This window comes from Ranitomeya imitator, chromosome 4 (assembly GCF_032444005.1).
Source record: "Ranitomeya imitator isolate aRanImi1 chromosome 4, aRanImi1.pri, whole genome shotgun sequence".
Classification (NCBI taxonomy): domain Eukaryota; kingdom Metazoa; phylum Chordata; class Amphibia; order Anura; family Dendrobatidae; genus Ranitomeya; species Ranitomeya imitator.
Window position 1 is genome coordinate 723774138 of NC_091285.1, and position 576716 is coordinate 724350853.

The window sequence follows — 576716 nt, forward strand, 5'->3', positions numbered from 1 at the left end:
CATGACCTTTCCCGGCGCCTGCGCACTGCAGTACTTTATCCTCCCTGTTGAGGGCAGAGCAGAGTACTGCAGTGCGCACGTGCTGGGCCTCCCTGACCTTTCCTGGTGCCTGCTCACTGCAGTACTTTATCCTCCCTGTTGAGGGCAGAGCAGAGTACTGCAGTGTGCACGTGCTGGGCCTCCCTGACCTTTCCTGGTGCCTGCTCACTGCAGTACTTTATCCTCCCTGTTGAGGGCAGAGCAGAGTACTGCATTGTGCAGGTGCTGGGCCTCCCTGACCTTTCCCGGTGCCTGCGCACTGCAGTACTTTATCCTCCCTGTTGAAGGCAGAGCAGAGTACTGCAGTGTGCAGGTGCTGGGCCTCACTGACCTTTCCCGGCACCTGCGCACTGCAGTACTTTATCCTCCCTGTTGAGGGCAGAGCAGAATACTGCATTGTGCAGCTGCTGGGCCTCTCCGACCTTTCCCGGCACCTGCGCACTGCAGTACTTTATCCTCCCTGTTGAGGGCAGAGCAAAGTACTGCACGGCGCAGGTGCTGTGCCTCTCCGACCTTTCCCGGCTCTGGCGCACTGCAGTACTTTATCCTCCCTGTTGAGGGCAGAGCAAAGTACTGCAGTGCGCAGGTGCTCAGCCACCCTGACCTTTCCCAGCTCTGGCGCACTGCAGTACTTTATCCTCCCTGTTGAGGGCAGAGCAGAGTACTGCAGTGTGCAGGTGCTGGGCCTCCCTGACCTTTCCCGGCACCTGCGCACTGCAGTACTTTATCCTCCCTGTTGAAGGCAGAGCAGAGTACTGCAGTGTGCAGGTGCTGGGCCTCCCTGACCTTTCCCGGCACCTGCGCACTGCAGTACTTTATCCTCCCTGTTGAGGGCAGAGCAGAGTACTGCAGTGTGCAGGTGCTGGGCCTCCCTGACCTTTCCCGGTGCCTGCGCACTGCAGTACTTTATCCTCCCTGTTGAGGGCAGAGCAGAGTACTGCAGTGTGCAGGTGCTGGGCCTCCCTGACCTTTCCCGGCACCTGCATACTGCAGTACTTTATCCTCCCTGTTGAGGGCAGAGCAGAGTACTGCAGTGCGCAGGTGCTGGGCCTCCCTGACCTTTCCTGGTGCCTGCTCACTGCAGTACTTTATCCTCCCTGTTGAGGGCAGAGCAGAGTACTGCAGTGTGCAGGTGCTGGGCCTCCCTGACCTTTCCCGGCACCTGCATACTGCAGTACTTTATCCTCCCTGTTGAGGGCAGAGCAGAGTACTGCAGTGTGCAGGTGCTGGGCCTCCCTGACCTTTCCTGGCGCCTGCGCACTGCAGTACTTTATCCTCCCAGTTGAGGGCAGAGCAGAGTACTGCAGTGCGCACGTGCTGGGCCTCCCTGACCTGTCCCGGCGCCTGCGCACTGCAGTACTTTATCCTCCCTGTTGAGGGCAGAGCAGAGTACTGCAGTGTGCACGTGCTGGGCCTCCATGACCTTTCCCGGCGCCTGCGCACTGCAGTACTTTATCCTCCCTGTTGAGGGCAGAGCAGAGTACTGCAGTGTGCAGGTGCTGGGCCTCCCTGACCTTTCCTGGTGCCTGCTCACTGCAGTACTTTATCCTCCCTGTTGAGGGCAGAGCAGAGTACTGCAGTGCGCACGTGCTGGGCCTCCCTGACCTTTCCTGGTGCCTGCTCACTGCAGTACTTTATCCTCCCTGTTGAGGGCAGAGCAGAGTACTGCAGTGCGCACGTGCTGGGCCTCCCTGACCTTTCCTGGTGCCTGCTCACTGCAGTTCTTTATCCTCCCTGTTGAGGGCAGAGCAGAGTACCGCAGTGCACAGGTTCTGGGCCTCCCTGACCTTTCCCGGCGCCTGCGCACTGCAGGACTTTGCTGTACAATGTGCCGGTCACTGATGGTGATGAGAGGACACTTCTGACAAGCAGATTCCTGAAGTTAGGAGATAAGTGGCAGTTCTGGGAATATGTCTTTGTATTTGTGGTCTCTGCACGGATGGGGGTTGTATGTGGGGCGCCCTGGTGTTGTCCTCTCTTAGTTTGTAATCCAGGAGGCCGCTTCTTGGGATCCTTGTAGCCATTGTATGACTGACTTAATAGTCCTAATACTAAAAAGTCATTTTATGGATGACGGAGAAAGAAACATTTGGGAATTCAAACTAATGAAGATGTTGAATTCTTTGACCCTGGACTCAGTGTAACCCCCGGATTTATGAGTCACTACATGGACATTATTCACACCTCTACCAGATGGGCTTATAACTAAGGACATCATTCCCACCGCCTCTCCATCTGTAAGAGAATGCCTCACTTGATTTCCTTGGCTTATCTTTAGGAGGCCTCACAGCTCCCACCTCATGAACAAATGCCCTTCTGTAGTATCCCTTTAATGTTGTGCTTTTTTCTTATTAATCTATTTGTAATCTTGTGCTCTGAAAGCTGCAGACATATTATTTTCTGGTTAGCCAATAAAGGTATCACTCCGAGAATGCTTCTGTTATCATTGGGCAGAAAAGTATCCACATCGCTTTATCTAACACGGTACCACAATACAATTTGTTATTGTACATCATAATTGTGATCAGGCTCGGACTGGCCCACAGGGGAACAGGGGAATCCTCTGGCGCGCCCCTGTGCAGATTTGGGCCCCCAACCCCAATTTGTGGGCAGCACTTGGCACAATTCACTTTTTTCACTCTGTACAGAAAAAGCAGCATCTCATCATTCATTAATCAAACTACCCAGTTTATTATTATAAAGATATATAAAAACATTTATGAACGAGGGTAGTGTAATATTTGTATGCAATTGTAAAGTGCCCCCCAAAGTCAGTATTATTGGTGGGCCCTATGCACCCCAGTCCGACACTGATTGTCATTATAACAGCTGGACTTGTATGTGATCTTTTCATTTTGACAATAGCACCACCTAGTGGTCAGTTTAAAAATAGCAATTGCTATCTACCATTATTATTATATTATATACTATTATGTTATCTCCACATTTTGGAGCACTTAAAAAAATTGGTAATAATTTCTATATCAGAAGCACCTTTTTAGTATATGCACTTTAGAATAAGGTATATAGCTAATTAGGTACAAATCAAATTGTGATAGCAGCTATATGTCATGTCAGACGCTATTCACACTAGGGCGTCCGTCAGACAGCGGTAATTCCGCATTCGTCCACTATGCGCTCAGTGGCGCTGGTTGTCCAGGGTTAATCTAGCTGGTAATCTGGTTGGAGGCTGGGTCACGCCTGTGGCCTTTAAATAGTCATTCTGGACTTTGGGTGTCGCCGATTATAGCTTGTGTCTTGTGCCTGGTGATCTCGGTCTGGAGTGGTGGTCTAGGAGAAGGAATATCGTATCTGGTGGTGTATTATCCTTTGTCATATTTCTCCTTCCTTTATTTGTATTTGTTTTGCCCTGTGCACATTCTCGTGTATTCCTGTGTGACAGCGGCGTGGTGCGTTTTTCAGTTTTCCCTGTCTGGGCTTACTGTGGGGATTGGTGTGTGGTCTTATCACTGGGTGGAGTATGGTGGTCTCAGCTTAGGGCTGAAACAGGAGTCAGGGTCAGGCCTGGCGGCCCAGACATGCACACCTTTAGTGTAACTTCTGGGAGAGGGTCAGACAGGGTTTTCCTAGCCTGAGGGATATCACAGGGGCCCGAGTAACCAGCCTTAGTCTATCCAGTACTCCCGTGACACTCACTATATTGTCTTAGTGCCATAGAGAGTCAATTGTGTGGCCTTTATCTCCCTCCCTTTTTCCATTTTTGATTCTGTATTTTTAAAGTTTTTTTGGATGAATTAATAAATTTCAGTATTTCAAAGTATTTTGCTTGTCACTTCAATTAATTTTTTTCTCTCAAAAGGTTTAATGAGATGTAAAAAAATAATAGTATATATTGTTTCAAAGAAGCGCTGCCCATGATTAATGGGCAATCATTATATGTAAGAACTATTATAGTTCTAACAACTCTGTTATATAGATCAGTACGACATGTCAGGAGATTGCACTGTAATAACGCGATAAGGTTAGTATAATGTGTCACATGATTTCACGGTATTCTCGGGGGGTAATGTCAGTATGACGTGTGTGGGGATTACACTGTAATATTGGTAATGTCAGTATGACGTGTCGGGACTACACGGTAATGTGGGGGGTAATGTCAGTATGATGTCTCAGGGCACTACATGGTAATGTTGGGGGTAATGTCAGTATGATGTGTCTGGGGACTACACGGTAATGTCGGGGTAATGTCAGTATGACGTGTCAGGGGATTACACGGTAATGTTGGGGTAATATCAGTATGATGTGTCAGGGGATTACATGGTAATGTTGGGGTAACATCAGTATGATGTGTCAGGGGATTACATGGTAATGTTGGGGTAATATCAGTATGACGTGACAGGAGATTACACAGTAATGTTGGGGTAATGTCAGTATGACGTGTCAGGAGATTACACGGTAATGTCGGGGGTATTGTCAGTATGATGTGTCTGGGGACTACACGGTAATGTTGGGGTAATATCAGTATGACGTGTCAGGGCATTACACGGTAATGTGGGGGTAATGTCAGTATGACATGCCTGGAGACTACACGGTAATGTTGGAGTGATATCTGTATGTCGGGGGTAATGTTAGTATGACGTGTCAGGGGATTACATGGTAATGTGGGGGGTAATGTCAGTATGATGTGTTGGGGGGATTACACGGTAATGTCGGGGGTATTGTCAGTATGATGTGTCTGGTGATTACACTGTAATATCAGGGTAATGTCAGTGTGACGTGTCAGGAGATTACACGGTAATGTGGGGGGTAAAGTCAGTATGACTGTCACGATTCACACCGTGACCATCACCCCTACGTCACGGATCGGGGTGACTTTAGGCCAACAGATGGCTATCACATGTGCAGGGGGGCTTATCTTAGTTATCCCTCCATTGCTACAATGTGATGAAAAAAATCACACAAGTCTATGGACTTCTTAGTTTACAGCAGGGGCTTATTCTGCTCTTCAATATACCACGAACTGCAGGGATTTATGTATATCCCGCTTTACAGTCCTGCTTGAACTTACAGCTCTCTGGCGCCCCCCTTTCTCTCAGGTCAGATTAGGTACTGCACCTAGGGTAATTAGTCGCCAGAAAGGCTGCCTGCTATGTACTGGCTATTGGGCACGCTGCAGCGAGGCAATATAACTACTCCCACGCAGGCAGGAACAATAATTATCAACGCCGCAGTTACTACAACGACTCCCAAAGGCACAACACACGGTATGCTGCCTGTTGTGAATTCTGTTGTCGGGCTCCCTCCTGTGGTCATGAATGGTACTTCGGCTGGTTCTGTCCATGGACTTCCTCTGGTGGGTGTTTCTGAGTTTCACAGGTGACGAGGTTAATTCGTTAGCTGCTGCTCTATTTAACTCCACTTAGATCTTTGCTCCATGCCACCTGTCAATGTTCCAGTATTGGTCTGTTCACTCCTGGATCGTTCTTGTGACCTGTCTTCCCATCAGAAGCTAAGTTCCAGCTTTTGTTTCTTTGGTTTGCTGTTTTTCTGTCCAGCTTGCTATTTAATTTGTTGTCTTGCTTGCTGGAAGCTCTGGGACGCAGAGGGAGCGCCTCCGCACCGTGAGTCGGTGCGGAGGGTCTTTTTGCGCCCTCTGCGTGGTCTTTTAGTAGGTTTTTGTGCTGACCGCAAAGTAAACTTTCCTATCCTCGGTCTGTTCAGTAAGTCGGGCCTCACTTTGCTAAATCTATTTCATCTCTGTGTTTGTATTTTCATCTTTACTCACAGTCATTATATGTGGGGGGCTGCCTTTTCCTTTGGGGAATTTCTCTGAGGCAAGGTAGGCTTTATTTTTCTATCTTCAGGGCTAGCTAGTTCCTTACGCTGTGCCGAGTTGCATAGGGAGCGTTAGGCGCAATCCACGGCTATTTCTAGTGTGTTTGATAGGTTTAGGGATTGCGGTCAGCAGAGTTCCCATGTCCCAGAGCTCGTCCTTATTATCAGTAACTATCAGGTCATTCCGTGTGCTCTTAACCACCAGGTCCATTATTGTCCTGACCACCAGGTCATAACAGTACAGGTGGCCCAAAGTACTAATGCTTCTCAATAGAGGGATAAGAGAAGTTCTGAGACCATTTTTTTTTCTTTGCAGTGTGTTTTGTCTCTATTTTCCCCTTTACCTCTGGGTGGTTCAGGACACTGGTGTAAACATGGACATTCAAGGTCTGTCCTCTTGGATGGATAATCTCACTACAAGGATACAAAACATTCAAGATTTTGTGGTTCAGAATCCGATGTCAGAGCCTAGGATTCCAATTCCTGATTTGTTTTTTGGTGATAGATCTAAGTTCTTGAATTTCAAAAATAATTGTAAATTGTTTCTTGCCTTGAAACCTCGCTCCTCAGGTGACCCTGTTCAACAAGTAAAGATCATTATTTCTTTGTTACGTGGTGACCCTCAAGACTGGGCATTTTCCCTTGCGCCAGGAGATCCGGCATTGCGTAATGTTGATGCGTTTTTCCTGGCGCTTGGATTGCTTTATGACGAACCTAATTCAGTGGATCAGGCAGAGAAAATCTTGCTGGCTCTGTGTCAGGGTCAGGATGAAGCGGAGATATATTGTCAGAAGTTTAGAAAGTGGTCTGTGCTCACTCAGTGGAATGAATGTGCCCTGGCAGCAATCTTCAGAAAGGGTCTCTCTGAAGCCCTTAAGGATGTCATGGTGGGATTTCCCATGCCTGCTGGTCTGAATGAGTCTATGTCTTTGGCCATTCAGATCGATCGACGCTTGCGTGAGCGTAAAGCTGTGCACCATTTGGCGGTACTATCTGAGCATGGGCCTGAGCCTATGCAATGTGATAGGACTTTGACCAGAGCTGAACGGCAAGAACACAGACGTCGGAATGGGCTATGTTTTTACTGTGGTGATTCCACTCATGTTATCTCCGATTGTCCTAAGCGCACTAAGCGGTTCGCTAGGTCTGCCACCATTGGTACGGTACAGTCTAAATTTCTATTGTCCGTTACTCTGATTTGCTCTTTGTCATCCTATTCTGTTATGGCATTTGTGGATTCAGGCGCTGCCCTGAATTTGATGGACTTGGAGTATGCTAGGCGCTGTGGTTTTTTCTTGGAGCCCTTGCAGTATCCTATTCCATTGAGAGGAATTGATGCTACGCCTTTGGCCAAGAATAAGCCTCAGTATTGGACCCAACTGACCATGTGCATGGCTCCTGCACATCAGGAGGATATCCGCTTTCTGGTGTTGCATAATCTGCATGATGTGGTCGTTTTGGGGTTGCCATGGCTACAGGTTCATAATCCAGTATTGGACTGGAAATCTATGTCTGTCTCCAGCTGGGGTTGCCAGGGGGTACATGGTGATGTTCCATTTTTGTCTATTTCGTCTTCCACTCCTTCTGAAGTTCCAGAGTTTGTCGCATTATCGGGATGTATTTGATGAGCCCAAAGCCAGTGCCCTACCTCCTCATAGGGATTGCGCTTGTGCAATTAATTTGATTCCTGGTAGTAAGTTTCCTAAGGGCCGATTGTTCAATTTATCTGTGCCAGAACACGCCGCTATGCGGAGTTATATAAAGGAATCCTTGGAGAAAGGCCATATTCGCCCATCGTCATCACCGTTAGGAGCAGGGTTCTTTTTTGTGGCCACGAAGGATGGTTCTTTGAGACCTTGTATTAATTACCGCCTTCTTAATAAAATTACAGTCAAATTTCAGTATCCTTTGCCGTTGCTGTCTGATTTGTTTGCTCGTATTAAAGGGGCTAGTTGGTTCACCAAGATAGATCTTCGAGGGGCGTATAATCTTGTGCGTATTAAACAAGGCGATGAATGGAAAACAGCATTTAATACGCCCGAGGGCCATTTTGAGTACCTGGTTATGCCATTCGGGCTTTCCAATGCTCCATCAGTATTTCAGTCATTTATGCATGACATCTTCCGAGAGTACCTGGATAAATTCCTGATTGTGTATTTGGATGATATTTTGGTCTTTTCGGATGATTGGGAGTCTCATGTGAAGCAGGTCAGAATGGTGTTCCAGTTCCTTCGTGCGAATTCCTTGTTTGTGAAGGGGTCAAAGTGTCTCTTTGGAGTTCAGAAGGTTTCATTTTTGGGGTTCATTTTTTCCCCTTCTACTATAGAGATGGACCCTGTTAAAGTCCAGGCCATTTACGATTGGACTCAGCCGACATCTGTGAAGAGCCTGCAAAAGTTCCTGGGCTTTGCTAATTTTTATCGGCGCTTCATCGCTAATTTTTCTACTGTTGCTAAACCGTTGACTGATTTGACCAAGAAGGGTGCTGATGTGGTCAATTGGTCTTCTGCAGCTGTAGAGGCTTTTCAGGAGTTGAAGCGTCGTTTTTCTTCTGCCCCTGTGTTGTGTCAACCAGATGTTTCGCTTCCGTTTCAGGTGGAGGTTGATGCTTCTGAGATTGGAGCAGGGGCTGTTTTGTCGCAAAGAAGTTCTGAGGGCTCGGTGATGAAGCCATGTGCTTTCTTTTCGAGAAAGTTTTCGCCTGCTGAGCGCAATTATGATGTTGGTAATCGTGAGTTGTTGGCCATGAAGTGGGCATTCGAGGAGTGGCGACATTGGCTGGAAGGAGCCAAGCATCGCATGGTGGTCTTGACAGATCACAAGAATTTGACTTATCTTGAGTCTGCCAAACTGTTGAATCCGAGACAGGCTCGATGGTCGTTATTTTTCTCCCATTTTGATTTTGTGGTTTCGTACCTTCCGGGCTCTAAGAATGTGAAGGCTGATGCCCTGTCAAGGAGTTTTGTGCCTGACTCTCCGGGTGTTCCTGAGCCGGCGGGTATTCTCAAAGAGGGGGTAATTTTGTCTGCCATCTCCCCTGATTTGCGGCGGGTGCTGCAAAAATTTCAGGCTGATAGACCTGACTGTTGCCCAGCGGAGAAACTGTTTGTCCCTGATAGATGGACTAGTAGAGTTATCTCTGTGTTTGTATTTTCATCTTTACTCACAGTCATTATATGTGGGGGGCTGCCTTTTCCTTTGGGGAATTTCTCTGAGGCAAGGTAGGCTTTATTTTTCTATCTTCAGGGCTAGCTAGTTTCTTAGGCTGTGCCGAGTTGCATAGGGAGCGTTAGGCGCAATCCACGGCTATTTCTAGTGTGTTTGATAGGTTTAGGGATTGCGGTCAGCAGAGTTCCCACATCCCAGAGCTCGTCCTTATTATCAGTAACTATCAGGCCATTCCGTGTGCTCTTAACCACCAGGTCCATTATTGTCTTGACCACCAGGTCATAACAGCTGCCACCAGCTTCGTTTAAATGGGTCCGAAGCTAACCCAAAACAGTAGCGTAATTCCATTCAGAAGACTTAGGGTACGTTTTAGAGCAGGAAGAACGGAACTAGTAATTTATATATTTTACTCCGAAAGTTTAAGGCAGTGTTTATAAAAAGGCATATAAAGATGTTACAAAAGAGACAATTGAAATATGTACAAAGTAATTATAAAATAAAGGGATTAAATGAAAAAAGGTAAAACTCACATGTTCTCAGGTCATTTCAGGCAAAACCATGCTGATAGGCAGTGCTCCCAAATATCCCAATGCATAGTAACATAGTAACATAGTTAGTAAGGCCGAAAAAAGACATTTGTCCATCCAGTTCAGCCTATATTCCATCATAATAAATCCCCAGATCTACGTCCTTCTACGGAACCTAATAATTGTATGATACAATATTGTTCTTCTCCAGGAAGACATCCAGGCCTCTCTTGAACCCCTCGACTGAGTTCGCCATTACCACCTCCTCAGGCAAGCAATTCCAGATTCTCACTGCCTTAACAGTAAAGAATCCTCTTCTATGTTGGTGGAAAAACCTTCTCTCCTCCAGACGCAAAGAATGCCCCCTTGTGCCCGTCACCTTCCTTGGTATAAACAGATCCTCAGCGAGATATTTGTATTGTCCCCTTATATACTTATGCATGGTTATTTGATCGCCCCTCAATCGTCTTTTTTCTAGACTAAATAATCCTAATTTCGCTAATCTATCTGGGTATTGTAGTTCTCTCATCCCCTTGTTTAATTTTGCTGCCCTCCTTTGTACTCTCTCTAGTTCCATTATATCCTTCCTGAGCACCGGTGCCCAAAACTGGACACAGTACTCCATGTGCGGTCTAACTAGGGATTTGTACAGAGGCAGTATAATGCTCTCATCATGTGTATCCAGACCTCTTTTAATGCACCCCATGATCCTGTTTGCCTTGGCAGCTGCTGCCTGGCACTGGCTGCTCCAGGTAAGTTTATCATTAACTAGGATCCCCAAGTCCTTCTCCCTGTCAGATTTACCCAGTGGTTTCCCGTTCAGTGTGTAATGGTGATATTGATTCCCTCTTCCCATGTGTATAACCTTACATTTATCATTGTTAAACCTCATCTGCCACCTTTCAGCCCAAGTTTCCAACTTATCCAGATCCATCTGTAGCAGAATGCTATCTTCTCTTGTATTAACTGCTTTATATAGTTTTGTATCATCTGCAAATATCGATATTTTACTGTGTAAACCTTCTACCAGATCATTAATGAATATGTTGAAGAGAACAGGTCCCAATACCGACCCCTGCGGTCCCCACTGGTCACAGCGACCCAGTTAGAGACTATACCATTTATAACCACCCTCTGCTTTCTATCACTAAGCCAGTTACTAACCCATTTACACACATTTTCCCCCAGACCAAGCATTCTCATTTTGTGTACCAACCTCTTGTGCGGCACGGTATCAAACGCTTTGGAAAAATCAAGATATACCACGTCCAATGACTCACCGTGGTCCAGCCTATAGCTTACCTCTTCATAAAAACTGATTAGATTGGTTTGACAGGAGCGATTTCTCATAAACCCATGCTGATATGGAGTTAAACAGTTATTCTCATTGAGATAATCCAGAATAACATCCCTCAGAAACCCTTCAAATATTCTACCAACAATAGAGGTTAGACTTACTGGCCTATAATTTCCAGGTTCACTTTTAGAGCACTTTTTGAATATTGGCACCACATTTGCTATGCGCCAATCCTGCGGAACAGACCCCGTCGCTATAGAGTCCCTAAAAATAAGAAATAGTGGTTTATCTATTACATTACTTAGTTCTCTTAGTACTCGTGGGTGTATGCCATCCGGACCCGGAGATTTATCTATTTTAATCTTATTTAGCCGGTTTCGCACCTCTTCTTGGGTTAGATTGGTGACCCTTAATATAGGGTTTTCATTGTTTCTTGGGATTTCAGAAACAGTCGATGGATAGCTCCCCCTGCTACACGGAATGCCACTGTCCGGTCCGTCTTCTCTTGGTCCCGGACGAGATGAGGCTTCCCAAGGGTCAAAGTTGCTCCAGAATCTCTTAGTCCCTGCATGCGTTTCCCATTAACCCACACGATCTGTTGATGCTGTTGTCGATTATCTGCCCGGGCTGCCTGCACGGGGTCTACTTCATGCAGCACTTCCTCCATGTTTTACACCCCTTGGTTAGTTGTAGCCCCCAATGCCGGGTCAGCTTCGCCTTGGTAGCAGTGTGCAGCGGCCTGGCAGAAGGTCGCTGTTCCCGCCTTTGGCCACTGGGTATGCTGAGTCCGGTTGGGACATTGTCTTTGCAGGTGGCCCAGCTGACGGCAGGTGTGGCATCGCGCCCCAGGGGGACTGTGGTAGGCTGGGTTTCTAGCTGGTCCCCCTACAATCTTCGGTGGTTTGGGGCCCTCCAGGTCTATGGGCGGACCCCTAGTGACCATCTTTGATCCGGACAACTGAGGCCTCCTGGTATCATGATCAGACGAGCGGCTTCCTCAAGAGTCATTGGCCGCCTGTCCCGAAGCCATTCCTGTGTCTCGGGGTTTAGTCCATTAAAGAATCGTTCTAACAAGAAGAGCTGGAGGACGTCCTCCTTAGTGGTTGCTTGGCTCCCTTGTACCCACTGTAGCAGTGACCGCCGTAATTTACAGGCCCATTCAGCGTGGGTATCGGTTACGCGTTTTTATAAGTCCGCGGAACTTTTGGCGGTATGCCTCTGGTGTCAGCGCATACCGGGCCAAGATCACTTCTTTGATCCGCTCATAGTCCATACAGTCCTCATCAGGTACCGTGAGATAGGCGTCCGCTGCCCGGCCTGTCAGCTTGCTGGCCAGAATCTGAACCCGCTCCTCCGGCTTCACTTGATGAAGGGCACACTGCCGCTCAAAGTCCTGCAGAAAGCCATCAATGTCTTCCTCTGCCTCCCCCAACTGTCGAAGGCATTATTCTGGATCTTTTTGTGGCTTACTGTTGAAGGTACCTGGGCGGAGGCCAGAGCTCCCCTCGCTTGCTGACTCTCCTCTCTCCGCTCTGCCATCTCCATCTTGGCCAGCTCCACTTTGGTCCGCTCTGCGATCTCCATCTTGGCTAGCTCTATCCTGGTCCGTTCGGCCATCTTTTCCTTCAGATCAGTACGCACATCAGCCATCACCTCTCATATGATCTCTACTGCAGGGTTTGGGCCATAGAACGCCAGTCTGTTCTTTACCTCCCTCTGGAATTCAGTCTCCTCCACATTCACATTGGGGGGCGCTGCACTGTCGTGTTCCATGATGGATGCTATCAAATCTGCTTTTTTTTGTTACCGGCGAATATCCCTCGGGCTTCCACCAGATCTTTTAATGTAGTTCTGGTAGTTGTCTTCCATTCATTCCTTTCCTCCTGTAGAAGGGGTATCATATCCCGCTATCTGCCACCAGTGTAACGGGGTCTACCAAGCTGGGGTACCTCTTTCAGTACCACCCCGTGTTTCAGGAGGTCCACTCTGCTTTGGCTGGAGTCTGAATGAAGGACGCTGGCTGGAATTGCTTGGTTACATGGGCGCATATAAAAGATCACTGCTTCTCCACGTATTTCCAGTCTGACAACACTTTACTCACAGGACACAGAATATATCACACAGATACAGAGGGCAGGCCAATAGAAAAAGCAGGCCAGACATACATTACAATAGCCGCAGGGGGCCGGAGCCTGCCGATATTTATTGTGGGAATTACAAAGGTGGGGGAGGACAAAAGGGGAATATCGTGTCCCCTCTGCCCAGGGGCGCAGCCTGTGGGCTGATGCATTAGGGACATGCATCTCACATGGAACCTATTATACATACAAATAACTGCACAACATATTCTGGGTGCTGAGTAGTTCTGTAACACGTAACAGTCGGAGTAATGTCAGTATGACGTGTCAGGGGATTACACTGTAATGTCGGGGTAATGTCAGTATGACGTGTCAGGTGATTACATGGTATTGTTGGGGGTAATGTCAGTATGACGTGTCAGGTGATTACACGGTAATGTGGGGGGGTAATGTCAGTATGATGTGTCAGGAGACTACTGTAATGTTGGGGCAATGTCAGTGTGACGTGTCAGGAGACTACTGTAATGTTGGGGTAATGTCAGTGTGACGTGTCAGGAGATTACACTGTAATGTCGGGGGTAATGTCAGTATGATGTGTCAGGAGACTACTGTAATGTTGGGGTAATATCAGTATGACGTGTCAGGAGATTACACTGTAATATGGGGGTAATATCAGTATGACGTGTCAGGGGACTACACGGTAATGTGGGGGTGTAATGTCAGTATGACGTGTCAGGAGATTACATGGCAATGTGGGGGTAATGTCTGTGTGACGTGTCAGGAGATTACACGGTAATGTCGGGGTAATGTCAGTATGACGTGTCAGGAGATTACACTGTAATGTGGGCGGTAATGTCAGTATGACGTGTCAGGAGATTACACGGTAATATCGGGGTAGTGTCAGTATGACGTGTCAGGAGATTACACGGAAATGTCGGGGTAATGTCAGTATGACGTGTCAGGAGATTACACCGTAATATCGGGGTAGTGTCAGTATGACGTGTCAGGAGATTACACGGTAATGTCGGGGTAATGTCAGTATGACGTGTCAGGAGATTACACTGTAATGTGGGCGGTAATGTCAGTATGACGTGTCAGGAGATTACACGGTAATATCGGGGTAGTGTCAGTATGACGTGTCAGGAGATTACACGGAAATGTCGGGGTAATGTCAGTATGACGTGTCAGGAGATTACACCGTAATATCGGGGTAGTGTCAGTATGACGTGTCAGGAGATTACACGGTAATGTCGGGGTAATGTCAGTATGACGTGTCAGGAGATTACACTGTAATGTGGGCGGTAATGTCAGTATGACGTGTCAGGAGATTACACGGTAATATCGGGGTAGTGTCAGTATGACGTGTCAGGAGATTACACGGTAATGTCGGGGTAATGTCAGTATGACGTGTCAGGAGATTACACTGTAATGTGGGCGGTAATGTCAGTATGACGTGTCAGGAGATTACACGGTAATATCGGGGTAGTGTCAGTATGACGTGTCAGGAGATTACACGGAAATGTCGGGGTAATGTCAGTATGACGTGTCAGGAGATTACACGGAAATGTCGGGGTAATGTCAGTATGACGTGTCAGGAGATTACACGGTAATATCGGGGTAGTGTCAGTATGACGTGTCAGGAGATTACACGGTAATGTCGGGGTAATGTCAGTATGACGTGTCAGGAGATTACACGATAATGTCGGGGTAATGTCAGTGTGACGTGTCAGGAGATTACACGATAATGTTGGGGTAATGTCAGTGTGACGTGTCAGGAGATTACACGGTAATGTCGGGGTAATGTCAGTATGACCTGTCAGGAGATTACACGGTAATGTCGGGGTAATGTCAGTGTAACGTGTCAGGAGATTACACGATAATGTTGGGGTAATGTCAGTGTGACGTGTCAGGAGATTACACGGTAATGTCGGGGTAATGTCAGTATGACCTGTCAGGAGATTACACTGTAATGTCGGGGGTAATGTCACTATGACGTGTCAGGTGATTACATGGTAATGTTGGGGGTAATGTCAGTATGATGTGTCAGGAGACTACTGTAATGTTGGGGTAATATCAGTATGACGTGTCAGGAGATTACACTGTAATATGGGGGTAATATCAGTATGACGTGTCAGGGGACTACACGGTAATGTGGGGGTGTAATGTCAGTATGACGTGTCAGGAGATTACATGGCAATGTGGGGGTAATGTCTGTGTGACGTGTCAGGAGATTACACGGTAATGTCGGGGTAATGTCAGTATGACGTGTCAGGAGATTACACTGTAATGTGGGCGGTAATGTCAGTATGACGTGTCAGGAGATTACACGGTAATATCGGGGTAGTGTCAGTATGACGTGTCAGGAGATTACACGGAAATGTCGGGGTAATGTCAGTATGACGTGTCAGGAGATTACACCGTAATATCGGGGTAGTGTCAGTATGACGTGTCAGGAGATTACACGGTAATGTCGGGGTAATGTCAGTATGACGTGTCAGGAGATTACACTGTAATGTGGGCGGTAATGTCAGTATGACGTGTCAGGAGATTACACGGTAATATCGGGGTAGTGTCAGTATGACGTGTCAGGAGATTACACGGAAATGTCGGGGTAATGTCAGTATGACGTGTCAGGAGATTACACCGTAATATCGGGGTAGTGTCAGTATGACGTGTCAGGAGATTACACGGTAATGTCGGGGTAATGTCAGTATGACGTGTCAGGAGATTACACTGTAATGTGGGCGGTAATGTCAGTATGACGTGTCAGGAGATTACACGGTAATATCGGGGTAGTGTCAGTATGACGTGTCAGGAGATTACACGGTAATGTCGGGGTAATGTCAGTATGACGTGTCAGGAGATTACACTGTAATGTGGGCGGTAATGTCAGTATGACGTGTCAGGAGATTACACGGTAATATCGGGGTAGTGTCAGTATGACGTGTCAGGAGATTACACGGAAATGTCGGGGTAATGTCAGTATGACGTGTCAGGAGATTACACGGAAATGTCGGGGTAATGTCAGTATGACGTGTCAGGAGATTACACGGTAATATCGGGGTAGTGTCAGTATGACGTGTCAGGAGATTACACGGTAATGTCGGGGTAATGTCAGTATGACGTGTCAGGAGATTACACGATAATGTCGGGGTAATGTCAGTGTGACGTGTCAGGAGATTACACGATAATGTTGGGGTAATGTCAGTGTGACGTGTCAGGAGATTACACGGTAATGTCGGGGTAATGTCAGTATGACCTGTCAGGAGATTACACGGTAATGTCGGGGTAATGTCAGTGTAACGTGTCAGGAGATTACACGGTAATGTCAGGGTAATATCAGTATGACGTGTCAGGAGATTACACGGTAATGTCGGGGTAATGTCAGTATGACGTGTCAGGAGATTACACGGTAATGTCAGGGTAATATCAGTATGACGTGTCAGGAGATTACATGGTAATGTCGGGGTAATGTCAGTATGACGTGTCAGGAGATTACACGGTAATGTCGGGGTAATGTCAGTATGACGTGACAGGAGATTACACGGTAATGTCGGGGTAATGTCAGTATGACGTGTCAGGAGATTACACGGTAATGTGGGGGGTAATGTCAGTATGACGTGTCAGGAGATTATACGGTAATTTCGGGGTAATGTCAGTATGACGTGTCAGGAGATTACACGGTAATGTGGGGGGTAATGTCAGTATGACGTGACAGGAGATTACACTGTAATGTGGGGGTAATGTCAGTATGACGTGTCAGGAGATTACACGGTAATGTCGGGGTAATGTTAGTATGACGTGTCAGGAGATTACACGGTAATGTGGGGTAATGTCAGTATGACGTGTCAGGAGATTACACGGTAATGTCAGGGTAATGTCAGTATGACGTGTGAGGAGATTACACTGTAATGTGGGGGTAATGTCTGTATGACGTGTCAGGAGATTACACGGTAATGTCGGGGTAATGTCAGTATGACGTGTCAGGTGATTACACGGTAATGTGGGGGGGTAATGTCAGTATGATGTGTCAGGAGACTACTGTAATGTTGGGACAATGTCAGTGTGACGTGTCAGGAGACTACTGTAATGTTGGGGTAATGTCAGTATGACGTGTCAGGTGATTACATGGTAATGTCGGGGTAATGTCAGTATGACGTGTCAGGTGATTACACGGTAATGTGGGGGGGTAATGTCAGTATGATGTGTCAGGAGACTACTGTAATGTTGGGACAATGTCAGTGTGACGTGTCAGGAGACTACTGTAATGCCGGGGTAATGTCAGTATGATGTGTCAGGAGATTACACGGTAATGTCGGGGTAATGTCAGTATGACGTGTCAGGAGATTACACGGTAATGTCGGGGTAATGTCAGTATGACGTGTCAGGAAATTACACGGTAATGTCGGGGTAATGTCAGTGTAACGTGTCAGGAGATTACACTGTAATGTGGGGTAATGTCAGTGTGACGTGTCAGGTGATTACACGGTAATGTGGGGGGGTAATGTCAGTATGACGTGTCAGGTGATTACACGGTAATGTGGGGGGGTAATGTCAGTATGATGTGTCAGGAGACTACTGTAATGTTGGGGCAATGTCAGTGTGACGTGTCAGGAGACTACTGTAATGTTGGGGTAATGTCAGTATGACGTGTCAGGTGATTGGAGCGCCCCCAGACACAGGGCCACGAGTTCTCGGTACCGGTCCTCTCTGGTTCAGTTCTGGGGTTGTCACGGTGGCTGGACCCGGTCGTGACCCTGCTAAGGGGTGTCCAATGAAGGTGGTGATAGTCTGTCAGGGGTTCATAACGCCACCTGTGGTGTTCTGTCAGGGTGACCGACGCTGCTGTGGGGTCCGCTGGGGTGATGGAATGGCAGCTGGATGGTATACCTTCCCACAGGTGAAGTGTGTCCCCAGGGCTTCCCAGTATGGTGGATGGTAATGGTGTGAGGTGCGGGCAATAACGAGGACACAAGGTTGCAGTCTCTTTACCTTTTACTGAAGGCTTCAATATCCTCAGTCCAGAGCACGTTCAACCGGGCTATCAGAGACCGGCCGGTCCGATGGGCACATCCAGAGTTTCCCTCGCAGGTGGAAATCGTTGCCTACCAATAGCACCTGTGTGTTGTAGTCCTACCCTGCTGAGCGTTCGGAATAGTCCTCACAACTGCTGCTCTCGTTCGTTCGTTCTCTACAGCTTTCTTTCTCTCTCTCGTTCTTTGGTTCCAGATGTTACTAGTTTCTCGTCCCCCAGGAATGTTATGGCTAGGACGCCACCCGTATGACGGGAAGGCTTGAAGGTCTTCCGGGACCCTAGAGACGCCTCTCTCCCAATGTTGCCCCCTATGTCTTCCTAGGTGTAGAAGGTAGACAGCCAACGTATAATCAACTGTCCAGCGGAATTTGAAGTAAGGCCTGAAGTCAGTTACTCCTACGGTGATCCGGCCACCGACTACGCGCCTCAGTAGGATGTTGCCTCGGTCTCACGGCACGACTCTTACTGGCTCTCCTTTGTGCTGGATCTCGTTTACACTGTTCCACAATATTCTTCCCTTCGTGTCTCTCTCCTGGATACCGCCGCAAGGTGTGCAGGCGCGGTTCCGTTACGTTCTGTTCGCTAGGCACCTGCCAGGTTCCCACGCCTGACAGGGACCCCCCTGTGCCTTCTCCCTGCAACACCCCCTGCCACGGGATGTTGCCTGGTTCCAACCCAGTCAGCTTCTGACTAACTTCTAGTGATGGGTAGTTCGTGAGTGAGTAATTCAAAATGAACTAATCTTCAGAGTGAACTAGTTCATCTAGTTCACCATCCTGACAGAGATTAGTTCATTATGAACTAAACAGCAAGTGGGAGGAGACACAGAGTGATCCCTCATACAGCTCCTCACACTGAAGATCCCTGGTCACACTTGCTCTTTATAGCTCCTGATGCTGGAAAAGAAGGTAGTAAAACACTATACCACACATCAAATAGGAAATACAAATATAATAGTAATAATAAAAACTGAAATTGTACAGTAGACAGACACAGCTCATGTGTGTGTGAGAGAGAGTGTTTCTGTGGTGGTCATGCCCCTCACCAGTCTTTGTGATAAGATCGGCCTCCTGGAGAGGATCAGCCTCAACACAGAACATCTAGTTCAGCAGTTCATATAGTTCACAGGTCACATGACATGATGCATTTCCTCTCAGCTCCTCACAGGATAGGGTGGAGAATTATCAGGCTGTCTAATAGAAAGATTTTCTTTGCCTCATAGCAACCAATCACAGGTCAGCTTTCTGATACTGCAGCAGTGCAGTGCTCTGCCAAGTGAAATCTGAGCTGTGATTGGTTGCTGTGGGCAGCTGGTAAATCTGTAGTTCTGCGTCGTTTCACCACATCTCTTCCTTTTGCCGCCTACTGCAGTGGTGTGAAATGAATATAGTGCTCAATACCAGAGACTGCAAGTGACCAGAATGTGTGCAGATAATACACTGAAGAGACAGGAGCCAGGAATGGAATCATGTCACACTTAGGCTACGTTCACATTTGCGTTGTGCGCCGCTGCGTCGCCCGACGCAAACACGCAAAACACTAATGTGAACGTAGCCTTAGTGGAGAAGAAAGCAAAATGTTCCTACTGCTCAAAGGTGATAAGTGTAGCTTGCGGTTCTGTGGGCAATCTGTCACGCCATTAAAATAATATTAATAATAATTTCACAAAGAAAAAAAGAAATTGCTAACTTGAATAAATAACTTTTGAATTTTTTTTCTCCAGCCTGAGTACCCCTTTAATAAGAGTTTGTTATGTAATGATCAGATGTATTAACTATTTCTGATCATTTTAACAAAACTATAACTCATCCTAGGAGCCACAGCGTCTGTGTAACGAACTAGAACTGATTCATCTCTTCTCAGCAGAGTCCAGAGAATGACTGAACTAAATGAACTAATCTTTTGAACTAATCTTTTCAGTGAACTAGTTCATGGTGAACTAATCACCAAAATGAACTAAATTTCCCATCACTACTAACTTCCTCCCCAACCCCTAGTTATATCAGTGTGAGGAGTGGCCCAATAAATAAAGCCTTTTTCTCCCCCTAGTGGCCGGAGTGTGAAGTGTAATGTGTGCTGGTGATACCTGGTCAGGAGAACTCCTTCAGTGCCATCAGACGTACCATCACTCCCCTTAGTGGCAGAGCGTCATACTGCAACGACCAGATCTCTGGGGTGCTGCACTCCCCCCCGGTTAAATCCAGTACTCCTGGACTGGGAAGAAAACAACAATATAATACAGCAAAAGACAAATACATTTTTGGAATGCTTAGAACCAGTAAATAGAAAAGGTGCTTCCCTTTATGGGAGGTAAGGACTCTTGAACGTTACGAACAAAAACAAGATTAAATATTTTTAAATAACATTTTTGACTATAAATAACTCTCAGTACCCAGCCGGGTATTCTACCAAGTGCAAACTCTGAACAATAAGTTAACTTTTCCTTTAAGGGCGTATAAGCTGAACCCACTAAAGGCCTACTATAAAATACTATTACAACATTTCAACTTTCTTTCCGTTCCAACTTCACCAATGCAGGACCGCCTAGCTCCTTGGCTGGGCCTACTGTCATTGTGCCGGCCATCTTTCTACATCTCTCAGGAGGACTCTCTCTCTAACCCCCACGGGTTCACTTCAAGCTTTCCTGTCCTCAGTCTCTGTCAACATTATCAAACTATCTAAATTCTTCAACATTATTAACGTTTCAACCTTTATCAAAGTAATCATCAAACATTCCCTTTAAGAGGGACCCAAGTCTCTAGTGCAGATTCTCTTTCAGCAAGCAAGTTCACAGCAAGCAAGTCCTTCTGCATCATGTCTTCGCAAAGTCTTCTTTGGCTTATAAAACCAGTAGGGAGCACCTTTAAGAAGGTGCAAACTATATACAAAGTAGTTCTGAATCATTCACCGTCCATGATCCGGCAGTCTTTAAAACAATGATGAACTTTGTGCAACAGTGGAAAAGAAATAGAAAACAATAGGGATCCCGGGTAAACAAAGGGATCCCTAGGAGTTAACCCTGGACGGGTTTAAAGTAGCAGCAACAGCAGGAAACAGTTAACTATATACATCTTCGGATCTCCGAGGTTTAGTGCTGTAATAGGTGACACGACATCAGCCGGTGGTGACCACGTCCCGGCCGGGGAAGGTCTGGCTCTGTGTCACCGTCCAGCACCGTCTCAATCAGACCAGCAGCGGTCTGGGTACGAGTGGTGATGCCGGTGGCAGACTCCGCAAGCAGGACACCACCCGCCGGGGTGGTAGCGCTAGGTCCAGCGGGGTCAGGAGTCAGCGGGGTCCCGCCACCAGTCTCGGTCGTGACCGTAGATGGCGCGACCATGAGCGCGCAGCGTTTGACTCTCTTGGCATACCACCCTCGCTCACTCCAGTGGCGGGTGTAGGTCACATGGTCCCCTCTGTACAAGTTTCGGAGTGGAGGTACACTGCGGGACTGAGGTTCCACGTTGCAGCTAGTCACATAGACCTCGGTCAACAGCCCTGGCTCTAATATGAAGCCGCAACCCCTCCCCCGGTGGAAGGCCAGCACAATCCCGTTTTATCAAACTCTCAGGGCAGCAATTGACGAGGGGCACTCGTTCCTCCGGTCGAACAGTCTGTTCCATTCGTTCCCGGTCTTCCCATTGTGAAATCAAACTTCGTCTGTACTGATCCCAGGTGAGCCTGATGACGTAGGAGCCCTCCTGTCAGGACGCGTCTGGTCGGAACCGGGGAGCATTTCACTCAAAGACCACTCCCCTGGGGCTGATGTCTATCGGTGTACCCAGAGGTGTTGGCAGCGGGGGCAGGATCCCCTTCATGGCGTACAGGGCCGCCACCACAATCTCAGTAGAGGGAGACCAGTCATCAATAGGCTGGAGAGGGGTCACCGGAGCCGGATCGGTCGGTGGGGCAAGGTCGCTGTTGGTACCTGCGTCTGATGTGGTTCCACCGATGTCGGTCAGCTCCGCTGACGAGGACGCTGGAGTCCGCTGTGGCCCTGACCACGGCTCCCCCTGGGCGGCCTTCCAGCACAGCTCCGACTTCCATTTCCTCACCGTCGCTGAACCCCCGTCTGGAGTCGGGTGGTCCGATGCCTCCTCTGGCAACACCAGGGGATCCAGGTTCCCCTGTGACGGCAAGCCCTGGTTGGGCTCCGCCGGGCTGCGGTGCTCCCGGGTCACTTCGTCGTCGTTCAGGTACCCGCTGGTCATCAGCTCCGCCCCTGGGTCTGCAGCAGCACACACGAGGCTCCGCCATTTTCTGGGGTTTGAGCTCCTCCATTCCTGAGCTCGTCATCCTGCAGCCGTAGTCAGAGGGGGCGGATCTTGCGGTTCGCGCCGTTTTCTCGATCTCCTCCCATGACACGCCCTCCTTCTCCTGCGCTCCTCGTGGCGCGGCAATGGCGGCGGTTTTGGCGGGAATCATGCGGCAGATAGCAATACACAGTCTTTGCAATAAATCACAGTCCAACACGTCTCAATCACAGTTCCTAGGCACACATGACCTGATTCTCAGGCTGAAGTAGGATCCTGTTTGTGACGCCAAGTTGGAGCGCCCCCAGACACAGGGCCACAGGTTACTCGGTACCGGTCCTTTCTGCTCGGTTATGCGGTTGTCACGGTGGCTAGACCCGGTCCGCGACCCTGCTAAGGGGTGTCCAATAAAGGTGATAATACAGTCTGTCAGGGGTTCGTGATGCCACCTGTGGTGTTCGGTCAGGGTGACCGACGCTGCTGTGGGGTCCGCTGGGGTGATGGAATGGCAGCTGGATGGTATACCTTCCCACAGGTGAAGTATGTCCCCAGGGCTTCCCAGTAAGGTGGATGGTGATGGTGTGAGGTGCAGGCAATAACCAGGACACAAGGTTGCAGTCTTGTAACAACTCTGCTGGCATCACAGCATGGCCTCACATCTCTCACACAATCTTACCCACTGCTCCAGGCCATGATGTGGTTTCTGTTTCATGCCAGCTCCATGTTCTGTGTCTCTGCTCTCTGCATGCCTCATGGCTATGTGTATAGGGGGCCGGCACCTGAACTCTCTGGTTCTTATAGGAATCAGGTGCATCTGTCTAATCAGTTCCTGACCAATTACCAAGAGGCCTCCTGTATATAGTGCAGCTCCACCCTGTGGTCTGGGCCTGTGCAACTTACTCCCTCAGTCAGTTCTTAGCTGCTGAGGTGCCAGGTCCTGTCTCGGTTACTCTCTCTTGTCTGCCACCCAGGGGGGCGTTGTACCCTGGTCTGTGTCCTGTGTAGCCACCCAGGGGGGCTTCGTACCCTGGTCTCTGTCTTGTGCTGCTGCCACCCAGGGGGGCGTTGTACCCTGGCTTGTGTCCATGTCTGTGTCTTGTCTCGTTCCTGACTCTGTCTTAGTCTAGTCCTATTCCGCTGTCTGTTTATATCGGTCTTGTTTTGCCTTTTCTGCTGTGCATTCTCTGTGTCTTGCTTTTCTCCGCTTTCGGCTGCGCTCTCTGCAACCTTGCTTTGCTCTTTGCTCTGCACTCTGTGTCTTGCTCTGCACTCTGTGGCTTTGCTCTGCGGCTCCACTCTTTGCGGTTCTACCTGGCTCCGCCTCCAGCGTCTCCGCTCTTGGCTCCGCCTCCAGCATCTCCGCTCTTGGCTCCGCCTCCAGCATCTCCGCTCTTGGCTCCGCCTCCAGCGTCTCCGCTCTTGGCTCCGCCTCCAGCATCTCCGCTCTTGGCTCCGCCTCCAGCATCTCCGCTCTTGGCTCCGCCTCCAGGGTCTCCACCCTTGGCTCCGCCTCCAGCAGCTCCGTCCTTGGCTCTGCCTTCTCCTTCTCTTAGTTCCACCTTCTACTCGTACTCAGCCTCCTGCGTTTCTGTTCTTGGTTCTAGCTCTTGTGCTTTCGCTCTGCATCCGCTCTTGCGGTCTTTCTCTACTTGTTACTTAGTCTTCCTGTCTGAACAGGTTCCAACCTGTTTCACATACCTGCCTGCAGACCGGTCCCTACCGGTTCTTCCTATGTTCCAGCCGTACCCGCCTGCCTACCAGAGAGCCAGCCGTGTCCGCCTGCCCGCCAGTGTCTCTGTTGTACCCGTCTGCCTGCCTGTGTCCCAGCCGTGCCCGCCTGTCAGCCAGAGTGCCAGCCGTGCCCGCTCCGTTCCTTAGTGGGATCAGCAGCCACAGCCAGACATCACCCTGGAGTGGCACCTGGTAGCTTCCTATTGTACAAGTCTGACCTCACCATCAGAGGCTCCAGCGAACACCTAGGAAGCTACTTAGTTACGCCCCTTCCAGGGAAGTTTGGTCTGTGGTCCAGTGGGGCCACACCCCCGTATGCCCACGCCAACCAGTCTGGGCGCGTGCGTGACAAGTCTCTTTACCTCTTTACTGAAGGCTTCAATATACTCAGTCCAGAGCACGTTCAACCGGGCTATCAGAGACCGGCCGGTCCGATGGGCACATCCAGAGTTTCCCTCGCAGATGGAAATCGTTGCCTACCACTAGCGCCTGTGTGTTGTAGTGCTTCCCTGCTGAGCATTCGGGATAGTCCTCACAACTTCTATTCTCGTTCGTTCATTCTAATTCGTTCCAGTTCTTTCTAGTTCTCTGTCCCCAGGTATGTTATGGCTAGGATGCACCTATTTGACGGGTAGGCTCGGAGTTCTTCCGGGACCCTAGAGAAGCCCCTCTCCCAATGTTGCCTCCTATGTATTCGTAGGTGTAGAAGGTAGACAGCCAACCTACGATTAACTGCCCTGCGGAGTTTGAAGTAAGGCTTGAAGTCAGTTACTCCTGCGGTGTTCCGGCCACCGACTACGCGCCTCAGTAAGATGTTGCCTTCCTCTCTCGGCACGACTCCTACTGGCTCTCCTTTGCGCTGATCTCGTTTACACTGTCCACAATATCCTTCCCTTCGTGTCTCCTTCTTAGGATACCGCCGCGGAGTGTGCAGGCGCGGTTCCGTTACGTTCTGTTCTGTTCGCTAGGCACCTGCCAGGTTCCCACGCCTGACAGGGACCCCCCTGTGCCTTCTCCCTGCAACACCCCCTGCCACTGGATGTTGCCTGAATCCAACCCAGTCAGCTTCTGACTAACTTCCTCCCCAGCCCCTAGTTTTACCAGTGTGAGGAGTGGCCCAATAAATAAAGCCATTTGCTCCCCCTACTGGCCGGAGTGTAATGTGTTCTGGTGATACCTGGTCAGGAGAATTCCTTAGTGCCATCGGACGTACCTCTACTCGCCTTGGGGCCATACTGCAACGACCAGGTCTCTGGGGCGCTGCATGATTACATGGTAATGTTGGGGGTAATATCAGTATGATGTGTCAGGAGATTACATGGTAATGTGGGGGGTAATGTCAGTGTGACGTGTCAGGAGATTACATGGTAATGTCGGGGTAATATCAGTATGACGTGTCAGGAGACTACATGGTATTGTGGGGGGTAATGTCAGTGTGACGTGTCAGGAGATTACATGGTAATGTGGGGGGTAATGTCAGTGTGACGTGTCAGGAGATTACATGGTAATGTGGGGGTACTGTCAGTGTGACGTGTCAGGAGATTACACGGTAATGTTGGGGTAATGTCAGTATGACGTGTCAGGAGATTACACGGTAATGTTGGGGTAATGTCAGTATGACGTGTCAGGAGATTACATGGTAATGTCGGGGTAATGTCAGTATGACGTGTCAGGAGACTACATGGTATTGTGGGGGGTAATGTCAGTATGACGTGTCAGGAGATTACATGGTAATGTCGGGGTAATGTCAGTATGACGTGTCAGGGGATTACATGGTAATGTCACGGTATTGTCAGTGTGACGTGATTACACGGTAAGGTCACGGTAATGTGGGGGGTAATATCAGTATGACGTGTCAGGAGATTACATGGTAATGTGGGGGTACTGTCAGTGTGACGTGTCAGGAGATTACACGGTAATGTTGGGGTAATGTCAGTGTGACGTGTCAGGAGATTACATGGTAATGTTGGGGTAATATCAGTATGACGCGTCAGGAGATTACACGGTAATGTTGGGGTAATGTCAGTGTGACGTGTCAGGAGATTACACGGTAATGTCGGGGTAATGTCAGTATGACGTGTCAGGAGATTACATGGTAATGTGGGGGGTAATGTCAGTGTGACGTGTCAGGAGATTACATGGTAATGTTGGGGTACTGTCAGTGTGACGTGTCAGGAGATTACATGGTAATGTCGGGGTAATGTCAGTGTGACGTGTCAGGAGATTACATGGTATTGTGGGGGGTAATGTCAGTATGACGTGTCAGGAGATTACATGGTATTGTGGGGGGTAATGTCAGTATGACGTGTCAGGGGATTACATGGTAATGTCACGGTATTGTCAGTGTGACGTGATTACACGGTAAGGTCACGGTAATGTGGGGGGTAATATCAGTATGACGTGTCAGGAGATTACACGGTAATGTCACGGTCAGGTCGGGGTCACGTGTGTCGTCTCTCACATCTATTAATACCTGGCGGTGTCAGTGACGGGTATTTGTGTCCTCCATACAGCGGCTCCGCTGGGCTCCGGCCCCTCTCGCCCTCTTCGGGTGTCTCATTACGGTGGTATTTTAGTCACAAGCAGAGGACGGGATGTTGTGGTGACAGCTGCTGCCCCCCGGACTGTGGTCCTGACTGTCCCCATATACACAGGTGCCCCCCAGAGTCGCCCCTCATTACCTGGCAGGGATTGCCGCTTATCTCCAGCAGTGACATCAGCTGCTTCCATCCATCAGTCCTGTTCCTATGTGCCAAGTCATTACCGCCGCTTATCTTCTCTCTTCCTGCCGCTTATCTCCGCTCTATTCAATCTAACCGCCGCTTATCTCCGCTCTATACAATCTAACCGCCGCTTATCTCCGCTCTATACAATCTAACCACCGCTTATCTCCGCTCTATACACTGTAACTGCCGCTTATCTCCTCTCTATACAATCAACCGCCGCTTATCTCCTCTCTATACAATCTAACCACCGCTTATCTCCTCTCTATACACTGTAACCGCCGCTTATCTCCGCTCTATACAATCTAACCGCCGCTTATCTCCGCTCTATACACTGTAACCGCCGCTTATCTCCGCTCTATACAATCTAACCGCCGCTTATCTCCTCTCTATACACTGTAACCGCCGCTTATCTCCGCTCTATACAATCTAACCGCCGCTTATCTCCACTCTATACACTGTAACCACCGCTTATCTCCGCTCTATACACTGTAACCTCCGCTTATCTCCTCTATACAATCTAACCGCCGCTTATCTCCTCTCTATACAATCTAACCTCCGCTTATCTCCGCTCTATACACTGTAACTGCCGCTTATCTCCTCTCTATACAATCTAACCGCTGCTTATCTCCGCTCTATACACTGTAACTGCCGCTTATCTCCGCTCTATACACTGTAACCTCCGCTTATCTCCGCTCTATACACTGTAACCGCCGCTTATCTCCTCTCTATACACTGTAACCACCGCTTATCTCCACTCTATAGAATCTAACCGCCGCTCATCTCCTCTATACAATCTAACCGCCGCTTATCTCCCCTCTATACAATCTAACCACCGCTTATCTCCGCTCTATACAATCTAACCGCCGCTTATCTCCGCTCTATACAATCTAACCGCCGCTTATCTCCTCTCTATACAATCTAACCACCGCTTATCTCCGCTCTATACAATCTAACCGCCGCTTATCTCCTCTCTATACAATCTAACCGCCGCTTATCTCCCCTCTATACAATCTAACCACCGCTTATCTCCGCTCTATACAATCTAACCGCCGCTTATCTCCACTCTATACAATCTAACCACCGCTTATCTCCGCTCTATACACTGTAACCACCGCTTATCTCCCCTCTATACAATCTAACCACCGCTTATCTCCCCTCTATACAATCTAACCGCCGCTCATCTCCCCTCTATACAATCTAACCACCGCTTATCTCCCCTCTATACAATCTAACCGCCGCTTATCTCCACTCTATACAATCTAACCACCGCTTATCTCCGCTCTATACACTGTAACCACCGCTTATCTCCCCTCTATACAATCTAACCACCGCTTATCTCCGCTCTATACACTGTAACCACCGCTTATCTCCCCTCTATACAATCTAACCACCGCTCATCTCCACTCTATACAATCTAACCGCCGCTTATCTCCACTCTATACAATCTAACCGCCGCTTATCTCCACTCTATGCAATCTAACCGCCGCTTATCTCCTCTCTATACAATCTAACCACCGCTTATCTCCTCTCTATACAATCTAACCACCGCTTATCTCCGCTCTATACAATCTAACCACCGCTTATCTCCTCTCTTCCTGCCGCTTATCTCCGCTCTATACAATCTAACCACCGCTTATCTCCGCTCTATACAATCTAACCACCGCTTATCTCTGCTCTATACAATCTAACCACCGCTTATCTCCTCTATACAATCTAACCGCCGCTTATCTCCTCTCTATACAATCTAACCGCCGCTTATCTCCACTCTATACAATCTAACCGCCGCTTATCTCCACTCTATACAATCTAACCACCGCTTATCTCCTCTCTTCCTGCCGCTTATCTCTGCTCTATACAATCTAACCACCGCTTATCTCCGCTCTATACACTGTAACCGCCGCTGATCTCCTCTGTCCACTCTAACCGCCACTTATCTCCGCTCGGCCCCCTCTTATCCCCGCTCGGCCCCCTCTTTTCTACGCTCGGCCCCCTCTTATCCCCGCTCGGCCCCCTCTTATCTCCGCTCGGCCCCCTCTTATCCCCGCTCGGCCCCCTCTTATCCCCGCTCGGCCCCCTCTTATCCCCGCTCGGCCCCCTCTTATCCCCGCTCGGCCCCCTCTTATCCCCGCTCGGCCCCCTCTTATCCCCGCTCGGCCCCCTCTTATCTCCGCTCGGCCCCCTCTTATCTCCGCTCGGCCCCCTCTTATCTCCGCTCGGCCCCCTCTTATCTCCGCTCGGCCCCCTCTTATCTCCGCTCGGCCCCCTCTTTTCTATGCTCGGCCCCCTCTTATCTCCGCTCGGCCCCCTCTTATCTCCGCTCGGCCCCCTCTTATCCCCGCTCGGCCCCCTCTTATCTCCGCTCGGCCCCCTCTTATCCCCGCTCGGCCCCCTCTTATCTCCGCTCGGCCCCCTCTTATCCCCGCTCGGCCCCCTCTTATCCCCGCTCGGCCCCCTCTTATCTCCGCTCGGCCCCCTCTTATCTCCGCTCGGCCCCCTCTTATCCCCGCTCGGCCCCCTCTTATCCCCGCTCGGCCCCCTCTTTTCTATGCTCGGCCCCCTCTCTTCTCCAGTCTGACCAGTCCTGGGGGTCTCCAGGCTGAGGTCAGGGTCCCTCCCACTGTGTTACTCTGGGGTGGGCCGCCCCTCGCTGCCACCCGTCACTCGCCCTCTCCTCAGCAGACTGTGCAGTTGGTCCTTCGCCCGATGCCGCTCTGCCCCATCCCCCACAGCCATTACTTCTCTCCTTTACACAAGGTCACAGCTTCCTCCGAACACTCCACGGCGCAGAAGCCACGATGCCCTCCGGAGGATTTCAGCCCATTGACGGGGGGCAGGTAAATACACGGGTGAGAAGAACGAGGGTCCGCAAGGCAAACACCTGACAACTTCTGTCTACAGCAGGTCGTGCGCTCCGGAGTCACCAAAACGCTGGTTCTGTCCGTGTTCACCGCGATCCTGGGCTCATTCCAGTTCGGATACAACATCGGAGTCATCAACGCCCCTCAAAAGGTGGGTGACCACGAAAAAAGGGGTCACACGGGGCATAGGGCGAGGTCAGGTGTACAGGACGTGGTGTGGAGCAGTGGTATGATGGGTACATGGTGTCATATATACACGGTGAGGTCAGGTGTACAGGACGTGGTGTGGAGCAGTGGTATGATGGGTACATGGTGTCATACATACACGGTGAGGTCAGGTGTACAGGACGTGGTATGGAGCAGTGGTATGATGGTACATGGTGTCATATATACACGGTGAGGTCAGGTGTACAGGACGTGGTGTGGAGCAGTGGTATGATGGGTACATAGTGTCATATATACACGGTGAGGTCAGGAGTACAGGACGTGGTGTGGAGCAGTGGTATGATGGTACATGGTGTCATACATACACGGTGAGGTCAGGTGTACAGGACGTGGTATGGAGCAGTGGTATGATGGGTACATGGTGTCATATATACACGGTGAGGTCAGGTGTACAGGACGTGGTGTGGAGCAGTGGTATGATGGTACATGGTGTCATACATACACGGTGAGGTCAGGAGTACAGGACGTGGTGTGGAGCAGTGGTATGATGGTACATGGTGTCATACATACACGGTGAGGTCAGGTGTACAGGACGTGGTGTGGAGCAGTGGTATGATGGTACATGGTGTCATATATACACGGTGAGGTCAGGTGTACAGGACGTGGTGTGGAGCAGTGGTATGATGGGTACATGGTGTCATATATACACGGTGAGGTCAGGTGTACAGGACGTGGTGTGGAGCAGTGGTATGATGGGTACATGGTGTCATACATACACGGTGAGGTCAGGTGTACAGGACGTGGTGTGGAGCAGTGGTATGATGGGTACATGGTGTCATACATACACGGTGAGGTCAGGTGTACAGGACGTGGTGTGGAGCAGTGGTATGATGGTACATGGTGTCATATATACACGGTGAGGTCAGGTGTACAGGACGTGGTGTGGAGCAGTGGTATGATGGTACATGATGTCATACATACACGGTGAGGTCAGGTGTACAGGACGTGGTGTGGAGCAGTGGTATGATGGGTACATGGTGTCATACATACACGGTGAGGTCAGGTGTACAGGACGTGGTGTGGAGCAGTGGTATGATGGTACATGGTGTCATATATACACGGTGAGGTCAGGTGTACAGAACGTGGTGTGGAGCAGTGGTATGATGGTACATGGTGTCATACATACACGGTGAGGTCAGGAGTACAGAACGTGGTGTGGAGCAGTGGTATGATGGTACATGGTGTCATACATACACGGTGAGGTCAGGTGTACAGAACGTGGTGTGGAGCAGTGGTATGATGGTACATGGTGTCATACATACACGGTGAGGTCAGGTGTACAGGACGTGGTGTGGAGCAGTGGTATGATGGTACATGGTGTCATACATACACGGTGAGGTCAGGAGTACAGGACGTGGTATGGAGCAGTGGTATGATGGTACATGGTATCATATATACACGGTGAGGTCAGGAGTACAGGACGTGGTGTGGAGCAGTGGTATGATGGTACATGGTGTCATACATACACGGTGAGGTCAGGTGTACAGGACGTGGTGTGGAGCAGTGGTATGATGGTACATGGTGTCATATATACACGGTGAGGTCAGGTGTACAGGACGTGGTGTGGAGCAGTGGTATGATGGGTACATAGTGTCATATATACACGGTGAGGTCAGGTGTACAGGACGTGGTGTGGAGCAGTGGTATGATGGGTACATAGTGTCATATATACACGGTGAGGTCAGGTGTACAGGACGTGGTGTGGAGCAGTGGTATGATGGTACATGGTGTCATACATACACGGTGAGGTCAGGTGTACAGGACGTGGTATGGAGCAGTGGTATGATGGGTACATGGTGTCATATATACACGGTGAGGTCAGGTGTACAGGACGTGGTGTGGAGCAGTGGTATGATGGTACATGGTGTCATACATACACGGTGAGGTCAGGTGTACAGGACGTGGTATGGAGCAGTGGTATGATGGTACATGGTGTCATACATACACGGTGAGGTCAGGTGTACAGGACGTGGTGTGGAGCAGTGGTATGATGGTACATGGTGTCATACATACACGGTGAGGTCAGGTGTACAGGACGTGGTGTGGAGCAGTGGTATGATGGTACATGGTGTCATACATACACGGTGAGGTCAGGTGTACAGGACGTGGTGTGGAGCAGTGGTATGATGGGTACATGGTGTCATACATACACGGTGAGGTCAGGTGTACAGGACGTGGTATGGAGCAGTGGTATGATGGGTACATGGTGTCATATATACACGGTGAGGTCAGGTGTACAGGACGTGGTGTGGAGCAGTGGTATGATGGTACATGGTGTCATACATACACGGTGAGGTCAGGTGTACAGGACGTGGTGTGGAGCAGTGGTATGATGGTACATGGTGTCATACATACACGGTGAGGTCAGGTGTACAGGACGTGGTATGGAGCAGTGGTATGATGGTACATGGTGTCATACATACACGGTGAGGTCAGGTGTACAGGACGTGGTATGGAGCAGTGGTATGATGGGTACATGATGTCATACATACACGGTGAGGTCAGGAGTACAGGACGTGGTGTGGAGCAGTGGTATGATGGTACATGGTGTCATACATACACGGTGAGGTCAGGTGTACAGGACGTGGTGTGGAGCAGTGGTATGATGGTACATGGTGTCATACATACACGGTGAGGTCAGGTGTACAGGACGTGGTGTGGAGCAGTGGTATGATGGTACATGGTGTCATATATACACGGTGAGGTCAGGTGTACAGGACGTGGTATGGAGCAGTGGTATGATGGGTACATGGTGTCATACATACACAGTGAGGTCAGGAGTACAGGACGTGGTATGGAGCAGTGGTATGATGGTACATGGTGTCATACATACACGGTGAGGTCAGGTGTACAGGACGTGGTGTGGAGCAGTGGTATGATGGTACATGGTGTCATATATACACGGTGAGGTCAGGAGTACAGGACGTGGTATGGAGCAGCGGTATGATGGTACATGGTGTCATACATACACAGTGAGGTCAGGTGTACAGGACGTGGTATGGAGCAGTGGTATGATGGGTACATGATGTCATACATACACAGTGAGGTCAGGAGTACAGGACGTGGTGTGGAGCAGTGGTATGATGGTACATGGTGTCATATATACACGGTGAGGTCAGGAGTACAGGACGTGGTGTGGAGCAGTGGTATGATGGTACATGGTGTCATATATACACGGTGAGGTCAGGTGTACAGGACGTGGTGTGGAGCAGTGGTATGATGGTACATGGTGTCATACATACACGGTGAGGTCAGGTGTACAGGACGTGGTGTGGAGCAGTGGTATGATGGTACATGATGTCATACATACACGGTGAGGTCAGGAGTACAGGACGTGGTGTGGAGCAGTGGTATGATGGGTACATGGTGTCATATATACACGGTGAGGTCAGGTGTACAGGACGTGGTATGGAGCAGTGGTATGATGGTACATGATGTCATACATACACGGTGAGGTCAGGAGTACAGGACGTGGTGTGGAGCAGTGGTATGATGGTACATGGTGTCATATATACACGGTGAGGTCAGGTGTACAGGACGTGGTATGGAGCAGTGGTATGATGGTACATGGTGTCATACATACACGGTGAGGTCAGGTGTACAGGACGTGGTGTGGAGCAGTGGTATGATGGGTACATGGTGTCATACATACACGGTGAGGTCAGGAGTACAGGACGTGGTATGGAGCAGTGGTATGATGGTACATGGTGTCATACATACACGGTGAGGTCAGGAGTACAGGACGTGGTGTGGAGCAGTGGTATGATGGGTACATGGTGTCATATATACACGGTGAGGTCAGGTGTACAGGACGTGGTATGGAGCAGTGGTATGATGGGTACATGATGTCATACATACACGGTGAGGTCAGGTGTACAGGACGTGGTGTGGAGCAGTGGTATGATGGTACATGATGTCATACATACACGGTGAGGTCAGGAGTACAGGACGTGGTGTGGAGCAGTGGTATGATGGTACATGGTGTCATATATACACGGTGAGGTCAGGTGTACAGGACGTGGTGTGGAGCAGTGGTATGATGGGTACATGGTGTCATACATACACGGTGAGGTCAGGTGTACAGGACGTGGTATGGAGCAGTGGTATGATGGGTACATGGTGTCACATACACGGTGAGGTCAGGTGTACAGGACGTGGTGTGGAGCAGTGGTATGATGGTACATGGTGTCATACATACACGGTGAGGTCAGGTGTACAGGACGTGGTGTGGAGCAGTGGTATGATGGGTACATGGTGTCATACATACACGGTGAGGTCAGGTGTACAGGACGTGGTGTGGAGCAGTGGTATGATGGGTACATGGTGTCATACATACACGGTGAGGTCAGGTGTACAGGACGTGGTATGGAGCAGTGGTATGATGGGTACATGGTGTCACATACACGGTGAGGTCAGGTGTACAGGACGTGGTGTGGAGCAGTGGTATGATGGTACATGGTGTCATACATACACGGTGAGGTCAGGTGTACAGGACGTGGTGTGGAGCAGTGGTATGTAGGGTACATGGTGTCATACATACACGGTGAGGTCAGGTGTACAGGACGTGGTGTGGAGCAGTGGTATGATGGTACATGGTGTCATACATACACGGTGAGGTCAGGTGTACAGGACGTGGTATGGAGCAGTGGTATGATGGTACATGGTGTCATACATACACGGTGAGGTCAGGAGTACAGGACGTGGTGTGGAGCAGTGGTATGATGGGTACATGGTGTCATACATACACGGTGAGGTCAGGTGTACAGGACGTGGTATGGAGCAGTGGTATGATGGTACATGGTGTCATACATACACGGTGAGGTCAGGTGTACAGGACGTGGTGTGGAGCAGTGGTATGTAGGGTACATGGTGTCATACATACACGGTGAGGTCACGTGTACAGGACGTGGTGTGGAGCAGTGGTATGATGGGTACAAGGTGTCATACATACACGGTGAGGTCACGTGTACAGGACGTGGTATGGAGCAGTGGTATGATGGTACATGGTGTCATACATACACGGTGAGGTCAGGTGTACAGGACGTGGTGTGGAGCAGTGGTATGATGGGTACATGGTGTCATATATACACGGTGAGGTCACGTGTACAGGACGTGGTATGGAGCAGTGGTATGATGGTACATGGTGTCATACATACACGGTGAGGTCAGGTGTACAGGACGTGGTGTGGAGCAGTGGTATGATGGTACATGGTGTCATACATACACGGTGAGGTCAGTAGTACAGGACGTGGTATGGAGCAGTGGTATGATGGGTACATGGTGTCATACATACACGGTGAGGTCAGGTGTACAGGACGTGGTATGGAGCAGTGGTATGATGGGTACATGGTGTCATACATACACGGTGAGGTCAGGTGTACAGGACGTGGTATGGAGCAGTGGTATGATGGGTACATGGTGTCATACATACACGGTGAGGTCAGGTGTACAGGACGTGGTGTGGAGCAGTGGTATGATGGTACATGGTGTCATACATACACGGTGAGGTCAGGTGTACAGGACGTGGTATGGAGCAGTGGTATGATGGTACATGGTGTCATACATACACGGTGAGGTCAGGTGTACAGGACGTGGTATGGAGCAGTGGTATGATGGGTACATGATGTCATACATACACGGTGAGGTCAGGAGTACAGGACGTGGTGTGGAGCAGTGGTATGTAGGGTACATGGTGTCATACATACACGGTGAGGTCACGTGTACAGGACGTGGTATGGAGCAGTGGTATGATGGTACATGGTGTCATACATACACGGTGAGGTCAGGAGTACAGGACGTGGTATGGAGCAGTGGTATGATGGGTACATGGTGTCATACATACACGGTGAGGTCAGGTGTACAGGACGTGGTATGGAGCAGTGGTATGATGGTACATGGTGTCATACATACACGGTGAGGTCAGGTGTACAGGACGTGGTGTGGAGCAGTGGTATGATGGTACATGATGTCATACATACACGGTGAGGTCAGGTGTACAGGACGTGGTATGGAGCAGTGGTATGATGGTACATGGTGTCATATATACACGGTGAGGTCAGGTGTACAGGACGTGGTATGGAGCAGTGGTATGATGGGTACATGATGTCATACATACACGGTGAGGTCAGGTGTACAGGACGTGGTGTGGAGCAGTGGTATGATGGGTACATGGTGTCATACATACACAGTGAGGTCAGGTGTACAGGACGTGGTGTGGAGCAGTGGTATGATGGTACATGGTGTCATACATACACGGTGAGGTCAGGTGTACAGGACGTGGTATGGAGCAGTGGTATGATGGTACATGGTGTCATACATACACGGTGAGGTCAGGTGTACAGGACGTGGTATGGAGCAGTGGTATGATGGGTACATGATGTCATACATACACGGTGAGGTCAGGAGTACAGGACGTGGTGTGGAGCAGTGGTATGTAGGGTACATGGTGTCATACATACACGGTGAGGTCACGTGTACAGGACGTGGTATGGAGCAGTGGTATGATGGTACATGGTGTCATATATACACGGTGAGGTCAGGAGTACAGGACGTGGTGTGGAGCAGTGGTATGATGGTACATGATGTCATACATACACGGTGAGGTCAGGTGTACAGGACGTGGTGTGGAGCAGTGGTATGATGGGTACATGGTGTCATACATACACAGTGAGGTCAGGTGTACAGGACGTGGTGTGGAGCAGTGGTATGATGGGTACATGGTGTCATACATACACGGTGAGGTCAGGTGTACAGGACGTGGTGTGGAGCAGTGGTATGATGGTACATGGTGTCATATATACACGGTGAGGTCAGGTGTACAGGACGTGGTGTGGAGCAGTGGTATGATGGGTACATGGTGTCATACATACACGGTGAGGTCAGGTGTACAGGACGTGGTGTGGAGCAGTGGTATGATGGTACATGGTGTCATATATACACGGTGAGGTCAGGTGTACAGGACGTGGTGTGGAGCAGTGGTATGATGGGTACATGGTGTCATACATACACAGTGAGGTCAGGTGTACAGGACGTGGTGTGGAGCAGTGGTATGATGGTACATGGTGTCATATATACACGGTGAGGTCAGGTGTACAGGACGTGGTGTGGAGCAGTGGTATGATGGTACATGGTGTCACATACACGGTGAGGTCAGGTGTACAGGACGTGGTGTGGAGCAGTGGTATGATGGTACATGGTGTCATACATACACGGTGAGGTCAGGTGTACAGGACGTGGTGTGGAGCAGTGGTATGATGGTACATGGTGTCATACATACACGGTGAGGTCAGGTGTACAGGACGTGGTGTGGAGCAGTGGTATGATGGTACATGGTGTCATATATACACGGTGAGGTCAGGTGTACAGGACGTGGTGTGGAGCAGTGGTATGATGGTACATGGTGTCACATACACGGTGAGGTCAGGTGTACAGGACGTGGTATGGAGCAGTGGTATGATGGTACATGGTGTCATACATACACGGTGAGGTCAGGAGTACAGGACGTGGTATGGAGCAGTGGTATGATGGGTACATGGTGTCATACATACACGGTGAGGTCAGGTGTACAGGACGTGGTGTGGAGCAGTGATATGATGGTACATGGTGTCATATATACACGGTGAGGTCAGGTGTACAGGACCTGGTGTGGAGCAGTGGTATGATGGTACATGGTGTCATACATACACGGTGAGGTCAGGAGTACAGGACGTGGTGTGGAGCAGTGGTATGATGGGTACATGGTGTCATACATACACGGTGAGGTCAGGTGTACAGGACGTGGTGTGGAGCAGTGGTATGATGGGTACATGGTGTCATACATACACGGTGAGGTCAGGTGTACAGGACGTGGTGTGGAGCAGTGGTATGATGGTACATGGTGTCATACATACACGGTGAGGTCAGGTGTACAGGACGTGGTATGGAGCAGTGGTATGATGGGTACATGGTGTCATACATACACGGTGAGGTCAGGTGTACAGGACGTGGTATGGAGCAGTGGTATGATGGTACATGGTGTCATATATACACGGTGAGGTCAGGTGTACAGGACGTGGTATGGAGCAGTGGTATGATGGTACATGATGTCATACATACACGGTGAGGTCAGGTGTACAGGACGTGGTGTGGAGCAGTGGTATGATGGTACATGGTGTCATACATACACGGTGAGGTCAGGTGTACAGGACGTGGTATGGAGCAGTGGTATAATGGTACATGGTGTCATATATACACGGTGAGGTCAGGTGTACAGGACGTGGTGTGGAGCAGTGGTATGATGGGTACATGGTGTCATACATACACGGTGAGGTCAGGTGTACAGGACGTGGTGTGGAGCAGTGGTATGATGGGTACATGGTGTCATACATACACGGTGAGGTCAGGTGTACAGGACGTGGTGTGGAGCAGTGGTATGATGGGTACATGGTGTCATACATACACGGTGAGGTCAGGTGTACAGGACGTGGTGTGGAGCAGTGGTATGATGGTACATGGTGTCATACATACACGGTGAGGTCAGGTGTACAGGACGTGGTATGGAGCAGTGGTATGATGGGTACATGGTGTCATACATACACGGTGAGGTCAGGTGTACAGGACGTGGTATGGAGCAGTGGTATGATGGTACATGGTGTCATATATACACGGTGAGGTCAGGTGTACAGGACGTGGTATGGAGCAGTGGTATGATGGTACATGATGTCATACATACACGGTGAGGTCAGGTGTACAGGACGTGGTGTGGAGCAGTGGTATGATGGTACATGGTGTCATACATACACGGTGAGGTCAGGTGTACAGGACGTGGTGTGGAGCAGTGGTATGATGGGTACATGGTGTCATACATACACGGTGAGGTCAGGTGTACAGGACGTGGTGTGGAGCAGTGGTATGATGGGTACATGGTGTCATACATACACGGTGAGGTCAGGTGTACAGGACGTGGTGTGGAGCAGTGGTATGATGGTACATGGTGTCATACATACACGGTGAGGTCAGGAGTACAGGACGTGGTGTGGAGCAGTGGTATGATGGGTACATGGTGTCATACATACACGGTGAGGTCAGGTGTACAGGACGTGGTGTGGAGCAGTGGTATGATGGGTACATGGTGTCATACATACACGGTGAGGTCAGGTGTACAGGACGTGGTGTGGAGCAGTGGTATGATGGTACATGGTGTCATACATACACGGTGAGGTCAGGTGTACAGGACGTGGTATGGAGCAGTGGTATGATGGGTACATGGTGTCATACATACACGGTGAGGTCAGGTGTACAGGACGTGGTATGGAGCAGTGGTATGATGGTACATGGTGTCATATATACACGGTGAGGTCAGGTGTACAGGACGTGGTATGGAGCAGTGGTATGATGGTACATGATGTCATACATACACGGTGAGGTCAGGTGTACAGGACGTGGTGTGGAGCAGTGGTATGATGGTACATGGTGTCATACATACACGGTGAGGTCAGGTGTACAGGACGTGGTATGGAGCAGTGGTATAATGGTACATGGTGTCATATATACACGGTGAGGTCAGGTGTACAGGACGTGGTGTGGAGCAGTGGTATGATGGGTACATGGTGTCATACATACACGGTGAGGTCAGGTGTACAGGACGTGGTGTGGAGCAGTGGTATGATGGTACATGGTGTCATACATACACGGTGAGGTCAGGTGTACAGGACGTGGTGTGGAGCAGTGGTATGATGGGTACATGGTGTCATACATACACGGTGAGGTCAGGTGTACAGGACGTGGTGTGGAGCAGTGGTATGATGGTACATGGTGTCATACATACACGGTGAGGTCAGGTGTACAGGACGTGGTATGGAGCAGTGGTATGATGGTACATGGTGTCATACATACACGGTGAGGTCAGGTGTACAGGACGTGGTATGGAGCAGTGGTGTGATGGTACATGGTGTCATATATACACGGTGAGGTCAGGTGTACAGGACGTGGTGTGGAGCAGTGGTATGATGGTACATGGTGTCATACATACACGGTGAGGTCAGGAGTACAGGACGTGGTATGGAGCAGTGGTATGATGGTACATGGTGTCATATATACACGGTGAGGTCAGGTGTACAGGACGTGGTATGGAGCAGTGGTATGATGGTACATGGTGTCATACATACACGGTGAGGTCAGGAGTACAGGACGTGGTGTGGAGCAGTGGTATGATGGTACATGGTGTCATATATACACGGTGAGGTCAGGTGTACAGGACGTGGTATGGAGCAGTGGTATGATGGTACATGGTGTCATACATACACGGTGAGGTCAGGAGTACAGGACGTGGTGTGGAGCAGTGATATGATGGTACATGGTGTCATATATACACGGTGAGGTCAGGTGTACAGGACGTGGTGTGGAGCAGTGGTATGATGGGTACATGGTGTCATACATACACGGTGAGGTCACGTGTACAGGACGTGGTGTGGAGCAGTGGTATGATGGTACATGGTGTCATACATACACGGTGAGGTCAGGAGTACAGGACGTGGTGTGGAGCAGTGGTATGATGGTACATGGTGTCATACATACACGGTGAGGTCACGTGTACAGGACGTGGTGTGGAGCAGTGGTATGATGGTACATGGTGTCATACATACACGGTGAGGTCAGGAGTACAGGACGTGGTATGGAGCAGTGGTATGATGGGTACATGGTGTCACATACACGGTGAGGTCAGGTGTACAGGACGTGGTATGGAGCAGTGATATGATGGTACATGGTGTCATATATACACGGTGAGGTCAGGAGTACAGGACGTGGTGTGGAGCAGTGGTATGATGGTACATGGTGTCATATATACACGGTGAGGTCAGGTGTACAGGACGTGGTATGGAGCAGTGGTATGATGGTACATGGTGTCATATATACACGGTGAGGTCAGGAGTACAGGACGTGGTATGGAGCAGTGGTATGATGGTACATGGTGTCATACATACACGGTGAGGTCAGGTGTACAGGACGTGGTGTGGAGCAGTGGTATGATGGTACATGGTGTCACATACACGGTGAGGTCAGGTGTACAGGACGTGGTGTGGAGCAGTGGTATGATGGTACATGGTGTCATACATACACGGTGAGTTCAGGAGTACAGGACATGGTGTGGAGCAGTGGTATGATGGGTACATGGTGTCATACATACACGGTGAGGTCAGGTGTACAGGACGTGGTGTGGAGCAGTGGTATGATGGTACATGGTGTCATACATACACGGTGAGGTCAGGTGTACAGGACGTGGTGTGGAGCAGTGGTATGATGGTACATGGTGTCATATATACACGGTGAGGTCAGGTGTACAGGACGTGGTGTGGAGCAGTGGTATGATGGTACATGGTGTCACATACACGGTGAGGTCAGGTGTACAGGACGTGGTATGGAGCAGTGGTATGATGGTACATGGTGTCATACATACACGGTGAGGTCAGGTGTACAGGACGTGGTGTGGAGCAGTGGTATGATGGGTACATGGTGTCATACATACACGGTGAGGTCAGGAGTACAGGACGTGGTATGGAGCAGTGGTATGATGGGTACATGGTGTCATACATACACGGTGAGGTCAGGTGTACAGGACGTGGTGTGGAGCAGTGGTATGATGGTACATGGTGTCACATACACGGTGAGGTCAGGTGTACAGGACGTGGTATGGAGCAGTGGTATGATGGTACATGGTGTCATACATACACGGTGAGGTCAGGTGTACAGGACGTGGTGTGGAGCAGTGGTATGATGGGTACATGGTGTCATATATACACGGTGAGGTCAGGAGTACAGGACGTGGTATGGAGCAGTGGTATGATGGGTACATGGTGTCATACATACACGGTGAGGTCAGGTGTACAGGACGTGGTGTGGAGCAGTGGTATGATGGTACATGATGTCATACATACACGGTGAGGTCAGGAGTACAGGACGTGGTGTGGAGCAGTGGTATGATGGTACATGATGTCATACATACAAGGTGAGGTCAGGTGTACAGGACGTGGTGTGGAGCAGTGGTATGATGGGTACATGGTGTCATACATACACGGTGAGGTCAGGTGTACAGGACGTGGTATGGAGCAGTGGTATTATGGTACATGGTGTCATATATACACGGTGAGGTCAGGTGTACAGGACGTGGTGTGGAGCAGTGGTATGATGGGTACATGGTGTCATACATACACGGTGAGGTCACGTGTACAGGACGTGGTGTGGAGCAGTGGTATGATGGTACATGGTGTCATACATACACGGTGAGGTCAGGAGTACAGGACGTGGTGTGGAGCAGTGGTATGATGGTACATGGTGTCATATATACACGGTGAGGTCAGGTGTACAGGACGTGGTGTGGAGCAGTGGTATGATGGGTACATGGTGTCATATATACACGGTGAGGTCAGGTGTACAGGACGTGGTATGGAGCAGTGGTATGATGGGTACATGGTGTCATACATACACGGTGAGGTCAGGTGTACAGGACGTGGTGTGGAGCAGTGGTATGATGGGTACATGGTGTCATACATACACGGTGAGGTCAGGTGTACAAGACGTGGTGTGGAGCAGTGGTATGATGGGTACATGGTGTCATATATACACGGTGAGGTCAGGTGTACAGGACGTGGTATGGAGCAGTGGTATGATGGGTACATGGTGTCATACATACACGGTGAGGTCAGGTGTACAGGACGTGGTGTGGAGCAGTGGTATGATGGGTACATGGTGTCATACATACACGGTGAGGTCAGGTGTACAGGACGTGGTGTGGAGCAGTGGTATGATGGTACATGGTGTCATATATACACGGTGAGGTCAGGAGTACAGGACGTGGTGTGGAGCAGTGGTATGATGGTACATGGTGTCATACATACACGGTGAGGTCAGGTGTACAGGACGTGGTGTGGAGCAGTGGTATGATTGGTACATGGTGTCATATATACACGGTGAGGTCAGGTGTACAGGACGTGGTATGGAGCAGTGGTATGATGGTACATGGTGTCATACATACACGGTGAGGTCAGGAGTACAGGACGTGGTATGGAGCAGTGGTATGATGGTACATGGTGTCATACATACACGGTGAGGTCAGGTGTACAGGACGTGGTGTGGAGCAGTGGTATGATGGGTACATGGTGTCATATATACACGGTGAGGTCAGGTGTACAGGACGTGGTATGGAGCAGTGGTATGATGGGTACATGGTGTCATACATACACGGTGAGGTCAGGTGTACAGGACGTGGTGTGGAGCAGTGGTATGATGGGTACATGGTGTCATACATACACGGTGAGGTCAGGTGTACAGGACGTGGTGTGGAGCAGTGGTATGATGGTACATGATGTCATACATACACGGTGAGGTCAGGTGTACAGGACGTGGTGTGGAGCAGTGGTATGATGGTACATGATGTCATACATACACGGTGAGGTCAGGTGTACAGGACGTGGTATGGAGCAGTGGTATGATGGGTACATGGTGTCATACATACACGGTGAGGTCAGGTGTACAGGACGTGGTATGGAGCAGTGGTATGATGGTACATGATGTCATACATACACGGTGAGGTCAGGTGTACAGGACGTGGTATGGAGCAGTGGTATGATGGTACATGATGTCATACATACACGGTGAGGTCAGGTGTACAGGACGTGGTGTGGAGCAGTGGTATGATGGGTACATGGTGTCATACATACACGGTGAGGTCAGGTGTACAGGACGTGGTGTGGAGCAGTGGTATGATGGGTACATGGTGTCATACATACACGGTGAGGTCAGGTGTACAGGACGTGGTATGGAGCAGTGGTATGATGGTACATGATGTCATACATACACGGTGAGGTCAGGTGTACAGGACGTGGTATGGAGCAGTGGTATGATGGGTACATGGTGTCATACATACACGGTGAGGTCAGGTGTACAGGACGTGGTGTGGAGCAGTGGTATGATGGGTACATGGTGTCATATATACACGGTGAGGTCAGGTGTACAGGACGTGGTGTGGAGCAGTGGTATGATGGTACATGGTACATACACGGTGAGGTCAGGAGTACAGGACGTGGTGTGGAGCAGTGGTATGATGGGTACATGGTGTCATATATACACGGTGAGGTCAGGTGTACAGGACGTGGTGTGGAGCAGTGGTATGATGGGTACATGGTGTCATATATACACGGTGAGGTCAGGTGTACAGGACGTGGTATGGAGCAGTGGTATGATGGGTACATGATGTCATACATACACGGTGAGGTCAGGAGTACAGGACGTGGTGTGGAGCAGTGGTATGATGGGTACATGGTGTCATACATACACGGTGAGGTCAGGTGTACAGGACGTGGTGTGGAGCAGTGGTATGATGGGTACATGGTGTCATATATACACGGTGAGGTCAGGTGTACAGGACGTGGTGTGGAGCAGTGGTATGATGGTACATGGTACATACACGGTGAGGTCAGGAGTACAGGACGTGGTGTGGAGCAGTGGTATGATGGGTACATGGTGTCATATATACACGGTGAGGTCAGGTGTACAGGACGTGGTGTGGAGCAGTGGTATGATGGTACATGGTGTCATACATACACGGTGAGGTCAGGTGTACAGGACGTGGTGTGGAGCAGTGGTATGATGGTACATGGTGTCATACATACACGGTGAGGTCAGGTGTACAGGACGTGGTATGGAGCAGTGGTATGATGGTACATGGTGTCATACATACACGGTGAGGTCAGGTGTACAGGACGTGGTGTGGAGCAGTGGTATGATGGGTACATGGTGTCATACATACACGGTGAGGTCAGGTGTACAGGACGTGGTGTGGAGCAGTGGTATGATGGTACATGGTGTCATACATACACGGTGAGGTCAGGAGTACAGGACGTGGTATGGAGCAGTGGTATGATGGGTACATGGTGTCATATATACACGGTGAGGTCAGGTGTACAGTACGTGGTATGGAGCAGTGGTATGATGGGTACATGATGTCATACATACACGGTGAGGTCAGGAGTACAGGACGTGGTGTGGAGCAGTGGTATGATGGGTACATGGTGTCATATATACACGGTGAGGTCAGGTGTACAGGACGTGGTGTGGAGCAGTGGTATGATGGTACATGGTGTCATACATACACGGTGAGGTCAGGTGTACAGGACGTGGTGTGGAGCAGTGGTATGATGGTACATGGTGTCATATATACACGGTGAGGTCAGGTGTACAGGACGTGGTATGGAGCAGTGGTATGATGGTACATGGTGTCATACATACACTGAGGTCAGGTGTACAGGACGTGGTATGGAGCAGTGGTATGATGGTACATGGTGTCATACATACACGGTGAGGTCAGGTGTACAGGACGTGGTGTGGAGCAGTGGTATGATGGGTACATGGTGTCATACATACACGGTGAGGTCAGGTGTACAGGACGTGGTGTGGAGCAGTGGTATGATGGGTACATGGTGTCATATATACACGGTGAGGTCAGGTGTACAGGACGTGGTGTGGAGCAGTGGTATGATGGTACATGGTACATACACGGTGAGGTCAGGAGTACAGGACGTGGTGTGGAGCAGTGGTATGATGGGTACATGGTGTCATATATACACGGTGAGGTCAGGTGTACAGGACGTGGTGTGGAGCAGTGGTATGATGGTACATGGTGTCATACATACACGGTGAGGTCAGGTGTACAGGACGTGGTGTGGAGCAGTGGTATGATGGTACATGGTGTCATACATACACGGTGAGGTCAGGTGTACAGGACGTGGTGTGGAGCAGTGGTATGATGGGTACATGGTGTCATACATACACGGTGAGGTCAGGTGTACAGGACGTGGTGTGGAGCAGTGGTATGATGGTACATGGTGTCATACATACACGGTGAGGTCAGGAGTACAGGACGTGGTATGGAGCAGTGGTATGATGGGTACATGGTGTCATATATACACGGTGAGGTCAGGTGTACAGTACGTGGTATGGAGCAGTGGTATGATGGGTACATGATGTCATACATACACGGTGAGGTCAGGAGTACAGGACGTGGTGTGGAGCAGTGGTATGATGGGTACATGGTGTCATATATACACGGTGAGGTCAGGTGTACAGGACGTGGTGTGGAGCAGTGGTATGATGGTACATGGTGTCATACATACACGGTGAGGTCAGGTGTACAGGACGTGGTGTGGAGCAGTGGTATGATGGTACATGGTGTCATATATACACGGTGAGGTCAGGTGTACAGGACGTGGTATGGAGCAGTGGTATGATGGTACATGGTGTCATACATACACGGTGAGGTCAGGTGTACAGGACGTGGTGTGGAGCAGTGGTATGATGGGTACATGGTGTCATACATACACGGTGAGGTCAGGTGTACAGGACGTGGTGTGGAGCAGTGGTATGATGGTACATGGTGTCATACATACACGGTGAGGTCAGGAGTACAGGACGTGGTGTGGAGCAGTGGTATGATGGGTACATGGTGTCATACATACACGGTGAGGTCAGGTGTACAGGACGTGGTATGGAGCAGTGGTATGATGGTACATGGTGTCATACATACACGGTGAGGTCAGGAGTACAGGACGTGGTGTGGAGCAGTGGTATGATGGGTACATGGTGTCATACATACACGGTGAGGTCAGGTGTACAGGACGTGGTATGGAGCAGTGGTATGATGGTACATGGTGTCATACATACACGGTGAGGTCAGGAGTACAGGACGTGGTGTGGAGCAGTGGTATGATGGGTACATGGTGTCATATATACACGGTGAGGTCAGGTGTACAGGACGTGGTATGGAGCAGTGGTATGATGGTACATGGTGTCATACATACACGGTGAGGTCAGGTGTACAGGACGTGGTGTGGAGCAGTGGTATGATGGTACATGGTGTCATATATACACGGTGAGGTCAGGTGTACAGGACGTGGTATGGAGCAGTGGTATGATGGTACATGGTGTCATACATACACGGTGAGGTCAGGTGTACAGGACGTGGTGTGGAGCAGTGGTATGATGGGTACATGGTGTCATACATACACGGTGAGGTCAGGTGTACAGGACGTGGTGTGGAGCAGTGGTATGATGGTACATGGTGTCATATATACACGGTGAGGTCAGGTGTACAGGACGTGGTATGGAGCAGTGGTATGATGGTACATGGTGTCATACATACACGGTGAGGTCAGGTGTACAGGACGTGGTGTGGAGCAGTGGTATGATGGGTACATGGTGTCATACATACACGGTGAGGTCAGGAGTACAGGACGTGGTATGGAGCAGTGGTATGATGGGTACATGGTGTCATACATACACGGTGAGGTCAGGTGTACAGGACGTGGTGTGGAGCAGTGGTATGATGGGTACATGGTGTCATACATACACGGTGAGGTCAGGTGTACAGGACGTGGTATGGAGCAGTGGTATGATGGTACATGGTGTCATATATACACGGTGAGGTCAGGAGTACAGGACGTGGTGTGGAGCAGTGGTATGATGGTACATGGTGTCATATATACACGGTGAGGTCAGGAGTACAGGACGTGGTGTGGAGCAGTGGTATGATGGTACATGGTGTCATACATACACGGTGAGGTCAGGTGTACAGGACGTGGTGTGGAGCAGTGGTATGATGGTACCTGGTGTCATACATACACGGTGAGGTCAGGAGTACAGGACGTGGTGTGGAGCAGTGGTATGATGGTACATGGTGTCATACATACACGGTGAGGTCAGGAGTACAGGACGTGGTGTGGAGCAGTGGTATGATGGGTACATGGTGTCATACATACACGGTGAGGTCAGGTGTACAGGACGTGGTATGGAGCAGTGGTATGATGGTACATGGTGTCATACATACACGGTGAGGTCAGGAGTACAGGACGTGGTGTGGAGCAGTGGTATGATGGGTACATGGTGTCATACATACACGGTGAGGTCAGGTGTACAGGACGTGGTATGGAGCAGTGGTATGATGGTACATGGTGTCATATATACACGGTGAGGTCAGGTGTACAGGACGTGGTGTGGAGCAGTGGTATGATGGTACATGGTGTCATACATACACGGTGAGGTCAGGTGTACAGGACGTGGTATGGAGCAGTGGTATGATGGGTACATGGTGTCATACATACACGGTGAGGTCAGGTGTACAGGACGTGGTATGGAGCAGTGGTATGATGGTACATGGTGTCATATATACACGGTGAGGTCAGGTGTACAGGACGTGGTGTGGAGCAGTGGTATGATGGGTACATGGTGTCATACATACACGGTGAGGTCAGGTGTACAGGACGTGGTATGGAGCAGTGGTATGATGGTACATGGTGTCATATATACACGGTGAGGTCAGGTGTACAGGACGTGGTGTGGAGCAGTGGTATGATGGGTACATGGTGTCATACATACACGGTGAGGTCAGGTGTACAGGACGTGGTGTGGAGCAGTGGTATGATGGTACATGGTGTCATATATACACGGTGAGGTCAGGTGTACAGGACGTGGTGTGGAGCAGTGGTATGATGGGTACATGGTGTCATATATACACGGTGAGGTCAGGAGTACAGGACGTGGTGTGGAGCAGTGGTATGATGGTACATGATGTCATACATACACGGTGAGGTCAGGTGTACAGGACGTGGTATGGAGCAGTGGTATTATGGTACATGGTGTCATATATACACGGTGAGGTCAGGTGTACAGGACGTGGTGTGGAGCAGTGGTATGATGGGTACATGGTGTCATACATACACGGTGAGGTCAGGTGTACAGGACGTGGTATGGAGCAGTGGTATGATGGTACATGGTGTCATATATACACGGTGAGGTCAGGTGTACAGGACGTGGTGTGGAGCAGTGGTATGATGGGTACATGGTGTCATATATACACGGTGAGGTCAGGTGTACAGGACGTGGTATGGAGCAGTGGTATGATGGGTACATGGTGTCATATATACACGGTGAGGTCAGGTGTACAGGACGTGGTGTGGAGCAGTGGTATGATGGGTACATGGTGTCATACATACACGGTGAGGTCAGGTGTACAGGACGTGGTGTGGAGCAGTGGTATGATGGGTACATGGTGTCATATATACACGGTGAGGTCAGGAGTACAGGACGTGGTATGGAGCAGTGGTATGATGGGTACATGGTGTCATATATACACGGTGAGGTCAGGTGTACAGGACGTGGTGTGGAGCAGTGGTATGATGGTACATGGTGTCATACATACACGGTGAGGTCAGGTGTACAGGACGTGGTATGGAGCAGTGGTATGATGGTACATGGTGTCATACATACACGGTGAGGTCAGGTGTACAGGACGTGGTGTGGAGCAGTGGTATGATGGTACATGGTGTCATACATACACGGTGAGGTCAGGTGTACAGGACGTGGTATGGAGCAGTGGTATGATGGTACATGGTGTCATATATACACGGTGAGGTCAGGTGTACAGGACGTGGTGTGGAGCAGTGGTATGATGGTACATGGTGTCATATATACACGGTGAGGTCAGGTGTACAGGACGTGGTGTGGAGCAGTGGTATGATGGTACATGGTGTCATACATACACGGTGAGGTCAGGAGTACAGGACGTGGTATGGAGCAGTGGTATGATGGTACATGGTGTCATACATACACGGTGAGGTCAGGTGTACAGGACGTGATGTGGAGCAGTGGTAAGATGGGTACATGGTGTCATACATACACGGTGAGGTCAGGAGTACAGGACGTGGTGTGGAGCAGTGGTATGATGGGTACATGGTGTCATACATACACGGTGAGGTCAGGTGTACAGGACGTGGTGTGGAGCAGTGGTATGATGGTACATGGTGTCATACATACACGGTGAGGTCAGGTGTACAGGACGTGGTGTGGAGCAGTGGTATGATGGTACATGGTGTCATACATACACGGTGAGGTCAGGTGTACAGGACGTGGTGTGGAGCAGTGGTATGATGGTACATGGTGTCATACATACACGGTGAGGTCAGGTGTACAGGACGTGGTGTGGAGCAGTGGTATGATGGTACATGGTGTCATATATACACGGTGAGGTCAGGAGTACAGGACGTGGTGTGGAGCAGTGGTATGATGGTACATGGTGTCATACATACACGGTGAGGTCAGGTGTACAGGACGTGGTGTGGAGCAGTGGTATGATGGGTACATGGTGTCATACATACACGGTGAGGTCAGGTGTACAGGACGTGGTGTGGAGCAGTGGTATGATGGTACATGGTGTCATACATACACGGTGAGGTCAGGTGTACAGGACGTGGTGTGGAGCAGTGGTATGATGGGTACATGATGTCATACATACACGGTGAGGTCAGGTGTACAGGACGTGGTATGGAGCAGTGGTATGATGGTACATGGTGTCATATATACACGGTGAGGTCAGGTGTACAGGACGTGGTATGGAGCAGTGGTATGATGGTACATGGTGTCATACATACACGGTGAGGTCAGGTGTACAGGACGTGGTGTGGAGCAGTGGTATGATGGTACATGGTGTCATACATACACGGTGAGGTCAGGTGTACAGGACGTGGTGTGGAGCAGTGGTATGATGGGTACATGGTGTCATACATACACGGTGAGGTCAGGTGTACAGGACGTGGTATGGAGCAGTGGTATGATGGGTACATGGTGTCATATATACACGGTGAGGTCAGGTGTACAGGACGTGGTGTGGAGCAGTGGTATGATGGTACATGGTGTCATACATACACGGTGAGGTCAGGAGTACAGGACGTGGTGTGGAGCAGTGGTATGATGGTACATGGTGTCATATATACACGGTGAGGTCAGGTGTACAGGACGTGGTGTGGAGCAGAGGTATGATGGTACATGGTGTCATACATACACGGTGAGGTCAGGTGTACAGGACGTGGTGTGGAGCAGTGGTATGATGGTACATGGTGTCATGTACACACGGTGAGGTCAGGTGTACAGGACGTGGTGTGGAGCAGTGGTATGATGGTACATGGTGTCATGTATACACGGTGAGGTCAGGTGTACAGGACGTGGTGTGGAGCAGTGGTATGATGGTACATGGTGTCATACATACACGGTGAGGTCAGGTGTACAGGACGTGGTGTGGAGCAGTGGTATGATGGTACATGGTGTCATACATACACGGTGAGGTCAGGAGTACAGGACGTGGTGTGGAGCAGTGGTATGATGGTACATGGTGTCATATATACACGGTGAGGTCAGGTGTACAGGACGTGGTATGGAGCAGTGGTATGATGGTACATGGTGTCATATATACACGGTGAGGTCAGGTGTACAGGACGTGGTATGGAGCAGTGGTATGATGGTACATGGTGTCATACATACACGGTGAGGTCAGGAGTACAGGACGTGGTGTGGAGCAGTGGTATGATGGTACATGGTGTCATGTATACACGGTGAGGTCAGGTGTACAGGAAGTGGTGTGGAGCAGTGGTATGATGGTACATGGTGTCATACATACACGGTGAGGTCAGGTGTACAGGACGTGGTGTGGAGCAGTGGTATGATGGTACATGATGTCATACATACAAGGTGAGGTCAGGTGTACAGGACGTGGTGTGGAGCAGTGGTATGATGGTACATGGTGTCATATATACACGGTGAGGTCAGGTGTACAGGACGTGGTGTGGAGCAGAGGTATGATGGTACATGGTGTCATACATACACGGTGAGGTCAGGTGTACAGGACGTGGTGTGGAGCAGTGGTATGATGGTACATGGTGTCATACATACACGGTGAGGTCAGGTGTACAGGACGTGGTGTGGAGCAGTGGTATGATGGGTACATGGTGTCATACATACACGGTGAGGTCAGGTGTACAGGACGTGGTATGGAGCAGTGGTATGATGGGTACATGGTGTCATACATACACGGTGAGGTCAGGTGTACAGGACGTGGTGTGGAGCAGTGGTATGATGGTACATGGTGTCATATATACACGGTGAGGTCAGGTGTACAGGACGTGGTGTGGAGCAGTGGTATGATGGGTACATGGTGTCATACATACACGGTGAGGTCAGGTGTACAGGACGTGGTGTGGAGCAGTGGTATGATGGTACATGGTGTCATACATACACGGTGAGGTCAGGTGTACAGGACGTGGTGTGGAGCAGTGGTATGATGGTACATGGTGTCATACATATACGGTGAGGTCAGGTGTACAGGACGTGGTGTGGAGCAGTGGTATGATGGGTACATGGTGTCATACATACACGGTGAGGTCAGGTGTACAGGACGTGGTATGGAGCAGTGGTATGATGGGTACATGGTGTCATACATACACGGTGAGGTCAGGTGTACAGGACGTGGTGTGGAGCAGTGGTATGATGGTACATGGTGTCATACATACACGGTGAGGTCAGGTGTACAGGACGTGGTGTGGAGCAGTGGTATGATGGTACATGGTGTCATACATACACGGTGAGGTCAGGAGTACAGGACGTGGTATGGAGCAGTGGTATGATGGGTACATGGTGTCATACATACACGGTGAGGTCAGGTGTACAGGACGTGGTGTGGAGCAGTGGTATGATGGTACATGGTGTCATACATACACGGTGAGGTCAGGTGTACAGGACGTGGTGTGGAGCAGTGGTATGATGGTACATGGTGTCATACATACACGGTGAGGTCAGGTGTACAGGACTGTCACGATTCCCCTGACCGCTGTCACCACTGGGTCAGGATTCACACCGTGACCGTCACCCCTACGTCACGGATCAGGGTGACTTTAGGCCAACAGACGGCTATCACATGTGCAGGGGGGCTTATCTTAGTTATCCCTCCACTGCTAACAATGTGATGAAAAACCACACACAAGGCTATTGACCTCTTAGTTTACAGCAGGGGCTTATTCTAGGTATCCCACTGCTTTTCTATATACCACGAACTGCAGGGATTTATGTATATCCCGCTTACAGTTCCACTTAACACTTGCAGCTCTCTGGCGCCCCCTTACTCTCAGGTCAGATTAGGTACTGCACCCTGGGTAATTAGTCGCCAGAAAGGCTGCCTGCTATGTACTGGCTCTTGGGCACGCTGCAGCGACGCGATAACTACTCCCACACAGGCAGGAACAATAATTATCAAACCCGCAGTTGCTTCAGCATAATCCAACCGTCAGCACACTTTCGCTGCCACCAGCTTCGATTAAACGGGTCCGAAGCTAACCCAACACAACAGTAACAGTAGCGTATTTTCCCTTCAAGAGACTTAGGGTACGGTTTAGAGCAGGAGAACGAACTAATATATAATAGTATATCCCATTCAAAATAACTAGGCAGTGCGTTATTAAAAATAGTTTATAAAGATGTTATACATGAGACAATTGCAAATATGTACAAGGGTAATTATAACATAAAGGGAATAAATGAGAAAAGATAACACTCACATATTAAAAGCATTGCAGGCATCCAGGCTAGTGCAGTTTCCATACATCCCAGTCCATGGGATGTACCAGCTCTTCCAGGACAATAGGACAAAGCAGTCCAGAAGGAGAAATCAGCAGAAAAGTGACTCCTCAGAGCCTGCCAGACACTTAAAACATTAAGGCTGTGACATCACAGAAAGGCTGGCTTATCCAGACCCTCCTCTCTCTACATTCTGCCTAAACTTTAAACTATTCTCTCTGATTTCTATAACTTCACTACAAAACATGTCAGCGTCCTAAAAAGCTCATCATTCATCTCAGATTAACGTGAGCATTCTAATGAGATCAAATATGTCCTATCTGGGATACATATTTACAGAGAAAACCCTACTTCTTTACCAGATGGAGTTAGAAACCCGAGTGTCATGAGATGTGTAGCTACACCGAGTGGGACTACGAATATATATTTTCGTATTTCCAGCTTAAATCGTTTGCCTAATATCTAACAAAAACTAAACAAAGAATCTTTCATGGATTTTTGGAGCCATTTTTCCTGTTCTAGCTGGACAAGAGCTTACACAGGAAATGCCAGTCGTAAATTCCGTTCGGCCATAAAACTTCTAACCCCCACACTCTCTGAGAAGGAAAGCCAGGAATTTGCAGCTACAACTGTTACTCCAAGAAGGGGGGGCTTAGCCCACACAGGCTAGCAAAAGAACTACTTATGATATTTCATACCATATCGTGACACCTCCCCCTTTTGGTGTGCGCTAGGGAGGCAGTACCCCACGGTATGCCTCCATGGGCACCTCAGTAGGTTCACCCTGGCGGGAGAGTCCATCTGCATTCCCATGCTCTTTGCCCGTTTTATGTTCAATGGTGAAGTCAAACTGCTGAAGGGCAAGGCTCCAGCGTAGCAACCTGCCGTTGGTTCCACACATGGCGTTTAGCCAGCGCAGAGGGTTGTGGTCGGTCACCACAGTGAAGGTGTGACCGTACAAGTAGGGCTGCAAGCGCTGCAGGGCCCAGACTATGACCAGGCACTCCTTCTCGATGGTGGAGTAGGCCACTTCCCTCGGCAAAAGTTTCCGACTCAGGTATAACACGGGGTGCTCTTGGTCCTCCGAGTCAACCTGGCTGAGTACAGCACCAAGGCCAAACTCGCTGGCGTCGGTCTGCACCAAGAACGGTCGACTGCTGTCGACTGCTTTCAACACAGGGGCGTTGCACAGTGCGGTTTTCAACGCCTTGAAAGCCCCCTCACAGCCATCTGTCCAGTTGACGATGTGGGGTAGCTTCTTCCTGGTGAGGTCTGTCAAAGGTTTTGCCAGGCTACTATAGTGCTATACGAAGCGCCTATAGTACCCTGCAGTGCCCAAGAAGGACATCACCTGTTTTTTGGTCACGGGAGTGGGCCAGTTCACGATCGCGCCCACTTTCTCCGGCCCTGGCTTCAGGGTGCCTCCGCCTACCCGGTGTCCTAGGTAGTGAACCTCCCTCTTGCCCATCTGACACTTCCCCGGCTTGATAGTCAGTCCTGCTTGGTGAATCCGCCTGAGCACCTCCTCGAGATGCTGCAGGTGTTCCTTCCAGGAGGGACTGAAGATGGCAATGTCATCCAAGTACGCCACGGCGTACGTCTCCAGTCCCTGAAGCAGGCGGTTGACCATCCGCTGGAAAGTGGCAGGGGCATTCTTCATGCCGAAGGGCATGACCGTGGACTCGTACAGTCCAAAGGGTGTGATAAAGGCGGACTTCTCCTGCGCCTCGGGGCTCAGGGGAATCTGCCAGTATCCTCTACTCAAATCCATTATTGTCAGGTATTTTGCGCCAGCTAACTTCTCAAGCAGCTCCTCGATGCGCGGCATTGGGTGCGCATCCGAGGCTGTGATGGCGTTGAGCCCCCTGTAGTCCACGCAGAACCGTGTGGTCCGGTCCTTCTTTGGCACGAGAACTACAGGCGATGCCCACGCGCTCTTTGACCGTCGAATCACCCCCAGCTGTAACATCTCATCGATCTCTTGGCGCATAGTCTGCTGCACCTGGTCAGAGATTCGATAGGGTGTTCGCCGTAGTGGGGCGTGATTCCCGGTGTCCACCTCGTGGACGGCTAACTCAGTCCTCCCAGGTCGGTTGGAGAATACGACCCGGAAGGGTTCCAGTGTGGTTTGCAACTGCACCCGCTGGGGTTCAGTTAACGAGGCGCTTACCTCCACATCCTCGATGGACCCATTGGCCTTGGCTTGGGCCAGCAAGTCCAGGAGGGTGTCTTCCTCACCGTCTTCGGGCAAGCTGCAGACCGGTAGGACGAAAGGTTCACGTTCGTGATGAGCCTTCATCATGTTGACGTGAAAGGCCTTTCGCCTACCCCGAGCGTGGTCAAGCGTGACCACGTAAGTGACCGGGTTGAGCTGTTGGTGGACGACGTACGGGCCCTCCCAGGCTGCCTGAAGCTTATCCGTTGGTACGGGGACCAGCACCCACACCTTTTGACCCACGTGGTAGGTCCGCTCCCGGGCGTTCTGGTCGTACCAGTGCTTCTGATCAGCCTGAGCCTGCGTCATGTTGTCATGCACCAACTGCGTCAAGGTCTGCATCTTGTTACGGAAGCGCATGACATACTCCACTATGGACACTTCAGAAGGGTTCGGCTCCTCTTCCCAGGATTCTCTTACCAACCCAAGGGGTCCCCGAACTCGCCTGCCGTACAGGAGCTCGAAGGGGGAGAACCCCGTCGAGGCCTGCGGAACCTCTCGGTAAGCGAACAGCAGGTGTGGGAGGTACCGCTCCCAGTCGCGCCCTTGAGTCTCAACCAGCATGCGTAGCATCTGTTTGAGGGTACCATTGAAGCGTTCACACAAGCCATTGGTCTGTGGGTGATACGCACTCGATACCAGGTGCTTCACCTGCATTTTCTTACAGAGAGCCTCCATTAGGCGAGACATAAATTGGGTCCCTTGATCAGTAAGCATTTCCCTGGGAAATCCTACACGTGAAAAGATGGCCAACAGGGCATCCGCCACCTTATCTGCCCTAGTTGAGGACAGAGCTACTGCCTCTGGGTACCGGGTAGCGTAGTCTACCACAGTAAGGATGTATTGCTTTCCAGAGCTGCTGGGGACGGCCAGCGGGCCCACAATGTCCACCGCGATCCTCTGGAAAGGCTCTTCTATCACTGGCAAAGGGATCAGGGGAGCCTTAAGAGCAGGCCCCGCCTTCCCCACTCTTTGACAAGTGATACAGGAGCGGCAGTAGTTTGACACATCTGTCCCCATCTTAGGCCAATAGAAGTGTTGAGACAGCCGGGCCTTAGTTTTGCTGATCCCCAAGTGTCCAGCTAGCGGGATCTCATGGGCAATCCGCAACAACTCACCCCGGAATTGCTGCGGGACGACCAGCTGTCTTTCCCTCAACCACTCCTTTTGTGATTCTCCGGGTACTGTCTCCCGGTACAACCTTCCTTGTTCCCAGAACACCTTCTCCTTATCAGTCTCGGAGAAGGGCGTCCCGGCAAGTTGTCTCAAACTCTCTAGGCTCGCATCTGTGTGCAGAGCGGCCTGAAACTCCTGGCTAGGGGAAGCCAAAAGCGACGTCAGGGTCCCTTCCCCACGGGAACCCTCTTGGACCTGCTCTGGGTCCACCTCTGGTTCAGTCACCGTGATGACTGAGGAGGGTCCGGAAGGCTGACAGTTATCTGCGTTCCGGGCACTCTGACTGCGGGTGACAGCAGCTACGTAGGCTGTCTCCCCGGGGGTTTCTACAGGCCCATCAGCCGGCGCTGCTATGGGCTCTACCTCCCCATCCACCCCCAACACTCCAGGGGCTGGGCTACTTATGGGCCAGTTACCTTCCTCGGTGGCACTGGTCACTTTCATGGCGTCACCTTCCTCACGGTTCCCATGCATCTCCCCATTTCCTGTAGCACCGACACTTGCCCCTGTTAGGGGTTCCTCAGCCGTCTCACTCCGCAGAGCGACGTGGCTGGGCACACCTGTACCTATGGACACATTAACCTTCACAGAAAAATCATTATCAGGTTCAGCTGGCACAGGTACAACATTTTCACCATCAATCCTAGGGAAAAAATCATTAGTAGATGCATCAACACAAGATAAAGCATGGTCAGGTAACACATGCGATTTCCCATCATCATCATCATCAGGGTTAACTTTACCCTCATTAGTAGATTGGGGAGGGGTGTCAGGAACGTAGTATGCATACATCCTCCCCAAATCAGTCCCCAACAAAACATCAGTGGGCAAATTATCAGACAGCCCCACTTCCTTCACCCCGCTCCCAGCACCCCAATCAATAAAAACCCGGGCCATTGGTAAGGGACAGCTGATGCCCCCAATCCCAGTGACAGTTAGGGTTTTCCCCGGAATGATTTCTTCAGGGGCCGCCAGTTCGGGTCGGATGAGGGTTCGTTCAGCCCCGGTGTCCTTGAGGCCTGTAGCAACATGGCCTCCCACAGTGACGGGCTGTACGTTGTCACACACCCTCCCAACCACACCACCCACCAAAAGAACTGCTGCATTAGGCCCTGGGGCCTTGGCTGGGGGGTTCTTCGGCCTGTCTGGACAGAAGGTACTGATATGCCCAGGCCGCTTGCAGGTGTAACACGCGCGAGGTTCGGTGGTAGGTCTGGTGCTGTTGGCCACAGGGACAGGACCTCTGGTGTGTTGGCTGGCAGGGGTACTGGCGTTGGTTGCAGGCTTACCCCCTCTCCAGCTGGTGGTGACTGGCTTCCGCGCTTCCGATCTACGGTTGGCCTCATAGGCATCGGCAATCTGCGCTGCTTTCGTCACGTCTTTGGGTTCTCTGTCCATCACGAACTGTCGCACCTCAGCTGGGCAAAGATGAAAAAACTGGTCTTTGATCATCAGGTCTCGCAGCTGTGCAAAGGTGGTCACTGACAGTCCTTGGGTCCACTGGTCAAAGTGGGTCCCCAGTCCATGCACCACATCACTGTAACTGTCGTGTGGGCCACGTTGGAGGGTCCGGAACTTTCTACGGTACACCTCGGGTGTAAGCTGGTACTTGGCTATCAGAGCCTGCTTGATGGCCTCATAGTCTCCATCTTGTTCTTGAGGGAGGGCAGCAAACGCCTCCAGAGCTTTACCTTTCAGCCCTGGTGTCAGGTATCGGGCCCATTCATCTGTAGGCAGCCGGTACTGTCTGCAGGCTTTCTCAAAGGCCCGCAGAAAAGTGTCCAAGTCTCCGTCCTTCTCCATAACAGGGAAGTGATCGGGCCGGGGCTTAGGTATCTGAGCGCTGCTGGGCTCACGGTTGGTCTGAGACAACCCCTGCATTTGCAGTCGGGCTAACTGCAGCTGGTACTCCCGCTCAGCTTGCCGCTCGGCTCGCTGGGCCTGTGCCTCTCTCTCAGCTCGGGCCTCTCTCTCAGCTCGGGCCTCTCTCTCAGCTCGCTGGGCCTCCTGACGGTATTGCTGAATCAGCTGCCGACGTCCCTCATGGTCGTCAATGGGGAATTCTTTCAAGGCCGCCTGCAGGTGGGGGTCCAATTCGCCCGGATTGCTAACAGGGCCAGCATTCAGTGGTTGGACCTCTGCTGCAGCACCATGTTCGCTTGTGCTGGCTTCTGCGGCCTCTGAGCTCTGAGATTGGTCTCGAGCGGCTTCCCATTGCACCAGATCTGCGACCAGTTGGGCTTTGTTTTTGCTTGCAGAGTCAATGTGCTGTGACTTGCATAAGGCGACAAGGGTGTCTCTGGTCTGCTGCTCATAGAAGGTTTCTCCCAGCACAACCATGGTTGCCAAATAAAAGATAGGATAGAAAAACGAAGAGAAAGGGAGGGGATAATTACCAGTACGCAATTGTCTCACAACTAAAAAGCACTGAGTTCGTTCTCCAAACTTATTTGCGCAGAGTCCTCGCAAGAACTTTCTGCAAGTTTTTAGTGAGAGGAATGATTACTCAAACCAAATCACTAATGCTCTAAGATATCCCACCGCCTTGCCACCAATTGTCACGATTCCCCTGACCGCTGTCACCACTGGGTCAGGATTCACACCGTGACCGTCACCCCTACGTCACGGATCAGGGTGACTTTAGGCCAACAGACGGCTATCACATGTGCAGGGGGGCTTATCTTAGTTATCCCTCCACTGCTAACAATGTGATGAAAAACCACACACAAGGCTATTGACCTCTTAGTTTACAGCAGGGGCTTATTCTAGGTATCCCACTGCTTTTCTATATACCACGAACTGCAGGGATTTATGTATATCCCGCTTACAGTTCCACTTAACACTTGCAGCTCTCTGGCGCCCCCTTACTCTCAGGTCAGATTAGGTACTGCACCCTGGGTAATTAGTCGCCAGAAAGGCTGCCTGCTATGTACTGGCTCTTGGGCACGCTGCAGCGACGCGATAACTACTCCCACACAGGCAGGAACAATAATTATCAAACCCGCAGTTGCTTCAGCATAATCCAACCGTCAGCACACTTTCGCTGCCACCAGCTTCGATTAAACGGGTCCGAAGCTAACCCAACACAACAGTAACAGTAGCGTATTTCCCTTCAAGAGACTTAGGGTACGGTTTAGAGCAGGAGAACGAACTAATATATAATAGTATATCCCATTCAAAATAACTAGGCAGTGCGTTATTAAAAATAGTTTATAAAGATGTTATACATGAGACAATTGCAAATATGTACAAGGGTAATTATAACATAAAGGGAATAAATGAGAAAAGATAACACTCACATATTAAAAGCATTGCAGGCATCCAGGCTAGTGCAGTTTCCATACATCCCAGTCCATGGGATGTACTCAGCTCTTCCAGGACAATAGGACAAAGCAGTCCAGAAGGAGAAATCAGCAAAAAGTGACTCCTCAGAGCCTGCCAGACACTTAAAACATTAAGGCTGTGACATCACAGAAAGGCTGGCTTATCCAGACCCTCCTCTCTCTACATTCTGCCTAAACTTTAAACTATTCTCTCTGATTTCTATAACTTCACTACAAAACATGTCAGCGTCCTAAAAAGCTCATCATTCATCTCAGATTAACGTGAGCATTCTAATGAGATCAAATATGTCCTATCTGGGATACATATTTACAGAGAAAACCCTACTTCTTTACCAGATGGAGTTAGAAACCCGAGTGTCATGAGATGTGTAGCTACACCGAGTGGGACTACGAATATATATTTTCGTATTTCTAGCTTAAATCGTTTGCCTAATATCTAACAAAAACTAAACAAAGAATCTTTCATGGATTTTTGGAGCCATTTTTCCTGTTCTAGCTGGACAAGAGCTTACACAGGAAATGCCAGTCGTAAATTCCGTTCGGCCATAAAACTTCTAACCCCCACACTCTCTGAGAAGGAAAGCCAGGAATTTGCAGCTACAACTGTTACTCCAAGAAGGGGGGGCTTAGCCCACTCAGGCTAGCAAAAGAACTACTTATGATATTTCATACCATATCGTGACAAGGACGTGGTGTGGAGCAGTGGTATGATGGATACATGGTGTCATACATACACGGTGAGGTCAGGTGTACAGGACGTGGTGTGGAGCAGTGGTATGATGGTACATGGTGTCATACATACACGGTGAGGTCAGGTGTACAGGACGTGGTATGGAGCAGTGGTATGATGGGTACATGGTGTCATACATACACGGTGAGGTCAGGTGTACAGGACGTGGTATGGAGCAGTGGTATGATGGTACATGGTGTCATACATACACGGTGAGGTCAGGTGTACAGGACGTGGTGTGGAGCAGTGGTATGATGGTACATGGTGTCATACATACACGGTGAGGTCAGGTGTACAGGACGTGGTGTGGAGCAGTGGTATGATGGTACATAGTGTCATACATACACGGTGAGGTCAGGTGTACAGGACGTGGTGTGGAGCAGTGGTATGATGGTACATGGTGTCATACATACACGGTGAGGTCAGGTGTACAGGACGTGGTGTGGAGCAGTGGTATGATGGTACATGGTGTCATATATACACGGTGAGGTCAGGTGTACAGGACGTGGTGTGGAGCAGTGGTATGATGGGTACATGGTGTCATACATACACGGTGAGGTCAGGAGTACAGGACGTGGTGTGGAGCAGTGGTATGATGGTACATGGTGTCATATATACACTGTGAGGTCAGGTGTACAGGACGTGGTATGGAGCAGTGGTATGATGGTACATGGTGTCATACATACACGGTGAGGTCAGGTGTACAGGACGTGGTGTGGAGCAGTGGTATGATGGGTACATGGTGTCATACATACACGGTGAGGTCAGGTGTACAGGACGTGGTGTGGAGCAGTGGTATGATGGGTACATGGTGTCACATACACGGTGAGGTCAGGTGTACAGGACGTGGTGTGGAGCAGTGGTATGATGGGTACATGGTGTCACATACACGGTGAGGTCAGGTGTACAGGACGTGGTGTGGAGCAGTGGTATGATGGGTACATGGTGTCATACATACACGGTGAGGTCAGGTGTACAGGACGTGGTGTGGAGCAGTGGTATGATGGTACATGGTGTCATATATACACGGTGAGGTCAGGTGTACAGGACGTGGTGTGGAGCAGTGGTATGATGGGTACATGGTGTCATACATACACGGTGAGGTCAGGTGTACAGGACGTGGTGTGGAGCAGTGGTATGATGGGTACATGGTGTCATACATACACGGTGAGGTCAGGAGTACAGGACGTGGTGTGGAGCAGTGGTATGATGGTACATGGTGTCATACATACACGGTGAGGTCAGGTGTACAGGACGTGGTGTGGAGCAGTGGTATGATGGTACATGGTGTCATACATACACGGTGAGGTCAGGTGTACAGGACGTGGTGTGGAGCAGTGGTATGATGGGTACATGGTGTCATACATACACGGTGAGGTCAGGTGTACAGGACGTGGTGTGGAGAAGTGGTATGATGGTACATGGTGTCATATATACACGGTGAGGTCAGGTGTACAGGACGTGGTGTGGAGCAGTGGTATGATGGGTACATGGTGTCATACATACACGGTGAGGTCAGGTGTACAGGACGTGGTGTGGAGCAGTGGTATGATGGGTACATGGTGTCACATACACGGTGAGGTCAGGTGTACAGGACGTGGTATGGAGCAGTGGTATGATGGTACATGATGTCATACATACACGGTGAGGTCAGGTGTACAGGACGTGGTGTGGAGCAGTGGTATGATGGTACATGGTGTCATACATACACGGTGAGGTCAGGTGTACAGGACGTGGTGTGGAGCAGTGGTATGATGGGTACATGGTGTCATACATACACAGTGAGGTCAGGTGTACAGGACGTGGTGTGGAGCAGAGGTATGATGGTACATGGTGTCATACATACACGGTGAGGTCAGGTGTACAGGACGTGGTGTGGAGCAGTGGTATGATGGGTACATGGTGTCATATATACACGGTGAGGTCAGGTGTACAGGACGTGGTGTGGAGCAGTGGTATGATGGGTACATGGTGTCATATATACACGGTGAGGTCAGGTGTACAGGACGTGGTGTGGAGCAGTGGTATGATGGGTACATGGTGTCATACATACACGGTGAGGTCAGGTGTACAGGACGTGGTGTGGAGCAGTGGTATGATGGGTACATGGTGTCACATACACGGTGAGGTCAGGTGTACAGGACGTGGTATGGAGCAGTGGTATGATGGTACATGATGTCATACATACACGGTGAGGTCAGGTGTACAGGACGTGGTGTGGAGCAGTGGTATGATGGGTACATGGTGTCATACATACACGGTGAGGTCAGGAGTACAGGACGTGGTGTGGAGCAGTGGTATGATGGTACATGATGTCATACATACACGGTGAGGTCAGGTGTACAGGACGTGGTGTGGAGCAGTGGTATGATGGTACATGGTGTCATACATACACGGTGAGGTCAGGAGTACAGGACGTGGTGTGGAGCAGTGGTATGATGGTACATGGTGTCATACATACACGGTGAGGTCAGGAGTACAGGACGTGGTGTGGAGCAGTGGTATGATGGTACATGGTGTCATACATACACGGTGAGGTCAGGTGTACAGGACGTGGTGTGGAGCAGTGGTATGATGGGTACATGGTGTCATACATACACGGTGAGGTCAGGTGTACAGGACGTGGTGTGGAGCAGTGGTATGATGGTACATGGTGTCATATATACACGGTGAGGTCAGGTGTACAGGACGTGGTGTGGAGCAGTGGTATGATGGGTACATGGTGTCATACATACACGGTGAGGTCAGGTGTACAGGACGTGGTGTGGAGCAGTGGTATGATGGTACATGGTGTCATACATACACGGTGAGGTCAGGAGTACAGGACGTGGTGTGGAGCAGTGGTATGATGGTACATGATGTCATACATACACGGTGAGGACAGGAGTACAGGACGTGGTATGGAGCAGTGGTATGATGGTACATGGTGTCATACATACACGGTGAGGTCAGGTGTACAGGACGTGGTGTGGAGCAGTGGTATGATGGGTACATGGTGTCATACATACACGGTGAGGTCAGGTGTACAGGACGTGGTGTGGAGCAGTGGTATGATGGTACATGGTGTCACATACACGGTGAGGTCAGGTGTACAGGACGTGGTGTGGAGCAGTGGTATGATGGTACATGGTGTCATACATACACGGTGAGGTCAGGTGTACAGGACGTGGTATGGAGCAGTGGTATGATGGGTACATGGTGTCATATATACACGGTGAGGTCAGGTGTACAGGACGTGGTGTGGAGCAGTGGTATGATGGGTACATGGTGTCATATATACACGGTGAGGTCAGGTGTACAGGACGTGGTGTGGAGCAGTGGTATGATGGTACATGGTGTCATACATACACGGTGAGGTCAGGTGTACAGGACATGGTGTGGAGCAGTGGTATGATGGTACATGGTGTCATACATACACGGTGAGGTCAGGAGTACAGGACGTGGTGTGGAGCAGTGGTATGATGGTACATGGTGTCATACATACACGGTGAGGTCAGGAGTACAGGACGTGGTGTGGAGCAGTGGTATGATGGTACATGGTGTCATACATACACGGTGAGGTCAGGAGTACAGGACGTGGTGTGGAGCAGTGGTATGATGGTACATGGTGTCATACATACACGGTGAGGTCAGGTGTACAGGACGTGGTGTGGAGCAGTGGTATGATGGTACATGGTGTCATACATACACGGTGAGGTCAGGTGTACAGGACGTGGTATGGAGCAGTGGTATGATGGGTACATGGTGTCATATATACACGGTGAGGTCAGGTGTACAGGACGTGGTGTGGAGCAGTGGTATGATGGTACATGGTGTCATACATACACGGTGAGGTCAGGTGTACAGGACGTGGTGTGGAGCAGTGGTATGATGGGTACATGGTGTCATACATACACGGTGAGGTCAGGTGTACAGGACGTGGTGTGGAGCAGTGGTATGATGGGTACATGGTGTCACATACACGGTGAGGTCAGGTGTACAGGACGTGGTATGGAGCAGTGGTATGATGGATACATGGTGTCATATATACACGGTGAGGTCAGGTGTACAGGACGTGGTGTGGAGCAGTGGTATGATGGTACATGGTGTCATACATACACGGTGAGGTCAGGTGTACAGGACGTGGTGTGGAGCAGTGGTATGATGGTACATGGTGTCATATATACACGGTGAGGTCAGGTGTACAGGACGTGGTGTGGAGCAGTGGTATGATGGGTACATGGTGTCATACATACACGGTGAGGTCAGGTGTACAGGACGTGGTGTGGAGCAGTGGTATGATGGGTACATGGTGTCACATACACGGTGAGGTCAGGTGTACAGGACGTGGTATGGAGCAGTGGTATGATGGTACATGATGTCATACATACACGGTGAGGTCAGGTGTACAGGACGTGGTGTGGAGCAGTGGTATGATGGTACATGGTGTCATACATACACGGTGAGGTCAGGTGTACAGGACGTGGTGTGGAGCAGTGGTATGATGGTACATGGTGTCATACATACACGGTGAGGTCAGGTGTACAGGACGTGGTGTGGAGCAGTGGTATGATGGTACATGGTGTCATATATACACGGTGAGGTCAGGAGTACAGGACGTGGTGTGGAGCAGTGGTATGATGGTACATGGTGTCATACATACACGGTGAGGTCAGGAGTACAGGACGTGGTGTGGAGCAGTGGTATGATGGTACATGGTGTCATACATACACGGTGAGGTCAGGAGTACAGGACGTGGTGTGGAGCAGTGGTATGATGGTACATGGTGTCATACATACACGGTGAGGTCAGGTGTACAGGACGTGGTGTGGAGCAGTGGTATGATGGTACATGGTGTCATACATACACGGTGAGGTCAGGTGTACAGGACGTGGTGTGGAGCAGTGGTATGATGGTACATGGTGTCATATATACACGGTGAGGTCAGGAGTACAGGACGTGGTGTGGAGCAGTGGTATGATGGTACATGGTGTCATACATACACGGTGAGGTCAGGAGTACAGGACGTGGTGTGGAGCAGTGGTATGATGGTACATGGTGTCATACATACACGGTGAGGTCAGGAGTACAGGACGTGGTGTGGAGCAGTGGTATGATGGTACATGGTGTCATACATACACGGTGAGGTCAGGTGTACAGGACGTGGTGTGGAGCAGTGGTATGATGGGTACATGGTGTCACATACACGGTGAGGTCAGGTGTACAGGACGTGGTATGGAGCAGTGGTATGATGGTACATGATGTCATACATACACGGTGAGGTCAGGTGTACAGGACGTGGTGTGGAGCAGTGGTATGATGGTACATGGTGTCATACATACACGGTGAGGTCAGGTGTACAGGACGTGGTGTGGAGCAGTGGTATGATGGTACATGGTGTCATACATACACGGTGAGGTCAGGTGTACAGGACGTGGTGTGGAGCAGTGGTATGATGGTACATGGTGTCATATATACACGGTGAGGTCAGGAGTACAGGACGTGGTGTGGAGCAGTGGTATGATGGTACATGGTGTCATACATACACGGTGAGGTCAGGAGTACAGGACGTGGTGTGGAGCAGTGGTATGATGGTACATGGTGTCATACATACACGGTGAGGTCAGGAGTACAGGACGTGGTGTGGAGCAGTGGTATGATGGTACATGGTGTCATACATACACGGTGAGGTCAGGTGTACAGGACGTGGTGTGGAGCAGTGGTATGATGGTACATGGTGTCATACATACACGGTGAGGTCAGGTGTACAGGACGTGGTGTGGAGCAGTGGTATGATGGTACATGGTGTCATATATACACGGTGAGGTCAGGAGTACAGGACGTGGTGTGGAGCAGTGGTATGATGGTACATGGTGTCATACATACACGGTGAGGTCAGGAGTACAGGACGTGGTGTGGAGCAGTGGTATGATGGTACATGGTGTCATACATACACGGTGAGGTCAGGAGTACAGGACGTGGTGTGGAGCAGTGGTATGATGGTACATGGTGTCATACATACACGGTGAGGTCAGGTGTACAGGACGTGGTGTGGAGCAGTGGTATGATGGGTACATGGTGTCATACATACACGGTGAGGTCAGGTGTACAGGACGTGGTGTGGAGCAGTGGTATGATGGTACATGGTGTCATACATACACGGTGAGGTCAGGAGTACAGGACGTGGTATGGAGCAGTGGTATGATGGTACATGGTGTCATATATACACGGTGAGGTCAGGTGTACAGGACGTGGTGTGGAGCAGTGGTATGATGGTACATGGTGTCATACATACACGGTGAGGTCAGGTGTACAGGACGTGGTGTGGAGCAGTGGTATGATGGGTACATGGTGTCATACATACACGGTGAGGTCAGGTGTACAGGACGTGGTGTGGAGCAGTGGTATGATGGTACATGGTGTCACATACACGGTGAGGTCAGGTGTACAGGACGTGGTGTGGAGCAGTGGTATGATGGTACATGGTGTCATACATACACGGTGAGGTCAGGTGTACAGGACGTGGTATGGAGCAGTGGTATGATGGGTACATGGTGTCATATATACACGGTGAGGTCAGGTGTACAGGACGTGGTGTGGAGCAGTGGTATGATGGTACATGGTGTCATATATACACGGTGAGGTCAGGTGTACAGGACGTGGTGTGGAGCAGTGGTATGATGGTACATGGTGTCACATACACGGTGAGGTCAGGTGTACAGGACGTGGTGTGGAGCAGTGGTATGATGGTACATGGTGTCATACATACACGGTGAGGTCAGGTGTACAGGACGTGGTGTGGAGCAGTGGTATGATGGGTACATGGTGTCATACATACACGGTGAGGTCAGGTGTACAGGACGTGGTGTGGAGCAGTGGTATGATGGTCCATGGTGTCATACATACACGGTGAGGTCAGGAGTACAGGACGTGGTATGGAGCAGTGGTATGATGGGTACATGGTGTCATATATACACGGTGAGGTCAGGTGTACAGGACGTGGTGTGGAGCAGTGGTATGATGGGTACATGGTGTCATACATACACGGTGAGGTCAGGAGTACAGGACGTGGTGTGGAGCAGTGGTATGATGGTACATGGTGTCATACATACACGGTGAGGTCAGGTGTACAGGACGTGGTATGGAGCAGTGGTATGATGGTACATGGTGTCATATATACACGGTGAGGTCAGGTGTACAGGACGTGGTGTGGAGCAGTGGTATGATGGTACATGGTGTCATACATACACGGTGAGGTCAGGAGTACAGGACGTGGTGTGGAGCAGTGGTGTGATCGTACATGGTGTCATATATACACGGTGAGGTCAGGAGTACAGGACGTGGTGTGGAGCAGTGGTATGATGGTACATGGTGTCATACATACACGGTGAGGTCAGGTGTACAGGACATGGTGTGGAGCAGCGGTATGATGGGTACATGATGTCACATACACGGTGAGGTCAGGTGTACAGGACGTGGTGTGGAGCAGTGGTATGATGGTTACATGGTGTCATACATACACGGTGAGGTCAGGTGTACAGGACGTGGTGTGGAGCAGTGGTATGATGGTACATGGTGTCATACATACACAGTGAGGTCAGGTGTACAGGACGTGGTGTGGAGCAGTGGTATGATGGTACATGGTGTCATACATACACGGTGAGGTCAGGTGTACAGGACGTGGTGTGGAGCAGTGGTATGATGGTACATGGTGTCATATATACACGGTGAGGTCAGGTGTACAGGACGTGGTGTGGAGCAGTGGTATGATGGTACATGGTGTCATACATACACGGTGAGGTCAGGTGTACAGGACATGGTGTGGAGCAGCGGTATGATGGGTACATGATGTCACATACACGGTGAGGTCAGGAGTACAGGACGTGGTATGGAGCAGTGGTATGATGGGTACATGGTGTCATATATACACGGTGAGGTCAGGTGTACAGGACGTGGTGTGGAGCAGTGGTATGATGGTACATGGTGTCATACATACACGGTGAGGTCAGGTGTACAGGACGTGGTGTGGAGCAGTGGTATGATGGTACATGGTGTCATACATACACGGTGAGGTCAGGTGTACAGGACGTGGTGTGGAGCAGTGGTATGATGGGTACATGGTGTCATACATACACGGTGAGGTCAGGTGTACAGGACATGGTGTGGAGCAGCGGTATGATGGGTACATGATGTCACATACACGGTGAGGTCAGGTGTACAGGACGTGGTGTGGAGCAGTGGTATGATGGGTACATGGTGTCATATATACACGGTGAGGTCAGGTGTACAGGACGTGGTGTGGAGCAGTGGTATGATGGGTACATGGTGTCATATATACACGGTGAGGTCAGGTGTACAGGACGTGGTATGGAGCAGTGGTATGATGGGTACATGGTGTCATACATACACGGTGAGGTCAGGTGTACAGGACGTGGTGTGGAGCAGTGGTATGATGGTACATGGTGTCATATATACACGGTGAGGTCAGGAGTACAGGACGTGGTGTGGAGCAGTGGTATGATGGTACATGATGTCATACATACACGGTGAGGTCAGGTGTACAGGACGTGGTGTGGAGCAGTGGTATGATGGGTACATGGTGTCATATATACACGGTGAGGTCAGGTGTACAGGACGTGGTGTGGAGCAGTGGTATGATGGGTACATGGTGTCATACATACACGGTGAGGTCAGGTGTACAGGACGTGGTGTGGAGCAGTGGTATGATGGTACATGGTGTCATACATACACGGTGAGGTCAGGTGTACAGGACGTGGTGTGGAGCAGTGGTATGATGGTACATGGTGTCATACATACACGGTGAGGTCAGGAGTACAGGACGTGGTGTGGAGCAGTGGTATGATGGTACATGGTGTCATACATACACGGTGAGGTCAGGTGTACAGGACATGGTGTGGAGCAGCGGTATGATGGGTACATGATGTCACATACACGGTGAGGTCAGGTGTACAGGACGTGGTGTGGAGCAGTGGTATGATGGTACATGGTGTCATACATACACGGTGAGGTCAGGAGTACAGGACGTGGTATGGAGCAGTGGTATGATGGTACATGGTGTCATACATACACGGTGAGGTCAGGAGTACAGGACGTGGTATGGAGCAGTGGTATGATGGATACATGGTGTCATACATACACGGTGAGGTCAGGAGTACAGGACGTGGTGTGGAGCAGTGGTATGATGGGTACATGGTGTCATACATACACGGTGAGGTCAGGTGTACAGGACGTGGTGTGGAGCAGTGGTATGATGGTACATGGTGTCATACATACACGGTGAGGTCAGGTGTACAGGACGTGGTGTGGAGCAGTGGTATGATGGGTACATGGTGTCATACATACACGGTGAGGTCAGGAGTACAGGACGTGGTATGGAGCAGTGGTATGATGGTACATGGTGTCATATATACACGGTGAGGTCAGGAGTACAGGACGTGGTGTGGAGCAGTGGTATGATGGTACATGGTGTCATACATACACGGTGAGGTCAGGTGTACAGGACGTGGTGTGGAGCAGTGGTATGATGGGTACATGGTGTCATACATACACGGTGAGGTCAGGAGTACAGGACGTGGTGTGGAGCAGTGGTATGATGGGTACATGATGTCATACATACACGGTGAGGTCAGGTGTACAGGACGTGGTGTGGAGCAGCGGTATGATGGTTACATGGTGTCATACATACACGGTGAGGTCAGGTGTACAGGACGTGGTGTGGAGCAGTGGTATGATGGGTACATGGTGTCATACATACACGGTGAGGTCAGGTGTACAGGACGTGGTGTGGAGCAGTGGTATGATGGTACATGGTGTCATACATACACGGTGAGGTCAGGTGTACAGGACGTGGTGTGGAGCAGTGGTATGATGGTACATGGTGTCATACATACACGGTGAGGTCAGGTGTACAGGACGTGGTGTGGAGCAGTGGTATGATGGGTACATGGTGTCATACATACACGGTGAGGTCAGGAGTACAGGACGTGGTGTGGAGCAGTGGTATGATGGTACATGGTGTCATACATACACGGTGAGGTCAGGTGTACAGGACGTGGTATGGAGCAGTGGTATGATGGATACATGGTGTCATACATACACGGTGAGGTCAGGTGTACAGGACGTGGTGTGGAGCAGTGGTATGATGGTACATGGTGTCATACATACACGGTGAGGTCAGGTGTACAGGACGTGGTGTGGAGCAGTGGTATGATGGTACATGGTGTCATACATACACGGTGAGGTCAGGTGTACAGGACGTGGTGTGGAGCAGTGGTATGATGGTACATGGTGTCATACATACACGGTGAGGTCAGGTGTACAGGACGTGGTGTGGAGCAGTGGTATGATGGTACATGGTGTCATACATACACGGTGAGGTCAGGTGTACAGGACGTGGTGTGGAGCAGTGGTATGATGGGTACATGGTGTCATACATACACGGTGAGGTCAGGAGTACAGGACGTGGTGTGGAGCAGTGGTATGATGGTACATGGTGTCATACATACACGGTGAGGTCAGGTGTACAGGACGTGGTATGGAGCAGTGGTATGATGGATACATGGTGTCATACATACACGGTGAGGTCAGGTGTACAGGACGTGGTGTGGAGCAGTGGTATGATGGTACATGGTGTCATACATACACGGTGAGGTCAGGTGTACAGGACGTGGTGTGGAGCAGTGGTATGATGGGTACATGGTGTCATACATACAGGGTGAGGTCAGGAGTACAGGACGTGGTGTGGAGCAGTGGTATGATGGTACATGGTGTCATACATACACGGTGAGGTCAGGTGTACAGGACGTGGTGTGGAGCAGTGGTATGATGGGTACATGGTGTCATATATACACGGTGAGGTCAGGAGTACAGGACGTGGTATGGAGCAGTGGTATGATGGTACATGGTGTCATACATACACGGTGAGGTCAGGAGTACAGGACGTGGTGTGGAGCAGTGGTATGATGGGTACATGGTGTCATATATACACAGTGAGGTCAGGAGTACAGGACGTGGTGTGGAGCAGTGGTATGATGGTACATGGTGTCATACATACACGGTGAGGTCAGGAGTACAGGACGTGGTGTGGAGCAGTGGTATGATGGTACATGGTGTCATACATACTGTTGTGAATTCTGTGGCTGAATTCACTCCTGTGGTCACAAGTGGTACTGCAGCTTCTGAGCTTCCTCCCTCAGGTGTTCTGGTGAGCTCGTTAACTGCTTCATTACTTAACTCCGCCTGATGCTGCTATCCTTGCTCCTTGTCAATGTTTCAGTGTTGGATCTGAGCTTCTCCTGATTGTTCCTGTGACCTGCTGCTCTGTATAGCTAAGTGCTTTTTTGCTATTTTGTTGCCTTTTTTCTGTCCAGCTTGTCTTTTGTTTTGCTGGAAGCTCTGAGACGCAAAGGGTGTACCGCCGTGCCGTTAGTCCGGCACGGTGGGTCTTTTTTGCCCCTTTGCGTGGGTTTTGCTTTAGGGTTTTTTGTAGACTGCAAAGTTCGCTTTACTGTCCTCGCTCTGTCCTAGAATATCGGGCCCCACTTTGCTGAATCTATTTCATCCCTACGTTTTGTCTTTTCATCTTACTCACAGTCATTATATGTGGGGGACTGCCTTTTCCTTTGGGGTATTTCTCTGGGGGCTAGTCAGGCCTATTTTTCTATCTTCAGGCTAGCTAGTTTCTTAGGCTGTGCCGAGTTGCATAGGTAGTGGTTAGGCGCAATCCACAGCCACTTTTAGTTGTGTTTAGGATAGGATCAGGTGTGCAGTCTACAGAGTTTCCACGTCTCAGAGCTCGTTCTTTTGTTTTTGGGTATTTGTCAGATCACTGTGTGCGCTCTGATCGCTAGGCACACTGTGTCTCTGGATTGCCTTCATTACACCTTTCATTAGCAGACATAACAACATACACGGTGAGGTCAGGTGTACAGGACGTGGTATGGAGCAGTGGTATGATGGTTACATGGTGTCATACATACACGGTGAGTTCAGGTGTACAGGACGTGGTATGGAGCAGTGGTATGATGGTACATGGTGTCATACATACATGGTGAGGTCAGGTGTACAGGACGTGGTATGGAGCAGTGGTATGATGGTACATGGTGTCATACATACACGGTGAGGTCAGGTGTACAGGACGTGGTGTGGAGCAGTGGTATGATGGTACATGGTGTCATACATACACGGTGAGGTCAGGTGTACAGGACGTGGTGTGGAGCAGTGGTATGATGGTACATGGTGTCATACATACTGTTGTGAATTCTGTGGCTGAATTCACTCCTGTGGTCACAAGTGGTACTGCAGCTTCTGAGCTTCCTCCCTCAGGTGTTCTGGTGAGCTCGTTAACTGCTTCATTACTTAACTCCGCCTGATGCTGCTATCCTTGCTCCTTGTCAATGTTCCAGTGTTGGATCTGAGCTTCTCCTGATTGTTCCTGTGACCTGCTGCTCTGTATAGCTAAGTGCTTTTTTGCTATTTTGTTGCCTTTTTTCTGTCCAGCTTGTCTTTTGTTTTGCTGGAAGCTCTGAGACGCAAAGGGTGTACCGCCGTGCCGTTAGTCCGGCACGGTGGGTCTTTTTTGCCCCTTTGCGTGGGTTTTGCTTTAGGGTTTTTTGTAGACTGCAAAGTTCGCTTTACTGTCCTCGCTCTGTCCTAGAATATCGGGCCCCACTTTGCTGAATCTATTTCATCCCTACGTTTTGTCTTTTCATCTTACTCACAGTCATTATATGTGGGGGGCTGCCTTTTCCTTTGGGGTATTTCTCTGGGGGCTAGTCAGGCCTATTTTTCTATCTTCAGGCTAGCTAGTTTCTTAGGCTGTGCCGAGTTGCATAGGTAGTGGTTAGGCGCAATCCACAGCCACTTTTAGTTGTGTTTAGGATAGGATCAGGTGTGCAGTCTACAGAGTTTCCACGTCTCAGAGCTCGTTCTTTTGTTTTTGGGTATTTGTCAGATCACTGTGTGCGCTCTGATCGCTAGGCACACTGTGTCTCTGGATTGCCTTCATTACACCTTTCATTAGCAGACATAACAACATACACGGTGAGGTCAGGTGTACAGGACGTGGTATGGAGCAGTGGTATGATGGGTACATGGTGTCATACATACACGGTGAGGTCAGGTGTACAGGACGTGGTGTGGAGCAGTGGTATGATGGGTACATGGTGTCATACATACACGGTGAGGTCAGGTGTATAGGACGTGGTGTGGAGCAGTGGTATGATGGTACATGGTGTCATACATACACGGTGAGGTCAGGTGTACAGGACGTGGTATGGAGCAGTGGTATGATGGGTACATGGTGTCATACATACACGGTGAGGTCAGGTGTATAGGACGTGGTGTGGAGCAGTGGTATGATGGTACATGGTGTCATACATACACGGTGAGGTCAGGTGTACAGGACGTGGTATGGAGCAGTGGTATGATGGTTACATGGTGTCATACATACACGGTGAGTTCAGGTGTACAGGACGTGGTAAGGAGCAGTGGTATGATGGGTACATGGTGTCATATATACACGGTGAGGTCAGGAGTACAGGACGTGGTGTGGAGCAGTGGTATGATGGTACATGGTGTCATACATACACGGTGAGGTCAGGAGTACAGGACGTGGTGTGGAGCAGTGGTATGATGGGTACATGATGTCATACATACACGGTGAGGTCAGGTGTACAGGACGTGGTATGGAGCAGTGGTATGATGGGTACATGGTGTCATACATGCACGATGAGGTCCGGTGTACAGGAGGTGAGGTCAGGAGTACAATCCTACCTTCCTCCAGGAGTACAGGTAGGATTTCCCAGGGAGATGCTTACTGATCAAGGGACCCAATTTATGTCTCGCCTAATGGAGGCTCTCTGTAAGAGAATGCAGGTGAAGCACCTGGTATCGAGTGCGTATCACCCACAGACCAATGGCCTGTGTGAACGCTTCAATGGTACCCTCAAACAGATGCTACGCATGCTGGTTGAGACTCAAGGGTGCGACTGGGAGCGGTACCTCCCACACCTGCTGTTCGCTTACCGAGAGGTTCCGCAGGCCTCGACAGAGTTCTCCCCCTTCGAGCTCCTGTTCGGCAGGCGAGTCCGGGGACCCCTTGGGTTGGTAAGGGAATCCTGGGAAGAGGAGCCGAACCCTTCTGAAGTGTCCATAGTGGAGTCTTCCGTGACCAAATGCAGACATTGACGCTGTTGGTGCATGACAACATGACGCAGGCTCAGGCTGATCAGAAGCACTGGTACGACCAGAACGCCGGAAGCTGACCTACCTGGTGGGTCAAAAGGTGTGGGTGCTGGTCCCCGTACCAAAGGATAAGCTTCAGGCAGCCTGGGAAGGCCGTACGTCGTCCACCAATAGCTCAACCCAGTCACCAACGTGGTCACGCTTGACCACACTCGGGGTAGGCGAAAGGCCTTTCACGTCAATATGATGAAGGCTCATCACGAACGTGAAGCCTACGTCCTACTGGTCTGCAGCCTGCCCAAAGACAGGGAGGAAAACCCCCTTCTTGACATGCTGGCCCAAGCCAGGGCTTGGTGGGTTCATCGAGGACGTGTGGTTAAGCGCCTTGTTAACAGCGGTCGCAGTTTTGGACCACGTTGGAACCCTTCCGGACCATGTTCTCCAATCGACCTGGAAGGACTGAGTTAGCGGTCCATGAGGTGGATACCGGGAATCATGCCCCACTACTGCGAACACCCTATCGGATCTCCGACGAGGTGCAGCAGGTTGTGCGCCAGGAGATCGATGAGATGTTACAGCTGGGGGTGATTCAATGGTCAAAGAGCGCATGGGCCTCACTTGTTGTTCTCTTGCCAAAGAATGATCGGACTGTTACGGAACTGCAACACAGAACTAGGATAGAAGGGGGAAAACTGACCCTGCACTGAGACTAGGCTGATACCCTAAGATGGAGTGGGCATTCCTTGCGAATAGACCCACCATCGATCCTAGATTAATCTCAAGCAAAGACCTATAGATAGGGGGAAGGAGGTCCCTAAAAGAACTATGGAGTGGGTACAAAAACAGGTCACCTCCTAATAGAAAATACAGAGAAGGCTGCAGAAACCAACAGAAAACAGAAACTAAGGATAGCAGAACCGGGGGTCCCAGAACTGCACAATAACAAACACAGAAAGCTATTAAAGCACCTAGCCAGAACTCTAGCGGATTAACACTGATGTCCAGCAAGGATGGGAAGCAGGTGCTGGGTAATAAAGGGTGATACAATCACCTGACTTAAGACAACCCAGCACCAGGGGAAAAAGACCAGCAGCCAGAAAACCACAACAAGATGGCGGATGGTCAAAAATAAAATGGATTCTAACACGGACCACCCAGTTCTGTGTGGACTACAGGGGGCTCAATGCCATCATAGTCTCTGACGCGCACTCCATGCCACACATCGAGGAGCTGCTTGAGCAGTTAGCTGGCGCAAAACATCTGTCCATAATGGATCTGAGATGAGGATACCTGCAGATTCCCCTGAGCCCTGAGGGGCGCAGGAGAAGTCCGCCCTTATCACACCCTTCTGCATGAGTCCACGGTCATACCCTTCGGCATGAAGAATGCCCCTGCCACTTTCCAGCGAATGGTCAACCACCTGCTTCAGGGACCGGAGAAGTACCCGGTGGCGTATTTGGATGGCATTGCCATCTTCAGTTCCTCCTGGGATGAACACCTGCAGCATCTACAGGAGGTGCTCAGGCAAATTCAACAAGCAGGACTATCAAGCCAGCAAAGTGCCAGATGGGCATGAGAGAGGTGCACTACCTGGGGCACCGGGTAGGCAGGAGCTCCATGAGGCCAGAGCCTGGGAAAGTGGACGCGATCGCGTCCTGGCCCACCCTAGAACAAAGAAGCAGGTGATGTCCTTCCTGGGCACTTCAGGATACTATAGGCGCTTCGTACAGAACTATAGTAGCCTTGCAAAACCCTTGACGGATCTCACCAGGAAGAAGCTACCCCAAATATTAAACTGGACCGACGGCTGTGAGGGGGCCTTCCAGGCTTTGAAACCAGCTCTGTGCAACTCTCCTGTGTTAAACGCAATCAACAGCAATTGACCGTTCCTGGTGCAGACCGACGGCATAGAGTTTGTCCTCAGTGCTGTGCTCAGCCAGATCGACTCGGGAACAGGGAGCACCCCATGTTGTACCTGAGCTGGAAGCTTCTGCGGAGGGAGGTGGCCTATTCCACCATCAAGAAGGAGTGCCTGGACATGGTTTGGGCCCTGCAATGTTTGCTACCCTACCTGTACGGTCACACCTTCACTGTGGTGACGGACCACAACCCTCTGCGCTGGCTACAAGCCATGTGTGGAACCAACGGAAGGTTGCTACGCTGGAGCCTTGCCCTCCAACAGTACGACTTTACCGTGAAAATAAAAGGGCAGCGAGCATGGCAATGCAGATGGGTTGTCCCGCTGGGGTGAACCTGCTGAGCTGCACATGGAGGAGTACCGAGATGTACTGCCTCCGTAGCACAGTCCAAAAGGGGAGGTGTCAGGAAATAGGAAGAATTTATCACTTCAATTACACATACAGAGCTCTCAGCTGCAGTTTCCTCTGCCTGCATGTGCCTGTGTGCAATTTCAACTTTCCCCCTCCTTTCCCCCTGCTATATAGCTGTAATATGAGACCAGCGTGCCAGCAACGTTCACTGAGAAGTTTTTATGTCTTTTAAGCTAGGAAAGCCAGTCCTTTGTCTGAAACCATGTGCTGCTTTGTATATCAGAGAGAAGCAGAAAGTGAGAAACGCAGTACTATGTAACTGGGTCTCCAAGCTACCCCATGTCTATACTTAAATTAATCCCTAGGTCACGCTGAGCATAAAGACATGGGTGTCGTCTTTCTACGAGGTTCATACAGTGAGATATGTGTGATGATGGTGTTTCATATACTCAAGAGAAAGGAATGCATTCCATAGCTTTGCCCACCCCATGAGGTCATCCAGGGGGAGAGACCCTTAGTTTTGGGCAAAGGTTTAAAACTCAGAGGCCCAGACAAGGGGGTGTCTTTTGCCGGGGGATTCAGCTATGACAGGTGTTATGACCTGGTGGTCAGGACAATAATGGACCTGATGGATAAGAGCACACGGAATGACCTAATTGTTACTGATAATTAAGGACGAGCTCTGGGATGTGGGAACTCTGCTGACCGCAATCCCTAAACCTATCAACCACACTAGAAATAGCCGTGGATTGCGCCTAACGCTCCCTATGCAACTCGGCACAGCCTAAGAAACTAGCTAGCCCTGAAGACAGAAAAATAAAGCCTACCTTGCCTCAGAGAAATTCCCCAAAGGAAAAGGCAGCCCCCCACATATAATGACTGAGTAAAGATGAAATAGATTTAGCAAAGTGAGGCCCGACTTACTGAACAGACCGAGGATAGGAAAGGTTTCTTTGCAGTCAGCACAAAAACCTACAAAAAGACCACGCATAGGGCGCAAAAAGACCCTCCGCACCGACTCACGGTGCGGAGGCGCTCTCTCTGCGTCCCAGAGCTTCCAGCAAGCAAGAACAATCGAAATAGCAAGCTGGACAGAAAAATAGCAAACCAGAGAAAAACAAGCAGGAACTTAGCTTCTGCTGGGAAGACAGGTCACAAGAACGATCCAGGAGTGAACTAGACCAATACTGGAACATTGACAGGTGGCCTGGAGCAAAGATCTAAGTGGAGTTAAATAGAGCAGCCAGCTAACGAATTAACCTCGTCACCTGAGGAAGGAAACTCAGAAACACCCACAGCCACCAGAGAAAGTCCATGGACAGAACCAGCCGAAGTACCATTCTGTTATGATAAGGTAATTCAGTACCACAATGGACATAGAGGTCAGAGCACATACAGTGACCTGACAATAACCCAAAAACATAGAACGAGCTCTGAGACGTGGGAACTCTGCTGACCGCAATCCCTAATCCTCTCCAACCACACTAAAGGCAGCCGTGGATTGCGCCTAACGCTCCCTATGCAACTCGGCACAGCCTGAGAAACTAGCTAGCCTGAAGATAGAAAATAAGCCTACCTTGCCTCAGAGAAATTCCCCAAAGGAAAAGGCAGCCCCCACATATAATGACTGTGAGTTAAGATGAAAAGACAAACGTAGAGATGAAATAGATTTAGCAAAGTGAGGCCCGACTTTCTGAACAGAGCGAGGATAGGAAAGGTAACTTTGCGGTCAACACAAAACCCTACAAAAACCACGCAAAGGGGGCAAAAAGACCCTCCGTACCGAACTAACGGCACGGAGGTACACCCTCTGCGTCCCAGAGCTTCCAGCAAGCAGGAAAAAACAAATAGACAAGCTGGACAGAAAAAACAGCAAACAAAATAGCAAAGCAGAACTTAGCTATGCAGAGCAGCAGGCCACAGGAACGATCCAGGAGGAAACAGGTCCAATACTAGAACATTGACTGGAGGCCAGGATCAAAGCACTAGGTGGAGTTAAATAGCAGCACCTAATGACTTCACCACATCACCTGAGGAAGGAAACTCAGAAGCCGCAGTACCACTTTCCTCCACCAACGGAAGCTCACAGAGAGAATCAGCCGAAGTACCACTTGTGACCACAGGAGGGAGCTCTGCCACAGAATTCACAACAGTACCCCCCCCTTGAGGAGGGGTCACCGAACCCTCACCAGAGCCCCCAGGACGACCAGGATGAGCCATATGAAAGGCACGAACAAGATCGGGAGCATGGACATCAGAGGCAAAGACCCAGGAATTATCTTCCTGAGCATAACCCTTCCACTTAACCAGATACTGGAGTTTCCGTCTTGAAACACGAGAATCCAAAATCTTCTCCACAATATACTCCAACTCCCCCTCCACCAAAACCGGGGCAGGAGGATCAACAGATGGAACCATAGGTGCCACGTATCTCCGCAACAATGACCTATGGAATACGTTATGTATGGAAAAAGAATCTGGAAGGGTCAGACGAAAAGACACAGGATTAAGAACCTCAGAAATCCTATACGGACCAATGAAACGAGGTTTAAACTTAGGAGAGGAAACCTTCATAGGAATATGATGAGAAGATAACCAAACCAAATCCCCAACACGAAGTCGGGGACCCACACAGCGTCTGCGATTAGCGAAACGTTGAGCCTTCTCCTGGGACAAGGTCAAATTGTCCACTACATGAGTCCAAATCTGCTGCAACCTGTCCACCACAGTATCCACACCAGGACAGTCCGAAGACTCAACCTGCCCTGAAGAGAAACGAGGATGGAACCCAGAGTTGCAGAAAAACGGCGAAACCAAGGTAGCCGAGCTGGCCCGATTATTAAGGGCAAACTCACCCAAAGGCAAAAAGGACACCCAGTCATCCTGATCATCAGAAACAAAGCACCTCAGATAGGTTTCCAAGGTCTGATTGGTTCGTTCGGTCTGGCCATTAGTCTGAGGATGGAAAGCCGAGGAAAAAGACAAGTCAATGCCCATCCTACCACAAAAGGCTCGCCAAAACCTCGAAACAAACTGGGAATCTCTGTCAGAAACGATATTCTCTGGAATGCCATGTAAACGAACCACATGCTGGAAGAACAATGGCACCAAATCAGAGGAGGAAGGTAATTTAGACAAGGGTACCAAATGGACCATCTTAGAGAAGCGATCACAGACCACCCAAATGACTGACATCTTTTGAGAGACGGGGAGATCCGAAATAAAATCCATAGAGATATGTGTCCAAGGCCTCTTCGGGACCGGCAAGGGCAAAAGCAACCCACTGGCACGAGAACAGCAGGGCTTAGCCCGAGCACAAATCCCACAGGACTGCACAAAAGAACGCACATCCCGCGACAGAGATTGCCACCAAAAGGATCTAGCCACTAACTCTCTGGTACCAAAGATTCCAGGATGACTGTTGTGAATTCTGTGGCAGAGCTCGCTCCTGTGGTCACAAGTGGTACTTCGGCTGATTCTCTCTGTGAGCTTCTGTTGGTGGAGGGAAGTGGTACTGCGGCTTCTGAGTTTCCTCCCTCAGGTGATCTGGTGAGGTCGTTAGGTGCTTCTCTACTTAACTCCACCTAATGCTTTGATCCTGGCTTCCTGTCAATGTTCCAGTGTTGGACTTGCTTTTCCCTGGATCATTCCTGTGGCCTGCTGCTCTGCATAGCTAAGTTCTTCTTTGCTATTTGTTTGCTATTTTTTCTGTCCAGCTTGGTCTAATTTGTTGCTGGAAGCTCTGGGACGCAAAGGGTGTACCTCCGTGCCGTTAGTTCGGTACGGAGGGTCTTTTTGCCCCCTTTGCGTGGTTTTCTTTAGGGTTTTGTGTAGACCGCAAAGTTACCTTTTCTATCCTCGATCTGTTAAGAAAGTCGGGCCTCACTTTGCTGAATCTATTTCATCCCTACGTTTGTCTTTTCATCTTAACTCACAGTCATTATATGTGGGGGGCTGCCTTTTCCTTTGGGGTATTTCTCTGAGGCAAGGTAGGCTTATTTTCTATCTTCAGGCTAGTTAGTTTCTCAGGCTGTGCCGAGTTGCATAGGCAGAGTTAGGCGCAATCCACGGCTGCCTCTAGTGTTGTTTGGAGAGGATTAGGGATTGCGGTCTGCAGAGTTCCCACGTCTCAGAGCTCGTTCTATGATTTTGGGTTATTGTCAGATCACTGTATGTGCTCTGACCGCTATGTCCATTGTAGTACTGAATTGCCTTTCATAACAGATGACCAGCCAACACCGAACAATGAACCTCAGAGATAACTTTATTCGTCCACCTATCAGGGACAAACAGTTTCTCCGCTGGGCAACGATCAGGTTTATTAGCCTGAAATTTTTGCAGCACCCGCCGCAAATCAGGGGAGATGGCAGACACAATTACTCCCTCTTTGAGGATACCCGCCGGCTCAGATAAACCCGGAGAGTCGGGCACAAAACTCCTAGACAGAGCATCCACCTTCACATTTTTAGAACCCGGAAGGTACGAAATCACAAAGTCAAAACGGGCAAAAAACAGCGACCAATGAGCCTGTCTAGGATTCAACCGCTTGGCGGACTCGAGATAAGTCAACTTCTTATGATCAGTCAATACCACCACGCGATGCTTAGCTCCTTCAAGCCAATGACGCCACTCCTCGAATGCCCACTTCATGGCCAGCAACTCTCGATTGCCCACATCATAATTTCGCTCAGCAGGCGAAAACTTCCTGGAAAAGAAGGCGCATGGTTTCATCACCGAGCAATCAGAACTTCTCTGTGACAAAACAGCCCCTGCTCCAATCTCAGAAGCATCAACCTCGACCTGGAATGGAAGCGAAACATCAGGTTGACACAACACAGGGGCAGAAGAAAAACGACGCTTCAACTCTTGAAAAGCTTCCACAGCAGCAGAAGACCAATTGACCACATCAGCACCCTTCTTGGTCAAATCGGTCAATGGTTTAGCAATACTAGAAAAATTGCAGATGAAGCGACGATAAAAATTAGCAAAGCCCAGGAACTTTTGCAGACTCTTCAGAGATGTCGGCTGAGTCCAATCATGGATGGCTTGGACCTTAACAGGGTCCATCTCGATAGTAGAAGGGGAAAAGATGAACCCCAAAAATGAAATCTTCTGAACACCAAAGAGACACTTTGATCCCTTCACAAACAAAGAATTAGCACGCAGGACCTGAAACACCGTTCTGACCTGCTTCACATGAGACTCCCAATCATCCGAGAAGATCAAAAGGTCATCCAAGTACACAATTAGGAATTTATCCAGGTACTCTCGGAAGATGTCATGCATAAAGGACTGAAACACTGATGGAGCATTGGCAAGTCCGAATGGCATTACTAGATACTCAAAATGGCCCTCGGGCGTATTAAATGCAGTTTTCCATTCATCGCCTCGCTTAATACGCACAAGATTATACGCACCATGAAGGTCTATCTTGGTGAACCAACTAGCCCCCTTAATCCGAGCAAACAAATCAGATAACAATGGCAAGGGGTACTAAAATTTAACCGTGATCTTATTTAGAAGGCGGTAATCTATACAAGGTCTCAGCGAACCATCCTTCTTGGCTACAAAAAAGAACCCTGCTCCTAATGGCGACGATGACGGGCGAATATGCCCCTTCTCCAGGGATTCCTTCACATAACTCCGCATAGCGGCGTGCTCAGGTACAGATAAATTAAACAGTCGACCTTTTGGGAATTTACTACCAGGAATCAAATCGATAGCACAATCACAATCCCTATGCGGAGGTAGGGTATCGGACTTGGACTCATCAAATACATCCCGGTAATCAGACAAGAACTCTGGAACCTCAGAAGGGGTGGATGACGAAATAGTCAGAAATGGGACATCACCATGTACCCCCTGACAACCCCAGCTGGACACAGACATGGATTTCCAATCTAATACTGGATTATGGACTTGTAGCCATGGCAACCCCAACACGACCACATCATGCAGATTATGCAACACCAGAAAGCGAATATCCTCCTGATGTGCAGGAGCCATGCACATGGTCAGCTGGGTCCAGTACTGAGGCTTATTCTTGGCCAAAGGCGTAGCATCAATTCCTCTCAATGGAATAGGACACTGCAAGGGCTCCAAGAAAAACCCACAACGCCTAGCATACTCCAAGTCCATCAAATTCAGGGCAGCGCCTGAATCCACAAACGCCATGACAGAATAAGATGACAAAGAGCAGATCAAGGTAACGGACAGAAGAAATTTTGACTGTACTGTACCAATGGTGGCAGACCTAGCGAACCGCTTAGTGCGCTTAGGACAATCAGAGATAGCATGAGTGGAATCACCACAGTAGAAACACAGCCCATTCAGATGTCTGTGTTCTTGCCGTTCAACTCTGGTCAAAGTCCTATTGCACTGCATAGGCTCAGGTTTAAGCTCAGGTAATACCGCCAAATGGTGCACAGATTTACGCTCACACAAGCGTCGACCGATCTGAATGGCCAAAGACATAGACTCATTCAAACCAGCAGGCATAGGAAATCCCACCATGACATCCTTAAGGGCTTCAGAGAGACCCTTTCTGAACATAGCTGCCAGCGCAGATTCATTCCATTGAGTGAGCACAGACCACTTTCTAAATTTCTGACAATATACCTCTATCTCATCCTGACCCTGACACAGAGCCAGCAAATTTTTCTCTGCCTGATCCACTGAATTAGGCTCATCGTACAGCAATCCGAGCGCCAGGAAAAACGCATCAATATTACTTAATCAGGATCTCCTGGCGCAAGGGAAAATGCCCAGTCTTGAGGGTCGCCACGCAAAAAAGAAATAATTCTCACTTGTTGAACTGGGTCACCAGAGGAGCGAGGTTTCAAGGCCAGAAACAGTTTGCAATTATTTTTGAAATTCACAAACTTGGCTCTATCACCATAAAACAAATCAGGAATAGGAATTCTCGGTTCTAACATAGAATTCTGAACCACAAAGTCTTGAATATTTTGTACTCTTGCCGTGAGCTGATCCACACATGAAGACAGACCCTGAATGTCCATGTCCACACCTGTGTCCTGAACCACCCAAATGTCTAGGGGAAAAAAATGGCAAAACACAGTGCAAAGAAAAAAAAATGGTCTCAGAACTTCTTTTTTCCCCTCTATTGGGAATCATGAGTACTTTGGGCCTCCAGTACTGTTATGATAAGGTAATTCAGTACCACAATGGACATAGAGGTCAGAGCACATACAGTGACCTGACAATAACCCAAAAACATAGAACGAGCTCTGAGACGTGAGAACTCTGCTGACCGCAATCCCTAATCCTATCAACCACACTAGAGGCAGCCGTGGATTGCGCCTAACGCTCCCTATGCAACTCGGCACAGCCTGAGAAACTAACTAGCCTGAAGATAGAAAATAAGCCTACCTTGCCTCAGAGAAATTCCCCAAAGGAAAAGGCAGCCCCCACATATAATGACTGTGAGTTAAGATGAAAAGACAAACGTAGAGATGAAATAGATTTAGCAAAGTGAGGCCCGACTTTCTGAACAGAGCGAGGATAGGAAAGGTAACTTTGCGGTCAACACAAAACCCTACAAAAACCACGCAAAGGGGGCAAAAAGACCCTCCGTACCGAACTAACGGCACGGAGGTACACCCTCTGCGTCCCAGAGCTTCCAGCAAGCAGGAAAAAACAAATAGACAAGCTGTACAGAAAAAACAGCAAACAAAATAGCAAAGCGGAACTTAGCTATGCAGAGCAGCAGGCCACAGGAACGATCCAGGAGGAAACAAGTCCAATACTAGAACATTGACTGGAGGCCAGGATCAAAGCACTAGGTGGAGTTAAATAGAGCAGCACCTAACGACTTCACCACATCACCTGAGGAAGGAAACTCAGAAGCCGCAGTACCACTTTCCTCCACCAATGGAAGCTCACAGAGAGAATCAGCCGAAGTACCACTTGTGACCACAGGAGGGAGCTCTGCCACAGAATTCACAACACCATTCATGACCACAGGAGGGAGCCCGACAACAGAACTCACAACAGACAGGCTGTGCAATCTGACCTGAAGATAAGTGGGGAAGGTCCCCTCCCCCAGCCACCACACGGCATACCATTGAATGATATGAAAGAACCGTAAGTTAATTTTCACCGTTAATCCCTTTTTAATTGTAATTGTTTGTACATACAATACTTATCTACCTTTATCATATATTTTTATAAACACTGCCTACCTTTTTGTAGTAAAATACATAAAATTACTAGCTTCGTTTCTCCTTGCTCTATAACGTACTGTTACATCCTCTGAAGTGAATTACACTACTAATTTGGGTTGGCTCCGAACTTGTTATTAATTAAGAAATCGGAGCTGGTGGCAGAGGAATTGTCCTGTGCTTTTGGGTGACTTTGTAACGAGTGGGAGTAGTTATATCGTCCTCGCTGCAGCATGCCCATTAGCCAGTACAAAGTAAGGCAGCCTTTCTGGTGCCTAATTATAATATATAATATTATAGCTCAAGTCTGCAATGACTTTAGTCTGCAGTGTGATTCCTATAAGTGTGTCCTAAAAGTGTGGATTACACTTATTCACCACCTGGCTACTTCATTTCCTTTCTGCGGACATCCCCACTATCATCATGGGTGACGTCAACATCCCTATTGACACTTCCCTCTCAGCTGCCACTAAACTTCTATCTCTCACTTCCTCCTTCGGCCTCACTCAATGGTCTTCTGCAGCCACTCACAAAGATGGTCACACATTGGACCTCATCTTCACCCACCTCTGCTCCCTATCTAACCTCTCTAACTCACCTCTTCCACTCTCTGACCACAACCTTCTCTTCTCCACTCCATGTCTACAATCCCCACCCCACAAACTTTCACACCCTCACAGAAATCTTAAACATCTTGACCTACATTCATTCTCTGAATCCCTCCTCCCTCTCACAGATATAAGTTCCTTACACAATGCGGATGATGCTGCCACTCTATATAACACCACAATAGCTGTAGCTTTGGAATCTGCTGCCCCACTTACACATACCAAAGCTCGCAAAATAAACAGACAGCCCTGGCACACCAGCCTAACCAAAGAACTGAGGCGAGCTTCAAGGGCTGCTGAGCGCAGATGGAAAAGATCCCACTCCAACGAGCACTTCATCGCATTCAAACAGTCCCTCACTACTTTCAAGACCACACTCGCCACAGCTAAACAAACCTACTTCTCATCTCTCATATCCTCTCTCTCTCACAACCCTAAACAGTTATTCAACACCTTCAATTCTCTCCTCCGTCCCCCAGCACCTCCTCCCTCCCCACTCATCTCCGCTGAAGACTTTGCCTCATTTTTCAAGCAGAAGATTGATAGCATCAGAAACAGTTTTGGTCAACAACCCCCAGAGCCCTTCCTCCCGACTTCCCAGCCCTCCTACTCCAAAACCAACTTCTCCACCATTACAGAAGATCAACTCTCCACTCTACTCTCAAGATCGCATCTCACCACCTGTGCACTTGACCCGATTCCATCCCACCTCATCCCAAACCTCACCACAGTCTTCATCCCAACCCTAACTCATCTCTTCAACCTATCACCAACAACTAGTGTTTTCCCCTCAAGCTTTAAACATGCCTCCATCACACCTATCCTCAAAAAGCCCTCTCTTGACCCATCCTCTGTATCTAGCTATCGCCCTATATCACTTCTCTCTTATGCCTCCAAACTACTGGAACAACACGTCTACCTTGAACTGTCCTCCCATCTATCTTCTTGCTCCCTCTTTGACCGCTTACAATCTGGCTTCCGGTCACACCATTCCAATGAAACTGCCCTAACTAAGGTCACCAATGACCTCTTAACCGCCAAGAGCAAGCGACACTACTCTGTCCTCCTCCTCCTCGACCTGTCGGCTGCCTTTGACACAGTGGACCATTCCCTATTATTACAGACCCTCTCATCCCTTGGCATCACAGACTTGGCCCTATCCTGGATCTCATCATACCTAACAGATCGGACATTCAGCGTCTCCCACTCTCACACCACCTCCTCACCTCGCCCCCTATCTGTCGGAGTCCCACAAGGTTCAGTCCTTGGGCCCCTGCTCTTCTCCATTTACACTTTTGGCCTGGGACAGCTCATAGAATCTCATGGCTTTCAGTATCATCTCTAAGCTGATGACACACAGATCTACATCTCTGGACCAGATATCACCTCCCTACTAACCAGAATCCCTCAATGTCTGTCCACCATTTCATCCTTCTTCTCAACTAGATTTCTGAAACTTAACATGGACAAAACAGAATTCATCATCTTTCCCCATCTCACGCGACGCCCCCAACGAACCTATCCATTACAGTAAACGGCTGCCCACTCTCCCCAGTCCCACAAGCTCGCTGCCTCGGGGTAATCCTTGACGCTGATCTCTCCTTCAAACCGCATATCCAAGCCCTTTCCACTTCCTGCCGACTTCAACTCAAAAATATTTCACAAATCCGTTCATTCCTCAACCAAGAATCTGCAAAAACCCTAGTCCATGCCCTCATCATCTCTCGCCTTGACTACTGCAACCTCCTGCTCTGTGGCCTCCCCTCCAACACTCTCGCACCCCTCCAATCTATTCTAAACTCAGCTGTCCGACTAATCCACCTGTCCCCCCGCTATTCCCCGGCCTCTCCCCTCTGTCAATCCCTTCACTGGCTCCCCATTGCCCAGAGACTCCAGTACAAAACCCTAACCATGACGTATAAAGCCATCCACAACCTGTCTCCTCCATACATCTGTGACCTCGTCTCCCGGTACTTACCTACACGCAACCTCCGATCCTCACAAGATCTCCTTCTCTACTCGCCTCATCTCCTCTTCCCACAATCGTATACAAGATTTCTCCCGTGCATCCCCCCTACTCTGGAACGCTCTACCACAACACATCAGACTCTCGCCTACCATCGAAACCTTCAAAAAGAGCCTGAAGACCCACCTCTTCCGACACGCCTACAACCTGCAGTAACCACGGATCGACCAAACCACTGCATGACCAGCTCTATCCTCACCTACTGTACCCTCACCCATCCCTTGTAGATTGTGAGCCCTCGCGGGCAGGGTCCTCTCTCCTCCTGTATCCTCACCCATCCCTTGTAGATTGTGAGCCCTCGCGGGCAGGGTCCTCTCTCCTACTGTATCCTCACCATCCCTTGTAGATTGTGAGCCCTCGCGGGCAGGGTCCTCTCTCCTCCTGTATCCTCACCCATCCCTTGTAGACTGTGAGCCCTCGCGGGCAGGATCCTCTCTCCTCCTGTATCCTCACCCATCCCTTGTAGACTGTGAGCCCTCGCGGGCAGGATCCTCTCTCCTCCTGTATTCTCACCCATCCCTTGTAGACTGTGAGCCTTCGTGGGCAGGGTCCTCTCTCCTCCTGTATTCTCACCCATCCCTTGTAGACTGTGAGCCCTCGTGGGCAGGATCCTCTCTCCTCCTGTATCCTCATCCATCCCTTGTAGACTGTGAGCCTTCGTGGGCAGGGTCCTCTCTCCTCCTGTATCCTCACACATCCCTTGTAGACTGTGAGCCTTCGCGGGCAGGGTCCTCTCTCCTCCTGTATCCTCACCCATCCCTTGTAGACTGTGAGCCCTCGCGGGCAGGGTCCTCTCTCCTCCTGTATCCTCACCCATCCCTTGTAGACTGTGAGCCTTCGTGGGCAGGGTCCTCTCTCCTCCTGTATTCTCACCCATCCCTTGTAGACTGTGAGCCCTCGTGGGCAGGATCCTCTCTCCTCCTGTATCCTCATCCATCCCTTGTAGACTGTGAGCCTTCGTGGGCAGGGTCCTCTCTCCTCCTGTATTCTCACCCATCCCTTGTAGACTGTGAGCCCTCGCGGGCAGGGTCCTCTCTCCTCCTGTATCCTCACCCATCCCTTGTAGACTGTGAGCCCTCGCGGGCAGGGTCCTCTCTCCTCCTGTATCCTCACCCATCCCTTGTAGATTGTGAGCCCTCGCGGGCAGGGTCCTCTCTCCTCCTGTACCAGTTGTGACTTGTATTGTTTAAGATTATTGTACTTGTTTTTATTATGTATACCCCTCCTTACATGTAAAGCGCCATGGAATAAATGGCGCTATAACAATAAATAATAATAATAATTATCCTAGGTGCAGTACCCTGTCTGGCCTGAGGGAAAGGGAGGCACCAGAGAGCTGCAAGTTCCAAGCCAGAACAGGGAAGTGGGATATAGATAAATCTCCTTCAGAAAGAACTGGGCAAGCAAACAACCCCGGTTCATGACACATGAGTGTGGGGAGGATAAAGTTATCCTCCCTGTGATTCGTTACACCTGCATTATAGACAGCTGTCTTACATAGTCACCTTTATAAAAGACTCCTGTCCACAGACTCAGTTAATCAGTCAGACTCTAACCTCTACAACATGGGCAAGACCAAAGAGCTTTATAAGGATGTCAGAGACCAGATCATAGACCTGCACAAAGCTGGAATTGGCTACAAAACCATAAGTATGAAGGCGCTGGTTTAGAAGGACACAACTGTTGGTGCAATAGTAAGAAAATGGAAGAAATGCAAAATGACTGTCAATCGATATCGATCTGGGGCACGATCCAAAATCTCACCTCGTGGGGTATCCTTGATCATGAAGAAGGTGAGAGATCAGCATAAAACTACACGGGGGGAACTGGTTAATGATCTCAAGGCAGCTGGGACCACAGTCACCAAGAAAACCATTGTTAACACATTACACTGTAAAGGTTTAATATCCTGCAGGTCCGCAAGGTTCCCCTGCTCTAGAAGGCACATGTGCGGCCGTCTGAAGTCTGACAATGAACACCTGGATGATTCTGTGAGTGATTGGGAGAAGGTGCTGTGGTCAGATGAGACACAAATTGAACTCTTTGGCATTAACTCAACTCACCGTGTTTTTTTTTTTTTTAATTATTATTATTATTATTTATATAGCACCATTGATTCCATGGTCTGTACATGAGAAGGGGTTACATACAAGTTACAGATATCACTTACAGTAAACTAACAATTACAGACTGGTACAGAGGGGCGAGGACCCTGCCCTTGTGGGCTCACATTCTACAGGATTATGGGGAAGGAGACAGTAGGTTTAGGGTTGTGGGAGCTCCGATGTTGGTGAGGCGGTAGCTCCCATAGTGGTGAGGCGGTAGCTCCGGTAGTGGTGAGGCGGTAGCTCCGGTGTTGGTGAGGCGGTAGCTCCGGTGTTGGTGAGGCGGTAGCTCCGGTAGTGGTGAGGCGGTAGCTCCGGTAGTGGTGAGGCGGTAGCTCCGGTGTTGGTGAGGCGGTAGCTCCGGTGTTGGTGAGGCGGTAGCTCCGGTAGTGGTGAGGCGGTAGCTCCGGTAGTGGTGAGGCGGTAGCTCCCATAGTGGTGAGGAGGCAGCGGTGTCAGTGCAGGCTGTAGGCTTTCCTGAAGAGTTGGGTTTTCAGGTTCCGTCTGAAGGATCCGAATGTGGTTGATAGTCGGACGTGTTGGGGCACTGAATTCCAGAGGATGGGGGATATTCTGGAGAAGTCTTAGAGGCGGTTGGATGAGGAGCGAATAAGTGTGAAGGAGAGAAGGAGGTCTTGGGAGGACCAGAGATTACGTGATGGAAGATATCGGGAGATTAGTTCAGAGATATATGGAGGAGACAGGTTATGGATGGCTTTGTAGGTCAGTATTAGTAATGTGAACTGGATACGCTGAGGGAATGGGAGCCAGTGAAGAGACTTGCAGAGGGGGGAAGCGGAGGAGTAGCGAGGAGAGAGATGAATTAATCGGGCAGCAGAGTTGAGGATGGACTGGAGAGGTGCAAGGGTGTTGGAAGGGAGGCCACAGAAAAGAATGTTGCAGTAGTCAAGGCGGGAGATGATGAGGGCATGCACAAGCATTTTAGTAGATTGACAGTTGAGGAAAGGACGGATTCTGGAGATATTTTTGAGTTGGAGGCGAAAGGAGGTGGAAAGAGCTTGGATGTGCGGCTGGAAGGACAGGGCAGAGTCAAGGGTTACTCCGAGGCAGTGGACTTCCGGTACGGGGGAAAGCGTGAGGTTGTTAATAGTGATAGATAGGTCAGGTAAGGAAGATCTATGACAGAGGAAAGATGAGGAGTTCAGATTTGTCCACATTGAGTTTGAGGAAGCGAGAGGAGAAGAAGGAGGATATGGCTGATAGACACTCCGGGATTCTGGACAGCAGAGAGGTGACGTCTGGGCCAGATATCAGCATAAAGGTGGTACTGGAATCCATGAGACTTTGAGTTGTCCCAGGCCAAGTGTATAGATTGAGAAGAGTAGGGGCCCTAGAACAGAGCCTTGGGGGACTCCAACAGAGTGCGGGTGGGATGAGGAGGTAGTGTGGGAGTTGGAGACGCTGAATGTGCGGTTGGAAAGGTACGAGGAGATCCAGGATAGGGCGAGGTCCTTAATGCCAAAGGAGGAGAGGATCTGTAGTAGGAGGCAGTGGTCAACTGTGTCGAAAGCAGAGGACAGGTCTAGAAGGAGGAGTACAGAGTATTGTCCATTAGCTTTGGCTGTAAGTACGTCAATAGTAATTTTGGTCAGGGCTGTCTCAGTTGAGTGATGGGGGCGAAAACCAGATTGTAGACAATCTACAATCTGGTTTCCGCCCCATCACTCAACAAAGAGCAAGTTAGATGAGAGGTGGGAGGAAAGTTCAGCGTGGACGCGCTTCTCCAGGAGTTTGGAAGTGAATGGGAGCAGTGATATTGGGCGATAGCTGGACATAGCAGTTGGATCAAGTGTTGTTTTTTTAAGGATAGGCGTGATTGTGGCATGTTTGAAAGCAGAAGGGAAGGTGCCAGAAGTTAGTGATAGGTTGAAGAGGCGGATAAGGATGGGATAAGAGTGGAGGTGAGGATGGGCAGGAAGTGGGATGGGATAGGGTCGAGCGCACAGGTGGTGAGGTGCGATTTAGAGAGGAGACAATTAAGCCCCCCTTCAGTGATGTTGGATAGGGAGGTTATGGGGTTTGGGCATTGGTCTGGAATACAAAGGGGTTGTGGTGGTTGGACAATGAAGACTTGCCTTGTCTGGTCGATCTGATTTTTAAATTGTGTGGCAAAGTCCTCAGCAGAGATGAGGGAGGTTGGAGGGGGCAGTGGGGGGCGGAGGAGGGAGTTAAAGGTTTTGAATAACTGTTTGGAGGAAAAGAAATGCTGCCTATGACCCAAAGAACACTGTCAAGCATGGAGGTGGAAACATTATGTTTTGGGGGTGTTTCTCTGCTAAGGGCACAGGACTTCATCACCACATCAATGGGAGAATGGATGGAGCCATGTACAGTAAGATCCTGAGTGACAACCTCCTTCCCTCCACCAGGACATTAAAAATGGGTCGTGGCTGGGTCTTCCAGCAAGACAATGACCCCAAATATACAGCCAAAGCAACAAAGGAGTGGCTCAAAAAGAAGCACATACAGGTGATGAAGTTGCCTAGCCAGTCTACAGACCTTCCTCCCATAGAAAACCTATGGAGGGAGTTGAAGCTCCGAGTTGCCAAGCGACAGCCCCAAAATCTTAATGATTTAGAGATGATCTGCAAAGAGGAGTGGAGCAAAATTCCTCCTGACGTGTGCGCAAACCTCATCATCAACTGCAAAACTGCTGTGCTTGCCAACAAGGGTTTTACCACCAAGTAATAGGGTATGTGCAAACGTTGCGGATTTCCTGCGGATCCGTAGCATTTTTTGCGGTGCAGAAACGCGGCAGATCCGCAAGTGATTTACAGTACAATGTAAATCAATGGTTAAAAAAAAAACGCTGTGCTAATGGTGCGCAAAATGTTGTGCGGAAACGCTGCGGATTAAAAGAAGTAGCATGTCACTTATTTTTTGCGGATTGGCAGCGTTTTTGTAACCATTCCATTATAGAAATCCGCAGAGGTAAAAACGCAGTAAGGCGCTGTGCACACGTTGCGGATTAGGCTTAGGAATTTCTGGTGCGGATTCTGCCTCTCCTGGCAGAAAACGCACCTGCGTTTTTTTGTGCGGTTCCGCAGCGTTTTTTGTGCATTTTTGCTGCGGTTTTCTTGCGGATTTGCTGCGGTTTTTACCCCTGCGGTTTTCTATAATGGAATGGGTACAAAAACGCTGCAGATTCACAAAAAAGAAGTGGCATGCTACTTCTTTTAAACCGCAGCGTTTCCGCAGCGGATTTTCTGCAAAGTGTGCACAACATTTTTTTTTTTCTCATTGATTTACATTGTACTGAAAATCAATTGCGGATCTGCAGCGTTTCTGCACCTCAAAAAACGCTGCAGATCCGCAGAGAATCCGCAATGTGTGCACATACCTTAAACCCTCAAAAAATCAGCAGAAAATCCGCACAAAAAAACGCGTCAAATCCGCACCTGCGTTTTCTGCCGAGAAATGCAGAATCCGCACAAAAAGTTCCTAAGCCTAATCCACAACGTGTGCACATACCCTTAAACGGACTCTGTCACCTCAAATTGGCGAGATATTTAAATGACTTTTTACCTGTCCGATGGGCGGCGTTTCATCTTCATTTCTCCACCCCGTCCGTCCCTGTTGTCCGCAATATGGTAGTGAATTAGAGTACTTGTGCTCCATAGTTGGCGCGTGCGCAATGCAATCTTCGGTCGCGCAGTATGGTTTGCCCAACTTCGGGCAGAGCCGAAAAGCATTACTGCGCATGCGCCGGCGCACTATGTCCCCGCAGTATTTCGCTGTGTTGCGCTCCTGCTCCACACACTGACCTCCTGTCAATCCTCTCTCCTGGGGAACTGTCTTACGGGGATCACTGTCGTTGTGACCAGGGCACTCCCGACAGTCCAGGCCCACCGAAGGTCAGTGGATCCCCAACACAGCGCCGTCACTGACTCTGCACACAGACCACTTTGTAGTGTCCGGCCTGGACACATGGAAGTCTGTCCATGCTGACCGACTCCCAGACAACTCCCCATGTACCAAACACACCTCTATCATGTAGCTTGTAACCACATCCACATGTGAGGCATGGATCACAGGGCTGGTCACGTGATCCTGACATCACTGCAGGTCCTCAAACACCCGCACTTCCCGCAGGAATAAGCGGTACAGTGAGCAGCCTCACCCAGTGGTGAGGGATGTGGGTAGCCAGACCCTCCCATCTCTCATAGCTCCCCGCAACCCGGGCCCAGGCGCACTAAACGACATCTTAGTGCTCATGTGCACCAAAGACTAAATACTCCAGGATGCATTGTAGGGAGCATCTCCCCATATCAAGGGAGGCTTACAGCACAGAAGACCTCCTCCTCTGTGACACATACCGGCCATTCACCACAAAGCCAGACACTGGCTCACTATCCCCATTACGCCTCTGTGCGTGTCCTGGGGAGCACATACAGCGCCCCCTAGCTATAACAGGTTTCACTGTATCACAAGGGCTACAGATATCACTGTGCTGTGTGGTGACATGGTTGTATCACATACAACATGGACAGGGCTGCCACTAGAAATTTCGGGGCCCCATACTAGCAAACTTTTCGGGGCCCCCTTGAGACTCCGCCCAGGCTCCACCCCAGCCCCGCCTCCAGGCTCCACCCCACGAACTGTCCACAGTCCCACCTCTCTCTCTTGGAAAATCTCCACTTCTCACCTATCACACATTAACAGTTCCCATCACCAGATCACACATATAGCCGGCAGCTTTTGTTTTGGCCAAAAGATTTTTTAAGCCGCCACCATAACACGGTAGACACTTTTGGCCAGGCCCTACTCTACTGTAACCTATTAAATATTTGTTAAAATATGCAATACAATTTAGGTATATTTTTATCTATTTTTCAATTTTTAAAATGACCAATAATATCACATAAAAAGAACAAATACAGCTACACCATGACCAGATGACATATTACCACCACAGTGATCGAATAATATCACATACAAAGAACAAATACCGCTACACCATGACCAGACCACATATTATCACCACATAGTGACTGAATACTACAATTCTGATCAGTAACTAAAAAAAGCACCATACTATCACCATAAGTGCCATTATACACAGGAGATCTGTACTTAGTATGCAGTGTCTGTGTACAGATAATACAGTGATCACTAGTGAAATTATACACAGGAGCTCTGTATACAGTATACAGTGTATAGTGTCAGTGTATAGGTAACACACTGACTCACCAGTGACGTCTCTAGGTGAAGTCCTTCATCTTTCATCCAGCACAGACCGCCATCATTTCATCCAGCCAGGACTCGTTTCTGCAGGAAATAACACAGTTATCTCGAGCTCCGCTTGTAGAATACATTACTTAATTTTTCCCAACTTCTACATTACACCACATGAAGAAAAAGAGGCGACATAGTGTCACTCTACACAGTAACAGGACCGCCCCCCCATTTAAAACCGTGTCCTCAAAAAATAAAATAAATACATCACTGCAGTAATAATATCCCTAAATTAGCCCCTATGGTAATATTATTCCCCATCCTGGCCACCGTGTGTCTCATTCCTGGCGTCAGCCATATGTTCTCCCATCCTGCCCTCATGAGTATCCATTCTGCCCCATATGATCTCCCCATCCTGCCCTATATGATCGCCCCATGTGATCTCTCCATCCTGCCCCATCTGTCTCCATCATATCCATCCTGCCCCATGATCCTGCACGATCTGTCTCCAATTCTGCCCCCAGTGTCTCTAATCATGCCCCATGTCTCCATTCTGCCCATGTCTGCAATCCTGCCACTTGTCTCCAATCATGCCCCCTGTCTCCATTCTGCCCCATCTGTCTCCAATCCTCCCCCATCTGTCTCCAGTCATGCCCCCATGTCTTTCATCCTGCCCCGTGTCTCCAATCATGCCCCGTATCTCCATTCTGCCCCGTGTCTCGCATTCTGCCCCAATGTCCAGCATTCTGCCCCAATGTCCAGCATTCTGCCCCAATGTCCAGCATTCTGCCCCCGGGTCTCAGTCTGCCCCTGTGTCCAGCATTCTGCCCCTGTCACTGTGTCCAGCATTCTGCCCCAGTGTCTCCAGCATTCTGCCCCAGTGTCTCCAGCATTCTGCCCCAGTGTCTCCAGCATTCTGCCCCAGTGTCTCCAGCATTCTGCCCCAGTGTCTCCAGCATTCTGCCCCAGTGTCTCCAGCATTCTGCCCCTGTGTCTCCAGCATTCTGCCCCCAGTGTCTCCAGCATTCTGCCCCCAGTGTCTCCAGCATTCTGCCCCTGTGTCTCCAGCATTCTGCCCCTGTGTCTCCAGCATTCTGCCCCCAGTGTCTCCAGCATTCTGCCCCCAATGTCTCCAGCATTCTGCCCCCAGTGGTCCCCTGCTGCCGCCTGCCTCTTCTCCGCCATCTGGTTCTCCACCGGTCCCCCGCTGCCGCCTGCCTCTTCTCCTCCACCGTCTGGTCCTCCGCCAGGTCCCTCGTCGTCCGGTGGTCCCCCGCTGCTGCCTGCCCTTCTGCTCCCTCCGCCGTCTGCTCCTCCGCCATCCGCAGGAGCAGCCACGTGGTGGCACATCGCACGCTGCTCTGCTCCGGAATGAGGAAGTGGAGCAGGGCAGTGTGTGACGTCACGAACTTGCGGCCCATGATGCACCGCGGGCCCGGCCGCCTTAAAGCTGCAGGGCTCATTTGGGCACAGTGGCAGCCGCGCAGCCGCAGCCTGAATAAAAATGTCAGGGGGGGCCCGAGCAGAGCGCAGACCGGACCGGCTGCCAGCGTGCTCGCTCGGGCCCCCCTTTTTGCTCCTCATCACCGGGCCCCATACTGCAGTGATGCCTGTAATGCCCTGATGGCGGCCCTGAACATGGACCAGGGGAAGCGAAGGAAAGAGTTGTCTCAGGAGATTAGAAAGAACATTATAGACAAACATGTTACAGGTAAAGGTTATAAGACATCTCCAAGCAGCTTGATATTCCTGTGACTACAGCTGCACATATTATCCAGAAATGTAAGATCCATGGACTGTAGCCGACCTCCCTGGACGAGGCCGCAGGAGGAACATTGGTGACAAATCAAAGAGACGGATAATACGAATGATAACAAAAGAGCCAGAAAAACTTCTACACAGATTAAAGGTGAACTTCAAGCTCCAGGAACATCAGTGTCAGATCGCACCATCCATCGTTATAGGAGCCAAAGTGGACTTCATGGGAGACGAACCAGGAAGGAAACCATTGTTCAAGAAAACCCAGATTGGAATTTCCCAGACTACATGTTGACAAGCCGCAAAGCCTCTGGGAGAATATACTATGGACAGATGAGACAAAAATGGAACTTTTTGGCAAGGCACATCAGCTCTATGATCACAGACGGAAAAATGAAGCATATCAAGAAAATAACAGTGTCCCTACTGTGAAACATGGAGGAGGCTCTGTTATGTTCTGGGGCTGCTTTGTCACATCTGGCACAGGGTGTCTAGAATCTGTGCAGGGTTCAATGAAATCTCAAGACCATCAAGGGAATCTAGAGAGAAATGTGCTGCCCAGTGTCAGAAAGCTTGGTCTCAGTCACAGGTCAGGGGTCTTGCAACAGGGTAATGACCCAAAACACCCAAGAATGGCTAAGAGGAAAACAGTGGACTATTCTGAATTGGCCTTCTATGAGCCCTGACCTAAATACTATTGAGCATCTTTGGAAAGAGCTGAAACATGCCGTCTGGAAAAGGCGACCGTCAGACGCGGGACAACTGGAGGAGTTTGCTCTGGAGGAATGGGCCAAAGTACCTGTCGAGAGGAGGAGAAGTCTCACTGACTGTTACAGGAAGGCCGGCGTCACACTGGCGTTTAAAACGGCCGAGTGCAATGCGATAAAAAAAAAAAAAAAAAAAAAAAAAATCGCATTGCACTCGGACCAATATTAAGTTATGGGACCGCTCCCAGCAGCCGACTTTTTGTCGGCCGTTTTCCTCGGTCAGCATGCTGCGATTGTCTCGGCTCACTCGCACCCATATATATAAGCCTATGGGTGCGAGTGAGACAGCGCACATCACTCAGATATCATCCGAGTGATGTGCGCTATAAGCGGACCCCAGCAATGGAGGAGATGGAGAAAGTCATTTCCCTGTGCGAGAGAATCAGAGCACAGACGCCTGACTGCGAGCAGGAGCCGAGGGTCATTAGCATATCGCATCCGATGCTCTTGCATCGGATGCAATACGCTAGTGTGACGCCGGCCGAATAGTTTGATTGCCTCAAAAGGTTGTGCAACAAAATACTAAGTTAAAGGTGCCATTATTTCTGTCCAGGCCGATTTCATGAGTTTTATTTCTTTAATTCTGTGGAAGCATGGCTGAAAAGCAATGTCTGACTTTATGTGGTTACTATATGGCGGTTGTCACGGATCCCAGGGAGGATATCTTTATCATCCCCACCGCTCACACCAATACTGTATGTCATGAACCGGGGTGGTTTGGTCGCCCCTGGCTCTTTTCTGGAGTAGATTTATCTATATCCCACTTCCCTGTTTCGGTTAGGAACTTGCAGCTCTCTGGTGCCCCCTTATCCTCAGGTCAGACAGGGTACTGCACCTAGGATAATAAGGCGCCAGAAAGGCTGCCTTACTTTGTACTGGCTAATGGGCACACTGTAGCGAGGATGGTATAACTACTCCCACTCAGGCGCCGTCCATCGCTACCAGGTGTCCCAAACGCACAGGACAAATCAGCTGCCACCAGCTCCGATTCCTTAATTAATATCAGGTCCGGAACCAACCGAAATTAGTAGCATAATTCACTTCAGAGGACGTGACAGTACGTTATTGTTATGGCTGGCAATCAGGCAACACAGCGTGCAGTAATCAGCGCACATACAGAGATCTGGCAAAAACCCAAAAACAATAGGACGAGCTCTGAGACGTGGAATCTCTGTAGACTGCAGTACCTGATCTATCCTCACACAACTGGAAGCAGCAGTGGATTGCGCCTATCAACTACCTATGCAACTCGGCACTGCCTGAGGAGCTGACTAGCCTGAAGATAGAAATACAAGCCTAACTTACCTCAGAGAAATACCCCAAAGGAATAGGCAGCCCCCCACATATAATGACTGTTAGCAAGATGAAAAGACAAACGTAGGAATGAAATAGATTCAGCAAAGTGAGGCCCGATATTCTAGACAGAGCGAGGATAGCAAAGAGAACTATGCAGTCTACAAAAAACCCTAAAACGAAAACCACGCAAAGGGGCAAAAAGACCCACCGTGCCGAACTAACAGCACGGCGGTGCACCCCTTTGCTTCTCAGAGCTTCCAGCAAAAGATAATAACAAGCTGGACAGAAAAAACAGAAAACAAACTAGAAGCACTTATCTAGCAGAGCAGCAGGCCCAAGGAAAGATGCAGTAGCTCAGATCCAACACTGGAACATTGACAAGGAGCAAGGAAGACAGACTCAGGTGGAGCTAAATAGCAAGGCAGCCAACGAGCTCACCAAAACACCTGAGGGAGGAAGCCCAGAGACTGCAATACCACTTGTGACCACAGAAGTGAACTCAGCCACAGAATTCACAACAGTACCCCCCCCTTGAGGAGGGGTCACCGAACCCTCACCAGAACCCCCAGGCCGACCAGGATGAGCCACATGAAAGGCACGAACAAGATCTGGGGCATGGACATCAGAGGCAAAAACCCAGGAATTATCTTCCTGAGCATAACCCTTCCATTTGACCAGATACTGGAGTTTCCGTCTAGAGACACGAGAATCCAAAATCTTCTCCACAATATACTCCAATTCCCCCTCCACCAAAACAGGGGCAGGAGGCTCCACAGATGGAACCATAGGTGCCACGTATCTCCTCAACAACGACCTATGGAATACATTATGTATGGAAAAGGAGTCTGGGAGGGTCAGACGAAAAGACACCGGATTGAGAATCTCAGAAATCCTATACGGACCAATAAAACGAGGTTTAAATTTAGGAGAGGAAACCTTCATAGGTATATGACGAGAAGATAACCAAACCAGATCCCCAACACGAAGTCGGGGTCCCACACGGCGTCTGCGATTAGCGAAAAGCTGAGCCTTCTCCTGGGACAAGGTCAAATTGTCCACTACCTGAGTCCAGATCTGCTGCAACCTGTCCACCACATAATCCACACCAGGACAGTCCGAAGACTCAACCTGTCCTGAAGAGAAACGAGGATGGAACCCAGAATTGCAGAAAAATGGAGAGACCAAGGTAGCCGAGCTGGCCCGATTATTAAGGGCGAACTCAGCCAACGGCAAAAATGACACCCAATCATCCTGGTCAGCGGAAACAAAACATCTCAGATATGTTTCCAAGGTCTGATTGGTTCGTTCGGTCTGGCCATTAGTCTGAGGATGGAAGGCCGAGGAAAAAGATAGGTCAATGCCCATCCTACCACAAAAGGCTCGCCAGAACCTCGAGACAAACTGGGAACCTCTGTCAGAAACAATATTCTCAGGAATGCCATGTAAACGAACCACATGCTGGAAGAACAAAGGCACCAAATCAGAGGAGGAAGGCAATTTAACCAAGGGCACCAGATGGACCATTTTAGAAAAGCGATCACAGACCACCCAAATGACAGACATCTTTTGAGAAACGGGAAGGTCAGAAATGAAATCCATCGAAATATGTGTCCAAGGCCTCTTCGGGACCGGCAAGGGCAAAAGCAACCCACTGGCACGTGAACAGCAGGGCTTAGCCCTAGCACAAATTCCACAGGACTGCACAAAAGCACGCACATCCCGTGACAGAGATGGCCACCAGAAGGATCTAGCAACCAACTCCCTGGTACCAAAGATTCCTGGATGACCGGCCAGCACCGAACAATGAAGTTCAGAGATAACTTTACTAGTCCACCTATCAGGGACGAACAGTTTCTCGGCCGGACAACGATCAGGTTTATTAGCCTGAAATTTCTGCAACACTCTCCGCAAATCAGGGGAGATGGCAGACACAATGACTCCTTCCTTGAGGATACTCGCCGGCTCAGATAACCCCGGAGAGTCGGGCACAAAACTCCTAGACAGAGTATCCGCCTTCACATTTTTAGAGCCCGGAAGGTATGAAATCACAAAATCAAAACGAGCAAAAAATAACGACCAACGGGCCTGTCTAGGATTCAAGCGCTTGGCAGACTCAAGATAAGTAAGGTTCTTATGATCAGTCAAAACCACCACGCGATGCTTAGCACCCTCAAGCCAATGACGCCACTCCTCGAATGCCCACTTCATGGCCAGCAACTCTCGGTTACCCACATCATAATTACGCTCAGCAGCAGAAAATTTCCTGGAAAAGAAAGCACATGGTTTGAACACTGAGCAACCAGAACCTCTCTGTGACAAAACCGCCCCTGCACCAATCTCAGAAGCATCAACCTCGACCTGGAACGGAAGAGAAACATCAGGTTGACACAACACAGGGGCACAGCAAAAACGACGCTTCAACTCCTGAAAAGCTTCCACGGCAGCAGAAGACCAATTAACCAAATCAGCACCCTTCTTGGTCAAATCGGTCAATGGTCTGGCAATGCTAGAAAAATTACAGATGAAGCGACGATAAAAATTAGCAAAGCCCAGGAATTTCTGCAAACTTTTTAGAGATGTCGGCTGAGTCCAATCCTGGATGGCCTGAACCTTAACCGGATCCATCTCGATAGTAGAAGGGGAAAAGATGAACCCCAAAAATGAAACTTTCTGCACACCGAAGAGACACTTTGATCCCTTCACGAACAAGGAATTAGCACGCAGGACCTGAAAAACCATTCTGACCTGCTTCACATGAGACTCCCAATCATCTGAGAAGATTAAAATGTCATCCAAGTAAACAATCAAGAATTTATCCAGATACTCACGGAAAATGTCATGCATAAAAGACTGAAAAACAGATGCAGCATTGGCAAGTCCGAACGGCATTACCAGATACTCAAAATGACCCTCGGGCGTATTAAATGCCGTTTTCCATTCATCTCCCTGCCTGATTCTCACCAGATTATACGCACCACGAAGATCAATCTTAGTAAACCAACTAGCCCCCTTAATCCGAGCAAACAAGTCAGATAACAATGGCAAGGGATACTGAAATTTAACAGTGATCTTATTAAGAAGGCGGTAATCAATACACGGTCTTAGCGAACCATCCTTCTTGGCTACAAAAAAGAACCCTGCTCCCAATGGTGACGACGATGGGCGAATATGTCCCTTCTCCAGGGATTCCTTCACATAACTGCGCATAGCGGCGTGTTCAGGTACGGACAAATTAAATAAACGACCCTTAGGGAATTTACTACCAGGAATCAAATCGATAGCACAATCACAATTCCTATGCGGAGGAAGGGCATCAGACTTGGACTCTTCAAATACATCCTGAAAGTCAGACAAGAACTCTGGGATGTCAGAAGGAATGGATGACGAAATAGACAAAAATGGAACATCACCATGTACCCCCTGACAACCCCAGCTGGTTACCGACATAGAGTTCCAATCCAATACTGGATTATGGGTTTGTAGCCATGGCAACCCCAACACGACCACATCATGCAAATTATGCAGTACCAAAAAGCGAATAACTTCCTGATGTGCAGGAGCCATGCACATGGTCAGCTGGGCCCAGTACTGAGGCTTATTCTTGGCCAGAGGTGTAGCATCAATTCCTCTCAACGGAATAGGACACCGCAAAGGCTCCAAGAAAAATCCACAACGTTTAGCATAATCCAAATCCATCAGATTCAGGGCAGCGCCTGAATCCACAAACGCCATGACAGAATATGATGACAAAGAGCACATTAAGGTAATGGACAAAAGGAATTTGGACTGTACAGTACCAATAATGGCAGAGCTATCGAACCGCCTAGTGCGTTTAGGACAATTAGAAATAGCATGAGTAGAATCACCACAATAGAAACACAGTCTGTTCAGACGTCTGTGTTCTTGCCGTTCTACTTTAGTCATAGTCCTGTCGCACTGCATAGGCTCAGGCTTACTCTCAGACAATACCGCCAGATGGTGCACAGATTTACGCTCGCGCAAGCGACGACCGATCTGAATGGCCAAGGACATAGACTCATTCAAACCAGCAGGCATAGGAAATCCCACCATTACATCCTTAAGAGCTTCAGAGAGACCCTTTCTGAACAAAGCCGCTAGTGCAGATTCATTCCACAGAGTGAGTACTGACCATTTTCTAAATTTCTGACAATATACTTCTACATCATCCTGACCCTGGCATAAAGCCAGCAGATTTTTCTCAGCCTGATCCACTGAATTAGGCTCATCGTAAAGCAATCCCAGCGCCTGGAAAAATGCATCAACATTACTCAATGCAGAATCTCCTGGTGCAAGAGAAAACGCCCAGTCCTGTGGGTCGCCGCGCAAAAAAGAAATAATAATCAAAACCTGTTGAATAGGATTACCAGAAGAATGAGGTTTCAAGGCCAAAAATAGCTTACAATTATTTCTGAAGCTCAGGAACTTAGTTCTGTCACCAAAAAACAAATCAGGAATCGGAATTCTTGGTTCTAGCATCGATTTCTGATCAATAGTATCTTGAATCTTTTGTACATTTACAACGAGATTATCCATTGAGGAGCACAGAGCCTGAATATCCATGTCCACAGCTGTGTCCTGAAGCACTCTAATGTCTAGGGGGAAAAAAAGACTGAAGACAGAGCTAAGAAAAAAAAATGATGTCAGGATTTCTTTTTTCCCTCTATTGGAAATCATTGGTGCGGCTCCTTGTACTGTTATGGCTGGCAATCAGGCAACACAGCGTGCAGTAATCAGCGCACATACAGAGATCTGGCAATAACCAAAAACAATAGGACGAGCTCTGAGACGTGGAATCTCTGTAGACTGCAGTACCTGATCTATCCTCACACAACTATAAGCAGCAGTGGATTGCGCCTATCAACTACCTATGCAACTCGGCACTGCCTGAGGAGCTGACTAGCCTGAAGATAGAAATACAAGCCTGACTTACCTCAGAGAAATACCCCAAAGGAATAGGCAGCCCCCCACATATAATGACTGTTAGCAAGATGAAAAGACAAACGTAGGAATGAAATAGATTCAGCAAAGTGAGGCCCGATATTCTAGACAGAGCGAGGATAGCAAAGAGCACTATGCAGTCCACAAAAAACCCTAAAACGAAAACCACGCAAAGGGGCAAAAAGACCCACCGTGCCGAACTAACAGCACGGCGGTGCACCCCTTTGCTTCTCAGAGCTTCCAGCAAAAGACAATAGCAAGCTGGACAGAAAAAAACAGAAAACAAACTAGAAGCACTTATCTAGCAGAGCAGCAGGCCCAAGGAAAGATGCAGTAGCTCAGATCCAACACTGGAACATTGACAAGGAGCAAGGAAGACAGACTCAGGTGGAGCTAAATAGCAAGGCAGCCAACGAGCTCACCAAAACACCTGAGGGAGGAAGCCCAGAGACTGCAATACCACTTGTGACCACAGAAGTGAACTCAGCCACAGAATTCACAACAGTTATAGAGTAAGGAGAAGCGAAGCTAGTAATCTATATATATATAATTGTCTAAGGGTTTTTCCGTCTGTCTGTCTTTCTGTCTGTCTGTCCTGGAAATCCCGCGTCTCTGATTGGTCGAGGCCGCCAGGCCTCGAACAATCAGCGACGGGCACAGCGACGATGATGTCATAAAGGACGTAGAAATCCCACGTTTCTGATTCAGCGACGGGCACAGTATCGACGTAGATGTCATAATAATTGCCATGGCGACGATGATGTCATAAAGGTTGCCTCGACCAATCAGCGACGGGCACAGTCTGCCGCGAATTCTGGAATCATCATTGTCCATATACTACGGGGACATGCATATTCTAGGATACCCGATGCGTTAGAATCGGGCCACAATCTAGTTTTATATATTTTACTCCAAAAAGGTAATAAATAATAATCTTTATATAGCGCTAACATATTCCGCAGCGCTTTACAGTTTGCACACATTATCATCGCTGTCCCCGATGGGGCTCACAATCTAGAATCCCTATCAGTATGTCTTTGGAATGTGGGAGGAAACTGGAGAACCTGGAGGAAACCCACGCAAACACGAAGAGAACATACAAACTCTTTGCAGATGTTGTCCTCGGTGGGATTAGAACCCAGGACTCCAGCGCTGCAAGGCTGCTGTGCTAACCACTGCGCCACCGTGCTGCCCGGTAGGCAGTGTTTACAAAAGGGTAAAAGGATATTATAAAAGACGACGAGTATCGTATGCACAAACAATTACAAATAAAAAGGGAATAACGGTGAAAATTGACTTACGATTCGTTCATATCACTCAATGGTACGCCATGTTGTTGCGGGGGGAGGGGACCTTCCCCACTTATCTTCAGGTCAGATTGCACAGCCTGTCGTAGCTGAAAAACCCGGCAAAAGACCCCCCTTATCTGGGCCTCTGAGTTTTATACCTTTGCCCAAAACTAAGGGTCTCCCCCCGGATGACCTCATGGGGTGGGCAGAGCTATGGACTCCCCTGTCTTCAGTGTATGTAATAACCATCATCCCGCATATCTCGCAGTATGAACCTCGTAGAAGGACGACACTCGTACCGTTATGCTCAGCGTGACATGGGGTTCATTTAGGTGTAGACATGGGGGGGCTGGGTGACGCAGTTACGTAGTAATCCATTTCCCAATTGTGCTGGTTCTGGGACCTAGAAAACTCACCGGCTGATAGTTCTACCGAGGCTCATGTCAAATATGTATTTGTCCCACTTCTATCATTAATCGCTGCTATGATATTTACATTTCCAGAGACAAAGGAACCTGGGTTTGTTTTTGGTTTCTTTCCATTTGCTTCTACTTGTTCTTTCAGTTTAAGGCCATAAAGCTCCTCAGTGACGGCTGCTGGGGCGCTGGTCTCACATTACAGCTGTATAGCAGGGGAGGGGGGAGTGAAATCAGCCACATGCAGGCAGAGGAAACTGCAGCTGAGAGCTCTGTATGTGTAATTGAAGTCATAAGAAATTCTTCTTATTTCCTGACAGCGGTATTATGTGGACACAATATGGCAGTATTATATGGTCATTATATGCAGGGCCGGCTCCAGGTTTTCATGGGCCCTGGGTGAAAGATTCCCAGTGGGCCCCTTTAACACATACCACAATTCATAATGCACGGATACGGCAGAGAAATAAAGGTATAGTACAATGCCAAAGATTTCACTTACTTCTTACATTACATGAGTGATATCTATTGTACATTCTACATTAGCTCAGAAACCGGACAGTATAGTCCTCTATACAGAATAATGGGCCCCATATATTGCCCCATACAGTATAATGGCCCCATATAGTGCTCCATACAGTATAATTGGCACCACATAGTCCTCTATACAGAATAATGAGCCCCATATATTGCTCCAAACAGAATAATGGCCCCATATAGTGCTCCATACAGTATAATTGGCACCAAATAGTCCTCTATACAGAATAATGAGCCCCATATATTGCCCCATACAGTATAATGGCCCCATATAGTGCTCCATACAGTATAATTGGCACCACATAGTCCTCTATACAGAATAATGAGCCCCATATATTGCTCCAAACAGAATAATGGCCCCATATAGTGCTCCATACAGTATAATTGGCACCAAATAGTCCTCTATACAGAATAATGAGCCCCATATATTGCCCCATACAGTATAATGGCCCCATATAGTGCTCCATACAGTATAATTGGCACCACAGTCCTCTATACAGAATAATGAGCCCCATATATTGCCCCATACAGTATAATGGCCCTATATAGTGCTCCATATAGTATAATGGGCCCATATAGTCCTCTATACAGAATAATGAGCCCCATATATTGCTCCAAACAGAATAATAAGCCCAATATTATGCTCCATACAGAATAATGGCCCCATATAGTGCTTCATACAGTATAATGGGCACCACAGAGTGCTCCATACAGAATGAGCCGCATATAATTCTCCATACAGTATATGATGGGCCCCATCTATTGCTCCATATACAATGAGCCGCATATAATGCTCAATACAGTATATGATCGGCCCCATACAGTATACTGAGTCCCATATATTGCTCCATATAGAATGGGCCCATATAATATTGCAAAAATAATTGGCCCCATAAGATGCTCCATGTATAATGGGCCCCATATACTGCTCCATATTAAATTGGCCCCATATAATGCTCCCTATATTATTGGCCCCATCAGATGCTCCATATAGAATTATCCCCATATAATGCTCCATATATGGCCCCTTCTGATGGGCCCCATATATTGCTCCAAATATAAAAAAAAAATGAAATACTCACCTCTCGTTGCTTGTCGCTGCTCTGGACTCCTCACCGTCGGCGTCTTCCTGCTCTCTGTGCTGCGGCTGCTCAGGCAGAGGGTGCGCACTGGTGACATCATCGCGCCCTCTGACCTGAACATCACAGTCAGAGGATGGAAGACGCTGCAGCGCTGGAACCGGGAGAGGTAAGTATCGCAAGTGCCAGGGCTCGGAGCAGGCAGGGGGGTCCACTCGCGGGGGCCGGCACTATAGCGCGCCAGTGTCCCTGACGGCGAGTGGGCCCCCTGCCTGCTCAGGGCCCCGCCACTTGCCCGGGTGCTGACGCCGGCCCTGATAATATGGCAGTATTATATGGTCACCATATGTCAGTATAATGTGTGGTTACTATATGGCAGTATTTTGTAGACACAATATGGCAGTATTATATGGTCATTAAATGGCAGTATAATAAGGTCTCTATATGGCAGTATTATTTGGTCATTATATGGAAGTAAAATATGGTCACTATATGTCAGTATAATGTGTGGTCACTATATAGCAGTATTATATGCTCACTATATTGCAGTATTATATGGTCATTTTATGGCAGTATTGTATGATCATTTTATAGCAGTGTTATGTTGGCACTATATGGCAGTATTATCTGGGCACTATATGGCAGTATTATGTGGTAATTATTCGACAGTATTATGTAGTCATTATATGGCAGTATTATATGATCATGATAGGGCAGCATTATGTGGACACTATATGGCAGCATTATGTGGACACTATATGGCAGCATTATGTGGGCACTATATGGCAGTATTATGTGGTAATTATGCGACAGTATTATGTAGTCATTATATGGCAGTATTATATGATCATGATAGGGCAGCATTATGTGATCATTATATGGCAGTATTATGTGTGCACTAAACGCTAGTATTATGTGGACAATATATGGCAGTATTGTATGGTCATGATATGACAGTATTATGTGGACACTATATGGCAGTATTTTATGGTCACTAGATGGCAGTATTATGTGGTCCCTATATGGCAGTTTTATGTAGGCACTATATTTCAATATTATCTGGTCATTATATGGCAGTAAAATATGGTCACTATATGACAGCGTTATGTGATTACTATATGGCGGTATTATGTGGTCACTGTTTGGCAGTATTATGTGGTCACTGTATGTCATAATGTGGGCACTGTATGGCAGTATTATATGGGCACAATATGGCAGCATTATATGGTCATTATATGGCAGTATCATATGATCACTATATGGCAGAATTATGTGGTCATATGGTAGTGCTATTGTGGGCGTTATATGCTGGTATTACGTGGTCACTATATGGCAGTATTATATGGACTCAATATGACAGTATTATATGTTCACTATATGGCAATATTATATGGTCATTTTATAGCAGTGTTATGTTGTCATTATATGGCAGTATTATATGATCATGATATGTCAGTATTATGTGGACACTATATTGAGGTATTATGTGGTCACTAGATGACGCTATTATATGGTCACTAGATGGCAGTATTATGTGGTCACTAGATGGCAGTATTATGTGGTCACTAATGGCAGTATTATGTGGTCACTAGATGGCAGTATTATGTGGTCACTAGATGGCAGTATTATGTGGTCACTAGATGGCAGTATTATATGGTCACTATATGGCAGCATTATGTGGGCACTATATAGCAGTTTTATGTGGGCACTATACATTAGTATTATGTGGACAATATATGGCAGTATCGTATGGTCATTAGATGGCAGTATTATGTGGGCACCTGTTGTGAATTCTGTGGCAGAGCTCCCTCCTGTGGTCACAAGTGGTACTTCGGCTGATTCTCTCTGTGAGCTTCCGTTGGTGGAGGAGAGTGGTACTGCGGCTTCTGAGTTTCCTTCCTCAGGTGATGTGGTGAAGTCGTTAGGTGCTGCTCTATTTAACTCCACCTAGTGCTTTGATCCTGGCCTCCAGTCAGTGTTCTAGTATTGGACCTGTTTCCTCCTGGATCGTTCCTGTGGCCTGCTGCTCTGCATAGTTAGCTACTGCTTTGCTATTTTGTTTGCTGTTTTTTTTTCTGACCAGCTTGTCTATTTGTTTTTTCTTGCTTGCTGGAAGCTCTGGGACGCAGAGGGTGTACCTCCGTGCCGTTAGTTCGGTACGGAGGGTCTTTTTGCCCCTCTGCGTGGTTGTTTGTAGGGTTTTGTGTTGACCGCAAAGTTACCTTTCCTATCCTTGCTCTGTTCAGTAAGTCGGGCCTCACTTTGCTAAATCTATTTCATCTCTACGTTTGTCTTTTCATCTTAACTCACAGTCATTATATGTGGGGGGCTGCCTTTTCCTTTGGGGTATTTCTCTGAGGCAAGGTAGGCTTATTTTTCTATCTTCAGGGCTAGCTAGTTTCTCAGGCTGTGCCGAGTTGCATAGGGAGCGTTAGGCGCAATCCACGGCTGCCTTTAGTGTGGTTGGAGAGGATTAGGGATTGCGGTCAGCAGAGTTCCCACATCTCAGAGCTCGTTCTATGTTTTTGGGTTATTGTCAGGTCACTGTATGTGCTCTGCACTTCAATGTCCATTGTGGTACTGAATTATCTCTTCATAACAGGCACCATATGGTAAAATTATGTGGAATCTATATGGCAGCATTATGTGATCATTATATGGCAGTATTATGTGGACACTATATGGTAATATTATGTGATCATTATATGGCAGTATTATGTGGAATCTATATGGCAGCATTATGTGATCATTATATGGCAGTATTATGTGATCATTATATGACAGCATTATGTGATCATTATATGACAGTATTATGTGGACACTATATGGCAGCATTATGTGATCATTATATGGCAGTATTATGTGATCATTATATGGCAGCATTATGTGATCATTATATGGCAGTATTATGTGGACACTATATGGTAATATTATGTGATCATTATATGACAGTATTATGTGATCATTATATGGCAGCATTATGTGATCATTATATGACAGCATTATGTGATCATTATATGACAGCATTATGTGATCATTATATGACAGTATTATGTGGACACTATATGGCAGCATTATGTGATCATTATATGGCAGTATTATGTGGACACTATATGGTAATATTATGTGATCATTATATGGCAGTATTATGTGGAATCTATATGGCAGCATTATGTGATCATTATATGGCAGTATTATGTGATCATTATATGACAGCATTATGTGATCATTATATGACAGTATTATGTGGACACTATATGGCAGCATTATGTGATCATTATATGGCAGTATTATGTGATCATTATATGGCAGCATTATGTGATCATTATATGGCAGTATTATGTGGACACTATATGGTAATATTATGTGATCATTATATGACAGTATTATGTGATCATTATATGGCAGCATTATGTGATCATTATATGACAGCATTATGTGATCATTATATGACAGCATTATGTGATCATTATATGACAGTATTATGTGGACACTATATGGCAGCATTATGTGATCATTATATGGCAGTATTATGTGGACACTATATGGTAATATTATGTGATCATTATATGGCAGTATTATGTGGACACTATATGGTAATATGTGATCATTATATGGCAGTATTATGTGGACACTATATGGCAGCATTATGTGGTCATTATATGACAGTATTATGTGGACACTATATGGCAGCATTTTGTGATCATTATATGGCAGCATTATGTGATCATTATATGGCAGCATTATGTGATCATTATATGGCAGCATTATGTGATCATTATATGGCAGTATTATGTGGACACTATATGGTAATATTATGTGATCATTATATGGCAGTATTATGTGGAATCTATATGGCAGCATTATGTGATCATTATATGGCAGCATTATGTGATCATTATATGGCAGCATTATGTGGACACTATATGGCAGCATTATGTGATCATTATATGGCAGTATTATGTGGAATCTATATGGCAGCATTATGTGATCATTATATGGCAGTATTATGTGGACACTATATGGCAGCATTTTGTGATCATTATATGGCAGCATTATGTGATCATTATATGGCAGCATTATGTGATCATTATATGGCAGCATTATGTGATCATTATATGGCAGCATTATGTGGACACTATATGGCAGCATTATGTGATCATTATATGGCAGCATTATGTGGACACTATATGGCAGCATTATGTGATCATTATATGGCAGCATTATGTGGACACTATATGGCAGCATTATGTGATCATTATATGGCAGCATTATGTGATCATTATATGGCAGTATTATGTGGAATCTATATGGCAGCATTTTGTGATCATTATATGGCAGCATTATGTGATCATTATATGGCAGCATTATGTGATCATTATATGGCAGCATTATGTGATCATTATATGGCAGCATTATGTGATCATTATATGGCAGCATTATGTGGTCATTATATGGCAGCATTATGTGATCATTATATGGCAGCATTATGTGGACACTATATGGCAGCATTATGTGGACACTATATGGCAGCATTATGTGATCATTATATGGCAGTATTATGTGATCATTATATGGCAGTATTATGTGGACACTATATGGCAGCATTATGTGATCATTATATGGCAGTATTATGTGGACACTGTATAGCAGTATTATGTGGACACTATATGGCAGCATTATGTGATCATTATATGGCAGTATTATGTGGACACTATATGGCAGCATTATGTGATCATTATATGGCAGTATTATGTGATCATTATATGGCAGTATTATGTGATCATTATATGGCAGTATTATGAGGAATCTATATGGCAGCATTTTGTGATCATTATATGGCAGCATTATGTGATCATTATATGGCAGCATTATGTGATCATTATATGGCAGCATTATGTGATCATTATATGGCAGCATTATGTGATCATTATATGGCAGCATTATGTGATCATGATATGGCAGCATTATGTGGACACTATATGGCAGCATTATGTGATCATTATATGGCAGTATTATGTGATCATTATATGGCAGTATTATGTGATCATTATATGGCAGTATTATGTGGACACTATATGGCAGCATTATGTGATCATTATATGGCAGTATTATGTGGACACTATATGGCAGCATTATGTGATCATTATATGGCAGTATTATGTGGACACTATATGGCAGCATAATGTGATCATTATATGGCAGCATTAGGTGATCATTATATGGCAGCATTATGTGGACACTATATGGCAGCATTATGTGATCATTATATGGCAGCATTATGTGGACACTATATGGCAGCATTATGTGGACACTATATGGCAGCATTATGTGGACACTATATGGCAGCATTATGTGGACACTATATGGCAGCATTATGTGGACACTATATGGCAGCATTATGTGGACACTATATGGCAGCATTATGTGGACACTATATGGCAGCTGGTATGAACAGGTAATTCAGAACCACAATGGACATTGAAGTTCAGAGCACACAAAGTGACCTGACAATAACCAAAAACAAAGGACGAGCTCTGAGACGTGGAAACTCTGCTGACCGCAATCCCTAATCCTATCACACCACACTAGAGGTAGCCGTGGATTGCGCCTAACGCTCCCTATGCAACTCGGCACAGCCTGAGAAACTAACTAGCCCTGAAGATAGAAAAATAAGCCTACCTTGCCTCAGAGAAATTCCCCAAAGGAAAAGGCAGCCCCCACATATAATGACTGTGAGTAGAGATGAAAAGACAAACACAGAGATGAAATAGATTTAGCAAAGTGAGGCCCGACTTACTGAATAGACCGAGGATAGGAAAGATAGCTTTGCGGTCAACACAAAAACCTACAAACAACCACGCAGAGGGGCAAAAAGACCCTCCGCACCGACTAACGGTACGGAGGTGCTCCCTCTGCGTCTCAGAGCTTCCAGCAAGCAAGAAAAACCAAAATAGCAAGCTGGACAGAAAAAATAGCAAACAAAAAATAACAAGCAAAACTTAGCTTATGCAGGATAGACAGGCCACAGGAACGATCCAGGAGGAAGCAAGACCAATACTGGAACATTGACTGGAGGCCAGGATCAAAGCACCAGGTGGAGTTAAATAGAGCAGCACCCAACGACTTAACCTCAACACCTGAGGAAGGAAACTCAGAAGCCGCAGTACCACTCTCATCCACCAAAGGAAGCTCACAGACAGAACCAGCCGAAGTACCACTCTCGACCACAGGAGGGAGCTTGACCACAGAATTCACAACAGGCAGCATTATGTGGACACTATATGGCAGCATTATGTGGACACTATATGGCAGCATTATGTGGACACTATATGGCAGCATTATGTGGACACTATATGGCAGCATTATGTGGACACTATATGGCAGCATTATGTGGACACTATATGGCAGCATTATGTGGACACTATATGGCAGCATTATGTGGACACTATATGGCAGCATTATGTGGACACTGTATGGCAGCATTATGTGGACACTATATGGCAGCATTATGTGATCATTATATGGCAGCATTATGTTGACACTATATGGTAATATTATGTGATCATTATGTGGCAGTATTATGTGATCATTATATGGCAGCATTATGTGATCATTATATGGCAGCATTATGTGGACTGTTATGATACGGTGGTTTAGGAGCAACATGGAACGAGCTCTGAAGGAAGTGGTAACTGTACTGACCGCAGTCCCTAAGCTCAACAACACTAGAAGTAGCCGTGGGGTGCTCCTAACTCTCCCTAGGCATCTCGTCACAGCCTAAGAGCTAACTACCCCTAAAGAAAGAAGCAGGAAAGCTATCTTGCCTCAGAGAAAATCCCCAAAGGATAGATTAGCCCCCCACAAATAATGACTGTGAGTGGAGAGGGAAAAGACATACACAGAATGAAACCAGGATGAGCACAGGAGGCCAGTCTAGCTTGATAGATAGGACAGGATGGAATACTGTGCGGTCAGTATAAAACACTACAAAAATCCACGCAGAGTAAACAAAAAATCTCCACACCTGACTAAAGGTGTGGAGGGCAAATCTGCTTCCCAGAGCTTCCAGCTACACTGAATTAATTCACACTGATAATGCTGGACAAACATAGAAAGCACAGAACGGATAAGTCCACAATCTGTGAACAGAAAAGAGCAAGTAAGAACTTAGCTTAGCTGAACTGGTCAGGAAAACAGGGAAATCCAAAGAGATGTGAATCCAAATAGGAACCATTTACAAGGGGCACTGGCTGAAGATAGAGCCAGACCTAAATAGCCGAGCAGAAGAGAAGATAAGTGGAGGCAGCTGATGACAGCTAACTCCAATAAGCAGCCATACCACTAGAAACCACAAGAGGGAGCCCAAGAGCAGAACTCACAAAAGTGCCACTTACAACCACCGGAGGGAGCCCAAGAGCGGAATTCACAACAGTGGACACTATATGGTAATATTATGTGATCATTATATGGCAGCCTTATGTGATCATTATATGGCAGTATTATGTGGACACTATATGGTAATATTATGTGATCACTATATGGCAGCATTATGTAATCATTATATGGCAGCATTATGTGATCATTATACGGCAGTATTATGTGGACACTATATGGTAATATTATGTGATCACTATATGGCAGCATTATGTGATCATTATATGGCAGTATTATGTGGACACTATATGGTAATATTATGTGATCACTATATGGCAGTATTATGTGATCATTATATGGCAGTATTATGTGATCATTATATGGCAGTATTATGTGGGCACTATATGGTAATATGTGATCATTATATGGCAGCATTATGTGATCATTATATGGCAGCATTATGTGATCATTATATGTCAGTATTATGTGGACACTATATGGTAATATTATGTGATCATTATATGGCAGTATTATGTGATCATTATATGGCAGTATTATGTGATCATTATATGGCAGCATTATGTGATCATTATATGGCAGCATTATGTGATCATTATATGGCAGCATTATGTGGACACTATATGGCAGCATTATGTGATCATTATATGGCAGTATTATGTGGACACTATACGGCAGCATTATGTGATCATTATATGGCAGCATTATGTGATCATTATATGACAGTATTATGTGGACACTATATGGCAGCATTATGTGATCATTATATGGCAGTATTATGTGGACACTATATGGTAGCATGATGTGATCATTATATGGCAGCATTATGTAATCATTATATGACAGTATTATGTGGACACTATATGGCAGCATTATGTGATCATTATATGGCAGTATTATGTGGACACTATATGTCAGCATTATGTGATCATTATATGACAGTATTATGTGGACACTATATGGCAGCATTATGTGATCATTATATGGCAGTATTATGTGGACACTATATGGCAGCTTTATGTGATCATTATATGGCAGCATTATATGATCACTATATGGCAGCATTATGTGATCATTATATGGCAGCATTATGTGATCATTATATGTCAGTATTATGTGGACACTACAGGTCCTTCTCAAAAAATTAGCATATAGTGTTAAATTTCATTATTTACCATAATGTAATGATTACAATTAAACTTTCATATATTATAGATTCATTATCCACCAACTGAAATTTGTCAGGTCTTTTATTGTTTTAATACTGATGATTTTGGCATACAACTCCTGATAACCCAAAAAACCTGTCTCAATAAATTAGCATATTTCACCCATCCAATCAAATAAAAGTGTTTTTTAATAACAAACAAAAAAACCATCAAATAATAATGTTCAGTTATGCACTCAATACTTGGTGGGGAATCCTTTGGCAGAAATGACTGCTTCAATGCGGCGTGGCATGGAGGCAATCAGCCTGTGACACTGCTGAGATGTTATGGAGGCCCAGGATGCTTCAATAGCGGCCTTAAGCTCATCCAGAGTGTTGGGTCTTGCGTCTCTCAACTTTCTCTTCACAATATCCCACAGATTCTCTATGGGGTTCAGGTCAGGAGAGTTGGCAGGCCAATTGAGCACAGTAATACCATGGTCAGTAAACCATTTACCAGTGGTTTTGGCACTGTGAGCAGGTGCCAGGTCGTGCTGAAAAATGAAATCTTCATCTCCATAAAGCATTTCAGCCGATGGAAGCATGAAGTGCTCCAAAATCTCCTGATAGCTAGCTGCATTGACCCTGCCCTTGATGAAACACAGTGGACCAACACCAGCAGCTGACATGGCACCCCACACCATCACTGACTGTGGGTACTTGACACTGGACTTCAGGCATTTTGGCATTTCCTTCTCCCCAGTCTTCCTCCAGACTCTGGCACCTTGATTTCCGAATGACATGCAAAATTTGCTTTCATCAGAAAAAAGTACTTGGGACCACTTAGCAACAGTCCAGTGCTGCTTCTCTGTAGCCCAGGTCAGGCGCCTGTAGCCCATTTCCTGCACACGCCTGTGCACGGTGGCTCTGGATGTGTCCACACCAGACTCAGTCCACTGCTTCCTCAGGTTCCCCAAGGTCTGGAATCGGTCCTTCTCCACAATCTTCCTCAGGGTCCGGTCTCCTCTTCTCGTTGTACAGCGTTTTCTGCCACATTGTTTCCTTCCAACAGACTTACCATTGAGGTGCCTTGATACAGCACTCTGGGAACAGCCTATTTGTTGAGAAATTTCTTTCTGGGTCTTACCCTCTTGCTTGAGGGTGTCAATGATGGCCTTCTTGACATCTGTCAGGTCGCTAGTCTTACCCATGATGGCGGTTTTGAGTAATGAACCAGGCAGGGAGTTTATAAAAGCCTCAGGTATCTTTTGCATGTGTTTAGAGTTAATTAGTTGATTCAGAAGATTAGGGTAATAGGTCGTTTAGAGAACCTTTTCTTGATATGCTAATTTATTGAGACAGGTTTTTTGGGTTATCAGGAGTTGTATGCCAAAATCATCAGTATTAAAACAATAAAAGACCTGACAAATTTCAGTTGGTGGATAATGAATCTATACTATATGAAAGTTTAATTGTAATCATTACATTATGGTAAATAATGACATTTAACACTATATGCTAATTTTTTGAGAAGGACCTGTATATGGTAATATTATGTGATCATTATATGGCAGTATTATGTGATCATTATATGGCAGTATTATGTGGACACTATATGGCAGCATTATGTGATCATTATATGGCAGTATTATGTGGACACTATATGGCAGCATTATGTGATCATTATATGGCAGTATTATGTGGACACTATATGGCAGCATAATGTGATCATTATATGGCAGCATTAGGTGATCATTATATGGCAGCATTATGTGGACACTATATGGCAGCATTATGTGATCATTATATGGCAGCATTATGTGGACACTATATGGCAGCATTATGTGGACACTATATGGCAGCATTATGTGGACACTATATGGCAGCATTATGTGGACACTATATGGCAGCATTATGTGGACACTATATGGCAGCATTATGTGGACACTATATGGCAGCATTATGTGGACACTATATGGCAGCTGGTATGAACAGGTAATTCAGAACCACAATGGACATTGAAGTTCAGAGCACACAAAGTGACCTGACAATAACCAAAAACAAAGGACGAGCTCTGAGACGTGGAAACTCTGCTGACCGCAATCCCTAATCCTATCACACCACACTAGAGGTAGCCGTGGATTGCGCCTAACGCTCCCTATGCAACTCGGCACAGCCTGAGAAACTAACTAGCCCTGAAGATAGAAAAATAAGCCTACCTTGCCTCAGAGAAATTCCCCAAAGGAAAAGGCAGCCCCCACATATAATGACTGTGAGTAGAGATGAAAAGACAAACACAGAGATGAAATAGATTTAGCAAAGTGAGGCCCGACTTACTGAATAGACCGAGGATAGGAAAGATAGCTTTGCGGTCAACACAAAAACCTACAAACAACCACGCAGAGGGGCAAAAAGACCCTCCGCACCGACTAACGGTACGGAGGTGCTCCCTCTGCGTCTCAGAGCTTCCAGCAAGCAAGAAAAACCAAAATAGCAAGCTGGACAGAAAAAATAGCAAACAAAAAATAACAAGCAAAACTTAGCTTATGCAGGATAGACAGGCCACAGGAACGATCCAGGAGGAAGCAAGACCAATACTGGAACATTGACTGGAGGCCAGGATCAAAGCACCAGGTGGAGTTAAATAGAGCAGCACCCAACGACTTAACCTCAACACCTGAGGAAGGAAACTCAGAAGCCGCAGTACCACTCTCATCCACCAAAGGAAGCTCACAGACAGAACCAGCCGAAGTACCACTCTCGACCACAGGAGGGAGCTTGACCACAGAATTCACAACAGGCAGCATTATGTGGACACTATATGGCAGCATTATGTGGACACTATATGGCAGCATTATGTGGACACTATATGGCAGCATTATGTGGACACTATATGGCAGCATTATGTGGACACTATATGGCAGCATTATGTGGACACTATATGGCAGCATTATGTGGACACTATATGGCAGCATTATGTGGACACTATATGGCAGCATTATGTGGACACTGTATGGCAGCATTATGTGGACACTATATGGCAGCATTATGTGATCATTATATGGCAGCATTATGTTGACACTATATGGTAATATTATGTGATCATTATGTGGCAGTATTATGTGATCATTATATGGCAGCATTATGTGATCATTATATGGCAGCATTATGTGGACTGTTATGATACGGTGGTTTAGGAGCAACATGGAACGAGCTCTGAAGGAAGTGGTAACTGTACTGACCGCAGTCCCTAAGCTCAACAACACTAGAAGTAGCCGTGGGGTGCTCCTAACTCTCCCTAGGCATCTCGTCACAGCCTAAGAGCTAACTACCCCTAAAGAAAGAAGCAGGAAAGCTATCTTGCCTCAGAGAAAATCCCCAAAGGATAGATTAGCCCCCCACAAATAATGACTGTGAGTGGAGAGGGAAAAGACATACACAGAATGAAACCAGGATGAGCACAGGAGGCCAGTCTAGCTTGATAGATAGGACAGGATGGAATACTGTGCGGTCAGTATAAAACACTACAAAAATCCACGCAGAGTAAACAAAAAATCTCCACACCTGACTAAAGGTGTGGAGGGCAAATCTGCTTCCCAGAGCTTCCAGCTACACTGAATTAATTCACACTGATAATGCTGGACAAACATAGAAAGCACAGAACGGATAAGTCCACAATCTGTGAACAGAAAAGAGCAAGTAAGAACTTAGCTTAGCTGAACTGGTCAGGAAAACAGGGAAATCCAAAGAGATGTGAATCCAAATAGGAACCATTTACAAGGGGCACTGGCTGAAGATAGAGCCAGACCTAAATAGCCGAGCAGAAGAGAAGATAAGTGGAGGCAGCTGATGACAGCTAACTCCAATAAGCAGCCATACCACTAGAAACCACAAGAGGGAGCCCAAGAGCAGAACTCACAAAAGTGCCACTTACAACCACCGGAGGGAGCCCAAGAGCGGAATTCACAACAGTGGACACTATATGGTAATATTATGTGATCATTATATGGCAGCCTTATGTGATCATTATATGGCAGTATTATGTGGACACTATATGGTAATATTATGTGATCACTATATGGCAGCATTATGTAATCATTATATGGCAGCATTATGTGATCATTATACGGCAGTATTATGTGGACACTATATGGTAATATTATGTGATCACTATATGGCAGCATTATGTGATCATTATATGGCAGTATTATGTGGACACTATATGGTAATATTATGTGATCACTATATGGCAGTATTATGTGATCATTATATGGCAGTATTATGTGATCATTATATGGCAGTATTATGTGGGCACTATATGGTAATATGTGATCATTATATGGCAGCATTATGTGATCATTATATGGCAGCATTATGTGATCATTATATGTCAGTATTATGTGGACACTATATGGTAATATTATGTGATCATTATATGGCAGTATTATGTGATCATTATATGGCAGTATTATGTGATCATTATATGGCAGCATTATGTGATCATTATATGGCAGCATTATGTGATCATTATATGGCAGCATTATGTGGACACTATATGGCAGCATTATGTGATCATTATATGGCAGTATTATGTGGACACTATACGGCAGCATTATGTGATCATTATATGGCAGCATTATGTGATCATTATATGACAGTATTATGTGGACACTATATGGCAGCATTATGTGATCATTATATGGCAGTATTATGTGGACACTATATGGTAGCATGATGTGATCATTATATGGCAGCATTATGTAATCATTATATGACAGTATTATGTGGACACTATATGGCAGCATTATGTGATCATTATATGGCAGTATTATGTGGACACTATATGTCAGCATTATGTGATCATTATATGACAGTATTATGTGGACACTATATGGCAGCATTATGTGATCATTATATGGCAGTATTATGTGGACACTATATGGCAGCTTTATGTGATCATTATATGGCAGCATTATATGATCACTATATGGCAGCATTATGTGATCATTATATGGCAGCATTATGTGATCATTATATGTCAGTATTATGTGGACACTACAGGTCCTTCTCAAAAAATTAGCATATAGTGTTAAATTTCATTATTTACCATAATGTAATGATTACAATTAAACTTTCATATATTATAGATTCATTATCCACCAACTGAAATTTGTCAGGTCTTTTATTGTTTTAATACTGATGATTTTGGCATACAACTCCTGATAACCCAAAAAACCTGTCTCAATAAATTAGCATATTTCACCCATCCAATCAAATAAAAGTGTTTTTTAATAACAAACAAAAAAACCATCAAATAATAATGTTCAGTTATGCACTCAATACTTGGTGGGGAATCCTTTGGCAGAAATGACTGCTTCAATGCGGCGTGGCATGGAGGCAATCAGCCTGTGACACTGCTGAGATGTTATGGAGGCCCAGGATGCTTCAATAGCGGCCTTAAGCTCATCCAGAGTGTTGGGTCTTGCGTCTCTCAACTTTCTCTTCACAATATCCCACAGATTCTCTATGGGGTTCAGGTCAGGAGAGTTGGCAGGCCAATTGAGCACAGTAATACCATGGTCAGTAAACCATTTACCAGTGGTTTTGGCACTGTGAGCAGGTGCCAGGTCGTGCTGAAAAATGAAATCTTCATCTCCATAAAGCATTTCAGCCGATGGAAGCATGAAGTGCTCCAAAATCTCCTGATAGCTAGCTGCATTGACCCTGCCCTTGATGAAACACAGTGGACCAACACCAGCAGCTGACATGGCACCCCACACCATCACTGACTGTGGGTACTTGACACTGGACTTCAGGCATTTTGGCATTTCCTTCTCCCCAGTCTTCCTCCAGACTCTGGCACCTTGATTTCCGAATGACATGCAAAATTTGCTTTCATCAGAAAAAAGTACTTGGGACCACTTAGCAACAGTCCAGTGCTGCTTCTCTGTAGCCCAGGTCAGGCGCCTCTGCCGCTGTTTATGGTTCAAAAGTGGCTTTACCTGGGGAATGCGGCACCTGTAGCCCATTTCCTGCACACGCCTGTGCACGGTGGCTCTGGATGTGTCCACACCAGACTCAGTCCACTGCTTCCTCAGGTTCCCCAAGGTCTGGAATCGGTCCTTCTCCACAATCTTCCTCAGGGTCCGGTCTCCTCTTCTCGTTGTACAGCGTTTTCTGCCACATTGTTTCCTTCCAACAGACTTACCATTGAGGTGCCTTGATACAGCACTCTGGGAACAGCCTATTTGTTGAGAAATTTCTTTCTGGGTCTTACCCTCTTGCTTGAGGGTGTCAATGATGGCCTTCTTGACATCTGTCAGGTCGCTAGTCTTACCCATGATGGCGGTTTTGAGTAATGAACCAGGCAGGGAGTTTATAAAAGCCTCAGGTATCTTTTGCATGTGTTTAGAGTTAATTAGTTGATTCAGAAGATTAGGGTAATAGGTCGTTTAGAGAACCTTTTCTTGATATGCTAATTTATTGAGACAGGTTTTTTGGGTTATCAGGAGTTGTATGCCAAAATCATCAGTATTAAAACAATAAAAGACCTGACAAATTTCAGTTGGTGGATAATGAATCTATACTATATGAAAGTTTAATTGTAATCATTACATTATGGTAAATAATGACATTTAACACTATATGCTAATTTTTTGAGAAGGACCTGTATATGGTAATATTATGTGATCATTATATGGCAGTATTATGTGATCATTATATGGCAGTATTATGTGATCATTATATGGCAGTATTATGTGATCATTATATGGCAGCATTATGTGATCATTATATGGAAGTATTATGTGGACACTATATGGCAGCATTATGTGATCATTATATGGCAGTATTATGAGGACACTATATGACGGCATTATGTGATCATTATATGGCAGTATTATGTGGGCACTATATGGCAGCATTATGTAATCATTATATGGAAGTATTATGTGGACACTATATGGCAGCATTATGTGATCATTATATGGCAGTATTATGAGGACACTATATGACGGCATTATGTGATCATTATATGGCAGTATTATGTGGGCACTATATGGTAATATCATGTGGACACTATATAGCAGCATTATGTGATCATTATATGACAGTATTATGTGGACACTATATGGCAGCATTATGTGATCATTATATGGCAGTATTATGTGATCATTATATGGCAGCATTATGTGATCATTATATGGCAGTATTATGTGATCATTATATGGCAGCATTATGTGATCATTATATGGCAGCATTATGTGATCATTATATGACAGTATTATGTGGACACTATATGGCAGCATTATGTGATCATTATATGGCAGTATTATGTGATCATTATATGGCAGCATTATGTGATCATTATATGACAGTATTATGTGGACACTATATGGCAGCATTATGTGATCATTATATGGCAGTATTATGTGATCATTATATGGCAGTATTATGTGATCATTATATGGCAGCATTATGTGATCATTATATGGCAGTATTATGTGATCATTATATGGCAGCATTATGTGATCATTATATGGCAGCATTATGTGATCATTATATGACAGTATTATGTGGACACTATATGGCAGCATTATGTGATCATTATATGGCAGTATTATGTGGACACTATATGGCAGCATTATGTGATCATTATATGGCAGCATTATGTGATCATTATATGACAGTATTATGTGGACACTATATGTCAGCATTATGTGATCATTATATGACAGTATTATGTGGACACCATATGGCAGCATTATGTGATCATTATATGGCAGCATTATATGATCACTATATGGCAGCATTATGTGATCATTATATGGCAGCATTATGTGATCATTATATGACAGTATTATGTGGACACTATATGGCAGCATTATGTGATCATTATATGGCAGTATTATGAGGACACTATATGACGGCATTATGTGATCATTATATGGCAGTATTATGTGGGCACTATATGGTAATATCATGTGGACACTATATAGCAGCATTATGTGATCATTATATGGCAGTATTATGTGGACACTATATGGTAATATTATGTGATCACTATATGGCAGTATTATGTGGACACTATATGGTAATATTATGTGATCATTATATGGCAGCATTATGTGATCATTATATGGCAGTATTATGTGGACACTATATGGTAATATTATGTGATCACTATATGGCAGTATTATGTGGACATTATATGGTAATATTATGTGATCATTATATGGCAGCATTATGTGATCATTATATGGCAGCATTATGTGATCATTATATGGCAGTATTATGTGATCATTATATGGCAGTATTATGTGATCATTATATGGCAGTATTATGTGATCATTATATGGCAGCATTATGTGATCATTATATGGCAGCATTATGTGATCATTATATGTCAGTATTATGTGGACACTATATGGCAGCATTATGTGATCATTATATGGCAGTATTTTGTGATCATTATATGGCAGTATTATGTGGACACTATATGGCAGCATTATGTGATCATTATATGGCAGCATTATGTGATCATTATATGACAGTATTATGTGGACACTATATGGCAGCACTATGTGATCATTATCTGGCAGTATTATGTGGACACTATATGGCAGCATTATGTGACCATTATATGGCAGCATTATGTGATCATTATATGACAGTATTATGTGGACACTATATGGCAGCATTATGTGATCATTATATGGCAGTATTATGTGGACACTATATGTCAGCATTATGTGATCATTATATGACAGTATTATGTGGACACTATATGGCAGCATTATGTGATCATTATATGGCAGTATTATGTGGACACTATATGGCAGCATTATGTGATCATTATATGGCAGCATTATATGATCACTATATGGCAGCATTATGTGATCATTATATGTCAGCATTATGTGATCATTATATGACAGTATTATGTGGACACTATATGGCAGCATTATGTGATCATTATATGGCAGTATTATGTGGACACTATATGGCAGCATTATGTGATCATTATATGGCAGCATTATATGATCACTATATGGCAGCATTATGTGATCATTATATGGCAGCATTATGTGATCATTATATGACAGTATTATGTGGACACTATATGGCAGCATTATGTGATCATTATATGGCAGCATTATGTGATCATTATATGGCAGTATTATGAGGACACTATATGACGGCATTATGTGATCATTATATGGCAGTATTATGTGGGCACTATATGGTAATATCATGTGGACACTATATAGCAGCATTATGTGATCATTATATGGCAGCATTATGTGATCATTATATGGCAGTATTATGTGGACACTATATGTCAGCATTATGTGATCATTATATGGCAGTATTATGTGGACACCATATGGCAGCATTATGTGATCATTATATGGCAGCATTATATGATCACTATATGGCAGCATTATGTGATCATTATATGTCAGCATTATGTGATCATTATATGACAGTATTATGTGGACACTATATGGCAGCATTATGTGATCATTATATGGCAGTATTATGTGGACACTATATGGCAGCATTATGTGATCATTATATGGCAGCATTATATGATCACTATATGGCAGCATTATGTGATCATTATATGGCAGCATTATGTGATCATTATATGACAGTATTATGTGGACACTATATGGCAGCATTATGTGATCATTATATGGCAGCATTATGTGATCATTATATGGCAGTATTATGAGGACACTATATGACGGCATTATGTGATCATTATATGGCAGTATTATGTGATCATTATATGGCAGTATTATGTGGACACTATATGGTAGCATGATGTGATCATTATATGGCAGCATTATGTAATCATTATATGGCAGTATTATGTGGACACTATATGTCAGCATTATGTGATCATTATATGGCAGTATTATGTGGACACTATATGGCAGCATTATGTGATCATTATATGGCAGCATTATGTGATCATTATATGGCAGCATTATATGATCACTATATGGCAGCATTATGTGATCATTATATGGCAGTATTATGTGGACACTATATGGCAGCATAATGTGATCATTATATGGCAGCATTATGTGATCATTATATGGCAGTATTATGTGGGCACTATATGGTAATATTATGTGGACACTATATAGCAGCATTATGTGATCATTATATGGCGGTATTGCTCTCACTTCCAGACTGTGCTCATCTTTCCTCTGATGACCCCTTTCTGTGATTTCTAGATTATCGAGCAGAGTTATAATGAATCCTACATCAGTCGCCGTGCTCCAGAATCCCAGAGCATCGACCCCGGACTCCTGCGTACCCTCTGGTCTCTTTCTGTCGCCATTTTCTCCATTGGTGGAATGGTGTCATCTCTCAGTGTTGGAATCGTGTCCCAGTGGCTTGGACGGTGAGTGTGAGATTGCCGAAGCTTCCCTACATAGTATCATAGAATGGTAGAGTTGGAAGGAACCTCTAGGGTCATAGGGAACTCCGGGGTCATCGTGTCCAACCCCCTGCTAATCTCTGCCTTTGTGTGAAGGCCTCCATTGAAGGAGAACTCCCCACCTCTTGTGACCGCCTGTTCCACTCATTGATCACCTTCACCCTTGTAATATCTAATCTATATTTTCAGTTTCATCCCATTGCTTCTCGTGTTTCCATCTGTAGATGAGAATAATGATGATCCCTCTACACTGTGACGGCCCTTCAGATATTTGTAGACCGCTATTAAAGGGGTGGTCCACTACTAGGAGAACCCCACACGCTTGGCCCCGATAATATAATAAAGCCTATACTCGCCTCCTGTGCCAGCTGTTCCCTCAGGGTCTCGGCACTCGCTCTCCCCGGGCTCCCGTGTGGTTATGACACATGACCCCACCGCCCAATCAGCGCTGGCGTCACTGTCCATGAAGAGAAAGTGAGAGATCGGCGGTTCCCGGACTTCCTCTTCATGTTGGATTTGTCAGGCGGAGACGGTGTCACCAGCTCTGATTGGGCGGTGGGGTCACGTGTCCGCGAGTGCTGACACTGCGAGTATAGGCTCTATTAGTTTATTGGGCGGTGGGGTCACGTGTCCCAATAGTGGAGAACTTCTCTGTCTCCTCTGTCTTCTTCTTTGCACCCTAAACATTCCCAGATCCTCCCACCGTTCCTCGTAGGACACAGTTTCCATGACTTCTGGATATGGATGGACCCCACTCCATCTTACGACCTCCATAACTGCAGGAAGCCCCCACACTGGAGTAAATACACAAAACACATTATGTTGGTTGTCAATATGGCCACAGTCAGGTGAAGTGTTCGTACATTGGGATTCTGGCGTCCTGTGATCTCCCCATCGGTCTGACGTACGGCACCCTGACAGACAGCCATAAAGGGGCGGCACGCTCGGGGGGCATCCAAGCAGAGGCAGGAAACTGTCAGGGCACCAATGACCCCATTATCCTCACTCCTGTGCTCAACCACCGTGTGATTACCTGTATAATGACATAAGGCAGGGGTGGGCAATTAATTTTGCCACGGGGCCGCATGAGAAAGTGGGATGGTTTTAGAGGGCCGGACTAATATAATTACCGTATTTTTCGGAGTATAAGACGCACCGGACCATAAGGCGCACCCCAAATTTGGGGTGAAAATTGCAGAAAAAAAGATTTTTTATAAGATGGGGGTCCGTCTTATTGTCCGAATTTACAGTATCTTACCTGAGGGCTGGCGGTGGCAGCGCAGGGTCACAGGAGGCATGGTGTCGGCAGAGGTGGGGTGATGCGGTGTGGCGTGCAGCTGAGCAGGGTCCCTTCCTGCTTAGGTGGGTGACGCCACGGCCTGGTGTCCATGGGGGTTGCAGCAGTGGTGTGGCGACGGCAGAGGTGCGGTAGGGCGTGCGTAGGGTCCCTTCCGCCGGTGAGGTGACGCAGCGGCCAGGAATGCAATGTGAGCAGCAGAACCGGGTTGAATATCGGTGGCGGCGGCCATCTTCCCGAGGCCGCGCGTGCGCAGATGGAGTGCTCTGCTTCACGGGGCTTCAGGAAAATGGCCGCGCGTGCGCAGATGGAGATTGCGGCGGCCATTTTCCTGCAGCCGAGATCTAAATCTGCAAACTCGGCTTCAGGAAAATGGCCGCCACGATCTCCATCTGCGCACGCGCGGCCTCCCGCGGCCATTTTCCTGAAGCCCCGTGAAGCAGAGCACTCCATCTGCGCACGCGCGGCCTCGGGAAGATGGCCGCCGTCACCGATAAACAGGTAATCAACCTGGCCTTCACTCCAGCCGTCAGCGGTCCTCCTCAGAAGCGGCTGGCGGCTGGCCGAGTGGTGCCGGGGGCGGCTGTCAGAAGTGACAGCTAGCTGGCGGGCCGCTTAAAATCATCAGGCAGGCCGGATGCGGCCCGCGGGCCGCATCTTGCCCAGGTCTGACATAAGGTGTCCTTACACAACTCTTTGGTCTTGGCCGTGGTGCAGAGGTTGGAGTGTGATTGAGGGTGTGGACAGGTATCTTTTATACAGGTAACAAGGTCAAACAGATGCAATTAATCCAGGTAATGAACGCAGAGTAGGAGGCTTCTTACAGAAACACTCACAGGTCCGTGAGAGGCAGAATTCTCCCTGGTTGGTCGGGATCAAATACTTATTTCATGCAATAAAACACAAATTAATTATGGAACAATCCCACAATGCGATTTTCTGGATCTTATCTTTAGATTTTGTCTCTCACAGGTGAAGTTTACCGACGATAACAATTACAGACCCTCCCACTGTACAGTCAGGAGAATAACCTGAATACACAGGATCTGTCCACCGCATGATCAGTATATAGCGGAGATGGAGACTGTACACATATCACTCATACGTAGTGGGGAATCGTCACGGATGACACCACAGAGACCCCCCAGACCCCCTAATTATGGAAGATCGCAGCCTGGGAGGTCGCACCGATCCCCTCGCTGATACCTTTTTGTCATGAACATCCCTCTGCTGCCCCCTATCGTCCGGATAATTAGGTGATTGACAGACGATGCCGCAGGCTGCTTCTAGACTAGTATATGCAGTAAATGCACCTCCGCTTCCAACACATGCGATGCATACAGTTGTGTGAATAAGTGTGCACGCCCTTCCTGACTTCTTATTCTTTTGCATGTCTGTCGCACTTAAATGTTTCCGATGACCAAACAAATGTAAAGGGAAAAATAAATCCAAATGTTAAGGGAAAAATAAATCCAAACCTCTAGGGTCCTGTGTGAGAAAGTGATTGCCCCCTAAACCTAATAACTGGTTGGGTCGCCCTTAGCAGCAACAACTGCAGTCAAGTGTTTGCAATAACTGCAATGAGGCTTTTACATCGCTCCGAAGGATTATTGGCCGCTCATCTGTGCAGGATTGTTGTAACTCAGCCACATTGGAACATGAATCGCCTTTCTAAGGTCGTGCCACAACATCTCAATCGGAATAAGGTCAGGACTTTGACTAGGCCACTCCAAAGTCTTCAGTTGTTTTCTTAAGCCGTTCAGAGTTGGACTTGCTGGTGTGTTTTGGATCATTGTCCTGCTGCATAACCCAAGTGCACTTTAGCTTGAGGTCATGATCAGATAGCCGGACATTTTCCATCATGATTTCTTGATAGACAGCAGAATTCATGGTTCCATCAAGTCTTCTTGGTCCTGAAGCAGCAAAACAGCCCTAGAACATCACATTACCACCACCATGTTTTACTGCTGGTATGATGTTTATTTCTGAAATGTTGTGCTACTTCTACACCAGATGTAATGGGACATTCACCTTCCAAAAAGTTCAACTTTTGTCTCATCTTTCCACAGAGTATTCTCCCAAAAGTCTTGGGAATCATCAAGATGTTTTCTGCAAAAACTTAGACGAGCCTTTATGTTCTTATTGCTCAGCAGTGGTTTCCGACTTGGATCTCTGTCATGCCGGCCATTTTTTGCCCAGACTCTTTCTTATGGTGGAGTCATGAACACGGACCTTAACTGATGCAAATGAGGCCTGCTGTTCTTTTGGATGTTGTTATGGGGTCTTTTGTGACTTCTTGGATTAGTTATCGCTGGGCTCTTGGGGTAATTTTGGTCTGCCGGCCACTCCTGGGAAGGTTCACCACTGTTCCATCTTTTCACATTTGTGGATAATGGCTCTCACTGTGGTTCTCTGGAGTCTTACAGCTTTAGAAATGGTTTCATAACATTTTCCAGACTGATGGCTATCAATTACTTTGTTTCTCATTTGTTCCAGAATTTCTTTGCATCACAGCGTCATGTCTAGTTTTTGAGAATCTTTTGGGCCACTTCACTTTGTCAGGCAGGTCCTATTGAAGTGATTTCTTGATTGAGAACAGGTGTGGCAGTAATCAGGCCTGGGTGTGGCTAGGGAATGTGAATCCAGATTCCCAACGAAGTAATAAACCACAGTTAATTGATGGTTTAAAGCGGGAGGTAGCAATCACTTTCTCACACATGGCCCTGTAGCCTGGGATATCATTTTTCCATTAATAATAAAGACCTTAATTTATAAACTGAATTTTGTGTTCACTTGTTTCATCTTTGTCTCATATTTACATTTGTTTGGTGATTGGAAACATTTAAAGGGAACCATGTTTGGCCGATATGAGCTATGGTCACCACCTTTCAAGGCTGATATACAGTATTCTATGATGCTGTACATCTGCCCCCAGCCCAACCTGTAAATAACTTTTATTATACTCACCTGGGGGTGGTCCGGTCCAAAGGGTGTCGCTCTTCTAGGTCCCATCTTCTTGCGATGCCGTCCTCCTTCTTGGTTTGTGCTGAGGTCCTGCCGAGGAGACTGTGCAGATGACTGTTGTGAATTCTGTGGTCGGGCTCCCTCCTGTGGTCACAAGTGGTACTTCGGCTGATTCTGTCTATGGGCTTCCGTTGGTGGATGTGAGTGGTGCTGCGGCTTCTGAGTTTCCTTCCTCAGGTGATGAGGTTGAGTCGTTAGGTGCTGCTCTATTTAACTCCACCTGGTGCTTTGATCCTGGCCTCCAGTCAATGTTCTTGTATTGGTCTTGCTTCCTCCTGGATCGTTCCTGTGGCCTGTCTGCCCTGCATAAGCTAAGTTCTGCTTGTGTTTCTTTTGGTTGCTTTATTTTCTGTCCAGCTTGCTATATTGGTTTTTCTTGCTTGCTGGAAGCTCTGAGACGCAGAGAGAGCACCTCCGTACCGTTAGTCGGTGCGGAGGGTCTTTTTGCCCCTCTGTGTGGTTGTTTGTAGGTTTTTGTGTTGACCGCAAAGCTATCTTTCCTATCCTCGGTCTATTCAGTAAGTCGGGCCTCACTTTGCTAAATCTATTTCATCTCTGTGTTTGTATTTCATCTTTACTCACAGTCATTATATGAGGGGGGCTGCCTTTTCCTTTGGGGAATTTCTCTGAGGCAAGGTAGGCTTATTTTTCTATCTTCAGGGCTAGCTAGTTTCTCAGGCTGTGCCGAGTTGCATAGGGAGCGTTAGGCGCAATCCACGGCTACCTCTAGTGTGGTGTGTTAGGATTAGGGATTGCGGTCAGCAGAGTACCCACGTCTTAGAGCTTGTCCTATGTTTTTTGGTTATTGTCAGGTCACTTTGTGTGCTCTGAACTTCAAGGTCCATTGTGGTTCTGAATTACCTGTTCATAACAGTACTGGAGGCCCAAAGTACTAATGCTTCTCAATAGAGGGAAAAAAAAAGTTCTGAGACCATTTTTTTTTCTTTGCACTGTGTTTTGCCTTTTTTTTCCCCTAGACATTTGGGTGGTTCAGGACACAGGTGTGGACATGGATATTCAGGGTCTGTCCTCTTTGATGGATAATCTCACTATAGGAGTACAGAACATTAAAGATTTAGTGGTTCAGAATCCTATGTTAGAACCTAAAATTCCTATTCCTGATTTGTTTTCTGGAGATAGAGCTAAATTTCTGAGTTTCAAAAATAATTGCAAACTGTTTCTGGCGTTGAAACCCCGCTCCTCTGGTGACCCAGTTCAACAAGTTAAGATCATTATTTCTTTATTACGTGGCGACCCTCAAGACTGGGCATTTTCCCTTGCGCCAGGAGATCCTGCATTATGTAATATTGATGCGTTTTTTCTGGCGCTCGGATTACTGTACGATGAACCTAATTCAGTGGATCAGGCAGAGAAAAATTTGCTGGCTCTGTGTCAGGGTCAGGATGAGATAGAGATTTATTGTCAGAAGTTTAGAAAGTGGTCTGTGCTCACTCAATGGAATGAATGTGCGCTGGCAGCTATTTTCAGAAAAGGTCTCTCTGAAGTCCTTAAGGATGTCATGGTGGGATTTCCTATGCCTGCTGGTCTGAATGAGTCTATGTCTTTGGCCATTCAGATCGGTCGACGCTTGCGTGAGCGTAAATCTGTGCACCATTTGGCGGTATTATCTGAGCATAAACCTGAGCCTATGCAGTGCGATAGGACTTTGACCAGAGCTGAAAGGCAAGAACACAGACGTCAGAATGGGCTGTGTTTCTACTGTGGTGATTTCACTCATGCTATCTCTGATTGTCCTAAGCGCACTAAGCGGTTCGCTAGGTCTGCCACCATTGGTACGGTACAGTCGAAATTTCTTTTGTCCGTTACTTTGATCTGCTCTTTGTCTTCCTATTCTGTCATGGCATTTGTGGATTCAGGCGCTGCTCTGAATTTGATGGACTTGGAGTATGCCAGGCGTTGTGGGTTTGTCTTGGAGCCCTTGCAGTGTCCTATTCCATTGAGAGGAATTGATGCTACGCCTTTGGCCAAGAATAAGCCTCAGTATTGGACCCAGCTGACCATGTGCATGGCTCCTGCACATCAGGAGGATATTCGCTTTTTGGTGTTGCATAATCTGCATGATGTGGTCGTGTTGGAGTTGCCATGGCTACAAGTCCATAATCCAGTATTAGATTGGAAATCAATGTCTGTGTCCAGCTGGGGTTGTCAGGGGGTGCATGGTGATGTTCCATTGCTGTCTATCTCATCATCCACCCCTTCTGAGGTCCCAGAGTTCTTGTCTGATTACCAGGATGTATTCGATGAGCCCAAGTCCAATGCCCTACCTCCGCATAGGGATTGTGATTGTGCTATCGAGTTGATTCCTGGTAGTAAGTTTCCTAAGGGTCGACTGTTTAATTTATCTGCTATGCGGAGTTACGTAAAAGAATCTTTGGAGAAGGGTCATATTCGCCCGTCGTCGTCGCCATTGGGAGCAGGGTTCTTTTTTGTGGCCAAGAAGGATGGTTCGTTGAGACCTTGTATTGATTACCGCCTTCTAAATAAAATCACGGTCAAATTTCAGTACCCCTTGCCGCTGCTATCTGATTTGTTTGCTCAGATTAAGGGGGCTAGTTGGTTCACCAAGATAGATCTTCGTGGTGCATATAATCTTGTGCGTATTAAACGGGGCGATGAATGGAAAACTGCATTTAATACACCCGAGGGCCATTTTGAGTATCTAGTAATGCCATTCGGACTTGCCAATGCTCCATCAGTGTTTCAGTCCTTTATGCATGACATCTTCCGAGAGTACCTGGATAAATTCCTGATTGTATACTTGGATGACATTTTGATCTTCTCGGATGATTGGGAGTCTCATGTGAAGCAGGTCAGAACGGTGTTCCAGGTCCTGCGTGCAAATTCTTTGTTTGTGAAGGGATCAAAGTGTCTCTTTGGTGTTCAGAAAGTTTCATTTTTGGGGTTCATTTTTTCCCCTTCTACTATCGAGATGGACCCTGTTAAGGTCCAGGCCATTTATGATTGGACTCAGCCGACATCTCTGAAGAGTCTGCAAAAGTTTCTGGGCTTTGCTAATTTTTATCGTCGCTTCATCTGTAATTTCTCTAGTATTGCTAAACCATTGACCGATTTGACCAAGAAGGGTGCTGATGTGGTCAATTGGTCTTCTGCTGCTGTGGAAGCTTTCCAAGAGTTAAAGCGTCGTTTTTCTTCTGCCCCTGTGTTGTGTCAACCAGATGTTTCGCTTCCGTTCCAGGTCGAGGTTGATGCTTCTGAAATTGGAGTAGGGGCTGTTTTGTCGCAAAGAGGTGCTGATTGCTCAGTGATGAAACCATGCGCCTTCTTTTCCAGGAAGTTTTCGCCTGCTGAGCGAAATTATGATGTTGGCAATCGAGAGTTGCTGGCCATGAAGTGGGCATTCGAGGAGTGGCGTCATTGGCTTGAAGGAGCTAAGCATCGCGTGGTGGTATTGACTGATCACAAGAACTTGACTTATCTCGAGTCTGCCAAGCGGTTGAATCCTAGACAGGCTCGTTGGTTGTTATTTTTCTCCCGTTTTGACTTTGTGGTTTCGTACCTTCCGGGCTCTAAAAATGTGAAGGCGGATGCCCTGTCTAGGAGTTTTGTGCCCGACTCTCCGGGTTTGCCTGAGCTGGCGGGTATTCTCAAAGAGGGAGTAATTGTGTCTGCCATCTCCCCTGATTTGCGGCGGGTGCTGCAAAAATTTCAGGCTAATAAACCTGATCGTTGCCCAGCGGAGAAACTGTTTGTCCCTGATAGGTGGACGAATAAAGTTATCTCTGAGGTTCATTGTTCGGTGTTGGCTGGTCATCCTGGAATCTTTGGTACCAGAGATTTAGTGGCTAGATCCTTTTGGTGGCCGTCTCTGTCGCGGGATGTGCGTTCTTTTGTGCAGTCCTGTGGGATTTGTGCTCGGGCTAAGCCCTGCTGTTCTCATGCCAGTGGGTTGCATTTGCCCTTGCCAGTCCCGAAGAGGCCTTGGACACATATCTCTATGGATTTTATTTCGGATCTCCCCGTCTCTCAAAAAATGTCGGTCATTTGGGTAGTTTGTGATCGCTTCTCTAAGATGGTCCATTTGGTACCCTTGTCTAAATTGCCTTCCTCCTCTGATTTGGTGCCGTTGTTCTTCCAGCATGTGGTTCGTTTACATGGCATTCCAGAGAATATCGTTTCTGACAGAGGTTCCCAGTTTGTTTCGAGGTTTTGGCGAGCCTTTTGTGCTAGGATGGGCATTGATTTGTCTTTTTCCTCGGCTTTCCATCCTCAGACAAATGGCCAAACTGAACGAACCAATCAGACCTTTGAAACATATCTGAAATGTTTTGTTTCTGCTGATCAGGATGACTGGGTGTCCTTTTTGCCGTTGGCTGAGTTCGCCCTTAATAATCGGGCCAGCTCGGCTACCTTGGTTTTCACTGTTTTTCTGCAATTCTGGGTTCCATCCTCATTTCTCTTCAGGGCAGGTTGAGTCTTCGGACTGTCCTGGTGTGGATACTGTGGTGGACAGGTTGCAGCGGATTTGGACTCATGTAGTGGACAATTTGACCTTGTCCCAGGAGAAGGCTCAACGTTTCGCTAATCGCAGATGCTGTGTGGATCCCCGACTTCGTGTTGGGGTTTTGGTTTTTTTGTCATCTCGTTATATTCCTATGAAGGTTTCCTCTCCTAAGTTTAAGCCTCGTTTCATTGGTCCGTATAGGATTTCTGAGGTTCTTAATCCTGTGTCTTTTCGTTTGACCCTTCCAGATTCTTTTTCCATCCATAACGTATTCCATAGGTCATTGTTGCGGAGATACGTGGCACCTATGGTTCCATCTGTTGATCCTCCTGCCCCGGTTTTGGTGGAGGGGGAGTTGGAGTATATAGTGGAGAAGATTTTGGATTCTCGTGTTTCGAGACGGAAACTCCAGTATCTGGTTAAGTGGAAGGGTTATGGTCAGGAAGATAATTCCTGGGTCTTTGCCTCTGATGTCCATGCTGCCGATCTTGTTCGTGCCTTTCATATGGCTCATCCTGGTCGGCCTGGGGGCTCTGGTGAGGGTTCGGTGACCCCTCCTCAAGGGGAGGGTACTGTTGTGAATTCTGTGGTCGGGCTCCCTCCTGTGGTCACAAGTGGTACTTCGGTTGATTCTGTCTATGGGCTTCCGTTGGTGGATGTGAGTGGTGCTGCGGCTTCTGAGTTTCCTTCCTCAGGTGATGAGGTTGAGTCGTTGCTTCCTCCTGGATCGTTCCTGTGGCCTGTCTGCTCAGCATAAGCTAAGTTCTGCTTGTGTTTCTTTTGGTTGCTTTATTTTCTGTCCTGCTTGCTATATTGGTTTTTCTTGCTTGCTGGAAGCTCTGAGACGCAGAGGGAGGACCTCCGTACCGTTAGTCGGTGCGGAGGGTCTTTTTGCCCCTCTGCGTGGTTGTTTGTAGGTTTTTGTGTTGACCGCAAAGCTATCTTTCCTATCCTCGGTCTATTCAGTAAGTCGGGCCTCACTTTGCTAAATCTATTTCATCTCTACGTTTGTCTTTTCATCTTTACTCACAGGCATTATATGTGGGGGCTGCCTTTTCCTTTGGGGAATTTCTCTGAGGCAAGGTAGGCTTATTTTTTTATCTTCAGGCCTTGCTAGTTTCTCAGGCTGTGCCGAGTTGCATAGGGAGCGTTAGGCGCAATCCACGGCTACCTCTAGTGTGGTGTGATAGGATTAGGGATTGCGGTCAGCAGAGTTCCCACGTCTCAGAGCTCGTCCTATGTTTTTTGGTTATTGTCAGGTCACTTTGTGTGCTCTGAACTTCAAGGTCCATTGTGGTTCTGAATTACCTATTCATAACAGATGACGCAGGGTCACATCATCCACACGAAGTAAGAAGGAGGACGGCATCGCAACAAGGGAGGCACCGGACCAAGACCAACAACGCCCCTCAGACCAGACCACCCCCCGAGGGAGTATAATAAAAGATATTTTTCTTTTACAGGTCGGGTTGGGGCTTACATATAGCATCATAGAATGCTGTATATCAGTCCTGAAAGGTGGTGGCCATAGCTCATATCGGCCAAACCTGGTGACAGGTTCCCTCTAAGTGTGATAAACGCGCAAAAGAATAGTAAGTCAGCACCACATCTGCTGTCAGGACAAACCGGGAACTGCAGGTTGACGATAAATGCACCCCATGCTTATTCTACTCCAGACTACCAGGGGTTAAACGAGTCTCCTTTTGTTTAGGCATCAAAGGACAGGTCCCAATAAAATGTTCCTTTTTTCCACACTGCCTTTTTTTTTGCAAATCTCCGGGGAAATGTATGATGCAGAGGCATCCCCTAACTCAGGGGTGGGCAATTAATTTTGCCATGGGGCCGCATGAGAAAGTGGGATGGTTTTAGAGGTGACAATTGCAGAAAAAAATATTTTTTATAACATGGGGGTCCGTCTTATTGTCTGAATTTACAGTATCTTACTGTAAGATTCTTACCTGAGGGCTGGCGGTGGCAGAGCACGGTCACAGGAGGCATGGTGTCGGTAGAGGTGGGGTGATGCGTTGTGTGGCGTGCACCTGAGCAGGGTCCCTTCCTGCTTAGGCGGGCGACGCCACAGCTTGGTGTCCATGGGGGGGTTGTGGAGCGCCCCCAGACACAGGGCCACAGGTTACTCGGTACCGGTCCTCTCTGTCTCAGTTCTGGGGTTGTCACGGTGGCTGGACCCGGTCCACGACCCTGCTAAGGGGCGTCCAATAAAGGTGGTACAGTCTGTCAAGGTTTCGTGACGCCACCTGTGGTGTTCGGTCAGGGTGACCGATGCTGCTGTGGGGTCCTCTGGGGTGATGGAATGGCAGCTGGATGGTATACCTTCCCACAGGTGAAGTTTGTCCCCAGGGCTTCCCAGTAAGGTGGATGGTGATGGTGTGAGGTGCAGACAATAACGAGGACACAGGGTTGCAGTCTCTTTACCTTTTTACTGAAGACTTCAGGATCCTCAATCCAGAGCACAGTTAACAGGGCTATCAGAAACCGGCCGGTCCGATGGGCACATCCAGAGTTCCCTTTGCAGGTGGAAATCGTTGCCTACCAGTAGCGCCTGTGTGTTGTAGTCCTACCCTGCTGAGCATTCGGAATAGTCCTCACAACTGCTGTTCTCGTTCGTTCTTTCTAATTCTCTCTCTCTTGTTCCAGATGTTACTAGTTTCTCGTCCCCCAGGTATGTTATGGCTAGGACGCACCCGTATGACCGGAAGGCTCGCAGCTCTTCCGGGACCCTAGAGACGCCCCTCTCCACGCGTTGCCCCCTATGTCTGCGTAGGAAATTTAAGGTAGACAGCCAACCTATAATTAACTGTCCTGCGGAGTTCGAAGTAAGGCCTAGAGTCAGTTACTTCCTCGGTGTTCCGGCCACCGGCTACGCGCCACAGTAGGATGTTGCTGTTCTCGGGGCACGACTCCTAGTGGTTCTCCTTTGTGCTTGATCTCGTTTCTCACTGTTCCACAATATCCTTCGCTTCGTGTCTCTTTCTTAGGATACCGCTGCAAGGTAGTGCAGGCGCGGTTCCGTAACATTCTGTTCTGTTCGCTAGGCTCCTGCCAGGTTCCCACGCCTGACAGGGACCCCCCTGAATCTTCTCCCTGCAACACCCCCTGCCACGGGATGTTGCCTGAATCCAACCCAGTCAGCTTCTGACTAACTTCCTATCCAACCCCTAGTTTTACCAGTGTGAGGAGTGGCCCAATAAATAAAGCCTTTTTCTCCCCCTAGTGGCCGGAGTGTGAAGTGTAATGTGTGCTGGTGATACCTGGTCAGTAGAATTCCTTCAGTGCCATCAGACGTACCATCACTCCCCTTAGTGGCAGAGCGTCATACTGCAACGACCAGATTCCTGGGGCGCTGCACTCCCCCCCCCCCCCCGGTTAAATCCAGTACTCCTGGACTGGGAAGAAGAACAACAATATAATACAGCAAAAGACATACAAAATTTTGGAATGCTTGAAACAAGTAAATATAACAAAGCTTCCCTTTATGGGAGGTAAGGACACTTGAACGTTACAAACAAAAACAATGTTAAATATTTTTAAATAACATTTTGACTATAAATAACTTCTGGTACCCTTCCGGGTATTCTACTAAGTGCAAATTCTGAACAATAATTTAACTTTTCCTTTAAGGGCGTATAAGCTGAACCCACTAAAGGCCTACTATAAAGTACTACAATGCAAACTCAACTTTTCTTCTCTTGCTAACTTCACCAATGCAGGACCGCCTAGCTCCTGGACCGGGCCTACTGTCATTGTCTTTCTATCAGCAACCAACTATCGTTCTACAGTTCTCAGGAGGACTCTCTCTCTTACCCCTACGGGTTCACTTTCAATCTTTCCTGTCCTCAATCTCTAGTAGCATTATCAAACTTTTCTGAATCACAACATTATTAACATTTCAACTTTTCTTAAGGCAACATTATAACTTCAGTGCAACATGTGAACATTCCCTTTAAGAGGGAACCAAGTCTCTTTGAGGTAGTGCAGATTCTCTCTGCCTGCAAGTCTAATGAAAGCAAGACCTTCTGCGTCATGTCCAAAAGCAGTATCTTCGCAAAGTCTTCTTTCGATGTAAAACCAGTAGGGGGCGCCTTTAATAAGGCGCGAACTATATACAACACAGTTTTGGAATCATTGACTGTTCATGATCCGGCAGTCTTTGGAAACAATGATGAACAAACAAAAAGAAGAGGGATCCCGGGTAAACAAAGGGATCCCTAGAGTTAACTATGTACATTTTCAGGTTTTCGAGGTTTATTGCTGCTCTGGTGGCCTCTGCCAGGGCCTAACCGGACAGGCAGGCCTCGGGGGTCTGGGAAGCCTTAAATCACGGTCTATTTCTGGCAGTGCGGGAGTCCAGTGAACGATCCGAGGAACAGCAGCAGCGGCTGCCGCTGCTTCAGCCAGTTCTTCCTCCAAGGACTTGGCAGCAACCAGGACGAAGGTACAGCGCTGGATATCCCAAGCCCACCAGCCGTGGCCCTTCTGGTATCTGCGGTAGCTTACCGCATCCCCCGGCAGCAGGACAGGACCCTTACTGTCGCCCCGCAGGCCAGCCTCCACCACCTCCCGGGTGATATGGACCCTTATTGTCGATCCTATTTCCTGGACAAAGCCACTTCCTCCCTGGGGCTGGTAAACGATCACCACTCCCCATTTCGGCAATGACCCATGCAGCAGCTCACCGCGGGCCTCCCGTTCCACGTCCCTGGCATACTCAGCTATGAGGTAACATAGTAACATAGTAACATAGTTAGTAAGGCCGAAAAAAGACATTTGTCCATCCAGTTCAGCCTATATTCCATCATAATAAATACCCAGATCTACGTCCTTCTACAGAACCTAATAATTGTATGATACAATATTGTTCTGCTCCAGGAAGACATCCAGGCCTCTCTTGAACCCCTCGACTGAGTTCGCCATCACCACCTCCTCAGGCAAGCAATTCCAGATTCTCACTGCCCTAACAGTAAAGAATCCTCTTCTATGTTGGTGGAAAAACCTTCTCTCCTCCAGACGCAAAGAATGCCCCCTTGTGCCCGTCACCTTCCTTGGTGTAACCAGATCCTCAGCGAGATATTTGTATTGTCCCCTTATATACTTATACATGGTTATTAGATCGCCCCTCAGTCGTCTTTTTTCTAGACTAAATAATCCTAATTTCGCTAATCTATCTGGGTATTGTAGTTCTCCCATCCCCTTTATTAATTTTGTTGCCCTCCTTTGTACTCTCTCTAGTTCCATTATATCCTTCCTGAGCACTGGTGCCCAAAACTGGACACAGTACTCCATGTGCGGTCTAACTAGGGATTTGTACAGAGGCAGTATAATGCTCTCATCATGTGTATCCAGACCTCTTTTAATGCACCCCATGATCCTGTTTGCCTTGGCAGCTGCTGCCTGGCACTGGCTGCTCCAGGTAAGTTTATCATTAACTAGGATCCCCAAGTCCTTCTCCCTGTCAGATTTACCCAGTGGTTTCCCATTCAGTGTGTAATGGTGACATTGATTCCTTCTTCCCATGTGTATAACCTTACATTTATCATTGTTAAACCTCATCTGCCACCTTTCAGCCCAAGTTTCCAACTTATCCAGATCCATCTGTAGCAGAATACTATCTTCTCTTGTATTAACTGCTTTACATAGTTTTGTATCATCTGCAAATATCGATATTTTACTGTGTAAACCTTCTACCAGATCATTAATGAATATGTTGAAGAGAACAGGTCCCAATACTGACCCCTGCGGTACCCCACTGGTCACAGCGACCCAGTTAGAGACTATACCATTTATAACCACCCTCTGCTTTCTATCACTAAGCCAGTTACTAACCCATTTACACACATGTTCCCCCAGACCAAGCATTCTCATTTTGTGTACCAACCTCTTGTGCGGCACGGTATCAAACGCTTTGGAAAAATCGAGATATACCACGTCCAATGACTCACCGTGGTCCAGCCTATAGCTTACCTCTTCATAAAAACTGATTAGATTGGTTTGACAGGAGCGATTTCTCATAAACCCATGCTGATATGGAGTTAAACAGTTATTCTCATTGAGATAATCCAGAATAACATCCCTCAGAAACCCTTCAAATATTTTACCAACAATAGAGGTTAGACTTACTGGCCTATAATTTCCAGGTTCACTTTTAGAGCCCTTTTTGAATATTGGCACCACATTTGCTATGCGCCAGTCCTGCGGAACAGACCCTGTCGCTATAGAGTCACTAAAAATAAGAAATAATGGTTTATCTATTACATTACTTAGTTCTCTTAGTACTCGTGGGTGTATGCCATCCGGACCCGGAGATTTATCTATTTTAATCTTATTTAGCCGGTTTCGCACCTCTTCTTGGGTTAGATTGGTGACCCTTAATATAGGGTTTTCATTGTTTCTTGGGATTTCACCTAGCATTTCATTTTCCACCGTGAATACCGTGGAAAAGAAGGTGTTTAATATGTTAGCTTTTTCCTCGTCATCTACAACCATTCTTTCCTCACTATTTTTTAAGGGGCCTACATTTTCAGTTTTTATTCTTTTACTATTGATATAGTTGAAGAACAGTTTGGGATTAGTTTTACTCTCCTTAGCAATGTGCTTCTCTGTTTCCTTTTTGGCAGCTTTAATTAGTTTTTTAGATAAAGTATTTTTCTCCCTATAGTTTTTTAGAGCTTCAATGGTGCCATCCTGCTTTAGTAGTGCAAATGCTTTCTTTTTACTGTTAATTGCCTGTCTTACTTCTTTGTTTAGCCACATTGGGTTTTTCCTATTTCTAGTCCTTTTATTCCCACAAGGTATAAACCGCTTACACTGCCTATTTAGGATGTTCTTAAACATTTCCCATTTATTATCTGTATTCTCATTTCTGAGGATATTGTCCCAGTCTACCAGATTAAAGGCATCTCTAAGCTGTTCAAACTTTGCCTTCCTAAAGTTCAGTGTTTTTGTGACTCCCTGACAAGTCCCCCTAGTGAAAGACAGGTGAAACTGTACAATATTGTGGTCGCTATTTCCTAAATGCCCAACCACCTGCAGATTTGTTATTCTGTCAGGTCTATTAGATAGTATTAGGTCTAAAAGTGCTGCTCCTCTGGTTGGATTCTGCACCAATTGTGAAAGATAATTTTTCTTGGTTATTAGCAGAAACCTGTTGCCTTTATGGGTTTCACAGGTTTCTGTTTCCCAGTTAATATCCGGGTAGTTAAAGTCCCCCATAACCAGGACCTCATTATGGGTTGCAGCTTCATCTATCTGCTTTAGAAGTAGACTTTCCATGCTTTCTGTTATATTTGGGGGTTTGTAACAGATCCCAATGAGAATTTTGTTACCATTTTTCCCTCCATGAATTTCAACCCATATGGACTCGACATCCTCATTCCCTTCGCTAATATCCTCCCTTAAAGTGGACTTTAGACAAGACTTTACATAGAGACAAACCCCTCCTCCTCTCCGATTTTTACGATCCTTTCTAAACAGACTGTAACCCTGTAAGTTAACTGCCCAGTTATAGCTTTCATCTAACCATGTCTCGGTTATTCCCACTATGTCAAAGTTACCTGTAGATATTTCTGCTTCTAGTTCTTCCATCTTGTTTGTCAGGCTTCTGGCGTTTGCGAGCATGCAGTTTAGAGGATTTTGTTTTGTTCCAATCTCCTCACTGTGGATTGTTTTAGAAATGTTCTTACCTCCCTTCTGAGTATGTTTTTCTGGGTCGTCTTTGTTCGAGTCTAATGTTTTTCTTCCCGTCCCCTCTTCTTCTAGTTTAACGCCCTCCTGATGAGTGTAGCGAGTCTTCTGGCGAATGTGTGTTTCCCAGGTTTGTTGAGGTGTAGTCCGTCTCTGGCGAGGAGTCCATCATACCAGTAATTCACAGGTGCTTCCGATAATCCCCCCAGGGGAAGGAGCCGATGTCCCACTCACGCGTTTCCGGGTCGAATGATGCGGACTCCGGAACTCCACCAACCGCATCGGTAGTCGAGTCATAAGTCGGCGGAACACCGATCCCCGATCGGCCAGGGTACCGAGCTCGCTCACAGGTGGGGTCTCTGGCAGCTCCACGCCATTCCACAGGGGCGGCCACCTGGTCTGGTGCAGGCAGCGGGGGCTCCGCGGACAGCTCCCAGGACTCGATCTTCTCCAGCAGTGGCATGCCGGTAAAATCCTCCGGTGAAGGGGATCTAGACTGGGCCATCCTCCTCCGTAAGCCTCCCCGGCTTTCCAGCTCCACTCCGTCTGGGTCATAGTTTCGTTTCTTCGGCCTCCGCCCGCCATAAAGAATCAGGAGGCGGATCTCATTTGCTGTCGGACACGCCCTCAGAACGCAACAATACTTAGACTGGGCGGCCATTATCTTTCGCGCTCTGCAGCTTGTTCACGCCCACAACTCCACGCCCTTCTTCTTCTCCTGCGCTCCTCGTGGCGCTGTAATGGCGGCGGTTTTGGCGGGAATCTTGCGGTAAACAGCAATACACAGTCTTTGCAATAAATCACGGTTCAAGCACAATTCAACCACAGTTCCAAGGCACACATGACCCAATTCTTCAGGCTTAAGTACGACCCTGTTCGTGACGCCAAGTTGGAGCGTCCCCAGACACAGGGCCACAGGTTACTCGGTACCGATCCTCTCTGTCTCAGTTCTGAGGCTGTCACGGTGGCTGGACCCGGTTCGTGACCCTGCTAAGGGGCGTCCAATAAAAGGTGATAGGAGTCTGTCAAGGTTTCGTGACGCCACCTGTGGTGTTCGGTCAGGGTGACCGACGCTGCTGTGGGGTCCACTGGGGTGATGGAATGGCAGCTGGAAGGTATGCCTTTCCACAGGTGAAGTATGTCCCCAGGGCTTCCCAGTAAGGGGGATGGTGATGGTGTGAGGTGCAGACAATAACGAGGATACAAGGTTGCAGTCTCTTTACCTCTTTACTGAAGACTTCAGGATCCTCAATCCAGAGCACAGTTAACAGGGCTGTCTGAGACCGGCCGGTCCGATGGGCACATCCAGAGTTTCCCTCGCAGATGGAAATCGTTGCCTACCACTAGCGCCTGTGTGTTGTAGTCCTTCCCTGCTGAGCATTCGGTATAGTCCTCACAACTTCTGTTCTAGTTCGTTCGTTCGTTCTTTCTAGTTCTTTCTCTTTCTTTCTATTTCGTTCCAGATGTTACTAGTTTCTCGTCCCCCAGGTATGTTATGGCTAGGACGCACCCGTATGACGGGAAGGCTTGGAGCTCTTTCGGGACCCTAGAGACGCCCCTCTCCACGCGTTGCCCCCTATGTCTGCGTAGGAAATTTAAGGTAGACAGCCAACCTATAATTAACTGTCCTGCGGAGTTTGAAGTAAGGCATAGAGTCAGTTACTCCCGCGGTGTTCCGGCCACCGGCTATGCGCCTCAGTAGGATGTTGCCGTTCTCGGGGCACGACTCCTACTGGCTCTCCTTTGTGCTTGATCTCGTTTCTCACTGTCCACAATATCCTTTGCTTCGTGTCTCTTCCTTAGGATACCGCCGCAAGGTAGTGCAGGCGCGGTTCCGTAACATTCTGTTCTGTTCGCTAGGTACCTGCCAGGTTCCCACGCCTGACAGGGACCCCCCTGAATCTTCTCCCTGCAACACCCCCTGCCACGGGATGTTGCCTGAATCCAACGCAGTCAGCTTCTGACTAACTTCCTCCCCAACCCCTAGTTTTACCAGTGTGAGGAGTGGCCCAATAAATAAAGCCTTTTTCTCCCCCTAGTGGCCGGAGTGTGAAGTATAATGTGTGCTGGTGATACCTGGTCAGGAGAACTCCTTCAGTGCCATCAGACGTACCATCACTCCCCTTAAGGTACCGTCACACATAACGATATCGTTAACAATATCGTTGCTTTTTGTGACGTAGCAACGATATCATTAAGGAAATCGTTATGTGTGACAGCGACCAACGATCAGGCCCCTGCTGGGAGATCGTTGGTCGCTGAGGAAAGTCCAGAACTTTATTTCGTTGCTGGACTTCCCGCTGACATTGCTGGATCGGCGTGTGTGACGCCGATCCAGCGATGTCTTCACTGGTAACCAGGGTAAACATCGGGTTACTAAGCTCAGGGCCACGCTTAGTAACCCGATGTTTACCCTGGTTACCAGCGTTAACGTAAAAAAAAAAACCACTACATACTTACCTTCCGTGTCTGTCCCCCCTGTGCTTCTCCTGCACTGGCTGTGAGCGCCGGCCAGCCGGAAAGCACAGCGGTGACGTCACCGCTCTGCTTTCCGGCTGACCGGCGCTGACAGTGCAGAGGAAAGTAGAGCGCCGGAGGACAGACAACGGAAGGTAAGTATGTAGTGTTTGTTTTTTTTACGTTTACGCTGGTAACCAGGGTAAACATCGGGTTACTAAGCGTGGCCCTGAGCTTAGTAACCCGATGTTTACCCTGGTTACCAGGGGACTTCGGGATCGTTGGTCGCTGGAGAGCTGTGTGACAGCTCTCCAGCGACCAAACAGCGACGCTGCAGCGATCGACATCGTTGTCGGTATCGCTGCAGCGTCGCTTAGTGTGACGGTACCCTTAGAGTGTCATACTGCAACGACCAGATCTCTGGGGCGCTGCAGTTGCAGCAGTGGTGTCGTGACGGCAGAGGTGCGGTATGGCGTGCGCAGGGTCCCTTCTACTGGTGAGGTGACGCAGCAGCCTGGAAAGCAATGCGAGCAGCAGAGCCGGGTTGAATATCGGTGGCGATCTTCCCGAGGCCACGCGTGCGCAGATGGAGTACTCTGCTTCATGGGGCTTCAGGAAAATGGCCGCGGGAGGCCGCGCGTGCGCAGATGGAGATCGCGGTGGCCATTTTCCTGAAGCCGAGATCTAAATCTGCAAACTCGGTTTCAGGAAAATGGCCGCCGCGATCTCCATCTGCGCACATGCGGCCTCCCGCAGCCATTTCCGTGAAGCAGAGTGCTCCATCTGCGCACGCGCGGCCTCGGGAAGATGGCCGCCGCCACAGATAAATAGGTAATCAACCTGGCCTTCACTCCGGTCCTCCTCAGAAGCGGCTGTCGGCTGGCCGAACGGTGCCGGGGGCAGCTGTCAGAAGTGACAGCTAGCTGGCGGGACACTTAAAATCATCAGGCGGGCTGGATGCGGTCCGAGGGCCGCATCTTGCCCAGTTCTGCCCTAACTGCATGGGTTTCTCCACCTTCCCCAGAACTGGTTCACTGCCAGACCACTTTCCTGGCAAAGGGGCAATACCCCAAAAAGGAGGCTCCGGAGAAGGTGGTTTTACCCACCGATCCCTAAGGCGTCTATCAACACGTATAGCCAATGACATAACAGCCTCCAAGGACTCAGGAGTTTCATATACCACCAAAGCATCTTTCAAACTTTCAGTGAGACCCTGAAGAAATTGGCTTCAGAGAGCCTGGTCACTCCACTTGGTATCAGTTGCGCATCTGTGGAATTCGGAGCTATATGTCTCCACCGACCGATTCCCTGTTGTAGATGATGTAACCTGGACTCAGCCAAGGAGACTCGGTCAGGGTCATCGAAGATAAGGGCGAGAGCCAAAAAAATCCCTCCACAGACTGGAGACAAACCGAACCCTGCAGCAAAGAGAAAGCTCATGGTTGAGGATCTCCCTGTAGTAGAGAGATCACAATACCGACTCGTTGCTCCTCATTTCCAGAGGAGAGAAGACGAAGTTTAAAATACTGTTTGCAAGCTTCCTTAAACACAATAAACTTGTCTCTACCTCTGGAGAACCTGTCTGGGAGGGCAACCTTGGTTTCTAGCTGGACTGGCCTACCTCCAGAGACCCAAACAGACCACAGAGACCCTTGTTTGATTATGTAATCTATTTGCTTAGATTTTCATTCTCTGTTTTAAAAATCAATGTCACGATAATGCAAAAACCATAGCTGAGGGATTTTTGCACATCTGACCATGGTCCTGAAAGCACATGGCAGTGGTGACCCCCCCCTCTCTCTCTCTCCCCCCCCCCCCCCGAATACAACAAACCAGCCCTATGGCAGACACTGGGTAACTTGAAGCTAGTGTGTGAGCAGGGTGTGGCTTTAAACTGCAGGTGACCAATCCTGCAAAGCCACTTGTGGTCCCTCCCTTCTCAGTCAGGAATTTCTTTTGTCTCCAGAGTCTAGGAACATAAATATCTCTGACCTCAGTGCATATCATTAACCAGCCCTTTAGTGATGTCACGAGGCTGCAGTTTATAAGTTTTCTGCAAGGCACCCAGCAGTTAGTCTTACCTGAGGAGCTCTTACTACCAGCCCTGATGAACTGGGATATTTGGAGCTCCACCCACTAGCCTGGTTTTGCCTGAAATGATCTGAACACATGTAAGTGTTAATTTCTCATTTAATCCCTGTTATTTTATAATTACTTTGGACATACTTTCAATTGTCTCTTATTGTAACATCCTTGTAATATTTTTATAAACACTGCCTTATCTTTCAGAGTAAAATATTTAAATTACTAGTTTTCATTCTCCTGCTCTAAAACGTACCCTAAGTCTTCTGAAGGGAATTACGCTGTTTTGGGTCAGCTTTGGACCCGTTAATCGAAGCTGGTGGCGGCATACCTTGTTCTGGGTATTTGGGAGTCGTTGTAGTGACGGCAGCATTGATAATTATTGTTCCTGAGTGGGAGTAGTTATATCGCCTCGCTGCAGCGTGCCCAATAGCCAGTGCATAGCAGGCAGCCTTTCTGGTGAATAATTACCTACGTGCAGTACCTAGTCTGACCTGAGGGTGAGGGTGCAAGTTCTCAAGCGGAACTGTACAGCGGGATATACATAATCCCTGCAGTTTGTGGTATATTGAAGAGCAGTGGGATACCTAGAATAAGCCCCTGCTGTAAACGGATAGGCAAATAGCCTTGTGTGTGTTTTCATCACAATGTAGCAGTGGAGGGATAACTAAGATAAGCGCCCTGCACATGTGATAGCCGTCTGTTGGCCTAAAGTCACCCCGATCTGTGATGTAGACAAGAGAAAGTCTGTTTTCTTAACATCACATAAATTCAAAAGTCAACATAGAGATAACAATCTATTCTTCTTGGTTTGCTAAAAATAGACTTCTTGTTAATTAAGATACAATGCTTTGTCTCCACAGCCACAGTAATAGACCGCAAATTTTTACAGGACCTCCCAACCTCCCCACCCACAAAAAGAATAGCTGCACTAGGCCCCGGGGCCTCAGCTGTGGGGTTCATCTTCTGCCTCTCTGGGCTGATGTGACTAGTTTGGTTGCATGTATAGCACCTGTGGGAGTCCGAGGAAGGCTGGGTGCTGGAAGACGGGGCAGGATCTCCTGAAGATCATCTGGCAGCGGCATTGATGATTGCTGTTGGCTTGCCCCCTTTCCAGCTGGGGTGGGGAACTACCGCAACGCCGGTGTATGATTACATCTGCAATCTTTGCTGCTTTAGTGGCCTCCTTTGGCTCCCAGTCCAGCACAAACTATCGCACTTCCACAGTGCAAAGCTGAAGAAATAGGTCCTTCACCATCAGGTCCTTCAGTTCCTTCATGGTGATAACCGACAGTCCTTGGACCTAATGCTCAAAGTTTATTCTGAGCTCGGAAACAACTTTACTACTAGGATTTTTCAAACCCCCCCCCTGCAGAAATATGTCCAAGTCCCTTTCCATTACAGGAAAATGCTCAGGACGGGGTTTAAAGTGGTTGGCATTGCTGGACTCCCTGCTTGATGGTGAAGATCTCTCCACCTGGATTTGTTCTGACTCCAGCTGGTACTGATGATCAGTTTGGGCCTGTCGCTCTGCTCGCTCTTGGAATTGCCGAATGAACTTCAGACGTCCCTCACGATCATCTGTGTCGAGTTGCTGCAAGCCCATCTGCAGGTGGGGGTCCATGTGACGGGGTGTACGGCAGAGCAAGAAGGGACAACAGGCCAAGGGATGATTCCACAGATTTATTATCAAGAACACTGGAACAACACATGCAGGTAGATCTACAGAGTCCACAATTAGTCCAATGGAACAGATTCGGGGGCACCTCCCGATAATCCTTGTGCCAGCTAACAAAGCAATAGTCCACACGAGTCCAAGGGATCCCAACACAATCCCACGAACGACGAGATATGTCCTCAGCTCAAGTCTCGCCCCGTTCGTTTCCGCAGTCACAGATGGACATGGGGTCTTGCCTCAGCTAAGAATCCCCACTCCTTCTCCTTTAAGGATCAACTCACATCTGATCTCAAAATAAGAATGGATTGTCTGAGCTCCAGGGATCCGCCCATGAAGGGGGGTAGGGGTCACACCTTCTATTCAATGGTTGGGTCCACCAGAAGATTCTAGACTGGTGGGCTCCGCTTAATCTATAGTATCCAAATGGTGGTACTAGAGAGCAACATCACGCGAGTAAGATGGATGTAAGTACTCACTGCTGCTCACTTGTCGGACTATAAACCGTACCAATCGTAGCTGTATAACACAGAGAGGATGTGGAAACCACAAGAGACGACCAACAAAGGTAGCTTAATCGAAATAAAAAACTCTTTATTAAATACCGTATATACTAGAGTATAAGCCGAGATTTTCAGCCCACTTTTTTGGGCTGAAAGTCCCCCTCTCGGCTTATACTCGAGTCATATACCCGGGTGTCGGCAGGGGAGGGGGAGCGGGGGCTGTGTAATCATACTTACCTGCTCCCAGCGCGGTCCCTGCAGTCCCTGGCTTCTCCGGCGCTGCAGCTTCTTCCTGCACTGAGCGGTCACATGGCACCGCTCATTACAGAAATGAATAGGCAGCTCCACCCCCATAGGGGAGGAGCCGCATATTCATTGCTGTAAATGATCGGTGCCATGTGACCGCTCAATTACAGGAAGAAGCTGCAGCGCCGGAGAAGCCAGGGACTGCAGGGACCGCGCCGCAGCAGGTAAGGGGAGCGCAGCGCTATAATTACCTGCTCCTCGCTCCGGCTCCGTCTGCAGCGTCCTCTAGCAGTGACGCTCAGGTTAGAGGGCGCGGTGACGTAGTCAGTGCTGGAGACGGAGCCGCAGAGGAGCAGGAAATTATTGAAAGCGCCGGCGTCCTGAGAAGAGAGGTGAGTATGTGATTTTTTTTTTTTTTTTATGGCAGCACCAGCAGCATTCTAAGGAGCACCTATGGGGCCATAAAGGTGCAGAGCATAAATGGGGCACAGCATTATAAGGGGCACCTATGGGGCCATAAAGGTGCAGAGCATATAAGGGGCACAGCATTATAAGGAGCATCTATGGGGCCATAAAGGTGCAGAGCATATATGGGGCACAGCATTATAAGGAGCATCTATGGGGCCATAAAGGTGCAGAGCATATAAGGGGCACAGCATTATAAGGAGCACCTATGGGGCCATAAAGGTGCAGAGCATATAAGGGGCACAGCATTCTAAGGAGCATCTATGGGGCCATAAATGTGCAGAGCATATATGGGGCACAGCATTATAAGGAGCATCTATGGGGCCATAAAGGTGCAGAGCATATATGGGGCACAGCATTATAAGGAGCACCTATGGGGCCATAAATGTGCAGAGCATATATGGGGCACAGCATTATAAGGAGCATCTATGGGGCCATAAAGGTGCAGAGCATATATGGGGCACAGCATTATAAGGAGCATCTATGGGGCCATAATCAAAGGTGCAGAGCATATATGGGGCACAGCATTATAAGGAGCACCTATGGGGCCATAAAGGTGCAGAGCATATATGGGGCACAGCATTATAAGGAGCACCTATGGGGCCATAAAGATGCAGAGCATATATGGGGCACAGCATTATAAGGAGCACCTATGGGGCCATAAAGATGCAGAGCATATATGGGGCACAGCATTATAAGGAGCACCTATGGGGCCATAAAGATGCAGAGCATATATGGGGCACAGCATTATAAGGAGCACCTATGGGGCCATAAAGGTGCAGAGCATATATGGGGCACAGCATTATAAGGAGCACCTATGGGGCCATAAAGATGCAGAGCATATATGGGGCACAGCATTATAAGGAGCACCTATGGGGCCATAAAGGTGCAGAGCATATATGGGGCACAGCATTATAAGGAGCACCTATGGGGCCATAAAGGTGCAGAGCATATAAGGGGCACAGCATTATAAGGAGCACCTATGGGGCCATAAAGGTGCAGAGCATAAATGGGGCACAGCATTATAAGGAGCATCTATGGGGCCATAAAGGTGCAGAGCATATAAGGGGCACAGCATTATAAGGAGCATCTATGGGGCCATAAAGGTGCAGAGCATATAAGGGGCACAGCATTATAAGGAGCACCTATGGGGCCATAAAGGTGCAGAGCATATAAGGGGCACAGCATTCTAAGGAGCACCTATGGGGCCATAAGGGTGCAGAGCATATAAGGGGCACAGCATTATAAGGAGCATCTATGGGGCCATAAAGGTGCAGAGCATATAAGGGGCACAGCATTATAAGGAGCACCTATGGGGCCATAATCAAAGGTGCAGAGCATATATGGGGCACAGCATTCTAAGGAGCACCTATGGGGCCATAAAGGTGCAGAGCATATATGGGGCACAGCATTCTAAGGAGCACCTATGGGGCCATAAAGGTGCAGAGCATAAATGGGGCACAGCATTATAAGGGGCACCTATGGGGCCATAAAGGTGCAGAGCATATATGGGGCACAGCATTATAAGGAGCACCTATGGGGCCATAAAGGTGCAGAGCATATATGGGGCACAGCATTATAAGGAGCACCTATGGGGCCATAAAGGTGCAGAGCATATAAGGGGCACAGCATTATAAGGAGCATCTATGGGGCCATAAATGTGCAGAGCATATATGGGGCACAGCATTATAGGGAGCATCTATGGGGCCATAAAGGTGCAGAGCATATATGGGGCACAGCATTATAAGGAGCACCTATGGGGCCATAAATGTGCAGAGCATATATGGGGCACAGCATTATAAGGAGCATCTATGGGGCCATAAAGGTGCAGAGCATATATGGGGCACAGCATTATAAGGAGCATCTATGGGGCCATAATCAAAGGTGCAGAGCATATATGGGGCACAGCATTATAAGGAGCACCTATGGGGCCATAAAGGTGCAGAGCATATATGGGGCACAGCATTATAAGGAGCACCTATGGGGCCATAAAGATGCAGAGCATATATGGGGCACAGCATTATAAGGAGCACCTATGGGGCCATAAAGGTGCAGAGCATATATGGGGCACAGCATTATAAGGAGCACCTATGGGGCCATAAAGGTGCAGAGCATATAAGGGGCACAGCATTATAAGGAGCACCTATGGGGCCATAATCAAAGGTGCAGAGCATATAAGGGGCACAGCATTATAAGGAGCACCTATGGGGCCATAAAGGTGCAGAGCATATATGGGGCACAGCATTATAAGGAGCACCTATGGGGCCATAAAGGTGCAGAGCATATAAGGGGCACAGCATTATAAGGAGCATCTATGGGGCCATAAAGGTGCAGAGCATATATGGGGCACAGCATTATAAGGAGCACCTATGGGGCCATAAAGATGCAGAGCATATATGGGGCACAGCATTATAAGGAGCACCTATGGGGCCATAAAGGTGCAGAGCATATATGGGGCACAGCATTATAAGGAGCACCTATGGGGCCATAAAGGTGCAGAGCATATAAGGGGCACAGCATTATAAGGAGCACCTATGGGGCCATAATCAAAGGTGCAGAGCATATATGGGGCACAGCATTATAAGGAGCACCTATGGGGCCATAATCAAAGGTGCAGAGCATATATGGGGCACAGCATTATAAGGAGCATCTATGGGGCCATAAAGGTGCAGAGCATATATGGCACAGCATTATAAGGAGCATCTATGGGGCCATAAAGGTGCAGAGCATATATGGCACAGCATTATAAGGAGCATCTATGGGGCCATAAAGGTGCAGAGCATATAAGTGGCACGGCATTATAAGGAGCACCTATGGGGCCATAATCAAAGGTGCAGAGCATATAAGGGGCACAGCATTATAAGGAGCACCTATGGGGCCATAAAGGTGCAGAGCATATATGGCACAGCATTATAAGGAGCACCTATGGGGCCATAAAGGTGCAGAGCATATAAGGGGCACAGCATTATAAGGAGCACCTACGGGGCCATAAAGGTGCAGAGCATATATGGCACAGCATTATAAGGAGCACCTATGGGGCCATAAAGGTGCAGAGCATATAAGGGGCACAGCATTATAAGGGGCACCTATGGGGCCATAAAGGTGCAGAGCATATAAGGGGCACAGCATTATAAGGAACATCTATGGGGCCATAAAGGTGCAGAGCATATATGGGGCACAGCATTATAAGGAGCATCTATGGGGCCATAAAGGTGCAGAGCATATATGGGGCACAGCATTATAAGGAGCACCTATGGGGCCATAAAGGTGCAGAGCATATATGGGGCACAGCATTATAAGGAGCACCTATGGGGCCATAAAGGTGCAGAGCATATATGGGGCACAGCATTATGCAGAGTATATATGGGGCAGCATTATAAGGAGCACCTATGGGGCCATAAAGGTGCAGAGCATATATGGGGCACAGCATTATAAGGAGCATCTATGGGGCCATAATGAAAGGTGCAGAGCATATAAGGGGCACAGCATTATAAGGAGCACCTATGGGGCTATAAAGGTGCAGAGCATATATGGGGCACAGCATTATAAGGAGCACCTATGGGGCTATAAAGGTGCAGAGCATATAAGGGGCACAGCATTATAAGGAGCATCTATGGGGCCATAAAGGAGCAGAGCATATATGGCACAGCATTATAAGGAGCACCTATGGGGCCATAAAGGTGCAGAGCATATAAGGGGCACAGCATTATAAGGGGCACCTATGGGGCTATAAAGGTGCAGAGCATATATGGGGCACAGCATTATAAGGAGCACCTATGGGGCTATAAAGGTGCAGAGCATATAAGGGGCACAGCATTATAAGGAGCATCTATGGGGCCATAAAGGAGCAGAGCATATATGGCACAGCATTATAAGGAGCACCTATGGGGCCATAAAGGTGCAGAGCATATAAGGGGCACAGCATTATAAGGGGCACCTATAGGGCCATAAAGGTGCAGAGCATATAAGGGGCACAGCATTATAAGGAGCACCTATGGGGCCATAAAGGTGCAGAGCATATATGGCACAGCATTATAAGGAGCACCTATGGGGCCATAAAGGTGCAGAGCATATAAGGGGCACAGCATTATAAGGAGCATCTATGGGGCCATAAAGGTGCAGAGCATATAAGGGGCACAGCATTATAAGGAGCACCTATGGGGCCATAATCAAAGGTGCAGAGCATATATGGGGCACAGCATTCTAAGGAGCACCTATGGGGCCATAAAGGTGCAGAGCATAAATGGGGCACAGCATTATAAGGGGCACCTATGGGGCCATAAAGGTGCAGAGCATATATGGGGCACAGCATTATAAGGAGCACCTATGGGGCCATAAAGGTGCAGAGCATATATGGGGCACAGCATTATAAGGAGCACCTATGGGGCCATAAAGGTGCAGAACATATATGGGGCACAGCATTATAAGGAGCACCTATGGGGCCATAAAGGTGCAGAGCATATATGGGGCACAGCATTATAAGGAGCACCTATGGGGCCATAAAGGTGCAGAGCATATAAGGGGCACAGCATTATAAGGAGCACCTATGGGGCCATAAAGGTGCAGAGCATATATGGGGCACAGCATTATAAGGAGCATCTATGGGGCCATAATCAAAGGTGCAGAGCATATATGGGGCACAGCATTATAAGGAGCACCTATGGGGCCATAAAGGTGCAGAGCATATATGGGGCACAGCATTATAAGGAGCATCTATGGGGCCATAATCAAAGGTGCAGAGCATATATGGCACAGCATTATAAGGAGCATCTATGGGGCCATAAAGGTGCAGAGCATATATGGGGCACAACATTATAAGGAGCACCTATGGGGCCATAAAGGTGCAGAGCATATAAGGGGCACAGCATTATAAGGAGCATCTATGGGGCCATAAATGTGCAGAGCATATATGGGGCACAGCATTATAAGGAGCATCTATGGGGCCATAAAGGTGCAGAGCATATATGGGGCACAGTATTATAAGGAGCACCTATGGGGCCATAAAGGTGCAGAGCATATATGGGGCACAGCATTATAAGGAGCACCTATGGGGCCATAAAGGTGCAGAGCATATATGGGGCACAGCATTATAAGGAGCACCTATGGGGCCATAAATGTGCAGAGCATATATGGGGCACAGCATTATAAGGAGCACCTATGGGGCCATAAAGGTGCAGAGCATATATGGGGCACAGCATTATAAGGAGCATCTATGGGGCCATAATCAAAGGTGCAGAGCATATATGGGGCACAGCATTATAAGGAGCACCTATGGGGCCATAAAGGTGCAGAGCATATATGGGGCACAGCATTATAAGGAGCATCTATGGGGCCATAATCAAAGGTGCAGAGCATATATGGGGCACAGCATTATAAGGAGCACCTATGGGGCCATAAAGGTGCAGAGCATATATGGGGCACAGCATTATAAGGAGCACCTATGGGGCCATAAAGATGCAGAGCATATATGGGGCACAGCATTATAAGGAGCACCTATGGGGCCATAAAGGTGCAGAGCATATAAGGGGCACAGCATTATAAGGAGCACCTATGGGGCCATAAAGGTGCAGAGCATATATGGGGCACAGCATTATAAGGAGCACCTATGGGGCCATAAAGGTGCAGAGCATATATGGGGCACAGCATTATAAGGAGCACCTATGGGGCCATAAAGGTGCAGAGCATATAAGGGGCACAGCATTATAAGGAGCACCTATGGGGCCATAATCAAAGGTGCAGAGCATATAAGGGGCACAGCATTATAAGGAGCACCTATGGGGCCATAAAGGTGCAGAGCATATATGGGGCACAGCATTATAAGGAGCACCTATGGGGCCATAAAGGTGCAGAGCATATAAGGGGCACAGCATTATAAGGAGCATCTATGGGGCCATAAAGGTGCAGAGCATATATGGCACAGCATTATAAGGAGCACCTATGGGGCCATAATCAAAGGTGCAGAGCATATAAGGGGCACAGCATTATAAGGAGCATCTATGGGGCCATAAAGGTGCAGAGCATATATGGCACAGCATTATAAGGAGCATCTATGGGGCCATAAAGGTGCAGAGCATATATGGCACAGCATTATAAGGAGCATCTATGGGGCCATAAAGGTGCAGAGCATATAAGTGGCACGGCATTATAAGGAGCACCTATGGGGCCATAATCAAAGGTGCAGAGCATATAAGGGGCACAGCATTATAAGGAGCACCTATGGGGCCATAAAGGTGCAGAGCATATATGGGGCACAGCATTATAAGGAGCACCTATGGGGCCATAAAGGTGCAGAGCATATAAGGGGCACAGCATTATAAGGAGCACCTACGGGGCCATAAAGGTGCAGAGCATATATGGCACAGCATTATAAGGAGCACCTATGGGGCCATAAAGGTGCAGAGCATATAAGGGGCACAGCATTATAAGGGGCACCTATGGGGCCATAAAGGTGCAGAGCATATAAGGGGCACAGCATTATAAGGAGCATCTATGGGGCCATAAAGGTGCAGAGCATATATGGGGCACAGCATTATAAGGAGCACCTATGGGGCCATAAAGGTGCAGAGCATATATGGGGCACAGCATTATAAGGAGCATCTATGGGGCCATAAAGGTGCAGAGCATATATGGGGCACAGCATTATAAGGAGCACCTATGGGGCCATAAAGGTGCAGAGCATATATGGGGCACAGCATTATAAGGAGCATCTATGGGGCCATAAAGGTGCAGAGTATATATGGGGCAGCATTATAAGGAGCATCTATGGGGCCATAATGAAAGGTGCAGAGCATATAAGGGGCACAGCATTATAAGGAGCACCTATGGGGCTATAAAGGTGCAGAGCATATATGGGGCACAGCATTATAAGGAGCACCTATGGGGCTATAAAGGTGCAGAGCATATAAGGGGCACAGCATTATAAGGAGCATCTATGGGGCCATAAAGGAGCAGAGCATATATGGCACAGCATTATAAGGAGCACCTATGGGGCCATAAAGGTGCAGAGCATATAAGGGGCACAGCATTATAAGGGGCACCTATAGGGCCATAAAGGTGCAGAGCATATAAGGGGCACAGCATTATAAGGAGCACCTATGGGGCCATAAAGGTGCAGAGCATATAAGGGGCACAGCATTATAAGGAGCACCTATGGGGCCATAAAGGTGCAGAGCATATATGGCACAGCATTATAAGGAGCACCTATGGGGCCATAAAGGTGCAGAGCATATAAGGGGCACAGCATTATAAGGAGCATCTATGGGGCCATAAAGGTGCAGAGCATATAAGGGGCACAGCATTATATGGAGCATCTATGGGGCCATAAAGGTGCAGAGCATATATGGGGCACAGCATTATAAGGAGCACCTATGGGGCCATAAATGTGCAGAGCATATATGGGGCACAGCATTATAAGGAGCACCTATGGGGCCATAAAGGTGCAGAGCATATAAGGCACAGCATTATAAGGAGCACCTATGGGGCCATAATCAACGGTGCAGAGCATATATGGGGCACAGCATTATAAGGAGCACCTATGGGGCCATAAAGGTGCAGAGCATATATGGGGCACAGCATTATAAGGAGCACCTATGGGGCCATAATCAACGGTGCAGAGCATATATGGGGCACAGCATTATAAGGAGCACCTATGGGGCCATAAAGGTGCAGAGCATATAAGGGGCACAGCATTATAAGGAGCATCTATGGGGCCATAAAGGTGCAGAGCATATATGGGGCACAGCATTATAAGGAGCACCTATGGTGCCATAAAGGTGCAGAGCATATATGGGGCACAGCATTATAAGGAGCATCTATGGGGCCATAAAGGTGCAGAGCATATATGGGGCACAGCATTATAAGGAGCACCTATGGGGCCATAAAGGTGCAGAGCATATATGGGGCACAGCATTATAAGGAGCACCTATGGGGCCATAAAGGTGCAGAGCATATAAGGGGCACAGCATTATAAGGAGCACCTATGGGGCCATAAAGGTGCAGAGCATATATGGGGCACAGCATTATAAGGGGCATCTATGGGGCCATAAAGGTGCAGAGCATATAAGGGGCACAGCATTATAAGGGGCATCTATGGGGCCATAAAGGTGCAGAGCATATATGGGGCACAGCATTATAAGGGGCATCTATGGGGCCATAAAGGTGCAGAGCATATATGGGGCACAGCATTATAAGGAGCATCTATGGGGCCATAAAGGTGCAGAGCATATAAGGGGCACAGCATTATAAGGGGCATCTATGGGGCCATAAAGGTGCAGAGCATATATGGAGCACAGCATTATAAGGGGCATCTATGGGGCCATAAAGGTGCAGAGCATATATGGGGCACAGCATTATAAGGAGCACCTATGGGGCCATATAGGTGCAGAGCATATATGGGGCACAGCATTATAAGGAGCACCTATGGGGCCATAATCAAAGGTGCAGAGCATATATGGGGCACAGCATTATAAGGGGCATCTATGGGGCCATAAAGGTGCAGAGCATATAAGGGGCACAGCATTATAAGGAGCACCTATGGGGCCATAAAGGTGCAGAGCATATATGGGGCACAGCATTATAAGGGGCATCTACGGGGCCATAAAGGTGCAGAGCATATAAGGGGCACAGCATTATAAGGAGCACCTATGGGGCCATAAAGGTGCAGAGCATATATGGGGCACAGCATTATAAGGGGCATCTACGGGGCCATAAAGGTGCAGAGCATATATGGGGCACAGCATTATAAGGAGCACCTATGGGGCCATAAAGATGCAGAGCATATATGGGGCACAGCATTATAAGGAGCACCTATGGGGCCATAAAGATGCAGAGCATATAAGGCACAGCATTATAAGGAGCATCTATGGGGCCATAAAGGTGCAGAGCATATATGGGGCACAGCATTATAAGGAGCATCTATGGGGCCATAAAGGTGCAGAGCATATATGGGGCACAGCATTATAAGGAGCACCTATGGGGCCATAAAGGTGCAGAGCATATATGGGGCACAGCATTATAAGGAGCACCTATGGGGCCATAAAGGTGCAGAGCATATATGGCACAGCATTATAAGGAGCATCTATGGGGCCATAAAGGTGCAGAGCATATAAGGCACAGCATTATAAGGAGCACCTATGGGGCCATAATCAAAGGTGCAGAGCATATATATGGCACAGCATTATAAGGAGCACCTATGGGGCCATAAAGGTGCAGAGCATATAAGGGGCACAGCATTATAAGGAGCATCTATGGGGCCATAAAGGTGCAGAGCATATATGGGGCACAGCATTATAAGGAGCATCTATGGGGCCATAAAGGTGCAGAGCATATATGGGGCACAGCATTATAAGGAGCACCTATGGGGCCATAAAGGTGCAGAGCATATATGGGGCACAGCATTATAAGGAGCACCTATGGGGCCATAAAGGTGCAGAGCATATAAGGGGCAGCATTATAAGGAGCACCTATGGGGCCATAAAGGTGCAGAGCATATAAGGGGCACAGCATGATAAGGAGCATCTATGGGGCCATAAAGGTGCAGAGCATATATGGGGCACAGCATTATAAGGAGCACCTATGGGGCCATAAAGGTGCAGAGCATATAAGGGGCACAGCATTATAAGGAGCATCTATGGGGCCATAAAGGTGCAGAGCATATAAGGCACAGCATTATAAGGAGCACCTATGGGGCCATAAAGGTGCAGAGCATATATGGCACAGCATTATAAGGAGCACCTATGGGGCCATAAAGGTGCAGAGCATATATGGGGCACAGCATTATAAGGAGCATCTATGGGGCCATAAAGGTGCAGAGCATATATGGGGCACAGCATTATAAGGAGCATCTATGGGGCCATAAAGGTGCAGAGCATATATGGGGCACAGCATTATAAGGAGCACCTATGGGGCCATAAAGGTGCAGAGCATATAAGGGGCACAGCATTATAAGGAGCACCTATGGGGCCATAAAGGTGCAGAGCATATAAGGGGCAGCATTATAAGGAGCATCTATGGGGCCATAAAGGTGCAGAGCATATATGGGGCAGCATTATAAGGAGCATCTATGGGGCCATAAAGGTGCAGAGCATAAATGGGGCACAGCATTATAAGGGGCACCTATGGGGCCATAAAGGTGCAGAGCATATATGGGGCACAGCATTATAAGGAGCACCTATGGGGCCATAAAGGTGCAGAGCATATATGGGGCACAGCATTATAAGGAGCACCTATGGGGCCATAAAGGTGCAGAGCATATATGGCACAGCATTATAAGGAGCATCTATGGGGCCCTAAAGGTGCAGAGCATATAAGGGGCACAGCATTCTAAGGAGCACCTATGGGGCCATAAAGGTGCAGAGCATATAAGGGGCACAGCATTATAAGGAGCATCTATGGGGCCATAAAGGTGCAGAGCATATATGGGGCACAGCATTATAAGGAGCACCTATGGGGCCATAAAGGTGCAGAGCATAAATGGGGCACAGCATTATAAGGAGCACCTATGGGGCCATAAAGGTGCAGAGCATATAAGGGGCACAGCATTCTAAGGAGCACCTATGGGGCCATAAAGGTGCAGAGCATATAAGGGGCACAGCATTATAAGGAGCACCTATGGGGCCATAATCAAAGGTGCAGAGCATATAAGGGGCAGCATTATAAGGAGCATCTATGGGGCCATAAAGGTGCAGAGCATAAATGGGGCACAGCATTATAAGGGGCACCTATGGGGCCATAAAGGTGCAGAGCATATATGGGGCACAGCATTATAAGGAGCACCTATGGGGCCATAAAGGTGCAGAGCATATATGGGGCACAGCATTATAAGGAGCACCTATGGGGCCATAAAGGTGCAGAGCATATATGGGGCACAGCATTATAAGGAGCACCTATGGGGCCATAAAGGTGCAGAGCATATATGGCACAGCATTATAAGGAGCATCTATGGGGCCATAAAGGTGCAGAGCATATAAGGGGCACAGCATTCTAAGGAGCACCTATGGGGCCATAAAGGTGCAGAGCATATATGGGGCACAGCATTATAAGGGGCACCTATGGGGCCATAAAGGTGCAGAGCATATATGGGGCACAGCATTATAAGGAGCACCTATGGGGCCATAAAGGTGCAGAGCATATATGGGGCACAGCATTATAAGGGGCACCTATGGGGCCATAAAGGTGCAGAGCATATATGGGGCACAGCATTATAAGGAGCACCTATGGGGCCATAAAGGTGCAGAGCATATATGGGGCACAGCATTATAAGGAGCACCTATGGGGCCATAAAGGTGCAGAGCATATATGGCACAGCATTATAAGGAGCATCTATGGGGCCATAAAGGTGCAGAGCATATAAGGCACAGCATTATAAGGAGCACCTATGGGGCCATAAAGGTGCAGAGCATATATGGGGCACAGCATTATAAGGGGCATCTATGGGGCCATAAAGGTGCAGAGCATATATGGGGCACAGCATTATAAGGAGCACCTATGGGGCCATAAAGGTGCAGAGCATATATGGGGCACAGCATTATAAGGAGCATCTATGGGGCCATAAAGGTGCAGAGCATATATGGGGCACAGCATTATAAGGAGCATCTATGGGGCCATAAAGGTGCAGAGCATATATGGGGCACAGCATTATAAGGGGCATCTATGGGGCCATAAAGGTGCAGAGCATATATGGGGCACAGCATTATAAGGGGCATCTATGGGGCCATAAAGGTGCAGAGCATATATGGGGCACAGCATTATAAGGAGCATCTATGGGGCCATAAAGGTGCAGAGCATATATGGGGCACAGCATTATAAGGAGCACCTATGGGGCCATAAAGGTGCAGAGCATATATGGCATAGCATTATAAGGAGCATCTATGGGGCCATAAAGGTGCAGAGCATATATGGGGCACAGCATTATAAGGAGCATCTATGGGGCCATAAAGGTGCAGAGCATATATGGGGCACAGCATTATAAGGAGCATCTATGGGGCCATAAAGGTGCAGAGCATATATGGGGCACAGCATTATAAGGAGCACCTATGGGGCCATAAAGGTGCAGAGCATATAAGGGGCACAGCATTATAAGGGGCACCTATGGGGCCATAAAGGTGCAGAGCATATAAGGGGCACAGCATTATAAGGGGCACCTATGGGGCCATAATGAAAGGTGCAGAGCATATATGGGGCACAGCATTATAAGGAGCATCTATGGGGCCATAAAGGTGCAGAGCATATATGGGGCACAGCATTATAAGGAGCATCTATGGGGCCATAAAGGTGCAGAGCATATATGGGGCACAGCATTATAAGGAGCACCTATGGGGCCATAAAGGTGCAGAGCATATATGGGGCACAGCATTATAAGGAGCACCTATGGGGCCATAAAGGTGCAGAGCATATAAGGGGCACAGCATTATAAGGGGCACCTATGGGGCCATAAAGGTGCAGAGCATATAAGGGGCACAGCATTATAAGGGGCACCTATGGGGCCATAATCAAAGGTGCAGAGCATATAAGGGGCACAGCATTATAAGGAGCACCTATGGGGCCATAAAGGTGCAGAGCATATATGGGGCACAGCATTATAAGGAGCATCTATGGGGCCATAAAGGTGCAGAGCATATAAGGGGCACAGCATTATAAGGAGCACCTATGGGGCCATAAAGGTGCAGAGCATATATGGGGCACAGCATTATAAGGAGCATCTATGGGGCCATAAAGGTGCAGAGCATATAAGGGGCACAGCATTATAAGGAGCATCTATGGGGCCATAAAGGTGCAGAGCATATATGGGGCACAGCATTATAAGGAGCATCTATGGGGCCATAAAGGTGCAGAGCATATATGGGGCACAGCATTATAAGGAGCACCTATGGGGCCATAATCAAAGGTGCAGAGCATATATGGGGCACAGCATTATAAGGAGCATCTATGGGGCCATAAAGGTGCACAGCATATATGGGGCACAGCATTATAAGGAGCACCTATGGGGCCATAAAGGTGCAGAGCATATATGGGGCACAGCATTATAAGGAGCACCTATGGGGCCATAAAGGTGCAGAGCATATATGGGGCACAGCATTATAAGGAGCATCTATGGGGCCATAAAGGTGCAGAGCATATAAGGGGCACAGCATTATAAGGAGCACCTATGGGGCCATAAAGGTGCACAGCATATATGGGGCACAGCATTATAAGGAGCATCTATGGGGCCATAATCAAAGGTGCAGAGCATATAAGGGGCACAGCATTATAAGGAGCACCTATGGGGCCATAAAGGTGCACAGCATATAAGGGGCACAGCATTATAAGGAGCACCTATGGGGCCATAAAGGTGCAGAGCATATAAGGGGCACAGCATTATAAGGAGCATCTATGGGGCCATAATCAAAGGTGCAGAGCATATATGGGGCACAGCATTATAAGGGGCATCTATGGGGCCATAATCAAAGGTGCAGAGCATATATATGGCACAGCATTATAAGGGGCATCTATGGGGCCATAATCAAAGGTGCAGAGCATATATGGCACAGCATTATAAGGGGCATCTATGGGGCCATAATCAAAGGTGCAGAGCATATATATGGCACAGCATTATAAGGGGCATCTGTGGGGCCATAATCAAAGGTGCAGAGCATATATGGGGCACAGCATTATAAGGGGCACCTATGGGGCCATAAAGGTGCAGAGCATATATGGCACAACATTATAAGGAGCATCTATGGGGCCATAATCAAAGGTGCAGAGCATATATATGGCACAGCATTATAAGGGGCATCTATGGGGCCATAATCAAAGGTGCAGAGCATATATATGGCACAGCATTATAAGGGGCATCTGTGGGGCCATAATCAAAGGTGCAGAGCATATATGGGGCACAGCATTATAAGGGGAATCTATGGGGCCATAAAGGTGCAGAGCATATATGGGGCACAGCATTATAAGGAGCATCTATGGGGCCATAAAGGTGCAGAGCATATATGGGGCACAGCATTATAAGGGGAATCTATGGGGCCATAAAGGTGCAGAGCATATATGGGGCACAGCATTATAAGGAGCATCTATGGGGCCATAAAGGTGCAGAGCATATAAGGGGCACAGCATTATAAGGGGCATCTATGGGGCCATAAAGGTGCAGAGCATATATGGGGCACAGCATTATAAGGAGCATCTATGGGGCCATAAAGGTGCAGAGCATATATGGGGCACAGCATTATAAGGAGCATCTATGGGGCCATAAAGGTGCACAGCATATATGGGGCACAGCATTATAAGGAGCACCTATGGGGCCATAAAGGTGCAGAGCATATATGGGGCACAGCATTATAAGGAGCACCTATGGGGCCATAAAGGTGCACAGCATATATGGGGCACAGCATTATAAGGAGCACCTATGGGGCCATAATCAAAGGTGCAGAGCATATATGGGGCACAGCATTATAAGGAGCATCTATGGGGCCATAAAGGTGCACAGCATATATGGGGCACAGCATTATAAGGAGCACCTATGGGGCCATAAAGGTGCAGAGCATATATGGGGCACAGCATTATAAGGAGCACCTATGGGGCCATAAAGGTGCAGAGCATATATGGGGCACAGCATTATAAGGAGCATCTATGGGGCCATAAAGGTGCAGAGCATATAAGGGGCACAGCATTATAAGGAGCACCTATGGGGCCATAAAGGTGCACAGCATATATGGGGCACAGCATTATAAGGAGCATCTATGGGGCCATAATCAAAGGTGCAGAGCATATAAGGGGCACAGCATTATAAGGAGCACCTATGGGGCCATAAAGGTGCACAGCATATAAGGGGCACAGCATTATAAGGAGCACCTATGGGGCCATAAAGGTGCAGAGCATATAAGGGGCACAGCATTATAAGGAGCATCTATGGGGCCATAATCAAAGGTGCAGAGCATATATGGGGCACAGCATTATAAGGGGCATCTATGGGGCCATAATCAAAGGTGCAGAGCATATATATGGCACAGCATTATAAGGGGCATCTATGGGGCCATAATCAAAGGTGCAGAGCATATATGGCACAGCATTATAAGGGGCATCTATGGGGCCATAATCAAAGGTGCAGAGCATATATATGGCACAGCATTATAAGGGGCATCTGTGGGGCCATAATCAAAGGTGCAGAGCATATATGGGGCACAGCATTATAAGGGGCACCTATGGGGCCATAAAGGTGCAGAGCATATATGGCACAACATTATAAGGAGCATCTATGGGGCCATAATCAAAGGTGCAGAGCATATATATGGCACAGCATTATAAGGGGCATCTATGGGGCCATAATCAAAGGTGCAGAGCATATATATGGCACAGCATTATAAGGGGCATCTGTGGGGCCATAATCAAAGGTGCAGAGCATATATGGGGCACAGCATTATAAGGGGAATCTATGGGGCCATAAAGGTGCAGAGCATATATGGGGCACAGCATTATAAGGAGCATCTATGGGGCCATAAAGGTGCAGAGCATATATGGGGCACAGCATTATAAGGGGAATCTATGGGGCCATAAAGGTGCAGAGCATATATGGGGCACAGCATTATAAGGAGCATCTATGGGGCCATAAAGGTGCAGAGCATATAAGGGGCACAGCATTATAAGGGGCATCTATGGGGCCATAAAGGTGCAGAGCATATATGGGGCACAGCATTATAAGGAGCATCTATGGGGCCATAAAGGTGCAGAGCATATATGGGGCACAGCATTATAAGGAGCATCTATGGGGCCATAAAGGTGCAGAGCATATAAGGGGCACAGCATTATAAGGGGCATCTATGGGGCCATAAAGGTGCAGAGCATATATGGGGCACAGCATTATAAGGAGCATCTATGGGGCCATAAAGGTGCAGAGCATATATGGCACAGCATTATAAGGAGCATCTATGGGGCCATAAAGGTGCAGAGCATATATGGGGCACAGCATTATAAGGGGAATCTATGGGGCCATAAAGGTGCAGAGCATATATGGGGCACAGCATTATAAGGAGCATCTATGGGGCCATAAAGGTGCAGAGCATATAAGGGGCACAGCATTATAAGGGGCATCTATGGGGCCATAAAGGTGCAGAGCATATAAGGGGCACAGCATTATAAGGAGCATCTATGGGGCCATAAAGGTGCAGAGCATATATGGGGCACAGCATTATAAGGAGCACCTATGGGGCCATAAAGGTGCAGAGCATATATGGCACAGCATTATAAGGAGCATCTATGGGGCCATAAAGGTGCAGAGCATATATGGGGCACAGCATTATAAGGAGCACCTATGGGGCCATAAAGGTGCAGAGCATATATGGGGCACAGCATTATAAGGAGCACCTATGGGGCCATAAAGGTGCAGAGCATATATGGGGCACAGCATTATAAGGAGCACCTATGGGGCCATAAAGGTGCAGAGCATATATGGGGCACAGCATTATAAGGAGCACCTATGGGGCCATAAAGGTGCAGAGCATATATGGGGCACAGCATTATAAGGAGCACCTATGGGGCCATAAAGGTGCAGAGCATATATGGGGCACAGCATTATAAGGGGCATCTATGGGGCCATAATCAAAGGTGCAGAGCATATATGGGGCACAGCATTATAAGGGGCATCTATGGGGCTATAAAGGTGCAGAGCATATATGGGGCACAGCATTATAAGGAGCATCTATGGGGCCATAAAGGTGCAGAGCATATATGGCACAGCATTATAAGGAGCACCTATGGGGCCATAAAGGTGCAGAGCATATATGGGGCACAGCATTATAAGGAGCACCTATGGGGCCATAAAGGTGCAGAGCATATAAGGGGCACAGCATTATAAGGGGCATCTATGGGGCCATAATCAAAGGTGCAGAGCATATATGGGGCACAGCATTATAAGGAGCACCTATGGGGCCATAAAGGTGCAGAGCATATATGGGGCACAGCATTATAAGGAGCACCTATGGGGCCATAAAGGTGCAGAGCATATATGGGGCACAGCATTATAAGGAGCACCTATGGGGCCATAAAGGTGCAGAGCATATATGGGGCACAGCATTATAAGGGGCATCTATGGGGCCATAATCAAAGGTGCAGAGCATATATGGGGCACAGCATTATAAGGGGCATCTATGGGGCTATAAAGGTGCAGAGCATATATGGGGCACAGCATTATAAGGAGCATCTATGGGGCCATAAAGGTGCAGAGCATATATGGCACAGCATTATAAGGAGCATCTATGGGGCCATAAAGGTGCAGAGCATATATGGGGCACAGCATTATAAGGAGCACCTATGGGGCCATAAAGGTGCAGAGCATATAAGGGGCACAGCATTATAAGGAGCACCTATGGGGCCATAAAGGTGCAGAGCATATATGGCACAGCATTATAAGGAGCATCTATGGGGCCATAAAGGTGCAGAGCATATATGGGGCACAGCATTATAAGGAGCACCTATGGGGCCATAAAGGTGCAGAGCATATATGGGGCACAGCATTATAAGGAGCACCTATGGGGCCATAAAGGTGCAGAGCATATAAGGGGCACAGCATTATAAGGGGCATCTATGGGGCCATAATCAAAGGTGCAGAGCATATATGGGGCACAGCATTATAAGGAGCACCTATGGGGCCATAATCAAAGGTGCAGAGCATATATGGGGCACAGCATTATAAGGAGCACCTATGGGGCCATAAAGGTGCAGAGCATATATGGGGCACAGCATTATAAGGAGCACCTATGGGGCCATAAAGGTGCAGAGCATATATGGGGCACAGCATTATAAGGAGCACCTATGGGGCCATAATCAAAGGTGCAGAGCATATATGGGGCACAGCATTATAAGGAGCACCTATGGGGCCATAAAGGTGCAGAGCATATATGGGGCACAGCATTATAAGGAGCACCTATGGGGCCATAAAGGTGCAGAGCATATATGGGGCACAGCATTATAAGGAGCACCTATGGGGCCATAAAGATGCAGAGCATATATGGCACAGCATTATAAGGAGCACCTATGGGGCCATAAAGGTGCAGAGCATATATGGGGCACAGCATTATAAGGAGCACCTATGGGGCCATAAAGGTGCAGAGCATATATGGGGCACAGCATTATAAGGAGCACCTATGGGGCCATAAAGGTGCAGAGCATATATGGCACAGCATTATAAGGAGCACCTATGGGGCCATAAAGGTGCAGAGCATATATGGCACAGCATTATAAGGAGCACCTATGGGGCCATAAAGGTGCAGAGCATATAAGGGGCACAGCATTATAAGGAGCACCTATGGGGCCATAAAGGTGCAGAGCATATATGGGGCACAGCATTATAAGGAGCACCTATGGGGCCATAAAGGTGCAGAGCATATATGGGGCACAGCATTATAAGGAGCACCTATGGGGCCATAAAGGTGCAGAGCATATAAGGGGCACAGCATTATAAGGAGCACCTATGGGGCCATAATCAAAGGTGCAGAGCATATAAGGGGCACAGCATTATAAGGAGCATCTATGGGGCCATAAAGGTGCAGAGCATATAAGGGGCACAGCATTATAAGGGGCATCTATGGGGCCATAAAGGTGCAGAGCATATATGGGGCACAGCATTATAAGGAGCATCTATGGGACCATAAAGGTGCAGAGCATATAAGGGGCACAGCATTATAAGGGGCATCTATGGGGCCATAAAGGTGCAGAGCATATATGGGGCACAGCATTATAAGGAGCACCTATGGGGCCATAAAGGTGCAGAGCATATATGGGGCACAGCATTATAAGGAGCATCTATGGGACCATAAAGGTGCAGAGCATATAAGGGGCACAGCATTATAAGGAGCACCTATGGGGCCATAAAGGTGCAGAGCATATAAGGGGCACAGCATTATAAGGAGCATCTATGGGGCCATAAAGGTGCAGAGCATAAATGGGGCACAGCATTATAAGGAGCACCTATGGGGCCATAAAGGTGCAGAGCATATAAGGGGCACAGCATTATAAGGGAGCACCTATGGGGCCATAAAGGTGCAGAGCATATAAGGGGCACAGCATTATAAGGAGCACCTATGGGGCCATAAAGGTGCAGAACATATAAGGGGCACAGCATTATAAGGAGCACCTATGGGGCCATAAAGGTGCAGAGCATATAAGGGGCACAGCATGATAAGGAGCATCTATGGGGCCATAAAGGTGCAGAGCATATATGGGGCACAGCATTATAAGGAGCACCTATGGGGCCATAAAGGTGCAGAGCATATAAGGGGCACAGCATTATAAGGAGCATCTATGGGGCCATAAAGGTGCAGAGCATATAAGGCACAGCATTATAAGGAGCATCTATGGGGCCATAAAGGTGCAGAGCATATATGGGGCACAGCATTATAAGGAGCACCTATGGGGCCATAAAGGTGCAGAGCATATAAGGGGCACAGCATTATAAGGAGCATCTATGGGGCCATAAAGGTGCAGAGCATATAAGGGGCACAGCATTATAAGGAGCATCTATGGGGCCATAAAGGTGCAGAGCATATATGGCACAGCATTATAAGGAGCACCTATGGGGCCATAAAGATGCAGAGCATATATGGCACAGCATTATAAGGAGCACCTATGGGGCCATAAAGGTGCAGAGCATATATGGGGCACAGCATTATAAGGAGCACCTATGGGGCCATAAAGGTGCAGAGCATATATGGGGCACAGCATTATAAGGAGCACCTATGGGGCCATAAAGATGCAGAGCATATATGGCACAGCATTATAAGGAGCACCTATGGGGCCATAAAGATGCAGAGCATATATGGCACAGCATTATAAGGAGCACCTATGGGGCCATAAAGGTGCAGAGCATATATGGGGCACAGCATTATAAGGAGCACCTATGGGGCCATAAAGGTGCAGAGCATATAAGGGGCACAGCATTATAAGGGGCATCTATGGGGCCATAAAGGTGCAGAGCATATATGGGGCACAGCATTATAAGGAGCACCTATGGGGCCATAAAGGTGCAGAGCATATATGGGGCACAGCATTATAAGGAGCACCTATGGGGCCATAAAGGTGCAGAGCATATATGGCACAGCATTATAAGGAGCACCTATGGGGCCATAAAGATGCAGAGCATATATGGCACAGCATTATAAGGAGCACCTATGGGGCCATAAAGGTGCAGAGCATATATGGGGCACAGCATTATAAGGAGCACCTATGGGGCCATAAAGGTGCAGAGCATATAAGGGGCACAGCATTATAAGGAGCACCTATGGGGCCATAAAGATGCAGAGCATATATGGCACAGCATTATAAGGAGCACCTATGGGGCCATAAAGGTGCAGAGCATATATGGGGCACAGCATTATAAGGAGCACCTATGGGGCCATAAAGGTGCAGAGCATATATGGGGCACAGCATTATAAGGAGCACCTATGGGGCCATAAAGGTGCAGAGCATATATGGGGCACAGCATTATAAGGAGCACCTATGGGGCCATAATCAAAGGTGCAGAGCATATATGGGGCACAGCATTATAAGGAGCACCTATGGGGCCATAAAGGTGCAGAGCATATAAGGGGCACAGCATTATAAGGGGCATCTATGGGGCCATAAAGGTGCAGAGCATATAAGGGGCACAGCATTATAAGGAGCACCTATGGGGCCATAAAGGTGCAGAGCATATATGGGGCACAGCATTATAAGGAGCACCTATGGGGCCATAAAGGTGCAGAGCATATATGGGGCACAGCATTATAAGGAGCACCTATGGGGCCATAAAGATGCAGAGCATATATGGCACAGCATTATAAGGAGCACCTATGGGGCCATAAAGGTGCAGAGCATATATGGGGCACAGCATTATAAGGAGCACCTATGGGGCCATAAAGGTGCAGAGCATATATGGGGCACAGCATTATAAGGAGCACCTATGGGGCCATAAAGGTGCAGAGCATATATGGGGCAGAGCATTATAAGGAGCACCTATGGGGCCATAAAGGTGCAGAGCATATATGGCACAGCATTATAAGGAGCACCTATGGGGCCATAAAGGTGCAGAGCATATATGGCACAGCATTATAAGGAGCACCTATGGGGCCATAAAGGTGCAGAGCATATAAGGGGCACAGCATTATAAGGAGCACCTATGGGGCCATAAAGGTGCAGAGCATATATGGGGCACAGCATTATAAGGAGCACCTATGGGGCCATAAAGGTGCAGAGCATATATGGGGCACAGCATTATAAGGGGCACCTATGGGGCCATAAAGGTGCAGAGCATATAAGGGGCACAGCATTATAAGGAGCACCTATGGGGCCATAATCAAAGGTGCAGAGCATATAAGGGGCACAGCATTATAAGGAGCATCTATGGGGCCATAAAGGTGCAGAGCATATAAGGGGCACAGCATTATAAGGGGCATCTATGGGGCCATAAAGGTGCAGAGCATATATGGGGCACAGCATTATAAGGAGCATCTATGGGACCATAAAGGTGCAGAGCATATAAGGGGCACAGCATTATAAGGGGCATCTATGGGGCCATAAAGGTGCAGAGCATATATGGGGCACAGCATTATAAGGAGCATCTATGGGACCATAAAGGTGCAGAGCATATATGGGGCACAGCATTATAAGGAGCACCTATGGGGCCATAAAGGTGCAGAGCATATATGGGGCACAGCATTATAAGGAGCACCTATGGGGCCATAAAGGTGCAGAGCATATAAGGGGCACAGCATTATAAGGAGCATCTATGGGGCCATAAAGGTGCAGAGCATAAATGGGGCACAGCATTATAAGGAGCATCTATGGGGCCATAAAGGTGCAGAGCATATAAGGGGCACAGCATTATAAGGAGCACCTATGGGGCCATAAAGGTGCAGAGCATATAAGGGGCACAGCATTATAAGGAGCACCTATGGGGCCATAAAGGTGCAGAGCATATATGGGGCACAGCATTATAAGGAGCACCTATGGGGCCATAAAGGTGCAGAGCATATAAGGGGCACAGCATTATAAGGAGCACCTATGGGGCCATAAAGGTGCAGAGCATATAAGGGGCACAGCATTATAAGGAGCACCTATGGGGCCATAAAGGTGCAGAGCATATATGGGGCACAGCATTATAAGGAGCATCTATGGGGCCATAAAGGTGCAGAGCATATAAGGGGCACAGCATTATAAGGAGCATCTATGGGGCCATAAAGGTGCAGAGCATATATGGGGCACAGCATTATAAGGAGCACCTATGGGGCCATAAAGGTGCAGAGCATATAAGGGGCACAGCATTATAAGGAGCACCTATGGGGCCATAAAGGTGCAGAGCATATAAGGGGCACAGCATTATAAGGAGCACCTATGGGGCCATAAAGGTGCAGAGCATATATGGGGCACAGCATTATAAGGAGCATCTATGGGGCCATAAAGGTGCAGAGCATATAAGGGGCACAGCATTATAAGGAGCATCTATGGGGCCATAAAGGTGCAGAGCATATAAGGGGCACAGCATTATAAGGAGCATCTATGGGGCCATAAAGGTGCAGAGCATATATGGGGCACAGCATTATAAGGAGCATCTATGGGGCCATAAAGGTGCAGAGCATATAAGGGGCACAGCATTATAAGGAGCATCTATGGGGCCATAAAGGTGCAGAGCATATAAGGGGCACAGCATTATAAGGAGCATCTATGGGGCCATAAAGGTGCAGAGCATATAAGGGGCACAGCATTATAAGGAGCACCTATGGGGCCATAAAGGTGCAGAGCATATAAGGGGCACAGCATTATAAGGAGCACCTATGGGGCCATAAAGGTGCAGAGCATATAAGGCACAGCATTATAAGGAGCATCTATGGGGCCATAAAGGTGCAGAGCATATATGGGGCACAGCATTATAAGGAGCACCTATGGGGCCATAAAGGTGCAGAGCATATAAGGGGCACAGCATTATAAGGAGCACCTATGGGGCCATAAAGGTGCAGAGCATATAAGGGGCACAGCATTATAAGGAGCACCTATGGGGCCATAAAGGTGCAGAGCATATAAGGGGCACAGCATTATAAGGAACATCTATGGGGCCATAAAGGTGCAGAGCATATAAGGGGCACAGCATTATAAGGAGCACCTATGGGGCCATAAAGGTGCAGAGCATATAAGGGGCACAGCATTATAAGGAGCACCTATGGGGCCATAAAGGTGCAGAGCATATATGGGGCACAGCATTATAAGGAGCACCTATGGGGCCATAAAGGTGCAGAGCATATAAGGGGCACAGCATTATAAGGAGCATCTATGGGGCCATAAAGGTGCAGAGCATAAATGGGGCACAGCATTATAAGGAGCATCTATGGGGCCATAAAGGTGCAGAGCATATATGGGGCACAGCATTATAAGGAGCATCTATGGGGCCATAAAGGTGCAGAGCATATATGGGGCACAGCATTATAAGGAGCATCTATGGGGCCATAAAGGTGCAGAGCATATAAGGGGCACAACATTATAAGGAGCACCTATGGGGCCATAAAGTTGCAGAGCATATATGGGGCACAGCATTATAAGGAGCACCTATGGGGCCATAAAGGTGCAGAGCATATAAGGGGCACAGCATTATAAGGAGCATCTATGGTGCCATAAAGGTGCAGAGCATATATGGGGCACAGCATTATAAGGAGCATCTATGGGGCCATAAAGGTGCAGAGCATATATGGGGCACAGCATTATAAGGAGCATCTATGGGGCCATAAAGGTGCAGAGCATATAAGGGGCACAACATTATAAGGAGCACCTATGGGGCCATAAAGGTGCAGAGCATATATGGGGCACAGCATTATAAGGAGCATCTATGGGGCCATAAAGGTGCAGAGCATATAAGGGGCACAACATTATAAGGAGCACCTATGGGGCCATAAAGGTGCAGAGCATATAAGGGGCACAGCATTATAAGGAGCACCTATGGGGCCATAAAGGTGCAGAGCATATAAGGGGCACAGCATTATAAGGAGCATCTATGGGGCCATAAAGGTGCAGAGTATATATGGGGCACAGCATTATAAGGAGCACCTATGGGGCCATAAAGGTGCAGAGCATATAAGGGGCACAGCATTATAAGGAGCATCTATGGGGCCATAAAGGTGCAGAGCATATAAGGGGCACAGCATTATAAGGAGCACCTATGGGGCCATAATCAAAGGTGCAGAGCATATATGGGGCACAGCATTATAAGGAGCACCTATGGGGCCATAAAGGTGCAGAGCATATATGGGGCACAGCATTATAAGGAGCACCTATGGGGCCATAAAGGTGCAGAGCATATATGGGGCACAGCATTATAAGGAGCATCTATGGGGCCATAAAGGTGCAGAGCATATAAGGGGGACAGCATTATAAGGAGCACCTATGGGGCCATAATCAAAGGTGCAGAGCATATATGGGGCACAGCATTATAAGGAGCACCTATGGTGCCATAAAGGTGCAGAGCATATATGGGGCACAGCATTATAAGGAGCACCTATGGGGCCATAAAGGTGCAGAGCATATATGGGGCACAGCATTATAAGGAGCATCTATGGGGCCATAAAGGTGCAGAGCATATATGGGGCACAGCATTATAAGGAGCATCTATGGGGCCATAAAGGTGCAGAGCATATATGGGGCACAGCATTATAAGGAGCACCTATGGGGCCATAAAGGTGCAGAGCATATAAGGGGCACAGCATTATAAGGAGCACCTATGGGGCCATAAAGGTGCAGAGCATATAAGGGGGACAGCATTATAAGGAGCACCTATGGGGCCATAATCAAAGGTGCAGAGCATATATGGGGCACAGCATTATAAGGGGCATCTATGGGGCCATAATCAAAGGTGCAGAGCATATATGGGGCACAGCATTATAAGGGGCATCTATGGGGCCATAATCAAAGGTGCAGAGCATATATGGGGCACAGCATTATAAGGGGCATCTATGGGGCCATAATCAAAGGTGCAGAGCATATATGGGGCACAGCATTATAAGGGGCATCTATGGGGCCATAATCAAATGTGCAGAGCATATATGGGGCACAGCATTATAAGGAGCATCTATGGGGCCATAATCAAAGGTGCAGAGCATATATATGGCACAGCATTATAAGGAGCACCTATGGGGCCATAAAGGTGCAGAGCATATATGGCACAGCATTATAAGGGGCATCTGTGGGGCCATAATCAAAGGTGCAGAGCATATATGGGGCACAGCATTATAAGGGGCATCTATGGGGCCATAAAGGTGCAGAGCATATATGGCACAACATTATAAGGAGCATCTATGGGGCCATAATCAAAGGTGCAGAGCATATAAGGGGCACAGCATTATAAGGGGCATCTATGGGGCCATAATCAAAGGTGCAGAGCATATATATGGCACAGCATTATAAGGAGCACCTATGGGGCCATAAAGGTGCAGAGCATATATGGCACAGCATTATAAGGGGCATCTGTGGGGCCATAATCAAAGGTGCAGAGCATATATGGGGCACAGCATTATAAGGGGCATCTATGGGGCCATAAAGGTGCAGAGCATATATGGCACAACATTATAAGGAGCATCTATGGGGCCATAATCAAAGGTGCAGAGCATATAAGGGGCACAGCATTATAAGGAGCATCTATGGGGCCATAAAGGTGCAGAGCATATATGGGGCACAGCATTATAAGGAGCACCTATGGGGCCATAAAGGTGCAGAGCATATATGGCACAGCATTATAAGGAGCATCTATGGGGCCATAAAGGTGCAGAGCATATATGGGGCACAGCATTATAAGGAGCACCTATGGGGCCATAAAGGTGCAGAGCATATATGGCACAGCATTATAAGGAGCACCTATGGGGCCATAAAGGTGCAGAGCATATATGGGGCACAGCATTATAAGGGGCACCTATGGGGCCATAAAGGTGCAGAGCATATATGGGGCACAGCATTATAAGGAGCACCTATGGGGCCATAATCAAAGGTGCAGAGCATATATGGGGCACAGCATTATAAGGAGCATCTATGGGGCCATAAAGGTGCAGAGCATATATGGGGCACAGCATTATAAGGAGCATCTATGGGGTCACAAAGGTGCAGAGCATATATGGGGCACAGCATTATAAGGAGCACCTATGGGGCCATAATCAAAGGTGCAGAGCATATATGGGGCACAGCATTATAAGGAGCACCTATGGGGCCATAAAGGTGCAGAGCATATATGGGGCACAGCATTATAAGGAGCACCTATGGGGTCACAAAGGTGCAGAGCATATAAGGGGCACAGCATTATAAGGAGCACCTATGGGGCCATAATCAAAGGTGCAGAGCATATATGGGGCACAGCATTATAAGGAGCACCTATGGGGCCATAAAGGTGCAGAGCATATATGGGGCACAGCATTATAAGGAGCACCTATGGGGTCACAAAGGTGCAGAGCATATTAGGGGCACAGCATTATAAGGAGCACCTATGGGGCCATAATCAAAGGTGCAGAGCATATAAGGGGCACAGCATTATAAGGAGCATCTATGGGGCCATAAAGGTGCAGAGCATATATGGGGCACAGCATTATAAGGGGCATCTATGGGGCCATAAAGGTGCAGAGCATATATGGGGCACAGCATTATAAGGAGCATCTATGGGGCCATAAAGGTGCAGAGCATATATGGGGCACAGCATTATAAGGAGCATCTATGGGGCCATAAAGGTGCAGAGCATATATGGGGCACAGCATTATAAGGAGCACCTATGGGGCCATAAAGGTGCAGAGCATATATGGGGCACAGCATTATAAGGAGCACCTATGGGGCCATAAAGATGCAGAGCATATATGGCATAGCATTATAAGGAGCATCTATGGGGCCATAAAGGTGCAGAGCATATATGGGGCACAGCATTATAAGGAGCATCTATGGGGCCATAAAGGTGCAGAGCATATATGGGGCACAGCATTATAAGGAGCACCTATGGGGCCATAAAGGTGCAGAGCATATAAGGGGCACAGCATTATAAGGAGCACCTATGGGGCCATAAAGGTGCAGAGCATATATGGGGCACAGCATTATAAGGAGCACCTATGGGGCCATAAAGGTGCAGAGCATATAAGGGGCACAGCATTATAAGGAGCACCTATGGGGCCATAAAGGTGCAGAGCATATAAGGGGCACAGCATTATAAGGAGCACCTATGGGGCCATAAAGGTGCAGAGCATATATGGGGCACAGCATTATAAGGAGCACCTATGGGGCCATAAAGGTGCAGAGCATATAAGGGGCACAGCATTATAAGGAGCACCTATGGGGCCATAAAGGTGCAGAGCATATAAGGGGCACAGCATTATAAGGAGCACCTATGGGGCCATAAAGGTGCAGAGCATATAAGGGGCACAGCATTATAAGGGGCATCTATGGGGCCATAAAGGTGCAGAGCATATATGGGGCACAGCATTATAAGGAGCATCTATGGGGCCATAAAGGTGCAGAGCATATATGGGGCACAGCATTATAAGGAGCATCTATGGGGCCATAAAGGTGCAGAGCATATAAGGGGCACAGCATTATAAGGAGCATCTATGGGGCCATAAAGCTGCAGAGCATATATGGGGCACAGCATTATAAGGAGCACCTATGGGGCCATAAAGGTGCAGAGCATATATGGGGCACAGCATTATAAGGGGCATCTATGGGGCCATAAAGGTGCAGAGCATATATGGGGCACAGCATTATAAGGAGCACCTATGGGGCCATAAAGGTGCAGAGCATATAAGGGGCACAGCATTATAAGGGGCATCTATGGGGCCATAAAGGTGCAGAGCATATATGGGGCACAGCATTATAAGGGGCATCTATGGGGCCATAAAGGTGCAGAGCATATATGGGGCACAGCATTATAAGGAGCATCTATGGGGCCATAAAGGTGCAGAGCATATATGGGGCACAGCATTATAAGGGGCATCTATGGGGCCATAAAGGTGCAGAGCATATATGGGGCACAGCATTATAAGGAGCACCTATGGGGCCATAAAGGTGCAGAGCATATATGGGGCACAGCATTATAAGGAGCACCTATGGGGCCATAAAGGTGCAGAGCATATATGGGGCACAGCATTATAAGGAGCACCTATGGGGCCATAAAGGTGCAGAGCATATATGGGGCACAGCATTCTAAGGAGCACCTATGGGGCCATAAAGGTGCAGAGCATATATGGGGCACAGAATTATAAGGAGCACCTATGGGGCCATAAAGATGCAGAGCATATATATGGCACAGCATTATAAGGAGCACCTATGGGGCCATAAAGATGCAGAGCATATATGGGGCACAGCATTATAAGGAGCACCTATGGGGCCATAAAGGTGCAGAGCATATATGGCACAGCATTATAAGGAGCACCTATGGGGCCATAAAGATGCAGAGCATATATGGGGCACAGCATTATAAGGAGCACCTATGGGGCCATAAAGGTGCAGAGCATATATGGCATAGCATTATAAGGAGCATCTATGGGGCCATAAAGGTGCAGAGCATATAAGGGGCACAGCATTATAAGGAGCACCTATGGGGCCATAAAGGTGCAGAGCATATATGGGGCACAGCATTATAAGGAGCACCTATGGGGCCATAAAGGTGCAGAGCATATATGGGGCACAGCATTATAAGGAGCACCTATGGGGCCATAAAGATGCAGAGCATATATGGCACAGCATTATAAGGAGCACCTATGGGGCCATAAAGATGCAGAGCATATATGGCACAGCATTATAAGGAGCACCTATGGGGCCATAAAGGTGCAGAGCATATATGGGGCACAGCATTATAAGGAGCACCTATGGGGCCATAAAGGTGCAGAGCATATAAGGGGCACAGCATTATAAGGAGCACCTATGGGGCCATAAAGGTGCAGAGCATATAAGGGGCACAGCATTATAAGGAGCACCTATGGGGCCATAAAGGTGCAGAGCATATATGGGGCACAGCATTATAAGGAGCATCTATGGGGCCATAAAGGTGCAGAGCATATAAGGGGCACAGCATTATAAGGGGCACCTATGGGGCCATAAAGGTGCAGAGCATATATGGGGCACAGCATTATAAGGGGCACCTATGGGGCCATAAAGGTGCAGAGCATATATGGGGCACAGCATTATAAGGAGCATCTATGGGGCCATAATGAAAGGTGCAGAGCATATATGGGGCACAGTATTATAAGGAGCACCTATGGGGCCATAAAGGTGCAGAGCATATATGGGGCACAGCATTATAAGGAGCACCTATGGGGCCATAAAGGTGCAGAGCATATATGGGGCACAGCATTATAAGGGGCACCTATGGGGCCATAAAGGTGCAGAGCATATATGGGGCACAGCATTATAAGGAGCACCTATGGGGCCATAATCAAAGGTGCAGAGCATATAAGGGGCACAGCATTATAAGGAGCATCTATGGGGCCATAAAGGTGCAGAGCATATAAGGGGCACAGCATTATAAGGGGCATCTATGGGGCCATAAAGGTGCAGAGCATATATGGCACAGCATTATAAGGAGCACCTATGGGGCCATAAAGGTGCAGAGCATATATGGGGCACAGCATTATAAGGGGCACCTATGGGGCCATAAAGGTGCAGAGCATATAAGGGGCACAGCATTATAAGGAGCACCTATGGGGCCATAATCAAAGGTGCAGAGCATATAAGGGGCACAGCATTATAAGGAGCATCTATGGGGCCATAAAGGTGCAGAGCATATAAGGGGCACAGCATTATAAGGGGCATCTATGGGGCCATAAAGGTGCAGAGCATATATGGGGCACAGCATTATAAGGAGCACCTATGGGGCCATAAAGGTGCAGAGCATATATGGGGCACAGCATTATAAGGAGCATCTATGGGGCCATAAAGGTGCAGAGCATATAAGGGGCACAGCATTATAAGGAGCACCTATGGGGCCATAAAGGTGCAGAGCATATATGGGGCACAGCATTATAAGGAGCACCTATGGGGCCATAAAGGTGCAGAGCATATATGGGGCACAGCATTATAAGGAGCACCTATGGGACCATAAAGGTGCAGAGCATATAAGGGGCACAGCATTATAAGGAGCACCTATGGGGCCATAAAGGTGCAGAGCATATATGGGGCACAGCATTATAAGGAGCACCTATGGGGCCATAAAGGTGCAGAGCATATATGGGGCACAGCATTATAAGGAGCACCTATGGGGCCATAAAGGTGCAGAGCATATATGGGGCACAGCATTATAAGGAGCATCTATGGGGCCATAAAGGTGCAGAGCATATAAGGGGCACAGCATTATAAGGAGCACCTATGGGGCCATAATCAAAGGTGCAGAGCATATAAGGGGCACAGCATTATAAGGAGCATCTATGGGGCCATAAAGGTGCAGAGCATATATGGGGCACAGCATTATAAGGAGCATCTATGGGGCCATAAAGGTGCAGAGCATATATGGGGCACAGCATTATAAGGAGCACCTATGGGGCCATAAAGGTGCAGAGCATATAAGGGGCACAGCATTATAAGGAGCATCTATGGGGCCATAAAGGTGCAGAGCATATATGGGGCACAGCATTATAAGGAGCACCTATGGGGCCATAAAGGTGCAGAGCATATAAGGGGCACAGCATTATAAGGAGCATCTATGGGGCCATAAAGGTGCAGAGCATATATGGCACAACATTATAAGGAGCACCTATGGGGCCATAAAGGTGCAGAGCATATATGGGGCACAGCATTATAAGGAGCATCTATGGGGCCATAAAGGTGCAGAGCATATATGGGGCACAGCATTATAAGGAGCACCTATGGGGCCATAAAGGTGCAGAGCATATAAGGGGCACAGCATTATAAGGAGCATCTATGGGGCCATAAAGGTGCAGAGCATAAATGGGGCACAGCATTATAAGGAGCACCTATGGGGCCATAAAGGTGCAGAGCATATAAGGGGCACAGCATTATAAGGAGCACCTATGGGGCCATAAAGGTGCAGAGCATATATGGGGCACAGCATGATAAGGAGCACCTATGGGGCCATAAAGGTGCAGAGCATATAAGGGGCACAGCATTATAAGGAGCACCTATGGGGCCATAAAGGTGCAGAACATATAAGGGGCACAGCATTATAAGGAGCACCTATGGGGCCATAAAGGTGCAGAGCATATAAGGGGCACAGCATTATAAGGGGCATCTATGGGGCCATAAAGGTGCAGAGCATATAAGGGGCACAGCATTATAAGGAGCATCTATGGGGCCATAAAGGTGCAGAGCATATATGGGGCACAGCATTATAAGGAGCACCTATGGGGCCATAAAGGTGCAGAGCATATAAGGGGCACAGCATTATAAGGAGCATCTATGGGGCCATAAAGGTGCAGAGCATAAATGGGGCACAGCATTATAAGGAGCACCTATGGGGCCATAAAGGTGCAGAGCATATAAGGGGCACAGCATTATAAGGAGCACCTATGGGGCCATAAAGGTGCAGAACATATAAGGGGCACAGCATTATAAGGAGCACCTATGGGGCCATAAAGGTGCAGAGCATATAAGGGGCACAGCATTATAAGGAGCACCTATGGGGCCATAAAGGTGCAGAGCATATATGGGGCACAGCATGATAAGGAGCATCTATGGGGCCATAAAGGTGCAGAGCATATAAGGGGCACAGCATTATAAGGAGCACCTATGGGGCCATAAAGGTGCAGAGCATATATGGGGCACAGCATTATAAGGAGCACCTATGGGGCCATAAAGGTGCAGAGCATATAAGGGGCACAGCATTATAAGGAGCATCTATGGGGCCATAAAGGTGCAGAGCATATATGGGGCACAGCATTATAAGGAGCATCTATGGGGCCATAAAGGTGCAGAGCATATAAGGGGCACAGCATTATAAGGAACATCTATGGGGCCATAAAGGTGCAGAGCATATAAGGCACAGCATTATAAGGAGCATCTATGGGGCCATAAAGGTGCAGAGCATATAAGGGGCACAGCATTATAAGGAGCACCTATGGGGCCATAAAGGTGCAGAGCATATAAGGGGCACAGCATGATAAGGAGCATCTATGGGGCCATAAAGGTGCAGAGCATATAAGGGGCACAGCATTATAAGGAGCACCTATGGGGCCATAAAGGTGCAGAGCATATATGGGGCACAGCATTATAAGGAGCACCTATGGGGCCATAAAGGTGCAGAGCATATAAGGGGCACAGCATTATAAGGGGCATCTATGGGGCCATAATCAAAGGTGCAGAGCATATATGGGGCACAGCATTATAAGGAGCACCTATGGGGCCATAAAGGTGCAGAGCATATAAGGGGCACAGCATTATAAGGGGCATCTATGGGGCCATAATCAAAGGTGCAGAGCATATATGGCACAGCATTATAAGGAGCACCTATGGGGCCATAAAGGTGCAGAGCATATATGGGGCACAGCATTATAAGGAGCATCTATGGGGCCATAAAGGTGCAGAGCATATATGGGGCACAGCATTATAAGGAGCATCTATGGGGCCATAAAGGTGCAGAGCATATAAGGGGCACAGCATTCTAAGGAGCACCTATGGGGCCATAAAGGTGCAGAGCATATAAGGCACAGCATTATAAGGAGCATCTATGGGGCCATAAAGGTGCAGAGCATATAAGGGGCACAGCATTATAAGGAGCACCTATGGGGCCATAAAGGTGCAGAGCATATAAGGGGCACAGCATTATAAGGAACATCTATGGGGCCATAAAGGTGCAGAGCATATAAGGGGCACAGCATTATAAGGAGCACCTATGGGGCCATAAAGGTGCAGAGCATATAAGGGGCACAGCATTATAAGGAGCACCTATGGGGCCATAAAGGTGCAGAGCATATAAGGGGCACAGCATTATAAGGAGCACCTATGGGGCCATAAAGGTGCAGAGCATATAAGGGGCACAGCATTATAAGGAGCACCTATAGGGCCATAATCAAAGGTGCAGAGCATATATGGCACAGCATTATAAGGAGCATCTATGGGGCCATAAAGGTGCAGAGCATATAAGGGGCACAGCATTATAAGGAGCACCTATGGGGCCATAAAGGTGCAGAGCATATATGGGGCACAGCATTATAAGGAGCATCTATGGGGCCATAAAGGTGCAGAGCATATATGGGGCACAGCATTATAAGGAGCACCTATGGGGCCATAAAGGTGCAGAGCATATATGGGGCACAGCATTATAAGGAGCATCTATGGGGCCATAAAGGTGCAGAGCATATAAGGGGCACAGCATTATAAGGAGCACCTATGGGGCCATAAAGGTGCAGAGCATAAATGGGGCACAGCATTATAAGGAGCACCTATGGGGCCATAAAGGTGCAGAGCATATATGGGGCACAGCATTATAAGGAGCATCTATGGGGCCATAAAGGTGCAGAGCATATAAGGGGCACAGCATTATAAGGAGCACCTATGGGGCCATAAAGGTGCAGAGCATATAAGGGGCACAGCATTATAAGGAGCACCTATGGGGCCATAAAGATGCAGAGCATATATGGGGCACAGCATTATAAGGAGCACCTATGGGGCCATAAAGGTGCAGAGCATATAAGGGGCACAGCATTATAAGGAGCACCTATGGGGCCATTAAGGTGCAGAGCATATAAGGGGCACAGCATTATAAGGAGCACCTATGGGGCCATAAAGGAGCAGAGCATATATGGGGCACAGCATTATAAGGAGCATCTATGGGGCCATAAAGGTGCAGAGCATATAAGGGGCACAGCATTATAAGGAGCATCTATGGGGCCATAAAGGTGCAGAGCATATATGGGGCACAGCATTATAAGGAGCATCTATGGGGCCATAAAGGTGCAGAGCATATAAGGGGCACAGCATTATAAGGAGCACCTATGGGGCCATAAAGGTGCAGAGCATAAATGGGGCACAGCATTATAAGGAGCACCTATGGGGCCATAAAGGTGCAGAGCATATAAGGGGCACAGCATTATAAGGAACATCTATGGGGCCATAAAGGTGCAGAGCATATAAGGGGCACAGCATTATAAGGAGCACCTATGGGGCCATAAAGGTGCAGAGCATATAAGGGGCACAGCATTATAAGGAGCACCTATGGGGCCATAAAGGTGCAGAGCATATAAGGGGCACAGCATTATAAGGAGCATCTATGGGGCCATAAAGGTGCAGAGCATATATGGGACACAGCATTATAAGGAGCACCTATGGGGCCATAAAGGTGCAGAGCATATAAGGGGCACAGCATTATAAGGAGCACCTATGGGGCCATAAAGGTGCAGAGCATATAAGGCACAGCATTATAAGGAGCATCTATGGGGCCATAAAGGTGCAGAGCATATATGGGACACAGCATTATAAGGAGCACCTATGGGGCCATAAAGGTGCAGAGCATATAAGGGGCACAGCATTATAAGGAGCACCTATGGGGCCATAAAGGTGCAGAGCATATAAGGCACAGCATTATAAGGAGCATCTATGGGGCCATAAAGGTGCAGAGCATATATGGGGCACAGCATTATAAGGAGCACCTATGGGGCCATAAAGGTGCAGAGCATATATGGGGCACAGCATTATAAGGGGCATCTATGGGGCCATAAAGGTGCAGAGCATATATGGGACACAGCATTATAAGGAGCACCTATGGGGCCATAAAGGTGCAGAGCATATATGGGGCACAGCATTATAAGGGGCATCTATGGGGCCATAAAGGTGCAGAGCATATATGGGGCACAGCATTATAAGGAGCACCTATGGGGCCATAAAGGTGCAGAGCATATATGGGGCACAGCATTATAAGGAGCACCTATGGGGCCATAAAGGTGCAGAGCATATATGGGGCACAGCATTATAAGGAGCACCTATGGGGCCATAAAGGTGCAGAGCATATATGGGGCACAGCATTATAAGGAGCACCTATGGGGCCATAAAGGTGCAGAGCATATATGGGGCACAGCATTATAAGGAGCACCTATGGGGCCATAAAGGTGCAGAGCATATATGGGGCACAGCATTATAAGGAGCACCTATGGGGCCATAAAGGTGCAGAGCATATATGGGGCACAGCATTATAAGGAGCACCTATGGGGCCATAAAGGTGCAGAGCATATATGGGGCACAGCATTATAAGGAGCACCTATGGGGCCATAAAGGTGCAGAGCATATATGGGGCACAGCATTATAAGGAGCACCTATGGGGCCATAAAGGTGCAGAGCATATATGGGGCACAGCATTATAAGGAGCACCTATGGGGCCATTAAGATGCAGAGCATATATGGGGCACAGCATTATAAGGAGCACCTATGAGGCCATAAAGGTGCAGAGCATATATGGGGCACAGCATTATAAGGAGCACCTATGGGGCCATAAAGGTGCAGAGCATATATGGGGCACAGCATTATAAGGAGCATCTATGGGGCCATAAAGGTGCAGAGCATATATGGGGCACAGCATTATAAGGAGCACCTATGGGGCCATAAAGGTGCAGAGCATATATGGGGCACAGCATTATAAGGAGCATCTATGGGGCAATAATGAACGGTGCAGAGCATTCTATATAGCACAGTTGTATATGGAGCATCTATGGGGCAATAATGAACGGTATGGAGCATCTATTTTTATTTTTGAAATTCACCGGTAGCTGCTGCATTTTCTACCCTAGGCTTATACTCGAGTCAATAAGTTTTTTGTGGCAAAATTAGGGGGGGGGTCGGCTTATACTCGGGTCGGCTTATACTCGAGTATATACGGTACACATATATAAAACATAGTAGGACATAAATAGAACACAGATGGGGAAACGGAATAGGTCACAATACAGGTACTTCCCTATAAATAACAGAACGTGCGGGCCAAGCCCTGGCTCCCTCTACGATGAATGTAAAAGATGTAAATATTGGGAGAGGACACCAAAATGGCGGAATGGCTGAAGTTTGTGTGAATCACACTACATATACCCAATCACTGCACCCTGGAACCAGTGGGTGTAAAATGTATGTAAGTCTCTATCATGCCCATATAATCACAGTGAACACCTATATAAAGTAAGGCCCAGAGAACTTTCGATAACAGACGTCCCGGAAGCCCACTGGAACCGGGCACGTGAAGTATGGAGTAAACCAGGTAAGTCACCAACAAAAAGCCATACCCGAACACACTAATCCTGACACCAGGGACACAACCAGGAAGGTGCCAATGCACCCATGTATACGGAAACCAATATGATAAACCAATCACTATTACCTGGTCCTGGGCGGTTAGCGGGTGTACGCCAGATGCGTGGCCGGCACGTCTACCCGACGCGTTTCGGAGCCGATGCTCCTTCGTCAGGGGTGCGTGTCAGAATGCCTCTGTGCCGGGGTTTAAATCTGTGCCCGCCAGTCTCTGCAGCGGCGTCCGCCGGAAGTGTACATTTATATAGGTGTACATTTTAGACCCACTGGTTCCAGGGTGCAGTGATTGGGTATATGTAGTGTGATTCACACAAACTTCAGCCATTCCGCCATTTTGGTGTCCTCTCCCAATATTTACATCTTTTACATTCATCGTAGAGGGAGCCAGGGCTTGGCCCGCACGTTCTGTTATTTATAGGGGAGTACCTGTATTGTGACCTATTCCGTTTCCCCATCTGTGTTCTATTTATGTCCTACTATGTTTTATATATGTGTATTTAATAAAGAGTTTTTTATTTCGATTATAGCTACCTTGGTTGGTGGTCTCTCTTGTGGTTTCCACATCCTCTCTCAGCTTAATCTATGTAGTATGTACATTTGACTAGCCACCTGCTGTGAGGAAGAATGGCTATTCCTCCACTAATGGTGTTGACAAAGCTTAATTACATTAGAGCTGAGGGCTGCAAGTATTGGGGGAAGGAGACATATTGTTAGAGGTGAACTCCCAGCACAAGAAAATACATAAATTACAGCTAATAGAAACCAGAGAACAGTTACATACATCAAATGGCGTATTATTCAAATACAGGACAGGGATAAAAGTACAGATCATGACAGTCCACACTACCTTGGTTACAGTTATGGCTGACATTCACAGGTGGGACCACTGCAGCGGCACCACCTACGCCTTGGCTGACCTTCCCTTTCATCAGGGCTCTGTTGACGGACTGGCTCTGTGGCTCCTTGCAACAGTTCCGCAATCATTTGGTGCCTGGTTTTGCTAGTGGAGTCAATCCGTCTAAGCACACAGAGGGCAATAAGTGCATCCTTGGTCTGCTGGTTATACCAGAGCTCTGCCAAACAAAGGATAAGAAAGAAAAACAAGACAGGGAGAGGGATGTAAAGGCCCCGTCACACATAGCGACGCTTGAGCGATTCCGACAACGATACGACCTGTCAGGGATCGCTCAAGCGTCGCTATGTGGTCGCTGGTGAGATGTCACACAGTGCGATCTCCCCAACGACGCAGCAGCGATGCGGTGAACTGTAGCGACCTGTAGCGACCTGTAGAACGATGCTATTTCATGACGATTCAATGGGACGTCCTGTGAGCGAGGTCGTTGGTAAGGTGTCAAACACAGCGATGTGTGCTACCCAGCGGGACCTCAACGATCAAAAAATGGTCCAGGCCATTCCGACACGACCAGCGATCTCACAGCAGGGGCCTGATCGCTGCTACGTGTCACACATAGCGAGATCGCTACTGAGGTCGCTGTTGCGTCACAAAACTTGTGACTCAGCAGCGATCTCGCTAGCGATCTCGCTGTGTGTGACGGGGGCTTTACTGCTGCACATTCAGTAATGTCCCAGATACCAAAACGTAAAACACTGAATCTGATTCCTTAAAAAATGTTCTGTAAGATCCCACCGCTACCACCAATTGTCAAGGTATGACGCTGGGGAGTCCACACGGATCCCACCACTGCCACCAATTGTCAAAGATTACAGTCATCTGATAGCCAGCTAAAGACCATGTATAAGTATATAAGGGGACAATACAAATATCTCGCTGAGGATCTGTTTATACCAAGGAAGGTGACGGGCACAAGGGGGCATTCTTTGCGTCTGGAGGAGAGAAGGTTTTTCCACCAACATAGAAGAGGATTCTTTACTGTTAGGGCAGTGAGAATCTGGAATTGCTTGCCTGAGGAGGTGGTGATGGCGAACTCAGTCGAGGGGTTCAAGAGAGGCCTGGATGTCTTCCTGGAGCAGAACAATATGGTATCATACAATTATTAGGTTCTGTAGAAGGACGTAGATCTGGGGACTTATTCTGACGGAATATAAGCTGAACTGGGAGGACAAATGGCTTTTTTCGGCCTTACTAACTATGTTACTATGTTACAGCCTGGGAGGTCGCGCAGATCCACCCGCTGTTACCTTTTTGTCAGCTCTCTGCTGATTGATCAACGATTAACGGAGGAGGTCGCTGCTGTTTCCACTAAGGAAGGTTATTGGGAAACTAACAGTGGGCGTATAGTATATATGAAGCGCCCCGTAAGGGCAAGGGGGTACTCGGTACCGGGTCCGGTCGGCTCAAAGGGGGGATGTCACGGTGGCTGACCCAGTCCGTGGCCTTGGGATGTCCGTATAAAAGGGAAAGGTCTTTAAAGGGATAAAGTTTATGTTCATGACGCCACCTGTGGTATTCGGTCACGGTGACCGACACTGCTTTAAGGGGTCCGCTGGGGTGATGTTATGGCAGCTAGATGGTATACCTTCCCACAGGTGAAGTATATCCCCAGGGCTTCCCAGTATGTAGATGGTGAATGTTGAACGAGGACGCAAGGTTGCAGTCCCAGACCACAGGGCAGGCAGAGTCCGGCCAGTTCGGAGGCAAGTCCAGAGTCCCCTTGTCCAGGTGGAAATCAATAGCCTTCCCTTGCGCTGTAGTGGTGTAGTCCCTTACTGCATAAGCTTCAAATAAGGGCCTCACAGATGTGGTGTCTCTCTCTCTGTTCCCGTAGTCGGATAGGACAAAACCCGTATGACTGGTGGCTTGAGACTGTTTTAGGAACTCTAGCATGCCCCGGCCTCTGAGGGGTGCCACCGTGCCTCCTAGGTGTTGGTGCGGAAAGGTAACGTGCAATTAGCTGTCCTGCTGGTCTAGTAAGGCATAGAGGTCCTTACTACCTTGGTGTTCCGGCTACCGGTGTTCTGCACCTCAGAAGGAGGCAGCCTGTTCGGGGCTGGTCCCCTTCTGGTATCCTGTGCTTTGCTTTCCTTCACGCTCACTGCATTACAATTCTGCTTTCAAAATGTCTCTTTCTGGGAGCTGCAGCTCTTAGGGCATGCACAGCTCCGTGGACCCTCTCCTCCGTCCTCTGACAGGAATTCGCTCCTGCCAGGAACAGCTTCCCTGAAGGACTGATTGACTTTCTCTCCAGACTACCAGTTATATATATGGGGAGTCACCTAGTAAATAGGATCAAGAGCTCCCCCTGGTGGCCTGGAGTATGAATGTGTTGCATGTTTGTGATACCTGGATGCAGTTATCCTTCCTTGCCTCTGAACGTAGCATCACTCTCCCCTAGAGGAAAGCAATACCACTGTGATGACCAGGACCCTGGGGCGCCACGCTTACACCTCCGATTCCAACACATGGAATAAATATTCTCCGGTATGGTCACTGCTAACTCCACAATAACCCAAGAACTACTCGCTGCCACCACCAGACATTTTCTGTCCGATTGGACATCGTTTTAGGTAGTGTGACAGAGTCACTGGCACAGTATGTGAAAGGAGATACATGTCACTGTGCATACTGCAGTCAGTGATGTAAATCCAGAGTGTTTTTGCCTCCAGCACGCTAAGTGCTGAGAGGGTTAATAGTAACCTATGTTATGGGCTGGTTTTAGTGGACTTCCTTAGAGCGGGTGGGTGGAGGTCCTCCGTATCTCCACATGCAGAGTCCTGATAGGACCTGTGTGAGGTCAAGGTCATGTGACTATCACATGGTTGTTAAATACCTGACATGAGAATCAGTGTGTGCTGTGTATTGGGAGAGTAGGATAACTGCAGGTGAACCCTGCAGGGATTGGACTCATAAGGACTGTGTTTTGTTTGTTTTACCGTTATCCCAGCAAGGCTCTGCTTATTTTGCTGAACCCTGCCAAGGTTTATGTCATCCCCATTAAACCAGCAGGTGATTCTCTACCAGAACGGTTGCTGTGTCTACCTGAGGAAGCAGCGCAGTGTGTGAACCCTTACAGTAGGTATCGCTTCAGGAGTGCGGTTTACAGAACAAAAAGAACAAAACTGTTACATTTTTTATTTATTCCAGAATGATAGGCAGTGTTTATAAAAAAAATGGACAAAAGATTATCCCAAAGGAACCAGACAATACATCATATACAATTACATAAAAAAAGATTATCAGAGAAATTTACTACGCTGGAGACAGACATGATTCAGTTTAGCGAAGGAGAGCACTTCGATTGGAAACGTCCAGTGAACAGGATTGTACATATACCAATGTCTATCTCTCTGCAGGAACACGGATCATAATTCACCCTGACCTTACATCAGCACCTGAGTTACACCCACCCCTCCTTGAAGATCTCACATGAGCCAGGTTGTGGGATATCCTCAGCCCTTCAGAATTTTTTTAAATTCCCAACTTATGAGATATCTTCACCTCTGCAGATTATAGGCGTTTGAGATCACCGTCAAATGTTTTTTTTTTTAATTGGAATTTTACCTTTCCATAGATAGCTGACACCAGCCATGTCATGTTTCCTATCTGACCGCTATTGATTTGTGGCTTACAGACAGGTAACTACAATCTATTACTCCCTGTTATCAGCCATTACTAACGCAGCTGACATCCGGCACTATGTGCCAGGACCGCTCCTAGCACATTAACCCCCACATTAACATGATTGCAGCATTCCGGCGGTACAGGGAAGCGTCGCGCAGGGAGGGGGCTCCCTGCATGCTTCCCTGAGACCCTCGGTACAAGGCGATGTGCTCACCTTGTACCGAGCATCTCCTCCCTTCAGGCCCCGGATCCAAAATGGCCGCGGGGCTACATCCGGGTCCTGCAGGGAGGTGGCTTACCAAGTGCCTGCTCAGAGCAAGCTGTTATGATCTGGTGGCCTCGGAGCAGCATGAGACCCTCGCGGGCAGGTTCCTCTCTCCTCCTGTATCCTCACCCATCCCTTGTAGATTGTGAGCCCTCGTGGGCAGGGTCCTCTCTCCTCCTGTATCCTCACCCATCCCTTGTAGATTGTGAGCCCTCGTGGGCAGGGTCCTCTCTCCTCCTGTATCCTCACCCATCTGTTATGATCTGGTGGCCTTGGAGCAGCATGAGACGTACTCTGGAGAAGGTGGTCCCTGTACTGACCGCAAACCCTGAACTAGCAGCCCAACTAGAAGTAGCCGTGGGGGGTACCTAACACTCCCTAGACCCCTCGACACAGCCTAAGAACTAACTACCCCTAAAGACAGAAACGGGAAAACTATCTTGCCTCAGAGAAAATCCCCAAAGGATAGACTGCCCCCCACAAATATTGACTGTGAAAGGAGAGGGAAATAACATACGCAGACATGAAATCAGGATTTAGCATAGGAGGCCATACTAGCTAAAAAGGAAGAATAGGACAGAGCAATATGCGGTCAGTATTAAAACACTAGAAAATATCCACCGCAGAAAATACAAAACACCACATCTGACTAAAGACATGGAGGGTATATCTGCATCTCCAGAGACACAGCTTAGCTGCAAAAAATCCTTCACAGACAAAGCTGGACAAGACAAAACAAGAAAATGCACAGAACTATAAGGTCCACAGCAGGTGGACAGCAAAAACAAAGCCAGAACTTATCTTTGATAAAATGAACAGCAGAACAGGAGAGACCAGGTATGGATGTGAATCCTCCAAAAACAATGGACAACTGGCACTGACTAAAGGATAAAGCAGGACTTAAATAGCCCAGCCCAAATGGCAAAAAATGATTACACCTGATAAATGCTGTGATCCAACTACCGCAGCACTACCACTCATAACCACCGGAGGGAGCCCAAGAGCAGAATTCACAACAGCAAGCGTCGGGAAGCCTGAAGCAGGGCACGTCAGATCGCCGATCGCTGACACAGTGCTCTGCAAAGTGTCAAATCAGCTATCTGACCCTATAACATGATGTCCCTCCCCCCCCCCCCCCCCAGGGCAATGTTATAAAGTAAAAAAAAATATTCACATATGTAAAAGAAAAATAAAACCTAAATAAAGAAAAAAATATATATATTGTTCCCATAAATACATTTCTTTATCTAAATAATAAAAAAACAATAAAAGTACACATATTTAGTATCGCCGCGTCCGTAACGACCCCACCTATAAAACTGTCCCACTAGTTAACCCTTCAGTGAACGCGGTAAAAAAAAAAATGAGGCAAAAAACGACGCTTTATTATCATACCGCCGAACAAAAAGTGGAATAACACGCGATCAAAAAGATGGATATAAATATTCATGGTATCGCTGAAGACGTCTTCTTGTCCAGCAAAAAACGAGCCGCCAAACAGCATCATCAGCAAAAAAATTAAAAAGTTATAGTCCTCAGATTAAAGCGATGCAAAAATAATTATTTTTTCTATAAAATAGTTTTTATCGTATAAAAGCGCCAAAACATTAAATATAGATATACATGAGGTATCGCTGTAATCGTACGGACCCGAAGAATAAAACTGCTTTATCAATTTTACCAAACGCGGAACGGTATAAATGCCTCCCCCAAAAGAAATTCATGAATAGCTGGTTTTTGGTCATTCTGCCTCACAAAAATCGGAACAGAAAGCGATCAAAAAATGTCACGTGCCCTAAAATGTTACCAATAAAAACGTCAACTCGTCCCGCAAAAAACAAGACCTCACATGACTCTGTGGACCAAAATATGGAAAAATTATAGCTCTCAAAATGTGGAGACGCAAAAATTATTTTTTGCAATAAAAAGCGTCTTTCAGTGTGTGATGGCTGCCAGTCATAAAAATCCGCTAAAAAACCCGTGATAAAAGTAAATCAAACCCCCCTTCATCACCCCCTTAGTTAGGGAAAAATAATAAAATAAAAAAATGTATTTATTCCCATTTTCCAATTAGGGTTAGGGTTACGGCTAGGGTTAGGGTTAGAGTTGGGGTTAGGTTTGGGGTTAGGGTTAGGGCTAGGGTTAGGGTTAGGGTTGGGGTTAGGGTTGGGGCTAGGGTTAAGGCCACAGTTAGGGTTAGGGCTAGGGTTAAGGCTACAGTTAGGGTTGGGGCTAAAGTTAGGGTTAGGGTTGGTGTTGTGAATTTTGCTTTTGGGCTCCCTCCGGTGGTTGTAGGTGGTAATGCAGTTGTCCCTGGCCTGCAGTCCTGGACAGGTGTATCTGCTGATTGCAATTCGGACTGGGGTATTTAGGTTTGCAGGACTCATTAGTCCTTGCCAGTTGTCAATGTTTCTTGGGAAGTGTTGGATCTCTGTCTGGCTTCTCCTGCTTAGCTGCCAATTCAGCAAAGGTAAGTGTCTGTTTCTTTTTCTATGGCACACATGCTGTGTGCTTGTTTTTTTATTGTATTCCTGCTCTGAATGTAGGAGTCTCTGGAGTTGCAGATATACGTTCCACGTCTTTAGTTAGATGGAGGAATTTTTTGTATAATCTGCTGTGGATATTTTTGGAAGGGTTTTAATACTGACCGCACAGAACTCTGTCCTATCCTTTCCTATTTTAGCTAGAGTGGCCTCTTGTGCTAAATCCTGTTTTCTGCCTGTGTTTGTCTTTCCTCTCCTACTCACAGCCAATATTTGTGGGGGGCTGCCTATCCTTTGGGGTTCTGCTCTGAGGAAAGATAGTATTCCTATTTCCATCTATAGGGGTATCTAGTCCTCCGGCTGTGACGAGGTGTCTAGGGTTTGTTAGGCACACCCCACGGCTACTTCTAGTAGCGGTGTTAAGATCAGGATTTGCTGTCAGTACAGTTACCACCTACTCCAGTGAAAGTTTTCATGCTGCTCCAAGATCACCGAATCATAACAGGTTGGGGCTAAAGTTAGGGTTAGGGTTTGGATTACATTTGCGGTTGGGATTAGGGTTGGGATTAGGGTTAGGGGTGTGTTTGGATTAGGGTTCCAGTTATAATTGGGGGGTTTCCACTGTTTGGGCACATCAGGGGCTCTCCAATCGCGACATGGCATCCGATCTCAATTCCAGCCAATTCTACGTTGAAAAATTCAAACAGTGCTCCTTCCCTTCCGGGCTCTCCCGTGTGCCCAAACAGTGGTTTACCCCAATATATGGAGTATCAGCGTACTCAGGACAAATTGGACAACAACTTTTGGGGTCCAATTTCTCCTGTTACCCTTGGGAAAATACAAAACTGGGGGCTAAAAAATAATTTTCGTGGAAAAAAATAATTTTTATTTTCATGGCTCTGCGTTATAAACTGTAGTGAAACATTTGGGGGTTCAAAGCTCTCACAACACATCTAGATAAGTTCCTTAGGGGGTCTAGTTTTCAAAATGGTGTCACTTGTGGGGGATTTCAATGTTTAGGCACATCAGGGGCTCTGCAAACGCGACATGGCGTCCCATCTCAATTCCAGTCAATTTTGCATTGAAAAGTCAAACAGCGCTCCTTCCCTTCCGAGCCCTCCCATGCGCCCAAGCAGTGGTTTACCCCCACATATGGGGTATCAGTGTACTCAGTACAAATTGTATAACAACTTTTGGGGTCCAATTTCTTCTCTTACCCTTGGGAAAATAAAAAATTTGGGGCGAAAAGATCATATTTGTGAAAAAATATGATTTTTTATTTTTACTGCTCTGCATTATAAACTTCTGTGAAGCACTTGGTGGGTCAAAGTGCTCACCACACCTCTAGATAAGTTCCTTAGGGGGTCTACTTTCCAAATTGATGTGACACTTGTGGGGGTTTCAATGTTTAGGCACATCAGTGGCTCTCCAAACGCAACATGGCGTCCCATCTCAATTCCTGTCAATTTTGCATTGAAAAGTAAAATGGCGCTCCTTCCCTTCCGAGCTCTGTCATGCGCCCAAACAGTGGTTTACCCCCACATATGTGGTATCAACGTACTCAGGAGAAATTGTACAACAACTTTTGGGGTTCATTTTCTCCTGTTACCATTGGGAAAATAAAACAAATTGGAGCATAAGTAAATTTTGTGTGAAAAAAAGTTAAATGTTCATTTTTATTTAAACATTCTAAAAATTCCTGTGAAACACCTGAAGGGTTAATAAACTTCTTGAATGTAGTTTTGAGCACCTTGAGGGGTGCAGTTTTTAGAATGGTGTCACACTTGGTTATTTTCTATCATATAGACCCCTCAAAATGACTTCAAATGTGAATTGTATCATACAATTATTAGGTTCTGTAGAAGGACGTAGATCTGGGGATTTATTATGATGGAATATAGGCTGAACTGGATGGACAAATGTCTTTTTTCGGCCTTACTAACTATGTTACTATGTTACTATGTGGTCCCTAAAACAAAAAGGTGTTGTAAAAATGAGAAATTGCTGGTCAACTTTTAACCCTTATAACTCCCTAACAAAAAAAAAAATTTGGTTCCAAAATTGTGCTGCTGTAAAGTAGAGATGTGGGAAATGTTACTTATTAAGTATTTTGTGTGACATATCTCTGTGATTTAAGGACATAAAAATTCAAAGTTGGAAAATTGCAAAATTTTCAAAATTTTCACCAAATTTCTGTTTTTTTCACAAATAAACACAAGTCATATCGAAGAAATGTTACCACTATCATGAAGTACAATATGTCACGAGAAAACAATGTTAGAATCACTGGGATCCATGGAAGCTCCAGAGTTATAACCTCATAAAGGGACAGTGGTCAGAATTGTAAAAATTGGCTCGGTCATTAACGTGCAAACCACCCTCGGGGGTGAAGGGGTTAAGGACCTTCCGTCTTCCTCTAGCTTTGTCTTTGGTACTGAACTGTATCATGACCGCTGGGTTTTTCTGTCTATCCAGTCCCCAATATGCTGAACTCAAGCACCCGGTAGACAACATACTGTTCGGAATTCATGGTCTCGGCAGCAGATGAACCTGTTTGTCCTCCTAGTTATAGAGTCCACTACCTCCAACATCTGTTTGGCCTTTGCTGCTCTCCTATCTCACTCCTACCTACAGCAGTCAATTTCCTGGTTGCTAGGAGCAATGTCCTGCTGTAGTGATCCCAGTCCTGGTCCCACTGTAGTGATCCCGCTCCTGGGCTTGCTGTAGTGATCCCGGTCCTGGGACAGCTGTAGTGATCCCGCTCCTGGGCCTGCTATAGTGATCCCGCTCCTGGGCCTGCTGTAGTGATCCCGCTCCTGGGCTTGCTGTAGTGATCCCGCTCCTGGGCTTGCTGTAGTGATCCCGCTCCTGGGCTTGCTGTAGTGATCCCGGTCCTGGGACAGCTGTAGTGATCCCGCTCCTGGACCTGCTGTAGTGATCCCGCTCCTGGGCCTGCTGTAGTGATCCCGCTCCTGGGCCTGCTGTAGTGATCCCGGTCCTGGGACAGCTGTAGTGATCCCGGTCCTGGGCCTGCTATAGTGATCCCGCTCCTGGGCCTGCTATAGTGATCCCGCTCCTGGGCCTGCTGTAGTGATCCCGCTCCTGGGCTTGCTGTAGTGATCCCGCTCCTGGGCTTGCTGTAGTGATCCCGCTCCTGGGCTTGCTGTAGTGATCCCGGTCCTGGGACAGCTGTAGTGATCCCGCTCCTGGGACAGCTGTAGTGATCCCGCTCCTGGACCTGCTGTAGTGATCCCGCTCCTGGGCCTGCTGTAGTGATCCCGCTCCTGGGCCTGCTGTAGTGATCCCGGTCCTGGGACAGCTGTAGTGATCCCGGTCCTGGGCCTGCTATAGTGATCCCGCTCCTGGGCCTGCTGTAGTGATCCCGGTCTTGGGACAGCTGTAGTGATCCCGGTCCTGGGACAGCTGTAGTGATCCCAGTCCCCCTACCCTTTCTTGTAACTGTCACCCAGCTGCCCACTTCTGGGTCCTGATCTTCCCCATCTCCACCCTCTGTAAGGCTTCTTTCACACTTCTGTTTTTACAATTTTACACAGATTGTAAAAAACAGGTGCACTGGGCCCGTCGAGGCTATGTGCACCTGTTGTGTATGCATCTTCACAGCGGTTTTCCGCTGCAAAAACACATACACAACACAACCCAGGTTAAAAATAATAATACAATTTTTTTTTGCAATATTCTGACCTTCCGGCGTCCCGCGCAGCGTTACCGATGCTCGCGATGCTCCCGTCAGCTGGCGTTCCCAGTAATGCATTGCGTGCAATGACCTCTGATGACATTCTCACGAGACCGTGACGTCATAGGGTAATTTTGCAATGCATTACTGGGAACGCCAGCTGCCGGGATCATCGCGAGCATCGGTAACGCTGCGCGGGACTCCGGAAGGTGAGAATATTGCGATTTTTTTTAATTTATTTATTTATTTTTTAACATTATATCTTGTTACTATTGATGCATAGGCGGCATCAATAGTAAAAAGAGAGAGAGCGAGTGAGAGAGAATTTCCCTGATTGGAAATTCATCCAGGCATGCTCAATTTCAAAAGACGGAACCTGTCACGGATTCCTCGTTTTGATAGTCAGCGACGGATCATGCGCCCATAGGCTTCCATTATAGCCAATGACGGGCAGCGCAGGATCCGTTGCTGAGAGATATTCCGACATACAGAAAAAACGTTCCTCTGTGCGTTTTCCGATGGATCCAGTGCACGACGGATGAAACGGATGGCCATCCGTCACAATCCGTCGCTAATACAAGTCTATGAGTAAAAACAGGATCCAGCAGAAACATTTGCTGGATCCTGTTTTTTCAAAAATCAATGGATTTCGACCGGAGCTCAAAGATGTAAGTGTGAAAGAGGCCTAACACTGGCGCCAGACAGAACTGCTCGGTGAGCTCTAAACTCCTCTCCAGGTTTGCAATGCTCCTGTGTGTTGTCAGCTGCACATTTAGATCCATTACCTGAATATTTTCTAGTGTTTTTATACTGACCGCATAGTACTCTGTTCTATTCTTTCTTTTTAGCTAGTATGGCCTCCTATGCTAAAATCTGATTTCATATCTGCGTATGTTATTTCCCTCTCCTCTCACAGTCAATATTTGTGGGGGGCTATCTATCCTTTGGGGATTTTCTCTGAGGCAAGATAGGTTTCCTGTTTCTGTCTTTAGGGGTAGTTAGTTCTTAGGCTGTGTCGAGGGGTCTAGGGAGTGTTAGGTTCCCCCCCACGGCTACTTCTAGTTGCGCTGCTAGGTTCAGGGTTTGCGGTCAGTACAGGGACCACCTTCTCCAGAGTACGTCTCATGCTGCTCCAAGGCCACCAGATCATAACAGTACAACTGGCCAACAATGAGTTAATTGCATCTCAGAAGAAGGGCGGGAAGCTTTTGAGCCATTTTTTTTTCCTTAGACTGTTTGGTATTTTCCTCCCTCTTTACCTCTGGGTGGCTACGGAGTCTAGTATTAACATGAATGCTCAGGAATTAGTTTCTCGGGTGGATCAGCTTGCTGCTAGGGTACAGGGTATTTCAGATTTCATTGTTCAAACTCCTGCCTTAGAACCTAAGATTCTCACTCCTGATTTATTTTTGGTGACAGATCCAAATAACTGTAAACTGTTTTTTTGCATTAAGACCCCGGTCTTCTGGTGATCCTATTCAGCAGGTTAAAATCATCATATCTCTGCTGCGTGGTGACTCACAGGATTGGGCATTTTCCCTGGAATCTGGCAATCCTGCTTTGCTTAATGTTGATTCGTTCTTTCAGGCATTGGGGTTTTTGTATGATGAGCCTAATTCTGTGGATCAGGCTGAGAAAATCTTGTTGGCCCTGTGTCAAGGTCAAGAAGCGGCAGAATTGTATTGCCAGAAATTTAGAAAATGGTCTGTACTGACTAAATGGAATGAGGATGCCTTGGTGGCAATTTTCAGAAAGGGTCTTTCTGAATCCGTTAAAGATGTTATGGTGGGGTTCCCCACACCTGCTGGTCTGAGTGATTCAATGTCTCTGGCCATTCAGATTGATCGGTGCTTGCGCGAGCGGAGAATTGTGCACACTGTGGCGTTGTCCTCTGAGCGGAGCCCTGAGCCTATGCAGTGTGATAGGATTTTGTCTAGAGCTGAACGTCAAACATTCAGGCGTCAGAATAGGTTGTGTTTTTACTGCGGCGATTCTGCTCATGTTATTTCTGATTGCCCTAAGCGTACTAAGAGAATCGCTAGTTCTGTTACCATCAGTACTATACAACCTAAATTTCTGTTATCTGTGACCTTGATCTGCTCATTATCATCATTTTCTGTCATGGCATTTGTGGATTCAGGCGCCGCTCTGAACTTAATGGACTTAGAATTTGCCAGACGTTGTGGTTTTCCCTTGCAGCCTTTGCAGAACCCTATTCCTTTGAGGGGCATTGATGCTACACCGTTGGCTAAAAATAAACCTCAGATTTGGACACAGCTGACCATGCGCATGGCGCCAGCCCATCAGGAAGATTGTCGTTTTCTGGTGTTGCATAATTTGCATGATGATATTGTGCTGGGTATTCCATGGTTGCAGCTACATAATCCGGTGTTAGATTGGAAATCCATGTCTGTGACTAGTTGGGGTTGTCAGGGGGTTCATGATCAGGTTCCTTTGATGTCAATCTCCTCTTCCCCCCTCTTCTGAAGTTCCTGAGTTTTTGTCTGACTTCCAGGATGTATTCGATGAGCCCAAATCCAGTTCCCTTCCACCGCATAGGGGCTATGATTGTGCTATTGACTTGATTCCAGGTTGTAAGTTTCCTAAGGGCCGACTTTTCAACCTGTCTGTGCCAGAACATGCCGCCATGCGGAGCTATATTAAGGAGTCTTTGGAGAAAGGGCATATTCGGCCATCTTCTTCACCGTTGGGAGCGGGGTTCTTTTTTGTTGCCAAGAAGGATGGCTCCTTGAGACCCTGTATTGATTATCGCCTCTTGAATAAGATCACAGTCAAATTTCAATACCCTTTGCCTTTGCTTACTGATTTGTTTGCTAGGATTAAGGGGGCTAGCTGGTTTACTAAGATTGACCTTCGAGGGGCATATAATCTTATTCGTATCAAGCAGAGTGACGAATGGAAAACTGCATTTAATACGCCCGAAGGCCATTTTGAATACCTTGTGATGCCATTCGGACTCTCTAATGCCCCATCTGTGTTCCAATCCTTCATGCATGATATCTTTCGGAGTTATCTTGATATATTAATGGTTGTATATTTGGATGATATTTTGATTTTTTCCAATGATTGGGAGTCTCATGTGAAACAGGTCAGGATGGTATTTCAGATCCTCAGTAATAATGCTTTGTTTGTGAAGGGGTCAAAGTGCCTCTTTGGAGTGCAGAAGGTTTCTTTTTTGGGTTGCATTTTTTCTCCCTCATCTATAGAAATGGTTAATGGTTAAGGTTCAGGCCATTCATGATTGGATTCAGCCCACATCTGTGAAGAACCTACAGAAATTCTTGGGCTTTGCTAATTTTTATCGTCGTTTCATTGCCAACTTCTCCAGTGTGGTTAAACCTCTAACCGATTTGACAAAGAAATGCACTGATGTGACGAATTGGTCCTCCGCGGCTGTTTCTGCCTTTCAGGAGCTTAAACACCGATTTACTTCTGCCCCTGTGTTGCATCAGCCAGATGTTTCTCTTCCATTTCAGGTTGAGGTTGACGCGTCTGAGATTGGGGCAGGGGCCGTTTTGTCTCAGAGGAATTCTGATGGTTCCTTGATGAAACCGTGTGCCTTCTTTTCTCGGAAGTTTTCGCCTGCGGAACGCAATTATGATGTCGGCAATCGGGAGTTGTTGGCTATGAAGTGGGCATTTGAGGAGTGGCGACATTGGCTTGAGGGGGCCAAGCACCGTATTGTGGTCCTGACCGATCATAAGAATCTGATTTACCTCGAGTCTGCCAAACGGCTGAATCCTAGACAGGCTCGATGGTCCCTGTTTTTTTCTCGTTTTGATTTTGTGGTCTCGTATCTTCCGGGTTCTAAGCATGTTAAGGCTGATGCCCTCTCTAGGAGTTTTTTGCCTGATTCTCCTGGGGTCCTTGAGCCGGTTGGCATTCTGAAGGAAGGGGTGATTCTTTCTGCCATTTCCCCTGATTTACGACAGGTTCTTCAGGAATTTCAGGCTAATAAACCTGACCGCTGTCCAGTGGGGAAACTGTTTGTTCCTGATAGATGGACTAGTAGAGTGATTTCTGAGGTTCATTGTTCTGTGTTGGCTGGCCATCCTGGGATTTTTGGTACCAGAGATTTGGTCAGTAGGTCCTTTTGGTGGCCTTCTTTGTCACGGGATGTGCGTTCTTTTGTGCAGTCCTGTGGGATTTGTGCGCGGGCTAAGCCTTGCTGTTCCCACGCTAGTGGGTTGCTTTTGCCATTGCCGGTCCCTGAGAGACCTTGGACGCATATTTCTATGGATTTTATTTCCAATCTTCCTGTTTCCCAAAGAATGTCGGTTATCTGGGTTGTCTGTGACCGATTTTCTAAGATGGTTCATTTGGTGTCTTTGCCTAAATTGCCTTCTTCTTCTAATTTGGTTCCATTGTTTTTTCAGCATGTGGTACGTTTGCATGGTATTCCGGAGAATATTGTGTCCGACAGAGGTTCCCAGTTTGTTTCTAGGTTTTGGCGGGCCTTTTGTGCCAAGCTGGGCATTGATTTGTCTTTTTCTTCTGCATTTCATCCTCAGACAAATGGCCAGACTGAGCAAACTAATCAGACCTTGGAGACCTATTTGAGATGCTTTGTGTCTGCTGATCAGGATGATTGGGTGGCTTTTTTGCCATTGGCCGAGTTTGCCCTTAATAATCGGGCTAGTTCGGCTACTTTGGTTTCGCCTTTTTTTTGTAATTTTGGTTTTCATCCTCGTTTTTTCTTCTGGGCAGGTTGAGCCTTCTGACCTTCCTGGTGTAGATTCTGTGGTCGACAGGTTGCAGCAGATTTGGGCTTATGTGTTGGACAATTTGGTGCTGTCTCAGGAGGAGGCTCAGCGTTTTGCTAACCGTCGTCGGTGTGTTGGTTCCCAGCTTCGGGTTGGTGATCTGGTTTGGTTATCTTCTCGTCATGTTCCTATGAAGGTTTCTTCCCCTAAGTTTAAGCCTCGATTTATTGGTCCTTATAGGATTTCTGAGATTATTAATCCGGTGTCCTTTCGCCTGGCGCTTCCGGACTCTTTTGCTATTCATAATGTCTTCCATAGATCTTTGTTGCGGAAATATGTGGAGCCCGTTGTTCCCTCTGTTGATCCTCCGGCTCCTGTATTGGTCGATGGGGAGTTGGAATATGTTGTTGAGAAGATTTTGGATTCCCGTTTTTCGAGGCGGAAGCTTCAGTACCTTGTCAAGTGGAAGGGTTATGGCCAGGAGGATAATTCTTGGGTTTCTGCCTCTGATGTCCATGCTGCTGATTTGGTTCGTGCCTTTCATCGGGCTCATCCTAATCGGCCTGGGGGCTCTGGTGAGGGTTCGGTGACCCCTCCTCAAGGGGGGGGGTACTGTTGTGAGTTCAGCTTTTGGGCTCCCTCCGGTGGTTGTAGAGGGTAATGCAGTTGTGCCTGGACTGCAGGAGTGGACAGGTGTATCTGCTAATTGCAAAACTGACTGGGGTATATAGCTTTGCAGGATTCTTTAGTCAGTGCCAGTTGTCCATTGTTCTTGAAGGATTCACTTCCCTGCTTGTCTCTCCAGTTTGCTGTGTTTTTCTACAAAGATAAGTCCTGGCTTTGTTTTTGCTGTCCACCTGCAGTGGACCTTATAGTTCTGTGCATTTTCATGTTTTTGTCTTGTCCAGCTTGGTCTGTGAAGGATTTTTTGCAGCCTAGCTATTTCTCTGGAGATGCATGTCTTTAGTCAGATGTGGTGATCCGTATTTTCTGCGGTGGATATTTTCTAGTGTTTTTATACTGACCGCATAGTACTCTGTTATATTCTTTCTTTTTAGCTAGTATGGCCTCCTATGCTAAAATCTGATTTCATATCTGCGTATGTTATTTTCCCTCTCCTCTCACAGTCAATATTTGTGGGGGGCTATCTATCCTTTGGGGATTTTCTCTGAGGCAAGATAGGTTTCCTGTTTCTGTCTTTAGGGGTAGTTAGATCTTAGGCTGTGCCGAGGGGTCTAGGGAGTGTTAGGTACCCCCCACGGCTACTTCTAGTTGCGCTGCTAGGTTCAGGGTTTGCGGTCAGTACAGGGACCACCTTCTCCAGAGTACGTCTCATGCTGCTCCAAGGCCACCAGATCATAACAGATGGGTGAGGATACAGGAGGAGAGAGGACCCTGCCTACGAGGGCTCACAATCTACAAGGGATGGGTGAGGATACAGTAGGAGAGAGGACCCTGCCCGCGAGGGCTCACAATCTACAAGGGATGGGTGAGGATACAGGAGGAGAGAGGACCCTGCCCGCGAAGGCTCACAATCTACAAGGGATGTGTGAGGATATAGGAGGAGAGAGGACCCTGCCCGCGAGAGCTCACAATCTACAAGGGATGGGTGAGAATACAGGAGGAGAGAGGACCCTGCCCGCAAGGGCTCACAGTCTACAAGGGATGGGTGAGAATACAGGAAGAGAGAGGACCTTGCCCGCGAGGGCTCACAATCTACAAGGGATGTGTGAGGATACAGGAGGAGAGAGGACCCTGCCCGCGAGGGCTCACAATCTACAAGGGATGGGTGAGAATACAGGAGGAGAGAGGACCCTGCCCGCGAGGGCTCACAATCTACAAGGGATAGGTGAGGATACAGGAGGAGAGAGGACCCTGCCCGCGAGGGCTCACAATCTACAAGGGATGGGTGAGGACACAGGAAGAGAGAGGACCCTGCCCGCGAGGGCTCACAATCTACAAGGGATGGGTGAGGATACAGGAGGAGAGAGGACCCTGCCCACGAGGGCTCACAATCTACAAGGGATGGGTGAGAATACAGGAAGAGAGAGGACCCTGCCCGCGAGGGCTCACAATCTACAAGGGATGGGTGAGAATACAGGAGGAGAGAGGACCCTGCCTGCGAGGGCTCACAATCTACAAGGGATGGGTGAGGATACAGGAGGAGAGAGGACCCTGCCCGAGAGGGCTCACAATCTACAAGGGATGGGTGTGGATACAAGAGGAGAGAGGACCCTGTCCGCGAGGGCTCACAATCTACAAGCGATGGGTGAGGATACAGGAGGAGAGAGGACCCTGCCCGCGAGGGCTCACAATCTACAAGGGATGGGTGTGGATACAAGAGGAGAGAGGACCCTGCCCGCGAGGGCTCACAATCTACAAGCGATGGGTGAGGATACAGGAGGAGAGAGGACCCTGCCCACGAGGGCTCACAATCTACAAGGGATGGGTGAGGATACAGGAGGAGAGAGGACCCTGCCCGCGAGGGCTCACAATCTACAAGGGATGGGTGAGCATACAGGAGGAGAGAGGATCCTGCCCGCGAGGGCTCACAATCTACAAGCGATGGGTGAGGATACAGGAGGAGAGAGGACCCTGCCCGCGAGGGCTCACAGTCTACAAGGGATGGATGAGGATACAGTAGGTGAGAGGACCCTGCCCGCGAGGGCTCACAATCTACAAGGGATGGGTGAGGATACAGGAGGAGAGAGGACCCTGCCCACGAGGGCTCACAGTCTCTTATGTTACACTAGATTGTGGCCCGATTCTAACGCATCGGGTATTCTAGAATATGCATGTCCCCGTAGTATATGGACAATGATGATTCCAGAATTCGCAGCAGACTGTGCCCGTCGCTGATTGGTCGAGGCAACCTTTATGACATCATCGTCGCCATGGCAACCATTATGACATCTACGTCGATACTGTGCCCGTCGCTGATTGGTCGAGGCGAATTCACGGCAGACTGTGCCCGTCGCTGATTGGTCGAGGCAACCTTTATGACATCATCGTCGCCATGCTGTGCCCGTCGCTGATTGGTCGAGGCCTAGCGGCCTCGACCAATCAGACGCAGGATTTCCAGGACAGACAGACGGAAAAACCCTTAGACAATTATATATATACACTATGCACTGACCTGCAGTGCAGACTCCACTCAGCGCATCTGGAATTTGTAGTCCTCCAAACAGCAAACAGAGGTGTAGTGGCTTGAAGCTTCTCGAACACTTGCTCACATGGACCAATCACAAGATCCCTTTTTTTTTCTTTTTTTTTCCAGAACAAGCCTTAACCCACGAACAAACAAATTTAGATAACAAATGCAACTATGACAGTTATTACACCACCATCTACAATCTATTACTCCCTGTTATCAGCCATTAATGGAGAGGAGAATTGGGGGCGTCCTGCTGTGTGTCCCACTCACCCTGGGGCTGCTGTTTGTCCACAGTCTGGAGATCTATGATCACAGTTGCATTTTTCATACGTTGCAGGAAACGAGCGATGATCCTCAATAATGTATTTGCCTTCGTTGGGGGAAGCCTAATGGGACTGTCACAGCTCTGCCGATCCTACGAGATGATGATCACAGGACGGTTCCTGATAGGGGCCTTCTCAGGTAGGGAGTACGTCCACAGTTGTAGACTACTACTCCAATCATCCTCATGTCACACAGTCAGAGGAGAAAAATAAAAGAAGTATAATTGCCCAGTACATACCTCCGTGTAATATAGACACTCCCCCGTGTAAAATCACGTGTACTACACACCTTCCCCCATGTAATATCACACGTGTAATACAGACACTCCCCCCGTGTAATATCACATATGTAATACAGACACTCCCCTGTGTAATATCACATGTATAATACAGACATTCCCCCCGTGTAATATCACATATGTAATACAGACACTCCCCCTGTGTAATATCACATATGTAATACAGACACTCCCCCCGTGTAATATCACATATGTAATACAGACACTCCCCTGTGTAATATCACATATGTAATACAGACACTCCCCTGTGTAATATCACATGTATAATACAGACACTCCCCTGTGTAATATCACACGTGTAATACAGACACTCCCCTGTGTAATATCACATGCATAATACAGACATTCCCCCCGTGTAATATCACATGTATAATACAGACACTCCCCATGTGTAATATCACACGTGTAATACAGACACTCCCCCATGTAATATCACACATGTAATACAGACACTCCCCTGTGTAATATCACATGTATAATACAGACACTCCCCCTGTGTAAAATCACGTGTACTACACACCTTCCCCCATGTAAAATCACACGTGTAATACAGACACTCCCCCCGTGTAATATCACACGTATAATATAGATACTCCCCCATGTAATATCAAATGTATAATACAGACACTCCCCCATGTAATATCACACATGTAATACAGACACTCCCCTATGTAATATCACACGTATAATACAGATACTCCCCCATGTAATATCACATGTATAATACAGACACTCCCCTGTGTAATATCACATGTGTACTACACACCTTCCCCCCATGTAATATCACACATGTATAATACAGACACTCCCCTGTGTATTAAGACACGTCTAATAGAGACACTCCCCCATGTAATATCACACGTGTAATACAGACACTCCCCTGTGTAATATCACACGGATAATACAGATCCTCCCCCATGTATTATAACATGTAATACAGACACACCCCTGTGTAGTATTACACGTGTAATACAGACACTTCACTGTGTAATAAGACACATCTAATAGAGACACTCCCCCATGTAATATCACACGTGTAATACAGACACTTCCCTGTGTAATACAGACACTCCCTCACTTCTCCAGTGTAATATCACACATGTAATACAAACACTCCCCCAGTGTAATATCACACATGTAATACCGACACTACCGCATGTAATATGACACATGAAACACAGACTCTCCCCGTGAAATATCACACTTGTAATACAAATACTACCCAGTGTAATATCACATGTGAAATACACACTCCTCCCGTGTAATACCACACGTGTAATACAGACCCGCCCCATGTAATATTACATGTGTAATACAGACCCCTGTCAGGAATCCCTAACCGCTGCCACCAATTTGTCACAATTCACACTGTGACCGTCACCCCTACGTCACGGATCGGGGTGACTTTGGGCCAACAGACGGCTATCACATGTGCAGGGGGCTTATCTTAGTTATCCCTCCACTGCTAACAATTTGATGAAAAAGCACACACAAGGCTATTGACCTCTTAGTTTACAGCAGGGGCTTATTGTAGGTATCACACTGCTCTGCAATATACCACGAACTGCAGGGATTTATGTATATCCCGCTTACAGTTCCACTTAAAACTTGCAGCTCTCTGGCGCCCCCCTTAGTCTCAGGTCAGATGTGGTACTGCACCCTGGGGTAATTAGTCGCCAGAAAGGCTGCCTGCTATGTACTGGCTATTGGGCACCCTGCAGCGACGCGATAAACTACTCCCACTCAGGCAGGAATAATAATTATCAACGCCGCAGTCGCTACAACATCACCCCAAAAGCCTGCACGGTATTGCTGCCACCAGCTCCGATTAAACGGGTTCGAAGCTAACCCAACACAGTAGCGTAATTCCCTTCAGGAGACTTAGGGTACGTTTAGAACAGGAGAGCGAAGTAGTATTAAATAATATACCCCATCAAAAGTTTCAGGCAGTGTTTTATCAAAATATTTTACAAATGATGTTACAAACTAGAACTAGAGAGAGTACAAAGGAGGGCAACAAAATTAATAAAGGGGATGGGAGAACTACAATACCCAGATAGATTAGCGAAATTAGGATTATTTAGTCTAGAAAAAAGACGACTGAGGGGCGATCTAATAACCATATATAAGTATATAAGGGGACAATACAAATATCTCGCTGAGGATCTGTTTATACCAAGGAAGGTGACGGGCACAAGGGGGCATTCTTTGCGTCTGGAGGAGAGAAGGTTTTTCCACCAACATAGAAGAGAATTCTTTACTGTTAGGGCAGTGAGAATCTGGAATTGCTTGCCTGAGGAGGTGGTGATGGCGAACTCAGTCGAGGGGTTCAAGAGAGGCCTGGATGTCTTCCTGGAGCAGAACAATATTGTATCATACAATTAGGTTCTGTAGAAGGACGTAGATCTGGGGATTTATTATGATGGAATATAGGCTGAACTGGATGGACAAATGTCTTTTTTCGGCCTTACTAACTATGTTACTATGTTACTATGTTACAAATGAGACAATTGCAAATATGTAGAAGGTAATTATAATATAAAGGAATTGCAGGAGAAAAGATAACACTCACATGTTCAAAGCATTGCAGGCAACCAGGCTAGTGGAGTTTCCATACGTCCCAGTTCATGGGACGTGCTCAGGGCTCTCCAGGAAAAAGACAAGAAGACTGAGCTGGGGATCTGGGCAGACAGTTATAGCTTCAGTCTGTAACATCCCAGAAAGGGGTTGGATCACCTCGTCCCTCCTACCTCTTCAGTTAACTAATTTTACCCTAACCTATATCTAATTTCTATAACTCCGCTACAACACATGTCATAGTCATAACAAACCCAGCATTCATCTCGGATTAACGTGAGCATTCTAATGAGATCAAATATGTCCTATCTGGGATACATATTTACAGAGAAATACCTACTTCTTTACCAGATAAAGTTAGAAGCCCGTGTTTAGAGGGATGGGCAGATCCACCGAGGGAGATTAAGAATATATATTTTCGTGTTCTTAACGTAAACGGTTTGTGTAATATCTTACAAAAACAAAACAAAGAACTTCCATGAATTCTAGAGACTTAGAATCCAGGTCTAGCCGGTCACTTTCCGCTGCAGGGATGTTGTAAATACCTTTGCTCTCCGAGCTAGAGGTAATAAACTCCTCTTCCCCCATACCTTAGAAAGGAAAGCTCTTGGCTGAGTGAAAGGGAAGGGGGGCTTTTTAGCCCACAGCCTGCTAGCAAGAGAAACTACTTATATGATATTTCATACCATATCGTGACAGTGTAATATCACACGCATAATACCCCCTATATTTATATATATATATATATATTTATATATTATTTATATATTCTATATATATATATATATACACGCATAAAACTCCCTCGTGTAATATCACACATGTAATACAGACCACCCCTTGTAATATCACATGTATAATACAGATATTCTCCCCATTTAATATCATACGTGTAATGCAGACACTCCTCCAGCGTAATATCTCACCTCTAATACAGACACTCCCCCAGTGTAATGTCACACATGTAATAGAGACACTCCCCTGTTATGCGAGGCAATTCAGTATCACAATGGACATGGAGGTCAGAGCACATACAGTGATCTGACAATAACCCAAAATAATAGAACGAGCTCTGAGACGTGGGAACTCTGCAGACCGCAATCCCTGATCCTCTCCAAACACAACTAGAGGCAGCCGTGGATTGCGCCTAAAGCTACCTATGCAACTCGGCACAGCCTGAGAAACTAACTAGCCTGAAGATAGAAAAAATAAGCCTACCTTGCCTGAGAGAAATACCCCAAAGGAAAAGGCAGCCCCCCACATATAATGACTGTGAGTAAGATGAAAAGACAAACGTAGGGATGAAATAGATTCAGCAAAGTGAGGCCCGATATTCTAGACAGAACGAGGATAGGAAAGATAACTTTGCGGTCTACACAAAACCCTAAAGAAAACCACGCAAAGGGGCAAAAAGACCCTCCGTACCGAACTAACGGCACGGAGGTACACCCTTTGCGTCCCAGAGCTTCCAGCAAAACAAATAGACAAGCTGGACAGAAAAAATAGCAACAAATAGCAAAGAAGCACTTAGCTATGCAGAGCAGCAGGCCACAGGAATGATCCAGAGAAACACAAGTCCAACACTGGAACATTGACAGGAAGCATGAATCAAAGCATTAGGTGGGGTTAAGTAGAGAAGCACCTAACGACCTCACCAGATCACCTGAGGAAGGAAACTCAGAAGCAGCAGTACCAGTTTCCTCCACAAACGGAAGCTCCCAGAGAGAATCAGCCGAAGTACCACTTGTGACCACAGGAGGGAGCTCCGCCACAGAACTCACAACAGTACCCTCCCCTTGAGGAGGGGTCACCGAACCCTCACCAGAGCCCCCAGGCCGACCAGGATGAGCCACATGAAAGGCACGAACAAGATTGGGAGCATGGACATCAGAGGCAAAAGCCCAGGAATTATCCTCCTGAGCATAACCCTTCCATTTAACCAGATACTGGAGTTTCCGTCTTGAAACACGAGAATCCAAAATCTTCTCCACAATATACTCGAATTCCCCCTCCACCAAAACCAGGGCAGGAGGCTCAACAGATGGAACCATAGGTGCCACGTATCTCCGCAACAATGACCTATGGAATACGTTATGTATGAAAAAAGAATCTGGGAGGGTCAGACGAAAAGACACAGGATTAATAACCTCAGAAATCCTATAAGGACCAATGAAACGAGGTTTAAACTTCGGAGAGGAAACCTTCATAGGAATATGACGAGAAGATAACCAAACCAGATCCCCAACACGAAGTCGGGGACCCACACGGCGTCTGCGATTAGCGAAACGTTGAGCCTTCTCCTGGGACAAGGTCAAATTGTCCACTACATGAGTCCAAATCTGCTGCAACCTGTCCACCACAGTATCCACACCAGGACAGTCCGAAGACTCAACCTGTCCTGAAGAGAAACGAGGATGAACCCAGAATTGTAGAAAAATGGCGAAACCAAGGTAGCCGAGCTGGCCCGATTATTAAGGGCGAACTCAGCCAAAGGCAAAAAGGACACCCAGTCATCCTGATCGGCAGAAACAAAGCATCTCAGATAGGTTTCCAAGGTCTGATTGGTTCGTTCGGTCTGGCCATTAGTCTGAGGATGAAAAGCCGAGGAAAAAGACAAGTCAATGCCCATCCTACCACAAAAGGCTCGCCAAAACCTCGAAACAAACTGGGAACCTCTGTCAGAAACGATATTCTCTGGAATGCCATGCAAACGAACCACATGCTGGAAGAACAATGGCACCAAATCAGAGGAGGAAGGCAACTTGGACAAGGGTACCAGATGGACCATCTTAGAAAAGCGATCACAGACCACCCATATGACTGACATCTTTTGAGAGACGGGAAGATCTGAAATAAAATCCATAGAGATATGTGTCCAAGGTCTCTTCGGGACTGGCAAGGGCAAAAGCAACCCACTGGCACGAGAACAGCAGGGCTTAGCCCTAGCACAAATCCCACAGGACTGCACAAAAGAACGCACATCCCGCGACAGAGACGGCCACCAAAAGGATCTAGCCACTAACTCTCTGGTACCAAAGATTCCAGGATGACCAGCCAACACCGAACAATGAACCTCAGAGATCACTTTATTTGTCCACCTATCCGGGACAAACAGTTTCTCCGCTGGACAACGATCAGGTTTATTAGCCTGAAATTTTTGCAGCACCCGCCGCAAATCAGGGGAGATGGCAGACACAATTACTCCTTCCTTGAGGATACCCGCCGGCTCAGATAAACCCGGAGAGTCGGGCACAAAACTCCTAGACAGAGCATCCGCCTTCACATTTTTAGAGCCCGGAAGGTACGAAACCACAAAGTCAAAACGGGAGAAAAACAGCGACCAACGAGCCTGTCTAGGATTCAACCGTTTGGCAGACTCGAGATAAGTCTGGTTCTTATGATCAGTCAATACCACCACGCGATGCTTAGCTCCTTCAAGCCAATGGCGCCACTCCTCGAATGCCCACTTCATGGCCAGCAACTCTCGGTTGCCCACATCATAATTCCGCTCAGCAGGCGAAAACTTCCTGGAAAAAAAAGCGCATGGTTTCATCACTGAACAATCAGAACCTCTCTGCGACAAAACAGCCCCTGCTCCAATCTCAGAAGCATCAACCTCGACCTGGAACGGAAGAGAAACATCAGGTTGACACAACACAGGGGCAGAAGAAAAACAACGCTTCAACTCTTGAAAAGCTTCCACAGCAGCAGAAGACCAATTGACCAAATCAGCACCCTTCTTGGTCAAATCGGTCAATGGTTTGGCAATACTAGAAAAATTGCAGATGAAGCGACGATAAAAATTAGCAAAGCCCAGGAACTTTTGCAGACTTTTCAGAGATGTCGGCTGAGTCCAATCATGGATGGCTTGGACCTTAACAGGATCCATCTCGATAGTAGAAGGGGAAAAGATGAACCCCAAAAATGAAACCTTCTGCACACCAAAGAGACACTTTGATCCCTTCACAAAGAGTTAGCACGCAGGACCTGAAAAACCGTTCTGACCTGTTTCACATGAGACTCCCAATCATCCGAGAAGATCAAAATGTCATCCAAGTACACAATCAGGAATTTATCCAGGTACTCTCGGAAGATGTCATGCATAAAAGACTGAAACACAGATGGAGCATTGGCAAGTCCGAATGGCATCACTAGATACTCAAAATGACCCTCGGGCGTATTAAATGCAGTTTTCCATTCATCGCCTTGCCTGATTCGCACCAGATTATACGCACCACGAAGATCAATCTTGGTGAACCAACTAGCCCCCTTAATCCGAGCAAACAAATCAGATAACAAAGGCAAGGGGTACTGAAATTTAACAGTGATCTTATTAAGAAGGCGATAATCTATACAAGGTCTCAGCGAACCATCCTTTTTGGCTACAAAAAAGAACCCTGCTCCTAATGGCGACGATGACGGGCGAATATGCCCCTTCTCCAGGGATTCCTTCACATAACTGCGCATAGCGGCGTGCTCAGGTACAGATAAATTAAACAGTCGACCTTTTGGGAACCTACTACCAGGAATCAAATTGATAGCACAATCACAATCCCTATGCGGAGGTAGGGCATCGGACTTGGGCTCATCAAATACATCCCGGTAATCAGACAAGAACTCTGGGACCTCAGAAGGGGTGGATGACGAAATTGACAAAAATGGAACATCACCATGTACCCCCTGACAACCCCAGCTGGACACCAACATGGAATTCCAATCCAATACTGGATTATGGGCTTGTAGCCATGGCAACCCCAACACGACCACATCATGCAGATTATGCAACACCAGAAAGCGAATAACCTCCTGATGTGCTGGAGCCATGCACATGGTCAGCTGGGTCCAGTATTGAGGCTTATTCTTGGCCAAAGGCGTAGCATCAATACCTCTCAATGGAATAGGACACTGCAAGGGCTCCAAGAAAAACCCACAACGCTTAGCATATTCCAAGTCCATCAAATTCAGGGCAGCGCCTGAATCCACAAACGCCATGACAGAATACGATGACAAAGAGCAGATCAAGGTAACGGACAGAAGAAATTTTGACTGTACCGCACCAATGGTGGCGGACCTAGCGAACCGCTTAGTGCGCTTAGGACAATCAGAGATAGCATGAGTGGAATCACCACAGTAGAAACACAGCCCATTCAGACGTCTGTGTTCTTGCCGTTCAACTCTGGTCAAAGTCCTATCGCACTGCATAGGCTCAGGTTTAAGCTCAGGTAATACCGCCAAATGGTGCACAGATTTACGCTCACGCAAGTGTCGACCGATCTGAATAGCCAAAGACATAGACTCATTCAAACCAGCAGGCATAGGAAATCCCACCATGACATCCTTAAGGGCTTCAGAGAGACCCTTTCTGAACATAGCTGCCAGCGCAGATTCATTCCATTGAGTGAGCACTGACCATTTTCTAAATTTCTGGCAATATACCTCTATCTCATCCTGACCCTGACAAAGAGCCAGCAAATTCTTTTCTGCCTGATCCACTGAATTAGGCTCATCGTACAGCAATCCGAGCGCCAGGAAAAACGCATTGATATTACTCAATGCAGGATCTCCTGGCGCAAGAGAAAATGCCCAGTCCTGAGGGTCGCCGCGCAAAAAAGAAATAATAATCAAAACCTGTTGAACTGGATCACCAGAGGAACGAGGTTTCAAGGCCAGAAATAACTTACAATTATTTTTGAAACTCAGAAACTTAGTTCTATCTCCAAAAAACAAATCAGGAATAGGAATTCTTGGTTCTAACATAGATTTCTGATCAATAGTGTCTTGAATCTTTTGTACTCTTGCCGAGAGCTGATCCACAAATGAAGACAGACTTCTAATGTCCATCGCTACACCTGTGTACTGAACCACCCAAATGTCTAGGGGAAAAAAAAGACAAAACACAATGCCAAGAAAAAAAAATGGTCTCAGAACTTCTTTTTTCCCTCTATTGAGAATCATTAGTACTTTTGGCTTCCTGTACTGTTATGAAAGGCAATTCAGTATCACAATGGACATGGAGGTCAGAGCACATACAGTGATCTGACAATAACCCAAAATAATAGAACGAGCTCTGAGACGTGGGAACTCTGCAGACCGCAATCCCTGATCCTCTCCAAACACAACTAGAGGCAGCCGTGGATTGCGCCTAAAGCTACCTATGCAACTCGGCACAGCCTGAGAAACTAACTAGCCTGAAGAGGAGAAAAAATAAGCCTACCTTGCCTCAGAGAAATACCCCAAAGGAAAAGGCAGCCCCCACATATAATGACTGTGAGTTAAGATGAAAAGACAAACGTAGGGATGAAATAGATTCAGCAAAGTGAGGCCCGATATTCTAGACAGAACGAGGATAGGAAAGATAACTTTGCGGTCTACACAAAACCCTAAAGAAAACCACGCAAAGGGGGCAAAAAGACCCTCCGTACCGAACTAACGGCACGGAGGTACACCCTTTGCGTCCCAGAGCTTCCAGCAAAACAAATAGACAAGCTGGACAGAAAAAATAGCAACAAATAGCAAAGAAGCACTTAGCTATGCAGAGCAGCAGGCCACAGGAATGATCCAGAGAAACACAAGTCCAACACTGGAACATTGACAGGAAGCATGAATCAAAGCATTAGGTGGGGTTAAGTAGAGAAGCACCTAACGACCTCACCAGATCACCTGAGGGAGGAAACTCAGAAGCAGCAGTACCAGTTTCCTCCACAAACGGAAGCTCCCAGAGAGAATCAGCCGAAGTACCACTTGTGACCACAGGAGGGAGCTCCGCCACAGAACTCACAACACTCCCCGTGTAATATCACACGTGTAGTATAGACACTCCCCTTGTAACATCACACGTGTAATACAGACAACACCCTCATGTAATATCACACGTATAATACAGACACCCCCCCGTGTAATATCACACGTGTAATACAGACACTACCCTCGCATAATATCACATGTATAATAGACACCATCGTTTGTAATATCACATGTGTAATACAGACACTGCCCCCTGTAATATCACTCATGTAATACAGACACTTCCTTGTGAAATACAGACCCTCCCCCAGTGTAATATTAAACATGTAACACTATAGAGACACACCCTGTGTAATATCACACGTGTTATACAGACACTACCCCAGTGTAATATCACATGTGCAATACAAACATTCTCCTGTTTAATATCACATGAGTACTACAGACCACATTGTGTAATACAGACCCCCATGTAATACAGACATCCCGTGTATAATACAGACACTCCCCCATGTAATATTGCATGCGTAATACAGACACTCCCCTGGATAAGATCACACGTGTAATACAGACTCCCCTTTGTAATATCACACATGTAATGCAGACACTCCTCCATTTAATGTTACATGTGTAATACAGACACTCTTCTGTGTTTTTTTCGCATCGTCAAAACGACGCATGCGGCAGCATTCGCATACAGCCGCATGACCTGCGTACCTAATGTTAAAGCTAGCGGAGCTAGTGGCAGAGGTACGGCCGAGGGCGGGGCTTCACGGAGGAAGTCCGCAGCCTGCCGCAGATCAGGGAAACACTAATGTGAAACCGGCCTTATACAGACACTCCCTCGTGTAATATACATGCAATACAGACCACCCTCTTGTAATATCACACGTGTAATACAGATATTCTCTCCATTTAATATCATATGTGTAATACAGACACTCCCTCGTGTAATATCACACGTATAATACAGACAAAACCCTATGTATTATCACACGTGTAATGCAAACACTCCCCCCCATATAATATCACACATGTAATACAGACACTTCCCCTGTAATAAATACAGCCCAAAATTGAAAGCATCACAGTGACCGTCCCACACATGCTCAACACCTTGTGGGGAAACTAATGAGAGGGAGAGACCACATCAGAAAAACATTGGGACTCTCCCATTAATAAATTATCATAACCGGGAAGGAAAACTGGAGTACAAGTCCAAGATAGTATAAAAGGTATATGGTTATTATACAAAAAACACAGGTTTTCAATAGTATTACAAGAACAAATGGTCCATGTTCAGCAAGGATTGCAAGGTGGAACCAGAGAGCGGTGTACCCTCCTAACACTACCGCACGTATATTCCATAATAAAGTGCTAATAGGGAAAAGACAGCGGCCAGGTGATAATATCAGTATGGAAGTATCTAGAGGAGTCCTCAGTCACAGCGGACCCATTATTAGAAATGATTCAGCATTCCTTACCCATGTTGCAGTGTATATGGGTCCACACCGTCCACTCCGTACTGCCCCAATGCGCGTTTCGCGTCGGCTTCGTCAGGGGGCAACATGGGTAAGGAATGCTGAATTAGGGAAACATTTCTAATAATGGGTCCTCTGTGACTGAGGACTCCTCTAGACATGACATCACCTGGTCCGCTGTATTTTCCCGATTAGCACTTTATTATGGAATATACGTGCGGTAGTATTAGGAGGGTACACCGCTCCCTGGTTCCGCCTTGCAATCCTTGCTGAACATGGACCATTTTTTCTTGTAATACAACTGAAAACCTGTGTTTTTGTCTATGATGTAGTGTATAATAAACATATACCCTTTTATACTATCTTGGACTTGTTTTCCTTTCCGGTTATTGTTTCCCCTGTGTAATATCACACATATAATACCGATGCTCCTCTAGTGTAATATCACACGTGTAATACATACACTTCCCCTGTGAAATATTACACGTGTAATACATACGGTACTCTCTACCTGTGTAAAATCACAGTGTAATGCAGACGCTTCCCTCGTATAATATCACACGTGTAATGCAGATGCTCCTCCTGTGTAATACAGACATTCCCGTTTAATATCACATGGTTACTACAGACCACCCTGTGTAATATGTAACCCCCGTGTCATACAGGCATCCCCCTTGTAATATCACACATGTAATAGACACTACCCAGTGTAATATTACATGTGTAATACAGATGCTCCTCCTGTGCAATATCACACGTGTAATATAGACACACCCCACTTAATATCATACATGTATTATAGACACTCCTCCCATGTAATATCACACATGTAATACAGATACGTCCCTGTTTAACATCACACAAGTAATACAGACACTCTCCCTGTGTAATATCACACGTGTATTATAGTCATTATCCCATGTAATATCACATGTAATGCAGGCAATCCCTTGTTTAATATCACAGGAGTAGTACCGACACCCCACAGTGTAATTTCACACTCCACTGAGTAATGTCACACGTGTAATACAGACACTCCTGTGTAATATCCCATGCGTAATACAGACTATCCCCCTGTGTAATATCACACATGTTACACAGGGGGGTGTCGGTATTACATCACACATGTAATACAGACACTCCCCCCATTTAATATCACACATGTCTTACAGACACTACCCCTGTGTAATATCACACATGTAATCCAGACACTCTCCCATGTCATATTACACAAGTCTTACAGACATTCCCCCAGTGTAATATCACACATGTAATACAGACACTCTCCCCATTTAATATCACACATGTCTTACAGACACTACCCCTGTGTAATATCACACATGTAATCCAGACACTCTCCCATGTCATATTACACAAGTCTTACAGACATTCCCCCAGTGTATTATTACGCATGTAATACAGACACTCCCGCTGTGTAATATCACAAATGTAATATAGACCATCAGTAAACACTTCTTACTTTTTTTAGGTTTAGCTTCTGGTTTGGTGCCAATGTATGTGGGTGAGATTTCTCCAACACACCTTCGGGGAGCGCTGGGCACCCTGCATCAGCTGTCCTTGGTAATAGGAATATTGGTTGCTCAGGTAATCTACAAGATGCATTTGATTTGTTTGGTCATCAGGTCTTCTTTTCCTCCACCTTAACTCCTGATTCTTTGTAGTATCTCCTGTATTACCCTGCATTATCCTGTATTATCTGTATGGTTAGTTAAGATACATCTATTTTTACTAAAGGTACCGTCACACATAACGATATCGTTGCTTTTTGTGACGTAGCAACGATATCGTTAACGATATCGTTATGTGTGACAGCGACCAACGATCAGGCCCCTGCTGGGAGATCGTTGGTCGCTGGACTTTATTTCGTCGCTGGACTCCCTGCAGACATCGCTGGATCGGCGTGTGTGACGCCGATTCAGCGATGTCGTCACTGGTAACCAGGGTAAATATCGGGTTACTAAGCGCAGGGCTGCGCTTAGTAACCCGATGTTTACCCTGGTTACCGTTGTAAATGTAAAAAAACAAACACTACATACTTACATTCCGGTGTCTGGTCATGTCCCTCGCCTTCAGCTTCCCGCACTGACTGGTGAGCGCCAACTGGCCGTAAAGCAGAGCACAGCGGTGACGTCACCGCTCTGCTTTCCGGCCGGCGCTCAGTCAGTGCGGGAAGCTGAAGGCGAGGGACATGACCAGACACCGGGAATTTAAGTATGTAGTGTTTGTTTTTTTAACGTTTACGCTGGTAACCATAGTAAACATCGGGTTACTAAGCGCGGCCCTGTGCTTAGTAACCTGATGTTTACCCTGGTTACCGGGGACCTCGGGATCGTTGGTCGCTGGAGAGCTGTCTGTGTGACAGCTCTCCAGCGACCAAACAGCGACGCTGCAGCGATCGACATCGTTGTCGGTATCGCTGCAGTGTCGCTTAGTGTGACGGTACCTTAAGCCAGGGAAAATAGACTGTTATCTATATGTTGACTTTTGAATTTATGTGTTTTTCTGGTTGGTCAAGAAATCAGACTTTTGCTTGTGTAAGCCTGTAATATTGACTAGTAAGTTGACAATTTGTAACATACTGTGCTCTTATCCTTGATGACTAGTGATGTTTGCTGATATGCTGATTACACATTGTCCAAGCCAGCTAGTTTGTTGACTTTTAAAATAGAGGAAAAACTATGAAAATCGGTTCTCCATTCTTCTCCTTTACCTGTAAATACTGATTGAAGGACACTTGTTAACCATATAAAGAGGTTATATTCTCTGTGAGAGTGAGACAGCCAGAAATTTAGCCAAGACATCCAAACATAAAAAGGACCAGAGACAGGACAGTAGCCAAGACATCATGGCTCTGTCACGAGGGACACAGATTTTCTATTCTACAGGATGCCAGCTTAGGGGACCACGGCCTTGGCTGGAAGAATACAGATTAGTGTTGAGTGAATTTCTTTGGGTCCCTGCTTATTCGGCAAGCTATAGTGCTTACCGAATAAGCTGCAGAGGGAACCTGGATACATGGAGCGCGCCGGCTGATCAGCTGATCGGAGCCACAGCTGCATGTGTCGAAGATGTGTCACTGTCACAGCATATGCATGGACAGCCTGTGTGTTGCATGTGCTGTGACAGTGACACAGCCGCGACACGTGCAGCTGCAGCGCTGATCAGCCGGTGCGCACCATGTATCCGGGTTCCCTCTGCAGCTTATTCAGTAAGCGCTATAGCTTGGGGAATAAGCGGTAACCGGAAGAAATTTGCTCAACTATAATACAGTTCAGCTCCATTGACCATCTCGAATCTATGGATATGTTTGGATAAAGACAGGATTGGGACCCATTGTTTCCTGGCTCCATGGAGATGGTTGGAGAAGCCAGTTTGTGACCCTCAGGTCAACTGACCTTGTACCTGAATTGACTGTCATCTTACTAAGCTTGTCATTACATTCTCTCTGTGCGTGCCACAGCTAGGATAGTTTGCCCTGAAAGAAGAAACCAGGTTGTGACTCTCCTTTCAACTGGCCTTATGCCTGAATGGACTGTCATCTTCCTAAGCTTGTCACCTCCTCTCTGTGCATGTCACAGGTGGGGTAGTTGGCCCTGGAAGATGAAGCCAGGGTGTGACCCTCCAGTCAACTGGCCTTGTGCCTGAATGGACTGTCATCTTCCTAAGCTTGTCACCTCCTCTCTGTGCATGTCAGAAGTGGGGTAGTTGGCCCTGGAAGATGAAGCCAGGGTGTGACCCTCCAGTCAACTGGCCTTGTGCCTAAATGGACTGTCATCTTCCTAAGCTTGTTACCTCCTCTCTGTGCATGCCACAGGCGGGGTAATCGGCCCTGGAAGATCTGCAGTCACAGCTGCTCCTATCCCTGCAATCGCCGACCCCCCTGTGTGTCCACACCTGTATCTCCTGCGTCTCCTGTATCTCCCCTCCATATATTTTTTAATCTTTTTGTTTAATTCTCGCAGGTCTTGGGTCTAGATTTATTTTTGGGCACTAGTAGTCGGTGGCCAGCCCTGTTTTGGGTAACGCTAATCCCGGCAGCTCTACAATCGGTTTTGCTGCCATTCTGCCCAGAGAGCCCTCGTTTCCTGTATATCGTGTGCGAGCAGGAGGGCCAGGCCCGAATCAGTAAGTGACCCTCTGCAGATGATCTATGCTCCATTGTGTGCATGCGATACATAATATAGGATGTGGTAATCCTATAGGCAAGAGCATAGAGTTGGTTCCCTGTATGCTTAGTTTGCCGGTTTGCCATCTTGCAGGTTTGCGGCGTCTCACTGGCCTCTTGGATGTCTCAGATGATCTTTCAGAAATGAAGGAAGAGAAAAGACAAATGGACACACAACAAAAAGTCTCTATTCTGCAGATCTTCCGTTCCCGCACCTACAGACAACCCATAATTGTGGCCATAATCTTACAACTCTCCCAACAGTTGTCTGGTATTAATGCGGTAAGCCTACCCCGCCCCTGCAGAGTGATACAGACAGAATGGGGCTATGACCCCACCCCTGCAGGATTCTACAGGCAGAAAATATCTATGACCCCGCCCCTGCAGGATTCTACAGGCAGAAAATATCTATGACCCCACCCCTGCAGGATTCTACAGACAGAAAATATCTATGACCCCGCCCTTGAAAGGTGATACAGATAGAAGGGAGTTATTAATTGCCCCGTTCCCTGCTGTGTGATAGTTACAGAAGGGAGCTATGACCCCGCCCCTGCATAGTAATACAGACAGAAGATATCTATGAGCCCGCCCCTGAAAGGTGATGCAGACAGAAGGGAGCTATGAGCCTGTCCTGCCACTACAGGGCTCTGCATGTAGAAGGGAACTATGGTCCTGTCCATGCAGAGTGATACACACTGAAGGGAGCTATGACACCGCCCCTGAATGGTGATATAGACAGAAGGGAACTGTGAGATGCCTGCACAATGATACAGATAGAAGAGAGCTATGAGCCGTCCCCTGCAGGATGATACAGATAGTAGAGAGCTATGAGCCGTCCCCTGCAGGATGATACAGATAGAAGAGAGCTATGAGCCGTCCCATGCAGGGTGATACAGATAGAAGAGAGCTATGAGCCGTCCCATGCAGGGTGATACAGATAGAAGAGAGCTATGAGCCGTCCCCTGCAGGGTAATACAGATAGAAGAGAGCTATGAGCCGTCCCCTGCAGGATGATACAGATAGTAGAGAGCTATGAGCCGTCCCCTGCAGGGTGATACAGATAGAAGAGAGCTATGAGCCGTCCCCTGCAGGGTGATACAGATAGTAGAGAGCTATGAGCCGTCGCCTGCAGGGTAATACAGATAGAAGAGAGCTATGAGCCGTCCCCTGCAGGATGATACAGATAGAATAGAGCTATGAGCCGTCCCCTGCAGGATGATACAGATAGAATAGAGCTATGAGCCGTCCCCTGCAGGATGATACAGATAGAAGAGAGCTATGAGCCGTCCCCTGCAGGATGATACAGATAGAAGAGAGCTATGAGCCGTCCCCTGCAGGGTAATACAGATAGAAGAAAGCTATGAGCCGTCCCCTGCAGGATGATACAGATAGAAGAGAGTTATGAGCCGTCCCCTGCAGGGTAATACTGATAGAAGAGAGCTATGAGCCGTCCCCTGCAGGATGATACAGATAGAAGAGAGCTATGAGCCGTCCCCTGCAGGGTGATACAGATAGTAGAGAGCTATGAGCCGTCCCCAGCAGGGTGATACAGATAGAATAGAGCTATGAGCCGTCCCCTGCAGGGTAATACTGATAGAAGAGAGCTATGAGCCGTCCCCTGCAGGGTGATACAGATAGAAGAGAGCTATGAGCCGTCCCCTGCAGGGTGATACAGATTGTAGAGAGCTATGAGCCGTCCCCTGCAGGATGATACAGATAGTAGAGAGCTATGAGCCGTCCCCTGCAGGATGATACAGATAGAAGAGAGCTATGAGCCGTCCCCTGCAGGGTAATACAAATAGAAGAGAGCTATGAGCCGTCCCCTGCAGGGTGATACAGATTGTAGAGAGCTATGAGCCGTCCTCTGCAGAGTGATACAGATAGTAGAGAGCTATGAGCCGTCCCCTGCAGGGTGATAGAGATTGTAGAGAGCTATGAGCCGTCCCCAGCAGGGTGATACAGATAGTAGAGAGCTATGAGCCGTCCCCTGCAGGGTGATACAGATAGAAGAGAGCTATGAGCCGTCCCCTGCAGGGTGATACAGATTGTAGAGAGCTATGAGCCGTCCTCTGCAGAGTGATACAGATAGTAGAGAGCTATGAGCCGTCCCCTGCAGAATGATACAGATAGTAGAGAGCTATGAGCCGTCCCCTGCAGGGTGATACAGATAGTAGAGAGCTATGGGCCGTCCCCTGCAGAGTGATACAGATAGTAGAGAGTTATGAGCCGTCCCCTGCAGGGTGATACAAATAGAAGAGAGCTATGAGCCGTCCCCTGCAGGGTGATACAGATAGAAGAGAGCTATGAGCCGTCCCCTGCAGGGTTATACAGATAGAAGAGAGCTATGAGCCGTCCCCTGCAAGGTGATACAGATAGAAGAGAGCTATGAGCCGTCCCCTGCAGGGTTATACAGATAGAAGAGAGCTATGAGCCGTCCCCTGCAGGGTGATACAGATAGTAGAGAGCTATGAGCCGTCCCCTGCAGGGTGATACAGATAGTAGAGAGCTATGAGCCGTCCCCTGCAGGGTGATACAGATAGAAGAGAGCTATGATCCGTCTCCTGCAGAGTGATACAGATAGAATAGAGCTATGAGCCGTCCCCTGCAGGGTGATACAGATAGAAGAGAGCTATGAGCCGTCCCCTGAAGGGTGATACTGATAGAAGAGAGCTATGAGCCGCCCCCTGCAGGGTGATACAGATAGAAGAGAGCTATGAGCCGCCCCCTGCAGGGTGATACTGATAGAAGAGAGCTATGAGCCGTCCCCTGCAGAGTGATACAGATAGAAGAGAGCTATGAGCCGTCCCCTGAAGGGTGATACTAATAGAAGAGAGCTATGAGCCGTCCCCTGCAGGGTGATAGAGATAGAAGAGAGCTATGAGCCGTCCCCTGCAAGGTAAAGCAGATAGTAGAGAGTTATGAGCCGTCCCCTGCAGGGTGATATAGATAGTAGAGAGCTATGAGCCGTCCCCTGCAGAGTGTACAGATATTAGAGAGCTATGGGCCGTCCCCTGCAGGGTGATACAGATAGAAGAGAGCTATGAGCCGTCCCCTGCAGGGTGATACATATAGAAGAGAGCTATGAGCCGTCCCCTGCAGGGTAAAGCAGATAGTAGAGAGCTATGAGCCGTCCCCTGCAGGGTGATATAGATAGTAGAGAGCTATGAGCCGTCCCCTGCAGAGTGTACAGATATTAGAGAGCTATGAGCCGTCCCCTGCAGGGTGATACAGATAGAAGAGAGCTATGAGCCGTCCCCTGCAGGATGATACAGATAGAAAAGAGCTATGAGCCGTCTCTTGCAGGGTGATACAAATAGAAGAGAGCTATGAGCCGTCCCCTGCAGGGTGATACAGGTAGTAGAGAGCTATGAGCCGTCCCCTGAAGGGTGATACTGATAGAAGAGAGCTATGAGCCGTCCCCTGCAGGGTAAAGCAGATAGTAGAGAGCTATGAGCCGTCCCCTGCAGGATGATACAGATAGAAAAGAGCTATGAGCCGTCTCTTGCAGGGTGATACAAATAGAAGAGAGCTATGAGCCGTCCCATGCAGAGTGATACAGGTAGTAGAGAGCTATGAGCCGTCCCCTGAAGGGTGATACTGATAGAAGAGAGCTATGAGCCGTCCCCTGCAGGGTGATAGAGATAGAAGAGAGCTATGAGCCGTCCCCTGCAGGGTAAAGCAGATAGTAGAGAGCTATGAGCCGTCCCCTGCAGAGTGTACAGATAGAAGAGAGCTATGAGCCGTCCTCTGCAGGGTGATACAGATAGAAGAGAGCTATGAGCCGTCCCCTGCAGGGTGATACATATAGAAGAGAGCTATGAGCCGTCCCCTGCAGGGTAAAGCAGATAGTAGAGAGCTATGAGCCGTCCCCTGCAGGGTGATATAGATAGTAGAGAGCTATGAGCCGTCCCCTGCAGAGTGATACTGATAGAAGAGAGCTATGAGCCGTCCCCTGAAGGGTGATACTGATAGAAGAGAGCTATGAGCCGTCCCCTGCAGGGTGATACAGATAGAAGAGAGCTATGAGCCGTCCCCTGCAGGGTAATACAGATAGAAGAGAGCTATGAGCCATCCCCTGCAGGGTGATACAAATAGAAGAGAGCTATGAGCCGTCCCCTGCAGGGTAATACAGATAGAAGAGAGCTATGAGCCATCCCCTGCAGGGTGATACAGATAGAAGAGAGCTATGAGCCGTCCCCTGAAGGGTGATACTGATAGAAGAGAGCTATGAGCCGTCCCCTGCAGGGTGATAGAGATAGAAGAGAGCTATTAGCCGTCCCCTGCAGGGTGATACTGATAGAAGAGAGCTATGAGCCGTCCCCTGCAAGGTGATACTGATAGAAGAGAGCTATGAGCCGTCCCCTGCAGGGTGATACTGATAGAAGAGAGCTATGAGCCGTCCCCTGCAGGGTAATACAGATAGAAGAGAGCTATGAGCCGTCCCCTGAAGGGTGATACTGATAGAAGAGAGCTATGAGCCGTCCCCTGCAGGGTGATAGAGATAGAAGAGAGCTATTAGCCGTCCCCTGCAGGGTGATACAAATAGAAGAGAGCTATGAGCCGTCCCCTGCAGGGTAATACAGATAGTAGAGAGCTATGAGCCGTCCCCTGCAGGGTGATACAGATAGAAGAGAGCTATGAGCCGTCCCCTGCAGGGTGATACAGATAGAAGAGAGCTATGAGCCGTCCCCTGCAGGGTGATACAGATAGAAGAGAGCTATGAGCCGTCCCCTGCAGGATGATACAGATAGAAGAGAGCTATGTGCCGTCCCTTGCAGGGTGATACAGATAGAAGAGAGCTATGAGCCGTCCCCTGCAGGGTGATACAGATAGAAGAGAGCTATGAGCCGTCCCCTGCAGAGTGATACAGATAGAAGAGAGCTATGAGCCGTCCCCTGCAGGGTAATACAGATAGAAAAGAGCTATGAGCCATCCCCTGCATGGTGATACAGATAGAAGAGAGCTATGAGCCGTCCCTTGCAGGGTGATACAGATAGAAGAGAGCTATGAGCCGTCCCCTGCAGGGTAATACAGATAGAAGAGAGCTATGAGCCGTCCCCTGCAGGGTAATACAGATAGAAAAGAGCTATGAGCCATCCCCTGCATGGTGATACAGATAGAAGAGAGCTATGAGCCGTCCCTTGCAGGGTGATACAGATAGAAGAGAGCTATGAGCCGTCCCCTGCAGGGTAATACAGATAGAAAAGAGCTATGAGCCGTCCCCTGCAGATTGATATAGATAGTAGAGAGCTATGAGCCGTCCCCTGCAGGGTGATACAGATAGAAGAGAGCTATGAGCCGTCCCCTGCAGGATGATACAGATAGTAGAGAGCTATGAGCCGTCCCCTGCAGGGTGATACAGATAGAAGAGAGCTATGATCCATCCCCTGCAGGGTGATACAGATAGAAGAGAGCTATGAGCCGTCCCCTGCAGGATGATACAGATAGTAGAGAGTTATGAGCTGTCCCCTGCAGGATGATACAGATAGAGGAGAGCTATGAGCCGTCCCCTGCAGGATGATACAGATAGAAGAGAGCTATGAGCTGTCCCCTGCAGGGTAATACAGATAGAAGAGAGCTATGAGCCGTCCCCTGCAGGGTGATACAGAGAGAAGAGAGTTATGAGCCGTCCCCTGCAGGATGATACAGATAGAAGAGAGCTATGAGCCGTCCCCTGCAGGATGATACAGATAGAAGAGAGCTATGAGCCGTTCCCTGCAGGGTGATACAGATAGAAGAGAGCTATGAGCCGTCCTCTGCAGGGTGATACAGATAGAAGAGAGCTATGAGCCGTTCCCTGCAGGGTGATACAGATTGAAGAGAGCTATGAGCCGTCCCCTGCAGGGTGATACAGAGAGAAGAGAGCTATGAGCCGTCCCCTGCAGGGTGATACAGATAGAAGAGAGCTATGAGCCGTCCCCTGCAGGGTGATACAGAGAGAAGAGAGTTATGAGCCGTCCCCTGCAGGATGATACAGATAGAAGAGAGCTATGAGCCGTTCCCTGCAGGGTGATACAGATAGAAGAGAGCTATGAGCCGTCCCCTGCAGGGTGATACAGATAGAAGAGAGCTATGAGCCGTCCCCTGCAGGGTGATACAGATAGTAGAGAGCTATGAGCCGTCCCCTGCAGGGTGATACAGATAGAAGAGAGCTATGAGCCGTCCCCTGCAGGGTGATACAGATAGAAGAGAGCTATGAGCCATCCTCTGCAGGGTGATACAGATAGAAGAGAGCTATGAGCCGTCCCCTGCAGGGTGATACTGATAGAATAGAGCTATGAGCCGTCCCCTGCAGAGTGATACAGATAGAAGAGAGCTATGAGCCGTCCCCTGCAGGGTAATACAGATAGAAGAGAGCTATGAGCCGTCCACTGCAGGGTGATACAGATAGAAGAGAGCTATGAGCCGTCCCCTGCAGGGTGATACAGATAGAAGAGAGCTATGAGCCGTCCCCTGCAGGGTGATACAGATTGAAGAGAGCTATGAGCCGTCCACTGCAGGGTGATACAGATAGAAGAGAGCTATGAGCCATCCTCTGCAGGGTGATACAGATAGAAGAGAGCTATGAGCCGTCCCCTGCATGGTGATACTGATAGAATAGAGCTATGAGCCGTCCCCTGCAGGGTAATACAGATAGAAGAGAGCTATGAGCCGTCCACTGCAGGGTGATACAGATAGAAGAGAGCTATGAGCCGTCCCCTGCAGGGTGATACAGATAGAAGAGAGCTATGAGCCGCCCCCTGCAGGGTGATACAGATAGAAGAGAGCTATGAGCCGTCCCCTGCAGGGTTATACAGATAGAAGAGAGCTATGAGCCGTCCTCTGCAGGGTGATACAGATAGAAGAGAGCTATGAGCCGTCCCCTGCAGGGTGATACAGATAGAAGAGAGCTATGAGCCGCCCCCTGCAGGGTGATACAGATAGAAGAGAGCTATGAGCCGTCCCCTGCAAGGTGATACAGATAGAAGAGAGCTATGAGCCGTCCCCTGCAGAGTGATAGAGATAGAAGAGCGCTATGAGTTGTCCCCTGCAGGGTGATACAGATAGAAGAGAGCTATGAGCCGTCCCCTGCAGGGTGATACAGATAGACGAGAGCTATGATCCGTCCCCTGCAGAGTGATACAGATAGTAGAGAGCTATGAGCCGTCCTCTGCAGTGTGATACAGATAGAAGAGAGCTATGAGCCGTCCCCTGAAGGGTGATACAGATAGAAGAGAGCTATGAGCCGTCCCCTGAAGGGTGATACTGATAGAAGAGAGCTATGAGCCGTCCCCTGAAGGGTGATACTGATAGAAGAGAGCTATGAGCCGTCCCCTGCAGGGTGATACAGATAGAAGAGAGCTATGAGCCGTCCCCTGCAAGGTGATACAGATAGAAGAGAGCTATGAGCCGTCCCCTGAAGGGTGATACTGATAGAAGAGAGCTATGAGCCGTCCCCTGAAGGGTGATACTGATAGAAGAGAGCTATGAGCCGTCCCCTGCAGGGTGATAGAGATAGAAGAGAGCTATGAGCCGTCCCCTGCAGGGTGATACAGATAGAAGAGAGCTATGAGCCGCCCCCTGCAAGGTGATACAGACAGAAGAGAGCTATGAGCCGTCCCCTGCAGAGTGATACAGATAGAAGAGCGCTATGAGTTGTCCCCTGCAGGGTGATACAGATAGAAGAGAGCTATGAGCCGTCCCCTGCAGGGTGATACAGATAGACGAGAGCTATGAGCCATCCTCTGCAGTGTGATACAGATAGAAGAGAGCTATGAGCCGTCCCCTGAAGGGTGATACAGATAGAAGAGAGCTATGAGCCGTCCCCTGAAGGGTGATACTGATAGAAGAGAGCTATGAGCCGTCCCCTGAAGGGTGATAGAGATAGAAGAGAGCTATGAGCCGTCCCCTGCAGGGTGATACAGATAGAAGAGAGCTATGAGCCGTCCCCTGCAGGGTGATACAGATAGAAGAGAGCTATGAGCCGTCCCCTGCAGGGTAATACAGATAGAAGAGAGCTATGAGCCGTCCTCTGCAGGGTGATACAGATAGAAGAGAGCTATGAGCCGTCCCCTGCAGAGTAATACAGATAGAAGAGAGCTATGAGCCGTCCCCTGCAGGGTGATACAGATAGAAGAGAGCTATGAGCCGTCCTCTGAAGGGTGATACCGATAGAAGAGAGCTATGAGCCGTCCCCTGAAGGGTGATACCGATAGAAGAGAGCTATGAGCCGTCCCCTGCCGGGTAATACAGATAGAAGAGAGCTATGAGCCGCCCCCTGCAGGGTGATAGAGATAGTAGAGAGCTATGAGCCGTCCCCTGCAGGGTGATACAGATAGAAGAGAGCTATGAGCCGTCCCCTGCAGGGTAATACAGATAGAAGAGAGCTATGAGCCGTCCTCTGCAGGGTGATACAGATAGAAGAGAGCTATGAGCCGTCCCCTGCAGAGTAATACAGATAGAAGAGAGCTATGAGCCGTCCACTGCAGGGTTATACAGATAGAAGAGAGCTATGAGCCGTCTCCTGCAGGGTGATACAGATAGAAGAAAGCTATGAGCCGTCCTCTGCAGGGTGATACAGATAGAAGAGAGCTATGAGCCGTCCCCTGCAGGGTGATACAGATAGTAGAGAGCTATGAGCCGTCCACTGCAGGGTTATACAGATAGAAGAAAGCTATGAGCCGTCCCCTGCAGGGTGATACAGATAGTAGAGAGCTATGAGCCGTCCCCTGCAGGGTGATACTGATAGAGGAGAGCTATGAGCCGTCCCCTGCAGGATGATACAGATAGAAGAGAGCTATGAGCCGTCCCCTGCAGGGTAATACAGATAGTAGAGAGCTATGATCCGTCCCCTGCAGGGTGATACAGATAGTAGAGAGCTATGAGCCGTCCACTACAGGGTGATACAGATAGAAGAGAGCTATGAGCCGTCCCCTGCAGGGTGATACAGATAGTAGAGAGCTATGAGCCGTCCACTGCAGGGTGATACAGATAGAAGAGAGCTATGAGCCGTCCCCAGCAGGGTGATACAGATAGAATAGAGCTATGAGCCATCCTCTGCAGGGTGATACAGATAGAATAGAGCTATGAGCCGTCCCCTGCAGGGTGATACAGATATTAGAGAGCTATGAGCCATCCTCTGCAGGGTGATACAGATAGAATAGAGCTATGAGCCGTCCCCTGCAGGGTGATACAGATAGAAGAGAGCTATGAGCCATCCTCTGCAGGGTGATACAGGTAGAAGAGAGCTATGAGCCGTCCCCTGCAGGGTGATACAGATAGAAGAGAGCTATGAGCCATCCTCTGCAGGGTGATACAGATAGAATAGAGCTATGAGCCGTCCCCTGCAGGGTGATACAGATATTAGAGAGCTATGAGCCGTCCTCTGCAGGGTGATACAAATAGAAGAGAACTATGAGCCGTCCCCTGCAGGATGATACAGATAGAAGAGAACTATGAGCCATCCTCTGCAGGATGATACAGATAGAAGAGAGCTATGAGCCGTCCCCTGCAGTGTGATACAGATAGTAGAGAGCTATGAGCCGTCCCCTGCAGGATGATACAGATAAAAGAGAGTTATGAGCCGTCCCCTGCAGGGTGATACAGATAGAAGAGAGCTATGAGCCGTCCCCTGCAGGATGATACAGATAGAAGAGAGTTATGAGCCGTCCCCTGCAGGATGATACAAATAGAAGAGAACTATGAGCCGTCCCCTGCAGGATGATACAGATAGAAGAGAGCTATGAGCCGTCCCCTGCAGTGTGATACAGATAGTAGAGAGCTATGAGCCGTCCCCTGCAGGGTGATACAGATAGAAGAGAGTTATGAGCCGTCCCCTGCAGGATGATACAAATAGAAGAGAACTATGAGCCGTCCCCTGCAGGATGATACAGATAGAAGAGAGCTATGAGCCGTCCCCTGCAGTGTGATACAGATAGAAGAGAGCTATGATCCGTCTCCTGCAGAGTGATACAGATAGAAGAGAGCTATGAGCCGTCCCCTGCAGGATGATACAGATAGAATAGAGCTATGAGCCGTCCCCTGCAGGATGATACAGATAGAAGAGAGCTATGAGCCGTCCCCAGCAGGGTGATACAGATAGAAGAGAGCTATGAGCCGTCCCCTGCAGGGTAATACTGATAGAAGAGAGCTATGAGCCGTCCTCTGCAGGGTGATACAGATAGAAGAGAGCTATGAGCCGTCCCCTGCAGGATGATACAGATAGTAGAGAGCTATGAGCCGTCCCCTGCAGGGTGATACAGATATTAGAGAGCTATGAGCCGTCCCCTACAGGGTGATACAGATAGTAGAGAGCTATGAGCCGTCCCCTGCAGGGTGATACAGATAGAAGAGAGCTATGAGCCGTCCCCTGCAGGGTTATACAGATAGAAGAGAGCTATGAGCCGTCCCCTGCAGGGTGATACAGATAGAAGAGAGCTATGAGCCGTCCCCTGAAGGGTGATACTGATAGAAGAGAGCTATGAGCCGTCCCCTGCAGGGTGATAGAGATAGAAGAGAGCTATGAGCCGTCCCCTGCAGGGTGATAGAGATAGAAGAGAGCTATGAGCCGTCCCCTGCAGGGTGATACAAATAGAAGAGAGCTATGAGCCGTCCCCTGCAGGGTGATACAGATATTAGAGAGATATGAGACGTCCCCTGCAGGGTGATACAGATAGAAGAGAGCTATGAGCCGTCCTCTGCAGGGTGATAGAGATAGAAGAGAGCTATGAGCCGTCCCCTGCAGGGTGATACAAATAGAAGAGAGCTATGAGCCGTCCTCTGCAGGGTGATACAGATAGAAGAGAGCTATGAGCCGTCCCCTGCAGGATGATACAGATAGTAGAGAGCTATGAGCCGTCCCCTGCAGGGTGATACAGATATTAGAGAGCTATGAGCCGTCCCCTACAGGGTGATACAGATAGAAGAGAGCTATGAGCCGTCCCCTGCAGGGTAATACTGATAGAAGAGAGCTATGAGCCATCCCCTGCAGGGTGATACAGATAGAAGAGAGCTATGAGCCGTCCTCTGCAGGATGATACAGATAGTAGAGAGCTATGAGCCGTCCCCTGCAGGGTGATACAGATATTAGAGAGCTATGAGCCGTCCCCTACAGGGTGATACAGATAGTAGAGAGCTATGAGCCGTCCCCTGCAGGGTGATACAGATAGAAGAGAGCTATGAGCCGTCCCCTGCAGGGTAATACAGATAGTAGAGAGCTATGAGCCGTCCCCTGCAAGGTGATACAGATAGAAGAGAGCTATGAGCCGTCCCCTGCAGGGTGATACAGATAGAAGAGAGCTATGAGCCGTCCCCTGCAGGGTAATACAGATAGAAGAGAGCTATGAGCCATCCCCTGCAGGGTGATACAGATAGAAGAGAGTTATGAGCCGTCCGCTGCAGAGTAATACAGATAGAAGAGAGTTATGAGCCGTCCCCTGCAGGGTGATACAGATAGAAGAGAGCTATGAGCCGTCCCCTGCAGGGTTATACAGATAGAAGAGAGCTATGAGCCGTCCCCTGCAGGGTGATACAGATAGAAGAGAGCTATGAGCCGTCCCCTGCAGGGTTATACAGATAGAAGAGAGCTATGAGCCATCCCCTGCAGGATGATACAGATAGAAGAGAGCTATGAGCCGTCCCCTGGAGGATGATACAGATAGTAGAGAGCTATGAGCCGTCCTCTGCAGGGTAATACAGATAGAAGAGAGATATGAGCCGTCCCCTGCAGGATGATACAGATAGAAGAGAGCTATGAGCCGTCCCCTGCAGGGTGATACAGATAGAAGAGAGCTATGAGCCGTCCTCTGAAGGGTGATACCGATAGAAGAGAGCTATGAGCCGTCCTCTGCAGGGTAATACAGATAGTAGAGAGCTATGATCCGTCCCCTGCAGGGTGATACAGATAGTAGAGAGCTATGAGCCGTCCACTACAGGGTGATACAGATAGAAGAGAGCTATGAGCCGTCCCCTGCAGGGTGATACAGATAGTAGAGAGCTATGAGCCGTCCACTGCAGGGTGATACAGATAGAAGAGAGCTATGAGCCGTCCCCTGCAGGGTGATACAGATAGAAGAGAGCTATGAGCCGTCCCCTGCAGGGTGATACAGATAGAAAAGAGCTATGGGCCGTCCTCTGCAGGGTGATACAGATAGAAGAGAGCTATGAGCCGTCCCCTGCAGGGTGATACAGATAGAAAAGAGCTATGGGCCGTCCACTGCAGGGTGATACAGATAGAAGAGAGCTATGAGCCGTCCCCTGCAGGGTGATACAGATAGAAGAGAGCTATGAGCCGTCCCCTGCAGGGTGATACAGATAGAAGAGAGCTATGAGCCGTCCCCTGCAGGGTAATACAGATAGAAGAAAGCTATGAGCCGTCCCCAGCAGGGTGATACAGATAGAAGAGAGCTATGAGCCGTCCCCTGCAGGGTGATACAGATAGAATAGAGCTATGAGCCGTCCCCTGCAGGGTGATACAAATAGAAGAGAACTATGAGCCATCCTCTGCAGGATGATACAGATAGAAGAGAGCTATGAGCCGTCCTCTGCAGGGTGATACAGATAGAAAAGAGCTATGAGCCGTCCCCTGCAGGGTGATACAAATAGAAGAGAGCTATGAGCCGTCCCCTGCAGGGTGATACAGATAGAAGAGAGCTATGAGCCGTCCCCTGCAGGGTGATACAGATAGAAGAGAGTTATGAGCCGTCCCCTGCAGGATGATACAAATAGAAGAGAACTATGAGCCGTCCCCTGCAGGATGATACAGATAGAAGAGAGCTATGAGCCGTCCCCTGCAGTGTGATACAGATAGTAGAGAGCTATGAGCCGTCCCCTGCAAGGTGATACAGACAGAAGAGAGCTATGAGCCGTCCCCTGCAGAGTGATACAGATAGAAGAGCGCTATGAGTTGTCCCCTGCAGGGTGATACAGAGAGAAGAGAGTTATGAGCCGTCCCCTGCAGGGTGATACAGATAGTAGAGAGCTATGAGCCGTCCCCTGCAGGATGATACAGATAGAAGAGAGCTATGAGCCGTTCCCTGCAGGGTGATACAGATAGAAGAGAGCTATGAGTCGTCCCCTGCAGGGTGATACAGATAGAAGAGAGCTATGAGCCGTCCCCTGCAGGGTGATACAGATAGAAGAGAGCTATGAGCCGTCCCCTGCAGGGTGATACAGATAGAAGAGAGCTATGAGCCATCCTCTGCAGGGTGATACAGATAGAAGAGAGCTATGAGCCGTCCCCTGCAGGGTGATACTGATAGAATAGAGCTATGAGCCGTCCCCTGCAGAGTGATACAGATAGAAGAGAGCTATGAGCCGTCCCCTGCAGGGTAATACAGATAGAAGAGAGCTATGAGCCGTCCACTGCAGGGTGATACAGATAGAAGAGAGCTATGAGCCGTCCCCTGCAGGGTGATACAGATAGAAGAGAGCTATGAGCCGTCCCCTGCAGGGTGATACAGATTGAAGAGAGCTATGAGCCGTCCACTGCAGGGTGATACAGATAGAAGAGAGCTATGAGCCATCCTCTGCAGGGTGATACAGATAGAAGAGAGCTATGAGCCGTCCCCTGCAGGGTGATACTGATAGAATAGAGCTATGAGCCGTCCCCTGCAGGGTGATACAGATAGAAGAGAGCTATGAGCCGCCCCCTGCAGGGTGATACAGATAGAAGAGAGCTATGAGCCGTCCCCTGCAGGGTTATACAGATAGAAGAGAGCTATGAGCCATCCTCTGCAGGGTGATACAGATAGAAGAGAGCTATGAGCCGTCCCCTGCAGGGTGATACAGATAGAAGAGAGCTATGAGCCACCCCCTGCAGGGTGATACAGATAGAAGAGAGCTATGAGCCGTCCCCTGCAAGGTGATACAGATAGAAGAGAGCTATGAGCCGTCCCCTGCAGAGTGATAGAGATAGAAGAGCGCTATGAGTTGTCCCCTGCAGGGTGATACAGATAGAAGAGAGCTATGAGCCGTCCCCTGCAGGGTGATACAGATAGACGAGAGCTATGATCCGTCCCCTGCAGAGTGATAGATAGTAGAGAGCTATGAGCCGTCCTCTGCAGTGTGATACAGATAGAAGAGAGCTATGAGCCGTCCCCTGAAGGGTGATACAGATAGAAGAGAGCTATGAGCCGTCCCCTGAAGGGTGATACTGATAGAAGAGAGCTATGAGCCGTCCCCTGAAGGGTGATACTGATAGAAGAGAGCTATGAGCCGTCCCCTGCAGGGTGATAGAGATAGAAGAGAGCTATGAGCCGTCCCCTGCAGGGTGATACAGATAGAAGAGAGCTATGAGCCGTCCCCTGCAAGGTGATACAGATAGAAGAGAGCTATGAGCCGTCCCCTGAAGGGTGATACTGATAGAAGAGAGCTATGAGCCGTCCCCTGAAGGGTGATACTGATAGAAGAGAGCTATGAGCCGTCCCCTGCAGGGTGATAGAGATAGAAGAGAGCTATGAGCCGTCCCCTGCAGGGTGATACAGATAGAAGAGAGCTATGAGCCGCCCCCTGCAAGGTGATACAGACAGAAGAGAGCTATGATCCATCCCCTGCAGAGTGATACAGATAGAAGAGCGCTATGAGTTGTCCCCTGCAGGGTGATACAGATAGAAGAGAGCTATGAGCCGTCCCCTGCAGGGTGATACAGATAGACGAGAGCTATGAGCCGTCCTCTGCAGTGTGATACAGATAGAAGAGAGCTATGAGCCGTCCCCTGAAGGGTGATACAGATAGAAGAGAGCTATGAGCCGTCCCCTGAAGGGTGATACTGATAGAAGAGAGCTATGAGCCGTCCCCTGAAGGGTGACACTGATAGAAGAGAGCTATGAGCCGTCCCCTGAAGGGTGATAGAGATAGAAGAGAGCTATGAGCCGTCCCCTGCAGGGTGATACAAATAGAAGAGAGCTATGAGCCGTCCCCTGCAGGGTGATACAGATAGAAGAGAGCTATGAGCCGTCCCCTGCAGGGTGATACAGATAGAAGAGAGCTATGAGCCGTCCCCTGCAGGGTAATACAGATAGAAGAGAGCTATGAGCCGTCCACTGCAGGGTTATACAGATAGAAGAGAGCTATGAGCCGTCTCCTGCAGGGTGATACAGATAGAAGAAAGCTATGAGCCGTCCTCTGCAGGGTGATACAGATAGAAGAGAGCTATGAGCCGTCCCCTGCAGGGTGATACAGATAGTAGAGAGCTATGAGCCGTCCACTGCAGGGTTATACAGATAGAAGAAAGCTATGAGCCGTCCCCTGCAGGGTGATACAGATAGTAGAGAGCTATGAGCCGTCCCCTGCAGGGTGATACTGATAGAGGAGAGCTATGAGCCGTCCCCTGCAGGATGATACAGATAGAAGAGAGCTATGAGCCGTCCCCTGCAGGGTAATACAGATAGTAGAGAGCTATGATCCGTCCCCTGCAGGGTGATACAGATAGTAGAGAGCTATGAGCCGTCCACTACAGGGTGATACAGATAGAAGAGAGCTATGAGCCGTCCCCTGCAGGGTGATACAGATAGTAGAGAGCTATGAGCCGTCCACTGCAGGGTGATACAGATAGAAGAGAGCTATGAGCCGTCCCCTGCAGGATGATACAGATAGAAGAGAGCTATGAGCCGTCCCCTGCAGTGTGATACAGATAGTAGAGAGCTATGAGCCGTCCCCTGCAGGGTAATACAGATAGAAGAGAGCTATGATCCGTCTCCTGCAGAGTGATACAGATAGAAGAGAGCTATGAGCCGTCCCCTGCAGGATGATACAGATAGAAGAGAGTTATGAGCCGTCACCTGCAGGATGATACAGATAGAAGAGAGCTATGAGCCGTCCCCTGCAGGGTAATACTGATAGAAGAGAGCTATGAGCCGTCCTCTGCAGGGTGATACAGATAGAAGAGAGCTATGAGCCGTCCCCTGCAGGATGATACAGATAGTAGAGAGCTATGAGCCGTCCCCTGCAGGGTGATACAGATATTAGAGAGCTATGAGCCGTCCCCTACAGGGTGATACAGATAGTAGAGAGCTATGAGCCGTCCCCTGCAGGGTGATACAGATAGAAGAGAGCTATGAGCCGTCCCCTGCAGGGTTATACAGATAGAAGAGAGCTATGAGCCGTCCCCTGCAGGGTTATACAGATAGAAGAGAGCTATGAGCCGTCCCCTGAAGGGTGATACTGATAGAAGAGAGCTATGAGCCGTCCCCTGCAGGGTGATAGAGATAGAAGAGAGCTATGAGCCGTCCCCTGCAGGGTGATACAAATAGAAGAGAGCTATGAGCCGTCCCCTGCAGGGTGATACAGATATTAGAGAGATATGAGACGTCCCCTGCAGGGTGATACAGATAGAAGAGAGCTATGAGCCGTCCTCTGCAGGGTGATAGAGATAGAAGAGAGCTATGAGCCATCCCCTGCAGGGTGATACAAATAGAAGAGAGCTATGAGCCGTCCTCTGCAGGGTGATACAGATAGAAGAGAGCTATGAGCCGTCCCCTGCAGGATGATACAGATAGTAGAGAGCTATGAGCCGTCCCCTGCAGGGTGATACAGATATTAGAGAGCTATGAGCCGTCCCCTACAGGGTGATACAGATAGTAGAGAGCTATGAGCCGTCCCCTGCAGGGTGATACAGATAGAAGAGAGCTATGAGCCGTCCCCTGCAGGGTTATACAGATAGAAGAGAGCTATGAGCCGTCCCCTGCAAGGTGATACAGATAGAAGAGAGCTATGAGCCGTCCCCTGCAGGGTGATACAGATAGAAGAGAGCTATGAGCCGTCCCCTGAAGGGTGATACTGATAGAAGAGAGCTATGAGCCGTCCCCTGAAGGGTGATACTGATAGAAGAGAGCTATGAGCCGTCCCCTGCAGGGTGATAGAGATAGAAGAGAGCTATGAGCCGTCCCCTGCAGGGTGATACAAATAGAAGAGAGCTATGAGCCGTCCCCTGCAGGGTGATACAGATAGAAGAGAGTTATGAGCCGTCCCCTGCAGAGTAATACAGATAGAAGACAGCTATGAGCCGTCCCCTGCAGGGTGATACAGATAGAAGAGAGCTATGAGCCGTCCCCTGCAGGGTTATACAGATAGAAGAGAGCTATGAGCCATCCCCTGCAGGATGATACAGATAGAAGAGAGCTATGAGCCGTCCCCTGCAGGATGATACAGATAGAAGAGAGCTATGAGCCGTCCCCTGCAGGGTGATACTGATAGTAGAGAGCTATGAGCCGTCCTCTGCAGGGTAATACAGATAGAAGAGAGCTATGAGCCGTCCCCTGCAGGGTGATACAGATAGAAGAGAGCTATGAGCCGTCCCCTGCAGGATGATACAGATAGAAGAGAGCTATGAGCCGTCCCCTGCAGGGTGATACAGATAGAAGAGAGCTATGAGCCGTCCCCTGCAGGATGATACAGATAGAAGAGAGCTATGATCCGTCTCCTGCAGAGTGATACAGATAGAAGAGAGCTATGAGCCGTCCCCTGCAGGGTGATACAGATAGAGAAGAGCTATGAGCCGTCCTCTGAAGGGTGATACCGATAGAAGAGAGCTATGAGCCGTCCTCTGCAGGGTAATACAGATAGTAGAGAGCTATGATCCGTCCCCTGCAGGGTGATACAGATAGTAGAGAGCTATGAGCCGTCCACTACAGGGTGATACAGATAGAAGAGAGCTATGAGCCGTCCCCTGCAGGGTGATACAGATAGTAGAGAGCTATGAGCCGTCCCCAGCAGGGTGATACAGATAGAATAGAGCTATGAGCCGTCCCCAGCAGGGTGATACAGATAGAATAGAGCTATGAGACGTCCCCTGCAGGATGATACAGATAGAAGAGAGTTATGAGCCGTCCCCTGCAGGATGATACAGATAGAAGAGAGCTATGAGCCGTCCCCAGCAGGGTGATACAGATAGAAGAGAGCTATGAGCCGTCCCCTGCAGGGTAATACTGATAGAAGAGAGCTATGAGCCATCCCCTGCAGGGTGATACAGATAGAAGAGAGCTATGAGCCGTCCTCTGCAGGATGATACAGATAGTAGAGAGCTATGAGCCGTCCCCTGCAGGGTGATACAGATATTAGAGAGCTATGAGCCGTCCCCTACAGGGTGATACAGATAGTAGAGAGCTATGAGCCGTCCCCTGCAGGGTGATACAGATAGAAGAGAGCTATGAGCCGTCCCCTGCAAGGTGATACAGATAGAAGAGAGCTATGAGCCGTCCCCTGCAGGGTGATACAGATAGAAGAGAGCTATGAGCCGTCCCCTGCAGGGTGATACAGATAGTAGAGAGCTATGAGCCGTCCCCTGCAGGGTGATACAAATAGAAGAGAGCTATGAGCCGTCCCCTACAGGGTGATACAGATAGAAGAGAGCTATGAGCCGTCCCCTGAAGGGTGATACTGATAGAAGAGAGCTATGAGCCGTCCCCTGCAGGGTGATAGAGATAGAAGAGAGCTATGAGCCGTCCCCTGCAGGGTGATACAAATAGAAGAGAGCTATGAGCCGTCCCCTGCAGGGTGATACAAATAGAAGAGAGCTATGAGCCGTCCCCTACAGGGTGATACAGATAGAAGAGAGCTATGAGCCGTCCCCTGCAGGGTGATACAGATAGAAGAGAGCTATGAGCCGTCCCCTGCAGGGTTATACAGATAGAAGAGAGCTATGAGCCATCCCCTGCAGGATGATACAGATAGAAGAGAGCTATGAGCCGTCCCCTGCAGGATGATACAGATAGTAGAGAGCTATGAGCCGTCCTCTGCAGGGTAATACAGATAGAAGAGAGCTATGAGCCGTCCCCTGCAGGATGATACAGATAGAAGAGAGCTATGAGCCGTCCCCTGCAGGGTGATACAGATAGAAGAGAGCTATGATCCGTCTCCTGCAGAGTGATACAGATAGAAGAGAGCTATGAGCCGTCCCCTGCAGGGTGATACAGATAGAAGAGAGCTATGAGCCGTCCTCTGAAGGGTGATACAGATAGTAGAGAGCTATGATCCGTCCCCTGCAGGGTGATACAGATAGTAGAGAGCTATGAGCCGTCCACTACAGGGTGATACAGATAGAAGAGAGCTATGAGCCGTCCCCTGCAGGGTGATACAGATAGTAGAGAGCTATGAGCCGTCCACTGCAGGGTGATACAGATAGAAGAGAGCTATGAGCCGTCCCCTGCAGGGTGATACAGATAGAAGAGAGCTATGAGCCGTCCACTGCAGGGTGATACAGATAGAAGAGAGCTATGAGCCGTCCCCTGCAGAGTGATACAGATAGAAGAGAGCTATGAGCCGTCCCCTGCAGGGTGATACAGATAGAAAAGAGCTATGGGCCGTCCACTGCAGGGTGATACAGATAGAAGAGAGCTATGAGCCGTCCCCTGCAGGGTGATACAGATAGAAGAGAGCTATGAGCCGTCCCCTGCAGGGTAATACAGATAGAAGAAAGCTATGAGCCGTCCCCAGCAGGGTGATACAGATAGAAGAGAGCTATGAGCCATCCTCTGCAGGGTGATACAGATAGAATAGAGCTATGAGCCGTCCCCTGCAGGGTGATACAAATAGAAGAGAACTATGAGCCATCCTCTGCAGGATGATACAGATAGAAGAGAGCTATGAGCCGTCCTCTGCAGGGTGATACAGATAGAAAAGAGCTATGAGCCGTCCCCTGCAGGGTGATACAAATAGAAGAGAGCTATGAGCCGTCCCCTGCAGGGTGATACAGATAGAAGAGAGCTATGAGCCGTCCCCTGCAGGGTGATACAGATAGAAGAGAGCTATGAGCCGTCCCCTGCAGTGTGATACAGAGAGAAGAGAGCTATGAGCCGTCCCCTACAGGGTGATACAGATAGAAGAGAGCTATGAGCCGTCCCCTGCAGTGTGATACAGAGAGAAGAGAGCTATGAGCCGTCCCCTGCAGGGTGATACAGATAGATGAGAGCTATGAGCCGTCCCCTGCAGGGTTATACAGATAGAAGAGAGCTATGAGCCATCCCCTGCAGGATGATACAGATAGAAGAGAGCTATGAGCCGTCCCCTGCAGGGTGATACAGATAGAAGAGAGCTATGAGCCGTCCTCTGAAGGGTGATACCGATAGAAGAGAGCTATGAGCCGTCCCCTGAAGGGTGATACCGATAGAAGAGAGCTATGAGCCGTCCCCTGCCGGGTAATACAGATAGAAGAGAGCTATGAGCCGTCCCCTGCAGGGTGATACAGATAGAAGAGAGCTATGAGCCGCCCCCTGCAGGGTGATAGAGATAGTAGAGAGCTATGAGCCGTCCCCTGCAGGGTAATACAGATAGAAGAGAGCTATGAGCCGCCCCCTGCAGGGTGATAGAGATAGTAGAGAGCTATGAGCCGTCCCCTGCAGGGTGATACAGATAGAAGAGAGATATGAGCCGTCCCCTGCAGGGTGATACAGATAGAAGAGAGCTATGAGCCGTCCTCTGCAGGGTGATACAGATAGAAGAGAGCTATGAGCCGTCCCTGCAGGGTGATACAGATAGAAGAGAGCTATGAGCCGTCCCCTGCAGGGTGATACAGATAGAAGAGAGCTATGAGCCGTCCCCTGCAGGGTGATACAAATAGAAGAGAGCTATGAGCCGTCCCCTGCAGGGTAATACAGATAGTAGAGAGCTATGAGCCGTCCCCTGCAGGGTAATACAGATAGAAGAGAGCTATGAACCGTCCCCTGCAGGATGATACAGATATTAGAGAGCTATGAGCCGTCCCCTGCAGGGTAATACAGATAGAAGAGAGCTATGAACCGTCCCCTGCAGGGTGATACAGATAGAAGAGAGCTATGAGCCGTCCCCTGCAGGGTAATACAGATAGTAGAGAGCTATGAGCCGTCCCCTGCAGGGTAATACAGATAGAAGAGAGCTATGAACCGTCCCCTGCAGGATGATACAGATATTAGAGAGCTATGAGCCGTCCCCTGCAGGGTAATACAGATAGAAGAGAGCTATGAACCGTCCCCTGCAGGGTGATACAGATAGAAGAGAGCTATGAGCCGTCCCCTGCAGGGTGATACAGATAGAAGAGAGCTATGAGCCGTCCCCTGCAGGGTAATACAGATAGAAGAGAGCTATGAGCCGTCCCCTGCAGGGTGATACAGATAGAAGAGAGCTATGAGCCGTCCCCTGCAGGGTGATTCAGATAGAAGAGAGCTATGAGCCGTCCCCTGCAGGGTAATACAGATAGAAGAGAGCTATGAGCCGTCCCCTGCAGGGTAATACAGATAGAAGAGAGCTATGAGCCGTCCCCTGCAGGGTGATACAGATAGAAGAGAGCTATGAGCCGTCCCCTGCAGGATGATACAGATAGAAGAGAGCTATGAGCCGTCCCTTGCAGGGTGATACAAATAGAAGAGAGCTATGAGCCGTCCCCTGCAGGGTAATACAGATAGAAAAGAGCTATGAGCCGTCCCCTGCAGGATGATACAGATAGTGGAGAGCTATGATCCATCCCCTGCAGGGTGATACAGATAGAAGAGAGTTATGAGCCGTCCCCTGCAGGGTGATACTGATAGAAGAGAGCTATGAGCCGTCCCCTGCAGGGTGATAGAGATAGAAGAGAGCTATGAGCCATCCCCTGCAGGGTGATACAAATAGAAGAGAGCTATGAGCCATCCTCTGCAGGGTGATACAGATAGAAGAGAGCTATGAGCCATCCTCTGCAGGGTGATACAGATAGAAGAGAGCTATGAGCCATCCCCTGCAGGGTGATACAAATAGAAGAGAGCTATGAGCCGTCCCCTGCAGGATGATACAGATAGAAGAGAGTTATGAGCCGTCCCCTGCAGGGTGATACAAATAGAAGAGAACTATGAGCCATCCTCTGCAGGATGATACAGATAGAAGAGAGCTATGAGCCGTCCCCTGCAGTGTGATACAGATAGTAGAGAGCTATGAGCCGTCCCCTGCAGGGTGATACAGATAAAAGAGAGTTATGAGCCGTCCCCTGCAGGGTGATACAGATAGAAGAGAGCTATGAGCCGTCCCCTGCAGGATGATACAGATAGAAGAGAGCTATGAGCCGTCCCCTGCAGGATGATACAGATAGAAGAGAGCTATGAGCCGTCCCCAGCAGGGTGATACAGATAGAATAGAGCTATGAGCCGTCCCCTGCAGGGTAATACTGATAGAAGAGAGCTATGAGCCGTCCCCTGCAGGGTGATACAGATAGAAGAGAGCTATGAGCCGTCCCCTGCAGGGTGATACAGATAGAAAAGAGCTATGGGCCGTCCTCTGCAGGGTGATACAGATAGAAGAGAGCTATGAGCCGTCCCCTGCAGGGTGATACAGATAGAAAAGAGCTATGGGCCGTCCACTGCAGGGTGATACAGATAGAAGAGAGCTATGAGCCGTCCCCTGCAGGGTGATACAGATAGAAGAGAGCTATGAGCCGTCCCCTGCAGGGTGATACAGATAGAAGAGAGCTATGAGCCGTCCCCTGCAGGGTAATACAGATAGAAGAAAGCTATGAGCCGTCCCCAGCAGGGTGATACAGATAGAAGAGAGCTATGAGCCATCCTCTGCAGGGTGATACAGATAGAATAGAGCTATGAGCCGTCCCCTGCAGGGTGATACAAATAGAAGAGAACCATGAGCCATCCTCTGCAGGATGATACAGATAGAAGAGAGCTATGAGCCGTCCTCTGCAGGGTGATACAGATAGAAAAGAGCTATGAGCCGTCCCCTGCAGGGTGATACAGATAGAAAAGAGCTATGAGCCGTCCCCTGCAGGGTGATACAAATAGAAGAGAGCTATGAGCCGTCCCCTGCAGGGTGATACAGATAGAAGAGAGCTATGAGCCGTCCCCTGCAGGGTGATACAGATAGAAGAGAGCTATGAGCCGTCCCCTGCAGTGTGATACAGAGAGAAGAGAGCTATGAGCCGTCCCCTACAGGGTGATACAGATAGAAGAGAGCTATGAGCCGTCCCCTGCAGTGTGATACAGAGAGAAGAGAGCTATGAGCCGTCCCCTGCAGGGTGATACAGATAGATGAGAGCTATGAGCCGTCCCCTGCAGGGTTATACAGATAGAAGAGAGCTATGAGCCATCCCCTGCAGGGTAATACAGATAGAAGAGAGCTATGAGCCATCCCCTGCAGGATGATACAGATAGAAGAGAGCTATGAGCCGTCCCCTGCAGGGTGATACAGATAGAAGAGAGCTATGAGCCGTCCTCTGAAGGGTGATACCGATAGAAGAGAGCTATGAGCCGTCCCCTGAAGGGTGATACCGATAGAAGAGAGCTATGAGCCGTCCCCTGCCGGGTAATACAGATAGAAGAGAGCTATGAGCCGCCCCCTGCAGGGTGATAGAGATAGTAGAGAGCTATGAGCCGTCCCCTGCAGGGTGATACAGATAGAAGAGAGATATGAGCCGTCCCCTGCAGGGTGATACAGATAGAAGAGAGCTATGAGCCGTCCCCTGCAGGGTGATACAGATAGTAGAGAGCTATGAGCCGTCCCTGCAGGGTGATACAGATAGAAGAGAGCTATGAGCCGTCCCCTGCAGGGTGATACAGATAGAAGAGAGCTATGAGCCGTCCCCTGCAGGGTGATACAAATAGAAGAGAGCTATGAGCCGTCCCCTGCAGGGTAATACAGATAGTAGAGAGCTATGAGCCGTCCCCTGCAGGGTAATACAGATAGAAGAGAGCTATGAACCGTCCCCTGCAGGATGATACAGATATTAGAGAGCTATGAGCCGTCCCCTGCAGGGTAATACAGATAGAAGAGAGCTATGAACCGTCCCCTGCAGGGTGATACAGATAGAAGAGAGCTATGAGCCGTCCCCTGCAGGGTAATACAGATAGTAGAGAGCTATGAGCCGTCCCCTGCAGGGTAATACAGATAGAAGAGAGCTATGAACCGTCCCCTGCAGGATGATACAGATATTAGAGAGCTATGAGCCGTCCCCTGCAGGGTAATACAGATAGAAGAGAGCTATGAACCGTCCCCTGCAGGGTGATACAGATAGAAGAGAGCTATGAGCCGTCCCCTGCAGGGTGATACAGATAGAAGAGAGCTATGAGCCGTCCCCTGCAGGGTAATACAGATAGAAGAGAGCTATGAGCCGTCCCCTGCAGGGTGATACAGATAGAAGAGAGCTATGAGCCGTCCCCTGCAGGGTGATTCAGATAGAAGAGAGCTATGAGCCGTCCCCTGCAGGGTAATACAGATAGAAGAGAGCTATGAGCCGTCCCCTGCAGGGTAATACAGATAGAAGAGAGCTATGAGCCGTCCCCTGCAGGGTGATACAGATAGAAGAGAGCTATGAGCCGTCCCCTGCAGGATGATACAGATAGAAGAGAGCTATGAGCCGTCCCTTGCAGGGTGATACAAATAGAAGAGAGCTATGAGCCGTCCCCTGCAGGGTAATACAGATAGAAAAGAGCTATGAGCCGTCCCCTGCAGGATGATACAGATAGAAGAGAGTTATGAGCCGTCCCCTGCAGGGTGATACTGATAGAAGAGAGCTATGAGCCGTCCCCTGCAGGGTGATAGAGATAGAAGAGAGCTATGAGCCATCCCCTGCAGGGTGATACAAATAGAAGAGAGCTATGAGCCATCCTCTGCAGGGTGATACAGATAGAAGAGAGCTATGAGCCGTCCCCTGCAGGATGATACAGATAGAAGAGAGTTATGAGCCGTCCCCTGCAGGGTGATACAAATAGAAGAGAACTATGAGCCATCCTCTGCAGGATGATACAGATAGAAGAGAGCTATGAGCCGTCCCCTGCAGTGTGATACAGATAGTAGAGAGCTATGAGCCGTCCCCTGCAGGGTGATACAGATAAAAGAGAGTTATGAGCCGTCCCCTGCAGGGTGATACAGATAGAAGAGAGCTATGAGCCGTCCCCTGCAGGATGATACAGATAGAAGAGAGTTATGAGCCGTCCCCTGCAGGATGATACAGATAGAAGAGAGCTATGAGCCGTCCCCAGCAGGGTGATACAGATAGAATAGAGCTATGAGCCGTCCCCTGCAGGGTAATACTGATAGAAGAGAGCTATGAGCCGTCCCCTGCAGGGTGATACAGATAGAAGAGAGCTATGAGCCGTCCTCTGCAGGATGATACAGATAGTAGAGAGCTATGAGCCGTCCCCTGCAGGGTGATACAGATATTAGAGAGCTATGAGCCGTCCCCTACAGGGTGATACAGATAGTAGAGAGCTATGAGCCGTCCCCTGCAGGGTGATACAGATAGAAGAGAGCTATGAGCCGTCCCCTGCAAGGTGATACAGATAGAAGAGAGCTATGAGCCGTCCCCTGCAGGGTGATACAGATAGAAGAGAGCTATGAGCCGTCCCCTGAAGGGTGATACTGATAGAAGAGAGCTATGAGCCGTCCACTGAAGGGTGATACTGATAGAAGAGAGTTATGATCCATCCCCTGCAGGGTGATACAGATAGAAGAGAGCTATGAGCCGTCCCCTGCAGGATGATACAGATAGAAGAGAGCTATGATCCGTCTCCTGCAGAGTGATACAGATAGAAGAGAGCTATGAGCCGTCCTCTGAAGGGTGATACCGATAGAAGAGAGCTATGAGCCGTCCCCTGCAGGGTGATACAGATAGAAGAGAGCTATGAGCCGTCCTCTGAAGGGTGATACCGATAGAAGAGAGCTATGAGCCGTCCTCTGCAGGGTAATACAGATAGTAGAGAGCTATGATCCGTCCCCTGCAGGGTGATACAGATAGAAGAGAGCTATGAGCCGTCCTCTGAAGGGTGATACCGATAGAAGAGAGCTATGAGCCGTCCCCTGCAAGGTGATACAGATAGAAGAGAGCTATGAGCCGTCCCCTGCAGGGTGATACAGATAGAAGAGAGCTATGAGCCGTCCCCTGCAGGGTGATACAGATAGAAGAGAGCTATGAGCCGTCCCCTGAAGGGTGATACTGATAGTAGAGAGCTATGAGCCGTCCCCTGCAGGATGATACAGATAGAAGAGAGCTATGATCCGTCTCCTGCAGAGTGATACAGATAGAAGAGAGCTATGAGCCGTCCCCTGCAGGGTGATACAGATAGAAGAGAGCTATGAGCCGTCCTCTGAAGGGTGATACCGATAGAAGAGAGCTATGAGCCGTCCTCTGCAGGGTAATACAGATAGTAGAGAGCTATGATCCGTCCCCTGCAGGGTGATACAGATAGAAGAGAGCTATGAGCCGTCCTCTGAAGGGTGATACCGATAGAAGAGAGCTATGAGCCGTCCTCTGCAGGGTAATACAGATAGTAGAGAGCTATGATCCGTCCCCTGCAGGGTGATACAGATAGTAGAGAGCTATGATCCGTCCACTACAGGGTGATACAGATAGAAGAGAGCTATGAGCCGTCCCCAGCAGGGTGATACAGATAGAATAGAGCTATGAGCCGTCCCCTGCAGGGTGATACAGATAGAAGAGAGCTATGAGCCATCCCCTGCAGGGTGATACAGATAGAGGAGAGCTATGAGCCGTCCTCTGCAGGGTGATACAGATAGAATAGAGCTATGAGCCGTCCCCTGCAGGGTGATACAAGTAGAAGAGAACTATGAGCCGTCCCCTGCAGGATGATACAGATAGAAGAGAGCTATGAGCCGTCCCCTGCAGGGTGATACAGATAGTAGAGAGCTATGAGCCGTCTCCTGCAGAGTGATACAGATAGAAGAGAGCTATGAGCCGTCCCCTGCAGGGTGATACAGATAGAAGAGAGCTATGAGCCGTCCTCTGAAGGGTGATACCGATAGAAGAGAGCTATGAGCCGTCCCCTGCAGGGTAATACAGATAGAAGAGAGCTATGAGCCGTCCCCTGCAGGGTAATACTGATAGAAGAGAGCTATGAGCCGTCCCCTGCAGGGTGATACAGATAGAAGAGAGCTATGAGCCGTCCCCTGCAGGGTGATACAGATAGTAGAGAGCTATGAGCCGTCCACTGCAGGGTGATACAGATACAAGAGAGCTATGAGCCGTCCCCTGCAGGGTGATACAGATAGTAGAGAGCTATGAGCCGTCCCCTGCAGGGTAATACAGATAGAAGAGAGCTATGAGCCGTCCCCTGCAGGATGATACAGATAGAAGAGAGCTATGAGCCGTCCCCTGCAGGATGATACAGATAGTGGAGAGCTATGATCCATCCCCTGCAGGGTAATACAGATAGAAGAGAGCTATGAGCCGTCCCCTGCAGGATGATACAGATAGAAGAGAGCTATGAGCCGTCCCCTGCAGGGTAATACAGATAGTGGAGAGCTATGATCCATCCCCTGCAGGGTGATACAGATAGAAGAGAGCTATGAGCCGTCCACTGCAGGGTGATACAGATAGAAAAGAGCTATGAGCCGTCCCCTGCAGGGTAATACAGATAGAAGAGAGCTATGAGCCGTCCCCTGCAGGATGATACAGATAGAAGAGAGCTATGAGCCGTCCCCTGCAGGATGATACAGATAGTGGAGAGCTATGATCCATCCCCTGCAGGGTGATACAGATAGAAGAGAGTTATGAGCCGTCCCCTGCAGAGTGATACAGATAGAAGAGAGCTATGAGCCGTCCCCTGCAGGGTGATACAGAGAGAAGAGAGCTATGAGCCGTCCCCTGCAGGGAGATACAGATAGTAGACAGCTATGAGCCGTCCCCTGCAGGGTGATACAGATAGAAGAGAGCTATGAGCCGTCCCCTGCAGTGTGATACAGATAGAAGAGAGCTATGATCCATCCCCTGCAGGGTGATACAGATAGAAGAGAGCTATGATCCGTCTCCTGCAGAGTGATACAGATAGAAGAGAGCTATGAGCCGTCCACTGCAGGGTGATACAGATAGTAGAGAGCTATGAGCCGTCCCCTGCAGGGTGATACAGATAGTAGAGAGCTATGAGCCGTCCACTGCAGGGTGATACAGATAGAAGAGAGCTATGAGCCGTCCCCTGCAGGGTGATACAGATAGTAGAGAGCTATGAGCCGTCCCCTGCAGGATGATACAGATAGAAGAGAGCTATGAGCCGTCCCCTGCAGGATGATACAGATAGTGGAGAGCTATGATCCATCCCCTGCAGGGTGATACAGATAGAAGAGAGTTATGAGCCGTCCCCTGCAGGGTGATACAGATAGAAGAGAGCTATTATCCATCCCCTGCAGGGTGATACAGATAGAAGAGAGCTATGATCCGTCTCCTGCAGAGTGATACAGATAGTAGAGAGCTATGAGCCGTCCCCTGCAGGGTGATACAGATAGAAGAGAGCTATGAGCCGTCCCCTGCAGGATGATACAGATAGAGGAGAGCTATGAGCCGTCCCCTGCAGGATGATACAGATAGTAGAGAGCTATGAGCCGTCCCCTGCAGGGTGATATAGATAGAAGAGAGCTATGAGCCGTCCCCTGCAGAGTGATACAGATAGTAGAGAGCTATGAGCCGTCCCCTGCAGGGTAATACAGATAGAAGAGAGCTATGAGCCGTCCCCTGCAGGGTAATACAGATAGAAGAGAGCTATGAGCCGTCCCCTGCAGGGTGATACAGATAGAAGAGAGCTATGGGCCGTCCCCTGCAGGGTGATACAGATAGAAGAGAGCTATGGGCCGTCCCCTGCAGGGTGATACAGAGAGAAGAGAGCTATGAGCCGTCCCCTGCAGAGTGATACAGATAGTAGAGAGCTATGAGCCGTCCCCTGCAGGGTGATACAGATAGAAGAGAGCTATGATCCGTCCCCTGCAGGGTGATACAGATAGAAGAGAGCTATGATCCATCCCCTGCAGAGTGATACAGATAGTAGAGAGCTATGAGCCGTCCCCTGCAGGGTGATACAGATAGAAGAGAGCTATGAGCCGTCCCCTGCAGGATGATACAGATAGAAGAGAGCTATGAGCCGTCCCCTGCAGGATGATACAGATAGAAGAGAGCTATGAGCCGTCCCCTGCAGGATGATACAGATAGAAGAGAGCTATGAGCCGTCCCTTGCAGAGTGATACAGATAGTAGAGAGCTATGAGCCGTCCCCTGCAAGGTGATACAGATAGAAGAGAGCTATGAGCCGTCCCCTGCAGGATGATACAGATAGAAGAGAGCTATGAGCCGTCCCTTGCAGAGTGATACAGATAGTAGAGAGCTATGAGCCGTCCCTTGCAGAGTGATACAGATAGTAGAGAGCTATGAGCCGTCCCCTGCAGAGTGATACAGATAGTAGAGAGCTATGAGCCGTCCCCTGCAGGGTGATACAGATAGAAGAGAGCTATGAGCCGTCCCCTGCAGTATGATACAGATAGAAGAGAGCTATGAGCCATCCTCTGCAGAGTGATACAGATAGAAGAGAGCTATGAGCCGTCCCCTGCAGGGTGATACAGATAGTAGAGAGCTATGAGCCGTCCCTTGCACGGTAATACAGATAGAAGAGAGCTATGAGCCGTCCCCTGCAGGGTGATATAGATAGAAGAGAGCTATGAGCCGTCCCCTGCAGGGTGATACAGATAGTAGAGAGCTATGAGCCGTCCCCTGCAGAATATAGATAGAAGAGAGCTATGAGCCGTCCCCTGCAGTGTGATACAGATAGAAGAGAGCTATGAGCCGTCCCCTGCAGAGTAATATAGATAGAAGAGAGCTATGAGCCGTCCCCTGCAGGGTGATACTGATAGTAGAGAGCTATGAGCCGTCCCCTGCAGGGTGATACAGATAGAAGAGAGCTATGAGCCATCCCCTGCAGGGTAATACAGATAGAAGAGAGCTATGAGCCGTCCCCTGCAGGGTGATAGATAGAAGAGAGCTATGAGCCGTCCCCTGCAGGGTGATACAGATAGTAGAGAGCTATGATCCGTATCCTGCAGGGTGATACAGATAGAAGAGAGCTATGAGCCGTCCCCTGCAGGGTGATAGATAGAAGAGAGCTATGAGCCGTCCCCTGCAGGGTGATACAGATAGAAGAGAGCTATGATCCGTATCCTGCAGGGTGATACAGATAGAAGAGAGCTATGAGCCATCCCCTGCAGGGTAATACAGATAGAAGAGAGTTAGGAGCCGTTCCCTGCAGAGTGATAGATAGAAGAGAGCTATGAGCCGTCCCCTGCAGGGTGATACAGATAGAAGAGAGCTATCATCTGTCCCCTGCAGAGTGATACAGATAGTAGAGAGCTATGAGCCGTCCCCTGCAGGATGATACAGATAGAAGAGAGCTATGAGCCGTCCTTTGCAGGGTAATAAAGATAGAAGAGAGCTATGAGCCGTCCCCTGCAGGGTGATACAGAAAGAAGAGAGCTATGAGCCGTCCCCTGCAGGGTAATACAGATAGAAGAGAGCTATGAGCCGTCCCCTGCAGGGTAATACAGATAGAAGAGAGCTATGAGCCGTCCTTTGCAGGGTAATACAGATAGAAGAGAGCTATGAGCCGTCCTTTGCAGGGTAATACAGATAGAAGTGTTATGAACTGGTGATTCAGAAACACAATGGACCTGGTGATTAAGAGCACACAAAGTGACCTGATAGTTACGAATAACATAGGACGAGCTCTGAGACGTGGGAACTCTGCTGACCGCAATCCCTAATCCTATCACACACACTAGAAATAGCCGTGGATTGCGCCTAACGCTCCCTATGCAACTCGGCACAGCCTGAGTAACTAGCTAGCCCTGAAGATAGAAAAATAAGCCTACCTTGCCTCAGAGAAATTCCCCAAAGGAAAAGGCAGCCCCCCACATATAATGACTGTGAGTAAAGATGAAAATACACACACAGAGATGAAATAGGTTTTAGCAAAGTGAGGCCCGACTTACTGAATAGACCGAGGATAGTAAAGATAGCTTTGCGGTCAGCACAAAAACCTACAAACAACCACGCAGAGGGCGCAAAAAGACCATCCGTACCGACTAACGGCACGGAGGTGCTCCCTCTGCGTCCCAGAGCTTCCAGCAAGCAAGAAAAACCAATATAGCAAGCTGGACAGAAAAAATAGCAAACAAAAGTAACACAAGCAGAACTTAGCTTATGCAGGGCAGACAGGCCACAAGACGATCCAGGAGAGAGCAAGACCAATACTGGAACATTGACTGGAGGCAAGGAACAAAGAACTAGGTGGAGTTAAATAGAGCAGCACCTAACGACTTAACCTCGTCACCTGAGGAAGGAAACTCAGAAGCCGCAGCCCCACTCACATCCACCAGAGGAAGCTCATAGACAGAACCAGCCGAAGTACCACTCATGACCACAGGAGGGAGCTTGACCACAGAATTCACAACAGTACCCCCCCCTTGAGGAGGGGTCACCGAACCCTCACCAGAGCCCCCAGGCCGACCAGGATGAGCCAAATGAAAGGCACGAACCAGATCGGCAGCATGAACATCAGAGGCAAAGACCCAGGAATTATCTTCCTGACCATAACCCTTCCACTTAACCAGGTACTGGAGTTTCCGTCTCGAAATACGAGAATCCAAAATCTTCTCCACTTTATACTCCAACTCCCCCTCAACCAAAACCGGGGCAGGAGGATCAACGGATGGAACCACAGGTGCCACGTATCTCCGCAACAATGACCTATGGAATACATTATGGATGGAAAAAGAAGCTGGAAGGGTCAAACGAAAAGACACAGGATTAAGAACCTCAGAAATCCTATACGGACCAATGAAACGAGGCTTAAACTTAGGAGAGGAAACTTTCATAGGAATATAACGAGACGACAACCAAACCAAATCCCCAACACGAAGTCGGGGACCCACACAGCGCCTGCGGTTAGCGAAACGTTGAGCCTTCTCCTGGGACAATGTCAAATTGTCCACTACATGAGTCCAAATCTGCTGCAACCTATCCACCACAGTATCCACACCAGGACAGTCCGAAGACTCAACCTGCCCTGAAGAGAAACGAGGATGGAAACCAGAATTGCAGAAAAACGGCGAAACCAAAGTAGCCGAGCTGGCCCGATAATTATGGAGGGCGAACTCAGCCAAAGGCAAAAAGGACACCCAATCATCCTGATCAGCCGAAACAAAACATCTCAGATATGTTTCCAAGGTCTGATTGGTTCGTTCAGTTTGGCCATTTGTCTGAGGATGGAAAGCCGAGGAAAAAGACAAATCAATGCCCATCCTAGCACAAAAGGCTCGCCAAAACCTCGAAACAAACTGGGAACCTCTGTCAGAAACGATGTTCTCCGGAATGCCATGTAAACGAACCACATGCTGGAAAAACAATGGCACCAAATCAGAGGAGGAAGGCAATTTAGACAAGGGTACCAAATGGACCATCTTAGAGAAGCGATCACAAACCACCCAAATGACCGACATTCTTTGAGAGACGGGGAGATCCGAAATAAAATCCATAGAGATATGTGTCCAGGGCCTCTTCGGGACCGGCAAGGGAAAAAGCAACCCACTGGCACGAGAACAGCAGGGCTTAGCCCGAGCACAAATTCCACAGGACTGCACAAACGAACGCACTTCCCACGACAGAGACGGCCACCAAATGGATCTAGCCACCAAATCTCTGGTACCAAAGATTCCAGGATGACCAGCCAACACCGAACAATGAACCTCAGAGATAACTCTACTCGTCCATTTATCAGGGACAAACAGTTTCTCCGCTGGGCAACGGTCAGGTCTATTAGCCTGAAATTTTTGCAGCACCCGCCGCAAATCAGGGGAGATGGCAGACAAAATTACCCCCTCTTTGAGAATACCCGCCGGCTCAGGCAAACCCGGAGAGTCGGGCACAAAACTCCTAGACAGGGCATCCGCCTTCACATTCTTAGAGCCCGGAAGGTACGAAACCACAATGTCAAAACGGGAGAAAAACAGCGACCAACGAGCCTGTCTAGGATTCAACCGTTTGGCAGACTCGAGATAAGTCAAGTTCTTGTGGTCAGTCAAGACCACCACGCGATGCTTAGCTCCTTCAAGCCAATGACGCCACTCCTCGAACGCCCACTTCATGGCCAACAACTCTCGATTGCCAACATCATAATTACGCTCAGCAGGCGAGAACTTCCTGGAAAAGAAGGCACATGGTTTCATCACCGAGCCATCAGAACCTCTCTGCGACAAAACAGCCCCTGCTCCAATCTCAGAAGCATCAACCTCGACCTGGAACGGGAGCGAAACATCTGGCTGGCACAACACAGGTGCAGAAGAAAAACGACGCTTCAACTCCTGAAAAGCTTCTACAGCAGCAGAAGACCAATTGACCACATCAGCACCCTTCTTGGTTAAATCAGTCAACGGTTTAACAATACTAGAAAAATTATTGATGAAGCGACGATAAAAATTAGCAAAGCCCAGGAACTTTTGCAGACTCTTCAGAGATGTGCAATCATAAATGGCCTGGACTTTAACAGGGTCCATCTCGATAGTAGAATGGGAAAAAATGAAACCCAAAAATGAAACCTTCTGAACACCAAATAGACACTTTGACCCCTTCACAAACAAAGAATTAGCACGCAGGATCTGGAACACAATTCTGACCTGCTTCACGTGAGACTCCCAATCCTCCGAGAAGACCAAAATATCGTCCAAGTATACAATCAGGAATTTATCCAGGTACTCTCGGAAGATGTCATGCATAAAGGACTGAAACACTGATGGAGCATTGGAAAGCCCGAATGGCATAACCAGGTACTCAAAATGGCCCTCGGGCGTATTAAATGCTGTTTTCCATTCATCGCCCTGTTTAATACGCACAAGATTATACGCACCACGAAGATCTATCTTGGTGAACCAACTAGCCCCTTTAATACGAGCAAACAAATCAGACAGCAGCGGCAAGGGGTACTGAAATTTGACTGTGATTTTATTTAGAAGGCGGTAATCAATACAAGATCTCAACGAACCATCCTTCTTGGCCACAAAAAAGAACCCTGCTCCCAATGGCGACGACGACGGGCGAATATGACCCTTTTCCAAGGATTTCTTTACGTAACTCCGCATAGCGGCGTGCTCAGGCACAGACAAATTAAACAGTTGACCCTTAGCAAACTTACTACCAGGAATCAAATCGATAGCACAATCGCAATCCCTATGCGGAGGTAGGGCACTGGACTTGGACTCATCAAATACATCCCGGTAATCTGACAAGAACTCTGGGACCTCAGAAAGGGTGGATGATGAAATAGACAGAACTGGAACATCACCATGTACCCCCTGACAACCCCAGCTGGACACAGACATAGATTTCCAATCCAATACTGGGTTATGGACTTGTTGCCATGGCAGCCCCAACACGACCACATCATGCAGATTATGCAACACCAAAAAGCGAATATCCTCCTGATGCGCAGGAGCCATGCACATGGTTAATTGAGTCCAGTACTGAGGCTTATTCTTGGCCAAAGGCGTAGCATCAATTCCTCTCAATGGAATAGGATACTGCAAGGGCTCCAAGAAAAACCCACAGCGCCTAGCAAAGTCCAAGTCAATCAAATTCAGGGCAGCGCCTGAATCCACAAATGCCATGACAGAATAAGATGACAAAGAGCAGATCAAAGTAATGGACAAAAGAAATTTCGACTGTACCGTACCAATGGTGGCAGACTTAGCGAACCGCTTAGTGCGCTTAGGACAATCGGAGATAGCATGAGTGGAATCACCACAGTAGAAACACAGCCCATTCCGACGTCTGTGTTCTTGCCTTTCAGCTCTGGTCAAAGTCCTATCGCACTGCATAGGCTCAGGTTTATGCTCAGATAATACCGCCAAATGGTGCACAGATTTACGCTCACGCAAGCGTCGACCGATCTGAATGGCCAAAGACATAGACTCATTCAGACCAGCAGGCATAGGAAATCCCACCATGACATCCTTAAGGGCTTCAGAGAGACCCTTTCTGAAAATTGCTGCCAGCGCACATTCATTCCATTGAGTGAGCACAGACCACTTCCTAAACTTCTGACAATATATCTCTACCTCATCCTGACCCTGACACAGATCCAGCAAATTTTTCTCTGCCTGATCCCCTGAATTAGGTTCATCATACAGCAATCCGAGCGCCAGAAAAAAAGCATCAATATCGCATAATGCAGGATCTCCTGGCGCAAGGGAAAATGCCCAGTCTTGAGGGTCGCCACGTAATAAAGAAATAATGATCTTAACTTGTTGAACTGGGTCACCAGAGGAGCGGGGTTTCAAAGCCAGAAACAGTTTACAATTATTTCTGAAATTCAGAAACTTAGCTCTATCGCCAGAAAATAAATCAGGAATAGGAATTCTAGGTTCTAACATAGATTTCTGAACCATAATGTCTTGAATTTTTTGTACTCTTGCAGTGAGATTATCCACACAAGAAGACAGACCTTTAATGTCCATCACCACACCTGTGTCCTGAACCACCCAAATGTCTAGGGGAAAAGAAAGACAAAACACAGTGCAGAGAAAAAAAAATGGTCTCAGAACTTCTCTTTTCCCTCAATTGAGAAGCATTAGTACTTTGGGCCTCCAGTACTGTTATGAACTGGTGATTCAGAAACACAATGGACCTGGTGATTAAGAGCACACAAAGTGACCTGATAGTTACGAATAACATAGGACGAGCTCTGAGACGTGGGAACTCTGCTGACCGCAATCCCTAATCCTATCACACCACACTAGAGGTAGCCGTGGAGCGCTCCTGACCAGACCTAGGCGCCTCGGGCACAGCCTGAGAAACTAGCTAGCCCTGAAGATAGAAAAATAAGCCTACCTTGCCTCAGAGAAATTCCCCAAAGGAAAAGGCAGCCCCCCACATATAATGACTGTGAGTAAAGATGAAAATACACACACAGAGATGAAATAGGTTTTAGCAAAGTGAGGCCCGACTTACTGAATAGACCGAGGATAGTAAAGATAGCTTTGCGGTCAGCACAAAAACCTACAAACAACCACGCAGAGGGCGCAAAAAGACCCTCCGCACCGACTAACGGCACGGAGGTGCTCCCTCTGCGTCCAGAGCTTCCAGCAAGCAAGAAAAACCAATATAGCAAGCTGGACATAAAAAATAGCAAACAAAAGTAACACAAGCAGAACTTAGCTTATGCAGGGCAGACAGGCCACAAGACGATCCAGGAGAGAGCAAGACCAATGCTGGAACATTGACTGGAGACAAGGAACAAAGAACTAGGTGGAGTTAAATAGAGCAGCACCTAACGACTTAACCTCATCACCTGAGGAAGGAAACTCAGAAGCCGCAGCCCCACTCACATCCACCAGAGGAAGCTCATAGACAGAACCAGCCGAAGTACCACTCATGACCACAGGAGGGAGCTTGACCACAGAATTCACAACAAGAAGAGAGCTATGAGACGTCCCCTGCAGGGTGATACAGATAGTAGAGAGCTATGAGCCATCCCCTGCAGGGTGATACAGATAGAAGAGAGCTATGAGCCATCCCCTGCAGGGTAATACAGATAGAAGAGAGCTATGATCCGTCCCCTGCAGAGTGATACAGATAGAAGAGAGCTATGAGCCGTCCCCTGCAGGGTGATACAGATAGAAGAGAGCTATGATCCGTCCCCTGCAGAGTGATACAGATAGTAGAGAGCTATGAGCCGTCCCCTGCAGGGTGATACAGATAGAAGAGAGCTATGAGCCATCCCCTGCAGGGTAATACAGATAGAAGAGAGCTATGATCCGTCCCCTGCAGGGTGATACAGATAGAAGAGAGCTATGAGCCATCCCCTGCAGGGTGATACAGATAGAAAAGAGCTATGAGCCGTCCCCTGCAGGGTGATACAGATGGAAGAGAGCTATGAGCCGTCCCCTGCAGAATATAGATAGAAGAGAGCTATGAGCCGTCCCCTGCAGGGTGATACAGATAGAAGAGAGCTATGAGCCGTCCCCTGCAGGGTAATACTGATAGAAGAGAGCTATGATCCGTCCCCTGCAGGGTGATACAGATAGAAGAGAGCTATGAGCCGTCCCCTGCAGGGTAATACTGATAGAAGAGAGCTATGATCCGTCCCCTGCAGGGTGATACAGATAGAAGAGAGCTATGAGCCGTCCCCTGCAGGGTAATACTGATAGAAGAGAGCTATGATCTGTCTCCTGCAGGGTGATACAGATGGAAGAGAGCTATGAGCCGTCCCCTGCAGGGTGATACAGATAGAAGAGAGCTATGAGCCGTCCCCTGCAGGGTGATACAGATAGAAGAGAGCTATGAGCCGTCCCCTGCAGGGTGATACAGATGGAAGAGAGCTATGAGCAGTCCCCTGCAGAGTAATATAGATAGAAGAGAGCTATGAACCGTTCCCTGCAGGGTGACACAGATAGAAGAGAGCTATGATCCGTCCCCTGCAGGGTGATACAGATAGAAGAGAGCTATGAGCCGTCCCCTGCAGGGTAATACTGATAGAAGAGAGCTATGATCTGTCTCCTGCAGGGTGATACAGATGGAAGAGAGCTATGAGCCGTCCCCTGCAGGGTGATACAGATAGAAGAGAGCTATGAGCCGTCCCCTGCAGGGTGATACAGATAGAAGAGAGCTATGAGCCGTCCCCTGCAGGGTGATACAGATGGAAGAGAGCTATGAGCAGTCCCCTGCAGAGTAATATAGATAGAAGAGAGCTATGAACCGTTCCCTGCAGGGTGACACAGATAGAAGAGAGCTATGAGCCGTCTCCTGCAGGGTGATACAGATGGAATAGAGCTATGAGCCGTCCCCTGCAGAATATAGATAGAAGAGAGCTATGAGCCGTCCCCTGCAGAATATAGATAGAAGAGAGCTATGAGCCGTCCCCTGCAGGGTGATACAGATATTAGAGAGCTATGGGCCGTCCTCTCCAGGGTGATACTGATAGAAGAGAGCTATGAGCCGTCCCCTGCAGGGTGATACAGATAGAAGAGAGCTATGAGCCGTCCCCTGCAGGGTGATACAGATATTAGAGAGCTATGGGCCGTCCCCTGCAGGGTGATACAGATGGAAGAGAGCTATGAGCCGTCCCCTGCAGAGTGATACAGATAGAAGAGAGCTATGAGCCATCCCCTGCAGGGTGATACAGATAGAAGAGAGCTATGAGCCGTCCCCTGCAGGGTAATACAGATATTAGAGAGCTATGAGCCGTCCCCTGCAGGGTGATACAGATATTAGAGAGCTATGGGCCGTCCCCTGCAGGGTGATACAGATAGAAGAGAGCTATGAGCCGTCCCCTGCAGGATGATACAGATATTAGAGAGCTATGAGCCGTCCCTTGCAGGGTGATACAGATAGAAGAGAGCTATGGGCCATCCCCTGCAGTGTGATACAGATAGAAGCGAGCTATGAGCCGTCCCTTGCAGGGTAATACAGATATTAGAGAGTTATGAGCCGTCCCCTGCAGAGTAATATAGATAGAAGAGAGCTATGAGCCGTCCCCTGCAGGGTGATACAGAGAGAAGAGAGCTATGATCCGTCCCCTGCAGGATGATACAAATATTAGAGAGCTATGATCCGTCCCCTGCAGGGTGATACAGATAGAAGAGAGCTATGGGCCGTCCCCTGCAGTGTGATACAGATAGAAGAGAGCTATGAGCCGTCCCCTGCAGGGTAATACAGATATTAGAGAGTTATGAGCCGTCCCCTGCAGAGTAATATAGATAGAAGAGAGCTATGATCCGTCCCCTGCAGGGTGATACAGATAGAAGAGAGCTATGGGCCGTCCCCTGCAGTGTGATACAGATAGAAGAGAGCTATGAGCCGTCCCCTGCAGGGTGATACAGATAGAAGAGCGCTATGAGCCGTCCCCTGCAGGGTAATACAGATATTAGAGAGTTATGAGCCGTCCCCTGCAGAGTAATATAGATAGAAGAGAGCTATGAGCCGTCCCCTGCAGGGTGATACAGATAGAAGAGAGCTATGAGCCGTCCCCTGCAGAGTAATATAGATAGAAGAGAGCTATGAGCCGTCCCCTGCAGGGTGATACAGAGAGAAGAGAGCTATGATCCGTCCCCTGCAGGATGATACAAATATTAGAGAGCTATGATCCGTCCCCTGCAGGGTGATACAGATAGAAGAGAGCTATGGGCCGTCCCCTGCAGTGTGATACAGATAGAAGAGAGCTATGAGCCGTCCCCTGCAGGGTAATACAGATATTAGAGAGTTATGAGCCGTCCCCTGCAGAGTAATATAGATAGAAGAGAGCTATGAGCCGTCCCCTGCAGGGTGATACAGATAGAAGAGAGCTATGGGCCGTCCCCTGCAGTGTGATACAGATAGAAGAGAGCTATGAGCCGTCCCCTGCAGGGTAATACAGATATTAGAGAGTTATGAGCCGTCCCCTGCAGAGTAATATAGATAGAAGAGAGCTATGAGCCGTCCCCTGCAGGGTAATACAGATAGAAGAGAGCTATGAGCCGTCCCCTGCAGGGTAATACAGATATTAGAGAGCTATGAGCCGTCCCCTGCAGAGTGATACAGATATTAGAGAGCTATGAGCCGTCCCCTGCAGGATGATACAGATAGTAGAGAGCTATGAGCCGTCCCCTGCAGGGTGATACAGATAGTAGAGAGCTATGAGCCGTCCTCTGCAGGGTAATACAGATATTAGAGAGCTATGAGCCGTCCCCTGCAGGATGATACAGATAGTGGAGAGTTATGGGTTGCCCCCTGCAGTGTGATACAGGTTGTTGTGGGTCAATTGGCAATTCCCATTGTTCTGGTGTCTTTTTACTTTTTGTCTCTTGCAGATCTTCTATTACTCCACAGACATCTTCTCTAAGGCAGGGGTGGAGCAGCCGATCTATGCCACCATTGGCGCAGGGATTGTGAACACAGCTTTTACTGTCGTTTCGGTGAGTTGGACATGGGGGTCTTCTCATGGTCACTGACATGGATGATGACTATGTCGGCCCTTTGAGGATCTCCTCATCGTTATCACCTCAGACATTATAATTTCCATGTCCTGGTGTAGACAAGTCCCAGCTCCGCACACACCCTTGTGAAGCAGTGAGGAGCCTCATATACAAGGGTTGTTACGTGTCCCCCAGTCCCCTTGCACAGAAGCAGACTGAGCCCGCTGGAGAGTGCTGTAATTACGGCCATGTCTGTGGGTACAGTGCTGAATACAAGAGAGGATTTCCGAGGTCAGTGTGTCTGGTATGTGTGTTGACTGTCAATGAATGGGTCTCTGCACGTCTCTGTGTCTCCGCTGACCGTGTATTCGTGGGCAAAACATGCTGAAGTGTTTTTTAACAGCAGCACGGGCAGCAAAACGTCCCGCACACATGCAAACTGATGACCCGCACATGACATCCGTGTGCTGTCCACGAGGCACGTATTGGCGCCTGGGACTGATCATGCTGGTTCCTGGCGCCTGGTGCTTTAGACAGCTCACATCACTGTTTCCTGCTTGTGCAGCGATGAACATAGTAACATAGTAACATAGTTAGTAAGGCCGAAAAAAGACATTTGTCCATCCAGTTCAGCCTATATTCCATCATAATAAATCCCCAGATCTACGTCCTTCTACAGAACCTAATAATTGTATGATACAATATTGTTCTGCTCCAGGAAGACATCCAGGCCTCTCTTGAACCCCTCGACTGAGTTCGCCATCACCACCTCCTCAGGCAAGCAATTCCAGATTCTCACTGCCCTAACAGTAAAGAATCCTCTTCTATGTTGGTGGAAAAACCTTCTCTCCTCCAGACGCAAAGAATGCCCCCTTGTGCCCGTCACCTTCCTTGGTATAAACAGATCCTCAGCGAGATATTTGTATTGTCCCCTTATATACTTATACATGGTTATTAGATCGCCCCTCAGTCGTCTTTTTTCTAGACTAAATAATCCTAATTTCGCTAATCTATCTGGGTATTGTAGTTCTCCCATCCCCTTTATTAATTTTGTTGCCCTCCTTTGTACTCTCTCTAGTTCCATTATATCCTTCCTGAGCACCGGTGCCCAAAACTGGACACAGTACTCCATGTGCGGTCTAACTAGGGATTTGTACAGAGGCAGTATGTAACAGGAGACAATGTTGAGAGTTGTATTCAAGTGTTAACAGTGAGAGCAGGCGGCGGCTGATGGGACTATTCATCAGCTGGTGTCCCCACTCTAAATCAATAAATAAAAAAAATTAAAGTGGGGTTCGCCTGTATTTTTTATAACAGCCAGGAAAAACTCACAGCTAGTGGCTGCAACCCTCAGCTGTCAGCTTCAGCAAGGCTGGTTGTCAAGAGGGGTCCCCCCCATTTTTGACATCCAGCCAAGATAAAGCAGACAGCTGGGGGGTGCTATTCCCAGGCTGCTAAATGGCCATGGATATTGGCCCCCCAGCCTAAAAATAGCAGCCCGCAGTCGCCCAGAAGAGCCACATCTATTAGATGCACATATTCTAGTGCTTTGCCTGGCTCTTCCCACTTGTCCTGTGCCGGTGACAGGTGGGGTAATATTTGTGGGGTTGATGTCACCTTTGTATTGTCCGTGACATCAAGCCCACGGCTTACTAAAGGAGAGTCGTCTATAAGACACATAGTTATATGGTAAATAAAGACACAGCCAAAATAAAGTCTTTTATTAGAAATAAAACAAAACACTTTTTAGTTTTTTATTTAAAAATAACAAGCAGTTATACTCACCTAATGCCTAATTCCACTGAATCCCTCATCTCCTGTAATAAAACAAAAATAAAAAACAACAATATCCTGAATACAATGTAGCTGAACTGCAGTGACCTCAGCATCGTGAGAAAATGTCAGTGAGTTCAACGCAGCTCACTGTGAAAAATTTCTCATGGTGAACTGTGGTGAACTCCCTGAAGTTTTTTCAAGGTGCTGAGGTCACAGTCTCGCGGTGAACTCACTGACTTTTTCTCACATTGCAGATGTCCCCACAGTTCAGGGGCCTGCAACACAGCCTCAGTGACTGGCAGTAACCCCGATGATGTCACCACCAATCACTGACGCTGTGCTCACAGCAGCTCATTCATCAGTGGTTCTCAGCCTGCACGGTCGAATCTTGGCACTGTCCAGGTTGAAAACTATTAATCCCCAGACACGGATTACAGCATGGGACAGAACAACGGAAAGGTAAGGGATATTGTTGTTTTTTATTTGTGTTTTATTCAGGAGACGAGGGATTCAGTGGAATTAGGCGTTAGGTGAGTATAATTGTTTGCTATTTTGAAACAAAAAAGAAAAGTGTTTTGTTTTTATTTCACATAAAGGACTTTATTCTGGCTGTGTCTTTATTTACCATGTAACTATAGGATTAGTAGTAGATAGGTGTCTTATATTACTAATCTGTGGGCTTGATGTCACCTGACAATACAAAAGTGACATCAACCCCACAAATATTACCCCACTTGCCACCGCTACAGGGCAAGCAGGAAGAGCTGGGCAAATTGCCAGATTGGCGCATCTAATAGATGCGCCTTTTCAGGGTGGCTGCAAGCTGATGGGGAGCAATATCCATGGCTCCTTACCAACCTTAGAATACCAGCCCCCAGCTGACTGCTTTAGCTTGGCTGGTTGACAAGAATAGGTGGAAACCCATGCCTTTTTAAAAATAATTTATTTAAATAATTAAAAAATACGGCATTGGGACCCCTCTATTCTTGATAACCAGCCTTTCTGATGCTGACAGCTGAGGGTTGCAGCCCGCAGCTGTCAGTTTTGACTGGCTGGTTATCAAAAATACAGGGGAATCCACATCATTTGTAAAAAAATGTATTTATAGCGCAGGCGACGGCTGATGAATATTCCCATCAGAAGCCGCCTTCTCTCGCTGTTATCAGTTGAATACAGCTCTCAACATTCTCCCTTGCTAGCAGTGATTGCAGCGCGAGCAGGAGACAGTGAGCTGTCTTCAGCACCCAGCGCCCAGAGAACAGTGCGAACAGTACTGCTACTTCTCAGGGCCTGTACTTGCTATACTGATGCGGCACATGTATGCCACATGTATTAAAAACAAGGACACGGTTCTCTCCCGTACTGTTTTTTTTTCCAGTACCGTAAATATCAGGACATGTGAAAGAGCCCTAATTCAGATTTAAGAAAACCAGACATGGGCTTTTATTTTTGGAGAGATCTGTAGGATCGTAGCTGGGTGGATCTCTCCCTCCATTCCGGGTCTTGGGAGTGGCCCATGTCCAGGATTCCCATTTAGGCTATGTGCTCATGTTCAGGATTTTTAGCGATTTTTCGTCACTTTTCCGCTGCAAAAATGCTAAAAATAAGCTTACATTAAGCATCCCATTATTAGAATGCATTCCGCAATTTTTGTGCCCATGCTGCATTATTTTCCACAAAAAAAAGCATCGCGGAAAAAAACGCAGCATGTTCATTAACTTTGCGGGAAACCTCCAGATTTGCCACTATATAATAAGGTAGTTGGACGCTCTGGAAAAATACGTGAAAAATATGCAAAAAAAAGCGAGTGGATTTCCTGCAAAAGGAGACCCATTTTGATCAGGAAAATTCTGCAAACAATCCTGAACGTGGGCACATAGCCTTAAACTTTCAGTTGAGGTTTAGGTGTGTCAGTGTTTTGCAAACATCAGAGGAGGAGCTCTGTGCTGGACAGGTCTGTGTGAGACTGAACACAGGCCAGAGCCAGAGAAAGCAAAGCCATTGACGCACCCATGAGTGATACAGTGGTGCAGTCGCCCACGGCAGCATTGAGACACACTGTTACGGACCATCCAGCTGTGAACCGGAAGAGAACGGTTGAGGTATCTTTGTAAGTTGCCAAAATAAAGACATTTCAGTTGAACTAACCTGGGTCACTGGATCTTTACCACACTGTTGTGAAAGCCACTGCATTACACCATATACAGAGGTAAGTCCATTGCCCCCATCCCACCAGCTCCCTTTGCTATATGTTTATTATTTTGATTTATGCTCTTCTAGTTTTGGAATAATCCTTTCTGTGTCTTCAGGTTGTGTTATCATAACTTTTCAATTTCCTTCATAGCTCTTCCTGGTTGAGAGGGCCGGACGGCGGACCCTGCACCTTGTTGGTCTCGCTGGGATGATCTCTTGTGCAATACTAATGACAGTGGCCATGGTGTTACAGGTGAGACAGGCCTGACGAGTCTGGACATTGGTGGGGTACATTGTATTATACAGCTACAATAAAGCCTCCTCTTTTACCATGGGCTTAGCTGACAACTCACCTTCTGATCTGCTGATTACTCACCTTCTGATCTGCTAGAGACACACTCCTGTGACATGCTGGCGACACACCCCTGTGACCTGCTGGAAACACAGCCCTGTGACCTGCTGGCGACACACCCCTGTGACCTGCTGGAAACACAGCCCTGTGACCTGCTGGCGACACACCCCTGTGACCTGCTGGTGACACACACTTATGACCTGCTGGCGACACACCCCTGTGACCTGCTGGTGACACACCCCTGTGACCTGCTGGCGACACACCCCTGTGACCTGCTGGCGACACACCCCTGTGACCTGCTGGCGACACACCCCGGTGACCTGCTGGCGACACAGCCCTGTGACCTGCTGGCGACACACCCCTGTGACCTGCTGGCAACACAGCCCTGTGACCTGCTGGCGACGCACCCCTGTGACCTGCTGGCGACACACCCCTGTGACCTGCTGGCGACACACCCCTGTGACCTGCTGGTGACACACACTTATGACCTGCTGGCGACACACCCCTGTGACCTGCTGGCGACACACCCCTGTGACCTGCTGGCGACACACCCCTGTGACCTGCTGGCGACACACCCCTGTGACCTGCTGGCGACACACCCCTGTGACCTGCTGGCGACACACCCCTGTGACCTGCTGGCGACACACCCCTGTGACCTGCTGGCGACACAGCCCTGTGACCTGCTGGCGACGCACACCTTTGACCTGCTGGCGACACAGCCCTGTGACCTGCTGGCGACACACCCCTGTGACCTGCTGGTGACACACACTTATGACCTGCTGGCGACACACCCCTGTGACCTGCTGGTGACACACCCCTGTGACCTGCTGGCGACACACCCCTGTGACTTGCTGGCGACACACCCCTGTGACCTGCTGGCGACACACCCCTGTGACCTGCTGGCGACACACCCCTGTGACCTGCTGGCGACACTGCCCTGTGACCTGCTGGCGACACACCCCTGTGACCTGCTGGCAACACAGCCCTGTGACCTGCTGGCGACGCACCCCTGTGACCTGCTGGCGACACACACCTTTGACCTGCTGGCGACACAGCCCTGTGACCTGCTGGCGACACACCCCTGTGACCTGCTGGTGACACACACTTATGACCTGCTGGCGACACACCCCTGTGACCTGCTGGCGACACACCCCTGTGACCTGCTGGTGACACACCCCTGTGACCTGCTGGCGACACACCCCTGTGACCTGCTGGCGACACACCCCTGTGACCTGCTGGCGACACACCCCTGTGACCTGCTGGCGACACACCCCTGTGACCTGCTGGCGACACACCCCTGTGACCTGCTGGTGACACACACTTATGACCTGCTGGCGACACACCCCTGTGACCTGCTGGCGACACACCCCTGTGACCTGCTGGCGACACACCCCTGTGACCTGCTGGCGACACACCCCTGTGACCTGCTGGCGACACACCCCTGTGACCTGCTGGCGACACACCCCTGTGACCTGCTGGCGACACACCCCTGTGACCTGCTGGCGACACACCCTTGTGACCTGCTGGCGACACACCCCTGTGACCTGCTGGCGACACACCCTTGTGACCTGCTGGCGACACACCCTTGTGACCTGCTGGCGACACACCCCTGTGACCTGCTGGTGACACACACTTATGACCTGCTGGCGACACACCCCTGTGACCTGCTGGCGACACACCCCTGTGACCTGCTGGCGACACACCCCTGTGACCTGCTGGCGACACACCCCTGTGACCTGCTGGCGACACACCCCTGTGACCTGCTGGCGACACACCCCTGTGACCTGCTGGCGACACACCCTTGTGACCTGCTGGCGACACACCCCTGTGACCTGCTGGTGACACACACTTATGACCTGCTGGCGACACACCCCTGTGACCTGCTGGCGACACACCCCTGTGACCTGCTGGCGACACACCCCTGTGACCTGCTGGCGACACACCCCTGTGACCTGCTGGCGACACACCCCTGTGACCTGCTGGCGACACACCCCTGTGACCTGCTGGCGACACACCCCTGTGACCTGCTGGCGACACACCCCTGTGACCTGCTGGCGACACACCCTTGTGACCTGCTGGCGACACACCCCTGTGACCTGCTGGCGACACACCCCTGTGACCTGCTGGTGATACACCCCTGGGACCTGCTGGCAACACACCTGTTATCTGCTGGCGACACACCCCTGTGACCTGCTGGCGACACACCCTTGTGACCTGCTGGTGGCACACTCTTGTGACCTCCTGGCGACTCACCTGTTATCTGCTGGTGACACACCCTTGTGACCTGCTGGCGACACACCTGTTATCTGCTGGCGACACACGCTTGTGACCTGCTGGTGACACACCCCTGTGACTTGCTGGCGACACACCCCTGTGATCTGCTGGCGACACACCCTTGTGACCTGCTGGTGGCACACTCTTGTGACCTCCTGGCGACTCACCTGTTATCTGCTGGTGACACACCATTGTGACCTGCTGGCGACACACCCCTGTGACCTGCTGGCGACTCACCTGTTATCTGCTGGTGACACACCCTTGTGACCTGCTGGCGACACACCTGTTATCTGCTAGCGACACACCCCTGTGACCTGCTGGCGACACACCCCTGTGACCTGCTGGTGATACACCCCTGGGACCTGCTGGCAACACACCTGTTATCTGCTGGCGACTCACCTGTTATCTGCTGGCGACACTCCCCTGTGACCTGCTGGCGACACACCCCTGTGACCTGCTGGTGATACACCCCTGGGACCTGCTGGCAACACACCTGTTATCTGCTGGCGACACACCCCTGTGACCTGCTGGCGACACACCCTTGTGACCTGCTGGTGGCACACTCTTGTGACCTCCTGGCGACTCACCTGTTATCTGCTGGTGACACACCCTTGTGACCTGCTGGCGACACACCTGTTATCTGCTGGCGACACACGCTTGTGACCTGCTGGTGACACACCCCTGTGACTTGCTGGCGACACACCCCTGTGATCTGCTGGCGACACACCCTTGTGACCTGCTGGTGGCACACTCTTGTGACCTCCTGGCGACTCACCTGTTATCTGCTGGTGACACACCATTGTGACCTGCTGGCGACACACCCCTGTGACCTGCTGGCGACTCACCTGTTATCTGCTGGTGACACACCCTTGTGACCTGCTGGCGACACACCTGTTATCTGCTAGCGACACACCTGTTATCTGCTGGTGTCACACCCTTGTGACCTGCTGGCGACACACCTGTTATCTGCTAGCGACACACCTGTTATCTGCTGGTGGCACACCCTTGTGACCTGCTGGCGACTCACCTGTTATCTGCTGGTGACACACCCTTGTGACCTGCTGGCGACACACCTGTTATCTGCTGGTGTCACACCCTTGTGACCTGCTGGCGACACACCTGTTATCTGCTAGCGACACACCCCTGTGACCTGCTGGCTATACACCCTTGTGACCTCCTGGCGACTCACCTGTTATCTGCTGGCGACACACCCCTGTGACCTGCTGGCGACACACCCCTGTGACCTGCTGGCGATACACCCTTGTGACCTGCTGGTGGCACACCCTTGTGACCTCCTGGCGACTCACCTGTTATCTGCTGGTGACACACCATTGTGACCTGCTGGTGACTCACCTGTTATCTGCTGGCGACACACCCTTGTGACCTGCTGGCAACACACCCCTGTGACCTGCTGGCGACTCACCTGTTATCTGCTGGTGACACACCCTTGTGACCTGCTGGCGACACACCTGTTATCTGCTAGCGACACACCTGTTATCTGCTGGTGTCACACCCTTGTGACCTGCTGGCGACACACCTGTTATCTGCTAGCGACACACCTGTTATCTGCTGGTGGCACACTCTTGTGACCTCCTGGCGACTCACCTGTTATCTGCTGGTGACACACCCTTGTGACCTGCTGGCGACTCACCTGTTATCTGCTGGTGACACACCCTTGTGACCTGCTGGCGACACACCTGTTATCTGCTGGTGTCACACCCTTGTGACCTGCTGGCGACACACCTGTTATCTGCTAGCGACACACCCCTGTGACCTGCTGGCTATACACCCTTGTGACCTCCTGGCGACTCACCTGTTATCTGCTGGCGACACACCCCTGTGACCTGCTGGCGACACACCCCTGTGACCTGCTGGCGACACACCCCTGTGACCTGCTGGCGATACACCCTTGTGACCTGCTGGTGGCACACCCTTGTGACCTCCTGGCGACTCACCTGTTATCTGCTGGTGACACACCATTGTGACCTGCTGGCGACTCACCTGTTATCTGCTGGCGACACACCCTTGTGACCTGCTGGCGACACACCTGTTATCTGCTAGCGACACACCTGTTATCTGCTGGTGTCACACCCTTGTGACCTGCTGGCGACACACCTGTTATCTGCTAGCGACACACCTGTTATCTGCTGGTGGCACACTCTTGTGACCTCCTGGCGACTCACCTGTTATCTGCTGGTGACACACCCTTGTGACCTGCTGGCGACTCACCTGTTATCTGCTGGTGACACACCCTTGTGACCTGCTGGCGACACACCTGTTATCTGCTGGTGTCACACCCTTGTGAACTGCTGGCGACACACCTGTTATCTGCTAGCGACACACCTGTTATCTGCTGGTGTCACACCCTTGTGACCTGCTGGCGACACACCTGTTATCTGCTAGCGACACACCTGTTATCTGCTGGTGTCACACCCTTGTGACCTGCTGGCGACACACCTGTTATCTGCTAGCGACACACCTGTTATCTGCTGGTGGCACACTCTTGTGACCTCCTGGCGACTCACCTGTTATCTGCTGGTGACACACCCTTGTGACCTGCTGGCGACACACCTGTTATCTGCTGGTGTCACACCCTTGTGACCTGCTGGCGACACACCTGTTATCTGCTAGCGACACACCCCTGTGACCTGCTGGCTATACACCCTTGTGACCTCCTGGCGACTCACCTGTTATCTGCTGGCGACACACCCCTGTGACCTGCTGGCGACACACCCCTGTGACCTGCTGGCGACACACCCCTGTGACCTGCTGGCGATACACCCTTGTGACCTGCTGGTGGCACACCCTTGTGACCTCCTGGCGACTCACCTGTTATCTGCTGGTGACACCAGCTTTCTTTGGACCTTGGCTGTATTTCCAGCTGGCTCTTATCAGCTGCAGCAGATATAAAGCCTCATCATGTCAGGGGCCAGAATAGAGGGGGCCCTTGTGGTCACTTCACAACCACTTATAAGGGGGAGGGGAGGTACTGTGGTCAGGAAATCCAATGATTAACAGTATCTTCTTTCCCCAGGACACCATGCCATCCATAAGCGCACTCAGCATGGCAGCAATTTTCGGATTTGTGGCATTCTTTGAGATCGGGCCTGGTCCAATTCCTTGGTTTATTGTGGCAGAACTGTTCAGCCAAGGTCCTCGGCCTGCCGCTATGGCCATTGCAGGCTGCACAAACTGGACCTCTAACTTCATTATTGGGATGGGCTTCCCCTACGTAGCGGTGAGTGACGATGGAAGAGGACAACGTCATGCAAGAGGAAATGCTTCAATATCTCATCAAATCATGATATTTCCGTTTTCTCATTTCAGGACCTCTGCGGACCCTATGTGTTTCTGCTCTTTGCTTTGCTGCTGCTGGGATTCCTCATATTCACTTATTTCCGCGTGCCGGAAACGCGGGGGAGGTCGTTTGATGAAATCTCTCATGCCTTCCGCAGAAGAAACCCCTCTCTGCTGGAGCAGGAGGTGAAGGCTAGCACAGAGCTTGACAGCCTCGGAGGCGGAGATGAAATGTGAGGAGACCCTGACACCAAGCCTTCGTCATTCAGTGATCGGTGTTGTGGCCTTACGTGGAGCAGACCTCATACCATCCGCCATTACACTGGTGTAGGGCTCTGTGACAGCTCTCGTGTAATATATACTGTAGTAATAGCCCCAGCTCCACCACTGTCTGCTAGGTCCCCTGTCCAGTATGGCCACTGATCAGTCCTCAAGACAGTCTATTCCAGGACATGGCTGACGAATCCTTCACATAGCATTAGCCCACTGGAAACATCATCTCCTCTAAAACTAAGGAATGGACCCAAGATGATCACGCCTCGCACTACTGCGTCCCCTCCTGAGAGATACAGTGATTACAGGGCCCAAGCTGTAGGAGAATGTGCCTTATTACTGATCCCTATACTGAAAGTAGTTCAGAGGCCGGAACAATGAGTGCTCACATCAGGTATATATTTGAATTGTATAAATGTATATATATATATATTGCTGCTGTGTCATTAAAATATTGTAACACCAAGCAATACATTAATGGTCAGGAGCACACCATAAAGCTGTGGAGCCGCTACAGGATACAGACATCCAGCGACTGTGCCAATAAGAAATCCCAACCCCCACCATACATGTCGTGGTGATGGTAGCCTTTCCTTCATCCATGAGAAATCCCAGGTTCCACAGTACGTGGCATCGGTAATCTCTCCGGCAATGAGAAATCCCAACCCCCACCATACATGTCGTGTCGATGGTAACCTTTCCTTCATCCATGAGAAATCCCAGGTCCCGCAGTACGTGGCATCGGTAATCTCTCCGGCAATGAGAAATCCCAACCCCCACCATACATGTCGTGGTGATGGTAGCCTTTCCTTCATCCATGAGAAATCCCAGGTTCCACAGTACGTGGCATCGGTAATCTCTCCGGCAATAAGAAATCCCGGCCCTCACCATACATGTCGTGTCGATGGTAACCTTTCCTTCATCCATGAGAAATCCCAGGTCCCGCAGTACGTGGCATCGGTAATCTCTCCGGCAATAAGAAATCCCGGCCCTCACCATACATGTCGTGGTGATGGTAACCTTTCCCTCATCCATGAGAAATCCCAGGTTCCACAGTACGTGGCATCGGTAATCTCTCCGGCAATAAGAAATCCCGGCCCTCAACATACATGTCGTGTCGATGGTAACCTTTCCTTCATCCATGAGAAATCCCAGGTCCCGCAGTACGTGGCATCGGTAATCTCTCCGGCAATGAGAAATCCCAACCCCCACCATACATGTCGTGTCGATGGTAACCTTTCCTTCATCCATGAGAAATCCCAGGTCCCGCAGTACGTGGCATCGGTAATCTCTCCGGCAATGAGAAATCCCAATCCCCACCATACATGTCGTGTCGATGGTAACCTTTCCTTCATCCATGAGAAATCCCAGGTTCCACAGTACGTGGCATCGGTAATCTCTCCGGCAATGAGAAATCCCAACCCCCACCATACATGTCGTGTCGATGGTAACCTTTCCTTCATCCATGAGAAATCCCAGGTCCCGCAGTACGTGGCATCGGTAATCTCTCCGGCAATGAGAAATCCCAACCCCCACCATACATGTCGTGTCGATGGTAACCTTTCCTTCATCCATGAGAAATCCCAGGTTCCACAGTATGTGGCATCGGTAATCTCTCCGGCAATGAGAAATCCCAACCCCCACCATACATGTCGTGTCGATGGTAACCTTTCCTTCATCCATGAGAAATCCCAGGTTCCACAGTACGCGGCATCGGTAATCTCTCCGGCAATAAGAAATCCCAGCCCCCACCATACATGTCGTGTCGATGGTAACCTTTCCTTCATCCATGAGAAATCCCAGGTTCCGCAGTACGTGGCATCGGTACTCTCTCCGGCAATGAGAAATCCCAACCCCCACCATACATGTCGTGTCGATGGTAACCTTTCCTTCATCCATGAGAAATCCCAGGTTCCACAGTACGTGGCATCGGTAATCTCTCCGGCAATGAGAAATCCCAACCCCCACCATACATGTCGTGTCGATGGTAACCTTTCCTTCATCCATGACAAATCCCAGGTCCCACAGTACGCGGCATCGGTAATCTCTCCGGCAATGAGAAATCCCAACCCCCACCATACATGTCGTGTCGATGGTAACCTTTCCCTCATCCATGAGAAATCCCAGGTTCCACAGTACGTGGCATCGGTAATCTCTCCGGCAATGAGAAATCCCGGCCCCCACCATACATGTGGTGTCGATGGTATCCTTTCCTTCATCCATGAGAAATCCCAGGTCCCGCAGTATGTGGCATCGGTAATCTCTCCGGCAATGAGAAATCCCAACCCCCACCATACATGTCGTGTCGATGGTAACCTTTCCTTCATCAATGAGAAATCCCAGGTCCCGCAGTACGTGGCATCGGTAATCTCTCCGGCAATGAGAAATCCCAACCCCCACCATACATGTCGTGTCGATGGTAACCTTTCCTTCATCCATGAGAAATCCCAGGTCCCGCAGTACGTGGCATCGGTAATCTCTCCGGCAATGAGAAATCCCAACCCCCACCATACATGTCGTGTCGATGGTAACCTTTCCTTCATCCATGAGAAATCCCAGGTCCCGCAGTATGTGGCATCGGTAATCTCTCCGGCAATGAGAAATCCCAACCCCCACCATACATGTCGTGTCGATGGTAACCTTTCCTTCATCCATGAGAAATCCTAGGTTCCACAGTACGTGGCATTGGTAATCTCTCCGGCAATGAGAAATCCCAACCCCCACCATACATGTCGTGTCGATGGTAACCTTTCCTTCATCCATGAGAAATCCCAGGTCCCACAGTACGTGGCATCGGTAATCTCTCCGGCAATAAGAAATCCCAGCCCCCACCATACATGTTGTGTCGATGGTAACCTTTCCTTCATCCATGAGAAATCCCAGGTTCCGCAGTACGTGGCATCGGTAATCTCTCCGGCAATGAGAAATCCCAACCCCCACCATACATGTCGTGTCGTTGGTAACCTTTCCTTCATCCATGAGAAATCCCAGGTTCCGCAGTACGTGGCATCGGTAATCTCTCCGGCAATGAGAAATCCCAACCCCCACCATACATGTCGTGTCGATGGTAACCTTTCCTTCATCCATGAGAAATCCCAGGTCCCGCAGTACGTGGCATCGGTAATCTCTCCGGCAATGAGAAATCCCAACCCCCACCATACATGTCGTGTCGATGGTAACCTTTCCTTCATCCATGAGAAATCCCAGGTTCCACAGTACGTGGCATCGGTAATCTCTCCGGCAATGAGAAATCCCAACCCCCACCATACATGTCGTGTCGATGGTATCCTTTCCTTCATCCATGACAAATCCCAGGTCCCACAGTACGCGGCATCGGTAATCTCTCAGGCAATGAGAAATCCCAACCCCCACCATACATGTCGTGTTGATTGTAACCTTTCCCTCATCCATGAGAAATCCCAGGTTCCACAGTACGTGGCATCAGTAATCTTCTGGCAATGAGAAATCCCGGCCCCCACCATACATGTCGTGTCGATGGTATCCTTTCCTTCATCCATGAGAAATCCCAGGTCCCGCAGTACGTGGCATCGGTAATCTCTCCGGCAATGAGAAATCCCAACCCCCACCATACATGTCGTGTCGATGGTAACCTTTCCTTCATCCATGAGAAATCCCAGGTCCCGCAGTACGTGGCATCGGTAAGTTCTCCGGCAATAAGAAATCCCATCCCCCACCATACATGTCGTGTCGATGGTAACCTTTCCTTCATCCATGAGAAATCCCAGGTTCCACAGTACGTGGCATTGGTAATCTCTCCGGCAATGAGAAATCCCAACCCCCACCATACATGTCGTGTCGATGGTAACCTTTCCTTCATCCATGAGAAATCCCAGGTCCCGCAGTACGTGGCATCGGTAATCTCTCCGGCAATGAGAAATCCCAACCCCCACCATACATGTTGTGTCGATGGTAACCTTTCCTTCATCCATGAGAAATCCCAGGTCCCGCAGTACGTGGCATCGGTAATCTCTCCGGCAATGAGAAATCCCAACCCCCACCATACATGTCGTGTCGATGGTAACCTTTCCTTCATCCATGAGAAATCCCAGGTCCCGCAGTACGTGGCATTGGTAATCTCTCCGGCAATAAGAAATCCCAGCCCCCACCATACATGTCGTGTCGATGGTAACCTTTCCTTCATCCATGAGAAATCCCAGGTTCCACAGTACGTGGCATCGGTAATCTCTCCGGCAATGAGAAATCCCAACCCACACCATACATGTCGTGTCGATGGTATCCTTTCCTTCATCCATGACAAATCCCAGGTTCCACAGTACGCGGCATCGGTAATCTCTCCGGCAATGAGAAATCCCAACCCCCACCATACATGTCGTGTCGATGGTAACCTTTCCCTCATCCATGAGAAATCCCAGGTTCCACAGTACGTGGCATCGGTAATCTCTCCGGCAATGAGAAATCCCGGCCCCCACCATACATGTCGTGTCGATGGTATCCTTTCCTTCATCCATGAGAAATCCCAGGTCCCGCAGTACGTGGCATCGGTAATCTCTCAGGCAATGAGAAATCCCAACCCCCACCATACATGTCGTGTCGATGGTAACCTTTCCTTTATCCATGAGAAATCCCAGGTCCCGCAATACGTGGCATCGGTAATCTCTCCGGCAATAAGAAATCCCAGCCCCCACCATACATGTCGTGTCGATGGTAACCTTTCCTTCATCCATGAGAAATCCCAGGTTCCACAGTACGTGGCATCGGTAATCTCTCCGGCAATGAGAAATCCCAACCCCCACCATACATGTCGTGTCAATGGTAACCTTTCCTTCATCCATGAGAAATCCCAGGTTCCACAGTACGTGGCATCGGTAATCTCTCCGGCAATCAGAAATCCCGGCCCCCACCATACATGTCGTGTCGATGGTATCCTTTCCTTCATCCATGAGAAATCCCGGGTTCCACAGTACGTGGCATCGGTAATCTCTCTGGCAATAAGAAATCCCAGCCACCACCGTACATATCATGGCGTCAGTAGCTTTCCCTCCAGTGATAAGAAATCCCAGCCCCCGCCGTACATGCCGTGGTATCAATATTCTTCCCTCCAGCGAAGAGAAATCCCAGAGTCCCTGCCTTACTAATACTTTCTCTTCACCCATGAGAAATCCCAGGTTCCACAGTACGTGGCATCGGTAATTTTCTCTCCGGCAATGAGAAATCCCAGCCACCACCGTACATATCATGGCGTCAGTAGCTTTCCCTCCAGTGATAAGAAATCCCAGCCCCCGCCATACATGTCGTGTCGATGGTATCCTTTCCTTCACCCATGAGAAATCCCAGGTCCCACAGTACGTGGCATCGGTAATTTTCTCTCCGGCAATGAGAAATCCCGGCCCCGCCGTACATATCATGGCATCAGTGACTTTCCCTCCAGCGAAGAGAAATACCAGTCCCTGCCCTACTTGTTCGTCGGTAACTTTTTCTTCACCCATAAGAAATCGCAAGTCCCACAGTACGTGGCATCAGTAATCTCTTCGGCAATGAGAAATCCCAGCCATCACCGTACATATCATGGCGCCAGTAACTTTCCTTCTAGTGACGAGAAATCCCAGCCCCCGCTGTACATATCATGGCATCCGTGACTTTCCCTCCGGTGATGACAAATCCCAGCCCCCACCGTAGATGTCGTGGTGATGGTAACCTTCCCTTCACCCATGAGAAATCCCAGGTCCCGCAGTACGTGGCATCGGTAATTTTCTCTCCGGGAATGAGAAATCCCAGTCCCCACCGTACGTATCATGGCGTCAGTGACTTTCCCTCCAGTGATGAGAAATCCCAGCCCCCATTGTACATGTCATGGCGATGGTAACCTTCCCTTCACCCATGAGAAATCCCAGGTCCCACAGTACGTGGCATCAGTAATCTCTCTGGCAATGAGAAATCCCAGCCATCACCGCACGTATCATGGCGTCAGTAACTTTCCCTCTAGTGATGAGAAATTGCAGGCCCCATCATACATGTCGTGGTGATGGTAACCTTTCCTTCACCCATGAAAAATCCCAGGTCCCACAGTACGTGGCATCGGTAATTTTCTCTCCGGGAATGAGAAATCCCGGTCCCCACCATACATATCATGGCGTCAGTGTCTTACCCTCCAGTGATGAGAAATCCCAGCCCCCATCTTACGTGTCGTGGCGATGGTAACCTTCCCTTCACCCATGAGAAATCCCAGGTCCCACAGTACGTGGCGTCAGTAATTTTCTCTCCGACAATGAGAGATCCCGGCCCCCGCCGTACATATCATGGCGTCCGTGACTTTCCCTCCGGTGATGACAAATCTCAGCCCCCATCGTACATGTCGTGGCGATGGTATCCTTCCCTTCACCCATGAGAAATCCCAGGTCCCACAGTACGTGGAATCAGTAATTTTCTCTCCGACAATGAGAGATCCCGGCCCCCGCCATACATATCATGGCGTCAGTGACTTACCCTCCGGCGAGGAGAAATCCCAGTCTCTGCCCTACTTGTTCATAGGTAACTTTCTCCTCGCCCATGAGAAATTCCAGGTCCCACAGCCCCCACCATATGTATCATGGCGTCAGTCCAGCGAATAAAAATCCCAGCCCCCATCATACATGTCATGGCGATGGTTACCTTTACTTCACCCATGAGAAATCCCAGGTCCCGCAGTATGCGGCGTCAGTAACTTTACCTCCAGCAAAGAGAAATCCCAGCCCCCGCCGTACATATCATGGAGTCAGTGACTTTCCCTCCAGTGATAGAAAATCCCAGTCCCCGCCATACATGTTGAGGTATCCGTATTCTTCCCTCCAGCAAAGAGAAATCCCAGTCCTCACGGTATGTGTTGACAGTAACCTCTACACCCAATAGAAATCCCAGACCCCACCGTTCATGGCGTCGGTAACCTTCCCTCCAGCAATGAAAAATCCAGGCGCCCACCGTACATGTTGTATATTTGATAACATAGTGTCAGCCCCCAACATGTGTCACTGGTAACCTTCCTTCCAGAACCGAGAAATCCCAACCCCACCGTAAGTATCCTAGAATCTGTCATCTTCCCTCTGCCCTCCATCACAGCTCCAGTACTTTAATCTGAAGGTATACTGTCCATGAAATGGAGGAACTACAAGCCATTTGTGAGGTGAGAACCTGTTACTTCTTGTGGGCAGAGAATATTACAGACTCCACAATCACAACAAAAATCCTCAGAGCTATTATAGCCAAAAGTGAGGATTTAACACTTATAACATACTGAACATGTGCCCTATCATTGAGGACACAGCATTTATTCTTAATTATCCAGACTATTGTCAGAAGGCCAGGAGACATAGGCTATTGTCTGAACATTGACTATTGAATTATGTGGTTTTCTTCAGTTGGTCTAGACTAGAGTTGAGCAAATATGTTCAGATTTGGTTCTGAATACGATCAGCAGCAAATATTGTTTTTGCAATATTCATCCAACACAGCTGAACATCATTAGAATCAATAGGAGTATAAATCACCAAATATGTTCAGAACCGATCACCATACATTTGTCACGAATAGGGTACCAATACGGCAAATACGCTGAACTCTAGTCTAGACACATGGACTATTATCATATGAGTCTGAATGTTGACACTAGAATTGATGTTTGGGAGATTGCTGAATGTGCCTCTTATATCAGCACCTACAGGTTATTGCCGGTTATCTTTGCAAGATAGAGATGCAGGGTAATTGAACAATCAGTTTGGTAGTATGCCGATTAAGGTTAGGCTGGTTTCAGACTTTAAACGGATGAAAGGCTTCTTCCTCCATTAAGCCCCGCCCACTACCACACCTCTTCCTTCAGCTCCGCCTATGTTTGAATGCATCCTGCGTACCCTCTCTAACATTGGGTACGCAGGCCATGCGAACGCCTCCGCATGCGTAGTTATGACGCTGCGCTGACATGCGTTAAACGCAACATGTTGCATTTTGTTGCGGTCGGCGTACCGTCAAAAAGACACGCTGAGGTATCTGCATACAGCCGCATGGCCTTCGTACCCAATGTTAAAGATAGGGTATGCAGGATGCATGGAGACATAGGCGGAGCTGAAGGAAGAAGCGCGGCAGTGGGCAGGGCTTAACAGAGGAAGAAGGCTGCCATCCACAGCCCTGCCGAACACTAGTGTGAAACTAGTCTTATTGCCTGTTATCTTTGCAAGACGGAGATGCAGGGTCATTGAACAAACGATATTTGGTAATATGTTGATTACACACTGTACCAGGCCAGATTGTTGACCTGCAAAAGAGGAAGACAAACTATGTAAATGTATTAAATACTGAAACAATGAGATTAGCCCCTGCCACCTTCCCCCAATCCTGGGAAAAAATGCCTGAATAAGAGCTGTGAACTATAAAAGTGGAACCTGCCTCTATCAGGGGAACCTTACAAAACCACAGCCAGGAATACGCTACAGGACAGCTGCCAGGACACCATTGCTCCATCAAGACAGACAGATTTAACCTTCTACAGGACCACAGCCCCGGCTGGAAGAATATAGATCTGCTCCATTGCCCATCACTAGCCCCATAGATATGCTTGGAGAAGCCAGGTTGTGACATTCCGGTCACCTGGCCACGTGCCTCAATGGACCCATGGGCAAACTCTTGGCAGGTTTGGTATGGTTTCATGTTCTTTCATTTGACCCCTAAGTGATCGAGCCAATTTTTACAATTCTGACCTCTCACTTAGAGGTTATAGCTCGAACACTTCAATGGATTCCACTGATTATGTCATGAAAAAAGTCTCATTGTACTTCATGTTAGAAATTTTGACACTTTGATATGACTTGTGTTTATTTATGAAAATGACAAGTTTCAAAAATTCAGCAATTCAACCTTTTAATTTTTGTGCCCTTAAGTCAGAGTGTGGTGTCACAAAATAGTTAAACATTTCCCACATGTCTACTTTACATCAGTACAATTTTGGAAACCATGCTTTTGTTGGAGTTTTAAGGGTTAAAAGTTGACCAGCAATTTTTTATTTTTCCAACAAAACTTACATACTTTTAGGGACCACCTCACATTTGAAGTTAATTTGGGGAGTCCATGTGACAGAAAATAATCCAAGGTGACACCATTCTAAAAACTGCACCCCTCAAGGTGCGCAAAACCACATTCAAGTTTATTAACCCTTCGGGTGCTTCACGAGAGCTAAAGCAATGTGGAAGAAAAAAAACCCAAAATGAACATTAAACTTTTTTCACAAAAATGTTTTACTTTAGACCCAAACTATTTTCACAAGGGTAACAGGAGAAAATTAACCCCAAAAATTGTTGTGAAAATTCTTCCGAGTACACTGATACCCCGTATGTGGGGGAAAGCCAATATTTGGGCGCATGGCAGAGCTCAGAAGGAAGGGAGTACCATTTGACTTTTTGAATGCAAAATTGGCTAGAATCAATGGTGGAGCTTTGTTCCGTTTTGAGACCCCCTGATCTACCTAAACAGTGTATATCCACCAACCCTAATTGGGAGATTGAAGTGACTGAGGATGTGGTGAGGAGGACCAGGGTTTGGAGAGATCACCAGCAGTGAGGAGGGACAGTTAGTAGGTGGGAGCAGGAGAGTGCTTTGTGTTGGGAGACAAAGGGGGAACAGGTCTGAGGAGGCGGCGAGATGGAGAGAGGACCAGTTTATTCCTAGGAGTCAGTAGGATTAGTAGAAAGGGGAGGACAGTGGCGAGTCACCAACGCTTTGTGTTTATGTATCGTGTATCCTTTAATTCTGGTCTAAATCATTGCAGTACACTTACATGATGCACTTAGATGCTCAGGCAGAGGACAGTCTATGCAGACTTGTCGCTCACTATATATGAGCTTAGAAATGCATTCAGGTGTGAAACGGAAGGCAGGTGCCTGTACTCAATCCATAGGTCACAGCGGAGCCTGATGTAGGATGTTACGGGCAGAGCAAACAAGCAGGTCAAAGAAAAAAGTGGCGAGAGGCCATGTGGTGAGCAGTATCAGCCAGACATGGGATAAGCAGCAGACATGTCTTCTCTTCAGCACACACCCTGTGCGAAGGACCAGAGCAGGAGTGTGCCGGAGAAGACATTGCAAGGGAAGTTAGTGGCAGCGCATGTGCAGATTAGGAACAAGGAGGATAACCGATCCAAACGCACAAGTGAAGGAGGTGCCATTTTGTTGTTTAGCATGTTTGTTTTTTTTATTTTGGAGACCAAAGCAATTAACAGTGCCGACTCCATATTTACAACAGGAGGCAGAAGACTGATCAGTGAAGCATGAGGATGATTGAGGTACGAGAGCACCATAAGGCTCTGCCCACAGGCCGCCCGGTGCATTAACATGAAAACTTTACAGATTACACAAACCACAGAACAGATTTCTTCCCTGTGGGTGTCATTTTAATCATTACAGCACCAAGATGGCTGTGTACTTTACGAAATCCTGCTGCCAGGTCCTCTAACTCGACTATAGGAGGTCATGTGAAGATTGCAGAAGGAGTTTATTTTCAAGCTGAATTCTGGTAATCTGCACAATTACAGTAAGACTATTCTGAAGCAGAGACGCAAGACATGGGCTTCTTAAGACGGCTGGTTACTGACCGCAGAGGACACTGGGAGGACAATCCTCTAAAGCAGTGCTCCCCAACTCCGGTCCTCAAGAGCCACCAACAGGATTTCCTTAGCATTGCCCAGGTGGTGGAATTATTGCCTGTGCAGGTGATGCAATTATCACCTTTGCAATACTAAGGAAATCCTGAAAACATGACCTGTTGGTGGCTCTTGAGGACCGGAGTTGGGGAACAATGCTCTAAAGGAAAACCCAGCAGAGCAATGCAAGCCATAATCCAGTCCTGTGACTCCCACATCGGGCCACGCAAGCCCTCCATTTGTCTTGTAACCTATATTGCCATTGTTCAGAAGGTTTTCTGACCTCCAAGGTGACAGTCTGCTTGTGGGGATCATTTGGTCTGCCAGGCATTAGAGGAAAGCTTTCCATCTTTGTCACTGACTCAAGGTCACAGTCTTAGCGATGGCGTTCTAACTTTCCAGATTGGCGAGAACCCATGTTGTGGCAGGTCCTAGATGACAGCCTCACGTGTGGCTCTGAGACCTTCTCACCTCTGGACATTTGTCTAGAAGTCACCTGTGAAGTTGGGCTCAGCCGAGATATTCACGCCGATGGTCAATTTAACGTTTGTCTCCTGAGCTACTCAATCGACCCACCGACAATCAGACACAGGAAGGACTGACAGCATTTTTCTTTCTGGTATTATGTGGTATAAATCATCTGAACTGTGAAAATTGTACAAAATAAACTTGAAAGAGGCAAATATTTTACAGCTCAGTATGAGCAGCCCACGACATGGACAGCACTACACCAGAACACAAGAGCACTCCTTGGCAGAAACTGACTGCCACATAACGCCCGTCTTGTTACTAGACTGAAGACCATGTGGCCCCAGCATGCCCCCATCTAGGACCACAGAACCACAGGACACAAAGCAATCGACTCTTCCATCTTTACTAGCACAAGTCAGTGCAACAAAAAACCCAAACAAGTGAAAACAAGTCCCAAACGCTGTGATGCGGGCTGCATCAGCCTCAATGTCACGCCGTGTCACCGTGAGCCCAGTGTCCATGTTGCTGTAAGATGGAAGTATCTGTGGTACCTGCAAGAGAAAGACCCTGGTCAGTAAATTACAAGAGAAGCATATGCAGCCATAAACATGCTAAGAGGAGGACGGAGGCCAAGCACACCCTGGTGTCACATTTACAGGAGCATCAGCACAACCCTCACCCACACATGGCTTCTGGAAGGTACCCGAGGCAGGGTCACTCCACAGCTGGGGCTTCCTTCAGAGGAGACACCTGGAAGAGAAGGAATACAGTGACCATAGCTGCAGAGCTTTAGGCCATCAGCCAGCCCCCTCCATGGTCAGTATAGGACCTGTATGAGGCTACTCTGCCAATCGCTGTAATAGATGGTGCCTGGCAGCCATTTCACTGCCCTCGTCTGGAGGGGCAGACCGTAACAACCTGCTCATGTCTGACACCACCTCACCCGTGATACCCGACAATTACCTGTGCGCGAGCTTCACCGGCCTCTGCAGGGGCGTCTGGAGATTTGCTGGACGTGTCTGCTGTGGACTCTTGTGAGGACTCTGGGTGTTTACCGTCCCCCTACAAGAGTAAAGGACAGGTCACAACAGTGCTATTCTGCAGTAGGCACATCACTCCACACCCTGCACTTAGGCCTCACCTGGGCAGCAGTTTGCCCAGGGGCCGCTCCTTGCTGTCTGCGTCGCTGGAAGTACGGACGACTGCGCTGTCGCTGAGGCTCTGGACGTGGAGCTTCATCAGACGCTGCTCTGGTGTCACCATTGCCTCCCTCTGTGGTCTGCGGTGGAGGTCGTGGGCGGTAGGGTCTGCAGAGATAGTTTACTTTATCATGGGTGCAGCATACACTGCTGCCGATGTGACGGGACAGACAGTGCCGTCAGATTCACCACTTACATGAGACTGATGACCGGACGGCAGCAAATAATCCGATGGTACAAGTGTCTGACCAAACATGGGCCACTCGAGTACAGACTCACATCGGAGCAAAGACAAGGTTCTACACTGCCTGACATCACGGGCCACCACACCTCCATGTACAGTGCCTTGCGAAAGTATTCGGTCCCTGGAACTTTTCAATCTATACCCGCATATCACGCTTTAAACTAAGATACCAAATGTAAGTTTTTGGTGAAGAATCAAGTGGAACACAATTGTGAAGTTAAACAAAATTTATTGGTTATTTTAAATTTTTGTTGAAATTCTAAAACTGAAAAGTGGGGCGTGCAATATTATTCGGCCTTTACTTTCAGTGCAGAAGTTCATTGTGGATCTCTGAATGATCCAATGTCGTCCTAAATGACTAATGATGATAAATATAATCCACCTGTGTGTAATCAAGTCTCCGTATAAATGCACCTGCTCTGTGATGGTCTTCATGATGCTCTCTGTGCTTCAAACAGAACCCTGAGACTAAGGAACACAACAGGCAGGTCCGTGATACTGTTGTGGAGAAGTTTAAAGCTGGATTTGGATACAAAATAATTTCCAAAACTTTAAACATCCCAAGGAGCACTGTGCAAGCGATCATATTGAAATGGAAGGAGTATCATACCACTGCAAATCTACCAAGACCCGGCCGTCCCTCTAAACTTTCATCTCAAACAAGGAGAAGACTGATCAGAGGTGCAGCCAAGAGGCCCATGATCACTGGATGAACTGCAGAGATCTACAGCTGAGGTGGAACAGTCTGTCCATAGGACAACAATCAGTCGTACACTGCACAAATCTGGCCTAAATGGAAGAGAGGCAAAAAGAAAGCCATATCTCAAAGATATCCATAAAAAGTGTTGTTTGCAACAAGCCACCTGGGAGACACCAAAGATGTGGAAGAAGGTGCTGTGGTCAGATGAAACCAAAATCAAACTTTTTGGCAACAACGCCAAACGATATGTTTGGCGTAAAGGCAACACAGCTCATCACCCTGAACACCATCCCCACTGTCAAACATGGTGGTGGCAGCATCATGGTTTGGGCCTGCTTTTCTTCAGCAGGGACAGGGAAGATGGTTAAAATTGATGGGAAGATGAATGGAGCCAAATACAGGACCATTCTTGAAGAAAACCTGTTGGAGTTTGCAAAAGACCAGAGACTGGGACAGAGATTGTATTCCAACAAAACAATGATCCCAAAGAAAGCAAAATCTACAATGGAATGGTTCACAAATAAACGTACCCAGGTGTTAGAATGGCCGAGTCACAGTCCAGACCTCAATCCAATCGAGAATCTGTGGAAAGAGCTGAAAACTGCTGTTCTCAAACGATCTCCATCCAACCTCACTGAGCTTGAGCTGTTTGCCAAGGAAGAACGGGTGAGAATTTCAGTCTCTCCATGTACAAAACTGATAGAGACAAACCCCAAGCAACTTGTAATCGCAGAAAAAGGTGGCGCAACAAAGTATTAAGCTAAAGGGGCCGAATAATATTGCACGCCCCACTTTTCAGTTTTTGAATTTCCACAAAAATTAAAATTCAATAAATTTTGTTCAACTTCACAATTGTTTTCCACTTGTTGATTCTTCAAAAATTTATATTTGGTATCTATGTTTGAAGCATATGTGGGAAAAGGTTGAAAAGTTCTAGGGGGCCGAATACTTTCACAAGGCACTGTACATTGATGGTGGAGAGTGGGGAAGCAAGGGACTCCGGGAGGGCAGAGAATAGGCTGCAGGTATGGTGGAAAGCATACCAAGGGGAGAGCAAAAATGAAGATGCTCAGAGACAAGAGCTAATGAAGCTTGGGGATAAAGCTCACATCCAGCATGTATTACAGGGAGTGACAATCCCACAAAACAAAACTGGATCAGGAAGAAATGTCTACAGATCTCACTCCTTACCAAACGAAAACCTAGAACAACCTTATCAGAAATTTCTAACGGGTCGGACGAAGGCCAGGGAACGTCCCAAGCACATTTAATCGCAAGGCTTCTGACCCAACATGTCTCACCTGCGGAATCTAGGCCGGAACCGGCGAGGAGGGGCACTCTGCTGCTCCTCTCCATTTTGGGGGGTGTCCGATGTTGGGTCTTTAGCCTCGTTATTCTATAACAGAATGATGAATATTACACTGAGCAGATGACAAGACTGCAAGGACAGCAGCATGAGGATGACCTGGTGCATCGGAGCCAAGAACCCTCTACGACACAAGTAACCTATGCTCTCGCATCCAGTGTAGCCCAAAGAAGCATGTGGCAGCAGCACGGTGATTGGTCACTATGGGCATCAATAGCTTTGTAGTACAAAGTTTTGATAAGTGGCCAATTGTCATTACCAATGAGAAATTGATAAAGATGTCATCTCATCCAGAAATAGAGTAGTCAACGACTAAGCCCCTGATAAGTAACAGCAAGTCTATAGACCTTCACACAAAGTCCACGGCCAAGCCATGGATAGTCAGGCCCACAACTCACCACTGCCCCTGGGTCCCGCTGAGCTGGTGGTCTTGAACCCCTTCCAAAGCGCCGCCTGTAGAAGAATGGAGGAGGTCGTCGGCGCTGTGGGGGTCTCTGCTGGGGGGAGCCATCATCTGCTCGTTCACCTTCACTCACTTGCTCGGGGCTCACACCGTCTCCACTAGACTCCGTAGTGTTATCTCCCCTTGGCCGGTAGAATCGCCGACGAAAACGACGCCTATTGGGGGCAAATCTGCTTCCTTTAACGGGAACACCACCAGGACCGGTGACGTTGGCAGCCTCCGCACCCTGCAGACACAGGCAGATTAGTCACCTGTCCATAAGCTGCGGGACACCATGTTCTCAGCCAGGACAAACCATGGATGCACAGGGGACGATACTTTGGATAAGAGGGGACCTCAGATTACAGGGGAGAACACTGGGTCCACACACCTGATGACACCAATGTCACAAACCTTTTCCCCTTCCACAACGTCAAACTCCACTGTCTCACCATCGCCAACGCTGCGAAGAAACTTCCGTGGATTGTTCCTCTTTATGGCAGTCTGAAAAGAGAAACATCCGGTCGCTGACAAACCCCCCAGGTAACCCACAAAGGGACTACCTGTCCTGATAACAGGGCAGACTACAGAAGCCCTGCAGATGTAATTCCCAAGGGGCCACACCAAACTAGACCCTGACCCCACCATCAACGGTCATCTCACCACCCACTAAGCCACAGGTGAAGCCCTCCTTATTCCTCCATACATCATCCACCAACCCAAACCCCACTGGTGTCATCCTCCTATCCATTCATCACCCACCACACCCCACTGGTGTCATCCTCCAATCCATTCATTACCCATCACACCCCACTGGTGTCATCCTCCAATCCATTCATTACCCATCCAACAGATGTCACACCTCCACACCACCTAATAACCCACTACACCCCTCTGGTGTTCTCCTTATCTTCCAAAAACTAACTCACCCCATCTGTCAATGATATCCCCCCCAATTACCCACTAGACCCCACTGGTGTCCATCAAATCCCATACACAATTCTCATGTGCAGTACCATGGAATTAATGGTGCTGTATAAACAAATACACATCACACCTCATATCGGAATCATTGCCCCGTTTACCTGGTGGACAAACACGTCGTCCTTTGTGTCATTCCTGTGGAGAGAAGTGGGGTCAGACACTGCTATATTGCGGGGGGCACAGGACAGCACAACCACATACCGATTGATGAATCCATAACCATTGCGGACATTAAACCATTTCACCGTCCCCTGGACCTGGGTCGCTGTAAGGAAAGTCACAAAGGATCAACCAGAGAATGAGAACAAAGGCCTAAACCTCAAGGTATATACTGTATATATGGGGTGTGAGGGAAATGTATGTCACGATAATGGGAAAACCATAGCTGAGGGATTTTTGCACTTCTGACCATGGTCCCAAAAGCTGCGGGCTAAAAAAAACCCCTTCCTTTGTTTCTGAATGTGTGTAGGAGAGCTTTTATGGCTTCTTGCAAATTCCTGACTTTCAGCTCCCAAACCCCTCTTGCCCCTCCCAAAAGAATTTTTACGACTAGGCTCAAATCTTCCTCCAGCAGAAACTGGATTAGAAGTTCTTGTAAAACATGAGGGTCTTTGTTCTAATATGATAAGATATTGGGCCAACGACTTGGGCTAAGAATATTAAATACATATTGCTAAAGTCCATCGGCGCATCTATCCATCATGGTAAACGCGGGCTTCTAGTTCCAACAGGGACAAAGTATGGATTTATCTGTAATTATGCATCACCAATAGGACATATTTGATCTCATTAGAATGCCAATGGTAATACGAGATGAATGCTGGGTTTGTTATGACTATGACATGTTCTGTAGCGGAGTTACAGGCATTAGACAAATTTGGGTTAAATTTAGTTAAACTGAAGAGAGAGGAGGGTCTGGGTAAGCCAGCCCTGTTGGTGATGTCACAGGCTGCGGTTTATAAGTTTTTGGCAGACCCCAGCAGTTAGTCTGTCTGCTGGAGCCTATGTGAGCCTGACTTGAAGAGCTGTTCCTAACCAGAGTCCTAATGCATTGGGACATATGGAACTAGCCTGGTTGCCTGCAATGCTCTGAACACATGTAAGTGTTAATTCTCATTTAACCCCTGTTATTTTTATAATTACCTTGTACATATTTTCAATTGTCTCATATTGTAACATCTTTATATAACTGTTTATAAACACTGCCTTAAACCTTTGATGGGGTATATTTAATACTAGATTCATTCTTCCTGCTCTAAAACGTACCTCAAGTCTTCTGAAGGGAATTACGATACTGTGTTGGGTTAGCTTCAGACCCGTTTAATCGAAGCTGGTGGCAGCATACGTTTGTACTGGGTAGTTGGGAGTCATTGTAGCCACTGCGGCGTTGATAATTATTTTTCCTGCCTGAGTGGGAGTAGTTAAATTGAATCGCTGCAGCGTGCCCAATAGCCAGTACATAGCAGGCAGCCTATCCGGCGACTAATTACCCTAGGTGCAGTACCTCATCTGACCTGAGAGTAAGGGGGGGGCGCTAGAAAGCTGCAAGTTTCAAGGGGAACTGTAAGTGGGATATACATAAATCCCTGCAGTTCGTGGTATATTGAAGAGCAGTGGGATACCTAGAATAAGCCCCTGCTGTAAACAAAAGAGGTCAATAGCCTTGTGTGTTTTTTCATCACATTGTGGAGTGGAGGGATAACTAAGATAAGCCCCCCTGCACATGTGATAGCCGTCTGTTGGCCTAAAGTCACCTCAATCCGTGACGTGGGGGTGACGGTCACGGTGTGAATCGTGACATGGGGACATGTGTGTATACAGATATGAGAGAGTGTGAGTGAGATACTAAATGGTGGCCCGATTTTAACGCATCGGGTATTATAGAATATGCATGCCCACGTAGTATATAGCACAGAGCCACGTAGTATATAGCACAGAGCCACGTAGTATATAGCACAGAGCCACGTAGTATATAGCACAGAGCCACGTAGTATATAGCACAGAGCCACGTAGTATATAGCACAGAGCCACGTAGTATATAGCACAGAGCCACGTAGTATATAGCACAGAGCCACGTAGTATATAGCACAGAGCCACGTAGTATATAGCACAGAGCCACGTAGTATATTGCCCAGCTACGTATGTCACAGGTTAAAAAATAAACATATACTCACCTTCCGAGGGCCCCTTGTAGTTCGATCACATGACCGTGACGTCATGGCATCCTTCTCCCATACCATCCTTGGCACCGGAACCTGCAGCTTGCATGGAGTGGTCACCGGCGCGTCGCGAAATGTGAGTAATGATTTTTTATTTTTTTAATCATTTTTAACATTCGAAATATTTTTACTATTGACGCTGCATAGGCAGCATCAATAGTAAAAACTTAGTCACACAGGGTTAATAGCAGCGGTAACGGAGTGCGGTCCCCCAGGCATAACACGGTCCGTTACCGCCGGCATTAACCCTGTGTGGGCGCCGACTGCGGGGAGCATGGAGCGGGCGCCGACTGCGGGGAGCATGGAGCGGGCGCCGACTGCGGGGAGCATGGAGCGGGCGCCGACTGCGGGGAGCATGGAGCGGGCGCCGACTGCGGGGGAGGGACTAATTGGACAGGGGCCGTCACTGATTGGTCGGGCAGCCATGACAGGCAGCTGGTGAGACCAATCAACTACTTCGATTTCCATAACAGAAGAACAGAAAGACGGAAATGTTACAAATATTTATATATTGATAGATAAAGAAAAAAATTAGAACAGCATCATATTACCAAACTTGTAGTGCAAAGCTCTCCAAACCAATACTCCAATGGTTCCAATAATTTATGAAAATAATGGACGGCATGGCAAGGCTTGAAAAAGGATTGGAAACGTTGCCACGCCGTCCAGGCATTAAAGCCCATTTTTTCTTATATTTTTTGTGTGTGCCGTTTTCCTATATATATATATATTGATAGATACACACTAGGGATAGGTTGTATATACATTATATTGTATACGGCAGGTGACACATATGGGATAGGTTGTTGTATATACATTATATGACGTTAGTATACGGCAGGTGACACATATACACACACACACATTAGGGATAGGTTGTATATACATATGACGTTAGTATACGGCAGGTGACACACGCATTAGACACAGTCACACGTGACACGATATTACACACGCGCAGTCGCACACGTCGGTCAGATCCGGTCGTACGATGTATGCCGCGCCCGCCAACCCTCGCTTCCTCCTCACCGAGCACTTTCTTGGCCGCCTGGCCCCTGGCTGCTGCTGCCGCCGGTTTGTCGGTCGGCTCCATCGCCGGCTCGGGGCCCCTGGCCTCCACCTCACACATGCTCGTCAGGTTTGAGCCGTTGGATCCGGTGTGTTCGATGTTAGCCCCTCCCACACCTGTTACTGTGAGCCAAGCCCCGCCCGTAGCTCCTGTGTTATATACCTCAGCGGAGCCCTGGGCTCGTTCTTGATTGGACCTTTCCTCTGTCAATCACTGGTAACACTAGTTGATTGGAAGCTCCTGAGTGTGTCCGCCCACTCTTTGCGTCACACTCTCAGGCAAAAACTAGCGGGAAAAATAAAACGACTCTGAGCCAGAGGTAGAAGTGCGCCCGCTCTCCATTGGCTATTTGTGTCACGTGTCTGCTTTCTAATTGGTGGATACCTTTACACGTTTGACGAAAATCTTTCACCTGCGGAGCGCGGAAACTGAGGAGAAAACAAGAGAGAAGAGGAGGCTGCAGTGTGGTGAGGAGAATGGAGAGAAGCTCGTGTGGAGGCTGCAGTGTGGTGAGGAGGATGGAGAGAAGCTCGTGTGGAGGCCGCAGTGTGGTGAGGAGGATGGAGAGAAGCTCGTGTGGAGGCTGCAGTGTGGTGAGGAGGATGGAGAGAAGCTCGTGTGGAGGCCGCAGTGTGGTGAGGAGAATGGAGAGAAGCTCGTGTGGAGGCTGCAGTGTGGTGAGGAGAATGGAGAGAAGCCCGTGTGGAGGCTGCAGTGTGATGAGGAGAATGGAGAGAAGCTCGTGTGGAGGCTGCAGTGTGGTGTGGAGGCTGCAGTGTGGTGAGGAGAATGGAGAGAAGCTCGTGTGGAGACTGCAGTGTGGTGAGAAGAATGGAGAGAAGCTCGTGTGGAGGCTGCCGTGTGATGAGGAGAATGGAGAGAAGCTCGTGTGGAGGCTGCAGTGTGGTGAGGAGAATGGAGAGAAGCTCGTGCGGAGGCTGCAGTGTGATGAGGAGAATGGAGAGAAGCTCGTGTGGAGGCTGCAGTGTGGTGAGGAGAATGGAGAGAAGCTCGTGCGGAGGCTGCAGTGTGGTGAGGAGAATGGAGAGAAGCTCGTGCGGAGGCTGCAGTGTGATGAGGAGAATGGAGAGAAGCTCGTGCGGAGGCTGCAGTGTGGTGAGGAGAATGGAGAGAAGCTCGTGTGGAGGCTGCAGTGTGGTGAGGAGAATGGAGAGAAGCCCGTGTGGAGGCTGCAGTGTGATGAGGAGAATGGAGAGAAGCTCGTGTGGAGGCCGCAGTGTGGTGAGGAGAATGGAGAGAAGCTCGTGTGGAGGCTGCAGTGTGGTGAGAAGAATGGAGAGAAGCTCGTGTGGAGGCTGCCGTGTGATGAGGAGAATGGAGAGAAGCTGGTGTGGAGGCTGCCGTGTGATGAGGAGAATGGAGAGAAGCTCGTGTGGAGGCTGCCGTGTGATGAGGAGAATGGAGAGAAGCTCGTGTGGAGGCTGCAGTGTGGTGAGGAGAATGGAGAGAAGCTCGTGTGGAGACTGCAGTGTGGTGAGAAGAATGGAGAGAAGCTCGTGTGGAGGCTGCCGTGTGATGAGGAGAATGGAGAGAAGCTGGTGTGGAGGCTGCCGTGTGATGAGGAGAATGGAGAGAAGCTCGTGTGGAGGCTGCCGTGTGATGAGGAGAATGGAGAGAAGCTCGTGTGGAGGCTGCAGTGTGGTGAGGAGAATGGAGAGAAGCTCGTGCGGAGGCTGCAGTGTGGTGAGGAGAATGGAAAGAAGCTCGTGCGGAGGCTGCAGTGTGATGAGGAGAATGGAGAGAAGCTCGTGCGGAGGCTGCAGTGTGGTGAGGAGAATGGAGAGAAGCTCGTGTGGAGGCTGCAGTGTGGTGAGGAGAATGGAGAGAAGCCCGTGTGGAGGCTGCAGTGTGATGAGGAGAATGGAGAGAAGCTCGTGTGGAGGCTGCAGTGTGGTGAGGAGAATGGAGAGAAGCTCGTGTGGAGGCCGCAGTGTGGTGAGGAGAATGGAGAGAAGCTCGTGTGGAGGCTGCAGTGTGGTGAGGAGAATGGAGAGAAGCTCGTGCGGAGGCCGCAGTGTGGTGATGAGAATGGAGAGAAGCTCGTGTGGAGACTGCAGTGTGGTGAGGAGAATGGAGAGAAGCTCGTGTGGAGGCTGCAGTGTGGTGAGATGGGAGAGAAGCTCGTGTGGAGGCTGCAGTGTGGTGAGGAGAATGGAGAGAAGCTCGTGTGGAGGCCGCAGTGTGGTGAGGAGAATGGGAGAGAAGCTTGTGTGGAGGCCGCAGTGTGGTGAGGAGAATGGAGAGAAGCTTGTGTGGAGGCCGCAGTGTGGTGAGGAGAATGGAGAGAAGCTAGTGTGGAGGCCGCAGTGTGGTGAGGTGAATAGAGTGAAGCCCGTGCGGAGGCTGCAGTGTGGTGAGGAGAATGGAGAGAAGCTCGTGTGGAGGCCGCAGTGTGGTGAGGAGAATGGAGAGAAGCTCGTGTGGAGGCTGCAGTGTGGTGAGGAGAATGGAGAGAAGCTCGTGTGGAGACTGCAGTGTGGTGAGGAGAATGGAGAGAAGCTCGTGTGGAGGCTGCAGTGTGGTGAGGAGAATGGAGAGAAGCTCGTGTGGAGGCTGCAGTGTGGTGAGGAGAATGGAGAGAAGCTCGTGTGGAGGCTGCAGTGTGGTGAGGAGAATGGAGAGAAGCTCGTGTGGAGACTGCAGTGTGGTGAGGAGAATGGAGAGAAGCTCGTGTGGAGACTGCAGTGTGGTGAGGAGAATGGAGAGAAGCTCGTGTGGAGGCTGCAGTGTGGTGAGGAGAATGGAGAGAAGCTCGTGTGGAGACTGCAGTGTGGTGAGGAGAATGGAGAGAAGCTCGTGTGGAGACTGCAGTGTGGTGAGGAGAATGGAGAGAAGCTCGTGTGGAGACTGCAGTGTGGTGAGGAGAATGGAGAGAAGCTCGTGTGGAGGCTGCAGTGTGGTGAGGAGAATGGAGAGAAGCTGGTGTGGAGGCTGCCGTGTGGTGAGGAGAATGGAGAGAAGCTCGTGTGGAGGCTGCAGTGTGGTGAGGAGAATGGAGAGAAGTTCGAGTGGAGGCTGCAGTGTGGTGAGGAGAATGGAGAGAAGCTCGTGTGGAGGCCGCAGTGTGGTGAGGAGAATGGAGAGAAGCTCGTGTGGAGGCTGCAGTGTGGTGAGGAGAATGGAGAGAAGCTCGTGTGGAGGCTGCAGTGTGATGAGGAGAATGGAGAGAAGCTCGTGTGGAGGCTGCAGTGTGGTGAGGAGAATGGAGAGAAGCTCGTGCGGAGGCTGCAGTGTGGTGAGGAGAATGGAGAGAAGCTCGTGCGGAGGCTGCAGTGTGGTGAGGAGAATGGAGAGAAGTTCGTGTGGAGGCTGCAGTGTGGTGAGGAGAATGGAGAGAAGCTCGTGCGGAGGCTGCAGTGTGGTGAGGAGAATGGAGAGAAGCTCGTGCGGAGGCTGCAGTGTGATGAGGAGAATGGAGAGAAGCTCGTGCGGAGGCTGCAGTGTGATGAGGAGAATGGAGAGAAGCTCCTGTGGAGGCTGCAGTGTGGTGAGGAGAATGGAGAGAAGCTCGTGTGGAGGCTGCAGTGTGGTGAGGAGAATGGAGAGAAGCTCGTGTGGAGGCCGCAGTGTGGTGAGGAGAATGGAGAGAAGCTCGTGTGGAGGCCGCAGTGTGGTGAGGAGAATGGAGAGAAGCTCGTGTGGAGGCCGCAGTGTGGTGAGAATGTAGAGAAGCTCGTGTGGAGGCTGCAGTGTGGTGAGGAGAATGGAGAGAAGCTCGTGTGGAGGCCGCAGTGTGGTGAGGAGAATGGAGAGAAGCTCGTGTGGAGGCTGCAGTGTGGTGAGGAGAATGGAGGGAAGCTCGTGTGGAGGCCGCAGTGTGGTGAGGAGAATGGAGAGAAGCTCGTGTGGAGGCTGCAGTGTGGTGAGGAGAATGGAGAGAAGCTCGTGTGGAGGCTGCAGTGTGGTGAGGAGCTCGTGTGGAGGCTGCAGTGTGGTGAGGAGAATGGAGAGAAGCTCGTGTGGAGGCCGCAGTGGTGAGGAGAATGGAGAGAAGCTCGTGTGGAGGCTGCAGTGTGGTGAGGAGAATGGAGAGAAGCTCGTATGGAGGCTTCAGTGTGGTGAGAATGGAGAGAAGCTCGTGTGGAGGCTGCAGTGTGGTGAGGAGAATGGAGAGAAGCTCGTGTGGAGGCTGCAGTGTGGTGAGGAGAATGGAGAGAAGCTCGTGTGGAGGCTGCAGTGTGGTGAGGAGAATGGAGAGAAGCTTGTGTGGAGGCCGCAGTGGTGAGGAGAATGGAGAGAAGCTCGTGTGGAGGCTGCAGTGTGGTGAGGAGAATGGAGAGAAGCTCGTGTGGAGGCTGCAGTGTGGTGATGAGAATGGAGAGAAGCTCGTGTGGAGGCTGCAGTGTGGTGAGGAGAATGGAGAGAAGCTCGTGTGGAGGCCGCAGTGTGGTGAGGAGAATGGAGAGAAGCTCGTGTGGAGGCTGCAGTGTGGTGAGGAGAATGGAGAGAAGCTCGTGTGGAGGCCGCAGTGTGGTGAGGAGAATGGAGAGAAGCTCGTGTGGAGGCCGCAGTGTGGTGAGGAGAATGGAGAGAAGCTCGTGCGGAGGCCGCAGTGTGGTGATGAGAATGGAGAGAAGCTCGTGTGGAGGCTGCAGTGTGGTGAGGAGAATGGAGAGAAGCTCGTGTGGAGGCTGCAGTGTGGTGAGGAGAATGGAGAGAAGCTCGTGTGGAGGCTGCAGTGTGGTGAGGAGAATGGAGAGAAGCTCGTGTGGAGGCCGCAGTGTGGTGAGGAGAATGGAGAGAAGCTCGTGTGGAGGCCGCAGTGTGATGAGGAGAATGGAGAGAAGCTCGTGTGGAGGCCGCAGTGTGATGAGGAGAATGGAGAGAAGCTCGTGTGGAGGCTGCAGTGTTGGGAGGAGAATGGAGAGAAGCTCGTGTGGAGACTGCAGTGTGGTGAGAAGAATGGAGAGAAGCTCGTGTGGAGGCTGCCGTGTGATGAGGAGAATGGAGAGAAGCTGGTGTGGAGGCTGCCGTGTGATGAGGAGAATGGAGAGAAGCTCGTGTGGAGGCTGCAGTGTGGTGAGGAGAATGGAGAGAAGCTCGTGCGGAGGCTGCAGTGTGGTGAGGAGAATGGAGAGAAGCTCGTGCGGAGGCTGCAGTGTGATGAGGAGAATGGAGAGAAGCTCGTGCGGAGGCTGCAGTGTGGTGAGGAGAATGGAGAGAAGCTCGTGTGGAGGCTGCAGTGTGGTGAGGAGAATGGAGAGAAGCCCGTGTGGAGGCTGCAGTGTGATGAGGAGAATGGAGAGAAGCTCGTGTGGAGGCTGCAGTGTGGTGTGGAGGCTGCAGTGTGGTGAGGAGAATGGAGAGAAGCTCGTGTGGAGACTGCAGTGTGGTGAGATGAATGGAGAGAAGCTCGTGTGGAGGCTGCCGTGTGATGAGGAGAATGGAGAGAAGCTGGTGTGGAGGCTGCCGTGTGATGAGGAGAATGGAGAGAAGCTCGTGTGGAGGCTGCAGTGTGGTGAGGAGAATGGAGAGAAGCTCGTGCGGAGGCTGCAGTGTGGTGAGGAGAATGGAGAGAAGCTCGTGCGGAGGCTGCAGTGTGATGAGGAGAATGGAGAGAAGCTCGTGCGGAGGCTGCAGTGTGGTGAGGAGAATGGAGAGAAGCTCGTGTGGAGGCTGCAGTGTGGTGAGGAGAATGGAGAGAAGCCCGTGTGGAGGCTGCAGTGTGATGAGGAGAATGGAGAGAAGCTCGTGTGGAGGCTGCAGTGTGGTGAGGAGAATGGAGAGAAGCTCGTGTGGAGGCCGCAGTGTGGTGAGGAGAATGGAGAGAAGCTCGTGTGGAGGCTGCAGTGTGGTGAGGAGAATGGAGAGAAGCTCGTGCGGAGGCCGCAGTGTGGTGATGAGAATGGAGAGAAGCTCGTGTGGAGACTGCAGTGTGGTGAGGAGAATGGAGAGAAGCTCGTGTGGAGGCTGCAGTGTGGTGAGATGGGAGAGAAGCTCGTGTGGAGGCTGCAGTGTGGTGAGGAGAATGGAGAGAAGCTCGTGTGGAGGCCGCAGTGTGGTGAGGAGAATGGGAGAGAAGCTTGTGTGGAGGCCGCAGTGTGGTGAGGAGAATGGAGAGAAGCTTGTGTGGAGGCCGCAGTGTGGTGAGGAGAATGGAGAGAAGCTAGTGTGGAGGCCGCAGTGTGGTGAGGTGAATAGAGTGAAGCCCGTGCGGAGGCTGCAGTGTGGTGAGGAGAATGGAGAGAAGCTCGTGTGGAGGCCGCAGTGTGGTGAGGAGAATGGAGAGAAGCTCGTGTGGAGGCTGCAGTGTGGTGTGGAGGCTGCAGTGTGGTGAGGAGAATGGAGAGAAGCTCGTGTGGAGACTGCAGTGTGGTGAGGAGAATGGAGAGAAGCTCGTGTGGAGGCTGCAGTGTGGTGAGGAGAATGGAGAGAAGCTCGTGTGGAGGCTGCAGTGTGGTGAGGAGAATGGAGAGAAGCTCGTGTGGAGGCTGCAGTGTGGTGAGGAGAATGGAGAGAAGCTCGTGTGGAGACTGCAGTGTGGTGAGGAGAATGGAGAGAAGCTCGTGTGGAGACTGCAGTGTGGTGAGGAGAATGGAGAGAAGCTCGTGTGGAGGCTGCAGTGTGGTGAGGAGAATGGAGAGAAGCTCGTGTGGAGACTGCAGTGTGGTGAGGAGAATGGAGAGAAGCTCGTGTGGAGACTGCAGTGTGGTGAGGAGAATGGAGAGAAGCTCGTGTGGAGACTGCAGTGTGGTGAGGAGAATGGAGAGAAGCTCGTGTGGAGGCTGCAGTGTGGTGAGGAGAATGGAGAGAAGCTGGTGTGGAGGCTGCCGTGTGGTGAGGAGAATGGAGAGAAGCTCGTGTGGAGGCTGCCGTGTGGTGAGGAGAATGGAGAGAAGCTCGTGTGGAGGCTGCCGTGTGGTGAGGAGAATGGAGAGAAGCTCGTGTGGAGGCTGCAGTGTGGTGAGGAGAATGGAGAGAAGTTCGAGTGGAGGCTGCAGTGTGGTGAGGAGAATGGAGAGAAGCTCGTGTGGAGGCCGCAGTGTGGTGAGGAGAATGGAGAGAAGCTCGTGTGGAGGCTGCAGTGTGGTGAGGAGAATGGAGAGAAGCTCGTGTGGAGGCTGCAGTGTGGTGAGGAGAATGGAGAGAAGTTCGTGTGGAGGCTGCAGTGTGGTGAGGAGAATGGAGAGAAGCTCGTGCGGAGGCTGCAGTGTGGTGAGGAGAATGGAGAGAAGCTCGTGCGGAGGCTGCAGTGTGATGAGGAGAATGGAGAGAAGCTCGTGCGGAGGCTGCAGTGTGATGAGGAGAATGGAGAGAAGCTCCTGTGGAGGCTGCAGTGTGGTGAGGAGAATGGAGAGAAGCTCGTGTGGAGGCTGCAGTGTGGTGAGGAGAATGGAGAGAAGCTCGTGTGGAGGCCGCAGTGTGGTGAGGAGAATGGAGAGAAGCTCGTGTGGAGGCCGCAGTGTGGTGAGGAGAATGGAGAGAAGCTCGTGTGGAGGCCGCAGTGTGGTGAGGAGAATGGAGAGAAGCTCGTGTGGAGGCCGCAGTGTGGTGAGAATGTAGAGAAGCTCGTGTGGAGGCTGCAGTGTGGTGAGGAGAATGGAGAGAAGCTCGTGTGGAGGCCGCAGTGTGGTGAGGAGAATGGAGAGAAGCTCGTGTGGAGGCTGCAGTGTGGTGAGGAGAATGGAGGGAAGCTCGTGTGGAGGCCGCAGTGTGGTGAGGAGAATGGAGAGAAGCTCGTGTGGAGGCTGCAGTGTGGTGAGGAGAATGGAGAGAAGCTCGTGTGGAGGCTGCAGTGTGGTGAGGAGCTCGTGTGGAGGCTGCAGTGTGGTGAGGAGAATGGAGAGAAGCTCGTGTGGAGGCCGCAGTGGTGAGGAGAATGGAGAGAAGCTCGTGTGGAGGCTGCAGTGTGGTGAGGAGAATGGAGAGAAGCTCGTATGGAGGCTTCAGTGTGGTGAGAATGGAGAGAAGCTCGTGTGGAGGCTGCAGTGTGGTGAGGAGAATGGAGAGAAGCTCGTGTGGAGGCTGCAGTGTGGTGAGGAGAATGGAGAGAAGCTCGTGTGGAGGCTGCAGTGTGGTGAGGAGAATGGAGAGAAGCTTGTGTGGAGGCCGCAGTGGTGAGGAGAATGGAGAGAAGCTCGTGTGGAGGCTGCAGTGTGGTGAGGAGATGGGAGAGAAGCTCATGTGGAGGCTGCAGTGTGGTGAGGAGAACTACCCGGATATTAACTGGGAAACAGAAACCTGTGAAACCCATAAAGGCAACAGGTTTCTGCTAATAACCAAGAAAAATTATCTTTCACAATTGGTGCAGAATCCAACCAGAGGAGCAGCACTTTTAGACCTAATACTATCTAATAGACCTGACAGAATAACAAATCTGCAGGTGGTTGGGCATTTAGGAAATAGCGACCACAATATTGTGCAGTTTCACCTGTCTTTCACTAGGGGGACTTGTCAGGGAGTCACAAAAACATTGAACTTTAGGAAGGCAAAGTTTGAACAGCTTAGAGATGCCCTTAATCTGGTAGACTGGGACAATATCCTCAGAAATGAGAATACAGATAATAAATGGGAAATGTTTAAGAACATCCTAAATAGGCAGTGTAAGCGGTTTATACCTTGTGGGAATAAAAGGACTAGAAATAGGAAAAACCCAATGTGGCTAAACAAAGAAGTAAGACAGGCAATTAACAGTAAAAAGAAAGCATTTGCACTATTAAAGCAGGATGGCACCATTGAAGCTCTAAAAAACTATAGGGAGAAAAATACTTTATCTAAAAAACTAATTAAAGCTGCCAAAAAGGAAACAGAGAAGCACATTGCTAAGGAGAGTAAAACTAATCCCAAACTGTTCTTCAACTATATCAATAGTAAAAGAATAAAAACTGAAAATGTAGGCCCCTTAAAAAATAGTGAGGAAAGAATGGTTGTAGATGACGAGGAAAAAGCTAACATATTAAACACCTTCTTCTCCACGGTATTCACGGTGGAAAATGAAATGCTAGGTGAAATCCCAAGAAACAATGAAAACCCTATATTAAGGGTCACCAATCTAACCCAAGAAGAGGTGCGAAACCGGCTAAATAAGATTAAAATAGATAAATCTCCGGGTCCGGATGGCATACACCCACGAGTACTAAGAGAACTAAGTAATGTAATAGATAAACCATTATTTCTTATTTTTAGGGACTCTATAGAGACAGGGTCTGTTCCGCAGGATTGGCGCATAGCAAATGTGGTGCCAATATTCAAAAAGGGCTCTAAAAGTGAACCTGGAAATTATAGGCCAGTAAGTCTAACCTCTATTGTTGGTAAAATATTTGAAGGGTTTCTGAGGGATGTTATTCTGGATTATCTCAATGAGAATAACTGTTTAACTCCATATCAGCATGGGTTTATGAGAAATCGCTCCTGTCAAACCAATCTAATCAGTTTTTATGAAGAGGTAAGCTATAGACTGGACCACGGTGAGTCATTGGACGTGGTATATCTCGATTTTTCCAAAGCGTTTGATACCGTGCCGCACAAGAGGTTGGTACACAAAATGAGAATGCTTGGTCTGGGGGAAAATGTGTGTAAATGGGTTAGTAACTGGCTTAGTGATAGAAAGCAGAGGGTGGTTATAAATGGTATAGTCTCTAACTGGGTCGCTGTGACCAGTGGGGTACCGCAGGGGTCAGTATTGGGACCTGTTCTCTTCAACATATTCATTAATGATCTGGTAGAAGGTTTACACAGTAAAATATCGATATTTGCAGATGATACAAAACTATGTAAAGCAGTTAATACAAGAGAAGATAGTATTCTGCTACAGATGGATCTGGATAAGTTGGAAACTTGGGCTGAAAGGTGGCAGATGAGGTTTAACAATGATAAATGTAAGGTTATACACATGGGAAGAGGGAATCAATATCACCATTACACACTGAACGGGAAACCACTGGGTAAATCTGGCAGGGAGAAGGACTTGGGGATCCTAGTTAATGATAAACTTACCTGGAGCAGCCAGTGCCAGGCAGCAGCTGCCAAGGCAAACAGGATCATGGGGTGCATTAAAAGAGGTCTGGATACACATGATGAGAGCATTATACTGCCTCTGTACAAATCCCTAGTTAGACCGCACATGGAGTACTGTGTCCAGTTTTGGGCACCGGTTTTCAGGAAGGATATAATGGAACTAGAGAGAGTACAAAGGAGGGCAACAAAATTAATAAAGGGGATGGGAGAACTACAATACCCAGATAGATTAGCGAAATTAGGATTATTTAGTCTAGAAAAAAGACGACTGAGGGGCGATCTAATAACCATGTATAAGTATATAAGGGGACAATACAAATATCTCGCTGAGGATCTGTTTATACCAAGGAAGGTGACGGGCACAAGGGGGCATTCTTTGCGTCTGGAGGAGAGAAGGTTTTTCCACCAACATAGAAGAGGATTCTTTACTGTTAGGGCAGTGAGAATCTGGAATTGCTTGCCTGAGGAGGTGGTGATGGCGAACTCAGTCGAGGGGTTCAAGAGAGGCCTGGATGTCTTCCTGGAGCAGAACAATATTGTATCATACAATTATTAGGTTCTGTAGAAGGACGTAGATCTGGGTATTTATTATGATGGAATATAGGCTGAACTGGATGGACAAATGTCTTTTTTCGGCCTTACTAACTATGTTACTATGTTACTATGAGAATAATAATAATAATAATTTTTATTTATATAGCGCCAACATATTCCGCAGCGCTTTACAAATTATAGAGGGGACTTGTACAGACAATGGACATTACAGCATAACAGAAATACAGTTCAAAACAGATACCAGGAGGAGTGAGGGCCCTGCTCGCAAGCTTACAAACTATGGGGAAAAGGGGAGACACGAGAGGTGGATGGTAACAATTGCTTTAGTTATTCGGACCAGCTATAGTGTAAGGCTCAGGTGTTCATGTAAAGCTGCATGAACCAGTATGTAGCAGTACAGACACAGAGGGCTAATACTGCATAAAGTGTATGAGAACATGATGCGAGGAACCTTTTTTTTTTTTATTATAAATAGGCCACACAGGGATCGTTAGGTTAATGCATTGAGGCGGTAGGCCAGTCTGAACAAATGAGTTTTTAGGGCACGCTTAAAACTGTGGGGATTGGGGATTAATCGTATTAACCTAGGTAGTGCATTCCAAAGAATCGGCGCAGCACGTGTAAAGTCTTGGAGACGGGAGTGGGAGGTTCTGATTATTGAGGATGCTAACCTGAGGTCATTAGCGGAGCGGAGGGCACGGGTAGGGTGGTAGACTGATACCAGGGAGGAGATGTAGGGTGGTGCTGAGCCATGGAGTGCTTTGTGGATGAGGGTAGTAGTTTTGTACTGGATTCTGGAGTGGATGGGTAGCCAGTGTAATGATTGGCACAGGGTAGAGGCATCGGTGTAACGGTTGGTGAGGAATATGATCCTGGCTGCAGCATTCAGGACAGATTGGAGCGGGGAGAGTTTTGCAAGAGGGAGGCCGATTAGTAGAGAGTTACAATAGTCCACATGAGAATGAATAAGTGAAACAGTCAGTTTTTGCAGAGTCGAAAGTAAGAAAAGGGCGAATTCTAGAAATGTTTTTGAGATGCAGGTAAGAAGAGCGAGCCAGTGATCGGATGTAGGGGGTGAATGAAAGGTCAGAATCAAGGATGACCCCAAGGCAGCGGGCATGTTGCTTTGGAGTAATGGTGGAACCGCACACGGAGATGGCTATGTCAGGCAAAGGTAGGTTAGTAGAGGGAGAGAACACGAGGAGTTCAGTTTTTGACAGGTTTAGTTTCAGATAGAGGGATGACATGATGTTAGAGACAGCGGTAAGACAATGGAGAATGGAGAGAAGCTCGTGTGGATGCTGCAGTGTGGTGAGGAGAATGGAGAGAAGCTCGTGTGGAGGCCGCAGTGGTGAGGAGAATGGAGAGAAGCTCGTGTGGAGCCCGCAGTGTGGTGAGGAGATGGTAGAGATGCTCGTGTGGAGGCTGCAGTGTGGTGAGGAGAATGGAGAGAAGCTCGTGTGGAGGCCGCATTGTGGTGAGGAGAATGGAGAAAAGCTCGTGTGGAGACTGCAGTGTGGTGAGGAGAATGGAGAGAAGCTCGTGTGGAGGCCGCATTGTGGTGAGGAGAATGGAGAGAAGCTCGTGTGGAGGCTGCAGTGTGGTGAGGAGAATGGAGAGAAGCTCGTGTGGAGGCTGCAGTGTGGTGAGATGGGAGAGAAGCTCGTGTGGAGGCTGCAGTGTGGTGAGATGGGAGAGAAGCTCGTGTGGAGGCTGCAGTGTGGTGAGGAGACGCGAGAGTGTTAAATATGCTTATTTTGCACATTTATTTACTCAGAACTATTCACCAGGTGCGTTACTCTTAAAAGAAAAATGTCATGATATTCTCATGTGAATATTTTTCTGCCCAAGGATGACAGAAGTATTCTAGGAGTGATACCTTTATTGGCTAACCGGAATATAAATTCATTCATTTCTTTTCTGGTTAGCCAATAAAGGTATCACTCCTAGAATACTTCTGTCATCATTGGGCAGAAAAAATATTCACATCAATTTTTCTGGCTAACACAGTACCACAATACAATTTGTTATTGTACATCATGATATTCTCATAAAAAGTATAGTGGTTTATTGAATTGTCCACAGGAAAACCAAATTGCAGCAAAACATAAAAATAGATGAAATAGTTACGAACAGATTGTCCATGTGTAAATATCAGTGCTTGTTACTCATCTTTCCCAAAGTTCTGAATGGTAAAAGCCGTCTGTGTGAAGTCTGAAGTCATCATGGCTATCAGCTGTTCTTTTCTTGTGTGTCTTGTCTCATGTCCATGGAGAATGATGGTGAAGGCAGGAGGTGACAACTCCCATGTGAAAAGAGCCCCCACACCCTCCTCTAAGAGACGTTATTTATATGTCCCACAGATCACGTGTTCCCTGTATATGGTGTTGACTTATACTCTGAGCTATATATATATATATATATATATATATATATATATATATATATATATATATATATATATATATAAATAGCTTTTGTAATGTCAGCAAGAAGCAATGTGCTCCGTACAGAATAAGAATAATTCAATTAATAATTAATATTTAACAATTCCCCCTTTTGAGGGTGACAGACATTGATTGGAACCCTCAAATTAAACATTAATAAGATCTTTTCTTCTAATTTGGCAAAATAATTTAATGGTCATAATAATATAAATAATAATAATAATATTGTTATACGTACTCAATAATATAATGATATGTAAATTCATGTTATGGAAAGCCGTAACTAATATTCATATAAAATATATAATTATACTTCCCTATATCTACTTGAAGTGCAGCACAAACACAGGAAAACCACACCAAACGGTCAGTCTGGACAGTATAACTGCCAACTTACCGTGGTTGTTGTGGGGGATGATCAGTCCCAATTTTCCAGTGCCTATGTCTGCTCCGAGGGTCCTTTGTCTTGTTGTCCTCCGGGGGGCAGAGGCGTTCCTGTCTGGGGCCCCACGTTACGGGCGCCAAGCTGTTGAGGGAGGATCTAAAGTGATCCTTCACGGTTGACTCAGTGATTTCCAAATTAATCTAAAGGGCGTTGCCGGCAACTGAAAATGACCAGACGGAGACTCGTGCCTCTGTGTGGGGGATCGAGCAGATCTCTGGGCCCCCGTTTATTCTCTGACTTTTCATAGTCATAGAAATTATACTTCAACCAATCAGCATAAGAACACGTTCACATTTCTTAACCTATAAGAATGCAGGAACAGTCTGTACGTCAAAGTCTCGTAGAACAATGCACCCTCAGTCTCATGTCCTGGCAGATTGCAACAATCAAGGTCTCATCAAGGTTTCATAACATCTGTAAACTTTAGTCTACTAACAAAATTTATATTCAAAACAACAAAATGGAGTCGAAAAGCACAAAATGGAGTATCCTTCTTAATTTGTTCCTTCACATTCAGTTAGAATATCCTTATGTCATGCTGCTTCAGCATGTGGCTGATCTTTTGTTGTGTGCACAGACAGAGCAGGAAGCCATTGTTGCCACTGTTAGTCTTCTCAAGTATCTGGCAGATCTGAACTGTCGGGTTTCGGCCTCGAAACTTCGGTTCTGCCTTGGTCAAGTGATATTTTTGGGTCACTGTCTCCTTCAGGGTGCCAGACACCTCACAGAAGAAAGAAAAATAGCCGTCAGCTCCCTTCCTTTCCCAAAAGATGAGACTGAACTCCAGCGTTTTCTTGGACTATGTACTTATTGTTGTCAGTGGATACCGGACACATCCCGCATAATGCTACCTCTCTACAAGGCCCTGAAAGACTGTTCAAGATATGCTGATGATTTTGGCACACTCCACACAGGATACGCTGTTACTATGGAAGACACTGTAGTGCACGGAGCTGCACTCCCTCCCACCCTGTCAGCACAAGAAGCAGAACGTCAGGCTCTGTCTACTACATGTACTTTGGCCAAAGACAGGCGGGCTAATATACACGGACTCACAGTATGCATTTGGTATTGCTCATGATTTCGGAGCCCTATAGGCTAATCAAGGATTTGTTACTACTGCCGGGACTCCAGTGAAGAATGCTGAAGCTGTTAAAACCCTCATAGACTCAATCAGATTACCTACTCAGGTGGCCATTATCAAAATTAAGGCGCACGGTCCTAGGAACAGTCCGCAGACTGTTGGTAACGCCTTTGCGGATATGCAAGCAAAAGCTGCTGCTCTCCTACCCGTTGAATCGACCATACCAGCTATGGTGACCACACGCTCTCAGCGTAAACAGTTACAAGAAACACTGACTCTACAGGAATCTGATGATGCACAACAGACTGAGGTCTTCTGCCGGACCTAGCGAGACCGCTTAATGACGATGCAGAGAATGTCCCCAAAGGAAGAAGTGAAGCAGTGGAAGGCTGATGGAGCACGTATGGACAATGGTCTCTGGAAAAAGGAACAACTTGTGTGTCTCGCTAAGCGGATGTATCCTGCTATTGCCACGTGGGCACATGGGCTCACACATCGAGGAAAAAACCAGGCCCTAGCCCTGGTACAAAAATTCTACTGGGCTCCAGGTATTTCTACAGTCCTGACAGCACTCAACCGTGCATGTAATATCTGTCAGACCTGCAATTCCAGTCAACTTCAACGTGTACCCCCCGAAGTATCTTGCTAAGCCCGACTATCCTTTCCAAAAGCTCCAGGTGGACCACCTCACATTGCCTAAGTCTGGAAGGTATGAATATTGTCTGGTGGTTGTCGATATGTTCTCCAGTTGGCCAGAAGCATTCCCTGTTACCAATGTGACTGCAAAGATCACAGCAAAGAAACTGGTGATGGAAGTTATATGCAGATATGGTGTTCCAGAAGTTGCTGAAAGTGACCAAGGCCCGGACTTTTCTTCTCATGTGTATCAGGAGGTTCTGACAATGCTTGGATCCACTGTAGCCCTCCATACTCCATACCATCCACAATCCAGTGGGAAAGTTGAGAGGCTGAACGGCACGCTGAAGGGACAATTGACCAAATTGATGCAGGAGACCACGGCTCCATGGCCAGGGCTCTTATACATTCGTATTACCCCTATTGCAAAACATGGCCTGTCCCCATAGGAGATATTGTTTGGTGCTAGGTTCTCAGTTGTAAATTTCCAGTCTCAGTAGTTGTCAGAAGAAACTGACTGTGCTGTTCAATATGTTATTCAGTTTAGTAAAAAAAAATGTTGCTAACACCCATATTTTAGTTTCTTCTTCCCTTCCAGATTAAGCAGAAACCGATATTTGTCACAACTTGAAGTCTGGTGGTTTTATGGTCGTGAAAAGCTATGTCAGAAAACACGGACTAGAACCCTTGTATGACGGTCCCTACCAAGTCCTCCTCATTACTCCTATGTCAGTAAAGCTGTTATTATACAGATCCCAATAGTACTCTAAAGTTAAAGTTAGAAGACATTCAAAGACTCAGAGATCAATATGATAAAAACAATGACCGTAATAAGGACAGTTGGTGGGCAGACACCTTCTCCTTTTTAATCCAGCCAATTGGTTTGAGGGACTTGCGGCTGGATAGCTGGAATCTTGCAAAGTTTGTTTCACATCGTTGCCTTTATCCTTGTCATGTATGTAATACTAAAATTTGTTTTTTTGGTGTATTTCTGTATGTATTAGGAAATTCTGCACGAAGACAACTAATGATGAAACCAAAAGCGTTGCCACCCCTGCTCTTCTCTACACCGATTTTACAAAGTTGCCTGATGAAGATGTTGAAGCCAAGCGCATTGCTATCTTTAAAAGATCCCCACCACTGTTATCAATAATTGTTATTCGTAAATTCTAGTATACAGGGGGGACGGGTACGCCGCAACAGCCATGGCTGGTAACATGGCACCAGTCATGTGAAGACCAGTACCCCTCGAGCTTATAGCTTGGGATAGTACCTCTGATGCTGGACATTAATTAACAAAATTTATCTAGGGGGGAATGTGAAGGAACAAATTAAGAAGGATTCTCCATTTTGTGCTTTTCGACTCCATTTTGTTGTTTTGAATATAAATTTTGTTAGTAGACTAAAGTTTACAGATGTTATGAAACCTTGATGAGACCTTGATTGTTGCAATCTGCCAGGACATGAGACTGAGGGTGCATTGTTCTACGAGACTTTGACGTACAGACTGTTGCTGCATTCTTATAGGTTAAGAAATGTGAACGTGTTCTTATGCTGATTGGTTGAAGTATAATTTCTGACTATGAAAAGTCAGAGAATAAATGGGGGCCCAGAGATCTGCTCGATCCCCCACACAGAGGCACGAGTCTCCGTCTGGTCATTTTCAGTTGCCGGCAACGCCCTTTAGATTAATTTGGAAATCACTGAGTCAACCGTGAAGGATCACTTTAGATCCTCCCTCAACAGTCCATGTGTAAATATCAGTGCTTGTTACTCATCTTTCCCAAAGTTCTGAATGGTAAAAGCCGTCTGTGTGAAGTCTGAAGTCATCATGGCTATCAGCTGTTCTTTTCTTGTGTGTCTTGTCTCATGTCCATGGAGAATGATGGTGAAGGCAGGAGGTGACAACTCCCATGTGAAAAGAGCCCCCACACCCTCCTCTAAGAGACGTTATGTATATGTCCCACAGATCACGTGTTCCCTGTATATGGTGTTGACTTATACTCTGAGCTATATATATATATAGAAATAGCTTTTGTAATGTCAGCAAGAAGCAATGTGCTCAGTACAGAATAAGAATAATTCAATTAATAATTAATATTTAACAATTCCCCCTTTTGAGGGTGACAGACATTGATTGGAACCCTCAAATTAAACATTAATAAGATCTTCTAATTTGGCAAAATAATTTAATGGTCATAATAATATAAATAATAATAATATTGTTATACGTACTCAATAATATAATGATATGTAAATTCATGTTATGGTAAGCCGTAACTAATATTCATATAAAATATATAATTATGCTTCCCTATATCTACTTGAAGCATCTCAGGTCTGATCATCATCTGATGTCATCTGGTCTTCATCTTGATTCTTGGTTCTCTTAAAACAATCTTTATTATGATTCTTTTGAAATAGATGATCGCATGTAGATATGTAGAAACTGTCATGTGTCAATCAAAGTCCATAAATTCAAATGTTGATAAGAAAACAAAGTTCATAGATGAAATGTAGCTTTAATATCTGTGCAGTGTCACCTTTAAAGACCTGGACTTACATTGGCTCGCCTTGGAAATCATCTGGAATCCTTCCATATCGTCCGCACACGTCTTGGAATAGGTGTGACGTCTTCGGTCAGCACAGCAAGGGTTACATTGACTCTTCCTTGCTAAACATAGCACCATAAACAGTCCTTAGTGCACAGGACACATGTCAGGGTTGTAGCGTCCTGACAATTACCTGAGTGTTCTCCAGCTTTCATGGAAGTCTTATAGGTGACAGGAAACCACTGGAACATGATAAAAACGTAATAACACAGTTCATCTTTGATACTGTACTCATAGTTGTCAGTGATGAATGCTGCAGTTGTGATTGTCAGTGATGACATGAATTGTAATTAACACGGTCTATTGTTACTCAGAAATCAGAGCATTGTTACCTTGTGGAACTTTTGGATAACGGCTTTTCTTGCAACTTTTAAGAATTAATTGAATTTAGAAATATGAAAAGTCTTTATTAACGTAATTTCAGTATCTTGATTGAAGTCTTCATTCCCTATTCTATACCAAATCTGGTAATTTTCCTAACCTATAATATCATAGCTTACCATAGCAATCAATAATATCCATACAATTATTATCAGAATATTAATATAGAATTCATATTTGGAAAAATAAAATGATAATAAATGATAATACATTATTAACCATATTCTTCATGTGATAGGACATTTTTATGTCATAGGTGTAATTTCTTTTTGAACCCAGGGATGTCAGTGTGTCTTTTACTGAAACTTTATTAATAATTTATATTTATTAGACAAATAATATGTAAGTATGTATAGCCATGAACCAAAATAAGAATATATATATATATATATATATATATATATATATATATATATAGAAACATTTCTTATATAATGAAATCATATGATCACTATATTCAATAAAACAATATTCCTATAGACATTACTCTATTAAATATATATATTTTTTTCTTGAGATAAAAAATAAAAATGAAGGGAAAATGAAAAATAAAAATAAGGCCTTTATAGGTTGATGACAAATGCTGAGGTTATGTCTCAGTAACACATTCCCTTAATATTTCCTCATGTAGATGTTGTCATAACCTTGGATTACGAAAATATTGAAATTATGCAGCTTTGCATATAATACCCTTCATTAGAGAAAAAATTACTTTTATAATACTTAATGTTATTATACCCAAGAGTACCTTATTAATATTTCTTCTTTATTAAAATGTGTGAAGAAGAGGTATTTATGAAATGTGATGATGTAATCTGGATCAAAAACACATTTCCCCCTTATTACTGTCGGGGTCGTCACGACAATACCCTTCATCCACCAGTCATTCCAAATTAAGATAAGAGCAGTGGTACCAAATTGAAGAATGAGTCAGACAAAATCTGGTTCAAACTGAGCGCCTGCCCGTTTGTCTACAAGGTGTAGTAACGTCTCAGCAACTGATTTTTATTTTCTAATACACAGCATTATATGATCTATTGGGGGAAGGTGTGCAGAGGGCGGGGATAGGCAGGGGTTAAGCAATGTATCTAGTATTCAGTCCTTCTGGTTGGTCTGACTTCATCTGATGAATCTTTCTTTGTCCACATCTTGTTAAGTTTCGAATTCCAGAAAAATGTTACTTGTCCTTCTGGAATGTGCAACTTGTTCCTTCAGCCTGAAAGTGGGGCAAAGGTGAATACTGGCAGCCATCTTAAATACAGTTAAATTTGCATCAGCAAGCATGAAAAAGAAAAACTTATTGTTTCACAGCATAAGAATATATAAAAGTACAAAGAGTATAAAGATAAATATATTTTCACCTTGACAATCCCCCCTAAACACTAAGTTTTTCCCTAAAAAGAAAGATCCTTTGAGACTGTCCATGTGATGGGGAAAGGGGAGGTGGATTTCTTCATCCAGACACCTCAGAAGCTCTCCCCTTGTTAGAGGCCTCCAGGCAGCTGAACCCTTCACTAGCTTCACATGGAGTTCTCCTGCTGTCCCTAAACTAAATCTCTTAGCATCATCTGAGAGTAAAGGGTATTGTCTATCTTCTTGAGGGGGACGTACTTAGGGATCTCCCCTGGATCAGCACCATCGTACTCAGGTGAGTCTACTTCTTGGTTGAGAAAGGTGCCAGTCGGAGTTGCCTTAGTGATAATCTTTTTATACAGGGGAATAACACAACAGAGAATTATCGATCCAACTACAAGAAGGGCAATCAGTACCAGACAAGCTTGTTGAAGGAATCCTTTGAGCACACCCAACCAGCCGGAAAAGAAAGATGTGTCTACTCCAGCATTAGTTTTTAATTCTGCTGCTAACCCATTTATCTTTTTGAGAGCTATCATGGTCTTTCCATTTACCCCAGAGTTCTGAGGGATATAGGTACAACATTCCTCTCCCACCATCCCACAGACTCCTCCTTTCTCAGCTAAGATCATATCAAGGGCTAGTCGGTTTTGGAGGGTCATTCTAGTGTTAGGGCCTAACTCCTCAACTATACCCTGGAAAGCATCACAGGTAAAATTGACAAACCTTTGTTCACTGTAATATATGTAATTGATCCAATCAACATTTTTATTAATCTGCAACTGCGGGATTATGGAAGCAAAGCCAGCATATATCTGATTCTGGGCCTTAAATTGGTCAGGCACCCCCCTTGGCACTCCAATGCCATCGACATATACCAATGGATCTTCTTCATAACTCATGTGGAGCTGATCGAGACTTCTCTTTCTGGTATATTCATCAGGTGTCTCCGGATCCCAAGGTAAAATCTTGAACTGCATAGCTAGTTTAACAAGGGTACATTGACCTGTCCAGGTATTAGGCAACCTAGGACGGAGCTTACCATCTCCACATAACCAATAAATGTCGTACATATACTGTGTATGATTAGCTAGCAAGTCAGTATCCAGGGAACTGTTCTCTTTGCAGAAACCTGTCTCAAAGACCCCTACTGGTGTACCTGTAGTGTCATGGGAATTATAGCAGGTATAATTATCAGCTAATACGGTTATCCCCCCTGGGACCTTTAATTTAGGTGCTTCATGAATTAGTGGGACATAATCTGAGCAATCAGTGGGCTTTAGACACTTCAACAGTTTCATAACACAGGCAGTGGTATTGTCATCAGGAAAAAAACAATGCATGTGTGTATAGATGTGTATTTGCTGCAGCACAAGCAATGCATCCTACAGAGATATTCTGAACTCTTACATTGTATCTTACCCATTCTAACCATAAATTTTTCCTTGGGGCTGTTTGTGTTTCTATGGAGAAAACTTCTTGCCAACTGAGACCTGGAATGGGGATTACTTCGTTAACTATATTTTGCAAACGTTCACCTGGGCCTGTTTTAGCTGTACTGGTAACGGGGGCCTTGGTTGGTCTGAAACTAATATCCTGGAGCTGTATATGGCCTAAATTCCCATAGTATCCGATACTAAATACACTATGAAAATGCCTTCCCAGTACAAACGTCTGCAGGTCAGCTGATTGGGGACTTTCAAGATTTAGGAGGAGGGGGTGACAGTTTCTACCCCATGTACAGCCCCTAGGTGGTTGTAACAGGGCTGTTAGATGCATTCTCCCACGAAGACTCCTACCCATCCCATCCTTAGGGAATATGGCTTCGCTAGGTCTATATCCCCAATCATCCCCCGTATTCCAGGCAGCATCTGACCAATAATAATTATTGTTTTCTCTGGTAACACACATATAAAACTGGATAATTCCCTCTACCACCCGCTGAGTCTCGGGGCACTTGACAACATCACAGAAATCAAATCTCCAGATATTTACCGGGGGCGTTAGATTTACCCAGAGAATAGTGGCACCTGTATTCTTGTTTACAATAGGGGCCGAAGAGGTAGGGGTAAGGATGGCCCCCACCCTCAAAATCAAAAATAACAACAACATCTCCCTTCAACCACCACTGTGACTAAGCACTGGTTCGGTCTCTTTTGCAGTGTGAAGCGTGGATCCAAGTGCTCTTTCCTTCAAGTTTTACAGCAGTGGGGGTAACCAAGATCACCGTGTGGGGTCCTTCGAATCTTGGCTGAAGACAATCTCTGCGCACAAACTTTTTCACGTACACCAGGTCTCCTGGCATAAAGTCATGGACCACGTCACCTGTGGATTCTGGAAGAGAAGCAGAGACTGTAGGGTGGATGTTAGACAGTTCTTTAGACAATGCAATCACAAATTGTACAACTTTATCATTTGTCTCTGACAACTCTTGGGGCCTAATATCCCCTATCTTTGGCGGAGCACCAAAAAGAATTTCAAAAGGAGTCAAGCCGTGTTTTCCCTGTGGGGTGTGTCTGATATGGTATAAGACCACGGGGAGCAAATCTGGCCATGGGAGTGGATGGTCCTGACTCATTATAAGCAACTGGGTCTTAATTGTAGAGTTCATTCTCTCAACTTTGGCTGAACTGGAGGGGTGATAAGGGGTGTGTAGGCCCAAACCTGTCCCTAACATGTGCCACAGTTCCTCGTAGACAGTAGCAGTGAAGGCTGGGCCCTGATCCGATTCAATGACTTCAGGGATTCCAAATCTGCACGAAATTTCAGTGATGAGCTTCTTAGCTGTAGTCTTGGCAGTCATGTTGGTCACTGGGTAGGCTTCAGGCCATCCGGAAAACATATCCACAGCCACCAGGGCGTACTCATACTTTCCTGACTTGGGCATTTGGATATGATCAACTTGGATCCTCTGCCAAGGATAGTCTGGTTTGGCAAGATGCTGAAGCGGCACCTTAGCGGTGGCTGTTGGATTGCAGGTGGCACAAACTGGGCAGGCTCTTGAGTAAGCTGTAACAGTGGTAGAGATTCCTGGGGCCCAATAAAGCTTCTTGATACAAGCTAGAGCTTGGTTCTTTCCTCGATGAGTCGATCCATGAGCCCATGCTGCAACGGCTGGGTACATTCTTTTGGGTAGACAGGGTTTCCCATCTACTTTGTAGAGTCTGGGAAATAGGTGTTGTCCGGCAAACCTAGGATTTCCACAAAGGGCTCCTGCAGCTTCCCACTGTCGTTTTTCTTCTCTGGAAATCAACTTCTGTTCTTCCCATAATCTTTCTTCAGGTGGCCGGGCTGGCTTCCAGACAGATCCGGTAGCACGGTATTCCATCTCCATGTCTTCTATCAACTCTTTCTTCTTCCTCCGGGCTTCAGGCTTGGCTTCAGACTTCTCAAAGTCTTGTTCTTCTTCAACTTGTACAGCTTCCGTAGTTGCCAGTTCCTTCGTTTGTGCTCTGGTGAGTACAAGCATCACAGATGTAGGGGTGTCTTTCCAGCAGAGTTTTTCTGGTGTTTCTTCTTCCTCTTCCCACTTTGCTGAGACATTCTTCATGGCAGCAGCTTTGGCAGCTTGATCTGCTAAGTGGTTTCCTCTAGTCTCCTTCGAGTCAACTTTCCTATGGGCTTTAACCTTGATCACCGCAATCTGTACGGGTAGCTCCAATGCCTTCATCAGGGCTTTAATCCTCAGTGCATGTTTAACAGGGGTTCCTGTAGCCGTAATGAACCCTCGGGACTTCCACAGGAATCCAAAATCGTGACAGATTCCGTAGCCATATCTTGAGTCGGTGTAGACGTTGGCCGTTTTCCCTTCTGCTAGATAACATGCTTGTTGTAGGGCCACAAGTTCGGCTTCTTGAGCTGACAGGTGAGGTGGTAAAGCTTCGGCCAGAAGGACTTCTGTTTCAGTGGTGACAGCATATCCAGTGTGGAACTTGCCATAAGAGTCTGCAAATCGGGATCCATCAGTCCACAGTTGCAAATCAGGACTGGGAAGCTCTTGAGTTACCACATTCTGTGGTGCAGAAATTTCTTGTTCCAGTGCTTTCACACAGTCATCTGGGTCACCAGGTGACCTCCATTCCTCATACATCCAGTCAGGCATCCCCCCCCTAGAATGTGGAAGCAAAGTGGCCGGGTTGATGGTAGTATATTTTTGGAAGGTGATGTTGGAGGGTAGAAGTAGAGAGCACTGAAGTCTGAGATGTCTTTGACTTGTCAGATGCTTGGAAGATGTTTGTTGGAGAACAACCGAGAGATCATGTCCGGCTTGAATGATCAAGTCATGACCAAGTGCTATGTCAGCAGATTTGTCCAGGAGAACATGGGCTGCATGTACAGCCTTGAGGCAGGATGGAGCTGTTCTGGCAACAGGATCCAGTCTGGCTGAGTAGTAGGCCAGAGGGCGGAAGCGGTCAGCATGTTTCTGAGCTAGCACACCTGAGGCATGTCCTTCAGACTCCGAAACAAAGAGATGGAACGGCTGAGTGTAGTCAGGGAGACCCAGAGCAGGGGCACTGACAACAGCTTCCTTAAGAGCCTCAAAACAGTCCTTTTGCTGAGCATAGATGTACGGGTTTTCAGCATGATACCAATCTGGCCCTCCAGCCTTGAGGCAATCATACAAGGGTTGCATGAGTCTTGAGGCATCCGGAATCCACTGTCTGCAGTAGGTAATGAGTCCTAAGAAAGATTGCATACCAGAGTAAGTTTTCGGATAACGAATGTCTTCGATGGCATGCTTTCTGTCCTCGGTGAGGTGTCTCGAGCCTTGAGAAATACAGTGTCCGAGGAAGACAACCTTTTCTTTGCACCACTGGACCTTGGCCTTTGAGACTTTGCAGTTGGCAGAGTGAAGGAAGAGGAGCAGGGACTCAGAAGCAGCAGACAGATTTTCCTCAGTTCCACAGAGGAGTAGGTCATCAACATACTGGAGAAGCGTGACGTGAAGATTCTCCAATATCCATGGGTCCAAAATCATCTTCATAGCCTGAGTGAACTGGTTAGGGGAGTTCTGAGCGCCCTGTGGTGTCCTAGTCCAGGTCAGCTGAGATCCTTGAAACGTGAAGGCAAATAAGAACTGTGAGTCTTCATGAAGGGGGACACTGAAGAAGGCGTTAGCCAAATCAATGACGGTGAAGAGTGTTGCTGAAGCAGGCACTTGGGAGAGCAAGGTGTTTGGGTTGGGGACCACAGGGGTTTCCAATATGGTAGCTGAATTGACTGCTCTAAGGTCCTGAACAAGTCTGTACCTTGGAGGGTCCCCGGGGGCTGTCTTCTTCTTCACCGGAAACAGGGGTGTGTTACAGGGTGAAACACACTTGATTAGTACTCCAGAACGTAGGAGGGAGGTGATCTGAACTCCAAGGCTTTTTTCTTGAGCAGCCTTGAGTGGATATTGAGGTAACCTGGGGTACGGGTGCCCGGGTTTGAGGTGGACTTTCACTGGAGGCACTTTGAGCAGACCCACGTCTTCAGGTCCAATTGACCACAAGGCTTCAGGTAGGTCAGGCAGATCCGGGGTAGGTGTCAGTTGCAGTGTCATCATCATCAAAGGGAAAGCCTTGAGTACACAACGATCTTCAGTGCCTTATTGTGAGGCAGGGTCTTCTAACTGCAGTTCCATCCCTTGATCACCAAAAGTGATGGTAGCACGAAGCCTTTGAAGGAGGTCAGCTCCCAGAAGATTGACAGGACAGGTTTCAGACACCAGAAACTTGGTAAAGACACCAGAGAAAGGGCCAGCTGGAACAGGAACAGTGAGTGGTGATGAGGTTTGTTGACCTTCAACTCCAATACACGTGAGGAAATCTGAAGACAGGGAGATAGTAGGAGGTAGCTGAGATGAAGAGATGACAGAGGTGGCCGCCCCAGTGTCCACTAGAAACTTGAGAGGTTGGTTGTCCACTTCCAGGGTAACTGTACCGCAGGATGAAGAGGTACGAGCTGCGGGGAAGGTGGGCACCGGTTGGCCTGAACTTCATGAGCGTGGAGGAGGAGGTCTCGGATGATGCTCCTTGTGGGGGCAATCTTCTCATGTGGTAAAAGCTGCCACACTCCCAACACAGAGATCTCCCTTGGTCATCACGGTATGGTCTGTCTCTGTAGTTTCGGCCTTGGGGCCCTCTTGGCCCCGTAGGTGGTGGTCCATACCGATCCTGGGCCTGGTACACCATAACAGGTACTTCTGGGGCTTCAGCCATATACATGGCTGATTTCTTCTTGCCTTTGTCCTTCTGTGCTTCTTTTTCTGCTTCTTTTTCTGCTTCTTTTTCTTCCCTTTGAAGCATTTTCTGATAACTCTTCACAACGGTGAGAGCCTGTTTTAGAGGACCATCAGATAATTCGGGACGAAGCTTCATGACCCTATCCTTCAGTGGATCTTCCAGACCATCAATGAACGCACGGACCAACAAGGCTGCTTGTGTCTTTACATGAACTGAGTAACCCAGGTCTTCAAACTGCATAGTTAGCCTGGCACTGTATTTCTCCACAGCTTCACCAGGTTCTTGTTGTATGTCCTGTATTGATCCTGCTTCGTCAGAGAGACGGTCCTGAGCCCACTTTGTGAGTTGTGCCATAAACTCTTCTCCAGACTTGAACTTGTTGAGGGGTCCCGCCTTAGTGGAATCTAATTCTTTCATGATGGTGGGAAGAAAATATTCGGAAGCTTTGATTGAGGTAATGCCTGATAGATCAGACCATGTAGCCCCGTAGATGCTCCTAGTCTGTTCTAGCTTCCTCACATACTGCATGGGAAATTTATCCGGGCCTGGTAACTTGTTGACAATAGCATCAATCTGTACCGGAGTGAAGGGTTTGTACTTCAGCTTCAGCCCTTCTTCTCCATCACGCGTCACTACCTCATCTTTCGGGGCAGTTGGGGGCGCGGTGGGTGTTGTCTCATCCATAGGCTTTATACCTGTGTGCATTAGCGGTACCATGTATTCAGCTACCAAAGGCATGATGCCATCTATCCCAGACTCATGATAACAGACAATCCTGACTTCCTGCAAATCAAGGTTTGGGGTTGATTGTAGGCAATCTTTACATAGTAACATAGTAACATAGTTAGTAAGGCCGAAAAAAGACATTTGTCCATCCAGTTCAGCCTATATTCCATCATAATAAATCCCCAGATCTACATCCTTCTACAGAACCTAATAATTGTATGATACAATATTGTTCTGCTCCAGGAAGACATCCAGGCCTCTCTTGAACCCCTCGACTGAGTTCGCCATCACCACCTCCTCAGGCAAGCAATTCCAGATTCTCACTGCCCTAACAGTAAAGAATCCTATGTTGGTGGAAAAACCTTCTCTCCTCCAGACGCAAAGAATGCCCCCTTGTGCCCGTCACCTTCCTTGGTATAAACAGATCCTCAGCGAGATATTTGTATTGTCCCCTTATATACTTATACATGGTTATTACATCGCCCCTCAGTCGTCTTTTTTCTAGACTAAATAATCCTAATTTCGCTAATCTATGTGGGTATTGTAGTTCTCCCATCCCCTTTATTAATTTTGTTGCCCTCCTTTGTACTCTCTCTAGTTCCATTATATCCTTCCTGAGCACCGGTGCCCAAAACTGGACACAGTACTCCATGTGCGGTCTAACTAGGGATTTGTACAGAGGCAGTATAATGCTCTCATCATGTGTATCCAGACCTCTTTTAATGCACCCCATGATCCTGTTTGCTTTGGCAGCTGCTGCCTGGCACTGGCTGCTCCAGGTAAGTTTATCATTAACTAGGATCCCCAAGTCCTTCTCCCTGTCAGATTTACCCAGTGGTTTCCCATTCAGTGTGTAATGGTGATATTGATTCCTTCTTCCCATGTGTATAACCTTACATTTATCATTGTTAAACCTCATCTGCCACCTTTCAGCCCAAGTTTCCAACTTATCCAGATCCATCTGTAGCAGAATACTATCTTCTCTTGTATTAACTGCTTTACATAGTTTTGTATCATCTGCAAATATCGATATTTTACTGTGTAAACCTTCTACCAGATCATTAATGAATATGTTGAAGAGAACAGGTCCCAATACTGACCCCTGCGGTACCCCACTGGTCACAGCGACCCAGTTAGAGACTATACCATTTATAACCACCCTCTGCTTTCGCTAAGCCAGTTACTAACCCATTTACACACATTTTCCCCCAGACCAAGCATTCTCATTTTGTGTACCAACCTCTTGTGCGGCACGGTATCAAACGCTTTGGAAAAATTGAGATATACCACGTCCAATGACTCACCGTGGTCCAGCCTATAGCTTACCTCTTCATAAAAACTGATTAGATTGGTTTGACAGGAGCGATTTCTCATAAACCCATGCTGATATGGAGTTAAACAGTTATTCTCATTGAGATAATCCAGAATAACATCCCTCAGAAACCCTTCAAATATTTTACCAACAATAGAGGTTAGACTTACTGGCCTATAATTTCCAGGTTCACTTTTAGAGCCCTTTTTGAATATTGGCACCACATTTGCTATGCGCCAGTCCTGCGGAACAGACCCTGTCGCTATAGAGTCCCTAAAAATAAGAAATAATGGTTTATCTATTACATTACTTAGTTCTCTTAGTACTCGTGGGTGTATGCCATCCGGACCCGGAGATTTATCTATTTTGATCTTATTTAGCCGGTTTCGCACCTCTTCTTGGGTTAGATTGGTGACCCTTAATATAGGGTTTTCAGTGTTTCTTGGGATTTCACCTAGCATTTCATTTTCCACCGTGAATACCGTGGAGAAGAAGGTGTTTAATATGTTAGCTTTTTCCTCGTCATCTACAACCATTCTTTCCTCACTATTTTTTAAGGGGCCTACATTTTCAGTTTTTATTCTTTTACTATTGATATAGTTGAAGAACAGTTTGGGATTAGTTTTACTCTCCTTAGCAATGTGCTTCTCTGTTTCCTTTTTGGCAGCTTTAATCTTTGATAACTTCAACATGTTCCTTCATACAGGGGCCCAGTGGGTATCCAAACAGTCCTGAAGATATCAACGGGATAGCCAAGGTTCTACGAGGAAGTGTGTTTTTATCTAGCTGTCCTGCAAAGGTGAGCACTGTACGCAAGGCAGTCTGCAATATTGTACGACAGTGCTCGGGTGTCTTGTAATCATATATGGGACCTGCAGTGTGTAACACTATATCACAGGGTAAATTCCCCCCTCGGGTAGCCATAGCGTCTCCTGACTGCAAGGAGCCGTGAGTGGTAAGGTAGGCCTGACACTCTTGGGTTATGACTGGGCCTCCCTTGTTAGCTATCTGTTGGGCCAAACCACCTCTATGTGACAGGGAAGAGTTGGCTGGGTTCACTATGGCTCCCACCTGGTGGGTGATTATGTCCCCATACCCCACCGAGAAGAGAACCTGGGAGCCCTGAGGTGTGACGTAGTAACGTGAATGACAGGGAAACCAGATCTCTGGGGCTTGTGGTAACTCAAGGGACTTGTTGAGAGGGATAGGTTGCGGGCTTTTTACGGGCTGGGGGGATTCAAACGGACCCAACAGCGGTGGTGGGGTAGGAGGGGTTGTAGTGGCCTGGTTATCCGCATCTTCCGGTTCTTCATCACCCTCGACAGCCTGGCGTCTCATACGCATTACAGACTGGAAAGCCTCACTACCAGTTAGGGCATCGAGGGAGAATGGGCCCTGCCCAGGTGTGTTTACAAATATCACAGTGGGTTGCACCGGAAGACTAGGCCCAGTGGCCGAGGTGGAAACAGGAACAATGGATGTGGAAACAGTATCGGCCGGTGCTGGAAGTTTTTTAAGAGGGGGTGGTCCTTGATAGTACTCAACGGAAGATGTCACCAGCGGATATGACGGCTGGGGAGAAATTCTGGGTGCACCAAGATGGCTGCCGGAGGAAGTGTGGCATGCCCCACTTCCTTCCGGGACCTGGGCGGAGCCCCAAGGACGGCCCGCACACACGACAGGTTGTCACCCAAGATGGATTCTGCACACCACAAACAGGACACACCCATGGCTCTGGAGATATCGTGCCGCCGCCATTATAGGGCGGTGGCTGGGACTGCGTATTCATCAGTGGTGGCGCGGCGGCCATTTTACAATCTGCAAGATTACAATTCGGAGGCATTTTATAACCAAACATGGGCTCTGCATCTTCTGAGCCTCCCTCTCCATCAACCTCTTTCCATCCCTCGTTCTTTAAAGCTCGCGCAACTCGCAGATGAGCTTGTGCTTGTTCTAACAATCCTTTATCTTTCAACATGCCCTTTTTGTTCTCTATGAGATTGTGCCATGTAGACGGCTGCAATCTCCCTGATGAGGGCAGTCCTACATGCTTGTACAATCTCTCAACATTCTTGACTGCCTTCTTCCCCTCCCGTGACTCTACTATTGTCTTGACTTCCACAGCATCCTCATCTAACCTGTGGGGCACGGACTTCTTCTTTAAGAGACGTAACATGACTCACAGAATACTACGCCCTTCTGCAGTAGGCCGCTGACAGCGACAGCAACACTTGTGTCCTAACACGGAGCCTCGCGCTCCACGTGTTATGAATAAAGAGCCTCGCGCTCAATATTTTTCCCTAACCTGAACACCAGTGATTACAGTCTGCCCTGTCACGATATTCTAAACGTTGGGAGGCTGTCTCCTAGTGAGACCCCTCCACTGTGTTTCTGGTGGTCCCCCTCTTGGGACGTCTTAATTACCGATATGTGCAAGTGTTTCTGGTGGTCCCCCTCTTGGGACGTCTTAATTACCGATGTATGTGCGTGCAATATCACAGAGGCTACGTCTCCTATCCCTTCCTCTAAGCCGCCCCCAATCCACAAACTTCCTCAATCTTTCACTCTATCACTACTAGGCAACAGTCACGGGTAGGGTGGTTGAATGGAGTACAATGACCGGTGGAGGAGGTGTGGTGTACACGAGGACGCGCAGAGTGCGACGTCTCAGTTGCTGGTTTGAAGCGTGGCACGGGATCGCGCTCGGTCTCACCACTCGACCGGTCACTCCCCAGACCCAAGGAGACCACAGACTAACCAATAATGGCTGAAACACTAGCAAGTGTGACACATACAGAATGTATGATCTCCACTTACCGTGTTTGGAGGGTGATCAGTCCTCGAGGTCAGCCACTACGGGTGTCATCCACGGACGTCCAGGTATGGGTCCAGGGGGTCTCGGATCGCGGGCCATGCCCCACGTTGGTTGCGCCAAATTGTCGGGGTCGTCACGACAATACCCTTCATCCACCAGTCATTCCAAATTAAGATAAGAGCAGTGGTACCAAATTGAAGAATGAGTCAGACAAAATCTGGTTCAAACTCAGCGCCTGCCCGTTTGTCTACAAGGTGTAGTAACGTCTCAGCAACTGATTTTTATTTTCTAATACACAGCATTATATGATCTATTGGGGGAAGGTGTGCAGAGGGCGGGGATAGGCAGGGGTTAAGCAATGTATCTAGTATTCAGTCCTTCTGGTTGGTCTGACTTCATCTGATGAATCTTTCTTTGTCCACATCTTGTTAAGTTTCGAATTCCAGAAAAATGTTACTTGTCCTTCTGGAATGTGCAACTTGTTCCTTCAGCCTGAAAGTGGGGCAAAGGTGAATACTGGCAGCCATCTTAAATACAGTTAAATTTGCATCAGCAAGCATGAAAAAGAAAAACTTATTGTTTCACAGCATAAGAATATATAAAAGTACAAAGAGTATAAAGATAAATATATTTTCACCTTGACATTACCAAAAAATATTATTTTTTGAAAAAATTTGTAAAAACCAAAAATTAAAAATAATAAATTTTATAACTGTCATAACAGCATTATGCCATATATTTGTTTGAAGATGTGTACCCATCTATGTAACCATTAAAAAAAAAAACACGGGGGCAGTGTTCTGGATCACTGCGTTGAGAAACACGTGATGGTGTGTCCGCGGTGTTGGATGTTTTGGTCTCCACGAGGTCAATCATCTGTGCCTTTATAGACTTTCTACTAGACACTGCTCCTGATAGCCAGTTTCCTACTCCACACTGATGAGGGACAAAAACCCCGAAACAGCTGTCTGTGGATGGATACCATGTTGATACCATGTTTGGCATAGGTGGTTTTCCTTTATTGGATGTTTTCCTTTATTGGATGCTGCCCTTCCCTTGGTTGTTCCTTCCCGGGGAAAGGCCTGGCTATTCACTGCCTGCGTTGAGAAACACGTGATGGTGTCTCCGCAGCTCCTCTACATGCATTTGCATATTTGGGAGCAGTGTTCTGGATCACTGCATTGAGAAACACGTGATGGTGTCTCCGCGGTGTTGGATGTTTTGGTCTCCACGAGGTCAATCATCCGTGCCTTTATGAAGTCTGAAGTCATCATGGCTACCAGCTGTTCCTTCCTTGTGTGACTTGTCTGACGTCCATGGAGAATGATGGTGAAGGACGGAGGTGACAACCCCCACGTGATAAGACCCCCACCCTCCTAAGAGACGTTATTTATATGTCCCACAGACCACGTGTTCCCTGTATATGGTGATGACTTATACTCTGAGCTACATATATATAGAAATTGCTTCTTGCTGACATTACAAAAAGCTATGTGCTCAGTACAGAATAAGAATAATTCAATTAATAATTATTTAACAGTGACATAGGGCAGAATTACCATGAGTGATAAACAGTTATGTCCATAAATATTGGGCTAGTGCTTAGATAAAGGAATGTTTTATTGTCCTCTGATTGGGGTCTGGTTCGTTGTGATGACCCCACATGGTCTGTTCTGTGTGTATACATTATATTTGAACATGGTATTTAATGTTATTATTGTCTTCAATGGAGAATGTACAAGAAGGGGTTGGACTAGGAAATAACATCACAATTTTTTTTTGTTAAATATATCTTTATTTAGCCTGCAAATCAGCAGACAAATCCAAATAGAAATCCACATAAAAAAACGTGTGGATTTTCAACTGCGTTATCTTCCAAGAGCGGAAGAATCCGCGCAGATTTTTACAAGAGCAAATCCGCAACGTGTGCACATACCCTTATCGTGCCTGGTAGCCAGCATTCTCTCAGAACGTGTCTTCAGAGCTGCTGGTGGTGTCCTGACGGATAAGCGCAGCCGACTGTCCCCTGAAAGTGTTGACCGCCTAACCCTAATTCATGGATCTCGAAGGACTTTTTCACCCCCATCGCAGACTGTACAGATTAGGTGATATTGCATTTTTTAGTGTGATGCATTAATGTCACGTAACTGCACTCTGATATCTTTAGTGTGGATTCTGTGCCTGCTGTGGCTACTGCTGATATGTTAAAGGGAATCTGTCACCCCATTTTTAGTATATAAGCCACGGCCACTGCCATTAGGGGCTTATCTACAGCATTCTGTAATGCATTCTGTAATGCTGTAGATAAGCCCCCAATGTAACCTGAAAGATAAAAGAAACAAGTTAGATTATACTCACTCTGGGGCGCTCCGGCACCTCCCAACTTCATGCGATGACGTTCTCTTCCTTGCTTCTGTCGCGGCTCCTACGCAGGCATAATTCTCTGTCCTGTTGAAGGCAGAGTAAAGTACTGCAGTGCGCAGGCGCTGGGCCTCTCTGACCTTTCCTGGCGCCTGCGCACTGCAGTACTTTGCTCTGCCCACAACAGGGAGGATAAAGTACGCCTGTGCAGGGGCCGTGGCATGAAGCAAAGAAGAGGACATCATATGAAGATGGGAGGCGCTGGACCTCAACGCCCATCTGACCGGACCGCAGCGGGACCGCCCCTGGGCGAGTATAATATAACGCCTTTTTCTTTCAGGATACATCGGGGCCTTATCTACAGCATTACAGAATGCTGTAGATAAGCCCCTGATGCTGGTGGCCATAACTTATAAGCAAATTTTGGGGTAACATTCCCTTTAAATAAGGGGGTTGCACTTGCAGCCGCAAGGAGAAAGGAAGTTCCTGCTCCCAGTCAGACTGCCTGGAGACTTTGACCAGAGCAGACATGTTTGACAGACAGGGCACTGCCAGACCTCCTGGACAGGAGATGGGGGTTGCCCTAGACTAAGGACTAAACCTAAAGGAACTCCGGATTGCAACACCGGCCCCCAGGACTGGAAAGGGCCTCTGCTGAAGGGGTCGCAGGCACCCAGATTCCAGCAGTTGGAGGACTGTAAATCTCGACTACCATGGACCCTGTGGGTACGGCCCATGGATCGTGTCAAGGAAAGAACAGGAATCCAATGTTGTGCCTTGTTTCTATCATCCCTACTTGTTTCATCTTCTTATAAAAAACAAGAAAATAAAGTTTTTCCTGTTGGATCCCCAGCGTTTGACCCTGGACTTTTATTGCCTGGACTGGAGTGACCAAGAAGAAAATTTAATCGGTGGGGAAAATCTGCATCACCTTCATCTTACATGTACAAGGGATCGGGGGTGCTCTCTGTGTGCTCAGTAGACTGTCGCAGTACTGTACCTTTAAGTAACCAGGCCACAAATACCCCCCGGTACCCTTGTTACACGTAGCGTAGTCGGCAGGATGGACCCTCGCAGCCTTACAACCCTGGGACCGATGGATGGCGTATATGGGACATGTGGGACTTGTAACTCTGCTGCCCATAATAGAAGTGGAGATGGCAGCTAACCAGGGCTGTGAATATGGAGTGTTTGATGTGCTGCATGAATTGGAAGACATAGAGCTGTCAGCTGAAATTTGGGACATTAAGATCGATACTTGTGTTGTGCTGCCCGCCGTGACAGAGGAAAAGATGGCGGATGTTATGGACTTAAAAATGGTGCTGACTGCTGAAGATGGCGGCTGTTGGCGTAAAAATTACAGGGATTGCCGCCTTTTGTGGGCGTCATGCAGTGCATTTGGCGCCAGAAGAGAGACAGCCGCACCCTGTTGTGACAGATGCCCGCCTCAAATGGGTGCGGGCAAAGACAGAGCTCCCACCCCTGCAGCCATACCTAGAGAAACGGGTGGAGTAGCAAGGAACGACCCCACTGACGAATGGGTGGCACCTGAGGGAGCTAGATAGCATGCCTGTGAAGATGCCATTGCCGGCTGACATGGAAAGAAGCATGTCTTACTATGGCGGCATCGCTCCAAGACCTACGTGGAGGCAGGCCTACGGTACAAGGGCCTGGTGATGCCTCGACGAAAGCTTGCGGGAGTCCAGAAGGCGCTAGAAGTGGCTCTGCAGGGCATGATGTCGGCCGCAATCAGCCATGTGGGCGGCCGTGTCAGAGGACTACCGACGGCTGTGGTGGTGAAAAATCCCTGCCCTGCCCGCGGCTCTCTTAACTCTCATGGCTCAAGCAGTCGTCTACGGAGATGTCCCGGTCATCTGCACCCTTCACCATCATCGGAGGTGCCTCGACTGCAGACTCCACCGTCACCTGCAGCAGTGATGGCTCCTGTGGTTCCTCGGGTCGCCCCCGTTCTGGCTGCCACCCATGATAGAGAAGTGGAGAGGCCCAATGCACCTGCGGATGACCCGTGGATCTAGGAGGTCATCCAGGAAAAGAGGCGGTGGGAGCATCAGATCGTCTGGCATCTACAGCGCCCTGACAGAGGGACCACAGCAGGCCAGATGACCCACAGCCTCATCTGGTATTATAACAGGAAGCAAGGTTACGGCTTTGTGCAGGAGTTAGAGACCGGAGCCAAGTTCTATATTAACGCCAGCTCCCTCATGTTTTGTGGTCCCCTCTAAGAGGGGGATTACATCTCCTTCATCAAGGAAAAAGGACCTCGGGGGGCCTTTTGCAGCAGCCATAAGCCTGGCCTCAGGTTGGGAGGCAAGCCCATCACAGGGGGGCCCACATGGTGAGTGGCCGATTGCTGCGGGTGCAGGTCCTGCAGCTAAGCAGGAGAGAGTGGTGCCTCGGTGCAGTGAGGTGGCGGCAGAGGTGTTCACAGAGCAGGAGGGTCAAGGAGTTGCAGGACCACCACTTGAGGGAGTGCGGAGCCAGAATAGTGGGGGCTCCTCCTCCAGTGGGTCCTCGTCCAATGTGTATGTGGTTGTCCAGAGTCCCTATGCGGCTCACTATGCCAGACAACAGCAGTGTCCAGACTGATGCGGTCTCTGTAAGTGATGTTAATAGGTGCTGGCTGCACCCCAGCTGTTCTAAGATACTGTTCTGCATCCCCAAGAGGGTAGTTAGCTCTGCGTGACGCGTAGAGACAATGGTGTCTGATGTGGCTCTGTGTTAATGGCCACAATTGTTTGTTTTCATCTCCTCAGTTTTGTTGACACCTGTTGGTGTCCCCCTGCTGGATCACGGAACCAGGACCCCATGGGGATAATAACAGTGGGCTGTGGATGATGGACTGCCCGCTCCTGAACTTTGTCCCAATTCTTGCCCTGGACTTGCCCCATGTTCAAACATAGCACACCACTATCAAAAAGAGTCCGTCCGTGATCCACTGAAACGAGGTAGAGGGAAACAGTCCCCAGAAGGACCAGGGTCACGTGGACCCCCACATAGGAAAAAAGACTAGGGTCTGAAAACGTCCACTTCAAAAAACAAACTGTGGCTGTCCGTGCTATCCACCATGACAAAAAATCTGTACCATTTTTAGACACTAGAGTCCTGCTAGATATTCAGGGACATCTCACTTCAGACCTGTATTGCAAACCACGGACTGTAATAGCCTACTCCACTATACCAGTTGCCATCCGAGATCTATGAAAAACAGTCTACCACGTTCGCAATTTAACAGGGTTTCACGTATTGTCTCTGACCCAACAACCCGGAAGGATAGATTGGACACAATAGCTCAGAGGTTTCAACAAAGACACTACCCCAATCGGTTGCTCCAGGAAGAGAAAATACAGGCCTTAGTACCGCAATCTCCCTCTCCACCGAGACACACTATCGAGAGAGTTCCGTTCGTGCACACCTATCACCTGCTCATGCCCAAAGTACACTCCATTATCAGAAAACACTGGCCGCTTCTATCCAGGGCCTATCCTGACATCAAGACCTTTGGGGAACCTGTACTAATGTGTACCAAAAGACCACCCAACATAAAGGATAAGTTGGTGAGAACCGATATAGGGAGTACACGCCCTAATACCACACAAAAACTATTATCTTCTCGCCGTAATGGTACGTTCCCCTGCCTCAGTTGCGCTGCCTATTCAAATGTGATCAGGTCAGAAAACATCACCCACCCGAGGACCGGACGTTCCTACCCAATAAAGGGTTTCTTTACCTGCAATTCGAACTTTGTGGTTTATCTAGTGAAGTGTCCATGTGGCCTCCTATACGTGGGAGAAACCACACAACGAATTAAAGACCGAATTGCTAGCCACAAATCAACAATTAGGTGTGGTAAGACCTGGCTACCCCTGCCAGACCATTTCATCAAATCTAGACACACAGTGCCACAGCTAAAATTCCAAATTATCGAACATGTTCCTCGCCCCAGAAGGGGAGGGGACCACATTAGACTACTCAAATCACGGGAAACATATTGGATTCACAAATTGGATACAATGGCACCAAAGGGTCTCAATAGGGAAGTGGACTGGCTCCTGTGAACATGTTTATTAATATTTTTTTCTATTATTTTCCAGACTCGCTAGTATACCGCGACCCTAGGTGAGTTTTGCTCTTGCTCCATGACTAAACTTCAGTTTTTTGGTTTCATTTTTTTCAGCTCCTTTTTCATTATTTTTATTTTCCATCGTTTCATTTGCATCAGCTTATTTTTCTCTGATCGCCCATGACGGCACCACGGAGAGGACCCACCGCCCACCAAGGACAGGAAACCTACGGATAAAAAGGCGGTACCACTCTCCTGCATCAGTTGGTTTCCTGTCCTTGATGGGAGACCTACGGACTTACCGGTTCAACGTTGGAATTCCGGGGCCAACCAGTCCGACTCAGGCACCTGGGGTGGTGACCCGAAGCACCACTGCTGGGGGCTAGTGGGCCTCTAGGGTGAGTGGGGGAGGTGACAAGACGTTCGCGGTCACCTCCCCAGGTAAGATGCAGCAGCGGCAACATCCAGGGGGGTCCCTCTGTGGTTGCGGGAGGTGCGGCGCGGCCCTCCCCTAGTACGCGTCAGCCTGCACACTGCACTGCCATCGGGCATGCAGAGCCGCACGGTAGGGTCTGCATACGACCGGGGGTGCCGGTCAGCAGCGCCATATCTGCACTCCGGGCGGCCATCTTGAGAGTCCGGCGCATGCCCGGAGTTGCGCTGGTCTCGCGAGACGCTGGGGCTTGGATGTGCGCAGGCGCCGCTGAAACCCGACTGCGCAGGCGTCGGCGTTCGGCGCTCCTTGCCGTTGTCTGGACGCCACTGCGCAGGCGACGCCGATCTGACGCTTGGGCGTTCCAAAGGCGCCGCAGAAGCATCTGCGCAGGCGCCGGCGTGCAACGCTCCTCGCCATCGGCTGAGCGCTACTGCGCAAGCGCCGAAAGAAAAAAAAATGGCGGGAGCTTTAAAAGGGAGAATTTACTTCCTCCCAGTGGCTCTGCAGTATATCGGCAAGAGCCTTAGGAGCCACTAGTTGTCGCAGCATCAGCGCAGCACGCGTTATTGGCAGTGACAGCAGACCAGCAGCAGTATGAGCGACCCGGCATCTCCCTTGCCTGAATCACCTCCACCTATAGCATCGCCGCAGCAGCAGCAGCAAAAAAGGCGACAGCAGAAAGGTCACCAGGACACCAGCAAAGAACGCCAAAGGTCTCAACACAGCAAGGAGTCCAGCACGGCGTCGGGGAAAAAGCCAGAGGCAGAGAATCCCCAACCGGTATTTATGGGTCCTGGAGGTGGTAAGTTGATCTTCGTGAAAGTTAGAGACAGATTATTATTTGTCTCTTTTAGGGGAGGAAAAGCGTAGGTAAAACAAAGCACAAAATCTGTGCCATCTGTAAAGAGGATCTTCCACCCGCATGGGAGAAGCAGCTATGTAATTCCTGCATACAGCAGACTGTATCCGAAAGCCTGCCCGGGTTTGCAACAGATCTTAAAAACCTGATTAAAGAGCAGGTGGAAGACACCTTTAGATCCCTTAAAAGGGGAAAAAAACGGAGAAGGACCAGACACAGGTCCCCGTCCCCAGTCTCTAAATCTGACAGCGATAGTGCGAGTTCAGTATCCTCCGACTACTCCTCCTCATCTTCATCATCCACTTCTTCCTCAGGAGGTCACAATTGTTTCCTGCTAGAGGACACCGATGGCCTCAGGCAGTGAGGAGTACTATGGGATTAGTAGACTCCCACCCTAAAAAGTCAGCACAAGACATCATGTTTGGGGGCCTAGAACAAAAAAAGAGAAGAGCTTTCCCGCTTAATGAAGCAATTGCAGCGTTAATTAAGAAGGAATGGAAAAAACCCATGAAAAAGACTCTCCTAACTCCAAAAAGGAAATACCCCTTCGAGGATGAATCCTGCTCCTTTTGGGAAAAAGCCCCCAAATTAGATGTAGCAATAGCTAAAGCATCAAAGAAATTCGCTCTCCCATTTGAGGACATGGGGGTCCTAAAAGACCCTATGGACAAGAAGGCGGACGCCTTCCTCAAGGGCTCTTGGGAGTCAGCGGGAGGAGGCCTGAAACCGGCAGTGGCAGCAGCTTGCACATCCCGCTCCCTAATGATCTGGTTAAATCAACTAGAGGGTCAATTAAAGGGGAAAACTTCCCGAGACTCGATGCTGAAGACATTACCTGTAATAAGGGGAGCTGCGGCTTTTCTGGCTGACGCCTCGGCAGACTCTATCAGATTAGCTGCCAGGTCAGCAGTGTTTGCTAATGCGGCCAGGCGTGCCCTCTGGCTTAAGAATTGGCCTGGCGATCTGCAAACAAAAACAAAACTGTGTACTATCCCCTGCGAAGGAGAGTTTTTGTTCGGTTCCACATTAGACGACATCTTGGAAAAAGCAGGGGACAAGAAAAAGTCCTTTCCCTCTCTAGGTCTCCCCTCTTACCGGAAGCCCTTTCGGAACAAGAGGTTTTTCCGCAAGAACCCTGGGAGAGGCCAGGGAAAGTGGGAGGATAAGAGGAACAAAAACAAGGGGTTCATCTTTAACAAAAACCCCAGCGATAACAAGAAACCTTCTCAATGAAGGTTCGCCCCAGGTGGGAGGGAGATTATCTCTCTTTCTCCCAGCCTGGAAAAAGATTACCTCCAGTCAATGGATTCTGAACATTATAGAATCAGGTCTGAGGCTGACATTCAAAAGATGCCCCCGTCCCTCTTTTACGATGACATCTATAAGATCTTCGGCAGAAGAACAGCTGGCACTGGAAAACTAGGTCATCGGGTTAGTAAAAAAGGGAGTACTCCTGGAGGTTCCCCCACAAGAAAGAGGGCAAGGGTACTATTCCCCTCTATTCCTGAGGAAGAAACCAGCCGGTTCCTTCAGGACCATTATAAATCTAAAGAAATTAAACGATTACCTGGAGGTTCAAGCATTCAAGATGGAAACGATAAAATCATCTATCAAGATGTTGTTTCCCCAATGCTTCATGGTGGTCCTGGACCTAAAGGACGCATATTATCACGTCCCAATACACAAGGATCACCAGAGATTCCTCAGGATGGCAGTTCACATCAGGGGAGTCCTAAATCACTTCCAATTTTCAGCTCTACCATTTGGTCTTGCCATAGCCACGAGGGTTTTCACAAAGCTGATAGTAGAGGTAATGGCTCACCTCAGGGAAGAAAATACCCTAATCGTTCCATATCTGGACGATTTCTTGGTGATAGGCTCCTCCCCGCAACATTGCGAGGATCAACTGGCAATAGTGATGCATTCTTTGAAGAAATTGGGTTGGCTAATAAACATAGGAAAATCCAGACTAATGCCTTCTCAGGTCCAGGAGTACCTGGGTCTCACTGTAGACTCCAAAAAGATGGAATGTCGGCTCCCGGAGAACAAGATACAAAAACTAAAAAGTTTAGTATCGAGAACCCAATCTCTCCCCTCCATAACACTCCGTCAGGCCATGTCCCTCTTAGGCTCCATGACCTCTTGCATCCCCGCAGTCCAGTGGGCCCAATTACATTCAAGAGATCTTCAATGGCAGATATTGTCGGAGCAAATCCATCTAGGAGGGCATTTAGACGGGCAGTTAACTCTATCTCCTCGCACCAATCACTCTCTGACATGGTGGAAATTGCAGGAAAATCTTTCCCAGGGAGTCCCGTGGGTAATTCAGATCTCGAAAGTCCTGACTACGGACGCAAGCCCTTCAGGGTGGGGGGCTCATCTGGGCAACCTAGTAACCCAGGGTATTTGGTCTCCGTCTACAGTAAACAAATCCTCTAACATGAAGGAGCTCCTTGCAGTAAAATTTGCCCTTCAGGAATTCTTGGGGGTCCTTCACTCTCACCATGTAAGAGTAATGTCGGACAATCGGGTGGTAGTATCTTACCTAAATCACCAGGGGGGTACCCGTTCCAAAAATCTAATGGAAGTGACCAACTCAATCCTGCAAATAGCCGAGAGCAACCTCTTATCCCTAACAAGCCTACACATAAGGGGAGTAGACAACTACAAAGCAGACTTCCTCAGCCGGTCCAGTCTAAAACAGGAGGAATGGGAACTAAATCAGGCGATATTCACCCAGATCACAGAAAGATGGGGTGTTCCCAAAATAGATCTCTTTGCGAGTCATCTAAACAAAAAAGTAACCTCCTTTTGCTCCCTATCTCCCCTGGGGAACCCAGTAGCTGTGGACGCTTTCCTGATATCTTGGGGTCACCATCTGGTCTATGCCTTCCCTCCTCTTATTCTGATTCCAGCAGTGCTGAGGAAGATTCGGGAGGACGGGGCGCTGGTCATCTTAATTGCCCCGTTCTGGCCGAAGAGACCTTGGTTCTCATGGATGAGGAAGTTATCAATATCCGACCCTTGGGTATTACCAGACCTCCAAGATATGTTGTCACAGGGCCCAGTCTGTCATCCGCAGGTCAAGAACTTGCACTTGACAGCTTGGCTCTTGAAAGGAAATTACTAGAAAGCAGGGGGTTCTCTCCGGGCTTAATCTCAACTCTGTTACAAAGTAGGAAGCCGGTTACAACAAAACAATATGGCAAGATATGGAAAAAGTTTCTGTCATCATCTGGTGCAAAAATAGGGAAAGAAATTCCCCTTAATTCCATATTAGAGTTCCTACAAAACGGGTTGGAGATAGGTTTAGCCACTAACACCCTAAAAGTTCACGTGGCGGCTTTGGGAGCCCTATTCAATTTTGATTTAGCCTCAAATAGGTGGGTCTCTAGATTCATCAGGGCGGCAGGAAGATCAAGGCCTCTTCCAGTAAAAGTTGTTCCTCAATGGGACTTAAACTTGGTCCTTAAAGCCCTGACTAGTTCTCCATTTGAACCATTACACGAATCTACAATAAAAAACCTATCTCTCAAAACAGCTCTATTAGTCGCCCTTACTTCTGCCCGTAGGATTAGCGATTTACAGGCTCTCTCAGCTAACCCTCCTTACACACAATTTCTAGAGGATAGGGTCATTTTAAAAACAGACCCAGCATATCTCCCGAAAGTGGCTTCAAAATTTCACAGGTCTCAAGAGATATTGTCAAGGTGAAAATATATGTCTTTATACTCCTTTGTACATATATATATTCTTATGCTGTGAAACAATAAGTTTTTCCCTTCATACTTGCCAATGCAAATTTAACTGTATTTAAGATGGCTGCCAGTATTCACCTTTGCCCTACTTTTTGTTCTTGCCAAGAATCTACTTTCGTTTCTGAAGCTAAAGTATCGTTTCTGGAGAAATGGAAACTTAAAGTGACGTGGAGGAAGGAGGATCCATCATATGACGTCAGAGCCAACCAGAAGGACTGAATACTAGATACATTGCTTAAACCCCGCCTAACCCCGCCCTCTGCACACCTTCCCCCAATAGATCATATAATGTGTATCAGGAAATAAAGTTCAGTTGTTGCTGTGACGTTACACACGAGCATGCAATGAGTTTGAACCAGCATTGTGTCTGACTCATTCTTATCCGGTACCAACATGCTTTTATTCTGATTTGGAATGACTGGTGAAGGAAGGGTATTGTCGTGACGACCCCGACAATTTGGTGCCCAACGTGGGGCGTGGCCCGCGATCCGAGACCCCCTGGACCCATGCCTGGACGTCCGTGGACAACACCCGTAGTGGCTGACCTCGAGGACTGATCACCCTCCAAACACGGTAAGTGGAGATCACATACTATGTATGTGTCACACTTGCTAGTGTTTCAGCCGTTATTGGTTAGTCTGTGGTCTCCTTGGGTCTGGGGAGTGACCGGTCGAGTGGTGAGACCGAGCGCGATCCCGTGCCACGCTTCGAACCAGCAACTGAGAGACGTCGCACTCTGCGCGTCCTCGTGTACACCACACCTCCTCCACCGGTCATTGTACTCCATTCAACCACCCTACCCGTGACTGTTGCCTAGTAGTGATAGAGTGAAAGATTGAGGAAGTTTGTGGATTGGGGGCGGCTTAGAGGAAGGGATAGGAGACGTAGCCTCTGTGATATTGCACGCACATACATCGGTAATTAAGACGTCCCAAGAGGGGGACCACCAGAAACACTTGCACACACTTGCACATATCGGTAATTAAGACGTCCCAAGAGGGGGACCACCAGAAACACTTGCACACACTTGCACATATCGGTAATTAAGACGTCCCAAGAGGGGGACCACCAGAAACACAGTGGAGGGGTCTCACTAGGAGACAGCCTCCCAACGTTTAGAATATCGTGACAGGACAGACTGTAATCACTGGTGTTCGGGTTAGGGAAAAATATTGAGCGCGAGGCTCTTTATTCATAACACGTCGAGTGCGAGGCTCCGTGTTAGGACACAAGTGTTGCTGTCGCTGTCAGCGGCCTACTGCAGAAGGGCGTAGTATTCTGTGAGTCATGTTGCGTCTCTTATGGCAGAAGAAGTCCGTGCCCCACGAGTTAAGTGAGGATGCCGTGGTAGTCAAGACAGTAGAGTCACGGGAGGGCAAGAAGACAGTCAAGAATGTTGAAAGAGAAAGGATTGTTAGAACAAGTGTATGCTCATCTGCGAGTTGCGCGAGGTTTAAAGAAAGAGGTTGATGGAGAGGGAAGATGAAAGGATGCAGAGCCCGTGTTTGGTTATAAAATATCTCAATCATTGGTTTTTCTGAGGTGTTCTGGTATAGGAATTGTGTGAAGGTTTTGTAGAAATTAATTGAGTCTGAGAATTGCTGTATTCCGTTACTGTGGTTTTCCGAGACACCCGATGGGAGGGGGGAGTCAAATAGCTGCGTTGTTGTTTTTCTTCTTTTGTGTTGAGGAATGCTGTAAATTCTTATCTCTGTGTTTATAGCCGATGGTAGGGGTGAACCCCTGCGCGAATTGTTTTTTTGATTTTTCCTCTTTGTGCTGCGGGCCAGAGAAAGGGGGGCCAAAGTTTTCAGAAGAACTTAACCCAGTCTGTATCAGCAGCTGCAGCGATCCTCACTCGCTCTCTAGCCCCACTGCTCTCAGCCCCCACCACCGCAGCGTGCAGCTTCAAGGACACAGCTCGCAGCTCGCTTCCTTATCAGTGGCCCGGGCTTCAGCTCCAGCCCCCCTCCCTTACACAAATCCAGTCTTACGTTCCAATATCCATTTTAACCCTGTGTCTGGAAATCTCTCTCGCCATGTTAATTCTCAGACCAAGAGCTTGTTTTAATTAGAGTGGATGGCAGACCCAATTGATAGACTCTCACAAAAACCATCCCTGTGGGACCTTTCCCTGAAGTTACTGCTCAGTTCGTAATCTCTCCCTTATGTCCGGTAAATTTACTGGGGACAGATTTATTATCACAAGTTCCGCTCCAGAATATAATTCCAAGATGATGGTCAGATGGTATTTACGTTATATAACCCCTATGTAGATGACTATAATGAGATGTGTATCTTACATGCCCTTTCCCAATCAGTTTGTAAAAAAAAAAAAAAAAAATATATAGGGGGGATAGTGTCGTTAACCCTGGCAGTTAGAATATCCCTATGTCACGCTGCTTCAGTATGTGGGTAATTTTTTTTGTTTTTTGTTGTGTGCACAGACAGAGCAGGAAGCCATTGTTGCCACTGTTAGTTTTCGCAAGTATCTGGCAGATCTGAACTGTCGGGTTTCGGCCTCGAGACTTCGGTTCTGCCTTGGTCAAGTGATATTTTTGGGTCACTGTCTCCTTCAGGGTGCCAGACACCTCACAGAAGAAAGAAAAATAGCCGTCAGCTACAAAAGATGTGACTGAACTCCAACGTTTCCTTGGACTATGTACTTATTGTTGTTAGTGAATACCGGACGCATCCCGCATAATGCAATTTCTCTACAAGGCCCTGAAAGACTGTTCAAGATATGCTGATGATTTTGGCAGATTCCACACTGGATACGCTGTTACTACAGAAGACACTGTATTGCACGCAGCTGCACTCCCTCCCTCCCTGTCAGCACAAGAATCAGAACGTCAGGCTCTGTCTACTGCATGTACTTTGGCCAAAGACAGGCGGGCTAATATATCCACGGACTCACAGTATGCATTTGGTATTGCTCATGATTTCGGAGCCCTATGGACCAATCGAGGGTTTGTTACTACCGCCGGGACTCAGTGAAGAATGCTGAAGCTGTTAAAGCCCTCATGGACTCAATCGAACTACCTACTCAGGTGGCCTTTATCAAAGTTAAGGAGCACGGTACTATGGAACAGGCCACAGACTGTTGGTAACACCTTTGCGGATATGCAAGCAAAAGCCGCTGCTCTCCTACCCGTTGAACTGACCATACCAGTTATGGTGACCACACGCTCTCAGCGTAAACAGTTACAAGAAACACTGACTCTACAGGAACCTGATGATCTATGCCAGACTGAGGTTTTCTGCCGGACCCCGCAAGACCGTTTAATGATGATGCAGAGAATGTCCCCAAAGGAAGAAGTGAAGCAGTGGAAAGCTGATGGAGCACGTATGGACATGGTCGCTGGAAAAAGGACCAACTTGTGTGTCTCCCTAAACCAGGGGTCCCCAACCTTTCTTACCCTGAGAGCCACATTCTGCTATGAAAGTTGGTCGAGAGCCACAATGCAGATAAAGGCGGCGCCCGGGGGAATGAGGGGGATGATGGATGGCAGCGAGGCGCTTGAGTCAGGGGGAGAAAACATACCTCCCTGACTCAATACAGGTATGGCACGCAATTATATTTGTATGGGCTGTTTTCCACTTGCGAGATACACGTCCGTGTCTCGCATGTGGAAACGAAGCTCTGGCGCTGGCACTCCAGAGCGGAGCGTGCGGCTCCATGTGTTGCTATGCGGCCGCACGCTCCCCTCTGGAGTGCCGGCTCCAGAGCTCCGTTTCCACATGCGATACACGGACGTGTATCTCGCAAGTGGAAAACAGCCCTATTTCTGCATTACTTGTGATAAAAAAAAACATAAGAGCCACCTTCAGAGAATGCAGCCTTAGTGCTGCTGAAGGTGGCTCTTTTACCAATAGGTAATGGGGGGTGACAGGTTATCTTTAAAATGCTTGTTAGGACGCTTATATATACTTATGCTAAGTGCTTTACTTGGACTAGCCTGCCCTTCTATCCGGATTCCGCAATCAGCGACCGCATTCACTCCTGCGCAGAGGCGCGGCTCACTGTGCTCTATAGAAGCCGCAGTAACCAAAGTCTTGCGAGATTTGTGAAGTCTCGCGAGACTTTGTGTGACTTTAACAGATCACAGTGACCCGCTCCACTGTGCAGGAGTGAATGCGGTCGCTGACGCTGGAGGAGCGGCAGATTACGGGGCAGGTATTGCAAGCGGCGGGGCGGCTCCTTTCACACAGAGCAGGAGCAGGTGGCGGGTGGGTATTACAGGCAGGGGGGCGGGTAATACAGCCGGCGGGGCGGCTCCTTTCACACATAGCAGGAGCAGGTGGTGGGTGGGTATTACAGGCAGGGGGGCGGGTAATACAGCCGGCGGGGCGGCTCCTTTCACACATAGCAGGAGCAGGTGGTGGGCGGGTATTACAGGCAGGGGGGTGGGTAATACAGCCGGCGGGGCGGCTCCTTTCCCACATAGGAGCATGTGGCGGGCGGGTATTACAGGCAGCGGGGCGGGTAATACAGCCGGCAGGGCAGCTCCTTGGGGACTTTTTTCAGTGACCGTCGGCAAGCCACATGCCTGGAGCAGGCGAGCCACATGTGGCTCGCGAGCTACGGGTTGGGGACCCCTGCCCTAAGCGGATGTACCCTGCTATTGTCACGTGGGCGCATGGGCCCACACATCGAGGTATCTGTCGGACCTGCAGTCCCGGTCAACTTTAACGTGTAACCCCGAAGTATCTTGCTAAGCCCGACTATCCTTTCCAAAGGCTCCAGGTGGACCACATCACGTTGCTTAAGTCTGAAGGTATGAATATTGTCTGGTGGTTGTCGATATGTTCTCCAATTGGCCAGAAGCATTCCCCGTTACCAACGTGACTGCAAAGATCACAGCAAAGAAACTGGTGATGGAAGTTATATGCAGATATGGTGTTCCAGAAGTTGTTGAAAGTGACCAAGACCCGGACTTTCCTTCTCATGTGTATCAGGAGGTTCTGACAATGCTTGGATCCACTGTAGCCCTCCATACTCCATACCATCCACAATCCAGTGGGAAAGTTAAGAGGCTGAACGGCACATTGAAGGGACAATTGACCAAAATGATGCAGGAGACTACGGCTCCATGGCCAGGGCTCTTACACATTCGTACTACCCCTATTTCAAAACATGGCCTGTCCCCATAGGAGATATTGTTTGGTGCTAGGTTCTCAGTTGTAAATTTTCAGTCTCAGTAGTTGTCAGAAGAAACTGACTGTGCTGTTCAGTATGTTATTCAGCTTAGTAAAAATGTTGCTAACACCCATGTTTTAGTTTCTTCTTCCCTTCCAGATTCAGCAGAAACCGATATTGGTCACAATTTGAAGTCTGGTGGTCTTATGGTCGTGAAAAGCTATGTCAGTAAAACTTGAAGGAAAAGAGCACCTGGATCTACGCTTCACACTGCAAAAGAGACCGAACCAGCGCTTAGTCACAGTGGTGATCGAAGGAAAATGTTGCTGTTGTTTTTGGTCCTAGGGCCAGGGGTCATCCTCGCCCCTACCTTTTCGGCCCCTATTGTAAATAAGAATACCGGTGCCACTATTCTCTGGGTAAATCTAACGGCCCCGGTAAATATCTGGAGATTTGATTTCTGCAATGTAGTCAAGTGCCCCGAGACTCAACGGGTGGTAGAGGGAATCATCCAGTATTATATATGTGTTAGAAGTTTTCTCCATAGAAACACAAACAGCCCCAAGGAAAAATTTATGGTTAGAATGGGTAAGATACAATGTAAGAGTCCAGAATATCTCTGTAGGATGTATTGCTTGTGCTGCAGCGAATACACATCTATACACACATGCATTGTTTTTTCCTGATGACAATACCACTGCCTGTGTTATGAATCTGTTGAAGGGTCTAAAGTCCACTGATTGCTCAGATTATGTCCCACTAATTCATGAAGCACCTAAACTAAAGGTCCCAGGAGGGATAACCGTATTAGCTGATAATTATATCTGCTATAAGGCCATGTTCACACAGTGCGTTTTTTACTGCGGAACCGCAGCGGTTTTGCCGCTGCGGTTCCGCAGCTGTTTTCCATGCAGGGTACATAACAATGTAACCCTATGGAAAACAGTCACTGCTGTGCACATGATCCGGAATTTCGTTTAAAAAGCCGCGCAGAATAGCTGCGGCAAAAAAGAAGGAGCATGTCACTTCTTTTTCCTGAACCGCAGCGGTTCTGCACCCATAGACCTCCATTGTGAGGTCAAAACCGCAGTAAAACCCGCAGATCAAAAATATATCTGCGGGTTTTACTGCGATTTGATGTGCAGAACCGCTGCAGCAGGAAGTGCGGGGGAGCGGGCGGAAGTGCGTGGGCGGAGTGTGGCTGCCCCCCCGTGCTCCGATCCCGCCCCCCGTGCTCCGATGCCCCCCCCCGTGCTCCGATGCCCCCCCCGTGCCCTAATCTCCCCCCCTTATACTTACCCGGCGTCCCGGTGTCCGTCCGGCCGTCTTCTCCCTGGGCGCCGCCATCTTGCAAAATGGCGGGCGCATGCGCAGTGCGCCCGCCGAATCTGCCGGCCGGCAGATTCGCTCCAAAGTGCATTTTGATCACTGAGATATAACCTATCTCAGTGATCAAAATAAAAAAATAGTAAATGACACCCCCCCCACTTTGTCACCCCCATTGGTAGGGACAATAAAAAAATTAAGAATTTTTTTTTTTTTTTCACTAAGGTTAGAATAGGGGTAGGGTTAGGGGTAGGGTTAAGGTTAGGGTTAGGGTTAGAAAACTGCATAAAAAAAAAGGATCAAAAAACGCATCAAAAAACGCATCAAAAAAGGACCAAAAAAAGGACCTGCGTTTTCTGCCAAGAGCTGCAGTTTTTAAAAAAAAACAGTCCTGAAAAAAAAAGGATGGAAATCCTGAACGTGTGAACATACCCTAATTCCCACGACACTACAGGTACACCAGTAGGGGTCTTCGAGACAGGTTTCTGCAAAGAGAACAGTTCCCTGGATACTGATTTGCTAGATCACACACAGTATATGTACGACATTTATTGGTTATGTGGAGATGGTAAGCTCCATCCTAGGTTGCCTAATACCTGGACAGGTCAATGCACCCTTGTTAAACTAGCTGTGCAGTTCAAGATTTTACCTTGGGATCCGGAGATACCTGATGAATATACCAGAAAGAGGAGAAGTCTCGATCAGCTCCATATGAGTTATGAAGAAGATCCATTAGTATATGTCGATGGCATTGGAGTGCCAAGGGGGGTGCCTGACCAATTTAAAGCCCAGAACCAGATCTATGCTGGCTTTGCTTCTATAATCCCACAGGTGCAGATTAATAAAAAATGTTGATGGGATCAATTACATATATTACAGTGAACTGTAACAGTAAAGGTTTGTCAATTTTACCTGTGATGCTTTCCAGGGTATAGTTGAGGAGTTGAGCCCTAATACTAGAATGACCCTCCAAAACCGACTAGCCCTTAATATGATCTTAGCTGAGAAAAGGAGGAGTTTGTGGGATGGTGGGAGAGAAATGTTGTACCTATATCCCTCAGAACTCTGGGGTAAATGGAAAGACCATGATAGCCCTTAAAAAGATAAATGGGTTAGCAGCAGAATTAAAATCTAATATTGGAGTAGACACATCTTTCTTTTCCGGTTGGTTGGATGGGCTCAAAGGATTCCTTCAACAAGCTTGTCTAGTACTGATTGCTCTCCTTGTAGTTGGATCAATAATTCTCTGTTGTGTTCTTCCCCTGTATAAAAAGGTTATCACTGAGGCAACTCCGACTGGCACCTTCCTCAACCAAGAAGTAGACCCACTAGAGTGTGATGGCACTGATCCAGGGGAGATCCCCAAGTATGTCCCCCTCAAGAAGATAGACAAAACTGTTATGGCTGGCAATCAGGCAACACAGCGTGCAGTAATCAGCGCACATACAGAGATCTGGCAATAACCCAAAACAATAGGACGAGCTCTGAGACGTGGAATCTCTGTAGACTGCAGTACCTGATCTATCCTCACACAACTGGAAGCAGCAGTGGATTGCGCCTATCAACTACCTATGCAACTCGGCACTGCCTGAGGAGCTGACTAGCCTGAAGATAGAAATACAAGCCTGACTTACCTCAGAGAAATACCCCAAAGGAATAGGCAGCCCCCACATATAATGACTGTTAGCAAGATGAAAAGACAAACGTAGGAATGAAATAGATTCAGCAAAGTGAGGCCCGATATTCTAGACAGAGCGAGGATAGCAAAGAGAACTATGCAGTCTACAAAAAACCCTAAAACGAAAACCACGCAAAGGGGCAAAAAGACCCACCGTGCCGAACTAACAGCACGGCGGTGCACCCCTTTGCTTCTCAGAGCTTCCAGCAAAAGATAATAACAAGCTGGACAGAAAAAACAGAAAACAAACTAGAAGCACTTATCTAGCAGAGCAGCAGGCCCAAGGAAAGATGCAGTAGCTCAGATCCAACACTGGAACATTGACAAGGAGCAAGGAAGACAGACTCAGGTGGAGCTAAATAGCAAGGCAGCCAACGAGCTCACCAAAACACCTGAGGGAGGAAGCCCAGAGACTGCAATACCACTTGTGACCACAGAAGTGAACTCAGCCACAGAATTCACAACAGTACCCCCCCCTTGAGGAGGGGTCACCGAACCCTCACCAGAACCCCCAGGCCGACCAGGATGAGCCACATGAAAGGCACGAACAAGATCTGGGGCATGGACATCAGAGGCAAAAACCCAGGAATTATCTTCCTGAGCATAACCCTTCCATTTGACCAGATACTGGAGTTTCCGTCTAGAGACACGAGAATCCAAAATCTTCTCCACAATATACTCCAATTCCCCCTCCACCAAAACAGGGGCAGGAGGCTCCACAGATGGAACCATAGGTGCCACGTATCTCCTCAACAACGACCTATGGAATACATTATGTATGGAAAAGGAGTCTGGGAGGGTCAGACGAAAAGACACCGGATTGAGAATCTCAGAAATCCTATACGGACCAATAAAACGAGGTTTAAATTTAGGAGAGGAAACCTTCATAGGTATATGACGAGAAGATAACCAAACCAGATCCCCAACACGAAGTCGGGGTCCCACACGGCGTCTGCGATTAGCGAAAAGCTGAGCCTTCTCCTGGGACAAGGTCAAATTGTCCACTACCTGAGTCCAGATCTGCTGCAACCTGTCCACCACATAATCCACACCAGGACAGTCCGAAGACTCAACCTGTCCTGAAGAGAAACGAGGATGGAACCCAGAATTGCAGAAAAATGGAGAGACCAAGGTAGCCGAGCTGGCCCGATTATTAAGGGCGAACTCAGCCAACGGCAAAAATGACACCCAATCATCCTGGTCAGCGGAAACAAAACATCTCAGATATGTTTCCAAGGTCTGATTGGTTCGTTCGGTCTGGCCATTAGTCTGAGGATGGAAGGCCGAGGAAAAAGATAGGTCAATGCCCATCCTACCACAAAAGGCTCGCCAGAACCTCGAGACAAACTGGGAACCTCTGTCAGAAACAATATTCTCAGGAATGCCATGTAAACGAACCACATGCTGGAAGAACAAAGGCACCAAATCAGAGGAGGAAGGCAATTTAACCAAGGGCACCAGATGGACCATTTTAGAAAAGCGATCACAGACCACCCAAATGACAGACATCTTTTGAGAAACGGGAAGGTCAGAAATGAAATCCATCGAAATATGTGTCCAAGGCCTCTTCGGGACCGGCAAGGGCAAAAGCAACCCACTGGCACGTGAACAGCAGGGCTTAGCCCTAGCACAAATTCCACAGGACTGCACAAAAGCACGCACATCCCGTGACAGAGATGGCCACCAGAAGGATCTAGCAACCAACTCCCTGGTACCAAAGATTCCTGGATGACCGGCCAGCACCGAACAATGAAGTTCAGAGATAACTTTACTAGTCCACCTATCAGGGACGAACAGTTTCTCGGCCGGACAACGATCAGGTTTATTAGCCTGAAATTTCTGCAACACTCTCCGCAAATCAGGGGAGATGGCAGACACAATGACTCCTTCCTTGAGGATACTCGCCGGCTCAGATAACCCCGGAGAGTCGGGCACAAAACTCCTAGACAGAGCATCCGCCTTCACATTTTTAGAGCCCGGAAGGTATGAAATCACAAAATCAAAACGAGCAAAAAATAACGACCAACGGGCCTGTCTAGGATTCAAGCGCTTGGCAGACTCAAGATAAGTAAGGTTCTTATGATCAGTCAAAACCACCACGCGATGCTTAGCACCCTCAAGCCAATGACGCCACTCCTCGAATGCCCACTTCATGGCCAGCAACTCTCGGTTGCCCACATCATAATTACGCTCAGCAGCAGAAAATTTCCTGGAAAAGAAAGCACATGGTTTGAACACTGAGCAACCAGAACCTCTCTGTGACAAAACCGCCCCTGCACCAATCTCAGAAGCATCAACCTCGACCTGGAACGGAAGAGAAACATCAGGTTGACACAACACAGGGGCACAGCAAAAACGACGCTTCAACTCCTGAAAAGCTTCCACGGCAGCAGAAGACCAATTAACCAAATCAGCACCCTTCTTGGTCAAATCGGTCAATGGTCTGGCAATGCTAGAAAAATTACAGATGAAGCGACGATAAAAATTAGCAAAGCCCAGGAATTTCTGCAAACTTTTTAGAGATGTCGGCTGAGTCCAATCCTGGATGGCCTGAACCTTAACCGGATCCATCTCGATAGTAGAAGGGGAAAAGATGAACCCCAAAAATGAAACTTTCTGCACACCGAAGAGACACTTTGATCCCTTCACGAACAAGGAATTAGCACGCAGTACCTGGAAAACCATTCTGACTTGCTTCACATGAGACTCCCAATCATCTGAGAAGATCAAAATGTCATCCAAGTAAACAATCAAGAATTTATCCAGATACTCACGGAAAATCTCATGCATAAAAGACTGAAAAACAGATGGAGCATTGGCAAGTCCGAACGGCATCACCAGATACTCAAAATGACCCTCGGGCGTATTAAATGCCGTTTTCCATTCATCTCCCTGCCTGATTCTCACCAGATTATACGCACCACGAAGATCAATCTTAGTAAACCAACTAGCCCCCTTAATCCGAGCAAACAAGTCAGAAATCAATGGCAAGGGATACTGAAACTTAACAGTGATCTTATTAAGAAGGCGGTAATCAATACACGGTCTTAGCGAACCATCCTTCTTGGCTACAAAAAAGAACCCTGCTCCCAATGGTGACGACGATGGGCGAATATGTCCCTTCTCCAGGGACTCCTTCACATAACTGCGCATAGCGGTGTGTTCAGGTACGGACAAATTAAATAAACGACCCTTAGGGAATTTACTACCAGGAATCAAATCGATAGCACAATCACAATTCCTATGCGGAGGAAGGGCATCAGACTTGGACTCTTCAAATACATCCTGAAAGTCCGACAAGAACTCTGGGATGTCAGAAGGAATGGATGACGAAATAGACAAAAATGGAACATCACCATGTACTCCCTGACAACCCCAGCTGGTTACCGACATAGAGTTCCAATCCAATACTGGATTATGGGTTTGTAGCCATGGCAACCCCAACACGACCACATCATGCAAATTATGCAGTACCAAAAAGCGAATAACTTCCTGATGTGCAGGAGCCATGCACATGGTCAGCTGGGCCCAGTACTGAGGCTTATTCTTGGCCAGAGGTGTAGCATCAATTCCTCTCAACGGAATAGGACACCGCAAAGGCTCCAAGAAAAATCCACAACGTTTAGCATAATCCAAATCCATCAGATTCAGGGCAGCGCCTGAATCCACAAACGCCATGACAGAATATGATGACAAAGAGCACATTAAGGTAATGGACAAAAGGAATTTGGACTGTACAGTACCAATAACGGCAGAGCTATCGAACCGCCTAGTGCGTTTAGGACAATTAGAAATAGCATGAGTAGAATCACCACAATAGAAACACAGTCTGTTCAGACGTCTGTGTTCGTGCCGTTCTACTTTAGTCATAGTCCTGTCGCACTGCATAGGCTCAGGCTTACTCTCAGACAATACCGCCAGATGGTGCACAGATTTACGCTCGCGCAAGCGACGACCGATCTGAATGGCCAAGGACATAGACTCATTCAAACCAGCAGGCATAGGAAATCCCACCATTACATCCTTAAGAGCTTCAGAGAGACCCTTTCTGAACAAAGCCGCTAGTGCAGATTCATTCCACAGAGTGAGTACTGACCATTTTCTAAATTTCTGACAATATACTTCTACATCATCCTGACCCTGGCATAAAGCCAGCAGATTTTTCTCAGCTTGATCCACTGAATTAGGCTCATCGTAAAGCAATCCCAGCGCCTGGAAAAATGCATCAACATTACTCAATGCAGAATCTCCTGGTGCAAGAGAAAACGCCCAGTCCTGTGGGTCGCCGCGCAAAAAAGAAATAATAATCAAAACCTGTTGAATAGGATTACCAGAAGAATGAGGTTTCAAGGCCAAAAATAGCTTACAATTATTTCTGAAGCTCAGGAACTTAGTTCTGTTACCAAAAAACAAATCAGGAATCGGAATTCTTGGTTCTAGCATCGATTTCTGATCAATAGTATCTTGAATCTTTTGTACATTTACAACGAGATTATCCATTGAGGAGCACAGAGCCTGAATATCCATGCCCACAGCTGTGTCCTGAAGCACTCTAATGTCTAGGGGAAAAAAAAGACTGAAGACAGAGCTAAGAAAAAAAAATGATGTCAGGATTTCTTTTTTCCCTCTATTGGAAATCATTGAAAGGCTCCTTGTACTGTTATGGCTGGCAATCAGGCAACACAGCGTGCAGTAATCAGCGCACATACAGAGATCTGGCAATAACCCAAAACAATAGGACGAGCTCTGAGACGTGGAATCTCTGTAGACTGCAGTACCTGATCTATCCTCACACAACTGGAAGCAGCAGTGGATTGCGCCTATCAACTACCTATGCAACTCGGCACTGCCTGAGGAGCTGACTAGCCTGAAGATAGAAATACAAGCCTGACTTACCTCAGAGAAATACCCCAAAGGAATAGGCAGCCCCCACATATAATGACTGTTAGCAAGATGAAAAGACAAACGTAGGAATGAAATAGATTCAGCAAAGTGAGGCCCGATATTCTAGACAGAGCGAGGATAGCAAAGAGAACTATGCAGTCTACAAAAAACCCTAAAACGAAAACCACGCAAAGGGGCAAAAAGACCCACCGTGCCGAACTAACAGCACGGCGGTGCACCCCTTTGCTTCTCAGAGCTTCCAGCAAAAGATAATAACAAGCTGGACAGAAAAAACAGAAAACAAACTAGAAGCACTTATCTAGCAGAGCAGCAGGCCCAAGGAAAGATGCAGTAGCTCAGATCCAACACTGGAACATTGACAAGGAGCAAGGAAGACAGACTCAGGTGGAGCTAAATAGCAAGGCAGCCAACGAGCTCACCAAAACACCTGAGGGAGGAAGCCCAGAGACTGCAATACCACTTGTGACCACAGAAGTGAACTCAGCCACAGAATTCACAACACAAAACCCACTACTTTCAGATGATGTAAAGAGATTTAGTTTAGGGACAGCGGGAGAACTCCATGTGAAGCTAGTGAAGGGTTCAGCTGCCTGGAGGCCTCTCACAAGGGAAGAGCTTCTGAGGTGTCTGGATGAAGAAATCCACCTCCCCTTTCCCCATTACATGGACAGTCTCGAAGGATCTTTCTTTTTAGGGAAAAACTTAGTGTTTAGGGGGGATTGTCAAGGTGAAAATATATGTCTTTATACTCCTTTGTACATATATATATATTCTTATGCTGTGAAACAATAAGTTTTTCCCTTCATACTTGCCAATGCAAATTTAACTGTATTTAAGATGGCTGCCAGTATTCACCTTTGCCCTACTTTTTGTTCTTGCCAAGAATCTACTTTCGTTTCTGAAGCTAAAGTATCGTTTCTGGAGAAATGGAAACTTAAAGTGACGTGGAGGAAGGAGGATCCATCATATGACGTCAGAGCCAACCAGGACTGAATACTAGATGCATTGCTTAAACCCTGCCTAACCCCGCCCTCTGCACACCTTCCCCCAATAGATCATATAATGTTGTGTATCAGGAAATAAAGTTCAGTTGTTGCTGTGACGTTACACACGAGCATGCAATGAGTTTGAACCAGCATTGTGTCTGACTCATTCTTATCCGGTACCAACATGCTTTTATTCTGATTTGGAATGACTGGTGAATGAAGGGTATTGTCGTGACGACCCCGACAATATCTCTCCCCTCCTTCTGTCCCAATCCTAAAAATAAGGAGGAACAAACACTACATACACTAGATGTAAGAAGATGTCTCTTACATTACCTAGAAGTCACTAGAGAGAGTAGGGAGGATTCCTCTCTGTTTGTGTTTCCAGGGTCCCCGGAAGGGGAAAAAAGCATCTAAAGCCACCATAGCAAGATGGATCACGGACGCCATCAGTTTCTCATACTCGGCAAGTGGGATGTCCGTCCCCGGGGAGGTTAAGGCTCACTCAACAAGGGCAGTAGCGACTTCCTGGGCGGAGAAGGCTGGAGCTTCCATTGACCAGATATGTAGAGCTGCTACCTGGTCCTCACCATCCACATTCTATAGGCACTATAGATTGGACCTAATCTCCTCTTCAGACCTTACTTTTGGTAAAAGGGTTCTGGAGGCGGTGGTCCTCCCCTGAATGTACTATCTATGCAATTCTCTCCGTGGTGCCGTCATGGGCGATCAGAGAAAAATATAGTTCTTACCGATAACGGTATTTCTCTGAGCCCATGACGGCACCCGTACATTCCCTCCCTTCACTTGTGAGTGCTCACATCAAAATAGTGCCATAGTCTACTCATAGTGTTAAAGTCACGCGGTATCTAGTTATGATAAACAGTTAAAATTAACAAATGTTTAGTAGTCTCCCATCGTTCTCTATGTAAAACAACTGATGCAGGAGAGTGGTACCACCTTTTTATCCGTAGGTTTCCTGTCCTTGGTGGGCGGATCCCCTCTCTCCGTGGTGCCGTCATGGGCTCAGAGAAATACCGTTATCGGTAAGAACTATATTTTTTTCATTTGCTTCAGTTTATTTCCCCCTCTTATTTTCCTTATTTTTGCAAGTTTTACATTATTTTTATTTTTTAATTCTTAATTTTGGATTATCATTTTTTCCTTTTCTTTTCATTTGCATATCAGTCCTCTAAACTCACAATATCTGCCCAGCCTATAGCGCTCTATTTCTCCCCCCCCCTTTTTTACACCATATTGCCCTCCTTACGGCCATCACTAGCGCTGGATAAACATTCCTGCTTCCATTACAATAGCCAGTGTACACAACACATACTCAAACATGGCGGTACGTCACTTCCGGTCTACATTGGGACTATACTGATGTCATCCACTGTACACCGCTCCCTCCATGGCCATTCCTAGCTCTTGTTTGGCATTCCTGCCTCCATAGCAACAGCCAGTGCATGCGCAGTTAGCCCCCAGGCTTAGCGATATGTCACTTCAGGTTTCGGACCGGTCACTTCCGGTCCTGCGCTCTATAGCGCTATATAATGCTGTACTACAGGCAGAGAGGCAGCAATCGCCGCAGCTAGGCACGGGAGCGCCGCTACCTTCCTCCTTTATCCAGGTAAATACTCTGGCGACCGCATGGATGCCTTCACCTACCCAGCACTCCTGCTACATGCACACTCACATAACATCTGCTATTTCAGATTTAAAGTTGTCCCAACGTTGCGCAAATACGCCTGCGCACTACGCAAACATAGGTATTTATCCTTCTACTTAACCCTCTCTCTTCCCTGGCTCTTCTTTTCAGTACTAATGTACTTCTCTAATTTTCTGCAGCATCACCGGGATCCTTATCCCTATTCTCCTTATACGCTCTAAAAACTCTCTGAACAAGGTAATATGTTACTTTTTGGATACCAGTCCCTGATTGACTCTATAGGGAGTCCCATGTGTGTGTGTGTGTGTGTATATATATATATATATATATATATATATATAGATGTCCATATGCTTATTGATCTATCTCCAATAGGGTGACCTGGATCTCTGGGGACTCTTACGGATATAAGGATCTACCATGTATTGATTGTCGTTTTATTATTTTCTCCTTTATATTTTGTTATTTGTTTATTTTCTTTTATTGTTTACAGCGAGTATGATGAAGGCTCTGGTGGAGCCGAAACGTCTCATCGCTTTTTTGAAATATTCTGTTATACTCCCTGAACACATTGAATAAAATTGTTAATAATTTGGCATCATATTCCCCGTGAGAGTGCGGTGAAATTTATATTTCGTGCTAAAAGGATGACCGGCCATAAGAGAACTCTTCATCGACTGTTGTTCTGTTTTGCCCAGTTTGACATGGCTGGGAATGGCCATACTTAAGGAGGGGGGAGTGTAAGGGGGTGCCAGGTCCCCTCAGTTGCACCCTCTCCTCCTCCATGACTCCCCGTGCACTTCATGGAATGTTTTTGCATTAACTGTACTGTGTAATGTGCTGTTTCTGTCATATCCTGTATTGCCATGTGTTGTGTTTGCAATGTATTATAAGTATTGGTGTGCTGTCCCTGTGTTACACTGCATGCTACAGCCAGGGACTGCTGCTCCCAGTCAGACCTGCCTGGAGACTTTGACCAGAGCAGTCGTGCTTGACAGACAGAGCACTGCCAGACCCCTTGGACGGTAGAGGTCTGTTGCCCTGGACTAAGGACTAAACCTAAAAGAACTCAGGTGGTTGCCACAAAGGCCCGCAGCTGAAGGGGTCTCAAGCGCCCAGATGCCAGCGGTTGGAGGATTGCAAATCTCAGCTACAGTGGACATTGTGGGTACAGCCCGTGGACAGTGTCAGGGAAAGAACAGGAATCCAAGGTTGTGCCTCATTTCTATCAGCCCTACTTGTTTCATCATCTTCTTATAAAAAACAACAAAATAAAGTTTTCCCTGTTGGATCCCAGCCGTGACCCTGGTCTCTCATTACCTGGACTGCAGTGACCAAGGAGGAGAAAAGGTAATCGGTGGGGAAAATCTGCATCAACTTCATCTTACATGTACAAGGGGCCAGGGGTGAGCGCTGACCGTGTGCTCAGTAGACTATGTCGCAGTACTGTGCCTTTACACTATATTCCAAATTATTATGCAGATGACATTTTTCTTGGATTTTCCTAAATGGTCGGTGCAAATAAGTCAGTCTAATAAAAGTCATCACCTGTTAGAGTATACATCGAATTTTATTAAAGAAACCTCCCAATGATAACAGTATAATCTCCAAAATGAATAAAAACTCAATGGGTATGTGCACACAATGCAGATTTAGTGCAGAACTGCAGCAGAAACTCTGCAGAACTGCACTGTGATTTACAGTACAATGTAAAAAAAAATAAAGCTGTGCAGAAAAATCTGCGCAGAAACGCTGCAGATTTCAAAGAAGTGCATGTCACTTCTTTTGTGCAGTTCTGCAGCGTTTCTGCGCCCCTCCATTATAGAAATCCATAGTGGTAAAATCTGCATAAAAAACGCACCTGCAGATTCTGCCAGAAGATGCAGATTTAGTGCAGAAAATTCTGCACCACATTTCCTACGTGTGCACATAGCCAAAATGCACTGTTCCAAATTATTACGCACAGTAGAATTTCTAAACATTTGATATGTTTTAATGAACTGAAAATACTTCTGAAAAGTCTCATTTGTGGAATTTGCAGTATTAGGAGGTCACATTCACTGAACAAAAAGCTATTTAACTCCAAACCTCCTAACAGGCCAAGTTACATGTAACATAGGAGCCTTCTTTGATGTCACCTTCACAATTCTTGCATTCTTGAGTTTTTGGAGAGTTTCTGCTTGTACATCTTTGCATGAAGTCAGAATAGCCTCCCAGAGCTGCTGTTTTGATGTGATCGGCCTCCCACCCTCATAGATCTTGTGCTGGATGATTCTCCAAAGGTTCTCTGTACGGTTGAGGTCAGGGGAAGATGGTGGCCGCACCATGAGTTTATCTCCTTTTATGCCCATAGCGGCCAATGACTCACTATTCTTTGCAGCATGAGATGGGGCATTGTCAGCATGAAGATGATTTTGCTCCTGAAGGCACGTTTCTGCTTTTAGACCATGGAAGAAAGTTGTCACTCAGAAACGCTATTTACTTTAAAGAGGTCATTTTCACATCTTCAGGAACCTTAAAGGGCCCTACCAGCTGTTTCCCCATGATTCTGGCCCAAAACATGATTTCTCCACCTCCTTGCTGACGTTGCAGCCTTGTTGCGACATGGTGGCCATCCACTACTGCATCCATCTGGACCATCCAGGGTTGCTCGACACTCATCAAGTAAACAAGACTGTTTGGAGTCTTCAAGTATGTCTAGGCCCACTGCAACCGTTTCTGCTTGTGAACAGTTTAGGGGTGGCCGAATAGGTTTATGCACCACAGCAAGCCTTTGAAGGATCCTACACCTTGAGGTTTGAGGGACTCCAGAGGCACCAGCAGCTTCAAATAACTATTTGCTGCTTTGTAATGGTATTTTGGCAGCTGCTGTTTTAATCCAATGAATTTGTCTGGCAGAAACCTTCCTCATTATGCCTTTATCTGCATGAACTCTGTCTCAGTCACAAATCTCTTCACAGTATGATGATCACAAAGTTTTTGTGAAATATCTAATTTTTTCATACCTTGTCCAAGGCATTGCACTATTTAACGCTTTTCAGCAGCAGAGAGATCCTTTTTATTTCTCATATTGCTTGAAACCTTTGGCTGCTTAATAATGTGGAATATTATTTTTAAGTAGTTTTCCTTTCATTAGAATCACCTGGAAAACTAATTATCACGTGTTTAAGATTGATTTCAGTTATCTATTGAGCCCTGAGACAATACCATCCACAAGTTTATTTGAAAAACAAAACAATTAAATCTTCATGACACTTAAATCCAATTTGCATAATAATTTGGAACACAGTGTAAGTAACCAGGCCACAACTACCTCCCCTGGTAGCCTTGTTATATTAAAACAAATTTGTGGAAATGTGAACAGTCATAGTTGGTCTACATCTGCTGGCTTAGGAAGACGTGTCGGTCCCAATCATACTATTTCTATTCTCATGACATTTATTCCACTTCCGTGGAGTCAGGCCCTCATTTCTTTAAATGTGAACACTCCTAGTTGATTGTCCATCTGCTGGATTGGGTGTAGTGGAAGATCCGTTGGTCCCCATTATACTATTTCTACTGTGATGAAATTGATGCCACTTTGGTGATGTCTGCCAATAATTTCGGGAAATGTGAACACTCATGGTTGGGTCCCCTTCATGTGTGTTGCCTGTAGCAGCCGGCCTCCACTTCCTTGGACTCAACTACTAGTGTTACTATCCTTAAATTTTCCTGACAATGGTAGTCTACAAAATTGATATTTGTGCCCCGAGTGTGGCTCAGCTTGAAAGCAGGTAGAGGTGATGCATGTCGTATCAGGGCTCACAGAAAAGGGGTCTACACCGATCCCTTACCCACCTCGTCTTACTGTGACGTTCAATTGAAAGCTGTAGATGATGTCCCGGACCTCGATCCCTCATGCCTGGGTGATTACTGCAGTGCCATGCTACGATCTGTACTGTGGATGAATTGAGGCCATTTTCCTAGCGTCTGTCCCCATTTGATGTGTTTTGGCAGCATTTGGGGCCATTATAAGGTGTTGTGTATGCGTTTGTTTTTGCCTCTCATTGACCTGAATGGTGTTCGGTTATGTTCAGCGAGTATTCAACACAATCGGCAAATATTAGCTCATCTCTGGTGATGAGGAGAATGGAGAGCTCGTGCGGAGGCTGCAGTGTGGTGATGAGGAGAATGGAGAGAAGCTCGTGCGGAGGCTGCAGTGTGGTGATGAGGAGAATGGAGAGAAGCTCGTGCGGAGGCTGCAGTGTGGTGATGAGGAGAATGGAGAGAAGCTCGTGCGGAGGCTGCAGTGTGGTGATGAGGAGAATGGAGAGAAGCTCGTGCGGAGGCTGCAGTGTGGTGATGAGGAGAATGGAGAGAAGCTCGTGCGGAGGCTGCAGTGTGGTGAGGAGGAGAATGGAGAGAAGCTCGTGCGGAGGCTGCAGTGTGGTGAGGAGGAGAATGGAGAGAAGCTCGTGCGGAGGCTGCAGTGTGGTGAGGAGGAGAATGGAGAGAAGCTCGTGCGGAGGCTGCAGTGTGGTGAGGAGGAGAATGGAGAGAAGCTCGTGCGGAGGCTGCAGTGTGGTGAGGAGGAGAATGGAGAGAAGCTCGTGCGGAGGCTGCAGTGTGGTGAGGAGGAGAATGGAGAGAAGCTCGTGCGGAGGCTGCAGTGTGGTGAGGAGGAGAATGGAGAGAAGCTCGTGCGGAGGCTGCAGTGTGGTGATGAGGAGAATGGAGAGAAGCTCGTGCGGAGGCTGCAGTGTGATGAGGAGAATGGAGAGAAGCTCGTGCGGAGGCTGCAGTGTGGTGAGGAGAATGGAGAGAAGCTCGTGCGGAGGCTGCAGTGTGGTGAGGAGAATGGAGAGAAGCTCGTGTGGAGGCTGCAGTGTGGTGATGAGGAGAATGGAGAGAAGCTCGTGTGGAGGCTGCAGTGTGGTGATGAGAATGGAGAGAAGCTCGTGTGGAGGCTGCAGTGTGGTGATGAGGAGAATGGAGAGAAGCTCGTGTAGAGGCTGCAGTGTGGTGAGGAGAATGGAGAGAAGCTCGTGTGGAGGCTGCAGTGTGGTGATGAGAATGGAGAGAAGCTCGTGTGGAGGCTGCAGTGTGGTGAGGAGAATGGAGAGAAGCTCGTGTGGAGGCTGCAGTGTGGTGAGGAGAATGGAGAGAAGCTCGTGTGGAGGCTGCAGTGTGGTGATGGCCTATAATTCCCTAACAAGCCCTAAAATAATGAGAATGTAAACAGGCAGCGAACACAACAAATAAGAACAACGTCAAGAGGCAGCAAACATCACAAATAATGAGACCGTCAAGAGGCATTGAACACCACAAATGATCCCTGGAACAAAAGGTTTTGTTCACAATGGATAGTCAGCCAGCAAAGTTACCCTAGACAGGGTGAGGGTGAAGGATGGGGGTTTAGGGTGATGGTGGTTATTTAACATGTTACGTACCAGGGGATGTCCAACAATCCTAAGGCATATATCGCCTTAACACCATCAGCAGAACCAATAACCGACATCCATATAGAGTTTGTCAGACAACCCATAAAAACATTAAATCATTTAGGAAAAAACCAAGAGGTTGGACTGACCATAACTCTCCCTCCAGTATCCCTAATAAGAAGTCACTACCTTGACGGGAGGTTGGCACCCTAGCATGTACACACAATGACGCCCCTGCTTACCGCCGGCGGACCCTCACTTCCCCTAGGTTATGGTCAGTCAAACCTCTTGGTTTTTCCCTCAATGATTTAATGTGTTTTTATGGGTTCTCTGACAAACTCTATATGGATGTTGGTTATGCTGATGCTGTTAAGGCGATATATGCCTTAGGATTGTTGGACATCCCCTGGTACGTATAATCTTAGGTAACCTCACCATCACCCTAAACCCCGCATTCTCCATCTGCCCCCTTCTAGGGTTACTTTGCTGGCTGACTATCCATTGTGAGCAAAACCTGTGTTCCAGGGATCATTTGCGGTGTTTGCTGCCTCTTGACGTTGTTCTCATTTTGGTGCAGGTTAGCTGACGGTGAGCAGAGGTGCCAATTTGTGTTCAAGGTAAGGTGCCAACCTTCGTGGCAAGGCAGGGATGAATCTAGGGCGTATTAGTTTGAGTAAGGCACACTTATTGTGGTTACCCCGGTAGCGTAGTATTATCTGTACTGCTCAGAAACCACCTTGCTTGCCTGGTAGGGCACTGTACGCATTTGTCAGCTTTTGCTTGGTTTTAAACGGTTTAATAAAATATACATTTTAAAGGAATTAGTTTTTTGCTGAGCACTCGTTTACTAAAACCTGTTAATGTAGATTTCGTGAATTTAATCATGTGCTCCATCAGCGTTCCCTCCTGTGTGTGACAAACAAGTCATGACAAACAAGAAATAGCTGACGGCAATTCACCAAGAGGACGCACGCTCCCAATCCAAGGAATCCGATTGGAAAATACACAATCAAGTAAATAAATGAACAGCATCCAATCCAGGTGAAAGGTTGAAAAAAAAAAAAAACTTTAATCTTCCATGACACGTTTTGACCAGTGGTGGTCTTTATCAAGTATACTTGATAAAGACCACCATTGGTCGAAACTTGTGGTGGATTAAAGATTTTTTTCAACCTTTCACCTGGATTGGACGCTGTTCCTTTACTTGAAACAAGTCATGCCAGACTCATCTAATTTCCTTCTATGATGGAATCACTGACTGGGTGGATCAAGGAAATGCTGTAGATGTAGTATATCTCAACTTCAGCAAAGCATTTGATAAAGTATCTCATACTAGCCTTACTGAGAAATGACCAAGTATGGGATTGACAAGGCTACTGTTAGGTGGATTCATAAATGGCTCAGTCATACTCAGAGTGGTGATAAATGGTTGTACAGCCAATTGAAAGAGTGTTACAAGTGGGGTTCCACAAGGCTCTGTCCTGGCCCCAGTGTTACATGTGGGGTACAACAAGGACCTGTCCTGGCCCCAGTGTTCAACATTTTTATAAATGATCAAGATAAGGGAACTGAAGGTAAACTAATCAGATATGCAAACAATGTAAAGCTAGGAGTGATAGAGAACAGTAGAGAAGACAAAGGATTCAGAAGAATCTAGATAAGCTTGAACAATCGGCAGACACTAATAGAATGAGTTTTAACAAGGAGAATTGCAAGATTCTACATCTGGGCAAGAAAAACTAAAATTATATCTACAGAATGGGAGGAATAGAACTAAGCAAGCACATGTGAAAGACTTGGGTATACTAATAAATCACAGACTGCAGAGGAGTCAACAGTGTGATGCAGCAGAAAAAAGGCAAACAGTTCTAGGATGTATTAAGAGAAGCATAGTCTAGATCAAGGGTGTCAAACTGCATTCCTCCAGGGCCGCAAACCATGCATGTTTAAGATTTCCTTAGCATTGCACAAGGTGCTGGAATCATTGTGTGTGTAGGTGATTAAATTATCACATGTGCAGTACAAGAAAATCCTGAAAACATGACCTGTTTGCAGCCCTTGAGGAATGCAGTTTGACACCCCTGGTCTAGATCACGTGAATTATTCCCCTCTATTCCTCCTTGGTCAGGCCTCATCTGGAATACTGTGTCCAGTTCTGGGCACCACATTTTAAAAAGATACTGCTGTGGCCAGATCCCGGTCCACCACAGCTGCCAGACCCCAGCACCACTGAATGGACTAGTAGAGACTGATTCAGCTGACCCTTCTTATTGGACACCTGCCGACTCTGGTGTGGGACTGGTGGTTGGCACCTCCAGCTACGTTCCTATTGTGGCAGCATTGTCGTGTTCATCGCCGTGTGTTGCTGCAGCGCCCCCCACAATGCTTGTATACCGATCACACACTCCCTTTGGCAGAAGACATCAGCGACACACGAGTGCTGCCGATAACATTTACTTTCACTAGCGCGACATTCATCCTTGTAGCATGCGGGTGAAATCACAACTCTTCTCTAGGAAACGCAGGTAAAAATCACTTTATTTCTAAGAACACCGAGTCTGTGGCAGAGGTGTCCGCTTAGTTAAAAGTTGTGGGGTAATTGGGGAGACAGCAGAATAGAAGGGTCGGACTGAGCACAGAGCGGATCTTTGCATCCATCCCATTGATTTGGAGCTGCAGATGGACAATCACTTGTGGTAGAATCTCTGGTTCTGTCCGTGCTGCATGAACGGAAGACGAGGGGTTGGCTGTGGGGACGCCTGGAAGCCAGACTGTGACAAAAGGTAAAGAAAGGGGTCAACATGTCATCCACAGTCTGCCAGCTTCTCTCACATGCCTCGTCATCTACTTACCGTGTGTGGCTGCTGAGGTGGGGTCCCATGTGGGTATCCTCCCGGAGAAGCCGAACGTGGTGGGTGGGAATACGACAGGGTTGGCTGAAAAGAAAGAAGATCAGTCAGCAATGGAGACCACAAGCATCAAAGCCAATCTCCACAATCTGATTAATAAAGTGACGTCTCTGCTTCGGCAGGATGGCAGAAGTGATCACCAGAGATCATCCGGCTGCATGCGAGAGGACGCGGATAAGGCTCTTCTGTGTACGTCACATCAGGTATCGGTGCTGGCAACCCGTAGTCAGAGTTTGACAGTGGCATGAAAGCATGTGGTCCATGGCACCCAATGGCTCCATGGTGTAATCACAGGACGCCGATTAGGGTCTATGGTAGCTGGGAGTCAGCAGAAGACCCCATGGCTGCAAAGTTGGGACTCCTGTGTAGTCCAGACATGCTGGGCATCACCGGAAAGGGCGAATTCAGCTGCGGTAAGCAACATTTAGAGCGCACGACCAGACGATTAGCAGCTCTAGCCCCAATTAGGATGAAAAAAAAAAATAAAAATCTTTAAAAATATTTTGGAAAAAATTTAAAAATCACCTTTTCCCCTCAAACGTTCAGCTCTGGCAAAAATTAAGAGACCACCACATCAAATCCCTTTCATGGGCAGCCCAATCTCCAGACCTGAACTCCTCTGGAATGTAATCAGGAGGAAGATGGATAGTCACAAGTCATCAAACAAAGAACAACGGCTGACATTGTATCAGGAGTGGCATAAGGAGCAGTGTGAGACTGGTGGAAAGCTGCCAAGACGCATGAAAGCTGGGATTAAACAATCATGGTTATTCCACAAATGTCTTAGTTACTCACCGGTTAAACGGTGTTTTTTCGGAGTCCATGTCAGCACCACAGAGAGGGGATCCGCCCTTCAGGAACAGGAAACCTACAGATACATAAGGGCGGCACCTCTCCCACGCATCAGTTGGTTTACAGAGCACAAGAGGACTACCAAGGTTAACAGCATAACTTATATACAACGATACTACTGCTAACTATTCACCACAAGTGGATTATATAAAAGAGAAGAGGCGTACACTCAGAACTTAAGATGAAGGGAGGGTATGTACGGGTGCTGTCATGGACTCCGAAAAACACCGTTAACCGATGAGTAACTAAGACTTATCAGTCGTCCATGACAGCACCACGGAGAGAATTACAGAGTAAACTGTTTAGGGAGGGACTACAGCTTGCAGCACCCTTACACCAAAAGAGGTCCGAGGAAGCACCCAGGTTTAAATCGATAATGGTTATAGAATGCGTTTGAAGACCAAGTAGCAGCCTTACATATTTGGTTGATCGACACCTCTCCGCCCACGAGGCCGCCATAGCTCTAGTGGAATGCGCTCTTAGACCTTCAGGCGCCGGCTTGCCCTTTGAGATGCATGTCAGCGAAATAGCCTCCCTGATTCACCTAGCTAGCGTAGATTTTGATGCTCTATGACCTTTCCTACTACCCTGATAGATAACGCCCTATTTGTGTCCTACCTTCCAAGGATTAGTCACTGGCTAGATACTCTAGGATACATCTTGCGTCTAGAGTGTGTAGTTTCCTTATTAGTAGGATTAGGGAGGAAAGATGGAAGAACTATCTCCTGTGTTCTATGGAATCTGGACACTAGGAAGATATGCTGGATCAGGGGAAAGTATCACCATCATCACTAAGTTGCATGTAGGGGGAAGACTGAATAACGTCTGGATGTTGCCTATCCTACAAGCTGATGTTAGGGCCACCAGGAAGGCTACTTTAAGAGACAGGTTTTTAATAGAGGCTGAAGAAATTGGCTCGAATGGGGCTTCTGTCATAGCCAAGAGGACTAAGTTTAAGTCGCACGGCATGACCGTATTCTTCACCATTGGCCTAGAACGTTTTTTCGCCTTAATGAACCTACTGATCCAGTAATTTTCAGAAATGTTGCAGCCAAAGAGGGCCCCTAAAGCTGACACCTGTACTTTAAGAGTATTTGGGGATAACCCCATATCCAACCCCTTTTGCAAGAACTCCAAAATCTGGTTATTGGTATTGATTGACCAGAGTTTTGAAGAAATCTTTTCCAGATCCTGACAAATTTTTGTGGCGATTATTTTTCTGCTCTTCAGCAGAGTGTTAATCAGGCCCAGAGAAACCTCTATCTCAACAGCGACCGATCAAAATCCACACCGTCAGACGAAGGCCAACCGCCCGAGGATGGTGGACTGGACCCTGGGATAGGAGATCTGGGATGTCTGGCAAGACCCATGGGTCTGATACTGACACGGTCCTGAGGCATGAAAACAACGTCTTTCTGGGCCAAAAGGGGGCAATTACTATAACTCTGGCCTTGTCCTTCCTGATTTTCCTCACCAGAGGAAGTAGACAGGGGAGGAAAGGCGTAAGCTAGCCTGAAGTTCCAGTCTGTGAGGAGGGAGTCTACTGACAGGATTTTCTCTGGGGTTTAGAGAGCAGAATTGTCTCACTTTCCTGTTTTCCTTTGTGGCGAAAAGATCCACCTCCGGTTGACCCCACCTTTCCACAATGAGGTTGAAGATGGAGCCGTTCAGGGACCATTCTCCCTGCCTCAAGGTGTTGCGGCTTCAGTAATCTGCCATAGTATTTTCTATTCCTCTTATATGAAGAGCCGTCAATGAGCGAAAGTGTTGCTCTGCTAGCTGGAACAGACAATCTGCCACGTACATGAGGGATTTGGAATGGGTTCCGCCTTGATTGATATATGCCACGGTGACCCGATTGTCGGTGATGTGAATATCCGCATGTGGTGGCCCTGTAGCTAGACAAGGAGTCTCAACTGCCTGCTCCACCGCCGTTAACTCCTTCAGGTTAGAGGACATTTCCATCTGAAGATGGTCCCGAAGTCCCTGGTTTATAATTTCACCCATGTGAGCCCCCAACCAGAAGGTCTAGCGTCTGCGGTGATTATACGGGTTATGTTATATTCCCAGGGGATCCCCATGGACAGGTTATTTCGGTCTAGCCACCATTCCAGGGATACAATAGTGTTTTGGGACAAGGTCAGCTTACACTAGGCGACTCCCAAGATTTTTTGTTGTAATACCTCGCCCTGAAGTATCCTTGTATGAAACTGGACCCATCGGACCGCGGGAATGGAGGACGAGAGAGTGCCGAAAAGAGACATAGCTTTTCTAAGGGACATGGTGTGGTTGTTGGAGGCGTTTGGTGCAGGCGATTTTTTTTGTGAGGTAAATGGCATTCCTGATCCTGGGAATCCAAGATCAGGCCGAGAGGAGGAAAAAAAAAAAAAAAAAAAGCTGCACTTTTATGGGCTGTAACCAGGACTTTGACATTTAGTAACCATCGCAGTTGCTCCAGGGCCGACATTACTTTTTGTAATTGCTCTAAACAGTGATCCGCTGTTTTACCCACGATAAGGAGATTGTCAAGGTAGAGAATTACCAGAATGTCAGACTCATGTAGGTGGGCCATGACCTCAGCCATGACCTTAGTAAATACCCAGGGGGCGACATATGCCAAAAGAGAGGGCCCTATACTGGAAATGTCTGACCACCCCATCTAACCGGACCGCTACCCTCAGGAATCGTTGGTGGCCTGCATAAATGGGGATACGGTAATAGGCGTCCTTTAAATCCAACACTACCATAAAGCAGTTTTTAACCCCTTTCTGCCATTAGACGTACTATTCCGTCCATGTGGGGTGGGCTTTACTTCCCAAGGACGGAATAGTACGTCATAGGCTATCTGCCGCGCTCACGGGGGGAGCGCCGCCGATCGCGGCCGGGTGTCAGCTGCTTATCGCAGCTGACATCCGGCACTGTGCCAGGAGCGGTCACGGACCGCCCCCGGCACATTAACCCCCGGCACACCGCGATCAAACATGATCGCGATGTGCCGGCGGTGCAGGGAAGCATCGCGCAGGGAGGGGGCTCCCTGCGGGCTTCCCTGAGACCCCCGCAGCAACGCGATGTGATCGCGTTGCTCCAGGGGTCTTTTATCTTCCTCCCTGCAGAAAGTCCCGGATCCAAGATGGCCGCGGATCCGTGTCCTGCAGGGAGGGAGGTGCCTTACCAAGTGCCTGCTTAGAGAAGGCACTTGGTAACGCTGCACTGCTCTCAGACAGATCTGTGATCTGTCAGAGTGCTGTGCAAACTGGCAGATCACCGATCTGTGATGTCCCCACCTGGGACAAAGTAAAAAAGTGAAAAAATTTTTTTTTACAAGTGTGTAAAAAAAAAAAAAAAAATCCTAAATAATGAAAAAAAAAAAAAAAAAAAAAATTATTCCCATAAATACATTTCTTTATCTAAATAAAAAAAAAACAAATAAAAGTACACGTTTAGTATCGCCGCGTCCGTAAAGACACCACCTATAAAACTGGCCCACTAGTTAACCCCTTCAGTAAACACCGTAAGAGAAAAAAAAAAAAAAAAAAAAAAGAGACAAAACAATGCTTTATTATCATACCGCCGAACAAAAAGTGGAATAACACGCGATCAAAAAGACAGATATAAAATAACCATGGTACCGCTGAAAACGTCATCTTGTCCCGCAAAAAACGAGCCGCCATACAGCATCATCAGCAAAAAAATAAAAAAGTTATAGTCTTCAGAATACAGCGATGCAAAAATAATTATTTTTTCTATAAAATAGTTTATCGTATAAAAGCGCCAAAACATAAAAAAAATGATATAAATGAGGTGTCGCTGTAATCGTACTGACCCGAAGAATAAAACTGATCAATTTTACCAAACGCGGAACGGTATAAACGCCTCCCCCAAAAGAAATTCATGAATAGCTGGTTTTTGGTAATTCTGCCTCACAAAAATCGGAATAAAAAGCGATCAAAAAAATGTCACGTGCCCGAAAATGTTACCAATAAAAACGTCAACTCGTCCCGCAAAAAACAAGACCTCACATGACTCTGTGGACTCAAATATGGAAAAATTATAGCTCTCAAAATGTGGTAACGCAAAAAATATTTTTTGCAATAAAAAGCGTCTTTCAGTGTGTGACGGCTGCCAATCATAAAAATCCGCTAAAAAACCCGCTATAAAAGTAAATCAAACCCCCCTTCATCACCCCCTTAGTTAGGGAAAAATTAAAAAAATGTATTTATTTCCATTTTCCCATTAGGGTTAGGGCTACAGTTAGGGTTTGGATTACATTTACGGTTGGGAATAGGGTTGGGATTAGGGGTGTGTCAGGGTTAGGGTTATGGTTAGAGGTGTGGTTAGTGTTACCGTTGGAATTAGGGTTAGGGGTGTATCTGGGTTAGAGGTGTGGTTAGGGTTACCATTGGGATTAGGGTTAGGGGTGTGTTTGGATTAGGGTTTCAGTTATAATTGGGGGGTTTCCACTGTTTAGGCACATCAGGTGCTCTCCAAACACGACATGGCGTCCGATCTCAATTCCAGTCTATTCTGCGTTGAAAAAGTAAAACAGTGCTCCTTCCCTTCCGAGCTCTCCCGTGTGCCCAAACAGGAGTTTACCCCAACATATGGGGTATCAGCGTACTCAGGACAAATTGGACAACAACTTTTGGGGTCCAATTTCTCCTGTTACCCTTGGGAAAATACAAAACTGGGGGCTAAAAAATAATTTTGGGGGGGAATTTTTTTTTTTTCACGGCTCTGCGTTAGAAACTGTAGTGAAACACTTGGGGGCTCAAAGTTCTCACAACACATCTAGATAAGTTCATTGAGGGGTCTAGTTTCCAATATGGGGTCACTTGTGGGGGGTTTCTACTGTTTAGGTACATTAGGGGCTCTGCAAACGCAATGTGACGCCTGCAGACCATTCCATCTAAGTCTGTATTTCAAATGGCGCTCCTTCCCTTCCGAGCTCTCCCATGCGCCCAAAAGGTGGTTCCCCCCCACATATGGGGTATCAGCGTATTCAGGACAAATTGTACAACTTTTTGGTTCCAATTTCTTCTCTTACCATTGGGAAAATAAAAAATTGGGGGCGAAAAGATTATTTGTGAAAAAAAAAATGATTTTTTATTTTTACGGTTCTGCATTATAAACTTCTGTGAAGCACTTGGTGGGTCAAAGTGCTCACCACACATCTAGATAAGTTCCTTAGGGGGTCTACTTTCCAAAATGGTATCACTTGTGGGGGGTTTCAATGTTTAGGCACATCAGTGGCTCTCCAAACGCAACATGGTGTCCCATCTCAATTCTAGTCAATTTTGCATTAAAAAGTCAAATAGCGCTCCTTCCCTTCCGAGCTCTGTCATGCGCCCAAACAGTGGTTTAACCCCACATATGGGGTATCGGCGTACTCAGGAGAAATTGCACAACAACTTTTGGGGTCCGTTTTCTCCTGTAACCCTTGGTAAAAAAACAAATTGGAGCTGAAGTAAATTTTTTGTGAAAAAAAGTTAAATGTTAATTTTTACTTAAACATTCCAAAAATTCCTGTGAAACACCTGAAGGGTTAATAAACTTCTTGAATGTGGTTTTGAGCACCTTGAGGGGTGCAGTTTTTAGAATGGTGTCACACTTGGGTATTTTCTATCATATAGACCCCTCAAAATGACTTCAAATGAGATGTGGTCCCTAAAATAAAATGGTGTTGTAAAAATGAGAAATTGCTGGTCAACTTTTAACCCTTATAACTCCCTAACAAAAAAAAAAAATTTTGGTTCCAAAATTGTGCTGATGTAAAGTAGAGATGTGGGAAATGTTATTTATTAAGTATTTTGTGTGACATATCTCTGTGATTTAATTGCATAAAAATTCAAAGTTGGAAAATTGCGAAATTTTCAAAATTTTCACCATATTTCCGTTTTCACAAATAATCACAAGTAATATCAAAGAAATTTTACCACTATCATGAAGTACAATATGTCACGAGAAAACAATGTCAGAATCACCGGGATCCGTTGAAGCGTTCGAGTTCTAACCTCATAAAGGGACAGTGGTCAGAATTGTAAAAATTGGCCCGGTCATTAACGTGCAAACCACCCTTGGGGGTAAAAGGTTAAACAGTAGTTTTTTTGCGGTATTAATAGTCTCCATTTTAAACAGTTGTATGGTCAGGAAATTGTTTAGAGCCCTAAGGTTGATAATAGTTCTGAAGGAGCCGTCTGGTTTACATATCAGGAATAGAGGAGAGTAGAATCCTCTACCCCATTCTCCTTCCGGACCCTCCGATAGGACCATCTTACTGAGCAGGTCGTGAATTTCCGTTTCCAGGGCCACCTGTTCTGCTGGAGAGGACCCGAGCGGGGTAACTGAAGAAATTATTAGGGATAGAGGAGAACTCTAGACGCAGACCTGTAGCTATTATTCCCAAAATCCAATTGCTACTGGAAGTTTTGGATCAGGCTGGGTAGAAGGCAGATAGTCTACCTCCCACTGGGGCGACTAGTCATTGGGGTGGCTTTTTGATCTCACGGGATGGATCCGGACGTCCCCCCACCTCCAAACATGAATCCAGTACCTCTTTTCTTTTTATCGTCCCATCTGCCCTGGTCGGCCTTCTGTGAAAGAACCTTTTCCCTGTGAAGGGACGCCTATAAGAAGTGGTCGGTAGACTGGGAAATTTCTTTTTCTCGTCTCCGACCTTCTCCAGCAATTGGTCTAGAACCGGACCGAACAGATATTCTCCTTCACACGGAATAGGGAAAAGACGGGATCTGGCCTGAATGTCGCCGGGCCAACACTTCAGCCATAGGGCCCTGCGAGCCGCATTTGATAGCCCTGCAGCCCTAGCTGCCATCCTTGCAGAATCTGCGGACGCGTCTGCGAGAAACGCAGCGGCATTCTGGATTGTCGGCAGGGATTTTAACATGGATTCCCTAGAGGCTCCACTTCTAGCTTAGATTCTAGTTGGTCCAGCCAGAAGACCATCATCGATCTGGCTGTGCATGTCGCAGCTACTGCCGGTCTTACAGCACCAGCCGACATCTCCCAAGTCCCTTTAAGAAACGAATCTGCCTTCTTATCAAGAGGATCTTTTAAATAAGCCATGTCATTGAAGGGAATGGAGGATTTTTTAGAAGCCTGAGCCACCGCTGCGTCTAATTTTGATGCCTCATCCCACGGTGCTCACCAAGGGGTCGTCAAAGGGATATCTCCGTTTATAGGCCGTTGGTGGGAGCCCTTTTTTTTCTGGCTTTCCCTCACTCCCTAAGCTAGAAGATCGTTGGGTACAGCCGGGACCAGCTGCTTCGAAAGCAGAATTTTTGCTTGTAGGACATTATTGCAAGAGAGCTTGGCTGAGTAGATTACACAAGGAGGAAAACACACAGCAAGTCAGCAGGATCTAGGAGCAACATGGCAGATGTGACAACCTACATGGTGAGCTGCAGCATGTGCTACATGTTCACAGATCGACCAGAAGAAGAATCCAATTTCACCTGTCAGAAGTGTAGACTAGTGGCCCTTTTAGAAGAAAAGGTGCGGGGTCTGGAAGAAAGAATAGCAACTTTGAAACTCATCAAAGAGAATGAAGACTTTCTAGACAGAACAGAAGCATCTCTACTGGTCACAGAAGGTGCAAAAAGTGTCAGAGAACCTCCAAAAGCAGATGAGTGGAAGCATGTGACCAAAAGAAGCAAGAAGACCATGGAGAAATCACCAACCACACAACTGAAGAACCGATATCAAATCTTTGTAGAGGATGAAGATGGCACACCTAAGAATGAAGCAATACCAGCAAGCAAAAAAGAAAAGGGCACACAGCAACAAGTGACAGCAAAAAGTACAGCCAAGAAGCAACGAAGAGTGGTGGTGGTGGGAGACTCACTACTGAGAGGCACAGAAGCAGCCATCTGCAGACCGGACATAACTGCAAGAGAAGTATGCTGCCTTCCAGGTGCGATGATCAAGGATGTGACCGATAGGATACCAAAGCTCTTCAGCTCCAAGGACGTCCACCCATTTCTTCTGATACATGTTGGCACCAATGACACGGCAAGGAAGGACCTACCGACAATCTGCAAGGACTTTGAAGAGTTGGGGAAGAAAGTAAAGGAACTGGATGCACAGGTAGTTTTTTCTTCTATCCTTCCAGTAGACGGGCATGGCACCAGGAGATGGAACAGGATCCTTGATGCAAACAACTGGCTAAGACGATGGTGCAGACAACAAGGATTCGGATTCCTGGACCACGGTGTGAATTACTGGTATGATGGACTCCTCGCCAGAGACGGACTACACCTCAACAAACCTGGGAAACACACATTCGCCAGAAGACTCGCTACACTCATCAGGAGGGCGTTAAACTAGAAGAAGAGGGGACGGGAAGAAAAACATTAGACTCGAACAAAGACGACCCAGGAAAACATACTCAGAAGGGAGGTAAGAACATTTCTAAAACAATCCACAGTGAGGAGATTGGAACAAAACAAAATCCTCTAAACTGCATGCTCGCAAACGCCAGAAGCCTGACAAACAAGATGGAAGAACTAGAAGCAGAAATATCTACAGGTAACTTTGACATAGTGGGAATAACCGAGACATGGTTAGATGAAAGCTATGACTGGGCAGTTAACTTACAGGGTTACAGTCTGTTTAGAAAGGATCGTAAAAATCGGAGAGGAGGAGGGGTTTGTCTCTATGTAAAGTCTTGTCTAAAGTCCACTTTAAGGGAGGATATTAGCGAAGGGAATGAGGATGTCGAGTCCATATGGGTTGAAATTCATGGAGGGAAAAATGGTAACAAAATTCTCATTGGGGTCTGTTACAAACCCCCAAATATAACAGAAACCATGGAAAGTCTACTTCTAAAGCAGATAGATGAAGCTGCAACCCATAATGAGGTCCTGGTTATGGGGGACTTTAACTACCCGGATATTAACTGGGAAACAGAAACCTGTGAAACCCATAAAGGCAACAGGTTTCTGCTAATAACCAAGAAAAATTATCTTTCACAATTGGTGCAGAATCCAACCAGAGGAGCAGCACTTTTAGACCTAATACTATCTAATAGACCTGACAGAATAACAAATCTGCAGGTGGTTGGGCATTTAGGAAATAGCGACCACAATATTGTACAGTTTCACCTGTCTTTCACTAGGGGGACTTGTCAGGGAGTCACAAAAACATTGAACTTTAGGAAGGCAAAGTTTGAACAGCTTAGAGATGCCCTTAATCTGGTAGACTGGGACAATATCCTCAGAAATGAGAATACAGATAATAAATGGGAAATGTTTAAGAACATCCTAAATAGGCAGTGTAAGCGGTTTATACCTTGTGGGAATAAAAGGACTAGAAATAGGAAAAACCCAATGTGGCTAAACAAAGAAGTAAGACAGGCAATTAACAGTAAAAAGAAAGCATTTGCACTACTAAAGCAGGATGGCACCATTGAAGCTCTAAAAAACTATAGGGAGAAAAATACTTTATCTAAAAAACTAATTAAAGCTGCCAAAAAGGAAACAGAGAAGCACATTGCTAAGGAGAGTAAAACTAATCCCAAACTGTTCTTCAACTATATCAATAGTAAAAGAATAAAAACTGAAAATGTAGGCCCCTTAAAAAATAGTGAGGAAAGAATGGTTGTAGATGACGAGGAAAAAGCTAACATATTAAACACCTTCTTCTCCACGGTATTCACGGTGGAAAATGAAATGCTAGGTGAAATCCCAAGAAACAATGAAAACCCTATATTAAGGGTCACCAATCTAACCCAAGAAGAGGTGCGAAACCGGCTAAATAAGATTAAAATAGATAAATCTCCGGGGCCGGATGGCATACACCCACGAGTACTAAGAGAACTAAGTAATGTAATAGATAAACCATTATTTCTTATTTTTAGTGACTCTATAGCGACAGGGTCTGTTCCGCAGGACTGGCGCATAGCAAATGTGGTGCCAATATTCAAAAAGGGCTCTAAAAGTGAACCTGGAAATTATAGGCCAGTAAGTCTAACCTCTATTGTTGGTAAAATATTTGAAGGGTTTCTGAGGGATGTTATTCTTGATTATCTCAATGAGAATAACTGTTTAACTCCATATCAGCATGGGTTTATGAGAAATCGCTCCTGTCAAACCAATCTAATCAGTTTTTATGAAGAGGTAAGCTATAGACTGGACCACGGTGAGTCATTGGACGTGGTATATCTCGATTTTTCCAAAGCGTTTGATACCGTGCCGCACAAGAGGTTGGTACACAAAATGAGAATGCTTGGTCTGGGGGAAAATGTGTGTAAATGGGTTAGTAACTGGCTTAGTGATAGAAAGCAGAGGGTGGTTATCAATGGTATAGTCTCTAACTGGGTCACTGTGACCAGTGGGGTACCGCAGGGGTCAGTATTGGGACCTGTTCTCTTCAACATATTCATTAATGATCTGGTAGAAGGTTTACACAGTAAAATATCGATATTTGCAGATGATACAAAACTATGTAAAGCAGTTAATACAAGAGAAGATAGTATTCTGCTACAGATGGATCTGGATAAGTTGGAAACTTGGGCTGAAAGGTGGCAGATGAGGTTTAACAATGATAAATGTAAGGTTATACACATGGGAAGAGGGAATCAATATCACCATTACACACTGAATGGGAAACCACTGGGTAAATCTGACAGGGAGAAGGACTTGGGGATCCTAGTTAATGATAAACTTACCTGGAGCAGCCAGTGCCAGGCAGCAGCTGCCAAGGCAAACAGGATCATGGGGTGCATTAAAAGAGGTCTGGATACACATGATGAGAGCATTATACTGCCTCTGTACAAATCCCTAGTTAGACCGCACATGGAGTACTGTGTCCAGTTTTGGGCACCGGTGCTCAGGAAGGATATAATGGAACTAGAGAGAGTACAAAGGAGGGCAACAAAATTAATAAAGGGGATGGGAGAACTACAATACCCAGATAGATTAGCGAAATTAGGATTTTTTAGTCTAGAAAAAAGACGACTGAGGGGCGATCTAATAACCATGTATAAGTATATAAGGGGACAATACAAATATCTCGCTGAGGATCTGTTTATACCAAGGAAGGTGACGGGCACAAGGGGGCATTCTTTGCGTCTGGAGGAGAGAAGGTTTTTCCACCAACATAGAAGAGGATTCTTTACTGTTAGGGCAGTGAGAATCTGGAATTGCTTGCCTGAGGAGGTGGTGATGGCGAACTCAGTCGAGGGGTTCAAGAGAGGCCTGGATGTCTTCCTGGAGCAGAACAATATTGTATCATACAATTATTAGGTTCTGTAGAAGGACGTAGATCTGGGTACTTATTTATTATGATGGAATATAGGCTGAACTGGATGGACAAATGTCTTTTTTCGGCCTTACTAACTATGTTACTATGTTACTCTTTTGATAAGGTTCTGAACTTTGTCATTAAGTGGAAATTATTTATGCTTTCTCGGGTTTAGACCGCCAAACATTAGGTCTTGCACCGAAAGTTCTGGTTTTTCGTCAGCCACCCCCATGGTGGATCTGATTGATTTAATCAGCCTGTCCATCTGGTCTAGCGGGAAGCAAAGTCGATTAGAATCCTCTGATGCAGAGGAGATGGAGGCTTCCGAATCACGCTCTTTCCCAGGGGCAGTAGACAAATCTGAAACGCTAGGTTCCCTTTTCCTCTTGGTAGGCTCCACTTGGGACAAGGATTTTAGGGAATTTTACTTCAAACCTTAGAGAAATCATCAGGAGAGAAGTAAAAAACGGGGGACTCTTCCGCCACAGTCTGTCGCACACACGACTGACAGTCTTTTAGGGTACGCGTCTGGCAAAGGGCAACCACAGTGCACACTCCTTATTCTTTGCTTACCTTTACCTTCAGCTTTCACCTAAGGAAAAAACATAGGAAAATACTGCATCAGGGCACGTTCACGAAGATCTCTTACCCAGGCAGCAGCGGTATGTACCGGATTACTGGGGGAGCAAACCGGATCCTTCAGTCTAGATGAAGTCCTGCAACTGGGCTGATCACTGCATCCGGGGCCCTTCCCGAGGCTCTGTCCTGCTCCTCCAGCAGACCGACGGGAGCTTCTGGCTCATCCATTGCTGCAGATGGGCTCACAAGCAGCCCTGCAGCCTTCTGTGCGGCTTTAAATAGCCCTTCCCCCGCATCCGGAGTGTCAGCAGGGGCGTGGCCAGGGGTTCCACGACCTCCCCGTGCAGATCACCGCCAGTCTCCCCCATAGCCTCCGACAGTCCCCCCCACGCCATCGCTGCACGTGGCCACAGCATAGTAGCGTCTGCAGCAGAAGCCAGCCGGCGTCTGACTTCCGGTCCCGCCGCATCACTTCCGGTGCCGGAAAGAGCGCACAGGGAGGCTGTGGCACAGAGCCACCGGCCGACCCCACCGCACACCGCCACGCGAAGTACCCCGGAGAGGATGACCGTCGAGACGCAGGAGCTGCAGAGGCACCAGGGAAACTAGACGGACCCCGGGGGGGGGGGGGGATTCGTGTAGAAATACTCACCTCCGTCGCTGGCACCTGGAGGCGGACATCCTCCGGTCTCCGTTCACTGCCGTGGAGCCCACCTGGACCCACCATGGCACTTCCAGGGACCCGCACTGCCCGAGGTAGGAGACCCCCTCGCTACCCGAGTCGGGCAGCCGGCCTGGGTATTCTAGATGAAGTACAGATATCTGTAGGGCATCCTCTACTCCAGGAACAGGAAACCCACTGATGCGTGGGCGAAGTGCCGCCCTTATGTATCTGTAGGCTTCCTGTTCCTGAAGGGCGGATCCTCTCTCTGTGGTGCTGTCATGGACGGATGATAAATATTGATTTCTGAACTCTTCCCAAGGTAAAACATTAGTATTGTTTCTAGATGATTATGAACTTGGTTTTCTGCATTATTTGAGGTCTGCAAGCAATGCATTTTTTTTCTTATTTTGACCATTTCTCATTTTCAGAAAATACAAAATTTATTGCTTGGAACTTCTGGGACATGTGGTCAGTAGTTTATAGAATAGAAGAATTTACATTTTACACAAAAATATACGCATAGGCCATGTTCACACGTTGCGGAATTGACATGCGTATTCCCGCTAAACACTAGCGTTTCACAAGAGATCTGCAGCATCGCTTGGAAAACTGATTGTCACACAAACAGTGCTTGACAAGTGTCACCAACTTTTTACTATTGATGCTGCTGATGCGGCCTATGCACCATCAAAAGCAAAAGATCTAATGTTAAAAATAAAAAAAAAATCGTGGTATTCTTACCTTCCGGCGGCCCCCGCAGGCTTCCAGCTCCTCCCGGTCCCAGTAATGCCCCGCGACAATGTTTGCCGTGATTAAGCAGCGAAAAAACACATACAAACTGCAACGTCTGCATATAGCCTTAAAGAGGAAAATCAGACAAACTGAACATTTTGCACTGATCTCTTCATTCTTGCCAGAGCTGTATCTGGATTCAGCAGATCAAGAAGAGTCAGATCCAAGCATACAATAACCAAACAAGAGCGATGCAGCTCGGTCTGATCTCCTGACCTGAGGGTCACTACCAGCAGACTTGTGGGGGCTTTTCACGTCTTCCAGTACATTGTATGGTGACTTCTCAGCAAAGAACAAGTCCTTAATTCTATTGAAGGGTTCTGCGAGGCCGGGAGGTTACGTGACAAAGTCGCCACTAATGGACTATGGTGAAACAGGGTGTATGTGTCCAAATCTGCGCTGCTGATAAAGATGAATGGCAGCGATGTTCTTCAAAGTTGTATTGAGTGCAGCTCCTGAGCCTGCGGCATACGTCATCAGTGACTTCTGCTGGACACAGGGAGCCAAGGCTGGCAAGGGTTAATCACCGCCTGCACAGTCAGGGATGACGGTGGTGGTAGTCGGCGTGAAAATGCCCCAAAATACACAGGCAAGAAGGCCAAAGTGCTATAAAAGTTACACATTACAACAAATTAACATTCAATGAAAATAGACAAAACATATGATGGATGGTAAAAAGGCAAAGATGGGCAAAGCCAGCAAGCTGCGGCAGTGCACTACTACGACCCCGCGCAAAAACGATGGACTGTCCGGCCTTGGAGGACGTTCATTCAGGTGTTTAATTTTGTAGAAAAAAAGCCGATCACAGACATGGGACAAAACTAAAGACGTTTCACATGGCAACTTTCTGGCTTTAAGAAACACAAAGAAATCAAGAACAAACAATGTGGCAGTCAGTAATGGTCAATTCTGAGGAAAAGATTATGGAATCATGAAAAAAAACAAACAAAAAAATCCCTCCAACACATCACTAGTATCTTGTTGCACCACCTCTGGCTTTTCTAACAGCTTGCCGTCTCTGAGGCCTGGACTTAATGAGGGTCACACAGGACTCTTCATCAATCTGGCTCCAACCTTCTCTGGTTGCTGTGGCCAGATCAGCTTTGCAGGTTGGATTCTTGTTATCGACCATTTTCTTCAACTTCCACCAAACATTTTCTATTGGATTGAGCTCCGGACTATTTGCAGCCATGACATTGACCTTATGTGTCTTTTTTCCAGGAATGTTTTCATAGTTTTTGCTGTATGGCAGGAGGCATTATCATCTTGAAAAATGATTTCATCTTCTCCAAACATCCTTTCAATTGATGGGATAAGAAAAGTGTCCAAAATATCAACATAAACTTGTGCATTTATTGAAGATGTAATGACGCCATCTCCCCAGTGCCTTTACCCGACATGCAGCCCCATATCATCAATGACTGGAAATTTGCGTGTTCCCTACAGGCGGTCATCTTTATAAATCTCATTGGAACGGCACCAAAGTTCCAGCATCACAACCGTGGCACACGCTGCAAACACGTTTCCTGCAGCGGTGCTCCAGGTGCGCAGAACGTCTGTGGAGAAAATCTAATCTACCCGAAGATTTCATCCATTATAAGTTCATGCTAAAGACATACAATTCTGCCCTTCACCTCTCCAAATAAACCTACTTCAACACCCTCATCACCTCCCTGTCCAATAACCCTATAATAATAATAATAATAATTTTTATTTATATAGCGCCAACATATTCCGCAGCGCTTTACAAATTATAGAGGGGACTTGTACAGACAATAGACATTACAGCATAACAGAAATACAGTTCAAAACAGATATCAAGAGGAGTGAGGGCCCTGCTCGTAAGCTTACAAACTATGAGGAAAAGGGGAGACACGAGAGGTGGCTGGTAACAATTGCTATAGTTATTCGGACCAGCCATAGTGTAAGGCTTGGGTGTTCATGTAAAGCTGCATGAACCAGTTAATTTTATTTTTTTTTTTTTTTTAATATAGGCCACACAGGGATCGTTAGGTTAATGCATTGAGGCGGTAGGCCAGTCTGAACAAATGAGTTTTTAGGGCACGCTTAAAACTGTGGGGATTGGGGATTAATCGTATTATCCTAGGTAGTGCATTCCAAAGAATCGGCGCAGCACGTGTAAAGTCTTGGAGACGGGAGTGGGAGGTTCTGATTATTGAGGATGCTAACCTGAGGTCATCAGCGGAGCGGAGGGCACGGGTAGGGTGGTAGACTGAGACCAGAGAGGAGATGTAGGGTGGTGCTGAGCCATGGAGTGCTTTGTGGATGAGGGTAGTAGTTTTGTACTGGATTCTTGAGTGGATGGGTAACCAGTGTAATGACTGGCACAAGGTAGAGGCATCGGTGTAACGGTTGGTGAGGAATATGATCCTGGCAGCAGCATTCAGGACAGATTGGAGCGGGGAGAGTTTTGCAAGAGGGAGGCCGATTAGTAGAGAGTTACAATAGTCCAGACGAGAATGAATAAGTGAAACAGTAAGAGTTTTTGCAGAGTCGAAAGTAAGAAAAGGGCGAATTCTAGAAATGTTTTTGAGATGCAGGTAAGAAGAGCGAGCCAGTGATCGGATGTGGGGGGTGAATGAAAGGTCAGAATCAAGGATGACCCCAAGGCAGCGGGCATGTTGCTTTGGAGTAATGGTGGAACCGCAAACGGAGATGGCAATGTCAGGCAAAGGTAGGTTAGTAGAGGGAGAAAACACGAGGAGTTCAGTTTTTGACAGGTTTAGTTTCAGATAGAGGGAGGACATGATGCTAGAGACAGCGGTAAGACAATCACTGGTGTTTTCTAATAAGGCAGGCGTGAGATCAGGAGAAGAAGTGTATAGTTGGGTGTCGTCAGCATAGAGATGGTACTGGAAGCCAAATCTACTGATTGTTTGTCCAATAGGGGCAGTATACAAAGAGAAGAGGAGGGGGCCTAGGACTGATCCTTGAGGAACCCCAACAGTAAGGGGAAGGTGAGAGGAGGAGGAACCAGCGAAACATACAGTGAAGGATCGGTCAGAGAGATAGGAGGAGAACCAGGAGAGAACGGTGTCCTTGAGGCCGATGGAGCGGAGCATAGTGAGGAGGAGCTGATGATCCACAGTATCAAATGCTGCAGAGAGATCCAAGAGAATTAGCATGGAGTAGTGACCATTAGATTTAGCTGTTAGTAGGTCATTAGAGACTTTAGTGAGGGCAGTTTCAGTAGAGTGTAAAGAGCGGAAACCAGATTGAAGAGGGTCGAGAAGAGAGTTATCTGAGAGATAGCGGGTAAGACGGGAGTGGACCAGGCGTTCGAGGAGTTTAGAGATGAAGGGAAGATTAGAGACAGGTCTATAATTAGCGGCACAGTTTTGGTCGAGGGATGGTTTTTTAAGTAATGGATGTATGATGGCATGCTTAAATGAGGAGGGAAAAATACCGGAAGTGAGGGAAAGGTTGAATATTTTTGTTAGGTGAGAGGTGACAGCCGGGGAAAGGGACTGGAGGAAATGTGACGGAATGGGGTCACTGGTGCAAGTGGTCGGGCGAGAAGATGCAAGGAGCCTGCTTACTTCTTCTTCTGTAACTGGTTCAAAGTCAGAGAGTGAACTAGATGCAGTGGGGGAGGGAGGACAGTGCATGGTATGAAGAGATTGGGAGATGATTTCCTGTCGAATATGGTCAATTTTTTCTTTGAAGTAATTGGCCAGATTGTCAGCACGGAGATCCGTGGTTGGGGCCTGCGCTCTTGGGTTGAGTAGGGACTGGAACGTGTCAAAGAGACGTTTAGGGTTATTGGACAGGGAGGTGATGAGGGTGTTGAAGTAGGTTTGTTTGGAGAGGTGAAGGGCAGAATTGTATGTCTTTAGCATGAACTTATAATGGATGAAATCTTCGGGTAGATTAGATTTTCTCCACAGACGTTCTGCGCACCTGGAGCACCGCTGCAGGAAACGTGTTTGCAGCGTGTGCCACGGTTGTTGCCGTCTGTGCCGAGTTGTTTTATGTATAGGAGGAGCAGCTTCATCCAGGGCACTTTGCAGGGTTTCATTGTAATGCTTCAGAGCAGAATCAGGACATGAGATGGAGGAGATTGGGGCCAATGAGGACTGCAAGTTCTTCATAAGTTCCTGGGTGTTAATGGCCTGTATGTTTCTATAAGTGTGGAAAGTGGGGGTGACCTGAGCGGGATGGCAGTTCTTGACCCTAAACGTCTCTTTGACACGTTCCAGTCCCTACTCAACCCAAGAGCGCAGGCCCCAACCACGGATCTCCGTGCTGACAATCTGGCCAATTACTTCAAAGAAAAAATTGACCATATTCGACAGGAAATCATCTCCCAATCTCTTCATACCATGCACTGTCCTCCCTCCCCCACTGCATCTAGTTCACTCTCTGACTTTGAACCAGTTACAGAAGAAGAAGTAAGCAGGCTCCTTGCATCTTCTCGCCCGACCACTTGCACCAGTGACCCCATTCCGTCACATTTCCTCCAGTCCCTTTCCCCGGCTGTCACCTCTCACCTAACAAAAATATTCAACCTTTCCCTCACTTCCGGTATTTTTCCCTCCTCATTTAAGCATGCCATCATACATCCATTACTTAAAAAACCATCCCTCGACCAAAACTGTGCCGCTAATTATAGACCTGTCTCTAATCTTCCCTTCATCTCTAAACTCCTCGAACGCCTGGTCCACTCCCGTCTTACCCGCTATCTCTCAGATAACTCTCTTCTCGACCCTCTTCAATCTGGTTTCCGCTCTTTACACTCTACTGAAACTGCCCTCACTAAAGTCTCTAATGACCTACTAACAGCTAAATCTAATGGTCACTACTCCATGCTAATTCTCTTGGATCTCTCTGCAGCATTTGATACTGTGGATCATCAGCTCCTCCTCACTATGCTCCGCTCCATCGGCCTCAAGGACACCGTTCTCTCCTGGTTCTCCTCCTATCTCTCTGACCGATCCTTCACTGTATGTTTCGCTGGTTCCTCCTCCTCTCACCTTCCCCTTACTGTTGGGGTTCCTCAAGGATCAGTCCTAGGCCCCCTTCCTCTTCTCTTTGTATACTGCCCCTATTGGACAAACAATCAGTAGATTTGGCTTCCAGTACCATCTCTATGCTGACGACACCCAACTATACACTTCTTCTCCTGATCTCACGCCTGCCTTATTAGAAAACACCAGTGATTGTCTTACCGCTGTCTCTAGCATCATGTCCTCCCTCTATCTGAAACTAAACCTGTCAAAAACTGAACTCCTCGTGTTTTCTCCCTCTACTAACCTACCTTTGCCTGACATTGCCATCTCCGTTTGCGGTTCCACCATTACTCCAAAGCAACATGCCCGCTGCCTTGGGGTCATCCTTGATTCTGACCTTTCATTCACCCCCCACATCCGATCACTGGCTCGCTCTTCTTACCTGCATCTCAAAAACATTTCTAGAATTCGCCCTTTTCTTACTTTCGACTCTGCAAAAACTCTTACCGTTTCACTTATTCATTCTCGTCTGGACTATTGTAACTCTCTACTAATCGGCCTCCCTCTTACCAAACTCTCCCCGCTCCAATCTGTCCTGAATGCTGCTGCCAGGATCATATTCCTCACCAACCGTTACACCGATGCCTCTACCTTGTGCCAGTCATTACACTGGTTACCCATCCACTCAAGAATCCAGTACAAAACTACTACCCTCATCCACAAAGCACTCCATGGCTCAGCACCACCCTACATCTCCTCTCTGGTCTCAGTCTACCACCCTACCCGTGCCCTCCGCTCCGCTGATGACCTCAGGTTAGCATCCTCAATAATCAGAACCTCCCACTCCCGTCTCCAAGACTTTACACGTGCTGCGCCGATTCTTTGGAATGCACTACCTAGGATAATACGATTAATCCCCAATCCCCACAGTTTTAAGCGTGCCCTAAAAACTCATTTGTTCAGACTGGCCTACCGCCTCAATGCATTAACCTAACGATCCCTGTGTGGCCTATATTAAAAAAGAAAAAAATTAATTAACTGGTTCATGCAGCTTTACATGAACACCTGAGCCTTACACTATGGCTGGTCCGAATAACTATAGCAATTGTTACCATCCACCTCTCGTGTCTCCCCTTTTCCTCATAGTTTGTAAGCTTACGAGCAGGGCCCTCATTCCTCTTGGTATCTGTTTTGAACTGTATTTCTGTTATGCTGTAATGTCTATTGTATGTACAAGTCCCCTCTATAATTTGTAAAGCGCTGCGGAATATGTTGGCGCTATATAAATAAAAATTATTATTATTATTATTATTATTATCACCTTGCCCAATGCAGATTCGTGATTCATCACTGAATACGACTTTCATCCAGTCATCCACAGTCCACGATTGCTTCTCCTTAGCCCATTGTAACCTTGTTTTTTCTGTTTAGGTGTTAATGATGGCTTTCGTTTAGCTTTTCTGTATGTAAATCCCATCTCCTTTAGGTGGTTTCTTACAGTTCGGTCGCAGACGTTGACTCCAGTTTCCTCCCATTCGTTCCTCATTTGTTTCGTTGTGCATTTCCTGTTTTGGAGACACATTGATTGAAGTTTCCGGTCTTGATGCTTTGATGTCTTCCTTGGTCTACCAGTATGTTTGCCTTTAACAACCTCCCCATGTTGTTTGTATTTGGTCCAGATTTCAGACACAGCTGACTGAACAACCAACATCTTTTACAACATTGCGTGATGATTTACCCTCTCTTAAGAGTTTGATAATCATCTCCTTTGCTTCAGTTGACATCTCTGGTGTTGGAGCCATGATTCCTGTCAGTCCACTTGGTGCAGCAGCTCTCCAAGGTGGGATCACTCCTGTTTAGATGCAAAATAACGAGCAGATCTAATTTGATGCAGGTGTTAGTTTTGAGTATGAAAATTTACAGGGTGAGTCCATTATTTTTTCCTCAGAATTGAGTGATTCCATCATTTTTCCCCTATGTTTGGTTAAAAAACTAACCATTTCTGACTACCACACTGTTCTTGATTTCTTTTAGTGTTTCTTAAAGCCAGAAAGTTGCCATTGGAAATGACTTTAATTTTGTAGAAAAAAAGCCGATCACAGACATGGCACAAAACTAAACAACTGAATGAACATCCTCCAACGCCGGTGATTCCATGATTTTTGCCAGGGGTGGTAATAGTATACAGTAACCGTATGTCCCTCACAAGGCTGCAGGAAGGGTGGTAAGAAGTGGGACTACAGCTGTGTGTACCATAACATGTAATAAAATACACCACTAGTAAACGTGTTCGGTGACCACACGTTCTGCTCCCAAATACTCCACCCACACAAAGCTTTGGAGGTATCTACATACGTAATATGTCAAGGATAGGGCTTACCCATAATGATCAGATGCTGGGAATGTCCAACTAAGCCCCGACGCGCGTTTCACACTGTCGGCTTCATCTTTGTCATTTTACCGTTACCCATCATATCTATTGTCTATTTTCATTGACTTAATTTTCTGTAATAAAATGTGTAATTTTTATAACACTTTGGCCTTCTTGCCTGTATATTTTTGGGCAATTTCACGCCACAATTTTTTGTAGGATTCCATTATCGTAGGAGTTTTCTCCGTTACTTTTCCAACTGTTTTCCTGATTAGGGACACTAATATCTATCTATATATATCAGAGATGTCAGTTTGTGTAAAAATCTAGTCATTACTACTAGAGTCCGATTTACCCGAAGCCTCAGCCGCCTAGCGCCACAGATGGCAGGAGCCTCTCCCCCCCAACACCGCCCCACCAGCGAGCGCGCAGCTATTGGCTCTTACCTTGGTCGGCTGCATGGGCACCGCTATCGGCGGAGCTGTCAAAAGGGTCTGCGAGGGGTGCAGAGCCTGCGGGTGCATGGGCCGAAGGGTAGACTGAGGAAACAGATGGGGCAAATATGAGGGGGAAAAAAAAATATCCAAATACGAACACAGAAATACAGCACGACACTCCCCTATGGTACATACATGGGGGGGCGCAACTGCAATCCACAGCGCCACGTGGAGGGGTCTCATGTGCCTCTCGTGTGACCCCGGGACGCTCTGACCTGAAAACTTCCAGGACATGACTGTGTGGGATAAACCCCGTGTATTCCGGGCCAGAACATATGACGGGGCACGCATATACCCCGCGTGCCTCGGGACACACGCCGGAGAGCGGATATACCCCGCGTGCCTCGGGACACACGCCGGAGAGCGGATATACCCCGCGTGCCTCGGGACACACGCCGGAGAGCGGATATACCCCGCGTGCCTCGGGACACACGCCGGAGAGCGGATATACCCCGCGTGCCTCAGGACACACGCCGGAGAGCGGATATACCCCGCGTGCCTCAGGACACACGCCGGAGAGCGGATATACCCCGCGTGCCTCAGGACACACGCCGGAGAGCGGATATACCCCGCGTGCCTCAGGACACACGCCGGAGAGCGGATATACCCCGCGTGCCTCAGGACACACGCCGGAGAGCGGATATACCCCGCGTGCCTCAGGACACACGCCGGAGAGCGGATATACCCCGCGTGCCTCAGGACACACGCCGGAGAGCGGATATACCCCGCGTGCCTCAGGACACACGCCGGAGAGCGGATATACCCCGCGTGCCTCAGGACACACGCCGGAGAGCGGATATACCCCGCGTGCCTCAGGACACACGCCGGAGAGCGGATATACCCCGCGTGCCTCAGGACACACGCCGGAGAGCGGATATACCCCGCGTGCCTCAGGACACACCCCGCGTGCCTCAGGACACACGCCGGAGAGCGGATATACCCCCCGAGCCTCAGGACACACGACGGAGAGCGAATATACCCCACGTGCCTCAGGACACACGACGGAGAGCGGATATACCCCCCGAGCCTCAGGACACACGACGGAGAGCGAATATACCCCACGTGCCTCAGGACACACGACGGAGAGCGGATATACCCCCCGAGCCTCAGGACACACGCCGGAGAGCGGATATACCCCGCGTGCCTCGGGACACACGCCGGAGAGCGGATATACCCCGCGTGCCTCAGGACACACGCCGGAGAGCGGATATACCCCGTGTGCTCCGGATACTCACCGAGTCGGTGAATCCGGACTGCTGATTGGCATGTTCCAGCTGCTTCTGGAGTGGGATGGTGCTGCTTGGAGGCATAAAACCTGCAGAGGATAGAGAGGTCAGACAACAGGGCCCCGGCTCCTGAGGGCCACAGGAGGGACACTGCACCAACCTGTATGAGCTCCAGGATAGTGGCCATGAACCGTGTACCCTGGCTGCTGGTGAGACAGGTACTGCATGGTGGGGAAGGCGGCTGGACCTGCAGACAGACACTGGATTATCACAGGGACGTACACCGTCACCATCACACGTGTACATGGAGCCCCTCTAACCTCGGATCGGCTGGCTGCCTGTGTAACTGACGGGCCCTGCCTGGCCGGCCCCAAAGCTGTGCTGTGCTTGATTGACAGTGTATGAGCTGTGGCCTGCCTGACTACTTGGGTACTGACCATGCTCGGAGGCCGTGGGGCTGAAGGACGGCTGTGTGGGGTAGTGACGACCCTGAAGAAAGACAATTCACTGATTGGAGGAGAATGTAAAACACAAGCAGGAAACATTTGGGAAAAGCACATAAAGCCGACCGTTATCACTGGGGGTCCGAACATCTGCTTGGCCCGATCAGCCATGAGAGAGCTGTGCCGGGAATGACCTCCAGGACTCCCTGCAATAGGAAGGAGAAGTCAGGGGGCGGAAAGGGTTAACGCAGGATGAAAGGAAACCTGTGGGCGGCTTCATGGACCCCCGCACTGCCGACAAGTAAAGCCCCCGCGATGCCCACGGGTCCGGCAGGTATAGCCCCCCTGGCCCATCAGTGACTGACCGCTCACGCTCTTCTGTCACTTGCTCCACGCCGCCACCCCCGATACCGTCACACTGAGGTCCCGATTACGCTGCCGAGCTATCGATTATGGGAATGGCAGCGCTCGTGTGAGATCTCGGGGGGGAGCGTGTCACAAAGAAGAGGGACATGCCAGAGAGCTGCCTGTGTCGGACCCCCGCACTCGTGATGGATTTGTATAAAATGGAGGCACGGACGTCATGCACATTGCAGGGGCTCACAGGTGACATTGCTTTGAGATCCAATACCCGGCGGACAGGTTCCCTTTAAGGATCTCAAGCAAATAGGAAAAAGTGTGTAAGAGTCTTACCTTGCATATTAAGGATATGCGTCCCGGTGTGCATTACCATGCCCTGCTGGTAGGCGGCAGACGTGAGCGTGGTGAGGTCACTGCACCAAAAAGACAAAGCTCCTGAGATCAAATCCTTCCAGGACCCCCACAGACCCCCAACTACTGCAGACAATCCATAACGGCCTGGTAACACAATCGCCCAATACTGAGGAAGGAGGGGGCTCTACTCCAGCAGAGCGGGGGCCAATACTGAGGAAGGAGGGGGCTCTGCTCCAGCAGAGCGGGGGCCAATACTGAGGAAGGAGGGGGCTCTACTCCAGCAGAGCGGGGGCCAATACTGAGGAAGGAGGGGGCTCTACTCCAGCAGAGCGGGGGCCAATACTGAGGAAGGAGGGGGCTCTACTCCAGCAGAGCGGGGGCCAATACTGAGGAAGGAGGGGGCTCTACTCCAGCAGAGCGGGGGCCAATACTGAGGAAGGAGGGGGCTCTACTCCAGCAGAGCGGGGGCCAATACTGAGGAAGGAGGGGGCTCTACTCCAGCAGAGCGGGGGCCAATACTGAGGAAGGAGCTGCACTCCTGAGAGAAGGCCACCATCACTGACCTCTGCTCCTTCCTCCTCCTCTTCTCCTCCTCATGGAGAACCTTCTTCAGCTGTAGGAACAGTTGGTGCTTTTCTTCCTGCAGTTTACTCAGCTTATCCTGCAGCTTCATAGTCTGAGGAGACACCAGGAAGACAAATGGAGATATGAGAAGGAACAAAGGAATAACAACCAACAAAAATAATAAAACCGTATCTTAATTATAAAGTTATAAATCCGCTGCTCGAGCCCCTGGATACAGAGAAACAGACCTTCTGCATTGGGTCACGTAACGAAGTTGAGAATTGTGGACTGACTCGCCCATCACCATTTCCATCCTGTCCGCGGAGGTTGGCGCCCTGTAAGTATGATGTTGCGCCCCCGATAAACGAAAACTATCACTCAGATCCTATCGTATATCACTAGATGTGATGAAGCAATTTCATCCCACAAATAACGAGGTCCTGGATGGCGGACAGCACAGATGTACAACATAACGAAGCTCTAATGGAGCCAGGATTAAAAGGTACTGAGCTTTATTAAGATAACTGGCGTAGATCCCACGCGCTTCCCCCAACTTCGGGTTATCCAGGAGAATCCCACAGTGGGCGAAAAAATGAAAGTGAACGGTGCTATAAAAGGCACAAAAGCTCCACAGACCGTGGATAGGACAAGTGTAGGCAGCGTTTGTCGCCAAAGATACATGGAGTATAAATAGCCATAGGCCTTCCCTTTAAAATAGAGTGGCGCCAATCCCTGCTCAGGGCTCAAGAAGGTTAGCGCTCCTAGGACCGACAGGAAGCGCGTCACCGGATGTGACATCAATACATAAGTGGAGCGCAAAGGCGCTACACGGCCCCCAAATAGAAGAGCGTCATCACACAATTACCAGTGACCCACAGATGTGCTCCATGATCCCCCGAATAGAAGAGCATCACCACACAATTACCACTGACCCACAGATGTGCTCCATGATCCCCCGAATAGAAGAGCGTCATCACACAATTACCAGTGACCCACAGATGTGCTCCATGATCCCCCGAATAGAAGAGCATCACCACACAATTACCACTGACCCACAGATGTGCTCCATGATCCCCCGAATACAAGAGCGTCATCTCACAATTACCACTGACCCACAGATGTGCTCCATGATCCCCCGAATAGAAGAGCATCATCACACAATTACCACCGACCCACAGATGTGCTCCATGATCCCCCGAATAGAAGAGCGTCATCTCACAATTACCACTGCCCCACAGATGTGCTCCACGGGCCCCCGAATAGAAGAGCATCATCACACAATTACCACTGACCCACAGATGTGCTCCATGATCCCCCGAATAGAAGAGCGTCACCACACAATTACCACTGCCCCACAGATGTGCTCCACGGCCCCCGAATAGAAGAGCGTCATCACACAATTACCACTGACCCACAGATGTGCTCCACGGCCCCCGAATAGAAGAGCGTCACCACACAATTACCACTGCCCCACAGATGTGCTCCACGGCCCCCGAATAGAAGAGCGTCATCTCACAATTACAACTGACCCACAGATGTGCTCCACGGCCCCCGAATAGAAGAGCGTCACCACACAATTACCACTGCCCCACAGATGTGCTCCACAGGCCCCCGAATAGAAGAGCGTCACCACACAATTACCACCGACCCACAGATGTGCTCCATGATCCCCCGGATAGAAGAGTGTCATCACACAATTAGCACTTCCCCACAGATGTGCTCCACGATCCCCCGAATAGAGGAGCATCACCACACAATTACCACTGCCCCACAGATGTGCTCCACGATCCCCCGAATAGAGGAGCGTCACCACACAATTACCACTGCCCCACAGATGTGCTCCACGATCCCCCGAATAGAGGAGCGTCACCACACAATTACCATTGCCCCACAGATGTGCTCCACGATCCCCCGAATAGAAGAGCGTCACCACACAATTACCATTGCCCCACAGATGTGCTCCACGGTGACCGAATAGAAGAGCGTCACCACATATTGAAGAGATGCAAACACCAAGGATTAGTCCAGGCACAGGGGTATTCCGAAAGCAATGTACATACACAATTATCAATCAGGACCTCATTAGATAGAGGGCCGGGGATGTAAAGTAAACACATAATGTGACACAAAGGCCTCTTATAATAAACAGCAGTTTAATAATTAACCCTATTAGGCCTCTTTCACACTTTCATCTTTTTGAAGACGTTGCAATGCGTCGTTCTGTGCAAAAAAAACGCATCCTGCAAAGTTGCCCGTAGGAAGCGTTTTTTGCACAGACTTGTATTACCGACGCGTCGTGACATATGGACACGTTCCATACGTTGTGCACTGGATGAGTCGGTAATTGGCGGACCGTCACAAAAAAAGTTCAATGCAACGCTTTGTGCGAGGGGGTCCGCCATTTTCGACTACGCATGCGTGACAAACTCCACCCCCTCCTCCCCGGACTGCAGAATGTGCAACGGATGCGTCCATCCGCTGCCCACGTCGTGCAGAGAATTCACAACGTCCATTGCGACGGGCCCGTACTGACGGAAATGTGAAAGAGGCCTTGGTCTGACATCACAGAAACTAATTCTACACCTGCAAAAATTCAAAAGGAAATCGTCAAAATAAGTGGTCAAGAAAGACCTTACGCTGAAGATGGAAACCTATGAAGAAAGCCATGATACAACACTATTTACATACTCAAATATAGCTGACAAAGCCAAGCTGTTGGATCCATCATTCCAGTGGTCCCAAGCCTAAAGCCCGCCTAGTCTCCCTCTGAATAGTGCTCCTCTGCCAGTCTCATGGGTACGGGTAAGAGGACTACCTGAATAACCATGAATGTGATCGCATCCAGGTCACCATCATGGAGTTTACATGTCAGGAAAGTGGCGTCTCTTATTCCTGATGTCACCATGATGGTTGCTGACCCAGACCCTCAATTGCGTCTTTGTCTTGCCCACATAATTCAGCAGACAAAACCGTGTGGATAAGTAGATGACTCCGGACATCCCGAAATTCGCCTATCTGCCTACTTGTATACAGCTTTCCTGTGACTGCACTTGTGAAGTTGTTACAGGGAGTAGTATATCTACAGAAACTACATGACCCACATTTCAAGGTTCCCGCTTCCATACGGTCCATGTACCATACGGTTTTGGAGGGGAATAGAAGCGATGAACTACATGGTCACACATTGACTTCCCTCTTCTGAATGTGACGGCCACTTATCTGTGTCACTCCTCAGAATCCCCCAATGTTTCCTCAATATGCCCACAAACTTAAGAGTCTGCTCAGCAAATGTGCCAATGAGGCGCGTCGTTGATTCATCAGTCTTTTTTGGCATAGACATCATTAATGAGTTTGTATGGATTTCTAAGGCATGGCTTACGAGTTTGAGGTTGGAAACCTTTGTAGGAACCTGTCTCGGAGACTATGTGCCTGTTGGACAGTTCCTCCGCAGTCTCAGAAACTGCCCCCTAGGTATACCCCATTTTAGATCATGAGGGTGATGGCTCTCCCATGTGAACAAGCTCCAGGTGATGCTAAGCTTTCGACAGATGGAAGGTCTCAGCCATCACTCTCCTTAGTGATAAATCTAGAAAAGATCTTATCCCTGCCAATTTCACAAGTTAAGGTAGGGCCTACAGCAGGGGTGTCAAACTGCGTTCCTCGAGGGCCTCAAACCATACGGGTTTTCAAGATTTCCTTAGCATTGCACAAGGTGCTGGAATCATTCTGTGCAGGTGATTAAATTATCAACTGTGCTACACAAGGAAATCCTGAAAACATGACCTGTTTGCGGCCCTTGAGGAATGCAGTTTGACACCTCTGGCCTACAGGATGATGATTAAGATAAGCAACAAAGGATTCACATGAAGTATTTCCCCCCCCCAAAGGATGACATCTATATATAGTTTCCAGAATTGAAGGTGGGGACCCCAGGAGACATTCCCGCCCTGGAACATCACTATATTCCCACGAGCAAGATGGCATACATGGGGGCACAGGGGCTTCCAATGACCGTGCCCCTGAGCTGGTGGTAGAATTTTCCATAAAAAAAAAAGAAGGATTTAGAACAAATTCTAAAAGTCTCAATAGACACCTATTGTGGGGAATACTACTTTAGGGGGCCTCTACATCAAATGATAACAGAATGGTTCCCGGCTCAGGCATTATACCGGCAATTTCATTAAGTAAATCAGTAGTGTCCCCGATAGTGATGGTAATGCGGTGACAAACGGTCTAAGTAGTTGTTCTAGGGTAGACACTGGAGTTCTGACATTGAGCATCAATGCCAGAAACAATCAGCATTTTATCTTAATTAACCAGATGTCTATTTTCATTAAGGCAGATAAGTCTATTCTATCTATATGTTGACTTTTGAAGTTACGTGTTTCAATTCTGGTTGGTCAAGAAAACAGACTTTTGTTTGTGTAAACCTGTAATATTGACTTGTAAGTTGACATTTTATGTAACATTGTGCTCTTATCTTGAATGCGTATTGACGTTTAATGATATGCTAATTATGCATTGTCTAGGCCAGATAGTTTGTGGACTTCGAAAACAGGAGGAAAATCTATACAAATAGAATACTTAAGTAATGCTAATTGACCTACTCTCCATTCTTACCATTTAAGTACAAACTGAATGAAGGACACTTGTTAATGATAAAAAGAGGTTTCATGGCTCTATAGAGACACAGTCAGAGATTCAGCCAAGAATAATAGCAAAAAACTCGGCACTCAGACTTAACTTAATCAGATAAAGTGATTTAATGGTGTCCACGGTAAGTAACAAGAAACGTTTCGGTCCTATAGCCGGACCTTCATCAGTCACAATATTTGATCGTGAATAGAAGCTAGTGGACCCGAAAGATTGTGGGTTTTCATTAAGGTCATGTATATAGGTGGACACAGCCAGTGTTTCAGGGGGATGGCCGAATCCAGCAGTATTGCCTTCTGTGGAATGGAGCCTGCGTGTGCTCTTCAGTGGAGGACGCGGTATCCACCTCAAGTCTGTGCGACAATGCGGTGGATACCGCGTCCTCCACTGAACAGGACAAGCAGGCTTCATTCCACAGAAGGCAATACTGCCGGATTCGGCCATCCCCCTGAAACACTGGCTGTGTCCACCTATATACATGACCTTAATGAAAACCCACCATCTTTCGGGTCCACTAGCTTCTGTTCACGATCAAATATTGTGACTGATGAAGGTCCGGCTATAGGACCGAAACGTTTCTTCTGTTACTTACCGTGGACACCATTAAATCACTTTATCTGATTAAGTCTGAGTGCTGAGTTTTTTGCTATTATTCATGGTATTGGCATCTCTCTAACGGCTGTGCACGCATTTATTCTTATATAGAGATTCAGCCAAGACATCCAGACACAGATCTGTCATTCTACAGGATGCCAGCTTAGGGGACCTCAGCCCAGGTTGGAAGAATACAGATCTGCTCCATTGACCATCGCTGAACCAAGGATATGTTTGGAGAAAACTAGGATTGGGACCCTACCGGTCTCCTGGCTCCAAGGAGATGTTCGGAGAAGCCAGGTTGTGACCTTCAGGTCAACTGGTCTTGTACCTGAATGGGCTGTCATCTTCATAAGCTTGTCATTAACCCCTCTCTGTGTGCTTGCCACAGATGAGGTAATCGCCCCTGGAAGCTCAGAAGTTTCAGCTGCCATTATCCCAGCGAGTCAGTGGAAGGGTGGAACTCTAATGGGCACCATCCTGACTACTGTGCTGTGACTGTTCTACGGGTTATCTGCCTCTTTTGCGGTTCAATTATTGCCACACTGTTTTACGCTCACCCTGTGTTGTCCGAGTAGCGTTATGCCCATGTTAAAAGGAGAGCGAGTTCTGTGGGACCATGCGGGCGGGCCTGGGTGCCTGCTGACCCCCCATGTCTCCACATTATGGTACCAGCAGTGAGACAATACTCAGCCTGGCGGAACCGGGGGAGCTGCAGGGGACTGGTGTTTCCCACACATCGTCCAGGGCTAAACAACCAGGGAGGCAGAGACCCAGCAGACCATTGATGAGGCAGCACCTTCCTCCATATATTTGGGGAGTCTCCCACATGTCTTTTGGTATATTCAAAATGAGCCTTACAATTTTTCATGTGTAAGTAAAGACTTTTTTTTGGCCACTCTTCCATAAAGGCCACCTCTATGGAGTGAACGGCTTTATTGTGGTCATGTGGATACTGCACTCTCTGCTTGGGAACTCTGCAGCTCCTTCAGGGTTAGCTTTTGTCGGTGTGTTGCCTCTCCGATCAGTGCGCTCCTTGCCCTGGCTGAGAGTTTTGGTGGGCGCGCTCTCTTGGCAGGTTTGCTGTGGTACCATGTTATCTCCATGTGATGGCGCTCCAGGGATCATCAGAGATTGGGAGATTTGTTTTATAACCCAATACTGACTTGCACTTCTCAGCAACCTCGTCCCCAATTTTTTGGAGGTCTCCACGGTGGCACTTGGTTAGTGGCGCCTCTCGTTAAGGATGTTGCAGCCTCTAAGGTCTTTCAGAAAAGGTAAAGTGTATATACTAACTGTGGTGAAATATGTGTGTATATATATATATATATATATATATATATATATATATGATATATATCTGTGTGTAGTGACATGTCTAGGGTTATATGTGTGACTAGTGATAATGTAACCTCTGTCCTGAAGGCAAGTCGCACCTAGGTGTTAATAGGTACTTCCTTGGGACTAGTAGAAATTGTGTCTCCATATCTCACCAGGAGGTCTGGCTAGGGCCAAGAAAGGAACACTTGACACCTGAGGTCTTGGAGGGGAGATGCCAATTCCGGCCTGAGGTTGCCATTACTGGGAACCATCTCACAAGTGTCTCCAGAGGAAAATAATATATATTCATTAGTAGCGCGGCCGTGGCCCAATCAAACAGGCAGCAGTTATGATATTAACCTGGGTGGCCGGTCTAGAAACCTGACCTCAGACCAAAGTTATAAATTTAGGCTGCAGACAGAATTGTGCTCACATGATGAGGGCAGCCTGAGAAACTGGTGTGATCCAATCTACATTCTTCCTACCCTCAGGAAGCAGAAAGCAACTACCAGTTAGATGATTTATGTAAGTTTCTCCTGTTTATTTTGATACTGTTTTGCATAAGTTGTATGTCTTTTTATTATCATATTTTTATACCTTTTTCTTATTGTAAGCATTTAACCTTTTGTTATTAAAGTATAAAACTTTAACAAGTTGAACCTTGAATGTTCTAAAAGTATCCATAGCCTAAGGTGTGTGAGCCTTATGAGTGATAGACATATTTTGATTAGTTATTTCTGGGACTCATCGCCCGTGTATTCGATGAGTGGTGGCAGCAGCGTGTATGAGCGGGTGTGTGGCCTGGGTCGGTGTGTGATTTATGCTCCCATTACAGCATAGGACAGAGGTTGAATGCTGGACTGAGAGTGGGGAGATAGATTAACCCTTGCAGGCACAACCCCCAGTCACGTGTGAGAGCAGGCATGTGACAAATTGGTGACACCACGGAGAAGGGATCCGTGACACTAACAGACAAGTGACACTTCGATTGCACACAGGGAGACGTCCAGTCATTAAAAATGAGACTTATCAAGAGAATTGCTTGCACCAGAAACTTTTAGCTGCTTCAAGAAAAGGGGTGAATACATATGCACATGCCAATTTTTAGTTCTTGGATCCCATAAATGTAATATATGCCGATATTTTTCTCACTTCAACTTAGACTAGTGCTGATGCATCACACACAAATATCCACACACAGGTTGTAATGTAACGAAATAGGAACAAAGATAGAACAAGGCATGTGACAAGACCCCACATTACAATGTGCACATTCCCGGTGACATACCCACTCAGGAACTTTTAAGTATTAGGAGGGAAATCACTTCTGAATGATCCTCACTGGAGGCTGTGGACTCATTCATTCTGTAATCAAATCACTGTCTGACCACTACTGCAGAAAAGGGACCGGCCGGGGGATGACGTGACGCTGCCCCGTTGTGCCCTCCGGCCGGGGGATGACGTGACGCTGCCCCGTTGTGCCCTCCGGCCGGGGGATGACGTGACGCTGCCCCGTTGTGCCCTCCGGCCGGGGGATGACGTGACGCTGCCCCGTTGTGCCCTCCGGCCGGGGGATGACGTGACGCTGCCCCGTTGTGCCCTCCGGCCGGGGGATGACATGACGCTGCCCCGTTGTGCCCTCCGGCCGGGGGATGACATGACGCTGCCCCGTTGTGCCCTCCGGCCGGGGGATGACGTGACGCTGCCCCGTTGTGCCCTCCGGCCGGGGGACAACGTGACGCGGCCCCGTTGTGCCCTCCGGCCGGGGGATGACGTGACGCTGCCCCGTTGTGCGCTCCGGCCGGGGGATGACGTGACGCTGCCCCGTTGTGCCCTCCGGCCGGGGGATGACGTGACGCTGCCCCGTTGTGCCCTCCGGCCGGGGGATGACGTGACGCTGCCCCGTTGTGCCCTCCGGCCGGGGGATGACGTGACGCTGCCCCGTTGTGCCCTCCGGCCGGGGGATGACGTGACGCTGCCCCGTTGTGCCCTCCGGCCGGGGGATGACGTGACGCTGCCCCGTTGTGCCCTCCGGCCGGGGGATGACGTGACGCTGCCCCGTTGTGCCCTCCGGCCGGGGGATGACATGACGCTGCCCCGTTGTGCCCTCCGGCCGGGGGATGACGTGACGCTGCCCCGTTGTGCCCTCCGGCCGGGGGATGACGTGACGCTGCCCCGTTGTGCCCTCCGGCCGGGGGACGACGTGACGCGGCCCCGTTGTGCCCTCCGGCCGGGGGATGACGTGACGCTGCCCCGTTGTGCGCTCCGGCCGGGGGATGACGTGACGCTGCCCCGTTGTGCCCTCCGGCCGGGGGATGACGTGACGCTGCCCCGTTGTGCCCTCTGGCCGGGGGATGACGTGACGCTGCCCCGTTGTGCCCTCTGGCCGGGGGATGACGTGACGCTGCCCCGTTGTGCCCTCTGGCCGGGGGATGACGTGACGCTGCCCCGTTGTGCCCTCCGGCCGGGGGATGACGTGACGCTGCCCCGTTGTGCGCTCCGGCCGGGGGATGACGTGACGCTGCCCCGTTGTGCGCTCCGGCCGGGGGATGACGTGACGCTGCCCCGTTGTGCGCTCCGGCCGGGGGATGACGTGACGCTGCCCCGTTGTGCGCTCCGGCCGGGGGATGACGTGACGCTGCCCCGTTGTGCGCTCCGGCCGGGGGATGACGTGACGCTGCCCCGTTGTGCGCTCCGGCCGGGGGATGACGTGACGCTGCCCCGTTGTGCGCTCCGGCCGGGGGACGACGTGCCGCTGCCTCGCTGCGCTCCTTCCCTGGGCTGACGCCCTCCAGCACCCTACCGGACTCAGATCATGTAACCTCCCCCCATATATGCTCCATGTAGCATCCTAGGGGAGCGGGACCCTCTGAACAGCTTTTGGCACAGTATCCACCCCCTTCTCCAAGCTCGAAAAGAATGTGGAGGGCGGCTGAGGGCAACATTTTGGGTCGTCTTGCTCCTCTCAGTGCTGGTGACTTCAGTACACACAGGGCAGACATGGCGGCTCACCTGCTCCCGGGTCTCCTCCAGGGACATTCTCTCCTCCATCTCCTTCTTCCGTCGTCTCTCCTGCTCGTCCCGCAGCTTCTGCTCCATCATCTTATCCACCTCCTCCTCCTCTGTGAATGGTCAGACAGTAGTCAGCGAGCCCCCCAGCTCAGTCACCCCCCCCGTACGGCGTACCTTGTCTCTTGCGCTCCCGCTCCATCATGACATGTTTGTGGAGGGCTCGTGCCATCGTGTTGGTCATCTTGGGTCGTTCTATAAGGGCCGGCATAGTGGGGTCCCAGCGAGGACTGCAAGACAGGATTATAGGAGATAGCGGGGTGCAGAGGCCGGGAGGGAAACGTCGGGGGCTCAGAGTGATATATTGGGGGCCATGGCGCTATATCGGTGGTTGGGCAGATCAGCGGTCTCATCTCGGGGGCTGTAGTGAAATATCCGGGGCCGCGATGAGATTTCAGTTAGGCTACATTCACACTAGCGTTTTGCGACGCATGCGTTGTTTTTTGCTGAAAATCGGACGCAAGAAAAATGCAACTTGTTGCGTTTTCTTGGTCCGACGCTTGCGGCAAAAAAGACGCATGCGTCGCGCAACGCAACAAACAAAAAACGCATGCGTCCCCCATGTTAAACATAGGGGCGCATGACGCTAGTGTGAACATTACCTTACTGCATCCGGGACCGCGGTTCTGGGGGGGCCACGCTCTTATATTCCCGGGCGGGGGGGTTCGGGGGCTCCGCGCTCTTTTATTCCCGGGGTCGCAGCACCCACCCCGGCCCGCGGCGCTCACTCACCGTCTCCCTGTCTCGGTGCCCGGGGGTCGCGGTGCTATATCCGGGGGTCGCGCTCTTATATTCCCGGGCGGGGGGGTTCGGGGGCTCCGCGCTCTTTTATTCCCGGGGTCGCAGCACCCACCCCAGCCCGCGGCGCTCACTCACCGTCTCCCTGTCTCGGTGCCCGGGGGTCGCGGTGCTATATCCGGGGGTCGCGCTCTTATATTCCCGGGCGGGGGGGTTCGGGGGCTCCGCGCTCTTTTATTCCCGGGGTCGCAGCACCCACCCCAGCCCGCGGCGCTCACTCACCGTCTCCCTGTCTCGGTGCCCGGGGGTCGCGCTTATATCCCCGGGGGTCGCGCTCTTATATCCCCGGGGGTCGCGGTGCTATATCCGGGGGTCGCGGTGCTATATCCGGGGGTCGCGCTCATATTCCGGGGTCGCGGTGCTATATCCGGGGGTCGCGCTCATATTCCGGGGTCCGCGCTGATATATCCCCGGGGGCCGCGGTGATATATCCCCGGGGGCCGCGGTGATATAGCCCGGGGCCGCGGTGATATAGCCCGGGGCCGCGGTGATATAGCCCGGGGTCGCGGTGATATTCCGGGGTCGCGCTCTTATATCCCCGGGGGTCGCGGTGATATTCCGGGCTCGCAGCACCCACCCCGGCCCGCGGCGCTCACTCACCGTCTCCCGCTCTCGGTGCCCGGGGGTCGCGGTGCTATATCCGGGGGTCGCGCTCATATTCCGGGGTCGCGCTCTTATATCCCCGGGGGTCGCGGTGCTATATCCGGGGGTCGCGCTCATATTCCGGGGTCGCGCTCATATATCCCCGGGGGTCGCGGTGATATTCCGGGCTCGCAGCACCCACCCCGGAGCGCGGCGCTCACTCACCGTCTCCCGCTCTCGGTGCCCGGGGGTCGCGGTGCTACATCCGGGGGTCGCGCTCTTATATTCCCGGGCGGGGGGGTTCGGGGGCTCCGCGCTCTTTTATTCCCGGGGTCGCAGCACCCACTCACCGTCTCGGTGCCCGGGGGTCGCAGTGATATATCCGGGGGTCGCGCTCTTATATCCCCGGGGGTCGCGGTGCTATATTCCGGGGTCGCAGTGATATTCCGGGGTCGCGCTCTTATATCCCCGGGGGTCGCGCTCATATTCCGGGGGTCGCGGTGCTATATCCGGGGCCGCGCTCTTATATCCCCGGGGGTCGCGCTCTTATATCCCCGGGGGTCGCGGTGATATTCCGGGGGTCGCGCTCATATTCCGGGGTCGCGCTCTTGTATCCCCGGGGGTCGCGGTGATATATCCGGGGGTCGCGGTGATATTCCGGGGTCGCGCTCTTATATCCCCGGGGGTCGCGGTGCTATATCCGGGGTCGCGGTGATATATCCGGGGGTCGCAGTGATATATCCGGGGTCGCGGTGATATATCCGGGGTCGCAGTGATATATCCGGGGTCGCGGTGATATATCCGGGGTCGCAGTGCTATATCCGGGGTCGCGGTGATATATCCGGGGTCGCAGTGATATATCCGGGGTCGCGGTGATATATCCGGGGTCGCAGTGATATATCCGGGGTCGCAGTGATATATCCGGGGTCGCGGTGATATATCCGGGGTCGCAGTGATATATCCGGGGTCGCGGTGATATATCCGGGGTCGCAGTGCTATATCCGGGGCCGCGCTCTTATATCCCCGGGGGTCGCGGTGATATTCCGGGGGTCGCGCTCATATTCCGGGGTCGCGCTCTTGTATCCCCGGGGGTCGCGGTGATATATCCGGGGGTCGCGGTGATATTCCGGGGTCGCGCTCTTATATCCCCGGGGGTCGCGGTGCTATATCCGGGGTCGCGGTGATATATCCGGGGTCGCGGTGATATATCCGGGGGTCGCAGTGATATATCCGGGGTCGCAGTGATATATCCGGGGTCGCGGTGATATATCCGGGGTCGCAGTGATATTCCGGGGTCGCGCTCTTATATCCCCGGGGGTCGCGGTGATATTCCGGGGTCGCGCTCTTATATCCCCGGGGGTCGCGGTGCTATATTCCGGGGTCGCAGTGATATTCCGGGGTCGCGCTCTTATATCCCCGGGGGTCGCAACACCCACCCCGGCCCGCGGCGCTCACTCACCGTCTCCCGCTCTCGGTGCCCGGGGTGCGGCGCGGCTGAGCGGCTGGAGCGGGTCGCTGCCTCTTCCGGTCTCTGCCTCGTGCTGCACAACACTTCCCGCCTCTCCGACCGGACGTGACGCCACTTCCGCCAACCATTCGCAAATGCGGCCAACAATTCCATCGCCAACCATCTGGAACTTCCGGCTTTTTATCTTCCGCCAACCAGACACAACTTCCGGCTGCCGCTGTCAGACTCGTCTCCTTGGTGACATCGTAAAGCGCCCGTGCGGGTGCCGTAAAGCGGCGGCCATGGCGGAGCTGCACCCCCGCACCGGCAAGCTGGTCATCCTCAGCAACGGGAACCGGACGGCAACCAGAAAACAGCCGGCGCAGGAGTTCAACCAGGGCCTGGTGCTGAGCGGCCGTCCGCTGACCCCGGGGGAGGTGTTCACTGTCCGCCTGGACCGCAAGGTGCGACCCCCGGAGAGAGAGGAGAGACCCCAATGTGTGCGACCCCGGGAAAGTGGTGTATGAGAGAGAGTGCCTGTGACCGCTGTAATGAGGTGCGAGCCCCCCCTATGTGCAGGGTGCGAGCCCCCCCTATGTGCCGGGAGCGAGCCCCCCTATGTGCAGGGTGCGAGCCCCCCCTATGTGCCGGGTGCGAGCCCCCCTATGTGCCGGGAGCGAGCCCCCCTATGTGCAGGGTGCGAGCCCCCCCTATGTGCCGGGAGCGAGCCCCCCCCTATGTGTCGGGTGCGAGCCCCCCCCCCTATGTGCCGGGAGCGAGCCCCCCCCCTATGTGCAGGGTGCGAGCCCCCCCCCCCCCCTATGTGCCGGGAGCGAGCCCCCCCCTATGTGCCGGGTGCGAGCCCCCCCCCCCTATGTGCCGGGTGCGAGCCCCCCCCCCCCTATGTGCCGGGAGCGAGCCCCCCCCTATGTGCAGGGTGCGAGCCCCCCCCTATGTGCCGGGTGCGAGCCCCCCCCTATGTGCCGGGTGCGAGCCCCCCCCTATGTGCCGGGAGCGAGCCCCCCCCTATGTGCCGGGTGCGAGCCCCCCCCCCCTATGTGCCGGGTGCGAGCCCCCCCCCCCTATGTGCCAGGAGCGAGCCCCCCCCTATGTGCCGGGTGCGAGCCCCCCCCTATGTGCCGGGTGCGAGCCCCCCCCTATGTGCCGGGTGCGAGCCCCCCCCCCCTATGTGCCGGGTGCGAGCCCCCCCCCATGTGCCCGCTGCGAGCCCCCCTATGTGCCGGGTGCGAGCCCCCCCCTATGTGCCGGGTGCGAGCCCCCCCCTATGTGCCGGGTGCGAGCCCCCCCCTATGTGCAGGGTGCGAGCCCCCCCCTATGTGCCGGGTGCGAGCCCCCCCCTATGTGCCGGGTGCGAGCCCCCCCCCTATGTGCCGGGTGCGAGCCCCCCCCCCTATGTGCCGGGTGCGAGCCCCCCCCCATGTGCCCGCTGCGAGCCCCCCCCTATGTGCCGGGTGCGAGCCCCCCCCTATGTGCCGGGTGCGAGCCCCCCCCCCTATGTGCCGGGTGCGAGCCCCCCCCCATGTGCCCGCTGCGAGCCCCCCTATGTGCAGGGTGCGAGCCCCCCCCTATGTGCCGGGTGCGAGCCCCCCCCTATGTGCCGGGTGCGAGCCCCCCCCCCTATGTGCCGGGTGCGAGCCCCCCCCCATGTGCCCGCTGCGAGCCCCCCTATGTGCCGGGTGCGAGCCCCCCCCTATGTGCCGGGTGCGAGCCCCCCCCCCCTATGTGCCGGGTGCGAGCCCCCCCCCCTATGTGCCGGGTGCGAGCCCCCCCCTATGTGCCGGGTGCGAGCCCCCCCCTATGTGCCGGGTGCGAGCCCCCCCCCCCTATGTGCCGGGTGCGAGCCCCCCCCCATGTGACGGGTGCGAGCCCCCCCCCCCTATGTGCCCGCTGCGAGCCCCCCTATGTGCCCAGTGCGAGCCCCCCCTATGTGCCGGGAGCGAGCCCCCCCTATGTGCCGGGAGCGAGCCCCCCCCTATGTGCCGGGTGCGAGCCCCCCCCCCTATGTGCCGGGTGCGAGCCCCCCCCCATGTGCCCGCTGCGAGCCCCCCTATGTGCCGGGTGCGAGCCCCCCCCCCTATGTGCCGGGTGCGAGCCCCCCCCCCTATGTGCCGGGTGCGAGCCCCCCCCCCCTATGTGCCGGGTGCGAGCCCCCCCCCCCATGTGCCCGCTGCGAGCCCCCCCCTATGTGCCGGGTGCGAGCCCCCCCCTATGTGCCGGGTGCGAGCCCCCCCCCTATGTGCAGGGTGCGAGCCCCCCCCCCTATGTGCCCAGTGCGAGCCCCCCCTATGTGCCGGGAGCGAGCCCCCTTACACAATGTCTTCACACCCCGTGGCCATTTCTGCAGTTTCCCCGGTGTTGAATGTTAGTTGTACATTATATACACAGATACAATAACACGTTCCGCGTGCTGTGCGGTGATGAGCGCGTGCTGTGCGGTGATGAGCGCGTGCTGTGCGGTGATGAGCGCGTGCTGTGCGGTGATGAGCGCGTGCTGTGCGGTGATGAGCGCGTGCTGTGCGGGGATGAGCGCGTGCTGTGCGGTGATGAGCGCGTGCTGTGCGGTGATGAGCGCGTGCTGTGCGGTGATGAGCGCGTGCTGTGCGGTGATGAGCGCGTGCTCTGGGTCCGCCCAGTATTTTTAGTGCTCGGAGATTTTCCTCAGCTGAATGATTTACATCTGTTAGCCAGGCTGATTACATGTGGGGATTCCCTAGCAACCAGGCAACCCCCACATGTACTGATGCTGGATATCAGATGTCAATCATTCAGCTGCGGAAAACCAAATCTCCGAGCACTAAAAATACTCTTCGGACCCCGAGCACTAAGAATACTCTTCGGACCCCGAGCACTAAGAATACTCTTTGGACCCCGAGCACTAAGAATACTCTTTGGACCCCGAGCCTGCGCTCATTAGTCCTCAGTGGTTGATGCCTTGCACAGATGGTCACACCCTGCAGCTTCCCAGACTCCTCGGTTCCTTCATCAGACAGAGACTATACAGATTGTGGAGAATCCCGATACGTCTGATGCAGGGACCCGAGGACTCGGAATTCTAAATAGTTTTGGATGTTATTGGGATTTTATGTGAAAGCAGCACAAAGTGCCGAGTGTGCGCGCCGTGCCGTGTAAGTGTGCATGCTGTGTAAGTGTGCGCGCCGTGTAAGAGTGTGCATGCCGTGTAAATGTGCATGCTGTGTAAGTGTGAGCGCCGTGCCGTGTAAGAGTGTGCGCGCCGTGTAAATGTGCATGCTGTGTAAATGTGCGCGCCGTGCCGTGTAAATGTGCATGCTGTGTAAGTGTGCGCGCTGTGCCGTGTAAGAGTGTGCGCCGTGCCGTGTAAGTGTGCGCCGTGCCGTGTAAATGTGCATGCTGTGTAAATGTGCGCGCCGTGCCGTGTAAATGTGCATGCTGTGTAAATGTGCGCGCCGTGCCGTGTAAATGTGCATGCTGTGTAAATGTGCGTGCCGTGTAAATGTGCATGCTGTGTAAATGTGCGCGCCGTGCCATGTAAATGTGCATGCCGTGTAAATGTGCGCGCCGTGCCGTGTAAGTGTGCGCGCTGTGCCGTGTAAGAGTGTGCGCCGTGCCGTGTAAGTGTGCACCGTGCCGTGTAAATGTGCGCGCCGTGCCGTGTAAATGTGCATGCTGTGTAAATGTGCATGCTGTGTAAATGTGCGTGCCGTGCCGTGTAAATGTGCATGCTGTGTAAATGTGCGCGCCGTGCCATGTAAATGTGCATGCCATGTAAATGTGCGCGCCGTGCCGTGTAAATGTGCGCGCCGTGTAAGTGTGCACGCTGTGTTGTGTAAATGTGCGCGCCGTGTAAGTGTGCACGCTGTGTTGTGTAAGTGTGTGCGCCGTGTAAATGTGCGCGCCGTGCTGTGTAAGTGTGCGTGGCTTGCCGTGTAAATGTGTGCGACGTGCTGTGTAAGTGTGCGCGCCATGCCGTGTAAATGTGCACGCCGTGCTGTGTAAGTGCGTGCCGTGTAAGTGTGCGCGCCGTGCCGTGTAAGTGTGCGCGCTGTACCGTGCGCTCGTAGTCAGCACTTTGCAGGACCACCTTTCACTGCTGCAGTCTTCTGGGGTCTCCACCAGCTTTGCTCTTCTAGAGGTGTCCGTTTGCTTCTCCTTTGCACACTGTCAAGGAGAACGTCGGAGGGATCCCACCGCTGCCACCAATGTCCAGAACCAGCGCACCGCTGCCTCATGTCATCAGGACAATCACACAAGTGACTGACGAGGCCGCGGCGGCTTCCTCTACTAGACCAGTTGTGGGGGCTAACAGTGATCGTACGGTATATACTCCTCCGATGACAACTCACAGATATATAATGTATACGTATGTATATGTGTGTATATACACCCCCGCTACAGTCACTGCCAGCTCCACAATAACCAAAGGACGGAGCTGCCACCACCATGTACCGTATACATAATCTGAAAAGCAGCCAGTGGTTATAAAAATATAGCAGATGATGTAAAATAATAAGGAATATCAGAAGAAGTGTTCTAAAGCTGAGGATGCAGGGCTGGCTGTGACTCTTCTGGAGGTCGGTTCTTCATTCTTGGTGGTGTCGGTACAGGACCACAGCGCGCTGTCTCTCGGGACTGGATCACCGTTGGGTATTAGTGGCACAAGTCTCGTTATAACGGCTGCTCAGGGATCTGGCTAATTCATGTAGGAGATGATGGGATCCCCAACTTCCAGTATCTTCACCTCCGGAGGTCCCAGGCGGGAGATATTCCGATCACGATATTACGTTCTATGGATGAGACCATAGCACCATCCATCGCACGGATAGTAATGTGGAGGAGCTGCAGCAGCCCTCCAGTGACAGAACGCAATGTGGTGCATTCACCACCACTCCGAAAAAGCTTTCATATCGGTCATATCTATGCCGTTCATAAAATCCTCAGGTTATAATTTGATCTGCTTGCCTTTCTGGTCACCCTGATGCTGGGCATGATAAATCTTCCCCCATACTTCGGCAAGCCGTCATCACAGATCCCATCCTTCATTATCGGTTTGCCGGAATTGGAGTTGGATGTCTCAGCCGTGTTAAGGGTCATCCAGGGGTCATAGATCAGTGTAATCCAGGCTTCAGTGTTAATATGAGAACTTTATTGATTTTACAGTTATACCAATAACACCCGCCCTCGCTCAGTGAGATTGGTGGAGACTTCTGTGATCAGCAGTTTTCACGTCTTGTCACAGATTCTCTGGGATTTGGTTCTGGACTGTGACGTTCACACACGATTATGTTTTGCTATAAACCATGCAGTTCTGGCAGGATGTTTAGGGTTGTTGTCCTGCTGGAAGGGGAACCTACAACCCAGTCTTGTGTTTTGCAACTTCTAACAGGTGTTCCTCCAGGATTGCCCTGTATTTAGCTCCATCCATCTCCTCATCACCTCTGACCAGCTTCCCTGCCCCTGCTGAAGAAAAGCCTGCCCACAGCATGATGCTGCCTCCATGTTTGACAGTGGGGATGGTGTTTTCTCTCTTCCCCATGACAGCACCACGGGGAAGCATCAGGGGGCAGTTTAAGCCTGGCTATAGCAGCAACCTGCACAGCTCGGTCATTAATGATTTGGTTGGACCAATTAGGGAAGCAGCTTCGGATAAGATATCTAGGGATAAGATGTTGGAGTCCATCCCTTTAATGTGAGGGGCTGCGGTTTTCTTGGCTGACTCATCTGCCGAGTCAGTTCTTCTGGCGACCAAATCTGGAGCCTTCTCCAACGCAGCCCGTAGAGCTCTCTGGTTTTAGTGTGGGCCTGGGCATCTCCAAACAAAATCAACATTATTATTAGAGCAAAGCAAGAAAAGCAGAGGTTTTCTCTTTGGGGGTTCCTCTCAGGATAGGTAGACCTCCCAATGATGGTCTTTCCAGCATGGGGGAAGATTATCCCTCTTACTCCTGGCCTGGGAAAAGATTTCCAGCAGTCCCTGGATACTGAACCCAATAGTCAGGCCTAAAGGTAGATTTCCTCTCATTCCCAGTCCAAAACCTCATGTGTTATGTAGGCAATCCAGTGACACAGTGTGCCAGAAATCAGAGCACATACAGTGATCTGACAATAACCCAAAAACAATAGAACGAGCTCTGAGACGTGGAATCTCTGTAGACCGCAATACCTGAACCTATCCTAAACACAACTAAAGGCAGCTGTGGATTGCGCCTGACACTACCTATGCAACTCGGCACAGCCTGAGGAGCTGACTAGCCTGAAGATAGAAAAACAAGCCTGACTTACCTCAGAGAAATACCCCAAAGGAAAAGGCAGCCCCCCACATATAATGACTGTTAGCAAGATGAAAAGACAAACGTAGGGATGAAATAGATTCAGCAAAGTGAGGCCCGATATTCTAGATAGAGCGAGGATAGCAAAGAGAACTTTGCAGTCTACAAAAAACCCTAAAGCAAAAAACCACGCAAAGGGGGCAAAAAGACCCACCGTGCCGAACTAACGGCACGGCGGTACACCCTTTGCGTCTCAGAGCTTCCAGCAAAACGAATTGACAAGCTGGACAGAAAAAGTAGCAACAAAAGCAAAGAAGCACTTATCTAAGCAGAGCAGCAGGCCACAGGAAAGATCCAGAAGCTCAGATCCAACACTGGAACATTGACAAGGAGCAAGGAAGACAGAATCAGGCGGAGTTAAATAACAAAACAGCCAACGAGCTCACCAGAACACCTGAGGGAGGAAGCTCAGAAGCTGCAGTACCACTTGTGACCACAGGAGTGAATTCAGCCACAGAATTCACAACAGTACCCCCCCCTTGAGGAGGGGTCACCGAACCCTCACCAGAGCCCCCAGGCCGACCAGGATGAGCCACATGAAAGGCACGAACAAGATCTGGAGCATGGACATCAGAGGCAAAAACCCAGGAATTATCTTCCTGAGCATAACCCTTCCATTTAACCAGATACTGGAGTTTCCGTCTAGAAACACGAGAATCCAAAATTTTCTCCACAATATGCTCCAATTCCCCCTCCACCAAAACCGGGGCAGGAGGCTCAACAGATGGAACCATAGGTGCCACGTATCTCCGCAACAACGACCTATGGAATACATTATGTATGGAAAAGGAGTCTGGGAGGGTCAGACGAAAAGACACAGGATTGAGAATCTCAGAAATCCTATACGGACCAATAAAACGAGGTTTAAATTTAGGAGAGGAAACCTTCATAGGAATATAACGAGAAGATAACCAAACCAGATCCCCAACACGAAGTCGGGGACCCACACGGCGTCTGCGATTAGCGAAAAGTTGAGCCTTCTCCTGGGACAAGGTCAAATTGTCCACTACCTGAGTCCAGATCTGCTGCAACCTGTCCACCACAGAATCCACACCAGGACAGTCCGAAGACTCAACCTGTCCTGAAGAGAAACGAGGATGGAACCCAGAATTGCAGAAAAATGGAGAGACCAAGGTAGCCGAGCTGGCCCGATTATTAAGGGCGAACTCAGCCAACGGCAAAAAGGACACCCAATCATCCTGGTCTGCAGAAACAAAACATCTCAGATATGTTTCCAAGGTCTGATTGGTTCGTTCGGTCTGGCCATTAGTCTGAGGATGGAAAGCCGAGGAAAAAGATAGGTCAATGCCCATCCTACCACAAAAGGCTCGCCAAAATCTTGAAACAAACTGGGAACCTCTGTCAGAAACAATATTCTCAGGAATGCCATGCAAACGAACCACATGCTGGAAGAACAAAGGCACCAAATCAGAGGAGGAAGGCAATTTAACCAAGGGCACCAGATGGACCATTTTAGAAAAGCGATCACAGACCACCCAAATGACTGACATCTTTTGAGAAACGGGAAGGTCAGAAATGAAATCCATCGAAATATGTGTCCAAGGCCTCTTTGGGACCGGCAAGGGCAAAAGCAACCCACTGGCACGTGAACAGCAGGGCTTAGCCCTAGCACAAATCCCACAGGACTGCACAAAAGTACGTACATCCCGTGACAGAGATGACCACCAGAAGGATCTAGCCACTAACTCTCTGGTACCAAAGATTCCAGGATGACCAGCCAACACCGAACAATGAAGTTCAGAGATAACTTTACTAGTCCACCTATCAGGGACGAACAGTTTCTTCGCCGGACAACGATCAGGTTTATTCGCCTGAAATTTTTGCAACACTCGCCGCAAATCAGGGGAGATGGCAGACACTATGACTCCTTCCTTGAGGATACTCGCCGGCTCAGATGAACCCGGAGAGTCGGGCACAAAACTCCTAGACAGAGCATCCGCCTTCACATTTTTAGAGCCCGGAAGGTACGAAATCACAAAATCGAAGCTGGCAAAAAATAACGACCAACGGGCCTGTCTAGGATTCAAGCGCTTGGCAGACTCGAGATAAGTAAGGTTCTTATGATCAGTCAATACCACCACGCGATGCTTAGCTCCTTCAAGCCAATGACGCCATTCCTCGAATGCCCACTTCATGGCCAGCAACTCTCGGTTGCCCACATCATAATTACGCTCAGCAGCCGAAAACTTCCTGGAAAAGAAAGCACATGGTTTCAACACTGAGCAACCAGAACCTCTCTGTGACAAAACCGCCCCCGCTCCAATCTCAGAAGCATCAACCTCGACCTGGAACGGAAGAGAAACATCTGGTTGACACAACACAGGGGCAGAACAAAAACGACGCTTCAATTCCTGAAAAGCTTCCACAGCAGCAGAAGACCAATTAACCAAATCAGCACCCTTCTTGGTCAAATCGGTCAATGGTCTGGCAATGCTAGAAAAATTACAGATGAAGCGACGATAAAAATTAGCAAAGCCCAGGAATTTTTGCAGACTTTTCAGAGATGTCGGCTGAGTCCAATCCTGGATGGCTTGGACCTTAACCGGATCCATCTCGACAGTAGAAGGGGAAAAGATGAACCCCAAAAATGAAACTTTCTGCACACCGAAGAGACACTTTGATCCCTTCACAAACAAAGAATTAGCATGCAGGACCTGGAAAACCATTCTGACCTGCTTCACATGAGAGTCCCAATCATCTGAGAAGATCAAAATGTCATCCAAGTACACAATCAGGAATTTATCCAGGTACTCATGGAAGATGTCATGCATAAAAGACTGAAAAACAGATGGAGCATTGGCAAGTCCGAACGGCATCACTAGATACTCAAAATGACCCTCGGGCGTATTAAATGCAGTTTTCCATTCATCTCCTTGCCTGATTCTCACCAGATTATACGCACCACGAAGATCTATCTTAGTGAACCAACTAGCCCCCTTAATCCGAGCAAACAAGTCAGATAACAATGGCAAGGGATACTGAAATTTAACAGTGATCTTATTAAGAAGGCGGTAATCAATACACGGTCTCAGCGAACCATCCTTCTTGGCTACAAAGAAGAACCCTGCTCCCAGTGGTGATGACGATGGGCGAATATGTCCCTTCTCCAGGGATTCCTTCACATAACTGCGCATAGCGGCGTGTTCAGGCACGGATAAATTAAATAATCGACCTTTAGGGAATTTACTACCAGGAATCAAATCGATAGCACAATCCCTATGCCGAGGTAGGGCATCGGACTTGGGCTCTTCAAATACATCCCGGTAATCAGACAAGAACTCTGGGACCTCAGAAGGAGTGGATGACGAAATAGACAAAAATGGAACATCACCATGTACCCCCTGACAACCCCAGCTGGATACCGACATAGAGTTCCAATCCAATACTGGATTATGGGTTTGCAGCCATGGCAACCCCAACACGACCACATCATGCAGATTATGTAGCACCAGAAAGCGAATAACTTCCTGATGTGCAGGAGCCATGCACATGGTCAGCTGGGTCCAGTACTGAGGTTTATTCTTGGCCAAAGGTGTAGCATCAATTCCTCTCAACGGAATAGGACACCGCAAAGGCTCCAAGAAAAACCCACAACGTTTAGCATAATCCAAATCCATCAGATTCAGGGCAGCGCCTGAATCCACAAATGCCATGACAGAATACGATGACAAAGAGCATATCAAGGTAATGGACAGAAGGAATTTGGACTGTACAGTACCAATGACGGCAGACCTAGCGGACCGCTTAGTGCGCTTAGGACAATCAGAAATAGCATGAGTGGAATCACCACAGTAGAAACACAGACCATTCAGACGTCTGTATTCCTGCCGTTCAACTCTAGTCATAGTCCTATCGCACTGCATAGGCTCAGGTTTAACCTCAGGCAGTACCGCCAAATGGTGCACAGATTTACGCTCGCGCAAGCGTCGACCGATCTGAATGGCCAAAGACAAAGACTCATTCAAACCAGCAGGCCTAGGAAAACCCACCATGACATCCTTAAGAGCCTCAGAGAGACCCTTTCTGAACAAAGCTGCCAGCGCAGATTCATTCCACAGAGTGAGTACTGACCACTTCCTAAATTTCTGACAATATACTTCTATATCATCCTGACCCTGGCACAAAGCCAGCAAATTTTTCTCAGCCTGATCCACTGAATTAGGCTCATCGTAAAGTAATCCGAGCGCCAGGAAAAACGCATTGACATTACTCAATGCAGGGTCTCCTGGCGCAAGAGAAAATGCCCAGTCCTGAGGGTCGCCGCGCAAAAAAGAAATAATAATCAAAACCTGTTGAATAGGATTACCAGAAGAATGAGGTTTCAAGGCCAGAAATAGCTTACAATTATTTTTGAAATTAAGAAACTTAGTTCTATCACCAAAAAACAAATCAGGAATAGGAATTCTTGGTTCTAACATAGATTTCTGATCAATAGTATCTTGAATCCTTTGTACATTTGTAACGAGATTATCCATTGAAGAGCACAGACCCTGAATATCCATGTCCACACCTGTGTCCTGAAACACCCAAATGTCTAGGGGAAAAAAAGACTGAACACAGAGCTGAGAAAAAAAAATGATGTCAGAACTTCTTTTTTCCCTCTATTGAGAATCATTAGGTAGGCTCCTTGTACTGTTATGTAGGCAATCCAGTGACACAGTGTGCCAGCAATCAGAGCACATACAGTGATCTGACAAAATCCCAAAAACAATAGAACGAGCTCTGAGACGTGGAATCTCTGTAGACTGCAATACCTGAACCTATCCTAAACACAACTAAAGGCAGCTGTGGATTGCGCCTGACACTACCTATGCAACTCGGCACAGCCTGAGGAGCTGACTAGCCTGAAGATAGAAAAACAAGCCTGACTTGCCTCAGAGAAATACCCCAAAGGAAAAGGCAGCCCCCCACATATAATGACTGTTAGCAAGATGAAAAGACAAACGTAGGGATGAAATAGATTCAGCAAAGTGAGGCCCGATATTCTAGATAGAGCGAGGATAGCAAAGAGAACTTTGCAGTCTACAAAAAACCCTAAAGCAAAAAACCACGCAAAGGGGGCAAAAAGACCCACCGTGCCGAAATAACGGCACGACGGTACACCCTTTGCGTCTCAGAGCTTCCAGCAAAACGAATTGACAAGCTGGACAGAAAAAGTAGCAACAAAAGCAAAGAAGCACTTATCTAAGCAGAGCAGCAGGCCACAGGAAAGATCCAGAAGCTCAGATCCAACACTGGAACATTGACAAGGAGCAAGGAAGACAGAATCAGGCGGAGTTAAATAACAAAACAGCCAACGAGCTCACCAGAACACCTGAGGGAGGAAGCCCAGAAGCTGCAGTACCACTTGTGACCACAGGAGTGAATTCAGCCACAGAATTCACAACACTCATGGTAACTCCTCCTGTCCAGAGGAACACGAAGTGTTGAATTTAGTGGAAAAAGATGTCCTCCAGGAGATCCCCACCCTCAGGAAAAGACAGAAGCATTCTACTCGCCATTGCTTCTGGTGAAAAAACAAGATGGATCCTTCAGAACAATAATAAACTTGAAAAAAAACTGAACATGGACTCAAACTTTCAAGATGGAGTCAATAGAATCCGCTTTTAAAAATCTTGTTTCCAGATTGCGTTATGACCGTTCTGGACCTGAAGGACGCGTATGATCACATTCAGGCCCTCCCTTCTGGCTTGGCGGTGGCCCCTCGAGTATTTAGCCAGCTGGTAGCGGAAGCGATGGCGCACCTGACGGAACATATTGGTTGTCCCTTACCTGGACTATTTCCTAGTGATGGACAATTGGGTCCAACACTGCAAAGCTCAACTGGAGAGAGCTACGACCTCTTTAGTAGCCGGAGGTTGGGTCTTAACCCCTTAACGACCGATACGCCTGTTAACGGTTGGCGTTAAGGATACTTATGCCTTAGCACCACTTTATAACGGTGCTCAGAAATAAGTGTATAGCGCCCCCCAGACTCGGAATTTCCGAGACCCCAGAGAACATGATTGGGATTGCCTTTTACCGACCCCAGTTTTGCGATCGCTGTTATTAACCCCTTAGTGACAGAGCCAATTTGGTACTTAATGACCGGGCCAATTTTTGCAATTCTGACCACTGTCACTTTATGAGGTTATAACTCTGGAACACTTCAACGGATCCCGCTGATTCTGAGATTGTTTTTTTGTGACATATTGTACTTCATGTTAGTGGTAACATTTCTTCGATATTACTTGCGATTATTTATGAAAAAAACGGAAATATGGCGAAAATTTTAAAAATTTAGCAATTTTCAAACTTTGCATTTTTATGCCTTTAAATCAGAGAGATATGTCACGAAAAATAGTTAATAAATAACATTTCCCACATGTCTACTTTACATCAGCACAATTTTGGAAACACATTTTTTTTTTCTTAGGGAGTTTTAAGGGTTAAAAGTTCACCAGCGATTTCTCATTTTTACACCTTTTTTTAGGGACCACATCTCATTTGAAGTCATTTTGAGGGGTCTATATGATAGAAAATACCCAAAAGTGACACCATTCTAAAAACTGCACCCCTCAAGGTGCTCAAAACCACATTCAAGAAGTTTAGTTAACCCTTCAGGTGCTTCGCAGGAACTGAAACAATGTGGAAGGAAAAAATGAACATTTAACCTTTTTTTGCAAACATTTTACTTCAGAACCATTTTTTTTATTTTCACAAGTGTAAAAACAGAAATTAAACCATAAGTTTTGTTGTGTAATTTGTCCTGAATACGCCGATACCCCATATGTGAGGGTAAACCACTGTTTGGGCGCACCACAGAACTTGGAAGAGAAGGAGCGCCGTTTTACTTTTTCAATGTAGAATTGGCTGGAAATGAGATCGGACGCCATGTCACGTTTAGAGAGCCCCTGATGTGCCTAAACAGTGGAAACCCCCCACAAGTGACACCATTTTGGAAATTAGACCCCCCCCCCCAAGGAACTTATCTAGATGTGTGGTGAGAACTTTGAATGCCCAAGTGCTTCACAGAAGTTTATAATGCAGAGTCGTGAAAATAAAAAATATTCTTTTTTTCCACAAAAAACATATTGTAGCCCCCAAGTTTTTATTTTCACAAGGGTAACAAGAGAAATTGGACCCCAAAAGTTGTTGTCCAATTTATCCCGAGTACGCTGATGCCCCATATGTGGGGGTAAACCACTGTTTGGGCGCACGGCAGAGCTCAGAAGGGAGGGAGCACCATTTGACTTTTTGAGCACAAAATTGGCTGTCGTGTTTGGAGACCCCCTGATGTACCTAAACAGTGGAAACCCCCCAATTCTAACTCCAACCCTAACCCCAACACACCCCTAACCCTAATCCCAACCTGATCTACAATCCTAATCACTAACCCTAACGATAATCACAACCCTTACCCCAAAACAACCCTAATGTCAACCCTAACCATAACCCTAATCAAAACCCTAAATCCAACACACCCCTAATCCTAATCTCAACCCTAACCTCAAACCTAACCCTAATCCCAATACACCCCTAATCACAACTGTGATGAGGGAACAGCCGCCATCTTTGGACGGGCATACTAAAACAGATTGGCATGACTCCATTTTGTCTCCTGGTCACAGGAGTGCTTCTGGCCCCCACCTTTTCTAATGAATAAAGTTCCTATTAGTATGGTAATGGGCTGAGCTCAGTGAGGAAACCACGCTAGCAGGGGGCTTGGAAATGCTTGGGGGCTTAATTAAAACACGCATGCCAAGTGGCCACTGGATACACATCTATTATGGCAGCCCAGCCGAACCGTCTCCAACATGGAATTGTGAATTATGGACGCATCGTCCGAGGTACAGGCTCATAAAAATTATTCTCCTTGCCCTAAAGAAATTGTGCATCCAACAGTGCGACTCCTGTGGTGGTGGGAGGCCTGAAACCCGAGATATAGAGATCAGCCTCCCACAGGGACCGAATGGGTCCTGGTTTGATCCCAGTACAATCGGCAGAACAAACCACAGGCGCTGGTACTGCCCGTGTGCTGATACGATCATCCTGAGGGAAGTTATCCAATTTATTAGAAATTGGAACAAATCTTGCAGGGAGGCAGAGGGGGTGGAGATTGCTAAGCCCACCCAGCTGCAAGCAGGGGGGCTCAGCCAGGTTTAAGAAGGAGCTGAGGTCACTGGGAGAGTCTCACTCCACAGAAGATCATGCTGATATCTTAAGGAACAGGGTATGCCAGCCAGAGGGGAGCAAGCACATGCTTTCTGGGGGCTGCCCAGCAACTAAGTTTTTTGGACCTGCGGAATGCTGTGCCCCCCCCAGCTTCCACAAGCGACCTTCAACCTGGTAAATTGACCTCCAGCTTTATACCTTTAAGCCTTGTATTATTATTGTTATATTGTACTCTGACTGTAACTCTTGATATATTGTGATTGTATATTTCTTGTAATTATCTAGTGCGCCCTTAAGGCAATTAAATCATAAATTAATTTTGGGCTGATCCTTTTACTCTGATTGCGAATCTTAGAATACCCAGTGTGGGTACCAGGGCAGTCTCCCCGGCGACCATTTACTCTAGGTGCAGTTCCCTTACTGACCTGAGAGACAAAGGGGGCGCCAGAGAGCTGGGCCTGTGTAGTGACGTCACGGATTGGTGACGTGGTAGGAAGGGGTAATCCTTCACAACAACCCTAACCTTAACCCTAATCCCAAACCTAACCCTAATCCCAATACACCCCTAATCACAACCCTAACCCTAATTCCAAGCGTAACCCTAATCCCAATACACCCCCAATCACAACCCTAACCCTAATCCGAAACCCAACCCTAATCCCAAGCGTAACCCTAATGCCAACCCTAACCCTAATACCAACCCTAATCCAAACCCTAACCCTAATCCCAACTCTAACCCTAACTTTAGCCCTAACCCTAGCCCTAAGGCTACTTTCACACTTGCATCGTTTGGCATCCGTCGTTTTGGACAAAAAAACGGATCCTGCAAATGTGCCCGCAGGATGCGTTTTTTGCCCATAGACTTGTATTGCCGACGGATTGCGACGGATTGCCACACATCGCGTCCGTCGTGCACTGGATCAGTTGTGTTTTGGCGGACCGTCGGCACAAAAAACGTTCAATGTAACTTTTTTTTCTACATCACGTCCGCCATTTCTGACCGCACATGCGTGGCCGTGACTCCGCCCCCTCCTCCCCAGGACATAGATTGGGCAGCGGATGCGTTGAAAAACTACATCCGCTGCCCACGTGCACAATTTTCACAACGTGCGTCGGTATGTCGGGCCGATGCATTGTGACGGCCCGTACCGATGCAAGTGTCAAAGAAGCCTAACCCTAAATTTAGCCCCAACCCTAACCCTAAATTTAGCCCCAACCCTAGCCCCAACCCTAACCCTAAATTTAGCCCCAACCCTAACCCTAATTTTAGCCCCAACCCTAACCCTAATTTTAGCCCCAACTGCTCTTCTCTTGCCGGCCGGCAGATGGCGACAGATGGCGGGCGCACTGCGCATGCGCCCGCCATTTTCTTTCCAGATGAAGACGCCGGCGGCCAGGAGGAGCAGCAGGAGGACCCAGGGACATCGGTAAGTATAATAGGGTCCCCGAATCCCCCTATTTCTCTGTCCTCTGATGTGCGATCACATCAGAGGACAGAGAATTACACATCGCTTTTTTTTTTTTTTTTTTGCGACTGCCGGTAGACAGTTAATTACCGGCGATCGCAAAACGGGGGTCGGTAAAACCGACCCCGATCATGTTCTTTGGTGTCTCGGCTACCCCCGGCAGCTGAGACCCCAAACATCCTCTCGGTGCCAGCTGGCGGGCGCACTGCGCATACGCCCACCATTTTTTTGCCGGAAAAAGATGGCGCCCATCGGAAGCCACGAGGAGCACCAGGGGAGACAGGTGAGTATCGGGGGCTATCGGGACCCCATTTCTCTGTCCTCTGATGTGCGATCACATCGGAGGACAGAGAAATTAAAAGGGAAATCGCGTTTTTTTTTTTTTGCGATCGCCGGTAAACGGTTAATTACCGGCGATCGCAACTTGGGGGTCGGTAAAAAAAAAAAACCTCCAATCATGTTCTCTGGGGTCTTGGCTACCCCCGGGAACCGAGACCCCAGAGAAAATTTGACTCTGGGGGGCGCTATTCACTTTTTCCACAGCGCCGGTTATTAACGGCGCTGTGGTTTAAGTACCCTTAGCGGCCGCCGTTAAAATGCGTATCGGCGGTCGTTAAGAAGTCTGGAGGCCATGGCCATCATGGGTCTCCACCGGATTGAGGCTTTGCAGCAATCACGGCCTGGAGTCTGGAGGCTATGGCCATCACCATCATGGGTCTCCTCCGGTGTGAGGCTTCGAAGAAATCACGGACTGGAGTCTGGAGGCCATGGCAGTCACCGGTCTCCTCCAGTGTGAGGCTTTACAGAAATCACAGCCTGAAGTCTGGAGGCCATCACCATCATGGGTCTCCTCCAGTGCAAGGCTTTGCAGCAGTCACGGCCTGAAGTCTGGAGGCCATGGCCATCACGGGTCTCCTCCGGTGTGAGGCTTTGCAGCAATCACGGCCTGAAGTCTGGACATAGTGCTCGGGTCAAGGGATGGCTTTTTGAAGATAGGTGTGATTGTGGCATGTTTGAAGGCAGAGGGGAAGGTACCAGAAGTTAGTGAAAGGTTGAAGAGATGGGTTAGGGATGGGATTAGTGTGGTGGTGAGGTTGGAGGTGGGATGGGGTCAAGTGCACAAGTGGTGAGGTGTGATTTGGAGAGAAGATGAGCAAGCTCCCATTCAGTGATTTTGGAGAGGGAAATTATGGGGTTTGGGCATTGGTCTGGTATACAAAGGGGTTGTGGTGGTTTGAAGACAAAGACTTGCCTTGTTTGGTCTATCTTATTTTTGAAGTGCGTAGCAAAGTCCTTGGCAACGATTAGGGAGCTCGGAGGGGGCAGTGGGGGGCGGAGGAGGGAGTTAAAAGTGTTGAACAACTGTTTGGGGTTGTGGGATAAGGAAGATACGAGGGTTGTGAAGTCGCCTGTTTAGTAGAGGTGAGAGCTGATTTGAATGCCAGTCTTGCTTGTTTGAGTGCAGTGAAATCATCTTGTGAATGCGTTTTTTTCCAACGCCGTTCTGCAATTGTGGATAGTTGCCAAAGCTTTTTAGTGATGTTATTGTACCAGGGTTGTCTATTGATTTGTCGCACTCTGTTATGCATGACATGGGCGACCGAGTTGATGGCTGATGCCAGAGTGGCATTGTAGAAACTAGTGGCAGTGTCTGTGTTGTGGAGTGAAGCTATGGAGGACAGTGGCTGAATAAAGTTAGAGAGTGTGTCTAGGTGTGCGAGGTTCCTGCGTGGGTGCGCATGTTGCTGGCATAGGTGACAGGTGAGGAGGACAGGGATGAGAAGGTGAGCAGATGGTGGTCAGATAGAGGGAGAGGGGAGGTGGTGAAGTTAGATAAGGAGCATAAACGGGTGAAGACCAGGTCTAATGTGTGACCGTCAGTTGTGGCATACTTCTTCCATTTTTAGACGATGGATTGAACAGTGTTCACAGAATGGTTAGAGCTTGGGCTACTTTTTTTTCTTCTTATAACCTAATCCTCCTTTCCCCCACTTTATCCCCGTTCTGTCTGGTGAGCTCCTTGGTTTTCATGATGCTGTTTGATCCATAATGTTCTCACACAAACCTCTGAGGTCTTCACAGAACAGCTGTAGTTATACTGAAAAGAAATCGCACACAGTTGGGCACAATGTGCTAATTATTTGACTTTTGGGGGCGACTGGTCACTCAGGATTTTACTTTGCTCGCATGTGGTATAAAATCCCAATAAAATACATGCACGTTTGTGGGTGTAATGTGGCAAAGTCCACGGGCATGCATACTTTATGAAAGCAATGTATAGTGCTGTGCATGACCCCCTATATAGCGCTGCGTACAACACTCCCACCCCGCTGTTTTAGAGCTACGTTCAACCCCCCGCCCCCTCGTGTAACACCGTTGGCGACCGCCCCCCTTGTAACGCCGTGTAGGCCACCCCCTCCCCTCTTTAGAGACGCGTAGTGCACCCCATATAATATTGTATAATAGTGTCATTATTCTACAGGAGGTAACTGTGTGATTCCTCTATTGCGGGATGTTTGTGTCTTCAGATGCTATAGGTTATACCGTTGGGTCCAGAAATATTTGCGTGACAAATAGATTTTCCAGCCGATTGCTGATTAAAATATTTCAAAACCTTTTTTTCATATTGTGTGCAAATTAGTACTGAAGTTTTTGCAATTTAGCCGTTGACCAAAACGTATTCCAGATCCAGTGCTCCAATCAATCTAGGCGACAAGTGCTTTAATCTGAGGGATTCACATCCTTATTGGGGGAAGGGTTTAGGAATTACTACTCTTTAATATGGAGCTGCCTCTTTGTAAAGCGATTAAAACTAATTGGATAATTATATCAGAAGCTCATTAATGGGCAGCATGGGCTTTCCCTCATTGATACATCATCAATTAAGCATGTAAAGGGTCTGGAGCTGATTCCAGGTGAGGCTTTGCATTCGGAAGCTGTTGTTGTGAACCCACAGCATGCGATAAGAGGAACTCTCAATGGTTGAAAAACCGACCATCATTAGGCTCAAAAAGAGAAGAAATCCATCAGAGAGATATCAGAGATGTTGGGGGCGTCCAAATCAACAGTTTGGTATATTCTTCAAAGAAAAGTGCGCCCTGTCAAGCTTGGGAACTTTACAAAAGCCTGATCATCCACAGAAGACAACAGTGGTGGATGATTGCAGAATCCTTCCCATGATGAAGAAAATCCCCTTCACAACATTCTCCCAAGTGAAGAACTCTCTGCAGCAAGTCGTGGTCTTAGTATCTAAGTCCACCATAAATAGAATACTTCATGGGAGCAAATACCGAGGGTTCACCACAAGGTGCAAACCATTAATCAGCCGAAAAATAGAAAAGACATGATGGACTTTGCCAAAAAAACATCTAAAGAAGCTGCCCAGTTCTGGAAAAGCAAAACTAAGATCCATCAGCACCAGAACGATGGGTAAGAAGTGAGTCTGGAGAAGACTTGGAGCGGTTACTGATTCTCAGCACATCCTACATGATGGAGGCTGTATGATGGCGCGGGCATGCATGGCTTCCAATGGCACCGAGTCACTAGTGATTAATGATGACGTGACTGAGGACAGAAACAGCTGGATGAATCCTGTGTGTACAGGGTGATACGGTCTGTTCAGCTCCAACCAAATGTAGCAATGATGATTGGACAACGCTTCACAGGACAGACCATGACCCAAAACATCCTGTGAAAGCAAAGAAATGGAATATTCTGCAATCGCCGAGTCCTCGCCAGATTTCAGCCCATCAAGCCACGTTTCACAGGCTGAAGACAAAACTGAAGGCAGAAAGAGCCAATAAAAAGCGAGAACTGAAGTCACTGCAGTAAAGGCGGCAAAGCCTCACACTGGAGGACACCAGCGATGTTACAACCATGGCCTTGAAACTTTAGGCCATAATTGTTGCAAAGCCTCACACTGGAGGAGACCCGTGATGGTGACTTCCATGGCCTCCAGACTTCAGGCCGTGATTGCTGCAAAGCCTCACACCGGAGGAGACCCGTGATGGTGACTTCCATGGCCTCCAGACTTCAAGCCGTGGTTGCTGCAAAGCCTCACACCGGAGGAGACCCGTGATAGCCATGGCTTCCAGACTTCAGGCCGTGATTGCTGCAAAGCCTCACACCGGAGGAAACCCTTGATGGTGACTGCCATTGCCTCCAGACTTCAAGCCGTGGTTGCTGCAAAGCCTCACACCGGAGGAGACCCGTGATGGTGACTGCCATGTCCTCCAGACTTCAAGCCGTGGTTGCTGCAAAGCCTCACACCGGAGGAGACCCGTGATGGTGACTTCCATGGCCTCCAGACTTCAAGCCGTGGTTGCTGCAAAGCCTCACACCAGAGGAGACCCGTGATAGCCATGGCCTCCAGACTTCAGGCCGTGATTGCTGCAAAGCCTCACACCCGAGGAAACCTGTGATGGCCATGGCCTCCAGACTTCAGGCCGTGATTGCTGCAAAGCCTCACAACGGAGGAGACCCATGATGGTGACGGCCCTGTCCTCCAGACTTCAAGCCGTGGTTGCTGCAAAGCCTCACACCAGAGGAGACCCGTGATGGCCATGGCCTCCAGACTTCAGGCCGTGACTGCTGCAAAGCCTTGCACTGGAGGAGACCCATGATGGTGATGGCCTCCAGACTTCAGGCTGTGATTTCTGTAAAGCCTCACACTGGAGGAGACCGGTGACTGCCATGGCCTCCAGACTCCAGTCCGTGATTTCTTCGAAGCCTCACACCGGAGGAGACCCATGATGGTGATGGCCATGGCCTCCAGACTCCAGGCCGTGATTGCTGTAAAGCCTCAATCCGGTGGAGACCCATGATGGCCATGGCCTCCAGACTTCAAGCCATGATTGCTGCAAAGCCTCACACTGGAGAAGACCTGTGATGGTGACGGCCATGGCCTCCAGCCTTCAAGCCGTTGCAAAGCCTCACGCTGGAGGAGACCTGTGATGGTGATTGTCTTCAGACTCCAGGCCGTGATTGCTGCAAAGCCTCACACCGGAGAAGACCCGTGGTGGTGACCGCCATGGCCTCCAGTCTTCAGGCTGTGATTGCTGCCAAGCCTCACACTGGAGAAGACCTATGATGGTGACGGCCATGGTCTCCAGCCTCCAGGCCACCAAGGATTCCCTACAAAGTGTTAAACATGGTCATTTTGGGAACGGTAATTTGTCCCGTTACTTCTGATCCCCTGACATGTTGAGGATTTGTAGGAAAATGGCCGCAGTTTCACAATTTATTTCTGTTTAACCCTGAAAGTCTCCACTTCAGTTGCATCTCAGTTGTTTTCATTTTACATCTGAAATAGCGGCCTGCAGAGCTGAAATCACAAGGATTCGTCGCTGGCCAAATATTTCTGGACCTATCTGTATATGTATAATTTCTGGGTGTGTGTACCTACATGACGTATGTGTGTATAGAATATATCTGTGTGTATGTGTAATATTGTGTCCTTATATAGTCTCTACCTGTGTACTCACTGGATCTGTCACCCCTTGTAGATGAATTCGTGGAGTGGGTCCATGGAGATCGGCCTCACCACTCAGGACCCGTCTCTCCTGGATTTTCCCAGCAGCGCCACGGGGCTGAAGGGCGGCTCCTGGATCGTGTCTGGGTGTTCGGTGCTGGAGGATGGCCGCTCCATCCTGGAGGAGTATGGACAAGACCTGGACCAGTTGGGGGAGGGTGATCGTGTGGGCATTCAGCGGACCCTCTCTGGGGAGCTCCATCTGTGGGTGAATGGTAGAGACTGTGGACCCGCGGCCTCAGGGATTCCCCCCGGGGTGTGGGCGGTGGTGGACCTGTATGGTAAGTGCACCCAGATTACCGTCTTATCCTGCCAGCTTCCTGAGGAGGAGGACGAGGACCCAGAGGATCCTGACACAGGTGAGCGCGCTTTTCCCGCTGACTAGTGTGATCTTCCCAGTGACCGGCTGTGGACATGCGGCACTTATTAGTCAATCAAACATGATGTGATGTCTTCTGTGTTTTCACATACATGGGGGGAGGTGTAATGGCTGCATTACTGGTGTCTGTCTGCTCCTCCACCCAGGTCCTCCGCTCTCTGCAGGACATCCCCGTCCTGACAAGTTTCCCAGCAGCCTGGACTCCGACACCGGTGAGTCAGTGTGATGGGATCTAGTGTGGGATGATGATGGTGGATGCTTATATTTCTGATTGTTGATGAGGATGGTGATGGATGAGGATGGTGATGGGTGATGACAGGTGTTGGTTGTAAGAATGATGGTGGTGATAGTGGATAAACCCAATATCTCTGGACACCAGTGTAGATGAGAGAGTAGCGGACAATTCCTGGGAGAGCAAGTGTTGACCCTGTTCTTCCTTATTAGTGAAGAGATGTTACAATGAAGGTGGAGATAATTGTCCCTAGGTAGATTGGATGTCTCCCGTCCAAACCAGGGACATCACAATGCAGAAGTGAAAATGCCATATTTTCCTGTCAGCCATGACAGCACCACCTGAGAGGGAGGATCCACTCAAGAAGGACAGGAAACAACCTCTCCCCCACATCCCTGGACTTCCTGTCCTTGATGGGGAACCCATACGCAGTGTTTGGTGAGGAATGAAGAACAGAAGTCTCCTACCCAGGTCCTGCTCAGTCACCTAGCTGGGTGTGAGATCTGCTGAGCCGGTGTGTCGGGCCTGGAAGCACCACAGTAGATCCATTGGGGGCTTGGCTGGAGTGCGGGCAGACGCGTCGTTACGGGAGCTGTGTAAGGCTATGCCCTAATGGCTAGCGCGTCAGTGACTTGTGACCATGTGTTGAATCACTTACGGAAGAGGTCCAGAGGAGGTGGCCATTGAGGGGAGATGCTGTTCACGTGGGTCTTGCATTTAAAGCTGGTTTAAGACCACTAGAAAAGCGGTGACTCCGGCACTCCTTCCCAGTTCTGTGATGGAACAGTTGAAGCAGCAAACCCAGCAGCACAGGAAACACAAGCAGCAGCAACGTTGATGCAGCGGCAGGGTTCATACTGACTGTTCCAGAGGTGTCCGTAGGTCCAGCCAACAGAGCTGTGGCACAGCCACCAAAGGAGATCACTCTGATGGGCCTTTACGCCTCCGAATTCAGTACCTTCACTAGTAGCGCTGTGGTAAGTGATATTCATGGAAGTTCATTTTGTTGCTTATTTGTGAGGCCTAAGAAATGTGCAGCTAAACTCAAGCATAAAAAATGTGGACTCTGTGCAGAGGAATTGTCCAGCTCATGGCAGTCTCTGCCAGGCTTGTATAGAAAAAAACCAATGCAAAGAAACCCCTATATTTCCTAAGGAGCTTAGGCTTCTTTCACACTTGCGTTGTGATGTCCCTCGCAATCCGTCGTTTTGGGGAAAAAAACGGATCCTGCAGAAGTTCCCACAGATGCGTTTTTTTCCCCATAGATTTGTATTGCCGACGGATCGCGACGTATGGCCATACGTCACGTCCATCATGCACTGGATGCGTCGTGTTTTGGCGGACCGTCGGCACGAAAAGAAGTTCAAGGAAACGTTTTTTCATACATCGCGTCCACCATTTCCTACCGCGCATGCGCTGCCGAAACTCCGCCCCCTTCTCCCCGGACTTCAGAATGGGCAGCGGATGCCACATTTTCACAACGTTCGTCGGTACGTCGAGCCAACGCTTAGCGACGGACCCGTACCGACGCAAGTGTGAATGAAGCCTTAGTCATCAAAAAATCCTCCTTGGGCGTAGTTAATCTCTTAGATAAAAGGCAGATGGCTACCTAAAAACAAAAAAATCTGGGAATCCTCATCAGCCAGGTCAGTGATGGTCTAGCTTGATCAATTGGAAAGTCAGCTGAGGAATAAGGCTGCGAGGGAAGGCATCTTGGCCGATATCCCGTTAATGCAGGGAGCAGCGGCACATTCTGCAAGATTGGTGGCAAGATCGGCAGTTCTCTTGAATGCCACTCGAAATCCCTGTGGCTTAAAAGCTGGCCTAGTGATATGCAATCAAAATCTAGATTCTGTTTGGGCCTTCCCTTGATGACATCCTAGACGAGGCCAGTGATGGTAAAAAAACTTCTGATACAGGAGGTCCTTTCAAGGGAGAAGGTGTGGCAATAGAAGACCTTCAAAACATCAGGGGAAAGGGGAGGACCGTTGAAGGAGCAAGAGGGTTCATGTTTGGGGGTCGCTCCTCGGAGAATAAAAAAAATCTTCTGGGTAAAGACTTTACCACGTCTGGCCTGCCTGGGTGAGAATCTTGTCGAACAGATGGATTCTCAAATTGATAGTCTGGCCTAAGACTAGAGTCCTTGGCTGTTCCCCATAGACCTTTTGTGATCACGCCCCTTCGGAGGTGTGGTGGAGAGGACCAGTTGGCTCTAGAAACGGAAGTCCAGGGACTGGTCAAATAATCAGTCCTTGTAGAGCAGGATGGAGAGGGGTTCTAGTGTCTCTCCCTGATAAAAGAAAACAAAAAACAGATGCCTCTGTCAGGACTATCATGAACCTGAAAAAGCTAAACTAGTTCCTAAAGACCCGTCCTTTCAACATGGAATCTATAAAATCCACCCTAACCGCAGTTCAAATTCAGCGCAGTGAAATTCTCCCGGTGAACTCGCCTCTCACCAGACGAGGTCACCGTGGTTCAGGCGCCCGGCTGGGAACGCAGCCTCACTGACCAGAAGTAACCTCAGTGACGTCACTGCCGATCACTAACACTGCACTCACAGCAGCTCATTCACCAGTGTCTCTCAGCCTGGACGGTCACATCTTGGCACCTTCTAGATTGAAAACTAATTCTCCCCCAGACATGGATTACAGCGTGGGACACAACGGCAAACAGGTGAGGGACATTGTTGTTTTTTTATTTTAGTTTTTATTACAGGAGAACGAGAGCTTCGGTGGAATTAGGTGTTGGGTGAGTATAACTGTGTTTGTGGTTTTTAAATAAAATGGAAAACTGTGTTTAGTCTTAATTGTAATAAAGGACTTTATTCTGTCTTTATTTACCATATAACTGTAGGATTAGTAATGGATAGGTTCTTCTAGACGCTTCTCCATTACTAACCCGTGGGCTTGATGTCGCCTAACAATACAAGGGTGACATCAACCCCACAAATATGAAGCCCACTTGCCACCGCTATAGGGCAAGTGGGAAAAGCCGGGTAAAGTGCTAGAATTGGCGTTTCTAATAGATGTGCCTTTTCTGGGTGGCTTCGGGCTTCTGATTTTTAGGCTGGGGGCCAATATCTAGGGCCCTTTACTAGCCAGAGAACACCAGCCCACGGCTGGTTATCAAGAATGGAAGAGACGTCACACCGTTTTTTTTTTTTTTTTTTTTTTTAATTATTTAAATAATTAAAAACTATGGTGTGGGGACCCCTCTTCTTTATAACCAGCCAGTTCTGAGGGTTGCAGCCCCCAGCTGTGAGTTTTGCCTGGATGGTTATCAAAATTACAGGGGAACCCACGCCGTTTTTTTTTTTTAAATTTCGTTATTTACAGCACAGGAGCGGCTGATGAATACTCCCATCCGCTGCTCCTGCTCTCTGTTATTAGCGGCAGCAGGCGTAGGCTGATGGGAGCAGTAGTTCCATCTGCTGACACCAGTGACTGGAGGAAAACCATATACCTCCGATCACAGTTGTGCACTCGCGCACTAATTTGAAAGAACCGCAGCTGTGACCAGCGGTAATGATTTTCCCACCAATCAGAAGCGGTGTTTGTCGCATTGTCATGTGCATGATAGCGTGGCAAACATCCGGAACAGTAGCACAGACTTCCTGGTGAGCAGTAGGTGTTCAGTACGGACGCCACACTTTACTGTTGGGGTTCGGACCAGTCACACGGGTGCAGAGAGCGGCAGTATTGGGGTAAAACACTTCATAAATTATAATTACTGGTAAATGTAAAGTCTTCACCAGGGAGCGTAATCCGGGCATTAATCGGCCCCTTCATCCTCCGCTGTGGGTGAGGTGGACACTGCCCCTTGTGGTAGCAACAGGTAATGTATGTACAACAACATAGAGAAGGGTCCATTCCTGTAATGAGCTGCAGTGAATGAACTTGGCCACGTATCATCTCTTGTATTATTAAAGCTATTATGTCCTTTTCATTGGCATACCGTCCCATGACAATGGATCATGTAGAAAAGAGCGTTAAGAATAGAAGATACAGTGCTGATTTTATGATTTTACCTCCATAATCACAGTAGGAACTGAGAAACTGCAATGTGTTACTGGTTGTGACGTTCTCGCAGCCGAATCTATGAAGCCGAACAAACTAAAGAGCCATTTATGTAGCAAGCATCCGAGCTTTGCCGGTGAGGGCAGCAACTATTTTAGATGCAAAGCTGATGTAGTCAAGAACGCCACAAGCCGCACATGGCAGCCGAGGAAGCTTCATATTTGGTGGAATCTCTGAGCGATGAAGCCTCGCACCAATGCGGAGAATTCTCTGCTGTCAGCGGCCAAAACACCTTGTTCGAGTTATGATGGGAGACGAATTTGTTACCAGATTGGCTGCAATTTCTGCAGAAGAATAATGACATGTCTGCTGATATTCTTCATCAGGTGATCCCGGAAAGCTGCTTCACTTCCAATATTTAGTGTCCAGCTTGATGAATCTACAGACGTTGCAAACTGTTCAATCATTGGTTTACGTGAGGTTCATCAATGGTAGCGACTTTAAAGAGGACTTTCTGGAGACGACAACTACTGCACGCGATGTATCTGACACAGTTGGCCCATTTCTGAAGGAGCAGAAGATCTCTCGGGAAGAGGTTTGTGCTCCAGCTTTCTAGGATGTCTGTCTGGACTTCAACGTTTGGTACCGAATGAGTCACCAAAAGTCAACGGAGCTCACTGTATGGTTCACCAGCAAATATTGGTAACGAAGACGCTGCCACAAGAGTTGCAAGAAGTGATGAGAAAGCGTCATGTTCTGTCCATTTCGTGAAGGCAAACTCTTGAAACAGGCGACTGTTCCCACAAGTGTGCACTGCATTGGATGCACCCAAAAAATGTTCTGCGAGTTTACACTGAAGTCAGATGGTTGTCCAGAGGAAACGTTTTCAAACACGTTTTTGAGCTTCATGATGTACTCAAAACGTTTTATAATCAGAAAGCAAGACCGCAGTTCGACGCATTTTCAATGATAAAAGTGAACTGCAGAGAATAGCTGACTTAGTTGACATCTTTACCATCTTGAATGAGTTAAAGAACCAAATACAACATGCCTCTGTTACGACACAGCTGTCTGGTGACCTGGGACCAGGGGCTCCTTTCCTGGCCCTAACACTAGGGGGCGCCCTAGCTCGCCCTGCTCCCGGGATGCCGGGGCCTCCACCCTTGCCTTATCTCCTGAGTCAGCCCTCTGTCTGTCTCTTCCCCCACCCAGGGAAGAGGGGGCGCTACGGTGCACCGCAGTGCACCAACCTGACAAATGGCAACAAGCACAGGGGATAGCTGAAAACTCCAGGCATACAACATATTCTCATACAGTACAGACCAAAAGTTTGGACACACCTTCTCATTTAAAGATTTTTCTGTATTTTCCTGACTATGAAAATTGTACAAATAGTCACAAGAAAAAATCCGGCACACTGTTTCTCCAAGCAAAATGAAATCAATTTTATTAGAAATGTGGATTATTTCATTCCATATTCAAGCAAATTGCGCACAAAAAAGAGGACCATAGAGGTACATGAAGTAGGTATCATAATTCAACGTTTCGGCTATTACATAAGCCTTTATCAAGAAATACCAATAAGAAGTGAATCGGGTGCTCAGGAAGGTCCGGAGTGCGGTCACCGGTGTGGGAAAGCATAAAGGTACCCACAACCCTGAAGAGGGAAAGTATAAAGGTACCCACAACCCCGCAGAGGGAAAGTATAAAGGTACCCACAACCCTGAAGAGGGAAAGTGTAAATGTACCCACAACCCCGAAGAGGGAAAGTATAAAGGTACCCACAACCCTGAAGAGGGAAAGTATAAAGGTACCCACAACCCTGAAGAGGGAAAGTATAAAGGTACCCACAACACTGAAGAGGGAAAGTATAAATGTACCCACAACCCTGAAGAGGGAAAGTATAAATGTACCCACAACACTGAAGAGGGAAAGTATAAAGGTACCCACAACCCTGAAGAGGGAAAGTATAAATGTACCCACAACACTGAAGAGGGAAAGTGTAAATGTACCCACAACCCTGAAGAGGAAAAGTATAAAGGTACCCACAACACTGAAGAGGGAAAGTGTAAATGTACCCACAACCCTGAAGAGGGAAAGTATAAATGTACCCACAACCCTGAAGAGGGAAAGTGTAAATGTACCCACAACCCTGAAGAGGGAAAGTATAAATGTACCCACAACCCTGAAGAGGGAAAGTATAAAGGTACCCACAACCCCGGAGAGGGAAAGTATAAAGGTACCCACAACCCTGAAGAGGGAAAGTGTAAATGTACCCACAACCCCGAAGAGGGAAAGTATAAAGGTACCCACAACCCTGAAGAGGGAAAGTATAAAGGTACCCACAACCCTGAAGAGGGAAAGTATAAAGGTACCCACAACACTGAAGAGGGAAAGTATAAATGTACCCACAACCCTGAAGAGGGAAAGTATAAATGTACCCACAACACTGAAGAGGGAAAGTATAAAGGTACCCACAACCCTGAAGAGGGAAAGTATAAATGTACCCACAACACTGAAGAGGGAAAGTGTAAATGTACCCACAACCCTGAAGAGGAAAAGTATAAAGGTACCCACAACACTGAAGAGGGAAAGTGTAAATGTACCCACAACCCTGAAGAGGGAAAGTATAAATGTACCCACAACCCTGAAGAGGGAAAGTATAAAGGTACCCACAACCCTGAAGAGGGAAAGTATAAATGTACCTACAACACTGAAGAGGGAAAGTATAAAGGTACCCACAACCCTGAAGAGGGAAAGTATAAATGTACCCACAACCCTGAAGAGGGAAAGTATAAATGTACCCACAACCCTGAAGAGGGAAAGTGTAAATGTACCCACAACCCTGAAGAGGGAAAGTGTAAATGTACCCACAACCCTGAAGAGGGAAAGTATAAATGTACCCACAACACTGAAGAGGGAAAGTATAAAGGTACCCACAACCCTGAAGAGGGAAAGTATAAATGTACCCACAACACTGAAGAGGGAAAGTATAAAGGTACCCACAACCCTGAAGAGGGAAAGTATAAATGTACCCACAACACTGAAGAGGGAAAGTATAAAGGTACCCACAACCCTGAAGAGGGAAAGTGTAAATGTACCCACAACACTGAAGAGGGAAAGTATAAAGGTACACACAACCCTGAAGAGGGAAAGTATAAATGTACCCACAACACTGAAGAGGGAAAGTATAAAGGTACCCACAACACTGAAGAGGGAAAGTATAAAGGTACCCACAACACTGAAGAGGGAAAGTGTAAATGTACCCACAACCCTGAAGAGGGAAAGTATAAAGGTACACACAACCCTGAAGAGGGAAAGTATAAATGTACCCACAACCCTGAAGAGGGAAAGTATAAAGGTACCCACAACCCTGAAGAGGGAAAGTATAAAGGTACCCACAACCCCGGAGAGGGAAAGTATAAAGGTACCCACAACCCTGAAGAGGGAAAGTGTAAATGTAACCACAACCCCGAAGAGGGAAAGTATAAAGGTACCCACAACCCTGAAGAGGGAAAGTGTAAATGTACCCACAACACTGAAGAGGGAAAGTATAAAGGTACCCACAACCCTGAAGAGGGAAAGTGTAAATGTACCCACAACCCTGAAGAGGGAAAGTGTACTGTCTATGTTACCCTCTGTATGCCAAAGTGCATGCAGTGTGGTGTCTGGTGCTTGGGAAAACTGGGTGTGCTCTATTGTCTGACCATCAGCAGGTGACCCGTGTGGTGCTCTAATCTCGTTGTCCGCTCACTGCGATGGGCAAGTGAGCGTGGGAAGCGGAGTTCCCCCTAGTCACATCCTAGTTACGTGTGCAGCGGGAAGTGTTCGTGACGGTGTATGAGGATGATTGATGATGATGAGTCTGTTGGTGATAATATTGATAGCGATGATGGATGAAGATGAGTGAATATGATGACGATGATGAAGGTAATCGGTGATGATAATGATTGTAGATTGGTGATGATGTCCTTGATGAGGTTCTTGGGTGGTGATGTTGGTAATGATGATGACATTTATGCTTTCCTGGTTTTCGGTCTCCAGCGTTTCCGAGCACAGAGCTGTCGGCCGTGGTCAGTAATGCCATCCTATCTGCTTATCACGGGAATCTCCTGAGTGTGAGTCTGGGGTCTCCTCCACCCACGGCTGAGCACTCTCCTCCCACCTCTAATGACGCCCTCCTATTCCATGAGAAGTGCGGCACGCTCATAAAGCTCAGCAACGGTAACAAGACAGCCGAACGGAGGAGACCACTTGATGAGTTCAACAATGGCGTGGTGATGACCAACCGTCCCCTGAAGGACTCCGAAATGTTTGAGGTGGGTGGGCATAGACAAATCTGTTATCAGTATTTCTTGGGGGAACGGGCAGGGATTAATTAGTCATCTGCGGGAAGGAACGGACCAGTCGTCGGCCTCCTTGCCATTGTTCTGTTTGATCCCCGATAGATCCGCATCGATAAGCTCGTAGATAAATGGTCAGGCTCCATTGAGATTGGCGTCACCACTCACAACCCCAACAGCCTGGAGTATCCGGCCACCATGACCAACCTGCGCTCAGGTGAGAGCTGTGTGTCCTTGTGCTGCCTGCCCCCATGCTTCCTATGCTTCCTCTTTGTCGCCTATTACCCGCGGGCCCGTCCACCCCCAATAATGGTGACTTCCCGTCTAGGAACCATCATGATGAGTGGCTGCGGGATTCTCACCAATGGGAAGGGCACACGGAGGGAGTACTGCGAGTTCAGCCTGGACGAGCTACAGGTCAGCGACCATCACGTATGACTGTTGTCATAGCTGTGACGGGGGTCTTCTGAATGTGGTCACATCTATTGTTTAATACCCAGGAGGGGGATCACATTGGATTGACAAGAAAATCGAACGGTGCCCTCCACTTCTACATCAATGGCATGGACCAAGGTGAGATGTCCCCTGAGCCGGGGGCGTGGGGGCACAGTTCAGCCTTAGTCTTGTGTCCCGGTAAGTGGACGAGATTGGGATGGATCGGGGGGATTGGTCCTCTGTGTCCTGGAAAGGAAGAAGTGGGGAACAAGAGCCCATTAGAGGGGCCATAAGTGGAAACCATCATCCGACGTCCACACAGCGTGGTCCTCGTCCTGTCACTGACATGTAGCAGAGATATGAATTGAGACCGGCTTATAGCCTCCTGGAGATGAATGGGTGGTCCGCGGCCCCTCTGTAATGGGTGGTCCCCGGCCCCTCTGTAATGGGTGGTCCCCGGCCCCTCTGTAATGGGTGGTCCCCGGCCCCTCTGTAATGGGTGGTCCCCGGCCCCTCTGTAATGGGTGGTCCCCGGCCCCTCTGTAATGGGAGGTCCCTGGCCCCTCTGTAATTGTAGGTTCCCGGCCCCTCTGATCACACGTGTGATGATACACCGCGGTCCTATATGTAGCGATGTGGTGTCTGTGCTGATCACACGTGTGATGATACCCCGCCGTCCTGTATGTAGCGATGTGTGATGATACCCTGCAGTCCTGTATGTACCGATGTGTGATGATACCCTGCAGTCCTGTATGTAGCGATGTATGATGATACCCCACGGCCCTGTATGTAGCGATGTGTGATGATACCCCACGGCCCTGTATGTAGCGATGTGTGATGATACCCCACAGTCCTGTATGTAGCGATGTGTGATGATACCCCACGGCCCTGTATGTAGCGATGTGTGATGATACCCCGCAGTGCTGTACGTAGCAATGTGTGATGATACCCCGCGGTCCTGTATGTAGCGATGTGTGGTGTCTGCGCTGATCACACGTGTGATGATACCCCATAGTCCTGTATGTAGCAATGTGTGATGATACCCGCAGTCCTGTATGTAGCGATGTGGGATGATACCCCGCGGTTCTGTATGTAGCGATGTGTGATGATACCCGCAGTCCTGTATGTAGCGATGTGGGATGATACCCCGTAGTCCTGTATGTAGCAATGTGTGATGATGCCTGCAGTCCTGTATGTAGCGATGTGTGATGATACCCGGTAGTCCTGTATGTAGCGATGTGTGATGATACCCCGCAGTGCTGTACGTAGCAATGTGTGATGATACCCCGCGGTCCTGTATGTAGCGATGTGTGATGATACCCCACGGTCCTGTATGTAGCGAAGTGTGATGATACCCCATAGTCCTGTATGTAGCGATGTGTGAGGATACCCCGCAGTCCTGTATGTAGCGATGTGTGATGATACCCCGTAGTCCTGTATGTAGCGATGTGTGATGATACCCCGTAGTCCTGTATGTAGCGATGTGTGATGATACCCCGCGGTTCTGTATGTAGCTATGTGTGATGATACCCCGCAGTCCTGTACGTAGCAATGTGTGATGATACCCCGCGGTCCTGTATGTAGCGATGTGTGGTGTTTGCGCTGATCACACGTGTGATGATACCCCGCGGTCCTGTATGTAGCGATGTGTGAGGATACCCCGCGGTCCTGTATGTAGCGATGTGTGATGATACCCCGCGGTCCTGTATGTAGCGATGTGTGATGATACCCCGCAGTCCTGAATGTAGCGATGTGTGAGGATATCCCGCAGTCCTGTATGTAGCGATGTGTGATGTTACCCCGCGGTCCTGTATGTACCGATGTGGTGTCTGCGCTGATCACACATGTAATCGTTCATTCTGCAGTCCTGTATGTAGTGATGTGTGATGATACCCCGCGGTCCTGTATGTGGCGATGTGTGAGGATACCCCGCGGTCCTGTATGTAGCGATGTGTGATGATACCCCGCGGTTCTGTATGTAGCGATGTGTGATGATACCCCGCGGTTCTGTATGTAGCGATGTGTGATGATACCCCGCGGTTCTGTATGTAGCTATGTGTGATGATACCCCGCAGTCCTGTATGTAGCGATGTGTGATGATACCCCACAGTCCTGTATGTAGCGATGTGTGGTGTTTGCGCTGATCACACGTGTGATGATACCCCGCAGTCCTGTATGTAGCGATGTGTGATGATACCCCGCAGTCCTGTATGTAGCGATGTGTGATGATACCCCGCGGTCCTGTATGTGGCGATGTGTGAGGATACCCCGCAGTCCTGTATGTAGTGATGTGTGATGATACCCCGCGGTTCTGTATGTAGCGATGTGTGATGATACCCCGCGGTCCTGTATGTGGCGATGTGTGAGGATACCCCGCGGTCCTGTATGTAGCGATGTGTGATGATACCCCGCGGTTCTGTATGTAGCGATGTGTGATGATACCCCGCGGTTCTGTATGTAGCTATGTGTGATGATACCCCGCAGTCCTGTATGTAGCGATGTGTGATGATACCCCACAGTCCTGTATGTAGCGATGTGTGGTGTTTGCGCTGATCACACGTGTGATGATACCCCGCAGTCCTGTATGTAGCGATGTGTGATGATACCCCGCAGTCCTGTATGTAGCGATGTGTGATGATACCCCGCGGTGCTGTACGTAGCGATGTGTGGTGTTTGCGCTGATCACACGTGTGATGATACCCCGCGGTCCTGTATATAGCGATGTGTGATGATACCCCGAAGTCCTGTATGTAGTGATGTGTGATGATACCCGCAGTCCTGTATGTAGCGATGTGTGATGATACCCCGCGGTCCTGTATGTGGCGATGTGTGATGTTACCCCGCGGTCCTGTATGTACCGATGTGGTGTCTGCGCTGATCACACATGTAATCGTTCATTCTGCAGTCCTGTATGTAGCGATGTGTGATGATACCCCGCGGTCCTGTATGTAGCGATGTGTGAGGATACCCCGCGGTCCTGTATGTAGCGATGTGTGATGATACCCCGCGGTCCTGTATGTAGCGATGTGTGATGATACCCCGCGGTCCTGTATGTAGCGATGTGTGATAATACCCCGCGGTCCTGTATGTAGCGATGTGTGATGATACCCCGCAGTCCTGTATGTAGCGATGTGTGAGGATACCCCGCGGTCCTGTATGTAGCGAAGTGTGATGATACCCCGCGGTCCTGTCTGTATCGATGTGGTGTCTGCGCTGATCATACATGTAATCGTTCATTCTGCAGTCCTGTATGTAGCGATGTGTGAGGATACCCCGCGGTCCTGTATGTAGCGATGTGTGAGGATACCCCGCAGTCCTGTATGTAGCGATGTGTGATGATACCCCGCGGTCCTGTATGTAGCGATGTGTGAGGATACCCCGCGGTCCTGTATGTGGCGATGTGTGAGGATACCCCGCGGTCCTGTATGTGGCGATGTGTGATGATACCCCGCAGTCCTGTATGTAGCGATGTGTGATGATACCCCGCGGTCCTGTATGTACCGATGTGGTGTCTGCGCTGATCATACATGTAATCGTTCATTCTGCAGTCCTGTATGTAGTGATGTGTGATGATACCCCGCGGTTCTGTATGTAGCGATGTGTGATGATACCCCGCGGTCCTGTATGTAGCGATGTGTGATGATACCCCGCAGTCCTGTATGTAGCGATGTGTGATGATACCCCGCGGTCCTGTATGTAGCGAAGTGTGAGGTTACCCCGCGGTCCTGTATGTAGTGATGTGTGATGATACCCCGCGGTTCTGTATGTAGCGATGTGTGAGGATACCCCGCGGTCCTGTATGTAGCGATGTGTGATGATACCCCGCGGTCCTGTATGTAGCGATGTGTGAGGATACCCCGCGGTCCTGTATGTAGCGATGTGTGATGATACCCCGCGGTCCTGTATGTGGCGATGTGTGATGATACCCCGCGGTCCTGTATGTGGCGATGTGTGATGATACCCCGCGGTCCTGTATGTAGCGATGTGTGAGGATACCCCGCAGTCCTGTATGTAGTGATGTGTGATGATACCCCGCGGTCCTGTATGTAGCGAAGTGTGAGGTTACCCCGCGGTCCTGTATGTAGTGATGTGTGAGGTTACCCCGCGGTCCTGTATGTTGTGATGTGTGATGATACCCCGCGGTTCTGTATGTAGCGATGTGTGATGATACCCCGCGGTCCTGTATGTAGCGATGTGTGATGATACCCCGCGGTCCTGTATGTAGCGATGTGTGAGGATACCCCGCGGTCCTGTATGTACCGATGTGGTGTCTGCGCTGATCATACATGTAATCGTTCATTCTGCAGTCCTGTACTTTCTGATGTCAGGTGACTGATCTCTTTCGGTGCCCTCAGGGTCTCCGTGGTTGATGGCCTGTGCTTCTCCTCCAGGCGTGGCCTCATGTCAGACCCCCCCGGTGGTGTACGGTGTGGTTGACCTCTATGGGATGGCCGTTAAGGTGACAATAGTTCACAATCACAATCACGCCGATCGTCTGCGGAGGAATAACGCCATCCTGCGGGCCCGGTCACCCGATGCCGGGCGCCAGAACTCTCAGACCCCTGACCCCGGGCTACTGCTGTTTCATGCCAATTGTGGTCAGAAAGCGTCAATCGTGAATGGCGGCCGGACCGCTCTCCGGCCACAGTACGTATTCCCCGACTGTCACCGCCCTGTCCCTTCGCTGTCCCCAGCCAACATGACTGATCATGTCTTTGTATTACTGTCCAGTGCCACCGATGACTTCAACCATGGCGTGGTCCTCAGTAACCGAGCCCTGCATAATAACGAGGTATTTCAGGTGCGGATTGATAAGATGGTGGACAAGTGGGCAGGATCCATTGAGATTGGCGTCACCACCCATAACCCTGCATATTTACAGCTCCCGTCCACCATGACCAACCTGCGCTCAGGTGAGTTCTTCTAGGCGTGACGGGCCGAGGGTGTTCTGGGCCGTGGGTGTTCTGGAGCGAGGCTGCGCTGGGCCGAGGCCGCGCCGTGCGGTTCTAACATGTCTACTCCTCTGCAGGGACTTGGATGATGACCGGCAATGGAGTCATGCACAACGGCACCACCATCCTGGACGAATACGGCCACAACCTGGACAGGCTGAAGGTCAGACGCATCCCATCGGGGCAGACCGATGCTCCTCCCTTATAAAGTCCTACATGCTGACCGGGCTTTTCTCTTTCAGGCGGGTGACACTGTAGGGGTTGTGCGTCGAGAGGATGGCACCCTGAACTTCTTTGTTAATGGCGTTGCTCAGGGTGTTGCTGCCTGGAACGTTCCCCCCAACGTGTTTGCTGTGGTGGATTTATACGGTCAAGCGGCACAAGCCACCATCGTGGATGAAGCAGGTGAGTCCCTCTGGGGGTGTGGTGGGGACTCTGCGGGGTGTGAACTACAGGTTCTCGTATATAGGGGTCTGGAGGGGATTGTGGTGGGGGCTCTGCGGGATGTGAACTACAGGTTCTCGTATATAGGGGTCTGGAGGGGATTGTGATGAGGGCTCTGCGGGGTGTGTACTACATGTACTCGTATATAGGGGTCTGCAGGGGATTGTGGTGGAGGCTCTGCAGGGGGTGCACTACATGTACTCATATAGGGGTGCGGAGGGGATTATGATGGGGGCTCTGTGGGGTGTGCACTACATGTACTCGTATATAGGGGTCTGGTGGGGGCTCTGCGGGGTGTCCACTACATGTATTCATGTATAGGGGTCTGGTGGGGATTGGGGTGTGCACTACATGTACTCATGTATAGGGGTCTGGTGGGGATTGTGATGGGGATTCACTACATGTATTCCTATATAGGGGATTGTGGTGGGGATGCACTACATGTAGTCATATTTAGGGGTGTGGAGGGGATTGTGGTGGAGGCTCTGCAGGGTGTGTACTACATGCACTCGTATATAGGGGTCTGGAGGGGATTGTGGTGGGGTATGCACTACAATTACTCGTATTTAGGGGTCTGGAGGGGATTGTGGTGGGGGCTCTGCGGGGTGTGCATTACATAGTAACATAGTAACATAGTTAGTAAGGCCGAAAAAAGACATTTGTCCATCCAGTTCAGCCTATATTCCATCATAATAAATACCCAGATCTACGTCCTTCTACAGAACCTAATAATTGTATGATACAATATTGTTCTGCTCCAGGAAGACATCCAGGCCTCTCTTGAACCCCTCGACTGAGTTCGCCATCACCACCTCCTCAGGCAAGCAATTCCAGATTCTCACTGCCCTAACAGTAAAGAATCCTCTTCTATGTTGGTGGAAAAACCTTCTCTCCTCCAGACGCAAAGAATGCCCCCTTGTGCCCGTCACCTTCCTTGGTATAAACAGATCCTCAGCGAGATATTTGTATTGTCCCCTTATATACTTATACATGGTTATTAGATCGCCCCTCAGTTGTCTTTTTTCTAGACTAAATAATCCTAATTTCGCTAATCTATCTGGGTATTGTAGTTCTCCCATCCCCTTTATTAATTTTGTTGCCCTCCTTTGTACTCTCTCTAGTTCCATTATATCCTTCCTGAGCACCGGTGCCCAAAACTGGACACAGTACTCCATGTGCGGTCTAACTAGGGATTTGTACAGAGGCAGTATAATGCTCTCATCATGTGTATCCAGACCTCTTTTAATGCACCCCATGATCCTGTTTGCCTTGGCAGCTGCTGCCTGGCACTGGCTGCTCCAGGTAAGTTTATCATTAACTAGGATCCCCAAGTCCTTCTCCCTGTCAGATTTACCCAGTGGTTTCCCGTTCAGTGTGTAATGGTGATATTGATTCCCTCTTCCCATGTGTATAACCTTACATTTATCATTGTTAAACCTCATCTGCCACCTTTCAGCCCAAGTTTCCAACATGTACTCCTATATAGGGGTCTGGAGGGGATTGTGGTGGGGGCTCTGCGAGGTCTACATTACATGTACTCGTATATAGGGGTCTGGAGGGGATTAGGATGGGGGGGCTCTGGGGGGTGTGCATTACATGTATTCATGTATAGGAGTCTGGAGGGGATTGTGATGGGGGGTGTGCACTACATGTACTCGTATATAGGGATCTGGAGGGGATTATGATGGGGGCTCTGCGGGATGTGTACTACATGTACTCATAGGAGTCTGGAGGGGATTGTGTTGGGGTGTGCACTACATGTACTCGTATATAGGGGTCTGGAGGAGATTGTGGTGGGGGCTCTGCGGGGTGTGCACTACATGTACTCGTATATAGGGGTCTGGAGGGGATTGTGTTTGGGGTGTGCACTACATGTACTCATATATAGGGGTCTGGAGGGGATTGTGGTGGGGGCTCTGCGGGGTGTGTACTGCATGTACTCGTATATAGGGGTGTGGAGGGGATTGTGATGGGGGCTCTGCGGGGTGTGCACTACATGTACTCGTATATAGGGGTCTGGAGGGGATTGTGGTGGGGGCTCTGCGGGGTGTGCACTACATGTACTCGTATATAGGGGTCTGGAGGAGATTGTGTTTGGGGTGTGCACTACATGTACTCGTATATAGGGGTCTGGAGGAGATTGTGGTGGGGGCTCTTCGGGGTCTGCACTACATGTACTCGTATATAGGGGTCTGGAGGGGATTGTGTTTGGGGTGTGCACTACATGTACTCGTATATAGGGGTCTGGAGGAGATTGTGGTGGGGGCTCTGCGGGGTGTGCACTACATGTACTCGTATATAGGGGTCTGGAGGGGATTGTGGTGGGGGCTCTGCGGGGTGTGCACTACATGTACTCGTATATAGGGGTCTGGAGGAGATTGTGTTTGGGGTGTGCACTACATGTACTCGTATATAGGGGTCTGGAGGAGATTGTGGTGGGGGCTCTTCGGGGTCTGCACTACATGTACTCGTATATAGGGGTCTGGAGGGGATTGTGTTTGGGGTGTGCACTACATGTACTCGTATATAGGGGTCTGGAGGAGATTGTGGTGGGGGCTCTGCGGGGTGTGCACTACATGTACTCGTATATAGGGGTCTGGAGGGGATTGTGTTTGGGGTGTGCACTACATGTACTCGTATATAGGGGTCTGGAGGGGATTGTGGTGGGGGCTCTGCGGGGTGTGTACTGCATGTACTCGTATATAGGGGTGTGGAGGGGATTGTGGTGGGGGCTCTGCGGGGTGTGCACTACATGTACTCGTATATAGGGGTCTGGAGGAGATTGTGGTGGGGGCTCTGCGGGGTGTGCACTACATGTACTCGTATATAGGAGTCTGGAGGGGATTGTGTTTGGGGTGTGCACTACATGTACTCGTATATAGGGGTCTGGAGGAGATTGTGGTGGGGGCTCTGCGGGGTCTGCACTACATGTACTCGTATATAGGGGTCTGGAGGGGATTGTGTTTGGGGTGTGCACTACATGTACTCGTATATAGGGGTCTGGAGGGGATTGTGGTGGGGGCTCTGCGGGGTGTGCACTACATGTACTCGTATATAGGGGTCTGGAGGAGATTGTGGTGGGGGCTCTGCGGGGTGTGCACTACATGTACTCGTATATAGGGGTCTGGAGGAGATTGTGGTGGGGGCTCTGCGGGGTATGCACTACATGTACTCGTATATAGGGGTCTGGAGGAGATTGTGGTGGGGGCTCTGCGGGGTGTGCGCTACATGTACTCGTATATAGGGGTCTGGAGGAGATTGTGGTAGGGGCTCTGTGGGGTGTGCACTACATGTACTCGTATATAGGGGTCTGGAGGAGATTGTGATGGGGGCCCTACGGGGTGTGCACTACATGTACTCGTATATAGGGGTCTGGAGGGGATTATGATGGGGGCTCTGCGGGATGTGTACTACATGTACTCGTATATAGGGGTCTGGAGGGGATTGTGTTGGGGTGTGCACTACATGTACTCGTATATAGGGATCTGCAGGGGATTGTGATGGGGCTTTGCGGGGTGTGCACTACATGTACTTGTATATAGGGGTCGAGGGGATTGTGGTGGAGGCTCTGCAGGGGTGCACTACATGTAGTCATATATAGGGGTCTGGAGGGGATTATGATGGGGACTCTGCAGGGGGTGCACTACATGTACTCGTATATAGGGGTCTGGAGGGGATTATGATGGGGGCTCTGCGGGATGTGTACTACATGTACTCGTATATAGGGGTCTGGAGGGGATTATGATGGGGACTCTGCGGGGTGTGCACTATATGTACTCGTATATATGATCTGGAGGGGATTGTGTTGGGGCTTTGCGGGGTGTGCACTACATGTACTCGTATATAGGGGTCTGGAGGGGCTTGTGGTGGAGGCTCTGCAGGGGGTGCACTACATGTAGTCGTATATGGGGGTCTGGAGGGGATTATGATGGGGACTCTGCAGGGGGTGCACTACATGTACTCGTATATGGGGGTCTGGAGGGGATTATGATGGGGACTCTGCAGGGGGTGCACTACATGTACTCGTATATAGGGGTCTGGAGGGGATTGTGATGGGGGCTTTGCGGGGTGTGCACTACATGTACTCATGTATACGGGTCTGGAGGGGGTTGTGGTGGAGGCTCGGAAGGGTGTGTACTACATGTACTCATATAGGGGACTGGAGAGGATTTTGGTGGGGGCTCTGCGGGGTGTGCACTACATGTACTCATATAGGGGTCTGGAGGGGATTATGATGGGGGCTCTGCGGGATGTGCACTACATGTAGTCGTATATAAGGGTCTGGAGGGGATTATGATGGGGGCTCTGCGGGGTGTGCACTATATGTACTCATGTATAGGGGTCTGGAGGGGATTATGATGGGGGCTCTGCGGGGTGTGCACTACATGTACTCATATATAGGGGTCTGGAGGGGATTATGATGGGGGCTCTGTGGGGTGTGCACTATATGTACTCATATATAGGGGTCTGGAGGGGATTATGATGGGGGCTCTGCGGGGTGTGCACTATATGTACTCATATATAGGGGTTTGGAGGGGATTATGATGGGGCTCTGCGGGGTGTGCACTACATGTACTCATATATAGGGGTCTGGAGGGGATTATGATGGGGGCTCTGTGGGGTGTGCACTATATGTACTCATATATAGGGGTCTGGAGGGGATTATGATGGGGGTTCTGCGGGGTGTGCACTATATGTACTCATATATAGGGGTCTGGAGGGGATTATGATGGGGGCTCTGCGGGGTCCGCACCTTTCTATGTACCGTACATGTAGACAGAGACTTCGACCACTTGGGTCGGAAAGTGAAGTAGCAGGGAGCACTGGTCGTCCTCTCATCCATCCTCCCCGTGGTTGGAAATTGACTTACGAGATTAAGCCTACAGGTGAATAACCTGCCAGGTCAATGGTGCCGTGAGGAACATTTTGAGTTTCTTGACCATGAAATGAGTTACTTGTATTATGGTCTCCTTGCTAGAGATGGGTCGTATGAGAAGTTGGCCAATTACTAAAGACTATTGGACGTAGAGTGGAGCATTGATTACGTCAATATTATTGTATTTTATTAGATATTTTCTTGCTGCGTTTTATTAGTGATTTTCTTGCTCGTCAGTTCATCCTCAGGAATCAATGTTTCCATTCAGTGACAGTAAGCAGAGGAAGCCGAGCAGGCTGGATCTTATCCATACATAAGGCCAAACCCAAGAGAAGTAATGAAGGAACTCTAGCTTTCCATTCTTCTTACAGCCGCTAGGCCTACCTTGTGGATTGGGATTGTAGACCCAGGGGAGACGTTACCACGGGGTCTCACATGTAGTCCCAGGTGATGGGCTTATGGAATATGCTTCATTCTTTGAGCTAAAAGCAAATGTTTAAAGGGGAGGGAGGGAAATAAGCCATATGGTTAATCAGGCAGTTGAGAGAGTGAGCTCGAAGGGAGAGGATCGAGGATGGCTAGTGGAGCACATCGATGGATGGCCTACTGGCTTTGGAGATCGATTGTTGGCTGGAGGGGTTTCCATGAGCTACTGTCATGATATCCATCATCTGGATGAACATAGGCTGTGACTGCACACTATACCTGCTGGAGATACCAAAAGTTGGGAGACAGTGGATATCGCCTGGTATGGGGGCAGTGGAACTACCGATTCCAGGTTGAGAACTTGTGGACTGAGGACCTTGTATTTTGGCCATCTACCTGGATTTTCTGTGTAACTATGGACAGAAGTAGTAAAGCGAGTGGCATCGTTAACCTGCCTAAGTAATTATTACAACCCACAACCTCAGATCTTCACAGGTTGTGTCTTAGGAAATAAAAAAAACACATATTTGGTAAATGCCTTGCTACACTCATCAGTAGAGCTTTAAACTAGAGCAGTATGGGATGGGAAATATACGGGCAGAAAACAATATGCAGCTAATGAATCATTTTGAGAACCTATTAGAAGTGGAAATAAAGAACAAAAACAACAAACTCTGAAAATAGAGGAGCAAGGGCAGCCGACTAAAAACTAAAATGTGTCTATACAAATGCACAGAACATGGAAAATCAGCAAGGAGATCTGGAGCTGCTAACACAGGAAGAGATGTATGATGCCATAGGCATCACTGAAACTTGGTGGGATGATACACATGATGGAATGTAAACCTTGAAGGCTACAACTTATGATTAGAAACAGGATTAACAAAGGAGGAGGAGAGGTTGCATTGCTTGTTAGGAAAGCATATATCTCCACAGAGATCCAAGCTTCAGAGAATGGTAGCTCTGCATAAACTGTTTGGGTAAGAATATAAGGAGAGAAGAACTGAAAGGACACTATTGTAAGTATGTACTTCTTAATGTAACTTCTCTTGCTGACAACTTTATCTTTCAAAAGGTAGATAAGAGAACAAGAGGATCTGCAATCTTGGACCTAATTCTTACCAATAGGGAAGAAATGGTTGAAGAAGTAAAGATGGCGGGGTATTTAGAAGGCATCGATTATTCTATCGTTGAATTTTGGATTACAAGATGAGAAGACCTGCAAGGACTGATTATCGTTGGATTTCAGATAGGCAGATTTTAATAGACTCAGAAAGAGGGTTGGCAAGTTTGAATCGCTGCATATTCTAAAGGACAGAAATGTCCAAGAAGGATGGGAGAATATGCTAAATCAAATTCTCGCCACACAATCCGTAATAGTCCCGAAAAGAAGGAAGAATTGGAAGCATTTAAAGGATGGATGAACTAAGAATTTATCACTTGTTAAAGAGGAAAAAAAAGAAATGTATATTAATTGGAAAGAGGGGGACCTATATAAAGAAAAATATAATGCTGATTGCAGGGCAAGAGATAGAAGAGCTAAAGCCAGTAATGAAGTAAAGCTTGCAAGGGAGCCCAAAAGCCGTAAAAAAGGATATTGGGAGCATGTCAAAGATGCTATTGGTTTTTTTTATGGGATGAAAAGGATGAAGTGGTCAAAAATTATGTTGAGAAGGACAGACTTTTAAATTCCGATTTTACATCTGGTTTTCTCTAACATCAACTGATCTTCGCAGTGCCATAGAACAGGGGTCCCCAACTCCAGTCCTCAAGGCCCACCAACAGGTCATGTTTTCAGGATTTCCTTTGCATTACACAGGTGATGCAATTATTACCTGGGCAAGACTAAGGAAATCCTGAAAACATGACATGTTGGTGGGCCTTGAGGACTGGAGTTGAGGACCCCTGCCATAGAAGGAATAAAAAAATCCACACTATATATAAACAGAGATAGTGAGGGAACACTTATCTAATTTATATGAATTACATCTAATTGGTCAAGATGAATTACATCCTAGTGTACTGAAAGAGATAGCAGAGGAAATAGCAGAATCACTAGCCAGAATCTTGGATCATGGAGAACAGGAGAAGTCCCAGAAGATTGGTGAAGGCCAGTGAGCCTTACTTCTACACCAGGAAAGATCTGTGGACAAATTATTAAACAGCATGTATGCAAGTACTAGGATAAGAATACAGTAATTAACCAGAGCCAGCATGGGTTTGTGCCAAACAAGTCATGCAGACTAGTGTAATTTCCTTCTATGATGGAATCACTGACTGGGTGGATCAGGGAAATGTGGTAGATATAGTATATCTCGATTTTGGCAAAGCGTTTGATAAAGTATCTCATACTATCCCTGTTGAAAAAATGACCAAGTATGGGATTGACAAGGCTACTGTTAGGTGGATTCATAACTGGCCCATTCATCATACTCAAAGTGTGGTGATAAATGGTTGTGCATCCATTTGGAAAAGTGTTTGTTTCAAGTAGATTACAACAAGTAATCTTGCAAGCTTGGCAACTCGGAGCTTCAACTCCCTCCATAAGTTTTCTATGGGATGAAGCTCTGGAGAGTGGCTGCGCCATTTCATGACCTTATTGTGCTTCTTTTTGAGCCACTCCTTTGTTGCCTCGGCTGTATGTTTGGGGTCATTGTCTTGCTGGAAGAACCAGCCGCGACCCATTTTTAATGTCCCGGCGGAGGGAAGGAGGTTGTCACTCAGGATCTTACTGTACATGGCGTCATACATTCTCCCATTGATGCGGTGAAGTAGTCCTGTGCCCTTAGCAGAGAAACACCCCCAAAACCTAATGTTTCCACCTCCATGCTTGACAGTGGGGATGATGTTCTTTGGATCATAGGCAGCATTTCTCTTCCTCCAAACAGTTAAGTTAATGCCAAAGATCTCAATTTGTGTCTCATCTGACCACAGCACCTTCTCCCAATCACTCACAGAATCCTCCAGATGTTCATTGGGAAACTTCAGACGGACCTGCACATGTGCCTTCTAGAGCAGGGGAACCTTGCAGACCTGCAGGATTTACAGTGTAATGTGTTACCAATGGTTTTCTTGGTGACTGTGGTCCCAGCTGCCATGAGATCACTAACAAGTTCCCCCGTGTAGTTTTAGGCTGATCTCTCACCTTCCTCATGATCAAGGATACCCATGAGGTGAGATGTTACATGGTGCCCCAGATCGGTGTCGATTGACAGTCATGTTGTATTTCTTCCATTTTCTTCTATTGCACCGACAGTTGTCTCCTTCTCACCCAGCGCCTTCATACTTATGGTTTTGTAGCTTATTCCAGCTTTGTGCAGGTCTATGATCTTGTCCCTGACATCCTTAGAAAGCTCTTTGGTCTTGCCCATGTTGTAGAGGTTAGAGTCTGACTGATTGAGTCTGTGGACAGAAGTCTTTTATAAAGGTGACTATGTAAGACAGCTGTCTATAATGCAGGTAACGAGTTGATTAGGAGCACCTAACTCGTCTGTAGGAGACAGAACTCTTAATGGTTGTGTCACGATAATGTTAAAATGCCATATTGTGAGTTTAGTTCTAGAAGGTACCATGGCGCAGACACACTGCAGATTCGACCCCGCTTTCTCCCCCACTGCATTCGCTGAACAAAGCCCTATGGCAGACACATTCTGTGCAACAATTTATAATAGGCACACTCCAGAAATGTGATGCAAAGGGGAATATTTAATGTACATACAATAGTTACAAACGTTTCGGTCCGCGTGGACCTTCATCAGTGTACTACAAGGACAAAAATGAATAAATATACCATGTGCATACAAAAGCACAATAAAAAGAACACAATATAGGGAGTAAATATATACCAGGGATTCAAGCTTGAGGAGGCTAATTTGCATATTCCAGGTGCCTTCTGGGAAAAGCGAAGAGTCTCCCTAAGCTAGAAGATCGTTGGGTACAGCCGGGACCAGCTGCTTGGAAAGCATCACCAAACAATTTTTGCCTGTAGGACATTAATGCAAGAGAGCTTGGCTGAGTAGATTACACAAGAAGGAAAACACACAGCAAGTCAGCAGGATCTAGGAGCAACATGGCAGATGTGACAACCTACATGGTGAGCTGCAGCATGTGCTACATGTTCACAGATCGACCAGAAGAAGAATCCAATTTCACCTGTCAGAAGTGTAGACTAGTGGCCCTTTTAGAAGAAAAGGTGCGGGGTCTGGAAGAAAGAATAGCAACTTTGAAACTCATCAAAGAGAATGAAGACTTTCTAGACAGAACAGAAGCATCTCTACTGGTCACAGAAGGTGAAAAAAGTGTCAGAGAACCTCCAAAAGCAGATGAGTGGAAGCATGTGACCAAAAGAAGCAAGAAGACCATGGAGAAATCACCAACCACACAACTGAAGAACCGATATCAAATCTTTGTAGAGGATGAAGATGGCACACCTAAGGATGAAGCAATACCAGCAAGCAAAAAAGAAAAGGGCACACAGCAACAAGTGACAGCAAAAAGTACAGCCAAGAAGCAACGAAGAGTGGTGGTGGTGGGAGACTCACTACTGAGAGGCACAGAAGCAGCCATCTGCAGACCGGACATAACCGCAAGAGAAGTATGCTGCCTTCCAGGTGCGATGATCAAGGATGTGACCGATAGGATACCAAAGCTCTTCAACTCCAAGGACGTCCACCCATTTCTTCTGATACATGTTGGCACCAATGACACGGCAAGGAAGGACCTACCGACAATCTGCAAAGACTTTGAAGAGTTGGGGAAGAAAGTAAAGGAACTGGATGCACAGGTAGTTTTTTCTTCTATCCTTCCAGTAGACGGGCATGGCACAAGGAGATGGAACAGGATCCTTGATGCAAACAACTGGCTAAGACGATGGTGCAGACAACAAGGATTCGGATTCCTGGACCACGGTGTGAATTACTTGTACGATGGACTCCTCGCCAGAGACGGACTACACCTCAACAAACCTGGGAAACACACATTCGCCAGAAGACTCGCTACACTCATCAGGAGGGCGTTAAACTAGAAGAAGAAGGGACGGGAAGAAAAACATTAGACTCGAACAAAGAAGATCCAGGAAAACATACTCAGAAGGGAGGTAAGAACATTTCTAAAACAATCCACAGCGAGGAGATTGGAACAAAACAAAATCCTCTAAACTGCATGCTCGCAAACGCCAGAAGCCTGACAAACAAGATGGAAGAACTAGAAGCAGAAATATCTACAGGTAACTTTGACATAGTGGGAATAACCGAGACATGGTTAGATGAAAGCTATGACTGGGCAGTTAACTTACAGGGTTACAGTCTGTTTAGAAAGGATCGTAAAAATCGGAGAGGAGGAGGGGTTTGTCTCTATGTAAAGTCTTGTCTAAAGTCCACTTTAAGGGAGGATATTAGCGAAGGGAATGAGGATGTCGAGTCCATATGGGTCGAAATTCATGGAGGGAAAAATGGTAACAAAATTCTCATTGGGGTCTGTTACAAACCCCCAAATATAACAGAAAGCATGGAAAGTCTACTTCTAAAGCAGATAGATGAAGCTGCAACCCATAATGAGGTCCTGGTTATGGGGGACTTTAACTACCCGGATATTAACTGGGAAACAGAAACCTGTGAAACCCATAAAGGCAACAGGTTTCTGCTAATAACCAAGAAAAATTATCTTTCACAATTGGTGCAGAATCCAACCAGAGGAGCAGCACTTTTAGACCTAATACTATCTAATAGACCTGACAGAATAACAAATCTGCAGGTGGTCGGGCATCTAGGAAATAGCGACCACAATATTGTACAGTTTCACCTGTCTTTCACTAGGGGGACTTGTCAGGGAGTCACAAAAACATTGAACTTTAGGAAGGCAAAGTTTGAACAGCTTAGAGATGCCCTTAATCTGGTAGACTGGGACAATATCCTCAGAAATAAGAATACAGATAATAAATGGGAAATGTTTAAGAACATCCTAAATAGGCAGTGTAAGCGGTTTATACCTTGTGGGAATAAAAGGACTAGAAATAGGAAAAACCCAATGTGGCTAAACAAAGAAGTAAGACAGGCAATTAACAGTAAAAAGAAAGCATTTGCACTACTAAAGCAGGATGGCACCATTGAAGCTCTAAAAAACTATAGGGAGAAAAATACTTTATCTAAAAAAACTAATTAAAGCTGCCAAAAAGGAAACAGAGAAGCACATTGCTAAGGAGAGTAAAACTAATCCCAAACTGTTCTTCAACTATATCAATAGTAAAAGAATAAAAACTGAAAATGTAGGCCCCTTAAAAAATAGTGAGGAAAGAATGGTTGTAGATGACGAGGAAAAAGCTAACATATTAAACACCTTCTTCTCCACGGTATTCACGGTGGAAAATGAAATGCTAGGTGAAATCCCAAGAAACAATGAAAACCCTATATTAAGGGTCACCAATCTAACCCAAGAAGAGGTGCGAAACCGGCTAAATAAGATTAAAATAGATAAATCTCCGGGTCCGGATGGCATACACCCACGAGTACTAAGGGAACTAAGTAATGTAATAGATAAACCATTATTTCTTCTTTTTAGGGACTCTATAGCGACAGGGTCTGTTCCGCAGGATTGGCGCATAGCAAATGTGGTGCCAATATTCAAAAAGGGCTCTAAAAGTGAACCTGGAAATTATAGGCCAGTAAGTCTAACCTCTATTGTTGGTAAAATATTTGAAGGGTTTCTGAGGGATGTTATTCTGGATTATCTCAATGAGAATAACTGTTTAACTCCATATCAGCATGGGTTTATGAGAAATCGCTCCTGTCAAACCAATCTAATCAGTTTGTATGAAGAGGTAAGCTATAGGCTGGACCACGGTGAGTCATTGGACGTGGTATATCTCGATTTTTCCAAAGCGTTTGATACCGTGCCGCACAAGAGGTTGGTACACAAAATGAGAATGCTTGGTCTGGGGGAAAATGTGTGTAAATGGGTTAGTAACTGGCTTAGTGATAGAAAGCAGAGGGTGGTTATAAATGGTATAGTCTCTAACTGGGTCGCTGTGACCAGTGGGGTACCGCAGGGGTCAGTATTGGGACCTGTTCTCTTCAACATATTCATTAATGATCTGGTAGAAGGTTTACACAGTAAAATATCGATATTTGCAGATGATACAAAACTATGTAAAGCAGTTAATACAAGAGAAGATAGTATTCTGCTACAGATGGATCTGGATAAGTTGGAAACTTGGGCTGAAAGGTGGCAGATGAGGTTTAACAATGATAAATGTAAGGTTATACACATGGGAAGAAGGAATCAATGTCACCATTACACACTGAATGGGAAACCACTGGGTAAATCTGACAGGGAGAAGGACTTGGGGATCCTAGTTAATGATAAACTTACCTGGAGCAGCCAGTGCCAGGCAGCAGCTGCCAAGGCAAACAGGATCATGGGGTGCATTAAAAGAGGTCTGGATACACATAATGAGAGCATTATACTGCCTCTGTACAAATCCCTAGTTAGACCGCACATGGAGTACTGTGTCCAGTTTTGGGCACCGGTGCTCAGGAAGGATATAATGGAACTAGAGAGAGTACAAAGGAGGGCAACAAAATTAATAAAGGGGATGGGAGAACTACAATACCCAGATAGATTAGCGAAATTAGGATTATTTAGTCTAGAAAAAAGACGACTGAGGGGCGATCTAATAACCATGTATAAGTATATAAGGGGACAATACAAATATCTCGCTGAGGATCTGTTTATACCAAGGAAGGTGACGGGCACAAGGGGGCATTCTTTGCGTCTGGAGGAGAGAAGGTTTTTCCACCAACATAGAAGAGGATTCTTTACTGTTAGGGCAGTGAGAATCTGGAATTGCTTGCCTGAGGAGGTGGTGATGGCGAACTCAGTCGAGAGGTTCAAGAGAGGCCTGGATGTCTTCCTGGAGCAGAACAATATTGTATCATACAATTATTAGGTTCTGTAGAAGGACGTAGATCTGGGGATTTATTATGATGAAATATAGGCTGAACTGGATGGACAAATGTCTTTTTTCGGCCTTACTAACTATGTTACTATGTTACATAAGAAACAAATGGTAAAAATGGGGGAAGAGAATGGTCATAGTTGTGTAAGAATACCTGCAACATATGCAGCTAAAAAATTGGGCTTACTGAACATTGCAAATCTAGACTAGGAAGCTTACTTGAGCAGGAGTGCAATATAGGTTGATACCAATGTGTAGCAGTCCATTGGCTGCAGCAGACAATTCTCCCTACCCTACTCATTCCCCCTCCCACCTGGTACTGGTTGAAACTGGTATAGAAACCATGAGCTTCTATTGTTCTTTTAAGGTTATATATAGTGGCACCGAATAGGGCTAGAGATTTAAGAATTATTTATTCCGGATGTCCATCGAGGGATCTCTAACTCCCTGAAATCGCTAGAAGCTAAACCCAACGAGTGCAAAGTGCGGATTTCTCCATAAGCGGGTCATGTAACTACGCCGTATTTACACTGATAAGAATCGCCCCAACATAGTGCACCTCCTGATCATTGTGACTTTCATATACAAGATTCATGCAGTGAGCTAGGCATAAAAATGGTTATCATAACTCGAAGTAAAAGGGGAGGTTTCAGCCTCTAAGTGAGGTCACCACAAGGGTAGGGCTTTGGTTTAGGCTAGGAAATAACTGAGTGAAGCAGGGGTCTTCACGTGACTTTGTCCGGCGTCTAACTGAGATACAGATGCCTGCTATGCATCTTGATGTATCCCCTCCTCCACAGCACACGATCGGTCATGAGATAAAATGAGATAACGAAATGTAAGTGATTTTTCAACGTTAATCCCATTTTATTTGTAATTGTATTGTACATATGATATTTGTCTTCTTTATAATATGTTTTTATACTTTGTAAACACTGCCTACCTTTTTGGAGTAAAATATAAACCTACTAGCTTGTCTCTCCTTGCTCTATAACGAACTGTTGCGTCCTCTGAAGTGAATTGGCTACTAATCTGGGTTGGCTCCGGACCCGTTAATAATTAAGAAATCGGAGCTGGTGGCAGCGGATTTGTGCTGTGCGTTTGGGAGCCTTTGTAGCGACCGGCGGCATTGATTATTATTGTTCCCGCCTGAGTGTGAGTAGTTATTTCACCCTCGCTGCAGCGTGCCCATTAGCCAGTACATAGCAGGTAGCCTTTCTGGTGACTAATTACCCTAGGTGCAGTAACTAATCTGACCTGAGGGTAAAGGGGGCGCCAGAGAGCTGCAAGTTCCAAACCGGAACTGAGAAGTGGGATATAGATAAATCCCCCTCAGAAATAACCAGGGGCAACCAAACAACCCCGGTTCATGACAAATTGGTGTGAGCGGCGGGGATGATAAAGGTATCCTCCTCGTGTATCGTGACATATTATTGGTTGGATCCCTGACATACGGTGGGACTCATGACAGGTTGGTAGGGGGTCAAATACTTATTTCTCACTGCAAAATGCAAATAAGTTTATAAAATGTATACAATGTGATTTTTCTGGATTTTATTTTTGATATTCTTTCTCTGTGTTACAATGAACCTACCCTTAAAATTATCGACTGTTCATGTCTTTGTCAGTGGGCAAACTTACAACATCAGCAATGGATCAAATACTTATTTCCCCCACTGTAGTGGTCTGGGGTGGGGGTTCTGCATGTACTTCTGTACATACAGCTCTGGCAAAAATGAAGAGACCACTGCACAATGTTCAGTTTCTCTGATTTTTCTCTTTATATTTTTGAGTGAAATGTAAATTGTTCTTTTATTCTATAAACTACTGACCACATGTCTCCGAAGTTCCAAGCAATACATTTTGTATTTATTTTCTGAAAATGAGAAATGGTCAAAATAAGAAAAAAAAATGCATTGTAGACCTCAAATAATGAAAAGAAACCAAGTTCATAATCATTTATAAACAACAATACTAATGTTTTACCTCCGGAAGAGTTCAGAAATCAATATATTGTGGAATAACCATGATTGTTAATCCCAGCTTTCCTGCGTCTCGGCAGCTTTCCACCAGTCTCTCACACGGCTCCTGGGTGACCTGATGCCGCTCCTGGTACAATAATGTCAGCCGTTCTTCTTGATTTGATGGCTTGTGACCATCCATCATCCTCCTGATTACATTCCAGAGGTTTCCAGTGGGGTTCAGGTCTGGAGATTGGGCGGCCATGACGGATTTGATGTGGTGGTCCTTCATCCACACCTTGATTGACCCAGCTGTGTGGCACGGCGCATTGTCCTGCTGGAAAAACCAGTCCTCAGAGTTGGGGAACATTGCCTGAGCAGAAGGAATCTGCTGTTTTTCCAGGATAACCTTGTATGCGGCTTCATTTATACGTCCTTTGCAAAGATTAACCTGCCCAATTCCAGTTTAGAAATAGTCTAAAAAAATACCACTTCCCAGTGAACACAGAAAAATGGAATACAGAAACGAATCCACTAAGTGCACCTTTCCTCACAGATAGCCCTACACTCACCTACTATCCCTTCCTGACAGTGGAGGTTGGCACCCTGATAGATATTTTGGCGCCCCCACTCCGCGACGGCTGACACCTGCTATCCCTATTAATGTAACTAGTCAGCTATAGGAGGGAAAACAATGAGCAATAAAAAGAAATGAAGGAAGATGTAGGGTAGAGAAAAACTAAGGTGCACAAAAAACCTATATACCGTCCTCCCTCAATAACATCCCATATAAAGCCACAAAACACTGGAAAAAAAATATATATAAAGTAGTATACTCCCAGCGTTTCAATGTAACGGTCCCATTGTACACCAGCATTAGATACAACTATGTGCATAAATGGCGAGATGGCAGTGGGAGGGCAGGTATACGGTAACAAAAGACCTGGTTAAGTCTAAAATAGACAAATTGCATGGCAGCACCCCCTTAGCAAAAAGTATATTTCAGAGTGCAAGACAATGCAACACATCTCAGTATGGCTACAGCATGATACTATGCTGGTGAAAAATACCAAAGGAATATCTTGAGCCACACACTGACTGAACCAAACAAAGTCCAGTGGGCTCTAATGGTCAATAATAGGTACCTATACTCATGCACAGTCAAAAAGACAAAAATAGATGATATCAACAGCAGCCAGTGAAAGGGGTGTTAGCCCAAAAATAAACACTTAGCTGTCAGTATAACGCCCCGACGCGTTTCCCCGTCATACTGTTCCTCAGGGGGCATGGATGATGATAAACCGAGGTCTGCCTGGGCATCAGGGCACCTGTATCTATGACCTCTGGTTTATCATCATCCATGCCCCCTGAGGAACCGTATGACGGGGAAACGCATCGGGGCGTTTCTGTATTCCATTTTTCTGTGTTCACTGGGAAGTGGTATTTTTTTAGACTATTTCTAAATAAATATATTTGTTTTTAAAGGGATTATATGTTACACGGTTTTTGATTTTCCCTTTTGTTTATTTGTTTTTTGGATGTTTTTTCCTGCCCAATTCCAGTCTATATGTGTGTGTGTATGTGGTATATATACATTTTTTTTATTAGTATTATCATTTCTGGGACTCATCGCCCGTGTATTCGGTGAGTGGTGGCAGCGCGTATGAGCGGGTGTGTGGCCTGGGTCGGTGTGTGATTTATGCTCCCGTTACAACATAGGACAGAGGTTGAATGCTGGACTGAGAGTGGGGAGATAGATTAACCCTTGCAGGCACAACCCCAAGTCACGTGTGAGAGCAGGCACGTGACAAATAAGTGACACACACCACGAAGTAGGGATCCGTGACAATGTGTATATATATATATATATATATATATGTGTGTGTGTAGTGACATATGTCTAGGGTTATATGTGTGACCAGTGATAATATAACATCTGTCCTGAAGGCAAGTCACACCTAGGTGTTAATAGGTACTTCCTTGGGACTAGTAGAAATTGTGTCTCCATCTCTCACCAGGAGGTCTAGCTAGGGCCAAGAAGAAAGGTAACATTTGGCACCTTCTAGGTCTTGCAGGGGAGATGTTAACTGCGGCCTGAGGGCATCTATTCCTGCCTTTTCACAAGTGTCTCAAGAGAAAATTAATATATTCATTAGTAGCGTGGCCAATCAGAAAGCCAGCAATTATGATATCAACCTGAGGGGCCGGTCTAGAAACCTGACCTCCAGACCATAGTTATAAATTTAGGCTGCAGACAGAATTGTGCTCACATGATGGGGGCAGCCTGAGAAGATGGTGTGATCCAATCTACATTCGTCCTACCCTCAGGGAGCAGAAAGCAATAATTTCTGTAAGTTTCTCCTCTTTATTTTATACTGTTTTGCTTAAGTTGTATGTCTTTTTATTTTCAGATTTTTATACCTTTTTTCTTATTGTAAGCATTGAACCTTTTATTATTAAAGTATAAAACTTTAACAAGTTGAACCTTGAATGTGCTAAAAGAATCCATAGCCTAAGGTGTGTGAGCCTTATGAGTGATAGACATATTTTTATTAGTATTAATATTTCCGGGACTCATCGCCCATGTATTCGATGAGTGGTGGCAGCGCGTATGAGCGGGTGTGTGGTCTGGGTCGGTGTGTGATTTATGCTCCCATTACAGCATAGGACAGAGGTTGAATGCTGGACTGAGAGTGGGGAGATAGATTAACCCTTGCAGGCACAACCCCAAGTCACGTGTGAGAGCGGGCACATGACGAATTAGTGACACCACGGAGTAGGGATCCTTGACAGTCAATGGCGCAGTCCTGTGTTCATCCAGCCGGGTCCGTAGCCCCTAAGCGGAGATCCCGAAGAGTCACTACTAGACAACAGTTTATGATTCTGGGCCTCCACCAGTTACGTCTGCCATAATGAAAACACAATGCTGTGTATTCACAGGGATGCTCTACATGTAATCGTGCTCTGTTCTTGCAGATGCGGGTCTTCTGCCTGGAGAAGATGACGAGGTTCTTGCCCTCACGCCCGGGACGCCCTGTACTCAGCAGTCACTTTCTGACCTTCGCTTCCACCACCTGCACGGCAGTAACGCCCTCATCACTAACGGGGGGCGCACCGCCCTAAGGAACAATTCCCGCAGTGAATTCAATGATGCCATCGTCATGTCTAGCCGGTGAGTGGGAGTCCTCCGTGGTGGTCCTGACTTTTCCTTGCATTCCTCATCGTTTTTTTCTCTTAAGACCTCTGAGGGACGGCGAACTATTTGAGATTGTCATTCAGAAGATGGTGGATCGCTGGTCGGGGTCCATAGAGGCAGGTGAGCGCCCAGTTATTCAGCTGATGCCCCCTCCCCTGTATGTGCCTGTAGGTCTGTAACATGTGGTGGCATTGCAGGAGTCACAGCGATCCGCCCGGAGGACCTGGAGTTCCCCAACACCATGACTGACATCGACTATGACACGTGGATGCTGAGGTGAGTGCTGAACCCCCATTGTTGGACATGGTCCCCACAGTACAGCCGCTTACTGTCTCCTCCCCCCATTAGCGGCACGGCCATCATGCAGGATGGTAACACACTGCGGAATAACTACGGCTGTGATCTGGACTCCCTGGGATCGGGATCAAGGATTGGGATGATGAAAACCACCAGAGGAGATCTGCACTATTACATCAATGGCGAAGACCAAGGAGTGGCCTGCACGGGACTGCCAGCGGGGAGAGGTGAATGCGGGAGGGCCGGCTGGTAGAGGCGAGAGAGCCAGAAAGAAGAGGCGGGTGCATGTGGTGCGGGTGTACCGGCGGGGAGAGGCGGGATTGCTGGCTGGGAGAGGCGGGAGTGCCGGCGGGGAGAGGCAGGTGTGGGAGGGCCGGCTGGAAGAGGTAGGTGCGGGAGGGCTGGCTGGAAGAGGCGGGTGCGGGATTGCTGGCTGGGAGAGGCGGGAGTGCCGGCGGGGAGAGGTGAATGTAGGAGGGCCGGCTGGAAGAGGCGGGAGTGCCGGCGCGGAGAGGCAGGTGCGGGAGGGCCGGCTGGGAGAGGCGGGAGTGCCGGCTGGGAGAGGCGGGTGCGGGAGTGCCGACGGGGAGAGGCAGGTGCGGGAGGGCCGGCTGGGAGAGGCGGGAGTGCCGGCTGGGAGAGGCGGGTGCGGGAGTGCCGACGGGGAGAGGCGGGTGCGGGAGTGCCGGCTGGGAGAGGCGGGTGCGGGATTGCTGGCTGGGAGAGGCGGGAGTGCCGGCTGGGAGAGGCGGGTGCGGGAGTGCCGGCGGGGAGAGGCGGGTGCGGGAGTGCTGGCTGGGAGAGGCGGGAGTGCCGGCTGGGAGAGGCGGGTGCGGGAGTGCCGGCGGGGAGAGGCGGGTGTGGGATTGCTGGCTGGGAGAGGCGGGAGTGCCGGCTGGGAGAGGCGGGTGCGGGAGTGCCGGCTGGAAGAGGCGGGTGCGGGAGTGCCGGCGGGGAGAGGCGGGTGCGGGAGTGCTGGCTGGGAGAGGCGGGAGTGCCGGCTGGGAGAGGCGGGTGCGGGAGTGCCGGCGGGAAATTCTGCACACTGGCGTGTCTTCGTACTGTGATTTCCTACTGTGATTTCCTGTCGTGTCTGGCAGATATCTACGCGGTCATAGACCTGTACGGACAGTGCGTCCAGGTGTCGCTGACCGGTGGGAGTGGCCTCATAGACAACAGTTTATCAGCGAGTCATGTGACAGACAAGTCTCTCCCGTCACCCTCTCCAGGTGAGTCTGCTGTAGCGCTGCTGTCAGTGCTCCATGGATCCACCCACAGGTGGCGGTGTCGTCCTGACACTATTGCCCATCATTGCCGCCTCACTGGCTGTCTCCGTTCCAGTCCCTAGTGTGTCTCACCGGTTCCACTCCATCTGTGGGAAGAACGTGTCTGTCCTGGGTGATGGGACGCGAGCGGAGCGGAGCCTGGGCTACGCGGATGGCATCCTGTTCAGTAGTAGTGAGCTCCTGGTCAATGAGGCTTTCGAGGTCAGTGGGCCGCGGTGGGGAGCAGGCCTGTAGGACCCTTTTGTGTGTGTCCGTGTCTTTATATTGTCTTCCTGACAGGTGAAGGTGGAGCGGCTGGACCTGCACTGGTCGGGGTCTTGTCATATTGGGGTCACCTCTATTCCACCACACGAGGCCCCATTTTTGGGTGGAGGGCTCCCGGCGACAGCTGTCGATCTCCGCTCCCGGGTCACCTGGTTGGTTTCTGGGTCTGAGGTTCTGAGGAACGGCCAGCGCTTGCGGGAGAATTACTGCAGCAGTTTGGATCGGATCCGGGTACGTCCTCATTCCTGAATGATGGGGTTGTAGATCTGCTTCACATCCGGTATGTCATGTATTCTCTGTCCCGTTTAGGCCGGCTGCAGAATCGGGGTTCGGCGTGATAGTGACGACACTCTGCACATAGTGATAAATGGGGAGGACATGGGAGCGGCAGCCAGCGGTGTCCCAAAGGTAAGGTACCATGTGTGATCTGTGGGATCCCACTGGATCTCGAGACATGAGGCTGATAGCTTGGGGGTCTTCTGCAGCACTGGCTTCTGTAATGAAGGGGTTAACCCCAGTTGGTCCTGAGTGTATGTGAGCATCATTGCTTGGCCCGGGTCTTCTTCATCAGCCCCTGATGCATCCTGGTGCAATGTCAGTCGGTCTCACCCCTACGTATGAGGTCTGCATATTGCTGTAAAAGCCCTTCAGGTCTCCGACCATAAGGATTCACAGGTGACTGGGTGAGTGTGGAGACACGAGGGTCAATGGGTGCTCTCGTTTGCTGGCCTGGGTGTCTTTAAAAAGAGCACATGGGACGGGGCTCATCATGCTTGAACGCCTGTACTCCTTCCTTTTGGACAGAACACTACTCGGGCACCACAGGGTGAGGGTACCACACTCCGGTAGGACTTTATTGGGTCACCAACAACCAACATAGAATGGTAGAGTTGGAAGGTACCTCCTGGGTCATCTGGTCCAACCCCTGCTCAATGCAGGAGTCACTAAACCATCCCAGACAGATGTCTGTCCAGCCTCTGAAGACTTCCATTGGAGGAGAACTCACCGCCTCTCGTGGCCGCCTGTTCCACTCATTGATCGCCCTTCTAATATCTAATGTGTCTCCTCCCATTCAGTTTCCTCCCATTGCTTCTCGTCTTTCCTTGTGCAAATGAGAATAAAGATGATCCCTCTACATTGTGACAGACCCTCAGATATTTGTATATGGCTATTAAGTCTCCTCTCAGTCTTCTTTTTTGCAAGCTAAACATTCCCAAATCCTGCAACCGTTCCTCATAGGACATCATATAGTACATTCCCAGTAAGTATACAAGATGGTGCAAGTGGGGGGATTAGAACCTCCTGAATTTTGGGGCTTTCAGGGCCGACTACCCAACCAGCTGCAGCCTGCTATTGGCGGCACCCACAGAGGCGGTGGTGGCAAGCCTAATAAGCTGATCGAGCACGGCGAGGTATGTGGCCAGGTGACCTGGCTGGAACCGTGGTTCCTGGACTGATGTCCTGTAGAATCACACCAGTGACAAAAGCAGGCCCCTTTTATATCCCATAGCTCCCATTTCAAGGCATTGTGCCTCACAAGATTTGGAGGGAGATAATCATGGCTGTTCCCTCATTGTTTGCTAGTTTCAATTAGACTGCATAATTGTCCTCCAAATGATGCAGACTAGTACACCACAGGGCGCTGATGCCGACATTCCACAAATTAACATACAAAATGAGGCATCTGACAATCTCGATGAAACAATGGCTCATGTCTTTTGACTGAACCAAAGGAATAATTAAGAGTAGTTCACCCCCGCCCCATTTACGCGGAGTCGTCATGTCGCTCCCCCTTCTTAAATAGTCCCGGAGACTGCTGGATCCTGTCATGGGTCACTGTTGATGGGGTTGTCAGTGACCCATGTCGGGACAGTCCATCTTTTTATGTGAGACACACATTGTATGAGTGTGGAGCCAGACTCCATCTGAGTAAACGTCCGTGGTCCCTGGCCGTCTAATTCAGCCAAGCTGAGGGATTGTGATCGCTTAGGACTGAATTCCTTGTCATGGAGGTTTTCTGCAATTGTTTCATGGCCCCGATTATGGCCAAGCATTCTTTTCCTATGGTGGCTTCCGGGACACACAGACTATCGAGTGTTTCTGACTGTCTGTCTGGACAACGATCCGTCCGCTGAAGTCAGGAGCCGTCACTATGAGCTTCCTGGCCTTATAATGGAGCGATGCGGACTCCCGTTCCTGGGTCCAGCATATCTTTTGGTGGTGAGGTCAGTGAGGGGCTTTGTTACTGTGCTGTTATTGGGGATAATCTTTTACTGATAATTTGCAGTCCCTAAGAAGTGTTGGGCTTGTTTTTGCTTGACTGGGTGGGGCTACAGCATAATGGCTTCTACTTTTTGAAGGTTTTGGACAAATGCACCCAGTTCCACCCCCATCTGGCACTTGTTTGGTCAGATGGTGAGCTGGGATTTGCCTACTCTCTGCGGCACATGCTGAAGATGCTCTTCCCAGGTATCGCTGAAGATAGCTGTCATCCAGGTAGACCTGAATATACCCGTGACATCCCTCTAGTAACTGCTCCACCATCCTTTACAAGATAGCCAGGGCATTCTTCGTCCCAAATAGCATGCTGATGAACTCATACAGGCCAAAAGGGTGATGAATGTGGACTTCTCCTTAGCTTCTTTCTTAAGTGTGATCTGATAGTATCTCTTGCTCAGATCGAGAGTTCATATGAATGATGACCCACCACCCCACACCCAGCTTGTCTAGTAGTTCATCCACCCGAGGCGTGGGCTAGGCTTCTGTAATGGTGACCTCATGGAGGCGCCTCTAGTCCACACAGAAGAGCGTACTCTTGTCTTTCTTGGGCACTAACACTACACTGGCTGCTCATGCGCTATGGAGGAACTATGACCCCCAAATTCAACATGTCATCCTCCTTGGCCTTCATCATTGCAAACACTGGAGGAGTCACCTGGTAGGCAGGTTGTCTGAATGGAGTGGCTGCCCCTGTGTTGGCATGAATCTGGACCAGGAGTGTTCGATCAGGGTGACTCATGAACAGGGGTCCATATGTTCTGAGCAGGTTTAAGTGCTGGACCAAGCCGCTCCACCAATGGGACCTGCGTTACCACCATTTTGGAGTCCACCAATTAGTCCAGGATCTGGTCACCTAAAGGGGAACTACAAACTGCTAAGTTGATGACCTCCCTTTCCTCATAAGCATTTTGGCTGTTGACGTGGTAAATCCGTTGACGAACACCTGCTCTATCCAGTGTAGTCAGTATTCCCCCACTTGCTGGTGATGGAGAACAGACCTGCCCACGTGACTTGCAGCTTATTTTTGGATACTGGTACTAGAACCTTCTGTCCACAGGCAATTTCTCAAGAGTTTGGTAGCTCGGTTGTAACACCGTTGTTGCCTTTCCTGAACTTCTTCTTCCTACTTGACTAAAGATGTCCAGTAGAGCTTGAGCCACATGCTCCTCATCAATGGATGACACGACGGCCTTCTGGTTGTGGGTGGCAAAGTTGCCCAAGATGAGGATGATCCTTTTTTCCATTGCGGCTGGGAATGGCGATAGATAGGGCCTACTAAATCTTTAGTAACAGTCTGGAATGGTATCCAAGAAGTATTTTCTCCTTGCGGAGATTGACATGCTAAGCATGCAGAGATGAGGAGTCTTAAAGCCGCAATGCTCCTCTGGGAAATATGCTAATTATGCAAATTGTCTCTTCAGAGAGGAAGAGAATTAGAACTCTAGTGCCACCTATTGGAAGGTAGCAATGCTACAAGTCAGCGTCGTCTGGAATGGTTCACCTATCAATGGCGTAGATTGAAGCTGGGCTCGACTTGGTGCTCCCCCATCCATTGACACACCGAACAAGAGGTTCAATATTTCTGCGACTCTTGAGCGACTCTTGGCCAAAAAAAACTATGCATCAGGCGAGCCTGTGTCCTTTTAACCCCACATGTGCCCAGCTGCAGGTACGTCATGGGCCAAGCGTAGGAGTTGGGGTCGGTACTAGTAGGTCACCACAAACTGATGGACACGGGTCCAGACTTCTCTGGGCCGGATGCGGGTATTTCCCCATCTATATGTCTCCCACTGATTTTTCACCAGGTCGGGCGGCTCTACAAGGTGGGGTCTGAGAGTTGGGCTTCCCTAGTCTCTTTGCTATGTATCTCCCCCCAGTCAGTGGCCACAGTCTATTCAGGTGTACTCACGGTCACCAGCTCAGAGGAGGATGATGGAGGCTTGGAATGTGGGTTATCCTCAGAAGGGGCGGCAGAAGGATTCACATCAGAGTGCTCCTTAGCTTGTTTGTGGGTGATGACTGTGACAATCGATCCTAGGTCGCTCCCGAAAATTACAGGTGTGGGGAGGCTGTCCATGATCTTCACTTCGACCTCTCCATGGTGGGGACAGCTGTTCCAACTGCACAGATGCCAGAGGGATGTCCGAGCGCCGACCTCCAGTGTCCCAGGGCCTGGATGTCACCAACTTCAACCAGCTGGATTTGGCGCTTGAGGTTGGCTGGTGTAAGGTGGCAAACTCTCCCTAGGGTGTGGACAGGGTATATCTCTTCATCTGCTGCTTTTCTATCCCGAGGGTAGTGTTCTGCAAATGTTGACCAGCTGGTCCAAAAGACAGGCTCCAGCCACCGCACTGTGGATTCAGCAAATCACGGGTCCTGTTTGTAAACCTTTGTCCTAATGGGGCTTTGGCTGGGTAGTGGGTTAGCCCTACTCGATAAGCGGGTGGCCACTTGAGTTCCTGATTGAGGGGTCTCCTGGGTTGGTGGGCATATTGGGACTCCAACGGGGTCGATTGGCTGTAAACTGATTTTCCAATTGGGCTGCTTTCTCTGGGGTGTCGGGCTTCATGAGTTGCTCGGGCACAATCACATCTTTGGAGGGCAGCAGGGGACTGCGCAGCAGCGGAGTGCGCAGCCCAACCATCCAGCCAGCGGTTGCAATGCCAACCATCCAGCCAGCGGTTGCAATGCCATCCGAGTTGACTGCCAAATTCTACATAGGATGCAACCTAGCGAGACAAAGACCGGAATTTGCTCAGGGTGATGAAAGGGCCAGCATGGTATCCCTAATAGTTCAGTCAGTCTCGAGGTCCAAGCGACAGGATGGCATCCTGGGCCCGGCCAGTCACTAGTTTACAAGTATTTGGCACGTCACGATAGCGAAGATTATTATTTTTTTTTGTGGTGGATGGCCATGAAGGTAGGGACCAGCGGTGGGTGAGCTGGAGCTGCCTAAACTGATTCCATAACACAAGCCCTCTCCCCCGCTTGAGGTTTCGGGCCCCAATGCGACCAACATCTGCTGGCTTTGGCTGCTTGGGGCTGGGTTGTTGATTCCAGACTATCTCTGGATCCTTCATCTGGCAAGCAGTTTAATTCCTCTGGGTCAACCTCGGCAGGGTTTTCGTCATCCTCCACGATGTGCTGGGCATCCCGACGGACCAATTACTGGATCAAATCCGACAGGTTGTCTGTGGCCTGGTATTCGATCTGTCGAAGCTGTCACAGCTCCTGTAGTTGCCTTTTCTTGCAGCGGCTGTACATTCTCTGCGATCTTCTTCCCAAGGTAGAGCTGGCGCCTGAAACCTGCTGGATATGCCTCACCTGTGGCCTGCTGGATATGCCTCACCTGTGACCTGCTGGGTATGCCTCACCTGTGGCCTGCTGGGTATGCCTCACCTGTGGCCTGCTGGATATGCCTCACCTGTGACCTGCTGGGCATGCCTCACCTGTGGCCTGATGGTTATGCCTCACCTGTGGCCTGCTGGGTATGCCTCACCTGTGGCCTGCTGGGTATGCCTCACCTGTGGCCTGCTGGGTATGCCTCACCTGTGACCTGCTGGATATGCCTCACCTGTGGCCTGCTGGGTATGCCTCACCTGTGGCCTGCTGGGTATGCCTCACCTGTGGCCTGCTGGATATGCCTCACCTGTGACCTGCTGGGTATGCCTCACCTGTGGCCTGCTGGATATGCCTCACCTGTGACCTGCTGGGCATGCCTCACCTGTGGCCTGATGGTTATGCCTCACCTGTGGCCTGCTGGGTATGCCTCACCTGTGGCCTGCTGGGTATGCCTTACCTGTACCTGTGGCCTGCTGGGTATGCCCCACCTGTGGCCTGCTGGGCATGCCTTACCTGTACCTGTGGCCTGCTGGGTATGCCCCACCTGTGGCCTGCTGGGTATGCCTTACCTGTACCTGTGGCCTGCTGGGCATGCCTCACCTGTGGCCTGCTGGGCATGCCTCACCTGTGGCCTGCTGGGTATGCCTCACCTGTGGCCTGCTGGGTATGCCCCACCTGTGGCCTGCTGGGTATGCCTCACCTGTGGCTTGCTGGGTATGCCCCACCTGAGGCCTGCTGGGTATGCCTCACCTGTGGCCTGCTGGGTATGCCCCACCTGTGGCCTGCTGGGTATGCCCCACCTGTGGCCTGATGGTTATGCCTCACCTGTGGCCTGATGGTTATGCCTCACCTGTGGCCTGATGGTTATGCCTCACCTGTGGCCTGATGGTTATGCCTCACCTGTGGCCTGCTGGGTATGCCTCAGCTGTGACCTGCTGGGTATGCCTCACCTGTGGCCTGCTGGGATGCCTCACCTGTGGCCTGCTGGGCATGCCTCACCTGTGGCCTGCTGGGTATGCCTCACCTGTGGCCTGCTGGGTATGCCTTACCTGTGGCCTGCTGGGCATGCCTCACCTGTGGCCTGCTGGGCATGCCTCACCTGTGGCCTGCTGGGTATGCCTCACCTGTGACCTGCTGGGTATGCCCCACCTGTGGCCTGCTGGGTATGCCTCACCTGTGGCTTGCTGGGTATGCCCCACCTGTGGCCTGCTGGGTATGCCTCACCTGTGGCCTGCTGGGTATGCCCCACCTGTGGCCTGCTGGGTATGCCTCACCTGTGGCCTGATGGTTATGCCTCACCTGTGGCCTGATGGTTATGCCTCACCTGTGGCCTGATGGTTATGCCTCACCTGTGGCCTGCTGGGCATGCCTCACCTGTGGCCTGCTGGGTATGCCTCACCTGTGGCCTGCTGGGCATGCCTCACCTGTGGCCTGCTGGGTATGCCTCACCTGTGGCCTGCTGGGTATGCCTCACCTGTGGCCTGCTGGGTATGCCTCACCTGTGGCCTGCTGGGTATGCCTCACCTGTGGCCTGATGGTTATGCCTCACCTGTGGCCTGCTGGGCATGCCTCACCTGTGGCCTGCTGGGTATGCCTCACCTGTGGCCTGCTGGGTATGCCTCACCTGTGGCCTGCTGGGTATGCCTTACCTGTGGCCTGCTGGGCATGCCTCACCTGTGGCCTGCTGGGCATGCCTCACCTGTGGCCTGCTGGGTATGCCTCACCTGTGGCCTGCTGGGTATGCCTCACCTGTGGCTTGCTGGGTATGCCCCACCTGTGGCCTGCTGGGTATGCCTCACCTGTGGCCTGCTGGGTATGCCCCACCTGTGGCCTGCTGGGCATGCCTCACCTGTGGCCTGCTGGGCATGCCTCACCTGTGGCCTGCTGGGCATGCCTCACCTGTGGCCTGCTGGGCATGCCTCACCTGTGGCCTGCTGGGTATGCCTCACCTGTGGCCTGCTGGGTATGCCCCACCTGTGGCCTGCTGGGTATGCCTCACCTGTGGCCTGCTGGGTATGCCTCACCTGTGGCCTGCTGGGTATGCCTCACCTGTGGCCTGCTGGGTATGCCTCACCTGTGGCCTGCTGGGTATGCCTCACCTGTGGCCTGCTGGGTATGCCTCACCTGTGGCCTGATGGTTATGCCTCACCTGTGGCTTGCTGGGTATGCCCCACCTGTGGCCTGCTGGGTATGCCTCACCTGTGGCCTGCTGGGTATGCCCCACCTGTGGCCTGATGGGTATGCCTCACCTGTGGCCTGATGGTTATGCCTCACCTGTGGCCTGATGGTTATGCCTCACCTGTGGCCTGATGGTTATGCCTCACCTGTGGCCTGCTGGGTATGCCTCACCTGTGGCCTGCTGGGCATGCCTCACCTGTGGCCTGCTGGGTATGCCCTACCTGTGGCCTGATGGTTATGCCTCACCTGTGGCCTGATGGTTATGCCTCACCTGTGGCCTGCTGGGTATGCCTCACCTGTGGCCTGCTGGGTATGCCTCACCTGTGGCCTGATGGTTATGCCTCACCTGTGGCTTGCTGGGTATGCCCCACCTGTGGCCTGCTGGGTATGCCTCACCTGTGGCCTGCTGGGTATGCCTCACCTGTGGCCTGCTGGGTATGCCTCACCTGTGGCCTGATGGTTATGCCTCACCTGTGGCCTGCTGGGTATGCCTCACCTGTGGCCTGCTGGGTATGCCCTACCTGTGGCCTGATGGTTATGCCTCACCTGTGGCCTGCTGGGTATGCCCCACCTGTGGCCTGCTGGGCATGCCTCACCTGTGGCCTGCTGGGTATGCCCCACCTGTGGCCTGCTGGGTATGCCTCACCTGTGGCCTGATGGTTATGCCTCACCTGTGGCCTGATGGTTATGCCTCACCTGTGGCCTGATGGTTATGCCTCACCTGTGGCCTGCTGGGTATGCCTCACCTGTGGCCTGCTGGGCATGCCTCACCTGTGGCCTGCTGGGCATGCCTATCTACCTCCATGGCTGTGGAGCCCTTGGACTGTGTCTACGAACACCTGTCCCCTGCAGCTCCACCGGATGAGGTGGGCTGAGTAGTATCCCTCCGCTGCCACCAGTTGTGGAGTCATGAGGATGGGTTGGTCCTCTTGTCAGCTGGCTTATCTGTCTTTACAAATACCGCATTGGTCAGTTCTCAGCCCACTGAACGTCAGTACTCGTTCCCCCTGGGCAGAACACTACTCGCAGCACAGTGTGACGGTACCACATTGCGGTAAGACTTTATTTGGTCGCCAATAGTCAACATCTTATAGTACATTTCCAGCAAGGACACAAGATTGTGCAAGTGGCAGTCTTACCATTCTGCTGGCGCTCTGGGGATTAGAACCTCCTCAACTTCGGAGATCCATGACCAACTACCCCAACCAGCAGCACCCATAGAGGAGGCAGCAGCAAGCTTAGGAAGCTGACGGAGCACCACGAGGAGTGTGACCAGGTGACCTGATTGTTCCCACCTTGGTTCTCCAAACGACTCTGTGGGCTCAGTGATGGTCAGTGGAGCAGATCTGTATTCCACCAGCTCGAACCATGGTCCCTAGGCCGAAGTCTTGTAGAATCACACCGCTGACAGGACCAGGGCTCTTTAGTATGTCACAGCTCCCATTTCAGGGCATTGTGTCCCACAGGATTTTGGGGGAGATAATCCGTAATCAGCAGCCTTCCTCAAGCATTAGCAAACATAATGAGGCAGCGGACAATCTCACATGAAACAATGGCTCATGTCCTTCATTTGCCGAACAAAGGAATAGTACGTATAGAATAAAGAGTTTGCCCCTTCACCAGAAGCCAGACTGACGCCGAGTCGTCACAGCGCCGAGCTGTCACATCCCGCGTTCTTGCCACATGGTGACTAGACTTCTGTAAATCCGGCCCTCTGCCCACCGGGGTACAAAGTCATGCCCCAGCACCAGTCCACCAGGGTAATAAAATGCTGCCTCTGCCCCTCGCCCACCGGTGGTATAGCCTACTGTGGTATAAAATCCCGCCCGTCATCCACCGGGGTAAAAAAAAGTCTGCCACGGCTCCTCGCTCACCAGGTATAAAATACTGCATCTTGCCCTCTTTATCCCCTTAGTGTGCGGCGTTCAGCCCCTCCCCATGTAGTCTGTGTGACGTTCTGCCCCTCACCATGTCGTCTGTGGGGCGTTCTGCCCCTCACCATGTCGTCTGTGGGGCGTTCAGCCTCTCACCATGCCGTCTGTGTGACGTTCTGCCTCTCACCATGCCGTCTGTGCGACGTTCTGCCCCTCACCATGCCGTCTGTGTGACGTTCTGCCCCTCACCATGCCGTCTGTGCGACGTTCTGCCTGTCACCATGCCGTCTATGCGACGTTCTGCCCCTCACCATGCCGTCTGTGTGACGTTCTGCCCCTCACCATGCCGTCTGTGCGACGTTCAGCCCCTCACCATGCCGTCTGTGTGACGTTCAGCCCCTCACCATGCCGTCTGTGTGACGTTCTGCCTCTCACCATGCCGTCTGTGGGGCGTTCAGCCCTCACCATGCCGTCTGTGTGATGTTCAGCCCCTCACCATGCCGTCTGTGCGACGTTCTGCCCCTCACCATGCCGTCTGTGTGACGTTCTGCCCCTTACCATGCCGTCTGTGTGACGTTCTGCCCCTTACCATGCCGTCTGTGTGACGTTCAGCCCCTCACCATGCCGTCTGTGTGACGTTCTGCCTCTCACCATGACGTCTGTGCGACGTTCTGCCCCTCACCATGCCGTCTGTGTGACGTTCTGCCCCTCACCATGCCGTCTGTGTGATGTTCAGCCTCTCACCATGCCGTCTGTGCGACGTTCTGCCCCTTACCATGCCGTCTGTGTGACGTTCAGCCCCTCACCATGCCGTCTGTGTGACGTTCTGCCCCTTACCATGCCGTCTGTGTGACGTTCAGCCCCTCACCATGCCGTCTGTGTGACGTTCTGCCTCTCACCATGCCGTCTGTGCGACGTTCTGCCCCTCACCATGCCGTCTGTGTGACTTTCTGCCCCTCACCATGCCGTCTGTGCGACGTTCTGCCTGTCACCATGCCGTCTATGCGACGTTCTGCCCCTCACCATGCCGTCTGTGTGACGTTCTGCCCCTCACCATGCCGTCTGTGCGACGTTCAGCCCCTCACCATGCCGTCTGTGTGACGTTCAGCCCCTCACCATGCCGTCTGTGTGACGTTCTGCCTCTCACCATGCCGTCTGTGGGGCGTTCAGCCCTCACCATGCCGTCTGTGTGATGTTCAGCCCCTCACCATGCTGTCTGTGCGACGTTCTGCCTCTCACCATGCCGTCTGTGCGACGTTCTGCCCCTCACCATGCCGTCTGTGTGACGTTCTGCCCCTTACCATGCCGTCTGTGTGACGTTCTGCCCCTTACCATGCCGTCTGTGTGACGTTCAGCCCCTCACCATGCCGTCTGTGTGACGTTCTGCCTCTCACCATGCCGTCTGTGCGACGTTCTGCCCCTCACCATGCCGTCTGTGTGACGTTCTGCCCCTCACCATGCCGTCTGTGTGATGTTCAGCCTCTCACCATGCCGTCTGTGCGACGTTCTGCCCCTCACCATGCCGTCTGTGTGACGTTCTGCCCCTTACCATGCTGTCTGTGCGACGTTCAGCCCCTCACCATGCCGTCTGTGCGACGTTCTGCCCCTCACCATGCCGTCTGTGTGACGTTCTGCCTCTCACCATGCCGTCTGTGGGGCGTTCAGCCCTCACCATGCCGTCTGTGTGATGTTCAGCCCCTCACCATGCCGTCTGTGCGACGTTCTGCCTCTCACCATGCCGTCTGTGCGACGTTCTGCCCCTCACCATGCCGTCTGTGTGACGTTCTGCCCCTCACCATGCCGTCTGTGCGACGTTCAGCCCCTCACCATGCCGTCTGTGCGACGTTCTGCCCCTCACCATGCCGTCTGTGTGACGTTCAGCCTCTTACCATGCCGTCTGTGCGACGTTCAGCCTCTCACCATGCCGTCTATGCGACGTTCAGCCTCTCACCATGCCGTCTGTGCGACGGTCTGCCCCTCACCATGCCGTCTGTGGGGCGTTCTGCCCCTCACCATGCCGTCTGTGCGAAGTTCTGCCTCTCACCATGCCGTCTGTGCGACGTTCTGCCCCTCACCATGCCGTCTGTGTGACGTTCTGCCCCTCACCATGCCGTCTGTGTGACGTTCAGCCTCTCACCATGCCGTCTGTGTGACGTTCTGCCTCTCACCATGCCGTCTGTGTGACGTTCTGCCTCTCACCATGCTGTCTGTGTGACGTTCTGCCCCTCACCATGCCGTCTGTGTGACGTTCTGCCCCTCACCATGCCGTCTGTGCGACGTTCAGCCTCTCACCATGCCGTCTGTGGGGCGTTCTGCCTCTCACCATGCCGTCTGTGCGAAGTTCTGCCTCTCACCATGCCGTCTGTGTGACGTTCAGCCTCTCACCATGCCGTCTGTGTGACGTTCAGCCTCTCACCATGCCGTCTGTGCCATGTTCAGCCCTCACCATGTCGTCTGTGGGGCGTTCTGCCCCTCACCATGCCGTCTGTGTGACGTTCAGCCTCTCACCATGTCGTCTGTGTGACGTTCAGCCTCTCACCATGTCGTCTGTGTGACGTTCAGCCTCTCACCATGTCGTCTGTGTGATGTTCAGCCTCTCACCATGCCGTCTGTGTGACGTTCAGCCTCTCACCATGTCGTCTTTGTGACGTTCAGCCCCTCACCATGTCGTCTGTGGGGCGTTCTGCCCCTCACCATGTCGTCTGTGTGACGTTCAGCCTCTCACCATGCCGTCTGTGTGACGTTCAGCCTCTCACCATGTCGTCTGTGGGACGTTCAGCCTCTCACCATGTCGTCTGTGTGACGTTCAGCCCCTCACCATGTCGTCTGTGTGACGTTCAGCCTCTCACCATGTCGTCTTTGTGACGTTCAGCCTCTCACCATGCCGTCTGTGTGACGTTCAGCCTCTCACCATGCCGTCTGTGGGGCGTTCAGCCTCTCACCATGCCGTCTGTGTGACGTTCTGCCTCTCACCATGTCGTCTGTGTGACGTTCTGCCCCTCACCATGCTGTCTGTGGGGCGTTCTGCCTCTCACCATGCCGTCTGTGTGACGTTCAGCCTCTCACCATGCCGTCTGTGGGGCGTTCTGCCTCTCACCATGCTATCTGTGCCATGTTCAGCCTCTCACCATGCCGTCTGTGCCATGTTCTGCCCCTCACCATGCCGTCTGTGTGACGTTCTGCCTCTCACCATGCCGTCTGTGTGACGTTCAGCCCCTCACCATGCTGTCTGTGCCATGTTCTGCCTCTCACCATGCCGTCTGTGTGACGTTCTGCCTCTCACCATGTCGTCTGTGTGACGTTCAGCCCCTCACCATGCCGTCTGTGCCATGTTCTGCCCCTCACCATGCCGTCTGTGTGACGTTCATCCTCTCACCATGTCGTCTGTGGGACGTTCTGCCTCTCACCATGCCGTCTGTGTGACGTTCTGCCTCTCACCATGCTGTCTGTGCGACGTTCTGCCTCTCACCATGTCGTCTGTGGGACGTTCTGCCTCTCACCATGCCGTCTGTGGGACGTTCTGCCTCTCACCATGCTATCTGTGCGACGTTCTGCCTCTCACCATGTAGTCTGTGGGGCGTTCTGCCCCTCACCATGTCGTCTGTGGGGCGTTCTGCCCCTCACCATGTCGTCTGTGTGATGTTCAGCCTCTCACCATGCCGTCTGTGTGACGTTCAGCCCCTCACCATGCTGTGTGTGCGACGTTCAGCCTCTCACCATGCCGTCTGTGTGACGTTCAGCCTCTCACCATGCCGTCTGTGCGACGTTCAGCCCCTCACCATGCCGTCTGTGTGACGTTCAGCCTCTCACCATGCCGTCTGTGTGATGTTCAGCCTCTCACCATGTCGTCTGCGTGACGTTCAGCCCTCACCATGCCGTCTGTGTGACGTTCAGCGTCTCACCATGTCGTCTGCGTGACATTCAGCCCTCACCATGCCGTCTGTGTGATGTTCAGCCCCTCACCATGCCGTCTGTGTGATGTTCAGCCTCTCACCATGCCGTCTGTGTGATGTTCAGCCTCTCACCATGTCGTCTGTGTGACGTTCTGCCCCTCACCATGCCGTCTGTGTGACGTTCAGCGTCTCACCATGTCGTCTGCGTGACGTTCAGCCCTCACAATGCCGTCTGTGTGATGTTCAGCCCCTCACCATGCCGTCTGTGTCATGTTCAGCCCCTCACCATGCCGTCTGTGTGATGTTCAGCCCCTCACCATGTCGTCTTCGTGACGTTCAGCCCTCAGCATGCCGTCTGTGTGACGTTCTGCCTCTCACCATGCCGTCTGTGGGGCGTTCTGCCCCTCACCATGCCGTCTGTGTGACATTCAGCCCTCACCATGCCGTCTGTGTGACGTTCAGCCTCTCACCATGTCGTCTGTGTGACGTTCAGCCCCTCACCATGCTGTGTGTGCGACGTTCAGCCTCTCACCATGTCGTCTGTGTGACGTTCAGCCTCTCACCATGCCGTCTGTGTGACGTTCAGCCTCTCACCATGTCGTCTGTGTGACGTTCAGCCCCTCACCATGCTGTGTGTGCGACGTTCAGCCTCTCACCATGTCGTCTGTGTGACGTTCAGCCTCTCACCATGCCGTCTGTGTGATGTTCAGCCCCTCACCATGTCGTCTTCGTGACGTTCAGCCCTCAGCATGCCGTCTGTGTGACGTTCTGCCTCTCACCATGCCGTCTGTGGGGCGTTCTGCCCCTCACCATGCCGTCTGTGTGACATTCAGCCCTCACCATGCCGTCTGTGTGACGTTCAGCCTCTCACCATGCCGTCTGTGTGATGTTCAGCCCTCACCATGCCGTCTGTGTGACGTTCAGCCTCTCACCATGCCGTCTGTGCGACGTTCAGCCTCTCACCATGTCGTCTGTGTGACGTTCAGCCCTCACCATGCCGTCTGTGCGACGTTCAGCCTCTCAACATGCCGTCTGTGTGACGTTCAGCCTCTCACCATGTCATCTGTGTGACGTTCAGCCCCTCACCATGCCGTCTGTGTGACGTTCAGCCTCTCACCATGCCGTCTGTGTGACGTTCATCCTCTCACCATGCCGTCTGTGTGACGTTCAGCCTCTCACCATGTCGTCTGCGTGACGTTCAGCCCTCACCATGCTATCTGTGCCATGTTCTGCCTCTCACCATGCCGTCTGTGTGACGTTCTGCCTCTCACCATGCCGTCTGTGTGACGTTCAGCCCCTCACCATGCCGTCTGTGTGACGTTCAGCCCCTCACCATGCCGTCTGTGTGACGTTCAGCCCCTCACCATGCCGTCTGTGTGACGTTCAGCCTCTCACCATGCCGTCTGTGTGACGTTCAGCCCCTCACCATGCCGTCTGTGTGACGTTCTGCCTCTCACCATGCCGTCTGTGTGACGTTCAGCCTCTCACCATGCCGTCTGTGTGACGTTCTGCCTCTCACCATGCCGTCTGTGTGACGTTCAGCCCTCACCATGCCGTGTGTGCGACGTTCAGCCTCTCACCATGCCGTCTGTGTGACGTTCAGCCCCTCACCATGCCGTCTGTGTGACGTTCTGCCCCTCACCATGCCGTCTGTGGGGCGTTCTGCCTCTCACCATGCCGTCTGTGTGACGTTCAGCCTCTCATCATGCCGTCTGTGTGACGTTCTGCCTCTCACCATGTCGTCTGTGGGACGTTCAGCCCCTCACCATGCCGTCTGTGTGACGTTCTGCCTCTCACCATGCCGTCTGTGTGACGTTCTGCCCCTCACCATGCCGTCTGTGGGGCGTTCTGCCTCTCACCATGCCGTCTGTGTGACGTTCTGCCTCTCACCATGCCGTCTGTGTGACGTTCTGCCCCTCACCATGCCGTCTGTGGGGCGTTCTGCCTCTCACCATGCCGTCTGTGGGGCGTTCAGCCTCTCACCATGCCGTCTGTGGGGCGTTCAGCCTCTCACCATGCCGTCTGTGTAACGTTCTGCCTCTCACCATGCCGTCTGTGGGACGTTCTGCCTCTCACCATGCCGTCTGTGGGGCGTTCAGCCTCTCACCATGCCGTCTGTGTGACGTTCTGCCTCTCACCATGTCGTCTGTGGGACGTTCAGCCCCTCACCATGCCGTCTGTGCGACGTTCTGCCTCTCACCATGCTGTCTGTGTGATGTTCTGCCCCTCACCATGCCGTCTGTGTGACGTTCTGCCCCTCACGATGCCGTCTGTGCGACGTTCAGCCTCTCACCATGCCGTCTGTGGGGCGTTCTGCCTCTCACCATGCCGTCTGTGCGAAGTTCTGCCTCTCACCATGCCGTCTGTGTGACGTTCTGCCTCTCACCATGCTGTCTGTGTGACGTTCAGCCTCTCACCATGCCGTCTGTGCCATGTTCAGCCCTCACCATGTCGTCTGTGGGGCGTTCTGCCCCTCACCATGCCGTCTGTGTGACGTTCAGCCTCTCACCATGTCGTCTGTGTGACGTTCAGCCTCTCACCATGTCGTCTGTGTGATGTTCAGCCTCTCACCATGCCGTCTGTGTGACGTTCAGCCTCTCACCATGTCGTCTTTGTGACGATCAGCCCCTCACCATGTCGTCTGTGGGGCGTTCTGCCCCTCACCATGCCGTCTGTGTGACGTTCAGCCTCTCACCATGCCGTCTGTGTGACGTTCAGCCTCTCACCATGTCGTCTGTGTGACGTTCAGCCCCTCACCATGTCGTCTGTGTGACGTTCAGCCTCTCACCATGTCGTCTTTGTGACGTTCAGCCTCTCACCATGCCGTCTGTGTGACGTTCAGCCTCTCACCATGCCGTCTGTGGGGCGTTCAGCCTCTCACCATGCCGTCTGTGTGACGTTCTGCCTCTCACCATGTCGTCTGTGTGACGTTCTGCCCCTCACCATGCTGTCTGTGGGGCGTTCTGCCTCTCACCATGCCGTCTGTGTGACGTTCAGCCTCTCACCATGCCGTCTGTGGGGCGTTCTGCCTCTCACCATGCTATCTGTGCCATGTTCAGCCTCTCACCATGCCGTCTGTGCCATATTCTGCCCCTCACCATGCCGTCTGTGTGACGTTCTGCCTCTCACCATGCCGTCTGTGTGACGTTCAGCCCCTCACCATGCTGTCTGTGCCATGTTCTGCCTCTCACCATGCCGTCTGTGTGACGTTCTGCCTCTCACCATGTCGTCTGTGTGACGTTCAGCCCCTCACCATGCCGTCTGTGCCATGTTCTGCCCCTCACCATGCCGTCTGTGTGACGTTCATCCTCTCACCATGTCGTCTGTGGGACGTTCTGCCTCTCACCATGCCGTCTGTGTGACGTTCTGCCTCTCACCATGCTGTCTGTGCGACGTTCTGCCTCTCACCATGTCGTCTGTGGGACGTTCTGCCTCTCACCATGCCGTCTGTGGGACGTTCTGCCTCTCACCATGCTGTCTGTGCGACGTTCTGCCTCTCACCATGTAGTCTGTGGGGCGTTCTGCCCCTCACCATGTCGTCTGTGGGGCGTTCTGCCCCTCACCATGTCGTCTGTGTGATGTTCAGCCTCTCACCATGCCGTCTGTGTGACGTTCAGCCCCTCACCATGCTGTGTGTGCGACGTTCAGCCTCTCACCATGCCGTCTGTGTGACGTTCAGCCTCTCACCATGCCGTCTGTGCGACGTTCAGCCCCTCACCATGCCGTCTGTGTGACGTTCAGCCTCTCACCATGCCGTCTGTGTGATGTTCAGCCTCTCACCATGTCGTCTGCGTGACGTTCAGCCCTCACCATGCCGTCTGTGTGACGTTCAGCGTCTCACCATGTCGTCTGCGTGACGTTCAGCCCTCACCATGCCGTCTGTGTGATGTTCAGCCCCTCACCATGCCGTCTGTGTGATGTTCAGCCTCTCACCATGCCGTCTGTGTGATGTTCAGCCTCTCACCATGTCGTCTGTGTGACGTTCTGCCCCTCACCATGCCGTCTGTGTGACGTTCAGCGTCTCACCATGTCGTCTGCGTGACGTTCAGCCCCTCACCATGCCGTCTGTGTGATGTTCAGCCCCTCACCATGCCGTCTGTGTGATGTTCAGCCCCTCACCATGTCGTCTTCGTGACGTTCAGCCCTCAGCATGCCGTCTGTGTGACGTTCTGCCTCTCACCATGCCGTCTGTGGGGCGTTCTGCCCCTCACCATGCCGTCTGTGTGACATTCAGCCCTCACCATGCCGTCTGTGTGACGTTCAGCGTCTCACCATGCCGTCTGTGTGACGTTCAGCCTCTCACCATTCCGTCTGTGTGATGTTCAGCCCTCACCATGCCGTCTGTGTGACGTTCAGCCTCTCACCATGCCGTCTGTGCGACGTTCAGCCTCTCACCATGTCGTCTGTGTGACGTTCAGCCCTCACCATGCCGTCTGTGCGACGTTCAGCCTCTCACCATGCCGTCTGTGTGACGTTCAGCCCCTCACCATGCCGTCTGTGTGACGTTCAGCCTCTCACCATGCCGTCTGTGTGACGTTCAGCCCCTCACCATGCCGTCTGTGTGACGTTCTGCCTCTCACCATGCCGTCTGTGTGACGTTCTGCCTCTCACCATGCCGTCTGTGTGACGTTCAGCCTCTCACCATGCCGTCTGTGTGACGTTCTGCCTCTCACCATGCCGTCTGTGTGACGTTCAGCCCTCACCATGCCGTGTGTGCGACGTTCAGCCTCTCACCATGCCGTCTGTGTGACGTTCAGCCTCTCACCATGCCGTCTGTGTGACGTTCATCCTCTCACCATGCCGTCTGTGTGACGTTCATCCTCTCACCATGTCGTCTGTGTGACGTTCATCCTCTCACCATGCCGTCTGTGTGACGTTCATCCTCTCACCATGCCGTCTGTGTGACGTTCAGCCTCTCACCATGCCGTCTGTGTGACTTTCATCCTCTCATTATGCCGTCTGTGTGACGTTCAGCCTCTCACCATGTCGTCTGTGTGACGTTCAGCCCCTCACCATGCTGTGTGTGCGACGTTCAGCCTCTCACCATGTCGTCTGTGTGACGTTCAGCCTCTCACCATGCCGTCTGTGTGACGTTCAGCCTCTCACCATGTCGTCTGTGTGACGTTCAGCCCCTCACCATGCTGTGTGTGCGACGTTCAGCCTCTCACCATGTCGTCTGTGTGACGTTCAGCCTCTCACCATGCCGTCTGTGTGATGTTCAGCCCCTCACCATGTCGTCTTCGTGACGTTCAGCCCTCAGCATGCCGTCAGTGTGACGTTCTGCCTCTCACCATGCCGTCTGTGGGGCGTTCTGCCCCTCACCATGCCGTCTGTGTGACATTCAGCCCTCACCATGCCGTCTGTGTGACGTTCAGCCTCTCACCATGCCGTCTGTGTGACGTTCAGCCTCTCACCATGCCGTCTGTGTGATGTTCAGCCCTCACCATGCCGTCTGTGTGACGTTCAGCCTCTCACCATGCCGTCTGTGCGACGTTCAGCCTCTCACCATGTCGTCTGTGTGACGTTCAGCCCTCACCATGCCGTCTGTGCGACGTTCAGCCTCTCAACATGCCGTCTGTGTGACGTTCAGCCTCTCACCATGTCGTCTGTGTGACGTTCAGCCCCTCACCATGCCGTCTGTGTGACGTTCAGCCTCTCACCATGCCGTCTGTGTGACGTTCATCCTCTCACCATGCCGTCTGTGTGACGTTCAGCCGCTCACCATGCCGTCTGTGTGACGTTCTGCCTCTCACCATGCCGTCTGTGTGACGTTCATCCTCTCACCATGCCGTCTGTGTGACGTTCAGCCTCTCACCATGTCGTCTGCGTGACGTTCAGCCCTCACCATGCTATCTGTGCCATGTTCTGCCTCTCACCATGCCGTCTGTGTGACGTTCTGCCTCTCACCATGCCGTCTGTGTGACGTTCAGCCCCTCACCATGCCGTCTGTGTGACGTTCAGCCCCTCACCATGCCGTCTGTGTGACGTTCAGCCCCTCACCATGCCGTCTGTGTGACGTTCAGCCTCTCACCATGCCGTCTGTGTGACGTTCAGCCCCTCACCATGCCGTCTGTGTGACGTTCTGCCTCTCACCATGCCGTCTGTGTGACGTTCTGCCTCTCACCATGCCGTCTGTGTGACGTTCAGCCTCTCACCATGCCGTCTGTGTGACGTTCTGCCTCTCACCATGCCGTCTGTGTGACGTTCAGCCCTCACCATGCCGTGTGTGCGACGTTCAGCCTCTCACCATGCCGTCTGTGTGACGTTCAGCCCCTCACCATGCCGTCTGTGTGACGTTCTGCCCCTCACCATGCCGTCTGTGGGGCGTTCTGCCTCTCACCATGCCGTCTGTGTGACGTTCAGCCTCTCATCATGCCGTCTGTGTGACGTTCTGCCTCTCACCATGTCGTCTGTGGGACGTTCAGCCCCTCACCATGCCGTCTGTGTGACGTTCTGCCTCTCACCATGCCGTCTGTGTGACGTTCTGCCCCTCACCATGCCGTCTGTGGGGCGTTCTGCCTCTCACCATGCCGTCTGTGTGACGTTCTGCCTCTCACCATGCCGTCTGTGTGACGTTCTGCCCCTCACCATGCCGTCTGTGGGGCGTTCTGCCTCTCACCATGCCGTCTGTGGGGCGTTCAGCCTCTCACCATGCCGTCTGTGGGGCGTTCAGCCTCTCACCATGCCGTCTGTGTAACGTTCTGCCTCTCACCATGCCGTCTGTGGGACGTTCTGCCTCTCACCATGCCATCTGTGGGGCGTTCAGCCTCTCACCATGCCGTCTGTGTGACGTTCTGCCTCTCACCATGTCGTCTGTGGGACGTTCAGCCCCTCACCATGCCGTCTGTGCGACGTTCTGCCTCTCACCATGCTGTCTGTGTGACGTTCTGCCCCTCACCATGCCGTCTGTGTGACGTTCTGCCCCTCACCATGCCGTCTGTGCGACGTTCAGCCTCTCACCATGCCGTCTGTGGGGCGTTCTGCCTCTCACCATGCCGTCTGTGCGAAGTTCTGCCTCTCACCATGCCGTCTGTGTGACGTTCTGCCTCTCACCATGCTGTCTGTGTGACGTTCAGCCTCTCACCATGCCGTCTGTGCCATGTTCAGCCCTCACCATGTCGTCTGTGGGGCGTTCTGCCCCTCACCATGCCGTCTGTGTGACGTTCAGCCTCTCACCATGTCGTCTGTGTGACGTTCAGCCTCTCACCATGTCGTCTGTGTGATGTTCAGCCTCTCACCATGCCGTCTGTGTGACGTTCAGCCTCTCACCATGTCGTCTTTGTGACGATCAGCCCCTCACCATGTCGTCTGTGGGGCGTTCTGCCCCTCACCATGTCGTCTGTGTGACGTTCAGCCTCTCACCATGCCGTCTGTGTGACGTTCAGCCTCTCACCATGTCGTCTGTGTGACGTTCAGCCCCTCACCATGTCGTCTGTGTGACGTTCAGCCTCTCACCATGTCGTCTTTGTGACGTTCAGCCTCTCACCATGCCGTCTGTGTGACGTTCAGCCTCTCACCATGCCGTCTGTGGGGCGTTCTGCCTCTCACCATGCTATCTGTGCCATGTTCAGCCTCTCACCATGCCGTCTGTGCCATGTTCTGCCCCTCACCATGCCGTCTGTGTGACGTTCTGCCTCTCACCATGCCGTCTGTGTGACGTTCAGCCCCTCACCATGCTGTCTGTGCCATGTTCTGCCTCTCACCATGCCGTCTGTGTGACGTTCTGCCTCTCACCATGTCGTCTGTGTGACGTTCAGCCCCTCACCATGCCGTCTGTGCCATGTTCTGCCCCTCACCATGCCGTCTGTGTGACGTTCATCCTCTCACCATGTCGTCTGTGGGACGTTCTGCCTCTCACCATGCCGTCTGTGTGACGTTCTGCCTCTCACCATGCTGTCTGTGCGACGTTCTGCCTCTCACCATGTCGTCTGTGGGACGTTCTGCCTCTCACCATGCCGTCTGTGGGACGTTCTGCCTCTCACCATGCTGTCTGTGCGACGTTCTGCCTCTCACCATGTAGTCTGTGGGGCGTTCTGCCCCTCACCATGTCGTCTGTGGGGCGTTCTGCCCCTCACCATGTCGTCTGTGTGATGTTCAGCCTCTCACCATGCCGTCTGTGTGACGTTCAGTCCCTCACCATGCTGTGTGTGCGACGTTCAGCCTCTCACCATGCCGTCTGTGTGACGTTCAGCCTCTCACCATGCCGTCTGTGCGACGTTCAGCCCCTCACCATGCCGTCTGTGTGACGTTCAGCCTCTCACCATGCCGTCTGTGTGATGTTCAGCCTCTCACCATGTCGTCTGCGTGACGTTCAGCCCTCACCATGCCGTCTGTGTGACGTTCAGCGTCTCACCATGTCGTCTGCGTGACGTTCAGCCCTCACCATGCCGTCTGTGTGATGTTCAGCCCCTCACCATGCCGTCTGTGTGATGTTCAGCCTCTCACCATGCCGTCTGTGTGATGTTCAGCCTCTCACCATGTCGTCTGTGTGACGTTCTGCCCCTCACCATGCCGTCTGTGTGACGTTCAGCGTCTCACCATGTCGTCTGCGTGACGTTCAGCCCCTCACCATGCCGTCTGTGTGATGTTCAGCCCCTCACCATGCCGTCTGTGTGATGTTCAGCCCCTCACCATGTCGTCTTCGTGACGTTCAGCCCTCAGCATGCCGTCTGTGTGACGTTCTGCCTCTCACCATGCCGTCTGTGGGGCGTTCTGCCCCTCACCATGCCGTCTGTGTGACATTCAGCCCTCACCATGCCGTCTGTGTGACGTTCAGCGTCTCACCATGCCGTCTGTGCGACGTTCAGCCTCTCACCATGTCGTCTGTGTGACGTTCAGCCCTCACCATGCCGTCTGTGCGACGTTTAGCCTCTCACCATGCCGTCTGTGTGACGTTCAGCCTCTCACCATGCCGTCTGTGTGACGTTCAGCCCCTCACCATGCCGTCTGTGTGACGTTCAGCCTCTCACCATGCCGTCTGTGTGACGTTCTGCCTCTCACCATGCCGTCTGTGTGACGTTCTGCCTCTCACCATGCCGTCTGTGTGACGTTCAGCCTCTCACCATGCCGTCTGTGTGACGTTCTGCCTCTCACCATGCCGTCTGTGTGACGTTAAGCCCTCACCATGCCGTGTGTGCGACGTTCAGCCTCTCACCATGCCGTCTGTGTGACGTTCAGCCCCTCACCATGCCGTCTGTGTGACGTTCTGCCCCTCACCATGCCGTCTGTGGGGCGTTCTGCCTCTCACCATGCCGTCTGTGTGACGTTCTGCCTCTCACCATGTCGTCTGTGGGACGTTCAGCCCCTCACCATGCCGTCTGTGGGGCGTTCTGCCTCTCACCATGCCGTCTGTGGGGCGTTCAGCCTCTCACCATGCCGTCTGTGGGGCGTTCAGCCTCTCACCATGCCGTCTGTGTGACGTTCTGCCTCTCACCATGCCGTCTGTGGGACGTTCTGCCTCTCACCATGCCGTCTGTGGGGCGTTCAGCCTCTCACCATGCCGTCTGTGTGACGTTCTGCCTCTCACCATGTCGTCTGTGGGACGTTCAGCCCCTCACCATGCCGTCTGTGCGACGTTCTGCCTCTCACCATGCTGTCTGTGTGACGTTCTGCCCCTCACCATGCCGTCTGTGTGACGTTCTGCCCCTCACCATGCCGTCTGTGCGACGTTCTGCCCCTCACCATGCCGTCTGTGCGACGTTCAGCCTCTCACCATGCCGTCTGTGGGGCGTTCTGCCTCTCACCATGCCGTCTGTGCGAAGTTCTGCCTCTCACCATGCCGTCTGTGTGACGTTCTGCCTCTCACCATGCCGTCTGTGTGACGTTCAGCCTCTCACCATGCCGTCTGTGCCATGTTCAGCCCTCACCATGTCGTCTGTGGGGCGTTCTGCCCCTCACCATGCCGTCTCTGTGACGTACAGCCTCTCACCATGTCGTCTGTGTGACGTTCAGCCTCTCACCATGTCGTCTGTGTGATGTTCAGCCTCTCACCATGCCGTCTGTGTGACGTTCAGCCTCTCACCATGTCGTCTTTGTGACGTTCAGCCCCTCACCATGTCGTCTGTGGGGCGTTCTGCCCCTCACCATGTCGTCTGTGTGACGTTCAGCCTCTCACCATGCCGTCTGTGTGACGTTCAGCCTCTCACCATGTCGTCTGTGTGACGTTCAGCCCCTCACCATGTCGTCTGTGTGACGTTCAGCCTCTCACCATGTCGTCTTTGTGACGTTCAGCCTCTCACCATGCCGTCTGTGTGACGTTCAGCCTCTCACCATGCCGTCTGTGGGGCGTTCAGCCTCTCACCATGCCGTCTGTGTGACGTTCTGCCTCTCACCATGTCGTCTGTGTGACGTTCTGCCCCTGACCATGCTGTCTGTGGGGCGTTCTGCCTCTCACCATGCCGTCTGTGTGACGTTCAGCCCCTCACCATGCTGTCTGTGCCATGTTCTGCCTCTCACCATGCCGTCTGTGTGACGTTCAGCCCCTCACCATGCCGTCTGTGCCATGTTCTGCCCCTCACCATGCCGTCTGTGTGACGTTCATCCTCTCACCATGTCGTCTGTGGGATTTTCTGCCTCTCACCATGCCGTCTGTGTGACGTTCTGCCTCTCACCATGCTGTCTGTGCGACGTTCTGCCTCTCACCATGTCGTCTGTGGGACGTTCTGCCTCTCACCATGCCGTCTGTGGGACGTTCTGCCTCTCACCATGCTGTCTGTGCGACGTTCTGCCTCTCACCATGTAGTCTGTGGGGCGTTCTGCCCCTCACCATGTCGTCTGTGGGGCGTTCTGCCCCTCACCATGTCGTCTGTGTGATGTTCAGCCTCTCACCATGCCGTCTGTGTGACGTTCAGCCCCTCACCATGCTGTGTGTGCGACGTTCAGCCTCTCACCATGCCGTCTGTGTGACGTTCAGCCTCTCACCATGCCGTCTGTGCGACGTTCAGCCCCTCACCATGCCGTCTGTGTGACGTTCAGCCTCTCACCATGCCGTCTGTGTGATGTTCAGCCTCTCACCATGTCGTCTGCGTGACGTTCAGCCCTCACCATGCCGTCTGTGTGACGTTCAGCGTCTCACCATGTCGTCTGCGTGACGTTCAGCCCTCACCATGCCGTCTGTGTGATGTTCAGCCCCTCACCATGCCGTCTGTGTGATGTTCAGCCTCTCACCATGCCGTCTGTGTGATGTTCAGCCTCTCACCATGTCGTCTGTGTGACGTTCTGCCCCTCACCATGCCGTCTGTGTGACGTTCAGCGTCTCACCATGTCGTCTGCGTGACGTTCAGCCCTCACCATGCCGTCTGTGTGATGTTCAGCCCCTCACCATGCCGTCTGTGTGATGTTCAGCCCCTCACCATGCCGTCTGTGTGATGTTCAGCCCTCAGCATGCCGTCTGTGTGACGTTCTGCCTCTCACCATGCCGTCTGTGGGGCGTTCTGCCCCTCACCATGCCGTCTGTGTGATGTTCAGCCCTCACCATGCCGTCTGTGTGACGTTCAGCCTCTCACCATGTCGTCTGTGTGACGTTCAGCCCTCACCATGCCGTCTGTGCGACGTTCAGCCTCTCAACATGCCGTCTGTGTGACGTTCAGCCTCTCACCATGTCGTCTGTGTGACGTTCAGCCCCTCACCATGCTGTCTGTGTGACGTTCTGCCCCTCACCATGCCGTCTGTGTGACGTTCTGCCCCTCACCATGCCGTCTGTGCGACGTTCAGCCTCTCACCATGCTGTCTGTGTGACGTTCTGCCCCTCACCATGCCGTCTGTGTGACATTCAGCCCTCACCATGCCGTCTGTGTGACGTTCAGCCTCTCACCATGCCGTCTGTGTGACGTTCAGCCTCTCACCATGCCGTCTGTGCGACGTTCAGCCTCTCACCATGTCGTCTGTGTGACGTTCAGCCCTCACCATGCCGTCTGTGCGACGTTCAGCCTCTCAACATGCCGTCTGTGTGACGTTCAGCCTCTCACCATGTCGTCTGTGTGACGTTCAGCCCCTCACCATGCCGTCTGTGTGACGTTCAGCCTCTCACCATGCCGTCTGTGTGACGTTCATCCTCTCACCATGCCGTCTGTGTGACGTTCAGCCGCTCACCATGCCGTCTGTGTGACGTTCTGCCTCTCACCATGCCGTCTGTGTGACGTTCATCCTCTCACCATGCCGTCTGTGTGACGTTCAGCCTCTCACCATGCCGTCTGTGTGACGTTCATCCTCTCACCATGCCGTCTGTGTGACGTTCATCCTCTCACCATGCCGTCTGTGTGACGTTCAGCCTCTCACCATGTCGTCTGTGTGACGTTCAGCCCCTCACCATGCCGTCTGTGTGACGTTCAGCCTCTCACCATGCCGTCTGTGTGACGTTCATCCTCTCACCATGCCGTCTGTGTGACGTTCATCCTCTCACCATGCCGTCTGTGTGACGTTCAGCCTCTCACCATGCCGTCTGTGTGACGTTCATCCTCTCATTATGCCGTCTGTGTGACGTTCAGCCTCTCACCATGTCGTCTGTGTGACGTTCAGCCCCTCACCATGCTGTGTGTGCGACGTTCAGCCTCTCACCATGTCGTCTGTGTGACGTTCAGCCTCTCACCATGCCGTCTGTGTGACGTTCAGCCTCTCACCATGTCGTCTGTGTGACGTTCAGCCCCTCACCATGCTGTGTGTGCGACGTTCAGCCTCTCACCATGTCGTCTGTGTGACGTTCAGCCTCTCACCATGCCGTCTGTGTGATGTTCAGCCCCTCACCACGTCGTCTTCGTGACGTTCAGCCCTCAGCATGCCGTCAGTGTGACGTTCTGCCTCTCACCATGCCGTCTGTGGGGCGTTCTGCCCCTCACCATGCCGTCTGTGTGACATTCAGCCCTCACCATGCCGTCTGTGTGACGTTCAGCCTCTCACCATGCCGTCTGTGTGACGTTCTGCCTCTCACCATGCCGTCTGTGTGATGTTCAGCCCTCACCATGCCGTCTGTGTGACGTTCAGCCTCTCACCATGCCGTCTGTGCGACGTTCAGCCTCTCACCATGTCGTCTGTGTGACGTTCAGCCCTCACCATGCCGTCTGTGCGACGTTCAGCCTCTCAACATGCCGTCTGTGTGACGTTCAGCCTCTCACCATGTCGTCTGTGTGACGTTCAGCCCCTCACCATGCCGTCTGTGTGACGTTCAGCCTCTCACCATGCCGTCTGTGTGACGTTCATCCTCTCACCATGCCGTCTGTGTGACGTTCAGCCGCTCACCATGCCGTCTGTGTGACGTTCTGCCTCTCACCATGCCGTCTGTGTGACGTTCATCCTCTCACCATGCCGTCTGTGTGACGTTCAGCCTCTCACCATGTCGTCTGCGTGACGTTCAGCCCTCACCATGCTATCTGTGCCATGTTCTGCCTCTCACCATGCCGTCTGTGTGACGTTCTGCCTCTCACCATGCCGTCTGTGTGACGTTCAGCCCCTCACCATGCCGTCTGTGTGACGTTCAGCCCCTCACCATGCCGTCTGTGTGACGATCAGCCCCTCACCATGCCGTCTGTGTGACGTTCAGCCTCTCACCATGCCGTCTGTGTGACGTTCAGCCCCTCACCATGCCGTCTGTGTGACGTTCTGCCTCTCACCATGCCGTCTGTGTGACGTTCTGCCTCTCACCATGCCGTCTGTGTGACGTTCAGCCTCTCACCATGCCGTCTGTGTGACGTTCTGCCTCTCACCATGCCGTCTGTGTGACGTTCAGCCCTCACCATGCCGTGTGTGCGACGTTCAGCCTCTCACCATGCCGTCTGTGTGACGTTCAGCCCCTCACCATGCCGTCTGTGTGACGTTCTGCCCCTCACCATGCCGTCTGTGGGGCGTTCTGCCTCTCACCATGCCGTCTGTGTGACGTTCAGCCTCTCATCATGCCGTCTGTGTGACGTTCTGCCTCTCACCATGTCGTCTGTGGGACGTTCAGCCCCTCACCATGCCGTCTGTGTGACGTTCTGCCTCTCACCATGCCGTCTGTGTGACGTTCTGCCCCTCACCATGCCGTCTGTGGGGCGTTCTGCCTCTCACCATGCCGTCTGTGTGACGTTCTGCCTCTCACCATGCCGTCTGTGTGACGTTCTGCCCCTCACCATGCCGTCTGTGGGGCGTTCTGCCTCTCACCATGCCGTCTGTGGGGCGTTCAGCCTCTCACCATGCCGTCTGTGGGGCGTTCAGCCTCTCACCATGCCGTCTGTGTGACGTTCTGCCTCTCACCATGTCGTCTGTGGGACGTTCAGCCCCTCACCATGCCGTCTGTGCGACGTTCTGCCTCTCACCATGCTGTCTGTGTGACGTTCTGCCCCTCACCATGCCGTCTGTGTGACGTTCTGCCCCTCACCATGCCGTCTGTGCGACGTTCAGCCTCTCACCATGCCGTCTGTGGGGCGTTCTGCCTCTCACCATGCCGTCTGTGCGAAGTTCTGCCTCTCACCATGCCGTCTGTGTGACGTTCTGCCTCTCACCATGCCGTCTGTGTGACGTTCAGCCTCTCACCATGCCGTCTGTGCCATGTTCAGCCCTCACCATGTCGTCTGTGGGGCGTTCTGCCCCTCACCATGCCGTCTGTGTGACGTTCAGCCTCTCACCATGTCGTCTGTGTGACGTTCAGCCTCTCACCATGTCGTCTGTGTGATGTTCAGCCTCTCACCATGCCGTCTGTGTGACGTTCAGCCTCTCACCATGTCGTCTTTGTGACGTTCAGCCCCTCACCATGTCGTCTGTGGGGCGTTCTGCCCCTCACCATGTCGTCTGTGTGACGTTCAGCCTCTCACCATGCCGTCTGTGTGACGTTCAGCCTCTCACCATGTCGTCTGTGTGACGTTCAGCCCCTCACCATGCTGTGTGTGCGACGTTCAGCCTCTCACCATGTCGTCTGTGTGACGTTCAGCCTCTCACCATGCCGTCTGTGTGACGTTCAGCCTCTCACCATGTCGTCTGTGTGACGTTCAGCCCCTCACCATGCTGTGTGTGCGACGTTCAGCCTCTCACCATGTCGTCTGTGTGACGTTCAGCCTCTCACCATGCCGTCTGTGTGATGTTCAGCCCCTCACCATGTCGTCTTCGTGACGTTCAGCCCTCAGCATGCCGTCAGTGTGACGTTCTGCCTCTCACCATGCCGTCTGTGGGGCGTTCTGCCCCTCACCATGCCGTCTGTGTGACATTCAGCCCTCACCATGCCGTCTGTGTGACGTTCAGCCTCTCACCATGCCGTCTGTGTGACGTTCTGCCTCTCACCATGCCGTCTGTGTGATGTTCAGCCCTCACCATGCCGTCTGTGTGACGTTCAGCCTCTCACCATGCCGTCTGTGCGACGTTCAGCCTCTCACCATGTCGTCTGTGTGACGTTCAGCCCTCACCATGCCGTCTGTGCGACGTTCAGCCTCTCAACATGCCGTCTGTGTGACGTTCAGCCTCTCACCATGTCGTCTGTGTGACGTTCAGCCCCTCACCATGCCGTCTGTGTGACGTTCAGCCTCTCACCATGCCGTCTGTGTGACGTTCATCCTCTCACCATGCCGTCTGTGTGACGTTCAGCCGCTCACCATGCCGTCTGTGTGACGTTCTGCCTCTCACCATGCCGTCTGTGTGACGTTCATCCTCTCACCATGCCGTCTGTGTGACGTTCAGCCTCTCACCATGTCGTCTGCGTGACGTTCAGCCCTCACCATGCTATCTGTGCCATGTTCTGCCTCTCACCATGCCGTCTGTGTGACGTTCTGCCTCTCACCATGCCGTCTGTGTGACGTTCAGCCCCTCACCATGCCGTCTGTGTGACGTTCAGCCCCTCACCATGCCGTCTGTGTGACGATCAGCCCCTCACCATGCCGTCTGTGTGACGTTCAGCCTCTCACCATGCCGTCTGTGTGACGTTCAGCCCCTCACCATGCCGTCTGTGTGACGTTCTGCCTCTCACCATGCCGTCTGTGTGACGTTCTGCCTCTCACCATGCCGTCTGTGTGACGTTCAGCCTCTCACCATGCCGTCTGTGTGACGTTCTGCCTCTCACCATGCCGTCTGTGTGACGTTCAGCCCTCACCATGCCGTGTGTGCGACGTTCAGCCTCTCACCATGCCGTCTGTGTGACGTTCAGCCCCTCACCATGCCGTCTGTGTGACGTTCTGCCCCTCACCATGCCGTCTGTGGGGCGTTCAGCCTCTCATCATGCCGTCTGTGTGATGTTCAGCCTCTCACCATGCCGTCTGTGGGGCGTTCAGCCTCTCATCATGCCGTCTGTGTGACGTTCAGCCTCTCACCATGCCGTCTGTGTGACGTTCAGCCTCTCATCATGCCGTCTGTGTGATGTTCTGCCTCTCACCATGTCGTCTGTGGGACGTTCAGCCCCTCACCATGCCGTCTGTGTGACGTTCTGCCTCTCACCATGCCGTCTGTGTGACGTTCTGCCCCTCACCATGCCGTCTGTGGGGCGTTCTGCCTCTCACCATGCCGTCTGTGTGACGTTCTGCCTCTCACCATGCCGTCTGTGTGACGTTCTGCCCCTCACCATGCCGTCTGTGGGGCGTTCTGCCTCTCACCATGCCGTCTGTGGGGCGTTCAGCCTCTCACCATGCCGTCTGTGGGGCGTTCAGCCTCTCACCATGCCGTCTGTGTGACGTTCTGCCTCTCACCATGCCGTCTGTGGGACGTTCTGCCTCTCACCATGCCATCTGTGGGGCGTTCAGCCTCTCACCATGCCGTCTGTGTGACGTTCTGCCTCTCACCATGTCGTCTGTGGGACGTTCAGCCCCTCACCATGCCGTCTGTGCGACGTTCTGCCTCTCACCATGCTGTCTGTGTGACGTTCTGCCCCTCACCATGCCGTCTGTGTGACGTTCTGCCCCTCACCATGCCGTCTGTGCGACGTTCAGCCTCTCACCATGCCGTCTGTGGGGCGTTCTGCCTCTCACCATGCCATCTGTGCGAAGTTCTGCCTCTCACCATGCCGTCTGTGTGACGTTCTGCCTCTCACCATGCCGTCTGTGTGACGTTCAGCCTCTCACCATGCCGTCTGTGCCATGTTCAGCCCTCACCATGTCGTCTGTGGGGCGTTCTGCCCCTCACCATGCCGTCTGTGTGACGTTCAGCCTCTCACCATGTCGTCTGTGTGACGTTCAGCCTCTCACCATGTCGTCTGTGTGATGTTCAGCCTCTCACCATGCCGTCTGTGTGACGTTCAGCCTCTCACCATGTCGTCTTTGTGACGTTCAGCCCCTCACCATGTCGTCTGTGGGGCGTTCTGCCCCTCACCATGTCGTCTGTGTGACGTTCAGCCTCTCACCATGCCGTCTGTGTGACGTTCAGCCTCTCACCATGTCGTCTGTGTGACGTTCAGCCCCTCACCATGTCGTCTGTGTGACGTTCAGCCTCTCACCATGTCGTCTTTGTGACGTTCAGCCTCTCACCATGCCGTCTGTGTGACGTTCAGCCTCTCACCATGCCGTCTGTGGGGCGTTCAGCCTCTCACCATGCCGTCTGTGTGACGTTCTGCCTCTCACCATGTCGTCTGTGTGACGTTCTGCCCCTGACCATGCTGTCTGTGGGGCGTTCTGCCTCTCACCATGCCGTCTGTGTGACGTTCAGCCCCTCACCATGCTGTCTGTGCCATGTTCTGCCTCTCACCATGCCGTCTGTGTGACGTTCAGCCCCTCACCATGCCGTCTGTGCCATGTTCTGCCCCTCACCATGCCGTCTGTGTGACGTTCATCCTCTCACCATGTCGTCTGTGGGATTTTCTGCCTCTCACCATGCCGTCTGTGTGACGTTCTGCCTCTCACCATGCTGTCTGTGCGACGTTCTGCCTCTCACCATGTCGTCTGTGGGACGTTCTGCCTCTCACCATGCCGTCTGTGGGACGTTCTGCCTCTCACCATGCTGTCTGTGCGACGTTCTGCCTCTCACCATGTAGTCTGTGGGGCGTTCTGCCCCTCACCATGTCGTCTGTGGGGCGTTCTGCCCCTCACCATGTCGTCTGTGTGATGTTCAGCCTCTCACCATGCCGTCTGTGTGACGTTCAGCCCCTCACCATGCTGTGTGTGCGACGTTCAGCCTCTCACCATGCCGTCTGTGTGACGTTCAGCCTCTCACCATGCCGTCTGTGCGACGTTCAGCCCCTCACCATGCCGTCTGTGTGACGTTCAGCCTCTCACCATGCCGTCTGTGTGATGTTCAGCCTCTCACCATGTCGTCTGCGTGACGTTCAGCCCTCACCATGCCGTCTGTGTGACGTTCAGCGTCTCACCATGTCGTCTGCGTGACGTTCAGCCCTCACCATGCCGTCTGTGTGATGTTCAGCCCCTCACCATGCCGTCTGTGTGATGTTCAGCCTCTCACCATGCCGTCTGTGTGATGTTCAGCCTCTCACCATGTCGTCTGTGTGACGTTCTGCCCCTCACCATGCCGTCTGTGTGACGTTCAGCGTCTCACCATGTCGTCTGCGTGACGTTCAGCCCTCACCATGCCGTCTGTGTGATGTTCAGCCCCTCACCATGCCGTCTGTGTGATGTTCAGCCCCTCACCATGCCGTCTGTGTGATGTTCAGCCCCTCACCATGTCGTCTTCGTGACGTTCAGCCCTCAGCATGCCGTCTGTGTGACGTTCTGCCTCTCACCATGCCGTCTGTGGGGCGTTCTGCCCCTCACCATGCCGTCTGTGTGACATTCAGCCCTCACCATGCCGTCTGTGTGACGTTCAGCCTCTCACCATGCCGTCTGTGTGACGTTCAGCCTCTCACCATGCCGTCTGTGTGATGTTCAGCCCTCACCATGCCGTCTGTGTGACGTTCAGCCTCTCACCATGCCGTCTGTGCGACGTTCAGCCTCTCACCATGTCGTCTGTGTGACGTTCAGCCCTCACCATGCCGTCTGTGCGACGTTCAGCCTCTCAACATGCCGTCTGTGTGACGTTCAGCCTCTCACCATGTCGTCTGTGTGACGTTCAGCCCCTCACCATGCCGTCTGTGTGACGTTCAGCCTCTCACCATGCCGTCTGTGTGACGTTCATCCTCTCACCATGCCGTCTGTGTGACGTTCAGCCGCTCACCATGCCGTCTGTGTGACGTTCTGCCTCTCACCATGCCGTCTGTGTGACGTTCATCCTCTCACCATGCCGTCTGTGTGACGTTCAGCCTCTCACCATGTCGTCTGCGTGACGTTCAGCCCTCACCATGCTATCTGTGCCATGTTCTGCCTCTCACCATGCCGTCTGTGTGACGTTCTGCCTCTCACCATGCCGTCTGTGTGACGTTCAGCCCCTCACCATGCCGTCTGTGTGACGTTCAGCCCCTCACCATGCCGTCTGTGTGACGTTCAGCCCCTCACCATGCCGTCTGTGTGACGTTCAGCCTCTCACCATGCCGTCTGTGTGACGTTCAGCCCCTCACCATGCCGTCTGTGTGACGTTCTGCCTCTCACCATGCCGTCTGTGTGACGTTCTGCCTCTCACCATGCCGTCTGTGTGACGTTCAGCCTCTCACCATGCCGTCTGTGTGACGTTCTGCCTCTCACCATGCCGTCTGTGTGACGTTCAGCCCTCACCATGCCGTGTGTGCGACGTTCAGCCTCTCACCATGCCGTCTGTGTGACGTTCAGCCCCTCACCATGCCGTCTGTGTGACGTTCTGCCCCTCACCATGCCGTCTGTGGGGCGTTCTGCCTCTCACCATGCCGTCTGTGTGACGTTCAGCCTCTCATCATGCCGTCTGTGTGACGTTCTGCCTCTCACCATGTCGTCTGTGGGACGTTCAGCCCCTCACCATGCCGTCTGTGTGACGTTCTGCCTCTCACCATGCCGTCTGTGTGACGTTCTGCCCCTCACCATGCCGTCTGTGGGGCGTTCTGCCTCTCACCATGCCGTCTGTGTGACGTTCTGCCTCTCACCATGCCGTCTGTGTGACGTTCTGCCCCTCACCATGCCGTCTGTGGGGCGTTCTGCCTCTCACCATGCCGTCTGTGGGGCGTTCAGCCTCTCACCATGCCGTCTGTGGGGCGTTCAGCCTCTCACCATGCCGTCTGTGTGACGTTCTGCCTCTCACCATGCCGTCTGTGGGACGTTCTGCCTCTCACCATGCCGTCTGTGGGGCGTTCAGCCTCTCACCATGCCGTCTGTGTGACGTTCTGCCTCTCACCATGTCGTCTGTGGGACGTTCAGCCCCTCACCATGCCGTCTGTGCGACGTTCTGCCTCTCACCATGCTGTCTGTGTGACGTTCTGCCCCTCACCATGCCGTCTGTGTGACGTTCTGCCCCTCACCATGCCGTCTGTGCGACGTTCAGCCTCTCACCATGCCGTCTGTGGGGCGTTCTGCCTCTCACCATGCCGTCTGTGCGAAGTTCTGCCTCTCACCATGCCGTCTGTGTGACGTTCTGCCTCTCACCATGCCGTCTGTGTGACGTTCAGCCTCTCACCATGCCGTCTGTGCCATGTTCAGCCCTCACCATGTCGTCTGTGGGGCGTTCTGCCCCTCACCATGCCGTCTGTGTGACGTTCAGCCTCTCACCATGTCGTCTGTGTGACGTTCAGCCTCTCACCATGTCGTCTGTGTGATGTTCAGCCTCTCACCATGCCGTCTGTGTGACGTTCAGCCTCTCACCATGTCGTCTTTGTGACGATCAGCCCCTCACCATGTCGTCTGTGGGGCGTTCTGCCCCTCACCATGTCGTCTGTGTGACGTTCAGCCTCTCACCATGCCGTCTGTGTGACGTTCAGCCTCTCACCATGTCGTCTGTGTGACGTTCAGCCCCTCACCATGTCGTCTGTGTGACGTTCAGCCTCTCACCATGTCGTCTTTGTGACGTTCAGCCTCTCACCATGCCGTCTGTGTGACGTTCAGCCTCTCACCATGCCGTCTGTGGGGCGTTCAGCCTCTCACCATGCCGTCTGTGTGACGTTCTGCCTCTCACCATGTCGTCTGTGTGACGTTCTGCCCCTCACCATGCTGTCTGTGGGGCGTTCTGCCTCTCACCATGCCGTCTGTGTGACGTTCAGCCTCTCACCATGCCGTCTGTGGGGCGTTCTGCCTCTCACCATGCTATCTGTGCCATGTTCAGCCTCTCACCATGCCGTCTGTGCCATGTTCTGCCCCTCACCATGCCGTCTGTGTGACGTTCTGCCTCTCACCATGCCGTCTGTGTGACGTTCAGCCCCTCACCATGCTGTCTGTGCCATGTTCTGCCTCTCACCATGCCGTCTGTGTGACGTTCTGCCTCTCACCATGTCGTCTGTGTGACGTTCAGCCCCTCACCATGCCGTCTGTGCCATGTTCTGCCCCTCACCATGCCGTCTGTGTGACGTTCATCCTCTCACCATGTCGTCTGTGGGACGTTCTGCCTCTCACCATGCCGTCTGTGTGACGTTCTGCCTCTCACCATGCTGTCTGTGCGACGTTCTGCCTCTCACCATGTCGTCTGTGGGACGTTCTGCCTCTCACCATGCCGTCTGTGGGACGTTCTGCCTCTCACCATGCTGTCTGTGCGACGTTCTGCCTCTCACCATGTAGTCTGTGGGGCGTTCTGCCCCTCACCATGTCGTCTGTGGGGCGTTCTGCCCCTCACCATGTCGTCTGTGTGATGTTCAGCCTCTCACCATGCCGTCTGTGTGACGTTCAGCCCCTCACCATGCTGTGTGTGCGACGTTCAGCCTCTCACCATGCCGTCTGTGTGACGTTCAGCCTCTCGCCATGCCGTCTGTGCGACGTTCAGCCCCTCACCATGCCGTCTGTGTGACGTTCAGCCTCTCACCATGCCGTCTGTGTGATGTTCAGCCTCTCACCATGTCGTCTGCGTGACGTTCAGCCCTCACCATGCCGTCTGTGTGATGTTCAGCCCCTCACCATGCCGTCTGTGTGATGTTCAGCCTCTCACCATGCCGTCTGTGTGATGTTCAGCCTCTCACCATGTCGTCTGTGTGACGTTCTGCCCCTCACCATGCCGTCTGTGTGACGTTCAGCGTCTCACCATGTCGTCTGCATGACGTTCAGCCCTCACAATGCCGTCTTTGTGATGTTCAGCCCCTCACCATGCCGTCTGTGTGATGTTCAGCCCCTCACCATGCCGTCTGTGTGATGTTCAGCCCCTCACCATGTCGTCTTCGTGACGTTCAGCCCTCAGCATGCCGTCTGTGTGACGTTCTGCCTCTCACCATGCCGTCTGTGGGGCGTTCTGCCCCTCACCATGCCGTCTGTGTGACATTCAGCCCTCACCATGCCGTCTGTGTGACGTTCAGCGTCTCACCATGCCGTCTGTGTGACGTTCAGCCTCTCACCATTCCGTCTGTGTGATGTTCAGCCCTCACCATGCCGTCTGTGTGACGTTCAGCCTCTCACCATGCCGTCTGTGCGACGTTCAGCCTCTCACCATGTCGTCTGTGTGACGTTCAGCCCTCACCATGCCGTCTGTGCGACGTTCAGCCTCTCACCATTCCGTCTGTGTGATGTTCAGCCCTCACCATGCCGTCTGTGTGACGTTCAGCCTCTCACCATGCCGTCTGTGTGACGTTCAGCCTCTCACCATGTCGTCTGTGTGACGTTCAGCCCCTCACCATGTCGTCTGTGTGACGTTCAGCCTCTCACCATGTCGTCTTTGTGACGTTCAGCCTCTCACCATGCCGTCTGTGTGACGTTCAGCCTCTCACCATGCCGTCTGTGGGGCGTTCAGCCTCTCACCATGCCGTCTGTGTGACGTTCTGCCTCTCACCATGTCGTCTGTGTGACGTTCTGCCCCTCACCATGCTGTCTGTGGGGCGTTCTGCCTCTCACCATGCCGTCTGTGTGACGTTCAGCCTCTCACCATGCCGTCTGTGGGGCGTTCTGCCTCTCACCATGCTATCTGTGCCATGTTCAGCCTCTCACCATGCCGTCTGTGCCATGTTCTGCCCCTCACCATGCCGTCTGTGTGACGTTCTGCCTCTCACCATGCCGTCTGTGTGACGTTCAGCCCCTCACCATGCTGTCTGTGCCATGTTCTGCCTCTCACCATGCCGTCTGTGTGACGTTCTGCCTCTCACCATGTCGTCTGTGTGACGTTCAGCCCCTCACCATGCCGTCTGTGCCATGTTCTGCCCCTCACCATGCCGTCTGTGTGACGTTCATCCTCTCACCATGTCGTCTGTGGGACGTTCTGCCTCTCACCATGCCGTCTGTGTGACGTTCTGCCTCTCACCATGCTGTCTGTGCGACGTTCTGCCTCTCACCATGTCGTCTGTGGGACGTTCTGCCTCTCACCATGCCGTCTGTGGGACGTTCTGCCTCTCACCATGCTGTCTGTGCGACGTTCTGCCTCTCACCATGTAGTCTGTGGGGCGTTCTGCCCCTCACCATGTCGTCTGTGGGGCGTTCTGCCCCTCACCATGTCGTCTGTGTGATGTTCAGCCTCTCACCATGCCGTCTGTGTGACGTTCAGCCCCTCACCATGCTGTGTGTGCGACGTTCAGCCTCTCACCATGCCGTCTGTGTGACGTTCAGCCTCTCGCCATGCCGTCTGTGCGACGTTCAGCCCCTCACCATGCCGTCTGTGTGACGTTCAGCCTCTCACCATGCCGTCTGTGTGATGTTCAGCCTCTCACCATGTCGTCTGCGTGACGTTCAGCCCTCACCATGCCGTCTGTGTGATGTTCAGCCCCTCACCATGCCGTCTGTGTGATGTTCAGCCTCTCACCATGCCGTCTGTGTGATGTTCAGCCTCTCACCATGTCGTCTGTGTGACGTTCTGCCCCTCACCATGCCGTCTGTGTGACGTTCAGCGTCTCACCATGTCGTCTGCATGACGTTCAGCCCTCACAATGCCGTCTTTGTGATGTTCAGCCCCTCACCATGCCGTCTGTGTGATGTTCAGCCCCTCACCATGCCGTCTGTGTGATGTTCAGCCCCTCACCATGTCGTCTTCGTGACGTTCAGCCCTCAGCATGCCGTCTGTGTGACGTTCTGCCTCTCACCATGCCGTCTGTGGGGCGTTCTGCCCCTCACCATGCCGTCTGTGTGACATTCAGCCCTCACCATGCCGTCTGTGTGACGTTCAGCGTCTCACCATGCCGTCTGTGTGACGTTCAGCCTCTCACCATTCCGTCTGTGTGATGTTCAGCCCTCACCATGCCGTCTGTGTGACGTTCAGCCTCTCACCATGCCGTCTGTGCGACGTTCAGCCTCTCACCATGTCGTCTGTGTGACGTTCAGCCCTCACCATGCCGTCTGTGCGACGTTCAGCCTCTCACCATGCCGTCTGTGTGACGTTCAGCCTCTCACCATGCCGTCTGTGTGACGTTCTGCCTCTCACCATGCCGTCTGTGTGACGTTCAGCCCTCACCATGCCGTGTGTGCGACGTTCAGCCTCTCACCATGCCGTCTGTGTGACGTTCAGCCCCTCACCATGCCGTCTGTGTGACGTTCTGCCCCTCACCATGCCGTCTGTGGGGCGTTCTGCCTCTCACCATGTCGTCTTTGTGACGTTCAGCCTCTCACCATGCCGTCTGTGTGACGTTCAGCCTCTCACCATGCCGTCTGTGGGGCGTTCAGCCTCTCACCATGCCGTCTGTGTGACGTTCTGCCTCTCACCATGTCGTCTGTGTGACGTTCTGCCCCTGACCATGCTGTCTGTGGGGCGTTCTGCCTCTCACCATGCCGTCTGTGTGACGTTCAGCCCCTCACCATGCTGTCTGTGCCATGTTCTGCCTCTCACCATGCCGTCTGTGTGACGTTCAGCCCCTCACCATGCCGTCTGTGCCATGTTCTGCCCCTCACCATGCCGTCTGTGTGACGTTCATCCTCTCACCATGTCGTCTGTGGGACGTTCTGCCTCTCACCATGCCGTCTGTGTGACGTTCTGCCTCTCACCATGCTGTCTGTGCGACGTTCTGCCTCTCACCATGTCGTCTGTGGGACGTTCTGCCTCTCACCATGCCGTCTGTGGGACGTTCTGCCTCTCACCATGCTGTCTGTGCGACGTTCTGCCTCTCACCATGTAGTCTGTGGGGCGTTCTGCCCCTCACCATGTCGTCTGTGGGGCGTTCTGCCCCTCACCATGTCGTCTGTGTGATGTTCAGCCTCTCACCATGCCGTCTGTGTGACGTTCAGCCCCTCACCATGCTGTGTGTGCGACGTTCAGCCTCTCACCATGCCGTCTGTGTGACGTTCAGCCTCTCACCATGCCGTCTGTGCGACGTTCAGCCCCTCACCATGCCGTCTGTGTGACGTTCAGCCTCTCACCATGCCGTCTGTGTGATGTTCAGCCTCTCACCATGTCGTCTGCGTGACGTTCAGCCCTCACCATGCCGTCTGTGTGACGTTCAGCGTCTCACCATGTCGTCTGCGTGACGTTCAGCCCTCACCATGCCGTCTGTGTGATGTTCAGCCCCTCACCATGCCGTCTGTGTGATGTTCAGCCTCTCACCATGCCGTCTGTGTGATGTTCAGCCTCTCACCATGTCGTCTGTGTGACGTTCTGCCCCTCACCATGCCGTCTGTGTGACGTTCAGCGTCTCACCATGCCGTCTGCGTGACGTTCAGCCCTCACCATGCCGTCTGTGTGATGTTCAGCCCCTCACCATGCCGTCTGTGTGATGTTCAGCCCCTCACCATGCCGTCTGTGTGATGTTCAGCCCCTCACCATGTCGTCTTCGTGACGTTCAGCCCTCAGCATGCCGTCTGTGTGACGTTCTGCCTCTCACCATGCCGTCTGTGGGGCGTTCTGCCCCTCACCATGCCGTCTGTGTGACATTCAGCCCTCACCATGCCGTCTGTGTGACGTTCAGCCTCTCACCATGCCGTCTGTGTGACGTTCAGCCTCTCACCATGCCGTCTGTGGGACGTTCTGCCTCTCACCATGCCATCTGTGGGGCGTTCAGCCTCTCACCATGCCGTCTGTGTGACGTTCTGCCTCTCACCATGTCGTCTGTGGGACGTTCAGCCCCTCACCATGCCGTCTGTGCGACGTTCTGCCTCTCACCATGCTGTCTGTGTGACGTTCTGCCCCTCACCATGCCGTCTGTGTGACGTTCTGCCCCTCACCATGCCGTCTGTGCGACGTTCAGCCTCTCACCATGCCGTCTGTGGGGCGTTCTGCCTCTCACCATGCCGTCTGTGCGAAGTTCTGCCTCTCACCATGCCGTCTGTGTGACGTTCTGCCTCTCACCATGCCGTCTGTGTGACGTTCAGCCTCTCACCATGCCGTCTGTGCCATGTTCAGCCCTCACCATGTCGTCTGTGGGGCGTTCTGCCCCTCACCATGCCGTCTGTGTGACGTTCAGCCTCTCACCATGTCGTCTGTGTGACGTTCAGCCTCTCACCATGTCGTCTGTGTGATGTTCAGCCTCTCACCATGCCGTCTGTGTGACGTTCAGCCTCTCACCATGTCGTCTTTGTGACGTTCAGCCCCTCACCATGTCGTCTGTGGGGCGTTCTGCCCCTCACCATGTCGTCTGTGTGACGTTCAGCCTCTCACCATGCCGTCTGTGTGACGTTCAGCCTCTCACCATGTCGTCTGTGTGACGTTCAGCCCCTCACCATGCTGTGTGTGCGACGTTCAGCCTCTCACCATGTCGTCTGTGTGACGTTCAGCCTCTCACCATGCCGTCTGTGTGACGTTCAGCCTCTCACCATGTCGTCTGTGTGACGTTCAGCCCCTCACCATGCTGTGTGTGCGACGTTCAGCCTCTCACCATGTCGTCTGTGTGACGTTCAGCCTCTCACCATGCCGTCTGTGTGATGTTCAGCCCCTCACCATGTCGTCTTCGTGACGTTCAGCCCTCAGCATGCCGTCAGTGTGACGTTCTGCCTCTCACCATGCCGTCTGTGGGGCGTTCTGCCCCTCACCATGCCGTCTGTGTGACATTCAGCCCTCACCATGCCGTCTGTGTGACGTTCAGCCTCTCACCATGCCGTCTGTGTGACGTTCTGCCTCTCACCATGCCGTCTGTGTGATGTTCAGCCCTCACCATGCCGTCTGTGTGACGTTCAGCCTCTCACCATGCCGTCTGTGCGACGTTCAGCCTCTCACCATGTCGTCTGTGTGACGTTCAGCCCTCACCATGCCGTCTGTGCGACGTTCAGCCTCTCAACATGCCGTCTGTGTGACGTTCAGCCTCTCACCATGTCGTCTGTGTGACGTTCAGCCCCTCACCATGCCGTCTGTGTGACGTTCAGCCTCTCACCATGCCGTCTGTGTGACGTTCATCCTCTCACCATGCCGTCTGTGTGACGTTCAGCCGCTCACCATGCCGTCTGTGTGACGTTCTGCCTCTCACCATGCCGTCTGTGTGACGTTCATCCTCTCACCATGCCGTCTGTGTGACGTTCAGCCTCTCACCATGTCGTCTGCGTGACGTTCAGCCCTCACCATGCTATCTGTGCCATGTTCTGCCTCTCACCATGCCGTCTGTGTGACGTTCTGCCTCTCACCATGCCGTCTGTGTGACGTTCAGCCCCTCACCATGCCGTCTGTGTGACGTTCAGCCCCTCACCATGCCGTCTGTGTGACGATCAGCCCCTCACCATGCCGTCTGTGTGACGTTCAGCCTCTCACCATGCCGTCTGTGTGACGTTCAGCCCCTCACCATGCCGTCTGTGTGACGTTCTGCCTCTCACCATGCCGTCTGTGTGACGTTCTGCCTCTCACCATGCCGTCTGTGTGACGTTCAGCCTCTCACCATGCCGTCTGTGTGACGTTCTGCCTCTCACCATGCCGTCTGTGTGACGTTCAGCCCTCACCATGCCGTGTGTGCGACGTTCAGCCTCTCACCATGCCGTCTGTGTGACGTTCAGCCCCTCACCATGCCGTCTGTGTGACGTTCTGCCCCTCACCATGCCGTCTGTGGGGCGTTCTGCCTCTCACCATGCCGTCTGTGTGACGTTCAGCCTCTCATCATGCCGTCTGTGTGACGTTCTGCCTCTCACCATGTCGTCTGTGGGACGTTCAGCCCCTCACCATGCCGTCTGTGTGACGTTCTGCCTCTCACCATGCCGTCTGTGTGACGTTCTGCCCCTCACCATGCCGTCTGTGGGGCGTTCTGCCTCTCACCATGCCGTCTGTGTGACGTTCTGCCTCTCACCATGCCGTCTGTGTGACGTTCTGCCCCTCACCATGCCGTCTGTGGGGCGTTCTGCCTCTCACCATGCCGTCTGTGGGGCGTTCAGCCTCTCACCATGCCGTCTGTGGGGCGTTCAGCCTCTCACCATGCCGTCTGTGTGACGTTCTGCCTCTCACCATGCCGTCTGTGGGACGTTCTGCCTCTCACCATGCCGTCTGTGGGGCGTTCAGCCTCTCACCATGCCGTCTGTGTGACGTTCTGCCTCTCACCATGTCGTCTGTGGGACGTTCAGCCCCTCACCATGCCGTCTGTGCGACGTTCTGCCTCTCACCATGCTGTCTGTGTGACGTTCTGCCCCTCACCATGCCGTCTGTGTGACGTTCTGCCCCTCACCATGCCGTCTGTGCGACGTTCAGCCTCTCACCATGCCGTCTGTGGGGCGTTCTGCCTCTCACCATGCCGTCTGTGCGAAGTTCTGCCTCTCACCATGCCGTCTGTGTGACGTTCTGCCTCTCACCATGCCGTCTGTGTGACGTTCAGCCTCTCACCATGCCGTCTGTGCCATGTTCAGCCCTCACCATGTCGTCTGTGGGGCGTTCTGCCCCTCACCATGCCGTCTGTGTGACGTTCAGCCTCTCACCATGTCGTCTGTGTGACGTTCAGCCTCTCACCATGTCGTCTGTGTGATGTTCAGCCTCTCACCATGCCGTCTGTGTGACGTTCAGCCTCTCACCATGTCGTCTTTGTGACGTTCAGCCCCTCACCATGTCGTCTGTGGGGCGTTCTGCCCCTCACCATGTCGTCTGTGTGACGTTCAGCCTCTCACCATGCCGTCTGTGTGACGTTCAGCCTCTCACCATGTCGTCTGTGTGACGTTCAGCCCCTCACCATGTCGTCTGTGTGACGTTCAGCCTCTCACCATGTCGTCTTTGTGACGTTCAGCCTCTCACCATGCCGTCTGTGTGACGTTCAGCCTCTCACCATGCCGTCTGTGGGGCGTTCAGCCTCTCACCATGCCGTCTGTGTGACGTTCTGCCTCTCACCATGTCGTCTGTGTGACGTTCTGCCCCTGACCATGCTGTCTGTGGGGCGTTCTGCCTCTCACCATGCCGTCTGTGTGACGTTCAGCCCCTCACCATGCTGTCTGTGCCATGTTCTGCCTCTCACCATGCCGTCTGTGTGACGTTCAGCCCCTCACCATGCCGTCTGTGCCATGTTCTGCCCCTCACCATGCCGTCTGTGTGACGTTCATCCTCTCACCATGTCGTCTGTGGGATTTTCTGCCTCTCACCATGCCGTCTGTGTGACGTTCTGCCTCTCACCATGCTGTCTGTGCGACGTTCTGCCTCTCACCATGTCGTCTGTGGGACGTTCTGCCTCTCACCATGCCGTCTGTGGGACGTTCTGCCTCTCACCATGTAGTCTGTGGGGCGTTCTGCCCCTCACCATGCCGTCTGTGTGACGTTCAGCCTCTCACCATGCCGTCTGTGTGACGTTCAGCCTCTCACCATGCCGTCTGTGTGATGTTCAGCCCTCACCATGCCGTCTGTGTGACGTTCAGCCTCTCACCATGCCGTCTGTGCGACGTTCAGCCTCTCACCATGTCGTCTGTGTGACGTTCAGCCCTCACCATGCCGTCTGTGCGACGTTCAGCCTCTCAACATGCCGTCTGTGTGACGTTCAGCCTCTCACCATGTCGTCTGTGTGACGTTCAGCCCCTCACCATGCCGTCTGTGTGACGTTCAGCCTCTCACCATGCCGTCTGTGTGACGTTCATCCTCTCACCATGCCGTCTGTGTGACGTTCAGCCGCTCACCATGCCGTCTGTGTGACGTTCTGCCTCTCACCATGCCGTCTGTGTGACGTTCATCCTCTCACCATGCCGTCTGTGTGACGTTCAGCCTCTCACCATGTCGTCTGCGTGACGTTCAGCCCTCACCATGCTATCTGTGCCATGTTCTGCCTCTCACCATGCCGTCTGTGTGACGTTCTGCCTCTCACCATGCCGTCTGTGTGACGTTCAGCCCCTCACCATGCCGTCTGTGTGACGTTCAGCCCCTCACCATGCCGTCTGTGTGACGTTCAGCCCCTCACCATGCCGTCTGTGTGACGTTCAGCCTCTCACCATGCCGTCTGTGTGACGTTCAGCCCCTCACCATGCCGTCTGTGTGACGTTCTGCCTCTCACCATGCCGTCTGTGTGACGTTCTGCCTCTCACCATGCCGTCTGTGTGACGTTCAGCCTCTCACCATGCCGTCTGTGTGACGTTCAGCCCTCACCATGCCGTGTGTGCGACGTTCAGCCTCTCACCATGCCGTCTGTGTGACGTTCAGCCCCTCACCATGCCGTCTGTGTGACGTTCTGCCCCTCACCATGCCGTCTGTGGGGCGTTCTGCCTCTCACCATGCCGTCTGTGTGACGTTCAGCCTCTCATCATGCCGTCTGTGTGACGTTCTGCCTCTCACCATGTCGTCTGTGGGACGTTCAGCCCCTCACCATGCCGTCTGTGTGACGTTCTGCCTCTCACCATGCCGTCTGTGTGACGTTCTGCCCCTCACCATGCCGTCTGTGGGGCGTTCTGCCTCTCACCATGCCGTCTGTGTGACGTTCTGCCTCTCACCATGCCGTCTGTGTGACGTTCTGCCCCTCACCATGCCGTCTGTGGGGCGTTCTGCCTCTCACCATGCCGTCTGTGGGGCGTTCAGCCTCTCACCATGCCGTCTGTGGGGCGTTCAGCCTCTCACCATGCCGTCTGTGTGACGTTCTGCCTCTCACCATGCCGTCTGTGGGACGTTCTGCCTCTCACCATGCCGTCTGTGGGGCGTTCAGCCTCTCACCATGCCGTCTGTGTGACGTTCTGCCTCTCACCATGTCGTCTGTGGGACGTTCAGCCCCTCACCATGCCGTCTGTGCGACGTTCTGCCTCTCACCATGCTGTCTGTGTGACGTTCTGCCCCTCACCATGCCGTCTGTGTGACGTTCTGCCCCTCACCATGCCGTCTGTGCGACGTTCAGCCTCTCACCATGCCGTCTGTGGGGCGTTCTGCCTCTCACCATGCCGTCTGTGCGAAGTTCTGCCTCTCACCATGCCGTCTGTGTGACGTTCTGCCTCTCACCATGCCGTCTGTGTGACGTTCAGCCTCTCACCATGCCGTCTGTGCCATGTTCAGCCCTCACCATGTCGTCTGTGGGGCGTTCTGCCCCTCACCATGCCGTCTGTGTGACGTTCAGCCTCTCACCATGTCGTCTGTGTGACGTTCAGCCTCTCACCATGTCGTCTGTGTGATGTTCAGCCTCTCACCATGCCGTCTGTGTGACGTTCAGCCTCTCACCATGTCGTCTTTGTGACGTTCAGCCCCTCACCATGTCGTCTGTGGGGCGTTCTGCCCCTCACCATGTCGTCTGTGTGACGTTCAGCCTCTCACCATGCCGTCTGTGTGACGTTCAGCCTCTCACCATGTCGTCTGTGTGACGTTCAGCCCCTCATCATGTCGTCTGTGTGACGTTCAGCCTCTCACCATGTCGTCTTTGTGACGTTCAGCCTCTCACCATGCCGTCTGTGTGACGTTCAGCCTCTCACCATGCCGTCTGTGGGGCGTTCAGCCTCTCACCATGCCGTCTGTGTGACGTTCTGCCTCTCACCATGTCGTCTGTGTGACGTTCTGCCCCTGACCATGCTGTCTGTGGGGCGTTCTGCCTCTCACCATGCCGTCTGTGTGACGTTCAGCCCCTCACCATGCTGTCTGTGCCATGTTCTGCCTCTCACCATGCCGTCTGTGTGACGTTCAGCCCCTCACCATGCCGTCTGTGCCATGTTCTGCCCCTCACCATGCCGTCTGTGTGACGTTCATCCTCTCACCATGTCGTCTGTGGGATTTTCTGCCTCTCACCATGCCGTCTGTGTGACGTTCTGCCTCTCACCATGCTGTCTGTGCGACGTTCTGCCTCTCACCATGTCGTCTGTGGGACGTTCTGCCTCTCACCATGCAGTCTGTGGGACGTTCTGCCTCTCACCATGCTGTCTGTGCGACGTTCTGCCTCTCACCATGTAGTCTGTGGGGCGTTCTGCCCCTCACCATGTCGTCTGTGGGGCGTTCTGCCCCTCACCATGTCGTCTGTGTGATGTTCAGCCTCTCACCATGCCGTCTGTGTGACGTTCAGCCCCTCACCATGCTGTGTGTGCGACGTTCAGCCTCTCACCATGCCGTCTGTGTGACGTTCAGCCTCTCACCATGCCGTCTGTGCGACGTTCAGCCCCTCACCATGCCGTCTGTGTGACGTTCAGCCTCTCACCATGCCGTCTGTGTGATGTTCAGCCTCTCACCATGTCGTCTGCGTGACGTTCAGCCCTCACCATGCCGTCTGTGTGACGTTCAGCGTCTCACCATGTCGTCTGCGTGACGTTCAGCCCTCACCATGCCGTCTGTGTGATGTTCAGCCCCTCACCATGCCGTCTGTGTGATGTTCAGCCTCTCACCATGCCGTCTGTGTGATGTTCAGCCTCTCACCATGTCGTCTGTGTGACGTTCTGCCCCTCACCATGCCGTCTGTGTGACGTTCAGCGTCTCACCATGTCGTCTGCGTGACGTTCAGCCCTCACCATGCCGTCTGTGTGATGTTCAGCCCCTCACCATGCCGTCTGTGTGATGTTCAGCCCCTCACCATGCCGTCTGTGTGATGTTCAGCCCCTCACCATGTCGTCTTCGTGACGTTCAGCCCTCAGCATGCCGTCTGTGTGACGTTCTGCCTCTCACCATGCCGTCTGTGGGGCGTTCTGCCCCTCACCATGCCGTCTGTGTGACATTCAGCCCTCACCATGCCGTCTGTGTGACGTTCAGCCTCTCACCATGCCGTCTGTGTGACGTTCAGCCTCTCACCATGCCGTCTGTGTGATGTTCAGCCCTCACCATGCCGTCTGTGTGACGTTCAGCCTCTCACCATGCCGTCTGTGCGACGTTCAGCCTCTCACCATGTCGTCTGTGTGACGTTCAGCCCTCACCATGCCGTCTGTGCGACGTTCAGCCTCTCAACATGCCGTCTGTGTGACGTTCAGCCTCTCACCATGTCGTCTGTGTGACGTTCAGCCCCTCACCATGCCGTCTGTGTGACGTTCAGCCTCTCACCATGCCGTCTGTGTGACGTTCAGCCTCTCACCATGCCGTCTGTGTGACGTTCATCCTCTCACCATGCCGTCTGTGTGACGTTCAGCCGCTCACCATGCCGTCTGTGTGACGTTCTGCCTCTCACCATGCCGTCTGTGTGACGTTCATCCTCTCACCATGCCGTCTGTGTGACGTTCAGCCTCTCACCATGTCGTCTGCGTGACGTTCAGCCCTCACCATGCTATCTGTGCCATGTTCTGCCTCTCACCATGCCGTCTGTGTGACGTTCTGCCTCTCACCATGCCGTCTGTGTGACGTTCAGCCCCTCACCATGCCGTCTGTGTGACGTTCAGCCCCTCACCATGCCGTCTGTGTGACGTTCAGCCCCTCACCATGCCGTCTGTGTGACGTTCAGCCTCTCACCATGCCGTCTGTGTGACGTTCAGCCCCTCACCATGCCGTCTGTGTGACGTTCTGCCTCTCACCATGCCGTCTGTGTGACGTTCAGCCTCTCACCATGCCGTCTGTGTGACGTTCTGCCTCTCACCATGCCGTCTGTGTGACGTTCAGCCCTCACCATGCCGTGTGTGCGACGTTCAGCCTCTCACCATGCCGTCTGTGTGACGTTCAGCCCCTCACCATGCCGTCTGTGTGACGTTCTGCCCCTCACCATGCCGTCTGTGGGGCGTTCTGCCTCTCACCATGCCGTCTGTGTGACGTTCAGCCTCTCATCATGCCGTCTGTGTGACGTTCTGCCTCTCACCATGTCGTCTGTGGGACGTTCAGCCCCTCACCATGCCGTCTGTGTGACGTTCTGCCTCTCACCATGCCGTCTGTGTGACGTTCTGCCCCTCACCATGCCGTCTGTGGGGCGTTCTGCCTCTCACCATGCCGTCTGTGTGACGTTCTGCCTCTCACCATGCCGTCTGTGTGACGTTCTGCCCCTCACCATGCCGTCTGTGGGGCGTTCTGCCTCTCACCATGCCGTCTGTGGGGCGTTCAGCCTCTCACCATGCCGTCTGTGGGGCGTTCAGCCTCTCACCATGCCGTCTGTGTGACGTTCTGCCTCTCACCATGCCGTCTGTGGGACGTTCTGCCTCTCACCATGCCATCTGTGGGGCGTTCAGCCTCTCACCATGCCGTCTGTGTGACGTTCTGCCTCTCACCATGTCGTCTGTGGGACGTTCAGCCCCTCACCATGCCGTCTGTGCGACGTTCTGCCTCTCACCATGCCGTCTGTGTGACGTTCTGCCCCTCACCATGCCGTCTGTGTGACGTTCTGCCCCTCACCATGCCGTCTGTGCGACGTTCAGCCTCTCACCATGCCGTCTGTGGGGCGTTCTGCCTCTCACCATGCCGTCTGTGCGAAGTTCTGCCTCTCACCATGCCGTCTGTGTGACGTTCTGCCTCTCACCATGCCGTCTGTGTGACGTTCAGCCTCTCACCATGCCGTCTGTGCCATGTTCAGCCCTCACCATGTCGTCTGTGGGGCGTTCTGCCCCTCACCATGCCGTCTGTGTGACGTTCAGCCTCTCACCATGTCGTCTGTGTGACGTTCAGCCTCTCACCATGTCGTCTGTGTGATGTTCAGCCTCTCACCATGTCGTCTTTGTGACGATCAGCCCCTCACCATGTCGTCTGTGGGGCGTTCTGCCCCTCACCATGTCGTCTGTGTGACGTTCAGCCTCTCACCATGCCGTCTGTGTGACGTTCAGCCTCTCACCATGTCGTCTGTGTGACGTTCAGCCCCTCACCATGTCGTCTGTGTGACGTTCAGCCTCTCACCATGTCGTCTTTGTGACGTTCAGCCTCTCACCATGCCGTCTGTGTGACGTTCAGCCTCTCACCATGCCGTCTGTGGGGCGTTCAGCCTCTCACCATGCCGTCTGTGTGACGTTCTGCCTCTCACCATGTCGTCTGTGTGACGTTCTGCCCCTCACCATGCTGTCTGTGGGGCGTTCTGCCTCTCACCATGCCGTCTGTGTGACGTTCAGCCTCTCACCATGCCGTCTGTGGGGCGTTCTGCCTCTCACCATGCTATCTGTGCCATGTTCAGCCTCTCACCATGCCGTCTGTGCCATGTTCTGCCCCTCACCATGCCGTCTGTGTGACGTTCAGCGTCTCACCATGTCGTCTGCGTGACGTTCAGCCCTCACCATGCCGTCTGTGTGATGTTCAGCCCCTCACCATGCCGTCTGTGTGATGTTCAGCCCCTCACCATGCCGTCTGTGTGATGTTCAGCCCCTCACCATGTCGTCTTCGTGACGTTCAGCCCTCAGCATGCCGTCTGTGTGACGTTCTGCCTCTCACCATGCCGTCTGTGGGGCGTTCTGCCCCTCACCATGCCGTCTGTGTGACATTCAGCCCTCACCATGCCGTCTGTGTGACGTTCAGCCTCTCACCATGCCGTCTGTGTGACGTTCAGCCTCTCACCATGCCGTCTGTGTGATGTTCAGCCCTCACCATGCCGTCTGTGTGACGTTCAGCCTCTCACCATGCCGTCTGTGCGACGTTCAGCCTCTCACCATGTCGTCTGTGTGACGTTCAGCCCTCACCATGCCGTCTGTGCGACGTTCAGCCTCTCAACATGCCGTCTGTGTGACGTTCAGCCTCTCACCATGTCGTCTGTGTGACGTTCAGCCCCTCACCATGCCGTCTGTGTGACGTTCAGCCTCTCACCATGCCGTCTGTGTGACGTTCATCCTCTCACCATGCCGTCTGTGTGACGTTCAGCCGCTCACCATGCCGTCTGTGTGACGTTCTGCCTCTCACCATGCCGTCTGTGTGACGTTCATCCTCTCACCATGCCGTCTGTGTGACGTTCAGCCTCTCACCATGTCGTCTGCGTGACGTTCAGCCCTCACCATGCTATCTGTGCCATGTTCTGCCTCTCACCATGCCGTCTGTGTGACGTTCTGCCTCTCACCATGCCGTCTGTGTGACGTTCAGCCCCTCACCATGCCGTCTGTGTGACGTTCAGCCCCTCACCATGCCGTCTGTGTGACGTTCAGCCCCTCACCATGCCGTCTGTGTGACGTTCAGCCTCTCACCATGCCGTCTGTGTGACGTTCAGCCCCTCACCATGCCGTCTGTGTGACGTTCTGCCTCTCACCATGCCGTCTGTGTGACGTTCTGCCTCTCACCATGCCGTCTGTGTGACGTTCAGCCTCTCACCATGCCGTCTGTGTGACGTTCTGCCTCTCACCATGCCGTCTGTGTGACGTTCAGCCCTCACCATGCCGTGTGTGCGACGTTCAGCCTCTCACCATGCCGTCTGTGTGACGTTCAGCCCCTCACCATGCCGTCTGTGTGACGTTCTGCCCCTCACCATGCCGTCTGTGGGGCGTTCTGCCTCTCACCATGCCGTCTGTGTGACGTTCAGCCTCTCATCATGCCGTCTGTGTGACGTTCTGCCTCTCACCATGTCGTCTGTGGGACGTTCAGCCCCTCACCATGCCGTCTGTGTGACGTTCTGCCTCTCACCATGCCGTCTGTGTGACGTTCTGCCCCTCACCATGCCGTCTGTGGGGCGTTCTGCCTCTCACCATGCCGTCTGTGTGACGTTCTGCCTCTCACCATGCCGTCTGTGTGACGTTCTGCCCCTCACCATGCCGTCTGTGGGGCGTTCTGCCTCTCACCATGCCGTCTGTGGGGCGTTCAGCCTCTCACCATGCCGTCTGTGGGGCGTTCAGCCTCTCACCATGCCGTCTGTGTGACGTTCTGCCTCTCACCATGCCGTCTGTGGGACGTTCTGCCTCTCACCATGCCGTCTGTGGGGCGTTCAGCCTCTCACCATGCCGTCTGTGTGACGTTCTGCCTCTCACCATGTCGTCTGTGGGACGTTCAGCCCCTCACCATGCCGTCTGTGCGACGTTCTGCCTCTCACCATGCTGTCTGTGTGACGTTCTGCCCCTCACCATGCCGTCTGTGTGACGTTCTGCCCCTCACCATGCCGTCTGTGCGACGTTCAGCCTCTCACCATGCCGTCTGTGGGGCGTTCTGCCTCTCACCATGCCGTCTGTGCGAAGTTCTGCCTCTCACCATGCTGTCTGTGTGACGTTCTGCCTCTCACCATGCCGTCTGTGTGACGTTCAGCCTCTCACCATGCCGTCTGTGCCATGTTCAGCCCTCACCATGTCGTCTGTGGGGCGTTCTGCCCCTCACCATGCCGTCTGTGTGACGTTCAGCCTCTCACCATGTCGTCTGTGTGACGTTCAGCCTCTCACCATGTCGTCTGTGTGATGTTCAGCCTCTCACCATGCCGTCTGTGTGACGTTCAGCCTCTCACCATGTCGTCTTTGTGACGATCAGCCCCTCACCATGTCGTCTGTGGGGCGTTCTGCCCCTCACCATGTCGTCTGTGTGACGTTCAGCCTCTCACCATGCCGTCTGTGTGACGTTCAGCCTCTCACCATGTCGTCTGTGTGACGTTCAGCCCCTCACCATGTCGTCTGTGTGACGTTCAGCCTCTCACCATGTCGTCTTTGTGACGTTCAGCCTCTCACCATGCCGTCTGTGTGACGTTCAGCCTCTCACCATGCCGTCTGTGGGGCGTTCAGCCTCTCACCATGCCGTCTGTGTGACGTTCTGCCTCTCACCATGTCGTCTGTGTGACGTTCTGCCCCTCACCATGCTGTCTGTGGGGCGTTCTGCCTCTCACCATGCCGTCTGTGTGACGTTCAGCCTCTCACCATGCCGTCTGTGGGGCGTTCTGCCTCTCACCATGCTATCTGTGCCATGTTCAGCCTCTCACCATGCCGTCTGTGCCATGTTCTGCCCCTCACCATGCCGTCTGTGTGACGTTCTGCCTCTCACCATGCCGTCTGTGTGACGTTCAGCCCCTCACCATGCTGTCTGTGCCATGTTCTGCCTCTCACCATGCCGTCTGTGTGACGTTCTGCCTCTCACCATGTCGTCTGTGTGACGTTCAGCCCATCACCATGCCGTCTGTGCCATGTTCTGCCCCTCACCATGCCGTCTGTGTGACGTTCATCCTCTCACCATGTCGTCTGTGGGACGTTCTGCCTCTCACCATGCCGTCTGTGTGACGTTCTGCCTCTCACCATGCTGTCTGTGCGACGTTCTGCCTCTCACCATGTCGTCTGTGGGACGTTCTGCCTCTCACCATGCCGTCTGTGGGACGTTCTGCCTCTCACCATGCTGTCTGTGCGACGTTCTGCCTCTCACCATGTAGTCTGTGGGGCGTTCTGCCCCTCACCATGTCGTCTGTGGGGCGTTCTGCCCCTCACCATGTCGTCTGTGTGATGTTCAGCCTCTCACCATGCCGTCTGTGTGACGTTCAGCCCCTCACCATGCTGTGTGTGCGACGTTCAGCCTCTCACCATGCCGTCTGTGTGACGTTCAGCCTCTCGCCATGCCGTCTGTGCGACGTTCAGCCCCTCGCCATGCCGTCTGTGTGACGTTCAGCCTCTCACCATGCCGTCTGTGTGATGTTCAGCCTCTCACCATGTCGTCTGCGTGACGTTCAGCCCTCACCATGCCGTCTGTGTGATGTTCAGCCCCTCACCATGCCGTCTGTGTGATGTTCAGCCTCTCACCATGCCGTCTGTGTGACGTTCAGCCCCTCACCATGCTGTCTGTGCCATGTTCTGCCTCTCACCATGCCGTCTGTGTGACGTTCTGCCTCTCACCATGTCGTCTGTGTGACGTTCAGCCCCTCACCATGCCGTCTGTGCCATGTTCTGCCCCTCACCATGCCGTCTGTGTGACGTTCATCCTCTCACCATGTCGTCTGTGGGACGTTCTGCCTCTCACCATGCCGTCTGTGTGACGTTCTGCCTCTCACCATGCTGTCTGTGCGACGTACTGCCTCTCACCATGTCGTCTGTGGGACGTTCTGCCTCTCACCATGCCGTCTGTGGGACGTTCTGCCTCTCACCATGCTGTCTGTGCGACGTTCTGCCTCTCACCATGTAGTCTGTGGGGCGTTCTGCCCCTCACCATGTCGTCTGTGGGGCGTTCTGCCCCTCACCATGTCGTCTGTGTGATGTTCAGCCTCTCACCATGCCGTCTGTGTGACGTTCAGCCCCTCACCATGCTGTGTGTGCGACGTTCAGCCTCTCACCATGCCGTCTGTGTGACGTTCAGCCTCTCGCCATGCCGTCTGTGCGACGTTCAGCCCCTCACCATGCCGTCTGTGTGACGTTCAGCCTCACCATGCCGTCTGTGTGATGTTCAGCCTCTCACCATGTCGTCTGCGTGACGTTCAGCCCTCACCATGCCGTCTGTGTGATGTTCAGCCCCTCACCATGCCGTCTGTGTGATGTTCAGCCTCTCACCATGCCGTCTGTGTGATGTTCAGCCTCTCACCATGTCGTCTGTGTGACGTTCTGCCCCTCACCATGCCGTCTGTGTGACGTTCAGCGTCTCACCATGTCGTCTGCATGACGTTCAGCCCTCACAATGCCGTCTTTGTGATGTTCAGCCCCTCACCATGCCGTCTGTGTGATGTTCAGCCCCTCACCATGCCGTCTGTGTGATGTTCAGCCCCTCACCATGTCGTCTTCGTGACGTTCAGCCCTCAGCATGCCGTCTGTGTGACGTTCTGCCTCTCACCATGCCGTCTGTGGGGCGTTCTGCCCCTCACCATGCCGTCTGTGTGACATTCAGCCCTCACCATGCCGTCTGTGTGACGTTCAGCGTCTCACCATGCCGTCTGTGTGACGTTCAGCCTCTCACCATTCCGTCTGTGTGACGTTCAGTCCTCACCATGCCGTCTGTGTGACGTTCAGCCTCTCACCATGCCGTCTGTGCGACGTTCAGCCTCTCACCATGTCGTCTGTGTGACGTTCAGCCCTCACCATGCCGTCTGTGCGACGTTCAGCCTCTCACCATGCCGTCTGTGTGACGTTCAGCCTCTCACCATGCCGTCTGTGTGACGTTCTGCCTCTCACCATGCCGTCTGTGTGACGTTCAGCCCTCACCATGCCGTGTGTGCGACGTTCAGCCTCTCACCATGCCGTCTGTGTGACGTTCAGCCCCTCACCATGCCGTCTGTGTGACGTTCTGCCCCTCACCATGCCGTCTGTGGGGCGTTCTGCCTCTCACCATGCCGTCTGTGTGACGTTCAGCCTCTCATCATGCCGTCTGTGTGACGTTCTGCCTCTCACCATGTCGTCTGTGGGACGTTCAGCCCCTCACCATGCCGTCTGTGGGGCGTTCTGCCTCTCACCATGCCGTCTGTGGGGCGTTCAGCCTCTCACCATGCCGTCTGTGGGGCGTTCAGCCTCTCACCATGCCGTCTGTGTGACGTTCTGCCTCTCACCATGCCGTCTGTGGGACGTTCTGCCTCTCACCATGCCATCTGTGGGGCGTTCAGCCTCTCACCATGCCGTCTGTGTGACGTTCTGCCTCTCACCATGTCGTCTGTGGGACGTTCAGCCCCTCACCATGCCGTCTGTGCGACGTTCTGCCTCTCACCATGCTGTCTGTGTGACGTTCTGCCCCTCACCATGCCGTCTGTGTGACGTTCTGCCCCTCACCATGCCGTCTGTGCGACGTTCAGCCTCTCACCATGCCGTCTGTGGGGCGTTCTGCCTCTCACCATGCCGTCTGTGCGAAGTTCTGCCTCTCACCATGCCGTCTGTGTGACGTTCTGCCTCTCACCATGCCGTCTGTGTGACGTTCAGCCTCTCACCATGCCGTCTGTGCCATGTTCAGCCCTCACCATGTCGTCTGTGGGGCGTTCTGCCCCTCACCATGCCGTCTGTGTGACGTTCAGCCTCTCACCATGTCGTCTGTGTGACGTTCAGCCTCTCACCATGTCGTCTGTGTGATGTTCAGCCTCTCACCATGCCGTCTGTGTGACGTTCAGCCTCTCACCATGTCGTCTTTGTGACGTTCAGCCCCTCACCATGTCGTCTGTGGGGCGTTCTGCCCCTCACCATGTCGTCTGTGTGACGTTCAGCCTCTCACCATGCCGTCTGTGTGACGTTCAGCCTCTCACCATGTCGTCTGTGTGACGTTCAGCCCCTCACCATGTCGTCTGTGTGACGTTCAGCCTCTCACCATGTCGTCTTTGTGACGTTCAGCCTCTCACCATGCCGTCTGTGTGACGTTCAGCCTCTCACCATGCCGTCTGTGGGGCGTTCAGCCTCTCACCATGCCGTCTGTGTGACGTTCTGCCTCTCACCATGTCGTCTGTGTGACGTTCTGCCCCTGACCATGCTGTCTGTGGGGCGTTCTGCCTCTCACCATGCCGTCTGTGTGACGTTCAGCCCCTCACCATGCTGTCTGTGCCATGTTCTGCCTCTCACCATGCCGTCTGTGTGACGTTCAGCCCCTCACCATGCCGTCTGTGTGACGTTCAGCCTCTCACCATGCCGTCTGTGTGACGTTCATCCTCTCACCATGCCGTCTGTGTGACGTTCTGCCTCTCACCATGCCGTCTGTGTGACGTTCATCCTCTCACCATGCCGTCTGTGTGACGTTCAGCCTCTCACCATGCCGTCTGTGTGACGTTCATCCTCTCACCATGCCGTCTGTGTGACGTTCAGCCTCTCACCATGTCGTCTGTGTGACGTTCAGCCCCTCACCATGCCGTCTGTGTGACGTTCAGCCTCTCACCATGCCGTCTGTGTGACGTTCATCCTCTCACCATGCCGTCTGTGTGACGTTCAGCCTCTCACCATGTCGTCTGTGTGACGTTCATCCTCTCACCATGCCGTCTGTGTGACGTTCATCCTCTCACCATGCCGTCTGTGTGACGTTCAGCCTCTCACCATGCCGTCTGTGTGACGTTCATCCTCTCACCATGCCGTCTGTGTGACGTTCAGCCTCTCACCATGTCGTCTGTGTGACGTTCAGCCCCTCACCATGCTGTGTGTGCGACGTTCAGCCTCTCACCATGTCGTCTGTGTGACGTTCAGCCTCTCACCATGCCGTCTGTGTGACGTTCAGCCTCTCACCATGTCGTCTGTGTGACGTTCAGCCCCTCACCATGCTGTGTGTGCGACGTTCAGCCTCTCACCATGTCGTCTGTGTGACGTTCAGCCTCTCACCATGCCGTCTGTGTGATGTTCAGCCCCTCACCATGTCGTCTTCGTGACGTTCAGCCCTCAGCATGCCGTCTGTGTGACGTTCTGCCTCTCACCATGCCGTCTGTGGGGCGTTCTGCCCCTCACCATGCCGTCTGTGTGACATTCAGCCCTCACCATGCCGTCTGTGTGACGTTCAGCCTCTCACCATGCCGTCTGTGTGACGTTCAGCCTCTCACCATGCCGTCTGTGTGATGTTCAGCCCTCACCATGCCGTCTGTGTGACGTTCAGCCTCTCACCATGCCGTCTGTGCGACGTTCAGCCTCTCACCATGTCGTCTGTGTGACGTTCAGCCCTCACCATGCCGTCTGTGCGACGTTCAGCCTCTCAACATGCCGTCTGTGTGACGTTCAGCCTCTCACCATGTCGTCTGTGTGACGTTCAGCCCCTCACCATGCCGTCTGTGTGACGTTCAGCCTCTCACCATGCCGTCTGTGTGACGTTCATCCTCTCACCATGCCGTCTGTGTGACGTTCAGCCGCTCACCATGCCGTCTGTGTGACGTTCTGCCTCTCACCATGCCGTCTGTGTGACGTTCATCCTCTCACCATGCCGTCTGTGTGACGTTCAGCCTCTCACCATGTCGTCTGCGTGACGTTCAGCCCTCACCATGCTATCTGTGCCATGTTCTGCCTCTCACCATGCCGTCTGTGTGACGTTCTGCCTCTCACCATGCCGTCTGTGTGACGTTCAGCCCCTCACCATGCCGTCTGTGTGACGTTCAGCCCCTCACCATGCCGTCTGTGTGACGTTCAGCCCCTCACCATGCCGTCTGTGTGACGTTCAGCCTCTCACCATGCCGTCTGTGTGACGTTCAGCCCCTCACCATGCCGTCTGTGTGACGTTCTGCCTCTCACCATACCGTCTGTGTGACGTTCTGCCTCTCACCATGCCGTCTGTGTGACGTTCAGCCTCTCACCATGCCGTCTGTGTGACGTTCTGCCTCTCACCATGCCGTCTGTGTGACGTTCAGCCCTCACCATGCCGTGTGTGCGACGTTCAGCCTCTCACCATGCCGTCTGTGTGACGTTCAGCCCCTCACCATGCCGTCTGTGTGACGTTCTGCCCCTCACCATGCCGTCTGTGGGGCGTTCTGCCTCTCACCATGCCGTCTGTGTGACGTTCAGCCTCTCATCATGCCGTCTGTGTGACGTTCTGCCTCTCACCATGTCGTCTGTGGGACGTTCAGCCCCTCACCATGCCGTCTGTGGGGCGTTCTGCCTCTCACCATGCCGTCTGTGGGGCGTTCAGCCTCTCACCATGCCGTCTGTGGGGCGTTCAGCCTCTCACCATGCCGTCTGTGTGACGTTCTGCCTCTCACCATGCCGTCTGTGGGACGTTCTGCCTCTCACCATGCCATCTGTGGGGCGTTCAGCCTCTCACCATGCCGTCTGTGTGACGTTCTGCCTCTCACCATGTCGTCTGTGGGACGTTCAGCCCCTCACCATGCCGTCTGTGCGACGTTCTGCCTCTCACCATGCTGTCTGTGTGACGTTCTGCCCCTCACCATGCCGTCTGTGTGACGTTCTGCCCCTCACCATGCCGTCTGTGCGACGTTCAGCCTCTCACCATGCCGTCTGTGGGGCGTTCTGCCTCTCACCATGCCGTCTGTGCGAAGTTCTGCCTCTCACCATGCCGTCTGTGTGACGTTCTGCCTCTCACCATGCCGTCTGTGTGACGTTCAGCCTCTCACCATGCCGTCTGTGCCATGTTCAGCCCTCACCATGTCGTCTGTGGGGCGTTCTGCCCCTCACCATGCCGTCTGTGTGACGTTCAGCCTCTCACCATGTCGTCTGTGTGACGTTCAGCCTCTCACCATGTCGTCTGTGTGACGTTCAGCCTCTCACCATGCCGTCTGTGTGACGTTCAGCCTCTCACCATGTCGTCTTTGTGACGTTCAGCCCCTCACCATGTCGTCTGTGGGGCGTTCTGCCCCTCACCATGTCGTCTGTGTGACGTTCAGCCTCTCACCATGCCGTCTGTGTGACGTTCAGCCTCTCACCATGTCGTCTGTGTGACGTTCAGCCCCTCACCATGTCGTCTGTGTGACGTTCAGCCTCTCACCATGTCGTCTTTGTGACGTTCAGCCTCTCACCATGCCGTCTGTGTGACGTTCAGCCTCTCACCATGCCGTCTGTGGGGCGTTCAGCCTCTCACCATGCCGTCTGTGTGACGTTCTGCCCCTCACCATGCTGTCTGTGGGGCGTTCTGCCTCTCACCATGCCGTCTGTGTGACGTTCAGCCTCTCACCATGCCGTCTGTGGGGCGTTCTGCCTCTCACCATGCTATCTGTGCCATGTTCAGCCTCTCACCATGCCGTCTGTGCCATGTTCTGCCCCTCACCATGCCGTCTGTGTGACGTTCTGCCTCTCACCATGCCGTCTGTGTGACGTTCAGCCCCTCACCATGCTGTCTGTGCCATGTTCTGCCTCTCGCCATGCCGTCTGTGTGACGTTCTGCCTCTCACCATGTCGTCTGTGTGACGTTCAGCCCCTCACCATGCCGTCTGTGCCATGTTCTGCCCCTCACCATGCCGTCTGTGTGACGTTCATCCTCTCACCATGTCGTCTGTGGGACGTTCTGCCTCTCACCATGCCGTCTGTGTGACGTTCTGCCTCTCACCATGCTGTCTGTGCGACGTTCTGCCTCTCACCATGTCGTCTGTGGGACGTTCTGCCTCTCACCATGCCGTCTGTGGGACGTTCTGCCTCTCACCATGCTGTCTGTGCGACGTTCTGCCTCTCACCATGTAGTCTGTGGGGCGTTCTGCCCCTCACCATGTCGTCTGTGGGGCGTTCTGCCCCTCACCATGTCGTCTGTGTGATGTTCAGCCTCTCACCATGCCGTCTGTGTGACGTTCAGCCCCTCACCATGCTGTGTGTGCGACGTTCAGCCTCTCACCATGCCGTCTGTGTGACGTTCAGCCTCTCACCATGCCGTCTGTGCGACGTTCAGCCCCTCACCATGCCGTCTGTGTGACGTTCAGCCTCTCACCATGCCGTCTGTGCGACGTTCAGCCCCTCACCATGCCGTCTGTGGGGCGTTCAGCCTCTCACCATGCCGTCTGTGTGACGTTCTGCCTCTCACCATGCCGTCTGTGGGACGTTCTGCCTCTCACCATGCCATCTGTGGGGCGTTCAGCCTCTCACCATGCCGTCTGTGTGACGTTCTGCCTCTCACCATGTCGTCTGTGGGACGTTCAGCCCCTCACCATGCCGTCTGTGCGACGTTCTGCCTCTCACCATGCTGTCTGTGTGACGTTCTGCCCCTCACCATGCCGTCTGACGTTCTGCCCCTCACCATGCCGTCTGTGCGACGTTCAGCCTCTCACCATGCCGTCTGTGGGGCGTTCTGCCTCTCACCATGCCGTCTGTGCGAAGTTCTGCCTCTCACCATGCCGTCTGTGTGACGTTCTGCCTCTCACCATGCCGTCTGTGTGACGTTCAGCCTCTCACCATGCCGTCTGTGCCATGTTCAGCCCTCACCATGTCGTCTGTGGGGCGTTCTGCCCCTCACCATGCCGTCTGTGTGACGTTCAGCCTCTCACCATGTCGTCTGTGTGACGTTCAGCCTCTCACCATGTCGTCTGTGTGACGTTCAGCCTCTCACCATGCCGTCTGTGTGACGTTCAGCCTCTCACCATGTCGTCTTTGTGACGTTCAGCCCCTCACCATGTCGTCTGTGGGGCGTTCTGCCCCTCACCATGTCGTCTGTGTGACGTTCAGCCTCTCACCATGCCGTCTGTGTGACGTTCAGCCTCTCACCATGTCGTCTGTGTGACGTTCAGCCCCTCACCATGTCGTCTGTGTGACGTTCAGCCTCTCACCATGTCGTCTTTGTGACGTTCAGCCTCTCACCATGCCGTCTGTGTGACGTTCAGCCTCTCACCATGCCGTCTGTGGGGCGTTCAGCCTCTCACCATGCCGTCTGTGTGACGTTCTGCCCCTCACCATGCTGTCTGTGGGGCGTTCTGCCTCTCACCATGCCGTCTGTGTGACGTTCAGCCTCTCACCATGCCGTCTGTGGGGCGTTCTGCCTCTCACCATGCTATCTGTGCCATGTTCAGCCTCTCACCATGCCGTCTGTGCCATGTTCTGCCCCTCACCATGCCGTCTGTGTGACGTTCTGCCTCTCACCATGCCGTCTGTGTGACGTTCAGCCCCTCACCATGCTGTCTGTGCCATGTTCTGCCTCTCGCCATGCCGTCTGTGTGACGTTCTGCCTCTCACCATGTCGTCTGTGTGACGTTCAGCCCCTCACCATGCCGTCTGTGCCATGTTCTGCCCCTCACCATGCCGTCTGTGTGACGTTCATCCTCTCACCATGTCGTCTGTGGGACGTTCTGCCTCTCACCATGCCGTCTGTGTGACGTTCTGCCTCTCACCATGCTGTCTGTGCGACGTTCTGCCTCTCACCATGTCGTCTGTGGGACGTTCTGCCTCTCACCATGCCGTCTGTGGGACGTTCTGCCTCTCACCATGCTGTCTGTGCGACGTTCTGCCTCTCACCATGTAGTCTGTGGGGCGTTCTGCCCCTCACCATGTCGTCTGTGGGGCGTTCTGCCCCTCACCCTGTCGTCTGTGTGATGTTCAGCCTCTCACCATGCCGTCTGTGTGACGTTCAGCCCCTCACCATGCTGTGTGTGCGACGTTCAGCCTCTCACCATGCCGTCTGTGTGACGTTCAGCCTCTCACCATGCCGTCTGTGCGACGTTCAGCCCCTCACCATGCCGTCTGTGTGACGTTCAGCCTCTCACCATGCCGTCTGTGTGATGTTCAGCCTCTCACCATGTCGTCTGCGTGACGTTCAGCCCTCACCATGCCGTCTGTGTGACGTTCAGCGTCTCACCATGTCGTCTGCGTGACGTTCAGCCCTCACCATGCCGTCTGTGTGATGTTCAGCCCCTCACCATGCCGTCTGTGTGATGTTCAGCCTCTCACCATGCCGTCTGTGTGATGTTCAGCCTCTCACCATGTCGTCTGTGTGACGTTCTGCCCCTCACCATGCCGTCTGTGTGACGTTCAGCGTCTCACCATGTCGTCTGCGTGACGTTCAGCCCTCACAATGCCGTCTGTGTGATGTTCAGCCCCTCACCATGCCGTCTGTGTGATGTTCAGCCCCTCACCATGCCGTCTGTGTGATGTTCAGCCCCTCACCATGTCGTCTTCGTGACGTTCAGCCCTCAGCATGCCGTCTGTGTGACGTTCTGCCTCTCACCATGCCGTCTGTGGGGCGTTCTGCCCCTCACCATGCCGTCTGTGTGACATTCAGCCCTCACCATGCCGTCTGTGTGACGTTCAGCCTCTCACCATGCCGTCTGTGTGACGTTCAGCCTCTCACCATTCCGTCTGTGTGATGTTCAGCCCTCACCATGCCGTCTGTGTGACGTTCAGCCTCTCACCATGCCGTCTGTGCGACGTTCAGCCTCTCACCATGTCGTCTGTGTGACGTTCAGCCCTCACCATGCCGTCTGTGCGACGTTCAGCCTCTCAACATGCCGTCTGTGTGACGTTCATCCTCTCACCATGCCGTCTGTGTGACGTTCAGCCTCTCACCATGTCGTCTGTGTGACGTTCAGCCCCTCACCATGCCGTCTGTGTGACGTTCAGCCTCTCACCATGCCGTCTGTGTGACGTTCATCCTCTCACCATGCCGTCTGTGTGACGTTCAGCCTCTCACCATGTCGTCTGTGTGACGTTCATCCTCTCACCATGCCGTCTGTGTGACGTTCATCCTCTCACCATGTCGTCTGTGTGACGTTCAGCCTCTCACCATGCCGTCTGTGTGACGTTCAGCCTCTCACCATGTCGTCTGTGTGACGTTCAGCCCCTCACCATGCTGTGTGTGCGACGTTCAGCCTCTCACCATGTCGTCTGTGTGACGTTCAGCCTCTCACCATGCCGTCTGTGTGATGTTCAGCCCCTCACCATGTCGTCTTCGTGACGTTCAGCCCTCAGCATGCCGTCTGTGTGACGTTCTGCCTCTCACCATGCCGTCTGTGGGGCGTTCTGCCCCTCACCATGCCGTCTGTGTGACATTCAGCCCTCACCATGCCGTCTGTGTGACGTTCAGCCTCTCACCATGCCGTCTGTGTGACGTTCAGCCTCTCACCATGCCGTCTGTGTGATGTTCAGCCCTCACCATGCCGTCTGTGTGACGTTCAGCCTCTCACCATGCCGTCTGTGCGACGTTCAGCCTCTCACCATGTCGTCTGTGTGACGTTCAGCCCTCACCATGCCGTCTGTGCGACGTTCAGCCTCTCAACATGCCGTCTGTGTGACGTTCAGCCTCTCACCATGTCGTCTGTGTGACGTTCAGCCCCTCACCATGCCGTCTGTGTGACGTTCAGCCTCTCACCATGCCGTCTGTGTGACGTTCATCCTCTCACCATGCCGTCTGTGTGACGTTCAGCCGCTCACCATGCCGTCTGTGTGACGTTCTGCCTCTCACCATGCCGTCTGTGTGACGTTCATCCTCTCACCATGCCGTCTGTGTGACGTTCAGCCTCTCACCATGCCGTCTGTGTGACGTTCATCCTCTCACCATGCCGTCTGTGTGACGTTCAGCCTCTCACCATGTCGTCTGTGTGACGTTCAGCCCCTCACCATGCCGTCTGTGTGACGTTCATCCTCTCACCATGCCGTCTGTGTGACGTTCATCCTCTCACCATGCCGTCTGTGTGACGTTCAGCCTCTCACCATGCCGTCTGTGTGACGTTCAGCCTCTCACCATGCCGTCTGTGTGACGTTCAGCCCCTCACCATGCTGTGTGTGCGACGTTCAGCCTCTCACCATGTCGTCTGTGTGACGTTCAACCTCTCACCATGTCGTCTGTGTGACGTTCAGCCTCTCACCATGCCGTCTGTGTGACGTTCATCCCCTCAACATGCCGTCTGTGTGACGTTCAGCCCTCACCATGCCGTCTGTGTGACGTTCAGCCTCTCACCATGCCGTCTGTGTGACGTTCAGCCGCTCACCATGCCGTCTGTGTGACGTTCAGCCCCTCACCATGCTGTCTGTGTGACGTTCAGCCTCTCACCATGCCGTCTGTGTGACGTTCAGCCCCTCATCATGCCGTCTGTGTGACGTTCAGCCTCTCACCATGCCGTCTGTGTGACGTTCTGCCTCTCACCATGTCGTCTGTGTGACGTTCAGCCCCTCACCATGCCGTCTGTGTGACGTTCAGCCTCTCACCATGCCGTCTGTGCGACGTTCAGCCTCTCACCATGCCGTCTGTGCGACGTTCAGCCTCTCACCATGCCGTCTGTGTGACGTTCAGCCTCTCACCATGTCGTCTGTGTGACGTTCAGCCCCTCACCATGCCGTCTGTGTGACGTTCAGCCCCTCACTATGCCGTCTGTGTGACGTTCAGCCCCTCTCCATGCCGTCTGTGTGACGTTCAGCCTCTCACCATGCCGTCTGTGTGACGTTCAGCCTCTCACCATGCCGTCTGTGTGACGTTCAGCCTCTCACCATGTCGTCTGTGTGACGTTCAGCCTCTCACCATGTCGTCTGTGCCATGTTCAGCCTCTCACCATGCCGTCTGTGTGACGTTCAGCCTCTCACCATGTCGTCTGTGTGACGTTCAGCCCCTCACTATGCCGTCTGTGTGACGTTCAGCCCCTCACCATGCCGTCTGTGTGACGTTCAGCCCCTCACTATGCCGTCTGTGTGACGTTCAGCCCCTCACTATGCCGTCTGTGTGACGATCAGCCCCTCACTATGCCGTCTGTGTGACGATCAGCCCCTCACCATGCCGTCTGTGTGACGTTCAGCCTCTCACCATGTCGTCTGTGTGACGTTCAGCCCCTCACCATGCCGTCTGTGTGACGTTCAGCCTCTCACCATGCCGTCTGTGTGACGTTCAGCCCTCACCATGCCGTCTGTGTGACGTTCAGCCTCTCACCATGCCGTCTGTGTGACGTTCAGCCCTCACCATGCCGTCTGTGGGGCGTTCAGCCTCTCACCATGCCGTCTGTGTGACGTTCAGCCCCTCACCATGTCGTCTGTGTGACGTTCAGCCTCTCACCATGTCGTCTGTGTGACGTTCACCCTCTCACCATGCCGTCTGTGTGACGTTCATCCCCTTACCATGCCGTCTGTGTGACTTTCAGCCTCTCACCATGCCGTCTGTGCCATGTTCAGCCTCTCACCATGCCGTCTGTGTGACGTTCAGCCTCTCACCATGCCGTCTGTGCCATGTTCAGCCTCTCACCATGCCGTCTGTGTGACGTTCAGCCTCTCACCATGCCGTCTGTGCCATGTTCAGCCTCTCACCATGCCGTCTGTGTGACGTTCTGCCTCTCACCATGTCGTCTGTGCGACGTTCTGCCTCTCACCATGTCGTCTGTGGGGCGTTCTGCCTCTCACCATGCCGTCTGTGTGACGTTCAGCCCCTCACCATGCCGTCTGTGTGACGTTCAGCCTTTCACCTTGCCGTCTGTGTGACGTTCATCCCCTCACCATGCCGTCTGTGTGACGTTCAGCCCCTCACCATGCCGTCTGTGTGACGTTCAGCCTCTCACCATGCCGTCTGTGTGACGTTCTGCCTCTCACCATGCCGTCTGTGTGACGTTCAGCCTCTCACCATGTCGTCTGTGTGACGTTCAGCCTCTCACCATGTCGTCTGTGCGACGTTCAGCCTCTCACCATGCCGTCTATGTGACGTTCAGCCCTCACCATGCCGTCTGTGTGACGTTCAGCCTCTCACCATGCCGTCTGTGTGACGTTCTGCCTCTCACCATGCCGTCTGTGTGACGTTCAGCCTCTCACCATGTCGTCTGTGTGACGTTCAGCCTCTCACCATGTCGTCTGTGTGACGTTCAGCCACTCACCATGTCGTCTGTGCCATGTTCAGTCTCTCACCATGCCGTCTGTGTGACGTTCAGCCTCTCACCATGCCGTCTGTGTGACGTTCAGCCCTCACCATGTCGTCTGTGCCATGTTCAGCCCTCACCATACCGTCTGTGGGGCGTTCAGCCTCTCACCATGCCGTCTGTGTGACGTTCAGCCCCTCACCATGCCGTCTGTGTGACGTTCAGCCTCTCACCATGCCGTCTGTGTGACGTTCAGCCTCTCACCATGTCGTCTGTGTGACGTTCACCCTCTCACCATGCCGTCTGTGTGACGTTCAGCCTCTCACCATGCCGTCTGTGCCATGTTCAGCCTCTCACCATGCCGTCTGTGTGACTTTCAGCCTCTCACCATGCCGTCTGTGTGACGTTCAGCCTCTCACCATGCCGTCTGTGCCATGTTCAGCCTCTCACCATGCCGTCTGTGTGACGTTCAGCCTCTCACCATGTCGTCTGTGTGACGTTCAGCCTCTCACCATGTCGTCTGTGTGACGTTCTGCCTCTCACCATGCCGTCTGTGTGACGTTCAGCCTCTCACCATGCCGTCTGTGTGATGTTCAGCCCCTCACCATGCCGTCTGTGTGACGTTCAGCCTCTCACCATGTCGTCTGTGCCATGTTCAGCCCTCACCATGCCGTCTGTGTGACGTTCAGCCTCTCACCATACCGCCTGTGTGACGTTCAGCCTCTCACCATGCCGTGTGTGCGAAGTTCAGCCTCTCACCATGTCGTCTGTGCCATGTTCAGCCCTCACCATGCCGTCTGTGTGACGTTCAGCCTCTCACCATGTCGTCTGTGTGACGTTCAGCCTCTCACCATGCCGTCTGTGTGACGTTCAGCCTCTCACCATGCCGTCTGTGTGACGTTCAGCCTCTCACCATGCCGTCTGTGCCATGTTCAGCCCTCACCATGCCGTCTGTGGGACGTTCAGCCCCTCACCATGCCGTCTGTGTGACGTTCAGCCTCTCACCATGCCGTCTGTGTGACGTTCAGCCTCTCACCATGCCGTCTGTGTGACGTTCAGCCTCTCACCATGCCGTCTGTGTGACGTTCAGCCCCTCAGCATGCCGTCTGTGGGGCGTTCAGCCTCTCACCATGCTGTCTGTGGGGCGTTTAGCCTCTCACCATGCCGTCTGTGTGACGTTCAGCCCCTCACCATGCTGTCTGTGTGACGTTCAGCCTCTCACCATGCCGTCTGTGCCATGTTCAGCCCTCACCATGCCGTCTGTGCCATGTTCAGCCCTCACCATGCCGTCTGTGTGACGTTCAGCCCTCACCATGCCGTCTGTGTGACGTTCAGCCTCTCACCATGTCGTCTGTGTGACGTTCAGCCCTCACCATGCCGTCTGTGACGTTCAGCCTCTCACCATGTCGTCTGTGTGACGTTCAGCCACTCACCATGTCGTCTGTGCCATGTTCAGCCTCTCACCATGCCGTCTGTGTGACGTTCAGCCTCTCACCATGCCGTCTGTGTGACGTTCAGCCCTCACCATGTCGTCTGTGCCATGTTCAGCCCTCACCATGCCGTCTGTGGGGCGTTCAGCCTCTCACCATGCCGTCTGTGTGACGTTCAGCCCCTCACCATGCCGTCTGTGTGACGTTCAGCCTCTCACCATGTCGTCTGTGTGACGTTCACCCTCTCACCATGCCGTCTGTGTGACGTTCAGCCCCTCACCATGCCGTCTGTGTGACGTTCAGCCTCTCACCATGCCGTCTGTGCCATGTTCAGCCTCTCACCATGCCGTCTGTGCCATGTTCAGCCTCTCACCATGCCGTCTGTGTGACGTTCAGCCTCTCACCATGCCGTCTGTGTGACGTTCAGCCTCTCACCATGTCGTCTGTGTGACGTTCAGCCTCTCACCATGCCGTCTGTGTGACGTTCAGCCTCTCACCATGCCGTCTGTGCCATGTTCAGCCTCTCACCATGCCGTCTGTGTGACGTTCAGCCTCTCACCATGTCGTCTGTGGGACGTTCAGCCTCTCACCATGTCGTCTGTGCGACGTTCAGCCCCTCACCATGCCGTCTGTGTGACGTTCAGCCTCTCACCATGCCGTGTGTGCGACGTTCAGCCTCTCACCATGTCGTCTGTGCCATGTTCAGCCCTCACCGTGCCGTCTGTGTGACGTTCAGCTTCTCACCATACCGTCTGTGTGACGTTCAGCCTCTCACCATGCCGTGTGTGCGACGTTCAGCCTCTCACCATGTCGTCTGTGCCATGTTCAGCCCTCACCATGCCGTCTGTGTGACGTTCAGCCTCTCACCATGCCGTCTGTGTGACGTTCTGCCTCTCACCATGTCGTCTGTGTGACGCTCAGGCTCTCACCATGCCGTCTGTGTGACGTTCAGCCTCTCACCATGCCGTCTGTGTGACGTTCAGCCTCTCACCATGCCGTCTGTGCCATGTTCAGCCCTCACCATGCCGTCTGTGCCATGTTCAGCCCTCACCATGCCGTCTGTGGGACGTTCAGCCCCTCACCATGCCGTCTGTGTGACGTTCAGCCTCTCACCATGCCGTCTGTGTGACGTTCAGCCTCTCACCATGCCGTCTGTGTGACGTTCAGCCTCTCACCATGCCGTCTGTGTGACGTTCAGCCCCTCACCATGCCGTCTGTGGGGCGTTCAGCCTCTCACCATGCTGTCTGTGGGGCGTTCAGCCTCTCACCATGCCGTCTGTGTGACGTTCAGCCCCTCACCATGCCGTCTGTGTGACATTCAGCCTCTCACCATGCCGTCTGTGTGACGTTCAGCCTCTCACCATGCCGTCTGTGCCATGTTCAGCCCTCACCATGCCGTCTGTGCCATGTTCAGCCCTCACCATGCCGTCTGTGTGACGTTCAGCCTCTCACCATGCCGTCTGTGTGACGTTCAGCCTCTCACCATGCTGTCTGTGTGACGTTCTGCCTCTCACCATGCCGTCTGTGTGACGTTCAGCCTCTCACCATGCCGTCTGTGTGACGTTCAGCCCCTCACCATGCCGTCTGTGTGACGTTCAGCCCCTCACCATGCCGTCTGTGGGACGTTCAGCCCCTCACCATGCCTTCTGTGTGACGTTCAGCCTCTCACCATGCCGTCTGTGTGACGTTCAGCCCCTCACCATGCCGTCTGTGTGACGTTCAGCCCCTCACCATGCCGTCTGTGTGACATTCAGCCCCTCACCATGCCGTCTGTGTGACGTTCAGCCCCTCACCATGCCGTCTGTGGGACGTTCAGCCCCTCACCATGCCGTCTGTGTGACGTTCAGCCTCTCACCATGCCGTCTGTGTGACGTTCAGCCCCTCATCATGCTGTCTGTGGGGCGTTCAGCCTCTCACCATGCCGTCTGTGTGACGTTCAGCCCCTCACCATGCCGTCTGTGGGACGTTCAGCCCCTCACCATGCCGTCTGTGTGACGTTCAGCCTCTCACCATGCCGTCTGTGTGACGTTCAGCCCCTCACCATGCCGTCTGTGTGACGTTCAGCCCCTCACCATGCCGTCTGTGTGACGTTCAGCCCCTCACCATGCCGTCTGTGTGACGTTCAGCCCCTCACCATGCCGTCTGTGGGACGTTCAGCCCCTCACCATGCCGTCTGTGTGACGTTCAGCCTCTCACCATGCCGTCTGTGGGACGTTCAGCCCCTCACCATGCCGTCTGTGTGACGTTCAGCCCCTCACCATGCCGTCTGTGGGGCGTTCAGCCTTTCACCATGCCGTCTGTGTGACGTTCAGCCCCTCACCATGCCGTCTGTGGGGCGTTCAGCCTCTCACCATGCCGTCTGTGTGACGTTCAGCCCCTCACCATGCCGTCTGTGGGACGTTCAGCCCTCACCATGCCGTCTGTGCCATGTTCAGCCCTCACCATGCCGTCTGTGGGGCGTTCAGCCTCTCACCATGCCGTCTGTGTGATGTTCAGCCTCTCACCATGCCGTCTGTGGGACGTTCAGCCCTCACCATGCCGTCTGTGCCATGTTCAGCCCTCACCATGCCGTCTGTGGGGCGTTCAGCCTCTCACCATGCCGTCTGTGTGATGTTCAGCCTCTCACCATGCCGTCTGTGTGATGTTCAGCCCTCACCATGCCGTCTGTGTGACGTTCAGCCTCTCACCATGCCGTCTGTGTGACGTTCAGCCTCTCACCATGCCGTCTGTGTGACGTTCAGCCCTCACCATGCCGTCTGTGTGACGTTCAGCCCTCACCATGCCGTCTGTGCGACGTTCTGCCCCTCACCATGCCGTCTGTTCCATGTTCAGCCCTCACCATGCCGTCTGTGCCATGTTCAGCCCTCACCATGCCGTCTGTGCCATGTTCAGCCCTCACCATGCCGTCTGTGCCATGTTCAGCCCTCACCATGCCGTCTGTGCCATGTTCAGCCCTCACCATGCCGTCTGTGGGGCGTTCAGCCTCTCACCATGTCGTCTGTGTGACGTTCAGCCTCTCACCATGCCGTCTGTGTGACGTTCAGCCCTCACCATGCCGTCTGTGTGACGTTCAGCCTCTCACCATGCCGTCTGTGTGACGTTCAGCCCCTCACCATGCCGTCTGTGCCATGTTCAGCCCTCACCATGCCGTCTGTGCCATGTTCAGCTCTCACCATGCCGTCTGTGCCATGTTCAGCCCTCACCATGTCGTCTGTGTGACGTTCAGCCCTCACCATGCCGTCTGTGTGACGTTCAGCCCTCACCATGCCGTCTGTGTGACGTTCAGCCCTCACCATGCCGTCTGTGCCATGTTCAGCCCTCACCATGCCGTCTGCCTTTACTACCATGTGACAGAGCGGCTGGTGGTGCAGAGCTCACTGATACCAGCGCGGCCCTGTAATTGGAGCCACCGGGGTAACAAGTCCGACCATGACATTTCTTCCTCCTGCACTTTGCACATCACATGTTAGTGATATTGAGAAGAGGAAGGAACCACGGAAACTCAGCCACGAAGTGGAGACCCCATAACATTACAGAGCGAGGGGCTGAGTGCTGATGGACAGATGGCAGAAAAGTCCCCACGTCTGATGGAGGAGTCTGTGTTTCGTGATTCCAGAAGGACGTTTCCCCCTTACTGCATTGTGCCAGCTCCATATTAATGTCTATGGATGTAGATGAGGACAGTGAAGCCCCCGGAGGTGGATGTGGGGGGCACATACTGTCTCCATATTAATGTCTATGGATGTAGATGAGGACAGTGAAGCCCTCGGAGGTGGATGTGGGGGGCACATACTTTCTCCATATTAATGTCTATGGATGTAGATGAGGACAGAGAAGCCCCCGGAGGAGGATGTGGGGGGCACATACTTTCTCCATATTAATGTCTATGGATGTAGATGAGGACAGAGAAGCCCCCGGAGGAGGATGTGGGGGGCACATACTTTCTCCATATTAATATCTATGGATGTAGAGGAGGACAGAGAAGCCCCCGGAGGTGGATGTGGGGGGCACATACTGTCTCCATATTAATGTCTATGGATGTAGATGAGGACAGAGAAGCCCCCGGAGGAGGATGTGGGGGGCACATACTGTCTCCATATTAATGTCTATGGATGTAGATGAGGACAGTGAAGCCCCCGGAGGAGGATGTGGGGGGCACATACTGTCTCCATATTAATGTCTATAGATGTAGATGAGGACAGTGAAGCCCCCGGAGGAGGATGTGGGGGGCACATACTGTCTCCATATTAATGTCTATGGATGTAGATGAGGACAGTGAAGCCCCCGGAGGAGGATGTGGGGGGCACATACTGTCTCCATATTAATGTCTATGGATGTAGATGAGGACAGTGAAGCCCCCGGAGGAGGATGTGGGGGGCACATACTGTCTCCATATTAATGTCTATGGATGTAGATGAGGACAGTGAAGCCCCCGGAGGTGGATGTGGGGGGCACATACTTTCTCCATATTAATGTCTATGGATGTAGATGAGGACAGTGAAGCCCCCGGAGGAGGATGTGGGGGGCACATACTTTCTCCATATTAATGTCTATGGATGTAGATGAGGACAGTGAAGCCCCCGGAGGAGGATGTGGGGGGCACATACTTTCTCCATATTAATGTCTATGGATGTAGATGAGGACAGTGAAGCCCCCGGAGGTGGATGTGGGGGGCACATACTTTCTCCATATTAATGTCTATGGATGTAGATGAGGACAGAGAAGCCCCCGGAGGTGGATGTGGGGGGCACATACTTTCTCCATATTAATGTCTATGGATGTAGATGAGGACAGAGAAGCCCCCGGAGGTGGATGTGGGGGGCACATACTGTCTCCATATTAATGTCTATGGATGTAGATGAGGACAGTGAAGCCCCCGGAGGAGGATGTGGGGGGCACATACTGTCTCCATATTAATGTCTATGGATGTAGATGAGGACAGTGAAGCCCCCGGAGGTGGATGTGGGGGGCACATACTGTCTCCATATTAATGTCTATGGATGTAGATGAGGACAGAGAAGCCCCCGGAGGAGGATGTGGGGGGCACATACTGTCTCCATATTAATGTCTATAGATGTAGATGAGGACAGTGAAGCCCCCGGAGGAGGATGTGGGGGGCACATACTTTCTCCATATTAATGTCTATGGATGTAGATGAGGACAGAGAAGCCCCCGGAGGAGGATGTGGGGGGCACATACTTTCTACATATTAATGTCTATGGATGTAGATGAGGACAGAGAAGCCCCCGGAGGTGGATGTGGGGGGCACATACTTTCCTCCATTTTAATGACTATGGATGTAAATGAGGACTGTGAAGCCCCCAGAGGTGGATGTGGGGGGCACATACTTATAACATGTGACCCCTCTCCTGTGTAGAACTTCTGGGTGTGGTGGGCACATGATTGCATCAGCCGATGTCGGGGGAGAGAATGCTCGGTGTTCCCTCTTTTCCGTTTCTTGGGGTCTGAGGCACAGGACACCGGACACGTCATGAATTGTCGCTCTTCTCTCTGCCACCAGGGGGTGTACGCCATCCTAGATCTTCATGGCTCCATCATGGCGTTGTCGGTAGTCAGCTCTTCGGTGTTGGAGGAATCAGATGCCACCAAGCCGCCATCTGTAAACTCTGAGAGCGAGGATGAAGATGATGTAGAGCATAACGTGCGTCCTCCTTGACCCCGAAGTCAAAGCCTGCCCCTCCCCACGCAGGGCAATGTTAATTCTGGACTCTTCTCTTTTTAGGGTGATCCTCCGCCCGCTCTCCAGCTTCACACATTGCACTTTATGGGGAATCATGGGAAAAATATTCAACTGTCACATGGAAACAGGACAGCGACGCGCGTGTGCAGCTATAACCAGGGCATCGTGGTGCTGACCCAGCCGCTGCCTCCACTCTTCTTATTCCAGGTAGGGCAGCGGGCGGTATGGACAGGACCGAGGTGAGGCCTCTGCAACCACTCACCCCAGTGTTACCTTTCACTTCCAGGTCCGGATAGATCAGCTGTCTCCATGCTGGACATCGTCTCTATCCATTGGCGTCATTGGTGTTTCCCCCGAGAGGCTCAACTTCCCGGCCACAGCCGCCGCTCTGAAGAGGAGCGCGTGGATCTTCCAGCGTAGCGCTGTCCTGTACAATGGCGCCAAGGTACCGCAAGCTTAGGCACAGGAGCACTTCAGCATGACCGCTCACTGACCACAACCCCCCCGAACCTGAATGTGACTCCCCTAGACGTGACCCACTTACACGATCATTACTGACCCGACTGTGACTCCCCTCCCCAAATACACAACATTCAAGTGATGCTGCCTCCACCAATGCCCGCATCTTCCACCCTTTGTGCATGACTTCCTGCTTTCTGCCTTCTAGATCCGTGAAGGGTATGGGCCCAATCTTGATTTATGTCCTGAGGGAACCTGTGTCGGCCTCTTGCTGGATTCCTCGGGTGGTCTCCACTTATACATTAACGGTCTGGATCAGGGGGTGGGAACACAACATCTCCCTGAGCTGTGCTACGTGGTGATCGACCTGTACGGACAGTGTGAGCAGGTCAGTGTTATACGAGGGCTGCCCTGATAGGGATCTGTACAATGTGAGGTCAGTGATATGTGGGGGGGGGGGGCTCCTGTGGAGTCAATTATGTATATGGGAAGCATGTGTGTAGAGGCAGTCGTATTTTTAGGTGGGCTCTTGTGGAGTCTGTGCAGTGTGGGGTCCATGGTATATATGGCAGTCTCCTGGGGAATCTGTACAGTGTTGGGTCAGTGCTATAGATGGGGGCTACTGTGGGGTCAGTGCTATAGATGGAGGAGGGCTCCTGGGGGGTCAGTGCTATAGATGGGGGGTCAATGCTATAGATGGGGGGCTCCTGGGGGGTCAGTGCTATAGATGGAGGGCTCCTGTAGGGTCAGTGCTATAGATGGGTGGGATCCATGATATATATGGTTGTCTCCTGTGGAATCTGTACAGTGTTGGGTCAGTGCTATAGATGGGGGGCTCCTTTGGGGTCAGTGCTATAGATGGGGGCTCCTTTAAAGTCATTGCTATAGATGGGGGGCTCCTTTGGGGTCAGTGCTATAGATGGGGGGCTCCTTTAAAGTCATTGCTATAGATGGGGGGCTCCTTTGGGGTCATTGCTATAGATGGGGGGCTCCTTTGGGGTCATTGCTATAGATGAGGGGCTCCTTTGGGGTCAGTGCTATAGATGGGGGTTCCTTTGGGGTCAGTGCTATAGATAGAGGGCTCCTGGGGGGTTAGTGCTATAGATGGGGGGCTCCTGTGTGGGGTCAGTGCTATAGATGGGGGGCTTCTGTGGAGTCAGTGCTATAGATTGGGGGGCTCCTGTAGGGTTAGTACTATAGATGGGGGCTCCTTTTGGGTCATTGCTATAGATGGGGGGCTCCTTTGGGGTCAGTGCTATAGATGGGGGTTCCTTTGGGGTCAGTGCTATAGATAGAGGGCTCCTGGGGGGTTAGTGCTATAGATGGGGGGCTCCTGTGTGGGGTCAGTGCTATAGAAGGGGGGGCTTCTGTGGAGTCAGTGCTATAGATGGGGGGGCTCCTGTAGGGTTAGTGCTATAGATGGGGGCTCCTTTTGGGTCATTGCTATAGATGGGGGGCTCCTTTGGGGTCAGTGCTATAGATGGGGGTTCCTTTGGGGTCAGTGCTATAGATAGAGGGCTCCTGGGGGGTTAGTGCTATAGATGGGGGGCTCCTGTGTGGGGTCAGTGCTATAGAAGGGGGGGCTTCTGTGGAGTCAGTGCTATAGATGGGGGGGCTCCTGTAGGGTTAGTGCTATAGATGGGTGGGCTCCTGTGGGATCCATGATATATATGGCCGTCTCCTGTGGAATCTGTACAGTGTTGGGTCAGTGCTATAGATGGGGGGTTCCTGTGGGGTCAGTGCTATAGATAAGGGGCTCCTGGGGGGTCAGTGCTATAGATGGGGGGCTCCTTCGGGGTCAGTGCTATGGATGGTGGGCTCCTTTGGGGTCAGTTCTATAGATGGGGGGCTCCTGTGGGATCTGTTCTTTGTGATGTCTGCTATAGATGGACATTAGCCTTCTGTGGAGGTCTTCTTCTCTTTTCCCCTTGTGTTGGTTTTCCGCCTACCACGTATCTCTTTTCAGGTTTCCATAGTGACAGGAGAGGCGCAGGGGGCGGAGTCTAATGCTCACGAGGGTCATATTCCCGGAGAGCGAGAGAAGGCGGACATGGTAGACGGTGAGTGACCATCAGACCGTACCTACGATACACTGATTCCAAGCACAATCAGTATATCGATTAGCGCCATTTTTTTATATCATATGAATATCGAAATGTATTTAATTCTGGTCTTATGCACAATTCAAGAACCGGACAAACATTGCAGTGATGTGCAGGTTTTATGCAGCTCAGGGAAGAGCAGCTGTACCAAAATCACCTGATCTAGGGAGTGAGCGAGCAGGGAGTGGTGTAGGGTTGTCTCTGGTGTGGGTTTGTCTCTGGTGTAGGGGTTGTCTCTGGTGTGGCGTTGTCTCTGGTGTAGGGTTTGTCTCTGGTTTAGGCTTTGTCTCTGGTGTAGGGTTTGTCTCTGGTGTAGGGTTTGTCTCTGGTGTAGGGTTGTCTCTGGTGTGGGTTTGTCTCTGGTGTAGGGGTTGTCTCTGGTGTAGGGTTTGGCTCTGGTGTAGGGTTTGGCTCTGGTGTAGGGTTTGGCTCTGGTGTAGGGTTGTCTCTGGTGTGGGTTTGTCTCTGGTGTAGGGGTTGTCTCTGGTGTAGGGTTTGGCTCTGGTGTAGGGTTTGGCTCTGGTGTAGGGTTTGGCTCTGGTGTAGGGTTTGGCTCTGGTGTAGGGTTTGGCTCTGGTGTAGGGTTTGGCTCTGGTGTAGGGTTTGGCTCTGGTGTAGGGTTTGGCTCTGGTGTAGGGTTTGGCTCTGGTGTAGGGTTTGTCTCTGGTGTAGGGTTTGTCTCTGGTGTAGGGGTTGTCTCTGGTGTAGGGTTTGGCTCTGGTGTAGGGTTTGGCTCTGGTGTAGGGTTTGGCTCTGGTGTAGGGTTTGGCTCTGGTGTAGGGTTTGGCTCTGGTGTAGGGTTTGGCTCTGGTGTAGGGTTTGGCTCTGGTGTAGGGTTTGGCTCTGGTGTAGGGTTTGGCTCTGGTGTAGGGTTTGGCTCTGGTGTAGGGTTTGGCTCTGGTGTAGTGTTTGTCTCTGGTGTAGTGTTTGTCTCTGGTGTAGGGTTTGTCTCTGGTGTAGGGTTTGTCTCTGGTGTAGGGTTTGGCTCTGGTGTAGGGTTTGGCTCTGGTGTAGGGTTTGGCTCTGGTGTAGGGTTTGGCTCTGGTGTAGGGTTTGGCTCTGGTGTAGGGCTGGCTCTGTGGGTTTGTCTCTGGTGTGGGTTTGGCTCTGGTGTAGGGTTTGTCTCTGGTGTACGGTTCGCTCTGGTATACGGTTCGCTCTGGTGTAGAGTTTGTCTCGGGTGTAGGGTTGGCTCTGGTGTGGGTTTGGCTCTGTGGGTTTGTTACTGGTGTAGGGTCGTCTCTGGTGTAGGGTTTGGCTCTGGTGTGGGACTTGCAATTCAATAATTTTGGATTGAGAGAATTTAGCTCAGAGGGATTTGTCTGCTAGGCATAACATTCAAAGTAAAATTCAATAATGCACATTAATCCTAGAAACATGAAAATTAGATTTCCAGGATCTGGGTACTTGGGGCTATGCATGGCAGTGTTTTGTGGCATGTAGGGCCATTAGAAACCTGGGAATTGAATTTCAGCCCACCAGCGAATCACAGACATACCGTGCTTGGACTCTAAAGAGCGGCAAAATCGCAGGGGAAAAAATAATGCCAATATCGTTGGCCTGTGAGCTTCCAGACCAAAGATATGGAGAAAATAAGTTATTGATAACTTTCCAAGCTTTGGGTTCCTCCCAGGAAACAGCACATATGTGAGGTCAGCAAAGTGGAGGGCCCTAAGTTTATGGCCATAGCATAAAACAGAAACGTCCATTTTTGGCTGTTATTTAGAGCCACAGAGACAGCTGAGAATACCATGCTGGGGTACTGAATCAATTCTCAGGGAACTCTCCTCCCCTTTATCGACACGTCATACCTGTGACTGAGATTTAGAACGTTTCGTAGTTTTATCCCTTTTATTTCATAACCGTTTGTACATACTTGTATTTTGTCTCTTTGTAATATCTTTTGTAAACACTGACGAGTTTTATGGATTAAACTTGTAAATTTGCTAGCTTCGTTCTTCTGGCTCTATGATCGATCTGACGCGTACTCCGCGCAAATTCACACTACATGGGGTTGGTTTCTGACCCGATATAGGCTTGGTAACGACCACCTTATATCTAACGAGGAACTAGTGGCAGCATAGCGTTCTGGTGTTATTGGGGGTTCCTGGCAGTGACAGACAGGAGGGTTTATACAGTGGGTACGGAAAGTATTCAGACCCCTTTAAATTTTTCACTCTTTGTTACATTTGGTAAACTCAAAATAGTTCACTTTTTTCACATTAATGTACACTCTGCACACCATCTTGACTGAAAAAACAAATGTAGAAATTTTTGCAAGTTTAATAAAAAAGAAAAACTGAAATATCACATGGTCATAAGTCTTCAGACCCTTTGCTCAGACACTCATTTAAGTCCCGTGCTGTCCATTTCCTTGTGATCCTCCTTGAGATGGTTCTGCTCCTTCATTGGAGTCCAGCTGTGTGTAATTAAGCTGATAGGACGTGATTTGGAGCGGCGCACACCTGTCTATATAAGACCTCACAGCTCACAGTGCATGTCAGACCAAAGGAGAATCATGAGGTCAAAGGAACTGGCCAAGGAGCTCAGAGACAGAATTGTGGCAAGGCACACACCTAGCCAAGGTTACAACAGAATTTCTGCAGTATTCAAGACCACAATGGCCTCCATAATCATTAAATGGAAGAAGTTTGGGACCTCTAGAAGTCTTCCTAGACCTGGCCGTCCAGCCAAACTCGTGGGAGAAGAACCTTGGTGAGAGGTAAAGAAGAACCCCAAGATCACTGTGATTGAGCTCCAGAGATACACTTGGGAGATGGGAGAAAGTTCCACAAAGTCAACTATCACTGCAGCCTCCACCAGTCGGGCCTTTATGGCAGGGTAGCCCGACGGAAGCCTCTCCTCAGTGCAAGACATATGAAAGCCGCATAGAGTTTTCTATAAAACACATGAGACTCCCAGACTATGAGAAATAAGATTCTCAGGTCTGATGAGATGAAGATCGACCTTTTTGGTGATAATTCTAAGTGGTATGTGTGGAGAAAACCAGGCACTGCTTATCACCAGCCCAACACAATCCCAACAGTGAAACATGGTGGAGGTAGCATCATGCTATGGGGGTGTTTTTCAGCTGCAGGGACAGGACGACTTGTTGTCATTGATGGAAACATGAATGCAGCCAAGTACAGAGATATCCTGGATGAAAACCTCTTCCAGAGTGCTCTGGACCTCAGACTTGGCCGAAGGTTCACCTTCCAACAAGACAATGACCCTAAGCACACAGCTAAAATAACAAAGGAGCGGCCATTCCTGACCGGCCCCGCCAGAGCCCTGGCCTAAACCCAATGGAGCATCTCTGGAGAGACCTGAAAATGGCGTCCACCAACGTTCATCATCCAACCTGACGGAACTGGAGAGGATCTGCCAGGAAGAATGGCCGAGGATCCCCAAATCCAGGTGTGAGAAACTTGTGGCATCATTCCCAAGAAGACTCATGGCTGTACTAGCTCAAAAGGGGCTTCTACCCAATACTGAGCAAAGGGGCTGAAGACTTATGGCCATGGGAGATTTCAGGGGTTTTTTATCACATTTGCAAAAATTTCTACATTTCTGTTTTTTTTTTCAGTGTAGATGAGGTGCAGAGTGAACATTAATGGGAAAAAGTTTTTTTGTGACAGACTGTATATCCCGATAAACATCTTGTCGTCGCCTAGAGAGGGCTCCATCCAGTGTAATATAGGAGAGGCCTCCATCCAGTGTAATATAGGAGAGGCCTCCATCCCGTGTAATATAGGAGAGGCCTCCATCCAGTGTAATATAGGAGAGGCCTCCATCCAGTGTAATATAGGAGAGGCCTCCATCCAGTGTAATATAGGAGAGGCCTCCATCCAGTGTAATATAGGAGAGGCCTCCATCCCGTGTAATATAGGAGAGGCCTCCATCCTGTGTAATATAGGAGAGGCCTCCATCCAGTGTAATATAGGAGAGGCCTCCATCCAGTGTAATATAGGAGAGGCCTCCATCCCGTATAATGTAGGAGAGGTCTCCATCCAGTGTAATATAGGAGAGGCCTCCATCCCGTGTAATGTAGGAGAGGTCTCCATCCAGTGTAATATAGGAGAGGCCTCCATCCAGTGTAATATAGGAGAGGCCTCCATCCCGTGTAATATAGGAGAGGCCTCCATCCAGTGTAATATAGGAGAGGCCTCCATCCCGTGTAATATAGGAGAGGCCTCCATCCAGTGTAATATAGGAGAGGCCTCCATCCAGTGTAATATAGGAGAGGCCTCCATCCCGTGTAATATAGGAGAGGCCTCCATCCCGTGTAATATAGGAGAGGCCTCCATCCAGTGTAATATAGGAGAGGCCTCCATCCAGTGTAATATAGGAGAGGCCTCCATCCAGTGTAATATAGGAGAGGCCTCCATCCCGTGTAATATAGGAGGGGTCTCCATCCCGTGTAATATAGGAGGGGTCTCCATCCAGTGTAATATAGGAGAGGCCTCCATCCTGTGTAATATAGGAGAGGCCTCCATCCCGTGTAATATAGGAGGGGTCTCCATCCCGTGTAATATAGGAGGGGTCTCCATCCAGTGTAATATAGGAGAGGCCTCCATCCCGTGTAATCTAGCAGAGGCCTCCATCCCGTGTAATATAGGAGAGGTCTCCATCCTGTGTAATATAGGAGAGGCCTCCATCCCGTGTAATCTAGCAGAGGCCTCCATCCCGTGTATAAAGGCAATGAAGTTAAGATTAGCAGCAATGGTGCCTCACAATGTCGGGGAAGGACTGGAGGCAGAAAATAAAAGCTGTAGCCAGGTAGATGAGATGCGGTGCGCCCTGTGCCCTCCCTCAGCATATACCAGAGGTGAGTATATAGGCAATACCCCAGGAATACATGTATACTAGTGATGAGCGAGCACGCTCGGGGGTCTCCGAGCATTTGTGACTGCTCGGAGGTTGTTTGTGTCCCGCAGCTGCATGGTTTATGGCTGGTAGACAGCCTGAATACATGTGGGGGTTGCCTGTTTGTTAGGGAATCCCCACATGTATTCATGCTGTCTTGCAGCCACAAATCATGCTAAACCTCCGAGCAGTCACAAATGCTCGGAGACCCCCGAGCGTGCTCGCTCATCAGTAATGGACCCTGCAGATAGAAATCTGTAACCCTGAACTTCATGCAGGGAAAGGCAGAAAGATGTCTCCTGGTATGGGGGAGAGTGATGGCCGGGGGCTTCGCAGGCCCCCCAACCCCTGCCATGGAAAGTAACAGAGCAGATTCTGTCTAGATGACACCAATCCTTGGCTTCTCTATATGTTCAGGGATAACTAGGGCGAGCCACCCAGTCCCGTAAACTAGGGTGCAGGACCCGCCTGGCAGACCTAGGGACCCGACACGATGCTTATCCCCATCTCTGACCGTCTTCTAAATATTCATAATCTTATTTTTGATAAGAATTGTCGGGATCAGAATCTTTGTATGACGTTGTCTGCTAACTGTAGATACAAACTACCGTATATACGCACGGATTATTTGGGTGTGTTTTTTTAAAACTTTTTTTTTTTTTAAAGGGAATAATTTACACATGATAACTTACCCTTAGGGTGTGATCTAAATACGTCTTCTACATTATGGATTATTATTATTACTATTTATTATTATAGCGTCATTCCATGGCGCTTTACATGTGAGGAGGGGTGTACATAATAAAATGTATGCAAGTCACAACTGGTCCAGGAGGAGAGAGGACCCTGCCCGCGAGGGCTCACAGTCTACAAGGGATGGGTGAGGATACAGGAGGAGAGAGGACCCTGCCCGCGAAGGCTCACAGTCTACAAGGGATGGGTGAGAATACAGGAGGAGAGAGGACCCTGCCCGCGAGGGCTCACAGTCTACAAGGGATGGGTGAGAATACAGGAGGAGAGAGGACCCTGCCCGCGAGGGCTCACAGTCTACAAGGGATGGGTGAGCATACAGGAGGAGAGAGGATCCTGCCCGCGAAGGCTCACAATCTACAAGGGATGGGTGAGCATACAGGAGGAGAGAGGATCCTGCCCGCGAGGGCTCACAATCTACAAGGGATGGGTGAGCATACAGGAGGAGAGAGGACCCTGCCCGCGAGGGCTCACAGTCTACAAGGGATGGGTGAGAATACAGGAGGAGAGAGGACCCTGCCCGCGAGGGCTCACAGTCTACAAGGGATGGGTGAGAATACAGGAGGAGAGAGGACCCTGCCCGCGAAGGCTCACAATCTACAAGGGATGGGTGAGGATACAGGAGGATTGAGGACCCTGTCCACGAGGGCTCACAGTCTACAAGGGATGGGTGAGAATACAGGAGGAGAGAGGACCCTGCCCGCGAGGGCTCACAGTCTACAAGGGATGGGTGAGAATACAGGAGGAGAGAGGACCCTGCCCGCGAAGGCTCACAATCTACAAGGGATGGGTGAGGATACAGGAGGAGAGAGGACCCTGCCCGCGAGGGCTCACAGTCTACAAGGGATGGGTGAGAATACAGGAGGAGAGAAGACCCTGCCCGCGGAGGCTCACAATCTACAATGGATGGGTGAGGATACAGGAGGAGAGGACCCTGCCCGCGAGGGCTCACAGTCTACAAGGGATGGGTGAGAATACAGGAGGAGAGAGGACCCTGCCCGCGAGGGCTCACAATTTACAAGGGATGGGTGAGGATACAGGAGGAGAGAGGACCCTGCCCGCGAGGGCTCACAGTCTACAAGGGATGGGTGAGGATACAGGAGGAGAGAGGACCCTGCCCGCCAGGGCCCACAATCTACAAGGGATGGGTGAGAATACAGGAGATAGGACCCTGCCCGCGAGGGCTCACAATCTACAAGGGATGGGTGAGGATACAGGAGGAGAGAGGACCCTGCCCGCGAGGGCTCACAATCTACAAGGGATGGGTGAGGATACAGGAGAGAGGACCCTGCCCGCGAGGGCTCACAATCTACAAGGGATGGGTGAGAATACAGGAGGAGAGAGGACCCTGCCCGCAAGGGCTCACAATCTACAAGGGATGGGTGAGAATACAGGAGGAGAGAGGACCCTGCCCACGAGGGCTCAGTCTACAAGGGATGGGTGAGGATACAGTAGGTGAGAGGACCCTGCCCGTGAGGGCTCACAGTCTACAAGGGATGGGTGAGAATACAGGAGGAGAGAGGACCCTGCCCACGAGTGCTCACAATCTACAAGGGATGGGTGAGAATACAGGAGGAGAGAGGACCCTGCCCGCCAGGGCTCACAATCTACAAGGGATGGGTGAGAATACAGGAGGAGAGAGGACCCTGCCCGCCAGGGCTCACAATCTACAAGGGATGGGTGAGAATACAGTAGGTGAGAGGACCCTGCCCGCGAGGGCTCACAATCTACAAGGGATGGGTGAGAATACAGGAGGAGAGAGGACCCTGCCCACGAGTGCTCACAGTCTACAAGGGATGGGTGAGGATACAGGAGAGAGGACCCTGCCCGCCAGGCCTCACAATCTACAAGGGATGGGTGAGAATACAGGAGGAGAGAGGACCCTGCCCGCGAGGGCTCACAGTCTACAAGGGATGGGTGAGGATACAGGAGGAGAGGACCCTGCCCGCGAGGGCTCACAGTCTACAAGGGATGGGTGAGGATACAGGAGGAGAGAGGACCCTGCCCACGAGGGCTCACAGTTTACAAGGGATGGGTGAGGATACAGGAGGAGAGAGGACCCTGCCCGCGAGGGCTCACAATCTACAAGGGATGTGTGAGGATACAGAAGGAGAGAGGACCCTGCCCGCGAGGGCTCACAATCTACAAGGGATGGGTGAGAATACAGGAAAAGAGAGGACCCTGCCTACGAGGGCTCATAATCTACAAGGGATGGGTGAGGATACAGGAGAGAGGACCCTGCCCGCGAGGGCTCACAATCTACAAGGGATGGATGAGGATACAGGAGGAGAGAGGACCCTGCCCACGAGGGCTCACAGTCTACAAGGGATGGGTGAGGATACAGGAGAGAGGACCCTGCCCGCGAGGGCTCACAATCTACAAGGGATGGGTGAGAATACAGGAGGAGAGAGGACCCTGCCCGCGAGGGCTCACAGTCTACAAGGGATGGGTGAGAATACAGGAGGAGAGAGGACCCTGCCCGCGAGGGCTCACAATCTACAAAGGATGGATGAGGATACAGGAGGAGAGAGGACCCTGCCCACGAGGGCTCACAATCTACAAGGGATGGGTGAGGATACAGTAGGTGAGAGGACCCTGCCCGCGAGGGCTCACAATCTACAAGGGATGGGTGAGGATACAGGAGGAGAGAGGACCCTGCCCGCGATTGCTCACAATCTACAAGGGATGGGTGAGGATACAGGAGGAGAGAGGACCCTGCCCGCGAGGGCTCACAATCTACAAGGGATGGGTGAGGATACAGGAGGAGAGAGGACCCTGCCCGCGAGGGCTCACAGTCTACAAGGGATGGGTGAGGATACAGGAGGAGAGAGGACCCTGCCCACGAAGGCTCACAATCTACAAGGGATGGGTGAGGATACAGGAGGAGAGAGGACCCTGCCCGCGAGGGCTCACAGTCTACAAGGGATGGGTGAGAATACTGGAGGCGAGAGGACCCTGCCCACGAAGGCTCACAATCTACAAGTGATGGGTGAGGATACAGGAGGAGAGAGGACCCTGCCCACGAGGGCTCACAATCTACAAGGGATGGGTGAGGATACAGTAGGTGAGGATAGAACTGGTCATGCAGCGGTTTGGTCTATTGGTGGTTACTGCAGGTTGTAGGCTTGTCGGAAGAGGTGGGTTTTCAGGTTCCTTTTGAAGGTTTATCTCTTCACTTCGGCCAGATTGTAAGCGGTCAAAGTGGGAGCAGGAAGATAGGTGGGAGGACAGTTCAAGATGGACGTGTTGTTCCAGTAGTTTTGAGGCATAAGGGAGAAGTGATATAGGGCGATAGCCCTAAGGGTGGTTTGCACGTTAATGACCGGGCCAATTTGAACAATTCTGACCACTCTCTTTGAGATTATAACTCTGGAGCTTCAACGGATCCCGGCGATTCTGAGATTTTCTCGTGACATATTGTACTTCATGATAGTGGTAACATTTCTTCGATATAACTTGCGTTTATTTGTGAGTTGTGACACAAAATAGTTAATAAATAACATTTCCCACATGTCTACTTTACATCAGCACAATTTTGGAAACAAATTTTTTTTTTTGCTAGGACGTTATAAGGGTTAAAATTTGACCAGCAATTTCTAGTTTTTACAACAAAATTTACAAAACCATTTTTTTAGGGACCACCTACGATACGATACACTTTATTGATCCCGTGGGAATTTATGGAAGTCACATTTGAAGTCACTTTGAGGGGTTTATGTGGCAGAAAATACCCAAAAGTTACACCATTCTGAAAACTGCACCCTTCAAGGTGCACAAAACCACATTCAAGAAGTTTATTAACCCTTCAGGTGCTTCACAGCAGCAGAAGCATCAATGATGGAAAAAATGAACATTTTACTTTTTAGTCACAAAAATGATCTTTCAGCAATAATTTTTTATTTTCCCAAGGGTAAAAAGAGAAAATGAACCTCAAAAGTTGTTGTTCAATTTCTCCTGAGTACGCTGATACTCCACATGTGGGGGGAACCACTTTTTGGGCGCATGGCAGTGGTCAGAAGGAAAGGAGCGCCGTTTGACATTTTCAAGCTGAAATTGGCTGGATTTGAGATCGAACCCCTTGTCGCGTTTGGAGAGCCCCTGATGTGGCTGAACAGTGGAAACCCACCACAAGTGACCCCATTTTGGAAACTAGACCCCCTAAGGAACTTATCTAGGTGTGTGTTGAGCACTTTGAACCCCCAAGTGCTTCACTGAAGTTTTATAACGCCCGGGCGTGAAAATAAAAAATTCTATTTTTTTTTCCCACAAAAATGATCTTTCAGTGCCCAATTTTTTATTTTCCCAAGGGTAACAGGAGAAATTGGACCCCAAAAGTTGTTGTCCAATTTGTCCTGAGTTCGCTGATACCCCATATGTGGGAGAAAATTACTGTTTGGGCACACTTCGGTGCTTGGAAGGGACGTAGTGACGTTTTGGAATGCAGACTTGATGTAATGGTCTGTGGGCGTCTTGTTCCATTTGGTGAGCCCCTGATGTGCGTAAACAGTAGAAACTCCCCACAAGTGACCCCATTTTGGATACTTGACCCCCTAAGGAACTTACCTAGGTGTGTGGTGAGAATTTTGAACCCCCAAGTGCTTCACTAAAGTTTATGACACCAGGCGTGAAAATAAAAAATTCTATTTTTTTTCCCACAAAAATGATCTTTCAGTCCCCAATTTTTTATTTTCCCAAGAGTAACGGGAGAAATTGGACCCCAAAAGTTGATGTCCAACTTGTCCTGAGTATGCTGGTACCCCATGTGTGGGGAAAAAACTGGGCACGTTGGGACTCGGAAGGGAATGCAGACTTTGATTGAATGGTTTGAGGTCGTCATGTTCCGTCTGCAGAGCCCCTGATGTACCTAAACAGTAGAAAAAAAAACACAAGTGACATCATTTTGGAACCTAGACCCCCAATGAACTTACCTAGATGTGCCCCATCTTTGGAGCTAATCTACTGGTTCCTGTTAAGTAAATTAATAGTGCTAATTAGTAGTACTATAATAATAAATAATAATAATAATTAGTAGTGCATGCAGGTGTGGTACAATTTGAAGCAGTCCTTCATACACAGGCCAGGTTTTTCGGGGCAGGTGTCGCATTGATAGATGATGTCCTTGCGTATTCCTCTTTTGTAACACACTCGGCACCTTTTTTGCGGCTTACCTTTTCTTCCAGTTGGCGGGACCACCCCCGGAACATGGTACGATACGAGCACCCTCATTTCCACTACCTCCTGGAACTGAAGGTACGACGTATTGGTGTGGTGTGCACATCGTCTCAGCAGGAAAGCGTTGAGCATTGCCATCTGTACGATGTGCACAGCCGGCTTCTTGTACCACTCCTTGGCCTTTTCTCAAAGCACTGTTCGGTTGGAGGAGTTGATCAGAGAGATCAATACCCCCCATGTTTTTGTTGTACCCCAGTACACAGTCCGGTTTGCAGACCTGTGTAGCAATACCTCGTACAGTGCCGAGGGCGCTGCCATCACCATGTACGGTGGTAAAGAGAAGGACATCCCTCTTGTACTTTATCATCAGCAGGTGGTCACTACATTGGACTCTGCTGTCTCCCCATCTGAGCATCTGCCCAAGTAGCGTTTTTGGGAGGCGTCTCTGATTTCTGCGGACAGTAACGCAGGCTGTGGTACCCCGCACATAGAGGGATCTGAAGAGTGGGATGCTGGAATAAAAGTTATTGGTGTAGAGGTGATAACCTTTATCCAGCATTGGGTGCACCAAATCCCACACAATTTTCCACTCACTCCCAGGACAGGGGGACACTCTGGGGGTTCAATCCGGGTGTCCTTCCCTTCATAAACTCTAAAGCTGTGAGTCAGCCCTGAGGTGGAGTCACATAGCTTATAGAGTTTGATTCCGTACCTTGCCCTCTTGCTGGGCAGGTATTGACGGAATCTGAGCCTTCTCTTAAAATGAACCAAGGACTCATCCACGCAGATGTCCCTTTTGGGGCACGTACACTTCAGCAAACTTTTTCTTGAAGTGTTCGATGACCAGCCGAACTTTGAAAAGACAGTCAAAATTAGGGTCATCTCGTGCAGGACACTGAATTATCGTTGTAATGCAGGAACTTGTGGATGGCCTCAAAACGTGTACGAGTCATGACCATTCGGAACACTGGAGCTGCCGAATTTCTGGCTTCTTCAGGATCCCCATATAAAGGACCAGGCCCCAAAACTGCATAATTTCAACTGCGTCTACAGGAGACCAGAAAATGATGAACCGGGGTTTTGCTCCAAAAATTGCCGAGCATACAAGTTAGTTTGCTCCACCATAAGGTTAACAAAAGCCTCAGAGAAAAAGACTTTGAAAAAGTCTATTTCTGTGAGGCCGGTGGTGTCAAACTTGATTCCTGATTCTGCCACAAAATCAGGAATCAGGTCTCGTAATTTTCGGTGGCGAGGTCCATACGGGGTCCGAAGAGGGGCGCGCTGGTTCATCTTCAGGAGTGGGCGCTGCTTCATCTTCATGAATATTGGGCACTGCTTCTGTCCGGCGACGTCTACATGGCGGTTCCACAGGACCTGAGGAGGAAGAGGATGAAGAATCTGAAGAGTATAGGAATGTGGGATCCTCTCCCTCGCTATCAGTGTCGGAGGCAAGGGAAGAATATGCCTCACCCGCTGAATAGCACTGCTGGGACGAGCGGGATATTTTATTTTTTTTTTAGTATGGTGCTTGGGCGTACTTTATTGGTAACTGTGTACATGTGGGGGGGGATAGTGTTTGGTGCAAACTATTCTGAAAAGAAAAAGCTAAAGTGGAAAAAAAGCAAATAGGGAGAAAAAAATACCTGTGAAAGGAAAAGTCTAAAACAGCAGGCCCTAGCTCTGATAAGTGAACCGTGTCACTTATCAAAGTTCGGAGGCTGCTGGGTGTGCGCACGGGGATGTGAAAAAAAAGAAAGGAAAGGCACGGGTTTAGATGTGGCGGCTGGGTGTGCACACGGGGATGTGGAAAAAAAAGAAAGGAAAGTCACGGGTTTAGACGCAGCGGCTGGGTTTGCGCATGGGGATGTGGAAAAAAAAGAAAGGAAAGGCACGGGTTTAGATGCAGCGACTGGGTGCACACACGGGGATGTGGAAAAAAAAGAAAGGAAAGGCACGGGTTTAGACGCAGTGGCTGGGTGCACACACGGGGATGTGGAAAAAAAAGAAAGGAAAGGCACGGGTTTAGACGCAGCGGCTGGGTGCGCACACGGGGATGTGATAAAGAAAGGAAAGGCACGGGTTTAGACGCAGCGGCTGGGTGCGCACGGGGATGTGGAGGGAAAAAGAAAGGAAAGGCACGGGTTTAGACGCAGCGGCTGGATGTGCACACGGGGATGTGAAAAAAAAAGGAAAGGCACGGGTTTAGATGCGGCGGCTGGGTGCGCACACGGGGATGTGAAAAAAAAAAAGGAAAGGCACGGGTTTAGATGTGGCGGCTGGGTGTGCATGGGGATGTGGAAAAAAAAAAGGAAAGGCACGGGTTTAGATGTGGCGACTGGGTGCACACACGGGGATGTGAAAAAAAAGAAAGGAAAGGCACGGGTTTAGATGTGGCGGCTGGGTGTGCACACGGGGATGTGGGAAAAAAAGAAAGGAAAGGCACGGGTTTAGATGCGGTGGCTGGGTGTGCGCACGGGGATGTGGAAAAAAAAGAAAGGAAAGGCACGGGTTTAGACGCAGCGGCTGGGTGCGCACACAGGGATGTGATAAAGAAAGGAAAGGCACGGGTTTAGACGCAGCGGCTGGGTGCGCACGGGGATGTGGAGGGAAAAAGAAAGGAAAGGCACGGGTTTAGACGCAGCGGCTGGATGTGCACACGGGATGTGAAAAAAAAAAGGAAAGGCACGGGTTTAGATGCAGCGGCTGGGTGCGCACACGGGGATGTGAAAAAAATGAAAGGAAAGGCACGGGTTTAGACGCAGCGGCTGGGTGCGCACACGGGGATGTGAAAAAAAAGAAAGGAAAGGCACGGGTTTAGATGTGACGGCTGGGTGTGCATGGGGATGTGGAAAAAAAAAAGGAAAGGCACGGGTTTAGATGTGGCGACTGGGTGCACACACGGGGATGTGAAAAAAAAGAAAGGAAAGGCACGGGTTTAGATGTGGCGGCTGGGTGTGCACGGGGATGTGGAAAAAAAGAAAGGAAAGGCACGGGTTTAGACGCAGCGGCTGGGATTGCGCATGGGGATGTGGAAAAAAAGAAAGGAAAGGCACGGGTTTAGACGCAGCGGCTGGGTGCGCACGGGGATGTGGAGGGAAAAAGAAAGGAAAGGTACGGGTTTAGATGCGGCGGCTGGGTGCGCACGGGGATGTGGAGGGAAAAAGAAAGGAAAGGTACGGGTTTAGATGCGGCGGCTGGGTGTGCATGGGGATGTGGAAAAAAAGAAAGGAAAGGCACGGGTTTAGATGCGGCGGCTGGGTGCGCACGGGGATGTGGAGGGAAAAAGAAAGGAAAGGCACGGGTTTAGATGCAGCGGCTGGGTGCGCACGGGGATGTGGAGGGAAAAAGAAAGGAAAGGCACGGGTTTAGATGTGGCGACTGGGTGCACACACGGGGATGTAAAAGAAAGGAAAGGCACGGGTTTAGACGCAGCGGCTGGGTGTGCGCACAGGGATGTGGAAAAAAAAAGGAAAGGCACGGGTTTAGACGCAGCGGCTGGGTGCGCACGGGGATGTGGAGGGAAAAAGAAAGGAAAGGTACGGGTTTAGATGCGGCGGCTGGGTGCGCACGGGTATGTGGAGGGAAAAAGAAAGGAAAGGTACGGGTTTAGATGCGGCGGCTGGGTGCGCACGGGGATGTGGAGGGAAAAAGAAAGGAAAGGCACGGGTTTAGATGCAGCGGCTGGGTGCGCAAGGGGATGTGGAGGGAAAAAAAGGAAAGGCACGGGTTTAGACGCAGCGGCTGGGTGCGCACACGGGGATGTGGAAAAAAAAGAAAGGAAAGGCACGGGTTTATATGTGGCGGCTGGGTGTGCATGGGGATGTGGAAAAAAAGAAAAGAAAGGAAAGGCACGGGTTTAGACGCAGCGGCTGGGTTTGCGCATGGGGATGTGGAAAAAAAGAAAGGAAAGGCACGGGTTTAGACGCAGCGGCTGGGTGCGCACGGGGATGTGGAGGGAAAAAGAAAGGAAAGGTACGGGTTTAGATGCGGCGGCTGGGTGCGCACGGGGATGTGGAGGGAAAAAGAAAGGAAAGGTACGGGTTTAGATGCGGCGGCTGGGTGTGCATGGGGATGTGGAAAAAAAGAAAGGAAAGGCACGGGTTTAGATGCGGCGGCTGGGTGCGCACGGGGATGTGGAGGGAAAAAGAAAGGAAAGGCACGGGTTTAGATGCAGCGGCTGGGTGCGCACGGGGATGTGGAGGGAAAAAGAAAGGAAAGGCACGGGTTTAGATGTGGCGACTGGGTGCACACACGGGGATGTAAAAGAAAGGAAAGGCACGGGTTTAGACGCAGCGGCTGGGTGTGCGCACAGGGATGTGGAAAAAAAAAGGAAAGGCACGGGTTTAGACGCAGCGGCTGGGTGCGCACGGGGATGTGGAGGGAAAAAGAAAGGAAAGGTACGGGTTTAGATGCGGCGGCTGGGTGCGCACGGGTATGTGGAGGGGAAAGGAAAGGTACGGGTTTAGATGCGGCGGCTGGGTGCGCACGGGGATGTGGAGGGAAAAAGAAAGGAAAGGCACGGGTTTAGATGCAGCGGCTGGGTGCGCAAGGGGATGTGGAGGGAAAAAAAGGAAAGGCACGGGTTTAGACGCAGCGGCTGGGTGCGCACACGGGGATGTGGAAAAAAAAGAAAGGAAAGGCACGGGTTTATATGTGGCGGCTGGGTGTGCATGGGGATGTGGAAAAAAAGAAAAGAAAGGAAAGGCACGGGTTTAGACGCAGCGGCTGGGTTTGCGCATGGGGATGTGGAAAAAAAGAAAGGAAAGGCACGGGTTTAGACGCAGCGGCTGGGTGCGCACGGGGATGTGGAGGGAAAAGGAAAGGAAAGGTACGGGTTTAGATGCGGCGGCTGGGTGCGCACGGGGATGTGGAGGGAAAAAGAAAGGAAAGGCACGGGTTTAGTTGCAGCGGCTGGGTGTGCGCACGGGGATGTGGAGGGAAAAAGAAAGGAAAGGCACGGGTTTAGACGCAGCGGCTGGGTGCACACACGGGATGTGAAAAAAAGGAAAGGCACGGGTTTAGACACAGCGGGTGGGTGTGCGCACGGGGATGTGGAGGGAAAAAGAAAGGAAAGGCACGGGTTTAGATGCAGCGGCTGGGTGTGCGCACGGGGATGTGGAGGGAAAAAGAAAGGAAAGGCACGGGTTTAGATGCAGCGGCTGGGTGTGCGCACGGGGATGTGGAGGGAAAAAGAAAGGAAAGGCACGGGTTTAGATGCAGCGGCTGGGTGCGCACACGGGGATGTGAAAAAAAAAGGAAAGGCACGGGTTTAGACACAGCGGGTGGGTGTGCGCACGGGGATGTGGAGGGGAAAAAGAAAGGAAAGGCACGGGTTTAGATGCAGCGGCTGGGTGTGCGCACGGGGATGTGGAGGGAAAAAGAAAGGAAAGGCACGGGTTTAGATGTGGCGGCTCGGTGCACACGGGGATGTGGAGGGAAAAAGAAAGGAAAGGCACGGGTTTAGATGCAGCGGCTGGGTGCGCACACGGGTATGTGGAGGGAAAAAGAAAGGAAAGGCACGGATTTAGATGCAGCGGCTGGGTGCACACGGGGATGTGGAGGGAAAAAGAAAGGAAAGGCACGGGTTTAGATGTGGCGGCTGGGTGTGCATGGGGATGTGGAGGGAAAAAGAAAGGAAAGGCACGGGTTTAGATGCAGCGGCTGGGTGTGCGCACGGGGATGTGGAGGGAAAAAGAAAGGAAAGGCACGGGTTTAGATGTGGCGGCTGGGTGCGCACGGGGATGTGAAAAAAAAGAAAGGAAAGGCACGGGTTTAGATGCAGCGGCTGGGTGCGCACACGGGGATGTGGAGGGAAAAAGAAAGGAAAGGCACGGGTTTAGATGTGGCGGCTGGGTGCGCACATGGGGATGTGGAGGGAAAAAGAAAGGAAAGGCACGGGTTTAGATGCAGCGGCTGGGTGTGCGCACGGGGATGTGGAGGGAAAAAGAAAGGAAAGGCACGGGTTTAGATGTGGCGGCTGGGTGCGCACGGGGATGTGAAAAAAAAGAAAGGAAAGGCACGGGTTTAGATGCAGCGGCTGGGTGCGCACACGGGGATGTGGAGGGAAAAAGAAAGGAAAGGCACGGGTTTAGATGTGGCGGCTGGGTGCGCACATGGGGATGTGGAGGGAAAAAGAAAGGAAAGGCACGGGTTTAGATGCAGCGGCTGGGTGTGCGCACGGGGATGTGGAGGGAAAAAGAAAGGAAAGGCACGGGTTTAGATGTGGCGGCTGGGTGCGCACGGGGATGTGAAAAAAAAGAAAGGAAAGGCACGGGTTTAGATGCAGCGGCTGGGTGCGCACACGGGGATGTGGAGGGAAAAAGAAAGGAAAGGCACGGGTTTAGATGTGGCGGCTGGGTGCGCACATGGGGATGTGGAGGGAAAAAGAAAGGAAAGGCACGGGTTTAGATGCAGCGGCTGGGTGCGCACACGGGGATGTGGAGGGAAAAAGAAAGGAAAGGCATGGGTTTAGATGCAGCGGCCTGGTGTGCGCACGGGGATGTGGAAAAAAAAGTGAGCACGAGTGTTGCGTCACCAATCAACGCTCGGCGGCTGCTAAATTTGGGCACGGATGGATGCGGTGCAAAGTGGGGGTGGGTGTTGGGGGGGAAAGGGTTGGGGGGGTGAAGAGATCGTGCCGGGATCGGGGATGAACACTTACGGTTGTAGTCTCTCTTCTTTCTTCTGTCTTCTTTCTTTTTTCTTTAGCAAGAATTGTGGTGTCACAGGCTACTGTGGCACCACAAATCTCAGCACAGGAGGGGATCTATCAGCGTGACCGCTCTGCAGGAATCCTCAACAAGTGTGAGCATTCCTGCAGAGCAGTCAGACAGGTCAGGGAGAGGTGAGACAGGTCACAGAGCGGTCATACTGCTGCTGTGGCCTGTCATTGGTGGGATCGAATGATCACATCGATCCCACCAATCAGAGGAGGTCCTGGTGATGCCGGTGTTGCTAGGCACCAGCCTATGATCGGAGCTCACAGCTCCAATCATAGGCAGGTCACCATCAGGGCACAGCGTGGTCACACCCTGTGATTGGCGCGATCGACATCACATCGATCGCGCCAATCAGTAGCTGCAGGCTCCGGGGTAGGATCGGTGAAGTTACAGGCAGGGCACAGCGCGATCGATGTGATCGTCAATCGCGCCAATCTGGGGGGTTTTGGCCAATGCCTGGCGTTGCCAGACACTGGCGCTAGGATCGAGTACATCGGTACTCGATCCTAGCTATGGACCTCACTTATTCAGCCAATGAGAAAGGCTGTGATTGGCTGTTCAGAATTGAACAGCCTATCAGTGATCGGGGGGGGGGGGGGGCGCCATACCCCAGGATGCCAACGCCATCTTCCTCCAGGTAAGATGGCATCGGAATTTTAATGCGATCACCGCGACTTAAGTTGCGGTGTTGCATTGAAGGGCATGACGTACTATCCCGTCGGGGGTCATACGGGCCCACCCCACCTCACCTCGACTGGATAGTACGTCAGATGTCAGAAAGGGTTAAAGCTGGAGGGGTAGACACCAGTTGTTAGTGATAGGTTGAGTAGATGGGGTCACTCCATGTCTAGTGATCCAACCTTTACCTCTCTTTCAATTCTTTAGAGATTTTGTTGTTTGGTAATAGTGTCAGAGAATGCAAAATGTGAAGAAGAAAAATAAAATACATATATAACTAGAATTTGAGTTTCATAGTTCGGAAAAAGTGTGAATCTCGGTGTTGCCGCCTTTACATTTCTCCCCATAACTCAGGCTAGAAAAAAGCTAGAGAAACCGAATACACCCCATTGTGCTCCGAACTGTCCGGGCTCTCACCAGATACGGCACTAGAGGAGCTGTGATGATAATTCACCCATGCAAACGCATTTCCAAAAAAAAACATTTAACTTAAAATGTCAAAAACTGCCCATGTGCCTGCTCTGCTCCGAGCCACCTCCGTACCAAGACACCAGCTGGGATCATAGATTAGAAAATCAAACTATTACATTCAGCTGTGTTCAGCCTGCGGGGTAACAGTGTGGGGTCCACATCTATAATAATCCAGGATTGTTAGATATCGCTGTTACAGAGGATTAGAAGCAGGGGAGGACAGAGGAGAAGCTTGGTTCGGGGCAGACAGTGACTGCGATGGCCGGCCGGCAGATCCAGCCTCCACACCAAATCTCAACACTCGGGCAGCTCCTCAAATGGAGGAGAACAATATTCCCACCATCCAGCTCATGTATTGTACAAACCAGGACTACGACTAAAACCTCGGTTACAGGACGCAGAACCCATCACAGGGACTCGTCATCCCATGAAGTGGTGGAAGATCGGCCATGGATGACACAACTGGTGGTGTGACCTGTGAATATGGACTCTCCATAGATTGTGACAATGAAGACGTAGAAAGGACTTTTCTGCAGCTTCTGGCCCGGCGCCGTCCTTTGTGTATCCAAGAAAACCCGACATTGTAAAAGTTACAACAATCAGATATAACTCCGGTAGAGCCGAGCACCGTGACCGGCCATTGCGAGTAATATGGACAAGATGACATTTCACCCACTAGAAGGGACACATTGATGATCGAAGGCCGTGTAACAACCTACTATTAATTGTTTAATTAGTTCATATTTTATAGAAGGAGGATTTAACTCCTGGACTATTCTTCATGAATGACATGTTTAGTGAGATAATAGAAAACAGATAGTTCCATGTATAAATAGGTGGTGAAATACTGGTTCATCTGCTTTGTAGCATCTAATTAGGAGGAGACTGTTTATAAATCTCTTGGGGATGTCATCACCTTTTTTCTTTTGGTTTGTTCACTGCGTTCCGGTTGAAAATGCTGAACAACTTGTGTTATGACGATTAAGATGGATTTATTCTGGCTCTTCGGGATTTGTTTTTTGTGTTTCTTTATTGTTACATATAAATGTTGAATTCAATAAGTCGTAATTTGAAAAGAAAAAGGGAAGAAACTCGCACAAACATAAAATCAGATGGTAGAAGGCTTAAAAAAAGAAAATGAAATTTGGCGGGTCCCAAGTTGAATCCCTGCACAAATATAAGCAAGGACACGAGTAACACACGAGCATTTTTTACCAATTTTAAAACATACGTTTTTTTCACAATTGCGCATCAAAATTTTGAATTTGATTTCTCCAAAACAAAATGTAAAGAAACGTAGTCTTGTGACAAATGAAAGCCGGTACCGAGATATGATAAGAAATGTAAAGCCATACCAGGCCAAAATTCGCACTTTTTCAAAACTTTAGAAGTCTTTAAAAAATTAACTGATGAAAAAAAAAATTCAAAACTTTTAATTTGTAATTAACTAAAGTTGTACTTCAGGTAAGAAAAATATTCATATTTGGATCACTTGATATGGAATAACCCTGGGTTAGGGTTGGGATGAAGACTGTGGTGAGGTTTGGGATGAGGTGGGATGGGAGCAGGTCAAGTGCACAGGTGATGAGATGCGATCTTGAGAGTAGAGTGGAGAGTTGATCTTCTGTAATGGTGGAGAAGTTGGTTTTGGAGGAGGAGGGCTGGGTAGTTGGGAGGAAGGGCTCTGGAGGTTGTCGACTAAAACTGTCTCTGATGTTCTCAATCTTCTGCTTGAAAAATGAGGCAAAGTCTTCAGCTGAGATGAGTGGGGAGGGTGGAGGTGCTGGGGGACGGAGGAGAGAATTGAAGGTGTTGAATAACTGTTTGGGGTTGTGAGACAGGGAGGATATGAGAGATGAGAAGTCGGTTTGTTTAGCTGAGGCGAGTGTGGCCTTAAAAGTAGTGAGGGGCTGTTTGAAAGCGATGAAGTGCTCGTTAGAGTGGGATCTTTTCCATTTGCGCTCAGCAGCCCTGGAAGCTCGCCTCAGTTCTTTGGTCAGGCTGGTGTGCCAGGGTTGTCTGTTGAGTTTGCGAGCTTTGGTATGTATGAGAGAGGCAAGAGATTCCAAAGCTGCAGCTATTGTGCTGTTATATAGAGCGGCTGCATCATCCGCATTGTGTAAGGCCGGGTTCACATTGCATTAAACAGCAGCCCGTTCAACACATGCGTGAACGGGCTTCTGACGCAAGTGCGGACATTCTCCATCGCGCTAGCGCAGACAGAGCATCTGCTAGCTCTATCTGTGCTAGCAGTGACGGACCCGGAAACGCTGCAGCCCGCGTCTCAGGGTCCATTGTGGGCGTGCGCTAGCGATGCATCTGACATAGGAATTAATGGCGGCCTTAACGGACTACGTTACACCGCATTTATGCCGCGGTGTAACGTAGTCCGTCTAACGGACTGCCAGAACGCAGTGTGAACCCAGCCTAAGGAACTTATATCTGTAAGAGGGAGAAGGGATTCAGAGAATGAATGTACGTCGAGGTGTTTGAGATTTCTGCGAGGGTGTGCAAGTTTGTGGGGTGGGGATTGTAGACATGGAGTGGAGAGGGAAGAGAATGTCAGTAGATTGTGGTCAGGAAGAGGTGAGTTAGAGAGGGAGCAGAGGCGGGTGAAGATGAGGTCCAGTGTGTGGCCATCATTGTGAGTGGCTGCAGAAGACCATTGAGTGAGGCCGTAGGAGCACGTGAGAGATAGAAGTTTAGAGGCAGCTGAGGTGGAAGTGTCAATGGGGATGTTGAAGTCGCCCATGATGCTAGTGGGGATGTCCGCAGAAAGGAAATGAAGTAGCCAGGTGGTGAAGTGGTCGAAGAAGGTGATGGCTGGCCCTGGGGTGCGGTAAATGACAGCCAGTTGGAGGGGGAGTAGATGTGCAGAGTATCTGTTCTATTCTGTCGGGTCATGCTGTGATTTTACTGTACACGGCAGATGAAATGTCGAGTTTTCATGAACATCGGTGTGTAAAAATGGGACAGTATTCACATGATCCAAGTGACGTGCAATTTATTTTTCCTCAAACCCATTGACTTGGTGACTCTGGTCCGATATAAGAGGACAACCGCAGCATGCTACAATTCTAGATTCTCTGTGTTTATTTAACTCTTTACTTACCAGTTTAGTAATGAGGGGGTCTGGCAGCGACCCCTAATCCCATTACCTCGATACCACTGCACCAGGGCATCGAAAAGAGCTGGGGCTAAGCGCCATTTCTGGGATTTTTAGCCTGGGACGGGGAAGATAAGCATGAAAAAAAGGTTCTGAAAAAGGAAATTACATCACAAAACATTTTTTTTTTCCTTTTTCAAATATCTTTATTTAACTCCAAAAAGTATTGATTGCTGTACAAAAATGCATACAAAGAATGCACAAAAAAGGCTTTAAAAACGCACAATTTTTCCATTGTGTTTTTGCTGTCAACAAATTCCTGAAGATGGAGAAACATTGCAGAGATTTCTGCTATCAAATATTCAATGTGTGCACATACCCTTACTATCCCTGATGAAGAGAGCGGATCAGTGCTTGTTTCTTATCTTTCCAGTTAGCCATTAAAAGTTGTCAACCACTGAGGTCTAGTAGATAAGCTTCTCCATCTCTATAGGTGTGAAGGAAAGTTTGTGCTGGCTTCCGCCAGACCCTATGGCTCTACTCAGCTGTGAATATCTTGCCCTCTGCCTCCGCTTCAAAGAGCTGTTACTGCTGCCTGGTAAGAGGCTTAAACTGCTGCCCCACTGCCCCATTCCTCAGCGTCCCCCACTGCCCCATTCCTCAGCGTCCCCCACTGCCCCATTCCTCAGCGTCCCCATTGCCCCATTCCTCAGCGTCCCCCACTGCCCCATTCCTCAGCGTCCCCATTGCCCCATTCCTCAGCGTCCCCCACTGCCCCATTCCTCAGCGTCCCCCATTGCCCCATTCCTCAGCGTCCCCCACTGCCCCATTCCTCAGCGTCCCCCATTGCCCCATTCCTCAGCGTCCCCCATTGCCCCATTCCTCAGCGTCCTCCACTGCCCCATTCCTCAGCGTCCTCCACTGCCTCTTTCCTCAGCGTCCCCCACTGCCTCTTTCCTCAGCGTCCCCCACTGCCTCTTTCCTCAGCGTCCCCCACTGCCTCTTTCCTCAGCGTCCCCCACTGCCTCTTTCCTCAGCGTCCCCCACTGCCTCTTTCCTCAGCGTCCCCCACTGCCTCTTTCCTCAGCGTCCCCCACTGCCTCATTCATCAGCGTCCCCCACTGCCTCTTTCCTCAGCGTCCCCGACTGCCTCTTTCCTCAGCGTCCCCCACTGCCTCATTCATCAGCGTCCCCGACTGCCTCTTTCCTCAGCGTCCCCGACTGCCTCTTTCCTCAGCGTCCCCCACTGCCTCTTTCCTCAGCGTCCCCCACTGCCTCTTTCCTCAGCGTCCCCCACTGCCTCTTTCCTCAGCGTCCCCCACTGCCTCTTTCCTCAGCGTCCCCCACTGCCTCTTTCCTCAGCGTCCCCCACTGCCTCTTTCCTCAGCGTCCCCACTGCCTCTTTCCTCAGCGTCCCCACTGCCTCTTTCCTCAGCGTCCCCCACTGCCTCTTTCCTCAACGTCCCCCATTGCCTCTTTCCTCAGCGTCCCCCACTGCCTCATTCATCAGCGTCCCCCACTGCCTCTTTCCTCAGCGTCCCCCACTGCCCCATTCCTCAGCGTCCCCCACTGCCTCTTTCCTCAGCGTCCCCCACTGCCTCTTTCCTCAACGTCCCCCACTGCCTCTTTCCTCAGCGTCCCCCATTGCCTCTTTCCTTAGCGTCCCCCACTGCCTCTTTCCTCAACGTCCCCCACTGCCTCTTTCCTCAGCGTCCCCCACTGCCTCATTCGTCAGCGTCTCCACTCTCCTCACCATCATCCTCCCTCTTTATTCCTATTGGCCTCACCCTCTCCTTTCACTATACTTACTCTTCCTTCACCCTTTACTCTCCTTGACTTTTTACACCTCCCTATCTCTCCATGTCCATTTCCTTCTTCCTCTCTCTCCTCAGCCTTTTCCTCCTCCTCCTTCTTCTCTCTCCTCGGCTTTTTCCTCCTTACTCTCTCTCCTCAACCTTTCCTCTTTCTCTCTCTCTCCTCAGTGTTTTCCTCCTCTTACCTCTCCTCATCCTTTTCCTCCTCCTATCTCCTCAGCTTTTCCCTGCTGTTTCTTCAGCCTTTTCCTCTTCCTCCTTCCTTTCACAACTTGGCCTTTTCCTCCTTCCCCACCCTCTTTTGTCTTTTCATTTACCTCAGCCTACTCCTACTTGTATCTCCTCGGCCTTTTCCTCCTTTCTCTCGTCAACCTTTTCCTTCTCCTCTCTCCTCCGTTTTTTCCTCCTCTTCCTTCTGCCTTTTCCTCTTCCTCCTTCCTTTCACAACTTGGCCTTTTCCTCCTTCCCCACCCTCTTTTGCCTCTCCATTTTCTTCTCTCTCCTCTGCCTTTTCCTCTTCTTCATTCCTTGCTTCTCTGCCTTTTTCTACTTCTCTTTTCTGTTTCTCCTTTAGCCTCTTCTGTCTCTATTTTCAGCCTCTTCCTCCTTCCTCTCTTGGCCTTTTTCTTCTCCACCTTTCTTTCTCTCATTGGCTTTTGCCTCCTCCTTCTCCCTTCTCAGCCTTTCCTCCTCCTTCTCTCTCCTCAGTCTTTTCGTCCTTCTTCCTCTCTTTTCCTCTTCCTTACGTCTCCTCTTCGTTCTCTCTTTCCGTCGCCTTTTCCTCATCCTCCTTCCTTTCTCTTTTCCACCTCCTTCCTTTTCTTCCTCTCTCCTTTGCCTCTTCCTCCTTTTTTTCAGCATCTTCCTCCTTCCTCTCCCTTCTCCTTCTCATTCCTCTCTTTCATCTGCCTTTTTCTTCTCAGTGACTTTTCCTGTTTATCCTCCTCTTTCCTCTGTCCCTTCCTACTCTTTCCACAGCCTTTTCCTTCTCATCCTTCCTCTAACTTCTTTGACTTTTACTCTTCCTGTTTTCTCTGGATACTCCTCAATCTTCTTCTTCCTCTACTTCTTCCTCTTCCTTCCGCTTTCCTTAGCCACTTCCTCCTCTTTCTCTGGCCATTTCCACCTCCTCTCTCTTCTGCCTCTTCCTCTCCACCTTATTTTCTTCTTTCTCTTTCTTCTCTCTCATATTCTTTTCCTCCTCTACCTTTACCTCCTTAATTTCCCTTTTTGGCCTTTTCCTCCTCCTTCATCTCTTTTCTCATTTTTTTCCTTCTCTTTCCTTTCTCTCATCTGCTTTTTCTTACTCCTTCCTAACTTTAATCAGCCTTTTCCTCCTCCTTCTAAATCCTTTCTCTCAGCCTTTTCCTCTTCCTTCCGGCCTCTTTCCAGCCTCTTTACTGCCTTATCCTCATCCTTCCTCTCCTCTTCTTTCCTTCCTTTTTCCTCAGTCTCTTCCTACCCCTTTCCACGTCCTTACTTTTTCTTGCATTTCAACTTTTTTAATTCCTCTTACTTCCTTTCTCCCCTCAGCCTTTTCCTCCACATACATCCTTTCTCTTTCTAGCCTTTTCCTCGTCCTCCTCCTCCTCCTCATATTTTGTGTAGCTCTACTTTCCCTCTCCTTGGACTCTTCTTTTTTCTTTTTTTTTTTCCTTTGCCTTTTCCTCCTCCTTCCTCTTTTTGGTCTTTTTCTTCCTCCTCATCCTTGCCCTTTTCCTCCTCCTCTCCTCTGCATTTGTTTCCTCCTTCCTCTCTTCTCCGTCTCTTCTTCCTGTTTCCGCAGCCTCTTCATCCATCCTTACTTTTTCTCCCATCTCAACTTTTTTCTCCTTTTTTTACTGTCTTCATTGAGCTTTTCCCTGTCCTCCTACCTTCTCAGGTTTCCTCTGGCTCTTCCTTCTCTAGCTTCTCTCTCCTCGTACTTTTTTTTTTTTTTTCTTCCTCTTTCCTCTGCCTTTTTTTACTCCTCCTTTCTTTTCTGCCCTGTTCTCCTCCTCCTTCCTTTCTTCTTGGCCTCTTCCTCCTCCTTCCTTTTCTCCTCAACCATTTCCTCGACTTATTATTTTCTTGCCCTCATCCTCCTCCTTTTGTCTTCTTGCTTCTGCCTTCTCCGCCCATTGTCTTGTTCCTTTTCTTTCCAAGCCTCTTCTTCCTCCCTCTTTACTTTCTGCCTTTTCCTCCTCCTTCCTCATCCTCATCTACCTTCTTGTTCTCTTCTGCCGTTTTCACCTCCTCTTTCCTCTCCTTTGCCTCTTACTCTACCTCCTTACTTTCTCTGTCCTAGTGATCTTGCCGTTCATTTCACACAGTCTTTTCCGCTGTGTCTCGTAGATGGCTATTTCATGGAGGACTCGAAGTTGTGCGTTTGTCACTGTGAGTCTTGTCACAAGCTGCGAGGAGATGAGATGTACAGTAAGAGAGGAGACCCCCCTCGGGAGTACGCCGAGCCAACGGGATGGTGCAGCTTCCCCCTCAGGTATTTGTAGCTTTCACGTTGAGATTGTGGAAATTCTGGATATTCTCACTCACAGCTCTGGTGTTTTTCAGGCTGAGTCCGCGGTTATCATGTACCCAATACAAGAAGTGGCACATCGCATACCAGGGCAGCAGTGCGGGCAGTGTGCGGAGGACGCTGGATCGGGGGGAGCTTCTCCCAGGTGAGTGGACCGAGCACTGCCTGTGTCTCATTCTAAATAACTCCATAATAGAGTGAATATTTCTGCATTGTGCTTCTCCGCAGATTCATTGTGTATTCAGTAATCTCCTCTGCAATTTCCTCATGTATTCTAATTCTCAGGCTCTTCCTGCATTCTCACTGCGCTCCTCTTCCACAGGTTCATCATGTGCTCTCACTGCTCTCCTCTTCCACAGATCCATCATGTGCTCTCACTGCTCTCCTCTTCCACAGATCCATCATGTACTCTCACTGCTCTCGTCTTCCACAGATCCATCATGTACTCTCACTGCTCTCCTCTTCCACAGGTTCATCATGTACTCTCACTGCTCTCCTCTTCCACAGGTTCATCATGTGTTCTCACTGCTCTCCTCTTCCACAGGTTCATCATGTACTCTCACTGCTCTCCTCTTCCACAGGTTCATCATATACTCTCACTGCTCTCCTCTTCCACAGATCCATCATGTGCTCTCACTGCTCTCCTCTTCCACAGGTTCATCATGTGCTCTCACTGCTCTCCTCTTCCACAGGTTCATCATGTGCTCTCACTGCTCTCCTCTTCCACAGGTTCATCATGTACTCTCACTGCTCTCCTCTTCCACAGATCCATCATGTACTCTCACTGCTCTCCTCTTCCACAGATCCATCATGTACTCTCACTGCTCTCCTCTTCCACAGATTCATCATGTACTCTCACTGCTCTCCTCTTCCACAGATTCATCATGTACTCTCACTGCTCTCCTCTTCCACAGATCCATCATGTACTCTCAGTGCTCACCTCTTCCACAGATTCATCATGTACTCTCACTGCTCTCCTCTTCCACAGGTTCATCATGTGCTCTCACTGCTCTCCTCTTCCACAGATCCATCATGTACTCTCAGTGCTCACCTCTTCCACAGATTCATCATGTACTCTCACTGCTCTCCTCTTCCACAGATCCATCATGTACTCTCACTGCTCTCCTCTTCCACAGGTTCATCATGTGCTCTCAGTGCTCTCCTCTTCCACAGATTCATCATGTGCTCTCACTGCTCTCCTCTTCCACAGATCCATCATGTACTCTCACTGCTCTCCTCTTCCACAGGTTCATCATGTGCTCTCACTGCTCTCCTCTTCCACAGGTTCATCTTGTATTCTCTCTGCTCTCCTCTTCCACAGGTTCATCTTGTATTCTCTCTGCTCTCCTCTTCTGCAGGTTCCTTGTGTATTCTCACTGGTCTCCTCTTCTGCAGGTTCCTTGTGTATTCTCACTGCTCTCCTCTTCTGCAGGTTCCTTGTGTATTCTCACTGGTCTCTCTCACGAAAAGGGGGGTGACCTTTGGCCAGCACATGGCTATCACATGTGCAGGGGGGCTTATCTTAGTTATCCCCCCACTGCTACAATGTGATAAAAACGCAAACCAGGCTATTGACCTATCAATTTACCGCAGGGGCTTATTTTAGTTATCCTACTGCTGCTACAATATCACGAACTGCAGGGATTTATGTATATTATTATTATTTATTGTTATAGCGCCATTTACGTGTGAGGAGGGGTATACATAATAAAAACAAGTACAATAATCTTGAACAATACAAGTCATAACTAGTACAGGAGGAGAGAGGACCCTGCCCGCGAGGGCTCACAATCTACAAGGGATGGGTGAGGATACAGGAGGAGAGAGGACCCTGCCCGCGAGGGCTCACAATCTACAGGGGATGGGTGAGGATACAGTAGGAGAGAGGACCCTGCCCGCGAGGGCTCACAATCTACAAGGGATGGCTGAGGATACAGGAGGAGAGAGGACCCTGCCCGCGAGGGCTCACAATCTACAAGGGATGGGTGAGGATACAGGAGGAGAGAGGACCCTGCCCGCGAGGGCTCACAATCTACAGGGGATGGGTGAGGATACAGTAGGAGAGAGGACCCTGCCCGCGAGGGCTCACAATCTACAGGGGATGGGTGAGGATACAGGAGGAGAGAGGACCCTGCCTGCGAGGGCTCACAATCTACAGGGGATGGGTGAGGATACAAGAGGAGAGAGGACCCTGCCCACGAGGGCTCACAGTCTACAAGGGCTGGGTGAGGATACAGGAGGAGAGAGGACCCTGCCCGCGAGGGCTCACAATCTACAGGGGATGGGTGAGGATACAGGAGGAGAGAGGACCCTGCCTGCGAGGGCTCACAATCTACAGGGGATGGGTGAGGATACAGGAGGAGAGAGGACCCTGCCCACGAGGGCTCACAATATACAAGGGATGGGTGAGGATACAGTAGGAGAGAGGACCCTGCCCGCGAGGGCTCACAATCTACAAGGGATGGGTGAGGATACAGGAGGAGAGAGGACCCTGCCCGCGAGGGCTCACAATCTACAAGGGATGTGTGAGGATACAGGAGAGAGAGGACCCTGCCCACGAGGGCTCACAATCTACAAGGGATGGGTGAGGATACAGGAGGAGAGAGGACCCTGCCCGCGAGGGCTCACAGTCTACAAGGGATGGGTGAGGATACAGGAGAGAGGACCCTGCCCGCGAGGGCTCACAGTCTACAAGGGCTGGGTGAGGATACAGGAGGAGAGAGGACCCTGCCCACGAGGGCTCACAGTCTACAAGGGCTGGGTGAGGATACAGGAGGAGAGAGGACCCTGCCCACAAGGGCTCACAATCTACAAGGGATGGGTGAGGATACAGGAGGAGAGAGGACCCTGCCCGCGAGGGCTCACAATCTACAAGGGATGGGTGAGGATACAGTAGGTGAGAGGACCCTGCCCGCGAGGGCTCACAGTCTACAAGGGCTGGGTGAGGATACAGGAGGAGAGAGGATCCTGCCCGCGAGGGCTCACAATCTACAGGGGATGGGTGAGGATACAGGAGGAGAGAGGACCCTGCCCGCGAGGGCTCACAATCTACAGGGGAAGGGTGAGGATACAGTAGGAGAGAGGACCCTGCCCGCGAGGGCTCACAATCTACAAGGGATGGGTGAGGATACAGGAGGAGAGAGGACCCTGCCGGCGAGGGCTCACAATCTACAAGGGATGGGTGAGGATACAGGAGGAGAGAGGACCCTGCCGGCGAGGGCTCACAATCTACAAGGGATGGGTGAGGATACAGGAGGAGAGAGGACCCTGCCGGCGAGGGCTCACAATCTACAAGGCATGGGTGAGGATACAGGAGAGAGGACCCTGCCCGCGAGGGCTCACAATCTACAAGGGATGGGTGAGGATACAGGAGAGAGGACCCTGCCCGCGAGGGCTCACAATCTACAAGGGATGGGTGAGAATACAGTAGGTGAGGGTAGAGATGGTCATGCAGCGGTTGGGTCGATCGGTGGTAGCTGCAGGTTGTAGGCTTGTCGGAAGAGGTGGGTCTTCAGGTTCTTTTTGAAGGTTTCGATGGTAGGCGAGAGTCTGATGTGTTGTGGTAGAGAGTTCCAGAGTAGGGGTGATACGCGAGAGAAATCTTGTATACGATTGTGGGAAGAGGAGCTAAGAGGGGAGTAGAGAAGGAGATCTTGTGAGGATCGGAGGTTGTGTGTAGGTAAGTACCGGGAGACGAGGAGACAGGTTGTGGATGGCTTTGTATGTCATGGTTAGGGTTTTGTACTGGAGTCTCTGGGTGATGGGGAGCCAGTGAAGTGACTGACAGAGGGGAGAGGCCGGGGAATAGAGGGGGGACAGGTGGATTAGTCGGGCAGCAGAGTTTAGAATAGATTGGAGGGGTGCAAGAGTGTTAGAGGGGAGGCCACAGAGCAGGAGGTTGCAGTAGTCAAGGCGAGAGATGATGAGGGCATGGACTAGGGTTTTTGCAGATTCTTTGTTGAGGAATGAACGGATTTGTGAAATATTTTTGAGTTGAAGTCGGCAGGAAGTGGAAAGGGCTTGGATATGTGGTTTGAAGGAGAGATCAGCGTCAAGGATTACCCCGAGGCAGCGAGCTTGTGGGACTGGGGAGAGTGGGCAGCCGTTTACTGTAATGGATAGGTTCGTTGGGAGGGGGTCACGTGAGATGGCGGAAAGATGATGAATTCTGTTTTGTCCATGTTAAGTTTCAGAAATCTAGCGGAGAAGAAGGATGAAATAGTGGACAGACATTGAGGGATTCTGGTTAGTAGGGAGGTGATATCTGGCCCAGAGATGTAGATCTGTGTGTCATCAGCATAGAGATGATACTGAAAGCCGTGAGATTCTATGAGCTGTCCCAGGCCAAAGGTGTAAATGGAGAAGAGCAGGGGCCCTAGGACTGAACCTTGTGGGACTCCGACCGATACGGGGCGAGGTGAGGAGGTGGTGTGTGAGTGGGAGACGCTGAATGTCCGGTCTGTTAGGTATGATGAGATCCAGGATAGGGCCAATTCTGTGATGCCAAGGGATGAGAGGGTCTGTAATAATAGGGAATGGTCCACTGTGTCAAAGGCAGCCGACAGGTCGAGGAGGAGGAGGACAGAGTAGTGTCGCTTGCTCTTGGCGGTTAAGAGGTCAATGGTGACCTTAGTTAGGGCAGTTTCATTGGAATGGTGTGACCGGAAGCCAGATTGTAAGCGGTCAAAGAAGGGAGCAAGAAGAGAGATGGGAGGACAGTTCAGGGTAAACGTGTTGTTCCAGTAGTTTGGAAGTATAAGGGAGAAGAGATATAGGGCGATAGCTAGATACAGAGGATGGGTCAAGAGAGGGCTTTTTGAGGATAGGTGTGATGGAGGCATGTTTAAAGCTTGAAGGGAAAACACCAGTTAGTGATAGGTTGAAGAGATGGATTAGGGTTGGGATGAAGATTGTGGTGAGGTTTGGGATGAGGTGGGATGGGAGCAGGTCAAGTGCACATGTGATGAGATGCGATCTTGAGAGTAGAGTGGAGAGTCGATCTTCTGTAATGGTGGAGAAGTTGGTTTTCGAGGTGGAGGGCTGGGCAGTTGGAAGGAAGGGCTCTGGGGGTTGTTGACCAAAACTGTCTCTGATGCTATCAATCTTCTGCTTGAAAAATGAGGCAAAGTCTTCAGCGGAGATAAGTGGGGAGGGAGGAGGTGCTGGGGGACGGAGGAGAGAATTGAAGGTGTTGAATAACTGTTTAGGGTTGTGAGACAGGGAGGATATGAGAGATGAGAAGTAGGTTTGTTTAGCTGTGGCGAGTGTGGTCTTGAAAGTAGTGAGGGACTGTTTGAATGCGATGAAGTGCTCGTTAGAGTGGGATCTTTTCCATTTGCGCTCAGCAGCCCTGGAAGCTTGCCTCAGTCCTTTGGTCAGGCTGGTGTGCCAGGGCTGTCTGTTGATTTTGCGAGCTTTGGTATGTGTAAGTGGGGCAGCAGATTCCTGCTTTCCAGTTCCGCTTCGGAACTTGCAGCTCTCCGGCGCCCACCTTACCCTCAGGTCAGTCAGGGAACTACACCTAGGATAATTAGTCGCCGGATGGGCCGCTTCACTGTGGACTGGCTAGCAGGCACGCTGCAGCGAGGGAATTATTAAATACAATAGCTTATAAAACCCTGTTCCGTCGCTGCCAGCTTTACCCACCTAGCCCAGAACACTCTTCGCTGTCACCAGCTCAGATTCCTCAACAGAGGGGTTTGAGCCAACCCAAATTAGTAGCGTAATTAACTTCAGGCACGTGAAAATTTAAACATGGAGAAGACAAACTAGCCATTTTATAGTTTGCTCCAAAAGGTAGGCAGTGTTTACAGAAGGCAGAAGGTATAAAAATATTTTACAATAAGAGACAATCAAAGTATATACAAGCAATTACAAAAAAACAGGGAATAAAGAAGAAACACTCACATGTTGCTTAGAGCATCCTAGCTAACCATGCTGGTCGGAGGAGCCAGACATCCCAATTCATCAGAGGTTCCTGGTGCAACAGCTTCTCAGGCAATACTGAAAGCTGGGCTGACTGGCAGTAACTTATACTTGTAGGCTTGTGACATCACTAAAGGGGCTGGTTTACCTGCACCCTCCCCTAGCTGCCAAGGTGCACATTTTGGTACGAAAACTTATAATACTCATAAATGTGCTTGAGAACCTAGCAGAATAACGGCACACCCATCACTCAGCTTATATTGAAATTAGCTTTCTAATGATTCCAAACTCGGGCTAGCTATTCCACTTTGTTAAGGAGAAATCCATTTCTCAGGTTTTTTTGGTGCTAGAATTTAGCAAAAGGTGCTGTAGCGAAGCTCTATCAAAGCACCTTCCAAGTATGTCTCTGTCATATTTCTATCATACTCTGGTATCGTATTATGGCTTCTTTAATATCTCCCCCATACACTGCAAGCCCAGGTGGTTGGAGACAAAGGAATTCCTACGGGAGGAAGGAAGGAGTGAGGATGGTCAGAGCCCCACACTGGAGTTTCAAGTTACACAGGGTGTCGGCCATAGGGGTTTGTGACTACCAGCGAAGGCAGTGCGAAGGGAGAGAAGAGGAGTTGGAATAGCCCACAGCGTGTGTCTTGTAAAGCTAGGCAGATACTCAAACATGGCATGTTCACATTATCGTGACAGTCTCCTCTTCCGCAGGTTTATTGTGTGTTCTCACTGCTTTCCTCCTCTGCAGGTTCCTTGTGTAATCTCACTGGTCTCTCCTTCCGCAGGCTTATTGTGTATTCTCACTGCTCTCCTCTTCTGCAGGTTACTTGTGTATTCTCGCTGCTCTCCTTCTCAACATGCTCATCGTGTGTTCTTGCTGCTCTCCTCTGCAGGTTTTTCATGTGTTCTTACCACTCTCTTTCTTCACAGGCTCATCGTGTATTCTCACATCTATGCCAATAAAGACCGATCCACAAAATGGCTTCCCAGCATCTGAGCCCAACGTCTTGCAGAGCCGCGAGGTGCAAAGCGTGGTCCTATCGCCCACTCTGCGATATGCCGGCCTGCCTGACTTCTGTCCCAAAGTCCAGTGAGTGTGTGCCAGTAATGGTTAGTGATTGGATAGTACGGTGTACTGCTCAGCCTGTGCCAGTAATGGTCAGTCATGGGATAGTACGATGTACTGCTCAGCCTGTGCCAGTAATGGTCAGTCATGGGATAGTACGATGTACTGCTCAGCCTGTGCCAGTAATGGTCAGTCATGGGATAGTACGGTGTACTGCTCAGCCTGTGCCAGTAATGGTCAGTCTTGGGATAGTACGGTGTACTGCTCAGCCTGTGCCAGTGATGGGTTGGTACGGTGTACTGCTCAGCCTGTGCCAGTGATGGGTTGGTACGGTGTACTGCTCAGCCTGTGTCAGTAATGGTTAGTCGTGTGGTATGGTACGGTGTACTGCTCAGCCTGTGCCAGTAATGGTTAGTCGTGTGGTATGGTACGGTGTACTGCTCAGCCTGTGCCAGTAATGGTTAGTCATGGGATAGTACGGTGTAATGCTCAGCCTGTGCCAGTAGCGGTTAGTCATGGGATAGTACGGTGTACTGCTCAGCCTGTGCCAGTAATGGTTAGTCATGGGATGGAACGGTGTACTGCTCAGCCTGTGCCAGTAATGGTCAGTCATGGGATAGTACGGTGTACTGCTCAGCCTGTGCCAGTAATGGTCAGTCTTGGGATAGTACGGTGTACTGCTCAGCCTGTGCCAGTGATGGGTTGGTACGGTGTACTGCTCAGCCTGTGTCAGTGATGGGTTGGTACGGTGTACTGCTCAGCCTGTGTCAGTAATGGTTAGTTGTGTGGTATGGTGCGGTGTACTGCTCAGCTTGTGGCAGTAATGGTCAGTCATGGGATGGTACGGTGTACTGCTCAGCCTGTGCCAGTAATGGTCAGTCATGGGATGGTACGGTGTACTGCTCAGCCTGTGCCAGTAATGGTTAGTCATGGGATAGTACGGTGTAATGCTCAGCCTGTGCCAGTAGCGGTTAGTCATGGGATAGTACGGTGTACTGCTCAACCTGTGGCAGTAATGGTCAGTCATGAGATGGTACGGTGTACTGCTCAACCTGTGGCAGTAATGGTCAGTCATGGGATGGTACGGTGTTCTGCTCAGCCTGTGTCAGTGATGGGTTGGTACGGTGTACTGCTCAGCCTGTGTCAGTAATGGTCAGTCATGGGATGGTACGGTGTACTGCTCAGCCTGTGTCAGTAATGGTTAGTCATGGCATAGTACGGTGTACTGCTCAGCCTGTGCCAGTAATGGTTAGTCGTGGGATAGTATGGTGTAATGCTCAGCCTGTGCCAATAGCGGTTAGTCATGGGATAGTACGGTGTAATGCTCAGCCTGTGCCAGTAGCGGTTAGTCATGGGATAGTACGGTGTACTGCTCAGCCTGTGCCAGTAATGGTTAGTCATGGGATGGAACGGTGTACTGCTCAGCCTGTGCCAGTAATGGTTAGTCATGGGATGGTACGGTGTACTGCTCAGCCTGTGTCAGTGATGGGTTGGTACGGTGTACTGCTCAGCCTGTGCCAGTAATGGTTAGTCGTGGGATAGTATGGTGTAATGCTCAGCCTGTGCCAATAGCGGTTAGTCATGGGATAGTACGGTGTAATGCTCAGCCTGTGCCAGTAGCGGTTAGTCATGGGATAGTACGGTGTACTGCTCAGCCTGTGCCAGTAATGGTTAGTCATGGGATGGAACGGTGTACTGCTCAGCCTGTGCCAGTAATGGTTAGTCATGGGATGGTACGGTGTACTGCTCAGCCTGTGTCAGTGATGGGTTGGTACGGTGTACTGCTCAGCCTGTGTCAGTAATGGTTAGTTGTGTGGTATGGTGCGGTGTACTGCTCAGCTTGTGGCAGTAATGGTCAGTCATGGGATGGTACGGTGTACTGCTCAGCCTGTGTCAGTGATGGGTTGGTACGGTGTACTGCTCATCCTGTGTAAGTAATGGTTAGTCGTGGGATGGTACGGTGTACTGCTCAACCTGTGGCAGTAATGGTCAGTCATGGGATGGTACGGTGTTCTGCTCAGCCTGTGTCAGTGATGGGTTGGTACGGTGTACTGCTCATCCTGTGTAAGTAATGGTTAGTCGTGGGATGGTACGGTGTACTGCTCAGCCTGTGTCAGTAATGGTCAGTCATGGGATGGTACGGTGTACTGCTCAGCCTGTGTCAGTAATGGTTAGTCGTGTGGTATGGTACGGTGTACTGCTCAGACTGTGTCAGTAATGGTTAGTCGTGTGGTATGGTACGGTGTACTGCTCAGCCTGTGCCAGTAGCGGTTAGTCATGGGATAGTACTGTGTACTGCTCAGCCTGTGCCAGTAGCGGTCAGTCATGGGATAGTACGGTGTACTGCTCAGCCTGTGCCAGTAATGGTCAGTCATGGGATAGTACGGTGTACTGCTCAGCCTGTGCCAGTAATGGTCAGTCATGGGATAGTACGGTGTACTGCTCAGCCTGTGCCAGTAGCGGTTACTCATGGGATAGTACGGTGTACTGCTCAGCCTGTGGCAGTAGCGGTTAGTCATGGGATAGTACGGTGTACTGCTCAGCCTGTGCCAGTAATGGTCAGTCATGGGATAGTACGGTGTACTGCTCAGCCTGTGCCAGTAATGGTTAGTCATGGGATAGTACGGTGTACTGCTCAGCCTGTGCCAGTAATGGTCAGTCATGGGATAGTACGGTGTACTGCTCAGCCTGTGCCAGTAATGGTCAGTCATGGGATAGTACGGTGTACTGCTCAGCCTGTGCCAGTAATGGTCAGTCATGGGATAGTACGGTGTACTGCTCAGCCTGTGCCAGTAATGGTCAGTCATGGGATAGTACGGTGTACTGCTCAGCCTGTGCCAGTAGCGGTTACTCATGGGATAGTACGGTGTACTGCTCAGCCTGTGCCAGTAATGGTTAGTCATGGGATAGTACGGTGTACTTCTCAGCCTGTGCCAATAGCGGTTAGTCATGGGATAGTACGGTGTAATGCTCGGCCTGTGCCAGTAATGGTCAGTCATTGGATAGTACGGTGTACTGCTCAGCCTGTGCCAGTAGCAGTTAGTCATGGGATAGTACGGTGTATTGCTCAGCCTGTGTTAGTAATGGTCAGTCATGGGATAGTACGGTGTACTGCTCAGCCTGTGCCAGTAAAGGTCAGTCATGGGATAGTACGGTGTACTGCTCAGCCTGTGCCAGTAATGGTCAGTCATGGGATAGTACGGTGTACTGCTCAGCCTGTGCCAGTAATGGTCAGTCATGGGATAGTACGGTGTACTGCTCAGCCTGTGCCAGTAGCGGTTACTCATGGGATAGTACGGTGTACTGCTCAGCCTGTGGCAGTAGCGGTTAGTCATGGGATAGTACGGTGTACTGCTCAGCCTGTGGCAGTAGCGGTTAGTCATGGGATAGTACGGTGTACTGCTCAGCCTGTGCCAGTAATGGTCAGTCATGGGATAGTACGGTGTACTGCTCAGCCTGTGCCAGTAATGGTTACTCATGGGATAGTACGGTGTACTGCTCAGCCTGTGCCAGTAGCGGTTACTCATGGGATAGTACGGTGTACTGCTCAGCCTGTGCCAGTAATGGTCAGTCATGGGATAGTACGGTGTACTGCTCAGCCTGTGCCAGTAGCGGTTACTCATGGGATAGTACGGTGTACTGCTCAGCCTGTGCCAATAGCGGTTAGTCATGGGATAGTACGGTGTAATGCTCAGCCTGTGCCAGTAATGGTCAGTCATGGGATAGTACGGTGTACTGCTCAGCCTGTGCCAGTAATGGTCAGTCATGGGATAGTACGGTGTACTGCTCAGCCTGTGCCAGTAATGGTCAGTCATGGGATAGTACGGTGTACTGCTCAGCCTGTGCCAGTAATGGTCAGTCATGGGATAGTACGGTGTACTGCTCAGCCTGTGCCAGTAATGGTTAGTCATGGGATAGTACGGTGTACTGCTCAGCCTGTGCCAGTAATGGTCAGTCATGGGATAGTACGGTGTACTGCTCAGCCTGTGTTAGTAATGGTCAGTCATGGGATAGTACGGTGTACTGCTCAGCCTGTGCCAGTAATGGTCAGTCATGGGATAGTACGGTGTACTGCTCAGCCTGTGTTAGTAATGGTTAGTCATGGGATAGTACGGTGTACTGCTCAGCCTGTGCCAGTAATGGTTAGTCATGGGATAGTACGGTGTACTGCTCAGCCTGTGTTAGTAATGGTCAGTCATGGGATAGTACGGTGTACTGCTCAGCCTGTGCCAGTAATGGTCAGTCATGGGATAGTACGGTGTACTGTTCAGCCTGTGCCAGTAATGGTCAGTCATGGGATAGTACGGTGTACTGCTCAGCCTGTGCCAGTAATGGTCAGTCATGGGATAGTACGGTGTACTGCTCAGCCTGTGCCAGTAATGGTCAGTCATGGGATAGTACGGTGTACTGCTCAGCCTGTGCCAGTAATGGTTACATCTTTTGATTAGGAGTTTCTCGTGGACTTTACACATGGGGCTTTATAAATGTTATGACCTAGTTTGTATTCATTGTATGCTGCTACTGTGCGCTACTCAGCCAGTACAGCATAGTCATAGCAACATAGTTATTAAGGTTGAAGGAAGACTTTAAGTCCATCTAGTTCAACCCATAGCCTAACCTAACGTGCCCTAACATAGCATAGTAACATAGCCAGTAAGGCCGAAAAAAGACATTTGTCCATCCAGTTCAGCCTATATTCCATCATAATAAATCCCCAGATCTACGTCCTTCAAACATGTTGATCTAGAGGAAGGTAAAAAAAACCCATGCGGCAAAGATTAAGCTCCACATTGGGGGAAAAAATTCCTTCCCGACTCCACATACGGCAATCAGACTAGTTCTCTGGATCAACGCCCTATCAAGGAATCTAATATATATACCCTGTAACATTAGTCATTGGCTGGTGCTGCCCGCTACTCAGCCACTATGGCAATGGTTAGTCATTGGCTGGTGCTGCCCGCTGCTAGGCCAGTACGGCAATGGTTAGTCATTGGCTGGTGCTGCCAGCTGCTCGGCCACTATAGCAATGGTTAGTCATTGGCTGGTGCTGCCCGCTGCTCAGCCAGTATAGCAATGGTTAGTCATTGGCTGGTGGTGCCCGCTACTCAGCCAGTATGGCAATGGTTAGTCATTGGCTGGTGCTGCCTGCTACTAGGCCAGTACGGCAATGGTTAGTCATTGGCTGGTGCTGCCAGCTGCTCGGCCACTATAGCAATGGTTAGTCATTGGCTGGTGCTGCCCGCTGCTCGGCCAGTATAGCAATGGTTAGTCATTGGCTGGTGCTGCCAGCTGCTAGGCCAGTATAGCAATGGTTAGTCATTGGCTGGTGCTGCCCGCTACTCAGCCAGTACGGCAATGGTAAGTCATTGGCTGGTGCTGCCCGCTACTCAGCCAGTACGGCAATGGTTAGTCATTGGCTGGTGCTGCCCGCTGCTCGGCCAGTATAGCAATGGTTAGTCATTGGCTGGTACTGCCCGCTGCTCGGCCAGTATAGCAATGGTTAGTCATTGGCTGGTGCTGCCCGCTGCTAGGCCAGTACGGCAATGGTTAGTCATTGGCTGGTACTGCCCGCTGCTCGGCCAGTATAGCAATGGTTAGTCATTGGCTGGTGCTGCCCGCTGCTAGGCCAGTACGGCAATGGTAAGTCATTGGCTGGTGCTGCCCGCTACTCAGCCAGTACGGCAATGGTTAGTCATTGGCTGGTGCTGCCCGCTGCTCGGCCAGTATAGCAATGGTTAGTCATTGGCTGGTGCTGCCCGCTGCTCGGCCAGTATAGCAATGGTTAGTCATTGGCTGGTACTGCCAGCTGCTAGGCCAGTACGGCAATGGTTATTCATTGGCTGGTACTGCCAGCTGCTAGGTCAGTATGGCAATGGTTAGTCATTGGCTGGTACTGCCAGCTGCTAGGTCAGTATGGCAGTGGTTAGTCATTGGCTGGTAATGCCAGCTGCTCGGCCAGTACGGCAATGGTTAGTCATTTGCTGGTGCGGCCCGCTACTCAGCCAGTACGGCAATGGTTATTCATTGGCTGGTACTGCCAGCTGCTAGGTCAGTATGGCAATGGTTAGTCATTGGCTGGTACTGCCAGCTGCTAGGCCAGTACGGCAATGGTTAGTCATTTGCTGGTGCTGCCCGCTACTCAGCCAGTACGGCAATGGTTATTCATTGGCTGGTGCTGCCCGCTGCTCGGCCAGTATAGCAATGGTTAGTCATTGGCTGGTGCTGCCCGCTGCTCGGCCAGTATAGCAATGGTTAGTTATTGGCTGGTGCTGCCCGATACTCTGCCAGTACGGCAATGGTTAGTCATTGGCTGGTATTGCCAGCTGCTAGGCCAGTATAGCAATGGTTAGTCATTGGCTGGTGCTGCCAGCTGCTCGGCCAGTATAGCAATGGTTAGTCATTGGCTGGTGCTGCCAGCTGCTCGGCCAGTATAGCAATGGTTAGTCATTGGCTGGTGCTGCCCGCTGCTCGGCCAGTATAGCAATGGTTAGTTATTGGCTGGTGCTGCCCGATACTCTGCCAGTACGGCAATGGTTAGTCATTGGCTGGTGGTGCCCGCTACTCAGCCAGTATAGCAATGGTTAGTCATTGGCTGGTGCTGCCAGCTGCTCGGCCAGTATAGCAATGGTTAGTCATTGGCTGGTACTGCCCGCTGCTCGGCCAGTATAGCAATGGTTAGTCATTGGCTGGTGCTGCCCGCTGCTCGGCCAGTATAGCAATGGTTAGTCCTTGGCTGGTGCTGCCAGCTGCTCGGCCAGTATTGCAATGGTTAGTCATTGGCTGGTACTGCCAGCTGCTAGGCCAGTACGGCAATGGTTAGTCATTGGCTGGTGGTGCCCGCTACTCAGCCAGTATAGCAATGGTTAGTCATTGGCTGGTGCTGCCAGCTGCTCGGCCAGTATAGCAATGGTTAGTCATTGGCTGGTACTGCCCGCTGCTCGGCCAGTATAGCAATGGTTAGTCATTGGCTGGTGCTGCCCGCTGCTCGGCCAGTATAGCAATGGTTAGTCATTGGCTGGTGCTGCCCGCTGCTCGGCCAGTATAGCAATGGTTAGTCATTGGCTGGTGGTGCCCGCTACTCAGCCAGTATAGCAATGGTTAGTCATTGGCTGGTGCTGCCCGCTGCTCGGCCAGTATAGCAATGGTTAGTTATTGGCTGGTGCTGCTAGGCCAGTACAGCAATTGTTAGCCATTGGCTTCTACTTCCGCTACTCTCTGTGTTCAGGAGTTGTGCATTGTATGGTCATTACCCTTGGTGCTTTAGTTCTTGTACCCTTTTTATAATATTCAGTGGTCTCTCCATTCTGATCCTTGCCTTTCTCCGATTTCAGGTTCAGGGACCCCCGCTCTCAGCGCACATTTGGAGCCCAAGTTGCTCTGCAGATCTGTGTACGACCGGGGTCATATAAAATTGGTCCTCCATCAGCAGGGTCCTCTGATATTTTGGATCCCAGGATACCTAGCTCTGAAGTGGAGTGGCTGACCAAGGAAAAGGGGGCCACCATCTTGAGGGGACTGCTGGTGCGCGTGGAGTGAACTTGTCAGATGTGCGGACACTAGAAGAGAAGACTTCGGAGAATATCTGTGCCACAAATAGGGAGTCTGTTGCAAATCACCCTCTGATCGAACTTCTCCCCACCACTCCCTAACTAATGTCCCCTCCAATTTGTCAGCTCCCCGACTGTTGTTTACATCCCCTCCCATTAATTTATTGAACAAATGAAGCATTTTGGCTGGTGGCGGGACACACGGACGGGCGCAGAGTTTCTGTTCCAGCCTCTTGCCTTTTATTTAAGCTGCTGATTTTTTTTTTTTCTTGATTTGTACATTAAGTTTATTTTTTTTAATACATAAATTTCTTGTACAGAATATGGGAAGTGTGTTAATAAAAAACAACAAACTGTCAGATGGTGCACATCTCGTGTACTGTGTACATGTTTAGCACAGCATGGCGCATGTTGCAGAGCTCGTGTGCCAGTGTACAAGTCTAGCAGAGGACAGCAAATTGTACAAAGCTCGTGTGCCAGTGTACAACTCAAGCGCAGCATTGCGGTTGGTGCGAGCTTGTGTGCCGATGTACAAGTCTAGCGAGGGACGGAGGTTCGTACAAAGCTCGTGGCCAAAAGTAAAACCTGAGCAGTAAGCGGCACATTGTACAAAGCTCGTAGGTGAGATTAAAATCTGAGCATAGGGCGACAGATTGTACAAACTCGAGGGAGAAAGTAAAACATGAGCAGAGGATGGAAAATCGTACAAAGAGTGAAACCTTTGCGGAAGTCGGAAGACCATACAAAGCTTGTGGGTGAGGGTAAATCTTGAGTGGAGTGCAAAGTACTGTACAAGCTCGTGTGTGAAAATTAAAACCTGAGCAGACTGCAACAGATTGTAGAAAGCTTGTGGGTGACAGTAAAGCTCAAGCGGAGGACTGAGGTTAGGTATAAGGCTCGTGTGAAAGCAAAACCTGAGCAGAGGGTGACCGATTGTGCAAAGCTCGTGGGTGAGGGTAAAACCTGAGTGGATGGTGGCAGATAGTACAAATCTTGTGGGCGAGAGTAAAACGTGAACGGAGGATCGTGCAAAGCTAGTGTGTGAGAGGAAAACCTGAACGGAGGATTGTACAAAGCTCGTGTGTGAGAGGAAAACCTGAAAGGAGGATCATACAAAGCTTGTGGGCGAGATAAAAACCTGAACGTAGGATCGTACAAAGCTCGTGTGTGAGAGAAAAACCTGAACGGAGGATCGTACAAAGCTAGTGTGTGAGAGTAAAACCTGAACGGAGGATCGTACAAACCTTGTGGGTGAGAGAAAAACCTGAACGGAGGATGGAGGATTGTACAAAGCTCGTGGTTGAGAGGAAAACCTGAACGGAGGATCATACAAAGCTAGTGTGTGAGAGTAAAATCTGAACGGAGGATCATACAAAGCTAGTGTGTGAGGAAAACCTGAACGGAGGATCGTACAAAGCTCGTGTGTGAGAGAAAAACCTGAACGGAGGATCGTACAAACCTTGTGGGTGAGAGAAAAACCTGAGCGGAGGATGGAGGATTGTACAAAGCTTGTGTGTGAGAGTAAAACCTGAATGGAGGATCATACAAAGCTAGTGTGTGAGGAAAACCTGAACGGAGGATCGTACAAAGCTCGTGTGTGAGAGAAAAACCTGAACGGAGGATCGTACAAAGCTCGTGTGTGTGAGGAAAACCTGAACGTAGGATCGTACAAAGCTCGTGTGTGAGAGAAAAACCTGAACGGAGGATCGTACAAAGCTGTATGTGTGAGAGTAAAACCTGAACGGAGGATCGTACAAACCTTGTGGGTGAGAGAAAAACCTGAACGGAGGATGGAGGATTGTACAAAGCTCGTGGTTGAGAGGAAAACCTGAACGGAGGATCATACAAAGCTAGTGTGTGAGGAAAACCTGAACGGAGGATCGTACAAAGCTCGTGTGTGAGAGAAAAACCTGAACGGAGGATCGTACAAACCTTGTGGGTGAGAGAAAAACCTGAGCGGAGGATGGAGGATTGTACAAAGCTTGTGTGTGAGAGTAAAACCTGAATGGAGGATCATACAAAGCTAGTGTGTGAGGAAAACCTGAACGGAGGATCGTACAAAGCTCGTGTGTGTGAGGAAAACCTGAACGGAGGATCATACAAAGCTCATGTCACGTTCAGCTTCAGCAGCTGATGCAGCCCAGCCCATAGACGCCCCCACGCCGACTGACCATCACGGAGTGGGGCGCACATCCCCTGGAGACGCAATACGGACCCTTTAACCTGCAGAGGGGTTTCCGGGCTTACCCGAACTAGGGGAGGGCAGAGACCGGGGTTCTGTGGCAGCTGAGCATATGGACAAGGAAAGAGACACGTAGGACTTGATTACACCGCATAACTTCAGGTATAGAGAAAGTAAACTTTACTAAAGTAAAATCACACAGTATATAAACAAAACACAATGATGTCAGGCTCCTGTTTCCACACCTCCAGAAGGGTACCACCCAGTGGACCCCAAGGCACCAACAGATCACCGAAGCACACATAGGCGGGACATCAGGGTACACGAGGTCATCAGGATGCAGGCAAGACATCAGGAATACCGGATAGACATCTGGGACACTGATGTAGCAGCCCAGGTCATCGGCTGGGACACTGGCGTGGCAGCCCAGGGCATCAGTTACATCGGACACAGGAAGGACATCAGGGTACATGAGGTCATCAGGACGCAGGCAGGACATCTGGACCCAGGGTCACCGGCAGACATCAGACCGGAGTCGTTCGGTTCCGGACATCCGACTCGACCTCCAGGCACCACGACAGTCATCAAGCTCCAGACAGCGGTCATCAGGTTCCAGACTGCGGTCGTCAGGCTCCGGGCATAGGAACTAGGAAGGAACTCAAGCGGGATGGTGCTAGAACCGCAGGATTGCTGGACCTGCCAGGAGCTAGCACCGCATAGTAGTCGGGGTACAGAGTAGTAGATGCTCAGCAGAAACACCAGTTATAAGAGACTGAAAGTCACTGGGTGCAAGGCTCCAGACGCAGAGGGATTCCAGGAACATAACACAGCAGACACAGTTCAGTCAGATACAGGACAGGATCAAGGATTCGAGCCTGGATATACCGCCTCCAGGACAGGCGCCAGAACAGGACAAAACAGGAATCAAGGCAAGGACTTTGGTACCAAAACATAGACAAGAGAGGTGTCCATTACAGCACAATTAGTGCAGGAACTGAAGCTCAGGGCATCTGGCAGCGACTGCATGCCCAGACACACGTGGAAAGTCATGCACCAGCTGCAAATGACTTTGCAACCCGCGGACAGCTTCACATGTGGATGATCATGCAGCAGAGCAAAGACCTAACCACCCATGTACGGCTACGCAGCTGAGTAGGGAACTGAGAAGGTTCCATACAGGTAACAGCCAACAGTATCCCAGCTCAATTAGGGGGAAAGGAGCAAAGGGTTAAAGCAAAGGCATGGATTGTCACGCCAAAAACCAGATACAGACAGAACGGCGTGACAGCTCATATGAGCGCAAAACTCGAATGCAGGATCGTACAAAGCTCGTGTGTGAGGGAAAAACCTGAATGGAAGATCATACAAAGCTCGTGTGTGAGGGCGAAATCTGACCAGATTGTGACTGATTGTACAAACCTCGTGTGTGAGAGCAAAACCTGAACAGGTGATCATGCAAAGCTTGTGTGTGAGAGAAAAACCTGAATGGAGGATCGTACAAAGCTCGTGTGTGAGAGCAAAACCTGAACAGGTGATCATGCAAAGCTGCTCGTGTGTGAGAGCAAAACCTGAATGGAGGATCATACAAAGTTCGTGTGTGGGAGCAAAATCGGAACAGAGGATCGTACAAACCTTGTGTGTGAGAGCAAAACCTGAATGGAGATCGTACAAAGCTCGTATGTGAGAGCAAAATTCGAACGGAGGATCGTACAAAGCTCGTGTGTGAGATCCAAACCTGAATGGAGATCGTACAAAGCACGTATGTGAGAGCAAAACCCGAATGGAGGATCGTGCAAAGCTCGTGTGTGAGATCCAAACCTGAATGGAGATCGTACAAAGCGCATATGTGAGAGCAAAACCCGAATGGAGGATCGTGCAAAGCTTGTGTGTGAGGGAAAAACCTGAACGGAGGATTATACAAAGCTTGTGTGTGAGGAAAAAACCTGAACTTAGGATCATACAAAGCTCGTATGTGAGAACAAAACTGGAACAGAGGATAATACAAATCTTGTGTGTGAGAGCAAAACCTGAATGGAGATCGTACAAAGCTCGTATGTGAGAGCAAAACCCGAAGGCAGGATCGTACAAAGCTTGTGTGAGGGCGAAATCTGAGCAGAAGGTGACTGATTGTACAAAGCTTGTGTGTGAAAGCAAAACCTGAACGGAGGATCATACAAAGCTCATGTGTGAGAGCAAAACCTGAACGGAGATCGTACAAAGCTCATATGTGAGAACAAAACTCGAACGCAGGATCGTACAATGTTCGTGTGTGAGGGAAAAACCTGAATGGAGGATCATACAAAGCTCGGGTGTGAGGACAAAATCGGAGCAGAAGGTGACTGTTATGAACTGGTGGTTTAGGAGCAACATGGGACGAGCTCTGAAGGAGGTGGTACCTGTACTGACCGCAGTCCCTAAGCTCAACACAACACTAGAAGTAGCCGTGGGATGCTCCTGTCACTCCCTAGGCACCTCGTCACAGCCTGAGAACTAACTACCCCTAAAGATAGAAACAGGAAAACTATTTTGCCTCAGAGAAAATCCCCAAAGGATAGATAGCCCCCCACAAGTAATGACTGTGAGTGGAGAGGGAAAAGACATACACAGAATGAAACCAGGATGTAGCACAGGAGGCCAGTCTAGCTAGATAGATAAGACAGGATAGAATACTGTGCGGTCAGTATTAAAAACTACAAAAATCCACACAGAGTTTACAAAAATCTCCACACCTGACTAAAGGTGTGGAGGGTAAATCTGGTTCCCAGAGCTTCCAGCTTAACAGAAATAATCCATACTAACAAGCTGGACAAAACATAGAATGCACAGAACGAATAAGTCCACAACATGTAGACAGAAAAGAGCAAAGAAAGGACTTAAAGGGAACCTGTCACCTGAATTTGGCGGGACCAGTTTTGGGTCATATGGGCGGAGTTTTCAGGTGTTTGATTCACCCTTTCCTTACCCGCTGGCTGCATGCTGGCCGCAATATTGGATTGAAGTTCATTCTCTGTCCTCCGTAGTACACACCTGCGAAAGGTAATCTTGCTTTGCGCAGGCGTGTACTACGGAGGACAGAGAATGAACTTCAATCCAATATTTCGTCCAGCGTGCAGCCAGCGGGTAAGGAAAGGGTGAATCAAACACCCGAAAACTCCGCCCATATGACCCAAAACTGGTCCCGCCAAATTCAGGTGACAGGTTCCCTTTAACTTTGCTGAACTGGTCAGGATATCAGGGAAATCCAAGAGAGATGTGAATCCAGCCAGGAACCATTGACAAGTGGCACTGGCTGAATGAAGAGCCAGGCATAAATAGCCGAGCTGAAGACAATCAGTGGAAGCAGCTGCAGACTGCTAAATCCAAGGAGCAGCCGTACCACTTAAAACCACCGGAGGGAGCCCAAGAGCAGAACTCACAAAAGTGCCACTTACAACCACCGGAGGGAGCCCAAGAGCGGAATTCACAACAGTGACTGATCATACAAAGCTCGTGCGTGAAAGTAAAACCTGAACAGAGGGTGGAGTATCGTATAAACCTCGTGTGTGAGAGCAAAACCTGAACAGATGATCGTGCAAAGCTTGTGTGTGAGAGAAAACCTGAATAGAGGATCGTACAAAGCCTGTATGTGAGAGCAAAACCTGAATGGAGGATGGTACAAAGCTCATGTGTGAGGGGAAAAACCTGAACGGAGGATCATACAAAGCTCATGGATGAGAGCAAAACCCGAACCGAGGATCGTATAAACCTTGTGTGTGAGAGCAAAACCTGAACTGAGATCGTACAAAGCTCGTATGTGAGAGCAATACCCGAACAGAGGATCGTACAAAGCTAGTGTGTGAGAGCAAAACCTGAATTGAGGATCATACAAGGCTTGTGTGTGAGGGCAAAACCTGAAAGGAGCATCATACAAGGCTTGTGTGTGAGGGAAAAACCTGAACGGAGGATCATACAAAGCTCGTCTGTGAGAACAAAAGTGCAACGGAGGATCGTACAAATCTCGTGTGTGAGAGCAAAACCTGAATGGAGATCATACAAAGCTCGTATGTGAAAGCAAAGCCCGAATGCAGGATCATGCAAAGCTCGTGTGTGAGGTGTCACGGATCCCATCTCCGTGGTGTCACTTATTCATCACGTGCCTGCTCTCACACGTGACTTGGGGTTGTGCCTGCAAGAGTTAATCTATCTCCCCACTCTCAGTCCAGCATTCAAGCTCTGTCCTATGCTGTAATGGGAGCATAAATCACACACCGACCCAGGCCACACACCTGCTCATACACGCTGCTACCACTCATCATGCACGGGCGATGAGTCCCGGAACTAATATACTACTAATAAAAATATGTCTATCACTCATAAGGCTCACACACCTTTAGGCTATGGATTCTTTAGAACATTCAAGGTTCAACTTGTTAAAGTTTTATACTTTAATAGCAAAAAGTTCAATGCTTACAATAAGAAAAAGGTATAAAAATATGATAATAAAAAGACATACAACTTATGCAAAACAGTGTAAAAATAAACAGGAGAAAACTTACAGAAATCATCTAACTGGTAGTTGCTTTCTGCTCCCTGAGGGGGGGGTGAATGGAGTTGGTGGAACACATCAGCTTCTCAGGCTGCCCTCACATGTGAACGCAATTCTCTGTCTGCAGCCTAAATTTATAACTTTGGTATTTAGTCCCAAGGAAGTGCCTGTTAACACCTAGGTGGGACTTGCCTTCAGGACAGATGTTACATTATCACTAGTCACACATATAACCCTAGACATATGTCCCTACACACATATAGATATGTGCGTATATATATATATATATGTATATATATATATATATATATATATATACATATAACAGGAAAAATTGGAACAGCACAATGCTCACCGGTGGGTGCCTGGCCTCCTGGATAGAATGGTCCACTCATCTACCCAACATGTATACAAAATAAGCAAAAGAAGGCAGCACTCTAAGTCCTATTCAAGGTGAAAAAAATGTGACGTTATTCAACCCACATCTCTGTGCGACGTTTCGGCTCACACTGAGCCTTTTTCAAGCCTTGAGCCTTTGCTTATTTTGTGTATATATATATATATATATATATATACATATATATATACAGTGGGGCAAAAATGTATTTAGTCAGTCAGCAATAGTGCAAGTTCCACCACTTAAAAAGATGAGAGGCGTCTGTAATTTACATCATAGGTAGACCTCAACTATGGGAGACAAACTGAGAAAAAAAAATCCAGAAAATCACATTGTCTGTTTTTTTAACATTTTATTTGCATATTATGGTGGAAAATAAGTATTTGGTCAGAAACAAAATTTCATCTCAATACTTTGTAATATATCCTTTGTTGGCAATGACAGAGGTCAAACGTTTTCTGTAAGTCTTCACAAGGTTGCCACACACTGTTGTTGGTATGTTGGCCCATTCCTCCATGCAGATCTCTTCTAGAGCAGTGATGTTTTTGGCTTTTCGCTTGGCAACACGGACTTTCAACTCCCTCCAAAGGTTTTCTCTAGGGTTGAGATCTGGAGACTGGCTAGGCCACTCCAGGACCTTGAAATGCTTCTTACGAAGTCACTCCTTCGTTGCCCTGGCGGTGTGCTTTGGATCATTGTCATGTTGAAAGACCCAGCCACGTTTCATCTTCAATGCCCTTGCTGATGGAAGGAGGTTTGCACTCAAAATCTCACGATACATGGCCCCATTCATTCTTTCATGTACCCGGATCAGTCGTCCTGGCCCCTTTGCAGAGAAACAGCCCCAAAGCATGATGTTTCCACCACCATGCTTTACAGTAGGTATGGTGTTTGATGGATGCAACTCAGTATTCTTTTTCCTCCAAACATGACAAGTTGTGTTTCTACCAAACAGTTCCAGTTTGGTTTCATCAGACCATAGGACATTCTCCCAAAACTCCTCTGGATCATCCAAATGCTCTCTAGCAAACTTCAGACGGGCCCGGACATGTACTGGCTTAAGCAGTGGGACACGTCTGGCACTGCAGGATCTGAGGCCATGGTGGCGTAGTGTGTTACTTATGGTAGGCCTTGTTACATTGGTCCCAGCTCTCTGCAGTTCATTCACTAGGTCCCCCCGCGTGGTTCTGGGATTTTTGCTCACCGTTCTTGTGATCATTCTGACCCCACGGGGTGGGATTTTGCGTGGAGCCCCAGATCGAGGGAGATTATCAGTGGTCTTGTATGTCTTCCATTTTCTAATTATTGCTCCCACTGTTGATTTCTTCACTCCAAGCTGGTTTGCTATTGCAGATTCAGTCTTCCCAGCCTGGTGCAGGGCTACAATTTTGTTTCTGGTGTCCTTTGACAGCTCTTTGGTCTTCACCATAGTGGAGTTTGGAGTCAGACTGTTTGAGGGTATGCACAGGTGTCTTTTTATACTGATAACAAGTTTAAACAGGTGCCATTACTACAGGTAATGAGTGGAGGAAAGAGGAGACTCTTAAAGAAGAAGTTACAGGTCTGTGAGAGCCAGAAATCTTGATTGTTTGTTTCTGACCAAATACTTATTTTCCACCATAATATGCAAATAAAATGTTAAAAAAACAGACAATATGATTTTCTGGATTTTTTTTTCTCAGTTTGTCTCCCATAGTTGAGGTCTACCTATGATGTAAATTACAGACGCCTCTCATCTTTTTAAGTGGTGGAACTTGCACTATTGCTGACTGACTAAATACTTTTTTGCCCCACTGTATATATATATATATATATATATATGTATGTCACGCACGCGCCCAGACTGGTTGGCGCGGGCATACGGGGGTGTGGCCCCACTGGACCACAGACCAAACTTCCCTGGAAGGGGCGTAACTAAGTAGCTTCCTAGGTGTTCGCTGGAGCCTCTGATGGTGAGGTCAGACTTGTGCAATAGGAAGCTACCAGGTGCCACTCCAGGGTGATGTCTGGCTGTGGCTGCTGATCCCACTAAGGAACGGAGCGGACACGGCTGGCTCTCTGGTAGGCAGGCGGGTACGGCTGGAACATAGGAAGAACCGGTAGGGACCGGTCTGCAGGCAGGTATGTGAAACAGGTTGGAACCTGTTCAGACAGGAAGACTAAGTAACAAGTAGAGAAAGACCGCAAGAGCGGATGCAGAGCGAAAGCACAAGAGCTAGAACCAAGAACAGAAACGCAGGAGGCTGAGTACGAGTAGAAGGTGGAACTAAGAGAAGGAGAAGGCAGAGCCAAGGGCGGAGCCGCAAGAGGCGGAGCCAAGGGCAGAGATGCTGGAGGCGGAGCCAAGAGCGGAGACGCTGGAGGCTGAGCCAAGAGCGGAGACGCTGGAGGCGGAGCCAAGAGTGGAGACACAGGAGGCGGAGCCAAGAGCGGAGATGCTGGAGGCGGAGCCAAGAGCGGAGACGCTGGAGGCGGAGCCAAGAGCAGAAACGCTGGACGCGGAGCCAAGAGCGGAAACGCTAGAGGCAGAGCCAAGAGTGGAGACGCTAGAGGCGGAGCCAAGAGCGGAGACGCTGGAGGCGGAGCCAAGAGCGGAGACGCTGGAGGCAACACCAAGAGCGGAGACGCTGGAGGCGGAGCCAAGAGCAGAGACGGAGCCAAGTGTAGAAACACAGGAGGCGGAGCCAGATAGAACCGCAAAGAGCGGAGCCAGATAGAACCGCAAAGAGCGGAGCCACAGAGCAAAGCCAGAGAGTGCGAAGCAAGGTCTGAGTGCAGAGCCGCAAGAGTGCGGAGTGTAAGCAGACAAAGCAGGGAAGGAAAGACAAAGCAGGGAAGGAAGCCACAGACAAGGAGACCGAGAAAAGACAAAGTACAGACAAGGCAATGGAACAAGACACAGGGACAAAGACACGGGGACCAGGATATTCTGCCTCCTGGAGGGCGGACTACAAGAACAAGGCAAAAGCACAGAGAAAAGCTCAGAGGGAGTAACTCAGAGCAAGGCCAGGCAAACTCAGCAGCTAAACACTAACTGAGCAAACACATTGCACAGGCCCAGACCACAGGGTGGAGCTGCACTATATACAGGAGGCCTCTTGGTAATTGGTCAGGAACTGATTAGACAGATGCACCTGATTCCTATAAGAACCAGAGAGTTCAGGCGCCGGCCCTCTATACACATAGCTATGAAGCATGCAGAGAGCAGAGACACAGAACATGGAGCTGGCATGAAACAGAAACCACATCATGACCTGGAGCAGTGGGTAAGATAGTGTGAGAGATGTGAGGCCATGCTGTGATGCCAGCAGAGTTGTTACAATATATATTTCACCACACCTCCCTCCTTATGAACGTGCATGGGGGTTGACTTACAGGTCAGCTCCCGAGCAAGTACCTGGTTCTGCCCCATCTTGGCGAGACAGGCCATCGGCATTGCCATGATCAACTCCCTTCTTGTGCTGAATTGTGAAATCATATTGCTGAAGTATCAAACTCCATCTAAGCAATTTCCCATTGTCCCCAACTACTCTGTTGAGCCAACTCAGTGGGTTATGATCTGTGATCACGGTGAAGTTGCGCCCATTGAGGTATGGTTGCAGCTTCTGCAGATTCCACACAATTGCCAAACATTCTTTTTCAATGGTGGCATAAGCTACTTCTCTGGGCAGGAGTTTCCTGCTTAGGTACAGAATTGGGTGTTCCTCTCCTTGTTGGTTCACCTGGCTGAGAACCGCACCTAGCCCATAGGTGCTGGCATCTGTCTGAACTACAAACCGGCGAGTGAAATCTTGGGCCTGCAGGACGGGTGAACTAGCCAATGCCGACTTTAGGGCAGAAAATGATTCCTCATACTGAGGACTCCAGGAGACAATTTTAGGAAGTCTCTTCCTGGTCAGATCAGTTAACGGTTTGGCCAGAGCACTGTAGTTTGGTACAAACCTCCTATAGTAGCCAGCCGTACCCAGGAAGGACAGTACCTGTTCTTGGTTCGTGGGGTGGCCCAGGCTGTAATGGCTTCTACCTTCCCTGGCTCAGGTTTTAGCAGTCCTCCCCCCACCCGGTGTCCCAGGTATTGTACTTCCCGCATGGCTACCTAACAGTTCCCTGGCTTAACAGTAAGACCTGCAGTTTTAAGCTTTTGCAACACCTGCGAAAGATGTACGAGGTGTTCCTCCCAAGAATCACTAAAGATGGCTATATCATCAAGATAAGCGACGGCAAAACCATCACACCCTTCCAATAAGTGATTGACCAACCTCTGGAAGGTGGCAGGGGCATTCTTCATACCAAAGGGCATCACCAGAAACTCAAACAGCCTGAATGGCGTTATAAAGGCAGACTTCTCCTGAGCTTCTCTGGTCAGGCGTATCTGCCAGTATCCCCTACTCAGGTCCATGATGGTGAGGTATGATGCTTTAGCTAGCTGCTCTAACAGCTCATCTATCCTCGGCATGGGGTAGACCTCACATGTAGTCAATACATTTAATTTCCTGTAGTCTACACAGAACCGGGTAGTACGGTCCTTTTTTGGGACAAGAACCACAGGCGAGGCCCAGGCACTCTGGGATTTTTGTATCACCTTGAGTTTCAGCATCTCCTCTACCTGTTCCCTCATGTGTGCCTTCACCTCTGCTGACACACAGTATGCAGACTGCCGTACTGTGGGATTAGT

General features: G+C 49.7%; 4 protein-coding genes across 6 annotated transcripts; 2 read left to right on the forward strand and 2 right to left on the reverse strand.

The window, feature by feature from the left end:
- Window positions 1-29315: 29315 nt before the first annotated feature.
- Window positions 29316-271140, forward strand: SLC2A4 (solute carrier family 2 member 4). Its single transcript, XM_069767638.1, has 11 exons — window positions 29316-29484; window positions 29549-29659; window positions 126082-126251; window positions 205607-205731; window positions 218183-218298; window positions 220677-220839; window positions 220974-221161; window positions 260407-260511; window positions 264632-264733; window positions 270141-270344; window positions 270434-271140. Exons 1-11 carry the CDS (start codon window positions 29446-29448, stop codon window positions 270638-270640), a joined length of 1530 nt encoding a protein of 509 aa, XP_069623739.1. The 5' UTR covers window positions 29316-29445; the 3' UTR covers window positions 270641-271140.
- Window positions 271141-282167: 11027 nt separating this feature from the next.
- On the reverse strand, window positions 282168-290140 carry YBX2 (Y-box binding protein 2). The gene is made up of 10 exons (XM_069767639.1): window positions 289970-290140; window positions 286923-286986; window positions 286823-286856; window positions 286152-286241; window positions 285694-285984; window positions 285231-285325; window positions 282928-283093; window positions 282750-282848; window positions 282466-282536; window positions 282168-282337 (listed from the first exon to the last, which is right to left on the reverse strand). The coding sequence occupies exons 1-9, from the start codon at window positions 290067-290069 to the stop codon at window positions 282501-282503; spliced, it is 975 nt and encodes a 324-aa protein (XP_069623740.1). The 5' UTR covers window positions 290070-290140; the 3' UTR covers window positions 282168-282337; window positions 282466-282500.
- Window positions 290141-355716: 65576 nt separating this feature from the next.
- GPS2 (G protein pathway suppressor 2) lies at window positions 355717-393660 on the reverse strand. 2 transcript variants are annotated; one of them, XM_069767642.1, is made up of 12 exons: window positions 393509-393660; window positions 390787-390899; window positions 390613-390722; window positions 381033-381145; window positions 380449-380528; window positions 379882-379961; window positions 379633-379801; window positions 379473-379559; window positions 379322-379401; window positions 378036-378128; window positions 356049-356132; window positions 355717-355967 (listed from the first exon to the last, which is right to left on the reverse strand). In XM_069767642.1, the coding sequence occupies exons 1-12, from the start codon at window positions 393643-393645 to the stop codon at window positions 355884-355886; spliced, it is 1230 nt and encodes a 409-aa protein (XP_069623743.1). In that variant the 5' UTR covers window positions 393646-393660; the 3' UTR covers window positions 355717-355883. The 2 variants fall into 2 exon arrangements, with proteins under 2 accessions (XP_069623743.1, XP_069623744.1); XM_069767643.1 differs by lacking the exon at window positions 393509-393660 and adding an exon at window positions 392068-393216.
- Window positions 393637-565296, forward strand: NEURL4 (neuralized E3 ubiquitin protein ligase 4). 2 transcript variants are annotated; one of them, XM_069767640.1, is made up of 29 exons: window positions 393637-393960; window positions 414968-415352; window positions 415519-415584; window positions 423668-423942; window positions 424072-424183; window positions 424295-424383; window positions 424467-424539; window positions 428757-429048; window positions 429133-429314; window positions 429431-429516; window positions 429596-429758; window positions 447988-448183; window positions 448251-448327; window positions 448405-448483; window positions 448556-448731; window positions 449605-449733; window positions 449846-449991; window positions 450070-450285; window positions 450364-450462; window positions 521562-521702; window positions 521784-521948; window positions 522028-522186; window positions 522409-522588; window positions 524167-524260; window positions 546558-546662; window positions 550213-550357; window positions 550429-550538; window positions 557255-557414; window positions 564722-565296. In XM_069767640.1, the coding sequence occupies exons 1-29, from the start codon at window positions 393652-393654 to the stop codon at window positions 564924-564926; spliced, it is 4614 nt and encodes a 1537-aa protein (XP_069623741.1). In that variant the 5' UTR covers window positions 393637-393651; the 3' UTR covers window positions 564927-565296. The 2 variants fall into 2 exon arrangements, with proteins under 2 accessions (XP_069623741.1, XP_069623742.1); XM_069767641.1 differs by having other exon boundaries at window positions 428793-429048.
- The last annotated feature ends 11420 nt before the right edge of the window (window positions 565297-576716 follow it).

Bases quoted from the DNA above. Each gene is read 5' to 3' on its own strand.
- SLC2A4 (XM_069767638.1), top strand. From the start codon at position 29,446: ATGCCCTCCGGAGGATTTCAGCCCATTGACGGGGGGCAG. The intron at 218,299-220,676 runs GTAATCTACAAG...TAATTCTCGCAG, and splicing joins TAGGAATATTGGTTGCTCAG to GTCTTGGGTCTAGATTTATT. The intron at 221,162-260,406 runs GTAAGCCTACCC...TGTCTCTTGCAG, and splicing joins AGTTGTCTGGTATTAATGCG to ATCTTCTATTACTCCACAGA.
- YBX2 (XM_069767639.1), bottom strand. From the start codon at position 290,069: ATGTGTGAGGTGGAGGCCAGGGGCCCCGAGCCGGCGATGGAGCCGACC. The intron at 285,985-286,151 runs GTTTGTGACATT...CTGTGTCTGCAG, and splicing joins ACGTTGTGGAAGGGGAAAAG to GGTGCGGAGGCTGCCAACGT. The intron at 283,094-285,230 runs GTGAGACATGTT...CTATCTCTGCAG, and splicing joins TTCCGGCCTAGATTCCGCAG to ACCCTACCGCCCACGACCTC.
- GPS2 (XM_069767642.1), bottom strand. From the start codon at position 393,645: ATGGTTGGCGGAAGTGGCGTCACGTCCGGTCGGAGAGGCGGGAAGTGT. The intron at 390,723-390,786 runs GTACGCCGTACG...GACCATTCACAG, and splicing joins GCGGGAGCGCAAGAGACAAG to AGGAGGAGGAGGTGGATAAG. The intron at 355,968-356,048 runs GTAAGTAGATGA...CTTTTGTCACAG, and splicing joins CACCTCAGCAGCCACACACG to TCTGGCTTCCAGGCGTCCCC.
- NEURL4 (XM_069767640.1), top strand. From the start codon at position 393,652: ATGCGGCCAACAATTCCATCGCCAACCATCTGGAACTTCCGGCTTTTT. The intron at 448,732-449,604 runs GTGAATGCGGGA...CGTGTCTGGCAG, and splicing joins GGGACTGCCAGCGGGGAGAG to ATATCTACGCGGTCATAGAC. The intron at 450,463-521,561 runs GTAAGGTACCAT...CTCTGCCACCAG, and splicing joins CAGCCAGCGGTGTCCCAAAG to GGGGTGTACGCCATCCTAGA.